The 549,400-nt window shown below is 44.7% G+C and overlaps 9 protein-coding genes across 24 annotated transcripts; 5 read left to right on the top strand and 4 right to left on the bottom strand.

The window, feature by feature from the left end:
• The first annotated feature begins 8,908 nt into the window (after positions 1–8,908).
• Positions 8,909–14,058, top strand: LOC138644433 (tubulin alpha-1A chain-like). The gene is made up of 4 exons (XM_069732796.1): positions 8,909–9,060; positions 11,866–12,088; positions 12,213–12,361; positions 12,781–14,058. The coding sequence occupies exons 1-4, from the start codon at positions 8,992–8,994 to the stop codon at positions 13,762–13,764; spliced, it is 1,425 nt and encodes a 474-aa protein (XP_069588897.1). The 5' UTR covers positions 8,909–8,991; the 3' UTR covers positions 13,765–14,058.
• A 10,850-nt stretch (positions 14,059–24,908) lies between these two features.
• Positions 24,909–50,137, top strand: DNAJB2 (DnaJ heat shock protein family (Hsp40) member B2). Of its 5 annotated transcripts, none has more exons than XM_069732794.1 (10): positions 24,909–24,989; positions 33,053–33,133; positions 36,627–36,736; positions 40,658–40,711; positions 41,002–41,112; positions 41,891–41,968; positions 42,206–42,311; positions 44,581–44,651; positions 47,869–48,087; positions 49,690–50,137. In XM_069732794.1, the coding sequence occupies exons 2-10, from the start codon at positions 33,069–33,071 to the stop codon at positions 49,698–49,700; spliced, it is 825 nt and encodes a 274-aa protein (XP_069588895.1). In that variant the 5' UTR covers positions 24,909–24,989; positions 33,053–33,068; the 3' UTR covers positions 49,701–50,137. The 5 variants fall into 5 exon arrangements, with proteins under 5 accessions (XP_069588895.1, XP_069588896.1, XP_069588894.1 ...); XM_069732795.1 differs by having other exon boundaries at positions 24,912–25,014; positions 32,943–33,133; XM_069732793.1 differs by lacking the exon at positions 49,690–50,137 and having other exon boundaries at positions 24,931–24,989; positions 47,869–48,472.
• A 2,682-nt stretch (positions 50,138–52,819) lies between these two features.
• Positions 52,820–132,300, bottom strand: PTPRN (protein tyrosine phosphatase receptor type N). 2 transcript variants are annotated; one of them, XM_069732789.1, is made up of 23 exons: positions 132,100–132,286; positions 118,409–118,459; positions 112,802–112,915; positions 112,040–112,145; positions 111,560–111,803; positions 107,494–107,830; positions 105,570–105,758; positions 105,369–105,403; positions 103,579–103,922; positions 99,753–99,839; positions 94,598–94,677; positions 91,423–91,487; positions 73,524–73,742; positions 65,205–65,414; positions 64,962–65,109; positions 63,146–63,219; positions 61,387–61,464; positions 61,154–61,273; positions 60,045–60,211; positions 59,549–59,602; positions 55,080–55,144; positions 54,792–54,865; positions 52,820–54,596 (listed from the first exon to the last, which is right to left on the bottom strand). In XM_069732789.1, exons 1-23 carry the CDS (start codon positions 132,182–132,184, stop codon positions 54,525–54,527), a joined length of 3,018 nt encoding a protein of 1,005 aa, XP_069588890.1. In that variant the 5' UTR covers positions 132,185–132,286; the 3' UTR covers positions 52,820–54,524. The 2 variants fall into 2 exon arrangements, with proteins under 2 accessions (XP_069588890.1, XP_069588889.1); XM_069732788.1 differs by lacking the exon at positions 99,753–99,839 and having other exon boundaries at positions 132,100–132,300.
• Positions 132,301–145,839: 13,539 nt separating this feature from the next.
• DNPEP (aspartyl aminopeptidase) lies at positions 145,840–371,961 on the bottom strand. 5 transcript variants are annotated; one of them, XM_069732781.1, is made up of 15 exons: positions 371,797–371,961; positions 161,109–161,199; positions 158,997–159,085; positions 158,804–158,917; positions 158,606–158,731; positions 157,703–157,827; positions 157,533–157,629; positions 157,227–157,334; positions 155,288–155,365; positions 153,554–153,637; positions 153,148–153,308; positions 152,666–152,705; positions 152,440–152,541; positions 152,193–152,360; positions 145,840–146,032 (listed from the first exon to the last, which is right to left on the bottom strand). In XM_069732781.1, exons 1-15 carry the CDS (start codon positions 371,872–371,874, stop codon positions 145,982–145,984), a joined length of 1,512 nt encoding a protein of 503 aa, XP_069588882.1. In that variant the 5' UTR covers positions 371,875–371,961; the 3' UTR covers positions 145,840–145,981. The 5 variants fall into 5 exon arrangements, with proteins under 5 accessions (XP_069588882.1, XP_069588881.1, XP_069588880.1 ...); XM_069732780.1 differs by lacking the exon at positions 371,797–371,961 and adding an exon at positions 166,452–166,900; XM_069732779.1 differs by lacking the exon at positions 371,797–371,961 and adding an exon at positions 166,446–166,613.
• On the top strand, positions 193,526–205,634 carry DES (desmin). Of its 2 annotated transcripts, XM_069732786.1 has the most exons (10): positions 193,526–194,134; positions 199,137–199,197; positions 199,358–199,453; positions 199,544–199,705; positions 199,805–199,930; positions 200,149–200,369; positions 200,921–200,964; positions 201,075–201,157; positions 204,346–204,378; positions 205,334–205,634. In XM_069732786.1, exons 1-9 carry the CDS (start codon positions 193,602–193,604, stop codon positions 204,349–204,351), a joined length of 1,332 nt encoding a protein of 443 aa, XP_069588887.1. In that variant the 5' UTR covers positions 193,526–193,601; the 3' UTR covers positions 204,352–204,378; positions 205,334–205,634. The 2 variants fall into 2 exon arrangements, with proteins under 2 accessions (XP_069588887.1, XP_069588886.1); XM_069732785.1 differs by lacking the exon at positions 204,346–204,378.
• On the top strand, positions 233,760–461,053 carry SPEG (striated muscle enriched protein kinase). 5 transcript variants are annotated; one of them, XM_069732776.1, is made up of 44 exons: positions 310,850–311,104; positions 336,382–336,420; positions 338,128–338,170; positions 341,018–341,052; positions 344,540–344,629; positions 347,419–347,731; positions 351,708–353,149; positions 354,374–354,517; positions 355,988–356,170; positions 364,738–364,922; positions 365,096–365,184; positions 366,338–366,513; positions 387,938–388,198; positions 396,600–396,758; positions 396,851–397,040; positions 397,842–398,071; positions 398,697–398,816; positions 399,655–399,759; positions 400,901–401,107; positions 401,212–401,335; positions 405,884–406,056; positions 407,170–407,282; positions 407,373–407,538; positions 407,934–408,027; positions 408,781–408,981; positions 409,833–409,893; positions 411,513–411,590; positions 411,937–412,109; positions 416,517–416,543; positions 416,763–416,915; positions 418,734–418,776; positions 419,047–419,115; positions 419,202–422,316; positions 423,219–423,359; positions 431,932–432,048; positions 432,937–433,104; positions 441,500–441,622; positions 442,014–442,175; positions 448,297–449,386; positions 449,625–449,864; positions 451,503–451,726; positions 451,904–451,979; positions 453,728–453,877; positions 459,170–461,053. In XM_069732776.1, the coding sequence occupies exons 7-44, from the start codon at positions 351,847–351,849 to the stop codon at positions 459,381–459,383; spliced, it is 10,647 nt and encodes a 3,548-aa protein (XP_069588877.1). In that variant the 5' UTR covers positions 310,850–311,104; positions 336,382–336,420; positions 338,128–338,170; positions 341,018–341,052; positions 344,540–344,629; positions 347,419–347,731; positions 351,708–351,846; the 3' UTR covers positions 459,384–461,053. The 5 variants fall into 5 exon arrangements, with proteins under 5 accessions (XP_069588875.1, XP_069588879.1, XP_069588877.1 ...); XM_069732775.1 differs by having other exon boundaries at positions 310,916–311,104; positions 341,023–341,052; XM_069732774.1 differs by lacking the exons at positions 310,850–311,104; positions 336,382–336,420; positions 338,128–338,170; positions 341,018–341,052 and adding an exon at positions 233,760–234,268.
• On the bottom strand, positions 423,810–429,648 carry LOC138644430 (tubulin alpha-1A chain-like). The gene is made up of 4 exons (XM_069732787.1): positions 429,485–429,648; positions 427,188–427,410; positions 426,915–427,063; positions 423,810–424,864 (listed from the first exon to the last, which is right to left on the bottom strand). The coding sequence occupies exons 1-4, from the start codon at positions 429,485–429,487 to the stop codon at positions 423,881–423,883; spliced, it is 1,359 nt and encodes a 452-aa protein (XP_069588888.1). The 5' UTR covers positions 429,488–429,648; the 3' UTR covers positions 423,810–423,880.
• A 13,554-nt stretch (positions 461,054–474,607) lies between the features above and the next one.
• Positions 474,608–485,035, top strand: GMPPA (GDP-mannose pyrophosphorylase A). 2 transcript variants are annotated; one of them, XM_069732771.1, is made up of 13 exons: positions 474,608–474,687; positions 475,017–475,067; positions 475,763–475,860; positions 477,101–477,204; positions 477,378–477,570; positions 478,361–478,420; positions 478,737–478,867; positions 481,425–481,556; positions 481,640–481,737; positions 481,870–481,916; positions 482,617–482,709; positions 482,784–482,952; positions 484,390–485,035. In XM_069732771.1, exons 2-13 carry the CDS (start codon positions 475,028–475,030, stop codon positions 484,488–484,490), a joined length of 1,266 nt encoding a protein of 421 aa, XP_069588872.1. In that variant the 5' UTR covers positions 474,608–474,687; positions 475,017–475,027; the 3' UTR covers positions 484,491–485,035. The 2 variants fall into 2 exon arrangements, with proteins under 2 accessions (XP_069588872.1, XP_069588874.1); XM_069732773.1 differs by having other exon boundaries at positions 474,686–474,854.
• A 1,770-nt stretch (positions 485,036–486,805) lies between these two features.
• LOC138644425 (rac GTPase-activating protein 1-like) lies at positions 486,806–517,489 on the bottom strand. The gene is made up of 16 exons (XM_069732770.1): positions 517,405–517,489; positions 515,875–516,077; positions 515,550–515,680; positions 513,949–514,021; positions 511,893–511,946; positions 508,817–508,897; positions 497,299–497,428; positions 493,584–493,690; positions 491,952–492,125; positions 491,773–491,868; positions 489,543–489,741; positions 489,348–489,453; positions 488,615–488,747; positions 488,441–488,540; positions 487,788–487,872; positions 486,806–486,943 (listed from the first exon to the last, which is right to left on the bottom strand). The coding sequence occupies exons 1-16, from the start codon at positions 517,487–517,489 to the stop codon at positions 486,874–486,876; spliced, it is 1,827 nt and encodes a 608-aa protein (XP_069588871.1). The 3' UTR covers positions 486,806–486,873.
• Between the last annotated feature and the right edge of the window lie 31,911 nt (positions 517,490–549,400).

Raw genomic sequence — 549,400 nt, 5'->3', positions numbered from 1 at the left:
TCCAAGGTACAAGGGTACTCAAACAATAACATCATCTACTTCCAGTACCCAACAATACATATATGAGTAACCCCAGCAGTAGAAATACATAGATGGGTGAGCAATATATACCCACCAGCCTGCTCTCAGAGCTATACATATAAAGAGGTATAATAACCCCACATCTTATCCATGATATCTATGTGAGCAAAGTGAATCAAGAGCAGATGCTGGATAGAGGAACGTCTCGCCCATAGGACAGCACTGAACACCGCGCACACCCCAACACGCGTTTCGCTTCCGCTTCTTCAGGGAGCAGTGTGTAACAAGTGCCTAACCACAGGTTTATATATGCCGCTCAAGACTGGATAACCAATAGCCGAAAATACCCATGAACACATCCGGCCGCGTCAGCAGAGCGCATGTGGGCGGGGCCGCCCAAATCCCCATCATCCCGCGCGGCGTCACGAGGCAATGTACCATGGGAAAAGACATCCCCATGGAGATGGTAAACATCGCCGCGTATAGACGCCGGGCACAATGCAGGGAGGAGGAGACAACCGCGCACATGCGCATAGCACGGCCGGAAGAGTTCCGACGCCATATTAGGTAAGGGCGGCAGACCAGGACAAGGCGCTATATCAACAATAATACCCACATTACCACGCATAATCATAATAGTGATGTCAAACCATATATGAATACATACAAAACGCAATGTGGCAATATTAATAAAAAGCAGTAGAGAAATAATTAGCGCCGACACAAGTCCGAGGTCCATCCTTGATGTAAAGACACATAAGGGCCGTAGATGTGCCAGAGAGACGTCAGTGTTCCATGAGACGACCGGTCATAAGGAGCATGTGGCATGGTGTCGGGACAAATGCACTAAGTCCAGTGTAGCAAGTTCTGATTAAAAAAACAATAAAAGAAGACACAAAAAACACACTAATTAAAAACAAGGACTGCAGTGAAACACCAATTAAAACATCGCTAATATGGCACCGGGCACCCCAAAGCAGACGCAGTGGGTTATAAAAAGGGGGAAAAACTAATTTGTTCATTTAACCCAGAAGGGGTCATAGTATCTAATGTGACGATCCACCGACACTCAAGCTGCGCCAGCCTACGTTTCAGGTCGCCACCTCTGATGCCACCATGTACATGATCAATCCCGCGGACTTTAAGTAAGTCCGGATTACATGCATGGCGCAGCCTGAAATGCCGGGGGATCGTTTTCAAGGAGGCTACATCAGCAAAGGACTGGGCCGCCATAATGTCCCTCACGTGCTCTCGCGTTCTTATACGCAATTCCCTCGAGGTAAGACCGATATATATCAGGCCGCAGGGACAAGTGGCATAGTAGACCACGAAGTCACTGCTGCACGATATATATTCCCTAATCTTAAAAGTCTTCCTACCATCTGATGACTGAAAATCCACCGCCCGCACAATGTTGCGACAGGCTTTGCAAGAGCCGCACGGGAAACATCCCTGTCGTGGTCTCCCCGTGTAAAATGGGAGAGAGGGGGTTGCCACATAGTGACTCCTGACCAGCAAGTCCCTCAGATTATTACTCCTCCTTGCTGTCAGAATGGGTCTCTCAGGGAGTAGACCACCAATAACGGGTTCAGTTTTGAGAATTGACCAATGTTTATTAAGGATACTACGAACCGTACTCCACCTGTTATTGTATGTAGAGATGAACCTTATTTGATTCGAGTTATCCCTATCTCCCCTGGAGCCCGACAGGAGCTGGCCACGAGCGGATGCCCTGGCCCTCCTGTAACCTTTCTTAATACACCGGTTACTATAACCACATGCGTGCGCGGAACCGATCCCGAAGGTCAAGCGCCTGCACCTCAAAGCGCTCGGCCGTGGAGTACAAACGCCTGATGCGCAAGAACTGGTCTATCGGGATCGCCCGCACCGTGGATGGAATGTGAGCCGATGAAGCATGGAGGAGGGCGTTGACGGAAGTTTCCTTCCTAAATACGTCTGTTTGAATTGTATTATCCACCTCAACCGAAATCTGGATATCCAAAAAGTCTATTTTACGATCATGATATTTGAATGTCAACTTAATGTTGTACTCATTCTTATTCAAGAAGGAGAAAAACGCAGAAAGATCAGTCTCTGACCCTTGCCAAATGATCAAAAGGTCATCGATATAGCGGTACCACCCCACGACCTGGGAGGCGGCGTGCGCGCCATCCCCAAAAACCATCCATGTATTTCTACTGCTGGGTTACTCATATATGTATTGTTGGGTACTGGAAGTAGATGAGGTTATTGTTTGAGCACCCTTGTACCTTGGACAGCCTGTCACTGCCTGTATGTGTCATTGCATAAATGACCTGTCCAGTAATTTTGGATTTTATTGTGTGTTTCTATTTGTATATTTTTGTATTTTGTGCTAATAAAGCTTTGTACTATTTTTCTAATTAGTTTATTTCTTTGGTATTTCTATTTATTTATATTTACTACCTGTAGTTGGGAATTGTAACTGTTCTTGGTTTCTTATGGTTATTAGAGAACTGAAATTTATTGGATATTTCATAACTTTCCACAATTCTTATGAAAAGATTTACATCACATCCTGCATTGTACTGCTGTACCCAATGCAGGGCTGCCACTAGAAATTTCGGGGCCCCATACTGGCAAAATTTTCGGGGCCCCCTTGAGACTCCGCCCCAGCCCCGCCTCCAGGCTCCACCCCAGCCCCGCCTCCAGGCTCCACCCCTTGAACTGTCCACAGTCCCACCGCTCTCTCTTGGAAAAACTCCACTTCTCACCTATCACACATTGACAGTTCCTATCACCAGATCACACATATAGCCGGCAGCTTTTGTTTTGGCCAAAATATTTTTTAAGCCGCCACCATAACAAGGTAGACACTTTTGGCCGGGCCCTACTCTGCTGTAACCTATTAAATATTTGTTAAAATATGCAATACAATTTAGGTATATTTTTATTTATTTTTCAATTTTTAAAAGGAAGGAAGGAACAAATACCACAACACCATGACCAGATGACATATTACCACCACAGTGATCGAATAATATCACATAAAAGGAACAAATACCACAACACCATGACCAGACCACATATTACCACCACAGGGATCGAATAATATCACATACAAGGAACAAATACGACAACACCATGTCCAGACCACATATTACCACCACATAGTGACTGAATACTACAATTCTGATCAGTAATTCAAAAAAAAGCACCATACTATCACCATAAGTGCCATTATACACAGGAGATCTGTAATTAGTAAGCAGTGTCTGTGTACAGATAATATAGTGATCACTAGTGAAATTATACACAGGAGCTCTGTATATAGTATACAGTGTATAGTGTCAGTGTATAGGTAACACACTGACTCACCAGTGACGTCTCTAGGTGAAGTCCTTCATCTTTCATCCAGCACAGACCGCCATCATTTAATCCAGCCAGGACTTCTCTCTGCAGGAAATAACACAGTTATCTTGAGCTCCGCTTGTAGAACACATTACTTAATTTTTCACAACTTCTACATTACACCACATGAAGAAGGCGACATAGTATCACTCTATACAGTAACAGGACCGCCCCCCTTTTAAAACAGTATACTCAAAAAATAAAATAAATACATCACTGCAGTAATAATATTCCTAAATTAGCCCCTATGGTATTAATAATATCCCCCAGCCTGGCCCCGTGTGTCTCATTCCTGGCGTCAGCCAGATGTTCTCCCATCCTGCCCTCATGAGTATCCATTCTGCCCCATATGATCTCCCCATCCTGCCCCATATGATCGCCCCATGTGATCTCTCCATCCGGTCCCATCTGTCTCCATCATATCCATCCTGCCCCATGATCCTGCACGCTCTGTCTCCTATTCTGCCCCCAGTGTCTCCAATCATGCCCCATGTCTCCATTCTGCCCCCTATGTCTCCAACCATGCCCCCATGTCTGCAATCCTGACACTTGTCTCCAATCCTGCCCCCTGTGTCTCCATTCTGCCCCATCTGTCTCCAATCCTGCCCCATCTGTCTCCAGTCATGCCCCCATGTCTTTCATCCTGCCCCGTGTCTCCAATCATGACCCGTATCTCCATTCTGCCCCGTGTCTCGCATTCTGCCCCAATGTCCAGCATTCTGCCCCTGGGTCTCACAGTCTGCCCCTGTGTCCAGCATTCTGCCCCTGTCACTGTGTCCAGCATTCTGCCCCTGTCACTGTGTCCAGCATTCTGCCCCACTGTGTCCAGCATTTCTGCCCCTGTCACTGTCTCCAGCATTTTGCCCCTGTCACTGTCTCCAGCATTTTGCCCCACTGTCTCCAGCATTCTGCCCCACTGTCTCCAACATTCTGCCCCACTGTCTCCAACATTCTGCCCCACTGTGTCCAGCATTCTGCCCCACTGTGTCCAGCATTCTGCACCACTGTGTCCAGCATTTCTGCCCCTGTGTGTCCAGCATTCTGCCCCACTGTGTCCAGCATTTCTGCCCCTGTCACTGTCTCCAGCATTCTGCCCCTGTCACTGTCTCCAGCATTCTGCCCCTGTCACTGTCTCCAGCATTCTGCCCCTGTCACTATCTCCAGCATTCTGCCCCACTGTCTCCAGCATTCTGCCCCACTGTTTCCAGCATTCTGCCCCACTGTCTCCAGCATTCTGCCCCACTGTCTCCAGCATTCTGCCCCACTGTCTCCAACATTCTGCCCCACTGTGTCCAGCATTCTGCCCCACTGTGTCCAGCATTCTGCCCCACTGTGTCCAGCATTTCTGCCCCACTGTGTCCAGCATTTCTGCCCCACTGTGTCCAGTATTTCTGCCCCACTAACTCCAGCATTTCTGCCCCACTGTGTCCAGTATTTCTGCTCCACTGTGTCCAGCATTTCTGCCCCACTGTGTCCAGTATTTCTGCCCCTGTGTGTCCAGCATTCTGCCCCACTGTGTCCAGCATTTCTGCCCCTGTCACTGTCTCCAGCATTCTGCCCCTGTCACTGTCTCCAGCATTCTGCCCCTGTCACTGTCTCCAGCATTCTGCCCCTGTCACTGTCTCCAGCATTCTGCCCCACTGTTTCCAGCATTCTGCCCCACTGTCTCCAGCATTCTGCCCCACTGTCTCCAACATTCTGCCCCACTGTGTCCAGCATTCTGCCCCACTGTGTCCAGCATTTCTGCCCCACTGTGTCCAGCATTTCTGCCCCACTGTGTCCAGTATTTCTGCCCCACTGAGTCCAGCATTTCTGCCCCACTGTGTCCAGTATTTCTGCCCCACTGTGTCCAGCATTTCTGCCCCACTGTGTCCAGCATTTCTGCCCCACACTGTGTCCAGCATTCTGCCCCACTGTGTCCAGCATTTCTGCCCCTGTGTGTCCAGCATTCTGCCCCACTGTGTCCAGCATTTCTGCCCCTGTCACTGTCTCCAGCATTCTGCCCCTGTCACTGTCTCCAGCATTCTGCCCCTCTCACTGTCTCCAGCATTCTGCCCCTGTCACTGTCTCCAGCATTCTGCCCCTGTCACTGTCTCCAGCATTCTGCCCCACTGTCTCCAGCATTCTGCCCCACTGTCTCCAGCATTCTGCCCCAGTGTTTCCAGCATTCTGCCCCACTGTCTCCAGCATTCTGCCCCACTGTCTCCAACATTCTGCCCCACTGTGTCCAGCATTCTGCCCCACTGTGTCCAGCATTTCTGCCCCACTGTGTCCAGCATTTCTGCCCCACTGTGTCCAGCATTCTGCCCCACTGTGTCCAGCATTTCTGCCCCACTGTGTCCAGCATTTCTGCCCCACTGTGTCCAGCATTTCTGCCCCACTGTGTCCAGCATTCTGCCCCACTGTGTCCAGCATTCTGCCCCACTGTGTCCAGCATTTCTGCCCGTGTGTCCAGCATTCTGCCCCACTGTGTCCAGCATTCTGCCCCACTGTGTCCAGCATTTCTGCCCCACTGTGTCCAGCATTCTGCCCCACTGTGTCCAGCATTTCTGCCCCACTGTGTCCAGCATTTCTGCCCCACTGTGTCCAGCATTTCTGCCCCACTGTGTCCAGCATTCTGCCCCACTGTGTCCAGCATTCTGCCCCACTGTGTCCAGCATTTCTGCCCCTGTGTGTCCAGCATTTCTGCCCCACTGTGTCCAGCATTCTGCCCCACTGTGTCCAGCATTCTGCCCCACTGTGTCCAGCATTTCTGCCCCACTGTGTCCAGCATTCTGCCCCACTGTGTCCAGCATTCTGCCCCACTGTGTCCAGCATTTCTGCCCCACTGAGTCCAGCATTTCTGCCCCACTGTGTCCAGTATTTCTGCCCCACTGTGTCCAGCATTTCTGCCCCACTGTGTCCAGCATTCTGCCGCACTGTGTCCAGCATTTCTGCCCCTGTGTGTCCACCATTCTGCCCCACTGTGTCCAGCATTTCTGCCCCACTGTGTCCAGCATTCTGCCCCACTGTGTCCAGCATTTCTGCCCCACTGTGTCCAGTATTTCTGCCCCACTGTGTCCAGCATTTCTGCCCCACTGTGTCCAGCATTCTGCCCCACTGTGTCCAGCATTTCTGCCCCTGTGTGTCCACCATTCTGCCCCACTGTGTCCAGCATTTCTGCCCCACTGTTTCCAGTATTCTGCCCCACTGTGTCCAGCATTTCTGCCCCACTGTGTCCAGTATTTCTGCCCCACTGTGTCCAGCATTTCTGCCCCACTGTGTCCAGCATTCTGCCCCACTGTGTCCAGCATTTCTGCCCCACTGTGTCCAGCATTTCTGCCCCTGTGTGTCCAGCATTCTGCCCCCCGGGCCCCCCTGGATGCCGCTCTCAGAAAAAAAAAAAAACACGACTTCTTACCTGGCCATGTTCCAGCGCCGGGCGAAGAAACCCCCAGGCTCCACACAGACGCACTCGCCGGGCCCGGTGGCTGACAATGACGTCAGACGCCGGCGAAGCCGGTGAGTGCGCACTGCGGCCGGGGCCCTATTCAGCTGCCAGCCTCAGACTGGCTGGCGGCTGTGAACTATTGACGTGCGGGCGCGGGCCCGCACGTCAATAGTGTGCCGCCCGCAGCGCCTGCAGGGGGGGCCCGGTGAGCAGATGAGACGGGGCCCGCTGCGGGCCCCCTCTGCTCACCGGGCCCCATACGCCAGTCACGGCTGTCATGCCCTGATGGCGGCCTTGACCCAATGTATTCTATATTTTAAGAGACGAAGTCGGTTCATTTCATACTGACTCTGCCAAAATGGACACCGACTCTGACTCAACAGCCCCGGTTTTTACAGCCTTAAAGCAAAAGAGTTACATCCTGTATTATACTCCAGAGCTGCACTTACTATTCTGCTGCTGCAGTCACTGTGTACATACATTACATTACTGATCCTGAGTTAAATCCTATATTATACTCCAGAGCTGCACTCACTCTTCTGCTTGTGCAGTCACTGTGTACATACATTACATTACTGACCCTGAGTTACATCTTGTATTATACCCCAGAGCTGCACTTACTATTCTGCTGGTGCAGTCACTGTGTACATACATTACATTACTGATCCTGAGTTACATCTTGTATTATACTCCAGAGCTGCACTCACTATTCTGCTGGTACTGTCACTGTGTGCACACATTACATTACTGATCCTGAGTTCCATCCTGTATTATACTCCAGAGCTGCACTCTCTATTCTGTTGGTGCAGTCACTGTGTACATACATTACTGATCCTGAGTTACATCCTGTATTATACGCCAGAGCTGCACTCACTATTCTGCTGGTGCAGTCACTGTGTACATACATTATATTACTGATCCTGAGTTACATCCTGTATTATACTCCAGAGCTGCACTCACTATTCTCTGGTGCAGTCACTGTGTACATACATTACATTAGTGATCCTGAGTTACATCCTGTATTATACTCCAGAGCTGCACTCACTATTCTGCTGGTGCAGTCAATGTGTGCACACATTACATTACTGATCCTGAGTTACATCCTGTATTATACTCCAGAGCTGCACTCACTATTCTGCTGGTGCAGTCACTGTGTGCACACATTACATTACTGATCCTGAGTTACATCCTGTATTATACCCCAGAGCTGCACTCACTATTCTGCTGGTGCAGTCACTGTGTGCACACATTACATTACTGATCCTGAGTTACATCCTGTATTATACCCCAGAGCTGCACTCACTATTCTGCTGGTGCAGTCACTGTGTACATACATTACATTACTGATCCTGAGTTACATCCTGTATTATACTCCAGAGCTGCACTCACTATTCTGCTGGTGCAGTCACTGTGTGCACACATTACATCACAGATCCTGAGTTACCTCCTGTATTATACCCCAGAGCTGCACTCACTATTCTGCTGGTACAGTCACTGTGTACATACATTACATTACTGATCCTGAGTTACATCTTGTATTATACCCCAGAGCTGCACTCACTATTCTGCTGGTACAGTCACTGTGTACATACATTACATTACTGATCCTGTACTGATCCCGAGTTACCTCCTGTATTACATTCTATACTGATCCTTATAACGAGATGATAAGTGATGGTGGTACATGTGCCTTTTTGATGGTAAGATAATAGAGTGTGGCCCTTGGTATAGTGGTTCCCCACTCAGGACGACATGTGGCCATATTGCTGCTCTGTTTTGTATGGAGGGGTAATACTCTAGTGCATGAGGCTTTACAGTCTTTCCGGCTTAATGATGCTTGTGACTATTATGCAGATTATTCGGTTGTAATCTGATACTGACGCTGTGTTGATGACTATTGATACATTTGTTGATACTTCACAACCAGTCTGCTGTTTCTATAACTACTTCTGACACATTGTATCAAGTTCTAAAGCCTTTTCTCTTTTTTTTCTAGACAATGACAAACTGGTATTTAGGATACATTGTACTGGTTTGATTGTTTATTGCTGGGGACATTGTGTCTTGGAGACGTATCACCAGCGTTACACGGCCAGTCTTCCAATCAATGTGTCCCGTTACGGGGACAGTCCTGCCTCCCACATTATATAATGATCACGTCTTGGCAGCCACAGCTTCACACTCAGAGACTATACCAGGGATTACACATCTACATCATGGTGAGTGGCACACAGACACTTTGGTCTGTATCTAATAGGATTCAAACTATGTTCAAATTGCATTTTAGACAACCGTCAGTGGTTCCATCGGGCTTATGTCTGAAACCCTGGAAAATGGGATGTTTGCACCAATGGGGCCATTGACTGTAATCATGCAGATGGATTCACTTTGTGCTATGTCAGACATAATTTTCGGCAGTATACACTTACGTTTTTGTTACTTTTTTTTTTTTTTTACCTCTTGGCAATAAGAAACTTGCCTAAAAAAAGGAAGTTTTGCTTGGTTTTTGTTACTTTTTTTGCTTTGTTTTTGCCTCTTGTGCATGCTGATAAAGTTTAGTGAAAAAAGATTCTACTTCATCAGGTTTTGTTACAACAAAACGCAGCAAAAACTGATACTTGTGTTTTTGCAGCATTGTTTGCACCACCAATAGCTTCCAAAGGGTGAAAAATGCTGAAAAAAACGCTGAAAGAAGTGACATGCTGCACGCTGCAAAAACAAGGATTTGCACTAAATACTGAGGAGGACTAACAAAATTAGCTGTGTGTATGAGATTACAAAAATCTTATACACTTTGCTGGTACTGTAAAATGCAGCTGAAAATTTGCATAAAAAATGCATCAATAAAAGGCTGAAAAAAACACAATGTGTGACCATAGCCTTATACTCCAGAGCTGCAATCACAGTCAGCAAGATACAAGTCTTCTTGAGCACCAATAATGCAAAAGGCAACATTTTTTCTATAATACTTTACAATACCTGTTGTAAAGTCTACATTTCCAAGATTGGAAGCTCTCTTTAGCTCGGAGGCCTGCAGAATTGTGAATGCAGCTCTGGAGTTCAATTCTATAATTTATCAATGTAGCAGTTAGTGATGAATACGAAGTTTCAGATACTTTGGGGCTCTTAGATCAAGACCCTTGTCTTGCCCTCCCCCCTCCATCTCCTTCTCCCTCTCCGCTTTGGCTTGACAAAGGAAACGCATGTTCACTGCAGCACAATGGTTACAAACAGGCCTTATAGGCATCAGGCTCCACGTATGAGAGCAACTTCTGCACCACTTATAGTTGTACTCTGGGTTCAACTACACTACCTGGGCTTCTTATGCCCATTGGACCCTGGTTTATGGCGGCAAGATGTAGTACAATCAGAAACACTAGCGGAAGCAGACTGAAAAAGGGCCCCTATGCAAGGAGAATATATGGTCCAAAACTCATCATAATGCACAGATCCACCTGCTTTGGCGGTGGTAGTGGCCCCCTGACCTCTTGGACGGTGGACCCCAGTACGGCTGCACAGGTTGCTCCAATGATATGACCGCCCCTCATCAGAGGCACAACCCATGCCTCATTCTGTTAATCCTTTTAAAGTTATTTCATAGAAACATTCAGTGACAATCTGCAGCTTCATCCCCCTACTCCCTATTCACTATTTTCCTCTAGGGTCTCTCTTTCCTTCAATCTGTAACTTGCTTTTTCAGAGAATCTTCTACCCACCTTGAAGATTTCAACATACTGACCAACTGAATCGGTTATTAAACCGTGCGCTGAGTCAAAAAGTGTCTTCTACTTTTTTGTTTAAAAACTCATAGCTTTATTGAAAAACACATTACACATAAAAAATCTTTAAAACAATACCTCTGAACCACAATAGACAGAATAACTGACAAATACGCGTTTTAAACAAATGTTGTTTCAGCAGATCCTTAATATGTTAATCAACGAATTTATGGGTTAGCTTATAGAGTCATGCATATGTGAAAAACACCGGGATTACACTTGAACCAGTATAGAAATACGAGCTGCTATCAATAACTATTGAGTAAGCTTAATGCTAACGCTATGCTATTCACTTAATAAGCACTGAAATCATCTATATATAAAGTGAACTGAGCTCCTATACAGCAAATTGCAATTCATTTACTGCTCAAGTGTATCCACACCAGCAGGACCTCAAAAGTCCATGCAATCTAGCAATCTAGCCAATTACCATCAGTGTAACCTGCTGTTATCAACATACGGTACATCCAACCACATAACTCAAAACAAAATTGGCAAAAATGCATATTACCCAAATAGTCGGTGGTCTCTGCTAACAGCCGCGTGGCACGCTTACTCCTTGTCAGACCCCGACGCGCGTTTCGCGACAGCTTCCACCTTGAAGATTGCAGAAGTCCCTATTTATGGCCAGTAGCTCTGATGACTATGCAGAATGTCCCAAGATGCATTGTCTGTGGCGTAATTTTATGGGGTGCAGGGCCAGCAGTTACACCTGGAACTTAAGGGGGTACAAAAGGTCACTTTGACCTTTACATAAGACTAATACTAAAAACTGGTGATAGTTGAAGGCAACTTTGTCACAGGAGCTTCATTACGCCATTGTGCATTGCGCAGACATCACAGAGGCAGGGTTGGCCATCACATCTGTCAAACGTCAAAGTAATATAGATAATTCCATGTTCTGAGCGGGAATCTAGAGAAAGACAGATGCAGATCCAAGACACAGAAAGCAGCAGTGCGGCGGCAGACTGTGCCCTGTGCAGCGGCATGCATGTCACAGGCTATGAGTAACCTGACTGTATGGAGGGGAACATATATTATCATGCAGAATCCTAAAAGAGTCTAAAATGATACTAGACGTCATGATTACAAGTGACGATCCATATGGGCTTCACTGGAAATTCTATTTAAGAAGATCTCAAGATATATTGTATTCTCATAAGATAAAGTAACTGGACTGCCTTATAGAATTCAGATTACATATGTTTGTTCATGTTTTCACACCCGATCCTTATACGTTTATAGAGAGAATGTATCTCAGTCCACGTTGGCCAGGCCGGAGTCCAGATGGGCAATGCCTGCTGGGAGTTGTACTGCCTGGAACACGGTATCCAGCCGGACGGGCAGATGCCCAGTGATAAGACCATCGGTGGAGGAGATGATTCCTTCAATACCTTCTTCAGTGAGACAGGGGCTGGTAAACACGTCCCCCGCGCTGTGTTTGTGGACCTGGAGCCCACTGTGATCGGTGAGTACATCGGTTGATTGTCTATGACCACGAGTAGAATAGATGTCAGTGGAGATCTGAAGATATGAGAGGGGCGGTCAGTTCTTGATCTCAAATAGAAACCTCTATTATCTATCTCCTACAGACGAGGTGAGAACTGGAACCTACAGACAACTGTTCCACCCTGAGCAGCTCATCACCGGCAAGGAAGATGCCGCCAATAACTACGCCCGTGGCCATTACACCATTGGCAAAGAGATCATTGACCTGGTGCTGGACAGGACCCGCAAGCTGGTGAGTTACGATACGATACGATACGATACACTTTATTGATCCCGTGGGAAATTATGGTATCACAGCAGCACAACTTAAATCATAAAAATCATAAAGGAATTACATAGTTGACATGACAGTTTGTTGACAGAAGAACATTATACATTAGAATAGGACATACACAACAAGTGAACTGAAATGTAGAGAAATAAGTAGACATTCACCTTGGTGGTTTAACCCTAATGTCAATGTCAATGTCAATGTTCATGGAGATGTGTTCATGTATTCTGCTATATTGAACCCAAAGTAACAATACAGATAGTAGGATATAGAGAAGACGTCTTAAGAGATAAATAATTGGGGTGGAGTTTTTAATCCTCAACGCTTTAGAGAAATGTCTTCTCTAAGTTTAATTTTCTTTTGTGTCATTTCTCCATCAGGCGGATCAGTGCACAGGTCTCCAGGGTTTCCTCATCTTCCACAGTTTCGGTGGTGGTACTGGATCAGGCTTCACCTCCCTCTTGATGGAACGTCTCTCCGTTGACTATGGCAAGAAGTCCAAGCTGGAGTTCTCCGTCTACCCTGCCCCCCAGATCTCCACCGCTGTGGTTGAGCCATACAACTCCATCCTCACCACGCACACCACACTGGAGCACTCAGACTGCGCCTTCATGGTGGACAATGAGGCCATCTATGACATCTGCCGCAGAAACCTGGACATTGAGCGCCCGACCTACACCAACCTGAACCGTCTGATCGGTCAGATCGTGTCCTCCATCACAGCCTCTCTCAGGTTTGATGGTGCTCTGAATGTGGACTTGACAGAGTTTCAAACCAACCTGGTGCCCTACCCTCGTATCCACTTCCCCCTGGCCACCTATGCCCCCGTCATCTCTGCAGAGAAAGCTTACCATGAGCAGCTCACAGTGGCTGAGATCACCAACGCTTGTTTTGAGCCAGCCAACCAGATGGTGAAATGTGACCCCAGACATGGCAAATACATGGCTTGCTGTATGCTTTATCGTGGTGATGTTGTCCCCAAGGATGTCAATGCCGCCATTGCCACCATAAAGACCAAGCGCACCATCCAGTTTGTGGACTGGTGCCCAACAGGGTTCAAAGTTGGAATCAATTATCAACCACCAACTGTGGTTCCCGGTGGAGACCTGGCCAAGGTGCAGCGCGCTGTGTGCATGCTGAGTAACACCACCGCCATTGCCGAGGCCTGGGCTCGCCTGGACCACAAGTTTGACCTCATGTACGCCAAGCGAGCCTTCGTGCACTGGTATGTGGGAGAGGGCATGGAGGAGGGAGAGTTCTCTGAGGCTCGGGAGGACATGGCCGCCCTGGAGAAGGATTACGAAGAGGTCGGCACTGATAGCGTGGAAGGAGAGGGGGAAGGAGAGGAGGGAGAAGAGTATTAAATGTTCGTGCAATCATCTATTAGTGCAATAAACAATAATTCTCTGCAGAAATATTTGGTTGAAGCTGCTACATTCTGTAATTTATAGTTTTCGTGTGTCAGTAACAATCATCACATTCACAAAGGCTTCACATAGAGGAGGTAACACAATGAATATGTCGGCGCCCACAAAGCATAAAGCCTGATATTATGAATGATAAATTGTTTCTTTCCTTCCTTCATCTGGAGACTATTTCCCCTTCCCCTTGATGAAGATTATGGAAGTGGAACTGAAAATAAAGTAATTTTGAGATTATTCAAGACTGCAAAGTCCAAAAATTCTTGAGTGGCATCCATAATAATCTAAACTCAAGTGTAATAGGTTACAGCAAATGAGCTGTTATACTGTCAGTAAATGTTTGTATTTGGGATTTAGGTTGCTTTTAGAGAAATGTCCCCCTATTAACCCCAGCTCCAAACAAAATGAAATTCAAGGTTACGCAATGAATGTTTCTGTTTAACTTTGAAAGACAATTAGAAATTAGTCAGCACAAATAAGTATTTAACGATAGTTTGTAGTGGACAAACAGCTATTGTTTGATCACATTTTTATCAACAATTAGCAATCTGCTATCTTCTATTCAAGTTAAGGTACCATCACATTAAACGACGCTGCAGCGATATAGACAACGATGCCGATCGCTGCAGCGTCGCTGTGTGGTCGCTGGAGAGCTATCACACAGAAAACTCTCCAGCGACCAACTATGCGAAGTCCCCTGGTAACCAGGGTAAACATCAGGTTACTAAGCGCAGGGCCGCACTTAGTAACCCGATATTTACCCTGGTTACCATTGTAAATGTAAAAAAAAACCAAACAAACACTACATACTTACATTCCGGTGTCTATCGCGTCCCCCGGCGTCCGCTTCCCTGCACTGTGTAAGCGCCGGACATAAAGCAGAGCGGTGACGTCACCGCTGTGCTCTGCTTTACGGCCGGCTGGCGCTGACTCAGGATGCAGGAGGAGTGCAGGGAAGCGGACGCCGGGGTACGCGACAGACACCGGAATGTAAGTATGTAAGTGTTTGGGTTTTTTTACATTTACAATGGTAACCAGGGTAAACATCGGGTTACTAAGCGCGGCCCTGCGCTTAGTAACCCGATGTTTACCCTGGTTACCAGTGAAGACATCGCTGAATCGGCGTCACACACGCCGATTCAGCGATGTCTGCGGGTGATCCAGCGACGAAATAAAGTTCTGGCCTTCTAGCTCCGACCAGCGATGTCACAGCAGGATCCTGATCGCTGCTGCGTGTCAAACACAACGATATCGCTATCCAGGACGCTGCAACGTCACGGATCGCTATCGTTATCGTTCTAAAGTTGCTCAGTGTGAAGGTACCTTTACACATAGGCACGGATTAGAGGGTGGTGGGATTGTTTCTGAATTCTCACCTGAATATGTCTGGTTGAGAAACGTTATAAAGCTACTTGCAATACATACTAATTCTTGTAAAATTTCTGCTATTTTGAAACCTAAGGGGTAAGGTTCCTCCTTGTGGAGAGTGACAAGCCAGGTCTGACATGTCAGTATGAGGAAAATTAAATGCCATGCATTCTCCTCTGGGAAATTAAATATGCAAATTGCCTTTTCAGAGAGAAAGAGGAATTGAACTCTAGTGCCACCTAGTGGAAATTATAGGGGATATTTTGAAAAAAGATTTGGAAAACAAATGCAGCCAATAACTCCACTCTAATCCAAGGGCTTTGTTGGTCATTGCAGCTCAGCCTCCCATTTAGTTGAATGTTGCTAAAGCTACAAAATCAAAGTGAACCCAGTAAAGTTAGTAGCACTATTTCTTTAAGAGACAAGTAGACCTTTTTTTTTCTTTTTAATCCTGGTCAATTTAAAGGAAGTCAGTGCAGCATTCTGATTGCTTACTGATAAAGCACTTTAAAGACAACAGTGACACCTACAGCTCACGATGTGCTACTACACTCATTGATTATTTAAAGGGCTCTTGCCAAGTCCAGAAACGCTATTTACATGCAGATAAAAGGGTAATCTGCAGGTAAATAGCATTTAAATTCTGTCTGGAGCAGTGGCAACAGTGAGGAATTTAAGTTATATACTCCCTGCAGCTGCTTGCTTCCAGACATTGAGCCCTACAGGGAGCAGTTACAGTGTCTGTGATCACTCCATCTAGCAATTTGATTGACAACACGTTTTGACATGCGCACACGCTGAAAAACACGTTGCCAATAAAAGTGTCAGGGAGTGATCACAGCACACTCCTAGTACAGACCAATGTCTGTGATTGCTCCCTGCACCGTTCCAATGACTTATAGTGAGCGGCTAAAGGTTTAATCAGAGAAAATGACTTTTTAGGAAGCACAGAGATTGGACTGCAGAGGACGGGTGTAATGTTATTTTCTCAGATGATGCTTATTGAGACTGTAGGTGACATCTGGAAGAATGATTGCCTGGAGAAAACAAGGTGAGCGCTACCATGAGTCCTGTGTCTGCCAAGACTATGTGTCCTGACTGAGACCATTCATGGGGGGTTTCAGCTCAGTCACAATTTTGCCTAAGAACACAGCCATGACTAAAGAATGGGATCTAAACTTCCACCAAGAAGAACTTCTCCTAACAATCCAGGAGCAATGTGGTGATCAACAATGTTTTTGTTTGCAGCATGATGGAGAAAGTCATAACTAAGTGACTCAATAATACATTGATACTTATGGTGCATGGTCAGGAAACTCCCCATATCGCATCCCATTGAGTACCTGCAGTCAATCATCAAAAAGCGACAAACGGAAAACCATAAAATTGTGATAACTCCGAGCTGTGACAAGACAAGAACGGGCGGTCATTAGTCAGGATTTGATCCCAGAAGCCGATATCCAGCTGTCGAGGCAGCGGGCAGAAGTCTAGAGAAATAAGGGGCATTTATCAAGTCTTTACAGAAATTTAATATATTTGTCAATAAAAGTGTAAACACTTATGAAATGTTTATAATTGTACTTCAGTTTTTGTAGAAATATCCAACTAAGAGAGTGGAAACACATTGAAGCCACAAAATGTAAAAGCCAACATTTGTCTCAGTCTCAAAACTTTTGGCCACAACCGTACATAGTGTATTCTACTCTGCACACTGTTTATATATCCAGCCACCACCAGAGCTGATAACAACGGATCGTAGGCTGCCGGGGGTCGGACCTCCACTTAAATAATTATATTTAGAATGATACATGGTTTCCTCCCTCCATGCTGAGACTATGTATATATTATATGACACATAATACAGGTGCTTCTCACAAAATTAGAATATCAACAAAAAGTTAATTTATTTCAGTTCTTCAATACAAAAAGTGAATCTCATATATTCTATAGAGTCATTACACGCAGAGTGATCTATTTCACTTGTTTATTTCTGCTAATGTTGATGATTATGGCTTACAGCCAATGAAAACCCAAAAGTCATTATCTCAGTAAATTAGAAAAATTAACAAAGTGCTGTTGATTGGAAGGGGCTTGAGTCCTGAGACGGCCACCAATTGCTTAAAACACCACTCTGAGGTACACAACTCCTGCAAGAACACGCACACAGAGAAATGTACTGACTGTTATAATCCAAAGGGGTAAAATTATAAACTTATTGAGTCTTGTAAGACAGTGACAGCTGTGGCCCCTGCCCAACCCACGTAGCAGATTATACACTCAAGTACAGGCTTACCTGAATACACTAGGCCTCATTTATCAAAACTGACTGTGTGTTGCCCATAGCAACCAATCACAGTACAGCTTTCATTTGACCAGAGCTGCTTAGAAAATGAAAGATGAGCTGTGATTGGTTGCTATGGACATCATTAAGGGCAACAGAAAAGGTAACAGATCATAAATATGTAAACGTGATGAATGTGTTCTACAGCCCCAGAATATGACACCCGACTGCTAAGTCCACACCACACAAGAGACTAAGGCAGGGATCACACATGTGACAAATACGTCCGAGTCTCGCATGGTAAAACCCGGCATTGCCGCTGTCACTCAGGAGCGGAGCGTCGGCCGCATGTATTGCTATGCGGCCAACGCTTAGCTCCTGAGTGACGGCGGCAATGCCGGGTATTACCATGCGAGACTCGGACGTATTTCTCGCATGTGTGATCCCGGCTTAACTGTGTAAAATAAGCGCAGGTCACCTATGTCAGCACATACACAAGCATGACTAACACAGGAATAGCAGGCGTGTCATCCCTAAAATATATATATACTGATCTATATATATTATGTAATGCCAAGGGTCAAATATGGTGTAATACATAAAACGCCATATGACATAGCGGAGACCACCAGTGCCAACCGGATGGCAAAATGTGACCCCCAACATGGCAAATGCATGGTTTGTTACTCTGGGGGTGTCAATACTGAGGTCAAATTCAAACGTCTGAGCATAGACCTCGATGCAGGGACTGGCTGTGGGTCTCAACAGCTTCGACAGCTGTATATACAGTGCGGACGAAAGTGTTGGCACCCTTGAAATTATTCCAAAACATGAAGTATTTCCTCTAGAACATTACTGCAATTACACATATTTTGTTATACCATGGCTCCCAACCGTCCCTCATACTGTGGGACTGTCCCGATTTTGAGGCTGTGCCCCGCAGTCCCGCACGGGACTCCACGCAGAAGCATCCGACATGCCCCTTGTATTAGGCCACGCCCTCCATAGATTCCTCTGGTTAGGTCACGCCCCCTCCGTATCTTCTTTCGGGGCGGTAGTTCAGAGAGGGAGAGAGGACATTCTGAGGTATATGTGTGTGTGTGTGTGTCATGCAGCTGGCCCTGCTGTGCTTACAGTACAAGACATTATAACCAGGAGTAGTGGCAGCAGTTAGAGCAATACAGTTAGTCATATGCACAGTATATATATATATATATATATATATATATGTATCCTCTATATACTACAGCAGTTATGGAGTGGAGCCAGTAGATAGTGGTGTTGTCAGAGTGCATGCAGAGTTCGCAGAGCTGGGCTACATTGCAATGTGCAGGATCTGTGAGGCAGCAGTATAGACAGCGACAGGTGGTGAAATCTTTGCCTGCATTGTAAGCTGCTGGGATACATCTACAGCCCTGACTGTACACTGGCATCGTCATCTGTGGCCACTATACAGTATGGAGCATCATGTGGGGCCATTATACAGTATGGAGCATCATGTGTGGCCATTATACAGTATGGAGCATCACGTGCGGTCATTATACAGCATGGAGCACTGTGTGGCCATTATACAGTATTGAGCATCATGTGTGGCCATTATACAGTATGGAGCACTGTGGGGCCATTATACAGTATGGAGCACTGTGTGGCCATTATACAGTATTGAGCATCATGTGTGGCCATTGTACACTATGGAGCACTGTGTGGCCATTATACGGTATGGAGCATCATGTGGGGCCATTGTACACTATGGAGCACTGTGTGGCCATTATACGGTATGGAGCATCATGTGGGGCAATTATAGAGTACGGAGCATCATGTGTGGCCATTATACAGTATGGAGCACTGTGTGGCCATTATACAGTATTGAGCATCATGTGGGGTCATTATACAGTATGGAGCACTGCGTGGCCATATTTTTTTCTGTTTATATAATTATTGTTTATGAAACAGTGTGATCAGCAGTACTAAATAGGTGTGGTTGGTGTTTGGATATGGGTGGGACTAGTTGTGAAATGGGTGTGGTCAGGGCGTGACCTAAAATTTGCCACTACCTTTGTCCCTCTTTGCCTTCTTCAAAAGTTCGGAGGTATGGTTATACACGTTTATTTCCTTTTTGTGTATTGGAATAACATTAAAAAAAACGAGAGAATTAAAGGCATCATTTCACACAAAACCCCAAAAATGAGCCGGACAAAATTGTTGTCATGTTGTGAGACTCATTTCACGTACAACCTCATTCCATGTACCCGATTAGGATATTGGTCCATCATAGAGGGAGGTCCGCCAGGGTCTGCAGGCAAAATGAAGCCAGCTCATTACGGGGGAATACAGAAGTACATTATATTCTGGGTGATCATCTGATCCCTACCGAGGACAACCCCATGGCAGAACGTGAAGTTTTACATAATAATCCTGAATATTTGTGAATTTACGAATGATCCCCTCGTGATTTGATGTCCACGTGGCGTCCAAGCTTTAACATTTCTGTACAGCATGATGCAATCACATGAGGCATAAACTTAATTGTCTTCCTGTCTGTTACAATGTATCAGTGCAGGTAATATATGTCACAGAAGATTGCCTGATCCAGTTCATCAGCAAGCTGTGGCTCTCCAGCTGTTGAAAAATGACAAGTCAGCAGCTATAGTGTGAGCAGGAGATGAAGCTGCACCCAGGCCCCTGGGACCTAGGTGGGGCCCAAAAGTCCCTTTGGCTCATATTGAAATTGACCTCTTAACCCCTTCAAGACTCAGCCCTTTTTCGTTTTTGCGTTTTCGTTTTTCACTCCCCTCCTTCCCAGAGGCATAACTTTTTTATTTTTCTGTCAATTTGGCCATGTGAGGGCTTATTTTTTTGCGGGACGAGTTGTACTTTTGAATGACAACATTGGTTTTAGCATGTCTTGTACTAGAAAACGGGGGAAAAATTCCAAGTGTGGTGAAATTGCAAAAAAAATGCAATCCCACACTTGTTTTTTGTTTGGCTTTTTTTGCTAGGTTCACTAAATGCTAAAACTGACCTGCCATTGTGATTCTGTACGTCATTGCGAGTTCATAGACATCTAACATGTCTAGGTTATTTTTTATCTAAGTGGTAAAAAAAATTCCAAACTTTGCTAAAAAAAAAAAAAAATTGCACCATTTTCTGATACCGGTAGCGTTTCCATTTTTTGGGATCTTGGATCAGGTGAAGGATTATTTTTTGCGCACCGAGCTGACGTTTTAAATGATACCACTTTTGTGCAGATACGTTCTTTTGATTGCCCGTTATTGCATTTGAATGCAATGTTGTGGCGACCAAAAAAACTTAATTCTGGCGTTTTTAATTTTATTCTCGCTACGCCGTTTAGCGATTAGGTTAATCCTTTTTTTTAATTGATAGATCGGGCGATTCTGAACACGGCGATACCAAATATGTGTATGTTTGATTTTTTTTAATTGTTTTATTTTGAATGGGGCGAAAGGGGGGAGATTTAAACTTTTATATTTTTTTATTTTTTTCATATTTTTAAAACTTTTTTTTTTAACTTTTGCCATGCTTCAATAGCCTCCATGGGAGACTAGAAGCTGGCATAGCCTGATCGGCTCTGCTACATATCAGCGATCATCAGATCGCTCCTATGTAGCTGAATTGCAGGTGTGCTATGTGCGCCGATCACAGGGTGGCACTCACAGCAAGCTGGCATCAACAACCATAGAGGTCTCAAGGAGACCTCAGGTTGTCATGCCGACGCATCGCTGACCCCCGATCATGTGACGGGGGTCGGCGATGCGCGCATTTCCGGCCCGATGGCCGGAAGCGGTAGTTAAATGCCGCTGTCAGCGTTTGACAGCGGCATTTAACTAGTTAATAGCGGCAGGTGGATTGCGATTCCACCCGCCGCTATTGCGCGCACATGTCAGCTGTACAAAACAGCTACTAAGGCTACGTTCACACTAGTCCGTCGGTACGGGCCATCGTAAACCGTCGACCCGACGTACTGACAGACAGTGTGATTGATTAGCACAACGTGGGCAGCAGATGCCGTTTTACAACGCATCCGCTGCCCATTGTGAGTTCCGGGGAGGAGGGGGAGGAGTTTCGGCCGCGCATGCGCGGTCGAAAATGACAGACCCGATGCACAAAAAAGTTACACGGAACGTTTTTTGTGCGAAGCGGCCGCCAAAAACACGACGGATGCGACCTGTGGCAATGCGTCGCTAATGCAAGTCTATGGAGAAAAAACGCATCCTTCGGGCAACTGTGCAGGATGCGTTTTTTCTCTAAAACGACGCACTGCAGCGTCCGTCACACGACGCTAGTGTGAAAGTAGCCTTACTGCATTTTTCAGGAAGTATTGCACCCAAAATCTGCTCAAGTTTGTGCTGCTATTTGTCTTTTCTATTTAGATAGACAGATAATAATTAGATAGATAATAGAAGATAGATAGATAGATAGATAGATGATAGATAGATAGATATAGATAGATAGATGATAGATAATAGATAGATAGATGATAGATAGATAGATAGATGATAGATAGATAGATAGATAGATAGATAGATAGATAGATAGATAGATAGATAGATAGATAGCCTGACCAAAGAACTGAGGCGAGCTTCCAGGGCTGCTGAGCGCAGATGGAAAAGATCCCACTCCAACGAGCACTTCATCGCATTCAAACAGTCCCTCACTACTTTCAAGACCACACTCGCCACAGCTAAACAAACCTACTTCTCATCTCTCATATCCTCTCTCTCTCACAACCCTAAACAGTTATTCAACACCTTCAATTCTCTCCTCCGTCCCCCAGCACCTCCTCCCTCCCCACTTATCTCCGCTGAAGACTTTGCCTCATTTTTCAAGCAGAAGATTGATAGCATTAGAGACAGTTTTGGTCAACAACCCCCAATGCCCTTCCTCCCGATTTCCCAGCCCTCCACCTCCAAAACCAACTTCTCCACCATTACAGAAGATCTACTCTCCACTCTACTCTCAAGATCGCATCTCACCACCTGTGCACTTGACCCACTCCCATCCCACCTCATCCCAAACCTCACCACAGTCTTCATCCCAACCCTAACCCATCTCTTCAACCTATCACTAACAACTGGTGTTTTCCCCTCAAGCTTTAAACATGCCTCCATCACACCTATCCTCAAAAAGCCCTCTCTTGACCCATCCTCTGTATCTAGCTATCGCCCTATATCACTTCTCCCCTATGCCTCAAAACTACTGGAACAACACATTTACCTTGAACTGTCCTCCCATCTCTCTTCTTGCTCCCTCTTTGACCGCCTACAATCTGGCTTCAAGTCACACCACTCCACTGAAACTGCCCTAACTAAAGTCACCAATGACCTCTTAACCGCCAAGAGCAAGCGACACTACTCTATCCTCCTCCTCCTCGACCTGTCGGCTGCCTTTGACACAGTGGACCATTCCCTATTATTACAGACCCTCTCATCCCTTGGCATCACAGACTTGGCCCTATCCTGGATCTCATCATACCTAACAGACCGGACATTCAGCGTCTCCCACTCACACATCACCTCCTCACCTCGCCCTCTATCTGTCGGAGTCCCACAAGGTTCAGTCCTAGGGCCCCTGCTCTTCTCCATTTACACCTTTGGCCTGGGACAGCTCATAGAATCTCATGGCTTTCAGTATCATCTCTATGCTGATGACACACAGATCTACATCTCTGGACCAGATATCACCTCCCTTCTAACCAGAATCCCTCAATGTCTGTCTGCTATTTCATCCTTCTTCTCCGCTAGATTTCTAAAACTTAACATGGACAAAACAGAATTCATCGTCTTTCCCCCATCTCACGCGACCCCCCCAACGAACCTATCCATTACAGTAAATGGCTGCCCACTCTCCCCAGTCCCACAAGCTCGCTGCCTCGGGGTAATCCTTGACGCTGATCTCTCCTTCAAACCACACATCCAAGCCCTTTCCACTTCCTGCCACTTTCAACTCAAAAATATTTCACGAATCCGTTCATTCCTCAACCATGAATCTGCAAAAACCCTAGTCCATGCCCTCATCATCTCTCGCCTTGACTACTGCAACCTCCTGCTCTGTGGCCTCCCCTCTAACACTCTCGCACCCCTCCAATCTATTCTAAACTCTGCTGCCCGACTAATCCACCTGTCCCCCCACTATTCCCCGGCCTCTCCCCTCTGTCAATCCCTTCACTGGCTCCCCATGGCCAGAGACTCCAGTACAAAACCCTAACCATGGCGTACAAAGCCATCCACAACCTGTCTCCTCCATACATCTGTGACCTCGTCTCCCGGTACTTACCTACACGCAACCTCCGATCCTCTCAAGATCTCCATCTCTACTCCCCTCTTATCTCCTCTTCCCACAATCTTATACAAGATTTCTCTCGCGTATCACCCCTACTCTGGAACCCTCTACCCCAACACATCAGACTCTCGCTTACCATCGAAACCTTCAAAAAGAACCTGAAGACCCACCTCTTCCGACAAGCCTACAGTAACCTGCAGTAACCACTGATCGACCAAACCGCTGCATGACCAGCTCTACCCTCACCTACTGTATCCTCACCTATCCCTTGTAGATTGTGAGCCCTCGCGGGCAGAGTCCTCTCTCCTCCTGGACCAGTCATGACTTGTATTGTTTAAGATTATTGTACTTGTTTTATTATGTATACCCCTCCTCACATGTAAAGCGCCATGGAATAAATGGCGCTATAACAATAAATAATAATAATAATAATAATAATAATAATAGATGATAGATAATAGATAGATAGATAGATAGATAGATATAAAAAAAAGGAAAACAGCACAAAAATTAAAGAAAAACGGGCTTTAATGCCTGAACGGCGTGGCAACGTTTCGGATATGGTATCCTTTCCGAAACGATGCCACGCCATTCAGGCATTAAAGCCCGTTTTTCTTTAATTTTTGTGCTGTTTTCCTTTTTTTATCTCTATTATTGGAAGCCATTTGAACATTGGTTGGGAAAGTGCTGCACGACAACTGCGGTAATACGTGATGCTGTTCCAATTTTGACAGATAGATATATAGATAGATGATAGATAGATAGATAGATAGATAGATGGATAATAGATAGATAATAGATAGATAATAGATAGATATTATATAGATAGATAGATAGATAGATAGATAATAGATAATAGATAGATAGATAATTAGATAGATAATATATAGATAGATGATAATGTATGATAAGATAAATGATAGATATTATTAGATATTATTATAACCCTGGACATTATAAGCCTCCTTCTTCTTCACCTTTCATCGTTCTCTTCTGCTGCATTCATGCCCCGCCCTCTTTTCCCCGCTCATCCAATCAAATAGCGGAATGTGAGGCATAGCGGCGGAGGCGAGAGCTGATTGGTTATCACGCGCTAAACTCTCGTCTGGTATTTTCTGGACGTTTCTCCTCAGCTGACGGTGACGTCACAGGCGATCAGTTATAACATCAACACGACGGAGAGCGGCCGAGACTGAGGAGAAATAACCGGGGAGGGAAAGTGAGTATGACGGAGGCAGGGACACGTGTGACGTCATGTGGGATCAGCAGGTAGGAGGTGACACTGGCGAGTTATTATAGGAAGGGGTTAATTATAGTAATAGCTTAATAGGGGCTGATATAGTGTAACAGTTCGGTGTATGACTGGGCAGAAGAGGAAGATCCTGGGGAGTGAGGAGTTAATGGCGGCGGAAACAATGCAGCAGGTCGCCCCTTGTCGCTGTGTCCTGGTGGGTCGGGGGCAGATATTTCCCAGTTCCACCATTAGACCCCACAGCGCCCCCTCGTGGTGTGGACGGAGGTGTTGGGGCAGCTGGTGGATTTTCTGTCGCTGGTCGTAAACCGCCGTGACGCGCGGCTGCCGCGGACTAATGCGAGTGACGAGCGCCTGTGACTTGTCTGCGATGGGAGATTTTTTTTTTACAGTAAGATATTTGGGCCATAACAAGTCACAGAGATGTTATTATTATTGGAGAATGACACAGGACGCGATTCACCGCGCCGTCCCCAGACAAGTCGCAAGACTAAAAACATTCGTGCAAACTCGTCTGCAACTATTTCAGAGCTGAAATTTTCCATAAAAACAGAAAAAATGGTCAAATTGCAGACCAGCCGCATGCGACTTGCGCTGAAGTCTGCGGCTACCAGGTCAGGTGCGATTTGTGACCAGCGACAGAATATTCGGAACATTTGTGAGACTTTGTCGGTCTTCTGTTATTTTCGGAAAACCCTTATTGCCGTATTGGTTTTCCCAAAGTGAAGACGTATTGCTAAGAATAGGGAATTGCTTCACGATTGGTGGAGGTCCGATACAGGGCTGATCTAGTCCTGTGCCCCTTTAACATTTGTGAAGGGGATACAAAACCTCACCAGCACCCGTGGCCCCTTTATTCTATGCAATGGTGAGGGTCTTACAGGTTGGCTACCCCTTCAAGCTATTCCCCCCCACTCCCCCCAGGAATGTGAACACTAGTCTTGGTGAATATCGATAGGCTTATGATCATAGAGGAGGTATACTCTGCTCAGGACCACTCTATATTAGCCATGGTAGCCACCCCGGCAGATTACAGTTGGGTTCTTCAGAATGAAAATTGGTTTCTGTAACCCCTGTGTTCAGTTTAGGAGATTGTCTACACCTCCTATGTCATTGAATATACCCCTTCAGATTACCCTTAAGGGCGCTGGGTCTCCAGGTCAGACGGCCACTTCCCTTTTCCTTATGGGTAAGTGCTTTACCTAGGGTTTTCTGCTCCTCAATGGAAGCAAAGAATGGTTGGAAAAGGCTAAATGTCATGCTATCATCCTCTAAAGCAGAGGTGTCAAACTGCATTCCTCGAGGGATGCAAACAGGTCATGTTTTCTGGATTTCCTTGTGTTGCACAGGTAATAATTTAATCACCTGCACAGAATGATTCCAGCACCTTGTGCAATGCTAAGGAAATCCTGAAAACACGCATGGTTTGAGGCCCTCAAGGAATGCAGTTTGACACCCCTGCTCTAAAAGAAGGGATTGTCAGAAGAAATTGCAAACATTGGCGCATCGTAAGGATTTTAGCTTTCGGTTTATCACATCATCCGGAAAGTCCCAAGTTCCTAATAGCAGTTGTCTCACTCATTTGAGTTTATCTGGACTGGCAGACATCCCATAAATGGGTCATGCCACCAGTATCACATGCGCCTGCTGGCATCTGAGATATTTCAGATGCAACATGAGCACAGCAAGATTCGAGCATGGGATATGAGTTAACAGGAATCTCATGCATTTGAATTGAAGGATGTATTCTTGTGGGTTGTCAGATGCTTGTGTGTAAATTTCCAGTTTCATTAAACATAATATAAAAGCGAAAGTGTGTTAAACACTGGTCAGTCCCTCTTGTTAGAAAGCCCCCTGACAGGGTGTCCTGCTGATGTAACCCTTTGAGAATGACAGCAATTTCCCTGCAGTGCCACCACAGGTGAAATGTAGTATTGCAACTGCTTCTATTGAAGGCAGTAGGATGCCTATGTAATGCATGAGAGGATCTTTCTAAAAGTTAAGGGTCCTAAATGCGACCCCATTTGTTAAGACATTCCCTAATTGAGTGATGGAAAAGGGGACGTGCCACTGGGCTAAAGAGTGACTGCAGCCAATCGTGAATGATCAGTTTGTTTCAACTAATTTGCGTATAATCTTGTCAGTGAACTGCTTCTTTCTCCTCTTTTGAGCCTCTTTTCTCCCTCCCCTCCTGCCTCCAGAACTATTCACTGTAAAAAGAACAAAACAAGAACAAATTTAAAATGAAACTTACTGAGGCATATATAGTAGTCACAGCTGCCCATTGAACTGTATGGAGAGGAGGAAGGAGCACAGTGAAACACAGGCAAATAGAAAAATAAAGACTGTGCTACTGCTTTATAGCAAATGTTTAATCTCGCCTCAGAGATGGATTCACAGCTATAATGCTTAGTATTTAAACATAATGCCCTACATGCTGTTATTACGGCTTCTGAACATGTGCTATATAGAGACAAAAGAGCAAAAATCCCTTGTCTGTGTGTGCTGTGTATGGCAGACATCATAGCAGCTAGTCTCCATCCATTACATAGTAACATAGTTAGTAAGGCCGAAAAAAGACATTTGTCCATCCAGTTCAACCTATATTCCATCATAATCCCCAGATCTACGTTAGTTCAGAGATAAATAAAAATTAGAGACATTGCTGATGGAAAAATGTAGGATACAAGTCATGTGATAGCCAGACATAGTGTTATTCCTCTTGTTCACATACATGACAGCCTATCCTGAAAAGTCACCTGAATAGTTTAATATCCGGTATGTCCTAGCTGTATATCATTACATTGTAAGATAAGTGTACCTCTTTAAAGGTGTTGTCCAACCTTGAGCTACAAGTCTGCAGTCATTCTATGTGAGTACAGACATGTGAATGCTCTCATCGTGTGCGCCGTGAGGATTCTTTGGTGTCGGGGGTGGCTGTCATGTGAGCAGAAGAATACGATATGCTTACTCCTGGCCACATTCCGACTAGACTGTTTCCAGCCTCGCTCAGTACACTTGCATTGAGCGAGGCCATCTAGTCGGCATGTGCCTGGGAGTATACATATCGCGTATTTGTGGTCACATGACTGGCGAAACCGGAGAGTCCACGTAATGTGAGGTTACACAAGTGGAGTCACATAGAGTAACTGCTGACTTTTAGCTTAACACCTGGACAACTCCTTTAACCCCTTAGCAACCGCCGATACGCCTTTTAACGGCGGCCGCTAAGGGTACTTAAACCACAGCGCCGTTAATTAACGGCGCTGTGGAAAAAGTAAATAGCGCCCCCCAGAGTCGGATTTTCTCCGGGGTCTCGGCTGCCGGGTTTTACCGACCCCTGTTTTGCGATCGCCTGTAATTAACTGTTTACCGGCGACCGCAAAAAAAATAAAAAAAAATAGTAAAGTGTAATTCTCTGTCCTCTGATGTGATCGCACATCAGAGGACAGAGAAATAGGGGGATTCGGGGACCCTATAATACTCACCTGTGTCCCTGGATCCTCCTGCTGCTCCTCCTGGCCGCCGGCAAAAGAAAATGGCAGGCGCATGCGCAGTGCGCCCGCCATTTGTCTCCATCTGCTGGCCGGCAGGAGATCAGCAGTTGGGGCTAAAATTAGGGTTAGGGTTGGGGCTAAAATTAGGGTTAGGGTTGGGGCTAAATTTAGGGTTAGGGTTGGGGCTAAATTTACGGTTAGGGTGGAGGCTAAATTTAGGGTTAGGCTTCTTTCACACTTACGTCGGTACGGGGCCGTCGCAATGCGTCGGCCCGACATACCGACGCACGTTGTGAAAATTGTGCACAACGTGGGCAGCGGCTGTAGTTTTTCAATGCATCCGCTGCCCAATCTATGTCCTGGGGAGGAGGGGGCGGAGTTACGGCCACGCATGCGCGGTCAGAAATGGCGGATGCGACGTACAAAAAAAGTTTCATTGAACGTTTTTTTTGTGCCGACGGTCCGCCAAAACACAACTGATCAAGTGCACGACGGACGCGACGTGTGGCCATCTGTCACGATCCGTCGGCAATACAAGTCTATGGGCAAAAAGCGCATCCTGCGGGCACATTTGCAGGATCCGTTTCTTGTCCAAAACGACGGATTGCGACGGATGCCAAGCGACGCAAGTGTGAAAGTAGCCTTAGGGCTAGGGTTAGGGTTGGGGCTAAAGTTAGGGCTAGGGTTGGGGCTAAAGTTAGGGTTAGAGTTGGGATTAGGGTTAGGGTTTGGATTAGGGTTAGGTTTGGGTTTAGGGTTAAGGTTAGGATTGTGATTAGGGGTGTATTGGGATTAGGGCTAGGTTTGAGGTTAGGGTTGAGATTAGGATTAGGGGTGTGTTGGCTTTAGGGTTATGGTTAGGGTTGACATTAGGGTTGTTTTGGGGTAAGGGTTGTGATTATGGTTAGGGTTAGTGATTAGGATTATGGATCAGGTTGGGATTAGGGTTAGGGGTATGTTGGGGTTAGGGTTGGAGCTAGAATTGGGGGTTTTCCACTGTTTAGGTACATCAGGGGGTCTCCAAACACGACAGCCAATTTTGCGCTCAAAAAGTCAAATGGTGCTCCCTCCCTTCTGAGCTCTGCCGTGCGCCCAAACAGTGGTTTACCCCCACATATGGGGCATCAGCATACTCAGGATAAATTGGACAACAACTTTAGTGGTCCAATTTCTCCTGTTACCCTTGTGAAAATAAAAACTTGGGGGGCTACAATATCTTTTTTGTGAAAAAAAAAAAATATATTTTTTATTTTCACGACTCTGCATTCTAAACTTCTGTGAAGCACTTGGGCATTCAAAGTTCTCACCACACATCTATATAAGTTCCATGGGGGGTCTAGTTTCCAAAATGGGGTCACTTGTGGGGGATTTCTACTGTTTAGGCGCACAGGGGCTCTCCAAATGCGACATGGCGTCCGATCTCAATTCCAGACAATTCTACATTGAAAAAGTAAAACGGCACTCTTTCTCTTCCAAGCTCTGCGGTGCGCCCAAACAGTGGTTTACCCCCACATATTGGGTATTGACGTACTCAGGAGAAATTGCACAACAACTTTATTGGTCTAATTTCTCCTGTTACCCTTGTGAAAATAAAAATTTGTGGGCAAAAAGATCATTTTTGTAGAAAAAATGCGATATTTTTTTTTTTTTTTTTCATGGCTCTACGTTATAAACTTCTGTGAAGCACATGGGGGTTCAAAGTGCTCACCACACATCTAGATAAGTTCCTTAAGGGGTCTAGTTTCCAAAATGGTGTGACTTGAGGGGTTTCCACTGTTTAGGCACATCAGGGGCTCTCTAAACGTGACATGGCGTCCGATCTCAATTCCAGCCAATTCTGCATTGAAAAAGTCAAACGGCGCTCCTTCACTTCTAAGTTCTGCGGTGCGCCCAAACAGTGGTTTACCCCCACATATGGGGTATTGGCGTATTCAGGAGAAATTGCATAACAAAATTTATGGTTACATTTCTGTTTTTACACTTGTGAAAATAAAAAAAATGGTTCTGAATTAAGATGTTTGCAAAAAAAAGTTAAATGTTCATTTTTTCCTTCCACATTGTTTCAGTTCCTGTGAAGCACATAAAGGGTTAATAAACTTCTTGAATGTGGTTTTGAGCACCTTGAGGGGTGTAGTTTTTAGAATGGTGTCACACTTCATTATTTTCTATCATATAGACCCCTCAAAATGACTTCAAATGTGATGTGGTCCCTAAAAAAAAAAATGGTGTTGTAAAAATGAGAAATTGCTGGTCAACTTTTAACCCTTATAACTCCCTAACAAAAAAAAATTTTGTTTACAAAATTGTGCTGATGTAAAGTAGACCTGTGGGAAATGTTATTTATTAACTATTTTTCGTGACATATCTCTCTGATTTTAAGGGCATAAAAATACAAAGTTTGAAAATTGCAAAATTTTAAAAATTTTCGCCATATTTCCGTTTTTTTTTCATAAATAATCGCAAGTAATATCGAAGAAATGTTACCACTAACATGAAGTACAATATGTCACGAAAAAACAATCTCCGAATCAGCGGGATCCGTTGAAGCGTTCCAGAGTTATAACCTCATAAAGTGACAGTGGTCAGAATTGCAAAAATTGGCTCGGTCATTAAGTACCAAATTGGCTCTGTCACTAAGGGGTTAAAATCGTACAACTCCTTTGACTTCTTTGGATAACCCATTTAACTTCTTTCCAAATTTTCTGCTGCATTCCTGGATATTCAATAGCTTTCACTGCATTGACTCAGTGGTATCTCCAAAGACACCCTGCTTTAAAGGGATGTTTCACGTAACTGACCGGCTGCAGTGTCCTGCACAGCCAGGTGGCCAGGTGTATCACGATGCATTGAAAACCTAGAAGTGGATGCGGCAGCTTTGTTGTCCCCTTCATCTCCTTTGCCCTGCATAATGTTTCCCTAACCCCCAGCTATGGAGGGAACTGTAGCCGGTCCCATTCACTTGAAAGAGGTCTTGCTTCAGTTCCCTGCACAGCGGCTGGCCTGGGCAAAAAGGGGAGACACTGCTAACCTCAGTGCTGCAGCCTTGTTCATTATCAGGACTAGTGGGGATCCCAGAGGTCATGCACTCAACGATCAGAAGTGACGGCATACAAGTAGCAATATCTGAGCCGCACAGACGGAGAAACACATCTGACTTCTGCTGAATGATTTTTATAGAGAGGAGAACTGCAGCTCCATTATTCTCATTGTCGTCTCTACTGGTAAAAATAGAGTTTGACGTCGTGTTCCTGCGGTCAGGTTTGCATGTTCAGGTATCACCTGCGGCTTCTAATTTCACTTGTTAATAAGAGAAGAGGGGCACAAGCTGCCAGGTGAGAGTGGCATCGTAATACATCAACATACCAATCGCACCAGCCATCTCTTGTGTCCTGCCCCTACCCTTTTTGCTCCCACTCACGATGGTTAAACTATTCTGAAATGGCTGATAACATGGAACAATATCAGTCTGCCAACATCTCTTAAGGTACCTTCACACTAAGCGACGCTGCAGCGATACCGACAACGATCCGGATCGCTGCAGCGTCGCTGTTTGGTCGCTGGAGAGCAGTCGCACAGACAGCTCTCCAGCGACCAACGATCCCGAGGTCCCCGGTAACCAGGGTAAACATCGGGTTACTAAGCGCAGGGCCGCGCTTAGTAACCCGATGTTTACCCTGGTTACCATCCTAAAAGTAAAAAAAAACAAACGCTTCATACTTACCTTCCGCTGTCTGTCCTCGGCGCTCTGCTTCTCTGTACTGGCTGTGAGCACAGCGGCCGGAAAGCAGAGCGGTGACGTCACTGCTCTGCTGTCCGGCCGCTGTGCTCACAGTGAGTGCAGGAAAGCTGACGGCGAGGGGACAGACAGCTGAAGGTAAGTATGTAGTGTTTGTTTTTTTTTTACTTTTAGGATGGTAACCAGGGTAAACATCGGGTTACTAAGCGCGGCCCTGCGCTTAGTAACCCGATGTTTACCCTGGTTACCAGCGAAGACATCGCTGAATCAATGTCACACACGCCGATTCAGCAATGTCTGCGGGGAGTCCAGCGACCAAATAAAGTTCTGGACTTTCTTCCCCGACCAGCGACAGCACAGCAGGGGCCTGATCACTGCTGCGTGTCAAACTGAACGATATCGCTAGCGAGGACGCTGCAACGTCACGGATCGCTAGCGATATCGTTTAGTGTGAAGGTACCTTTACTCATTATCTGCTATTTCCAGCACCAGAAACCTAAGGTGTACACATTTTAATAATTGTATCCTTTTAAATTGGACTTAACACCCAAGTCCTCCAATTTTTATTTTATTTTTGTTGATGGTTTCAACTTATGAGAAGGGAATGGTTTTGCTTTTCTGTGCTCCCTGTTTCCTGAAATATTATGGCTGCCAGGCGAGATGAGGAGGGGAAGGTCGTAACTTTAGGGGAAATCAGAGCATGTGTCATTTACTATTTCTGTATCTGATCCACTGCTGGACATCTATTTACAATGTATCACAGAAGTATCTGTAATCTCATCCCTTCTACTTTCCAGAGATTTCCTGTCAATCATGGGAGATTATTATGAAATTCTTGGAGTTCCCCGAAACGCCACCCAGGATGATATTAAACGAGCGTAAGTTTTTCATCTTCTCTATGATTAGTATTAACATGAGAGCTCATGTATTATACATGGAATATTGCCAGACACAGATGCATGAACATTACATAGGATTACATATATGTCTTGTACTTAATTGTTGGAAAGAAAAGGGTAAATGCTCCAAGCACATATCTGACCGAGATAAGAATGTACAAGAATATTATAACTAACATAATACCATACCTATGTACAAGAATATAACTACTATAATACTGTCCCTATGTACAAGAATATAACTACTATAATACTGCCCCTATATACAAGAATATAACTACTATAATACTGCTCCTATGTACAAGAATATAACTACTATAATACTGCCCCTATATACAAGAATATAACTACTATAATACTGCTCCTATGTACAAGAATATAACTACTATAATACTGCTCTTATATACACGGTGTTCCAAATTATTATGCAAATGATATTTTTCTTGGATTTTCCTAAATGGTCGGTGCAAATGACAGTCAGTCTAATAAGTTATCACCCGTTAGATTATTGGGGAACACAATTTTTTAGGAGTTAGGTCAGACAACTGTTCTTAACTAATTTTTGGATGCTGAATCAAGAAATGATCTCAGTTTTTCTCTATCACGTCAAGTTTTTGAACTATAGGATATTTTTCTTCTCAAAACTATGTAAACTACTGTACCTAAAAAGTGTTGTTTTTTTTAAATAGTACAAATATGAACAAAAAATGAAATATATATAAGAAATAGGTATGACAAAGTTGTGACTACTCCTACAAGTTGCCACGTAGCTCTATATGAGTCGAATTGTAATCAGATAACAAGTCTTATTACAGATATCAGTGCAATTGTGCTTCTCTGGCAGGTAAGTTGTGGAGGAAAAACTTGACGTGCTAGAAAAAAACTGACTACATTTTTGGAATCAGCATGCCAATTTTAGTATAAATCAGCTCAAAAACCTAACTCAACAGAAAATGTTTTTCAAATTGTTCCCCTGTGTTATACATCGAATTTTATTGAAGAAACCTCCCAATGATAACAGTATAATCTCCAAAATAAAACCTCACAATGCACTGTTCCAAATTATTAGGCACAGTAGAATTTCTATACATTTGATATGTTTTAAAGAACTGAAAAGGCTCATTTGTGGAATTTGCAGCATTAGGAGGTCACATTCACTGAACAAAACAGCTATTTAACTCCAAAACTTCCCAACAGGCCAAGTTACATGTAATATAGGACCCCTTCTTTGATATCACCTTCACAATTCTTGCATCCATTAAACTTGTGAGTTTTTGGAGAGTTTCTGCTTGTATTTCTTTGCATAAAGTCAGAATAGCCTCCCAGAGCCGCTGTTTTGATGTGAACTGCCTCCCACCCTCATAGATCTTTTGCTTGATGATACTCCAAAGGTTCTCTGTACGGTTGAGGTCAGGTGAAGATGGTGGCCACACCATGAGTTTATCTACTTATATGCCCATAGCAGCCAATGACTCAGAGGTATTCTTTGCAGCATGAGATGGGGCATTGTCAGCATGAAGATGATTTTGCTCCTGAAGGCACGTTCCTGCTTTTTAGACCATGGAAGAAAGTTGTCAGTCAGAAACTCTACATACTTTGCAGAGGTCATTTTTACAACTTCAGGAACCTTAAAGGGCCCTACCAGCTGTTTCCCCATGATTCCGGCCCAAAATCATGACTCCTCCACCTCCTTGCTGACCTTGCAGCCTTGTTGGGACATGGTGGCCATCCACCAACCATCCACTACTCCATCCATCTGGACCATCCAGGGTTGCTTGACACTCATCAGTAAACAAGACTGTTTGAAAATTAGTCGTCATGTATGTCTGGGCCCACTGAAACCGTTTCGGCTTGTGAACACTGTTCAGGGGTGGCCGAATAGTAGGTTTATGAACCAAAGCAAGCCTTTGAAGGATCCTACACCTTGAGATTCGAGGGAATTCAGAGGCACCAGCAGCTTCAAATATCTGTTTGCTGGTTTGTAATGGCTTTTTAGCAACTGGTCTCTTAATCCGATGAACTTGCCTGGCAGAAACCTTCCTCATTATGCCTTTATCAGCACAAACATGTCTGTGCTCATATTCAGCCACAAATCTCTTAACAGTACGATGATCACACTTAAGTTTTCGGGAAATATCTCATGTTTTTATCCCTTGACCAATGCATTGCACTAGTTGATGCTTTACAGCAGCAGAGAGATCCTTTTTCTTTCCCATGTTACTTTAAAACTGTGGCTGCTTAATAATGTGGAGCATAATCTTTAAGTAGTTTTCCTTTAATTAGAATCACCTGGAAAACTAATTATCACATGTGTTTAAGATTGATTTCAGTGATCCATTGAGCCCTGATACACAATACCATCCACGAGTTTATTTGAAAAACAAAAAAATTAAATCTTTATGAAACTTAAATCCAATTTGCATAATATTTTGGAACACAGTGTACAAGAATATAACTACTATAATACTGCCCCCTATGTACAAGAATATACTTACTATAATACTGCTCCCTATGTACAAGAATATAACTACTATAATACTGCCCCCTATGTACAAGAATATAACTACTATAATACTGCCCCTATGTACAAGAATATAACTACTATAATACTGCCCCTATATACAAGAATATAACTACTATAATACTGCCCCCTATATACAAGAATATAACTACTATAATACTGCCCCCTATATACAAGAATATAACTGCTATAATACTGTCCATATGTACAAGAATATAGCTACTATAATATTGCCCCGATGTACAAGAATATAACTGCTATAATACTGCCCCCTATATACAGGAATATAACTACTATAATACTGCCCCCTATATACAAGAATATAACTGCTATAATACTGTCCATATGTACAAGAATATAACTACTATAATACTGCCCCCTATATACAAGAATATAACTGCTATAATACTGTCCATATGTACAAGAATATAACTACTATAATACTGCCCCCTATATACAAGAATATAACTGCTATAATACTGTCCATATGTACAAGAATATAACTGCTATAATACTGTCCATATGTACAAGAATATAACTGCTATAATACTGCCCCCTATATACAAGAATATAACTGCTATAATACTGTCCATATGTACAAGAATATAACTGCTATAATACTGTCCATATGTACAAGAATATAACTGCTATAATACTGTCCATATGTACAAGAATATAACTGCTATAATACTGCCCCCTATATACAAGAATATAACTACTATAATACTGCCCCCTATATACAAGAATATAACTGCTATAATACTGTCCATATGTACAAGAATATAACTACTATAATACTGCCCCCTATATACAAGAATATAACTGCTATAATACTGTCCATATGTACAAGAATATAACTACTATAATACTGCCCCCTATATACAAGAATATAACTACTTTAATACTGCCTGCTATGCACATTCCTAGTTTTTATGCTTCCTGACCCCTCAGATATCGGAAGTTGGCACTGAAATGGCACCCGGACAAGAACCCAGATAGCAAGGAGCTGGCAGAGAAGAAATTCAAAGATATTGCGGAAGCTTATGAGGTGTTATCGGATGGTATGTAGCTGCGCTGTCGCTGTAATTTGACAATGATATGAACAATTACCGATTTAGTTAGCCGTCATTTCCCAACCTTATCATATACATACCATTTCAAAACTGAGGGGTAATAAGCCACTTTCCCCTATAGACATTTGGCAGTTCCTTGTGATCCGCAGCATTATATAACGCTTGGCCTGAACCACTAATGGTGGTTCTATTGCAAGTGATGACCACCCAGAGAACTGTAAAATGCTGCTCTCTGAAGTTGTCACGTTTGCCTTAAACTTAGGAAAGGTCGTTCCTTGGAATAATGAACATGCAATGTTGCCATCACACTCATCTCACTTTATAACATTGCAGACCAGAATAATCAATGATAATGTATTAATGCACCATCGCTGAACACCTCCTGTTTCCTCCTGGGAATGTACGTGTAAACTGACAAATAAGTGTTACTAGTTAGAGGTGACGCTGTCAAGGCAATGCTAATAGTAATAGACTGTTTCAGAGTACACCCTCTCCTGCTGACACACACTTGTCACTTTAGTCATAAGTATACAGGGTGGGATGCCTATGGAGTAGCATGGCGGCCGGTGCCTACTGAAGGCCATATTGCCACCATCTTGGCACTCCTCTATTTGAGCTTATATATGTCAAAGTCTAAAATTTAGTCCATGTAGTAAACAGTGTAAAAAAATAAAAAATGCCAGAGCTGCAACCTATTTCTCGCCTCTGCAAAAACTGGATACAAAACAGTCAAAAGCCTTAAGTATCCCAAATTGGTGCCAATAAACTCTGCAGCTTACCACACAAGAAAATCATACCTCAACTTCCTCAAAAGAAAAATGAAAACAATCCAGGACTTAGAAAACGAAATTATTTTTTTAATTAAATGATCATCTTTTTTTTTTTTTTTTTAAAGCTGTAAAATATTAAAAAAAACTGTATGTAATTTGGAATAGTCATCATCGTACTGACCTGGAGAATAGTGTTACTACGTCATTTTGCCTGTACAATGTATACCTTAAAAGTAACATCCCCTCTCTTTCCCCCCCCCCCAAAAAAGGAAGAATTTATTTACAATTTTTTTTACCAGCTCATTTCGTTAATTTAAAACTATGACTGGTCCCGCAGCCGCCAAGTCCTCATACAGCAATGTCAATTGGAAAATAAAAAGTTGTGCCTCTAAGCAGTGGCGTAACTACAAAGTTATGGGCCCCGGTGCGAACTTTCAAATGGGGCCCCCCCCCGCCAAAATATTTTTCACCCAAATCCACATCCTGCCCATGCTCCTGCCCCATCCGACTCCGCCCCATCTGACTCCGCACTCTGCCCCATCAGACTCCGCACTCTGCCCCATCCGACTCCGCACTCTGCCCCATCCGACTCCGCACTCTGCCCCATCCGACTCCGCACTCTGCCCCATCCGACTCCGCACTCTGCCCCATCCGACTCCGCACTCTGCCCCATCCGACTCCGCACTCTGCCCCATCCGACTCCGCACTCTGCCCCATCCGACTCCGCACTCTGCCCCATCCGTCTCCGCATTCTGCCCCATCCGACTCCTCACTCTGCCCCATCCGACTCCCCACTCTGCCCCATCCGACTCCCCACTCTGCCCCATCCGACTCCGCACTCTGCCCCATCCGACTCCACACTCTGCCCCATCCGACTCCACACTCTGCCCCATCCGACTCCTCATTCTGCCCCATCCGACTCCTCACTCTGCCCCATCCGACTCCGCACTCTGCCCCATCCGTCTTCGCATTCTGCCCCATCCGTCTCCGCATTCTGCCCCATCCGACTCCTCACTCTGCCCCATCCGACTCCTCACTCTGCCCCATCCGACTCCTCACTCTGCCCCATCCGACTCCTCACTCTGCCCCATCCGACTCCTCACTCTGCCCCATCCGACTCCTCACTCTGCCCCATCCGACTCCTCACTCTGCCCCATCCGACTCCTCACTCTGCCCCATCCGACTCCTCACTCTGCCCCATCCGACTCCTCACTCTGCCCCATCCGACTCCTCACTCTGCCCCATCCGACTCCTCACTCTGCCCCATCCGACTCCTCACTCTGCCCCATCCGACTCCTCACTCTGCCCCATCCGACTCCTCACTCTGCCCCATCCGACTCCTCACTCTGCCCCATCCGACTCCTCACTCTGCCCCATCCGACTCCGCACTCTGCCCCATCCGACTCCGCACTCTGCCCCATCCGACTCCGCACTCTGCCCCATCCGTCTCCACATTCTGCCCCATCCGTCTCCACATTCTGCCCCATCCGTCTCCACATTCTGCCCCTGTCTCCACATCTCACCAGAACAGCAGGAACCGGAAATCTGCTGCTGGTTGATACCAGAGAACACGAGCTGCACACAACCAGGACTGAGCTGCTGAGAGCTGAAGGACCTGTGGTGACGTCATCGTCATGTGATCAGGAGGCGGAGCTGATAAATGGTGAAAGCCCTATGATAGTGATGACGTCACCACAGGATCTTCAGCTCTTCCTTTCAGATCAGGCGTCGGCTGCTGATCTGATGTGTGCGCCCGGCAGGTCAGGTGGAGGGCCGGTCTGTCTGTTGCCGTGCGGGAGGAATCACCTGCACGGCAACAGTTTTTAACTTTTTGCTGGTGTCGGCGTGCATCTGACCTGCCGGGGCCCCTGACTTCCCCCGGGCCCGGTCGCAGTGGCGACTGCTGCGACCGTGGTAGTTACGCCACTGCCTCTAAGGGTATGTTCACACGTTCCTGATTTCCATCCTCTTTTTTTCAGGACTGTTTTTTAAAAAACTGCAGCTCTTGGCAGAAAACGCAGGTCCTTTTTTTTGGTCCTTTTTTTTGGTCCTTTTTTTTGGTCCTTTTTTTTGTCCTTTTTTGATGCGTTTTTTTGATCCTTTTTTTGATCCCTTTTTTTATGCAGTTTTCTATGCAGAGTCTGTGTGTTTTCTAGGAAGTTTTTTTAGGGTTAAAATGGCTGAAAATACCCTACTCCTACCCCCTAACCCTACCCCTAACCCTAACCCGACCCCTAACCCTAACCCTACCCCTAACCCTATTCTAACCTTAGCGGGGAAAAAAAAAATTCTTAATTTTTTTTTATTGTCCCTACCTATGGGGGTGACAAAGGGGGGGGGGTGTCATTTACTATTTTTTTTTATTTTGATCACTGAGATAGGTTATATCTCAGTGATCAAAATGCACTTTGGAACGAATCTGCCGGCCGGCAGATTCGGCGGGCGCACTGCGCATGCGCCCGCCATTTTGCAAGATGGCGGCGCCCAGGGAGAAGACGGCCGGACGGACACCGGGACGCCGGGTAAATATAGGGGGGGGAGATTAGGGCACTGGGGGGGGGGCATCGGAGCACTGGGGTGGGGGCATCGGAGCACGGGGCGGTGGGATTGGAGCACAGGGGGGCGGGATTGGAGCATGGGGGGGCAGCCACACTCCGCCCACGCACTTCCGCCCGCTTCCCCGCACTTCCTGCTGCAGCGGTTCTGCACCACAAACCGCAGTAAAACACGCAGATATTTTTTTCATCTGCGGGTTTTACTGTGGGTTTGACCTCACAATGGAGGTCAATGGGTGCAGAACAGCTGCGGCTCCGAAAAAAGAAGTGACATGGTACTTTTTTTCCCGCAGCTATTCAGCGCGGCTTTTTTTTTTATTTTCCGCATTGTGGGCACAGCAGTTCCTGTTTTCCATAGGGTACAATGTAATGTACCCTGCATGGAAAACAGCTGCGGACCCGCAGCGGGAAAATCGCGGCAATTCCGCATGAAAAAAAGGATCGTGTGAACATGGCCTTAGAGGAAAAAATGAGAACTGAAAAAATGAAATTTAGGCAGGTTGGAAAGGGATAAAAGTGCTCTGGAAATATTAAAATGTAAATATTAAAAGTGAATTATCATAATTGCTTTTTCCTTTTGTAAGTGAACAAACGTGAAACTTACGATCGTCACGGTAAAGCCGGATTCTCAGGACCGGGTAAGTCACATTTATATCTGTCCAAGTATAAAATACATATAAACAGAATAGAAATGAATTCCAGCCAATAATAAAAAAAATCTCTTATTATATTCTATTATAGTCAGGATTGGTGTAAAAGCTAAAAATAAAATGCAAATATGAGCATGCAATTGCCATTCAGTAAAAGTTCTGACTTTATGACACCAGACACTGAAGTGAAGTCCATAATTAATTTTCTGCTTATTTCTTTTTAATCTCTATCCTTAAATGTAATATTGTTTCTTTATTTTCTTTTATTTGTGTCCCAGAATCTTCAGGCTCCAACTCTAGATACCAAGGTTTTACATACACATTCCGGAGTCCCGAGGAAGTATTCCGAGAGTTTTTTGGTAGCAGAGACCCTTTCTCGGATTTCTTTGGTAAGTTAATGTGTTATTGCTGCATTAATTGAGGATGTTGTGATCTTTTCCCATTTCTCTCTCAGGTACATTATTGTTGGTCAGTATTTTGCTACATATATTATATTGATAGGAAGCATAGACCTGGTCAGACAGGACGTGTGTTTTTGCTAGTCCCAGCCTCCACATATCTGCTCTATACTTGAAAGGAGCCATTATTTAATTGATAACTTCTTAAATAATTGGAAAAAAGGAATAGTTCATTGGGGGAAAGGATGATTATTTCAGAGTTAAGGGCATTGAGCTTTTGGAGTTAACGATTCAGAGCTTAGTGGGTGACCATAACTTGTGGATCTGCAGGTTCAGAGATCAGTGGGTGCCCCCTGGTTTCGGAGCTGCAGGTTCAGAGCTCAGTGGGTAACCCCTGGTCTCAGAGCTCAGTGGGTGTCCCTTGCTTGTGGAGCTGCAGGTTCAGAGATCAGTGGGTGGATTACCCCTACTTGTGGCGCTGCTTGTTCAGAGCTCGGTGGGTGTCTTCTTTTATTACATCAGTTCGATGGGAGTCCAGATCCTGAGACCTCCAACAATTGTTTTGAAAACTGCAGTGAAGTGCGCTGCTCCGCAGGCGGAAGTGCTGAGCTCTCGCATTAGGTCATGCACAGAGCAGATTTCTAGACTTTCTATTGGGAGTATGATGGGGATATAAACTGGCCACAAGGCAAGTGACATTATATTTGTGATGTTTAATGTTGCCACCTTCTGCTGAGTGTGAGGCATTGCAATGTTCTGTCTCTTTAAGGTCCTGGTTTGGTCAGCGATGAGATGCGTCACACCCACTCCTCGCCATTCTTTACAGACATATTTCCAGGCAGCAGAGGTAAAGCTGAACAGAATCACTTAAAGTGTAAGGTGTTTTACTATTCGCCTCTATCTTCACTGATGCAAAGTAACAATTCCACCTATTAGTGGACGTTTTTATTCACTGGCAGCAAGCAGAGTCATGAAAAACCCATCAATGGCTTTGTTTTTTTTGTTTTTGCATTCATTTGTTTTTGTCAATGAAATCCTCAGATTTTAATACCAGTAACCTGAAGTTAACTTTTTCTTTTTTCAGTTTACTCGTCCTTTTCATCTTTTGGAAATAGTGGGTTGACTGGAAACGTTTCCTCTGTGTCCACCACAACCACGATTACTAACGGGAAGAAGATAACAACCAGAAGGTGAGATTTCGCCATAGCTCAGTCTGTAAACATCATTTAAAGATCCTGGACAAAATAGCAATCTAACTAGAGTCCCAAAAAGTGTGTACCAGGGGCCCCACCTACCATGAGTCACTCATAAGGCCGGGTTCACACGAGCATATAAATAATTCCTCTAGAAGACTCGGACAATTCTTTTAGTCATTTGTCATCTGTATGAAATTCTTGTGAAATCTGTTTTCATAGAATGTTAGAGTTGGAAGTGACCTCCGGGGTCCTCGTGTCCAGCCCCCTGCTCAATGCAGGAGTCACTAAACCATGTCAGACAGATGTCTGTCCAGCCTCTGAAGACTTCCATTGAAGGAGAACTCGCCACCTCTCGTGGCCGCCTGTTCCACTCATTGATTGCCCTCACTGTCAAAGTTTTTTCTAATATCTAATCTGTCTCCTCCCATTCAGTTTCATCCCATAGCTTCTCGTGTTTCCATGTGCAAATGAGAATAATGATGATCCCTCTACACTGTGACGGCCCCTCAAGATATTTGTAGACAGCTATTAAATCTCATCTTAGTCTTCTTTGTTGCAAGCTAAACATTCCCAGATCCTGTAACCATTCCTCGTAGGACATACTTAGCAGTCTGCTCACCATTCTGGTAGCTCTTCTCTGAACTTGCTCCAGTTTTTCAATGGTTTTTTTTTTTTTTTTTTTTTTTTTTTTAAATGTGGCGCCCAGAACTGGACACCGTCTTCCAGATGAGGCCCTGACCAAGGAGGAGTAGAGGGGGATAATGACTTCACGTGATCTAGACTCTATGCTTCTCTTAATACATCCTAGAACTCTGTTTTCGTACAGCAGCAGCTATTAACAATGCTCAAGTCTAAATACAGATTTCTATGTTAAAGAATTGTAGAGTATCTGTAAAAATCGGATGCTATATGTATGGAGCCCAATTTTTTTTTTTTTTTTGCACCACCATAGACTTGAATGGGCGAGTCTCATCTGACATACGGAAAATTATTAGTGCGTGCCCCAATGTTTTTTTTTTTTTTTTTTATGCGCAGTTTCAGTCAGTGAAAAAAAAACGCTCATGTTCACTGCCCCATTGATAAACATTGGTCCGTAGGCTCGTGTGAACCTACCCTTATGTAGATGTGACAGATGAGCACCAGCGCCCAGATGTGGCAGCTACTTCTGTGTCTCCTTATCTACAGCCCAAATCATGCATCCAGAGCTTCTGTTAGGCCGGTTTCACACGTCAGTGGCTCCGGTACGTGAGGTGACAGTTTCCTCACGTATCGGAGCCACTGACACATGTAGACACATAAAAATCAATGCATCTGTTCAGATGTCAGTGATTTTTTGCGGACCGTGTCTCCGTGTGCCAAACACTGAGACATGTCAGTGTTCGTGGGAGCGCACGTATTACACGGACCCATTAAAGTCAATGGGTCCGTGTAAAGCACGTACCGCACACGGACGTTGTCCGTGTGCAGTCCATGTGCCATGCAGGAGACAGCGCTACAGTAAGCGCTGTCCCCCCCCACTGGTGCTGAAACCGCGATTCATATCTTCCCTGCAGCAGCGTTTGCTGTAGAGAAGATATGAATAAGTGTGTTTAAAATAAAGATCTAAAATAAACGGTGACAGCCCCTGTGGATATCTGCATATATTACATCATAAAGTGCCAATAGTGCATGTCACGGCAAGCATTTTATGGACCGGGTATTCATTACTATGTAACGTACATCCCACCATGGGGTTAAGATCAAGGTATAACACACTAGATGCCCATCCCTTTTCCATAAACCATACCCTTTCTGCAGATTCCCAGGGGTCGCCACCGAAGCCCCAACGCGCGTATCGCGTCGGCTTCGTCAGGGGGCAGACTTCTCCTAACAAACAATCCGTGAAAATGGGACCACACTTTATCGAAAAACAGGGAGGACATTCGTATGCCAAAAACGGGTGTTTGAATGAGCCCTGACATGAAGCCTAGGAGTACCATTATTACAGTGAGGGGGGCTTCAGCAGACCTCCCCATATTTGTGCCACTTAAATGTCACTGTTGGAGACGGATATCAGCATTTACAGGGGTTAATAACAGTGATTGGAGCAAGCTTTGGTCATTTCCAATAGAGCTGGTGCCCCCTGTATAACGGCTCCTGAGCTCGCTCCATACACCCGCACCCGCTACATGATTGATATATATGTCATTGAGCAGCAACGGCATTCATGCGGATAGCCAGCCTGCCTTTGTCATTCTCATTAATTGTATGGTCTTTCTTATAGGATTGTAGAAAATGGTGTAGAACGAGAAGAGGTAGAGGAGGACGGGCAGCTGAAGTCCATCCGGGTGAATGGTAAGGACTGGTGCGCGCCACAGTGAACGTCTGAGATTCCGCTAACCGAGCAGCGCTGTAATAAAGGAGAACAGGTTGTGCACTGTGTGTGTGTGCGTGTGTGTGTGGCTGTTTGTGCACGGTGACTCCGCGGCTCACAAAGTGTATTGATACATGTACACATCACTACATACATACCTATATCTTATGTCCATGCACATAACTGTATACAGACATAGGTAATTGTATATGTACATACCCAACAAAAACAAGTCGTCTCCCTTGTGTGGCTTGTATAGAGTAATGGGGGAACCCTGTACTGACCCATTACAGGAGAAGCTGGAAGTCTAAATGGCGTCCTACCATCATCTCCAGCAGCCATGAACACTATGCTGCACGCCTTTAACCCTTGCTCTGCTGAAATGGGGGGGTTCAGTCGAAGTGATTTTAGTGCACAGCCACTTGTTGTTTTGCTGCTGGGATCATTTCCTCATTATCTCCTCCTGGACGTCTGCAAAAACAGCAGGTTCTCTGATAAGTGGGGTGTATTATTATTTTGAACCGGCCACAGATCATGTGTTACCAAACCTTTTATTTGGCTGGAGCAGAAAGGTGCAAACATTGCCCAGCAGAACAGTCGTGGGTTTATGTCAGAGATCATCGTGCGTGTGCGTGTGTGTGTATATATTCACCAGCCTCACTCTGCTCAGTTCCACCACGCTGCAAAGTCATATACAGCACATCCGAGAAACATCCGACTGCAGGAAGGATACAACAGCCACAGTCATGTCTTACGCTGCTCTGGGAAATGTTTTTTTTTTTTTCCTTTATTTTCTTGGCCCTATAGATGGATCTGTTACCAACTATATGTACAGGTGCTTCTCACATAAATAGAATATCATCAAAAAGTTAATTTATTTCAGTTCTTCAATACAAAAAGTGAAACTCATATATTATATAGAGTCATTACAAACAGAGTGATCTATTTCACATGTTTATTTATGTTAATGTTGATGATTATGGCTTACAGACAATGAAAACCCTAACGTCATTATCTCAGTAAATTAGAATAATTAACAAAAAACACCTGCAAAGGCTCCTAAGCGTTTATAAAGGTCCCTTAGTCTGTTTCAGTAGCTCCACAATCATGGGGAAGACTGCTGACCTGACAGATGTCCAGAAGGCATCATTGACACACTCCACAAGGAGGGGAAGCCACAAAAGATAATTGGTAAAGAAGCCGGCTGTTCAGAGTGCTGTATCCAAGTATATTAATGCAAAGTTGAGTGAAAGGAAAAAGTGTGGAAGAAAAAAGGTGCACAAGCAACAGAGATAACCGCAGCCATGAAAGAATTGTTAAGAAAAGGCCATTCAAAAATTTGAGGGAGATTCACAAGGAGTGGACTGCTGCTGGAGTCATTGCTTCACCACACAAAGACGTCTCCAGGACATGGGCTACAAGTGTCACATTCCTTGTGTCAGCCGCTCATGACCAATAGACAACACCAGAAGCTTCTTACGTGGGTCAAGGGGAAATAGAACTGGACTGTTGTCAGTGGTCCAAGGTGTTGTGCTCAGATGAAAGTAAATTTTGCATTTCATTTGGACATCAAGGTCCCAGAGTCTGGAGGAAGAGTGGAGGCCACAATCCAAGCTGCTGGAGGTCTAGTGTGAAGTCTCCACAATCAGTGATGGTTTGGGGAGCCATGTCCTCTGCTGGTGTAGGTCCACTGTGTTTTATCAGGACCAAAGTCAGCGCAGCCGTCTACCAGGACATTTTAGAGCACTTCATGCTTCCCACTGCCGACAAGCTTTTTTGAGATGGAAATGTCATTCTCCAGCAGGACTTGGCCCCTGTCCACACTGCCAAAAGTACCAATACCTGGTTTATAAAGAACAGTATCACTGGGCTAGATTGGCAGCAAACTCGCCTGACCTTAACCCCAGAGAGAATCTATGTGTATTGTCAAGAGGAAGATGAGAGATACCAGACCCAACAATGCAGACGAGCTGAAGGCTGCTATCAAAGCAACCTGGGCATCCATAACCCCTCAGCAGTGCCACAGGCTGATCGCCTCCATGCCACGCCACAGTAATGCCGTAATTGATGCCAAAGGAGCCCGACCAAGTACTGAGTGCATTTACTGATAATACATTTCAGTAGGCCAACATTTCAGGTTTTAAAATCATTTTTCAAGCTGGTGTTATAAAGTATTCTAATTTACTGAGATAATGAATTTTGGGTTTTCATTGGCTGCAAGCCATAATGATACCTCTAAAAATACTTTTGCTAATCAACTTTTTTTAAAAAAAAAGGACAGAAAAAACCACAAACTACAAAATGTGAAAAAAAACAAACAGAAAATTGCAAAAATCTGTTGCTGATCTGTAAATACAACAGCACAGGTGTCATCTGAACCCTGATGTTCTGAATGAACACTTTCTGGTAGTCGACCAAGCTCCCCCTAGTGGTGGTTGATCATGGGTGGAGTTTTATCCTAACTTTGATTTTCAGATTTTTTTGTTTTTTTTCACTTTATTTATGAAGGGTAACAGAACTCCAGAATTCCAACCCATTCCAAAGATAAATTCGAATACTAAACAACAAAGAATATTGTTCCTAACTGGAGAAAAGATTAAGTATAGACCTTAGCAGACAATAGCATTAAACACCTTCAGCCTCGACCAGGAATATAAGATATTCACCTCTTATAGGCTCAGACCTCTGGGGAAATTATATATTAACCTATTACCAACCTTGTTCGCAAATTTTTTTTCTTTCCGTGAACCCTTCCTCCACCATAATCGAAAAATATTAGGCATTATTAACCTTTAAAACTCTACACTGATACACTGATACATGTACTATCAGGAACACTATATGAAAAAACCTAAGTTCTTTGCCATGTTTACCAAGAGCATAAGGAAATTGGGTCCCACCACCCCTTTAAAAACCGTGCCTTTGCCGCTCCAGAAAAGTGTAATTCTAGTGACCATCGGTGTAGTTCTATTTTATAACACGACGTTGAGATTACAGTAGCAGAAGTTGGAAGCCTTTTAGCAATGGTGGTGAAGAAATATTAGATATTACAGCGAGGAAGACCAGGGGTAACTACATGACTAATGATATGGCCATATGGTTGTGAGTGGTGCCCTGCAGCGTCTGTCCCATACTTTCTTATATATCATGTCGCAGCCAGCGCTGATCGCTGTCCCTTTTTGTGCATTCATTTTGCAGGGGTAGAAGATGAACTCGCTCTTGCAATCGAGATAAGCAAAAGGGATCAGAAAAGTGAGCCAGCTCCATCCAGAAGCCAGACCAGGGAACCTCCAGACAACGTGCGGAGAGCGCCCCCTACCTGCCTGGTGCTGGACAGCGACGATGAAGATGAGGATCTGCAGCTGGCAATGGCCTACAGCCTGTCCGAGATGGAAGCCGCAGGGCAGCACAGAGCAGGTGTGCGAAGTAAAGCGAGAGCAAAGAGACAGCAAAGGGGGCAGAGGAGTGAGGAGCCACCCAGTCACCAGCAGGGGGCAGAGCATCCAAATGAGCACAAAAGGCATCAGGCAAAAGTTATTAGACCGCAAAGAGATGAATCAGAGGAACAGGCGGGACACAAGGAGGAAGTCAAGGAGAGTGGAAGGGGAGAGGGGGACCCCAAAAACAATGAGGAGAAAAAGAAAAGAAGATGCTTCATTTTGTAGCGGTTTTTGCTTGTCATTATTTCTCACATAAACTGCATTACTTCTTATTTTAGGCCAACACTCCCTGGGGGGTAAATCTGAATTTACTCTTGCAGTGCCCTTTCTTCCAGCCGCCAGTGATTTTATGCTTGCAGAACATTACAATGCCTTCTCTTCCAGCAGCTATTGCTCCTGCACAGCATTACAATAACTTTTCTTCCAGCAGCTAGCGGGTTAATCCCGCAGAGCATTGCAGTGCCTTCTTTCTCTCAGCTGCTAAAGTGTTAATTCTTCAGAATATTGAAGTGCCTTCTGTCCCAGCTGCTAGACGGTTAATCCTGCAGAACATCGCAGTGCCTTCTCTCACTTCAAGCTGCTGGAGCATTTGCAGTGCCTTTTGTTCCAGCAGCTAGAAGATTAAAGTGGTTGTCCGGGCTTGGGACAAAAGTTTGCAGTCAGACTAACTGTAGAATCATGACAGTGCGTGGTGTGCACACAGCACACTGTCACGATTTCCCAGCATCACCTGTGCTCGCTCGGCGGTCTCGTGACTGAAGGTGTGGGGTATGGATACTTTCTGACCCCGGCCCGGACGACCTAAGCTTCCACGCTCTGCGCTGCCTCCTGTGGTTGACCTCTGCCAATTTTCCCACTCTGACCGATTCCTGCCGCTGCCATTCTGGGGTCGGTTTCTGTTTAAACTGCCAAATGTAAAGTTACATTGTAATAATATTTATGTATCCGGAATCTGTAAAGGATGAAAGTATGGGGTCTCAGCCTCTGGTGCCTTCGCTTTAGTTTTGTGCCATTGTTCTTGTTGTAAGTCCACGACCAATGGTGCTAGTCCTCGGCTTTGCCTTCTTTCCTTCCGTTTCTCACCCTGTGACGACTTGCAGAGTAGTTGAGATTTTCGCTCTGACATTGGTAGGATTCTGCCTTTGCAGTTGCACTTACATCTTCAGTAACTGTGAGCTTTGCCTCCGCACCTCCACAATACTCATGTACGCTTCAATCGACAGAGTGCGCATGTGTTTTCTGTAGGGAGAGGGGATGAAGCTGCTGTCTGACACCCCTGAGAATAAAAGGAGCAGGACAAGTAAAAGAACTTGATAGACTGAATTCTCTAATCCCCAGATGAGCTGCACAATGTATGAGTGACAGACGCTTCTCTCCTGTCTGCTCACATGGTCTGTACATGGGGTCTTGCCTTAGTTATTGGGGGCTTATGTCTGAGCAGCAGTAGTTAGTCAGCCATGCTGCGTCTTATCGGCGGTGTTCACACTGAGTTTTCGGTAGCGCCTCTCCCCATCCTGCCGATTATTGATGACGTGCAGCCCCATGATTTGCCTACTGAATGTCTTGCTTTTCTCACTAGGTGTGTTCTGAGAATGGATGACTTGCAGGGCTCTTACCATCGCTGGCTGGGGGGTACGAGGGGAGCACAGACAAGCTTAACCCCCGACCGCTGCACCTTTCCTCTGCGCAGGTTTGGCATATGGGCTCTACCATCCTGACAGATTTGGGGACCCCTCTCCCCCATCTTCCCATATTCTGCACTATACTGGAATGAACTTTTTTTTTTTTTTTTTTTTAATGGATGGAAGGTTTCGCGTACGGATTTAAAGAGGGGCTGGACCCAGGGACATTACGTGCTCGGGCTGCGTGTGATGCGTATTTATATTCCGGGCGAGATGGCGAGTGCCGTGTTATTTGCTTCAAGATTTAATATATTAATCACGGACTGAATTCATGTGATGGCGACTTATGAGGGACGAGGATGTGTATAATCCATCATCTCAATTAAACCTGACTTTTATTATCTGCTCATGTTTTGATGATGGAGGACGGGTGCACTGAGTGTCGGGTGCAGAAACAGCAGCTGGATCTGATCCTTGGTGGCTATGGGAATCCTAAGCTTTTGTTCTTTCACACTGTGGAAGCCTGGGATTACCCACGATGCCCCAGGGGTTAATGGGATCTTCAGATCCGCTACATACATGGAGAGCTGTTCAGTACTGCCCTCTGGAGGGAGGTTTGATGAAGTTCCATGAAGTTCTGCAGAAATCACAAACCATCGAAAATAAGAAAGGGCCTTAGTCCCCACTGAGAGTTCCTCCTCCAACTGTTAAAGGGGATGTATCGAAATAGAAAGACATGGCTGCACAACTCGTGTCTGCTGGTTGTGTTAGGTATTGCAGCTCTCCATTAAAGTGAATTAGGAAGAGCTGCAATACCACACATAGCCTGTGGTCAGGAGTGGCGCTGTTTCTTGATGAAAGTGGCTGTATACATCAATTGGTATGCAAAGCTTTTAATGTACACTGTTTTGATTCTTCCTGGAAGGAGATTCATATTGAGAATGAAGGTGGACAGCAGCTTGTCCAGTGCTCTGCTGTGTCCCCCTTCTGGGTTTTTTTTCTATATAGAGGCGACTGTCTACATGCCATGGATGGAACCACCAGACCCATGCAGGAAAATAAAGTGATATTACATTCATCCCATAAGCCATGAGTTGGGACTACCCATTTAATGTAATAAAATATCTGTACTGAAGAGCCCTGTTTTTGGATTTTACAGTGAGCTACCCCAAGCCACCACTAAGGGGAGCTCACTGCATATGGATTTATACAGCTAGTAATAAACTCAATGGCAGCAGTATAAATCCATATGTATTCAGCTCTCCCTATTGGTGGCTGTATAAATCTGTGTGTAATTAGCTCCCTCTAGTGGTTGCTGTATAAATCTGCATGTAGTGAACTCTTTAAAAACTCTATAAAAATACAAAACTTACAATCAATAAATAGCAAAAATCAAAACCCCAGCAAAAGCAACCGTCCAAGTCCAACATTACACCCCCAGTCCAAAGCAAAGTCCGAGTCATCTGCATGTAGTGAGCTCCTCATAGTGGTGGTTGTATAAATCTGTATGCAGTGAGCTCCCACAAGCAGTGATTGTATAAATGTGTATGTAGTCAGCTTTCCCTAGTAGTGGTTGTATAAATATGTATGTCGTCAGTGAGCTCCTCCGAATGGTGGCTGTATAAATCTGTGTGCATTGAGCTCCCTTGGTGGTGGTTGTGTAAATCTGTATGTAGTGAGCTCCTTCTAGTGGTGACTGTGTAAATCTGTATGTCGTGAGCTCCCTCTAGTGGTGGCTGTATTAATCTGTAAGTCGTGCCTTCCCCTTAGTGGTGGCTGTAGACACCTGTATGTCGTGCGCGCCCTCTAGTGGTGGCTGTAATCTGTAAGTCGTGCCTTCCCCTTAGTGGTGGCTGTAGACACCTGTATGTAGTGAGCTCCCTCTAGTGGTGGCTGTGTAATATATGTATGTAGTGAGCTTCCTCTAGTGGTGGCTGTATTAATCTGTAAGTCGTGCCCTCCCCTTAGTGGTGGCTGTAGACACCTGTATGTAGTGAGCGCCCTCTAGTGGTGGCTGTATTAATCTGTAAGTCGTGCCCTCCCCTTAGTGGTGGCTGTAGACACCTGTATGTTGTGAGCTGCCTCTAGTGGTGGCTGTATTAATCTGTAAGTCGTGCCCTCCCTCTAGTGGTGGCTGTAGACACCTGTATGTCGTGAGCTCCCTCTAGTGGTGGCTGTGTAATATATGTATGTTGTGAGCTCCCTCTAGTGGTGGCTGTATTAATCTGTAAGTCTTGCCCTCCCCTTAGTGGTGGCTGTAGACACCTGTATGTCGTGAGCGCCCTCTAGTGGTGGCTGTATTAATCTGTAAGTCGTGCCCTCCCCTTAGTGGTGGCTGTAGACACCTGTATGTCGTGAGCTCCCTCTAGTGGTGGCTGTGTAATATATGTATGTTGTGAGCGCCCTCTAGTGGTGGCTGTATTAATCTGTAAGTCGTGCCCTCCCCCTAGTGGTGGCTGTAGACACCTGTATGTAGTGAGCTGCCTCTAGGGGTGGCTGTATTAATCTGTAAGTCGTGCCCTCCCCTTAGTGGTGGCTGTAGACACCTGTATGTCGTGAGCGCCCTCTAGTGGTGGCTGTATTAATCTGTAAGTCGTGCCCTCCCCCTAGTGGTGGCTGTAGACACCTGTATGTAGTGAGCGCCCTCTAGTGGTGGCTGTATTAATCTGTAAGTCGTGCCCTCCCCTTAGTGGTGGCTGTAGACACCTGTATGTTGTGAGCGCCCTCTAGTGGTGGCTGTATTAATCTGTAAGTCGTGCCCTCCCCTTAGTGGTGGCTGTAGACACCTGTATGTCGTGAGCGCCCTCTAGTGGTGGCTGTATTAATCTGTAAGTCGTGCCCTCCCCCTAGTGGTGGCTGTAGACACCTGTATGTAGTGAGCTGCCTCTAGTGGTGGCTGTGTTTGTCTGTGTATGTCTGCTGTGAGCTCCCCCTAGTGGTAATTACAGGTGACACTCTGGTGCTCTCATTCCGTAGTTCAGGAAGTTCTCTTGTATAACAAGCTTCATGCTTGGTTGGTGCCCATCGATTCCTACAATCTAACCCATTTTTCGGACCAGGTGAAAATGAACACAGGCGACAGCTTTTGCATTTGCACAAACGAAACACAATTACTTTATTCACATCAATATACAAAATTAAAGTCTATTATATTTCTCTAGAAATGATTTTTCTTTTCTGTGGTGACGTACGATGCGATATGACATAGAAAACAGATTGTAAGGCTGGGCAGAGAAAGGGCTACCTCGTCTCTAACGTGCCACCCCCATGCCAGTCCCCAGCGGAGAATGCAGCATATTCAGATACACAGAAGATCGGACGGGACAGAACTGGGAGGATTCGCTGGTCACTGCTATGTGCCCCTCCATACACAACAGGGGCTCCTGCCTTCAATTCCTTTGTGTATTAATTCAATATCACTGCTTGCTGTTACTGAGTAGAAACGTTCCTTATTACTGGAGAATAGGCCTGAAACAATAACAGCAGAAATCTCTCTCCAGTCCTGATTGTTACAACGTATCAGGGCAGGTAAAATGTTTAATCCAGAAAACCAGATACTATTGTAACAAACCTTCAGTTGTGAGGAGAAATAAAGGGGTTAATTAATTCAGGACCGCAATTCAATAAAACCTCACCTGGATCCTCGGCTCCTGCAGCGCTGCTGTTCCTGCAATGTTGACATTACTATTCCCAGACGTTAGCCCCGATAGAATATTGATGATCTGCGGCCATGTGACACAATAATGTCACCTCACCCGCCGTGAACAGCGGTGCTGACATTGCAGGAAGGGCACGGCTGTACGGGGGAAGAGTCATTGCTTTTCATTGGGGTCCTGAATTGATGAGTTGGGTTCTACCATTTTACCTGCACTGATACACTGTAGCAAACTATCAGCATGAAGGAGAGGTTTGGCTGCTCGTGTTTTTAGCTCCCAGAGGTTATCTACACTGGATACAAATGTGAGAAGTATTGGGTCTGTCCTGGAGATCGACCTCTGGATCTATAGAATATTTCCATTCACTGACAGCAAGCAGGTAGAGCGGCATATAAACAGAATGTTCATTCGAAAGCTTTCATTATGCAATGATTCAGCTTTATGCTGAGAAATCTGGACCCTGCACAAGTATTGGACGATTCATCGGCCATATTTTCACCCGGTGCTAGGTACAAAGATTTATTATGACAGCTATTTAGATGCCAATATTTTATTTCTAGTAGATGCCGGAAGTAGGTAGTGATAATGGGCACCTCTACCACCTATCTTACCTACCCCAACAGAATACATAGGCCGGGACCATAATGTGTGACTGTGGTGACCTGAATTTCCCGACACAACACTCATCCACATGTTTCCACCCTGCTTCCCCAAAACTCCATGGCGTATGTACAGAATTATATGTTCATAATAAGATCACAGTAAACAGAAAGGTGGCTATGCCGTGCTCTGGAACGTTGCATTACAGATATGATATAAGGGTTATTCGAGGATTTCACCCGTGGGAGCTTAGGAGACTAAGAACAGACATGACTACATAATAATGAGGTACTAGCAGCTTAGGAGTGAAGCATGGGGGACGAGGTAGCAAATTTATGGGCAAGAAATCTGGCAGTACTGGGATGAAAGCTTGGAAAGGCAGATAGGCAGTATGGGCATGGAAGGGCAGCCTTGGCCCCCTGGCACGATGAGCAGAGAGAACACCAAATGGGTATTTTGAAGATGGATCAAACTGCCAATTCCAAAATGCAGGTCCAGGTCACGAGACGGGATAGGGGACCTCATTCACCACCTTCTCACTGCGGCAGAGCCTTCAGAATCGCGTTGACTTCCTCGGCCACCGCCGTCAGGGCAAATTCAAACTGATCCTGGAATGGGAGATAAAAGCATTTACATCGGGGATCACCAGCAAAAGCATCAAATGATTCCTGCTGGGAAGAGGCATGTCCTGCCAAATGTGCAGGGTGCCCCCATAGATCTTTACATTGGGGGTGACTAAGCAGAGAGCACAGCTGATTAGTGCAGAAGTATCAGTCATTTAACCCCTAATAGTAAGTGTATACCTTGGTTCGCACCATCCCTGGCCTCTGGTCCCGGACATGTTCTAGTGATGCAGCGATATCGATCTCCTTAACTCCTGCAAGATGGAGACATGGTTATATCAAGCTCTGCAGCATCTCGGGTCCTGTAGGACTGTGGTTTATTATAGATATACTGCAATTCTATGTTTTACCTTTAGGGGCGCTGTAGGGAAAACGTACAACATAAATTGGAGCCAGGGTGCTAGCTACACTGAATATTAATGGGGATACTGGTGATTTCTAATGGAAATTGTGATTATATTCTCTCACCTTTAGCCATGCGATTCAGAACCATATCTACCAGGATGTAGGTTCCTGTCCTCCCAGCTCCGTCACTAGAAGAAAAATACATATATTATCTATATCGGTGTATCACAGATAGATTGCACTGTAGTGTGTGCACCAGGTGTAGTATAGCGGAGCCGTGCACCTGCAACATATAGTGTAGTATAATGGAGCTGTGTACCTGCAGCATATAGTGTAGTATAATGGAGCCGTATACCTGTAGTCTGTGCACCAGGTGTAGTATAGCGGTGCTGTGTACCTGCAGCATATAGTGTAGTATAATGGAGCTATGCACATGCAGCAAATACAGAGTGTAGTATAATGGAGCCATGTACCTGTAGTGTGTGCACCAGGTGTAGTATAGCGGTGCCGTGTACCTGCAGCATATACAGAGTGTAGTATAATGGAGCTGTGCACATGCAGCATATACAGATTGTAGTATAATGGAGCCGTATACCTGTAGTCTGTGCACCAGGTGTAGTATAGCGGTGCCGTGTACCTGCAGCATATAGTGTAGTATAATGGAGCCGTGTACCTGCAGTGTGTGCACCAGGTGTAGTATAGCGGTGCCGTGTACCTGCAGCATATAGTGTAGTATAATGGAGCCGTGTACCTGCAGTGTGTGCACCAGGTGTAGTATAGCTGTGCCGTGTACCTGCAGCATATACAGATTGTAGTATAATGGAGCCGTGTACCTGCAGTGTGTGCACCAGGTGTAGTATAGCGGTGCCGTGTTCCTGCAGCATATAGTGTAGTATAATGGAGCCATGTACCTGTAGTGTGTAGACCAGGTGTAGTATAGTGGAGCCGTGCACCTGCAGCATATAGTGTAGTATAATGGAGCCGTGTACCTGCAGTGTGTGCACCAGGTGTAGTATAGCGGAGCAGTGCACCTGCAGCATATACAGAGTGTAGTATAATGGAGCCATGTACCTGTAGTGTGAGCACCAGATGTAGTATAGCGGAGCTGTGCACCTGCAGCATATACAGAGTGTAGTATAATGGAGCCGTGTACCTGCAGCATATAGTGTAGTATAATGGAGCCGTGTACCTGTAGTGTGAGCACCAGGTGTAGTATAGCGGAGCTGTGCACCTGCAGCATATACAGAGTGTAGTATAATGGAGCCGTGTACCTGCAGCATATAGTGTAGTATAATGGAGCCGTGTACCTGTAATGTGTAGACCAGGTGCAGTATAGTGGAGCCGTGCACCTGCAACATGTATAGAGTGTAGTATAATGGAGCCGTGTACCTGCAGTGTGTGCACCAGGTATAGTATAGCGGAGCTGTGCACCTGCAGCATATACAGAGTGTAGTATAATGGAGCTGTGTACCTGCAGCATAGAGTGTAGTATGATGGAGCCATGTACCTGTAGTGGGTGCATCAGGTGTAGTATAGCGGAGCCGTGCACCTGCAGCATATACAGAGTGTAGTATAATGGAGCCGTGTACCTGCAGTGTGTGCATCAGGTATAGTATAGCGGAGCCGTGCACCTGCAGCATATACAGAGTGCAGTATAATGGAGCCATGTACCTGCAGCATATAGTGTAGTATAATGGAGCCGTGCACCTGCAGTGTGTGCACCAGGTATAGTATAGCGGAGCCGTGCACCTGCAGTGTGAGCACCAGGTGTAGTATAGTGGAGCCGTGTACCTGCAGCATATACAGAGTGTAGTATAATGGAGCCGTGTACCTGCAGCATATAGTGTAGTATAATGGAGCCGTGCACCTGCAGTGTGTGCACCAGGTATAGTATAGCGGAGCCGTGCACCTGCAGTGTGTGCACCAGGTATAGTATAGCGGAGCCGTGCACCTGCAGCATATACAGAGTGTAGTATAATGGAGCCATGTACCTGCAGCATATAGTGTAGTATAATGGAGCCGTGCACCTGCAGTGTGAGCACCAGGTGTAGTATAGTGGAGCCGTGTACCTGCAGCATATACAGAGTGTAGTATAATGGAGCCGTGTACCTGCAGCATATAGTGTAGTATAATGGAGCCGTGCACCTGCAGTGTGTGCACCAGGTATAGTATAGCGGAGCCGTGTACCTGCAGTGTGTGCACCAGGTATAGTATAGCGGAGCCATGCACCTGCAGCATATACAGAGTGTAGTATAATGGAGCCGTGTACCTGCAGCATATAGTGTAGTATAATGGAGCCGTGCACCTGCAGTGTGTGCACCAGGTATAGTATAGCGGAGCCGTGTACCTGCAGTGTGTGCACCAGGTATAGTATAGCGGAGCCATGCACCTGCAGCATATACAGAGTGTAGTATAATGGAGCCGTGTACCTGCAGCATATAGTGTAGTATAATGGAGCCGTGCACCTGCAGTGTGTGCACCAGGTATAGTATAGCGGAGCCGTGTACCTGCAGTGTGTGCACCAGGTATAGTATAGCGGAGCCGTGTACCTGCAGCATATATTGTAGTATAATGGAGCCGTGCATCTGCAGTGTGTGCACCAGGTATAGTATAGCGGAGCCGTGCACCTGCAGTGTGTGCACCAGGTATAGTATAGCGGAGCCGTGCACCTGCAGCATATACAGAGTGTAGTATAATGGAGCCGTGTACCTGCAGCATATAGTGTAGTATAATGGAGCCGTGCACCTGCAGTGTGTGCACCAGGTGTAGTATAGCGGAGCTGTGCACCTGCAGCATATATAGAGTGTAGTATAGCGGAGCTGTGCACATGCAGTACATGTACTGTATGTAGTAAAGCAGAGCTGTGCACTTACAGTATATTTGCAAGCTGGGGTGTGGCCACCCTTTTCTGAGCTAGAGATTGTATATAAGGCTTCCCCAGGCTGGTGTTCTACTGGTTGGGAACAGTCCTTTTGTCTGTCCTTATTCACACCAAGGTCAACATTTACACATTATAAGATTTTAATATTGGACAGTGTAGGACTGTCCTGATCAGAGATACCGTGATGTGGTGGGATGGCTTTTATGCTATTTTTAATCAAAAACAGTATTACTAAAAACTGTTATTTAGATACACTTTTTGCTTTTTACTTATTTCCAGCAGGGTTTTTGCTCATTTTTTCTCTTGTAGGTTTTATAAGTATATGTACTGTGTGTAGTATAGCGGAGCGTGTGCATCGGGTGTAGTATAGCGGAGCTGTGCACTTGCAGTATATGTATTGTGTGTAGTATAGCGGAGCGTGTGCAACAGGTGTATATGTACTATGTGTAGTATAGCAGAGCACCTGCAGCATATATAGAGTGTAGTATAGCGGAGCTGTGCACTTGTAGTAGATGTACTGTGTGTAGTATAGCGGAGCTGTGCACTTGCAGTATATGTACTATGTGTAGTATTGCAGAGCTGTGCAATTGTAGTATAGTGGAGCTGTGCACTTGCAGTATATGCACTGTGTGTAGTATAGCGGAGCTGTGCTCTTGCAGTATATGCTCTGTGTGCAGTATAGCGGAGCTGTGCACTTGCAGTATATTCTCTGTGTGTAGTACAGCGGAGCTGTGCACTTGCAGTATATGTACTGTGTGTAGTATAGCGGAGCTGTGCACTTGCAGTATATGCTCTGCGTGTAGTATAGCGGAGCTGTGCACTTGCAGTATATGCACTCTGTGTAGTATAGCGGAGCTGTGCACTTGCAGTATATGCACTGTGTGTAGTATAGCGGAGCTGTGCACTTGCAGTATATGCACTGTGTGTAGTAAAGCGGAGCTGTGCACTTGCAGTATATGTACTGTGTGTAGTATAGCGGAGCTGTGCACTTGCAGTATATGCACTCTGTGTAGTATAGCGGAGCTGTGCACTTGCAGTATATGTACTGTGTGTAGTATAGCGGAGCTGTGCACTTGCAGTATATGCACTGTGTGTAGTAAAGCGGAGCTGTGCACTTGCAGTATATGTACTGTGTGTAGTATAGTGGAGCTGTGCACTTGCAGTATATGCACTCTGTGTAGTATAGCGGAGCTGTGCACTTGCAGTATATGCACTCTGTGTAGTATAGCGGAGCTGTGCACTTGCAGTATATGCACTGTGTGTAGTAAAGCAGAGCTGTGCACTTGCAGTAGATGTACTGTGTGTAGTATAGCGGAGCTGTGCACTTGCAGTATATTCTCTGTGTGTAGTATAGTGGAGCTGTGCACTTGCAGTAGATGTACTGTGTGTAGTATAGCGGAGCTGTGCACTTGCAGTATATGTACTGTGTAGTATAGCGGAGCTGTGCACTTGCAGTAGATGTACTGTGTGTAGTATAGCAGAGCTGTGCACTTGCAGTAGATGTACTGTGTGTAGTATAGCAGAGCTGTGCACTTGCAGTAGATGTACTGTGTGTAGTATAGCAGAGCTGTGCACTTGCAGTAGATGTACTGTGTGTAGTATAGCAGAGCTGTGCACTTGCAGTAGATGTACTGTGTGTAGTATAGCGGAGCGTGTGCATCAGGTGTAGTATAGCACAGTTGTGTATGTCTTTGGGAGACTATACGGTTACCTGCAGTGCACAATAATGGGGCAGGATCGTCCTCGGAAAGACTTGTTCACCTTCCTGTAACACAAGGGAACACGATCACACCAGTATAACCAGTACCACCATATTACTGTCACCTACGGACCCTCTCCCCTCCACTGTGTAGAGCCATGCAGGGAATCCCCGGGAGGCCGACGTCCCTGTACTGTGTCACTGACTGCCTACACCCAGCAGTGGTATAAGAGGACAGACTGCGCCCCCTGCTGGCGGAGGCACGTCTCATCTGCTCATGATCACTTTTGTGACTATGCAACTGAGACCAAAATTACAAGCTGCAAATCACAAAAATGACAAGGGCAGCCATGAGCTGAGACCCGGGGGTGTAGGCTGAAAGCAAGAAATGCAGAACTGTGATTCTGCGAAGAAACAAACACGTGGCCGGACAACAAATGAAAGTTCATCATCTATTAGCCTGTAGGAGATAAATAAGTGAACCCCTTGTTGAGATTGGGAGCTTCACCTGCGGAAGTCCAGCAAGGGGCGAGTGCTGCTGGGGATGCCCTCTGCTGGCCAGCTCAGGAAGTGGAACTGTGTAAGAGTTCGAGTCTCCTGGGTTTGGACGTTCTTCAGGTAAAAGCTGCGAACCAGGAAATCTTCACACCAGATATGTTCAGACACAAGATTAACCTGCGGGAGGAAAGAGAACATGCAAGACCTGGGTCAGGGAAATCCACACCGATTTCTAATAAGAATTATGCCTTAAAAGGAATCTCAAACTTTTAGAATTCTTCATTGTTAACAGCAGAATCCCTGACTGATTAATTTCTTAATATACCTTTACAGTGGTTGGAGCTTTTGTTTAATAACATAAAGTCCCAACACAAAGTCCCAAATCCTCTGCGGGGGCATTAAATGATTATCGCTTTCTTCAGTCACCACTAGGGGAAGCTCACTGCATGCTGTTTCATCATGGCAGTCACCACTAGGGGGAGCTCACTGCATATGTGGGGAAAAAAGGGAATCCAGCTCCAAGAGATAAAATCACTTAACTTTAATAGTATTCATTTAAAATAGAAATAGGCTATAAGACATACAAAAACCGGATATACCGGAGGGAGAGTGCCTGTATAAACTGTACGGGTTTCGAGCTCACTGCATACTGTCATCATTGCAGTCACCATTAGGGGGAGCTCAATGCATGCTGTTTCATCATGGCAGTCACCACTAGGGGGAGCTCACTGCATGCTGTTTTGATTTTTGCTATTTATTGATTGTAAGTTTTGTATTTTTATAATAAAAGAGTTCACTGCATACTGTTTCATCATGGCAGTCACCACTAGGGGGAGCTCACTGCACACTGACTATACATTGATCTGCATGCATTGAGCTCCTCAGTTACATACAGTGGTAGCATCAGGCAGCAATCTTATACCCTCTATGTCTATGCGGGGGATTTGTTGCTATGTATCAGAAAAATGGAGCCCAGATGCTTACAAATATATATTATGAAATTGCTCAGTACACAATTTTAGTTAAAAAATAAAAAAGCAGGTTTTTTTTTTTTTAACAAAGATGTTCTGCAGCAGCTGATGAATGTGGAAACTGGAATCCACTTGCGTCTTCACTAACCTCATAGATGTGGTAGAGAGAGGATCCCTCATCAGGCCAGTAGCGATCACACTGCTTAACTCCGTCCTCCACCAGGGGGCTCAGCATCACTATCACCGTGCAGCCGTTTTCCCAAACCATCTGCAGACAGAACCGGTGAGTCCGGCTGATATTACACATCCGCTATTGGGGCAGGGATATATTATAACCCAGGGACGTTCTATAATAATTGTCCCATCATCGTGAGAACTCACCTGCCAGAAATCAGCAATGGTGTGAGAGAGGGGTCCCTGGGTGGCGATGTAAGCGGGCATACGGGGGTCGTGCTCAATCTAATGGAGATTCAGAGTGTTATGGCAGAAATCAATGTCTAATCATCTCATCCATCTCAGGCCTTCTTTTTTTCCCCCCATCTATCTAGAATAAAAAAAAATATCAGAACAGCAACAAACATGCCAACAAAGGGTGCAAGGCCTCCCAGACAACTATCCCGTTGTCCCACAATATGTCTTTATCTATATATCTTTTCCTTTCTCTTTATATCCCGTAGGAAAGCAGGAGGTAAACTCCTGAATTGGACGTATTATGGCTACTTTCACACTAGCGTCGGTACGGTGCGGTGCGGTTCGGTGCGTCGGGCCGACGTACCGACACATGCTGTGAAGTAAAATAACAACGGGGGCAGCGGATGCAGTTTTACAACGCATCTGCTGCCCCATTGTAAGGTCCTGGGAGGAGGGGGCGGAGTTCCGGACGCGCATGCGCGGTCGGAAAAAGCAGACCCGACAGACAAAAAAAGTTGCAAGCAACGTTTTTTTGTCCCGACGGACTGCAAAAAACACGTCGCATCCGTCGCCCGACAGATGCAACGTGTGGCAATCCTTCACAATGCGTCACTAATGAAAGTCTATGGAGAAAAAACGCATCCTGCGGGCAACTTTGCAGGATGCGTTTTTTCTTCAAAACGACACATTGTGACGGGAGGCGTACGACGCTAGTGTGAAAGTAGCCTAAGTCACCGAGTTGGCTAGCCTTGGTAATGTAAGTCCTGGAGGTGAAGGCTCCAGCAATAGAAGGTTGCCGAGAGGTTTTCTATTGGGACCGGATTTTTGGTCCGGGTTTTAGGAACGACCAGAAGAGCTTGGGTGGGAATGGTCAATCCCAGTTAAGGCAGCTGAACTGTCTCCGGTGTCAGTGCGTGACATAGCCAGAGAACTGGATGGTTATCTGAGCGGGTGAGCCGTATATGCTGTATGGATTGTTTTTTTATTTTAATATACTTTTATGCCGTGAAGATTCTGTTTTTGAGTCCTCCGAAGTTTATAAGATCATTAAGCAACACATTGTTGGACAAGAATCTATTGCTCGTGTGTTCGCTAAAGGTACCGTCACACTCAGCAACTTTGCAAAGAGAACGACAGCGATCCGTGACGTTGCAGCGTCCTGGATAGCGATCTCGTTGTGTTTGACACACAGCAGCGATCTGGATCCCGTTGTGCCATCGCTGGTCGGAGCTAGAAGTCCAGAACTTTATTTCGGCGTCAGGTCGGCGTGTATCGTCATGTTTGACATCAAAAGCAACGACGCCAGCAACGTTTTACATGGAGCTAACGACCAGCGAGAACGAGAAGTGAGTCGCCGTTACGTCACTGGATCGCTCCTGCATCGTTCTGGAGCTGCCGTGTTTGACGTCTCTACAGCGACCTAAACAGCGACGCTGCAGCGATCGGCTCGTTGTCTATATCGCTGCAGCGTCGCTGAGTGTGACGGTACCTTAACTGCTGCCAAAGAGTGTGAATCCCCACAATCCATTTATCTCTTCATCTGTATATTTATCCATCTCATTAGCTCCATTATCGATCCATCTACCTGCCTATCTACATATGTACAATAGTGAGCACCATCTGGGGAACATGACGTCCTGGCAGCCGTCGGGGGGCTGCCGTATCTGCAGTTGGATAACACCACGCGACGTATCTCTAACTTACGGAACAATCAGTGACTATTACGTACGATGGGGCTGGCGTTGATGTAATCGCTGCGGGACGTGTTGTTATCGCTCCTCAGCTTTATACGTGCGTGGTCGTCTGCAGGAGAGATACAGAGGTCACATAGAGAACACGAAGAACGAATGCACAGAACGATAGAATAACCACAATCGTCTGAATATAGAGCTGCCGTATGTGATCGTGCCCAGATTATAGCGGGAGAGAATGGCACCGCCATGTTTAGCCTGCTTCCCACATCTAATCTGTGATCGTTTAGTAAACTTGGGTCTAACACGGGTTTATTTGGGCATTATATAGCGCTGCTATTGTGGCACTGAATGGCAGTTATATAGACGCTCTCTACGGTACTGTTATTTTGGGAACTATATGGCAGGGTTATAAATCATAGCCCTATTATATCGACAATGCTACTGGTACATATCCGATGCTTGAATCGAGAATTTTGGCAGTGTATGGGTCTAATACTATTTTGCGGTATATATGCTAATAGTAATTTGGCATTAAAAATGGCACTATTATGAAAACACAGTGGATTGTATAACACTACTAGGAGGGCACTGTATGGTATTTGTGGAAGACTTTGTGCAGAGCAGTTATTTGCCCCATATGACAGTATTATGAAACCACTGTATTCTGAAATTTGTTTAGTCTCTATATGGTACAGTTATTTGTCACTATGGCACTATGTGTCAGTATTATGAATGGACTATACAATGCTATATGGCACAGTACAGTGATTATTTTAGCACAGGATGATGCTTTTATTCCGGGTTACTATTTTCAGTATTTTGCAGGGAATTTATCTAAAGTTGGAAATTGTTGTAATTCTTACATAATGTGACATTTGCCTTAATAATCATGAATAATAACACAGCCTCTAATCATAAAACTAGGAAATGAAGCCACATAATGTGTGTCCCAAGTACAGGACCTGAGGTGTAAGCTCCTGGCTCCCAGGTCCTCTTAAGTAATGACACATTACTCTGTGCAACTGGGCACTCTTAAAGGGAACCTGTCACCCCCAAAATGGAAGATGAGCCCACCGGCATCAGGGGCTTATCTACAGCATTCTGTAATGCATTCTGTAATGCTGTAGATAAGCCCCCGACGTATCCTGAAAGATGAGAAAAAGAGGTTAGATTATACTCACCCAGGGGCGGTCCCGCCGCGGTCCGCTTCTGGTCCGATTGGTGTCGCGGTCCGGGGCCTCCCACCTTCTTACGATGACATCCTCTTCTTGTTTTCCTGCTCCAGTGCAGGCGTACTTTATCTCCCTGTTGAGGGCAGAGCAAAGTACTGCAGTGCGCAGGTGCTGGGCCTCTCTGACCTTTCCCGGCGCCTGCGCACTGCAGTACTTTGCTCTGCCCTCAACAGGGAGATAATGTACGCCTGCGCCGGAGCCACAGCGTGAAGACCAGAAAGGACGTCATGGAATGAAGATGGGAGGCCCCAAACCGCATTGCGACGCCCATCGGACCGGACTGCAGCGGGACCGCCCCTGGGTGATTATAATCTAACCTCTTTTTCTCATCTTTCAGGTTACATCGAGGGCTTATCTACAGCAGTACAGAATGCATTGCAGAATGCTGTAGATAAGCCCCTGATGCCGGTGGGCTTAGCTCAACTTCGATTTTGGGGGTGGCAGGTTCCCTTTAAAGGGATTGTCCACTACATTAAAACACATTCTAAAAAATTGGCCTCGGCTGAAAGTGGCAACATTAAAAAAAAAAATAGATAAATAACAAGTCAATAATCCCTTTAAGGCTGACCCTAGCTGGAGTGCAGATGGCTTAGTGGGTGAATATAATGACAGCGCTTACAGGGTAGAAAATCTGGGTTCCTGTTCTTCTTCAGGTTGGTGTCATTCTTAGCAGTGGAGCAAGCGTTTGGCTCAGCCTGGTAAGCGCACAGGGCCTGCCACTCCTTGGCCAGACGGTCTCTATTTCTCAGATGATCTTCCATGTATGCCTGAGCAAGCACAAAACGTGAAGTACAGAAGTCACAAAAGATAAGATATGGAGATTTGGAGGAGGTGGTGGGCCCTCCTTACACATTGCACTCACCAGGATCATGTGACCGGTGGAAATGTCCATGTTGGACTGCACGGGTTCCTCACACCAGGATGGAGTACTGCTGTGGGAACTGGGGCTTGGCTGTGGGACATCACTAAATTGGGACGACACGCTGCTGACGCGAGAGTTTTCTGCCGCTGCTCCGGTTGCCTCTGTGCGACTGAAAAGAGATTTTCCAGCCATGTGCTGCCTGCAAAGATCCTGCGGAAAGACATGAAGATGAAAATAATCTCAACCTATGTGACTATATGGAGAGAAAATACTTCATCAGATTGAATAAGAGCTGTGAAACTTCCCAGGTAGTGAGCTCCCCCTTGTCGTGGCTGCATAATCTGTGTGTAGCGAGCTCCCCCTAGTGGTGGCTGTATAATCTGTATGTAGTGAGCTCCCTCTAGTGGTGGCTGTATAAATCTGTATGTAGTGAGCTCCCCCTTGTGGTGGCTGTATAATTTGTATGTAGTGAGCTCCCTCTAGTGGTGACTGTACAATCTGTATGTAGTGAGCTTCCTCTAGTGGTGACTGTACAATCTGTATGTAGTGAGCTTCCCCTAGTGGTGGCTGTATAATCTGTATGTAGTGAGCTCCCTCTAGTGGTGACTGTACAATCTGTATGTAGTGAGATTCCTCTAGTGGTGACTGTACAATCTGTATGTAGTGAGCTCCCCCTAGTGGTGGCTGTATAATCTGTATGTAGTGAGATTCCTCTAGTGGTGACTGTACAATCTGTATGTAGTGAGATTCCTCTAGTGGTGACTGTACAATCTGTATGTAGTGAGCTCCCCCTAGTGGTGGCTGTATAATCTGTATGTAGTGAGCTCCCTCTAGTGGTGACTGTACAATCTGTATGTAGTGAGATTCCTCCAGTGGTGACTGTACAATCTGTATGTAGTGAGCTCCTCCTAGTGGTGGCTGTATAATCTGTATGTAGTGAGCTCCCCCTAGTGGTGGCTGTATAATCTGTATGTAGTGAGCTTCCTCTAGTGGTGACTGTACAATCTGTATGTAGTGAGCTCCCCCTAGTGGTGGCTGTATAATCTGTATGTAGTGAGCTCCCTCTAGTGGTGACTGTACAATCTGTATGTAGTGAGATTCCTCTAGTGGTGACTGTACAATCTGTATGTAGTGAGCTCCTCCTAGTGGTGGCTGTATAATCTATGTAGTGAGCTTCCTCTAGTGGTGACTGTACAATCTGTATGTAGTGAGCTCCCCCTAGTGGTGGCTGTATAATCTGTATGTAGTGAGCTTCCTCTAGTGGTGACTGTACAATCTGTATGTAGTGAGCTCCCCCTAGTGGTGGCTGTATAATCTGTATGTAGTGAGCTCCCTCTAGTGGTGACTGTACAATCTGTATGTAGTGAGATTCCTCTAGTGGTGACTGTACAATCTGTATGTAGTGAGCTCCTCCTAGTGGTGGCTGTATAATCTGTATGTAGTGAGCTTCCTCTAGTGGTGGCTGTATCATCTGTGTGTAGTGAGCTCCCCCTAGTGGTGGCTGTATAATCTGTTTGTAGTGAGCTCCCTCTACTGATGACTGTATAAATCTGTGCGCTGTGAGCTCTCTCTAGTGATGACTGTATAAATCTGTACGCTGTGAGCTCCCTCTAGTGGTGACTGTATAAATCTGTGTGCTGTGAGCTCCCTCTAGTGTTGGCTGTATAAATCTGTATGCTGTGAGCTCTCTCTATTGATAACTGTATAAATATGTGTACTGGAAAACTCTCTATTGATGAGTGGATAAATCTCTACGCTGTGAGCTCCTCCTAGTGGTGACTGGATAAATTTGAATACTGTGAGCTCCCTCTAGTGGTGGTTGTATAAATCTATACGCTGTGAGCTCCCCATAGTGGTGGTTGTATAAATCTATACGCTGTGAGCTCCCTCTAGTGGCAGCTACATGCAGACAGAATAACATTCTTTTGGTCAAAGGCTGTAAAAAAAAAAAAAAAAAACAGGGCATTTGGAAATCCATGAGAAAATAGATTTGACCTCTAGAATTTTTTTTAGACATATTAAGATTAATTACAATTAAATAAACTACCACCACCACTGCTGACAAAATTAAACTAACTATAGGAATCATAAATAATAACACCAGAGACTCCAAGGATATTACGGTAGTTATCAGCCCATAAGTTTCCATTACATTATTAATGGATATGACTGTTTAACCCTTTTCTGCCATTGCATGGAATAGTACGTCCGATGGCAGCACCCCCGCTTTGATGCAGGCTTCAGCGTTGAGCCCGCATCAGAGCCGGAACATGTTAGCTGTTTTGAACAGCTGACATGTGCCCGCAATACATTTCAAAAACCTGACCTGCACATCCAAACACAGACTCAGTGTGAACAGGTGCTGAACCCAGAGTCGCCAACTCGTATATAGTTAAGTAAATAAGGCAGCACACTGCAGCGCTAAAACATGCAAACTTGAAAACACGAAATTTGAACTGCATTACTGCACTAGAAATATGAAAAATGAGAGCGTTTAGCGCATAAAAATGGCCAATTTTATGTGTACCTGGTAGCCTCTTTACGGCATCTCTCTTATACCAGGTCCTACGCTTGGATTTACGTGTTTGGATATGCAGGTCAGGTTTTTGAAATGTATTCTCTAGCCTTCTGATCGTGCACTCCGCCTCCTAGCTTCAGGTGTTTTAATTACAGCAGGTCCGATACCCCTCCACAGAGAGAGAGAATTTTAGTCTAAGAAGAGGTTTCACATGTACCCATTCAGATGGAGACGTTTATTCTCAGCGAGGAAGGCAAGCGTAGGACCTGGTATAAGAGAGATGCCGTGAAGAGGCTACCAGGTACACATAAAATTGGCCATTTTTATGCGCTAAACGCTCTCATTTTTCATATTTCTAGTGCAGTAATGCAGTTCAAATTTCGTGTTTTCAAGTTTGCATGTTTTAGCGCTGCAGTGTGCTGCCCTATTTACTTAACTATGTGCCCGCAATAGGCGGAATTGCGATCCACCCGCCGCTATTAACTAGTTAAATGCCATTGTCAAAATCTGACAGCGGCATTTAACCCCTTTCTGCCAGCTGACAGAATAGTACGTCAGCTGGCAGATCCCCTGCTTTGAGGTGGGCTCCGGCGGTGAGCCCACCTCAAAGCCGCGACATGTCAGCTGTTTTGTACAGCTGACATGTGCGCGCAATGAGCGCGAGCGGAATCGCGATCCGCCCGCGCCCATTAACTAGTTAAATGCCGCTGTCAAACGCTGACAGCAGCATTTAACTAGCGCTCCCGGCCGGAGGTGCTCGCACTGCGGACCCCCGTCAAATGATCGGGGGTCAGCAGTGCATCGCCATAACAACCAGAGGTCTCCTTGAGACCTCTATGGTTGTTGATGGCCGATTTGCTTTGAGCGCCACCCTGTGGTCGGCGTTCAAAGCAACCCTGCATTTCTGCTACATAGAGGTGATCTGTACTTCACTTCTATGTAGCTGAGCCGATCGAGTTATGCATGCTTCTAGCCTCCCACGGAGGCTATTGAAGCATGCCAAAATTTAAAAAAAAGTGATTAAAAATATAAAAAAAATAAAAAATATATAAAAGTTCAAATCACCCCCCTTTCGCCCCAATCAAAATAAAACAATTAAAAAAAATCAAACATACACATATTTGGTATCGCCGCGTTCAGAATCGCCCGATCTATCAATAAAAACAAAGGATTAACCTGACCGCTAAATGACGTAGCGAGAAAAAAAATCAAAACGCCAAAATTACGTTTTTTTGGTCACCGCGACATTGCATTAAAATGCAATAATGGGCGATCAAAAGAACGTATCTACACCAAAATGGTATCATTAAAAATGCCAGCTTGGCACGCAAAAAATAAGCCCTCACCTGACCCCAGATCACGAAAATTGGAGACGCTACGGGTATCGGAAAATCGTGCATTTTTTTTTTTTTTTTAGCAAAATTTGGAATTTTTTTTAACCACTTAGATAAAAAATAACCTAGACATGTTTGGTGTCTATGAACTCGTAATGACCTGGAGAATCATAATGGCAGGTTAGTTTTAGCATTTAGTGGACCTAGCAAAAAAGCCAAACAAAAAACAAGTGTGAGATTGCACTTTTTTTGCAATTTCATCACACTTGGAATTTTTTTCCCGTTTTCTGTTACATGGCATGGTAAAATCAATGGTATCGTTCAAAAGTACATCTCGTCCCGCAAAAAATAAGCCCTCACATGGCCATATTGACGGAAAAACAAAAAAGTTATGGCTCTAGGAAGGAGGGGAGCAAAAAACGAAAATGAAAAAGCTCCGGGGGTGAAGGGGTTAACAAGCACATCCGGCTGGAAATGTGCGCGCTGGTGACCCCCGTCACATGATCGGGGGTCATTGGAGCGTCGGCATGACAACCAGAGGTCTCCTGCAGACCTCTATGGTTGTTGATGCCACGATGTAAATCCATCTGAAGGGGTTAATTTTTTTTACAGGCAGGAGCTCTGCTGTAATGCAGCTGTGCTCGTGCCTGTAAAACCCCAGCGAATGAATGGAAACTAGGTCAATGACCTGTAGTTACCTTCATTTGCGGTGATGCGCCCTCTGCTGGTTGTCCTCATATGACCTCGAGGCTGGGAAAATATTCTGAAATGTTCCCAGGCTCGAGGTCATATGAGGACAACCAGCAGAGGGCGCCTTACCGCGGCTGAAGGGGTTTTACAGGCAGGAGCATAGCTGCATTATAGCAGAGCTCCTGCCTGTAAAATAATTTAACCCCTTCAGATGGATTTACATCGTGGGACGTTACAGATCATCGGAAGGTATGCATATTGTTGTTTTTTTTATTTTTGCTTTGTTACAGAGCGAGGGTCTTCAGGTGGATTGAGAGCAATAAAATATTAAAACAACCTGTGTGTTCATTTCATTAAAATACTTTTTAATATTGTGTGTGTGTTTTTTAACCCTTTCATACAAATGGATTAATAATGGATAGGTGTCAGAATTGACGCCTCTCCATTATTAATCTGGCTTAATGTCACCTTACAAAAGCAAGGTGACATTAACCCTTCATTACCCCATATCCCACCTCTACACGGGAATGGGAAGAGAGTGGGCAAGTGCCAGAATAGGCGCATCTTACAGATGTGCCTCTTCTGGGATGGCTGGGGGCAGATGTTTTTAGCCGGGGGGGGGGGGCAATTGAATTACCGGCTTTAAAGCTATCTAGCGCTGTATTAAATATTTAATATATATACATATATGTGTCTCAATGACATACATATATATATATATATATGACATATATATATATATATATTATAGACAGTATATATGTTTTTATAATTTTTTGAGCACATGGATCCATTGTATGTCCGTATGTCGGTTTTGCAAGCCTGCAAGACAATCTCGCAGTACGGATGCCATACGGATTACATATGGAGGATGCCATGCGCAAAATACGCTGACACACCCTGCCTACGGAGGAGATACGGACCACTATTTTGGGGACTTTTCTGCGTATTACGGCCGTAAATTACGGACCGTATTTTCATACGCTGAGTGTGACGCCGGCCTTAGTGTAATGTGAGAAAACAGGAGAAAGAAAATCACATTTTTGAAAGCTGCTCTCACTACTATCAACGTTCAAAAATATAACTACTATAATACTGCTCCTATATACAAGAATATAACTACTATAATACTGCTCCTATGTACAAGAATATAACTACTATAATACTGCCCCTATGTGTAAGAATATAACTACTATAATACTGCCCCTATGTACAAGAATATAACTACTATAATACTGCTCCTATGTACAAGAATATAACTACTATTATACTGCCCCTATGTACAAGAACATAACTACTATAATACTGCCCCTATGTACAGGAATATAACTACTATAATACTGCTCCTATGTACAAGAATATAACTACTATAATACTGCTCCTATGTACAAGAATATAACTACTAAAATACTGCCCCCTATGTACAAGAATATAACTACTATAATACTGCCTCCTATGTACAAGAATAAAACTACTATAATACTGCCCCCTATGTACAAGAATATAACTAGTATAATACTGCCCCCTATGTACAAGAATATAACTACTATAATACTGCCCCTATGTACAAGAATATAACTACTATAATACTGCCCCCTATATACAAGAATATAACTACTATAATACTGCCCATATGTACAAGAATATAACTACTATAATACTGCCCATATGTACAAGAATATAACTACTATAATACTGCCCCTATGTACAAGAATATAACTACTATAATACTGCCTCCTATGTACAAGAATATAACTACTATAATACTGCTCCTATGTACAAGAATATAACTACTATAATACTGCCCCCTATGTACAAGAATATAACTACTATAATACTGCTCCTATGTACAAGAATATAACTACTATAATACTGCCCATATGTACAAGAATATAAGTGCTATAGTACTGCTCCTATGTTCAAGAATATAACTACTATAATACTGCCCCTATGTACAAGAATATAACTACTATAAGGGTATGTGCACACGTCCGGATTTTTTGCGTTTTTTTTGCGGAATTTCGCTATAAAAACGCTATAAATCCGCATAAAAAATGCTAAAATTATGCATCCTATCATTTAGAATGCATTCCGCATTTTTTGTGCAGATGTATGCGTTTTTTTCCGCAAAAAAAACGCAATCCGCAAAAAGAATGGACATGCTCATTCTTTTTGCGGATTTTTTGCGGATTTCTAAGCCAAAATGACTTTCAGGGGAAAAAAAAAAACCCCAAAAATTCCGCAAAAAATCCACAAAAAATCCGCGCAAAAAACGCGCAAAAAACGCGATAAATCCGCGTGGAAAAAACCGCGATTTTCTGCCAGAATTCTCCGGATTTTGTCAGGAAAAAACCTGACGTGTGCACATACCCTAATACTGCCTCCTATGTACAAGAATATAACTACTATAATACTGCTCCTATGTACAGGAATATAACTACTATAATACTGCCCCTATGTACAAGAATATAACTACTATAATACTGCCCCTATGTACAAGAATATAACTACTATAATACTGCCCCTATGTACAAGAATATAACTACTATAATACTGCCCCCTATGTACAAGAATATAACTACTATAATACTGCTCCTATGTACAAGAATATAACTACTATAATACTGCCCCTATGTACAAGAATATAACTACTATAATACTGCTCCTATGTACAAGAATATAACTACTATAATACTGCTCCTATGTACAAGAATATAACTACTATAATACTGCCCCTATATACAAGAATATAACTACTATAATACTGCTCCTATACACAAGAATATAACTACTATAATACTGCCCCTATGTACAAGAATATAACTACTATAATACTGCTCCTATGTACAAGAATATAACTACTATAATACTGCTCCCATGTACAAGAATATAACTACTATAATACTGCCCATATGTACAAGAATATAAGTGCTATAGTACTGCTCCTATGTACAAGAATATAACTACTATAATACTGCCCCTATGTACAAGAATATAACTACTATAATACTGCCCCCTATGTACAAGAATATAACTACTATAATACTGCTCCTATGTACAAGAATATAACTACTATAATACTGCCCCTATGTACAAGAATATAACTAATATAATACTGCTCCTATGTACAAGAATATAACTACTATAATACTGCCCCTATATACAAGAATATAACTACTATAATACTGCCCCTATGTACAAGAATATAACTACTATAATACTGCTCCTATGTACAAGAATATAACTACTATAATACTGCCCCTATATACAAGAATATAACTACTATAATACTGCCCCTATGTACAGGAATATAACTACTATAATACTGCTCCTATGTACAAGAATATAACTACTATAATACTGCCCCCTATGTACAAGAATATAACTACTATAATACTGCTCCCATGTACAAGAATATAACTACTATAATACTGCTCCTATGTACAAGAATATAACTACTATAATACTGCCCCCTATGTACAAGAATATAACTACTATAATACTGCTCCTATGTACAAGAATATAACTACTATAATACTGCTCCTATGTACAAGAATATAACTACTATAATACTGCCCCCTATGTACAAGAATATAACTACTATAATACTGCTCCCATGTACAAGAATATAACTACTATAATACTGCTCCTATGTACAAGAATATAACTACTATAATACTGCCCCTATGTACAGGAATATAACTACTATAATACTGCCTCCTATGTACAAGAATATAAGTGCTATAATATTTAACTGACAACAATAGATGTCTTTACCTGGTACTCCAAAGTGGAGTCTCCGGCTCCTTCAGGTCCAAGCCCTGCAAGTCTCTCCTTTTCCCGTTGCTTGGCATGTTGTCGTAGACAGAATATAACAGCTGAGGCGATGACGATTCCTGCTATACAGGCCAAGGCGATGAAGATAAGGAGAACAAATCGGAAAGTATCCCCAAAGTGAGAGGCGTGAGGGAAGGTTTTGGAGGTGGCGTTGCTCCTCTGTGATTGAAGAAGAGCAGATATTAATCCAAATAAGTAAAATCATAAAATATATAATCTGTTTCCTGTGGCACGATGTGCAGTAATTATTGATGATCCTCCTGATTTCTTCTGTTCTCTAAGTAATAAGTGACAGACTGGCTCCGACTCTGCTGTCTGACAACTCTCTGACATCTGATGTCCTCTCCCATCCCGGCTGCAGTAGTTGTCAGATTTCTCAGGTTCTTTATTTTGTGTTGAAAGCAAAACTGAGTATTGAAAAGCTGAATATCACCTCATGCATTAATATCATTACATGTTTACTAATTCCGGCTTCTTCCTTTCTATTATCATATTTATGTATGAAAATTAATTTAAGTATCTGAGCCCCGTCTGTCATGGAGGATCATGGGCCGGAGTGTGTTGACCCCAGTCCTTTAGGTTAGAAGAATCTGTAAAGTTGCACCTCCCAGCATTCAGACAGGTGGCAGTAGCGAGGCGGTTTACTCCCCTTTGGGACAGAGTTAATTTGCATGTGTTTTTTTCCCATGGAACTTTGCTAAAGCCTTGTGGTCTCCATAATGAGAGCTGCTACCCCCGTTCACAACCACAGAATGATTAGTAATGCTCAGACCAAAGACTAAATATCCATCAGCTGAATATAAGAGGAGCTGATCCAGAGGAACTTCCCGGGACAAAAATATCCAAAAACTAAAGAAACAGAAAGTTCTTTGGTAAAACACATTTAATCGAAAATAATAATTATATTTAATTGAATCAGATCTGATCTAAATGAAATCGGATGTTAGACAACAATCAAGACCCAATGTGATTGCCTGAAGATACAAAGCTGATATTTGATACATTGTAGAAATTCATCCTGCATGTTACACTATGTATCATAATATTCATATAAGTGCCGCTCTTCAGGTGCATACACATCCCATATCTGACCCTATGAACCTAAATACGTAGTACATCCCATAATTAATCCTATGAACCTGTATGTATAGCACATCCCATATCTGACCCTATAGACCTGTATATATAACACACATCCCATACCTTACCTGACCCTATAGACCTGTATGTATAACACATCCCATATCTTACCCTATAGACCTGTATGTATAACACATCCCATATCTGATTCTATAGACCTGTATGTATAACACATCCCATAGCTGACCCTATAGACCTGTATGTACAACACATCCCATATCTGACCCTATAGACCTGTATGTACAACACATCCCATATCTGACCCTATAGACCTGTATGTACAACACATCCCATATCTGACCCTATAGACCTGTATGTACAACACATCCCATATCTGACCCTATAGAACTGTATGTACAACACATCCCATATCTGACCCTATAGAACTGTATGTACAACACATCCCATATCTGACTCTATAGACCTGTATGTATAACACATCCCATATCTGACCCTATAGACCTGTATGTATAACACATCCCATATCGGACCCTATAGACCTGTATGTATAACACATCCCATATCTGATCCTATAGACCTGTATGTATAACACATCCCATATCTGACCCTATAGACCTGTATGTATAACACATCCCATATCTTACCATATAGACCTGTATGTATAACATATCCCGTATCTGACCCTATAGACCTGTATGTATATCACATCCCATATCTTACCCTATAGACCTGTATGTATAGCACATCCCTTATCGGACCCTATAAACCTGTATGTATAACACATGCCATATCTGACCCTATAGACCTGTATGTATAACACATCCCATACCTGACCCTATAGACCTGTATGTATAACACATCCCATATCTGACCCTATAGACCTGTATGTATAACACATCCCATATCGGACTACAGACCTGTATGTATAACACATCCCATATCGGACCCTATAGACCTGTATGTATAACACATCCCATATCTAACCCTATAGACTTGTATGTATAACACATCCCATATCTAACCCTATAGACCTGTATGTATAACACATCCCATATCTGACCCTATAGACCTGTATGTATAGCACATCCCATATCTGACCCTATAGACCTGTATGTACAACACATCCCATATCTGACCCTATAGACCTGTATGTATAACACATCCCATATCTGATTCTATAGACCTGTATGTATAACACATCCCATAGCTGACCCTATAGACCTGTATGTACAACACATCCCATATCTGACCCTATAGACCTGTATGTACAACACATCCCATATCTGACCCTATAGAACTGTATGTACAACACATCCCATATCTGACCCTATAGAACTGTATGTACAACACATCCCATATCTGACTCTATAGACCTGTATGTATAACACATCCCATATCTGACCCTATAGACCTGTATGTATAACACATCCCATATCGGACCCTATAGACCTGTATGTATAACACATCCCATATCTGATCCTATAGACCTGTATGTATAACACATCCCATATCTGACCCTATAGACTTGTATGTATAACACATCCCATATCTTACCATATAGACCTGTATGTATAACATATCCCGTATCTGACCCTATAGACCTGTATGTATATCACATCCCATATCTTACCCTATAGACCTGTATGTATGGCACATCCCTTATCGGACCCTATAAACCTGTATGTATAACACATGCCATATCTGACCCTATAGACCTGTATGTTTAACACATCCCATATCTGACCCTATAGACCTGTATGTATAACACATCCCATATCTGACCCTATAGACCTGTATGTATAACACATCCCATATCTGATTCTATAGACCTGTATGTATAACACATCCCATATCTGACCCTATAGACCTGTATGTACAACACATCCCATATCTGACCCTATAGACCTGTATGTATAACACATCCCATAGCTGACCCTATAGACCTGTATGTACAACACATCCCATATCTGACCCTATAGACCTGTATGTACAACACATCCCATATCTGACCCTATAGACCTGTATGTACAACACATCCCATATCTGACTCTATAGACCTGTATGTATTACACATCCCATATCTGACCCTATAGACCTGTATGTATAACACATCCCATATCTGATCCTATAGACCTGTATGTATAACACATCCAATATCTGACCCTATAGACCTGTATGTATAACACATCCCATATCTTACTCTATAGACCTGTATGTATAACACATTCCATATCTTACCCTATAGACCTGTATGTATAACACATCCCATATCTTACCCTATAGACCTGTATGTGTAACACATCCTATATCTGACCCTATAGACCTGTATGTATAACACATCCCATATCGGGCCCTATAGACCTGTATGTATAACACGTGCCATATCTGATCCTATAGACTATGCATAACACATCCCATATCGGACCCTATAGACCTCTATGTATAACACATCCCATATTGGACCCTATAGACCTGTATGTATAACACATCCCATATCGGACCCTATAGACCTGTATGTATAACACATCCCATATCTGACCCTATAGACCTGTATGTATAACACATCCCATATCTTACCCTATAAACCTGCATGTATGACACATCCCATATTTGACCCTATAGACCTGTATGTATAACACATCCCATAGCTGACCCTATAGACCTGTATGTATAACACATCCCATATCTTACCCTATGGACCTGAATTTATGGCACATCCCATATCTGACCCTATAGACCTGTATGTATAGCACATCCCATATCGGACCCTATAGACCTGTACGTTTAACACATCCCATATCCGACCCTATAGACCTGTATGTATAACACATCCCATATCTGACCCTATAGACCTGTATGCATAACACATCCCATATCTTACCCTATAGACCTGTATGTATAGCACATCCCAAATCGGACCCTATAGACCTGTATTTATAGCACATCCCATATCTGACCCCATAGACCTGTATGTATAACACATCCCATACCTGACCCTATAGACCTGTCTGTATAACACATCCCATATAGGACCCCATAGACCTGTATGTATAACACATCCCATATCTGACCCTATAGACCTGTATGTATAACACATCCTATATCGGACCCTATAGACCTGTATGTATAGCACATCCCATATCGGACCCTATAGACCTGTATGTATAAGACATCCCATATCTGACCCTATAGACCTGTATGTATAACACATCCCATACCTGACCCTATAGACCTGTATGTATAACACATCCCATATCCGACCCTATAGACCTGTATGTATAACACATCCCATATCTGACCCTATAGACCTGTATGTATTACACATCCTATATCGGACCCTATAGACCTGTATGTATAACACATCCTATATCGGACCCTATAGACCTGTATGTATAACACATTCTATAATCGTCACTCCTCCCTTCCAGCATTTGCATTTCCGATTGCTACTTCTTTGCCACCAGAGCTTGCGATCCAGACCGGAGAATCTCTGGAGGTTGACCCGTGTTTTCAAGGTCAATGTGATCGCGGAGCCTAAGGTGCTTCCTATGTCCTAACCCCATCCCGGGCGAGGAGGCCCCGCGCTCCACTTTTTATTTTGCGTCTTTGTATAAATGTAAATAAAGCCGCCATTAATAAAAAAAACAAGATAAAATGAAGCAAAAAAATGCAAATAAAATATAACAATTCTCTCCATTTAGAGGCAACACCCTCCTGCACAGAGAGAAGCCGAGAACTTACCTAGTGGCAGCTGAGGACAGGTCCACCTGAGCGCCTCCTCACTCAGTCCTCCGAGGGGGTGTGGGCGAGGACAATTCTGGGATCTCGGGGCCCCGCACCGTACTCAGGGCCCCGCACCGTACTCAGGGCCCCGCACCGTACTCAGGGCCCCGCACCGTACTCAGGGCCCCGCACCGTACTCAGGGCCCCGCACCGTACTCAGGGCCCCGCACCGTACTCAGGGCCCCGCACCGTACTCAGGGCCCCGCACCGTACTCAGGGCCCCGCACCGTACTCAGGGCCCCGCACCGTACTCAGGGCCCCGCACCGTACTCAGGGCCCCGCACCGTACTCAGGGCCCGGGGGGAGACACACAGGGAGACAATGAAATGGGACGAATGGAGATGGCATGAGGGGTGGGGGAGTGAGAGGGACAGGGGGTCCTGGAAAAAGTGAGAGAGGGGCGGCTGTGTGTGCGATGAATGAGAAGAAGGGGACGACGAGGGCAGACGGACAATACCGAGAGGGCACAAAAGATGGGCAAGCGAGGCACGGGGAGGGATGGCGAGCAGGGATGGCGGAGAGGATGGGAGCGGCAGGCAGGGTGGGATGGGGACCCTCGTACCCTCCGCAAGCGCCCGACGACATCAGCGGCTCCGTCACAATCACAGCACTTGTCACATCAAATGGGGTTACCATGACAACAGCTCCATGTTACCGAGGAGAGGCGTGATCGCTGGTGTCCCCCCCCACCCAGAGGCCGACCGACACCACCCAGGATCACCCCCCTTTCTTGCAGCTGGACGATACCTTCCCCCCACAAGCCCCCACTAAGAGCCCATCCCCCACATTAACCTGTAATCAATAGGAAGAGAAGAGAACAGAAGATACAAAAAGATACAAAGTATCAGATAGAGACGACAGAGCCAGAGCTGTCAAATAGAGACCGACATCCAGAGCTGTCACATCAAGAGACCGACAGACAACATCCAGAGCTGTCACATAGAGAGACCGACATCCACAGCTGTCACATCGAGAGACCGACATCCAGAGCTGTCACATAGAAACTGACATCCAGAGCTGTCACACAGAGACCGACATCCAGAGCTGTCACATCGAGAGACCGACATCCAGAGCTGTCACATAGAAACTGACATCCAGAGCTGTCACACAGAGACCGACATCCAGAGCTGTCACATCGAGAGACTGACATCCAGAGCTGTCACATAGAAACTGACATCCAGAGCTGTCACACAGAGACCGACATCCAGAGCTGTCACATCGAGAGACCGACATCCAGAGCTGTCACATATAGAGACCGACATCCAGAGCTGTCACATAGAGACCGACATCCAGAGCTGTCACATCGAGAGACCGACATCCAGAGCTGTCACATAGAAACTGACATCCAGAGCTGTCACACAGAGACCGACATCCAGAGCTGTCACATCGAGAGACTGACATCCAGAGCTGTCACATAGAAACTGACATCCAGAGCTGTCACATAGAGAGACCGACATCCAGAGCTGTCACATAGAGACCGACCTCCAGAGCTGTCACATCGAGACCGACCTCCAGAGCTGTCACATCAAGACTGACATCCAGAGCTGTCACATAGAGACCGACATCCAGAGCTGTCACATCAAGACCGACATCCAGAGCTGTCACATCGAGACCGACATCCAGAGCTGTCACATCGAGATCGACATCCAGAGCTGTGACATCGAGAGACCGACAGACAACATCCAGAGCTGTCACATAGAGAGACCGACATCCAGATCTATCACATCGAGAGACTGACATCCAGAGCTGTCACATAGAGACAGACATCCAGAGCTGTCACATAGAGACAGACATCCAGAGCTGTCACATAGAGAGACCGACATCCAGAGCTGTCACATAGACTGACATCCAGAGCTGTCACACAGAGACCGACATCCAGAGCTGTCACATCGAGAGACCGACAGACAACATCCAGAGCTGTCACATAGAGAGTCCGACATCCAGATCTATCACATCGAGAGACTGACATCCAGAGCTGTCACATCGAGAGACCGACATCCAGAGCTGTCACATAGAGACAGACATCCAGAGCTGTCACATAGAGAGACCGACATCCAGAGCGGTCACATAGAGACCGACATCCAGAGCTGTCACATAGAGACCGACATCCAGAGCTGTCACATAGAGACAGACATCCAGAGCTGTCACATAGAGAGACCGACATCCAGAGCTGTCACATAGAGACCGACATCCAGAGCTGTCACATAGAGACCGACATCCAGAGCTGTCACATAGAGAGACCGACAGCCAGAGCTGTCACATAGAGAGACTGACATCCAGAGCTGTCACATAGAGACCGACATCCAGAGCTGTCACATAGAGACAGACATCCAGAGCTGTCACATAGAGAGACCGAAATCCAGAGCTGTCACATAGAGACCGACATCCAGAGCTGTCACATCAAGAGACCGACAGACAACATCCAGAGCTGTCACATAGAGACCGACATCCAGAGCTGTCACGTAGACACACCAACATCCAGAGCAGTCACACAGAGAGACCGACATCCAGAGCTGTCACATAGAGACCGACATCCAGAGCTGTCACATAGAGACCGACATCCAGAGCTGTCACATAGAAACCAACATCCAGAGCTGTCACATAGAGAGACTGACATCCAGAGCTGTCACATAGACAGACCGACATCCAGAGCTGTTACATAGAGAAACCGACATCCAGAGCTGTCACATAGAGAGACTGACATCCAGAGCTGTCACATAGAGACCGACATCCAGAGCTGTCACATAGAGACCGACATCCAGAGCTGTCACATAGAGACCGACATCCAGAGCTGTCACATAGAGACCGACATCCAGAGCTGTCACATAGAAACCGACATCCAGAGCTGTCACATAGAGAGACAGACATCCAGAGCTGTCACATAGACAGACCGACATCCAGAGCTGTCACATAGAGAAACCGACATCCAGAGCTGTCACATCGAGAGACTGACATCCAGAGCTGTCACAGAGACCGACAGACATTCGTAGCTGTCACATCGAGAGACCGACATATAACATCCTGAGCTGTCACATAGAGAGACCGAGATCCAGAGATGTCTCACAGAGACTGAGAGACATCCTGAGCTGTCACACAGAGACACTGACATCTTTTCCAGGGCACATGACCATTTCTGATATTTGTCAGGAGATGCAGCGAGAGACTGATGTCCTGATCACCATTATATATTATGCAATCAGCCCAATACGGAAATGGGACTTCCAAATTGGGTTGTCATGGTAACCCAGTAATGATTTCTATGTGATCAGAGACATATCAAGCTTCCCTCTATCTGCTGCACATCAGTCTTTATAGAATCTGTTGTCCATCAGCCCAGCTACAACGACAAGTCATCATATGGATTTGAGAGACATGGGTAATTATGCATCTGACCAGGAGCACGCACACATCACCGAGCCCAATAACAAAATCCTTCCGGAAGTGTTTTTTTCTGATACACAGCTCCAAATCCTCTACTGTCATTAACACCACTGCGGAAAGTGTATAAATCTGTATATAGTGAGTCCCCCTAGTGACAGCTATATAAATCTGTATGTTGTGAGCTCTGTTGTGATCAGGTGGCCTTGGAGCAGCATGAAAAGACCTTCGCTGGAACAGTGGTAACTTTACTGACCGCAAACCCTGATCCTATCACCGCAACTAGAAGTAGCCGTGGGGTGTGCCTAACCAGACCTAGACACCTCGACACAGCCGGAGAACTAAATATCCCTAAAGATGGAAATAGGAAAACTCTCTTGCCTCAGAGTAGACCCCCAAAGGATAGGTAGCCCCCCCACAAATAATGACTGTGAGTAGGAGAGGAAAAGACACACGCAGACAGAAAACAGGGGTAAGCAAAGGAGGCCACTTCTGCCTAGATAGGAAAGGATAGTACAGGATACTATGCGGTCAGCATAAAACACTACAAAATATCCACAGCAGAAAAATACAAAAACTCCACCACCTAACTAAAGATGTGGAGAGTATATCTGCGACTCCAGCGAATCCAACTAGACTGAGAAAAACATCAGGCACAGTCTAGCAGGAACAAAATAGAAACAAGATCAGCACAGAAAATAAACACACAGCCGTGTGTCTAAAAAATGAAGCAAACACTTATCTTTGCTGAATTGGCAGCAAACAGGAGAGGCCAGACAGAGGACCAACACTTCCAAAGGAACATTGACTACTGGCAAGGACTAATGAGTCCTGCACAGCTAAATACCCCAGTCAGAATTGCAATTAGCAGAAACACCTGAGTAGACTGCTGCTCAGGAATAACTGCATTACCATCAACAACCACCGGAGGGAGCCCAAGAGCAGAATTCACAACAGAGCTCCCCCTAGTGGAGGCTGTATAAATCTGTGTATAGTGAGCTCCCTCCAGTGGTGGCTGTATAAATCTGTATGTAGTGAGTTCCCCCTAGAGGTGGCTGTATAAATCTGTATGTAGTGAGCTCCTCCTAGTGATGGCTGTATAAATCTATTTGTACTGAGCTCCCCCTAGTGGTGACTGTATAAATCTGTGTATAGTGAGTTCCCCCTAGTGGTGGCTGTATAAAACTGTATCTGGTGATCTTCCTCTAGTTGTGACTGTATAAATCTGTATGTGGTGAGTGCCCTTTAGTGGTGGCTGTATAAATCTGTATGTAGTGAGCTCCCCCTAGTGGTGGCTGTATAAATCTGTATGTACTGAGCTCCCCCTAGTGAAGGCTGTATAAATCTGTATATAGTGAGCTCCCCATAGTGGTGACTGTATAAATCTGTATGTAGTGAGCTCCCCCTAGACATCACTGTTTAAATCTGTATATAGTGAGCTCTCCCTAGTGGTGACTGTATAAATCTGTAGCAAGTGAGCTTCCTCTAGTGGTGACTGTATAAATCTGTATGTAGTGAGCTCCCCCTAGTGGTGGCTGTATAATCTGTATGTAGTGAGCTCCCTCTAGTGGTGGCTGTATAAATCTTTATGTAGTGAGCTCCCTCTAGTGGTGGCTGTATAAATCTGTAAGTAGTGAGCTCCCTCTATTGGTGGCTGTATAAATCTGTATGTAGTGAGCTCCCCCTAGTGGTGGCTGTGTAGATCTGTATATAGTAAGCTCTCCCTAGTGGTGACTGTATAAATCTGTATGTAGTGAGCTCCACTTAGTGCTAACAGCATAAATCTGTATGTATTGAGCTCCCTATAGTGTGGACTATATATATGTATTAGGAGCCCATATTGGCTACTAAACCACTACATTTTTTTCTAAAGAGGAGTGCTGTCTTCATCTTTTTTGCTCCTCATTGAGGATTAGACTATGCCTGGAAGGTCTGGCACCCATTTTACACATACTGCTTGATAGTGCTGCTTTTCAATTTATATATATATATATATATATATATATATATATATATATATATATATATATATACACACACACACTGCTCAACACCACATCCTAGATATGACTGAATCTGAATGAAATATTCCGGTTACAAATCTATCATTACATAAATCATAAATCATTACATAATGGAATGCTTTGAGAACAATAAAACATAAAAATGATCGCCATAAATCACAACTAATATCCCACTGAGGTCTGGAGTTGGAATGATGCTCAAAATTAAAGTGGAAAATGAAGTTACAGGCTCATCCAACTTCAGTGGAAATACCTCAAGACAAGTAAATGATGCTCAGTAGTGTGTGTGGCCTCCACGTGGCTGTATGATCTCCCTACAACACCTGGGCATGTGTTGTGAATTCTGTGGCAGAGCTCCCTCCTGTGGTCACAAGTGGTACTTCGGCTGATTCTCTCTGTAAGCTTCCGTTGGTGGAGGGAAGTGGTACTGCGGCTTCTGAGTTTCCTCCCTCAGGTGATCTGGTGAGGTCGTTAGGTGCTGCTCTACTTAACTCCACCTAGTGCTTTGATCCTGGCTTCCTGTCAATGTTCCAGTATTGGACTTGTTTTCCTCCTGGATCGTTCCTGTGGCCTGCTGCTCTGCATAGCTAAGTTTTCCTTGCTATTTTGTTTGCTTTTTTTCTGTCCAGCTTATCTATTTGTTTGCTGGTAAGCTCTGGGACGCAGAGGGTGTACCTCCGTGCCGTTAGTTCGGTACGGAGGGTCTTTTTGCCCCCTTTGCGTGGTTTTTAGGGTTTTGTGTTGACCGCAAAGTTACCTTTCCTATCCTCGCTCTGTTCAGAAAGTCGGGCCTCACTTTGCTAAATCTATTTCATCTCTACGTTTGTCTTTTCATCTTACTCACAGTCATTATATGTGGGGGGCTGCCTTTTCCTTTGGGGTATTTCTCTGAGGCAAGGTAGGCTTATTTTCTATCTTCAGGCTAGTTAGTTTCTCAGGCTGTGCCGAGTTGCATAGGCAGAGTTAGGCGCAATCCACGGCTGCCTCTAGTGTTGTTTGGACAGGATTAGGGATTGCGGTCTGCAGAGTTCCCACGTCTCAGAGCTCGTTCTATGTTTTTGGATTATTGTCAGATCACTGTATGTGCTCTGACCTCTATGTGCACTGTGGTACTGAATTGCCTTTCACAACAGTACAGGAAGCCAAAAGTACTAATGATTCTCAATAGAGGGAAAAAAGAAGTTCTGAGACCATTTTTTTTTCTTTGCACTGTGTTTTGCCTTTTTTTTCCCCTAGACATTTGGGTGGTTCAGTACACAGGTGTAGAAATGGACATTAGAAGTCTGTCTTCATGTGTGGATCAGCTCTCGGCAAGAGTACAAAAGATTGAAGACACTATTGATCAGAAATCTATGTTAGAACCAAGAATTCCTATTCCTGATTTGTTTTTTGGTGATAGAACTAAGTTTCTGAGTTTCAAAAATAATTGTAAACTATTTCTGGCCTTGAAACCTCGCTCCTCTGGTGATCCAGTTCAACAGGTTTTGATCATTATTTCTTTTTTGCGTGGCGACCCTCAGGACTGGGCATTTTCTCTTGCGCCAGGAGATCCTGCATTAAGTAATATCGATGCGTTTTTCCTGGCGCTCGGATTGCTGTACGATGAGCCTAATTCTGTGGATCAGGCAGAAAAAAATTTCCTGGCTCTTTGTCAGGGTCAGGATGAGATAGAGTTATATTGTCAGAAATTTAGAAAGTGGTCCGTGCTCACTCAATGGAATGAATCTGCGCTTGCAGCTATGTTCAGAAAGGGTCTCTCTGAAGCCCTAAAGGATGTCATGGTGGGATTTCCTATGCCTGCTGGTTTGAATGAGTCTATGTCTTTGGCCATTCAGATTGGTCGACGCTTGCGTGAGCGTAAATCTGTGCACCATTTGGCGGTATTACCTGAGCTTAAACCTGAGCCTATGCAGTGCGATAGGACTTTGACCAGAGTTGAACGGCAAGAACACAGACGTCTGAATGGGCTGTGTTTCTACTGTGGTGATTCCACTCATGCTATCTCTGATTGTCCTAAGCGCACTAAGCGGTTCGCTAGGTCTGCCACCATTGGTACAGTACAGTCAAAATTTCTTCTGTCCGTTACCTTGATCTGCTCTTTGTCATCGTATTCTGTCATGGCATTTGTGGATTCAGGCGCTGCCCTGAATTTGATGGACTTGGATTATGCTAGGCGTTGTGGGTTTTTCTTGGAGCCCTTGCAGTGTCCTATTCCATTGAGAGGAATTGATGCTACGCCTTTGGCCAAGAATAAGCCTCAATACTGGACCCAGCTGACCATGTGCATGTCTCCTGCACATCAGGAGGTTATTCGCTTTCTGGTGTTGCATAATCTGCATGATGTGGTCGTGTTGGGGTTGCCATGGCTACAAGTCCATAATCCAGTATTAGATTGGAAATCCATGTCGGTGTCCAGCTGGGGTTGTCAGGGGGTACATGGTGATGTTCCATTTCTGTCAATTTCATCATCCACCCCTTCTGAGGTCCCAGAGTTCTTGTCTGATTACCGGGATTTATTTGATGAGCCCAAATCCGATGCCCTACCTCCGCATAGGGATTGTGATTGTGCTATCAATTTGATTCCTGGTAGTAAATTCCCAAAAGGTCGACTGTTTAATTTATCTGTGCCTGAGCACGCCGCTATGCGGAGTTATGTGAAGGAGTCCCTGGAGAAGGGGCATATTCGCCCGTCATCGTCACCATTAGGAGCAGGGTTCTTTTTTGTAGCCAAGAAGGATGGTTCGCTGAGACCTTGTATAGATTACCGCCTTCTAAATAAGATCACGGTTAAATTTCAGTACCCCTTGCCGTTGTTATCTGATTTGTTTGCTCGGATTAAGGGCGCTAGTTGGTTCACCAAGATAGATCTTCGTGGTGCGTATAATCTTGTGCGAATTAAGCGAGGCGATGAATGGAAAACTGCATTTAATACGCCCGAGGGTCATTTTGAGTATCTAGTAATGCCATTCGGACTTGCCAATGCTCCATCAGTGTTTCAGTCCTTTATGCATGACATCTTCCGAGAGTACCTGGATAAATTCCTGATTGTGTACTTGGATGACATTTTGATCTTCTCGGATGATTGGGAGTCTCATGTGAAGCAGGTCAGAACGGTTTTTCAGGTCCTGCGTGCTAATTCTTTGTTTGTGAAGGGATCAAAGTGTCTCTTTGGTGTGCAGAAGGTTTCATTTTTGGGGTTCATCTTTTCCCCTTCTACTATCGAGATGGATCCTGTTAAGGTCCAAGCCATCCATGATTGGACTCAGCCGACATCTCTGAAAAGTCTGCAAAAGTTCCTGGGCTTTGCTAATTTTTATCGTCGCTTCATCTGCAATTTTTCTAGTATTGCTAAACGATTGACCGATTTGACCAAGAAGGGTGCTGATGTGGTCAATTGGTCTTCTGCTGCTGTGGAAGCTTTTCAAGAGTTGAAGCGTCGTTTTTCTTCTGCCCCTGTGTTGTGTCAACCAGATGTTTCGCTTCCGTTCCAGGTCGAGGTTGATGCTTCTGAGATTGGAGCAGGGGCTGTTTTGTCGCAGAGAGGTTCTGATTGCTCAGTGATGAAACCGTGCGCCTTCTTTTCCAGGAAGTTTTCGCCTGCTGAGCGAAATTATGATGTGGGCAACCGAGAGTTGCTGGCCATGAAGTGGGCATTCGAGGAGTGGCGTCATTGGCTTGAAGGAGCTAAGCATCGCGTGGTGGTCTTGACTGATCATAAGAACTTGACTTATCTCGAGTCCGCCAAGCGGTTGAATCCTAGACAAGCTCGTTGGTCGTTGTTTTTTGCCCGTTTTGACTTTGTGATTTCGTACCTTCCGGGCTCTAAAAATGTGAAGGCGGATGCTCTGTCTACGAGTTTTGTGCCCGACTCTCCGGGTGTATCTGAGCCGGCGGGTATCCTCAAAGAGGGAGTAATTGTGTCTGCCATCTCCCCTGATTTGCGGCGAGTGCTGCAAAAATTTCAGGCTAATAAACCTGATCGTTGTCCAGCGGAGAAACTGTTTGTCCCTGATAGGTGGACGAATAAAGTTATCTCTGAGGTTCATTGTTCGGTCTTGGCTGGTCATCCTGGAATCTTTGGTACCAGAGAGTTAGTGGCTAGATCCTTTTGGTGGCCATCTCTGTCGCGGGATGTGCGTACTTTTGTGCAGTCCTGTGGGATTTGTGCTCGGGCTAAGCCCTGCTGTTCTCGTGCCAGTGGGTTGCTTTTGCCCTTGCCAGTACCGAAGAGGCCTTGGACACATATCTCTATGGATTTTATTTCAGATCTTCCCGTTTCTCAAAAGATGTCAGTCATTTGGGTGGTCTGTGATCGCTTTTCTAAGATGGTCCATTTGGTACCCTTGTCTAAATTGCCTTCCTCCTCTGATTTGGTGCCATTGTTCTTCCAGCATGTGGTTCGTTTACATGGCATTCCAGAGAATATCGTTTCTGACAGAGGTTCCCAGTTTGTTTCGAGGTTTTGGCGAGCCTTTTGTGGTAGGATGGGCATTGACTTGTCTTTTTCCTCGGCTTTCCATCCTCAGACTAATGGCCAGACCGAACGAACCAATCAGACCTTGGAAACATATCTGAGATGTTTTGTTTCTGCTGATCAGGATGACTGGGTGTCCTTTTTGCCTTTGGCTGAGTTCGCCCTTAATAATCGGGCTAGCTCGGCTACCTTGGTTTCGCCATTTTTCTGCAACTCTGGGTTCCATCCTCGTTTCTCGTCAGGACAGGTTGAGTCTTCGGACTGTCCTGGTGTGGATACTGTGGTGGACAGGTTGCAGCAGATTTGGACTCAGGTAGTGGACAATTTGACCTTGTCCCAGGAGAAGGCTCAACGTTTTGCTAATCGCAGACGCTGTGTGGGTCCCCGACTCTGTGTTTTGGGGATCTGGTTTGGTTATCTTCTCGTCATATTCCTATGAAGGTTTCCTCTCCTAAGTTTAAACCTCGTTTCATTGGTCCGTATAGGATTTCTGAGGTTCTTAATCCTGTGTCTTTTCGTCTGACCCTTCCAGATTCTTTTTCTATACATAACGTATTCCATAGGTCATTGTTGCGGAGATACGTGGCACCTATGGTTCCTTCTGTTGACCCTCCTGCCCCGGTTTTGGTGGAGGGGGAGTTGGAGTATATTGTGGAGAAGACTTTGGATTCTCGTGTTTCAAGACGGAAACTCCAGTATCTGGTTAAGTGGAAGGGTTATGCTCAGGAAGATAATTCCTGGGTCTTTGCCTCTGATGTCCATGCTCCCGATCTTGTTCGTGCCTTTCATGTGGCTCATCCTGGTCGGCCTGGGGGCTCTGGTGAGGGTTCGGTGACCCCTCCTCAAGGGGGGGGTACTGTTGTGAATTCTGTGGCAGAGCTCCCTCCTGTGGTCACAAGTGGTACTTCGGCTGATTCTCTCTGTAAGCTTCCGTTGGTGGAGGGAAGTGGTACTGCGGCTTCTGAGTTTCCTCCCTCAGGTGATGTGGTGAGGTCGTTAGGTGCTGCTCTACTTAACTCCACCTAGTGCTTTGATCCTGGCTTCCTGTCAATGTTCCAGTATTGGACTTGTTTTCCTCCTGGATCGTTCCTGTGGCCTGCTGCTCTGCATAGCTAAGTTTTCCTTGCTATTTTGTTTGCTTTTTTTCTGTCCAGCTTATCTATTTGTTTGCTGGTAAGCTCTGGGACGCAGAGGGTGTACCTCCGTGCCATTAGTTCGGTACGGAGGGTCTTTTTGCCCCCTTTGCGTGGTTTTTAGGGTTTTGTGTTGACCGCAAAGTTACCTTTCCTATCCTCGCTCTGTTCAGAAAGTCGGGCCTCACTTTGCTAAATCTATTTCATCTCTACGTTTGTCTTTTCATCTTACTCACAGTCATTATATGTGGGGGTCTGCCTTTTCCTTTGGGGTATTTCTCTGAGGCAAGGTAGGCTTATTTTCTATCTTCAGGCTAGCTAGTTTCTCAGGCTGTGCCGAGTTGCATAGGTAGCGTTAGGCGCAATCCACGGCTGCCTCTAGTGTTGTTGGATAGGATTAGGGATTGCGGTCAACAGAGTTCCCACGTCTCAGAGCTCGTTCTATGTTTTTGGATTATTGTCAGATCACTGTATGTGCTCTGACCTCTATGTTCACTGTGGTACTGAGTTGCCTAATCACAACAGGCATGCTCCTGATAAGGCGGCAGATGGTCTCCTGAGGGATCTCCTCCCAGACCTGGACTAAAGCATCAGACAGCTCCTGGACAGTCTGTGGTGCAGCGTGACGTTGGTGGATGGAGCGAGACATGATGTCCCAGATGTGCTCAATCGGATTCAGGTCTGGGGATCGGGCAGGCCAGTCCATAGCTTCAATGCCTTCATCTTGCAGGGACTGCTTACACACTCCAGCCACATGAGGTCTGGCATTGTCATGCATTAGGAGGAACCCAGGGCCAACGTCACCAGCATATGGACTCACAAGGGGTCTGAGGATCTCCTCTCAGTACCTAATGGCAGTCAGGCTACCTCTGGTGAGGACATGGAGGGCTGTGCGGCCCTCCAAAGAAATGCCACCGCACACCATTACTGACCCACTGCCAAACTGGTCATGCTCGAGGATGTTGCAGGCAGCAGATCTCTCTCCACGGCGTCTCCAGACTCTGTCACGTCTGTCACATGTGCTCAGTGTGAACCTGCTTTCATCTGTGAAGAGCACAGGGTGCCAGTGGCGAATTTGCCAATCCAGGTGTTCTGTGGCAAATGCCAAGCGTCCTGTACGGTGTTGGGCTGTGAGCACAACCCCCATCTGTGGATGTCGGGCACTCAGACCATCCTCATGGAGTCGGTTTCTAACCGTTTGTGCAGACACATGCACATTTGTTTCCTGCTAGAGGTCATTTTGCAGGTCTCTGGCAGTGCTCCTCCTGTTCCTCCTTGCACAAAGGCGGAGGTAGCGGTCCTGCTGCTGGGTTGTTGCCCTCCTACAGCCCCCTCCATATCTCCTGGTGTACTGGCCTGTCTCCTGGTAGCACCTCCAGCCTCTGAACACTACGCTGACAGACCCAGCAAACCTTCTTGCCACAGCTCACATTGATGTGCCATCCTGGATGAGTTGAAGTACCTGAGCAACTTCTGTGGGTTTTACACACCGCCTCATGCTACTGTACCTCTAGGGGTGAGAGCAATGGCAAAATGCAAAAGTGACCAAAACAACAGCCCAAAAGGATGAGAACAGAGAAATGGTCTGTGGTCACCCCCTGCAGAACCACTCCTTTTATAGGGGTTGTCTTGGTAATTGCCGATCATTTCTACCTGTTGTCTGTTCCATTTGCACAACAGCAGGAGAAATTGTTTTTTACTAATTTATACTAATTCTTTCTATTCAATCCCTTCTGAGATTGTTGAGAATAAATGCTCTGCACAGACACAATCAGAGCTGCAGTGTAAAGCATGGAGACACAAAGCAATAGAATGAGGCAGACAGTGGCTATCAGACTATATCAGACTCCAAAGGACAATGCAGCTGAGTTGGAGTCATTGATCCTAGCGACGTCCTAATAGCCAAGAGTGAAGAAAATGAGCAGCATGGGACCCGTCTTCCTCACCTGTCCGGTGCCCGTCTGCACAATCTTCACACCCGTCTCAGTTTGCAGGTCGGACTTCAGAGCCACTGAAAGATGAAGAAATGGAAATATTTATTTTTATATTTCCTGTAAATATTTACAATGAGAAAAGATACGTTTTGAAACAATATATCAACGCAAATTCCACTGCGGTTTTGTGCCTTCTTTCTATGCTGAGTATGTCATGCAAAAAGCTACAGGGGTGCAAATGCTGCAGATGCACAGAGCGCCTGTAACCTAAGGGGGCGCTAAAGGTCTCTCCGCTACATATCAGCAGACAGTATTATGAATAGCGAGGGATAAAGTTAAAGGGGTTGTTCAGTGTTTCTCCTTTCTGCACCATGAAGCATGTCAGCTGCTTAGCAGGTATTGTGCACGTATCTTATTATTAGGACTAGTGCTAATTATTACTATAATTATTAGGGCACCTCTTAACTCCCTATCAGAGATTCCCCCTTAAAGAGAAACTGTCATAAATATATATATATATATATATATATATATATATATATATATATATATATATATATATTCATTGAAAAAGACAAGTCCTTTTTAAGTCTCTGGCCGCTGCACTTACACTATTGCATCGTAACAAACTGCAGCTGTGATTTTCAACCTCTGAATGTAAAGAAGAAATCCCACAATCATTCTCCTTTTGTCAAAATCCTAGGGATGCCCAAATAATGCCAGGACGGCACAGTCACATGCAGTATAGTAGGAAGAACAGGAAACCGCGCATGGGCAGCACAAAGCGAACCAGCGCTAGGAGAAAAGGGAACCTCAACTGCACATGCTCGACCGCCGGGAGAGGACTACGGGAGGACATGTCCAAGAGCAATAAATAATTAATAGCGATTTGCCATGGGCTATTTTGGGGGACATGAGCAAATTCATACTCATCCCTCAAAATTATTTAAGACTTTACATAACACAAACTGAGCCATCAAAGATATTTTCTGACTACCCCTTTAATCCTTTGTACACACGGCCATATTTCATTTCTTTTACTTTCATCTTAAACTCCCAGTTGTAGTTTTAAATGACACTATTCAATTATTCGTATGGGATATTTTTTTGCTTTTTTTTGTACTATATTTTATACAGTACAGACCAAAAGTTTGGACACACCTTCTCATTTAAAGATTGTTCTGTATTTTCATGACTATGAAAATTGTACATTCACACTGAAGGCATCAAAACTATGAAGTAACACATGTGGAATTATATACTTAACCAGTACATACTGACAGCTGATTGGTCTGTCATATAACTTCATGTTGACTCATGAGTAACAGTAAATGTGAAACAACTGAAATTATGTCTTATATTCTAGGTTCTTCAAAGTAGCCACCTTTTGCTTTGATGACTGCTTTGCACACTCTTGGCATTCTCTTGATGAGCTTCAAGAGGTAGTCACCGGGAATGGTTTTCACTTCACAGGTGTGCCCTGTCAGGTTTAATAAGTGGGATTTCTTGCCTTATAAATGGGGTTGGGACCATCAGTTGTGTTGAGCAGAAGTCTGGTGGATACACAGCTGATAGTCCTACTGAATAGACTGTTAGAATTTGTATTATGGCAAGAAAAAAGCAGCTAAGTAAAGAAAAACGAGTGGCCATCATTACTTTAAGAAATGAAGGTCAGTCAGTCCGAAAAATTGGGCAAACTCTGAAAGTGTCCCCAAGTGCAGTGGCAAAAACCATCAAGCGCTACAAAGAAACTGGCTCACATGAGGACTGCCCCAGGAAAGGAAGACCAAGAGTCACCTCTGCTTCTGAGGATAATTTTATCCGAGTCACCAGCCTCAGAAATCGCAGGTTAACAGCAGCTCAGATTAGAGACCAGGTCAATGCCACACAGAGTTCTAGCAGCAGACACATCTCTACAACAACTGTTAAGATGAGACTTTGTGCAGCAGGCCTTCATGGTAAAATAGCTGCTAGGAAACCACTGCTAAGGACAGGCAACAAGCAGAAGAGACTTGTTTGGGCTAAAGAACACAAGGAATGGACATTAGACCAGTGGAAATCTGTGCTTTGGTCTGATGAGTCCAAATTTGAGATCTTTGGTTCCAACCACCGTGTCTTTGTGCGACGCAGAAAAGGTGAATGGATGGACTCTACATGCCTGGTTCCCACCGTGAAGCATGGAGGAGGAGGTGTGATGGTGTGGGGGGGCTTTGCTGGTGACAATGGGGATTTATTCACAATTGAAGGCATACTGAACCAGCATGTCTACCACAGCATCTTGCAGCGGCATGCTATTCCATCCGGTTTGCGTTTAGTTGGACCATCATTTATTTTTCAACAGGACAGTGACCCCAAACACACCTCCAGGCTGTGTAAGGGCTATTTGACCAAGAAGGAGAGTGATGGGGTGCTACGCCTGATGACCTGGCCTCCACACTCACCAGACATGAACCCAATCTAAATGGTTTGGGGTGAGCTGGACCGCAGAGTGAAGGCAAAAGGGCCAACAAGTGCTAAGCATCTCTGGGAAGTCCTTCAAGATTGTTGGAAGACCATTCCCGGTGACTACCTCTTGAAGCTCATCAAGAGAATGCCAAGAGTGTGCAAAGCAGTCATCAAAGCAAAAGGTGGCTACTTTGAAGAACCCAGAATATAAGACATATTTGCAGTTGTTTCACACTTTTTTGTTAAGTATATAAATTCCACATGTGTTAATTCATAGTTTTGATGCCTTCAGTGTGAATGTACAATTTTCATAGTCATGAAAATACAGAAAAATCTTTAAATGAGGTGTGTCCAAACTTTTGGTCTGTACTGTATATAATTTTTATTTTTAAATATTTGTAACAGTTTCTACGTTTTATTAGTTCACTGGCAGTTCACATGATTTAGATTACATGTCCTTTAAGAGGACAACTTTGACATTAGCAAGTTCATTAATGAGATGATATTGATATAATCACAGATCTCATTACTAGGCCAGTAACAAGCACCGCCTGAGCTGTCAGCGCTGTAGTGACACCATGTGGTTAGACGCGGTACTGGATCCTCTTAACTACACCCTTTCAAATACAAAACTGCAGCAATTTTTTTTCCCAGATAACCTTAAATGTCAATTCTGCTTATTATTATTATTATCATATTTTTTACTTAAATTACATTGGAAAAAAAATAAGAATCTACTCACTTGCTTGGTTGGTGATATCTGATAGTGTCAAGTTTTGGCGATTTTTTCGGATCCGGAATGTCACAGCCGATCCAGCAATACTGTAGAGAAACCAGAGGAGTTTCAGTGCTGATTCATCAAAAATGAATCGCATACAAAATACCAGGACTATTACATATTATTAATAAAGGGTAAAATAAAGATGCAGCAGACCTCAACATGTTTGAGTTTTTACTATTTTTTGGTGCACGACGAGTTAATAAAACTCCATAGGTTTACATGCAGCTCTAAAGAAAACCATAAAATAATCACTGACATTAGTTGTGTCAAAGAACAAATTGAGCACAGCTGTATCATCAAGGATTATGTAGTAATGATGGCAATCAGCTCTTATCCTAGAAAGCGCATGGGTAAGGGCTTTATTGCAGTCCTGTCTTCCTTTTCCTGCTCCACACTATTTTTGTTCAGCAAAATGCTTGTTTTTGTCTGCTACCTATCAAATAATAGAGAATCTGTCTGGTACTGACCACACGGACAAAGTAGTGACAAAATGTCTTGTCCTGAGTGTTAAAGACACCAAGAACCTGATATAGGCATTATATGCCTCTACAATCATTATTTAGTTGTATTGCACTGTAAGGCACCGTAATGGGTGCCACGTGAGGCCCTGTTATTTGTTGGCTTGATATGATAGTTATGCACTTTTGAAAATATATGCTACAGTAGTTTCCAGTACATACTGACAGCTGATTGGTCTGTCATATAAATTCATGTTGACTCATGAGTAACAGTAAATGTGATTGATGAAAATAGCTCAACTGAACTGGTCCCTAAATTGTAAAACATTTGATTCAAAAGGGCTGTCGAGCATTTAAAAAAAAAAAAAACAGTATATCCATATACAGTATATCCAAGCATATTCTTTATGATACCGCTGACATCAGTGATTGGATGCAGTTCTCACGTGCATGTACAGTAAAATAAACAAAGACTGGTGAAGACAACCAAAGAAGTGGTGCAGAGACTAGTTGTGTGAACTAGTAAGTATAGTTGTGTTTCTGTTTTGACTGAATCTACCCATGAGAATATATTGTAATATAAAATTAACTGTATCTCATAAAATAATATCTGATGTTCTTTATAAGATCTACATAACCACGATATGGAGCTGCATACATAATCTTCAATATTATCTGCATAACATTTTTCGGCTGATCATCAACCTTAGACAGAATAATGAGTCAGATAAGAGCATTATTTTGATTAAACACATGTTAGAACTCATCAAATAGGGAACCGCCATGGAGCTTAGTATCACCCCTACTTTAGGTTCCTTTGGTTCTTACCACAGTCTTTCTTCTAAACCTATGTACAATTATATTACATGGACATTAATATTAATCACAACAGCTTTAAAGAGGTTGGCCACTTTATTTTGTTAGTGCAGATTTCCTCACAAAGTGGACAGAACTTCTGTCTATAAAATGACTGCTAGTGGAGGAGCATGCGACTTGACCTCCTCCAGTAGAAAAGCAGCTTTTCCATATAAGGCATTTTACAATTCAAGGAGGTTACTGGACTTTTCTGGTTACATGCTCCTCCATTAGAAGCCATTTTAAGGACATTATTTCTAGGCAGTTTGTGAGGAAAGCTGCATATCAAGAGAAAGTGGATAATCCCTTTAACATTTTGATTGCTAATCATTTACCTTAGACAAAATAGTTAAATTAGAGCATTATTATGATAGCAAAACCTTCTAAGAATTTAGCAGATTTGGAACCGCCATGGGGCTGAACTTCACCTCTACTTATAAACAATAGATTCCTTATAATCCTTTCTAAATATACTTTTCTCTATACCTGCATATTTCCTTTCATACTACATGGATGAGACAATTCATTAATGAAATGTACCTATTCACATTACTTAGAAATCTGTTTTCTGGAACTTCATAAAAATAAGGAAATCCTCCAGGCTAGAAGTGCACTGTTCACATTTATCTACTGTGATCTCTGTTTCCAATTCTTTTATGACTAAACTGGTCATCAATATGGGATACTAAATCATGGATGACTACTCTCTTGTTGAGACAAAACACCAATCGGTGTAGGTGTGAATTTTGGGAAAATTGTTTCTGAAACCTCTGCAGGAATAGGGAATTATGTACACAAAACAAGCAGCAGTACTGCTATGAGGACAGAGTGCATTACATGCCCCCACTTCGGGTATTACATCTTCATCACTTATGTAGCTGTGACTCTCTTCCAATTATATCTAGTTTAGTTGTCCTAAAGCTGCATAATTGTTTGTGGTGCCTCTGAAAAGGACCTACATCAGTTTTGTGCACTAAATCGTAAAGCAGGTGCAACTTCCAGTGACCATCTCACTACATGAAGCTACCAGTGATGAGCGAACGTGCTTGGATAAGGTGTTATCTGAGCATGCTCGGGTGCTGAGTGTTTTCAGCGTGCTCGAATAACATGTTTGAGTCCCCACGTCTGCATGTCTCGCGGCTGTTCGACAGCCGCAACACATGTAGGGATTGCCTGTTTGGTAGTCGATCCCTGCATGTGTTGCGGCTGTATTTTCGAGCACACTGAAGTCACTCAGTTGGCACACAAGCATGCTCAGATAACACCTGATCTGAGCACATTCGTTCATCACTAGTAGCTACATAACATCAAATAGTAGCCATTCAGACAGGAAGACCGCTAAGCTAAACTCAAGCACTGCAGGTCCGAAATACCAAGAGTAACAAGTTGGTCCGAAATACTGATTGTACTGCGTGTATACAGTTACTGCGGTGAAGTTTGGGCTCTTGGGGTTTGATACGAGGAAGGAATGCGCAGCCATGCTCCTAGATTGGGTTATTAATAGAATTTTATCACTTAAAGGACATGCCCACTTTTGCATGTTAATAGAAAATAGCAATTGAAGCAACTTTACAATTAGTTTTAATTAAAATGTTCTTGTTACTTACCTTGTCCAGTTCCAGTCATGGGTCCCGTCGAGCTTCAATGACCCCTACTGATGGCCGTATCCAGCTGGTCGCCAACCGGAGACTTTCTCCTCTGTTTTTGACTCCTCTCGCTGTGGCCATGCTCCCTTGGGCTGTGGATATCTTCCCCTAGTTGGATAGTGCATCAGGCGGCTAAGGCAACCAGTGCCCGAGTATGACTTAGAGCCTGACTTTTTTTTTTAGGGTCTTACTGCCTTGCTGGTTGACTGCAGTTCATAACCTGTCCTGGCGCTTGTCTTCCGTGCGAACTCCAGATTGACCTTGATTCTAAACTCGGCCTCGTTTTTTGGATATTGTTTTTGTTTCGCCTTGCAGATTATTCATATGATACCTGTTGTTCCGCACTCTTGCTATACTCCCATCTTCTCTCCTATCTGCTTTCCTGGGAATTCTGGGGTTCTTCCTGCAGTAAACTCCTTCCTTGTAAGAGTTAAGACTGAAGAACTCGGGGATCCTTTAAACTTTATGCCCCAGTCTAGCCATTAGAGAATCCACATCTATAGTAAGGAAGTTTTGCCCACGCCCCCTCTCTAGAAATATGTGTATTAATGTGATGTGTAGTATGCTTAGTAATGTGTGTTGATAGTGGTAGAGTTGTGTTTTGCCCAGCACTAAGTGGTTGCTAGGGACAGTCAGGGTTAATGGTTGGGACTAGCCCAGAGTGGGAGTGGCCAAGGTGAAGGGACAGAGGAGATAGGGGCTAGCGTACAGCCGAGGCAGACCTATGGTCTGACCAGCAAGCAGAGAGGCATGAGCAGGGTGTCCCTGAAGTGAGAGGAGACCGAGGCGATAGATGGTAAGATCCAGAGTAGAGAAGATGAACAGTGATAGATGGATTGAGTGATTTACCAGAGACGGGATCTGGGGCAGGAGACCTAGCGGGATGGTCCCGAGTTCACAAGCCAGAGAGGTAACAGGACGCATCAGAGAAGATAACGTGAGACGGAGTGAGTGCCCGGGTGATAGTGCCAAGGCGTTGGCAAGCAGAGAAGCTAAGTAATGGCCATAGTGGCATAAATAGCTCTGCTAAGGGGAAAAGGATGCGGAGCCGCGAGTTGGTGTACAGGACTGTAGTGCCGTTATTGGGGGCTAGGGAGGCTTCCGCAGTACTGTGCCGGGTTATGGGGAAGGCAGGGGAACTAATCGAGGAAGAACTGAGTGAGTTCAGGAAGGAGAGAATGAATGTGGATAAAGATGTCCTATGTGTTAAGAGAAACATCCATGAAGATTTCACCTGACACCCTACGCTCTACGTTGTTGTTGGTGGTCTCCCTCATTGAACTTGACAACATCTGGTCTTGGCCAACCAAAGTCACCGGCATCATGCAGCCTGCAAGGGTGTAGCGCCCCCGTAGACAAAGTCCACGCAACCAGCTAGAACCCCCAGTTTCATGTAGTGTACCTCGCTCACGACTACCGCCTGCGCCACGTTAAAAGTATTTAACCGTAAAAAGAATTCTACCGTTTTGTGTACACGGCTCATTTGCAGATCTATGTGTTTCCATGGTTACAGACTACAAACCTTGTGTAGTCTGACCTTGCAGTCCCAAGTTACTCTCCTTTCTTGTTTTACCATCTGTGGGTTATTAACAAGAGGGGACAGACGAGACAGCTGCAACACTCGACTGCCGGATCAGACTACGCCCAGGGTTTGTTTGTAGTCTGTAACCATGGAGATGCATGGGAGCTGCATACGCAAAACAATAATAGATTTTTTAATCAAGACTATTTGCAAACTTGCTTCATTTTTGATGAACTGTAGCAATAAAAAAAAAAGCAAAAGTAAACACGCCCAATATAGTCATATCAAATGCATCCAGAGATGAGCAAATCTATGAAAATTCGTTTCGCCACACTTTAAAGGGGATTCCCATAATGAAGATTATCGATCCATAGAATAGGGGAGAAATGTCTGATGGGTGGGACCCCAACCTATCAAGAGATCGGGGGACCGCCGAGAATCCCACAGTAGTGCACGTGCGTGACCATCGCACCATTCCCACAGGATAATCAGACTCCCATTCTTGTCATTAGTCGGGTGTCCCATTGGGTCGCATCTGCACCATTAAAACTTTCATTATGGCGAAACCCCTTTGATACTAGCTCCCTTTTATTGCCCTGTTGTATTATATGGTGAGATGGATCATTCTTCCTCACCTGATGTTGATGAAGCTGGAAGTGGACATGTGGACACGTCGGGCCAGGATATCCAAGAGGCGAAAACCATTAAACAGGCTCAGAGGCCTACGGAGAAAGGCAGAGGGGTGGAGGTGAGCCCACGGCTGTCGCCCTTCCCACCCCCATAGATGTTAATGGAGGCGAATGTCCTCACTGCATGCATCTGTCCTATTACTTTAGGTTTAGAACCATTTGCAACGTTTGCTATTATCTTACAGACTGCGGGTTCGCGTCCTGTATAAGTGTTGCCTTTTGTATCACTAAAGGGGTTGCCTGGTTGGAAAACCCATTTTTTAATAGACTCATTCAGAGTTAAAAAAAATAGGAGAGTCCCTTATTCCGTATCATCCACCTTGTGGAGGACTCAGCAAAGTTTATTTCAATGGGAACGTTGTAATACTTCACTTCCCCTGCGGGAGCGCTGTGGGAACATTAAAACAGTAATTGTGAATTCCATTAAAGGTTTAAAGAGAACGCTGGGAGAGTTCCAGAAAACGGAAAATTAGAAATGGAAAAGTATCCGATTTTGCATTAGCAGAGGTTTTCCTTGAGGGTCCTTCCTAGATCTAGAGGTAGTAATTCATTGTATATTGTATTACTACCCCCGAAGAGCTGGAGCAGAACAAAGAAGTTTTACCCTGAATTAAACTGCAGGTCTTGTTTCATAAATTCTTTTTTTTTTTTTATTATTATTTCTCTTTTTTTTTTACTATGTGGTATGCAGTTGATGAATTTTATGTAAAATAAAAAATGCTCTTTATTTTTGTCTCCAACCTTTTTTTTGCGATTTTGTAGCACAAAGCAGTATATTCCGCTACAAGGCTGCAAAATTTGTAGTTAAATAGTTAAAAAAATTCAAATATACATAAAATAATTACGGTGGCAGAAAACATCTAGAAAACATAAACCCTGTGCACAATGACAAACATAAAAAACCAGGTGAAAAGTAGACATAAAAAAGGCACAGTTTAAAGAAATAACGTGCAAATAAAAAACAAGTGACAGACACCAAAAACTAGACAAAAATAGGTGCAAATTTCAATAATGAATTGGATTTATTGTGTCTATTTATAGTAATTTCTGCGGGGAGAGCAATATATATGTCAAAAAGGCAAAATCTTAGTACAAAGATAATATGAAGGTATTGATTTCCCCTCTAGGGTCTTCATCCCTGGAGGACTCAGCCCAGCTATGCATTACATGGTCTGACATATATTTTTATTGGGGAAATGTAATACTACAATTGGCCTGTAGTGGCCGCTCTATCTTTCTCTAATGACATGAGGATTGGTGATCGATCGATCAAGGATCATCTGTTAGTGTTTGGTATGTGACCGGTCTCATCGTGCGGTATTACTATTAGAAGTGGACGTACAAATGAAATCATTCCTAGTATGGCGGATTGTTGTAACGGAATAAACATCTTACTGTCACAACACATAAATATTTATCAGCTAAACTGGAATCGTAGTGACCCTGAATGTATATATATATATATATATATATATATATATATATATATATATATATATATATATATATATACACATACATAAGTATAATGTATCTCACTTAAAGTGGGGTAATCCGATATACAACCTAGGGCACACGACACCATAAATATCAGACCCGTGGTGCAATATTCCACCAATCCTTTATTTTTGGATGCTAATCATTACCCCCGCTCATCCTCCCCGTGTTCCCGGGCTTAGTTAGTGCACTCATTGACGCTGCTCGGGAATAATTGCATAAAATTACAGCAATTACACTTATTGACTCTCATCATCTGCCTCTGCTGTGCCTGGCAGCTCACAACATGGACAATATGAACCACTTGTTCAAGGCTGGGATGAGGTGAAAGTGACGATCTGAGGGCATAAACTATCCCCCCATCATCCATTAAGATGTCAAACAGATTCCTCCCACTTTCATGGGTTCACCAAAAAAAAAAGCAAATGAGGGAATGCATCAATGCAAATTGCTACAGTGACATTTCGGGGACAAAAAAAGAACCCTAAGCCACAAACTGACCAGCCATAGGTGAGAGCTTTTTAAAAAAAATAAATCTGTATGTAGTGAGCTCCCCCTAGTGGTGACTGTGTAAATCTGTATGTAGTGAGTTCCCCCTAATATAAATCTGTATGTAGTGAGCTCCTCCTAGTGGTGGCTGTATAAATCTGTATGTAGTGATCTCCCCCTAGTGGTGACTGTATAATCTGTATGTAGTGATCTCCCCCTAGTGGTGACTGTATAATCTGTAGGTAGTGAGCTCCCCCTAGTGGTGGCTGTATAAATCTGTTTGCAGTGAGCTACTCCTAGTGGTGGCTGTATAAATCTGTATGTAGTGAGCTCCCCCTAGTGGTGACTGTATAATCTGTATGTAGTGAGCTCCCCCTAGTGGTGACTGTGTAAATCTGTATGTAGTGAGTTCCCCCTAATATAAATCTGTATGTAGTGAGCTCCTCCTAGTGGTGGCTGTATAAATCTGTATGTAGTGATCTCCCCCTAGTGGTGACTGTATAATCTGTATGTAGTGATCTCCCCCTAGTGGTGACTGTATAATCTGTAGGTAGTGAGCTCCCCCTAGTGGTGGCTGTATAAATCTGTTTGCAGTGAGCTACTCCTAGTGGTGGCTGTATAAATCTGTATGTAGTGAGCTCCCCCTAGTGGTGACTGTATAATCTGTATGTAGTGAGCTCCCCCTAGTGGTGGCTGTATAAATCTGTTTGCAGTGAGCTACTCCTAGTGGTGACTGTATAAATCTGTATGTAGTGAGCTCCCTCTAGTGGTGGCTGTAGAAATCTGTATGTAGTTAGCTCCTTCTAGTGGTGGCTGTAGAAATCTGTATGTAGTGAGCTCCATCCAGTGGTGGCTGTATAAATCTGTATGTAGTGAGCTCCCTCTAGTGGTGGCTGTATAATCTGTATATAGTGAGCTCCCCCTAGTGGTGGCTGTATAAATCTGTATGTAGTGAGCTCCCTCTAGTGGTGACTGTAGAAATCTGTATGCAGTGAGCTCCCTCTAGTGGTGGCTGTATAAATCTGTATGTAGTGAGCTCCCTCTAGTGGTGGCTGTATAAATCTGTATGTAGTGAGCTCCCTCTAGTGGTGGCTGTATAAATCTGTATGTAGTGGGTTCCCTCTAGTGGTGGCTGTATAAATCTGTATGTAGTGAGCTCCCTCTAGTGGTGGCTGTATAAATCTGTATGTAGTGGGTTCCCTCTAGTGGTGGCTGTATAAATCTGTATGTAGTGAGCTCCCCCTAGTGGTGGCTGTATAAATCTGTATGTAGTGAGCTCCCCCTAGTGGTGGCTGTATAAATCTGTATGTAGTGAGCTCCCTCTAGTGGTGGCTGTATAAATCTGTATGTAGTGGGTTCCCTCTAGTGGTGGCTGTATAATCTGTATGTAGTGAGCTCCCTCTAGTGGTGGCTGTATAATCTGTATGTAGTGAGCTCCCTCTAGTGGTGGCTGTATAAATCTGTATGCAGTGATCTCCCTCTAGTGGTGGCTGTGTAAATCTGTATGTAGTGAGCTCCCTCTAGTGGTGGCTGTATAAATCTATATATAGTGATCTCTGCTGAGTTGTGGGCTATGGGCTACCTAGTGCCGAAATGGTCAGTGTACCCAAGTGGGCAAAAAAAAAAGCCAAATAGGAAACATTTTTTAGATGCAAGGAATCTATTGAATATTTTTAATTCAGATGAACTTGATCTCTGTCTTTTTGAGGCCTAGTGAGCATCTCCTTCTTCATCGCCCCTTTCCCTTCCCCCAGCCTCGATGCTGAGTGACATCACAGGAACTTACTTCTCATCGGTGAGGATGTATCCATAGTCTTCAGTGGCTACTTGCGGTTTCAGTTCCGAATGATCTAGGATCCCTGCAATTTCCTGGTAACTTTTCTTCTCGAGGGTCCCCATCTTTGACCCCTGATTGATGGCAGCCAGCAGATGAGCTTGTTGTTCTCCCATTGTTTGAGCATCAGGTGCCAGATGGGTGGTGATAGAGGCGGGGGTGGCGCTCATGACATTGTCCCCATCTCGCTCAGCATTAAGTGCCGCGGGGGCCGGAGAGGTGTCCCTCTGGATAATGTCTGGAGGGGGGTAAGGGGGCTGAGACCCTGAAGAATGCTGCATCTCGCCTTCCGAGATCTGAAAGTAACACAACCGTTTCTTAGAAACAAATGTATCATGGTTCCTTGCTGCATTCTGTCATATTAAAAAGGATGTCACCCAACTTTCCGAGGCTCCGGAAGAGCAGATCTGTCTAGTAAATGTAAAGATAACCCTATGCCTATGATACTTTCGGGGTGATATCTCTGCAGGAGTTGTATTGGCAGAAATCGGGGTTCGCAGGACCAGAAGAAAGTTAACTTTATGGCTCAGAAACGTCCGCAGTAGAAAATCTGCAGCTAAATCTGCTGTGTCCAAAACGGCACAAACCCAACTGTTTGGTTAAGTTTTTGTGAAAATTGCAACATTATTAGAAATAACTGTATAATGCATAATACAGCTCCCGGGTCCCTGCAAAGGCTCCTATATACCAGGTGTGATTTAGGGCATATTCACACTGATATTTTTTTTTTTATATATTTTTAGGATCAGATTTTACTCCAAAGTCCACATCAAAAACTTCTCGAATTCTCTTCCTATTGATTTCAATGTTCATTCAGTTATTTTCAGAGGAGGCTTTAAAAACCACCCAGCTAAAAAAAGGAAGATCCACACCAGACTTTACCCTGAAGTCAAAGGGATTTTTTTTACAAGGATTCTAAAGTGGATCCGCTCCAAAATCCATGAAATAAAAAACACGTCAAATACTCATCCTAATAGTTTCAGTGTGAAATCGAGATCGCTGTTCATACAATGACTTTTTCGCAAGTTTTCTTGCAGCGATGTTTAAAAAAAAATATAGATGTCAGTTGTTTGATGCAGATTCCTCATGGAACCCACTGGAAATGTTACGATTATCAAGTGGAAAGGTTGCAAAAAAAAAGCGTGGCAAAAAAAGTTTCAAAACCCGTGTCAGAAAACTCTTCAAAAGCTGCATCAGAACAGGCAAGCTTATAAAAAAAACTACCTTTATTATATATGTCCGCCTCAAAAAAAAACTCTACGAGATGAAATCCAAAAAGCTGAGAAAAAAAAAAAATGGAAAACTGGGAGGAAAAATCCTCATGATTTCTATCAATGGATTTCTCTTGTAAGCCACCTTGGATTTTTGCACCTGTAAAAGCTGCTTGTGAACATTCCCTTATAATCCTGGTGTCTTGTGACGTTTGGGCACCCCTGCACCCAGGCTCGGACCGGCCCATGGGGTAACAGGGGAATCCCCCGGTGGGCCCCCCAACCCAACTATACGGGCTTTTTTGGCATAATTCAATTGATTCACTCTGTCCATAAAAAAGTAGCATCTCATCATTCATTAACCAAACTACCCAGTTTATAATCATATAGAGATATAGGTAAATTTGTGAGCGAGGGTAGTCTAATATAATTATATTATAATACTGTTACTGATGGGCCCTTGTCACCCCAGTCCGACACTGCCTGCACCCCTTATTGCTATAAATGATCCCATGATAAACCTGCACTCACGCGTTTCGGCGGGCTTCTGTCTCCACTTCTTGCTCCTGCAAAAAACAATGACATAATATTAATTTCTAAGAAAAAAGTTGTCACCCACTTTGTGTAACTTTTGGATAAGCATCATGGTCATCGTCTGCCGCTTCTCTGACCGTGCCGGTGTCAGTCTTTACTGCACTGCTGCCATTCTATTCATGACTGACGAGATCTCACCCTGGTTCTGCGGAGCGTCAGTCTGGAGCATTTGTAGAAGGACGGAGAGCTGCTCCTGCTGAGCGTCACTGAGCTGCTTCAGGTCGACGCCGTATTTCTCCAGCACGCCGGCCAAGCTCTGCACGTCTAACAATCCGCCCATCTCTGGCGCTGACTGAGCCTCCGCCGCATTCTGAATCCCAATCGAACCTGTGACACAGAAGATGGATCACTTAAGATCTGGTCCCAGCCACCGCCATGAGTAATGGATTGTGCACGGAGTAATGTAGGCGCGGTCCCACCGTCGGCTGATAACCACAGGGGGGCTACTGTATCTTCCCGGACCCTTCACCTCATGTGTCGGATTACTCACTGGATGATAAGACGGATCCAAGGTTAGATGGGGGAACCAAGGAGGTTGGCCTCATGGACACCATCACGTTATGGATCTGTATGTGGAGATCTGTAATCTACGTGCATGCGGTTTCTGTGCTGGGGCCATGAGGCTGCACGCTCCGTGTGGAGGCAGATTCACCCCCATAGTGTGTACACACAGCGGATTGTCCATCTGGAGATTAAATGTGCCACAAATGAGCAGCACTTAACAATAAAATCTGCACTTTGATGCAAATTTTGACCCAGATGCACAAACCCACAGAAATCAACATAGCGCCCATCATAAACACTGTACTGATATATAAGGCCAAAATATAACGCCGCCTGAGGCTTCAGAGGTTCGGTTCAGGAGGATACAGTGGACCTGGGGCTCATCCGCCATTATGGGCACAGTCTGGATATCTGATGCTGCAGAGTTTGCATCGAGGAGCACAAAGGGTTAATTGTGGCAGATTCCATGAGGTATTAGAATGGGGAACACATTATTTTATGGAGACGCTGTACAGACACATAAGGACGCGGAATAAGGACTGGTAGAGACTGCGTCTGCCGCTGTGCATGCTGTGTGTGAGCGGCGCCTCCAGGGGAACTGACCCCCACATGTGCAATGTACGCGACCGGATCTTTTCTGCTCACACCTGCGGAGGCTCGGGCAGAACAAAACATATTATAAGTCAGCGGCCGTCAGATGTTACCAGTGTCCATTGTATAATACTTTATCATTATAGCTCTGCTACATCATTACAGCTCTGCTACAATATTACAGCTCTGCTACAATATTACCGCTTTGCTTCTGCTACATCATTACAGTTGTGCTACATCATTACAGCTTTGCTACATTATTACAGCTCTGCTACATTATTACAGCTCTGCTACGTCATTACAGTTCTGCTACATCATTACAGCCCTGCTACGTCATTACAGTTCTGCTACGTCATTACAGTTCTGCTACGTCATTACAGTTCTGCTACGTCATTACAGTTCTGCTACGTCATTACAGTTCTGCTACATCATTACAGTTCTGCTACATTATTACAGCTCTGCTACATCATTACAGCTCTGCTACATTATTACAGCTCTGCTACATCATTACAGCTCTGCTACGTAATTACAGCTCTGCTACGTCATTACAGCTCTGCTACGTCATTACAGCTCTGCTACGTCATTACAGCTCTGCTACGTCATTACAGCTTTGCTACATTATTACAGCTCTGCTACATCATTACGGCTCTGCTACGTCATTACAGCTCTGCTACATTATTACAGCTCTGCTACGTCATTACAGCTCTGCTACGTCATTACAGCTCTGCTACGTCATTACAGCTTTGCTACATTATTACAACTCTGCTACGTCATTACGGCTCTGCTATTCCATTACAGTTCTACTCTCTTAGACTCCAGAACATTAAGTCTCCTCAGTTAGGGGTGAAATATCCTCGCCACCCTGCCTGCCTCATCAGGAAGGACGTAATGGTGGGTATAATAATTGCCCCGAATTTTGCCATAAGCAGATACATTAACACAACACTTCCCCCAATCCGCCACAGACCTCTGAACATCCGTCCTCCTTCCTCTCGACTTTCCGACTGCCGGATCTGGCTGCCTTCCGCCACGCGGTTCATCTGGCTCATCCTCTCGATCCGCTCAGAACTTTCTGCTGCATCATCCGCGAGGCCGGTGTCCGCGCTCCCACGGGGAAGTTTCCTCCTCAGTTCTGACCAAGAATGGTGGCTATCGCTGGGCACCTGTAGGGGCAGCGCCGGGGGGTCCCGTCCTCCTTCGTACCTCCCATAGATAAGCCTGCGGGCTCCGTCTGGCCAGGTGTGGGTCGCAGTGAAGACGTGCTGCGATGGGTTCCTCGCACGGGTCAGGTCCTGATAGCTCGGCTGAGCAGAGGCATAAAGAGATTCACGTGAGGATTTGGGGGATGTGATATTTCGATCCTGCGTTACCCAATGACGACACCTTTACTGGAGTCACGTGTGGAGGATCCGATGAGGATTTTACCTGCGGATTTGCGGAAGTAAAATCCACAGAGGATTGCAGCTCAGGGCAAGATGCTGAAATCTCATCCACGCTGCAGAAATCCACAGTTTTCCCACTGATTTCCACCCATGGAGATGTAATCCACGGTAACTGAGCAGCACAATCCACAGCAAATTAACACAAGCGGATTTTGCTATGGATTCGCCACGGCACAAATGGACCAAAGGGTGAGATGGCTCTGCAGAAAACAGAGGTTGGAAAATCCAAATAGCGGGAATTCTGCGACAGAAATCCGAGCGTTTACCTGGGGATTTTGGACGCAACTTTCCTGAACATGGGCGACATAGACACGGGAGAGCAGGAATCCCTTATATGTGTGTGTGCTGTGTATGGGAGACATCATAGCACATAGTCTCTATCCACCAGCTCAGAGACAACTGAACATTAGAAACTAAGCCTGCCAAGGGAAGAACTGCTGAACAGTGCAGGATACAAGTCATGTAATGGCCAGAAATAGTTCACGCAGGACAGCTTATTCTGAGGAGTCACCTGAAATGACAGGTACGCATTAACTCATCATACCTTTACAATGTGCTCTAAAATATTACTAAAATATCCCATAGGTCCTGTAAAAAATACAATCTCCTGCATAGCCAAAGACTGAAATGATCACATTGTGGTCCTGTGTAGTCACCACTAGAGGGAGCTCACAGGCGATACAGAAAGCAGTAAGCTCCTGAGCTCCCCCTAGTGGTGGCCACACCGGCAATTTCACCATTTATCTCTACAGCTTTCCGCCGAGATTAGAGATTATCAGAAAAAAGGAAAAGTAATTCCTATAAAAATATATAACGGAATTAATTAGAGCCAAATAATGGACCGGAATACGAGAGAATCTCTATTAATGCAGCAGCGCAGTCTTATTTATAATGCTATTATGCTAACGAGAGCCTGCGAGACCTTCAGCAGGATCCAGACTGCTGTGATTACAGACACATTTACTAGTTTTCCTATGAAATATTTCAGTATGAAGTAGACGGCGCATGTGACATGTATTGTAAATGTTCCCCATTGTGTTTTTCCATGATGGCGCGTCTCAGCAGAAAGTGATGCAGTGGCAATGACTCATCCGGAGATTATCTGACTTCTGTCTGCACATTGGAAGCCGCAGATCTCCCCGGAGTCACTTCACCACAATATGTTCTGTAATCTGCAGACACTCCGCCATTACTGTGCATTTACTAACTGCGCTCCGTTGGGTTTTAATTTGAGTGATGGAGGAAAGATACAGAAAATCAGAAGTAGACGGGAAATGGGGAGCAGTATATAGAAAGAGTGTTATGTTACTCCATAGCGGGAGCACTCGGAAATTAAAAGACCTGACAGTGAGATGACTTTAAGATTGCCAAAATTTCAAAGGCCCCCTATGTAATCTAACAGCATAGTGAGCGCAGCTCTGAGGTATAATACAGGAGGTAACTCAGGATCAGTAATGTAATGTATGTACACAGTGACTGCACCAGCAGAATAGTGAGTGCAGCTCTGGAGTATAATACAGGATATAACTCAGGATCAGTAATGTAATGTATGTACACAGTGACTGCACCAGCAGAATAGTGAGCGCAGCTCTGGACGATAATACAGGGTGTAACTCAGGATCAGTAATGTAATGTATGTACACAGTGACTGCACCAGCAGAATAGTGAGTGCAGCTCTGGAGTATAATACAGGAGGTAACTCAGGATCAGTAATGTAATGTATGTACACAGTGACTGCACCAGCAGAATAGTGAGTGCAGCTCTGGGGTATAATACAGGGTGTAACTCAGGACCAGTAATGTAATGTATGTACACAGTGACTGCACCAGCAGAATAGTGAGTGCAGCTCTGGGGTATAATACAGGATGTAACTCAGGATCAGTAATGTAATGTATGTACACAGTGACTGCACCAGCAGAATAGTGAGTGCAGCTCTGGAGTATAATACAGGATGTAACTCAGGATCAGTAATGTATGTACACAGTAACTGCAGCTCTGGGGTATAATACAGGATGTAACTCAGGATCAGTAATGTAATGTATGTACACAGTGACTGCACCAGCAGAATAGTGAGTGCAGCTCTGGGGTATAATACAGGAGGTAACTCAGGATCAGTAATGTAATGTATGTACACAGTGACTGCACCAGCAGAATAGTGAGTGCAGCTCTGGAGTATAATACAGGATGTAACTCAGGATCAGTAATGTAATGTATGTACACAGTGACTGCACCAGCAGAATAGTGAGTGCAGCTCTGGAGTATAATACAGGAGGTAACTCAGGATCAGTAATGTAATGTATGTACACAGTGACTACACCAGTAGAATAGTGAGTGCAGCTCTGGAGTATAATACAGGATGTAACTCAGGATCAGTAATGTAATGTATGTACACAGTGACTGCACCAGCAGAATAGTGAGTACAGCTCTGGGGTATAATACAGGATGTAACTCAGGATCAGTAATGTAATGTATGTACACAGTAACTGCACCAGCAGAATAGTGAGTGCAGCTCTGGAGTATAATACAGGATGTAACACAGGATCAGTAATGTAATGTATGTACACAGGGACTGCACCAGCAGAATAGTGAGTGCAGCTCTGGGGTATAATACAGGATGTAACTCAGGATCAATAATGTAATGTATGTACACAGTGACTGCACCAGCAGAATAGTGAGTGCAGCTCTGGAGTATAACAAAGGAAGTAACTCAGGATCAGTAATGTAATGTATGTACACAGTGACTGCACCAGCAGAATAGTGAGTGCAGCTCTGGAGTATAATACAGGATGTAACTCAGGATCAGTAATGTAATGTATGTACGCAGTGACTGCACCAGCAGAATAGTGAGTGCAGCTCTGGAGTATAATACAGGATGTAACTCAGGATCAGTAATGTAATGTATGTACACAGTGACTGCACCAGCAGAATAGTGAGTGCAGCTCTGGAGTATAATACAGGATGTAACTCAGGATCAGTAATGTAATGTATGTACACAGTGACTGCACCAGCAGAATAGTGAGTGCAGCTCTGGAGTATAATACAGGATGTAACTCAGGATCAGTAATGTAATGTATGTACACAGTGACTGCACCAGCAGAATAGTGAGTGCAGCTCTGGAGTATAATACAGGATGTAACTCATGATAAGTAGACAGTATCAGAGTAAATATTGGATGTTACCTGTTTAAGACAATCCTACATTAGCCAAAAGGGAGTGCTGCCATGATACACATTGATGTAATACTTTTATGTTCAAAACTGCTGACAGACCCCTTTTATATGATAGACTTCCACCACTAGATGGCGCTCACTGCATAGTCTATTAGTAATGGGATTGCTGTATAATCAGTATTCAGTAAGCTCATGAGCTCCCCCTAGAGGTGGCAGCAGATTGTTATAATCTGCAGCACATTGAAGCAGAGGATTTACTGCTCTGTGTCAGAAAATGGAGCCGTTTATATCACTCTAAAGACATATTAGGAAACCAATCAGAGCAGACTGCTGAATCCATGTGACCCCTCTCTGTTACTCATCCCACCATATAACCACTATGTACGATACCAGCGCTTTCGCTTCCGTAGCCCGTGCTCACCTGAGAATTGGCTGACGGTAGAGTCAGCAGGAAGTACGTCAAGTAGCGATCCAACAGAGGAGACATATTCTGCTTGAAGTTCCCAGGAAGCCTTTGTGGCAGAGGAGAAGAGTCTGATGAAGAGACCCGGGGTCTGAAGTAGTGCAGGGCATCAGCCTGATGGCTCCATCTCTGCAGTGGAACTGGACCGGCCCCCGTAAGGCGCTGAATGGCGGACCGCCCAGGAGAAACGGGCAAAGAAGACCTGACATGGAAGGGATCATACATACATTCAATAACAGGTGGCCGGCATGGATCTAAAATGTGGCTGCCCAGAGGGCACCAAAGGCTCGTAATCCTTGTGTGAGAGGGTCATGAAGGACCCCAATGCATGCAAGTATTGTCTTTATCACTAATATCGGCCCATAAGAGATAATACTGGAGCTTCCATGCACAACAATATTGCACTGGCTTTAGCAGCAGCTGCCTGGCCCGGCTTACCTGTCCTCATCCAGGAGGTCAAGTGTCTCCAAGGACTTGTGCTGGGGGATACGTCCCATCTCATGAGCCATGACACGCTGCGTGACATCATCCTTCCAGGACAACCCTGCAGCCACAAGGAGACAGAAACATGCACGTCCATTACCCAGATTACTCCTTCATTGGAAGAGCAGGGTCACCTAACGCAGGGGTCCCCAACTCCAGTCCTCAAGGCCCACCAACAGGTCATGTTTTCAGGATTTCCTTTGCATTGCACAGGTGATGCAATTATTACCTGGGCAAGACTAAGGAAATCCTGAAAACATGACATGTTGGTGGGCCTTGAGGACTGGAGTTGGGGACCCCTGACCTAACGGACACGTCTCCATATTCGCAGCATCCACTATTATAGGTAATGCGTATTCTGCATATGGATCTGCAAGACTTCTGTGATAATGCAGAAGAACTACAACTCCCAGCATGTCCTGAGCTTATCTGAGCCATAACTTTAAGCTTCTGGGCACCAAAGTAAAGTCTATACCTGTCCCCCAGCTCCCATACGAGGGGCACAATGTTATTGGCTTATTATGGGGCAGGAGGGCTTTATAAAGCCCCAAAATGATACAAAATGTATCCTGTAATTAGAGAGATGCTGTCACCACAGGAAAGGGAGACCGAGGGGTAAGAAAGCGAATAACTGAGGCAGCCATGACTCCGGCGCCAGGTCCAATGTAACCGCAGTCACTGCACTCACTTTTATTAAGAGTTTTCATTATCACCGACCTTTCGCTGTGAGTCGCCGAAGCATCGCCTGCAGCTGCTGCAGCGTCGCCGGCGTCGCCTGGAACTGGCCCACGTCCCTTTCCGACCGATCACGGCACTGACCAAACAAACCATCTGGAATAAAGAAGTAGAATCTTAGACGAGCAAAGAATTTGATGTCTAAGGAAAATGACTACAAATCATAAAGTGTATACACGGAATACATATGTATCGATTTATGTACATAACGGCTATAGAAGGTATCTATCTGTCTATGTATATATTAGTGGTATGTAAATGGTTTTAGATCGTTAGATCTCTTTTTTATGACTTATCAAAATAAAAATAAAAAGGGCCAATTTTCTGTACATAAATAACACAAAAACTTATATGAGCATTTAACCTCTTTCCATTGCAGCCATCTTTTTTTTTATCTTTCGCTTGACATACCCGCATCAGGATTTGTTTTTTTTTCAGGATGACTTGTTAGTTTTCATTGACATCATTCACTTTACCATATAAAGTACTGAACAACGGGTGAAAAATTGCAGTGAAATGGTGGAAGAAAATCACAATGCCGCCATTTTCACGGTGTTTAGCGTGCATTAAGACTGACCTGGCAACGTCCATCGTTTTTTTCCCCTATTATTTTAGTGGTGAAAAGAAATTCAGTCATTTGTAAAAATTAAAAAAAATAATTTGATTTGTGTCTATTATTATTATTATTAATATTTTTTGTGTCAGGGCCTGTTTATGTGCTGAAATGACATTTTATTGATGTCAATTTGAGCTACATATTTAATTTTGAGCGCCTTTTATTGCATTTTTTGAGGGTAAGTGCAACATAACAAATACAAAAATTCTGACATTTTTTAGCTTTGAAATGTTTACTGTATTGGCTAAATGCTTTTACACTTTGATAGATTTTACTTATATGGACACTATAATACCGAATATGTTTATTTCATTTATTTTTAAATTAAGGAAATGGGGCATCCAAACTTTTACATTTTCATATATATATATATATATATATATATATATATATATATATATTATATACTGTGTGGGCTGTGTTATATACTGCATGGGCTGAGCTATATACAGGGTGGAGCGCGGTAATTTGCTGATTTGGGAATGAAATAAAAAAATTATGATCATTAGAAAAATTTATTTTATATTTTAATTATACTGAACAGTAATGGAATTTTTAAATTACATGGTTTTAAATAGTGTATCTGGCAAATGTCGACCTTCGCTATCCACACACTGCTGCATACGTTTTCTGAAGTTTTCATGAACTCTAACAAGCATGTCCACTGGTATTCTGCCAATTTCAGCTTCAATATTGTTCCTTAGGTCTTCCAAGGTGTTGGGACGGTTGATATACACCTTAGACTTCAGGTAACCCCAAAGGAAAAAATCGCATGGGGCTAAATCTGGTGAGCGTGCTGGCCAGTTCACATCTCCCCTCAAAGAGATAAGCCGTCCAGGAAACATTTGCCTCAAACAATTCATGGTAACCCTCGCTGTGTGTGCAGTGGCACCATCCTGTTGGAACCATGTATCCTCTAGTTCCATTGCCTCAAGAGCCGGCTGAAAATAATCCTGTATCATAGACAAGTACCGTTCGGAGTTCACAGTTATGGCACGACCATTATCCTGAAAAAAGTAAGGACCAATGATGCCTACTCGTGATATGGCGCACCACACAGTGACGCGGTCCGAAGAGATTGCAGTACTGCTGCTCTAACTCTCTCGATGTTTTGTGGTGTTGTAATCCTTCTCTCAGGTCCCCTTCGTACACATGACACATTCCCTGCTGTTCTGAATGCATTCACCCAATTTACAATTGATTGCCGTCCAGGAACACGTCCGCGTGGAGGAACAGCGAATTGTAAACGAAAAGCACGCTGCACTGCAATGATCGAGTGGGCATTTGAAAAATACGCTTCAACACAAAATGACCTCTCCTCACGTGTCCACTGCATGATGGCAACTGAAAGGCAGAGGAATACAAATCTCCCATCAGCCACTGTAAGCCACGCCCACTCTCCCCTCTCTTCGACCGACAGTGCCGCCACAGCATGCAGTGCAAAAAAGCAAATTACCGCGCTCCACCCTGTACTACGTGGCTGTGTTATATACTGCGTGAGCTGTGTTATATACTATGTGGCTGTGCTATATACTACATGGCTGTGTTATATACTACGTAGCTGTGCAATATACTACGTGGCTGTGTTATATACTGCATGGGCTGTGCTATATACTACGTGGCTGGGCTATATACTACGTGGCTGCTATATGCTACGTGGCTGCTATATACTACTAGGCTGCTATATACTACATGGCTGTGTTATATACTACATGCCTGTGCTACATACTACGTGGCTGTGCAATATACTACGTGGCTGTGCAATATACTACGTGGCTGGGCAATATACTACGTGGCTGGGCAATATACTATGTGTGTCACGGAGCAATGTTAAGGGTACCGTCACACTATAACATTTCGATCGCTACGACGGTACGATTCGTGACGTTCCAGCGATATCGTTACGATATCGCTGTGTCTGACACGCAGCAGTGATCAGGGATCCTGCTGAGAATCGTACGTCGTAGCAGATCGTTTAGAACTTTCTTTCATCGCTGGATCTCCCGCTGTCATCGCTAGATCGGTGTGTGACACCGATCTAGCGATCTAGCGATGCGATCCAGCGATGCGTTCGCTTGTAACCAGGGTAAACATCGGGTAACTAAGCGCAGGGCCGCGCTTAGTTACCCGATGTTTACCCTGGTTACAAGCGTTAAACTAAAAAAAAAAAAACAGCACATACTTACATTCTGGTGTCCGTCAGGTCCCTTGCAGTCTGCTTCCCGCACTGTGACTGCCGGCCGTAAAGTGAAAGCAGAGCACAGCGGCTGTGCTTTCACTTTCACTTTACGGCCGGCAGTCACTGAGTGCGGGAAGCAGACTGCAAGGGACCTGACGGACACCAGAATGTAAGTATGTGCTGTTTTTTTTTTTTTAGTTTAACGCTTGTAACCAAGGTAAACATCGGGTAACTAAGCGCGGTCCTGCGCTTAGTTACCCGATGTTTACCCTGGTTACCCAGGGACCTCGGCATCTTGGTCGCTGGAGAGCGGTCTGTGTGACAGCTCCCCGCGACCACACTACGATTTACCTACGATCACGGCCAGGTCATATCGCTGGTCGTGATCGTAGGTAAATCGTATAGTGTGACGGTACCCTTAGGAAGACAGGAGATTAGGAATCTGGGCCCCTGAACTGCCCCTCAGGCTAGGGGTAGCCCTGTCTTTCCTTAACTTGGGGGCGCCCTTGAAGGTAGGGAGGCCCAAGTCACCGACCTGTCCCTGTCTCCTGATAAACCCTGAACTAAACCCCAACCCCCACCCCAGGAGGTGAACAGTGTAAACAGCACCACAAAGCAAATAAACTGGAATAAACAATATGAAAGAGAAGGGAACACGATACCAAAAAGTGAATGCACAAACTACAAAGAAACAAAACTCAGAACTTAGCCTGTGCACGCTGCTGCAAACTCCATAACAAAGATAGTACAGCAACTGAGCTCCAAACACCAGACTTGGCTGACACCAGGGAGCTGCTACTGCAAGGTTGGTCTCCTAAAAGGACCTGTATAACCAACAGTCAGCTGATGCACCAGGTGACCTTATAAAGGATGGTGGGAGTGGTCACAAACATCAGCTGACCCAGCAGCAATGCAATAACACCAGCGGCCACCGGGGGAACGGGGGGGGAGGCGGGGAGAACTGCATTAACCCCAGATGACCAGAAAGGAAAAAAGGTTTAAATCAGAGGGAGACCAGATCTGCCACAGATCCAAACATGGATCGTGACAACGTGGCTGTGCAATATACTACGTGGTTGGGCAATATACTACGTGCCTGTGCTATATACTACGTGGCTGTGCTATATACTACGTGGCTTTGTTATATACTACGTAGCTGTGCAATATACTACGTGGCTGTGTTATATACTGCGTGGGCTGTGCTATATACTAGGTGGCTGGGCTATATACTACGTGGCTGCTATATACTACGTGCTTGTGCTATATACTACGTGGCTGTTATATACTATGTAGCTGTGCTATATACTACGTGCTTGTGCTATATTCTACGTGGCTGTGTTATATGCTAAGTGGGCTGTGAGACTCTTTCGCCCAGGGCCCTCAAAAACCTGCAGCCGGCCCTGGCTTCACTGATTGGTTGCGAACAATCAGCGACGGGCGCAGTTCGGCTTTGAACTACGCTCCGCTAATTGGTCACGCCCGGCTGGCCGAATCTTGTGTATTCATTGCATTATTCTGAAATCTTCATAAATAAACTACATACATATTCTAGAATACCCAAAGCGTTAGAATCGGGCCCCAATCTAGTCTATATATATACATATTGTCCCTTAATGGACTTGAACCTGAGATCATTTGCCAATACCATGGTATTGCAGCGGATAGGAATAATTATGATGTACTATGTGTCAGTCTGTGGCTGGGCTTACCAGGAGTATCAAGATGGCAGACACAGTGGCTATAATGACCCATCAGCCATAAGTTTACAGTGGCCCTTTGAAGGGTTAACAGTTATAGTCAGAAGCTAGATTTATAACACAGCCAACAACGGCTCAGCTCTAGAACCAGCTACAGGATGTAATGGTACGTCATATAGAGGGAAGGGGTTAATAATGGGAAAACCTTTTTGTACTATCTTTCCCCTATGCTGAGATACCATAATTTAAAGTTACACGTCCCGCCCCCGAGGCTGCACTACTGAGAGATTCTGATGGCAGCATTCTGTTTTCTGTTCAGCGTTGTCATGGAGACCTTGTAGAATTCAAATCAAAAGATACATCAATATCTGCACTCCACCTGGCATGAGCAGCGACAGTTATGTTATATGTTGGTGTTTCCATGACAACAAATCAGAATCTTGTTGTCACCAGAATCTTTTAGTAGTGCAGCCTCGGGCTTTGGACCGGTGACTTCAAGTGTTCATATCTCAGCAGAGAAGTAAGATATTAATATGTGGCTTTCACATTATTAATGTTCATTGCTTGGCCGCTCTTCTACTTAATTAAGATTTCTACATCTTTAATGAACACAAGTCACTGGTGTGCGGACAAATTAGTTTGTGACATCATTTGCCTGGGTCCAATATCTAGCAGATACAAGAAGAGTTTCCTTTTCTCACTCCATGATACAAAGTATGGAGACACCAGAAAATGTAAAATATGATAATATCCTCTGTGTCCTCTAGGAGGGTTGGTTTTATTTAGGCACTGTATGGCACTTCTATTTGGACACTTTATAGCAATAAGATGTGAGCACTGCATTGTGTTATTATCTGGTCACGTCACGCGGCAATCCTATGGTTCTGCGATCCGGCCACTGCATGTCAGTACAATCTGTGCACTATGCAGCAGTTTGGCGGAATTGTTTATTAACTTTCTGGCTGGGGTGAAAACTGCAGAAAAACGTCTAAATAAAATGTAGCACAAAGTTCTCAGCTAAATAATTTCGATTTTAGGTGGAGTTGTACATTCGGTCACATTGTATCGATTTTCACGCTTGTGTCCAGGACACTTACCTTGTACACAAACCTCCTCCTTGGTACAAAGCCGCAGATCAAAGAGACAGCCTGGAGAAAAGGAGCAAGAAGAATCCGTGAGTGGTAAAATCCGCACAATTGGAAGATATCATCGTTGTTTTGGATCTGTAGCTTCATCATAAGATAAGGTCAGCAAGTCCTGCTTCTCCCACCCAGTCAGAGTCCTGCTCACTACATCCAGTTGTAGAAAAAGCCTGCGGACCTTATCCACTATAATAATAATAATCTTTATTTTTATATCGCGCTAACATATTCCGCGCTTTACAGTTTTGCACACATTATCATTGCTGTCCCCAATGGGGCTCACCATCTAAATTCCCTACCACATGTGATTGTCCTGAGGAAGGAGTTGGATTTGACAGAGCAAACACACACCACTTGAGCAAAGCTACAATTTATTTATTTATTTTATTTATTTTACTCATCTATAAAATGCAATTAATTCCGCAGCGCTTTACAGACATCAACATCGCTGTCCCCATCGGGGCTCACAATCTACATTCCCTATCAGTATGTCTTTGGAATGTGGGGGGAAACCGAAGAACCCAGAGGAAACCCACGCAAACACGGGGAGAACATACAAACTCCTTGCAGATGTTGTCCTTGGTGGGATCCAGGACTCCAGGCTGCAGTGCTAACCACTGAGCCACCGTGCTGCCCTAAAGTGATTGATGGCATTTTCATGATGAGTTTGTACTGAACGTAGGAAGATCTCAAAATCATTCAGAGTGGGAGAGGGACGCAGGATTCACAGACTTTCTGTTACGCTAGTCACTACTCGATGTGACGCTAGTCACTACTCATAGACTTACCGTGAGGCAGGATAGTCAAAAAGTCCGGGGTCAGTACCAAGAGGGCTCATAACAAAGGGAAAAGACAAAAGCACAGTCAGGTCACAGTCCGAGGTCAGAGTATCAGGAAGGTAGTGGATCAAGACAAAGGAGTAAGTGAAACGGATGGTCAAAACAGAAATTCAAGGTCGGCAACGGAGATCAGGATACAACTCAGAGCACAGAGCAAACACACACACACCACTTGAGCAAAGCTACAATTGGCAATGGTCTGACCATTGTCAGAGTGCTAAGTAGCCCTGTAATCACCCGGAATGGATGACACCTGGAGGAGATCCTGCAGACCCAGTCAGACTGGATAGCGGAGCCGCAACAAAACAATTTGTTCCAACCACTGGCTTGTCCTTTCTGCCTGACTGCTGGTTTCAGGGTGGAAGGCAGAAAACAATGTCAATTTCTATCCCCAATTTCGTACAAAACGCTCTCCAGAACCTGGAGAAAAATTGCACCCTGCTATCAGATACAATGTTCAGAGGGGTCCCATGCAATCTTAACACCTGATTAATAAATTACCTGGAAAATGTTTCAGCATCCAGTAACCCATATAATGAAACAAACCGAGCTCGTTTACTGAATCAGCCAACCACCACCCAAATAACAGTCTTCTCTCCAGACAGAGGTAAATACGTGATGAAACCCATGGACAGATGAGTCCATGGTCTTTCTGGAATTGGCAATGGAACCAGTTACCAAGCAGGCTGGTTATGACTAACTTAAGCATCTGTGAAGACTTCACAAGCGGATACAAAATCTTTAATATTATTAAGCATGGATGGCCACCAATAACCCCAGGAAAACCACTGAAGACGGAATCATGAAACTCCTGTAAGACATAATCAAATACACAGGTACAAATAATTTGGACCCTGAAGCAGCAGAAGGAGCCAACAAATTTAGGGATCTCAGCCTTCAACTCAGAGGATACCACAGAAACCACAATGCCCTTAGGGATGGTGGATGGAGGTTCTGAAGGAGAAACCTGAATCAAGGTTGCATGATAAGTCATCAGCCCTCACATTCTTGAACCCAGGTATGAACGGGATGCCTCCATTCTTCAAAAGCAAGTTGGTCAGAGTTTAGTTACCTTAAGCCAAGACTGCCCCTACCCCAACCTCTTCTACGTCTCACGATGGAATGGGTTCTGGAGATTTGCTTGGATTAAAACTGGAGCGGACATGAAACACTCTTTCAAGTCACTAAAGGCTCAAATAGCATCCCAAGACCAAACTTTAAGATTCACCCTCTTACGTATAAGACCAGTAAGCGGTTTAACGATCTGTGAAAAACCCCTAAGACATTTTCTATAGTAATTGGTGAATCCTAGACAAATGTTGCAAAGCTATTGGGTCACGAGGTTGAACAGGATCAATAATAGCCTGCACCTTTCCAGGATCCATCTTAAACCCTTCAGCTGATACAATGAAACCCAGAAACGATATTTCTTGAACAGAAAAAAACACATTTTTCCAATTTAGCCAACAAAGGTTTCCTAAGCTTTTGTAAAACAAAACGGACATGTTCATAGTTAAAATCCAAATAAAGGAAAAAATGAGAATATCATCAAGGTAAACCGCAATAAACCTTCCAATACAGAAAATATATTGTTCATAAAGCTTTCAAAGGCTTCTGACGCATTGGTTAACCCAAACTGCGTGACAACATTTTTAAAAAGACCCTCAGATGTTAAAGATCCCATTTTCCACTCATCACCCTTCTGCACACATATCAAATTATAAGCCCCTCTAAGGTCCAGCTTAGAAAACCATTTAGCCCCCGTAAGCTAATTATAAAGGTCGGGGATGAGGGGAAGCGGGGAAATATTCTCAACTGTATTTTTGTTTAATTCACGAAAATCGAGGCAAACGTGGAGATCACCATCTTTATTTTTAACGGAAAAAAAAAAACAGCAGCTACAAGAGAGGAGGAAAGGCGAATATGACCTTTTCGTAAACTTTCGTTGACATATTCTTTCATGACCTGATAAATTACACAGGCAGCTTTAGGCAACTTGGCATCAGAGATAAGATTAATAGTGTAATCATAAGGATGATGGGGAGGTAATATCTGATTCTTTTTTTCTGAGAGCACATCTTAGAAGTCTTTCAGGTTCCCCGGCAGACCCTCCAGACTAGAGGAGCAAATTTGTACAGAACTAAGACGTTTCTTATAACAATCAGAACTCCACTGAACAAAATCCTTCTGACACCAATCAATAACCTACTGCTCTACCTGTACTGATATTTCTCCCCTGAAAATGTATCAGGGAGATCAACTACTGGTTCTGGAAAGACCAACCGTACATAATAATAATAATAATAATAATTTTTATTTATATAGCGCCAACATATTCCGCAGCGCTTTACAAATTATAGAGGGGACTTGTACAGACAATAGACATTACAGCATAACAGAAATACAGTTCAAAATAGATACCAGGAGGAATAAGGGTCCTGCTGCTCGCAAGCTACAAACTATGAGGAAGAAGGGAGACACGAGAGGTGGATGGTAACAATTGCTATAGTTATTCGGACCAGCCATAGTGTAAGGCTCGGGTGTTCATGTAAAGCTGCATGAACCAGTTAACTGGCTAAGTATGTAACAGTACAGACACAGAGGGCTATTAACTGCATAAAGTGCATGAGAACATGTTGCGAGGAACCCAATTATGTTTTTGTTTTTTTTAATGGGCCACACAGGGATCGTTAGGTTAATGCATTGAGGCGGTAGGCCAGTCTGAACAAATGAGTTTTTAGGGTACGCTTAAAACTGTGGGGATTGGGGATTAATCGTATTAACCTAGGTAGTGCATTCCAAAGAATCGGCGCAGCACGTGTAAAGTCTTGGAGACGGGAGTGGGAGGTTCTGATTATTGAGGATGCTAACCTGAGGTCATTAGTGGAGCGGAGGGCACGGGTAGGGTACAGCTGTCATAGCTGCTGCCGGCAGCGGAGGGATGTGAGTAGCATCTATCGCAATGGAAAACTGACCCTGCAGCTGAGACTGTGACGCTTATCATTTCTGGTGCTCCCTGGACAGATCCTGAGCCATCTGGGGCAGATCCGTCACCGGATCGCAAAGTTTACAAATTGGTTCCATACTGATGGGAAACAGAAAACTAAAGGTACCGTTACACTAAACGACTTACCAGCGATACGACCTGGCTGTGATGGTTGGTAAGTCGTTGTGTGGTCGCTGGGGAGCTGTCACACAGACAGCTCTCCAGCGACCAACGATCAGGGGAAAGACTTCGGCATAGTTGAAACTGTCTTCAACGATGCCGAAGTCCCCGGGTAACCAGGGTAAACATCGGGTTACTAAGCGCAGGGCCGCATGTCCCCCGGCGTCAGCTTCCCGCACTGACTGTGTCAGCGCCGGCCGTAAAGCAGAGTACAGCGGTGACGTCACCGCTGTCTTCTGCTTTACGGCCGGCGCTGACAGTCAGTGCAGGGAAGCTGACGGCGGGGGACGTGACAGACATCGGAATGTGAGTATGTACTGTTGTTTTTTTTTTTACTTTTACAATGGTAACCAGGGTAAATATCGGGTTACTAAGCGCGGCCCTGCGCTTAGTGACCCGATATTTACCCTGGTTACCAGTGAACACATCGCTGGATCGGCGTCACACACGCCGATCCAGCGATGACAGCGGATGATCAGCGACCAAAAAAAGGTCCTGATCATTCCCCAGCGACCAACGATCTCCCAGCAGGGGCCTGATCGTTGGTCGCTGTCACGCATAATGAGATCGTTAGCGAGATCGTTGCTACGTCACAAAAAGCGTGATGTTGCAACGATATCGTTAACGAAATCGTTATGTGTGAAGGTACCTTAAAAGTATTTTGGCCAATTGTAATATGACGCTAGTCACTACTCAATGTGAAACTACTCACGAAGTTACCATGAGGAAGGATAGTCAAGAGGTCGGGAGTCAGTACCAGGAGGGCTCATAATAGACAAAGGGGAAAGACAAAAGTGTAGTCAGGTCACAGTCCGGAGCAAGAATCAGGAAGGTAGCAGATCAAGACAAACGGATAGTCAAAGGTAAATCCACGGTTGGCAGCGAAAGTCAGGATACAACTCAGTAACAGGATAAAAAGCACAATAGTCTTATCTGGGTATTATGAGATTTACATTTACTTGAAAGTTGCTCATCTGTGGGGGGCTGTGTGTGACACAACCACTACCATAGCCTACTTGTCAGCCGATACAACCTCCACAGAGTTGTATCTAATAGAGTCACAATAAGTGGACTTCGAGGGCGCCGCCGATTCAGGACTGGATCAGAAACAGTTTAATTGAAGGTGGTTTATTTATCAACGCATTTCAGAGACAAATCCGACTGCCCTCGAAGTCCACTTATTCTGACTCTCTATTAAATACAACTCAGAGCAAACACACACCACTTGAGCAAAGCTACAATTTATTTATTTTATTTATTTTACTCACCTATAAAATGCTATTAATTCTGCAGCACTTTACAGACATCATCATCGCTGTCCCCATTGGGGCTCCTAATCTACATTCCCTATATGTATCAGTCTTTGGAATGTGGGAGGAAACCGGAGAAATCAGAGGAAACCCAGGCAAACACGGGGAGAACATACAAACTCCTTGCAGATGTTGTCCTTGGTGGGATATGAACCCAGGACCCCAGCGCTAACCACTGAGCCATCATGCTGCGTATAATTGGCAATGGTCTGACTATTGTCAGAGTGCTATATAGCCCTGTAATCACCCCGAATAGATGTCACCTGGAGGAGATCCCACAGACCCAGCCAGGTAGGATGGCTGAGCTGCCACTCACAATATCACACCTCAGCCTCAGATTGGGCGGTAGAGCTGTCACTCACAATCCTGACAGCTCAGCCAGCCCTCCATCCCATAGGGCAGCAGAGCTGTCATTCACAGCGTCCCTGGGAAACCGTGAGCGGTGGACCGTGACACTTTCTCTGGAATGGGAGCGGAGTGCAACATATACAGGTTTTCATGGGGAATTAAGGTCTCACAGGCTTTCCCTATAAATGAGAGGAAGAGCAAGACTCATGGGCTTTCTGTATTTCTAAATGGAAGATTCAGGGCATATAGGGTCTCTCTACGAATGGGTGACAGGAACAGGACTCATGCTTTCTCTATGAGTGGGTGAGAGGAGCAGGACTCACAGGCTTTATCTATGAATTAGTGGGAAGAGAAGGACTCTCAGGCTATCTCAATGAGGGGGTGAGAGGAGCAGGACTCACAGGCTTTCTGTATGAGTGGTTGGGATGAGCAGGAGGCTTTCATTATGACTTTGTGAGAGAAGCAGGACTGACAGGCTTTCTCTATGAATTAGTAGGAGCAGGATTTATCTATGAGTGGGTGGGATGAGCAGGACTCACAGGCTTTCTCTATGAATTAGTGAGAGAAGCAGGACTCACAGGCTTTCATTAAGACTTGGCAAGAGAAGGAGGACTCACAGGCTTTCTCTATGACTTGGTGGGAGGAGCAGGACTCACAAGCTTTCTCTATGACTTGGTAGGAGGAGAAGGACTCACAGATTTTCTCTATGACTTGGCGGGAGGAGCAGGACTCACAAGCTTTCATTAAGACTTGGTGAGAGAAGCAGGACTCACAGGCTTTCTCTATGACTTGGTGGAAGGAGCAGGACTCACAGGCTTTCTCTATGACTTGGTGGAAGGAGCAGGACTCACAGGCTTTCTCTATGACTTGGTGGGAGTAGCAGGACTCACAGGCTTTCTCTATGACTTGGTGGGAGTAGCAGGACTCACAGGCTTTCTCTATGACTTGGTGGAAGGAGCAGGACTCACAGGCTTTCTCTATGACTTGGTGGGAGGAGCAGGACTCACAGGCTTTCTCTATGACTTGGTTGGAGGAGCAGGACTCACAGGCTTTCTCTATGACTTGGTGGGAGTAGCAGGACTCACAGGCTTTCTCTATGACTTGGTGAGAGGAGCAGAACTCACAGGCTTTCTCTATGACTTGTGGAAGGAGCAGGACTCACAGGCTTTCTCTATGACTTGGTGGAAGGAGCAGGACTCACAGGCTTTCTCTATGACTTGGTGGGAGTAGCAGGACTCACAGGCTTTCTCTATGACTTAGTGGGAGGAGCAGGACTCTCAGGCTTTCTCTATGACTTGGTGGGAGTAGCAGGACTCACAGGCTTTCTCTATGACTTGGTGGGAGTAGCAGGACTCACAGGCTTTCTCTGTGACTTGGTGGAAGGAGCAGGACTCACAGGCTTTCTCTATGACTTGGTGGGAGGAGCAGGACTCACAGGCTTTCTCTATGACTTGGTTGGAGGAGCAGGACTCACAGGCTTTCTCTATGACTTGGTGGGAGTAGCAGGACTCACAGGCTTTCTCTATGACTTGGTGAGAGGAGCAGAACTCACAGGCTTTCTCTATGACTTGTGGAAGGAGCAGGACTCACAGGCTTTCTCTATGACTTGGTGGAAGGAGCAGGACTCACAGGCTTTCTCTATGACTTGGTGGGAGTAGCAGGACTCACAGGCTTTCTCTATGACTTAGTGGGAGGAGCAGGACTCACAGGCTTTCTCTATGACTTGGTGGGAGTAGCAGGACTCACAGGCTTTCTCTATGACTTGGTGGGAGTAGCAGGACTCACAGGCTTTCTCTATGACTTGGTGGGAGGAGCAGGACTCACGGGCTTTCTCTATGACTTGGTTGGAGGAGCAGGACTCACAGGCTTTCTCTATGACTTGGTGGGAGTAGCAGGACTCACAGGCTTTCTCTATGACTTGGTGAGAGGAGCAGAACTCACAGGCTTTCTCTATGACTTGTGGAAGGAGCAGGACTCACAGGCTTTCTCTATGACTTGGTGGAAGGAGCAGGACTAACAGGCTTTCTCTATGACTTGGTGGGAGTAGCAGGACTCACAGGCTTTCTCTATGACTTAGTGGGAGGAGCAGGACTCACAGGCTTTCTCTATGACTTGGTGGGAGTAGCAGGACTCACAGGCTTTCTCTATGACTTGGTGGGAGTAGCAGGACTCACAGGCTTTCTCTATGACTTGGTAGGAGGAGAAGGACTCACAGATTTTCTCTATGACTTGGTGAGAGAAGCAGGACTCACAGGCTTTCTCTATGACTTGGTGGTAAGAGCAGGACTCACAGGCTTTCTCTATGACTTGGTGGAAGGAGCAGGACTCACAGGCTTTCTCTATGACTTGGTGGAAGGAGCAGGACTCACAGGCTTTCTCTATGACTTGGTGGGAGGAGCAGGACTCACAGGCTTTCTCTATGACTTGGTTGGAGGAGCAGGACTCACAGGCTTTCTCTATGACTTGGTGGGAGTAGCAGGACTCACAGGCTTTCTCTATGACTTGGTGAGAGGAGCAGAACTCACAGGCTTTCTCTATGACTTGGTGGAAGGAGCAGGACTCACAGGCTTTCTCTATGACTTGGTGGAAGGAGCAGGACTCACAGGCTTTCTCTATGACTTGGTGGGAGTAGCAGGACTCACAGGCTTTCTCTATGACTTGGTGGGAGGAGCAGGACTCACAGGCTTTCTCTATGACTTGGTGGGAGTAGCAGGACTCACAGGCTTTCTCTATGACTTGGTGGGAGTAGCAGGACTCACAGGCTTTCTCTATGACTTGGTGGGAGGAGCAGGACTCACAGGCTTTCTCTATGACTTGGTGGGAGGAGCAGGACTCACAGGCTTTCTCTATGACTTGGTGGGAGTAGCAGGACTCACAGGCTTTCTCTATGACTTGGTGGTAGGAGCAGGACTCACAGGCTTTCTCTATGACTTGGTGGAAGGAGCAGGACTCACAGGCTTTCTCTATGACTTGGTGGAAGGAGCAGGACTCACAGGCTTGCTCTATGACTTGGTGGGAGGAGCAGGACTCACAGGCTTTCTCTATGACTTGGTTGGAGGAGCAGGACTCACAGGCTTTCTCTATGAATCCTGGCAGCAGTTTTATATGAAAACACTGAATGAACCCATAGAAAACGATACCGATATCTCTGAATTCAGCCTCTCTTTCTGTATCCTGTGCTGCCCTCTCAGAAGGACCTGACAGACACATCTCCTCCTACCTGTATTCTACAACCTGCTATCCTCCCCTATCTTTACACGAACCATCCTGCTTTACTTCTCAGTTTCTTCACTACATTATTGTCACATCACTGATCTTTGACTCCACTTCCCATCCTTCCTTCGCATTTCCTTCCCTTTGTTCAGATAGATACTCCAGATTTGTTCCCGTCCTTGTACATCGATGCTTTTCATCCCTTATCGATACATTATCCACAAATATACCTCTGCCCCATTAATGTTCAGTGCCACATTAGCCTATGCACCGCTGTCCACAATACTTTACACTTCTTAGTGTCTCTTATGTACTATATACTGCTTGTCCTCTCTCCGCACTTCTCCTTCTCACCCCTTCACAAGCTCTCATCTATGGCTGAAGATCCTCTTCTCAACCACAACAAACCACAAAATACCAGAACGCTCCTTCAATTCCATCATAATTACATGTATCCAGATCAACAAGGCAGAGAAACCAGAACCTGATGGGAAGAGAACGGCTAAAATCCTCCGAGACCATCCAGCTGAATTACCAGAGCTTCTTCATATGTCAGTAAATTCCCATCTCCACTTGACGTAGCAGATGATTGCCCTTACTGACGTCAGCGTGGGCTCTCGGCTAATTGTGAGGCGGGCAGAGGAAGATCCAGGAGAACAGGATACAATATTTCCCTGGTCTATGATCCATCAGTGCATGCTATAGTACTACATGGCGCAGATTCAGCTCTGCTACATCTTATACCAACCATAACCATACAAACCTGAGCTCACACTCTACAGGCTGTACAACAACCTGCATTAGGTTCTACTATTGAACGTTGCTGTACAATAACTGCCGACAGCTCCTCGTAGATTTGGCACCAAGTCCCCCATGTAGGACTTCGGGGGATAATTCATGGTGGTTATTATCACCCACACAAACCAAAATACAAGCGATTGTAAAGGCCATCTTCAATATTTGACGTGGGATGAGTCACAGCAGGAAGAGGGGGTGGAGAACCAGGCATGAGTAACGTCAGTGCCTGAATCAGCGTGCGATACATGCACATCAGATACATATATATATATATATATATATATATATATACATACTATCTGTAGACGTATTACATAGAACCAATCCAGATACAGGATCCAGCATATACTGTGCTGTAGGATGGGCAGGGGGGAAGGGAGCGGAATGTGCTTGGAGATGTTTTGCATGTTAAATTCATATTTTATATTAATAATGTCATCAACAAAGCAGATCAGAGATGATGGGGTGAGTAGTAATAGATGCAAGATGCATCTATTTAAAACCTGAGTTGGTGCACAGATCCAGTGCCTGTCCTGGACATATAAAAGCGCTGCGGAATATGTTGGCGCTATATAAATAAAGATTATTATTACAGCCAGATTTTAGAATTCTGGTCTTACAGCGGCAAAGGGCGAGGGATGGGTGGTCTACTGGTGTCCAAACCCAAGGAAAGTAACTGCAAATAAATATATAGATCTTGGGCTGCAAAGGGCCCATGTATTGTTCTTGCACAGGGACCCTTTTCTGTCTGTGTCCGCCAGTGACTAGTCTAGACTTTCCTTTCAGAACTAAACACACTAGTAGAACTAAACTCTCTTCTGGCCTGATAGTTTGCAACAATGTATCAGTGCAGGTGAAATGTGTCAGCCTGGACAGCAGTGGAAATGCTAAGGCAGGACACAACTGCAGTGAATTCTCAGTGTTGAACCTGCACAGATGTGTTTTCAGCCTATGATATTGAACTAGACTGTTTCCATTCACTGAAAACAAACAAAGGTTTTAAAATGATGGGGCATATTGTGGAATCTCAGCCAAGTTTCAGCTTTTCACTTTTTTCTTTTTCCAAAACTACAGGTCAGATGTCATTGGCTCTCTAGGCAGTGATTTATCAAACTGCAGGATTCATGATTTAGGCTACGTTCACATTAGCGTTGCGTCGGGCGCAGCCGCGGCGACACATGCGTCATGCGCCCCTATATTTAACATGGGGGCACATGGACATGCGTTGTCCTGCATTTTGTGACGCATGCGTCATTTTTGGCGCAAGCGTCAGGGCGCAGAGGACGCAGCAAGTTGCATTTTTTTTGCGTCCAAAAGCAAGCCAAAAATGGACGCATGCGTCACAAAACCATGCGTTTTTGCATGCGTTGTGCGTTGCGTCGCCGACGCAACACACAACAACGCAAATGTGAACGTACCCTTACAGGGAATTTGCAGTATAACGAAATCATCATCCTCACTCTTTTCTATACTAATCACTATTAAGTTATTCTATATTTGCTTTTTGGGGGCTAGTGGCAGTGATGACAGTCTGTGTGGCCCATGATAAGATGGACCATACATTTACAAGAGGAACCATAAATGTGGACCATAGATTTACAATTGGGCAAATGTACCAATTCTGGACTCAACCCTTAGAGGACTGCGCTGCAAGCGATCTCAAAAGCCCTTTAGCATAAAGCATTAATCTCTTGCTTTTTTGTTTTGTAGGTCCTGATTTTAAATCTTCTGAATTTTTCCATCTCATAAAGTGATAGGGTATTGTTACGATATGTGATCATGATTGGTGCGAGTCTGACCTCTGTTGAACTCTAGTATAGCTGTATCCTCCTCTCACCACCTCAGTCCAAATAACCACACAACATTGTTGCATCCCCTTTATTGTCAGGAATGATTGGAGTCCCTTCTGGATCAAAAACGTTGTAATATATCCTAGCAATAAGCCATTACTTTATGGAAACCCCTTTAAGGAGTGTGAAATGACAAACAGGCTACAAGCCCCATCTGGCCTTGGGTCTTCAGTTTATGCCCTAATGCCCAAATAATTAGTATGCCCCTGACTCTTTATTTTGATTAAACACTGTACTTTTACATAGGACTGCAATGAAACCTTCGCTCTTATCTGACCTCATTGAGTTATCCTGAGGAACAAAGAAATACTAATATTGCCACTTCAGCTCTGCTACAACTGTACAATACAAACCGCATTCAGATAGCTAAGCATTAATTGACCTCGCAGGGGGCGGACATATCACTGGTGCAACCGCACAGGGGTCCGAGAGGTCAGGGGGCCACTGCCACCTCCAAATAGGTAGAAATGTGTATTATAATGAGCTAGTTGGCAGCAAACGGACCCTAAATATATGCACAGGGGCCCTTTTCAGTATGTGTCTGCCAGTGTATCTGTATTGTATCCCTTATAAAAAAAAATTCATGAAAAAACAAGAAAGATAATTTGAGACAAAGGAAGCTTTTTGTGATACGCATGGCATATATATTGCCTAAAGAATACCAGTCACCAAAATAAGCATCACCTGGTGCCCACCATTGTGCCCACTAACTCAAAAAGTGCTAGGGGGCCGACTGTGGAAATAAACCCCTGACATCTAGTCTCTCAGCAGAACCAAAGCGACCAACAAATGCAATTCTCTGCAACTCCGATTCACCATAAAAAAGGAAGAACCTGCTCTAAGGTATTGGGGGCTCCTGACAGCCCATCCTCCTCATCCTCACATATTGGGTGGTCTGACACAGGGCGGGGTCTTATTACATTTAACATAAGACCTGACTTTTAGATGATTAAAGCTGATTATAGACATAAGGATTGTAATAATATTCTCCATTGTGGCAGCTGAGCTCTCCCCTAATATCACCTGTTGGATTTTTCCTCTTTGCTTTGATATAAGGGGCATCAGAGGGGTCTGGGGTCCACATATTTCCTTACTTTATGCCAATAGTGGAGGGGGCAGGGGCTGAATGACATGTGGACAACAGCTGGAAGGTATACGCTATATACCCATCTCATAGATGCAGTTCTCCCCTCACACTAGTTCCCTGGCCTCGGTATATCCAGGAATAATCCCACCTCCTGCATTCGATACTTTGTTTATCATTTTCTATTTTGTATTTATTCTATTTAAATTCACAAAGAAAAACATCAACATTTGTTACATTTTTGAAACAGAAAAAAAAAGGTAATTAAAAACAACCTGCAAAAAAATATATTACAGACAGACAGACAGACAGCGCCCACCGAGACCTTACACACAACCCCATCACCTCCTCATCCCCAACCTTGGACCTGGGGGGTGTAACAAGTAATTGGGGGTCCGCACTCTAACAGCAAAGGAGCTCAGTAGTAAGTCAGGGGACCCCCATAACATTTCCTCTCCAGGAAGATAAATCTGTGCTCTTACAGTAGAGAATCCTTCCCCATAACTATCACCCTCATCATCCTATTGATTATGAACGAAAAAGTAGGAAAAAAACGAAAAAGTTGGGGGAAGTGTAAGGAGCCCCCCTCCCCCATTAATAATCAGCCCTGTTCTGGGGGTCTATGTTTACTCTCAGACACATTGTAACAGTGGGGGGTAGTGATGTTCTGCAGCAGCTGGGGAGGTGTAGAGAATATTGTGCCCCAATGTTTGCTAAGCACTAGGGTCGTCAGGTATCTGCTCTGGCTGCAAGGAGGAGAAGATACAGGATGAAGAGGTTCTGCAGCAGCCGTGCCCATACAGGTGCCCAGGGAGGGAGGCTGATTAATCATCACCGTCACCCCCTCCCCTGTGATAATGACCCCCTCCACAGGGGTCTGCCTGCTCTATAGGGGGCGCCATTTATTTCCTAGACCCCCCATATAACAGCCCTGTGAATACCGCTCATAAACACCTCTGTGGGAGCATCCTGAAGAGGTTCTGCGGCGGCCAGGAGGGTGCTGTGGAGAGAGATGAGACCCTCGTTCCCGGTACTCACCGTGGCTCCGGGCCCCCAGGCCCCTGTGATGGCAGCAGCAGGTGAGGAGCAGCAGGCAGAGCACGGGCCCTGCAGAGAGCCTCATCCTGGCGTACGAGGGGCCCCGGCAGCAGAGCAGCCTCACAGCGCGGCGATCATCGCGGCTCCCGGAGATCAGCAGCAGCGCGGCCGCTCCAGCACCACGGACAGCAACGGCGAGTGAGCGGCAGCAGCAGAGCCCCGCCCAGAGACCGCCCCCAACGGCAAAGCCCCGCCCTACAATAGTACAACGTCGCCCTCCAGCCGCAGAGCCCCGCCCCCAGATGCAAAGCCACGCCCTCCACAGCACAACACCGCCCTCCAGCCGCACAGCCCCACCCAGAGACCGGCCTCCAGCGGCAAAACCCCGCCCTTAAACACTTACAACCCCGCCCAGAGAGCGCCTCCAGCCGCACAGCCACGCCCAGAGCTAACCCCTCTGCCACCCAACCCCGCCCAGATCCGTCACTTGACCCGCCCATATCAATACAAGCACTGAGCGAGCACACATCTGAGTTATACTATCTATATCTATGTATTATCTACCGCTCTATTATCTATCTCTATCCATATCTATTATCTATTATCTATCATCCATCTATCAGTATCTATTATCTATCTGTATTAGCTATCATCTATGTATTATCTATTGCTCTATTATCTATCATCTATCTAGTATCCAGTATCTATCATAATAATAATAATAATTTTTATTTATATAGCGCCAACGTATTCCGCAGCGCTTTACAAATTATAGAGGGGACTTGTACAGACAATAGACATTACAGCATAACATTTTGCTGTTCGGACCGGCCATAGCGTAAGGCTCGGGTGTTCATGTAAAGCTGCATGAACCAGTTATCTATTTATTATTTATCTATTATCTATCTATATATTATCTATTTATTTTCTATTATCTATCAATATCATCTATTATCCATCTACTATATCTATTATCCATCATCTATCCATCTCTGTACATCTGTATCTTCCCTTCTATCATTAGGACCATATTTGATCCCGTCTCACACATCCGGGTCACATACTTGGACCTCTGACATCATTTTGAGGGTGATTATTTCGCCATAAATGATTGATCAATGGTGCTATGAGTGATATGACGTTTAGGACCCCACGGATGCTGACAATTCCCCGGCAGAGGAGTGGTCATACGCTGTGGGGTAACTGGAAGCTCATGCCCCCCAGTCTCCAAGGCTCTGGTATATTGCACCCCTGATCTTGTGATAATTATGCCCGGCCCGTATGAGTGACACAAGGAGCTGCCGCTTTTCCACTGACATCAAAGACACCCAAGTTCTCAGGATGGTGAAGATCCCACCATTAGGACCCCCAGTGCTTATGGCAAAAGCAATAACAAGTAATGGCTATGGTGGGAAGCCCCTACTGACGGTTCCCCTGCACTCAGGACCCTCCAGGCCTCACACCATGTCTCTTCTGTCTCCTGTGTATAATGTGACCTGTGGATTTCCAGGAAGAGATTAGCAGGAAGCGGCCGGTTGTTCAGTGCATCCAGGTAACAGAGGTGTCAGTCTGTTCCTGCAGTGGGGGCCGCAGCCGAGAGGAGGCCCCTGAGAAAAAGACGTAGCATCAGCTTCCAACCAAGGCAGGTAACAGGGATTTCCCACCATATTAACCCCTGCCTGTATGAAACTACTACTGCCTACAAAGACCCGTCTTTACGTCATTTTAAAAAATGTGGATGTTGGAAACTAAAGGGATTAAATTGCCCAATTCAGGTGAATAGAAGAAACTTAAAGTGCCGCCTGTGTTTTATTTCAGAAATCAATAGTGCACATGAAAACAAGCAGCTGTAATATATCAGAGAAATCTGCTTCCTTCTTCCCAGAACTGAACCTTCATTATCAATTCCTGGGTAAAATCTGTCTTAAGTGACTACAGAGATAGGAGATGAAGATTGATTTTATAAGCTTCTATTTAGAAGGGAGGGTCTGCCTCTAGTCCCTCCCTTATCTGCCTCTAGTCCCTCCCCCATCTGCCTCTAGTCCCTCCTCTAGTCCCTCCCCCATCTGCCTCTAGTCCCTCCCCATCTGCCTCTAGTCCCTCCCCCATCTGCCTCCAGTCCCTCCCCCATCTGCCTCCAGTCCCTCCCCCATCTGCCTCCAGTCTTACCCTCATCTGCCTCTGGTCCCACCCTCTTCTGCCTCTAGTCCCACCCTCTTCTGCCTCCAGTCCCACCCTCTTCTGCCTCCAGTCCCACCCCCTTCTGCCTCCAGTCCCACCCTCTTCTGCCTCCAGTCCCACCCTCTTCTGCCTCCAGTCCCACCCTCTTCTGCCTCCAGTCCCACCCTCTTCTGCCTCCAGTCCCACCCTCTTCTGCCTCCAGTCCCACCCTCTTCTGCCTCCAGTCCCACCCTCTTCTGCCTCCAGTCCCACCCTCTTCTGCCTCCAGTCCCACCCTCTTCTGCCTCCAGTCCCACCCTCTTCTGCCTCCAGTCCCTCCCTCATCTACCTCCAGTCCTTCCCTCATCTTCCTAGTCCCTCCCTGATCTGTCTCCTGTCCCTCCATCTTCTGCCTCTAGTCCCTTACTGATCTGCCTCTAGTCCCGCCCTCATCTACCTCTAGTCCCCCCTCATCTGCCTCTAGTCCCACCCTCATCTGCCTCTAGTCCCACCCTCATCTGCCTCCAGTGCCTCACTCATCTGCATCTAGTCCCTGCCTCTAGTCCCTTCCTCATCTGCCTCTAGTCCCTCCCTCATCTGCATCTAGTCCTTCCCTCATCTGTCTCCAGTCCCTCCCTCATCTGCCTCTAGTCCCTCATCTGCCTCTAGTCCGTCCCTCATCTGCCTCTAGTCCTTCCCTCATCTGCCTCCAGTCCCTCCCTCTTCTGCCTCTAGTCCCTCATCTGCCTCTAGTCCCTCCCTCATCTGCCTCTAGTCCCTTCCTCATCTGCCTCTAGTCCCTTCCTCATCTGCCTCTAGTCCTTCCCTCATCTGCCTCCAGTCCCTCCCTCTTCTGCCTCTAGTCCCTCCCTCTTCTGCCTCTAGTCCCTCCCTCATCTGCATCTAGTCCTTCCCTCATCTGTCTCCAGTCCCTCCCTCATCTGCCTCTAGTTCCTCCCTCTTCTGCCTCTTGTCCCACCCTCTTCTGCCTCTGGTCCCTCCCACTTCTGCCTCTGGTCCCACCCTCTTCTGCCTCCGGTCCTTCCCTCATCTGCCTCCAGTCCCTCCCTCATCTGCCTCTAGTCCCACCCTCTTCTGCCTCCAGTCCCACCCTCTTCTGCCTCCAGTCCCACCCCCTTCTGCCTCCAGTCCCACCCTCTTCTGCCTCCAGTTCCACCCTCTTCTGCCTCCAGTCCCACCCTCTTCTGCCTCCAGTCCCTCCCTCATCTACCTCCAGTCCTTCCCTCATCTTCCTAGTCCCTCCCTGATCTGTCTCCTGTCCCTCCATCTTCTGCCTCTAGTCCCTTACTGATCTGCCTCTAGTCCCGCCCTCATCTACCTCTAGTCCCCCCTCATCTGCCTCTAGTCCCACCCTCATCTGCCTCTAGTCCCACCCTCATCTGCCTCTAGTCCCTCCCTCATCTGCCTCCAGTGCCTCACTCATCTGTCCCTAGAGCCTCCCTCTTCTGCCTCTAGTCCCTCCCTCTTCTGCCTCTAGTCCCTTCCTCATCTGCCTCTAGTCCCTCCCTCATCTGCATCTAGTCCCTCCCTCATCTGCCTCTAGTTCCTCCCTCTTCTGCCTCTAGTCCCTCATCTGCCTCTAGTCCGTCCCTCATCTGCCTCCAGTCCTTCCCTCATCTGCCTCCAGTCCCTCCCTCTTCTGCCTCTAGTCCCTCATCTGCCTCTAGTCCCTCCCTCATCTGCCTCTAGTCCCTCCCTCATCTGCCTCTAGTCCCTTCCTCATCTGCCTTCAGTCCCTCCCTCTTCTGCATCTAGTCCTTCCCTCATCTGTCTCCAGTCCCTCCCTCATCTGCCTCTAGTTCCTCCCTCTTCTGCCTCTTGTCCCTCCCTCTTCTGCCTCTAGTCCGTCCCTCTTCTGCCTCTAGTCCGTCCCTCTTCTGCCTCTAGTCCGTCCCTCATCTGCCTCTAGTCCCTCCCTCATCTACCTCCAGTCCTTCCCTCATCTTCCTAGTCCCTCCCTGATCTGTCTCCTGTCCCTCCATCTTCTGCCTCTAGTCCCTTACTGATCTGCCTCTAGTCCCGCCCTCATCTACCTCTAGTCCCCCCCTCATCTGCCTCTAGTCCCCCCTCATCTGCCTCTAGTCCCTCCATCATCTGCCTCTAGTCCCTCCATCATCTGCCTCTAGTCCCTCCATCATCTGCCTCTAGTCCCACCCTCATCTGCCTCTAGTCCCTCCCTCATCTGCCTCTAGTCCCTCCCTCATCTGCCTCCAATGCCTCACTCATCTGTCCCTAGAGCCTCCCTCTTCTGCCTCTAGTCCCTCCCTCTTCTGCCTCTAGTCCCTGCCTCTAGTCCCTTCCTCATCTGCCTCTAGTCCCTCCCTCATCTGCATCTAGTCTTTCCCTCATCTGTCTCCAGTCCCTCCCTCATCTGCCTCTAGTTCCTCCCTCTTCTGCCTCTAGTCCCTCATCTGCCTCCAGTCCCACCTTCATCTGCCTCCAGTCCCTCCCTCATCTGCCTCCAGTCCCTCCCTCATCTGCCTCCAGTCCCTCCCTCATCTGCCTCCAGTCCCTCCCTCATCTGCCTCCAGTCCCTCCCTCATCTGCCTCCAGTCCCTCCCTCATCTGCCTCCAGTCCCTCCCTCTTATGCCTCCAGTCCCTCCCTCTTATGCCTCCAGTCCCTCCCTCTTATGCCTCCAGTCCCTCCCTCTTCTGCCTCTAGTCCCTCATCTGCCTCCAGTCCCACCTTCATCTGCCTCCAGTCCCTCCCTCATCTGCCTCCAGTCCCTCCCTCATCTGCCTCCAGTCCCTCCCTCATCTGCCTCCAGTCCCTCCCTCATCTGCCTCCAGTCCCTCCCTCATCTGCCTCCAGTCCCTCCCTCATCTGCCTCCAGTCCCTCCCTCATCTGCCTCCAGTCCCTCCCTCTTATGCCTCCAGTCCCTCCCTCTTATGCCTCCAGTCCCTCCCTCTTATGCCTCCAGTCCCTCCCTCTTATGCCTCCAGTCCCTCCCTCTTATGCCTCCAGTCCCTCCCTCTTATGCCTCCAGTCCCTCCCTCATCTGCCTCCAGTCCCTCCCTCATCTGCCTCCAGTCCCTCCCTCATCTGCCTCCAGTCCCTCCCTCTTATGCCTCCAGTCCCTCCCTCTTATGCCTCCAGTCCCTCCCTCATCTGCCTCCAGTCCCTCCCTCATCTGCCTCCAGTCGCTCCATCTTCTGCCTCCAGTCGCTCCATCTTCTGCCTCCAGTCCCTCCCTCATCTGCCTCCAGTCGCTCCATCTTCTGCCTCCAGTCCCTCCCTCATCTGCCTCCAGTCCCTCCCTCATCTGCCTCGAGTCCCTCCCTCATCTGCTTCCAGTCCCTCCCTCTTCTGCCTCCAGTCCCTTCCTCTTCTGCCTCCAGTCCCTTCCTCTTCTGCCTCCAGTCCCTTCCTCTTCTGCCTCCAGTCCCTTCCTCTTCTGCCTCCAGTCCCTCCCTCTTCTGCCTCCAGTCCCTCCCTCTTCTGCCTCCAGTCCCTCCCTCTTCTGCCTCCAGTCCCACTCTCTTCTGCCTCTAGTCCCTCATCTGCCGCTAGTCCTTCCCTCATTTGTCTCCAGTCCCTCCCTCATCTGCCTCTAGTCCCTCCCTCATCTGCCTCCAGTCCCTCCCTCTTCTGCCTCCAGTCCCTGCCTCTTATGCCTCCGGTCCCTCCCTCTTATGCCTCCGGTCCCTCCCTCTTATGCCTCCAGTCCCTCCCTCATCTGCCTCCAGTCGCTCCATCTTCTGCCTCCAGTCCCTCCCTCTTCTGCCACTAGTCCCTCCCTCTTCTGCCTCTAGTCCCTCCTTCATCTGCCTCTAGTCCCTCCCTCTTCTGCCTCCAGTCCCTCCCTCTTCTGCCTCCAGTCCCTCCCTCTTCTGCCTCCAGTCCCTCCCTCTTCTGCCTCCAGTCCCTCCCTCATCTGCCTCCAGTCCCTCCCTCATCTGCCTCTAGTCCCTCCCTCATCTGCCTCTAGTCCCTCCCTCATCTGCCTCCAGTTCCTCCTTCTTCTGCTTCCAGTCCCTCCCTCTTCTGCCTCTAGTCCCTCCCTCTTCTGCCTCCAGTTCCTCCCTCATCTGCCTCTAGTCCCTCCCTCATCTGCCTCCAGTCCCTAATTCTTCTGCCTCTAGTCCCTCCCTCTTCTGCCTCTAGTCCCTCATCTGCCTCTAGTCCTTCCCTCATTTGTCTCCAGTCCCTCCCTCTTCTGCCTCTAGCCCCTCCCTCATCTGCCTCCAGTTCCTCCCTCTTCTGCTTCCAGTCCCTCCCTCTTCTGCTTCCAGTTCCTCCCTCATCTGCCTCTAGTCTGTTATGATCAGGTGACCTTGGAGCAGCATGAAAACTTTCACTGGAGTAAGTGGTAACTATACTGACCGCAAACCCTGATCTTAACACCGCAACTAGAAGTAGCCGTGGGGTGTGCCTAACAAATCCTAGACACCTCGACACAGCCGGAGGACTAAATACCCCTATAGATGGAAATAGGAATACTATCTTGCCTCAGAGCAGAACCCCAAAGGATAGGCAGCCCCCCACAAATATTGACTGTGAGTAGTAGAGGAAAAGACACACGCAGGCAGGAAACAGGATTTAGCAAATGAGGCCACACTAACTAAATAGTAAAGGATAGGACAGGATACTAAGCGGTCAGTATTAAAAATCCTTCCAAAAGTATCCACAGCAGAAAATACAAAAACTCCACCATCTAACTAAAGATGTGGAGCGTATATCTGCAACTCCAGAGAATCCAACAAGACTGAGAAAACACTGACACAGTTTAAGCTGGACAAGAGAAAAACAAATGAATAGCACAGAATATAAGCACACTGCATGTGTGCCACAGAAAAAGAAACAGACACTTATCTTTGCTGAATTGGCAGCTAAGCAGGAGAAGCCAGAAAGTGATCCAACACTTCACAAGAAACATTGACAACTGGCAAGGACTAATGAATCCTGCACACCTAAATACCCCAGTCAGAACTGCAATCAGCAGATACACCTGGCCAGGACTGCGACTCAGAGCCAACTGCATTCCCACCTACAGCCACTGGAGGGAACCCAGAAGCAGAATTCACAACACTAGTCCCTACCTCATCTGCCTCCAGTCCCTGATTCTTCTGCCTCTAGTCCCTCCCTCTTCTGCCTCTAGTCCCTCCCTCTTCTGCCTCTAGTCCCTCCCTCTCCTATACATAGACTCTTGAGCTTTCCATACCCGGCATCTCTGGCATCTTCTGGCACCGTTGGAAATTACAAGCCACAACCTGATTGGTTGCAATGGGAAATTTCTCCACTTTTCCATTGCACCATTTTTGCCAAGTCTCCCGGATTCATTTCATTCATTGCAACCCCGAGAACTCGTTTAACTCCACAAATTCCAGCGGACCCTCTTGCACCCGTGGACGCGCTGCATTAAGCCTGCGGCCGCCCCACAGCTGAGCTCCGGTAATGACGGTTTTATTAATGAGTTTCATTTGTTTTTCTAGATATTGACGGAGCTCCCCCAATAATAACACAATGTAACCGTCCCATGTATATTGCATTGTAATTACTGCTTAGCTCGGGGGCTGGGCCTCAGCCAACGAAAGCCTCGCCATTCGTATCCATCACCAGCTATGACAGCTCTGCCTCCGGGTGACATTTCATCTATAGTAATAGGAATTGCAGGAGATCATAGCGGCTGCCGGGGGCTGCGCAAAACAGATGTTCATGATCTTTACCTTTTGCATCGCTACCAATCCCTTAGATTTTGCAGCAACCTGGGGAGTCACTACAGGAAAGGGGGAAAAGTTTACAGTCGCACCTGGACCCTGGGGGTCGATGCAGCCCCTTGACCACATAGGATGACACCAGCGGTGAACAGTCTATAAGAATTGAGGGATTCTGGTAACGTTTTTGATTGGTATCCAGAAGCCTAAAATTCCTTATGTAGCAGAGCGGAGTCATTCTGTTACCATCATGACCGATCCGTGTCAATGTATCTTAATTAGTGATGAGCGAATATACTCGTTACTCGAGATTTCTCAAGCATGCTTGGTGGTCCTCCGAGTATTATTTAGTGCTCGGAGATTTCGTTTTTCTTGCCGCAGCTGAATGATTTACAACTAGTAGCCAGCATAAGTACATGTGGGGTTGTCTAGTTACTAGGGAATCCCCACATGTACTTATGCTGGCTAACAGATGTAAATCATTCAGCTGCGGCAAGAAAAACTAAATCTCCGAGCACTAAAAAAATACTTGGAGGACCCCCGAGCGTGCTTGAGAAATCTCGAGTAACGAGTATATTCGCTCATCACTAATCTTAATTAATAATGTCTTGTGAAAGTCTAGACACCCGTCACCAGAGGATAGATGATACATGTATGATCACGTAGGGTCCAGGTGCTGAGACCACCACTGATCACGAGACTGGGGGTCCTTAACTCCTGTGTAGTGAGAATGTGCAAAAATGGAGAATCTATAGGAGTGGTGGTCGTACATGCTTACGTAGGGAACAAAGGACCCCCAAACCTTGTGATTGGTAGGGGTCTTTGCAGCTGGACCCCTACTGATCACATATTTTTACCTGTCCAGTGGATAAGTGATATTCTGTATGGGACCCCCCTATTCTTATAGTAGAAGTTGTGCCATATAACAAAGTCAGCTCTGCTACATATGAAATACAGAGCCGGGAGCGTAACTGCAATAGGCGCAGAGGTTGCAATTGAACCTGGGTCCTAGGGGCCCCAGAAGTCCTTTTGGCCTTTATAAAATACCAATGCTATTAAAGACTTGCAATAAACGGGGCCCTGGTGGAGCTTGTGCACTGGGGCCCTGAGCTTCATGTTCCGCCACTGCGCAGCGCTGCAGTATCCCGCACTGGGCGCCTTTCCAGTTAATCCATCTTGACGAACATTAATCTGTAGCTTCCCTTATCGTCGGGTATTTGGGGCCATGGATCGGTGAGTCAGGGCCGCTCCACACCTGGCCAGACACCAGCAGGATGTTCGCTCCGGAGCAGGAATCTAATTTTGCAGCCTGGATGGAATTATTCTTCTATCTCTGTAGCGACATTATTGGCCGCGCTCGGCTTCCTGTGGTTCCACAGAGGTTATCGGCTTTGATTATTGGAGTCAATCATCGTTTATCTTCCGTCTTCACTTCCTTCTACATAGAACACAACCATATTTTTCTCAACATTCTACACTTTTCTCACTGTTGGTTTCGTTGCTGGTAGTTTATAGTCCTACAGAAATCAGTTCTTGTCACGTGAATCTCCTACTACCTGCCGAAATTCTGTGCCATGCCGCAGCGTAAGGACAGCGCAGCGCCTACTAACCAGATGAGGGGACAGGGAGGCTGGCAGGGCGCTGATCCGGTGGGCATGCACAAGAGATGTGCCCGCTGCGACTGGACCGAGGTCTTGGAATCTTTTTAATTAACTCTTGTCAAAATTGAATAAATCAGGCAGAGACTTATACTGAATAAACACCAAAACTAGAGATTAGTGATGAGCGACCGGCCCGGAAAAGGTGTTATCTGAGCATGCTCAGGTCCCGAGTGACTTCGGTGTGCTCGAGTTCTACGTTCCAGCAGACGACAAGCTCATTGTAATGTGACTATAAGTATGAAAATCGCATATGAGTGAAGCGGCCATGTGAGGACTGCTGGAACCAGTAACCAGAGCTGAATCCGGACAGTGAAGATATTACATGCTGTTAGGATTGGCTGCAGGGCTTCATTTTATAGTTAAAGGGCTCATCCAGGTTTCAGATGAAAGTCTACAGGCTTCTGAATTCTCACAGCGCATGCACTGCACACTTTTAAGACGCTCCCTTGCACAAGTATGTGATTTCGATACTTCTGGTCACATTCCGACTAGACGTGCCCGGCCTCGCTCAACTCATTTTCATTAAGTGAGGCCACGCATGTCTAGTCAGCATGTGACCGCATGTCTGCAAATCACCGGCACCAGAGAATCCTGACAGCGTGCAGTGCGCACTGTGAGAACTGAGAAATCTGCAGTCAAATAGAATGACTGCAGACTCAGCACAAACAAATAAAAATATGAGAATTAGTATCACAATAAAAACATTTACATCCAGGTACCTTATAGATGACGTCTCTGGAGTTAATTCTCTTTCTTTTCGTCATCTTATCCAGACACCATGATGACTTTTCTCATCCACAACTCGTCTCTGCAGACTTCCATCTTTTCCGGTCTCCTGCAGCACATGACGCCCTTAAAGACAGAAGTGTCATTATAATGCTCCTGAATAAAAAATATCTGCCCTACGCCAAGCCCCTGAATAAATAATTGCCCATCAATATAATCTCTGCACAAAATTTCACCTCCACACTGTCCCTCTTATGGTTCATGATCTCCACAATCACCCTCGCTCTCCATACAGAGTCCACACCCATCATGCTGAGTCTGCACCCATCCCCTCACTCACTCCCATACTGTCAGCATACATTTCCTTTGCTCCTCATACTGTGTTTGCACCCATCTCCCTCACTCACCCTACTGTCTGCACCAATCCCCCCCATACATTCTCTCACTTGCTCATCATACTGTGTCTGCACCCACCCACCTGAACTCATCATACTGTGATAGCACCATTCTCCATCCCCATCACCATATTGTGTCCGCACACCCATCCCCCCCTCACCATACTGTGTCTGCACCCATCCTTCCCATACTGTTTCCTAATGAATGCCCCCATGTCTCCTCTTGCTCCTCATACTTTAACCTCAAATTCATCCTGCTCCCCAATATTGTCTCTGCACCTGTCCCTTCCTTGCTCCCCAAACTTGTGTCCTCAAATCTTTTCCCGTTACACTAAATTTCCCCAAACCAAATATTCCTCATCCCTCCGTCCACACTAGATTCCCCCCACACGCAGCAAGTACCCCCCCCCCCCCCCCCCACACACACACACACACACACAGTAAATCTCTCCCATTGCATTTAATCTTTGGTGTCTTCAGCTTCAATGGAGCACTTATCACCAATGCTCTTCGCGCTTCTGAGTGCCGGCGAATGATGTCAGCAGAGAGATCACAGGACCTCATCACACTGCTGATGTCACTCTGAGCAGGTGGTCAAAGCTTCAATTGTACTTGTATCTGAAAGACGCAAGTACAATTGTTCAATGGGAGGTGGCGCGCTGCAGCGTCAACTGTCAACTTGATAGCCAGGTCAGAGAACAACTGACTCCGAGGGGCGGGGCGGCAAAATGCAGCCACTGGGGAGGACACCTTGGACCGCTGCATTAGGCAGCCCGACTGCGCCCCCTCTGCCGGCTGACCCTGGGGCAGATGCCTCGCCTGCCTCCCCCTAGATACGCCTCTGGTTCTTGTACCTAAAACCCAAACAAAACTTTGGACTAAAGTTCAGGTCAGGTACCAGAATCCGAACTTCCACAGGTCCGCTCATCCCTGATGACCGTACCTTTAAATAAAAGTCATATTGCATGATCTGCACCATAGGGTTACCCCCTAGTACTGGCCGTAGGGGCTAAAGGGGAAATGTATATAGTTTATTACGTTTTAATTAGCATGTCGGCTCCTAACGATCCATCACGTGACAGACGTCCTTCATCGTGATATCTCACCGGACACCATAGTGTCAGCGACATACCGTACATTGTGCTGCCATCATCTTATCTGATATTTAACTTGCAGATGATTCTAGAATAAAACCCAGAATGAATAAATCGACACAGGTTTCCAGGAAACGTCTTGCTCGGCTTTAATTGGTGCGAGTTAATCCTGTCTTGTCGTAATCCTTAGCGCAGGTCTGAGCGCTCGGCCATCAGGGCTCTGGCTTCTGTCAAAGGCTCATTAACAGCTGGGAATACTTGTGAAAAAAAAGAGCAAAGAGAGATGGGTGCAACCAATGGCCACCACCACAGCTCCACCGAAGGTTGTCACCAACGTTATGACCATGTAGTAAATGTCTCCTATTCTGCCCATTCTTTCATAATTGGACCAAAATTCTCTGCTGATTAATTTCTTGATATTTCTGTATAGCAAACAGATCTATTTTTCTGATACAAAACTCCAATTCCCCGGCATTGCCATAAAGCATAAAATGTTGCTACCACTAGGGGGAGCTCATTACATACTGCTCATGCATTAAACGCAATGATAAAACTGTATGCAATAAGCTGCCCCTAGTGGTCGCTGCAGGCACACAGAATGTTATCATTTAAAGCGTACCTGCCATTATAGGTGACTAAGGATAATCCACTGTGTGTACAAAACACTATTTCTGGCCACTGAATTATCCTGGATTTTCTACCAGTTTCCCCCCCCCCCCCCCCCAAGTATGCTTTCTCAATCTCTGACCTGGGTACAGACTAGCTGCCATGAAGTTAATCCAGCTCCTCAGTGAGATAAACATTTACTAGAAAGCAGCAGCAACATGGAGTACATTATAAAACAGTACTGAGCTGTGTAGCTGTGACTCCAACTCTGGGGGATGAGATAAACACTTACTAGAAAGCAGCAGCAGCATGGAGTACATGATACAACAGTACTGAGCTGTGTAGCTGTGACTCCAACTCTGGGGGATGAGATAAACACTTACTAGAAAGCAGCAGCAGCATGGAGTACATGATTCAACAGTACTGAGCTGTGTAGCGGTGACTCCAACTCTGGGGGATGAGATAAACACTTACTAGAAAGCAGCAGCAGCATGGAGTACATGATACAACAGTACTGAAATGTGTATCTGATAATCCAGCTCTGGGGGGTGAGATAAACACTTACTAGAAAGAAGCAGCATGAAGGATATTGTACAACAGTACGGAGGGGTGTAGCTGATAATCCAGCCCTGGGGGGTGAGAAGCGTTTACTAGAAAGCAGCAGCCCCATTTCTCTGCCCCTATCTCGCTATGCTCCTCTGTTCTCCATAGACCTCAATAGGCAGCTGTAATCTGATCTCTCAATGTACTGGAAATCCTTCTCGTCTGGATTTGAACTGTTTTTTTTTTGTTTTTTTTCCGGAATGAATGAGGAGTTCGGGAAGTGAGGGGGGGGGGGGGGGGGGAGAAGAGAAGGCTCATAAGTGGAGATTGAAATATATCTTACTGGAGAAATCTGCTTCTAAGTTTTTATATTCTCTTTTACTATTGATTTATGTAAAGTTTATTGAAAGTACAGCGACCATTTATGCTCATGTAGAGGATTTGGAGCAGTGTGTCAGGTGAGAAATCTGCTAAATTAAGAAGTGAAATATGCAAATCTCTACCAATCTCGTAACTATGGGAAAAAATCAGTCAATCATGTGGCCTCCATATTGTATCACTCAGCTTTCCCACAATCAGATATAACTAAAACTAGAGATCTACAGATAAGGAGTCCTGGACGTCCTGTTTAGACAGGAACGCAAAGGAGGTGGGATTTAGTAAGGCCCCGCCCCAAACTGGGTGTTCCTGGTTACTTGGGAGACGGAATCCTGCATTCCGGGGGCGGGGCTTAAATGTAACAATTTTACTTATTAGAATGTTGGTAAATCTGGGGATTGTGGACGCTCGCGGGGCCCCAAGTGACATTTGGAGGAAGAATAGAATTTATTTCATATCGTAACAGGGATCTGAGTGCACAAAGTATCCACACGCTGCCTGAATGTACAGAAAATGTGTTTATTTCCACAAATACGGGGCAGTTCTTGATTATTCTTCCACAAACACCACATCCATCACTTGTGATACGGGGGTCCGGGCAGGTAGGGAACACGTGCTCTGTCCGCAGGAGGAAAGACTCTTCAATCCACCAGAAGACTGTTGTTCACAGTTGGATACTGCTCGAAGAAGCCCTGAGAAGAGAGCGGAGGACGGGCATGTCACACAAGGCGGCACAGGACCCATAACGGGGCAATAGAGTTATATCTCGGCTTGATTTTTTGCATTTTGAGACTTTTTTTTTCCGGCGGGTGGCAGAGTGGACGGTGGCACTTGCTCAGACTCGCCAGCAGGTGGCGCCGGCCCCAGGTATAATAAATGGCGCAGGGTAGTCAGGGGGATCCGTTAGGATCTAGAACAGGCCACAGTCAGATCAGTAAAATTAGAAGCCGCCGTCGCCACTTATTAAGGAGACAGAGCTCGGGGCGAGGACCAGAGAAGCGAATGCCCACGAGACGGAGCTGGGTGGGCTCCGGTTGCCATGGTTTCCATTATATCATGTCATAGGCTAATACATGCTATTGCTCATTAGCGATGTCCTGGTGTTGCCGTAGCAACCACTTGACTAACCCACTGATGTCGGCAGTTGCTACGGCAACCGGCCATTGACTTCAAGGCCAGTGTAGGTTGCCACGGCAGCAGCCAATGGGAGAGGAGCGCACACACAATTAGAATTACAATTTGCTGGGAAACGCGGAGACGCGAATGTACACAAACACGCTGACGTCTCCGAAACGAAGTGTCACCGCGCCCGCCGCCAGGACACAGCGGCAGAGAGAATCCGTATCAGGGGCTGTGGGAGGGAGTCTGGCACGCCGCACCAGGAGGACATCACTATTATACCCAGTGTGCAACACAGTGCGAGCATCTGTATCCAGGGCCTTACATAGGACTGCAGGGACACCCACTGCAGCCACAACCCAGCTCTGCTACATCCGCAGCCAGAAAACACAAAGGGTATGTGCACACGCTGCGGAAAGGTGTGCGGATTTACTGCGGAATTACCGCATTTTTTTCCCGTTTTTTGTGCGGATTCCTATTATGGAGCAGGTGTAAACCGCTGCGGAATCCGCACAAAGAAGTGACATGCTGCGGAATAAACAACGCAGCGTTTCCGCACGTTTTTTTTGCGTAGCGTGTGCACTGTGGATTTTGTTTTCCATAGGTTTACCTGGTACTGTACAATGCATAGAAAACTGCTGCTGATCCGCAGCAAAATCCGCAACGTGTGCACACACCCAAAAAATACACAGGACTGCCACAAAACATCAGAAAGGGCGACTATAGCACAACCCTATCATACACTACCACCCCCAACATACTCACATAAACAGCAGTACAACACCTGACCATTACACTCCTATATAGAGAACTACAACCCCCAATATTCCCGACCATTACACTCCTATATAGAGCACTACAACCCCCAATATACCCGACCATTACACTCCTATATAGAGAACTACAACCCCCAACATACCTAACCATTACACTCCAATATAGAGCACTACAACCCCCAATATACCCGACCATTACACTCCTATATAGAGCACTACAACCCCCAATATACCTGACCATTACACTCCTAGAGAACTACAACCCCGAATATACCCGACCATTACACTCCTATATAGAGAACTACAACCCCCAATATACCCGACCATTACACTCCTATATAGAGAACTACAACCCCCAATATACCCGACCATTACACTCCTATATAGAGAACTACAACCCCCAATATTCCCGACCATTACACTCCTATATAGAGAACTACAACCCCAATATTCCCGACCATTACACTCCTATATAGAGCACTACAACCCCCAATATTCCCGACCATTACACTCCTATATAGAGAACTACAACCCCAATATTCCCGACCATTACACTCCTATATAGAGCACTACAACCCCGAATATACCCGACCATTACACTCCTATATAGAGAACTACAACCCCCAATATACCCGACCATTACACTCCTATATAGAGAACTACAACCCCAATATTCCCGACCATTACACTCCTGTATAGAGAACTACAACCCCGAATATACCCGACCATTACACTCCTATATAGAGAACTACAACCCCCAATATACCCGACCATTACACTCCTATATAGAGAACTACAACCCCCAATATACCCGACCATTACACTCCTATATAGAGAACTACAACCCCCAATATCCCCGACCATTACACTCCTATATAGAGAACTACAACCCCCAATATTCCCGACCATTACACTCCTATATAGAGAACTACAACCCCCAATATTCCCGACCATTACACTCCTATATAGAGAACTACAACCCCAATATTCCCGACCATTACACTCCTATATAGAGCACTACAACCCCCAATATACCCGACCATTACACTCCTGTATAGAGAACTACAACCCCCAATATACCCGACCATTACACTCCTATATAGAGAACTACAACCCCCAATATACCCGACCATTACACTCCTATATAGAGAACTACAACCCCCAATATTCCCGACCATTACACTCCTATATAGAGAACTACAACCCCCAATATTCCCGACCATTACACTCCTATATAGAGCACTACAACCCCCAATATACCCGACCATTACACTCCTGTATAGAGAACTACAACCCCCAATATACCCGACCATTACACTCCTATATAGAGAACTACAACCCCCAATATTCCCGACCATTACACTCCTATATAGAGCACTACAACCCCCAATATACCCGACCATTACACTCCTATATAGAGAACTACAACCCCCAATATACCCGACCATTACACTCCTATATACACTGTGTGCAGAATTATTCGGCAAGTTGTATTTTGATCACATGATACTTTTTATACATGCTGTCCTACTCCAAGCTGTTCAGGCCCGAGAGCCAACTACCAATTAAAGGGAACCTGTCCCCCCCCCTGTCGTTTGTAACTAAAAGGGCCACCTTGTGTAGCGCTAATGCTGGATTCTGACAAGGCGGCTCTTTTAGTTCTTGGTGCTGTAACTGCAGAAATAATCGATTTTGCATTTTGTCCAAAATACCTTGAAACAGTCCTGGGGGCAGGCCTTTCCCCCCCTAATGCAGACGCAGCACAGCCGTCACTCATGCCCTCTTGGTGCCGGGCACTACCTCCTCAGCCTTGTTTTGAACTGTCCTGACGCCTGCGCTGTTATGTTATCCCTTGGGCATAACAAAAAGAGCCACCTCTAAAAGAGCCACCTTGTCAGAATGCAGCATTAGTGCTGCACAATGTGGCTCTTTTAGTTTCAAACACCAGGGGGGGGGTGACAGGTTCCCTTTAAGTAAATCAGGTGATGTAATGAGGAGGGGTGTTGTCCAATGACATCAGAACCCTATATAAGGTGTGCTTAATTATTAGGCAAGTTGTATTTTGATCCCATGATACTTTTTATACTTGTTGTCCTACTCCAAGCTGTTCAGGCTTGAGAGCCAACTACCAATACAGTAAATCAGGTGATGTGCATCTCTGTAATGAGGAGCGGTGTTGTCTAATGACATCAGAACCCTATATAAGTTGTGCTTAATTATTAGGCAACTTCCTTTCCTTTGGCAAAATGGGTCAGAAGAGAGATGTGACGGCTCTGAAAAGTCCACAATTGTGAGATGTCTTGCAGAGGGATGCAGCAGTCTTGAAATTGCCAAACTTTTGAAGCGTGATCACTGAACAATCAAGCGTTTCATGGCAAATAGCCAACAGGGCCGCAAGAAGCGTGTTGGGCAAAAAAAGGCACAAAATAACTGCCCATGAATTGAGGAAAATCAAGCGTGAAGCTGCCAAGATGCCATTTGCCACCAGTTTTGCCGTATTTCAGAGCTGCAACGTTACTGGAGTAACAAAAAGCACAAGGTGTGCGATACTCAGGGACATGGCCAAGGTAAGGAAGGCTGAAAAACGACCACCTCTGAACAAGAAACATAAGATAAAACGTCAAGACTGGGCCAAGAAATATCTGAAGACTGACTTCTCAAAGGTTTTATGGACTGATGAAATGAGAGTGACTCTTGATGGGCCGGATGGATGGGCCGGAGGCCGGATCAGTAAAGGGCAGAGAGCGCCACTCCGACTCAGACGCCAGCAAGGTGGAGGTGGGGACTGGTATGGGCTGGGATCATCAAAGATGAACTTGTGGGACCTTCTCGGGTTGAGGATGGAGTGAAGCTCAACCCCCAGACCTACTGCCAGTTTCTGGAAGACTTCTTCAAGCAGTGGTACAGGAAGAAGTCGGTATCGTTCAAGAAAAACATGATTTTCCTGCAGGACAATGCTCCATCAGATGCCTCCAACTACTCCACAGCGTGGCCGGCCAGTAAAGGTCTCACAGAAGAAAAAATAATGACATGGCCCCTTGTTCCCCTGATCTGAGCCCCATAGAGAACCTGTGGTCCCTCATAAAATGTGAGATCTACAGGGAGGGAGCACAGTCCACCTCTCGGGGCAGTGTCTGGAGGCTGTGGTGGCCGCTGCACCAATGTTGGTCGTAAACAGATCAAGCAACTGACAGAATCTATGGATGGAGACTGCTGAGCGTCATCATAAAGAAAGGGGGCTATATAGGGCACTAATTTTTGGGGGTTTTGTTTTTGCATGTCAGAAATGTTTATTTCTAAATTTTGTGCAGTTATATTGGTTTACCTGGTGAAAATAAACACGTGAGATGGGAATATATTTGGTTTTTATTAAGTTGCCTAATAATTCTGCACAGTAATAGTTAGCTGCACAAACAGATATCCTCCTAAGAGCCAAATCTAAAAAACCCCACTCCAACTTCCAAAAATATTAAGCTTTGATATTTATGAGTCTTTTGGGGTTGATTGAGAACATAGTTGTTGTCAATAATAAAAATAATCCTCTAAAATACAACTTGCCTAATAATTCTGCACACAGTGTAGAGCACTACAACCCCCAACATACACGACCACTACACTCCTATATAGAGCACTACAACCCCCAACATACCCGACCATTACTCATATATAGAGCACTACAAACCCCAACATACCCGACCATTACTCATATATAGAGCACTACAACCCCCAACATACACGACCATTACACTCCTATATAGAGCACTACAAACCCCAACATCCCCGACCATTACTCATATATAGAGCACTACAAACCCCAACATACCCGACCATTACTCATATATAGAGCACTACAAACCCCAACATACCCGACCATTGCTCATATATAGAGCACTACAACCCCCAACATACCCGACCATTACTCATATATAGAGCACTACAACCCCCAACATACCTGACCATTACTCATATATAGAGCACTACAACCCCCAACATACCTGACCATTACTCATATATAGAGCACTACAAACCCCAACATACCCGACCATTACTCATATATAGAGCACTACAAACCCCAACATACCCGACCATTGCTCATATATAGAGCACTACAACCCCCAACATACCCGACCATTACTCATATATAGAGCACTACAACCCCCAACATACCTGACCATGACACTCCTATGTAGAGCACTACAATCCCCAAAATACCTGACCATTACTCATATATAGAGCACTACAACCCCCAACATACCAGACCATTACTCATATATAGAGCACTACAACCCCCAGCATACGTGACCATTATACTCATTTTCACACCACTTTCAAGATCCCCGTTTGCTGTCAGTGAATGTGAATATTCTTCTTTCCATCCAGAGGCTAAAACTTCTCACAGAAGAGGGTTTGCTACAGTTGCATCCAGTCTGCACACTCCTGTGTGGGATACACCAGCTCCACAGTTCTGGCTCCTGCTTGTTACAATGTATCAGCCTGGAGAGCACAGTTCTGGCTCCTGCTTGTTACAATGTATCAGCCTGGAGAGCGCAGTTCTGTCCACAGAGAATGGTCTCAGCTCCGCTGGATACAACTGTAGCAAAGCCTCAGCTCTGGATGTACACAGGAATGTTCCAAATTACTGACAACAAGCAGAGGTTTAGAAAATGGTGAGAAATGGAGACAATGTGTATAGGAAACTTTCATTATCATATAACGATTAGGCTCAATTTCACTTCTTTTTGGCTGTGTCGGTGTAAATTCAGTTCTGCTACATCTCCATCTTTATTCTATACAGTTTGGCTATATACTTTCTGCTGCGCTCACATTTATTCTTCATTTCCCCGCTGTCCCATAATAACTGTATTACCTTCTCGCTATTACACATCATCCGCTGCTTATTAGCGCTGCCTTGTGCGCCCTCTGGTGGCCACTCATAGACATCACACACAATAATTACCTGGAAGAGAGTGCAGGTCTGCAGGACCCCGGACGTGCAGCACATCTCCCTCACCGAGTGCATCGCCAGCTGCGGGGATCCTAAATCCAGAACTTTCAGACCCAACTTACTAGCCAGGATGGGGCCAATAGTGGTGCCACATGGCACGTCATTCCGCACCATGAATTCCTACAGATATAAATCCCAGTTATCAGAACACACAAGGGATGAGAATGGTAGGAGGAGGAGGTTTTATGGAGGTGCTCACCTGCAGCGGGACACCCACACGCCCTGCAATCTCCCGCAGGACGGCCTCGGTCACAGCCGTGGAGGCGTAGCGCTGGTTGCTGTTCACTTTGATAACCGGCCCCTGATTAAAAATGACCAATATATGGGAAGTTTTACATGTGATGCCGGTGTGTGCCATACCAAAAACTGGTGAAGACACGACTAAGAGGGGGCAGGATGTAATATAGGGGACAGTAGGGACTGACCTTGTGGAAGAGGGGCCTGTGATTCTCTTCATGTTTGTCCCTGTGGAAGACACAGAATCAGGAGTGATCGGGGGGTCTCATACATCCCACCTTTGATACTAACTTTCTAATGTAATTTTTGCATTAATTCCTCATTATTTTCAGGATCTCTGCTTGCTGTCAGTGAATAGCAACATCCAGGCACAAACTGTTCACGTTCCAGTTGGACGCAAGGTTTCCGGTCTCTTTTGTAACAAGCCGCCCCCCTTGTGTGAGGAAGACCCTCTGGATGGAGGCAGCAAGCATAAATCCTGGAAATGGTGAAGAATTCGATCACAAAGGTTGCAGGTTCTCCCCAGTGGGGGTCTATACCAACCCAGAATGGGCCCCCTTTCTCTCCAGGGGATTGGTCATGTAGCATCATATTTTGGTGGTGGACTACAAGAACAAGCATGCTTTGTAGGTGATGGAGAGAGCAGGGATCCACAGGGCGTCGCTCTTACATGTAGTTGGGGTGCACGGCGTGGGCCATGTCGGCGCTGATCATGAACGATTTGGGCACAGACTCCTCAAAGGCGGTGAGATTCTGCGGAGTGCAGGAGATTCTGCGCAGGATCAGCTCCGTCAGAAGCGACTCAGCACCATGGGCGCTCTCCGACCCCACCTGGAAGACAAGAGATGGATACGGTCTCGGGGGTCTGGCTAAGCGCTCATCCAGCTTTTCCGGTCTCAGACATCTCCCCGATAAGGTTTTCTCAACCCCAGAGAGAACGGTAACTCAGCCATCTTGGTCGTCACCCAGCTTTCCCTTTTACTGCACGACTACACCCAGCGCAGCATATCCGAGCTTCTGGTGGCCGAGTCACCCCACCCCGGGCAGATACCGGCCTCGCTCCCACAACGTCTCACCTCCTCATTGTCATACAGGGTGATCATCCTGACGTTGGACTCGTTGGCGAGAGAGCTTGGAGACTCACAGGAGCCAAGAAGAGCCTGCGGGGAAAGAGAAAACAATCAGTATATCCGATCCTGGGAAAGTAGGGTGACAACCAATATGGCCGTTATTTCCATTTTCAAGGGCACTGCAAATCAGACTGAGGATCCCCCACATCACCAGGTAACCAGACAGATTTGCCATTCAGGAGTGTCGGAAAGCTGGGTGGCGCAGTAATGGAGGCCTGATTGGTTATCATTAAGCTATTCCAGTAATTAATATGGAAAAAAAAAAAGTAATAATATTTTACAATTTCACCAACTAGGAAGATTTAAAAAAGGATAAAATATACGATTTTCCCAAAAATATTTTGCCACAATTTTTGGAAAACACAAACAATGTGCCCGATGCAGACGCAGACATCGTCTTTTTCAGAACCGACCGCTGAGAGATTGGCAGCAAAGAGCGTCCTTTCCTCCGGAGGACCCGGCCAGGACAGAAGCCATTGATATCACTATAACGGTGCAATGCTTCCTATGTCCAGTGGGGGCGCTGCAGCTGAACTGATCACTCGCCGACAGGTTCTTCTGCGGATTCCAGCTGATTCCCGGGGATCCCAGAAGCAGGAGGACATCCTGTAATGAACTTGGAAAATCCTTCCAACAAAAAAGGGGACTGTGAAAAGCAGACTTCCCCTTTAAGACCAAAAGGCCATGACGTCTGCACAAAGCAAAAGAAATTCCAGAGCCCACAGTCCTGCAGGAATTGGAAGTCTTAACTACTGAGCCAGCTTGCTACGATGAAAAGAGATAAAGAGGCAGAAATGAAGAATATTTAAAGGGACAGCAAGCCGAAAGTTGGAGCCCTCCACACCAACAGATGTAAAGGCTTCAGCGCGGGAGATACAGCAGTGACCACCCCACTGACAAGCACCACCAGCCTAAAGTGGCTGATAACAGCGAACAACAGCTCACTGGTGAAGATGAATATTAGCTTCAATGTTCCTTTAATTTAGATTTGATGCCATTGAGTTTATGAGTCACAAGAATCCCATCAATCTTCATTAAGCCGCGGAGCGGACAGCGCTATTCTTAGAAGGAAGCGGCCGCGATCGTCACGTACTGGATATGTGGTCGGAGCTGAACTTTACTTCATCGCTCGGAGATATTGATGAAGGCGGCAGAGACGGATGATACAAATGTCGGCTCCATCTCCTCTCTGGCCTCATACACCTGCTGTCAGCAGCCAGTCCACCATCACCGGGGGCAGGTAGTAGGCATCCGCCTAGGGCGCTACCTCCTGCCTCCCCTTGAGTGGGGCACATTTTTTGGGGAAAAAAAAAAATAACACTGCTGACTGCCTGCAGCCACATGGCACCTTCCTCCGGCCGCAGGCATTCAGCACAGTGATAGCCGGATTGAGGACACACAGGGGAGCAGTATTCGTCACGGACACCGCTCACCTCTGTCTGCAGGCGCCCCGACCGTCACTCCCTCCTAGTACTAAATTTGTGTGTGTCAGACATAAATGCAATGCTGAGAGCACTGGGAGATTATTATTAGCTTCCTATCAATGTCACTGAAGGAAACCGTCAGCAAGCATGTCAAACCAAACCGGCAATTTACAAGGATCTCCTGCAATAACCTACGGATTCATGTAAAGGACAGAATTAAAAATCCCACCGATTCCCAGGATCACCTTTCACCCACCTGAAGGGCACAATAGCAGCTGTGCAGATTATCCAGGCGGGGGCCAAAGATGAACTCCTCATGGGCGCCCCCTAGAGTCTGAAAGAGAAGCAGCAATGAGTACAAGTGGCCGACACACACGATCCTGCGTGATACAACGTAACAAAGTCTCTCTCTTCTGCACGGAATTCCCATTGTGTAAAAAAAACTCAAAATCTTCTGAAAATCTGTTTATACGTCTACAAGCCAAAACGTCACCAACTGAGCGCCCTATGTTAACCCCTTCCCAACCAGAACATTCTTTGTTTTTACACATATGTTTTATTCCTCTCCTTTGAAGAGCCAGAACTTCTTATTCCATTGACAGGTGTAAAAAAAGTCTTATTTTGGGGTACGAATTGTAGTTTTAAATGGCAGCATACATTTTACCATATTCTGATTATATTAAAAAATTTAATTCTGTCATTGTATATTTTTTTTTAGTAGTTAAAATTAAAAAAAAAATAAAAAAACTTGGTTCCGTCGTCATTTTCTGAGACCTGTAACTTTTTTTCCCCCATTGATGGAGCTGTATATTTTTTTTAATGTAGCAAGCTGTAGTTTTTATTATTGCCATTTTGGGGTACACAGATTGTTTTTATTTTTAGGATGAAATGTGACATGATTAAAAAAAAACACTCATTAGTATTTTTTTATGCTTTTCATCACTTACCATAAAAGTTTATTAGTTGTAGATTTTCATGGATCGGATTAACAATACACAAAGTATTTATAAAAAAATATATTTTAACATTGGGAAATGGGGCGGATTCAAACTGTCATGTGGTCACTTAATTTTTTCCAATTTTTTTTCTTCACTTTGTTGTTTACTTTTATTTTTAGTTCCTTTTTTTAGTCCTCCTAATATTTAATATATTTATTTGTGTATGTACTCTTGCTGTGACATTTGTTTCTTTACTATTTATCCATTATATACGGTATACATTTTTCCATTATGGTATTTTCTCATTAAGTACATGATTATATAAATAAATATATATATATATATATATATATATATATATACACACAAACATACGTACTTACATACACTTTTTTTTTTTTTTTTTTTTTTTAAACGTCTCATGCAATCCCTTTACCTGATTTAGGTAGGACACGTCCCTTTCTCCTCTCCTGTCTCTATATTTTTTTTTAATCATGTCTGTTGTTCTAATCTTTCTGTCCTTCTATAATTACTAATAAAACTAATTATTTGCATATTGATTTTTTTTTTAATACTTTTTTTTGGGGGGGTGGGTGCTGGTATATATATTTTGGTATTTGTAGGTGTCATATACTTACTTTTGCTATAAATGGAATTTTGTTCTTTTATAGCTTTTCTCCTAAGGGCCCTGAACCTGCGATCATTTGATCACTAGATACTACAATACTTCAGTTTTGTAGAGCAGAATTGTCGATCTACTATGCAGCCGGGCAAATACCTGGGATTCATCGAAATGCAAAGCCGACAGCAACGAGAGACTTTCCTAGGACCCAGAACAGTCATGGTAGCCCATCGGCACCCCGGGATCTTTTCTTATTCCTGAGCCCTCGCCATAGGACCACACATTGTTCTGTAGCGCCACCACAGGCTGAATGGAGTATTACATAGTGCCTATTCATACTAATGGAGTGTGTGTAATGCAGGACAGGGCAGGTCGTCCAAAGCGAGAGACGCTCTTTGTAACTGGTCTATTCTTTGGTCAAGCGATGAGGACCCCCGGAAATAACTCAGAATTCCCTATGGGTGTATGAAAATGGGTTTCCTAATTTAGACCCCTCACTTTTAGTCAATTTTGGCCAAGCTATGACTTCCCATGTCAAATGGCCTAGAGTAGACTGTCCACCCTCCTTTACACTTCCTGGAAGTGAACCATCTGCCTGAACTGCGAGGACAATGGTGCGTCAGGGCAGGACCTACCGCCGGTTGTGTGTCAGTCAGGCAAAGCTCCAGTTCTAGAATCTGCTCCGGTTTCACCCCCAGCCGGTCGCAGAGCAGGCTGAGCAGAAGAGGGTGATGCCTCTCGGTCTGAGAAAAAAGAAAGGTGGACATCAGATCAGACCCTAAAGTCTACGGCGCCATCACTGGACCGTTATTACCCGACCTCCGGAGACGTTACCGCTGCAGCCAGTCACTCCGATCATCACACGTGGGTGATACGAGCACCCAGGCAGGTTGGTGACCACAATGGCCAAACACTCCTCTATGGACGGACTTAGACCTCACCTGGTTTTTGCCTCCAGCAGAGGAATGACAGGAAGATCCCGAATCCATGGGCTCCTTCTCCAAACCTTCTTGTATAGAAGAAGCTAGAATGGGCAGGCTGTCACGAGAAGGGAGACTGTGAGAAGGACGAACCTGGCAGGTGGCGGCCCGCACGGCGCTCGCAAACTCACAGATGCTGCTCCGTGTTGGGTCCGAAGCTCTCGTTGATGTTCCTCTGCAGGTGGATGGCCAGGTGCGGGATGCGGAGGATCGGGCGCTCCACATAGACCAGGCGGTGCTGCAGGCGGTGCCCCTCCTGAGGGCAGAGCGGGGGGTAAGAGAAGAATCAGTTCTATTCCGTGCTATGATTAGATCTAGAAGGTTACATTCACCACATCTTGTTCCATTGGTAAATGGAAACCGTCAGCAGTCAGGATCCTATTGATGGATCTTAATTTGGTTTTATTTTTATTGGTAATTAGGTCGGTGAATGTAAGCATCGTACATGGGGGTACGCGGAGCGCCTACGGCTCCCTAAGATGGAATTTTAGGGACTTCATCTGGCGCTCTAGTTTTTGCGGAAACTGTCAGCAAGCTGCTGTTGTTGGATCCATTGTTCCTGTGTGTATAGATTTAGTGCTTGGAGTGCGGCTAATTCATACATGAGGAGTAGAGGAGTATGGTGGCATATTCTCGGCTCGACCACGGATCTCATGACCCATCAGAGAATAAAACGTCCGGTTGGGCTGAGGATTGGGGACATAATATGAGCTCTTGAATGCGGCCACATTACAGATGTCAGAATAAGCCCTTAAACACACAATCAGAACACTACTGACACAAGGAAATAATGGCTCCATTAACACCAACTTACTGACAGTTTCCAGTAGAATTTTTTATTTTTATTTTTCAAAGTAAAAACAAACAAAAAAATAAAAACATTAATTTATATTATGATGTCAAAAAAGGTGAAGCTTCAGGTTATAAGATGATGATCAATTAGTCTTCCAAGAAAAATATCAATCCTTAATAAGTCAGATGTGGCAGATTATACTGTGACTTAATTACCGGTTATGTATCAAAGGATTCATCACCTTAATGATCACTCGGCCGGCAACAGTCAGATCCCGGTCGAACCAAGTGCTCCAGATGCCTCCACCATAGCACTCGACCCCGACCTGCAGGTATCCGGCCTGACCGCGGCAAGACCGGCGCTTTACCTGCGGACACAGGACGCACGAGTCAGAGAAAACTAAAGGGGACGTGTTACTTCTGCCATCATTCATCCTTACCCTGAGGCACGGGCTGTCCGTATGGGCGCCGACGATTGTAAATCCGTTGCCTTGCTTGTAATGGCCGCCCACTGCAAACGCCACCAAGGTCGAGTAGTTGCGAGTCACAAAGTACTAGACAGAGAGAGAAATCGGTAAGTAAGTGACCCCCAGCTGCTCCGCACGGGGGGAGGATCAGGCGGAGTTTTCTTACCTTGTGGTTGGGTTTGATATCCCAGTGATCGGCCTCCTTCAGCTCCTGGAATCCTGCTTGTAAGAGGCGGCTCTTACACTCCTCCACCACTAGGGGCAGTAAGAAGAAGACTTTGGTGGTACAACATGGCTGCTTTCTTCCAAAAACAGCGCCCCTCCTGTCTGTGGGCTGATTGTGGTACTGCAGCTCGGCTCCTCTAGTTGAGCTGCACTTCCATACCATATGGTGGCTCATATAAAGCGCCTACAGGCCTGTAATGCAGACCCATGGGGCATGATGGGATGTACTGGTAACATAGGGGGCCACCAGCATAAAATCCCCTAAATAGCGGAGGGCCCAATAACAGGTATATGTGTTATCGTCCCTGGCTGTTTTAAGGGGGGGTTTTAACGGTGTTTCTATTAGCATCTTTTCTGTGGTTCTTAAAAGTTTTAAGTGCATCATTAAATGCACTACATACAGAGCATTTAAAGGGGATTTAAAGGGAATGTCCCAGAGTTATATACTGAAGATTTTAGCACAGGTCATCCATATTCAGGTCAGTGGGGATCTGACACTCAGCAGTGTCAGCACCCCACCGACTCCGGGGGTGGTCAGATGAGCAGAGATGGAACAGCACAGTGCCATACATCATGTAGTGGCCGTTCTCGGTACTGCAGCTCAGCTTCTATTAAAGGGAATCTGGCAGCAGGTTTTTCCTCTTTAATCCGAGAGTAGCATAATGTAGGGGCAGAGAGACTGATTCCAGGGATGTGTCACTTAGTAGAATGTGTGCTGCAGTTTCAATACAACCAGTGTTTCATTAACAGGAACTTATCACTGCAGGACTAGGTGTCATGTGCCAGGTAGTCCAGCTAATCTATTTAACCCTATCTATGTAATCTTGTAGGACCACCACTGATCCGATGTTGATAACCGATCCTAAAAGATCATCAGTACATAATCCTGGAAAATCCCTTTAAATCCATTGCTTTGGGGGGGGGGGTGTTTCAAAATATTTTCTGGTGTTTTTTTCGTGGGCTTTCTTTATAGACCTTAACATTTAACACCAGAAAAAAACCTTAAACCCACAAATTACGTCACGCACTGTATCTGTACATTCTCTTGCACCTTCTTCCTGTTTTTTGCTACTTTCACTGACTTTTTGAACAGTGAGCCAGGTGCAGGGGGAGGTGATGGCGACTGCCGCTGGCAAAGTTTTGATGATTTGCACCATAAATTCCCTCTTGGAACAAGAACAGCCCAATATGCAGCAATTACTTTAAGAAACTTGTGCCTATTAGTAAAATTAGGGGCGTCTTACTTTGCTAACTTTAAGTTAAGACTGACATATGAAACGCTGGTCTTACTAAATCCCCCCCATGTGTGAGGGCATACAGACTAACGTGCCCAATTGCCCCCTCTATCGGGCGGGATCTGCACCCACTGGTGGAATTCAGGGGCACAGAAAATCCGAGGCTCAACACTTTCTTATCATCGCTCCTTTCTACAAGCGACACAGTGCAAAGTGCGGGAGACGACGTTCTGTACGATCTCTGCCACCAAGGAGCAGAGTCTGGACTTCAGTGCTGACACACTATGCTAATGATGATTGATGTGCCACACATGGTGCCCCCGGTATACTCACAAGGGCCTGTATGAACACAGAGAACAAGTGCTTATAAGTAATGTGAGCAATGCAGGCAGATATCCACAGAAAGGTAACAATCTGCATATGTCATTTGCAAACTTTGTCCAGAATCAATATGCAATGGTCCGAAGACAGAGCAGTAATCAGTCGTGACTGCTATGGTGCTGGTGCCATGACACTTTACTAGCAGCTACCACTAGGGGGAGCTCTCTGGACACAAATGCACACACAATTCAGTGAGCTCCTCCTAGTGGTGGGTTCAGGAAGCCAGAATTCTAGCATTTTTCAGGTTGTTGCCGTTGTATCACGATATAGGGCGGATATTCCCTTTTATAAAGAAGTAGAGTATTTGGCAGAAATCTTAAAAAGTCTGTTTCTCCCTACGATATCTGTACATGCACCTCCTCCTCTGAGCTCTGCCTCAGCTACTGGTGTTTCTCATAAATTGCTACTATGTAACACAATGTCATAGATTCTCTTACCATGATATGGAGAAACTCCACGATTCAGAAACTTCAGCAACTCCTTGGCTGCCGCCTGAGCAGCTTCCCGTGTTCCCTTCATGGCTGCAACCTGAAAGGAATATTAAGATAACTGATGTTTGAGATCAAGACCACAAGTAAAACGCTCAGGCATGATGGATGTGCCTGCTGCCGGGCACCCAGGATCCCTCAGCAGATATGTAGACAGGAGAAATACACAATACTACGTGTATAAAAGCCATACATTGAAGTCTATGGGCCCCAACGCAAAAGCTCCAAAAGGACCACAATTACTGCAAGTCTTTAATATTAATGGACTTTTCATATGAGCCAAAGAGACCTTTTTGGGGCCCCTTAGGCTTCAGGGCTCGGGTGCGATTGCAGCCCTTGTACTTATTATCGCTACACCCCTGTCTATGAGATTAGAAATCATGGCTGATGCATTCAGCTCCGCTCTCGACAATGTGCCTTGTGTAATACGACTGGGCTGCAATACCAGCCAAGGCCTCTGGGGAACAGTGGCGCTCTTTCTGTAGCTCAGATTTTGTATGTACCCCCAACCTACTGTCTCCTTCCCCATTATCCTGTAAGCCCAGAAGGGCAGAGCTCGCTCTTTTCTGTACCAGTCTGTCATTGTTAGCTTGTTCACTGTAATTTAAATTTGTGGGTTTTTTTCTTATTATCCCCACGGAATTAATAGTGCTCTAAAAGTAAATAAAAATATTGTGCCTTAGGCCGGGATCACACATGCGAGAAACACGTCCGTGTCTCGCATGTGAAATCCAAGCTCTGGCGCCGGCACTTGGGAGCGGAGCGTGCGGCTCCATGTGTTGCTATGCGGCCGCACGCTCCGCTCTGGAGTGCCGGCGCCAGAGCTTGGATTTCACATGCGAGACACGGACGTGTTTCTCGCATGTGTGATCCCGGCCTAACTCACACACTGCAATTTTTGCTATTTTTTTTCCAGAATTTTTGGTGCAGTTTTTAGTGTTTTTGTTTTCCCAAAATGATTTTCTATAGTAATGACAAAAAAATTGCATACAAATAATAATTCTTATAATAAAAACAAACAATGGGCTTGTGGAAAGGCTGGTAGACGATGTATCAAGGCTTTATCACAATTTTTTTTTTTACTTTATAAAAAAATTGCCACAAGTGATATTTGTGACTTTTTGCTATTTTACACCATCTGTGCATTTTTAATAGAAGCGGATGGAAAGCAGGCATGACTTTTTATATAGATAGAAGAACGGTCACTTTTTACAAAAAGTAACTCTTAATCCATTAGGGGGAGGCAGGATAAAAAAAATTCTAGATAGAAGCGTTATAGCTAAAAAATAATAATAAAGACAACGCAGCGTCAGGCTATGTGCACATGATGCAGATTTTTCGCGTGCGTTTTTTCCGCTATAAAAATGCCTAAAAAAACGCATGGATATGCATCCTATCATTTAGAATGCATTCCGCAATTTTTGTGCACATGTTGCGTTTTTTCCCCGCAAAAAAAAAACGCATTCCGGAAAAAGAAGCAACATGTTCATTATTTTTGCGGATTTCCCATTATATTAGTGTCTGGGGAAAAAAAACGCAAAAAAAAAAAACCACGCAAAAAAACGCGAAAAATCCGCATGCAGAATTCCTGCGTAAATCCTCAGGAAAACCTCAGGATTTTCTCAGGAAATTTCTGCATACTTTCCGGACGTGTGCACATACCCTCAAGAAAAACTGACAAAAAAATCCCCTTCACAACTCCCTCCAAAGACTGCAGAATGATGATCCCCTTCCCCCAGGGAAGCAAGTTCTGCTCTGTCCCCTCAGCCGCCTCCTTTCTTACACAAAATCTAATGCGAAAAGTACATAAACTGCAAAAGTAATAAATGAGGGAAAACTTGGCGGTGGAACTACAACTCCCAGCATGTTCTCCCAGCACCACAATCACTGTATAGTCACACTATTAGGAAAGTGTAAACAATGGAACTAGGAAAGATATATATCTTGGTACCTTGTTAGCCAGTAGATAGAACAATGGAACTGTCAGACTTGTCACTGGATACAATGTTGCAATGTTTGTAAACAAAACCCTTTAGCCGCGCGTATGCTGCTCCCCAGCCCCTGTGTGTGCGGATCCGCAGCGCTCACCTGCATAGTGTGAAGTGTGCGCTGTCACTCAGCTGCCAGGAGACAAGTTCCTATAACTCTACACTCCAGAAGGGCAGCTGCAGACTGCACATCCCAGTGACAGCGACCTCTAGGGGCTGGGAGGCTGCACCGCACACTGTGCAAGAACAGACTAGAAACTGAAAGGGAAACTTCATGACACCGGTTACACTGTAACGACACTGCAGCTCAGGCATAGTAGTAAAGATACAGACCCATGTAAAATAATAAAAGCTGATGACTTAGTAAATTCTGACAGTACCTGAGCACAGATGCCTGGGAAACCAGGCAGAAAACTGCCATTGATTAAAGTGTATTTCCATAAAATAAATTATTATTATTATTATTATATCATAGTAAATATAAATCTGTGAGTCTCATAATAGATTTTTTTTTCTAACTATATATTTTTTGTAGGAAGCTGATAAAGCCCCCCCTGGATTTTGTACAATTGAAACTAAATAGGATTTTTTTTTAAAATGTGGAATAATAACATAAATATCAATGATTTTATAATTTTTCTTTGCAGCCTGGGAGCTCCAGTTTTCTGACTCAAAGGTCCAAGTCCCCCCACATATACATAAGGGCTCATTCAGACGTTCGGTTTTCGTGTACAAATGTTATCCGTGATTTTCATGATATGTCCAATTTGTGAACCGAGGGATCAACATTGGCAATGCAAGTCTATGGATTCGTGAAAAAATGGTACTGTACTTGGGTGACATTCCATTTTCTCGGATTGTCAGAATGGAGAAGGTGGATAAACTCTTTTTTTTTATTTTAAATTTCTCCACGTATGAGAAAAATGAATGGCACTCAGACCACACCCTAATCAGACCCTGATCAAAGTCTGATCACAATAATCAGTCTGTTTTTCTCGTACATGGAAAAATCGGACTTCTGAACGAGTCCTAAAGAATGAAATTCTGTTGCCGGCAGAAGCCACTAGAAGGCGCTCACTGCATGTGGATTTACTGTGCACATAGAACGCAATAATAAATCTGTCCTTGTGTGGCTCCCCCTAGTGGTGGCTTTAGACATACAGAATATGATAATGTACAGGTGCATCTCACAAAATTAGAATATCATCAAAAAATTAATTTATTTCAGTTCTTCAATATGAAAAGTGAATCTCCTATATTCTATAGAGTCATTACAAACAGAGTGATCTATTTCACGTGTTTATTTCTGTTAATGTTGATGATCTCAATAAATTAGAATACTTCATAACACCAGCTTGAAAAAATGATTTTAAAATCCGAAATGTTGTCCTACTGAAATGTATGTTCAGTAAATGCGCTCAGTTCTTGGTCGCGGCTCCTTTTGCATCAATTACTGCATCAATGCAGCGTGGCATGGAGGCGATCAGCCTGTGGCGCTGCTGAGGGTTTATGGAAGCCCAGGTTGCTTTGATAGCAGCCTCCAGCTTGTCTGCATTGTTGGGTCTGGTGTCTCTCATCTTCCTCTTGACAATACTCCATAGATTCCACTAGACCTTGGAAATCAAGGTCCTGGAGTCTGGAAGAAGAGTGGAGAGGCCACAATCCAAGCTGCTGGAGGGTTTTCATTGGCTGTAAGCCACTATCATCAACATTAACAGAAATAAACACGTGAAATAGATCACTCTGTGTGTAATAACTTTTTGATGATATTCTAATTTTGCGAGATGCACCTGTATGTATGGCTATATAAAGGGAATATACAGAGTCCAGCGATTCACGCTCTGTGAAGCGAGGTGTTCTAGCCTTGATGTCATCTTTGCTCCGAACTTGCCCTGATTGCCATTGGTTGTGATCATGATGGGGCACCAGTGGGGTTATAAATGGAGCCCTCTACCTCCGTAACCATCTGAACAGCACTGTCAATGTTGATAGCGCATATAATGGGTTAAATAACCATTACAGCAGGAACCAAGCCGTCTAATCACAGTCTAGCCTCAGTTACTGAACTCCTGTGCCCGCATGATCACCATGATGTAATTGTATAATGGTAGAAATTGTTTAGTTTTTTTAATTATTTTATTTTTAAATTATTGAGAAAAATTTCCGGCGTTAAGAAAAAGATAATTTGTGCAGAAACTGCGACGCCATTATTAATACATAAATATATAAATGAGCAAAAATGATGTAGATCCATCTTGTAAGGATTCTTATGGGATGTTGAAGAGATACGATGCGTTTTGTGCCCTTTTATCCCTCCACCCACCAATCGCGCTCCCCGCCATCTTCTTCTACATCTTCATCCTTACCTTGGCTTCTCCCAATGGAGCGCCACCTCTCCTCCGCTCACTGCCCCCGTCTCCCATTTTGAGGCTACAGCGCTGTGCCAGCCAATAGATGGTGCCTATACATATTTTATCATGCCCTATCCTCCAGCTCAGCGTCCGTCCATCATTTATATAACGCCTCGCTCCTGCCATAGTAACTTCTTATTCTGCTTAGTCCTGACCTACATATCTCGGAGAGTGACGTGTGGCACGGTCACAGCCTTAGCCTAGCCGCCTGAAATGCCACCCACGCCTCCATGTTCTGTGCCACAAATAGCATTCTTGACGGGCATCCCTGTTATTCAACTTGGCAGCATTCTGCGCCCCCAACTCCCAACCCATCCCGCATGCCCACCACCTCTCACCATTGCACAATTCCCTACACCCCTAAAATGTTGCAATCTCCCAGACGCAACCAACCTATTCTGCTCCCCAAAACCATCTTGCATCCTCCCAATCCCTAACATTCCCAAATAATCTCTTCCACTGCAGAAATAAAAACCTTTAACGCTTGCTAAGAATAAAAATGGCTCCGGTCGCGAATAATTGCTGGATGATTTCAATTAGTTAATTTGAGGCAACAGCCCGGTAGCTGTGACCGCTGGGCTTCATGATGCCTCAACTGACCCAAAATAAATGGGGGGTCATTGGCCACGATATAATATGTTCCAATTTAATATGTAATATGTTTCATAAGTTCCAATTTGGATGTAGAGATGTAGCAGAGCTGATTATGTCATTTAATGATTATGGTGGCGATGGGTTTGCCGCACCTCATACAAGGGGTTATCGCCATGGGTGGTGGCAAGCGGACTCAGCTCTGCTACATCCGTCTCCAGAAAAAGGATTGGAGATTATTATAGAGGATAACGGTACAGTTTTTGGCACAGGGGACAGGATGAGCGGAGAGGTACCTGTACCTGCATGTCCGTATAGCAGCCCTCTTCCCATTCTCTCTTGCCCAGGCGAAGCAGTTTGAAGTTGCCACCAGCTGCCATCTCCGCTCCGTGCTCACCCTCTCGCAGGCTGCGCAGAATGCGTGCTGGGTTATGTGCGTGTTACAGTGTGTGTGTGCATGCATGCGTGTGTAAATGTGTGCGCCACATAGAGGCGGGGGCTGTCCACGGAGAGAAAGGGGGGCCAGCGAGGATTAGTGAGGTGCGGCCAGTGACAAATGAGAACGAGCTGAGGCAAGCAGTCCTGGGCAAAGTTTTAATCTAATGTATAAGGGAAAGCAGCCAATGCAAATACCTATAGGAGAGGTTAATGCCGCTGGTCACACGCGCTGGCTCAGCAGCCTCATGAATAGGCTCATCCTGTCCCGTTAATAGGAAGAATTGTGTGACGAGCCGTGTCCATCACCACATCTGTAACATGTGGGATATGAGAGCCACTAGTGTCTGTAACACACAAGGTTCAGACTGATGGAAAGTGGCTCCCACTGAAGCCTCTGTGGCCCCATGGGATTCACAAGTGCATTGGTGCCTACAGCAGGAACAGGGACATTTTCCCAAAGTTTTATATACACTGCTCAAAAAAAATAAAGGGAACACTAAAATCCCACATCCTAGATATCACTGAATTAAATATTTCAGTTGTAAATCTTTATTCATTACATAGTGGAATGTGAGGAGAACAATAAAACCTAAACATTATCAACGTAAATCACAACTAATATCCCACGGAGGTCTGAAGTTGGAATGATGCTCAAAATCAAAGTGGAAAATCAAATTACAGGCTGATCCAACTTCAGTGGAAATGCCTCATGACAAGGAAATGATACTCAGTAGTGTGTGTGGCCTCCACGTGCCTGTATGACCTCCCTACAATGCCTGGGCATGCTCCTGATGAGGCGGCGGATGGTCTCCTAAGGGATCTCCTCCCAGACCTGGACTAAAGCATCCGCCAACTCCTGCACAGTCTGTGGTGCAACGTGATGTTGGTGGATGGAGCGAGACATGATGTCCCAGATGTGCTCAATCAGATTCAGGTCTGGGGAACGGGCGGGCCAGTCCATAGCTTCAATAGCTGTGCGGCCCTCCAAAGAAATGCCACCCCATACCATTACTGACCCAATACCAAGCCGGCCATGCTGAAGGATGTTGCAGGCAGCAGATCGCTCTCCAAGGCGTCTCCTGACTCTGTCACGTCTGTCACATGTGCTCAGTGTGAACCTGCTTTCATCTGTGAAGAGCACAGGGCGCCAGTGGCGAATTTGCCAATCCTGGTGTTCTGTGGCAAATGCCAAGAGTCCTGCACGGTGTTGGGCTGTGAGCACAACCCCCATCTGTGGATGCCGGGCATTCAAACCATCCTCATGGAGTCGGTTTCTAACCATTTGTGCAGACACATGCACATTTATGGCCTGCTGGAGGTCATTTTGCAGGGCTCTGGCAGTTCTCCTCCTGTTCCTCCTTGCACAAAGGCTGAGGTAGCAGTCCTGCTGCTGGGTTGTTGCCCTTCTACGGCCCCCTCCACATCTCCTGGTGTACTGGCCTGTCTCCAACCTCTGGACACTACGCTGACAAACAAAGCAAACCTTCTTGCCACAGGTCGCATTGATGTGCCATCCTGGATGAGCTGCACTACCTGAGCCACTTGTGTGGGTTGTAGAGTCCGTCTCATGATACCACGAGTGTGAAAGCACAACCAACATTCAAAAGTGACCAAAACATCAGCCAGAAAGCATTGGTACTGAGATCTGGTCTGTGGTCCCCATCTGCAGAACCACTCCTTTATTGAGGGGGTCTTGATAATTGCCAATAATTTCCATCTGTTGTCTACTCCATTTGCACAACAGCATGTGAAATTGATTGTCAATCAGTGTTGCTTCCTAAGTGGACAGTTTGATTTCACAGAAGTTTGATTTACTTGGAGTTAGATTCTGTTGTTGAAGGGTATTGTGCACACGTTGTGGATTTGGCCCTGCGGATCCGCAGCAGTTTTCCATGCGCTATACAGTACCATGTAAACCTACGGAAAACCAAACCCGCAGTGCCCATGCTGCAGAACATTCCACACGGAAACGCTGTGGTTTATTTTCTGCAGCATGTCAATTCTGTGTGCGGATTCCGCAGCGTTTTACACCTGTTCCGTAATTGGAATCCGCAGGTGTAAAAACTCAGGTGAAATGCGCACAAAATCCACAGGTAGTCCATAGATAAAACACAGGGCGGTTCACCTGCGGATTTTTCAGAATCCACGCAGAAAAATCCGCAATGGAATCCGCAACGTGTGCACATAACTTAAGTGTTCCCTTTAGTTTTTTGAGCAGTGTACTTTGCATCACACATTCAGAAATACGTTAGTTATTATATCCCTGATGTACAGTAGTCCAGGTGGTCTAGAGTGGCTCCATGGGTATTTAATATTTAAACTATTCCCAAAAAACTCCATGGATAGGTGATCTATATCCATATTCCCCCATCCGTCCAACTGTAGGGGCTCCGAGCGATCCCAAGATCAGGGATCTGGATGACCATGAATAGCACAGTCCTGAATGGAGCATTGGTGCGCGTGCTCGGCTTCCACTCCATTCACTGTCTATGGGACTGTAGAAGAAAGCACAGCGCTGTAGTCTGCAATGCCATATACAATGGAGCCGAGGCAGCGTCTGTGCAGCGCCCCAGGGTCCTGGTCATTGCAGTAAGGTCATTTCCCTCTAGGGGGGAGTGATGTTACGTTTGGAGGCTCTAAAGGAGATCTCTTTACCAGGTATCACAAACATGCAACACACTTCACACCCCAGTCCACCAGGGGGAGCCATGCTCCTATTTATTAGGGCACTCTTCACAATTAGGTAAAACTGGTGGTCTGGATAGGAAGTGAGTGAGAAGCGAGCTGGGCTTCTCCCAGTGAGTTGCTATCTGAGCTCCGCTCAGGTAGTTGGTCCCTGACAGGGGCGAGATCCTGTCAGAGGCCTAGACAGAAGCTGCGCCTGCCCCACATGCGGCAGCTCCCAAGAAAGAGACACGAACAGCGAACTGTATTGTAGAGAGTGAGAAGAAGTCATAGCAAAAGGAGAGGAAACCAGAAGGAGTTCTGCCCTACACAGGCTGCCTCCTTCTGAGGTGCAGGATCCGGTAGCCAAAACACCGAGGGAGCAACAGTCCTTTAAGCCTTGCTCCAGAGACCGGCAGGACAGCTAATTTCAAGTTACTGATCCGCCCTATACCCAGGAGGCACGGTGGCAACTTGTGGGGGCTGGGGCGTGCTAAAGTCCCTGTAAAAAGCCTCAGACCATCAGTCATACCTGTTTGTCCTATCCATCTGGGGGACAGAGAGGGACATGGCATCTAGAACATCTACAATAGTTGTGAGGACCTTATGAGAGGCTCAGCAGTAAGGTACTACAACACCCAGGCACTACAGGAAGGCTACTGATTTCCACCTGGATAAGGGGACTCTAGATTTGCCTTCGGACCGGCCGGACTCTGCCTACCCTGTGATCTGGTGCTCTGGACTGTGGATGCTGAAGCCTTCAGTAAAGGTAAAGAGACTGCACCCTTGTGTCCTCATTATTGACTGCGCCTCTCACCATACCACCATCTACACACCGGGAAACCCTGGGGAAACACTTCACCTGTGGGAAGGTATACCATCTAGCTGCCATAATATCACCCCAGCGGACCCCTAAGCAGCGTCAGTCACCCTGACCGAATACCACAGGTGGCGTCACGAACATTTCCCCTTTAAAGACCTTTCCCCTTTTATAAACGGACCTCCCGAGGGCGACGTACCGGCTCAGCCACCATGACATCCCCCTTGAGAACCGAAGGACCCGGTGCCGAGTACCCCACTGCCCTACAGGGGTGCTCCACATGCACAACTCTAACGTTTATGAAGGGCTGCAGTGTCCGATTTCTGGAATGTCGAGTGATCAGCAATTTATCTCCTATCTTATGAATAGGGAATAACCTTTTAATATCCCTGGTGGTCCGAGGTGATGAAAGGGTTACTGTCCCTTTTTCTCAATTTCTCATAAGTTATTTTAAAGAAAAATAAATCTGAAATTTTACAATTTTCACGCCGATCACAAAACCTAATATTAGACTCCTACTTTGTGCTCTTTTCAGCAACCACAAGTACATCAGCAGCAAATAGACAGTCTCTGACCCATTGACTACTAGAGAAAAGCTTTCTAGGTATGCTCTTATCAGGAAAAAGGGCATTGTACAAGAGGAGGAGGAGGTGAGCTGTGACATCATTTATAGTGAATGGCGGATCCTGTTATCTACTGTATATAGAGGTGTTATCAGTCATTGTACAGGAGGAGGAGGTGAGCTGTGACATCACCTATTGTGAATGGTGGATCCTGTGTTATCTACTGTATATAGAGGTGTTATCAGTCATTGTAGAGGAGGAGGAGGTGAGCTGTGACATCACCTATTGTGAATGGTGGATCCTGTGTTATCTACTGTATATAGAGGTGTTATCAGTCATTGTACAGGAGGAGGTGAGCTGTGACATCACCTATTGTGAATGGTGGATCCTGTGTTATCTACTGTATATAGAGGTGTTATCAGTCATTGTACAGGAGGAGGAGGTGAGCTGTGACATCACCTATTGTGAATGGTGGATAATGTGTTATCTACTGTATATAGAAGTGTTACCAGTCATTGTACAGGAGGAGGTGAGCTGTGACATCACCTATTGTGAATGGTGGATCCAGTGTTATCTACTGTATATAGAGGTGTTATCAGTCATTGTACAGGAGGAGGAGGTGAGCTGTGACATCACCTATTGTGAATGGTGGATAATGTGTTATCTACTGTATATAGAAGTGTTATCAGTCATTGTACAGGAGGAGGTGAGCTGTGACATCATCTATTGTGAATGGTGGATCCAGTGTTATCTACTGTATATAGAGGTGTTATCAGTCATTGTACAGGAGGAGGAGGTGAGCTGTGACATCACCTATTGTGAATGGTGGATCCTGTGTTATCTACTGTATATAGAGGTGTTATCAGTCATTGTACAGGAGGAGGAAGAGGTGAGCTGTGACATCACCTATTGTGAATGGTGATCCTGTGCTATCTACTGTATATAGAGGTGTTATCAGTCATTGTACAGGAGGAGGAGGTGAGCTGTGACATCATCTACTGTGAATGGTGGATCCTGTGATGTCTACTGTATATAGACTCGTGTGCCTTGTTATCTGCTCATGTTTAATGTATTTGTCTATATTTGCCCTGCATTCACATGTAAAGCGCCATGGAATAAATGGCGCTATAAAAATGTATAATAATAATAATAATAAAATAATATAGAGGTGAAGGATCCTCCAGAGGCTGCAGTTGTGCATAAACCTACTATTTGGCTGTCCCTTATACAGCGCTCACATGCAGAAACTGTCGCAGTGGTTCAGACATACATGAAGACTAACTGTAATACAGTCTTGTGCACTGATGATGTCGTGCAACCCTGGAGGGTCCAGATAGATGGAGTAGTGGATGGTTGGTGGATGGACACCATGTCCCAACAAGCCTGCGATGTCAGCAGGGAGGAGTCATGTTTTGGGGGGAGAGCTGGTTGCCCGCTTTAGGGTCCCAGAAGGTGTGAAAATGACCTCAGCAAAGTATATAGAGTTTCTGATTGATCACTTTCTTCCATGGTACAAAAAGAACTGTGCCATCTGTAGCAAAGTCATCTTCATGCTCACAATGCCTCGTCTCATGCTGCAGAGAAGACCTGAGTCACTGGCGGCTATGGTGATAAAGGAGGAAACCCATGGTGCGGCCACCACCCTCCCCTGACCTCAGCACTATTGGGAACCTTTGGAGTATCCTCAAGCAGAAGATCTATGAGGGTGGGGGCTGATCACATGAGAACAGCAGCTCTGGGGGCGATTCTGATCCTGCAAAGAAATTCAAGAAGAAACTCTCCAAATACCCACAAGTTCAATTGGAGGCAGAATGGTGGCGCTGACATCACCGACGCTCCGCTGTAACGTGGATGGTTTCCATTGAAAAGCTTCTGATGTCAGTAATGTGACGTCTTTTGCTGCAGATCCCACCAATGTCTATTCTCAGTTCTTTACAACCTATAAAATGTTTGGAATCTGTTGTGCAGAATAATTTGCTGCATTGTGAGTTTTTTTAGTGCACTTTACATTGATACACAGAAGAGCTGCTTATTAATTATTTATCTTCTACAGAATGTATTTTCATGTGGAAGAAAGCAGATGAATGTAAAATATGACATTCAGTCCAAAAATAGCGCAGGCCGTCTAAACCTAAGGCTAAAATACCCCGCTGTCAGATCACAGAGCGGATCCGAGGGAAGAAGTGACGTGTGTGAGCGCCCTGCTGCATAATGTAAGGGGATATAATGCTCTCCTGCTGAGTATATAACATACGTAGTCATGCACATATCAATAGTAATTGCCACTCAGTCAGTTTTGGCTTTTGTTGGCCACATGACCCGCATTTCTGTAGAATTTCCCATTTTCCTGGGTTAGAGATTCATCCCCCTTATAAACAATAGGAAGTGCTGAAGTCTGGCTGCCTGCAGTCACCACTAGAGGGAGCTCATGTGTCACTGTCCTGTAACTAGAAGCCATTAATGGCCGTCATGAGCCGCTGGTGCCTACAAGCAGCGCTGCCTTCACTGCGCCTCACGAGACCGCAGAGTCTTCATGATAACACTGGACAACATGGACTTCTTCTCTACTCTGTGCAGAAATTAACCCCTTTGAGGAAATGCAGAGTGGGCATTAACTCCTTCACCCCCCTAGACAACAAGAGATGCTATTAACCTCATCAGTAACCTGGTCACCGAAGAGTGCACTTATAAATACTTCACCCTAGACCACCAGGGATGTTGTCATGAAGCCTTCACTGTACTAAACCACTAAAAGAGTTGACATTAATTCCTTAGACTACATATAATACTGTTACCAAACCCTTCCAGGATCCTGGCAGCCAGAGACTTCACTTTCCATTATTCTAGACCACCAGGGATCTTGACATTATATAAGGTAGCCAAAAAAGTTGTCATCAACTCATTAATTAGGACAAGAGGTGTTGTAACCTTATCACTGCCCTAGCCACAAGAGATTTCAATACAAAGATACATCACTACTCTGGACCACCAAGGATGGTAACGTGAATCCTTTCATTATGTTAAATCACCAATAAGTTGACATGGATTCCGTATTACAATAGACTGTAAGTATGAAGGATGTTATTAGCCCATTCACTGTCTTAGGCTACGTTCACATTCGTGTCTTTGGATGCAGCGTCGTCGTCGCAACGCACGACGGATGTGAAACGCACGCAAAAACGCATTGTTATGTGACGCATTCGTCCATTTTTGGCTTGATTTTGGACGCAAAAAAAAATGCAACTTGCTGCGTCCTCTGCGCACTGACGCTTGCGTCAAAAATGACGCATGCGTCACAAAACGCAAGACAACGCATGCCCATGCGCCCCCATGTTAAATATAGGGGCACATGACGCATGCGTCGCTATGCGTCGCCGAACCTGCGCCCGACGCAACGCAAATGTGAACGTAGCCTTAGAAGCCAAGGATTACATTACTCTAGACCACCAGGGATGTTACTATTAAATAATGCTCCAAACCAACAAGAAATTCACTACTAACTATTACTGTAGATAACCAGGAATTTAACAACTTACTACTACTCTACAGCACCAGGGATCACTACTACACTAATCTAGACCACCAGGGATCACTACTACACTAATCTAGACCACCAGGGATCACTACTACACTAGTGTAGACCACCAGGGATTTTACTTACTACTAGATACAACTGTAGACCACAAGGGTTTTTACTACTAAATACTACTCTAGACCACCAGGGATCACTACTACATTAATGTAGACCACCAGGGATTTCACTACTATATACAACTGTAGACCACAAGGGTTTTTACTACTAAATACTACTCTAGACTACCAGGGATCACTACTACATTAATGTAGACCACCAGGGATTTCACTACTATATACAACTGTAGACCACGAGGGTTTTTGCTACTAAATACTACTCTAGCCCACCAGGGATCACTGCTACATTAATCTAGACCACCAGGGATTTCACTACTATATACAACTGTAGACCACGAGGGTTTTTACTACTAAATACTACTCTAGACCACCAGGGATCACTACTACATTAATGTAGACCACCAGGGATTTCACTACTATATACAACTGTAGACCACGAGGGTTTTTACTACTAAATACTACTCTAGACCACCAGGGATCACTACTACACTAATCTAGACCACCAGGGATTTCACTACTATATACAACTGTAGACCACGAAGGTTTTCGCTACTATATACAACTCTAGACCACCAGGGATGTTACTATTACATAATACTCCAAACTACAAAGGGATTTTACAGCTAAATATTACTGTCTAGACCAACAGGGATGATAACATAAATTCTTCCAGCACCTTAGGACACCAGATAAGCATTAATGCCTTTATTTTGAGGGGTGTTACCATGAAGCTCTTCACCACTATCAACGACCAGAGCTATTGTATAGACATTAGGCAGGAAACGTTTTGTCTAGTCGGGGGTCTTGGCTGGGCTGTCAGACCCTTGGAATAATTTTTGTCTTTTTGCAGATCAGTACATTTTGTGGACCCTTTTCTGGCCTTTCGTGTTGATTACTGTGCCGCACCCTTGGTCGGGTCACACCAGCACCTATATGTGTTCTGCATGCATGTGATCGGCGCACCTAGAATGGGAAAGGTTGTGGACTGGTGAGAGGTGCGCAGCAGCTGCTCTGGGCCCGGCCGCAGAATGCTGAGCTTTCACAAAAACTTAAGTCAGCTTGGCTGCAGATGGTCTGAGAATCCTCCCGTTGTGCCCGGGGCGCCCGCCTCTCCTGCCATCCCAGGTGCAATGTGATGTGATTCGGTGAACTTACGCCTTGTTAGCTGCCTGGAACGGGGAACGCAGATCCTCCCTGATCGCTGCCTTGTCCAGGAGTCAACACACCCTAATCCCCCCCCCAACATTCTTCTGATTCTCGGCCTTTTCCCACAATATCACCGAGTTCCCGTATCTGCTGCATTTATGGTCCCAATGTAAAATATCAAATAATTCTATACAAGAAAGATATATATCTTTGTACCGTGTTGGCCAGTGGATAGAAAAATATTTAGAATTGAGAGTCGTCAGTGGTTGATACTTTTTAATGGCTAACTGAAAAGATGGTAACAAATTGCAGCTTTCGAGACTACTCCGGTCTCTTCATCAGGTATAAACTAATAAAAATTCTGAAGAATCACATATTTATGCACAGCACAGAAAAATGCCATAGATAAGACAGGTGACGTAAAGCAGAACTACCATTATATGAGTGATAATCAGTTATGTCCCTGTATCACTCATATAATGGTAGTTCTGCTTCACGTCACCTGTCTTATCTATGGCATTTTTCTATACTATGTTGTGCATAAATATGTGATTCTTCAGAATTTCTATTAGTCTTTGCCTGATGAAGAGACCTGATTAGTCTTGAAAGCTGCAGTTTGTTACCATCTTGTCAGTTAGCCATTAAAATGTATCAACCACTGAGGACTCTCAATTCTAAATATTTTTCAAACAATTCTATGAAATTGTTACAATGTATCTATGTGATTGTCCCAGCATTCAGGTTATGTGCACACGTTGAGGATTTCCTGCGGACCCGCAGCATTTTTTTCTGCGCAGAAACGCTGCAGATTCACTGCAAGTGATTTACAGTACAATGTAATTCAATGGAAAAAAAAATGCTGTGCTGATGGTGCGGAAAAAGCCACACGGAAAGCGCAGCAGATTAAAAAAAAAAGGAGCATGTCAATTCTTTTTTGCGAATCTGCAGCGTTTCTGCACCCATTCCATAATAGAAATCCGCAGGGGTAAAAAATGCATGAAATCCGCACAGAATCAGCAAAAGAAACTGCACAAAATCCGCAAAAAAAGCGCAGATTTTGACCTGCGTTTTCTGCCAAGAAATGCAGAATCTGCACAGAACATTTCACAGTCTAATCCGCAACGTGTGCACATAGCCTCAGGTTACAACTGTAGCTCGATGGCAGCTTTAGGTACTAGAAAAGCCATAAGCTTAAAGAGCTTGTCCACTAGTTTGATATTGATCACAGAAGACATCATGGTTGGAAGAATAGAAGGAACAAGGGAAAGAGGAAGATCAGAAACCCGATGGCCTGATATAATCAAGATAATGGTGGAAAAGACCCTAGCGGACCAATCTAGGCTTGCAAGGGGTCTACAGATTGTTCATCCATCAAGTCACCATGGCTCGAGATCGAACCTAAGGCCGTTAGAGAAAAAAAACAACTTTATGATAAGTCACTAGTATCAGGTTGTTGGGGGTTCAACACACGGCACCGCCACTAATCAGCTGCTATATGTTTTAGTGGCAGCCGAATATATATATATGACTGAGCTGAAACACGGCAGCTCCGTACACCATGTAGTGGCCGTTCTCGTGTACTGCAGCTCAGATCACATTCACTTCAATAGGAGCAGAGAACGGCCACTACATAGTGTATGGAGCAGAGCTGCTCTGGCCTAATATACTGGGCACATCCATCCACTGTAGGAAATGCAAATGGCTAATTGGTGGAATTGGTGGAAGTTCCAGTTGTCTGACCCCCAAATCTAATATTGATGACTTATGCTAAGGAAAGGTTATCAATATTAGTATAAGTCCATATTAAGTATGTCAATATTAGTATTAGTATACGTCCTGGACAATCCCTTTAAGGAGAGAAAGTCTCCAAATATCCTCAGGTTTGCAATGAAGAATGTATCAATTCAATGATAGTAAACAAAGATATTGAAAATAATGAAGAATTTAAACAGCAATGGTGGAATTTATCTTTCAGGTCAGTTTTGCTTGTGGCCGCGTTGCCGTTATTTGTTCCCACAATGTCTGATAAATACGGTGCACCTTACGGTATAACACTTCTGCCCAGAGCTGATTTTCACTTTTTCACATCACCTCTAGAAGAGGAGAATTATGATTCTTTTGCAACTTTTTAAAAAATTCCCACATTAGAAATCTGGCTTTAATCTTATCTGTATAGTCGACCCCACGAGGATTACAACCACTGTTAAAAAGCAATGAGAATGGATTAAAAAAGCCAAAAGTCCAAAAATGTTTTGCCAAAAACAAAATTTGAGGAAAAGTCCCTAAAATATTTTAAAAAGTTGCAGAACTTTTCTAATACAATGATAAATCTTTATTTACAGAAAAAAAACCTTTAAAGACGTGCTGTCACCAGGTCAAAAGTCTTAAGTTTCTGCTCTTATTTTATTCTCGTTGATCCTCTTAGTGTTTGTTTTTCTTTTTCTTTTCTTTAATTTGCCACCTGGTTTTAGAGAAATGGGCCTTTTTATTTGGTGCTAATGTTATGGTCTTTACAAGGCAGGAAGAATGAGTTGCATATATTTCCGTCTTCCTTGCATCCAGTATAAGGCTACAATTCTGAACTCATTAAGCAAAATTAATTACTTCCATTTTTTTTTTTAAATACGCAGCGTAAAAACTCACCAAATATTCATTGTGGGAACACAGCCTAAGGACACACACTGTTAGCATGCAATATTTTAGTAGCCGCATTGTGAATGTGATTTTACAAAATCTCACTGGCACAATGTAGCGAAAATCTGGGCTGGGAATTGTCCGGTCACCGCAGATTTGACATCAACAGGCATGTACATTTTTGCTGCAGGTTGGAAAACAAAGGATGAAACCTTCTGAAAATCCGCAGCATTTTCACAATATAAAGCGACAAAACTTTTGCTGTATTACTTGTCTGAATATTTGCAAAGGAAGAGCTGGATGTAGACATATCCTAGTGTTGTGATGAATTCTGGACAGTAGATGGCGATGTGGTACAGAGTCTGCACAAGATCTGAGCGCAGCGAACAGTCCACAGATGTATGACACATTGCACATTATACACTATATATGGACAAAAGTATTGGGACACCTACACCTCCATAGACATTAACGGGAATTTGTCAGTAGGATCAACCCTCCTAATTCGACTACAGGAGCATGCAAGTGATAGAAAGTTGAATAAAATCATGCCTTGATATCTGCAATCTGATGTCTTATTTCAGAGAAATCCACATTTTTTCTTATATGTAAATGAGCTAGTAAGATCTATGAGCCGGACATAGATCTCCACGAGAATGTGCTTCCAGAGCTTATTTTAAAGTGGGTGTTATAAGTTTGAGACATGTAGAAAATGTTTGGAAGGAGCTGAAACCCAATGTTTCCCAGTGACAGCCCCAAAACCATAAAGGTCTGGAGAAGATCTGTATGGAGGAGAGGGGGCCAAAATCCCTGCTGCAGTGTGTGCAAACTTGGCCAAGGACCCCAGGAAACATCTGACCTCTGTAATTGCAAAGGTTTCTGGACCAAATGTTAAGTTCTGTTTTTCTATTATATCAAATATTTATTTCATGCAATAAAATGCAAATTATATAAAAATTATACAATGTGATTTTTCTGAATCTTTTTAAAAAAATTCTGTCTCTCGCAGGTGACGTGCACCTACGATAAAAGTTACAGACCTCTCCATTCTTTGTAGGTCGGAAAACGTATTTTTTCCACTTTATTAAGAGGGTTGATCCTACAGACAGATTCTCTTTAATATGGAGTCTGTCCGTCTGAAGATATAATGGCCCCTGGTCTTCGGAGAAGGTTTTCTGCAAGATTTTGAAGGTGTCAATTGGGATTTTTCCCCATCATCCAGATGTTTGGGAAGATCGGGTTCACAATCTCCTTTATAGGTGTTGGAGGGGGTTGGGGTCCGGGATCTGTGCTGCCCCTCATGTTCTCCCTCCATGTCTGTATGGAGCTTTTGCCCTGGGCACAGTCATGGGGGGCAGATGAGGGTCTTCACCAAACTGTTCCCACAAAGCTGAAGCTACAATTGTCCACAATGTCCTGTGCTGAAAATTAAGATTATCCTAAAATGGAAAAAAGTGTCCGCGGCCGCCCCCTGATAACAGCACATAGCATTATCCTCCTCCATAATCTGTACAGGGGGCACAATGCAGTCAGGGGGTAACGTCCTCCTGGAATCACCAAACCCAGCCTCCTCCATCAGATAGAGAAGTGCGATCCGTCACTGCACAGAACCCGTCTCCTCCAGAGTCCAGTGGTGGCGGCTTTACACCGCTCCATCCGACGCTCAGCATTGTGCTTGTTGATGTACGGCTGCATGCAGCTGCTCGGCCATGAAGCTCCTGGTGGGGGCGCTGTGTCTGTGCTGATGATGTTATACCACAGAAGGTCTGGACAGCAGAGCGGTGGTGACTTTTCTGCCCTCTGCTCCTCAGCACTCGGTCCCCCTCTCTGTAACGTTATGGGGTCTCTGAGTTGCTGCGGTTCCTTCAACTTCTCAATAATATCACTCACAGGTGATGGGGAAGATTCGGGAGGAAGAAATGTCATGAGCGGACTTGTTAGGCTGCTGACATCCTATAACAGTGCCGCGCTCTGCCTGTGTCGGTGACATAAAGCTCTGCACCAATGATGACAAATACTCAAACTCGAAACCCTTTATGAAAAAAAAGTAAGACTTGAGATTTGCTCTATTCCAGGGCATCGGAGTCACTGAATTCTTAGGGGGTAATGTCCAGGACTCAGCGCCGTGGTTAGTCATCCCTGTCTCGGGTGTCTTACACATCCACAAGTATGATGAATGTTCAGCTGAGGGCATCAGGTTTAGTCATGGCTACCACACCTTAATGACCGAAGCCCAATGCCTGGACAGATGGAGTTCCCCTTTAAGAATAAAGTATGTTAGAATCTTAAGGCTCAATCTGCTCCAGGGCCCCCATCTTCCATCTGGCGGTTATTGCACCCCAGTGACGAGGCGCCACTGTTATCTCTGGATATCCTCTGGCTATTAACGCCCCTATAAACCAGAAGCCTGTAGAGTCCCCCCCGCCATGTCCTGTCATTCATTCCAATGCTGTGACTGCATCTACCAGGCGAGATGCCCGGGCGCTGAGGTCACATCGCACCGCGCATTAAGACGTGTTATTCTGGGGTTTCCCCGACTTATGAAAATAATCATCCAGCAAAGACACTTGTCACTGTGAACTTCAAAATCCTACATCTCAGCTAAAAATTGGAGCAGACGTGGCGGCAGCTGATAGGATCACGGAGCGCCGGAACATTCTACTACCTGACGCCGCGGCCTGTTTGTTTGTTAGAGGTTGCTGGGTTTTTTAGGAGGACTTTCTGGGCAGAGAGCCAGGATGGTACACTGAGCAGACAGGCATCTGGAATAAATGTCTGTATATGGAGAGACACCAAAAAGAAAGGAGAAAGTGAGAAGTAGATAAGAAGAGGAAGATACAATGTATCAGCCATGAAAGAAAGGAGCAAACCATCAGTCACAAGGAATTTCTCCATTCACCTATTTTGTGTCGAGAACTTTTCTCCCAAAGTCTAAAAAAAAGAACAAAAAAATAAAAATAACAGAGAAGTCATAGAGGGCAGTATTATAGTAGTTATATCCTTGTACATAGGAGCAGTATTATAGCAGTTATATTCTTATACATAGGGGCAGTATTATAGCAGTTATATTCTTGTACATAGGGGCAGTATTATAGCAGTTATATTCTTGTACATAGGGGCAGTATTATAGTAGTTATATTCCTGTACATAGTGGCAGTATTATAGTAGTTATATTCTTGTATATAGGGGCAGTATTATAGTAGTTATATTCTTGTACATAGGGGGCAGTATTATAGTAGTTATATCCTTGTACATAGGAGCAGTATTATAGCAGTTATATTCTTGTATATAGGGGCAGTATTATAGTAGTTATATTCCTGTACATAGTGGCAGTATTATAGTAGTTATATTCTTGTATATAGGGGCAGTATTATAGTAGTTATATTCTTGTACATAGGAGCAGTATTAGAGTAGTTATACTCTTGTACATATGGAGCAGTATTATAGTAGTTATATTCTTGTACACAGGAGTATTATAGCAGTTATATCCTTGTACATAGGAGCAGTATTATAGTAGTTATATTCTGGTACATAGGAGCAGTATTATAGTAGTTATATTCTTGTACATACGGAGCAGTATTATAGTAGTTATATTCTTGTACATAGGAGCAGTATTATAGTAGTTATATTCTTGTACATAGGGGCAGTATTATAGCAGATATATTATTGTACATAGGAGCAGTATTATAGTAGTTATATTCTTGTACATAGGGGCAGTATTATAGTGGTTATATTCTTGTACATAGGGGCAGTATTATAGCAGATATATTATTGTTCATAGGAGCAGTATTATAGTAGTTATATTCTTGTACATAGGAGCAGTATTATAGTAGTCATATTCCTGTATATAGGAGCAGTATTATAGTAGTTCTATTCTTGTACATAGGGGGCAGTATTATAGTAGTTATATTGTTGTACATATGAGCAGTATTATAGTAGTTATATTATTGTACATAGGAGCAGTATTATAGTAGTTATATTCTTGTACATAGGAGCAGTATTATAGTAGTTATATTCTTGTACATAGGGGCAGTATTATAGTAGTTATATTCTTGTACATAGGGGCAGTATTATAGTAGTTATATTATTGTACATAGGGGCAGTATTACAGTAGTTATATTCTTGTACATAGGAGCAGTATTATAGTAGTTATATTATTGTACATAGGGGCAGTATTACAGTAGTTATATTCTTGTACATAGGAGCAGTATTATAGTAGTTATATTCCTGTATATAGGAGCAGTATTATAGTAGTTCTATTCTTGTACATAGGGGCAGTATTATAGTAGTTATATTCTTGTACATAGGAGCAGTATTATAGTAGTTATATTCTTGTACATAGGGAGCAGTATTATAGTAGTTATATTCTTGTACATAGGGGCATTATTATAGTAGTTATATTCCTGTATATAGGAGCAGTATTATAGTAGTTCTATTCTTGTACATAGGGGCAGTATTATAGTAGTTATATTCTTGTACATAGGAGCAGTATTATAGTAGTTATATTCTTGTACATAGGAGCAGTATTACAGTAGTTATATTCTTGTACATAGGAGCAGTATTATAGTAGTTATATTCCTGTATATAGGAGCAGTATTATAGTAGTTCTATTCTTGTACATAGGGGCAGTATTATAGTAGTTATATTCTTGTACATAGGGGCAGTATTACAGTAGTTATATTCTTGTACATAGGAGCAGTATTATAGTAGTTATATTCCTGTATATAGGAGCAGTATTATAGTAGTTATATTCCTGTATATAGGAGCAGTATTATAGTAGTTCTATTCTTGTACATAGGGGCAGTATTATAGTAGTTATATTCTTGTACATAGGAGCAGTATTATAGTAGTTATATTCTTGTACATAGGGAGCAGTATTATAGTAGTTATATTCTTGTACATAGGGGCATTATTATAGTAGTTATATTCTTGTACATAGGGGCATTATTATAGTAGTTATATTCTTGTACATAGGGGCAGTATTATAGTAGTTATATTCTTGTACATAGGGGCAATATTATAGTAGTTATATTCTTGTACATAGGAGCAGTATTATAGTAGTTATATTCTTGTACATAGGGAGCAGTATTATAGTATATTTATTGTTTTGTATAAGGGCAGTATTAATGTAGTTACCGTACATTTTTGGAAATACTGAGACAGTTATTGGAATTAGCTCTTTTATATACGTTCTTATAACTATGTCTTAGATGTAAATTATAGTTTTTCTTTCAAATTTATGTCGCTTATGTCTTATATATGAGATTACTCTTCTATAATAAACATATCACATTACATATTGGATCTTCTATGATCCAAAGACCGCACACAATGAGTTTGGGTAAAATCTTTTATAGGAGATTCAGTACCGTGACATCTATTACCTAACGTCCTTGGTATGTTTACATCTTGTATAATAAAATATCCTCTGCTCTGTAAACCTATATCTTCTCCTCTAAAACTTCATGACAGGACATTCCTTCCCATGTAAAGTCATATGAACTCCCTAACCAACCTATGTAATAGGGGGCGTGAAAATATATACGGTAGATTTAATACTTCGGATATGTGCAAGTCTCAGGAAAAATAGGATGCCATCAGCAGGTGTATTAATAACTCCTAAGGTATTAACTGATCGTAATTCACAGACATATGTACAGCAAATGTATCACACAAAATATAAATGTGACTGTGATTCAACAGGAACGCGCAGAACAGGCACCGAGAAGGGTAAGAGATACAGAGAAATGAGCTCAATGAGGGATAAATGTGAGATCGACCTTAACTCAACGAAAATGACAGACAGACATAGATCGATATAAGAGATAGGTAGATAGATAGATAGATAGATAATAATAGATAATAGATAGATAGATAGATAATAGTTAGATACATGGTAGATAAATGATAGATAGATAATAGATAGATAATAGTTAGGTAAATTATAGATAAATGATAGATAATAGATACATAATAGATAGATAGATAGATAGATAGATACTGTACAAAGATAGATGGATAATAGATATATAGATAATAATAATAATAATAAATAGATAGATAATAGATAGTTGGATACATAGAGAGATACATACTGTAGATAGATGAATAATAGATAGATAGATAGATCGATGTAAGAGATAGGTAGATAATAGATAGACAGATAGATGGATAGATAGATAGATAGATAGATAGATGATATACAGTGCCTACAAGTAGTATTCAACCCCCTGCAGATTTAGCAGGTTTACACATTTGGAATTAACTTGGCATTGTGACATTTGGACTGTAGATCAGCCTGGAAGTGTGAAATGCACTGCAGCAAAAAAGAATGTTATTTCTTTGTTTATTTTTTTTTTTTTAAATTGTGAAAAGTCTTTTCAGAGGGTCTTTTATTATTCAACCCCTCAACCCACCAGAATTCTGTTTGGTTCCCCTAAAGTATTAAGAAGTAGTTCAGGCACAAAGAACAATGAGCTTCACATGGTTGGATTAATTATCTCTTTTTCCAGCCTTTTCTGACTATTTAAGACCCTCCCCAAACTTGTGAACAGCACTCATACATGGTCAACATGGGAAAGACAAAGGAGCATTCCAAGGCCATCAGAGACAAGATCGTGGAGGGTCACAAGGCTGGCAAGGGGTACAAAACCCTTTCCAAGGAGTTGGGCCTACCTGTCTCCACTGTTGGGAGCATCATCCGTAAGTGGAAGGCTTATGGAACTACTGTTAGCCTTCCACGGCCTGGACAGCCTTTGAAAGTTTCCTCCCGTGCCGAGGCCAGGCTTGTCCGAAGAGTCAAGGCTAACCCAAGGACAACAAGGAAGGAGCTCCGGGAAGATCTCATGGCAGTGGGGACATTGGTTTCAGTCAATACCATAAGTAACGTACTCCACCGCAATGGTCTCCGTTCCAGACGAGCCCGTAAGGTACCTTTACTTTCAAAGTGTCATGTCAAGGCTCGTCTACAGTTTGCTCATGATCACTTGGAGGATTCAGACTGACTGGTTCAAGGGTTCAAGGTTCTCTGGTCTGATGAGACCAAGATCGAGATCTTTGGTGCCAACCACACACGTGACGTTTGGAGACTGGATGGCACTGCAAACGACCCCAAGAATACCATCCCTACAGTCAAGCATGGTGGTGGCAGCATCATGCTGTGGGGTTGTTTCTCAGCCAAGGGGCCTGGCCATCTGGTCCGCATCCATGGGAAGATGGACAGCACGGCCTACCTGGAGATTTTGGCCAAGAACCTCCGCTCCTCCATCAAGGATCTTAAGATGGGTCGTCATTTCATCTTCCAACAAGACAATGACCCAAAGCACACAGCCAAGAAAACCAAGGCCTGGTTCAAGAGGCAAAAAATCAAGGTGTTGCAGTGGCCTAGCCAGTCTCCTGACCTTAACCCAATTGAAAACTTTTGGAAGGAGCTCAAGATTAAAGTCCACATGAGACACCCAAAGAACCTAGATAACTTGGAGAAGATCTGCATGGAGGAGTGGGCCAAGATAACTCCAGAGACCTGTGCCGGCCTGATCAGGTCTTATAAAAGACGATTATTAGCTGTAATTGCAAACAAAGGTTATTCCACAAAATATTAAACCTAGGGGTTGAATAATAATTGACCCACACTTTTATGTTTAACATTTATAAAAATTTAACTGAGCAACAAAACTTTTTGGTTTGTAAGATTTATGCATCTGTTAACAAATCCTGCTCTTGTTTGAAGTTTGAAGGCTCTAACTTATTTGCATCTTATTAAACCTGCTTAATCTGCAGGGGGTTGAATACTACTTGTAGGCATTGTAGATAGATGATAATATAGATAGATAATGGATAGATAGGTAATTGATAATATAGATATATAGATAGATAATAGATAGATAGATGATAGATAATAGATAGATAATAGATAAATAGATGAATTCAATTTGACTTGAATTGCAATTACTCCAATTGCCCTGAACAGACGTGTGTAACATCCTGAGGTCTCCTAGGACTGTATTGAAGCCTTTTTCAAGCTCTTTAAAGCAAGCACAGTCTTAGTAATGTCAAGTTGACCTCAACAGATATGGCTATGGGTACATAGACAGTAACCAACGGCCTGTTCCTCACACTAATCTTCTTCACCGCTCTGCTGTCACACACTCTCTGTACAGTTTATTCAGTGTTTTAGTACTTTCTCTCCCTAACTCTATTCCTCTCACCATCCAGAATCATCCTATAATGGCTGCTGCATTCCCTGCCTCTGCTGTTATACAGGCTCTGATAATTCCTCCTGATTGGCTGTGCTGTACCACATGATGGAATAGCTGGAATGGATTATTGGGGAGCCTCCCCTGCCGTAATATTTTTCAATTTGTAAAATGGCAGCAGGCATTTTGGGCATTTTTCAGCCATTCGTATGGAATTTTAGAATTCCAGCAACTTTATAAAATCCAACAACAATTTGATCCACATCACATCGATACGCTCATGTCTACGTTTGGTAGATAGGTCTTAATGGGAGATTCATCGAAAGCAGAGCAACCAATCAAATTCTAGTTCCTTTGGAAAATGTTAAGGAGGGAACGCAGGATTCGATTCTCCTTCACCTCCCTCTAGTAGAGATAAATCTCTCCACATTTTTGTTTGACGTCCTTGCCCATCCTATAGATATTTCGACCTCCCCCCTCCATGGACGTATGACCAGCACGACAGGCGTTTTGGGATACGATGTCGCAGGCTATTTTCTGTCTTGTGGAACATAAGAGTCTTCATGCTCCATCGAGTTCCATCGAGTTGTCATATATCGGTTGTCAGTACGGCTTCTACAAGAGTTGTCGGACCACTTTTTGGAGTAACTCTGCCTAGTTATGCCAGGATACTTTCCTTAGGTTGATTGTTGCCATGCAGTACCCAAATTACATTACCAATTCCATAAATCTGTTGCGTCCTCCTGTACAGACCCCTTTTTGTAGGTTGGGGTTCAGGGATGTAAGCGCTGGGACCAGTAGTGCCCCCTTCTATCTTACTTTCCAGCATATATGGGAATTTTGAGAAAGATGAATACAAACACTGAGCTGAAATAGCAGCGACGTTGGTTGCCATCAGTTTTCCCAAAAACAAATTCTTGGAAATTGATTATTTTTTTTATTATTGTCCTAGAAAAATTCTCTTTAACTGATGGTGTAATGTGTGAATGAAGTAGGTGACTTATTTGGAGACATTTGTCCTTTTCACCTCCAGGACTCCCAAAGACCCACTCATCCCCTAATTCGGCTCCGGCTGAATCCTGTCAATAACTGGAGAACCAAACGCCCGGGACTGGAATATAAACATATTGTAATCCAGTATAACAGCAGAGAGCAGTCGGCTGACACCAGAGACATGGAACCTCTTCACTGCTGGGGACAAGTAACTCCATCGGGAAAAAATAATTTTTTTTACATTTTTTCAGTTCCCATTCCAAAAGCCATGACATAATAATAATAATAATAATAATACAATAACAATAATCATTTAGTTGCGTGGTTTTCAATTGCACGATTTTAGGATAAATATTTAACTTTTTTTCTGGGAAATTTAACAAAAAACAACAACTTTGCAACATTTAGTATCGATAAACGTATAACTTCATTTTTTGGGGTTGTTATAATTACAGTCATACCAAATTTACATATTCTTCATGTTTCACTGTTTTGGTACAATAAAAATTATTTTTACACAAAAAACAAAGTTTAAAATATTTCTCCCGACATTTTCCATTTTTGGTGTTTTAATTTTTTCACTTTCCATAGCTTTTTTTTTTTTTTTTTTTTAATTTCTCTTTCCACATAACCATATGAGGAATTGGGTTTTTTTGTTTTTTTTTTGCTTTTATTGTGGGATGGGTTGTAACTTCGAATGCTTTCCTTCATTTTACCGTTCAATGTATTGGTAAATTGGAAAAAAAAAATTCAGTGTGAAACTGGGCAAAAAAACGCAATTCTGCAATTGGTTTTTGGAGTTTTGATTTGACAGCATTCACTGTACTGTAGAAAAATAGGAATCATGATTCTACAGATCAGGACGATCATGATTATACCAAATGTTAAATGGTAAAAAAAATAATCAGAAGTTCAAAACAGAGTGATGGGAGTGTGCGCCGGCCGCTGTAGTTACAGGCAGGTACCAGCTATATACTATATCCGCATTCTGCTCGGTACGGTGCAGGCTCAGGTCCTGTGCACGCTTCATTACGCTGGGATCTGGCACAAGATGTGCTTTTCGGAAGGGGTTAAAAAGTTTAAAAGATCTATTTTATTGCTACTGTTAGTCACATTTCTTATTGCAGCAGGATACAAAATATTTGTTTTACTGTCAACAGAAGTTTTTTGCTTTTTCTGCAGGATAACTTAGTTTACTGTGACACATTATGGGGTTCGTATGACTTTTTGATCACTTTTTTCCTTTTCATGCACCTGATATTAGACAAAACAGTGTCCTTTCCGCATGCTCCTGTGTGGACAGAGCCGTACCCTTTACTCCCACACCCCACACGTATAATGTTGCCTGTAAGAGGATACGACAGGGTCCTATTCTGGCTGCAACCTAAAAATACAGTAGATATTTGTATTCTTCTCCGGTCCAGTAATCCACGGGCGGGGGGCTGTCAGGCGACATTTGGGAAGGCCACCCTGAAACATGCTTTGAGTCATTGAGACCTTGGACACCGAGGGTGTAATATACTGAAAAAGGGCTGACTATATACCCCAGCGTGACACAGCCGCAGTATAATTATCATTATAAGCCATCCCTAGCTGTTAGAACCAGTACTGACTTTATCCAAAGCTGGGACTTCAGTGGGGGCAGCAGAGGTGGTCCTGCGGCCAGGGACCTGGATTAATAAGTTCACCTGTAGGATCTCACCCACTTATCATTCAGAGCTTCCAAGTTTGAGCAATAAGCTAAGTGATGAGCAAACCTGGTTCCCCACAGAGTGCCCTGTAGTTCGTATACTTTCGCCTTGCCCATAAATATAATTAGTATATATGTTAAAATAATGAGAGATTTGTTAAGGATTTTAATGTTCTCATTCAATTCAACATTTTTAACTTTCAACTTTCTCCATAGGAGTCCTAGATAGCTTTTATGGCTACCCAAAAAGTTAGTAATGAATATATGAAAAATGGAAATTGAACTGCATTACTGCACTAGAAATATGAAAACTTGAGAAAGTTTAATGCATAAATTGGCCAATTCATGTGTACCTGGTTGCCACGATAAGGCATTTCTCGTATACCAGGGCCTAGCAATGCCTTTCCTCACTTAGAATAAAGTCTTCATCTGTATGGGAACATGAATCCTCTGTTAGACTAAAATCTATATCTCTGTGGAGGGGTAGTGGTCCTGCTGTGATTAAAAACACCTGTGGCTAAAAGGCGGAGCGCTCAGTCAGAAGGCTAATAAATACAAATTTTGAAAAACTGACCGTCACATCCAAATATAGACTAAGTGTGAACAGGTTCTGAACCCAGAGTCACCAACTCATATACACTCAAACAAAAAAGGCAGCACTCTGTAGCGCCAAAACTTGCAAATATGAAAAATGGAAATTGAATTGCATTACTGTACTAGAAATATGAAAAATTGAGAGTTTATCGCATAAATTGGCCAATTCATGTGTACCTGGTAGCCACGATAAGGCATTTCTCGTATACCAGGGTCTAGCAATGCCTTTCCTCACTTAAACAAAAAAGGCAGCACACTGTAGCACCAAAACTTTTCTAAGTGAGGAAAAGCATTGCTAGGCCCTGGTATATGAGAAATGCAAGTTTTGGCTCTACAGAGTGCTGCCTTTTTTATTTGAGTGTGTATGAGTTGGTTCTGCACCTGTTCACACTTAGTCTATGTTTGGATGTGACGGTCACTTTTATGAAATTAGTAATGAATTTATGACCCATATTCCCCTATAGAACCCAGACTTACCAACACGTACAATGCAAAATTCAGGACATTCAAGCCAAGGATGCCCCCAAAGCGGCCATGAAAATCTCCACATCCCTCAACTGTATAAACCCCTGCTCCTTATTGAGAAACATTTTCCTTGCAAAACTTGGATTGTCTGCAAATACGAATAATATTACATTTATTTTAATAGTGGGTACAATCATTCTTCACTATTAAAAAGGCTTACTTGCAGTCATGGGGGGCTGAAAGAAGAAAATGTAAACTGCCCAATATTCATGGCTTACCTGTGGTCTCTATTACCTATCCATATATAATACCGCCAGCGCAGTCATGTAATTCTACATTTGTCCTGTAGTGGCCACTGCAGGGATATTGCTTACTCCAGGACACGCAGAGTCCTCTGGCGATCATCCGATCACTGCGGCTTCTCTGAAGGCGATTGTCTCTGGGACATAGAAAGAAAACATTACCATGTAACCATTTTCTGTTCTAATCTTATGAACAGAGAGTGTGGGATTCCTCCAGCCTTTCTGCTCCGAACACAGATTAAATATAGAAGAGTGCGGCCATCTGCACCAGCTGCTGCACGGGCAAATCATATTTTTAAATGGCACCTGTTCCCGTCATTCTTCAAGTGTAATTTTTAGGTATTTTCTAACACTGCTGAACATGGCCGGACTGAAGTCTATCACTCAGTCACACATTTGTGTACTTGTATTACTTACATTTATATTTTATTTTCTGGTGGAAGAATTGACGACAACCAATAAAGCCGCCATTAACGCCTATAACTGTTGTCACCCAGCGTTCACCTATACATAAAAGGCAAATCTGCTTTATACCGTCGTGGCGGAAAAGCAAGAGGCATATCACAGCATGTTTGTGTCGCACGATGGCGGCCTTAGAGAGATTAGCACTTGTCTCTTTGTACTTTGTCTTCCTGGTGAATTTGGAGGAGGGCAGAGCTGGCGCCATCACTTGGTGGATCTGGGCGAGTGCAGGGGCTCATGGCCCATTGGGTGACCTACTAATTTGTGGCGGATACCTGCACTGCGTGTATGGAGCGAGCGCCAGCTCTTTTATACAGGTGGCACCCGAATCTAAATCTATCAGGGCGAGCGCTGATTGCAGCAGTTTAACCTCTTAGATGCCGCTGTCAATTGTGACCGCGGCATTTTAAGGCTATGTGCGGATTAGGCTTAGGAATTTTTGGTGCGGATTATGCATCTCGCGTTTTTTTTGTGGGTTTTGGGTGCGGATTTTTTTGCAGATTTGCTGCGTTTTTTACCCCTGCGGTTTTCTGTAATGGAATGGGTACAAAAACGCTGCAGATTCACAAAAAAAGAAGTGACATGCTACTTCTTTTAATCCGCAGCGTTTCCGCACGGAATTTTCCGCACCATCAGCACAGCATTTTTTTTTACCATTGATTTACATTGTACTGTAAATCACTTGCGGATTTGCAGCGTTTCTGCCCCGCAAAAAATGCTGCGAATCCGCAGGAAATCCGCAACATACCCTAAGAAGTTGTAAATAGGGAAAAATGTCGACCCCATTGGCCACCATGCAACACGATTGCAGGGAGTTATTTTCATGGCAGGTAAGATGCGTATTGAAGTCTGCCATGTTTATACAAGCACATGGAAGATGGGAAATCTTACAGTATTACAGCATTACAGTTTATAAATGGAAAGCAAAGGGGGGGCACCAGGACACAGGGGTCCGCATGAACCTGAAGCCCCCCAGGAGGAGGACTTGTACTCACACCACTAAGGATACTTTCACACTAGCGTCGGCCCGTCGCAGTGCGTCGGGCCGACGTACCGACGCATCCTGTGCCAACGCAGCACAACGGGGGCAGCGGATGCATTATTACAACGCATCCACTGCCCCATTGCGAGTGACGGGGAGGAGAGGGCGGAGTTCCGGCCTCGCATGCGCGGTCGGAAATGGCGGACACAATGCACCAAAAAACGATACAAGCAACGTTTTTTGGTGCCGACGGTCCACCACAACACGACGCAACCGTCGCATGACGGTTGCGACGTGTGGCAATGCGTCGCTAATACAAGCCTATGGAGAAAAAAACGCATCCTGCAAACAACTTTGCAGGATGCGTTTTTTCTGCAAAACGACGCATTGCGACGTACGTCGTACGACGCTAGTGTGAAAGTAGCCTTAGCCAATCTCAAAATGCAAAGCTGGGATAGAGAATATTTGGATTTCAGACCTCCCCAGTCTCTAACAGACAATGCAGCTAATCAGGAGTTAATTGTTGTAGCTGTCACTGAAGATGAGACTGAAGTTTAAAAATAATGTATTTAATAAGTTTTAAAATAACTCAACCTTTGCTACTATTCCTCCACTCCACATTCTAGAGCCTCAAGCTTCTCAGGATTGCACTGACACCTTTAACCTCAAGTGTCTGCCTGGCTTTTGTCCTTGTCTCGGCTGCCTGACTCCTCTCATTAAACAGGAAACTCTCCTCTCCCCAATATCATCTTAAAGGAGACGTAGCGGAAAATTGTTATTTCAATGCTAAAACTAGAAACACTGAATTGAAATATCTACTTTCTGCATCAAATTAATTATTAGAGTTTGATTATTACTATTCCCCAAGACAACACTCCCTGCCCCGTGCTCTAGCAGCAGTGTTATCATAGGGACCATGGGGCTCGTCATAATAACCAAAAAGGTTTCTTCTCTCATGTTTCTAACATGTTGTAGGGGGAAGCTTCTAGTAGGGTATACGGTATAATAAGTCACATGACTCTGGACAAAGAGGCGGTTTATGTTTACCTGTAAACATTTAGATACAGATATAAAAACACATATCTGCAACTTTATTTATAAATATCATAAGATCTTAATAAAATATGCAACAATAAACCTTTTATATGAATGAGGTCAGACTGAATATCCCTTATGCACTAATATGTAATGTGTACATGTAGCCGAGCTGAATTTATCATGGAGGCAACCTTTGTTCGGTCTGTATCGTGCCGCTGCGATAATTGTCTCGATAATTCTGTAGGTTTATCATTTGTCACATGTCATAAAACGTAATAATAATATCAAAAGTGAAGGACGTCGGCTCTGCTACATCAGCTATATTAATTTGGAAACATAACATCCAGCTTCTCAGATAAGAGCAGGTGGGGATAGTACAAGAGGGGGATACCTTGTTTAAAAAAAAGAACAGATACATTGTAACAGTGGAAACTTTCCGTTAACCCTTTCAGTCCAATTTAAAGTTGGACTGAAAGTTATGAAAAACTCTAAATTATTTTATGGGGACATCAGCTGTTTCCATTTCTCTGATTTTCGAGTCGCCCTTTCCTTGTCAGGGGCCTGGGAAGGCTTTGCAGCTGTTCATAAAACAATCAGACATGATCCTTACTTGCGGTGTGGGATGGAATAAGGGGGTGGGTGTTAGGGGAAGAGGTGGGAGCACTGGAGAGGGAGAGGAGGCGTCTCATGACACTGGTCAGGGACGTACAGTACAAATAGATCCGAACTTTCGGTCTTGACCATTTACCTCACTTCCATTCAGAGCCCAACCTCTTGGCTCATCTCATCGAAGCAACTGCGCGCCAACCACCACCATGAGCCAGTCATACTCCTCCAGTCAACGGGTGTCTTCCTACCGCCGCACCTTCGGCGGTGCCTCGCCATCATTCTCCAGAGCCTCCTTTGGATCTAAAGCGGGATCCGCCAGCTCCCTCTCCTCCAGAGTCTACCAGGTGTCCCGTTCCTCCCCAGTCCCAAGTCTCTCCAGTTTCAAGTCCACAAGGCTCGCCCCAGTAAGAGCAAGCTATGACGTCCTGGATTTCAGCTTGGCAGATGCGATGAACCAGGAGTTCCTCCAAACCCGAACCAATGAGAAGGTGGAGCTGCAGGAACTGAACGACAGGTTTGCCAATTACATTGAGAAGGTGCGCTACCTGGAGCAGCAGAACGCCATCCTGGTGGCCGAAGTCAACCGGCTGAAAGGAAAGGAGCCAACGAGAATCAGCGAGCTGTACGAGGAGGAGATGAGGGAGCTGAGGCGCCAGGTGGACATCATTACCGGCCAGAGGTCGCGGGTGGAGGTGGAGAGGGACAACCTAGCAGATGACCTGCAGAAACTAAAACAGAGGTGAGTGACTGATGTCAGGAGGAAAGACTCAATCTAAGAGATGGATGGATGGATGGATGGATGGATGGATGGATGGATGGATGGATGGATGGGTGGGTGGGTGAATGGATGGGTGGATTGATGGATGGGCAGATGGATGGGTGGGTGAATGGATGGGTGGATTGATGGATGGGCAGATGGATGGATGGATGAATGGATTGATGGATAGGCGGATGGATAGATGGGTGAGTGAATGGATGGGTAGATTGATGGTTGGGCAGATGGATGGGTGGGTGAATGGATGGGTGGATTGATGGATGGGCAGATGGATGGGTGGGTGAATGGATGGGTGGATTGATCGATGGGTGGATGGATAGATGGATGAATGGATTGATGGATAGGCGGATGGATAGATGGGTGAGTGAATGGATGGGTAGATTGATGGATGGGCAGATGGATGGGTGGGTGAATGGATGGGTGGATTGATGGATGGGCAGATGGATGGGTGGGTGAATGGATGGGTGGATTGATCGATGGGTGGATGGATAGATGGATGAATGGATTGATGGATAGGCGGATGGATAGATGGGTGAGTGAATGGATGGGTAGATTGATGGATGGGCAGATGGATGGGTGGGTGAATGGATGAGTGGATTGATCGATGGGCGGATGGATGAATGGATTGATGGATAGGCGGATGGATAGATGGGTGAGTGAATGGATGGGTGGATTGATGGATGGTGGGTGAATGGATGGTGGATTATTGGATAGGCGGATGGATGAGTGCGTCAATGGGTGGATGCATGGATCGGTGGATGGATCGATGAATAGATGGATGAGTGGATGGACGGGTGGGGTGATGTATAAATGCGTGAATGGATGCAAGAGGTGGTCGACTCTACGCCTGCGACGTAATTTGTACTTATGGTACATTAATAACTTGATATGGCAAAAAAAAATAAAGAAAGAAAAAATATGAACTTAAAATGTAAGATGCAGCAGAACGGAGGTGATCATGACCCGATATAAGTCGAATCTTTTACTTCTTCTTCCTCTTTGATGATCAAGTAGAAGTGACAAACTGATCTCTGCTATATCTCCGTACAGAAGAACCCAACAGAACATTCGCATTTAGTCTTTTCTATTTGTATTATGACGGTAAAGGGTTAACGTTACCTGTTCACTGTCACCACCAGTGCTATTTCCACCCCAACTGTCCATGAATCTCTGCAGCGCCGGCTCCTCGCCCCCTCGCCGGCTCCTCGCCCCCTCGCCAGCTCCTCGCCCCCTCGCCGGCTCCTCGCCCCCTCGCCGGCTCCTCGCCCGCTCGCCGGCTCCTTGGCTCCTCGCCCCCCTCGCCGACTCCTCGCCCCTTCGCTGGCTCCTCGCCCCCTCGCCGGCTCCTCGCCCCCCTCGCCTGGGGTCCATATCTCAGTAGTCACCATATAAGGCCCTCACCCTTCCAGGAATGCGGCAGCGGATACAGATATCGGTGTCACTCACTTCCTCGCCGTGTTCTTCATCTGAAGCTCTGACAGAGCGATAATTTCACATTGTGATTCCTCCCATGATTCAACCATTCCAGAATTTATAGGAGTATAACGCTACAATTCATAGATCAGTGCAGTTATTTCAGAGTTTATCTGATTAGTTGATTATTTTAAGCAAATATAAATAGTCAATTTGAACAATCAGCGCTGCAGTGTAAAGCATGAGAAAGAACGGCCAATAGGAAGCCTTTGTTATATGTTGAGTAGCTTTGTTCCTCTCTGATTGGCCTTGAGGGATCAGCTGAGTTCATCTAAATTAATCCTTTAAAATTATGCTGCATCACGATGAGTTTTATTACATTTCTTTCTATGTCCCGTGCCCCCATTTTTAGGTAGTAAAGGGGCAGCATGCAGGAAGACACTGAATTGTGCACATGTTTCAGATTCTCTCCATTGAGTTCTATGGGAATGACAGGAATATCTAAATTATATCCAAAAGTTGTCCGCCGTGATCTAATGTGTACAGACCCCACCAGCTTTGCCCCTTTTATCATGGGTAAAGGGTGCAGGAGATATCGGGCAGCCACCCACTTCTACTATAGACGCAAAGTGTATATGGACTGCAGCAGAATGCAGGATAAATGCTCAAAACATGTCACTAATATAACAAGTATGGCCGCAGGACATGAACCACATGTTTTATCTGGCAAAACTGTCCGGCGGGGAACGGCTCCAAAGTCTTACAATGATTTTCTAGCCTGTAAATGTATGTGATAGTAACAGCACAATCGTTGGGAATTCTGACCCGTAAGACAAGGTCTGCAGGACTCCTCCAAGCACCGTGCTCATTGGGGTCCAATGGTGGCCACAAATGGGGAAGCCACTAAAGATCACATAACACATGACAGACTGAGCTCTGCTACATCCAACAGATTTACCGCTGCAGGGTCAGGCGTGACACATTGACAATGGCTATGCATTAAATGCCACCATGTGTCGTCCCAAGGACAGCTGCGTGATCTGGCCCGGTGCCGTATTTCATGAGACACCCCAAGGTCACCTATATTATACTCCTGTCCCAGTGAAAGGGCAGGGTGACATATATTCAGCCATTATGACCTTTAATTGGCATAACACACATAGTTTAATAAATGTTTGCCACGATTGCATCTGATTATGGGGGGTTTGGAGCAAATAACTAATCACTGGTCATTCTTCTTTGAAAACTTTTTAAATTTTGCCATTTAAATCAACATTTGCAAAACTTGGTGGAAATTATCTAAACTTTAAATTTCCCCCACAACACTCTGAAGTGCATAATAAATCTGTCCTTCAGTCAACGTTTTCTATCAAGTCGGTAAAAATTCTATTTTATCTGTTCATCTGGATCCTTCATCTTTACCGGGAGAGCGAGGCGACCCTCAATATGGCTGCAATTAACGAAATTTCCACCAAACTTCGCTAGAGACCTGATTAGCAAATCTACCGGTACTTTATACAAAGGATTATTCCATACAGGGGACTGAAAAAAAAAAGGGTTTCCATTAAATAGAACATCAGCAACATATTCAGAGGTAGATAGTGCGACAATTACAGCGATGCCTGTCTACTCAAAATCTCTTACTCCATGATGTAAAAACAAAGAATTTAGACTGCAAGTGCGCAGCAGGTATTTCAGTGCACTTGCAGCCCACGACTTCCTCCAGTGCGACATTGCTGATTGCTGCAGGACATCACTTCTGGAGAAATATTGCTCTTCTTTTAATTGGTGCAAGCAGTGGAGGAAAGTGAAGAGAAGCCATGTGCCGCAAGTGCATCAATATCCCTCGCTAATGCACTTGCGGTCTAATTTGCATATTAGTAAAAGATGAATTTTGCCTCAATCTAGGAGCAGATGAGGTTTCATTGCAATTGTCGCACATTGCCCCGTCTGTACTACTTCTGGTGCCGATATATCGCTGACTGGTTCCCTTTAAGTTTGAAAAGCGTCAAGCTACAACCTATTGTTCCCTGTTATCAGCCACTCCAAACTAGAGAGCTTCTGGTAGTAGTCACCATAACCAATACCCTTATTTCCAGTGCTGAGATCCTGCGGATACATTGATATGATGCGGATAACCATCTCCTATAATGCTGGTGAATTTAAAACGTACTGTCTCTTTAAAGCGCTGCAGAGGATAAGAGCATATCCTTCCCATTATGCAGAACAGACACAGGTCACTGATGTCAGGATGAAGAAGAGCAGACAGTGGAAGCGTCTGGGTGTCTGGGTGTGCTCCCTACATCAGATGAAATATACAATGAGCTGTGGCACATGATCTCCTAGCCATTCCTAAAATAAGGAGAGTAGTGGCTGCAATGGCATTAATAGGAGAGGAGGTGTGAGCATCCATCTAAAATATCTATATATGTATTTGGCCCATTCGTCATATTACCAGCTTCCTCACCCCAGGATCAATGCTAAATATTACAGCACAATTACATAGGACAATGTACAGTGACATGTAAAAGTTTGTGCTCCCCTGGTAAACTCTAGAGTCTGCTAAATCTTTCTGAAGGTCTTTTGCAGTCAAGCGGGGGGGTTCTGTTTTGCCTCTCTAGCAATCCTCCGAGCAGCTCTCTCTGAAATGTTGCTTGGTCTTCCAGACCTTATCTTGACCTCCACTGCTCCTGGTAACGGCCATTTCTTAATTACATTTCAAACTGAGGAAAGGGCAACTTGAAACCGCTCCGCTATCTTCTCACAGCCTTCTCCTGCTTTGTGGGCCTCCACCATTTTCATTTTCAGAGTGCTGGGCAGCTGCTTACAAGAACTCACGGCTGCTGGGTTTTTTTTTGGCACAAGGTTAGAGGAGGCTGGGTGTTTATATAGCAGGGAAATTTGCATCATCTGGCCTTTCCTAATGATGATAGTGAACAATTCATAACGCTAACACGATAGTTAAGGTCTGAAACCTTGCTCAAAGTTATCTGAGCGCACAAATCTCCCAGGGTGCCCAAACTTTTCTATCGGCCCATTTTCCTATTTGTAATTTTTTAAAATGAAAAGAAAAAAAAAGTCAATATATTTCTTTTATTTTTTACCTAAAATACAAAGGAAATGTGTCATCTTTAACTTTAGGCTTTTTTTTTTTTAGATAATTTCATTTTCAGCTTTCTTAACTGTTCACAATAATTGGTAATTTTGACCAGGGGTGCCCGAATTTTTACATGCCACTGTACACTATCCTCTAGATAGGTGATAAATGTAAGATCAGTCAGGGTCCCTCCACTGTGACCTACACTGAAGGTCAGATTAGGAACCCCACTTCCCCCCCACCCCCAGTCGAATGACTGGAGAGTTCGGAACAGTTCAGAATTCACCTTTCGTCTTCAGTCAAAGTCTATGGCGCTGATGGAAGCAGCCACGTTCTATCTCATATCTATCTATTGAATGGATTTGTTCTTCGCATGTTACACAGATCCTAGTGTGAAGAATAAGATGACTGATTTATTGTCCTAGTGACCGGTTCTTTCTGATCTGTGTTTCTCAGGCTGCAAGAGGAGATCCAGCTTAAGGAAGATGCCGAAAATAACCTGTCCGCCTTCAGATCTGTAAGTACCAGTGATTAACCCTCCGATCTTTTCTGTGTGACGTGACCTTAGATCATTCACTTCTCTACCTCTAATCCCTCTACTTCTGTAAACCACCATTTTCTTCATTTCTGTCCGGCCAACTTCATACTTTTGTTTTTTTTTTCTTCTACTTCTTTAGGATGTTGATGCTGCCACCCTGGCCAGGATCGACCTGGAGAGGAGGATCGAATCTCTGCATGAAGAGATTGCTTTCCTCAAGAAGATTCACGAGGAGGTAAGCATATCATCAAGTTGGACTCCATGACACCAAGATCGTTCTTTCGCCAGCCTTAGTCATTAAGAAGGCTCCACTGTATCTTCTCAGGAACTTCGGGAGCTGCAGGCACAACTACAAGAGCAGCAGGTGCAGGTAGAGATGGACGTGTCCAAACCAGACTTGACTGCAGCGCTAAGGGACATCCGGACTCAGTATGAGAACATTGCTGCAAAGAATGTCTCAGAAGCTGAAGAATGGTACAAGTCCAAGGTAATGTCCACACTTGGTCCATAAAGTCAAGTTCTAGGTGTGTTCATACAGTCAAAAACATTGGTTGAAGTCTCACTATCGATATCTTTGTTTCTTCAGGTTTCTGATCTCAACCAGGCTGCACAGAAGAACAATGATGCTCTCCGCCAGTCCAAACAGGAGCTGATGGAATACCGTCACCAGATCCAGTCCTACACCTGCGAGATCGATGCCCTCAAGGGAACTGTAAGCATCAGACTAAAGTATCAAAACTTGCAACAAATTACTTACAAAACTTGGTTCTTGAAAAGATGATGATGCCTACAAGATGTCACTTCTTCCTTACGTGACCTATAGAATTTGCAAGTTTCTGTAAACTTGTCGTGGTGGGTTGTCATCTGACCTTCTCAGGAACTTGGCCAATCATCTCATGCCTTGTGACTCTTAATGTTTTTTTTTTTTAGAATGATTCCCTGATGCGCCAGATGCGAGACTTGGAGGAAAGATTTGCCGGAGAAGCGGCTGGATACCAAGATAGCATTAGCCGGCTAGAGGAAGAAATCCGTAACCTGAAAGATGAAATGGCAAGACACCTCCGCGAGTATCAGGATCTGCTGAACGTCAAGATGGCATTGGACGTTGAGATTGCCACATACCGCAAACTGCTGGAAGGAGAGGAGAGCAGGTGAGGAGGCCAGAGGCGCCAATAATAATGACAAATTTATCTACTTATCCAAAGAACCAAACACACAATGTCCATAGATATTTGAAGACTTTTTTTTTCCCCATTTTTTCTTGTTTGACAAAATCTGGAGAACTTCATGGCTGAGACAATCTCCATACTCAGGGTCCACTAAAAGCACCACTCCAGCATTTTATTTAGTTCAGCACTGGAGTGGCGCTACTAATGTAAGTTCCCTGCCCCATGTCTTACATTCATCTTCATCTTTTATAGTGCGTAAATATTTTTACACACCTAATATTGTCTACTATAATACTGTCCTACTTTGTCTGCAAAACTTAATGCACATTAATTATATCAAATTGAAAGAGTATTTATTCCAAAGACCACTAATAAAGCAATCAAATTGCAGAAGATTGATGAATACTAAGCACTGAATATCTGATATATTTTTGATTTTTCAATATTGTAGATGAATAATAATGTGATGAAGAACGATTAATCCCAGGTTTCAAGCTGTTTTTTAATGACTAGGTAATATTTTGGTATTTTAGGATCACTCTCCCCATCCAGACGTATTCAGCGCTGAGCTTCAGAGGTGAGGCTTACGTATAATGTATCAGGATTAATATCTGTCTGAATGGAAGAATTCATTGGGATCTCCATCCAGTGATTTTCATTGGTGACCTTGCCTATTTTTGTTGGCAGAGACAAGCCCAGAGCAGAGATCATCTGAAGTCCACACCAAGAAAACGGTCATGATCAAAACCATTGAGACACGAGATGGAGAGGTGAGAATGCGATGACATGGGCAGAGATATCTATCCCACAGCACTTTACAGGCATTATCATCACTGTCCCCATTGGGGCTCACAATCTTCCCTATCACTATGTCTTTAGAGCAGGGGTCCCGAACCTGTAGCTCGGGAGCCACATGTGGCTCGCGGTCCCATAAATTGTGGCTCGCGGCTGTCTGCCAGCTTGGTGTATTAGCTCCAGATTTAGTAAACTGGTATGATGAGCACATCTCAAAATGGTGAACTTTGTGAGTAGCCCTGCAGAGAAGAACAGATTTGGGTACACATCTACTGGTCTTGGGGGTTTAGAGATAATTTAAGTATGGTACGCTAGATAAAGGATGATACTACCGGTCAGAGGAGGTGCTTGAAGCTGGATGTGACTGTGTTGGGAGTGTGTGATGGGAGACTGCTGAATGGGGGTTTGGTGGAAACCCCTGGATCTTGGTATACTGCTTTGGGGTGATTGGTGTAGAAAAGCTTTGGCTATCATTATACCCGTAATGGTGGCTTTGGTTGCCACTACTGTGAGGTGGGACAGGAGCTCACGACCCTCTTGCAGAGCTGAATGTGGCTCTCGAGGTCAGAAAGGTTGGGGACCACTGCTTTAGAGTGTAGGAGGAAGCTAGAGAACCCGGAGGAAACCCACGCAAACACGAACAGACAAACTCCTTGCAGATGTTGTCCTTGGTGTGATTTGAACCCAGGGCTGCAAAGCAACAGTACTAACCACTGAGCCACCGTGTGCTAACCACTGAGCCACCGTGCTGCCCAGTAATCCCATATGACATCACAACAATGTAACACTAGAAAATAACCACTATCATATCCCCTATCATACCCAAAAGCTGCCGCTATCACTCCACCATAACCACAAATTTCCCCATCTCATATGAATGACTATAAAACTGCTCCCATCATCCTAAGAAATGCAAAATCTCTCTCCTCATACAATGTGTGACTGCGACACTCCCTCTGTGTTATGTAATAAGAAATCTACATTGCTCGTATCATACAACGTGTGCGTAGAAAATTGCCCCATGAAGAAATCCCAGGCTCTACCCTGACCGAATGTTTCACCGTAAATCTCCCACAGAAGCTGCAGCTCTTCACACATAATTTATAGAATTTTATCTCCAGCGTTAACTTTTTTTTCCAAACTACTTTTGGAAACTTGTTAGCAAATGCATGTGTAATTCCTGTTGCTTGGACATAATGTCTCAGTGTCAGCCAAGAAAGGAATGGAATGGGAGTTGCGTCCCTGCGATCTAGAAACCATATTCATGAAAGTAGCTTTGTGATTGATACACTGTATCTGAATTATTATTCCCATCGTGAAGATCAGATTGATGGTACCTGGAAACTTTCAGTAAGCATCACAAGAAATATGGTCGGATGGGAGAGTAAGACTGACCTACAGTGACCACTCCCCCAAAAACTGCTCTTTAATGGGGAGATTTATTATATATATGGCAGGGAAACGTCCTTTTAAATCAGAGCTGTGACCTGATTGGTTTTATGCAGTACTGGACCAATACTACCTTTAAAATGTAAGATTACTTAAGGATTAAAGAAGTTTCCTTTATTTTTTATTTTTTTTTCTGACATACAACTCAGGCACTGTATATCATAAAAAAAAGAGGTAAACATTATTTACATAACTTAGCAAGAAAAATATTGAAAAAGTACTGAAAACATGCTGAGCATGAATGGTGGAAAATATCTGGACCTTTAATTAGTTATAATCCATGGATAGCACTTGAAAGCAGCAAAGACAGATCCTTTAGGGTTCATTTCACACTAGGTGTTTTTTTTCCAGCATTTTTTTTTTCTGAAGAAACATTTTCCCAAGACTAAAAACCATATATTGTGCCCTATTTGTTACTTTCTGTACCCCTTCTCTACATTTTTCACTGAAAAAGTTTTCAGGTTTGAATCCACAATTATTTGCTACGGTCTAAAGCTGGACCTTCTGTTGAGTCATTCACGTCGGCTCAGTTACATGGTCTCATCCTGCTTTTTATAGTCACTGCTGAATTTACATGGGGACACACGGAAAGGGCTTCAAACACTCCACCACGACGGTCTCTGACATGGAGAGAATACAACAGCTGCTCCCAAAGAGTTTCTAAAAGTAAAAGCACAACAGCTGAACTCCAGTAAGAGATAGACATTTACAACAGGGGGATGAAATATGCAATGTACGTTCGCCTCGAAAAGAGTCATCCTGCCACATTGCATCATATGGAAATGGCACAAAGTAAAAGCTCAAATATCACACAGACACTGCTATGGATTCTATTATAACCTTATGGGGCCCGCCATGGGGTCATAGTAAGCGCAGACTCGTTTACTCCTTACAGCTTTCTTAATTTGTAGACTTTCCTTCTCTAGTCACTGTAATATTAGCAAAAAAGCTGAAAGTTATTATGCCTTCCTGTCCTACAAACAGGGAAAGAAACACGTGACACAGTCTGTTCTTAAGTGCTGTGGACTCGCTTAGCTAGATGATTTGTATATTGTGCTCTCTCATATTTAGGTAATATATAGGCACAATGGCACACACTCCTAGACACTTTGTCAACCATCATATGGTGTCTTCATGTACTAGAATAAGAACATAAAGAGAAGTACAGTATGGATGTGTAATGTGGTCGTATTCACTGACCCTCATAAAATTTCTATTCATTTCACTGGTGCTGCTAATGGGGCTATGATCATCTCAATGGGACCGTAATGGGCTCATGATCAACCCCAACTATAATTTGCTCCATACTCCTTTGTTCAGATTGCAGATGTTCCATTTCCACATTCAGTATAATGTTAATAAGTTTTGAGGTCTACAAACAGGTTCAAAGAAACAGATGACACAAGCGGGACTCATATAACAAGATGATTTAATGTCTTAACACTGGATGCTTAGGCACCCATCATTAGAAACTGTGTCAACATACGGGGCTTCAATGAACAGTATAACTAAGGATGATATAGCACAACATGGATTTGTAATGTGGCCATGTGCATGGATCCTTATAAATGTATAAAGATTTTGTCCTTCATCAGGCTTGGAAATAGAGAAGCAATTAGTATGAATATAGAATAAAGTGTTCTTTCTATCATCGGTCTACTATCTCTGTAGAGACGTTAGTAATACACACACATACTTCTCATTGCCCCAGCAGAACTGAGCACCTTATGGTTCCTCTGGAGCACTGGTAAGTCGCACTTGGGCACTTTCCTCTTCTTACCTCTACTTTTTTGGCCACATCACGCTTCAATTGTCACTCATTAGCTTTTCTGCACTTTGTTCACCACTTTCCACCATGTGTGTACTGTACTATTCACTAGATCATTGTGCATCGCCATACCTAACCCTCCAAACATGCACTTCTCCTATATGGCTGTCTGGTCAGAATCTCGGTAGATGAGTGGTCCAATGAAGCCTGTGGCAGTATAATGCTTTACTTCTGTATTTAAGGAACGATCCTCAGCAACAGGGTTTTTCCACAGACCATTGAGATATTAGATATCACCAGCGTTTGACAGACCCCCCCGTAGGCTCCTCAGTGGGCCCAGGCTATGATCCCTGGTGCATAGATTTTGTATAGAGGATGATCCCACAATAATTTCATCTGGTTGGCGCCAAGTAACTGCAGTCTGATACTGCAAGTCCCTCACGACTGGACATCATTGGACCATTGCTGTCTAGGACTAGGCTTCCTCATCTTCTCTCATACTGGCCACTATTTTGCACTTGCACAAGTTTACTACTAATGTAATAAGTATGGAAAATAAAAAAAAATGAAAAATTCACGTGGACAGAATTTTCTGCTGCAAACAATTCATTTTTGTTACAAGGATCCCATCAAATGATCACAGGGTGTCCAACTTATAAACTCTCCAGTGATCAGTGGTAATGGTTGATTGAACTTTAATCCAATAGTGAAAATCTCCTGCAGCGCCACCTAGCTGTTATCATTGGAATTACCAGTCTAAGTAATGCTAGGACTTGTCAGGTCCTTTCAAACTATAGACACTCTAGATGAGTCTAATAGATGGGGACCTGAACTAGGACACCCCACTAAATTCTTAGAGACCCCTAACAGCATATTTGGGTTCTTCTTCCCATGTTCCCTGCAGCAATACTGACATGTCCATTTGCTTCCGCAGATTGTCAGTGAGGCTTCCCAGCAGCATCAAGAGGTCTTGTGAACAGACACATGAAGATGGACACACCCCAGGAACGACCACAGAGCACAGCCTGAGCAGAACCCTGCTGGACCTAGGCCATCTCATGCTGTATCCTCACCACACATCTCCACCACACGTCACTGCTTCTCCCCCAAACCATGGACTGCCCGGGGCCCCCGGTGTGTTTAGGCCACCTCTCCCTCCCTCCTGGAGAACAAATGGCCCTTATGGAGGTTTCTCATCATTTCTAGAGAAATAAAGTAACCAACACTTTCACAAACCACGGCATTCCCATTCATTTCCCGGGGAACACAACCACCATGATCCTGTCTGCGCTAATCCCAATGATGGTCTCCACTATACTTGACCTCAGCTTCTCATTTGTGGGGTCACATTACTCTGCAACTGTAAATTCTAAACCTTCTCTTTTTTTTCAATTATGGTTCCCGTTTCCATTATTTTATTGTTTCTGGGTCCCTGATTCTTCCAATTGGCTATTATTTAATAAACTGTAATCTTCCAGATGTTGGGACACTACAAGTCCCAGGAATCTGCAGAATACTATGGCATGCTGAGACTTGTAGTATCCCAACAGCTCGAGAGCCAAAGACATTATAGCACCAAATTTGCCCCAAGGTGCAGGTGCAGCAGCCAGTTGCACCCCAGCCCTGGTGTCCGGCAGCACAAAGGACTTTTTGCTACAAGTGGAATCAACGGTGTTACAAATGGCACATGGAAAATGGGGGATCTTACAGATTTAGTATTTGGACCTAAAAACATTCAGTTATACCTATGCAGGAAGTTAGAATACTTTATAGCTCCACCTAGTGGCTGGTCACATGTATTGCACCATAATACTTGCCGCAGTTTAATTTTATTTATTTTACAAAATACCAAGTACTAAGATATATACAAAGTATACAAACTACCAAGATATATTTCTTTCCTGTATCATTCATTTTACACACATTTCCAGACTAAAATAAAATATTTACAAGTGCACAGATGCAAAGCCAGGGAATTTTAAGCTATGTACAGTAAATGAGATATATTGCAATGTACAGTAGTCCTAACACTGTATCTAGTAGATAAACCGGATAATGAATGTGACTGGCAACACTGAATCCAATAGAGATGGTGAATGTGGTTGGAAGAGAACATCTATTATTCTTCTTTGCTGCTCTACATCACTGGCTCTCTAGCTGGGCAGAAACTACAACTCTGACCATGCCAGGCCATCAGAGCATGCTGTGGGGTGTAGTTACAAATCAGCTGGGGGGGCGACAGGATGGAGATCACTGCACTAGATCAATGACATATTCTCAGTCTGCTGAGAGTAGTAGTCTCACTACAAGTGACGCTGCAAATCTTGATCTGCTAAAAAAAAAGGAAGTTGAATGTGGTCTGAAAGTAAGGAAAGTTTAATAGTTTGGAAGAAATAAGAAAAATACTATTGCTTCCTGCCTGAAACTATGCCACACTAGTCATCAGGATGTGCCAGGTACTGCAGATCAGCTGCATTGAAATACATTAACACTCGGCTGCAATACCACACGCAACCTGTGGACATGGGTGGTGCTGTTTTGGGGGGCAAGTAGACATGTTTCCATGCACTACACACACAATACTTATACATAGTGTACATGAATAAATGTATCAAGCTTCCTATCACTGTATCTGCCTCTCTTATTTCTTCTGGAGAAGTATGGAAAACTGTTTTAAAGGGCAACTCCAGCTAGATTTCCTCTTTGAACATCTTGGAACTTGGAGACAGAAATATTAAGGAACCAAAAGTTATGGACTCAGGAGACAGTAAGGAGTGCAAGGGTGCATCCCCCTTAGAGGCGGAGTGTGCAGCTGCTGTGAGGCCCATGGAGAAATGGGTCCTGATATGATAAGACCCATTCCCATTTCTATTTAGTGGACCAACATCCTAACAGGAGGGTGAAAAGGGGCCCAAAAGTCATAAAAATGGCCAGACCCTTCTTGGTTTATGAAACTTGATACCATAATTAGGTTCTGCTGGTTCAATGATTGTGATCACGGAGGATGCTGCAACCAGGGAAGGGAGGGAAGGGCGGCTGCCAATGACCACAGCGGCTTTTATCAAGATCCTCGCTCTCATGGGCACCCTGCCCCACCATCACTACTCTACAAGGGTCCCATCATGGACAAGCAATGAGGTTTCTGCACTACGCTGTCTCCTGTGCTAAGCTGAGGATCCTAAACCGATCAAGGACAGCAAACGGGATCCCCACTTATCGAGCATCCACATGTAAATGTGCACAAAGGTCAGAAAGTAGCAGGTAAAATCTGTATGTGCAGGGCTGCCACTAATTTTGGGGCCCCATACTGGCAACATTTTCGTGGCCCCCTTGAGACTCCACCCAGGCTCCACCCCAGCCCTGCCTCCACCCCTTGAACTGTCCACAGTCCCACCGCTCTCTCTTGGAAAATCTCCACTTCTCACCTATCACACATTAGCAGTTCCCATCACCAGATCACACATATAGCCGGCAGCTTTTATTTTGGCCAAAAGATTTTTTAAGTCGCCACCATAACACAGTAGACACTTTTGGCCGGGCCCTACTCTACTGTAACCTACTAAATATTTGTTAAAATATGCAATACAATTTAGGTATATTTTTATTTATTTTTCAATTTTTAAAATGACCAATAATATCACATACAAGGAACAAATACTGCTGCACCATGTCAAGACCACATATTACCGCCACAGTGATCGAATAACATCACATACAAGGAACAAATACCACAACACCATGACCAGACACCATATTATTACCACATAGTGACCATATAGTACATACAAGGGACAAATACCACTGTACCATGACCAGACCACACATTACCACCACAGTGATCGAATAATATCACAAAGAACAAATACCGCTACACAATGATCAGACACCATATTACCACCACAGTGATCGAATAACATCAAATACAGGGAACAAATACCACAACACCATGACCAGACACCATATTATTACCACATAGTGACCCAAATAGCACATACAATGGACAAATACCACTGCACCATGACCAGACCACACATTACCACCACAGTGATCGAATAATATCACATACAAAGAATAAATACCGCTACACCATGATCAGACACCATATTACCACCACAGTGATCGAATAATATCAAATACAGGGAACAAATACCACAACACCATGGCCAGACCACATATTACCACCACAAAGTGACCAAATAGCACATACAAGGGACAAATACCGCAACACCATGTCCAGACCACATTTTACCACCACATAGTGACTGAATACTACAATACTGATTAGTAATAAAAAAAACACACAATACTATCACCATCAGTGCCATTATACACAGGACATCTGTACTTAGTATGCAGTGTCTGTGTACAGGTAATAGTGATCACTGGTGGTATTATACACAGGAGCTCTGTATATAATGTATAGGTAATACAGTGATCACTGGTGACATTGTACACAGGAGCTCTGTATATAGTATACAGTGTATAGTGTCAGTGTATAGGTAACTGTTATGTATGCTAATGACAGGTGTTATGAAGGCAATCCAGAAACACAGTGTGCTTAGCGATCAGAGCGCACACAGTGATCTGACAAATACCCAAAAATACAAGAACGAGCTCTGAGACGTGGAAACTCTGTAGACTGCACACCTGATCCTATCCTAAACACAACTAAAAGCGGCTGTGGATTGCGCCTAACAACTACCTAGGCAACTCGGCACAGCCTAAGAAACTAGCTAGCCTGAAGATAGAAAAATAGGCCTGACTTGCCCCAGAGAAATTCCCCAAAGGAAAAGGCAGCCCCCCACATATAATGACTGTGAGTAAGATGAAAAGACAAAACGTAGGGATGAAATAGATTCAGCAAAGTGGGGCCCGATATTCTAGGACAGAGCGAGGACAGTAAAGCGAACTTTGCAGTCTACAAAAAACCCTAAAGCAAAACCACGCAAAGGGGGCAAAAAAAACCCACCGTGCCGAACTAACGGCACGGCGGTACACCCTTTGCGTCTCAGAGCTTCCAGCAAAACAAAAGACAAGCTGGACAGAAAAAAAGCAACAAAAAAGCAAAAAGCACTTAGCTATACAGAGCAGCAGGTCACAGGAACAATCAGGAGAAGCTCAGATCCAACACTGAAACATTGACAAGGAGCAAGGATAGCAGCATCAGGCGGAGTTAAGTAATGAAGCAGTTAACGAGCTCACCAGAACACCTGAGGGAGGAAGCTCAGAAGCTGCAGTACCACTTGTGACCACAGGAGTGAATTCAGCCACAGAATTCACAACAGTACCCCCCCCCTTGAGGAGGGGTCACCGAACCCTCACCAGAGCCCCCAGGCCGACCAGGATGAGCCGCATGAAAGGCACGAACAAGATCGGAAGCATGAACATCAGAGGCAAAAACCCAGGAATTATCTTCCTGAGCATAACCCTTCCATTTAACCAGATACTGGAGTTTCCGTCTAGAAACACGAGAATCCAAAATCTTCTCCACAATATACTCCAATTCCCCCTCCACCAAAACCGGGGCAGGAGGCTCAACAGATGGAACCATAGGTGCCACGTATCTCCGCAACAACGACCTATGGAATACATTATGTATGGAAAAGGAGTCTGGGAGGGTCAAACGAAAAGACACAGGATTGAGAACCTCAGAAATCCTATACGGACCAATAAAACGAGGTTTAAATTTAGGAGAGGAAACCTTCATAGGAATATGACGAGAAGATAACCAAACCAGATCCCCAACACGAAGTCGGGGACCCACACGGCGTCTGCGATTAGCGAAAAGTTGAGCTTTCTCCTGGGACAAGATCAAATTGTCCACTACCTGAGTCCAGATCTGCTGCAACCTATCCACCACAGAATCCACACCAGGACAGTCCGAAGACTCAACCTGTCCTGAAGAGAAACGAGGATGGAACCCAGAATTGCAAAAAAATGGAGAAACCAAGGTAGCCGAGCTGGCCCGATTATTAAGGGCGAACTCAGCCAATGGCAAAAAGGACACCCAATCATCCTGGTCTGCAGAAACAAAACATCTCAGATATGTTTCCAAGGTCTGATTGGTTCGTTCGGTCTGGCCATTAGTCTGAGGATGGAAAGCCGAGGAAAAGGATAGGTCAATGCCCATCCTACCACAAAAGGCTCGCCAAAACCTTGAAACAAACTGGGAACCTCTGTCAGAAACAATATTCTCAGGAATGCCATGCAACCGAACCACATGCTGAAAGAACAAAGGTACCAAATCAGAGGAGGAAGGCAATTTAGCCAAGGGCACCAGATGGACCATTTTAGAAAAGCGATCACAGACCACCCAAATGACTGACATCTTTTGAGAAACGGGAAGGTCAGAAATGAAATCCATCGAAATATGTGTCCAAGGCCTCTTTGGGACCGGCAAGGGCAAAAGCAACCCACTGGCACGAGAACAGCAGGGCTTAGCCCTAGCACAAATCCCACAGGACTGCACAAAAGTACGTACATCCCGTGACAGAGATGGCCACCAGAAGGATCTAGCCACTAACTCTCTGGTACCAAAGATTCCAGGATGACCAGCCAACACCGAACAATGAAGTTCAGAGATAAGTTTATTAGTCCACCTATCAGGGACGAACAGTTTCTCTGCTGGACAACGATCAGGTTTATTCGCCTGAAATTTTTGCAGCACCCGCCGCAAATCAGGGGAGATGGCAGACACAATGACTCCTTCCTTGAGGATACCCGCTGGCTCAGATAAACCCGGAGAGTCGGGCACAAAACTCCTAGACAGAGCATCCGCCTTCACATTTTTAGAGCCCGGAAGGTACGAAATCACAAAGTCGAAGCGGGCAAAAAATAACGACCAACGGGCCTGTCTAGGATTCAAGCGCTTGGCAGACTCGAGATAAGTCAAGTTCTTATGATCAGTCAATACCACCACGCGATGCTTAGCTCCTTCAAGCCAATGACGCCACTCCTCGAATGCCCACTTCATGGCCAGCAACTCTCGATTGCCCACATCATAATTACGCTCAGCGGGCGAAAACTTCCTGGAAAAGAAAGCACATGGTTTCATCACTGAGCAATCAGAACCTCTCTGTGACAAAACCGCCCCTGCTCCAATCTCAGAAGCATCAACCTCGACCTGGAACGGAAGAGAAACATCTGGCTGACACAACACAGGGGCAGAACAAAAATGACGCTTCAACTCCTGAAAAGCTTCCACAGCAGCAGAAGACCAATTAACCAAATCAGCACCCTTCTTGGTCAAATCGGTCAATGGTTTGGCAATGCTAGAAAAATTACATAGTAACATAGTAACATAGTAACATAGTTAGTAAGGCCGAAAAAAGACATTTGTCCATCCAGTTCAGCCTATATTCTATCATAATAAATACCCAGATCTACGTCCTTCTACAGAACCTAATAATTGTATGATACAATATTGTTCTGCTCCAGGAAGACATCCAGGCCTCTCTTGAACCCCTCGACTGAGTTCGCCATCACCACCTCCTCAGGCAAGCAATTCCAGATTCTCACTGCCCTAACAGTAAAGAATCCTCTTCTATGTTGGTGGAAAAACCTTCTCTCCTCCAGACGCAAAGAATGCCCCCTTGTGCCCGTCACCTTCCTTGGTATAAACAGATCCTCAGCGAGATATTTGTATTGTCCCCTTATATACTTATACATGGTTATTAGATCGCCCCACAGATGAAGCGACGATAAAAATTAGCAAAGCCCAGGAACTTTTGCAGACTTTTCAGAGATGTCGGCTGAATCCAATCCTGGATGGCTTGGACCTTAACTGGATCCATCTCGATAGTAGAAGGGGTAAAGATGAACCCTAAAAATGAAACTTTCTGCACACCGAAGAGACACTTTGATCCCTTCACAAACAAAGAGTTAGCACGCAGGACCTGAAAAACCATTCTGACCTGCTTCACATGAGACTCCCAATCATCTGAGAAGATCAAAATGTCATCCAAGTAAACAATCAGGAATTTATCCAGATACTCACGGAAGATGTCATGCATAAAAGACTGAAACACAGATGGAGCATTGGCAAGTCCGAACGGCATCACTAGATACTCAAAATGACCCTCGGGCGTATTGAATGCAGTTTTCCATTCATCTCCTTGCCTGATTCTCACCAGATTATACGCACCACGAAGATCTATCTTAGTGAACCAACTAGCCCCCTTAATCCGAGCAAACAAGTCAGATAACAATGGCAAGGGATACTGAAATTTAACAGTGATCTTATTAAGAAGGCGGTAATCAATACACGGTCTCAGCGAACCATCCTTCTTGGCTACAAAGAAGAACCCTGCTCCCAGTGGTGATGACGATGGGCGAATATGTCCCTTCTCCAGGGATTCCTTCACATAACTGCGCATAGCGGCGTGTTCGGGCACGGATAAATTAAATAATCGACCTTTAGGGAATTTACTACCAGGAATCAAATTGATAGCACAATCACAATCCCTATGCGGAGGTAGAGCATCGGACTTGGGCTCTTCAAATACATCCTGATAATCAGACAAGAACTCTGGGACCTCAGAAGGGGTGGATGACGAAATCGACAAAAATGGAACATCACCATGTACCCCCTGACAACCCCAGCTGGATACCGACATGGAATTCCAATCCAATACTGGATTATGGGTTTGTAGTCATGGCAACCCCAACACGACCACATCATGCAGATTATGCAACACCAGAAAGCGAATAACTTCCTGATGTGCAGGAGCCATGCACATGGTCAGCTGGGCCCAGTATTGAGGTTTATTCTTGGCCAAAGGTGTAGCATCAATTCCTCTCAATGGAATAGGACACCGCAAAGGCTCCAAGAAAAACCCACAACGTTTAGCATAATCCAAATCCATCAGATTCAGGGCAGCGCCCGAATCCACAAACGCCATGACAGAAAACGACGACAAAGAGCATATCAAGGTAATGGACAGAAGGAATTTGGACTGTACAGTACCAATGACGGCAGACCTAGCGGACCGCTTAGTGCGCTTAGGACAATCAGAAATAGCATGAGTGGAATCACCACAGTAGAAACACAGACCATTCAGACGTCTGTATTCCTGCCGTTCAACTCTAGTCATAGTCCTATCGCACTGCATAGGCTCAGGTTTAACCTCAGGCAGTACCGCCAAATGGTGCACAGATTTACGCTCGCGCAAGCGTCGACCGATCTGCATGGCCAAAGACAAAGACTCATTCAAACCAGCAGGCATAGGAAATCCCACCATGACATCCTTAAGAGCCTCAGAGAGACCCTTTCTGAACAAAGCTGCCAGCGCAGATTCATTCCACTGAGTGAGTACTGACCATTTCCTAAATTTCTGACAATATACTTCTATATCATCCTGACCCTGGCACAAAGCCAGCAAATTTTTCTCAGCCTGATCCACTGAATTAGGCTCATCGTACAGCAATCCGAGCGCCAGGAAAAACGCATCGACACTACTCAATGCAGGGTCTCCTGGCGCAAGAGAAAATGCCCAGTCTTGAGGGTCGCCGCGCAAAAAAGAAATAATAATCAAAACCTGTTGAATAGGATCACCAGAAGAATGAGGTTTCAAGGCCAGAAATAGCTTACAATTATTTTTGAAACTTAGAAACTTAGTTCTATCTCCAAAAAACAAATCAGGAATAGGAATTCTTGGTTCTAACATAGATTTCTGATCAATAGTATCTTGAATTTTTTGTACATTTATAACGAGATTATCCATTGAAGAGCACAGACCCTGAATATCCATGTCCACACCTGTGTCCAGAATCACCCAAATGTCTAGGGGAAAAAAAAAAGTGAACACAGAGCAGGGAAAAAAAAAAAAAAAATGATGTCAGAACTTTTTCTTTCCCTCTATTGAGAATCATTAGTTTGGCTCCTTGTACTGTTATGTTTGCTAATGACAGGTGTTATGAAGGCAATCCAGAAACACAGTGTGCTTAGCGATCAGAGCGCACACAGTGATCTGACAAATACCCAAAAATACAAGAACGAGCTCTGAGACGTGGAAACTCTGTAGACTGCACACCTGATCCTATCCTAAACACAACTAAAAGCGGCTGTGGATTGCGCCTAACAACTACCTAGGCAACTCGGCACAGCCTAAGAAACTAGCTAGCCTGAAGATAGAAAAATAGGCCTGACTTGCCCCAGAGAAATTCCCCAAAGGAAAAGGCAGCCCCCCACATATAATGACTGTGAGTAAGATGAAAAGACAAAACGTAGGGATGAAATAGATTCAGCAAAGTGGGGCCCGATATTCTAGGACAGAGCGAGGACAGTAAAGCGAACTTTGCAGTCTACAAAAAACCCTAAAGCAAAACCACGCAAAGGGGGCAAAAAAAACCCACCGTGCCGAACTAACGGCACGGCGGTACACCCTTTGCGTCTCAGAGCTTCCAGCAAAACAAAAGACAAGCTGGACAGAAAAAAAGCAACAAAAAAGCAAAAAGCACTTAGCTATACAGAGCAGCAGGTCACAGGAACAATCAGGAGAAGCTCAGATCCAACACTGAAACATTGACAAGGAGCAAGGATAGCAGCATCAGGCGGAGTTAAGTAATGAAGCAGTTAACGAGCTCACCAGAACACCTGAGGGAGGAAGCTCAGAAGCTGCAGTACCACTTGTGACCACAGGAGTGAATTCAGCCACAGAATTCACAACAGGTAACACTGACTCACCAGTGATGTCTCTAGGTGAAGTCCTTCATCTTTCATCCAGCACAGACCGCCATCACTTCATCCAGCCAGGACTCGTCTCTACAGGAAACAACACAGTTATCTCGAGCTCCGCTTGCAGAACACATTACTTCATTTTTGCCAACTTCTACATTACACCACATGAAGAAAAAGAGGCGACATAGTGTCACTCTACGCAGTAACAGAACCGCCCCTCCCATTTAAAACAGTATACTCAAAAAATAAAATAAATACATCACTGCAGTAATATCCCTTAATTAGCCCCATGGTAATAATATTCCCCATCCTGGCCCCGTGTGTCTCATTCCTGGCTCCAGCCATATGTTCTCCCATCCTGCCCTCATGAGTATCCATTCTGGCCCATATGATCTCCCCATCCTGCCCCATCTGTCTCCATCGTATCCATCCTGCCACATGATCCAATCCTGCCCCATGTCTTTCATTCTGCCCCGTATCTCCATTCTTGCCCCACCTGTCTCCAGTCCTGCCCCCAGTGTGTCCAGCATTCTGCCTCAGTGTGTCCAGTCCTGCCCCCAGTGCTCCAGCATTCTGCCCCCAGTGTGTCCAGCATTCTGCCCCAGCGTCTCGAGCATTCTGCCCCCAGTGTCTCCAGCATTCTGCCCCCAGTGTCTCCAGCATTCTGCCCCCAGTGCCTCCGGCATTCTGCCCCCAGTGCTCCAGCATTCTGCCCTCAGTGTCTAGAGTTCTGCCCCCAGTGTGTCCAGCATTCTAGCCCCAGTGTCTCCAGCATTCTGCCCCCAATGCTCCAGCATTCTGCCCCAGTGCTCCAGCATTCTACCCAAAGTGTGTCCAGCATTCTGCCCCAGTGTGTCCAGCATTCTGCCCCCAGTGCTCCAGCATTCTACCCAAAGTGTATCCAGTTCTGCCCCCAGTGCTCCAGCATTCTACCCAAAGTGTATCCAGTTCTGCCCCCAGTGCTCCAGCATTCTGCCCTCAGTGTATCCAGTTCTGCCCCCAGTGTGTCCAGCATTCTGCCCCCAGTGTCTCCAGCATTCTGCCCCCAATGCTCCAGCATTCTGCCCCAGTGCTCCAGCATTCTACCCAAAGTGTCTCCCGCATTCTGCCCTCAGTGTCTCCAGTTCTGCCCCCAGTGTGTCCAGCATTCTACCCAAAGTGTCTCCCGCATTCTGCCCCAGTGTCTCCAGCATTCTGCCCCCAGTGTCTCCAGCATTCTGCCCCCAGTGCTCCAGCATTCTGCCCCCAGTGCTCCAGCATTCTACCCCCAATGCCCCAGCATTCTGCACCAGTGCTCCAGCATTCTACCCAAAGTGTCTCCCGCATTCTGCCCTCAGTGTCTCCAGTTCTGCCCCCAGTGTGTCCAGCATTCAACCCAAAGTGTCTCCCGCATTCTGCCCCAGTGTCTCCAGCATTCTGCCCCCAGTGCTCCAGCATTCTGCCCCCAGTGCTCCAGCATTCTGCCCCCAGTGCTCGAGCATTCTGCCCCCAGTGTCTCCAGCATTCTGCCCCCAATGCTCCAGCATTCTGCCCCCAGTGTCTCCAGCATTCTGCCCCCAATGCTCCAGCATTCTGCCCTGGGCCCCCCGGATCGCCGCTCTCAATAATAATAATAAAAAGTTCTTCTTACCTGGCCATGCTCCTGCGGCGAAGCCCCCTCCCTCCACTCAGCTGAAGCGCGCACTCACCGGCAACTCACACTGATGTCAGATGCCGGCAACGTGCGCGCTGCGGCTGACATCAGCTGCCAACCTCTGATTGGCTGGCGGCTGTTAACTATTGACATGCGGGCCCGCACGTCAATAGTGTTGCCGCAGCGCCGCTAAGGGCCTGGTGTAGCCTGCCGGTAGGGGTCCGATGCGGGCCCCCTCTGCCTGCCGGGCCCCATATGCCAGTCAGGGCAGCAATGCCCTGATGGCGGCCCTGTGTATGTGTGACGGTCGGAATGTTTCTGTACAGTATATCCGCCCATCTATTGAAAAGCTGCATTCACAACTTTGCGGACTTTAGAGCTGAAATCTTTGCCCTCATCTTGCTCTGTAGATTCATATTACGACAGCTGATAATGAAGGTCAGATAATATTTTTTTAAAAAGTTGAGTTATCATAGAGACATCTCTATGGGGGTCCACGTGGTGAGACCCCGACCGATCACTGAACCATAAAGAAGCTCAATCAAAAGCCACTCTCTTCTTACACTGAAGATGGAATCAATATATCTATGGAGCTCGTCTTCAATCTTTGCCAAAAGAAATGCTGATTCATTGCTCTGGTGATCGTGGGGGTCTCAACATCTGGCCCCTCATTGATCACAACTTCTAACAAGTTTAAAACGTTTTAAAATGATAATTGCACTCTAGAGCACTGTCTGTCTGAACATTTAGGGCATGTGCACTCGATCAGGGTTGGACGCTGCATACTTCTGCGTCAAATAACCCGCAGCGTCCAGATGTTACAGCATAGTGGATGGGATTTTAAGAAATTGCATGTTCACTATGCATCCCCAGACACCTGTAGATCACCCGCGGAGACGGACAAGCGGCGTGTCTTTCCAGACTGCAGCATGTCAATTTCTATTGCAGAGACTAGAGTCTTTGCAAAAGAAATGTCACCCGTACAATGTATTGCACACGGTAAATCCGCATGGTTCAGTGACGCATGCGGAGTCACCTGCATTCAATAGACGGCAGCGCTTTGGACGCAGCGAACATACGCTGCGTCCAAAGTGCTGCCAGTTCCGGATCATCAGCACATGCCCTTATAGTAGAGGACTCATAGTGGCTACTGACATCCAGCATTCCCAATTATCCAGCATTCCCAATTACCGCTGATGTTGCACAGTTGCGCCCTCTAGTGCTCAGTTTTCACTTTGCAGGTCCGCAGCTTTTGTTTTGTTTTAGAAAAGTTTTCACCAACTTCTTCTGCAGGCATGCCCCCTTCCCTTCTCTAGTCTCGGGGTTGGTGTTTTTGCCACTATTTTAATTAATGTGGATTTCAATGGAAGCCCTTTCTTTATCCTGTTTTCCCCGTCCTCATTGGTTCCAGCAGTTCAGGATGATGTTGCTGAAATTTTAGATTTTTAAAAAGAAAATATAGGAATTTGTTTACTAAAGTCTACAAACACATTGGGGTAAACAACACATTTAGGCCTAAAAATAGGGGGGGACCCCATGTCATTTTGGGTCCTGCCTTTGTAATAACCAGTATAGGCTACGCAGACAGCTGTGAGCTGATATTAACAGGCTGGAAAGATTCAAGGATAGTGGCCCCTTTCCAGAATAATAACACCAGCTCACAGCTGTCAGCTTTCCCTCAGCTGGTTGGTAAAAATAAGGGGGATCCCAAGTATTTTTTTTCCAATTAATTATTTATTTAATAGGTTTAATAAGGCTAAACACCCTTTAGTGCCACAAGAAAGGCACTAAATGGTGCTAGTTTATTATACGGAGGCTTGTGACATCAAATATCTACAGGTCATCTATCCTATTCATTTTATCTATCTATCTATCTATCTATCTATCTATCTATCTATTATCTGTCTATCTATCTATTATCATATATCTATCTATCTATCTATTATCATCTATCTATCTATCTATCTATTATCTATCTATCTATTATTATCTATCTATCTGTCTATCTATCTATCATATATCCATCTATTATCTATCATCTATCTATCTATCTATCTATCTATCTATCTATCTATCTATTATCTGTCTATCTATCTATCTATCTATCTATCTATCTATCTATTATCTATCTATCTATTATTATCTATCTATCTATCTATCTATCTATCTATATATCTATCTCTGTATATAAGATATCAGTATTTGATCAGTATTTGACATCAGTATTTAGAAGCCAAAGCCAGGATCTCCACGAACAGTGACTTTCCAGTTATATTGGTGTCAGGCACCTCTGGGTCACAACTCCCGGACACATCCTCATCCTCACTGCAGCATCTTCAATGGAGAAACAAGGCCGAATCATTACTATATATAACACTCATTGCTTTCCTTTGCCCCATTTCCACTGGTTTTTATCGCACTGGTTTTCTTTTTGTCCCATTAGTGAAGGCTCCATAGACATAGGGACCATGTACGTAAAGTGGCTCGGTTCACTGGTGGCTACATGTATTCCAGCAGATATCACACCCATGTTACATCTCACTTCCATGTATGATACAATCTGTTAGGTAATGATATAATGTAACATTGAGGAGTCAGGAGATTAGCAGCTGCTGCTGTAAATCCTGGAGGACACATAATGCGCACTCAGCAGCCACCAGAGGGAAGTGGATTAGGAGCCTGATCCTTCATATCTTAATCACAGGTAGCTCTATATATCCTGAATACTAGGAGCAGCGGCCGGGTTACAGGGTGCAGAGGGGGCAGCCATAACTGGGCCCACACTATAGAATTACTGCCATCAGAGAAGGGGCGCAGGGGTAGAAAAAACAGTTTTTCTATGGGTAATCGGACCTAGAAGACCCCATCCCACTGGAAATCACCACAAATGTCCTCTGTTGAGAAAACATGTAATACGTCCTATTATTGTATTCCCCTGAGAAATCGCTTAGCTCTACAGAGTTAAAGCAATTGTGTGACCTTGATTATTATGCTCTTACTAATTAGAAGCTAATAGTGATAATTATTCTACTTTTAATCTGATTTTATTTTCTAACTATCCATTTCTTTATCCTATTTTCTGAATATAATTACACCTCTTGGAGGAGCAGCTGATAACAGCAGTTATAAGATGGCTATTCGGGAGCCATATTTACCATACATAACCAAAGACTGCGCAAAGTCTATGACCGGTACAGAGGTCCTTGTAAAGGAGGGTAGCCCCCCGCCCTCGGTACCTGATGTATCACATGCCACGTCACATCATCCTCTTTTGATCGATCATGTGATAGGTCATGTGAGTAACACACGGGTGCTCTGGTGCACATCTGTCGATGGAAATGACAAAGACAGCAGCGCGTGTAGCACCCCGTGCAAATATCTCCCTCATATACAACACTATAAATAACATAGTGCTATACATAATAGAGAGCAGGGGTGAGAGATTCATTTTCCCAGGGGGCCACATGAGAGACCGTGACTGTGGTGGAGGCCGAACCAATAGGCTGAAATCAATTCTGTTCAATATTAATATTAACGTATTAATTATAATTTTTTATATTAATTGTATGACTTAATATTGAGCAGAATTACTGTAAGTATGCTGACATACCCCGATATACAGTATAAGCCCCCACATAGCCCTCTACCTACAATATAAGTCTCACAAAGCCCCCTCAATCAACAACCAAAGCGATCAATCCTTAAAAAAATGATCTCTTTAGTTGTTTAGTTTAAAAACTCATATACGTCATAGTCACATTTCTATGGACTACATATACACTTCCGTTCAAAAGTTTAGGGTCACTTAGAAATTTCCTTATTTTTTAAAGAAAAGCACAGTTTTTTCCAATGAAGCTAACATTAAATGATTCAGAAATACAGTCTATTCATTGTTAATATGGTAAATGACTATTCTAGCTGCAGACATCTGGTTTGTAATGCAATATCTTCATAGGTGTATAGAGGTCCATTTCCAACAACCATCACTCCAGTGTTCTTATGGTACTTTGTGTTTGCTAACTGTGTAAGAAGGCTAATAGATGGTTACAATACCCTTGAAAACTCTTGTGCAAGTATGTTAGCACAGCTGAAAACAGTTTGGCTGATTAGAGAACCTATAAACCTGACCTTCCTTTGAGCTAGTTGAGAATCTGGAGCATTACATTTGTTGGTTCCATTAAACTCTCAAAATGGCCAGAAAAAAAGAACTTTCATGTGAAACTCAACATTCTATTCTTGTTCTTAGAAATGAAGGCTATTCCATTGGAGAAATTGCCAAGAAACTGAACATTTCCTACAACGGTGTGTACTACTCCCTTCAGTGGAGAGCACAAACAGGCTCTAACCAGAGTAGAAAGAGAAGTGGGAGGCCCCGCTGCACAACTGAGCAACAAGACAAGTACATTAGAGTCTGTAGTTTGAGAAATCGACGCCTCACAGGTCCTCATCTGGCAGCTTCATTAAATAGTACACGCAAAACGCCAGTGTCATTGTCTACAGTGAAGAGGCGACTCCGGGATGCTGGCCTTCAGGGCAGAGTGGCAAAGAAAAGGCCATATCTGAGACTGGCTAATAAAAGATTAATATGGTCAAAAGAACACAGACATTGGACAGAGGAAGATTGGAAAAAAGTGTTATGGACAGACGAATCCTGAGGTGTTTGGATCACACAGAAGAACATTTGTGAGACGCAGAACAACTGAAAAGATGCTGGAAGATTGCCTGACGCCATCTGTCAAGCATGGTGGAGGTAATGTGATGTTCTGGGGTTGCTTTGGGGCTGGAAAGTGGGAGATTTGTACAAGGTAAAAGGGATTTTGAATAAGGAAGGCCATCACTCCATTTTGCACCACCATGCCATACTCTGTGGACAGCGCTTGATTGGAACCAATTTCATCCTACAACAGGACAATGACCCAAAGCCACCTCCAAATTATGGAAGAACTATTTAGGGCAGAAGCCGGCAGCTGGTATCTATCTGTAATGGAGCGGCCAGCACAGTCACCAGATCTCAGCCCCATTGAGCTGTTGTGGGAGCAGCTTGACCGTATGGTGCAAAAAGTGCCCATCAGCCAAACCTACTTGTGTGAGGGGCTTCTGGAAGCATGGGGTGAAATTTCTTCAGATTACCTCAGCAAATTAACTGCTAGAATGCCAAAGGTCTGCAATGCTGGAATTGCTGCAAAGGAGCATTCTGTGACGAAAGCAAAGATTGAAGGAGAAAATTATTATTTCAAATAAAAACCTTTTATTCAAACATTGTCAATGTCTGGACTAGATTTTACATTCATTTGGCAACTCATTTAATTAATAAAAGTAGGAGTTTTCATGGAAAACACAAAATTGTCTGGGCGACACTAAGCTTTGGAACCGTAGTGTGTATATATATATATATATATATATATAGTACAGACCAAAAGTTTGGACACACCGTCTCATATAAAGATTTTTCTGTGTTTTCATGACTATGATAATTGTACATTCACACTGAAGGCATCAAAACTATGAATTCACACATGTGGAATTATATACTTAACAAAAAAGTGTGAAACAACTGAAATTATGTCTTATATTCTAGGTCAGAGGTCCCCAACCTTTCTGACCGTGAGAGCCACATTCAGCTCTGAGAGAGGGTCGCGACCCACAACCAGCTCCTTCCCCACTCAGAAGTGACACCGAGAGGCGAGAGCCTCCATTACTGGTATAATGACAACCAAAGCTTTTCCACTGAAATCACACCAAGGCAGTATGCCAAGCTCCACGGTTTTCTATCTCACCCCCATTCAGATCTGGCCCTCTGTACAGGGCTACACTCAAAAGTCACCATTTAGAGATCTGCTCTTAATGGTTATTTACACCTGGTGCTAATGCACCAAACTGGCAGGCAGTCGCGAGCCACACATCACGGGCTCGCGAGCCACATGTGGTTCCCAAGCTACAGGTTGGGGACCCCTGTTCTAGGTTCTTCAAAGTAGCCACCTTTTGCTTTGATACATTTCAAAGTGGCTACCATGTACACATAAAATTGGCCATTTTTATGCGCTAAACGCTCTCATTTTTCATATTTGTAGTGCAGTAATGCAGTTCAATTTTCGTGTTTCATGTTTGCATGTTTTAGCGCTGCAGTGTGCTGCCTTATTTACTTGACCTTTTGCTTTGATGACTGCTTTGCACACTCTTGGCATTCTCTTGATGAGCTTCAAGAGGTAGTCACCGGGAATGGTCTTCCAACAATCTTGAAGGAGTTCCCAGAGATGCTTAGCACTTGTTGGCCCTTTTGCCTTCACTCTGCGGTCCAGCTCTCCACAAACTATCTCGATTGGGTTCAGGTCTGGTGACTGTGGAGGCCAGGTCATCTAGCGCAGCACCCCATCACTCTCCTTCTTGGTCAAATAGCCCTTACACAGCCTGGAGGTGTGATTGGGGTCATTGTCCTGCTGAAAAATAAATGATGGTCCAACTAAACGCAAATCGGATGGAATAGCATGCTGCTGCAAGATGCTGTGGTAGCCATGCTGGTTCAGTATGCCTTCAATTTTGAATAAATCCCCAACAGTGTCACCAGCAAAGCCCCCCCACACCATCACACCTCCTCCTCCATGCTTCACGGTGGGAACCAGGCATGTAGAGTCCATCCGTTCACCTTTTCTGCGTCGCACAAAGACACGGTGGTTGGAACCAAAGATCTTAAATTTGGACTCATCAGACCAAAGCACAGATTTCCACTGGTCTAATGTCCATTCCTTGTGTTCTTTATCCCAAACAAGTCTCTTCTGCTTGTTGCCTGTCCTTAGCAGTGGTTTCCTAGCAGCTATTTTACCATGAAGGCCTGCTGCACAAAGTCTCCTCTTAACAGTTGTTGTAGAGATGTGTCTGCTGCTAGAACTCTGTGTGGCATTGACCTGGTCTCTAATCTGAGCTGCTGTTAACCTGCGATTTCTGAGGCTGGTGACTCGGATAAACTTATGCTCAGAAGCAGAGGTGACTCTTGGTCTTCCTTTCCTGGGGCGGTCCTCATGTGAGCCAGTTTCTTTGTAGAGCTTGATGGTTTTTGCCACTGCACTTGGGGACAAGTTTTCCCAATTTTTCGGACTGACTGACCTTCATTTCTTAAAGTAATGATGGCCTCTCGTTTCTCTTTACTTAGCTGCTTTTTTCTTGCCATAATACAAATTCTAACAGTATATTCAGTAGGACTATCAGCTGTGTATCCACCAGACTTCTGCTTAACACAACTGATGGTCCCAACCCCATTTATAAGGCAAGAAATCCCACTTATTAAACCTGACAGGGCACACCTGTGAAGTGAAAACCATTCCCGGTGACTACCTCTTGAAGCTCATCAAGAGAATGCCAAGAGTGTGCAAAGCAGTCATCAATATATGTCTGTACGGTACACACATATACTGTATATATATATATATATATATATATATATATATATATATATATACATTATATGGCCTGAACAGTTGTCTACTTAGCTCTTTTGGTCATTCAGGGATTCATCAGGAAATTCCTTCAATCAGGAAAAGTAAAGGAGACCATAAGACATACTGCAATAAGGATATCAACCCAGGTAAAGGAAATATGCCCCCACATAGCCCCCTACGTGCGATATGAACCCCCACACAGCCGCTACATACAGTATAAGTCCACACACAGCCCCTACATAGAGTATGAACCCTCACAGCCCCAATGTACAGTGTGAGCCCCTACAGAGCCCCCTAGATACAGTTATGAGCCCCACATAGCCTCCTACATACAGTATGAGCTCCCATAAAGCCTCCTATATACAGTATGAGCCCACACATAGCTCCCTATATACAATTTGAGCCCCACATAGCCTCCTATATACAGTATGTTTTCCCATATAACCTCCTATATACAGTATATTTTCCCATATAGCCTCCTATATACAGTATCTTTCCCATATAGCCTCCCACATACAGTAAGAACCCCATATAGCCTCCTATATACAGTATGAGCCCCCATGTAGCCTCCTATATACAATATGAGCCCCATATATTTACTCCTATAAACAGTATGAACAACGATATAGCCTCCTATATATAGCATGAGCCCCCCACACAGCCCCCCACATACAGTATAAGTTCACACACATAGAGTATGAACCCTCACATAGCCCCAATGTACAGTATGAGCCCCTACATAGCCCCTAGATACAGTTATGAGCCCCACATAGCCTCCTACATACAGTATGAGCTCCCATATAGCCTCCTATATACAGTATAAGCCCACCCTCTATACAATTTGAGCCCCCACATAGCCTCCTATATACAGTATGTTCTCCCATATATCCTCCTATATACATTATGAGCACACACATAGCTCCATATATACAATAGTAGTCCCTATATAGCCTCCTATATACAGTACATGCCCTCATATAGTGGCATAGCTCATTTTTAGGAGTTGTGACAGCTCTGGTTCTGCTTTAATTTAAACATGGTTTTTACTTTTGGGCCAGCAAGGGTTAGTGTCCGTTTCCTTGCTGGCAGCTGCTGTGTTGCTGGTCAGCTGATGTGGTAACAACTCCCACCATCCTTTAAATAGCAACATGATGCATCAGCTGACTGTTGGTATTATAGTTTATATCTGGAGACCAGCCGAGGAGTTGGGAGCTCTCTGGTGCCTTCAGTGTATCAGCTGCTTGAGGTCCTGGTTCCGTGTCCTCTGCTGTGTGGATCTTGCAGCAGAAACTTGAGCTAAATTTTTTGTTGTTCCTTTCCGTATCTGTCTCGTGCTTGTGACTACCTCCTGTGTTGATATCATCTGCAGTGGTGAGGCTAGCGTCCTTGCTGGCCAGTGAACTAGCCAGGGTATAGTGAGGTGACAGCTAGGGACTAGGCACATGACGGTGGCGGGGGAAGGACCCACATATGGCGTTAGGGGAGCTTAGGGATAAGCACAGGTTGTTGTTTTGTAGGTGCACCATCCCTCGTTCCCTATTGTTAGGGCCTTCCTCTCCCGTTTTGCATACCGCTGTGTGTGTTGTGCCGTCCACTGTACCAACCCCTGTTGGGTCATGACACATAGCCTATATATAGGCACACATTCCATACACATATTAATTAAAAACACCACATAGTCATACAGCACCCGTTCCCCTGGGGCTCTACTCTGGTCCCCAATGCTCCACATGCTGCTGCGCACCGGCTAATGACATCATAGCAGAGGCGACAGGAGCACCCCTGGAGCTGTGCTACTATTCTGTATCATTGCAGCGCCAGGAAAGCTCCCCATCAGGATATGTGTGCTGCCATCAGGCCCTGGGCTACCCTGGATTGCCCTCATTGCTCCCAGGTATTGGTTGGGGATGTCCTAGCCGCGCTTGGGCTGGCCCTTTAACAGGCTGGGACCGCCCGCCCGCCCCTAAGGACTCTCCCAGGAGACCAGCATGCCGTGCACAGGTCCTAAGAGGCGACTGACACCAAGGGAGAGCGGACGGGTAAGTGAGCATGCTGGCGTCCCTGCAGGGGGGAGGAAGTGGAAACATGCAGGGGCGCAGGCGCTATCCTTACAGGATTTGTGCCTTTTTCTTTAGAATTAATGATAAGTTCAGGGAGCAGATTGGAGAGGAAGATGTGGCTCATTAGTGGATTAAGAACCACATTTATTTGATTATATATATATATATATATATATATATATATATATATATATATATATATATATATATATATATATATAAAGAAAACAAAAAGCAGCACAAAAAGAAAACAAAAAGCAGCACCATAAGAAGACGGAGGGTGCAAAAAATCCTTCCAGGTATATACCAAACCTCATGCTATTGTCCAGAAAGATGAAGGCAGCACTCCAGTAGAAAAACCTTTTTCAAGCCTTTCTCAAGCTTGAGAAAGGTCCACACTTTGGACTGAAACGTCGCACATGGGCCAATAAAATACTCTTATTTTTTCTACTGGAGTGCTGCCTTCATCTTTCTGGACAATATATATATAGATAACAAAGTATCTTTCCTTTTTGGTCTGTACTATTAATTTATGCAAAGCAAGTTGACCATACAGTTTTTTCAAAATGATATGAATAGCGAAATACTTGTTAAGCACACAAGAGGGCGATCTTCATCTATTGCAAGCTGTAGTCACAGATCTGACATGTGATTTAGAAATCTAGAAGTCGACTCCATGAAGTAAGTTAATATCTATCAGCAGCTCATAACCTTCCAGATTTATCACCATGGCAAAAAAGGATGACATGACAGGCCGAGTACTGTGTCAGAGACTACTGAGTGAAAACCAGTTAATCACCATTTACGGACTTATATAAAATAGCTGAACACAGAAAACCAGAATAACGTAAAAAAAATCAATTGCTTTATTAATAAAAATGTTTGAACAACATATACAAAAAAACAGGAGCGCCCTAACAAAGGGGGGACGCTTGGTTGCAGCACATAATAATCATTATAGAAAGCACATACTAATACCCCACAGGGTTCGTATAGCATGTATAAAAGTCTATGTTATCTGATTTAATAAAGCCTACCTAAGTGTGCACATAGAGATATAGAGCATGAATTACCGGAGGTAGAGATGAAATGATTGCTTGCCTTATGCCGACCACAGCGTCCCTCCTCAACGCACGTTTCGCAATGAGCTTCTTCTGGGGGTACAGTCTATGTCCCTGTAGGTCTCTGCCAGGGGGCCCATCCTCCCCAGAGTACAGTCTATGTCCCTGTAGGTCTCTCTCAGGGGCCCCATCTTATACATCTTATCGGCTTATACTCGAGAATATACGGTATATTCTTGTACATAGGAGCAGTATTATAGTAGTTATATTCTTGTACTTAGGAGCAGTATTATAGTAGTTATATTCTTGTACATAGGAGCAGTATTATAGTAGTTATATCCTTGTAAATATGAGCAGTACTATAGTAGTTATATTCTTGTACATAGGGGCAGTATTATAGTAGTTATATTCTTGCACACAAGGGCAGTATTATAATAGTTATATTCTTGTACATAGGAGCAGTATTATAGTAGTTATATTCTTGCACACAAGGGCAGTATTATAATAGTTATATGCTTGTACATAGGAGCAGTATTATAGTAGTTATATTCTTGCACACAAGGGCAGTATTATAATAGTTATATGCTTGTGCAAAAGAGGCAGTTTTATAGAAGTATTTACACATAGGGGCAGTATAACCAGAAGTGTTTCATAATGCCGTCGTTTTGCATTATAAGAACATTTTTTCAGTTTGTTGAAGTCTTGATGTGAATTGATAACTTGGATTGTGTTTATTTTGTGACTTGAATTGTGTTATTACTTGAGCCCCGACGTACAAGACACCAGATGGGTTTTTTTCTTTGCAGATTTCTTAGTATTACAGAAATGGATGTTGGGTTTCTATAATCTGGGAATATCAGCTGAATAAGCAAGTTCTGACCTAATTTCTTACCATCAGCCGTGAAATGGCAGCTGAACCATTCAAATATTACTCAGGACTCGGAGTCACAGAGATGGGAAAGAGAAACTTAAACTGTCAATGTGGTGACATACAGGGGCAGATTGGACGAGACTTTTAGCATGAATCATTTCGGACAAATCTGTCATTTAAATGCACCAGAAGGACTAGATGTTTGCATTGCACAGGACATTTTGATAATGTGATTGGTTCGCAGTACACTACATAATGCTCTCATAGTGTAAGTTGTGTGCATTTGTTATTTTGCAGCGGAATCTCAATTCAAAAATACCCTCGACACCAAGATGCAGACAGATTGCACAAATTATGTAACTGCACTGCGCCTGAGATTTTATGTTGCTCATCCAACGTTGCTGGAGCTTTCCTGCCTAATTCATTAGTATTATTGTATCTCTGCATCGTCAGATGCATTTTCTATTCAATGCTCTCATGTGGGACCTGTAAAGACCTCAGACCTGACCACAGAATAAATTCAGAGGGGGCAATTAAGGCATCTCCCTTGGCATTAGAGATTAAGGCTATGTGCACACGTTCAGGAATATCTGCGGAGTTTTCCTGTACAAAACCGGACTTTTTCTGCAGGAAATCCGCTCGCGTTTTTTTTCCACGTTTTTATCGTGTTTTTTTGCAAGTTTTTTTCCGGAACTTCCCAATGCAATAATATAGCGGCAAAAAGCACAAAAAATCCGCAAAATTAATGAACATGCTGCGTTTTTTTACCACAATGCGTTTTTTTTTTGCTGAAAAAAATGCAGCATGTGCACAAAAACTGGGGAATGCATTGAAATGATGGGATGCTTAATGTAAGCGGTTTTTTAGCGTTTTTTCTGCGGAAAATGGATGAAAAAACAAGAAAAATCCTTAACGTGTGCACATAGCCTAAAGAACAAACCAGAGAGATAACTCTGGACCTATCTACAGTCTATTCCGACATCAACATACACAGCCTCTTCTTCCAGTGCCTTGACTGAGGAATCTGTAATTATGCGATGGGCTGCAGTCGCCACAGGAAAAGTCAAGGATGAGGAATAATGGTCTGTTGGTAAACAAAAACATAAAAAAAATCATCTTAAACCACACTTTAAAGGAAATGTGCCATCAGTCCAAGTTCCGCTTCTGCCTGTTTCAAACCATCCTCGTCCACCAACGGGGCTGAGAAAATGTTTTCTGGGCTACCAGACTTTCAGGCTATGTCAAGACCTGTGTCAGGCAACTTTAATAAGACTCCACGGTTGCAGGAACTATGATCAGAGGTTTGATCAGAGCAAGCATCCTCCTGCTCCTCTCCTTAGACTAGGTACAGACGAGAGTATTTTTAGTCATCCACGAAAATCAGATCAATTATGCTATTCAAACTCAGATTAGACTCTGATCACAGATTGATCAGAGTGTCATCAAATGTGATTTGATTCTCTCTGATGAGAAGATGGAGAAAAAACTATATACTCCATTTTGTCAGTCCGTGGAAATAGGACTACAGTCAGATGTCCTTCGAGTGTGGTTAGATGTTTTTCACCGATTCATGTGATACGGTCAAAACCTCCTGTACCAGATGCAGCAAAGCAACCCCCACAGCATTATGGATCCTCCACCATGCTTAACTGTTGGTAGGGTGTTATTTTCCTTAGAAGCATCATTGCTCCATCTGTAAATAAACTGCTGTTTTGCATTGCCAAAAAGATTTATTTTTGTTTCATCTGTCCACAGAACATTTTCCCAGAAGGATTGTAGTTTGTCAAAGTACTCGTTGACAAAAATCAATTGTTCCTTTGTATCACTTTTCTTCAGTAATAGTTTCTTCCTTGGCCTTTGCCCATAGGGCTCTGCTTGATTTAGTGTGCAGCATAAGGACTTGTTGAAACCATGACACCAGACTGTTCTAGGTTGGCCTTCAGGTCTTTGGATGTTTGACGTCCTTGGTCTTTTGGATATTTGACATCTCTGGTCAATTTTTCTCTTTCCCCCACGTCCAGGGAGGTTCTTGATGGTACCATGCTTAGCAAATTTCTTAATAACATTGCGCACTGTTGAAACTGAGATACCAAGGTCTTTGGAGATGGCTTTATACCCTTTCGAAATCTTGGGTTTGCTAATAGCAGTTCTGATGTCCTCAGACAGCTCCTTTGTCTTCACCATTGTGACAAAGGAGCAGGGCCGACCATGTGGCTTTATATAACGGTAAGGTCCTCATTAGGCTACGTTCACATTTGCGTTGTGCGGTGCAGTGTCGGCGACACAACACACAACGCAAATGTAAACGCATGCACAACGCAGCATTTTGTGACGCATGCATCTACTTTTGCATGGTTTTTGGCGCAGAAAAAACTGCATCATGCAGCGTCCTCTGCGCCCTGACGCATGCGTCACAAAACGCAAGTGCAACGCATGTCCATGCGCCCCCCCTGTTAAATATAGGGGCGCATGACGCATGCGTCACCGCGGCTGCGCTCAACGCAACGCTAATGTGAACGTAGCCTTACTTGGCTAATTCATGTCACATATGCACCGACAATTAATTACAGGTGATTCTCATTTGTGATTTACCACAGGCGAGTCACAATGTGTTTCCACCACCTCAAAAAATGTAATAGAAAGCGGACAACATTTTGTCTGTACCACAAAATGGTATAAATAAAAACAACAAAACACAGTTCCATCGACGGAAAAGTAAAAGAGTTACTGGTGTCAGAAAATGTGAATATATTCATTTGAAATGGTGTCTGATATATGTTGAATTTGTTCAAGAATATCGAAATTGTAGTTTTAAAAACAGAAATACACAAGCTGTGAATGATACTGAGAATTGTGGCCATCTTTATTGGGAGGTTTACAGCACGCTCATCTGCTCCGCATGTCATCGGTTCTATATGCTGTAAAATCTCATTCATACACAGGGATTTGTGAAAAGTGCTAGGGAAAGATGGAGTCGTTGCCCATAGCAACCAATCAGATCTAAGCTCTCATCCTACGGAGGTCCTTTGGAAAATGAAAGCAGTGATCTGATTGGTTGCCATGGGTGATGGCCCTATATGTCCCTCGTATCACTACATGAATTAGTACAACCCCCATCATCTTGTGTGTGTTCAGTCTTGTATGTGAATTGACTTAGATTATTGTTTATTGATATGACGATTTAAAATCTGGGGTTTTCCACACTGAGGAAAAAGACGTGTATAAAGTCTCATGGTCGCATGTAGTGGCCCCCAATAATCCAAGACTTAGTTGTCATGCGGTGATAGTGGGGGGTTACCTCAGATCGGGAGCATTTTCAGACTGATTCTTACAATACACGACTGACAAGGAAAATGTACTGTGTTCCAGGCAAATGAGGACGGGGTTTACAAAACCCCACAAGAAAATGGCCACTCTGGTCAGTATTGGGGCTTATTAAGTTTGACACCCACAATTTATTATTTTATGTGGAGGGTGAAATCTGTGGAAAGTTCACAGCATTTCTGAAGCAAGTTCTTTCCCATTGGCTGCAGATTTTTCACTGTAGAAATTTCACAGAGATGTCCTGTAATAATCTTAGCCTGAAACGTGACCAAATTACTGGACCTGCCGTGTTTCCATGAATCCGGACTTGGATCGCAATGATGCCAGGGTTTATTAGAAAGTTCCTACAATATAAAAGTACATTTTTATGGCCCTCGAAATCCTGCAGAAATCCGACATTACTTCATGAACTAGCGGCTATGGGCCCAGATTATAATTTGCATTTTAAAACAGCTTAAAAACAAAAATAAAGAGCCCAATTCAACATTTACTAATTTTTTTTTAACTCGCTTTTTTTTGTCTTGTGATATTCCTTGATGTTTTTTTTAGCTACAAACGCTTCAAAGTGGCACATGTGGTTCACGAATTTTATGCAAAACCAACAATGTTACTTGTGCTCGATTCACTATTCCGTTTGCACCTTTTTTTTAGGCTATGTGCACACGTATTCTTGGCCTCTGCGGATTTTTCCGCAGCAGATTTGATAAATCTGCAGGGCAAAAACGCTGCGTTTTTGCTGCAGATTTATCGCGGATTTACCGCGGATTTTCTGCGTTTTTTCTGCGGTTTTACAACTGCAGTTTTCCGTAGGGGAAGATGTAAAACTGCTGCAAAATCCGCAGAAAGAAGTGACATGCTGCAGAATGTAATCCGCTGCGTTTCCGCGTGTTTTTTTTCCGCAGCATGTGCACAACGTTTTTTGGTTTCACATAGGTTTACATTGAACTGTAAACTCATGGGAAACTGCTGCGGAAACGCTGCGGATCCGCAGCAAAATCCGCATCGTGTGCACATACCCATAATGTTTTGCAACTGTTTTTTTTTAAGCTGCACCATATTGATCTTTCCATTTGCACCTTTTTTGTAATCTATTTTATATGTATTTGCCTGTTATTTACATAGTAACATAGTAACATAGTTAGTAAGGCCGAAAAAAGACATTTGTCCATCCAGTTCAGCCTATATTCCATCATAATAAATCCCCAGATCTACGTCCTTCTACAGAACCTAATTGTATGATACAATATTGTTCTGCTCCAGGAAGACATCCAGGCCTCTCTTGAACCCCTCGACTGAGTTCGCCATCACCACCTCCTCAGGCAAGCAATTCCAGATTCTCACTGCCCTAACAGTAAAGAATCCTCTTCTATGTTGGTGGAAAAACCTTCTCTCCTCCAGACGCAAAGAATGCCCCCTTGTGCCCGTCACCTTCCTTGGTATAAACAGATCCTCAGCGAGATATTTGTATTGTCCCCTTATATACTTATACATGGTTATTAGATCGCCCCTCAGTCGTCTTTTTTCTATTTCTTTTAATGTTTGCCATTGTGGGCAGAGTTTATGACTTCTAGATGTTTTCGCCTGATCCATCATTTTCGACTTGTCAATAAGTTGCTAATTTTGTCTCAAATGTTCTCCAGTTGTCCCTTGAAGTGATTTTATGTTTATTTTTTACATCATCGTTGCCGATATTCCAATGTGAATTTTTCGTTTTTGCAGCCACCTGCTCCTGTCCCATGTAGGCCACCCCGCATCCTGTCATCTGAATATGGTAAGTTCCTGCCTAGTTTCTATTCTTTGCACTAGGAGATGAGAGAGAGGTGGTGGAGGGGGTCAGCGGACAGAGGAGGGTGGAAGAAGAAGAGTAAGGGGGTGAGAAGTTTCAGCCAAGTTATGTCACATATCAGTAGGGGAGGCAGCTGTCAGTGCCACTTTTGGAATAGTGAAGGAGGGGATTGTGGGGAAGGGGGGGCATTTCTGAGTTTGGCAGGTCAGCAGGGTCTCTTTTGCAGATCGCTGCCTGAAGAGTAGAGAGAGAAGAAGAGGGGGCTCAGACCTAGGGGCATGTACAAGGTCTTCTACCACCACAGGCCCCAGCCTAGGAGAGGAAGTGCACCGATACAGGGGGACCATCAGGACTCCCCAACCCATGAGTTGTATTGACCATCAGCAAGAGAATTATTCCATGATAAAGGCATATTGCATCATCAATCACTCTATTACCCTGGGGCTGGTGCCCCCTCCTCATATTCTCTCTCCCTCTTTGCAGAAGTTGGTGCTTGACTGCACCTTGGATTAAACCTTCTGGAATTTCTTACAATCTTAATTTCCATTTTCCGTCACCTGGAATAGGACCCTGCCTCTATATTTACCATGCATCGTGCCCAGGTGAAGATGAACCCAAGCAAAACTGAGGAAGGGACTCAAGTCACCCATGCCCCTACAGCTCGATCCTTCAACAAGACGTTGGCTGCACCACCAAGCCCTATTGTCACCCCAAAGAGGCCAAAGATGACGTCTGACCAACAGCAAGACAAGCCTTGCCCTCCACAATTTATCCGCAAGCTCAAAAACGCTGCCATAGGGACGGGCTGTGACATCAGCCTGAAGGTGGCGGTAGCAGGGAACCCCGTGCCAAGGTTAAGCTGGTACAAAAATAAGGAGCCCCTGGATCCTGGAGCAGAGGAATACGGGACATTGTGTATTAGGGACAGCAGGATGGAAGACGCTGGAGTGTACACCTGCGTCGCCGAAAATCCCATGGGAGAGGCCATCACCAGCGCGGTTCTTGCCATCATTGATTTAGAAGGTAACGATCACTATCAATTATTTAATAGGCCCACCACAGTAAAATAAAAATATTCCTAGTAAATAAAAGCCTATTGTTGTCATATGGTTCCGGAGAAGTTGGGTGACAACCTGTATGAGAAATCACACAACGGTTGTCATTGAAGGAAGGAGACATGCTGGATGTCCCCCAATTTTGCCATATTTGTCTGTGGGTTGAGGATGCTCATTAAGGTTTCTGTTTAGTTTTTTTGGAAATTAATGTTGGTTCTCTTCTTATGGAAAATATTGGTAGTCCACGTGGAAAGGTTTGGGAAGGGATGAGCGCACGTCCCGGTGGGGACACTTGATTCACGTCTTGTATGCAGCACCGTCTACCAGAACTGAAGGTCAATATTACCGGATTTGCAGCTGGTCGGTGACTACGGCACGCTTCTCACAGATTCCTTCTCTTTTAATGAATGCATCGTGTCAGCATTAGTGAACATCCCCCTCCATGTCTCTCTGTGCGGTTTGATATTTAAAGGGGTAAAGGGCAAGTTTTCCAGGACAGAAGCTGGAACCTAAATATAGCTCAGATGGCATCAATCACTCCCCGTCCCGAGTTTATGTGCTTCAGTAATCACGATAAGGCATGAGCCCGTGTTTTATATATTATTAAATCATTTATGAAATGCAATTGATAGAACTGAAGTCTTTGAATTGAAATGCTGCCACATGGGCCAATAAAGGACCTTTTAGTTGGTTTTAGGACAATTTCCTAGGGTCTCTGCATAGATACCTGATATTACAGATCGTGATGCAGCAGATTTTGGTTTTACAAAATGGCAGCCTCCACTGCTGGTAAAAGACGAGGGCACTTTAAGTCATAAGTCATTGTGCTCAGTTGATTTTTCACCTTGTTCCACTGAGTTTACAAAATGCTCCATGAGGTCAAAGCTGAGGATGTTCTGAATTCAGGCCAGGAGACCAGAGCTAGAGATCCATCACTATACTGAAGAGATACCATGAACACTTAGGGTATGTGCACACGTAGAAAGCTCCTCTGCTGATTTTTCCTCAGCGGATTTGATAAATCCGCAGTGCAAAACCGCTGCGGTTTTTACTGCGGATTTATCACGTTTTCTATTGCGGATTCCGCTGCGGTTTTACATCTGCAGTTTTCTATTGGAGCAGATGCAGAATCCGCACAAAGAATTGACATGCTGCGGAAAATAAAACGCTGCATTTCCGCGCGTTTTTTTCCGCAGCATGTACACTGCGGATTTCGTTTCCCATAGGTTTGCATTGTACTGTAAACTCATGAGAAACTGCTGCGGATCCGCAGCAAAATCCGCAGCGTGTGCACATACCCTTATGTAAACAGGTCTGTAATATTTAGCATTTATCAAGCACTGCCGTGCATGATATCAGTGCTGTGAGACGTGTCTTAAAGCGTACCTGTTGCTTCAGGTTGCTTTTCAGAATAAGCTGTCCTGTGTGTACATGAGGAATATACACTGTTTCTTGCCATTATTTGACTGTTATTCTGCATTTTCACCAGTTTTCTCCTTTACAGACTCCAAATCTAATTTTTAGTTGTCTCTGAGCTAGTGGATGCAGTGATATCTGCCATACACAGCACACAGACATGCGGAATTCCTGCCATCCTGTCTCTACAGAGCACACATTCAGAAGCAGCAGCAGCAGCATGGAGGACATTATATAGTTGTGCTGAACGATGTGGATGTGAATCCAGCTCTGGGGTGAGATAAAACGCTTACTAGAAAGAAGCTGCAAGGTCTGTATATCACTCCCCCCATATCCGCCAATCCTGATGGATCTTAATAGACAGCTCAAATCTGATCCCTCTTTTCTTGAGTAGGATGAGCGTTAGCAGGTTTTTTTTTTGTTTTTTTTTAGAGTGGATGATGACTTCAGGAAGAGAAGAAGTGGCTCATAAGTGGAGACAGCAGCAGATTTATTTAAAAAGATATATTACAACTTTTCCTGTATTCACTTTTACTATTGATTTATGCAAATTTTGTTGGTTGAAATGACAGTGACCATTTAAGTGAGTCTTGGACATCTCAGAGGAATTTGGGTGCTCCTTATGGCACAGGAGTTTCTTTAACCTCGGTTCTTTTATGTAACTATGACACGTCAGAAGCTGATGTAAGAAGGTATTTCCTCAATATAAGATAGTAAAAGGGTTGTAGACAATGGCACAGACAAAAAAGGGCCCCTGTGCAATATATATGGGACCTTATGGGACCTTTGCAGCCCAAGAGCTCCTAAAAATGCAAAATTGCCCCTGCTTTAGAGGTAGAAATGAGCCCCCTTACCTCTGGGGCCCCTGTGTGGCCACACAGGTTACACCAATGATATGTTCGCCCCTGGTGGTAGATATTTATTACATGTAGTTAAGCCTGTGTTTTATAAATATTCAGGCTCTGCTCCATTCAGATGTTTCTGCCTTGCTGCTCACACTCCTATTTCAAAGCATGCAGTCTCACATACACAAAGAGAGAAACTGCAGCTGCATTCCCCTCCTCCCTCTCCCTTAATTTATTACCCTAGTTGTAACTTTTTGGTCCAGATATTGAAGCTCTGAAAACTCTGAATACTCACATGAAGACACAAGCTGGGCCAATTTTAGACAAAGTGGGGCCCGAGGCAAAAGTTTAAAGTGGGGCCCCAAATGCTCACATTTTGCACCATCACACAGAAACATTTTGGTTGTATTTACATGCGCTGATTTCAGGCCGCAAAACGAGCGTGATTGACAATATTGAAGTCGTTTGTCTCTTGTCCCCAAGCCTTTTTACACCAGCTGAGGAACGATGATGGGGACAGAACAATCACTAGTAGATCAATCTGTCCCCATACAGCATCATGTTATCAGCAGCATATCTGTAGCTTACACCGGCAATGTGCTGCTGAGAGCAATGATTTTAATTCCGGCATAAACAATCCAATCACTCAATGAATAGGCAGCATTTTGTTTCTTTAGTATAATACACTCCATAGTCCTCCACATAGTATAATGCACCACACAGTCCTCCATATAGTATAATGCACCACACAGTCCTCCATATAGTATAATGCACCACACAGTCCTCCATATAGTATAATACACTCCAGATAGTCCTCCATATAGTATAATGCACTCACCATAGTCCTCCATATAGTATAATACACTCACCATAGTCCTCCATATAGTATAATACACTCACCATAGTCCTCCATATAGTATAATACTCTACCCATAGCCCTCCATATAGTATAATGTGCCCCATAGTCCTCCATATAGTATAATACATTCACCATAGTCCTCCATATAGTATAATACACTCACCATAGTCCTCCATATAGTATAATACTCTACCCATAGCCCTCCATATAGTATAATACACGACCCAAACTGTACTCCTCCATATAGTATAATATACTTCCCATAGTTCTCCATATAGTATAATACACTCCCCACTGTCCTCCATATAGTATAATACACTCCCCACTATCCTCCTTATAGTATAATACACTACCCATAGTCTTCCATATAGTATAATATACTACCCATAGTCCTCCATATAGTATAATACACGATTAATAAGTAAGAAGATACCGCGCTACAGTCCTGAATGTCAGGGGAGGACTCTGTATGCCAATAGTAGATGGGCATACAAAGTGGTAACATATAAGAATATAATGCCACGCTCCCTTGTTATGTAATGATAGTCCCGTGTGCAGGCAGTCACAAATACATAGATGAATGAGGAGTAATCATAAACTACTTACTAAGATAGCGGTCAGCGTGATGCACATGTTGAGAGTCCGGTAATGGTACAGGCTCCGTGCAGAGGGTAAGAGGTCTGGGGAGTATTCTCTGGTGGCAGCAGGTTCTCTCCGAGTGCCAGAGTTAGAGAGCTGGCGATGCGCTCTTTCCGGAAAAACCGCCATGTAGTAGCAAGGTTGGTGGGGGGCGTGGTCTGGGTTACATCACCAGAACTCAGCGGCGGGTGCGCAAGAGGGCCAAAAACTAACGCGATTCAAAGGACTCCCTCCTTCTTCATTAGGGTGAATATAAGTGAGTGTAATACACTCCTCATAGTCCTCTATATAGTATAATACACTCCTCAGTCCTCCATATAGTATAATGCACTCCATCTGACGCTCTCAAGTTTTATTATTGCTTTCAGATGTATCGGCATATATGATGCTGATACAGTTAGATGTGGCATGCCACTGGCTGGGGGCCCATTGGGGAGCGAGGGTCCTAGGTAGATGCCTTGTCTGCCTGCCCCTAACGCCAGCCCTGGACACAAGATATAGCCACTGTAGTCCATGCATTACAAGGACACATTGATGCCAACGGGAATTGTATAAAACTTTGTATTGTAGAAATCTAGTGATTTCTCATCAAAAGAATATCAGGACTCCAGCAGCACAAGCGGAGGACTTGCTAAATGGCTTTCATAGCCAATTGTCAGCTTCATTACTATGTAGATGAAATCAAGTAATCCTGGCAGGGCTCCCAGATAGTAATGTCATTTTTGGAGATATCTTGTGGCGTACAATGAGCCTGGGACCTGTGAATTTACTCTACTGTCATGAAATGCATCACGAGCCCCACTGCAGCAATTACAATGTGTGTTTACGCCTGCAATGTCACATTGGTGTCACCAGGAAGATTCCCTAAACTATACGGCGTTCGCTTTATTTAATTAAAATGAGATGTGACCCCGGTGTTTGGACCGTGCATCTTTATGTGGTTTGTAATCTACTTTATTTTCTGAGGGACAGATTGGAAATAATGGATCCAGTGGAAATGGACCCATGGCTATGACACCCAGCACCCTGGTTATTGCAGAATAATAGGCATTCTTGTCAACGGTTGCTGTTTTTCTTCTGGAAATTTCTGGCTGTAGCCATGTATGCTTTTAAAGGCCATTTTCCTTCCATGCAACATCCGCTCTCCCTTTGTGACCCATTCCTTGCCTCCTTGAATGTAGAATTGGATACTGGAGCACAAGATACTTTTTAGAAATATAAAATTCTTGGAGGCATTGTGTGGTTTTGGCAGGGCCTGGGAGATTTGCCTATTCTTCTGGAAGACTGGGAGGTCTCCTTTTAAGCTTTCCAGACATCCCAGGAGAGTTGGCAGGTTAGACCGCATGGCACGATTGTATGGGGTGTGTAGGCTGCGCTGCAGTGGCATAGCTTGACGGTCTTATTTCCCAATTCTAAATCTCCAACAGGTCCCCAGCTATCATGTGTCTTGGACAGTATTGGTCTTCTTATATCAGCGCTTCTTGGCTCTGGGCCCCACCAGACTCCAGTGCCAAGGTTCTACTGTAGCAACTGCAGCCATTATAATTACGCCACTTATATGCTAGAACGGTTTTGGCACTGTGGTTCCTATATGGCATTATTCCATAGTATGGCATTATTCCGTAGGCATTAATATGATATGGGCTCTATGGCATTGCTATGATTTAGGGTACTATTATTTACGCAGTATCCTTTTGCTGAGGTTTCACCACTGAACCGTATCTGGTTGTGTATTTGACCACTGTATAGCAGTATGTTTACTGTTCCATATACAGTAGCTATATTAAATGGGTACAGTATGGTGAAAACTTGTGAGCCTGTTGGGTGCTTGGACCTTAACATGACTCCTGGACGCTCTACTCCAGGTCTACACTTTCAGAAGACATAAACCTCCTTGGTTGGCCTCAGTGCAATTTCTTAACAGGGGCCCCCCCAATATGTTTGTAGTCATATCATTGATAACATATAATAATATATTTTTCTAGAAAGGGGCAACATACTGTTCATCATGTCTAGTTTTAGATAATCTCAAACATTTTGCAGGTACAAGATGGAAATCGTCATTTATTAACCAGACGCAGCAACGAGGCCAGGACAGAATGTAACGTTCCAAAAACGTTACTGCCCTTGTCTAATAATCCGAGTGATCACCAGTCATGTATGAGACCGGCCTGGTGTAGATAGAGGGGACAGAGGCCAGGCAGATGGCCAAGGCATGACTTCTCTGGCAGGTTTCGTGTCTGCCGCATCGGACAATCTTAATTTAGATCTTGTGTTTATTCTCCTGCGAGATCGACTTAGGGCTCTTTTCCATTTGCGAGAAACACGTCTCGCATGTGAAAACCAAGCTCTGGCACCAGCACCCCAGAGCGGAGCGTGCGGCTCCATGTGTTGCTATGCGGCCGCACGCTCCGCTCTGGAGTGCCGGCGCCAGAGCTTGGTTTTCACATGCGAGACACGGACGTGTTTCTCGCAAATGGAAAAGAGCCCTAAGATGTCTACTCTTGACCCAAACATGCTGGATTCAGCCTCCATACAGAAGTAAACCTGCTCATTCACAGCCTCCTACCACCTTGTGGATTCCTGGCCGCCATCTGTCCCTAATTTCATAATTTGTCCTTGACAATAGCTGATATTTCCCATTTGTCTCTGCGCCATGAAAACATAAATTGTATAACAGATTTCACTTTCATGGGACTTTTACTCGCCATTCTGTAAACTTCCATTATTCCTTTCCAACTCTGAATAATAGCTCTACTGTCCGGTATCAATTGATCATTACATTTTGGGTAATTATATTTTTTAACCTCTTGCCACTGCATGCAATTTTGGATTTTACACTTTTTTTTCCCCTTTCTTCCATGAGTTATTTCTTTTTTATTTTTCCATTCAGGTCGTCGATCGATGGCTTGTTTTTGTGGGACAAGTTTTAGCTTTATATACTGTATTAACCACCTATGTTACCATACAATGTAGTGGAAAATGGGAATTAAATCCAGACGGGGTGAAATGAGAAATAAATGCATTTCCATAATTGTTTTTGTATCTTTTTTTCATGGCGTTTAGTGCGCAGTAAAAATGACCTTGTAACATGGTTCTGCAGATCAATATGGTTACAGCAATACCAAACTTGTATCACTTTAACGGTTTAAAGAAATGTAGTAATTTGTAAAAAAAAAAATTAGTTTGTGTCACCATTTACCGAGACTCATAACTTTTTGATTTTTCCATTGATAGAAATGCATGAGGGCTTGTCGTTAGCATGGCAAGCTGATGTTTTTATTGATATCATTTTGGTGTACCTACTATATTTTGATCGCCCTTCATTGCATTTTTTGGGGGGGGGAGCTGTGGAGACCCCAAAAAAACAGTTTTGCATTTAATTTTTTTTCTGCTTTATGGCATTTAATGTTTCAGTTAAATAATTGTATATTTTGATAGATCATACGTTTACGGATATGGTCGATATCAAAAATAATTTTTTTGTTAAATTGTACTAATGTTTTTATTTTTAATGGGGAAGAAAAATTAGCGATTCAAATTTTCACGTTTTATATTTTTTTAATACTCTAAAAAATGTATTTGACTTTTTTTGTGTCCTTCTAAAGGACTTGATCCTACAATTGTCTTATTGATCATATTGTTTTGCAATACATAAGTAAAATCACTTTAACATTTCGTGTTGGGTTTGTCCCATCCCACAGGAAAGTTTTCCTGCCTCTGTTGGAGATTGACAGCAGCATTTAGGTTATGAGAAGTAATTGGAGCTCAGCTCTGATTGCTTCTGTTACAGGCTGGTTGTGTTTTGCCAAGTATCATGCAGGGTCAGTACAGTGCATTCTTCAGGTGTGCAGGGTTGTAATGTCATCAGCACTGCTCGCTCCTAATGCAGAAGTGAGTGGTGCTGGATAAACCCTTTATGGGATTTACAAATTTGGAGCATCTTATTCCGATGTGTTTTCTTTCAAGACTTACAAAAGAAAAGTAGTTTTAGTAGTTCATCACAATAGCATCCATTCTGGATGGGCAATCATCTGTAATGTAAACACTCCAGCAGCACAAATCTTTCCAGATTGAGTTGCTACAATGTTTCAGTGCAGGTAATATCAGTCTACAGACCTTGCCAAAAGTTTTCAAACTGACACACATTTTGCAACTTTCACTCTTTTAGTTGGATACTTCTATGGTTACTGATGTACAATTTATAAACATTCCTTAAGTTTTTACATTCTTATTAAGGGTACTTTCACACTAGCGTTTTTTGTAAATCCGTCACAATGCGTCGTTTTGCAGAAAAAACGCATCCTGCAAAAGTGCTTGCAGGATGCGTTTTTCCCCCATAGACTTCTATTGGCGACGCATTTGCGACGGATTTGCACACTTCGCATCCGTCTTGCGACGAATGCGTCGTGCTTTGGCGGACCGTTGGGAAAAAAAACCCCTACATGTAACGTTTTTTTCTCCCGACGGACCGCTTTTTCCGACCGCGCATGCGCGGCCGGAACTCCGCCCCCACCTCCTCGCACCTTACAATGGGGCAGCGGATGCGCCGGAAAAATGCATCCACTGCACCCATTGTGCAAAGCGTTAAACGCTAGCGTCGGAATCTCTCCCCGACGCATTGCGACGGGGAGATTCCGACGCTAGTGTGAAAGAAGCCTAACAAATACATGAAGTTTATGTAAAGCCTCAATATTTCCAGCGCTGCCCCTTATTTCTGTAGACGTCTGCCCTTTGCTCCGGCAAGTGGATATCAGCTTCTGGGTCAGATCCTGACTGATGGTTGAATGTTCTTTTTTTTGATCAGTGCTCGGAATTTATCACAATTTCTGTCTTTTGTTTGTTGCTTTTTGGTTAGTGACCAAAGGTTCCCAATGGGATTGAGATCTGGGGAATTTCCTGGCCATGGATCCAAAATTTAAATGTTCTATTTCCCAAGCTACTTAGTCATGAGTTTTGTCTTGCGACATGGTCTCCATTGTGATGAAAAAAGAAAAAAAAAACATTGTTTATCACCACATTGCTCCTGCATTGTTGGGAGATGTAGCTCATGGTGGAATTTTAGATCCAATTTTTTACTCATGGCTGTACTCTTAGGGAAAATTGTGAGTGAGTCCCTCCTCCATGGATGAACCCCACAGACAGGGCAGTATTTAGAATTTCTGCTGCCCTAGGCACTTTTAGTGCTGCCTCCCCCATTGGTGAGTATGACACTATCGGCATAGACTTTGGCAAGAATCGCTGATGTGAAAGTAGCCTTTTGCAGAAGATCGGGCAGTTTTTCTGCATCTGCTGTGTAAGCGGTCGGTCCGGAGGTGACCCAGGACTTAAAAAAAAACAGAACCTTGCTCAGGTGCCTCCCCCGCATCGTCCCCACCCTAGGCATGTGCCCTCAAGTGCCTAGTGGCAAATACGGTCCTGCCCACACACATACATGAATGGCCTCAGGATGCTTTACTGCTGGCACATACAGGAATCATGATAGCCCTCATCCTCTCTTCCCTGGCCAAATATCCTTCCAGATGTCTCAAACAGTCTGACGGGGCTTCATCAGAGACCGTGTCACAAGACAAAGTCATGACTAAGTGGCCCTGTGAACAAAACATTTATAAATCCAGAAGCATCAAAGTTTGTGAAAAACAAAATTTGTGTCAGTCGCAAAACGTTTGGCCATGACTGTACACTGATCACCTCAAACAATGGTCTGGAATGGACACAATTGTAACAAACTCTTCTCTGCGTTGTATTAGAGCTGTATAGATTTCATCCTCTGGATGCAAAGATTGACATCAAGGAAAAATATTGAAAATACCGAACCACAAATATTACTAGAAAGCTCGCAGAAGTTTCAGTTTCTTTTTAAACGCCTTGGTGTCTTTCCATAAATCACAGTCAGAATACGTTCTGCAAGTCAGACGTCACGCACATTAGGATGAAGGGAATCATATACAAAACCAGCACACAAGGCGCTAAAACATATAAACTCCCAACTGATAAATGACTTATAAACTTTTATCATATCGGTACAGAATGGCGATGGACTCGTCCTGTCACTACAATAGGTGATGGTGATCACTCCGCTCTGTGCACTATTCAGTACAGTGAGTGCAATGTTGACACCGATTATCATTTTTATTGAAATTTTCCTGCCCTCTGATTCACCCCATCTTCCGCCTTCCATAATATTACGAGGATATGGCAGATTTATTTTTCAAGTATGTCTTCCTGTCAACTAGAGGAAGGACAAATAAAATGTCCATAGCACATTAATATCATAACTTCTCATGACGAGTGATAGATATTAGATAGATGGAGACATAGATCGAGATGGAAAACATCTGTTCATATCCTGTATGCTCCAATAGCAATGGAAGGTCATGGCCGTCCAAACAGTTTATTTATACAAAGTTTCTTACAAAAGACTATATATCAATAGCATATACAGTATATAGATAGTACATAGAGTATACATTATATACATGATTTTAGCTCCACTATGCATTGCAAAGATTTCTCCAGTATAACCTTAATCTTTGAACTGGGCCTAAAAAATCGTATTCCAGGCATCGCCGTTCTGAGTGCATCGGAGGACAAGACAGATGCACATTTTACTCATCACCGAGGTCGCGCCACAGCCGAGAATTGATTTATTTTCCAAGAACAAAGGAGGCGAGTAAAATGGAATCGATATTATTGTATAAACAGAATAAATCTTCGCAAAGTGAGAATTTCTCAGCTGCTGGAGAGTCTTATAAACTGTAATCGTTACACTGGAATAAAAGTGAAATCTTACAAATTACAAAAATAGGGTGAGTTGCAGTAAAAAGCATAGATATATGGACTTATGGATCACTGTACATCATGGTCTCTTTAGCAGGATGATAGTCAGGGTTCCAAAGTTTGGATTCCAACTATCAAATATTGACAGCATGAGCTAGGGAATTCTTTACTGCTTTATTTCTTGAAAACCCAAGACTAAGGGTATGTGTCCACCTTCAGGATGGCCGGCGGTTTTGTCGGAGTGGCAAACCCGCTCCGCGCTAAACTCCGCCCCCTTATGGGACGCGATGATGCTGGATGTGTTCATAGCGCACATCCGGGATCATCGCACCCCACACATAGGGCCCTGTGTTATACCTTGCAGCGACGCAGCGTCGCCGCAAGGTATACGGACATGCTGCGATCTTAAAAGACGCGCCGCATGTCCGGAGTCGCAGGGCCGCCGTGTGCGTGTTACCACGCATAGTGGAGACGGGATTTCATTCAATCCCCTCCACTATGCTGTAACATCTGGACGCTGCGTCTCTATGCAGCGTCAAACACGCAGCGTTTACTGCACATGGAAACATACCCTCAGATATTGATTACCTATTCTAAGGGTATGTGTCCATGTTCAGGATTTGGTCAGGATTTTATGCAGGTAAAATCCTGACCAAATCTGCACCTGAGGTCACTGGCAGGTCACCTGCGTTTTTCATGTGTTTTTTTATACGTTTTTGACACGTTTTTTCATGCGGATTTGTGTGTGTTTTTGTAAGCTCAATAATAATAATATAATAATAATTTTATTTATATATCGCCAATATATTCCGCAGCGCTTTACAAATTATAGAGGGGACTTGTACAGACAATAGACATTACAGCATAACAGAAATCACAGTTCACAATAGATACCAGGAGGAATGAGGGCCCTGCTGCTCACAAGCTACAAACTATGAGGAAAAGGGGAGACACGAGAGGTGGATGGTAACAATTTCTTTAGTTATTCGGACCGGCCATAGTGTAAGGCTCAGGTGTTCATGTAAAGCTGTATGAACCGGTTATCGGCCTAAGTATGTAGCAGTACAGACACAGAGGGCTAATACTGCATAAAGTGTATGAGAACATGTTGCAAGGAACCTGATTATGGTTTAAGTTTTTGTTTTTAATGGGCCACACAGGGATAGTTAGTTTAATGCGTTGATGTGGTAGGCCAATCTGAACAAATGAGTTTTTAGGGCACGCTTAAAACTGTGGGGATTGGGGCTTAATCTTATTAACCTAGGTAGTGCATTCCAAAGAATCGGTGCAGCACGTGTAAAGTCTTGGAGTGGGAGGTTCTGATTATTGAGGATGCTAACCTGAGGTCATTAGCGGAGCGGATTGCACGGGTAGGGTGGTAGACTGAGACCAGAGAGGAGATGTAGGGTGGTGCTGAGCCATGGAGTGCTTTGTGGATGAGGGTAGTAGTTTTGTACTGGATTCTGGAGTGGATGGGTAGCCAGTGTAATGACTGGCACAAGGTAGAGGCATCGGTGTAACGGTTGGTGAGGAATATGATCCTGGCAGCAGCATTCAGGACAGATTGGAGCGGGGAGAGTTTTGTAAGAGGGAGGCCGATTAGTAGAGAGTTACAATAGTCCAGACGAGAATGAATAAGTGAAACAGTAAGAGTTTTTGCAGAGTCGAAAGTAAGAAAAGGGCGAATTCTAGAAATATTTTTGAGATGCAGATAAGAAGAGCGAGCCAGTGATCGGATGTGGGGGGTGAATGAAAGCTCGGAATCAAGGATGACCCCAAGGCAGCTGGTATGTTGCTTTGGAGTAATGGTGGAACCGCACACGGAGATGGCAATGTCAGGCAAAGGTAGGTTAGTAGAGGGAGAAAACACGAGGAGTTCAGTTTTTGACAGGTTCAGTTTCAGATAGAGGGAGGACATGATGTTAGAGACAGCGGTAAGAATCACTGGTGTTTTCTAAAAAGGTCGGCGTGATAACAGGAAACAGGAAAAGAAGTGTAGAATTGGGTGTCGTCAGCATAGAGATGGTACTGGAAACCAAATCTACTGATTGTTTGTCCAGTAGGGGCAGTATACAAAGAGAAGAGGAGGGGGCCTAGGACTGATCCTTGAGGAACCCCAACAGTAAGGGTACCGTCACACTATACCATTTCGATCGCTACGACGGTACGATTCGTGACGTTCCAGCGATATCGTTACGATATCGCTGTGCCTGACACGCAGCAGCGATCAGGGATCCTGCTGAGAATCGTACGTCGTAGCAGATCGTTTGGAACTTTCTTTCATCGCTGGATCTCCCGCTGTCATCGCTAGATCGGTGTGTGTGACACCGATCTAGCGATCTAGCGATGCGATCCAGCGATGCGTTCGCTTGTAACCAGGGTAAACATCGGGTAACTAAGCGCAGGGCCGCGCTTAGTAACCCGATGTTTACCCTGGTTACAAGCGTAAAACTAAAAAAAAACAAACAGCACATACTTACATTCTGGTGTCCGTCAGCTCCCTTGCCGTCTGCTTCCCGCACTGTGACTGCCGGCCGTAAAGTGAAAGCAGAGCACAGCGGCTGTGCTTTGACTTTCACTTTACGGCCGGCAGTCACAGTGCGGGAAGCAGACGGCAATGGACCTGACGGACACCAGAATGTAAGTATGTGCTGTTTTTTTTTTTTTTTAGTTTTACGCTTGTAACCAGGGTAAACATCGGGTTACTAAGCGCGGTCCTGCGCTTAGTTACCCGATGTTTATCCTGGTTACCCAGGGACCTCGGCATCGTTGGTCGCTGGAGAGCTGTGTGTGTGACAGCTCCCCAGCGACCACACTACGATTTACCTACGATCACGGCCAGGTCATATCGCTGGTCGTGATCGTAGGTAAATCGTATAGTGTGACGGTACCCTAAGGGGAAGGTGAGAGGAGGAGGAACCAGCAAAACATACAGTGAAGGATCGGTCAGAGAGATAGGAGGAGAACCAGGAGAGAACGGTGTCCTTGAGGCCGATGGAGCGGAGCATATTGAGGAGGAGCTGATGATCCACAGTGTCGAATGCTGCGGAGAGATCAAAGACAATTAGCATAGAGTAGTGACCATTAGATTTAGCTGTTAGTAGGTCATTATTGATGCCTATGCATCAGTAGTAAAAAGATCTAATGTTAAAAATAATAATAAAAAAAAAAAACATTATATACTCACCCTCCGTCGGCCCCTGGATCCAGCTGAGGCCTTTCCCGTTCCTCGCGACGCTCCGGTGACCGGTCCATGCATTGCGGTCTCGCGAGATGATGACGTAGCGGTCTCGCGAGACCGCTATGTCATCATCTCGCGAGACTGCAATGCACTCTTGGGACCGGAGCGTCGCGAGCATCGGTAAATGCCTCACCTGGATCCGGGGGCATAGTATAGTATAGTACTATTTTTTATTTTAATTATTTTTTTTAACAGGGATATGGTGTCCACATTGCTATATATTACGTGGGCTGTGTTAGATACTACATCTCTGTGCTATATACTATGTGGGCTGTGCTATATACTACGTGGCTGTGGTATATATTACGTGGCTGGGCAATATACTATATCGCTGTGCTCTACACTACGTGGCCTGTGTTATATGCTGCATGGGCAGTGTTATATACTACGTCTCTGAGCTATATACTACGTGGCTGTGCAATATACTACGTGTCTGTGCTATATACTATGTGTCTGGGCAATATACTACGTGGCTGCTATATCTACTGTGTTGGCTGTGCTTTATACTATGTGAGCTGTGTTATATACTACATCGCTGTGCTATATACTACGTGGCTGTGCTATATACAACACGGCCGGCCCTGACCAATCAGCGATATTGGCACCGAATTTAACTCCCACTCACAGCGTGACGTACATACATACAACCATATTCTAGAATACCCAATGCGTTAGAATCGAGCCACCATCTAGTATATATATAATCGTCTAAGGTTCTGTTTGTCTGTAACGGAAATCCCACGTCGCTGATTGGTCGCGGGCGGCTGGTGCGACCAATCAGCGACAGGTGCAGTCAGGCCGTGAATTGGTGCAGGATTTAAAGCACGCTTCGCTGCAAGCAGCGTTCGAGGTGTGTCCGAAACTATTGGCACATCGCTGACGCATGCCGAAAAAGGCATACGTTAGCGATGTGTTAGCGATCCGTTAGCACATTGCAGTCAATGGGTGCGCTAACGGATCCGTTACATAGTGTTAATTGCGCCAATTTCGCCATGTAACGGATTCTGTTAGCGGACACCCACTAACGCAATGTGAACCTAGCCTAAGATGCGCCAATTCCGGCACTTAGCCCCTCTCTTCCCATTCCCGTGTAGCGGTGGGATATGGGGTAATAAGGGGTTGCTATTGTAAGGTGACATTAAGCTGGGTTAATAATGGAGAGTCGTCAATATGACGCCTATCCATTATTAATCCTAGAGTAGTGAAAGAGTTAAAAAAGAAATAAAGACACAGCCAGAAAAAGTATTTTATTATTCTTAATTTGACCATACTTACCATACTCGATCGCCTGCAAAAAACGTAAAATAATAAACCGTATACTACCTGTCTGACGCAGTCCAATTAATAACGAGTGTCCCATGACGATCTACCCTATAGAACAGTGACATCAGGTGACGTCACTGCTCTATAGGACCTCCAGTGACACACTGACAGGAGACAATGGCTCCTGCAGTGCATCACTGAGAGGTTACTGTAGTTCACTGGTCTCACTTTATGGCAATTGCTGCGTGGGAACTTTCTCACACAGCAATGCCAAAAGTGAGACTAGGGACTATTTTCTCACAGGAGCGTAGGAATACATTCTGAGGAATACATTGTGGAAGGATACCCTCCATCATTGTATTCCTGGAGCCCCTGGAGAGCATTCGCATCAGCTGATGCTGCTGCTCTCCACGGAAGATCGTTGTGGGACACTCGTTTTAATTGGATTTCTGCGGACCAGGGAGTATAGTGTTTGTTTATTATTTTAATATTTTTACAGGTGACACTGGCTTCGGGGATCAAAGTGACAAGTGATGGTGAGTATGTACTCTATGCTTAATGTAGAAGAAGAGGGGACGGGAAGAAAAACATTAGACTTGAACAAAGAAGACCCAGGAAAACATACTCAGAAGGGAGGTAAGAACATTTCTAAAACAATCCACAGCGAGGAGATTGGAACAAAACAAAATCCTCTAAACTGCATGCTCGCAAACGCCAGAAGCCTGACAAACAAGATGGAAGAACTAGAAGCAGAAATATCTACAGGTAACTTTGACATAGTGGGAATAACCGAGACATGGTTAGATGAAAGCTATGACTGGGCAGTTAACTTACAGGGTTACAGTCTGTTTAGAAAGGATCGTAAAAATCGGAGAGGAGGAGGGGTTTGTCTCTATGTAAAGTCTTGTCTAAAGTCCACTTTAAGGGAGGATATTAGCGAAGGAAATGAGGATGTCGAGTCCATATGGGTCGAAATTCATGGAGGGAAAAATGGTAACAAAATTCTCATTGGGGTCTGTTACAAACCCCCAAATATAACAGAAACCATGGAAAGTCTACTTCTAAAGCAGATAGATGAAGCTGCAACCCATAATGAGGTCCTGGTTATGGGGGACTTTAACTACCCGGATATTAACTGGGAAACAGAAACCTGTGAAACCCATAAAGGCAACAGGTTTCTGCTAATAACCAAGAAAAATTATCTTTCACAATTGGTGCAGAATCCAACCAGAGGAGCAGCACTTTTAGACCTAATACTATCTAATAGACCTGACAGAATAACAAATCTGCAGGTGGTTGGGCATCTAGGAAATAGCGACCACAATATTGTACAGTTTCACCTGTCTTTCACTAGGGGGACTTGTCAGGGAGTCACAAAAACACTGAACTTTAGGAAGGCAAAGTTTGACCAGCTCAGAGATGCTCTTAATCTGGTAGACTGGGACAATATCCTCAGAAATAAGAATACAGATAATAAATGGGAAATGTTTAAGAACATCCTAAATAGGCAGTGTAAGCGGTTTATACCTTGTGGGAATAAAAGGACTAGAAATAGGAAAAACCCAATGTGGTTAAACAAAGAAGTAAGACAGGCAATTAACAGTAAAAAGAAAGCATTTGCACTACTAAAGCAGGATGGCACCATTGAAGCTCTAAAAAACTATAGGGAGAAAAATACTTTATCTAAAAAACTAATTAAAGCTGCCAAAAAGGAAACAGAGAAGCACATTGCTAAGGAGAGTAAAACTAATCCCAAACTGTTCTTCAACTATATCAATAGTAAAAGAATAAAAACTGAAAATGTAGGCCCCTTAAAAAATAGTGAGGAAAGAATGGTTGTAGATGACGAGGAAAAAGCTAACATATTAAACACCTTCTTCTCCACGGTATTCACGGTGGAAAATGAAATGCTAGGTGAAATCCCAAGAAACAATGAAAACCCTATATTAAGGGTCACCAATCTAACCCAAGAAGAGGTGCGAAACCGGCTAAATAAGATTAAAATAGATAAATCTCCGGGTCCGGATGGCATACACCCACGAGTACTAAGAGAACTAAGTAATGTAATAGATAAACCATTATTTCTTATTTTTAGGGACTCTATAGCGACAGGGTCTGTTCCGCAGGACTGGCGCATAGCAAATGTGGTGCCAATATTCAAAAAGGGCTCTAAAAGTGAACCTGGAAATTATAGGCCAGTAAGTCTAACCTCTATTGTTGGTAAAATATTTGAAGGGTTTCTGAGGGATGTTATTCTGGATTATCTCAATGAGAATAACTGTTTAACTCCATATCAGCATGGGTTTATGAGAAATCGCTCCTGTCAAACCAATCTAATCAGTTTTTATGAAGAGGTAAGCTATAGGCTGGACCACGGTGAGTCATTGGACGTGGTATATCTCGATTTTTCCAAAGCGTTTGATACCGTGCCGCACAAGAGGTTGGTACACAAAATGAGAATGCTTGGTCTGGGGGAAAATGTGTGTAAATGGGTTAGTAACTGGCTTAGTGATAGAAAGCAGAGGGTGGTTATAAATGGTATAGTCTCTAACTGGGTCGCTGTGACCAGTGGGGTACCGCAGGGGTCAGTATTGGGACCTGTTCTCTTCAACATATTCATTAATGATCTGGTAGAAGGTTTACACAGTAAAATATCGATATTTGCAGATGATACAAAACTATGTAAAGCAGTTAATACAAGAGAAGATAGTATTCTGCTACAGATGGATCTGGATAAGTTGGAAACTTGGGCTGAAAGGTGGCAGATGAGGTTTAACAATGATAAATGTAAGGTTATACACATGGGAAGAAGGAATCAATATCACCATTACACACTGAACGGGAAACCACTGGGTAAATCTGACAGGGAGAAGGACTTGGGGATCCTAGTTAATGATAAACTTACCTGGAGCAGCCAGTGCCAGGCAGCAGCTGCCAAGGCAAACAGGATCATGGGGTGCATTAAAAGAGGTCTGGATACACATGATGAGAGCATTATACTGCCTCTGTACAAATCCCTAGTTAGACCGCACATGGAGTACTGTGTCCAGTTTTGGGCACCGGTGCTCAGGAAGGATATAATGGAACTAGAGAGAGTACAAAGGAGGGCAACAAAATTAATAAAGGGGATGGGAGAACTACAATACCCAGATAGATTAGCGAAATTAGGATTATTTAGTCTAGAAAAAAGACGACTGAGGGGCGATCTAATAACCATGTATAAGTATATAAGGGGACAATACAAATATGTCGCTGAGGATCTGTTTATACCAAGGAAGGTGACGGGCACAAGGGGGCATTCTTTGCGTCTGGAGGAGAGAAGGTTTTTCCACCAACATAGAAGAGGATTCTTTACTGTTAGGGCGGTGAGAATCTGGAATTGCTTGCCTGAGGAGGTGGTGATGGCGAACTCAGTCAAGGGGTTCAAGAGAGGCCTGGATGTCTTCCTGGAGCAGAACAATATTGTATCATACAATTATTAGGTTCTGTAGAAGGACGTAGATCTGGGGATTTATTATGATGGAATATAGGCTGAACTGGATGGACAAATGTATTTTTTCGGCCTTACTAACTATGTTACTATGTTATTATGTTACTGTATGTCTATATGTATGTTGTATGTATGTACTGTATGTATGTGTTGTATGGCGCATGTCGTATGGTGCATGTCGCATGTCACATGTTGCATGTCGCATGTTGTCACATGTTTTATGGTGTATGTTGTGTGTTGCATGTTGTGTGTTGTACGTGCACACAGTGTAGACGATTTCAGCTCTGCTACATCTGGATGCCTGACATCTAGATGTAGCAGAGCCGGTAGATGATCGCTGGAGATAACTCTCCAGCGATCACCTACACAACAGCGTTCTCGCAAACAGCCGGAGATAAGTCCCGATCATGTGCACGGCAGTTCTTGCGATAAAAGTTATCGCGAGAACTGCAGTGGACGAGGGACTTCCGGCAGCGGGACAGGTCAGCCGGCAGACATGCGTAGAAAGCTGCTTGTACGCAGTTTCTACGCATGTGACTAATCATTAGATGCGATTTTATCGCATATGATGATAGTCTATGGTAAATATACGGCGCGGCGACGGAGCGTCGCCGCTTTGTAAACAAACATGCTGCGTTCTGAAAAGACGCGCCGCATGTCCGTTTACACCGGTCTGCCGCCTGCGTGTTTTACCGCATAGTGGAGACGGGATTTCGTGAAATCCCCTCCACTATGCTGTAACATCTGGACGCTGCGTATTTGACGCTGTGGCTCTACACAGTGTCAAACACGCAGTGTTTCCTGAACGCGGACCGTCGTCACAAAAAAAAGTTCAATGTAACTTTTTTTGTACGTCGCGTCCGCCATTTTCGACTGTGCATATGCGGCCGAAACTCCGCCCCCTCCTCCCTGGACTGCAGACTGAGCAGCAGATGCGTCGAAAAACTGCATCCGCTGCCCACATCATGCAAAACTTTCACAACGTCCGTCGGTACGTCGGCCCGACACATTGCAACGGACCCGTACTGACGAAAATGTGAAAGAGGCCTAAGTTGCATTGTGCGTGTAGATAAGAATAACACTATTCCAGGCCATTATATGACTTGAATCCTGCATTTATCACCAGTTTTTCTCTATCCAGGCTCGAATTTTCAGTTGTCTCTGGACTGGTGGGTGGAGACTATCGGTATGATGTCAATCATACACAGCACACAGACATGAGAGATTCCTGCTCTCCCTTCTCTATGTAGCACGTATTCAGAAGCAGCAGCAACATGAATGGAGTGAACAATTACTAGAAGTCACCATCTGTGTGTGTCTGCGCCTCTACTGTATCTTTCACTCTGTTCCTTCTTCTTCCTCCTCCTCCCTTCTCCATACACTTTAGCAGGCAGCTGCAATCTGACATCTCAGTGACTAATGCAATCCATCTTAGGCCTCTTTCACACGTCAGTGTCTCCAGTACGTGTAGTGACAGTTTTCTCACGTACCGGAGACACTGACACACGTAGACCCATTAGGATCTATGTGTTTCTGCACATGTGCGTGTTTTCACACGGACCGTGTGTCCGTGTGCAAAACACGTAGGCATGTCCGTTTTTACCGGCAGCACGGACCACATTACGGACAGCACACGTGCACACGGAGAACAGTGTACACTCTCCTCCGTGTGCACTACCGCCCGCAGGAGAGACAGCGCTACAGTAAGCGCTGTCCCCGCTGCGTGTGGTGCTGAAGCCGGTATTCATTCCTTCTCCCCAGCAGCGTTCGCTGGAGAGAAGGAATGAAAAATCAATGCTTTTTTTTATTTTCCCTTAAAAATAAAGTTTGTGCATCCCCTCCCGCCTCCCATCCCCTGTGCACCCCCCCACCCACCCCCCGCTTGCCTGCCGGGAAATACTCACCCAGCTCCTGCGATGTCTCCTCTCTGCGCCGGCAGCAGGTCCTGTGTGAGTGGTACGAATACCGGCTTCAGCACCACACGCAGGGGACAGCGCTTAACTGTCCCCTGCCGCTTGTGTGCCACACTGATGTGCTACGTGAGCACACGGACACGGATAATTCCGGTACCGATTTCTCCAGTACCGGAATTATCTGGATGTGTGAAAGAGGCCTTATATTGTTAAGGGGTATCTTAGCAGTTCCCAGAGTGAACGATAAGTTTTGGAGGCAAGGGGGTAAGAAGTGGCTCATAAGTGGAGATAGATGAAGATTTTTCTGATGTTATATTACAGGCTTTCTTATATTCATCTGCACTATTAATTTAAGCAAAGATTGTAGAAAAAAAAAACAGCAACCATTTAAGGTTTTTGTAAAAGGGATCACAATGTCAACTAGGCAGATTTATTGATCCAGGTGATTCCTCTTACTTTCCTATCCCCCCGACAGCCTCTATCAGGATCCTCCTAATTATCTTGCCTGTTAGTTGCTCCACCACTTAAGATAATGTAAACTTAATGCTGGCGAATTGTGGTTGACGCTTGGAAAGTCTAAGATTTAGAAAATTTAAAAATTGCAAAATGTTGCTCATGTTAAGAGAATAAAGTACGGTAATACCTTAAGATAGTGACAGATTAAACCCTGGGAAATGGCTGTGGGATGATGTGGCCTGGACCTCGCGTCAGTTCTTACATTTTGCGCAGGCTGACGGCTTGTTTCTGCTTGTTTAGGGGGTTCTTCAGGCTTAGGCTCCAAGCCCAGATATCCATACTTGTCTTAGAAAACATGCTCCAGCCCTCTGTTTGGCAGTGATGAAGGAAGCCTTTGGATCCTCTGTATTCTAGCTTGTTCCACTTCTACTTTATTAACTATTTCAATCTCAGCGTCTTCCATGTTAGGTTAATGCTCTTCTTTGTATTTATTTAGGGCACGTAGATATTCTACTCATGGATTGTGTAACAACCAGACAAATATGGATGGTATTCATATATAGGCACTATATGCCAGTACACCGACTGGATACAGCTCGTGATCCTGTCCCATATGGACTCCATGTGCATAAACAGGCAGCAGTATACTTTAAAGGGTCAGTGCCCCAGCGCAGGCCGCCTGCACCTATCATTTATCATGTATAATTAATGCCTTATAATGTACTGTAATATGGCATGATAACTGAGAGAACATTCTGTGTTGTTGGCTTAATGTCATGTAATGTGCAAAGATAGCACACGTATACTCTAAATGCACATAGTGTAATGTAAAAGTATAATCTCCAGTTGACCTGGAACAGACAATCTTCAAATTACATTCTGTCTATGTAGGAAACACATGTATCCCAAATTAGATCAATGTACAGCTGTCTCCTTAATCAGCAAAGAGGGTAACAACCTCACCAATGAGCTACGTGATACAGTTTACTAGGTATATCAAGATATGTCTAAGAGTATGGCAGGAAGAATGTAAAGGAAATACGAATGAGCAACCCATTAATACAAAAGTACTAATACTTCTATGTAGAAGAATATAGTTTCTAGCTACTATAATACTGCCCCTATGTACAAGAATATAACTACTATAATACTGCTCCTATGTACAAGAATATAACTACTATAATACTGCCCCTATGTACAAGAATATAACTACTATAATACTGCTCCTATGTACAAGAATATAACTACTATAATACTGCCCCTATGTACAAGAATATAACTACTAAAACACTGCCCCTATGTACAAGAATATAACTACTATAATACTGCCCCTATGTACAAGAATATAACTACTATAATACTGCCCCTATGTACAAGAATATAACTACTCTAATACTGCTCCTATGTACAAGACTATAACTACTATAATATTGCCCCTATGTACAAGAATATAACTACTATAATACTGCTCCCTATGTACAAGAATACAACTACTATAATACTGCCCCTATGTACAAGAATATAACTACTATAATACTGCCCCCTATGTACAAGAATATAATTACTATAATACTGCCCCCTATGTACAAGAATATGACTACTATAATACTGCTCCTATGTACAAGAATATAATTACTATAATACTGCCCCCTATGTACAAGAATATAACTACTATAATACTGCTCCTATGTACAAGAATATAACTACTATAATACTGCCCCTATATACAAGAATATAACTACTATAATACTGCCCCCTATGTACAAGAATATAATTACTATAATACTGCTCCTATGTACAAGAATATAACTACTATAATACTGCCCCTATGTACAAGAATATAACTACTCTAATACTGCTCCTATATACAAGAATATAACTACTATAATACTGCCTACTACTATATATAAAATAATAAACCCAACTACGTAGGATCAGTGCACTCTCTTTATTTTCCAATGATAATCACCTGCTGTGTAATGAATTACACACCCGCTATGCTCTTTTATGACTGCAGTGCACATCTCAGAGAAATCCTCAGCGCAAATGTAACATGTAACAGATGGAAAAATCAGAAGACACGTCAAGTAATTCTTATTTACTTATAGAGGAGCCATCAGCCCCATCAGGGTTTTGAGATGTATTCAGTACAATGTATCACTATGTATCAGCTCATGTAGCAAACACAGGATCAATACACTAAGGGCCCAAATCATTATTTGCATTTTTGTTCAGTCATTTTACTTTTTTTTTTGTCTCATGGTTTTCAATGACCAATGTGTTTCTTGAATTTTGTACAAAATTAAAAAAATTGTTCTTTATATTTTGCTTTAACTTTTCTTTAGATAAAAACATTTGCATATTCTGCTAAAACGTAACAAAATTTGTGATAAAAATGTTAGGTATCCATAAAATTACTCCAGGCAGAGACTAGTCATTTATGCAAAATATTGAAACATTTTAAATAGTTATAGTTAATGAGCCAGCCAAAAACTGGAAACCCCAAATCCCACCCATAATTTTCCCATGACTACAGTAGATGACATAGTAGAGGGGGAAATAAAATTACACCCACCGGAAGTCACCGGTAAATATAATGTTTTTACTAACTTCTCTGGGCATGTGGTGTGTGTGACATGGTCAGACACATCCTGTTTAATTTTTGAAAGAGGGACTCTGAAAGTCACAAAGCCTACGTAGACAATGCAAGAACTGCCAGAAATTAGAAGGAAGAGGGACTCCGATACACCCTGTATTTGACACATAAAGGAGGACCTCACACACATACTGTTACAATTGATAGGTATTGGGACTCCTAGACTCATACAGCCTATGCACTAAGTGCAAGGGTTGAAAAACGTTTACCCCTGGGATATATAACAATTATAGAGGTAGGCCTCATAAACATCCTGTAAAAATTAAGAGTGAAGGTCGCATGATGACCCTCTAAAAATTCTGAGCTCAAATATTTGAGCATCACTACACACGATCTCCTCATGTCTCTCTTGAAAGATGCAGGGAGAGAGGCCATAATCAATACATGGCAATGTAAAGAGCTCCTGGGAGTGTGGGATCACGGGGCCCCTGGGACTCCCCATGGTGTGAGAAAGGAGGATCAGGGTGAAGATTATGTGGTCCAGACTCTTGTCTAGTGAGACTGGATCGTGTGGAAGACAGGGTGGTGCTGGGAAAGGTACTGGAGCATTATCTGCCATTAAATCGACCACCTGTTCGCACTGTTCTGGCTTTAAGGCCGGGGTCACACTTGCGAGTTCAATGCGGGAAACTTGCACGAGTTTCAGGCGTCAAGTCCCGGCACAGCCGCCGGCACTCGGGACCGGAGTGTGTGGCTGCATAGAAATATATGCAGCCGCACGCGGGACTTGATGCGAGTTTCTTGCATTAGACTCGCAAGTGTGACCCCGGCCTAAGAGTGGTGTCCCGCGTCCCCCTGCAAAGTGGGACAGGAAGCTAGGTCTCATGGATGTGCGTGTTTGTTGTGCTACCGCAGCCGGCAAAGCTTCACCTGTGCCACGATCTCTGCCTTTGCATGCACCATCAGCAGCACGTCCACTTCCCTGTCCCTTACCGCACGCCTTATGCATTTTAAATTAGGCATATAATATATGCCTGCAAACTTTCCGGTATGAATAGGGAAAAGAAAATACGTAGCCCTGAAGAGTACTTTTGTTATTAGGTTGCAGCAGCAGTATACCCATAGAAGGTCGGTAAGGCCTGCCTAAATACAACCCCTGGCAAAAATTCTGGAATCACCGGCCTTGGAGGATGTTCATTCAGTTGTTTAATTTTGTAGAAAAAAAGCAGATCACAGACAAGGCACAAAACTAAAGTCATTTCAAATGGCAACTTTCTGGCTTTAAGAAACACTAATAGAAATCAAGAACCAAAAATGTTGTAGTCAGAAATGGTTACTTTTTTAACCAAGCAGGAAAAATTATGGAATCACTCAATTCTGAGGACCAAATTATGGAATCATGAAAAACAAAAAACCCTCCAACACATCACTAGTATTTTGTTGCACCACCTCTGGCTTTTCTAACAGCTTGCAGTCTCTGAGGCCTGGACTTACTGAGGGTCACACAGGACTCTTCATCAATCTGGCTCCAACTTCCCCTGATTACTGTCCCCAGATCAGCTTTGCAGGTTGGATTCTTGTCATGGACCATTTTCTTCAACTTCCACCAAAGATTTTCCATTGGATTGAGGTCCGGACTATTTGCAGCCATGACATTGACCTTATGTGTCTATTTTCCAGGAATGTTTGCACAGTTTTTGCTGTATGGCAGGATGCATTATCATCTTGAAAAATGATTTCATCATCTCCAAACATCCTTTCAATTGATGGGATAAGAAAAATGTCCAAAACATCAACATAAACTTGTGCATTTATTGAAGATGTAATGACAGCCATCTCCCCAGTGCCTTTACCTGACATGCAGCCCCATATCATCAATGACTGTGGAAATTTGCATGTTCTCGTCAGGCAGTCATCTTTATAAATCTCATTGGAACGGCACCAAACAAAAGTTCTGGCATCATCACCTTGCCCAATGCAGATTTGCGATTCATCACTGAATATGACTTTCATCCAATCATCCACAGTCCACGATTGCTTCTCCTTAGCTCATTGTAACCTTGTTTTTTTTCTGTTTAGGTGTTAATGATGGCTTTCGTTTAGCTTTTCTGTATGTAAATCCCATTTCCTATAGGCGATTTCTTACAGTTCGGTCACAGACGTTGACTCCAGTTTCCACCCATTCGTTCCTCATTTGTTTTGTTGAACATTTCCTGTTTTGGAGACATATTGCTTTAAGTTTCCTGTCTTGACGCTTTGATGTCTTCCTTGGTCTACCAGTATGTTTGCCTTTAACAACCTTCCCATGTTGTTTGTATTTGGTCCAGATTTTAGACACACCTGACTGGGAACAACCAACATCTTTTGCAACATTGCGTGATGATTTACTCTCTTTTAAGAGTTTGATAATCCTCTCCTTTGTTTCAAGTGACATCTCTTGTGTTGGAGCCATGATTCATGTCAGTCCACTTGGTGCAACAGCTCTCCAAGGTGTGATCACTCCTTTTTAGATGCAGACTAACGAGCAGGTCTAATTTGATGCAGGTGTTCGTTTTGGGAATGAAAATTTACAGGGTGATTCCATAATTTTTTCCTCAGAATTGAGTGATTCCATAATTTTTCCCCTATGCTTGGTTAAAAAAAAGTAACCATTACTGACTACCACATTTTTAGAGTTTCTTGAAGCCAGAAAGTTGCCATTTGAAATGACTTTAGTTTTGTGCCATGTCTGTGATCTGCTTTTTTTCTACAAAATTAAACAACTGAATGAACATCCTCCAAGGCCGGTGATTCCATAATTTTTGCCAGGGGTTGTACTCCTAATCCAAAACTCTCCCTCCTCCACACCTATCCCTACACTGAGTGCAGATAACAGGGCTACATATTGTCTTTTCTCCAGTAAAACCACTGAAAAGGACTTTTGTTTTAATGGTACAGCAGCGGCATACAACTACTGCAATAGCAATTAAACACTGCCTATATGCCTGCTCTAATCCAAGCACTAGTAATCAAGAATTAGTTGCGATAAACAGTATTTTGGTGACAGCTTCAGGGTCATTCGCTTCTAGAATTATATCGTGATCCTTCCTTCATTTTCCTGAGTGGTCCATGTCCAATACGCAGTACTCCTTAAAGAAAACTTGCTCCAGTTTCAAAAAACGTCCTACCCAATATTAGTGATTCTGGCTCATTTCATTTTAAACTAGCGCCACCTTTCAGGACAGTAATGTTCACAACTTAGATATGATCCCTGTTTTCTCCTCTTTACAGAACACATCCACAATGAGCAGCTCCTACGTTATAGTATGATTTATGCTTTAATTTTTCATGGTATTGAGCCCTTGCTGGTTACGTGGGCGAAATGTAAGCAACACACATACTGCAACATTGTGATCTACGTCCTGTGGATCCCCGGCTGTTGTAAAATAACTCTGCCCTGACAAGACATGCTGGGAGTTTTAGTTTTGCATAATAAATTATTAGTAACTTTTCAGAGACTATTTTCTGGCAGTTTCTGGGAAGTTTAAGGCCGGCGTCACACTAGCACATAGCATTCGATGAGATATGCTATTGACGTTCGGCTCAAGCTCTGCTGTGAGCGCGATCCGAGTGTCAGTGCTCTGTACTCCAATCCTCTGGCATGAGAGAATCGGAGCACAGCTGGGGAGTAGATGGAGAAATCAATTTCTCCATCTCCTCCATTGCCGACCTCCGCAGGAATCGCACTGCACTCGGGTGACATCCGAGTGCAGTGCCATGTTTTCACACACACCCATAGACTTATGGGTGCGTGCGATAAAATTCTCGCAGCATGCTGAAATTGTTTTCGCATGCCAATTTGGCAGAGTACCATCTGATTTTGTAACTGATTGCACTCGCCTGATTTATTTGCTCATGTGAGCCCTTAGAGGTTTTATCATCAAACTGTTCTATTCCCCAGACTGCAAGCCGAGGAAGCTTTACCTCTGCCGCATAGGTACGGTGCATGGGACACTGAAGCTCTGCAGATCCAGCAGTCAGCACCCTTCAGAGCAGCACTTAAAAACTCTTTAGCAAAGGGCTTGTAAGTGCTGCACTCCTTACCTAGGAGATGATAGATGGCCCCTGATAGATGGCAGAGGTGGCCGATAACATAGGCAATGAGCAGTAAAACAAAGAACAAAAAAATCCTTCCGTTCTTGAGAAGGGAGAGGATTTTTAATAAACACTACCTTGCATGTTTTAACAAGAACTTTGCAATTTAACCCATTTTACTTGTTGAGAATAGCCCTTAAATTTAAGGGTGGTCATTAGCACGCTCGGGTGGTCTCCGAGTATTTGGATTAGTTTTCCTCTCCATAGCTGCATGATTTGCGACTGCTATACAGGCCATTATCATTATCCCGAAGTTGAACAGATGTGTCGGTGCTCTGTTCTCTTTCTTTTTTATGTGTATTTACATACTATAACGCTCTGTTGGCCCCTGTTGGGAATATGGATATGTTTGTTGTATACACTGGGAGGCATGTGTCTATAGATACATACTATAACGCTCTGTTGGCCCCTGTTGGGAATATGGATATGTTTGTTGTATACACTGGGAGGCATGTGTCTATAGATACATACTATAACACTCTGTTGGCCCCTTTTGGGAATATGAATATGTTTGACGTATACACTGGGAGGCATGTGTCTATATATACATACTATAACACTCTGTTGGCCCCTGTTGGGAATATGGATATGTTTGACGTATACACTGGGAGGCATGTGTCTATAGATACATACTATAACACTCTGTTGGCCCCTTTTGGGAATATGGATATGTTTGTTGTATACACTGGGAGGCATGTGTCTATATATACATACTATAACTCTCTGTTGGCCCCTGTTGGGTATATGGATATGTTTGTTGTATACACTGGGAGGCATGTGTCTATACATACATACTATAACACTCTGTTGGCCCCTGTTGGGAATATGGATATGTTTGACGTATACACTGGGAGGCATGTGTCTATAGATACATACTATAACGCTCTGTTGGCCCCTTTTGGGAATATGGATATGTTTGACGTATACTCTGGGAGGCATGTGTCAATAGATACATACCATAACGCTCTGTTGGCCCCTTTTGGGAATATGGATATGTTTGATGTATACACTGGGAGGCATGTGTCTATAGATACATACTATAACACTCTGTTGGCCCCTGTTGGGAATATGGATATGTTTGACGTATACACTGGGAGGCATGTGTCTATAGATACATACTATAACGCTCTGTTGGCCCCTGTTGGGAATATGGATATGTTTGTTGTATACACTGGGATGCATGTGTCTATAGATACATACTATAACGCTCTGTTGGCCCCTGTTGGGAATATGGATATGTTTGTTGTATACACTGGGAGGCATGTGTCTATAGATACATACTATAACACTCTGTTGGCCCCTTTTGGGAATATGAATATGTTTGACGTATACACTGGGAGGCATGTGTCTATATATACATACTATAACACTCTGTTGGCCCCTGTTGGGAATATGGATATGTTTGACGTATACACTGGGAGGCATGTGTCTATAGATACATACTATAACACTCTGTTGGCCCCTTTTGGGAATATGGATATGTTTGTTGTATACACTGGGAGGCATGTGTCTATATATACATACTATAACTCTCTGTTGGCCCCTGTTGGGTATATGGATATGTTTGTTGTATACACTGGGAGGCATGTGTCTATACATACATACTATAACACTCTGTTGGCCCCTGTTGGGAATATGGATATGTTTGACGTATACACTGGGAGGCATGTGTCTATAGATACATACTATAACGCTCTGTTGGCCCCTTTTGGGAATATGGATATGTTTGACGTATACTCTGGGAGGCATGTGTCTATAGATACATACTATAACGCTCTGTTGGCCCCTTTTGGGAATATGGATATGTTTGATGTATACACTGGGAGGCATGTGTCTATAGATACATACTATAACGCTCTGTTGGCCCCTTTTGGGAATATGGATATGTTTGACGTATTCACAGGGAGGCATGTGTCTATAGATACATACTATAACGCTCTGTTGGCCCTTTTGGGAATATGGATATGTTTGATGTATACACTGGGAGGCATGTGTCTATAGATACATACTATAACGCTCTGTTGACCCCTTTTGGGTATGTGAATATGTTTGTTGTATACACTGGGAGGCATGTGTCTATACATACATACTATAACGCTCTGTTGGCCCCTTTTGGGAATATGGATATGTTTGATGTATACACTGGGAGGCATGTGTCTATAGATACATACCATAACGCTCTGTTGGCCCTTTTGGGTATATGGATATGTTTGTTGTATACACTGGGAGGCATGTGTCTATAGATACATACTATAACGCTCTGTTGGCCCCTTTTGGGTATATGGATATGTTTGTTGTATACACTGGGAGGCATGTGTCTATAGATACATACTATAACACTCTGTTGACCCCTGTTGGGAATATGGATATGTTTGACGTATACACTGGGAGGCATGTGTCTATAGATACATACCATAACGCTCTGTTGGCCCCTTTTGGGAATATGGATATGTTTGATGTATACACTGGGAGGCATGTGTCTATAGATACATACCATAACGCTCTGTTGGCCCTTTTGGGAATATGGATATGTTTGACGTATACACTGGGAGGCATGTGTCTATAGATACATACTATAACGCTCTGTTGGCCCCTTTTGGGAATATGGATATGTTTGATGTATACACTGGGAGGCATGTGTCTATACATACATACTATAACGCTCTGTTGGCCCCTTTTGGGAATATGGATATGTTTGATGTATACACTGGGAGGCATGTGTCTATAGATACATACCATAACGCTCTGTTGGCCCTTTTGGGTATATGGATATGTTTGTTGTATACACTGGGAGGCATGTGTCTATACATACATACTATAACGCTCTGTTGGCCCCTTTTGGGTATATGGATATGTTTGATGTATACACTGGGAGGCATGTGTCTATAGATACATACCATAACGCTCTGTTGGCCCTTTTGGGTATATGGATATGTTTGATGTATACACTGGGAGGCATGTGTCTATAGATACATACCATAACGCTCTGTTGGCCCTTTTGGGTATATGGATATGTTTGATGTATACACTGGGAGGCATGTGTCTATAGATACATACCATAACGCTCTGTTGGCCCTTTTGGGAATATGGATATGTTTGATGTATACACTGGGAGGCATGTGTCTATACATACATACTATAACGCTCTGTTGGCCCCTTTTGGGAATATGGATATGTTTGATGTATACACTGGGAGGCATGTGTCTATAGATACATACCATAACGCTCTGTTGGCCCTTTTGGGTATATGGATATGTTTGTTGTATACACTGGGAGGCATGTGTCTATAGATACATACCATAACACTCTGTTGGCCCTTTTGGGTATATGGATATGTTTGATGTATACACTGGGAGGCATGTGTCTATAGATACATACCATAACACTCTGTTGGCCCTTTTGGGTATATGGATATGTTTGATGTATACACTGGGAGGCATGTGTCTATAGATACATACCATAACGCTCTGTTGGCCCTTTTGGGTATATGGATATGTTTGATGTATACACTGGGAGGCATGTGTCTATAGATACATATTATAACGCTCTGTTGGCCCCTTTTGGGTATATGGATATGTTTGATGTATACACTGGGAGGCATGTGTCTATAGATACATACTATAACACTCTGTTGACCCCTGTTGGGAATATGGATATGTTTGACATATACACAGGGTGGCATGTGTCTATAGATACTATAACGCTCTGTTGGACCCTTTTGGGTATATGGATATGTTTGACGTATACACTGGGAGGCATGTGTCTATAGATAACGCTCTGTTGGCCCTTTTGGGAATATGGATATGTTTGATGTATACACTGGGAGGCATGTGTCTATAGATACATACTATAACGCTCTGTTGGCCCCTTTTGGGAATATGGATATGTTTGACGTATACACAGGGAGGCATGTGTCAAACGGACACTGCAAATACTTTGCCAAATTTAGCCTAAGCAGTCATACAGTAAAGTATCCAAGTAACAGTGTCATACTTTGACGCCCCAAAAATGTACCTGTGTAAAGATTACACTACATAGAGCTCAATAACATCGCCATATAGTGCTTTATGTAGAAAGTGACAAAAGCTCAATAATCTTGCCATATAGTACTCTATATGGAATATACAGAGCTCCATAATACTGCCACATAGTGCCCTATACAGACTATAATCTAATCACAGTGCTTATCAATGTCTAAGTACTAATAATATAAATTAATAATGATATTAGTGATGGTCACAAACCTTGGTGTCTGGCCATCAGAGGCACCTATATGCGGGGGTAGCTAAGGCAGATTGTGTGACTGTACAGGTGCGGCACCTTGACACCTGCCCTGCAGTTACAACTCCCAGCAATTTGCAGAGCTGATGAAACCTTATAATCACATGTAAACTATATTACTGACACTGATTATATCCTGAGGAAATCCCTTCTTCTTAAGGTGACCCGCTGCATAGACCTCCAGTGATCAGCTGTGATCTATATTGGAATCCATTGTTAAACTTTTCTGCAGCGCCCCCACAGGAAAACTGAAGCATTAGGCCATGTTCACACAGTGCGTTTTTTACCGCGGAACCGCGGCGGTTTTGCCGCTGCGGTTCCGCAGCTGTTTTCCATGCAGGGTACAGTACACTGTACCCTATGGAAAACAGGACACACTGTGCACATGGTCCGGAAATTGTAAAAAAAAAGACGCGCTGAATAGCTCCCGGAAAAAAGAAGGAGCATGTCAATTCTTTTTCCGGAGCCGCAGCGGTTCTGCACCCATAGACCTCCATTGTGAGGTCCAAACCGCAGTAAAACCCGCAGATCAAAAATATATCTGCGGGTTTTACTGCGGTTTGATGTGCAGAACCGCTGCAGCAGGAAGTGCGGGGAGCGGGCGGAAGTGCGTGGGCGGAGTGTGGCTGCCCCCCCGTGTTCCGATCCCGCCCCCCCGTGCTCCGATGCCCCCCCCAGTGCTCCGATGCCCCCCCCCAGTGCTCTGATGCCCCCCCCGTGCCCTAATCTCCCCCCCTTATACTCACCCGGCGTCCCGGTGTCCGTCCGGCCGTCTTCTCCCTGGGCGCCGCCATCTTGCAAAATGGCGGGCGCATGCGCAGTGCGCCCGCCGAATCTGCCGGCCGGCAGATTCGTTCCAAAGTGCATTTTGATCACTGAGATATAACCTATCTCAGTGATCAAAATAAAAAAATAGTAAATGACACCCCCCCCCCCCCTTTGTCACCCCCATAGGTAGGGACAATAAAAAAATAAAGAATTTTTTTTTTTTTTTTTTTCACTAAGGTTAGAATAGGGGTAGGGGTAGGGTTAGGGGTAGGGTTAGGGGTAGGGGTAGGGTTAGGGGTAGGGTTAGGGGTAGGGTTAGGGGTAGGGTTAGGGTTAGGGTTAGGGGTAGGGTTAGGGGTAGGGTTAGGGTTAGGGGTAGGGTTAGGGGTAGGGTTAGGGTTAGGGGTAGGGTTAGGGGTAGGGGTAGGGTATTTTCAGCCATTTTAACCCTAAAAAAATTCCTAGAAAACACACAGACTCTGGCTAGAAAACTGCATCAAAAAAACGCATCAAAAAACGCATCAAAAAACGCATCAAAAACGGACCAAAAAAGGACCAAAAAAAGGACCTGCGTTTTCTGCCAAGAGCTGCAGTTTTTTAAAAAACAGTCAGGAAAAAAAAAGGATGGAAATCCTGAACGTGTGAACATACCCTTACACAAATCCCATTGCAATCAATGGCAAGGCCAGGAAGTGGGGGGTCTTCCAGAGCAAGAGACGCTCTTTGTAGCTACTCTTCTCTCCAGCTAATGGACGAGGGTGCTGAATGGGGGGCTCGTGCATTAGATAGCGCTTTGGTGAATAACTCAGCTCCAGTGTTCCGGCCCCCCTGGTTTCTCACACTGTGATATTTTCCCCTGTGGAATGTGTTATCCCTTCACATTTTACAGGGCAACAAGATATTGTATTACCAATGACCACCGTCCCTGCTCTAAATATAGCGGGTGCCCACAGCCCTGGGGAAGGGTGTCCAGCCATCTTATCACAGGCCTCCCATCCTCCGCCCCTGTACTGTAATCCCACCAATATCTCCGCAGACCTGGTAATTATGAGACAGCGAGGTTATCAGAACGAATTACCGACAGCAGCCAAGACGAGCCTGCACTCCGTGACCTTGTACAGTGAGGCTGAAGGGGACGATGAGGAGGTCATGAAGATGGTGCAAGGAAGAAAATCGACCGTTCATTGCAACCAATCAGATCAGCGCGTCTGTCCTCGCCATCAACGAGCAAAATCGGTCATTTTTTTTTTTAATGGCTGGCCTGACAACTCGGGCCGGCCAGATCTTTCTGGCTATATGCACACGTTGCAGATTTGACTGTGGAATTTTCTGTGAAAATGCAGGCCAGAATCGGCGCCTTTTTTTTGGTATGTGCACACGTTGCAGATTTTTGTGCGGATTTCTATTATGGAATGGGTGCACAAACGCAGCAGATCTGCAAAAAGAATTGACATGCTCCTTTTTTGAATCTGCTGCGTTTTTCGTGCAGATTTTTCCGCACCATCAGCACAGCATTTTCTTTTTTTTTGCCATTGATTTACATTGTACTGTAAATCACTTGCGGATCTGCAAGGTTTCTGTGCAGAAAAAAAAGCTGCAGATCTGCAGGAAATCTGCAACGTGTGCACATACCCTAATAAAGAAGCGTTCCGCAGCTTTCTAATATATTTTATTAAATCTCAGCTTGATGTCAGTGACTAGACACATATTGTTTACAATCCGGCAGCTTAAAACCTGCACATAGATAAGACATATTTTTTACGTGGATGTTTCAGGCAGAAGCCAAATACATTTTTCAATTACTGCTTTTACACTCTTTTTCCCCCGTTTTCTGCACCTTTTTTGTCTTTTGTGGCTTGAATTTTTTTTCCTCCGTTTTCTAGTCCTAGGCACCATTGTGTGACATGACTTAGTCACATTTCTGTGTAAACTTTAAAAAAAAGGTTGCAAATTTTGACATTTTATACAAGATAAAGAGTGGCGTAAAAAGATTCTTTGCCTTTTCTCAATTGCAAGTAGAAATGCAAATCTGATAACACATCGACCGCTCATTGGGTGCCTTTTCATAAATTGATGACGATGCAAAAAAGTGCACTGCAAAAAATGTAATTAGTAAAACTAAATCCGATGTCTAATTCCCCCATTGGCATTAAAGCCGGCGAGCAGAAAGGAAATCTTGTTAAAGGGAACCTGTCAGCAGGATTGTGCTCAGTAACTACAGACAGTGGCAGGTCGGCGCCATTATATTGATTACAATGATACCTGGTGATGAAATCAGTCTTGTGGGTCTTGTGTGATCTGTATTTTCAGTTTTGAGTTAACGATATGCTCGTGCTCCGGGGCGGCCTGTGGGGGGGTGTTCATATGGTGCTCTGATTAGATATTCATAATGTAGGCTGCTGATAGGTCACTGATCCCTCACTGACCTGCCCCCTAGTTTACATAATGAATATATCTAACATATATACTCGAGTATAAGCCGACCCCCCTAATTTTGCCACAAAAAAATGGGAAAACTTAATGACTAAAAATAGATACTAATAAAAGTAAAATTAATTGAGACATCAGTAGGTTAAGTGTTTTTGAATATCCATATTGAATCAGGAGCCCCATATAATGCTCCATACAGATCATGATGGCCCCATAAGATGCTCCATACAAAATACGCCCCATATTTTGCTCCATACAGTCTATGATGGGCTCCATAAGATGCTCCATATTAAAATATGCCCCATATAATGCTGCACAAATGTTGATTATGGCCCCATAAGATGCTCCATACAGACATTTGCCTGCCCCATACAGTGCTGCACAAATGCTGATTATGGGCCCCATAAGATGCTCCATACACACATTTGCCCTGTATAATGCTCCACAAATGCGGATTATGGCCCCAAAAGATGCTCCATAGAGATATTTGCCCCATATAATGCTGCACATGGCCCCATAAGATGCTCCATACAGATATTTGCCCCATATAATGCTGCACATGGCCCCATAAGATGCTCCATACAGATATTTGCCTTATACAATGCTGCACATGGCCCCATAAGATGCTCCATACAGATATATGCCCCATATAATGCTGCACATGGCCCCATACAGATATTTGCCCCATATAATGCTGCACATGGCCCCATAAGATGCTCCATACAGATATTTGCCCCATATAATGCTGCACATGGCCCCATAAGATGCTCCATACAGATATTTGCCCCATATGCTGGTGCTGCGATTAAAAAAATAAAAAAATCACATACTCACCTCTCCTGGCCCCTCTCAAGGCCCCTGGCACATGCTATACTCACCTTTCCTGTTCCACCGATGGCCACCGCTGTGTCTTCCCCGTCCTCTGCACTGACCACTCAGGCAGAGGGCGGCGCGCACACTAATCGCGTCATTGCGCCCTCTGACCTGAGCGTCAGTGCAGAAGACGCAGAGGACGCAGAAGACACAGCGGCGCCGACAGTGGAATGGGGAGCAGTTGAATAATGCGCACTGCGTTATACTCACCTGCTCCTGGCGCGGTCCCTGCATGTCTGTTCTCCGGCGTCGGCAGCTTCTTCCTGTATTGAGCGGTCACACGGTACCGATCATTACAGTAATGAATATGTGGCTCCACCCCTATGGAAGTGGGGTCCATATTCATTACTGTAATGAGCAGTACCATGTGACTGCTCACAACAGGAAGAAGCTGTCAGCGCCCGGAGAACCAGGGACGTCCAGGGACTGCACAAGGAGCAGGTGAGTATTATTACACAGCTCCGCTCCCCCTCCCCTGCCGACCGCTGGGTATGACTTGAGTATAAGGCTGCCGTCACACTAGCAGTATTTGGTCAGTATTTTACATCAGTATTTGTAGCCAAAACCAGGAGTGGGTGATAAATACAGAAGTGGTGCATATGTTTCTATTATACTTTTCCTCTAATTGTTCCACTCCTGGTTTTGGCTACAAATACTGATGTAAAATACTGACCAAATACTGATAGTGTGACGGCAGCCTAAGCCGAGAGGGGCAATTTCAGCCTAAAAAAAATGGGCTGAAATTCCCAGCTTATACTTCAGTATATACGGTATATATAAACAAACAACAACCACAAGACAGCGTTTTTTTGCACGTTTTTGTACGGAATTTTTGCGTTTTTTTCCGGAGCTGCCCAGTGCATTAAATAGCTGGAAATCCGCAAAAAATCCACAAAATTAATGAACATGCTGCGTTTTTTTACCGCACAAAAATTGCGGATTGCATTCTATTAATAGGATGCTTAATGGATGCAGTTTTTTCACGGTTTTATCGCGTTTTTATAGCGAAAAAATGTGAAAAATCCAGAACGTGTGCACACTGCCTTATGCGGTGTTCTTTTTTTTTTTTTTGCTTTTGCAGTGCAAGGAAAAATATCTGGAAACCATCACCAAGTTGCTGTTGTTGAATATGTTCTTCTTGTTCTGTGTACCGAATGGTATTTCTCTTTTTATAACTGTGTCAAGTTAATTAGTATCATGTAACTATATCATATTTATCAGGCCAAGTTCCCACAGAATATAAATGCTGCATTTTTTCCATTGCTTTTTTTGGGGCTGAAAATGTGCCGTGTTTTAGGGTATGTGCACACATTGCCGATTTCTTTTTTTTCCACATTGATTTACATTGTACTGCACAGAAACTGCATCAAATCTGCAGATTTAGTGCAGAAAATCCTGCACCACATTTCCGTGTGCACATAGCCTTCCTGTGGATCCGCAGCGTTTTTTTACCATGCAGAAACGCTGCAGATCCACAAGTGATTTACAGTACAATGTAAATTAATTAAAAAAAACCAAAACACTGTGCTAATGGTATGGAAAATTCCGTGTGGAAATGCTGTGGATTAAAAGAAGGAGCATGTCACTTTTTTGTGGATCTGCAGCGTTTTTGTACCCATTCCATTATAGAAATCCGCAGGGGTAAAAAACGCAGTAAATCCGCAGAGAATCCACACAAAATCAGCACAAAAAACACGTCAAATCCGCACCTGCGTTTTCTGAAAAGAGATGCAGAATCCGCACAAAAAATTCCTGAGGCTAATCCGCAACGTGTGCACATAGCCTAACAGTTCAAGCAAAGTGACCGTGATTTCATAGCGCACATACCGGATCACTGTGCATTTCAACACAGCGCAGAACTCTTTTTTTGGTGTGTGTTTTTCCTTAAAGACTTCTGTAGGGAACCTGAAAAAAAATCTATATAAAAAAAAAATTGAAGGTTATAGGAGGAAAATCCTTATTAGAGGAAAAGTGTAATAGAAACACGTCACCACTTGTGTAATTTTCACCCACTCCTGCTTTTGGCTACAAATACTGATGTAAAATACTGAACGTGTGAACGTGGCCTAAGGCTATGTGCACACGATGCGGATTTTGCTGTGAGTCCGCAGCAGTTTCCCATGAGTCTACATTACAATGTAAACCTATGGGACACAGAAAACGCTGTGCCCATGCTGCAGGAAAAAAAACGCGCGGAAACGCAGCGGTTTACATTCCGCAGCATGTCAGTTCTTTCTGCGGATTCCGCAGCGGTTTTACAGCTGCTCCAATAGAAAACTGCAGTTGTAAAACCGCAGTGAAATCCGCACAAAAACCGCGGTAAATCCGAGATAAATCTGCAGCAAAAATGTAGCGTTTTTGCCCTTCAGATTTATCAAATCTGCTGCAGAAAAATCGGCAGAGGACCATTCTACGTGTGCACATAGCCTTAAAGGGATATTCTGTTATAACATATCCCTGGACAGCAGAGCTGAAATCTGCATCACAACTCCCTGAAAGTGATCAGAAACACCTCTGCGAAGGGAAACTGTGGCTCCTTCATTATGAGTCCTGGCAGTCAAATCTAATCAGGAGGATATACCAGCATTTCTAATTGTAAGGAAACGCCTTCTAGATCCATCACCAGCAGCTGGCAACAACCCCCCGCCCCCCGCCCAATGTATTTCATAGGCACAGGGGATAACCACAGCAGGGATCAAAACCACTATAGGCAGCAGATCCCTTTCCACCACTGATCACCTGATTGAAGAGTCATTGTGCACCTGAAGTGGCTCAGCTCTGTACCTTGTGTAGTGGCTGTGAATGGTACTGCATGCTCACATCACTATACCGTACTGGTAAAGGGCTTGCAGTACCACTGATGGCCACAACATAATGGATGGCGCTGTGCTAGTTCTGGTGCAGCTCAGATGCTTCATTCAGCAGATTAAGGCCACGGTCACACTATCGGTATTTGGTCAGTATTTGACATCATTATTTGTAAACCAAAACCAGGAGTGGGTGATAAATGCAGAAGTGGTGCAGATGTTTCTATTATACTTTTCCTCTGACTGTACCTCTCCTGGGTTTGGCTGACAAATGCTGATGTAAAATACTGACCAAATACTGATGGTTTGACCATAGCCTGATAGGGATTCCTGGACTTAAACCCCTCCCTTTCAGGCTATGTGCACATGGAGCTTTTTTTTTTTTTTTTTGGAGTGGATCCAAAATCTTCTTCAAAAACTCTTAGGCTATGTGCACACGTTGCGGATTAGGTTTAGGAATTTCTGGTGCGGATTCTGCTTCTCCTGGCAGAAAACGCATCTGCGGATTTGTCGCGTTTTTTGTGCGGTTCCGCAGCGTTTTTTGTGCGTTTTTGCTGCGCTTTTCTTGCGGATTTGCTGCATTTTTTACCCCTGCGGTTTTCTATAATGGAATGGGTACAAAAACGCTGCAGATTCACAAACAAGAAGTGACCATGCTACTTCTTTTAAACCGCAGCGTTTCCGCAGCAGATTTTCCGCAAAGTGTGCACAGCATTTTTTTTTCTCATTGATTTACATTGTACTGTAAATCAATTGAGGATCTGCAGCATTTCTGCACCGCAAAAAAACGCTGCGGATCCGCAGAGAATCCGCAACGTGTGCACATACCCTTATTAGAATACTTCCATTTAATTGGAAAATGGCAAATTCACCTTTCTGGTCATATGAAGAGTTTTTTGAGATTTTTTTTCTTCTTATAGAGGTGTTGAAAAACGCCTGGTGGAAAAAAAATAAAGCACACATCAGTTCTTTGAAGAAAATCCTGAAGAAAAAACGCTCCAATCTGCACTGTCCTCTCAGTTTTTTTCAAATTTTTTCCCCAAAATGCTACAAAACTCGTCAGGACGAGTTTTGCTGCGTATTGGAATAAACTTTGATCGGACAGTGCAGTTTGGAACGTTTTCCTTCAGGATTTTCTTCAAAGAACTGATGTGTGCTTTCTTTTTTTTTCCCATCAGGCGTTCTTCTTCAGAAGAAAAACTGCTCCAGAACCTCTACATAAAAAGGAGAGTTATCTGAAGTGGTTTCTGATGGTCACAAAAAGCTGTGCAGCTACAGGGAGACCAATAACCCTTAGGAACAGCAGAATCCACCATAGACTTCAGGCATGTGCACACGTAGATGGAGCCTCTGCGGATCTTTCCGCACCTGTTTTGAGAAATCCGCAGGTAAAAAGCACTGCGTTTTACCTGCAGATTTACTGTGGATTTACCGCAGATTTTATGCGTTTTTTGTGCGGATTCCACCTGCGGTTTTGCACCTGCGGATTCCTATTATGGAGCAGGTGTAAACCGCTGCAGAATCCGCACAAAGAATTGACATGCTGTGGAATAAACAACGCTATGTTTCCGCGTGTTTCTGTATGGGCACTTCGGATTTTGTTTTCCTTAGGTTTACATGGTACTGTAAACTCAGGGAAAACAGCTGCGAATCCCCAGCGTCACATAGCCTTTATTAACGTCTTCTTTATAGTGGTAATTGCACCTTCTATAATAAGACGTGCACCAATCATGGAGCCCCTTTCACAATGCTTTCCAAGTATTTCTTACCCTTGTCCTCTGAAATCTCTTTATGACACTGCCTTCTATTAAATGAAAAATGTATAAACGAAACAATAGAAAATACATTAGATATAATATAACTAGATATATTAGATACATTGGATATAATATAACTAGATATATTGGATACATTGGATATCATATCACTCGATATATTGGATACATTGGATATAATATGACTAGATATATTAGATACATTGGATATAATATAACTATCCAGGACTTGATGAGGGCAGAGCTTCACTTTATGAGACCCAATCAAGGCCACTACAGGGACTCTAGTGCCCCCCAGTGGCAGATAGTGGAGCTGTAAAAAAAATAAATAAAGAACAAAAAGTTGGGGGTCCGATTTAGTGATCTTCTCTCCTGGAAGAAAAAAAAAAGTTTCTTGCCAGTGCCATATGTGCCACTAGTGAAACAATTTGTGTTCTTCCCAGGTAAGAGCTAACTTGCATTTTATTTTCCATGGATCTTTACTAATAACACTCCCTATACCAATGGTCTCCTCAAAGAGAAGCAAAGTTGTGCCTCAAAGAAGGCGTAATCAATATTTTCAATTAAATAGATGAGACTTAGATCTCTGGACACAGCATTGTGCAGGACCCTGGTCCAGCGGCCACCTCATTAGCCTATAAGACAGCATCCTTAGGCGCCTCTTCTGCATATGATATTACACCAGGTCTAATAAACAGGAGCAGGCAGCATCGGGGATGAGGAGGAGGTTAGAGTAATGGCAGACACAGACAGAAAAACTCTGTGCAAGAACAAAATATGGGCCCTTGTCAGTCCAGTAACTCATCATAATGCACAATTCCACCTGCTTTGGAGATGGAAATGGGCCCACTTACCTCTTGGGTGGGCAGGTTGCACCAAAGATATGTCTGAAGAAAAAAGCAGAAGTCCAGCGCGGGTGATGTCCATAAAAAATACCTTTTATTCCATATTCGTTAAAAGCACATAAATCCAAAGTCCATCTTCATATCCATAGACACAAAAACGGGTGATTCATACCAGTGACAGTCACAGGCTTAAAGTGCATTAAAATCATACGCGTTTCAACGGTCGTGCCGCCTTACTCATTGTTGACCGTTGAAACGCGTATGATTTTAATGCATTTTAAGCCTGTGACTGTCACTGGTATGAATCACCCGTTTTTGTGTCTATGGATATGAAGATGGACTTTGGATTTATGTGCTTTTAACGAATATGGAATAAAAGGTATTTTTTATGGACATCACCCACGCTGGACTTCTGCTTTTTTCTTCAAACTACTTGCTGCACTGCATGATCCGTGCGTTGGGCCTGAGAGGAGGTGAGCTGGTCTTCGTTGCTTTTTCTTTAAAGATATGTCTGCTCCTGATTTACAGGTCTCTAGTCTGCAAGCAACAGATTACCAAGGTAGCCGCAGTCCTGTAAACCTTTTTGTTCCACTTTTTAGTGATCATGAACCCAGTACGACTTCCCCAAGGGTCCATGCACTGGGTCGTGTGGACTCTTCCTCCATGCACCACTGTATTCTCCCCAGCAATGCTCCTAGCAGATAATACCTATGTGACTTATATACAGTATCATGCCATTCACTGGAGCATGCAATGATGGTTTTCTTATGGATGGTCCAGTAGGGGCCCAGAGCAGGATCTATGCAGCTGGGATCCATGGTCCGGCCATGTGCCTGGATCCTTTGACTGCAGATTAGTTACTGTCTCGCTTGCTGCACTAAATACTGGTGACATAAACATATCATGAGAATGGTTAAAGTCTGCAATCTTCTCCTACATTTGGCCCATAGATTGCAATATCGGAAGCAGAAGATGGGTTAATAGTGCATTGTGCGTTTATTACTGGCCTAAAATTCTGCAAGACTTGTAATGACAGCGAAAACGTGAGCGCTAAATAGTGCAGAATTTACAGCTCCTGGTACAATGGCCACTTGTAAAGCCAACAGACATAATCACCGTCAGAGGCAACGTAAAATCAGACTCGTGAGCCAGAGAGAATTTTAATGGCATCGTTATACCTCAACTACTATAATTAATGATGATTTCTTCTTGTAAAGGCCAACGAGTCATCGTACGGCTCCTGAATCGCAGCGGCACAGGACAAAAAGAGGACTAATCGTCACAATGGCCAGCGGAGTGGTCCTTTAACCCCTCTGTGACCTTAGACGTACTATCCCGTCGAGGTGCCCTGGGCTTATCTGACCCTGGACGGGATAGTACGTCATAGCCGATCGGCCGCGCTCACGGGGGGAGCGCGGCCGATCGCGGCCGGGTGTCAGCTGCTTATCGCAGCTGACATCCGGCACTATGTGCCAGGAGCGGTCACGGACCGCCCCCGGCACATTAACCCCTGGCACACCGCGATCAAAGATGATCGCGATGTGCCGGCGGTACAGGGAAGCACCGCGCAGGGAGGGGGCTCCCTGCGGGCTTCCCTGAGCCCCCCGCAGCAACGCGATGTGATCGCGTTGCTGCGAGGGTCTCCTCACCTCCCTCCCTGCTCGAGCCCCGGATCCAAGATGGCCGCGGATCCGGGTCCTGCAGGGAGGGAGGTGGCTTCACAGAGCCTGCTCAGAGCAGGCACTGTGAAGGCTGCAGCGCTGCATGTCAGATCAGTGATCTGACAGAGTGCTGTGCAAACTGTCAGATCACTGATCTGTGATGTCCCCCCCTGGGACAAAGTAAAAAAGTAAAAAAAAATTTTTCTAAATATGTAAAAAAAATAAAAAAAAATATTCCAAAATAATGAAAAAAAAAAAAAAATATTATTCCCATAAATACATTTCTTCATCTAAATAAAAAAAAAAAAACAATAAAAGTACACATATTTAGTATCGCCGCGTCCGTAACGACCCGACCTATAAAACTGTCCCACTAGTTAACCCCTTCAGTAAACACCGAAAGAAAAAAAAAAAAAAACGAGGCAAAAAACAACGCTTTATTATCATACCGCCGAACAAAAAGTGGAATAACACGCGATCAAAAGGACAGATATAAATAACCATGGTACCGCTGAAAGCGTCATATTGTCCCGCAAAAAAAGAGCCGCCATACAGCATCATCAGCAAAAAAATAAAAAAGTTATAGTCCTGAGAATAAAGCGATGCAAAAATAATTATTTTTTCTGTAAAATAGTTTTTATCGTATAAAAGCACCAAACCATAAAAAAATGATATAAATGAGGTATCGCTGTAATCGTACTGACCCGAAGAATAAAACTGATTTATCAATTTTACCAAACGCGGAACGGTATAAACGCCTCCCCCAATAGAAATTCATGAATAGCTGGCTTTTGGTCATTCTTCCTCACAAAAATCGGAATAAAAAGCGATAAAAAAATGTCACGTGCCCAAAAATGTTTTCAATAAAAACGTCAACTCGTCCCGCAAAAAACAAGACCTCACATGACTCTGTGGACCAAAATATGGAAAAATTATAGCTCTCAAAATGTGGTATTGCAAAAAATATTTTTTGCAATAAAAAGGGTCTTTCAGTGTGTGACGGCTGCCAATCATAAAAATCCGCTAAAAAACTCGCTATAAAAGTAAATCAAACCCCCCTTCATCACCCCCTTAGTTAGGGAAAAATAAAAAAAAATGTATTTATTTCCATTTTCCCATTAGGGCTAGGGTTAGGGCTAGGGCTAGGGTTAGGGCTATGGTTAGGGCTAGGGTTAGGGCTAGGGCTAGGGTTAGGGCTAGGGTTAGGGCTAGGGCTAGGGTTAGGGTTAGGGCTAGGGCTAGGGCTAGGGTTAGGGCTAGGGTTAGGGTTAGGGCTAGGGTTAGGGCTAGGGTTAGGGCTAGGGTTAGGGTTAGGGTTAGGGCTAGGGTTAGGGCTAGGGTTAGGGCTAGGGTTAGGGCTAGGGTTAGGGCTAGGGTTGGGGCTACAGTTAGGGTTGGGGCTAAAGTTAGGGTTAGGGTTTAGATTACATTTACAGTTGGGAATAGGGTTGGGATTAGGGTTAGGGGTGTGTCAGGGTTAGAGGTGTGGTTAGGGTTACCGTTGGAATTAGGGTTAGGGGTGTGTTTAGATTACGGTTTCAGTTATAATTGGGGGGTTTCCACTGTTTCGGCACATCAGGGGCTCTCCAAACACGACATGGCGTCCGATCTCAATTCCAGCCAATTCTGCGTTGAAAAAGTCAAACAGTGCTCCTTCCCTTCCGAGCTCTCCTGTGTGCCCAAACAGGGGTTTACCCCAACATATGGGGTATCAGCGTACTCAGGACAAATTGGACAACAACTTTTGTGGACCAATTTCTCCTGTTACCCTTGGGAAAATACAAAACTGGGGGCTAAAAAATAATTTTTGTGGGAAAACAAAAAGATTTTTTATTTTCACGGCTCTGCGTTATAAACTGTAGTGAAACACTTGGGGGTTCAAAGTTCTCACAACACATCTAGATAAGTTCATTGAGGGGTCTAGTTTCCAATATGGGGTCACTTGTGGGGGGTTTCTACTGTTTAGGTACATTAGGGGCTCTGCAAACGCAATGTGACGCCTGCAGACCAATCCATCTAAGTCTGCATTCCAAATGATGCTCCTTCCCTTCCGAGCCCTCCCATGCGCCCAAACGGTGGTTCCCCCCCACATATCGGGTATCAGCGTACTCAGGACAAATTGGACAACAACATTTAGGGTCCAATTTCTCCTGCTAACCTTGGAAAAATACAAAACTGGGGGCTAAAATATAATTTTTGTGGAAAAAAAAATATTTTTTATTTGCATGGCTCTGCGTTATAAACTGTAGTGAAATACTTGGGGGTTCAAAGCTCTCACAACACATCAAGATGAGTTCCTTAGGGGGTCTACTTTCCAAAATGGTGTCACTTGTGGGGGGTTTCTACTGTTTAGGTACATTAGGGGCTCTGCAAACGCAATGTGACGCCTGCAGACCATTCCATCTAAGTCTGCATTCCAAATGGCGCTCCTTCCCTTCCGAACCCTCCCATGCGCCCAAACGGTGGTTCCCCCCACATATGGGGTATCAGCGTACTCAGGACAAATTGGACAACAACTTTTGGGGTCCAATTTCTCCTGTTACCCTAGGGAAAATACAAAACTGGGGGCTAAAAAATAATTTTTGTGGGAAAAAAATTTTGTTTTATTTTTATGGCTCTGCATTATAAACTTCTGTGAAGCCCTTGGTGGGTCAAAGTGCTCACCACACATCCAGATAAGTTCCTTAGGGGGTCTACTTTCCAAAATGGTGTCACTTGTGGGGGGTTTCAATGTTTAGGCACATCAGTGGCTCTCCAAACGCAACATGGCGTCCCATCTCAATTCCTGTCAATTTTGCATTGAAAAGTCAAACGGCGCTCCTTCCCTTCCGAGCTCTCCCATGCGCCCAAACAGTGGTTTACTGCCACATATGGGGTATCAGCGTACTCGGGACAAATTGGACAACAACTTTTGAGGTCCAATTTCTTCTCTTACCCTTGGAAAAATAAAAAATTGGGGGCAAAAATATAATTTTTGTGAAAAAATATGATTTTTTATTTTTACGGTTCTGCATTATAAACTTCTGTGAAGCACTTGGTGGGTCAAAGTGCTCACCACACCTCTAGATAAGTTCCTTAGGGGGTCTACTTTCCAAAATGGTGTCACTTGTGGGGGGTTTCTACTGTTTAGGTACATTAGGGGCTCTGCAAACGCAGTGTGACGCCTGCAGACCATTCCATCTAAGTCTGCATTCCAAATGGCGCTCCTTCCCTTCCGAACCCTCCCATGCGCCCAAACGGTGGTTCCCCCCCACATATGGGGTATCAGCGTACTCAGGACAAATTGGACAACAACTTTTGGGGTCCAATTTCTCCTGTTACCCTAGGGAAAATACAAAACTGGGGGCTAAAAAATAATTTTTGTGGGAAAAAAATTTTGTTTTATTTTTATGGCTCTGCATTATAAACTTCTGTGAAGCCCTTGGTGGGTCAAAGTGCTCACCACACATCCAGATAAGTTCCTTAGGGGGTCTACTTTCCAAAATGGTGTCACTTGTGGGGGGTTTCAATGTTTAGGCACATCAGTGGCTCTCCAAACGCAACATGGCGTCCCATCTCAATTCCTGTCAATTTTGCATTGAAAAGTCAAACGGCGCTCCTTCCCTTCCGAGCTCTCCCATGCGCCCAAACAGTGGTTTACTGCCACATATGGGGTATCAGCGTACTCGGGACAAATTGGACAACAACTTTTGAGGTCCAATTTCTTCTCTTACCCTTGGAAAAATAAAAAATTGGGGGCAAAAATATAATTTTTGTGAAAAAATATGATTTTTTATTTTTACGGTTCTGCATTATAAACTTCTGTGAAGCACTTGGTGGGTCAAAGTGCTCACCACACCTCTAGATAAGTTCCTTAGGGGGTCTACTTTCCAAAATGGTGTCACTTGTGGGGGGTTTCAATGTTTAGGCACATCAGTGGCTCTCCAAACGCAACATGGCGTCCCATCTCAATTTCTGTCAATTTTGCATTGAAAAGTCAAACTGCGCTCCTTCCCTTCCGAGCTCTCCCATGCGCCCAAACAGTGGTTTACTGCCACATATGAGGTATCAGCGTACTCAGGACAAATTGGACAACAACTTTTGAGGTCCAATTTCTTCTCTTACCCTTGGAAAAATAAAAAATTGGGGGCAAAAATATAATTTTTGTGAAAAAATATGATTTTTTATTTTTACGGTTCTGCATTATAAACTTCTGTGAAGCATTTGGTGGGTCAAAGTGCTCACCACACATCCAGATAAGTTCCTTAGGGGGTCTACTTTCCAAAATGGTGTCACTTGTGGGGGGTTTCAATGTTTAGGCACATCAGTGGCTCTCCAAACGCAACATGGCGTCCCATCTCGATTCCTGTCAATTTTGCATTGAAAAGTCAAATAGCGCTCCTTCCCTTCCGAGCTCTCCCATGCGCCCAAACAGTGGTTTACTGCCACATATGGGGTATCAGCGTACTCAGGACAAATTGGACAACAACTTTTTGGGTCCAATTTCTCCTGTTACCCTTGGTAAAATAAAACAAATTGGAGCTGAAGTAAATTTTTTGTGTAAAAAAGTTAAATGTTCATTTTTATTTAAACATTCCAAAAATTCCTATTAAACACCTGAAGGGTTAATAAACTTCTTGAATGTGGTTTTGAGCACCTTGAGGGGTGCAGTTTTTAGAATGGTGTCACACTTGGGCATTTTCTATCATATAGACCCCTCAAAATGACTTCAAATGAGACGTGGTCCCTAAAAAAAAATGGTGTTGTAAAAATGAGAAATTGCTGGTCAACTTTTAACCCTTATAACTCCCTAACAAAAAAAAAAATTGGTTCCAAAATTATGCTGATGTAAAGGAGACATGTGGGAAATGTTACTTATTAAGTATTTTGTGTGACATATCTCTGTGATTTAATTGCATAAAAATTCAAAGTTTGAAAATTGCGAAATTTTCAAAATTTTCGCCAAATTTCCGTTTTTTTCACAAATAAACGCAGGTACTATCAAAGAAATTTTACCACTATCATGAAGTACAATATGTCACGAGAAAACAATGTCAGAATCACCAGGATCCGTTGAAGCGTTTCGGAGTTATAACCTCATAAAGGGACAGTGGTCAGAATTGTAAAAATTGGCCTGGTCATTAACGTGCAAACCACTCTTGGGGGTAAAGGGGTTAAGGAGTTAGTTACAGAGCTCCACATTAGATTGAGGCACTGATGATAACAACTGTTTACTATATATTACATTTATTCACTTTTTCTGATTTTGCCACCATTCTATGCCCATTCTAGGCAGTGTTCATCCAGCGCATTCTGCTTCATGACCATTGCCAATATGACTCCATGATCCGGTGGTCTCGCTGGTCGTTTTCCCCCTAAACAGAATGCATTACAATTTTCATCAAGTCGATTAGACGTTGATTCTCCAAACAAATCATTGCCCCGAGCAAGGTCGGTATGGGAACTGGGTGGCACCTTCCTGGGCGCTGTGATGGCTGCCATTGGCATATTCTAGTAGGTAACCAAGGAATTGAAATATTTCACTTGCAACGTCCTCTGTAATTCATTGAATTGCATTGTTTCTCTCACAGTTTGGCATGATATTACTTTATAAAGAGGTAGCACAGAGGTTTTCCATGACTTTTCTACAACTTTCTAAACATTGCTCCTTTAATAAAAAGAGTTCACTTACCAAAGTCAATCCATTAATAATTTTACTCATCGCCCCCATTCATAAAATCTTCTGCCGCCAAACATACAGCATGATCACATCCACTATGACGTCCTATCCAGTGATCATGTGATCTCGTCATAAGACTAACGCACCCTACGCTGCAGTCCTATGTAAAACCTCAACTAACACATTAGGACATTATAATGTCTCTATAAATAGTGATCAATGACAAACTCAGCTCTGCTACATCTGTACAATAAACTGCGGGCTCCAGATGGCAGTCTGCTACTGGAAAGACGGCGAACGCTGCCCAATATTTTTGGCTGTAGCGGAGCTGAATGTGACCCGATCGCTAGAATCTCAACCACGCTCCCAATTCTGGTGTCCAGTTACCGCTTTTTATATTCACCAAGTCATGTGGGAAGAACTCAGGAAACTATGAGCTACAACTGAGCGATGATATGTACCAGGGGGGAGCTGGACTGGTGTTCAGGCCAGTATACAGGCAGAACTGGGCTCCAAGATGGGGCACACACATATGAAAATGGGGCTGGTACATGCCGTCATGCACCATCATAGCTTGTGATCCCTGTGTCCTGCACTGGCTCTGAGTAGATGTAGATGTTCGTTATCATTTGTGCAAAGTTCTGACATAAATTATATTGAATCTGTTCGGCGGAGGATTCCATGTGATTTGATGCTTCGCCTACTTTTTAAATGACTCGAGATAGCATTATAAAAAAAACTTAATAAGCCGTCTCTCCAGAAACTTGGTGAAATTTGCAAAATATAAATGTCTAAATGCAAATGGAGCGCCCCCAGACGCAGGGCCGGGGGTTACTCGGTACCGGTCCTCTGTCTCGGTTCTAGGGTTGCCACGGTGGCTGGACCCGGTCCGTGACCCTGCAAAGGGGCTTCCAATGATAGGTGATGAAAGTCTGTCAAGGGTTCGTGACGCCACCTGTGGTATTCGGTCAGGGTGACCGATGCTGCTTGGGGTCCACTGGGGTGATGTGATGGCAGCTGGATGGTATACCTTCCCACAGGTGAAGTATGTCCTCAGGGCTTCCCAGTAGTGTAGGTGGCTATGATGTGAGGCGCAGTTAATAACGAGGACACAAGGTTGCAGTCTCTTTACCCTTTTACTGAAGACTTCGGGATCTGCAATCCAGAGCACGATTAACAGGGCTGGCTGAGTCCGGCCGGTCCAAAGGCACATCCAGAGTTCCCTTTGCAGGTGGAAATCAGTGCCTACCACTAGCGCCTGTGTGTTGTAGTGCTACCCTGCTGAGCATTCGGGATAGTCCTCACAACTTTCGTATTAGTTCTCTCTCTCTCTCTCCGTCCCCCAAGTATATCTGGCTAGGACGCACCCGTTTGACAGGTAGGCTCGGAGCTATTCTGAGACCCTAGAGACGCCCCTCTCCACGCTTGCCCCCTATGTCTGCTTAGGTGATGTATGGTAGACAGCCAACCTATAATCAACTGTCCTGCGTTATTTGAAGTAATGCTTGGAGTCAGTTACTTACTTGGTGTTCCGGCCACTGGCTACGCGCCTCAGTAGGATGTTGCCGATCTCGGGGCACAACTCCTACTGGCTCTCCTTTGTGCTGTGATCTCGTTTCTCACTTATCCACAATATCCTTCGCTTCGTGTCCTTTCTTAGGATGCCACCGCAAGGTAGTGCAGGCGCGGCTCCGTAGCATTCTGTCCTTTCTGCTAGGTACCTGCCAGGATCTCACCCCTGACAGGTCCTCCCTGGAGCTCTCCCAGGCTGCATTCTGACTAACTTCCTATCCAACCCCCAGTTTTACCAGTGTGAGGAGTGGCCTAATACATAGATCCTTTTGCTCCCCCTGGTGGCCGGAGTATGAAGTGTAATGTGTGACTGTGATACCTGGTCAGGAGAACTCCTTTAGTGCCATCAGACATAACATCACTCCCCTTAGTGGCAGAGCAACATTACTGCAACGACCAGGACTCTGGGGCGCTGCACAAACAAAAAGGGTCTGTCGTATACTCCGTATTTGCTATAATTTGCAGGAAAAAGTAAATGTGAGTAAAAATTTTAAAAAGAACTATATTTTAAAGGGGTATTCTGGCTGCGCAAAGCAACATTATTAATTGCATGATGGAAAGGTATAAAATCTTTCAATATATATTTTGTATCAATTTATTATGACTTCCAAGATCTCTGCTTGCTTTAGTAGGACGTTTATTGTTATCGCTAATGGCTCGTGCACATGACTGTATAAATCTGGTGAGTGTTAGGCCGGCGTCACACTCAGCGTATGAAAATACGGTCCGTTTTTTACGGCCGTAATATGCAGTAATTGTCCCAAAACACTGCTCCGTATTCAATGCGGGGATGTGATTTTTACGCACAAATTTATCCGCGTGTCATCCGTATGGCTTCCGTACGGCGATTTTTTTTCTCGCAGGCTTGCAAAATGGACATATCATGGATCCATCGGCTCAAATATTATTAAGAACATACTGTATATACAGTCTATATATCTATATATCTATCACTGAAACACATCATAATACCAAGTATACTTAGCTCGACGCGTTTCCCCTATGTAGGTTCATCAGGAGACATACTCATATTGTAACTAGGTATAAAAATACAGAAACTTATCTGACTATAATCAGGGGATGATTCACACTGGAGCGGTGTGCCCTCTACATCAGCGGGGAACAATGTATTTTTTATTTTTCCTGTGCATGATTTTTTTCCTTGGACAGAGACACTATGAGGAACAAATTGCTGCATGTCCGAGTTTGATCCAATATTCAGATCGCACTCTGCCATGCAAGTCAATGAGTCTGTGGGAAACATTGGATGCCCTCGGATAAAATCTGAGTGCAGTCCAAGTTCCATGCACTGACACAATGAAGAAAATGGAGAAATGTTGTTCTCCATCTTCTCCTCATCCGAGAGAATTGGATCACAGTGTGATCACATTGTGATCAGACTTTGTGCAGATTGTGATATACATAATGGACCCTATTCTCTCAGATGAGAGAATCCGCTGCCGTCTGCACAAGTCCTATTTGGACAGCCGTGGGCCGTGGCTCTCCCTATAACGTGGTCACGGGTTGCCGATGAGTTACAATGGTTGGCATCCTGATGAGATCCTTCATAGTGTTTGCTTCAGTGCAATACTGAAGCAATCAGATAAGCAATTAAACAACCACAGCATCAAGTCCACGATGGAGACTCAAAAATAAAGTGAAAAGTAAAGAAAGAAATATAATTTATAAAATGTATATAATTTATTATAATAAATATAAATATTTGAATCACCCCTTTTTCCCCCCAGTTAAAAAAAAAAAAAAAAATAATAATAATAATAATAATAAAAAACACTGTACCACCACGTCTGTAAAAGTCTGATATATCGAAATATAAAATTACGCTAATTCATCCATATGGCAAATACTGTAAAGGAGAAAAAAAGTCGAAACTACAGAATTACTGATTTGATTGCTGCAGCTCACCAAAAACATGAAACTATGCAATAAATAGCGATCTAAGCATTGTACGTAGCCCAAAATTATATCAATAAAAACAGCAGCTCGTCATACAAAAAACATGGCGTCACACAGCTCGATGGAAAAGTAAAAAAATCACGGATGTCGGAAAATGGTGACACAAATAAAATGTTTTTTTTCTTCTTTTTATAAAGTTCTGAATTTTTGTCACCATTTTTTTCACCACTTAAATATGCAAAAAAAAAATGTGTACGGTTGGTGTCGCCGTAATAGTACTGACCGGGAAAATCTAGTTTCATGGTGATCTTTCTGTATGGTGAATGCTGGAATAAACTCAAAGCCCGTTTAACCAGACTTGGATTTTTTTTTCGTTTTTTTTTTTAGTACACTTATGGTAAAATGAATGATGTAATTAAAAATGACAACTCATTCCTCAAAAAGCAAACTGTCATACTGCTATGTCAATGGAAAAATCAAAAAAAGATATGGCTCATTTATAAAAGCACAAAACTGACAATGGCTCTTGCAGGAAGAGGTTGAAAGCTGAGACCGTTTTTTCTTGCCCATAACAAGCAATCACAAATTTGAGGCCATTTATGTTTCAATTTATTTTTTCCAAGGTCTCCGCTTGCTGTAAATGAATGATTCACATTCCTGTTCACATCAAGAGACTGGAAATCTGCCTGTAAGGGCAGTCCCACATGTCCAGATAATTCCGGTACCGGAAAAATCGGTACCGGAATTATCCGTGTCCGTGTGCCGGTGCGTTTCTGGCCGCACCTTCTACTGTATGAGCGGTCACGTAGGGCCGCTCATTTACAGTAATGAATATGCGGCTCCACCCCTATGGAAGGTGGAGTCGCATATTCATGACTGTAATCGGCGGCCTCACGTGACCGCTCATACAGTAGAAGATGCGGCCAGGACAGGAAGCATCGCCAGCCAGCGAGGGAGCTGGCTGAGTATTTTAAGAGCAGGGGGTGGGGACATGGATCTTTATTTTAAACACGAGAAACAAACAAAAAAAAGGAATATTCATATCTTCTCTACAGCAAACGCTGCTGCAAAGAAGAAATGAATGGCAGCTTCAGCACCAGTGGGGGGGACAGCGCTTACTGTAGCGCTGTCTCCTGCACGGCACACGGACTGCACACGGACAACGTCCGTGTGCGGTACGTGTTTTACACGGACCCATTGACTTTAATGGGTCCGTGTAATACGTGCGCTCCCACGAACACTGACATGTCTCCGTGTTTGGCACACGGAGACACGGTCCGCAAAAAATCAATGACATCTGCACAGATGCATTGATTTCAATGTGTCTACATGTGTCAGTGGCTCCGGTACGTGAGGAAACTGTCACCTCACGTACCGGAGACACTGACGTGTGAAACCGGCCTAACAAGCTTTGTGTCTGTCATTTTAAAATGATGAGCGCAGATTTTCAGCCTTTGGATTTCAAGAAGGTTTCCGTTTACTGACAGCAAACAGAGATTTTGAAACTGTGAGGAACTAATGTAGAAAGTATATTAGAAAGTTGCTGAGCTTTTCATTAAACGATTGAGCTTTATTGACATGAGTGGATATAGACTTGTCAACTCGTATCATCGTTTCCACGCCACATGCCTGTCATAACCTGCAAACTCCGCGGCCATACAGGGAGATGACATACATGACGGAGCCATTCCACATCTTCCCACCCGCTCCCCCCGGTAGCCGGTTGTAGGTGGTGAATGCTCACCTCACTCATCACCTGACTATGCACACAAAGCAAGCTGGAAAATTTCCCAAAAGTCATGGGCTCGCTAGAGATATCCATTGGTGTAAGGGCTCATAGTCAAATGTGTGAAAAGAAAACGTTACGATTTCGGCCCTGAAAAGTAGGACTAGAGCCAGGCAATTTTCATGCGAGTACAATACGATTTATATCTAAATGCAATATGACTTTAACATGAGCTCTCACATAAAGAAATTCTCCATGTCATTTACACATCAATTTTAAATGAAATATTCTTCAAAACGCACACACACACATATATACATATATATATTTTTTAAAAGAGATGCATAGATAGATACATAGATAGATCATTTCCTGTTTCAGCAAATCCGCAATGAACAGACCCATTACAGACCCAATACAGACCCAGACAGTATTATTTTGTATTGAAGCATCTAATGAGCGTGTGCAAAGGCTATTATGAAGGGAGGGGGAAGAGGTCAGTTGTAATATCACCTTTTGTGATTGGTGGATGCTGTCTATCTACTGTATTTTAGAGGTGTTATCAGTGATTGCAAAGGAGGAGGTGAGCTGTGACGTCACTTATTGTGAACTAGATGGCAGCCCGATTCTAAAGAATCGGGAGTCTAGAATCCATATATACTTTATTTATTCAAATGTAAGAATAATACAATTAATAAATAATTTTAAGAAAGAACAAAAATAATAGGCAGTATATGGAGAAAACACCAAACAAAAGTTCAAAATTGGTGTGAAAATGTCACTGAACCACTTCACAACTACCGTATATACTCGAGTATAAGCCGAGATTTTCAGCCCAAATTTTTGGGCTGAAAGTGCCCCCCTCGGCTTATACTCGAGTCACGGTAGCGGTGGGGTCGGCGGGTGAGGGGGTGAGGGCGCTGGGGTATACTTACCTAGTCCCAGCGATCCTCGCGCTGTCCCTGCCTTCCCACGGGCTTCGGCGCTGCAGTTTCTTCCTCTCTTCAGCGGTCACGTGGGACCGCTCATTACAGAAATGAATAAGCGGCTCCACCTCCCATAGGGGCGGAGCCGCCTATTCATTTCTCTAATCAGCGGTGCCGGTGACCGCTGATAGAGAAAGAAGCTGCGGCACCGAAGACAGGAGGGGACAGCGCGAGGATCGCCAGGACTAGGTGAGTATGTTATATTCACCTGTCCTCGTTCCAGCCGCCGGGCGCCGATCCATCTTCCCGGCCGGCGCCTCCATCTTCCCGGCGTCTCTGCTCTCTGACTGATCAGGCAGAGGGCGCGATGACGCATATAGTGTGCGCGGCGCCCTCTGCCTGATCAGTCAGAGCAGAGACGCCGGGAAGATGGAGGCGCCGGAACGAGACGCCGGGAGCTGCAATCAAGGGAGGTGAGTATGTGTTTTTTTTTCTTTATTGCGGCAGCGGCGGCACAAATTTATGTGGAACATCTATGGGGCACAGTGAACGGTGCAGAGCACCGTATATGGCACAGCACAGCTATGGGGCACAGTGAACGGTGCAGAGCACCGTATATGGCACAGCACAGCTATGGGGCACAGTGAACGGTGCAGAGCACCGTATATGGCACAGCACAGCTATGGGGCACAGTGAACGGTGCAGAGCACCGTATATGGCACAGCACAGCTATGGGGCACAGTGAACGGTGCAGAGCACCGTATATGGCACAGCACAGCTATGGGGCACAGTGAACGGTGCAGAGCACCGTATATGGCACAGCACAGCTATGGGGCACAGTGAACGGTGCAGAGCACCGTATATGGCACAGCACAGCTATGGGGCACAGTGAACGGTGCAGAGCACCGTATATGGCACAGCACAGCTATGGGGCACAGTGAACGGTGCAGAGCACCGTATATGGCACAGCACAGCTATGGGGCACAGTGAACGGTGCAGAGCACCGTATATGGCACAGCACAGCTATGGGGCACAGTGAACGGTGCAGAGCACCGTATATGGCACAGCACAGCTATGGGGCACAGTGAACGGTGCAGAGCACCGTATATGGCACAGCACAGCTATGGGGCACAGTGAACGGTGCAGAGCACCGTATATGGCACAGCACAGCTATGGGGCACAGTGAACGGTGCAGAGCACCGTATATGGCACAGCACAGCTATGGGGCACAGTGAACGGTGCAGAGCACCGTATATGGCACAGCACAGCTATGGGGCACAGTGAACGGTGCAGAGCACCGTATATGGCACAGCACAGCTATGGGGCACAGTGAACGGTGCAGAGCACCGTATATGGCACAGCTAGGGGGCATAATGAACGGTGCAGAGCACCGTATATGGCACAGCACAGCTATGTATGGGGCACAGTGAACGGTGCAGAGCACCGTATATGGCACAGCACAGCTATGTATGGGGCACAGTGAACGGTGCAGAGCACCGTATATGGCACAGCACAGCTATGGGGCACAGTGAACGGTGCAGAGCACCGTATATGGCACATCTATGGGGCACAATGAACGGTGCAGAGCACCGTATATGGCACAGCTAGGGGGCATAATGAACGGTGCAGAGCACTATATGGTTCACACCTATGGGGAAATATGAACGGTGCAGAGCACTATATGGCACAGCTATGGGGAAATAATGATCTATTTTTATTTTTGAAATTCACCGGTAAATGCTGCATTTCCACCCTAGGCTTATACTCGAGTCAATAAGTTTTCCCAGTTTTTTGTGGCAAAATTAGGGGGGTCGGCTTATACTCGGGTCGGCTTATACTCGAGTATATACGGTAAATATATATAGTTTTGGTAAATGGTATTATCATTTTTTTGACGAAATTCGGCAGGAGCTTGAAGAGCAACGTCACTGGGCCGCCTCCACGCAGTAGAAACTTGCTGTGAGGTAAAAATTCAAAAATCACACCAAAATGGCGGGCGGAGTGTGTCACAGTACGGCACGTTTCTGATTGGTCGCTCGCAGCAGGCGGCAACCAATCAGACACTGGACACTGTTGACGTGACTTAGCTCCGGACATTAGCTCCGGACATTAGCTCCGCACATTAGCTCCGGACATTATCTCCGCACATTAGCTCCGGACATTAGCTCCGGACATTAGCTCCGGACATTAGCTCCGGACAAAGCTACGGAAGTTGGCACAAATTGCAGGAAGTAGTATTCTAGGCAATTATATATTAGCTGGTGGATCCTGTGCTATTTACTGTATATAGAGGTGCTATCAGTCATCGTACAGGAGGAGGTGAGCTGTGACATTACCTATTGTGAATGGTGGATCCTCTGTTATCTACTGTATATAGAGGTGTTATCAGTCATTGTACAGGAGGAGGAGGTGAGCTGTGACATCACCTATTGTGAATGGCGGATCCTGTGTAATCTGCTGTATATAGAGGTGTTATCAGTCATTATACAGGAGGAGGAGGTGAGCTGTGACATCACCTATTATGAATGGTGGATCCTGTGTTATCTACTGTATATAGAGGTGTTATCAGTCATTGTACAGGAGGGGGAGGTGAGCTGTGATATCACCTATTGTGAATGGTGGACCCTGTGTTATCTACTGTATATAGAGGTGTTATCAGTCATTGTACAGGAGGAGGTGAGCTGTGATATTACCTATTGTGAATGGTGGATCCTGTGTTATCTACTGTATATAGAGGTGTTATCAGTCATTGTACAGGAGGAGGAGGTGAGCTGTGACATCACCTATTGTGAATGGTGGGTCCTGTGTTATCTACTGTATATAGAGGTGTTATCAGTCATTATACAGGAGGAGGAGGTGAGCTGTGACATCACCTATTATGAATGGTGGATCCTGTGTTATCTACTGTATATAGAGGTGTTACCAGTCATTGTACAGGAGGAGGAGGTGAGCTGTGACATCACCTATTATGAATGGTGGATCCTGTGTTATCTACTGTATATAGAGGTGTTACCAGTCATTGTACAGGAGGAGAAGGTGAGCTGTGACATCACCTATTGTGAATGGTGGATCCTGTGTTATCTACTGTATATAGAGGTGTTATCAGTAATTGTACAGGAGGAGGAGGTGAGCTGTGACATCACCTATTGTGAATGGTGAATCCTGTGTTATCTACTGTATATAGAGGTGTTATCATTATCAGTCATTGTTCAGGAGGAGGAGGTGAGCTGTGACATCACCTATTATGAATGGTGGATCCTGTGTTATCTACTGTATATAGAGGTGGTATCAGTCATAGTAATCCAGCTTTTCCTGAAAGGGAAACTGCTGTAAACCGTTTCTGAAAGAATGGGAAGTATGAATATAAGGTAGCCCCAATGGCCAGTGAGAAAATTGCAGTATTACTCATTTTCTTTTTAAGTTAAAGAAAGTGCCCCTGTCAGCAGAATTGTGCTCAGAAACTACAGTGTCAGGTCAGCACCATTATACTGATTACAATGCTACCTGGTGATGAAATCTGTCTTGTGGTTGTTGTGTAATCTATATTTTCAGTTTTGAGTTAATGATATGCCTGCGTTTACTCCAGAACTGCACTCACTATTATGCTGGTGCAGTCACTGTGTACATACATTACATTACTGATCCTGAGTTACATCCTGTATTATACCCCAGAGCTGCACTCACTATTCTGCTGGTTCAGTCACTGTGTACATACATTACATTACTGATCCTTAGTTACCTCCTGTATTATACTCCAGAGCTGCACTCACTATTCTGCTGGTGCAGTCACTGTGTACATACATTACATTACTGATCCTGAGTTACATCCTGTATTATACTCCAGAGCTGCACTCACTATTCTGCTGGTGCAGTCACTGTGTACATACATTACATTACTGATCCTGAGTTACCTCCTGTATTATACTCCAGAGCTGCACTCATTATTCTGCTGGTGCAGTCACGGTGTACACACATTACTGATCCTGAGTTACCTCCTGTATTAACCCCAGAGCTGCACTCACTATTCTGCTGGTGCAGTCACTGTGTACATACATTACATTACTGATCCTGAGTTACCTCCTGTATTATACTCCAGAGCTGCACTCGCTATTCTGCTGGTGCAGTCACTGTGTACATACATTACATTACTGATCCTGAGTTACCTCCTGTATTATACTCCAGAGCTGCACTCACTATTCTGCTGGTGCCGTCACTGTGTACATACATTACATTACTGATCCTGAGTTACATCCTGTATTATACTCCAGAGCTGCACTCACTATTCTGCTGGTGCAGTCACTGTGTACATACATTACATTACTGATCCTGAGTTACATCCTGTATTATACTCCAGAGCTGCACTCGCTATTCTGCTGGTGCAGTCACTGTGTACATACATTACATAACTGATCCTGAGTTACACCCTGTATTATACTCCAGAGCTGCACTCACTATTCTGCTGGTGCCTTCACTGTGTACATACATTACATAACTGATCCTGAGTTACATCCTGTATTATACTCCAGAGCTGCACTCACTATTCTGCTGGTGCAGTCACTGTGTACATACATTACATTACTGATCCTGAGTTACATCCTGTATTATCCTCCAGAGCTGCACTCACTATTCTGCTGGTGCAGTCACTGTGTACATACATTACATTAGTGATCCTGAGTTACATCCTGTATTATACCCCAGAGCTGCACTCACTATTCTGCTGGTGCGGTCACTGTGTACATACATTACTGATCCTCAGTTACATCCTGTATTATACCCCAGAGCTGCACTCACTATTCTGCTGGTGCAGTCACTGTGTACATACATTACATAACTGATCCTGAGTTACACCCTGTATTATACTCCAGAGCTGCACTCACTATTCTGCTGGTGCCGTCACTGTGTACATACATTACATTACTGATCCTGAGTTACATCCTGTATTATCCTCCAGAGCTGCACTCACTATTCTGCTGGTGCAGTCACTGTGTACATACATTACATTACTGATCCTGAGTTACATCCTGTATTATACTCCAGAGCTGCACTCACTATTCTGCTGGTGCAGTCACTGTGTACATACATTACATTACTGATCCTGAGTCACATCCTGTATTATACTCCAGAGCTGCACTCACTATTCTGCTGGTGCAGTCACTATGTACATACATTACATTACTGATCCTGAGTTACATCCTGTATTATACTCCAGAGCTGCACTCACTATTCTGCTGGTGCAGTCACTGTGTACATACATTACATTACTGATCCTGAGTTACCTCCTGTATTATACCCCAGAGCTGCACTCACTATTCTGCTGGTACAGTCACTGTGTACATTACATTACATTACTGATCCTGAGTTACATCCTGTATTATACCCCAGAGCTGCACTCACTATTCTGCTGGTGCAGTCACTGTGTACATACATTACATTACTGATCCTGAGTTACCTCCTGTATTATACCCCAGAGCTGCACTCACTATTCTGCTGGTACAGTCACTGTGTACATTACATTACATTACTGATCCTGAGTTACATCCTGTATTATACTCCAGAGCTGCACTCACTATTCTGCTGGTGCAGTCACTGTGTACATACATTACATTACTGATCCTGAGTCACATCCTGTATTATACTCCAGAGCTGCACTCACTATTCTGCTGGTGCAGTCACTGTGTACATACATTACATTACTGATCCTGAGTCACATCCTGTATTATACTCCAGAGCTGCACTCACTATTCTGCTGGTGCAGTCACTGTGTACATTACATTACATTACTGATCCTGAGTTACATCCTGTATTATACTCCAGAGCTGCACTCACTATTCTGCTGGTGCAGTCACTGTGTACATACATTACATTACTGATCCTGAGTCACATCCTGTATTATACTCCAGAGCTGCACTCACTATTCTGCTGGTGCAGTCACTGTGTGCATACATTACATTAGTGATCCTGAGTTACATCCTGTATTATACCCCAGAGCTGCACTCACTATTCTGCTGGTGCAGTCACTGTGTACATATATTACATAACTGATCCTGAGTTACATCCTGTATTATACTCCAGAGCTGCACTCACTATTCTGCTGGTGCAGTCACTGTGTACATACATTACTGATCCTGTATGGTGTGTGTCCACTCCCATCTTCCTTTGGCAAAATCCTGGTTACATTCATGTGTCCATTGTTGTAAACTACCACATTAGCCAGTGGCTACAAAACTGCAATGTATGAACTTGGCTTAAAATTAAACTTGTATAAGTTCCTGTCTTACATTTGGGGAATTGGTTGTCTGCAGGAAGATTTGGGGATTCCCAGACCCTCCTCAGATGCCAGCTTTTTATCCTAAATTGGACATTTTTCAAGGGCACAGATGACGGGAGCGGTTTGGGTTGCCATGGAAACTAACAGATGTGCTCTCCCTTCGTCTGCGAGAGGGGATAATGCATTGATGCACATGATGAGAGAGAACGCGGTTACTGAGTCACGCCGAGCCTCCAGGCCCCGCCGGACGTGAGGATGTCTGCGAGAGCCTCCATTACATACTGAACCTCACCGGCCGACTACTGAAAACACTGACATTGTTTTTTAACCCTCTGTTGCCAGTAATGTCCACCAAAACCCCGAATCCCCATTACCAATCCAGACAGGAGAAGTAAACGATATAATCTAAAATCATCTCTATGGTCGGAGGTCAACCTCGCTGCCCCTCCTGTCACTTTTTAAGGATATTCCCATCTTAGGGATCTTTATTTTAAACACGAAAAATAAAAAAAAGGGATTTTTCATATCTTCTCTCCAGCGAACGCTGCTGGAGAGAAGATATGAATGGCGGCTTCAGCACCAGATGCAGGGGACAGCGCTTACTTGTAGCGCTGTCTCCTGCACGGTCCGTGTGGTAACCAGTTGGCACACGGGCGGCACATGGCTGCCGCTCGTGTGCCACACTAATGTTTACAGTAAGCACACGGACACACGGACACGGATAATTCCAGTACCGATTTTTCCGGTACTGGAATTATCTGGACATGTGAGACTGGCCTTATAATGTGATGGCAAATAGCGAGTATATTTTGTTACTTTACGATTGGGTGGGATCCGACCTCTGAGACCCCCACTGATCATTAGCTCATAGGGCACACATCATTGGTGTACCTATACATTATACTTCTCACAGGGCTGTATCCAGGCTGTCGCACATTGGAGTCTAAGCTGTGTGCACACGATGCAGATTTGGTGCAGAAAAATCTGCTGCAGTTCTGCACTAAATCTGCATCTCCTGGCAGAATCTGCAGGTGCGTTTTTTATGCGTTTTTTATGCGTTGTTTTTGATGCGTTTTTTTTAGCACAAATCTGCACAAAAAACGCATCAAAAACGCACCAAAAACGCATCAAAAACGCACCTGCAGATTTCTATTATGGAGGGGTGCAGAAACGCTGCAGAACTGCACAAAAGAAGTGATATGCACTTCTTTGAAATCTGCAGCGTTTCTGCGCAGATTTTTCTGCACCATGTGCACAGCTTTTTTTTTTCACATTGATTTACATTGTACTGTGATCACAGTGCAGTTCTGCAGCGTTTCTGCTGCAGAAAAATCTGCTGCAGTTCTGCACTAAATCTGCATCGTGTGCACATACCCTAAGGCTATGTGCACACGTCAGGATTTCTTGCAGAAATTTCCTGACAAAAAACGGACATTTCTGCCAGAAATCTGCATGCATTTTTTTGCGCATTTTTTGCGCGTTGTTTTTTTTTTGCGTTTTTTCCCAATGCATAGAATAGCGGGAAAAAACGTGAAAAATCCGCAAAATTAGTGAACATGCTGCTTTTTTACCACGATGCGTTTTTTTCGCGGAAAAAAATGCATCACGTGCACAAAAATTGCAGAATGCATTCTAAATGATAGGTTGCATATGTATGCATTTTAATGCGTTTTTATAGCATTTTTATCGCAGAAAAATGCGGGGAAAAAACACAGAAAAAAACCTGGACGTGTGCACATATCTTAATAGATTTCTCAGATTGGATACAAATGTGGCGAAACCTCAACTGCAAGAAATATTAGCTCTATTTCCGGTCTGGTACAGTGGATTCTTATAGGTAAATTGTATCAGTTTGGAATCTGTAAATGCTCAGACCGAATACAATTGTAGCAAATGCTCAGCTGTGAGAAACAGCAGGTCTCAATTTATTCCACACTCCGGACAAATACAGACCTGATACTTCTTACAGTTGTATATTTGTTACAATATTATCCAGTCTGAAGAATCCTTTACAGATTCCAGATTGATCGTTTTTACCTATACTGATCTATTGTATCAGTCTGGAATGTGTAAAGGATTGTTCAGACTGGATACAGTTGTGGCAAACCCTCAGCTGTGACAATTATCAGGTCTGTTACAATAAGTCAATAAAGGTGAAATGTATCCAAATTACTCAGTCTGATTACAATTGTAGGGAACTCTCAGCTATGAGAAATTTCAGGTCTGTAAATACACTCCTCAACATTAGGCTGCGTCACACTAGCAGTATTTGGTCAGTATTTTACATCAGTATTTGTAGCCAAAACCAGGAGGGGGTGATAAATGCAGAAGTGGTGCAGATGTTTCTATTATACTTTCCCTCTAATTGTTCCACTCCTGGTTTTGGCTACAAATACTGATGTAAAATACTGACCAAATACTGCTAGTGTGACGGCAGCCTTAGGCTAGGTTCACATTGCGTTAGGGCAATCCGTTAAGCGCATAGCGCTAGCGGATTGCGCTAATGCAATGTTTGTTTAGGGTCCGCGTTCGGCGTCCCCGCTAGCGCAGATCCCCGATCTGCGCTAGCGAGGGACGGACCCCGAACGCACCTCGGACGCTGCAAGCAGCGTCCGAGGTCCGTCACAAAAGAACGGCACATCGCTAGCGCATCCCGAAAATGGCACGCGCTACAAAAAATAACATTGCTGTCAATGGGTGCGCTAACGGACCCGTTGCACGGCGTTAATTGCGACATTTTCGCCGTGCAACGCAGTCCGTTAGCGTTAACCCATTAACGCAATGTGAAGCTAGCCTTAGGGTTTGTGCACATGACCGTATTTTCGGTCCAAGTGTGATCCAACAAAAAAATCAAATCACAATTGGACCAATGTTATTCTATGGCGCCGTGCACATGTCCAACTTTGATCTGATATTTGGATCGCATTTGGCTGTTCAGTGACATCGGATGACATCTGAGTGCAGTCTGATTTTCATGGACTGACCAAATGAAAAAGATGGAGACATATTTTCCACAACCCAGAGAATCGGATCACACTCAGATCAGAGTTTGATCAGAGTTTGATTAGCATAATCGGCCAAATTCAGTCAGAACCCTAGCCTTAAAATTACAAAATATATTGATCTGAAAATGGTGAAAACCATGGCTGCAGCGCCTCTGGACTTGTCTGCCATCGAGCCCATCTGGAACCTCATTGGTCGGTGATTACACAGGAGCTGCCAGCAGCAGATCTTGATGGTTTGCCCAAGTGCATTCAATACATCAGAATCTGCCTCAGGATCAGGAAATATCTCAATGGTAGCAGCTAAGGCTGGAACTGTCGGGATTTCTTTGTGTGATGCTCATACTAGATAAATAGAAGTTTTGAAAATGTTTTACATTTTTAATCATTTGCTGATACTTAAAGGGAAATTGTCAGCAAGATTTTGCTCAGTAAACTACAGACACTGTCAGGTTGGTGCTGTAATGCTGATAAAAGTGATACCTGGGATGATGAAATCTATCTTGTGGTTGTTCTTTAATCTGTATTTGTAGTTTCAGTTAATGAGATTCTCGTGCTCCAGGGTGGCCTGTGGGCTGGGCTGTGGGCTGCCGGTGGGTTGGCTGTGGGCTACCTGTGGGCAGGGCTGTGGGCTGCCGGTGGGTTGGCTGTTGGCTGCCGGTGGGTGGGCTGTGGGTTGCCTGTGGGTGGGGCTGTGGGCTACCTGTGGGCGGGGCTGTGGGCTGCCTGTGGGTGGGGCTGTGGGCTGCCTGTGGGTGGGGCTGTGGGCTACCTGTGGACAGGGCTGTGGGCTGCCTGTGGGTGGACCGTGGGCTGCCTGTGGGTGGGGCTGTAGGCTGTCTGTGGGTGGGGCTGTGGGCAGGGCTGTGGGCTACCTGTGGGTGGGGCTGTGGACGGGACTGTGGACATTACTGTGGACGGGGCTGTGGGCTGCCTGTGGACGGGGCTGTGGGCTGCCTGTGGATGGGGCTGTGGGATACCTGTGGATGGGGCTGTGGGATGCCTGTGAGTGGGTCTGTGGGCTGCCTGTGGGCAGCCTGTGAGTGGGTCTATGGGGTGCCTGTGGGCATGGCTGTGGGCAGCCTGTGGGTGGAGCTGTGGGCTGCCTGTGGGTGGGGCTTTATGTGGTGCTCTGCTTTGAGATTCATCTGTATTGGCTTTTGACATATTGAATATATTATTGTGGGATTAGAAAACAAATGTCACTTCATCAAAACGGCAGTGTCGAGCATGTATCTGTTTATGCCTATAATATTGCTGGTAAAAAAAATAATAACTTTATCAAAATGGCACTGGCGCATGTGTTCCGAATGCGCATGTGCCACCACCATTTCACTAGGAAAAAAATGTGACTGCAGCAAAGTGACAGCGACGGCGCTTGCGCAATAGCATCTATCAGAACGTGATGCGATAAATGCTACTGCGCGTGTGCCTGCTGGCACCATTTTGATTAAGTTATTTTTTTTAACCTGACAATATTGTAGGTATAAACAGATACATGCTTGCCACCGCCATTTTTATGAAGTTACTTTTTTTTTTCTAACCCCACAATAGTATATTCAGTATGTAAAATAGGGGGCAGGTCAGTGAAGGATCAGAGACCTGTCATAAGCCAATACAGATGAATAGCTAATCACATAAATCCACAGCCACACCCAGAGGCCGCCCCGGAGCACGAGCATATCATTAACTCAAAACTGAAAATAAAGATTAAACAACCACAAGACGGATTTCATCACCAGGTAGCATTGTAATCAGTATAATGGCGCCGACCTGACACTGTCTGTAGTTACCGAGCACAATCCTGCTGACAGGTTCCCTTTAACACGTCTATCCATCCTGTGATTGCCACCATTCCATGACTTTTCCTTCTTGATGTTGCAATTTCAATGTTGAGGAATGTAATTTTAAATTCTAAATTTAAACAACAATGTTCCCGTTTATTAACAGCAAGGAGCAAGTTTGAAAACTCAGAGAAATTGCAACTAAATAGTGGGAAGATGTTACTTGAGTCATTCTATTCACATTTTGGAGTAAACTACACCACAAATGATTGAAAATTATTGTGTGTGACAGAACTATAAAAATATTGAATTATTTACTCATGTCTCATCAAAAATATGGGACTGTAGACATATCAAAAGGACACGGCTCCTTACCTGCTAATTTATTAATTGCATGGACAAAAAATGGTGCTTTTTTTTTTTTACATATGACACATTTTAATCCAACCGGGTATGTGAAATTTACACCAATATCTATTAAAAAGTTGGAAAACTTTTAATTGTACAATAAAAGTATATTTATTTAGAAAGAAAATGCAGCAAACAGAAATTGTAATGGAAAACGTTGAGGATATGTGCACACGTCAGTATTTTCTAGCAGAAATTTCCTGACAAAATCCAGACATTTCTGCCAGAAATCCGCATGCGTTTTTTTTGCGTTTTTGACACGTTTCTTTGCGTGTTTTTTTGCGCGTTTTTTGTGCGTGTTTTTTTGCGTTTTTTACCGTGATGCGTTTTTTAGCGGAAAAAAACGCATCATGTGCACAAAAATTGCAGAATGCATTCTAAATGATAGGATGCATATGTGGGCGTTTTTGTATGCGGTTTTATAGCATTTTTATCGTGAAAAAAATGCGGAAAAAAACTGAACGTGTGCACATACCCTGAAGATCCCTCAAACGTATCCAGCCTTTCCAAGCAGTGGCATGAAAAATACACAAGTGGGCTGTGCCAGCATTTCGTGCTGTGGGTAGGTAGCACAGATGCAGAAAGTGACTCACGGATTAGTAAAAGAGGAGAGATGAGAGGAGCGAGTGGGCAGATGATCTGTGGTGAGAAGCAACTGAGAAGGCAACGACAAGAAGTCAGGAAAGAGACAGAAAATGAAGAGTGACACCAAGAGAAGGGGGATGTGAGAGGCAAAGGACAGAGACAGCTGCCGCCAGACCTGGGCGCGTTCTCAGAGTCCGCAGACTTAGGACCTCCTTGTACTTAAAGATGCAGCACTATGAGACATGGGCACCTGAATGACCTACAGCGGCAATTAATAAAGGGATATGGACCAATGCCCATGGGAGGGTTAGAGCAAGAAACTGAGTTTACAGACCAATAACCCATGATGACAAAACAACCATAGAAACCCACATTGTTTCCACTGGCAGATGCAAGTTTTGCAAAGAGTGGCATCTCAATTACCACATTCACTGTTGGGTCTCATTCACCTGACAGTGGCCAACAGACTTTCCCAGTGCCCCGGATAGAATATACTGGTACCTCATGGTATTCTTTTTTTTTTTCACACTGGATCCAATTCTTAACATATGTCACCTTGTGCCTAAACAGGTCAGAAACTCCTCTTGATGTATAACTTCAATGAACCCTGGAAATGCAATATGAATGTTCCATAATACATCTGAGGTCATCTTGCCAGTCAAAAGTGCCATGAGGGTTCAGGGGTGCCAACTCCCACCGTGATGGGCTGCAATCAGATTTGCTATAATATAGAGCCAACTTCCCCTGACATAGTTCTTGAAGTTCCAGTTAATTTAATTGGTGTGTACTGAGGTAGAAATTGGCACCACATGTTCCCTTTTGGCACTTCTAATTGTTAACTATGGTGACTTTGGTAAAGTTGGTAAAAATCCATTTGCTTAGATACACTTATTCCTTTAGAGAAGCACTCCTCCTCCTCCTCCCATCAACGTTTTTATCCTATTAATTTATTGTAATCATCATATAGCACTGTTTACTTACAATTGCTAATTTCGCCTTTCTACCCAGCTATTTATTCTCTTTTCTCTGCTCTATGTAGAAATAGGAAATCTCTTGTCCCTTCAAAAATCATACCTCTCTTCAACTCCTGACCCAGCAGCTCTACCTCTCCCCCCAGCTATTGACTTTTGCAGTGAATGATGAGTCATACAGGGAAAATTGACCTCCTGTTTCTACATAGAGCTTAGAAGGATTCTGCTAGCCTGATTTTAATCACGTGTTGTCATAGACCTGATAGAAAATAGAATAATTAACTGGGTAGAAAGGCAAAATGAGCAATTGTAAAGTGCACAATGCAATATAATGTGATGATTGCAATGTATTAAGAGGATACAAGTTTCTATAAAGTTCAAGTAACATCCAGTTTGGTAATATCAATATCCATGTACTCTGGCATTTACATGTGATGTTTTCTACACGGTTACATCACCCATTTACTGGCTGTGACAATCTATGCTACAGTCTGATATTCAATTCATGCACCAGGAAGAACAGGATAATCACCACTATAAGATCCTTCCAAACAATGCTGCAGAGCATGATATTCTTAGAGGATATGCTGGATCGGATACTCTTCCTGGGTGTGAACACTGTAAGATTAGAACCAAAACATTTAACATTTCCAGCCTTGGGTCCAATTTCGATCAGCCAGGAGCGGCACTGACGTACCCAGAATTGTACATCTAATGATTGTAAATAGACACATCACCCAGCATTAAATTCAAAACTACAGCACTAATCCTGCCTAATTTCCAGAAAACTGCACTGTAAGGAGCGTCTGGTCTTCGTGCCAGTAAATGTACATTACAGCATAGCCGACATCTGATAAATGAATATGGACGATTCTAAATCCATGAAAGTACAAGACATTCTGAGCATTATGGACTGTTATACCCCTACGAAATATGGAAATTCTCCAACTTGTACAGATGCATAAAATAATCAAAAAAAGTATTATAGCAGTTACTGTATATTCATGTACGTAGGGGGCAGTATTTTAATAAAAATAAATTATGTGAAAAAGCCCTCAGGATCCACAAATAATCAGATCCCTCTTGTATTTAGGGATTCCTGTTGCCCAGAAAGCCTTGTGGCACAGCAAGATTCCAACAGCAAAAAATGTGTATAAAAATCCAGCAAGTCTTTATGTAAAAAATCTTCTTTATTCAAAGTCCACTAAAAATTAAAAATGCAGATGCATTTCTGACAAGTGTCCTTATTCATGGTATACATTGCTTGCAATGACTGAATGAATGAATGATTTTTTAGCTGGACCATTTGCTGGATTTTTATAATTTTTTTTTTTGCCAGTACTATAGTAGTTACATTCTTGTATATAGGGGCAGTATTATAGTAGTTATATTCTTGTATATAGGGGCGGTATTATAGTAGTTATATTCTTGTATATAGGAGCAGTATTATAGTAGTTATATTCTTGTACATAGGGAGCAGTATTATAATAATTATATTCTTGTACATAGGGGGCAGTATTATAGTAGTTATATTCCTGTACATAGGAGCAGTATTATTGTAGTTATATTCTTGTACATAGGAGCCGTATTATAGTAGTTATTTTCTTGTACGTAGGGGACAGTATTATAATAGTTATATTCTTGTACGTAGGGGCAGTATTATAGTAGTTATATTCTTGTACATAGGGGACAGTATTATAGCCATTATATTCTTGTACATAGGAGCAGTATTATAGTAGTTATATTCTTTTACATAGGGAGCAGTATTATAGTAGTTATATTCTTGTACATAAGGAGCAGTATTATAGTAGTTATATTCTTGTACATAGGGAGCAGTATTATAGTAGTTATATTCTTGTACATAGGAGCAGTATTATAGTAGATATATTCTTGTACATAGGGGCAGTATTATAGTAGTTATATTCTTGTACATGGGAGGCAGTATTATAGTAGTTATATTCTTTTACATAGTGAGCAGTATTATAGTAGTTATATTCTTGTACATGGGAGGCAGTATTATAGTAGTTATATTCTTGCACATAGGGAGCAGTATTATAATAATTATATTCTTGTACATAGGGGGCAGTATTATAGTAGTTATATTCCTGTACATAGGAGCAGTATTATTGTAGTTATATTCTTGTACATAGGAGCCGTATTATAGTAGTTATTTTCTTGTACGTAGGGGACAGTATTATAATAGTTATATTCTTGTACATAGGGGACAGTATTATAGCCGTTATATTCTTGTACATAGGGAGCAGTATTATAGTAGTTATATTCTTGTACATAAGGAGCAGTATTATAGTAGTTATATTCTTGTACATAGGGGCAGTATTATAGTAGTTATATTCTTGTACATGGGAGGCAGTATTATAGTAGTTATATTCTTTTACATAGTGAGCAGTATTATAGTAGTTATATTGTTGTACATAGGGGACAGTGTTATAGTAGTTATGTTCTTGTACATAGGAGCAGTATTATAGTAGTTATGTTCTTGTACATAGTGAGCAGTATTATAGTAGTTATATTGTTGTACATAGGGGACAGTGTTATAGTAGTTATATTCTTGTACATAGGGGGCAGTATTATGGTAGTTATATTCTTTTACATAGGGAGCAGTATTATAGCAGTTATATTCTTGTACATAGGGAGCAGTATTATAGTAGTTATATTCTTGTACATAGGGAGCAGTATTATAGTAGTTATATTCTTGTACATAGGGAGCAGTATTATAGTAGTTATATTCCTGTACATAGGAGCAGTATTATTGTAGTTATATTCTTGTACATAGGAGCCGTATTATAGTAGTTATTTTCTTGTACGTAGGGGACAGTATTATAATAGTTATATTCTTGTACATAGGGGACAGTATTATAGCCGTTATATTCTTGTACATAGGGAGCAGTATTATAGTAGTTATATTCTTGTACATAAGGAGCAGTATTATAGTAGTTATATTCTTGTACATAGGGGCAGTATTATAGTAGTTATATTCTTGTACATGGGAGGCAGTATTATAGTAGTTATATTCTTTTACATAGTGAGCAGTATTATAGTAGTTATATTGTTGTACATAGGGGACAGTGTTATAGTAGTTATGTTCTTGTACATAGGAGCAGTATTATAGTAGTTATGTTCTTGTACATAGTGAGCAGTATTATAGTAGTTATATTGTTGTACATAGGGGACAGTGTTATAGTAGTTATATTCTTGTACATAGGGGGCAGTATTATGGTAGTTATATTCTTTTACATAGGGAGCAGTATTATAGCAGTTATATTCTTGTACATAGGGAGCAGTATTATAGTAGTTATATTCTTGTACATAGGGAGCAGTATTATAGTAGTTATATTCTTGTACATAGGGAGCAGTATTATAGTAGTTATATTCTTGTACATAGGAGGCAGTATTATAGTAGTTATATTCTTGTACATAGGAGGCAGTATTATAGTAGTTATATTCTTGTACATGGGGCAGTATTATAGCAATTATATTCTTGTACATAGGAGCAGTATTGTAGTAGTTATATTCTTGTACATAGGAACAGTATTATAGTAGTTATGTTTTTGTACATAGGGGCAGTATTATAGTAGTTATATTCTTGTACATAGGGGCAGTATTATAGTAGTTATATTCTTGTACATAGGAGCAGTATTATAGTAGTTATATTCTTGTACATAGGGGGCAGTATTATAGTAGTTATATTGTTGTACATAGGAGCAGTATTATAGTAGTTATGTTCTTGTACATAGGGGCAGTATTATAGTAGTTATGTTCTTGTACATAGGAGCAGTATTATAGTAGTTATGTTCTTGTACATAGGAGCAGTATTATAGTAGTTATATTCTTGTATATAGGAGGCAGTATTATAGTAGTTATATTCTTGTACATGGGGCAGTATTATAGCCGTTATATTCTTGTACATAGGGACAGTATTATAGTAGTTATATTCTTGTAGATAGGAGCAGTATTATAGCAGTTATATTCTTGTACATGGGGCAGTATTATAGCCGTTATATTCTTGTACATAGGAGCAGTATTATAGTAGTTATATTCTTGTAGATAGGAGCAGTATTATAGTAGTTATATTCTTGTATATAGGAGCAGTATTATAGTAGTTATATTCTTGTACATAGGAGCAGTATTATAGTAGTTATATTCTTGTAGATAGGAGCAGTATTATAGTAGTTATATTCTTGTATATAGGAGCAGTATTATAGTAGTTATATTCTTGTACATAGGAGCAGTTATTATAGTAGTTATATTCTTGTACATAGGAGCAGTATTATAGTAATTATATTCTTGTACATAGGGGCAGTATTATAGTAATTATATTCTTGTACATAGGGGGCAGTATTATAGTAGTTATGTTCTTGTACATAAAGGATTTGGTTTTTGAAAATGTGGTTGTAGCCATCCGGCAGAAGCCTTATGAATACATTACACTCCTTATCAACCTCTGTCACCATGGAAACAACCATTGCAGTCCATACATTCTCCTCCTGGATACAGATGTGGCTAAATAGTGGTAATGTTTACAATGGGAGTCATGAAAATTAGGAGAAAACAGGTGATTCCTGTTCATTTTTTATCTGACTATGTGATTTGAAAACATTTTATTGTATTTTACATGGTCACTATTAGTAACAGTTTTCCCATCTAAGATATTGATCACATCGCTCAGCTATGCGATCACTGGTATATTGAGGGAGGTCAAACGTGTGACTCCCACTAATCACTAAAACAATGTGATAGCTGCAGTCTGGACTCTGGACACTACTCTGTGAGCTAAACAGCCTGGACTGCAGAGTGATACATTGTAGCAATCTAGCAGATGTACTTATCTCACAGAGCATTGTGTATACTAGATACAATTTTCATCAAAAAACTTAATTAGCGATGTAAGGATTGCCGCTTCTCAATTGAAAGATGTGTGCTCTAATTTACTTATTTACAGCAAACACAGATTTTAAAATAAAAATTAAAAAAGTTTATTCAAAAGCTGTAGAACTTGTCACTATAAGATAATCCTAACGCATGCTAATAATACACTGACATATGTGGATTTCCCATTCTGGAGTCTAGTGAAAGCTTATGGAAGTTGTGATTGCAGCCAAATCTCGACCCAGATTTCCTAGAAATAGAAGTGCACAAATTCGGATAAATTATTAGTAATTATCTTAGTTTTGGGGAAGTGCACTTTAAGCATTGTTATGGGTCAGATATTAGGTGCTGATAGGATAGAGGTGCAGGATGGGGTGAGATTGACATTTGTGATGACAAGTCTTCAGGGCTGAAGGAAACCACAGCAATGAATGTCAGAAGGAGATGGGTCCGAGCTGATACTGGCGCTAATTAATGTCCGGACAGCAATAGCCTCACACAGTGCTTTCACTTAACACCCGAAAGATGCAAACTCTCTTAGCAGCAGACGGGAAATCAATTCCAGTATTGATAGCTGTTTGTGATAGATAAGAATTGAAGAAAGACCACTGTCAGCAGGGTGTAAGGTTTGGACACGAGCTTCACCTAGAAAACTATATCTTTTAGGTAAATAAATATGGTGGATTATTGGGAAACCCCCCAATAAACTTCCAAAAGCGGGCATTTCTGGAGGATTTTTTGTGTTTTACACTGTCATGATCAGGTACGGACTGGGGCTGAAATTCAGCCCTGGCATTTGAAACAACACAGGCCCATGTTGTCCTCGTCCCCAAGAACCAGATGGAATATATTACTAATATTACCCTTGATGGAGGAAAGAAAGATTTATTACATGACCAATATTTCAAATGATCCCCATGGCATGTTGGGTAAGTGACGGAGTCAGTGACTTTGTGCTTCATCACAACTGTTAACAGTATGGGTGTCCTGAGAACATCGATTCTGTTAACAATGTAGCAGAGAAAGCAGCCCACAACCAGACTGGCCCTTCTGGCATTTGCCAGAATTGCCCAATGGCCAGTCCGGCCCTGGTCATGATCCTCCAATACACAGAGACCCAACATCCACTGCACAGGCTCATTGCCACCTGTGACACTTTCCAAAACAAGTTGTGACCCTTGCTCCCAGACAACCAGCCCAAAAGGTTGAGAAGTATGACATAATCATGAGTTATAGTCTAATCAATGTTTAACATGAGGCTTCTGGGCCCAAAATATAATCTATAATATGGTCCATCTACCATGTGCCATTTATAATACTGGTGTCCTCTTATGGGGTAGAGGTGCTTTAGTGCCTCCTCAGACCTCAAGATCCTCTGCACCCCATATAGCTAAATCGCCAGAGATTAATTTTAAAGAGAACCAGTCATCACGATTTTGTAAAGTGATGTTCCTATTGGCCCTGTTATATTGATTTAATGGTCCCTTGTAGATTGTGAGCCCTCGCGGGCAGGGTCCTCTCTCCTCCTGTACCAGTTGTGACTTGTATTGTTCAAGATTATTGTACTTGTTTTATTATGTATACCCCTCCTCACATGTAAAGCGCCATGGAATAAATGGCGCTATAACAATAAATAATAATAAATAAAATAAATTGATACATGTACTGAAAAAAAAATCCATAGCCTGGTTCTTATTTAATTCACCTTCAGACCACCGGAGGTTAATCTGAGCATGCGCCGCCTCTGGCACCATTTTGCTGGAGAACGCTGGGACTTGAATGTGTTCAAGCAACGCCAATGGCAATATTTAAGAAAGGAGGCTCATACAAATGCGCAGGGACCACAGCAAAGCCGAAGACCCTACCCACAGTGTCGACCCACAGTTAAACAAGAACCAGGCTATGGATGTTTTCACTACAGGTATCCATTAAATCAGTATAACAGGGTCATTATGGCCATATCCTTACATTAACAGGTTAAATCGTGATGACAGGTTTTCTTTAACGGCCCTCGTCTCGATCTCCGATTTGATGGATGAACGATCTGTAGGAAGATGGATCTTGTGCAGCCTAGATTGGTCCACCAGGGTCTTCTCCACTGCTTTCTTTTTTAGTGTATCAAGCCATCAGGTTGCTTTTCTTCCTCTTCGCCTTGTTCCTTCTACTCTTCCCACTACGATGTCCTTCTCCAGTGATTGATCTCTTTGTATGATGTGTCCACAGTAGGAAAGTCGTACTAGTGACATGTCTGACTTGTTCCAGATCTGGCTTGATATGCTGTAATGTGACATTATTAACAGTGGAGCCTATGAAGATGCAGGACTTTAATTTGGTGATAGCCAGGAGAAAAAAAAAAAATTAACTGAGAAAAATATTAGGAATATACGTGGCCCCATAGAAACATATTCTGGTGTTGGTGGCAGGACGAGCCAAGAAGAGTGAGTGACGCTTGCTGTGAATCACTCAGCGTTATCTCATCATCATCATCCGAGAAATGACTTGGATCAATAAGTAAAATGTCCTGTTATCGCCTATGTCGCTCGTGTCTGGAGCACTGCGGTGTCAAAACACCATCCAAGCAAAAAATGCTACATCACTGCAAACCCAGATCTTCCTGACAGTGGCCATATCAAGACCTGGGGCCCCCCCGGCACATGAGAAGAGCAGGCAGAGGCCCCTTAACTGGGCCCTATATGTTTAAATAAACAAGGCATACATAGGAATTTCCTTAGATATTTGATATTTCTTGTCGGAGACGGTCCATAGAGTCTATGCATGTAATTCATGTTGGCCACCACTGTCCATTGAGTCTATAGCAGAGTACAGAGCACTGTTTACAGCAGCCTGTATTCTGTTATTGCCATGCATTAAGTTATTAGAAGATTGCTGACTAATCTAGATTTATGTTGGATTTTAATAGATTTAAAGAAGGAGTTATCTATATATATAATTGCCTAAGGGTTTTTCCGTCTGTCTGTCTGTCTTTCTGTCTGTCTGTCCTGGAAATCCCGCGTCTCTGATTGGTCGAGGCCGCCAGGCCTCGACCAATCAGCAACGGGCACAGCGACGATGATGTCATAAAAGACGTAGACTTCCCGCGTCTGACGGGCACAGTATCGACGTAGATGTCATAATGGTTACCATGGCGACGATGATGTCATAAAGGTTGCCTCGACCAATCAGCGACGGGCACAGTCTGCCGCGAATTCTGGAATCATCATTGTCCATATACTACGGGGACATGCATATTCTAGAATACCCGATGCGTTAGAATAGGGCCACAATCTAGTATATTATATAAGTAGCAAAACTGAGTTTGTTAAATACAGCCTTTGCTGTCACAAAATGTGTGCATTTACATAGGACTGCAGGTAAACAGACTATAGTGCAGCTCCAAGTAATTAAATGACACATTGAGTTGTGATACATCTGTAATACTATATTTATGGTACAGATAGGATACAAAGTAACACCTGGTGTTATACTGATACATCCTGATACATCCGGATAGAGAACTTGGAACATGACGTGCACATTAGCTCATTGCCATAATGACCACACATTGGGTGTAGGGTGCAGACGCCATAGCGGAGGCTAAAGTTCGGTGTTGGTCTTCTCAGTGGTCCAGCACCAGGCAGCATTTGCTCATAAACCTGTTCTAAGCCATGCACTTCTTTCAGTCTCCCCTCCCTCGCTCGCTCCCATCTCAGCACCCTCCCCTTCTCTCTCCATCCCCCATCCCTCCCCTTGGCTCTCCATGCATTGTATTCCTGACTTGGCTCCTGGTTTGGGAGCGGCAGGAATACAATTAGTGGCTACTAGGATTTGATATCCATTCATCCGGCTGCCTGGATCCTCATCTCCATCCCTCCGTCTCTACCTGAGGATTGTGAGGACCCCTCTCTTACAAGGCTGCATACGGAACCAAGGAAGTATAGCGGATCATTCTCCAGGGGTGGGGGGTCCCTTCTTCCTATCACCCCCATTCTTAGGCATGAAGAAGAGTTGGATCAAAAGACGCTCTCAGGTAAGAGAGGAGGAGAGAGGGGAGGGAGGATGGATAAATAGAGGAGGGGATTGGCATTTATGGGGAATGGATAGGATATAGAGGTGACTAGCGTCAGGCCAAGTGATGCTACATTGGGCAGTGGTGGGTAACAGTGGGTATTGACCAAACTGCCAATGCCTTAAATGTAAGGTCCCATGTAGTGCCAATATGACCCATCCAATCACCATTATTGAAGCTACGGTGCCCAATAACCAAACCTCTCCATCACTTTTTGCACTTCTACTCTTAATGACCAGGTCCATCAAGACTGATGGAATCTCGATCAACCTGGTTATATAATACTCTTAACAAAGCCATAAGTTTTCACCAACCCAATGAGAACACTTCCCTTATCTCATAACTAGAGTCAAAAGTCTTATTCTCAAATATGGTCCAGCTAAGAACAATAGTCAGGGTAAGAACAATGGGGCATCTGGCAACAATGGAGGGGTTTATTGTAACAGTATTTGCTGATTGCATTGGCTTGTGATAGAAAGATCCATCAGCAACGCATTGGTCAAGGCATTTTAGTAGAATTTCTATGGATACTGTAAGAGATCGAGTTGACAAACCTTGGGTACCTAAAGCTTTTCATTGTATGATTCCCAATTTGGTCCCCAGGATGAGATTGCAGGGTCCTCTACTGACAAGGTGGGAGCCATTGCCCATGTGGCCGTGTCGATGTATACAGCTGGGACAAGCGCTCTACATAAGGCAGCCACTTTCTCAGCAATGGTCCCAAAGATATTCTCAGGGCGACTTTAGTTGTTAAGTTTTATGGGAAGAGTTTAACACTCCAGCTGCTTAGTTCAATGAGAAAGCATTAAAAGTGTCATTTCCTTTTAATACAATACATGGATAGGGACGAGTGGTAATATCCAGAAGTTTATCAGCAGTAGGGGAAAAGATGAATGTCCTTACTTGCCAAATCATCTGTCTTTTTTTATGGGAGGATGCATGCGATGTGATGAATACAGTATACAGTGTATATGGACAGAGTATAGATTGCTCAGACTTTGCTATATAGATTGGTCAGACTTTGTATCATCTGTAGACACCTGATATTCTGTGTAAATGGATCCAGGGAAGTAGATATCCCTTTAATGGCATCTTACAATTCATGGTTATTCTTAGTCCCGTAGTCTAGACATGACCACAGTCCTGTGGGTCCAGGAACAGTAGATTTTCTCCATTTTTGACCATGCCCAGCTGTAGGATCATCATCACTAACCATATCTAACTAGTAGTAGCTCAGATCTCACTCGCAAAAACTAGCAAAAGCATCACATAAATGTAGAAAAGCATGCCCCTAAAATGTCTGAATCAATAGAAAAAAAAGGGGTTAAATCCATGACTGATGGAACGTACCGCGGTAAAAATAATAATAACACGCCACATTGTGTGAACTGAATTATATCTACTACAATGTAACATCTTCTTTGAACGACGACGCATCATAAAAGCGGCTGTCCCATAATCAACATGTATAACCTGTTATCAGCATAGATAATAAATGTATCATTGGTAGGGGTTCAACCATTCGACTCCCAGCCACAAAGTCCCGTGTACAGAGCAGTAATGAGCATGTGCGAAACTGCTAGATTGACTGCCTATAGGAGCGGCAGCTGCACATGCTCACTACCACTCTACCGCTCCGTTCACACAGGGAATTTCACATTCTCAGAATCATTCGACATCTCGGCAGCGGAACTCCAAGCAATAATTCATGTATAATCTACCCTGTGGATAGGTGATAAATGCTGTTTATGGAGAATACTGGAACACTGCTACTTAAACGCTTCAGTGCCCGGATAAAAGGGAAAAAAACAAATACTCTCTTTTTGGATGGGCGCTGTTTCTTCCACCTTTCAGCTGGCAGACAGAACTGTGAAGGCTGCAGCCCATCAGTGGTCGCTGGTAGGCTGCAGCACTCACTTGACATAGCAATGTAATATGACCGTAAGGAGACATGGCGCCAGTCCAAACGATAAAGTTTACTTTATCGTTTAAGAAGGGGTTGTCCAGTAATGAACAACCCCTTTAAGGTTAATAATAAAGGTACCTTCACACTGAATAACTTAACAACGATAACGATAGCGATCCGTGACGTTGCAGTGTCCTGGATAGCGATATCGTTGTGTTTGACACGCAGCAGCGATCAGGATCCTGCTGTGACATCGTTGGTCGGAGCTAGAAGTCCAGAACTTTATTTCGTCGCTGGATCTCCCACTGACATCGCTGGATCGGCGTGTGTGACGCCGATTCAGCGATGTCTTCACTGGTAACCAGGGTAAATATCGGGTTACTAAGCGCAGGGCCGCGCTTAGTAACCCGATGTTTACCCTGGTTACCATTGTAAATGTAAAAAAAAAAAAACACTACATACTTACATTCCGGTGTCTGTCGCGTCCCCCGGCGCTCTGCTTCCCTGCACTGTGTCAGCGCCGGCTGGCCGTAAAGCAGAGCACAGCGGTGACGTCACTGCTCTGCTTTACGGCCGGCGCTTACACAGTGCAGGGAAGCAGAGCGCCGGGGGACGCAACAGACACCGGAATGTAAGTATGTAGTGTTTGTTTTTTTTTACATTTACACTGGTAACCAGGGTAAACATCGGGTTACTAAGCGCGGCCCTGCGCTTAGTAACCTGATGTTTACCCTGGTTACCCGGGAACTTCGGCATCGTTGGTCGCTGGAGAGCTGTCTCTGCGACAGCTCTCCAGCGACCACACAACGACTAAACAGCGACGCTGCAGCGATCGTCATCGTTGTCTAGATCACTGCAGCGTCGCTTAATGTGACGGTACCTTAAGGTAATAGATTTCTCTCTTATCTAGAGTATGGTTACTTTAAAAGGGTTTTACAGTGTGGCTGATTTCTTCCAGAAGCTCTCCGGTCTATGAGTTGTCAGTGTACTAGAGCTAGGCTCCATGAAACTGATTCCGACTTTACTCCAATACCCAACACAACCTGTGGACAGGTGTGGCGCTCTACTAGGAGGAAGTTGCCAGGTTTTTCTAATTCTAGTCCAACCCTTTTATGAGATTCTGTCATATACACTTTGGCCTTACTTGAATATCATGTTTGGTGGGAAGTCCAAAGATGGAGGACATCCCGAGAACCATGACTGTGGCCTTCCTAAAAGCATCTCCATCAGCCCCGGCCAAAGCTAAACGATATCTCAGCTCTTATATAACGAGATGTTGCTAATCTCTGCGGTAAGACACATGTCAGTCTAGTTGATGTCAGCTGCCCAGGAGTTTATATGCCTATCTGGAGAGGAACGAGGACAGACTCAGCCGAGAAAGCAATTATCTGGAAGCTTATAGACAAGACGTAGAGACTGGCGTGAACGCTATCTCGGTTATAGACAGATATCTAAGATTTTATAAAACGGCCGATCATGAACCGGTTGAGTGATGGCTCCGCTGACGGTGGAGATCTGGTGGATGAACAAATTCGATTGGGTTTATCACTGCAGAAATGGGGAGCGCGCTTTATATATTCGGAGGAGCTGACTCAGCGGGGAACGGTTACCAAGGAGTTTGCAAAAATAATACTTGGAGAGGATGAGCTGTGCGTCAGCCAAGAATAGGAATCTGACATAATGAGAAATATTACCTAGAAAGGGATGAGTGTTGTGTCTGAGACGAAAAAAGGCCAACTGGTCACTACGTTGCACCCACGAGGGGCAAGAACCCAGTGCAGATGAATGGAAATGGAGGCTTTTCCCTTTTGGAGAAGAGTCCGATTTGACTTTACATTTTGTGTGTCATGTGACAAGGATCTTTAAGGGGTCAATATTGATTTCTAGGATTGCTGTCTGCCACTGCGCCAGTCTCTGAGTTTTGGCAGCATGGTTGAACTCACAATTACAGCTCACATCACGAACTGCTGCAGCCAATCACTGAGCTCAAAGGCTTGTGCTATCTGTATCAGCAGAGCGGCCAAGCTCAGTGATTGGCTGCAGCGGCGATTTGTGCTACAGTCATGATGTCACTGTTGCAGCCAAAACTGAGACCGGAGCTGTGTCAGGGAGCCTGCTTTGGACTGGGGGAGGATGAGTATTAGGCCGGGGTCACACTGGCGTATTGCTCTCGCATCAGATGCAATATGCTAATGACCCTCGGCTCCTGCTCGCAGTCATGCGTCTGTGCTCCGAGTCTCTCGCACAGGGAGGATCGTAGCACAGCTGCGGAGGAGGCGGAGAAATGAATTTCTCCATCTCCTCCATTGCTGGGGTCCGCTTATAGCGCACATCACTCGGATGATATCCAAGTGGTGTGCGCTATCTCACTCGCACCCATAGGCTTATATGGGTGTGAGTGAGCCGATAGTTTTCCTTGGTCCGTGACAATTGCAGAATGCTGCGAGTGTCTCGGACCGAGGAAAACGGCCGACCAAAAGTCGGCTGCTGGGAGCGGCACCATATGGTAACATAGCATTGCACTCGGCTGTATTATGGTCTAGTGTGACCGCGGCCTTATCTGCAGGCTCGGACTGGCCCACAGGAGAATCCTCCGGTGGGCCCCTGTGCAGGAGTGGGCCACCACCCTCTTATATGAGCAGTACGAGGAACGGATATAAAATCTGTTGAGAAATTTAGTGCGAAGGTAAAGGCTTGTCTGCTCACACCAATCCTGTGCAGCAGCAAGCAAAATCCCTAAGAATTTTTATTACAGGCCATAAGGGGCCCAATGAGCAGCCATATTGTGCCACCACGCAGCGCCACTGTCTTTGTATGGCATTATACCTTCATAGTAGATCATGCAACAGAGCATTCCTCCATTGTGGGGGAGAATGTCCGATCTTATGTAGCTGCAGAGAAATTAGGGTTAGTGCTACAACCCCGACCCAGGTCATGCGTGCGGAGATCGCTGTAAGCCACTGCTATGATTGCAAACTGCAACCACAGCAAACAAGTTGCAAAAAGTTGGAAGTAATTGGATTTTTTTTGTAACTTGATGGTTACGCTCTCAGTATCTTTTAGGTCAAAACGCGACTTCTTCACCCTGCGTTACGCTGCAGTATAGATCTGTACATATGGGCTCATGCAACTTTTTCACTGAACTGGAAATGGGCGTATAGTCACATGTCCATTGTAGGGTGCACATTACAGAACCAGACTGCATGCAGTATCTGATGGGGATGGCTGCATTTCTTTTTAAGCAGAATTTTGCAACTGGAAACACCATATTCAGCATCTGTATGTACAAGAAGCCTTGGCAACACTGCAAGAGCTGTGCCTCTGTACCATGCAGTATAGTACCGCTCACTAGGGTTCACATTTCTGGTGGTTCTGGAATCTATCTGACCCGGTGTCGGTAGCTGATTCAGCACGTTACCATCACACGCCAAGATCTTTCACAGATAATCATGGCTCATGTTCATCCTAGCAGAAAGTAGCCCACTGTTCCACATTGGAGCAGGATTGCAGGTCCCCCATAGGCCATAAGTGAATTCAAGGAAAGGAGAGTCAGCAGATCATTGCACAAGTCAAGGCAGAACTCTGCAGACCATCATCTGTTACCATGCAAAGCAATTTTGTGCAAACCACTGAGCAAGCAGGTTAACAGTTAATGGAATGGTGCTTGCCGTACATTACTGGGGGAGGGTGGGGGAGGGGAAACTCCCCTGTAGTTTGGGATACATGTTATACATATATTAATGAGACAAGTGTAAGAGCAGCCAATGTATGTGCCATGCATGTCAGGGGACTGCACCGACATGTGGACCGCACAATCGCAGAGGTTGTTACTGCCTGATCGCATTGACCCATTCTCCACTTTTGCACTCTGACTATACACATTAGTTTTAGATGTAGCAGTATACAATGTATTCATTTTTATTGTTTTATTTTTCATTTGTCTTATTTAAGTTCTTTTGTCTATTATTATTTGCTATTATTCTATTATTATTGTTATTATTACTTTATACACACACAAACACGCACGCACGCACGCGCACACACACACACACACACACATCATCTGCATTTTTAGGCTCCAGGGCTTCATTCCTGTGCTGCATTTGTACTGAAAATCTGCACCAAATTGCAGTAGGATTAGTGGATGGAAATGATTCACACAGAGTTGAAAAAAAAAAATCTAATTTTAGGGTATGTCGTGGATTTCCAAATCTGCTGTTTGTCCTATATGTTTTGGATTTATTGTGGATCTGTGCCGGGGGTTTCACTTTTTGTAATGCAAATATAGAAATCTGTGACAAATCGTCTGCAAAATCCGCATGAAACACATCCGAATGAACGCGACTTCATATACAATTTATATACCCACTAGCTTCACGGTTCTGGGTTTTTTTTTTATCCTCTGTATAACGGATTCATTATAATCGGATTGGAATGAAAAGCTCAACAAAATCTAACAAAAGGAAGAAGTTTTCCGCTAGGATATGTTGCTCTGAGATAGTTAACGCTGCAGATTGCACTCGGTAGTGAATGGAATCCGACTGAAGAGTTGATGGTAGATTGGAGACTTTGGGCAATGAAAACATTAACATTTCTGGAATCAAACATGGTTTTCAGTGCAAAAACCTTTGCAGAGCCACAACCATGGCGCCATACGTAGTCTATGGGACCAGTGTCGGACTAGTCGACAGGGGAGCAGGAGAATCCCCGGAGGGCCCCTCATACAGGATTAAGCTACAAACCCCCCAACATGAGCAGTTGTTGCCCCTCTACATTAGATTTAGTATGTGCCCCCAAAGCAGCATCTCAGATCCAACAAACTACATAATTTATTACTATACAGAAGCAGAGGGACGTTTTTGAAGGATATAGTAATATTTGCATGTAGCTGAACACTGGGCCCCCAGGAGCATTGTTACTGGTAGACCCTTACCACCTTAGTTCAACCCTGTATTGGACTGCTGGAAATAGTGGAGCGCTGTATTCGTCTTTCTCCAACAGTTCGACAAATGAATGGTCCCAGTGTCGGTCTGAGATTACAAAAGTAAAACTGATTCTTGGGGCCCTTGTTCAGTTACATGCAAAAATAACTCGACCCTAGAGCACATTACTTTTTTTTTTTTTACACACTCTTTTTATATAGAAAATTTCAATAACATAACAGGAAAGGAAAAAAAAGGGTAAATATTTTCAGAAATAGTAAAAGTGTATATAAAAACAAACAAACATAAATACAATCGTAATAAACCACAACGATAACGCTACAAGGCTGCGGATTTGCTAACCACAATGGTTGTAAGAAGAATTTATAAAAAAAAACAAAAAAAAAACAAGGGGCAGTTGTGGGGAGGGACATGGGAAGCAAAGGGAAGGGTAGGGAGTCAGAAAGTCCTGCTTAAAATATAGAGATTAGAGCACATTACTTTTGCTTCTATGTAATATTAACCTGGCTGGCTTGTTTAATGTTTGATTAGATTATACCTTTTTCTGCAAATTGTGAGTCAAGTGTAATAGCAATACTCATTAGCACTCCTTTAGGCCAGTCTCACACGTCCAGATAATTCCGGTACCGGAAAAATCGGTACCAGAATTATCTGTGTCCGTGTGCCGGTGCGTTTCTGTGGCACATCAGTGTGGCACACGTGTGCCCACTGGGTACCACACGCACCGTGCCGGAGACAGCGCTAAAGTTTAGCGCTGTCCCCGGCATCGTGCTGAAGCCCCATTCATATCTTCCCTGCAGCAGCGTTTGCTGCAGAGAAGATATGAATAATAGTGTGTAAAATCCAGATCCAGGTCCTGTACTGTATGAGCGGTCACGTGGTGCCGCTCATTTACAGTAATGAATATGCGGCTCCACCCCTATGGGAGGGGACCTGGATCTGGATTTTACACACTATTATTCATATCTTCTCTACAGCAAACGCTGCTGAAGGGAAGATATGAATCGCGGCTTCAGCACCAGTGGGGGGGGAACAGCGCTTAATGTAGCGCTGTCTCCTGCACGGCACACGGACTGCACACGGACAACATCCGTGTGCGGTACGTGTTTTACACGGATCCATTGACTTTAATGGGTCCGTGTAATCCGTGCGCTCCCACGAACACTGACATGTCTCCGTGTTTGGCACACGGAGACACGGTCCGCAAAAAATCAATGACATCTGCACAGATGCATTGATTTTAATGTGTCTACGTGTGTCAGTGGCTCCGGTACGTGAGGAAACTGTCACCTCACGTACCGGAGCCACTGACGTGTGAAACCGGCCTTACAGGGGCCTACCGGAGGATTCTCCTGTTCTCCGGTGGGCCAGTCCGAGCCTGGTTTATTAGGAACGCAGTAGGTTCCAAGCTGGATTACTGTCTTCCATAAGTTATTCCCTATGCAGTGGATGTTTTGGGAACAATGCTTTAAGCTTCAATGTAAAATCTATAGGGGAGCTACAACCACTTGAGCCCCCTTAAGCTCCAGGGCCTGATGCAACTACTACGTTGGCACCCCATAAATCTATGCCTCTGATAATTTGGTAATCTTGTCATGATAACCACGGGGAGCCTAATCACGGCTGCACTGCACCCTCCAACAACTTTAAAAGGAAGAGTTAAATTAACTGAACCTCCGGGAAACTTCTGCAAATAAGAAGCAAACTCGTCTGTGCTGCTCTAGTTATCTTTTAATTAACTAATTAACCTACTTCAGTGCGCCGGTGGAAAACTGCTGCCAGGTGCTATATGTGCAAGGCTGACATTCGTACCCAGCGGGATGGTGAATGTAAGGGAAGATGCACTGCGCTGTATTCCCCGCCATGAGGAAGTGATTGACACATTGTATGACCTACAATGGCCTAGTCCTGTCCCTGTAACAGGGCAGTATATGAGGGGACTGCACGGATCAGATGCTTGACAAGATGCAGTCTACTCAAACCGTTGTGAAACTGTCACCTCCAGCATGCCCAAACCACTTGCAGCTTTCAGAACATGATGGGAGTTGTAGTTTAAGCACAGATAGAGGAACATAGGTCATAGAGGTCTAATAAAGACACCAAACGGGACAGCATGATAAAAACAAGGCTAAATGTAAAAAATGCCCGTAGATTTACCTTGTAACTCCCCTTGTTTTAGTTTGGTCGTTTGCATGTTCCTTTGCTTAGGACGCCTCTCTATGACAATGTGCAAGCCAAGGAGAGCCTCCCATTTGGAGGACTCAGCAGAAAACATCAATTACATGATTGAATATGTTTTTATACAGGGGTTCTGTAATACCCGATTTCTCCAGCAGGTGCTGCTGCAGTAGAATCGTGCAGTTATCTTGGGGGGTGTCACAGTTGCTTCATCCGCGTCGATCGCCAGCACGATGTCCAAATGTAAAATATTGGGCCTAACCCCGCCAATTTCCTTCCCAGGTCCTTGCAACAGTGACAGCAGGGCCAGAAGTCACTTGGAAGGGGCAGTTTTATTTAATACAGCACATTATGCATAATTATTTCTTTCCATTGTACGCGGCACATTTACGATACCAAATGTATACAACTAATTGTTTTAATTCCAATGGAGACGAACATAGTTGGATGGTTCATTAATGACGAATTGAATGGCTATTGAAAATCTATGCTGTTTATTCTGGACAGAAATCTAATTCTGCAGTAAGATTCTCGGTTCTGCTGGATAGACGCATTCTACAGTTTATGCAGATGCAGCTCGGTCTTCACATTAAGCGATGCAGCGATACCGACAACGATCCGGATCGCTGCAGCGTCGCTGTTTGTTCGCTGGAGAGCTGTCACACAGACCGCTCTCCAGCGACCAACGATGCCGGTAACCAGGGTAAACATCGGGTAACTAAGCGCAGGGCCGCGCTTAGTAACCCGATGTTTACCCTGGTTACCATGCTAAAAGTTAAAAAAAACAAACACTAGATACTTACCTACAGCTGTCTGTCCTCCAGCGCTGTGCTCTGCTTCTCTGCTCTCCTCCTGTACTGGCTGTGAGCCGGAAAGCAGAGCGGTGACGTCACCGCTCTGCTTTCCGGCTCACAGCCAGTACAGGAGGACTGCAGAGCACAGCGCTGGAGGACAGACAGCGGTAGGTAAGTATCTAGTGTTTGTTTTTTTTTTACTTTTAGCATGGTAACCAGGGTAAACATCGGGTTACTAAGCGCGGCCCTGCGCTTAGTTACCCGATGTTTACCCTGGTTACCAGTGAAGACATCGCTGGATCGGTGTCACACACGCCGATCCAGCGATGTCAGCAGGAGTCCAGCGACGAAATAAAGTTCTGGACTTTATTCAGCGACCAACGATCTCCCAGCAGGGGCCTGATCGTTGGTCGCTGTCACACAGAACGATTTCATTAACGATATCGTTGCTACGTCACAAATAGCAACGATATCGTTAACAATATCGTTATGTGTGAAGGTACCTTAACGTCCCAATATCTGGAGGTGAAGGAGAGGAGAATGGATGTCACAGACAGTACGTCACATCCCAGCGTCATAGGCAAGATCCCGTGAGATATGTTCAAATTCAAAGCCCATAGACAGCGTGACTCAGCAACAGCTACAGCAGCCCCCGGGGTCCTCGGCCCACCGCCTCGTCTCCACTTCACATCTTCCTCCGTATCTTAAAATTAGAAATGCAAAGATCTAAAGATACAGCTCTGTGCGTACCAGACTCTCACGTCCAAATAAAAAGCAGCAAAAATTACTCCTCTGTCTGTCCTTAGCAGCTCTGAATATGTAGAATAAATATCAACTGCACACTCCTTTTGAATGCAAACAAGATTTCTTTTTCTTAAAGTTCAAGACATAAGAAAAACCTTTGAGTGTCAACGAGTTTCGGCCAAATATCTGTTTTTCATCTTAGCAGTTCTGAGGCTGTATTTCCAAACTGTCCAATTAAAAGCACAAAAGGGCACAATTATTCGAACCACTAACAATGACAACTATAAAACTGTCCTTAAGGCAATGAACAAATCTGTACAACTATAATACTGTCTTTATATACAATAACTACAATAATACTGCTCCTATGTACAAGAATATAAGTACTATAATACTGCCCCTATGTACAAGAATAGAACTACTATAATACTGCCGCTATGTACAAGAATATAACTACTATAATACTGCTCCTATGTACAAGAATATAACTACTATAATACTACCCCTATGTACAAGAATATAACTACTATAATACTGCTCCTATGTACAAGAATATAACTACTCTAATACTGCTCCTATGTACAAGAATATAACTACTATAATACTGCTCCTATGTACAAGAATATAACTACTATAATACTGCCCCTATGTACAAGAATATAACTACTATAATACTCCCCCTATGTACAAGAATATAACTACTATAATACTGCTCCTATGTACAAGAATATAACTACTATAATACTGCTCCTATGTACAAGAATATAACTACTATAATACTGCTCCTATGTACAAGAATATAACTACTATAATACTGCTCCTATGTACAAGAATATAACTACTATAATACTTCTCCTATGTACAAGAATATAACTACTATAATACTGCTCCTATGTACAAGAATATAACTACTATAATACTCGGGTAATAATTTGGGTAGATTAGATTTTCTCCAGACGTTCGGCGCACCTGGAGCACCGCTGCAGGAAACGTGTTTGCAGCGTGTGCCACGGTTGTCGCCATCTGTGCTGAGTTGTTTTATGTATAGGAGGAGCAGCTTGATCCAGGGCACTTTGCAGGGTTTCATTGTAATGCTTCAGCGCAGAATCAGGACATGAGATGGAGGAGTTTGGGGCTTATGAGGACTGCAAGTTTTTCATAAGTTTCTGGGTGTTATTATTATTATTTATTTATATAGCACCATTAATTCCATGGTGCTGTACATGAGAAAGGGGTTACATACAGGGTTATAGATATCGTTTACAGTAAACAGGTTTACAGTGACGGACTGGTACAGAGTGGAGAGTGTCATGATTCCAATGGCAGGGAATCACAAAAGGACAAGCACCAACGAGCTCTAGGGTGATGGAACCTGAGCTGACCGCGACCCTAAACCTGAACACACAAATAACAATAGCCGGGGAACGTGCCTACGTTGATCCTAGACGTCTCGCACCAGCCGAAAATCTAACTTCCCCTATTAGAAGAAACACAGACCTCTCTTGCCTCCAGAGAAATACCCCACAGAAATAGCAGCCCCCCACATATAATGACGGTGAAATGAGAGGAAGGCACATACACAGTATGAAAACAGATTCAGCAAAATGAGGCCCGCTAAAACTAGATAGCAGAGGATACAAAAGTAAACTGCGCGGTCAGCAAAAAACCCTTAAAAAAACCATCCTGTAATTACTTGAACTCATGTTCCAACTCATGGAACATGAGGAGCAATTACAGCCCACTAAAGCAACCAGCAGCAAAGAGACAATTATATGCAAGCTGGACAAGACAAAAATAAAGCAAAACGTGGAACAAGAAAATCAAAACTTAGCTTGTCCTGAAGATTACTGAAGCCAGAAGCTGAGGTAACAAAACACTCTGATAACCTTGATAGCCGGCGGGGAAATGACAAGAAAGCCCGGTTAAATAGGAAACTCCCAAATCCTAATAGAACAGGTGGACACCAGAGACAGCAGAACACAAATCACCCAGTACCATCAGTAACCACCAGAGGGAGCCCAAAAACAGAACTCACAACAGGAGAGGACCCTGTCCTTGCAGACTTACATTCTATGGGAGTGTTAATGGCCTGTATGTTTCTATAAGTGTGGAAAGTGGGGGTGACCTGAGCGGGATGGCAGTTCTTGATAGAGAATGAAAGAAGGTTGTGGTCAGAGAGCGGGAGAGGGGAGTTTGTGAAATCATCCACTGAGCAAAGCCGGGAGAAGACTAAGTCGAGGGAGTTTCCATATTCATGCGTTGGAGAGTTAGTATGCTGCGAGAGGCCGAAATAGGAGGTTAGCGATAAAAGGTGAGAAGCAGATGGGGGGAGGGGAGAAGCAATGGGGATGTTGAAATCGCCCATGATGAGGGTGGGGGTGTCACAAGAGAGAAAGTGTGGAAGCCAGGTGGCAAAGTGATCCAGGAACTGATGAGAGGGGCCGGAAGGATGATACACCACCGCCACTCGCATGGAGAAGGGGATATAGAGTCTGACAGCATGGACTTCAATGGAAGGGAAGACAAGTGAGGGTAATTGGGGGATAACTTGAAAGGTACATTTGGGTGAAAGGAGCAGACCAACGCCTCCACCTGCTCTGTTGTCCGATCTTGGGGTATGAGATGTAGTCCACCATATGAAAGAGCAGCAGCAGCGGTGGTGTCTGACTGCTGGATCCAGGTTTCAGTAAGGGCCAGGAGACTAAGAGAATTAGAAAGGAAGAGGTCATGGATGAAGGAGAGTTTATTACACACAGAGCGAGAATTCCAAAGGGCAGAATTGAAAGAGACAGAAGGCATGCAGGGAATATTAATAAGGTTAGAGGGGTTTCTGAGTGTAGCAGTTGGGAGGTTTGACTGGCTATAACATGGGGGGCCGGGGTTGGGAGAGATGTCTCCAGCGACTAGGAGAAGGAGGATAGAATGAGTGAGCAGATGGTTAAGTGATTTGTGAGAGCGTCTCTTGTGTTGGATGGTGGGACTGAATGGATCTGTGCTGTTGAGCAATGTGAACAGAGCATGAGTGCTATACATAGGAGAGGCAAGGACAGAGGGGCCGATATGGATGGAGTGTAAAGAGTTTATGCAAGGGCGGTGAATGTGAGTGAATGCAGCGGCCAGGATAAATATTATACAAATACATATGGTGAATATTTGTTCTGTTCCAAATGAACAGGGTATAGATTTAGATTGTCTTACCTGTCTGCTGCCCTGTCTAACTGCCATGGTATAACTGCCAGCACTTAAAAAAAGTACTTTGAATAAATGTACACGAATAATAGTGCACGAATGCGTCCCCAAAGTATGACTAAATTTATAGAAGGCTAGCTCTTAGATCTCACTTTTTTTTTTTAAAGCTCGTTAGCAATCAATCTAACTCAGTTCAGACAGCAGGACACAATAAATTTAGTGAACAGATAAACAAATGTCCAAGTCTACATGGATCATAAACCGCTTTGAAACATTTATGTGATCTCTTTGCATGAGGACAAGCAGAAGTGAGTTCAATATCTACAGTCATGGCCAAAAGTTTTGAGAATGAGACAAATATTAATTTTTCCAAAGTCTACTGCTTCATTTTTTCTAATGGCAATTTGCATAAACTCCTGAATGTCAGAGTGATCAGCTTAACGGCAATTACTGTACTTACAAAGTCAATATTTGCCCAGAAAATGAACTTTAACCCCCAAAACACATTTCAACATCATTGCAGTCCTGCCTTAAAAGGAGCAGCTAACATCGTTTTAGTGATTGATCCATTAACACAGGTGTGGGTGTTGATGAGGACAGGGCTGGTGATTAATTAGTCATGAATAAGTAAGAATGACATCACTGGACACTTTAAAAGGAGGCTGGTGCTTGGTATCATTGTTTCTCTTCAGTTAACCATGGTTATCTCTAAAGAAACACGTGCAGCCATCATTGCACTGCACAAAAATGGCCTAACAGGGAAGAGTATCGCAGCTACAAAGATTGCACCTCAGTCAACAATCTATCGCATCATCACGAACTTCAAGGAGAGAGCTTCCATTGTTGTCAAAAAGGCTCCAGGGCGCCCAAGAAAGACCAGCAAGCGCCAGGACCGTATCTTAAAACTGTTTCAGCTGCGGGATCGGACTACCAGCAGTGCCGAGCTTGCTCAGGAATGGCAGCAGGCTGGTGTGAGTGCTTCTGCACGCACCGTGAGGCGGAGACTCTTTGAGCAAGGCCTGGTTTCAAGGAGGGCAGCAAAGAAGCCGCTTCTCTCCAGAAAAAACATCAGGGACCGACTGATCTTCTGCAAAAGGTACAGGGAGTGGACTGCTGAGGACTGGGGCAAAGTCATTTTCTCTGATGAATCCCCTTTTCGATTGTTTGGGACATCTGGAAAACAGCTTATTCGGAGAAGAAGAGGTGAGCGCTCCCACCAGTCTTGTCTCATGCCAACTGTAAAGCATCCTGAAACCATTCATGTGTGGGGTTGCTTCTCAGCCAAGGGAATTGGCTCACTCACAGTCTTGCCTAAAAACACAGCCATGAATAAAGAATGGTACCAGAATGTTCTCCAAGAGCAACTTCTCCCAACCGTCCAAGAGCAGTTTGGCGCCCAACAATGCCTTTTCCAGCATGATGGAGCACCTTGCCATAAAGCAAAGGTGATAACTAAATGGCTAATGGAACAAAACATAGAGATTTTGGGTCCATGGCCTGGAAACTCCCCAGATCTTAATCCCATTGAGAACTTGTGGTCAATCATCAAGAGACGGGTGGACAAACAAAAACCAACAAATTCTGGCAAAATGCAAGCATTGATTATGCAAGAATGGACTGCTATCAGTCAGGATTTGGTCCAGAAGTTGATTGAGAGCATGCCAGGGAGAATTGCAGAGGTCTTGAAGAAGAAGGGTCAACACTGCAAATATTGACTTGCTGCATTAACTCATTCTAACTGTCAATATAACCTATTGGTACTCATAATATGACTGCAATTATATTTCTGTATGTGATATAAACATCAGACAAACACTAATAAAAACCAGAGGGCAGCAGATCATGTGAAAATATAATTTTGGTGTCATTCTCAAAACTTCTGGCCATGACTATATAAACAAAAACAATTGCATACTAAGATTGCTAACAAATATAGATATATGCAGGATTCAATGCCGAAGATAGAATGACTCAGATACCATTCAGACTGCTTGCTGTCAGGGACTGGAGCAGTGGACATGCAGGGTATTTCAGTTCAGAGAATGAATGATAAGTTTACCTGTATGAAGAGAAAAGAGATGCTTGTTATATTCTGCCATGGTATAACTGCCAGCACTTAGAAAAAGTACTTTGAATAAATGTACACGAATAATAGTGCACGAATGCACCCCTGCACGAGTCACATGTGAGGGAAGCATGAGAAGCTGGTGTGATCCAATCTACATTCTTCCTTCTCTCAGGGAGCAGAAAGCAACTACCAGTTAGGTAATTTCTGTAAGTTTTCTCCTGTTTATTTTGACACTGTTTTGCATAAGTTGTATGTCTTTTTATTATCATATTTTTATACCTTTTTCTTATTGTAAGCATTGAACTTTTTGTTATTAAAGTATAAAACTTTAACAAGTTGAACCTTGAATGTTCTAAAAGAATCCATAGCCTAAAGGTGTGTGATCCTTATGAGTGATAGACATATTTTTATTAGTATTATTAGTCCGGGACTCATTGCCCGTGTATTCGATGGGTGGTGGCAGCGCGTATGAGCGGGTGTGTGGCCTGGGTCGGTGTGTGATTTATGCTCCCATTACAGCATAGGACAGAGGTTGAATGCTGGCCTGAGAGTGGGGAGATAGATTAACCCTTGCAGGCACAACCCCAAGTCACGTGTGAGAGCAATTGGTATATAAGAATATAAGAATATAACTACTATAATACTGCCCCTATGTACAAGAGTATAACTACTATAATACTGCTCCTATGTACAAGAATAGAACTACTATAATACTGCTCCTATGTACAAGAATATAACTACTATAACACTATCCCCTATGTACAAGAATATAACTCCTATAATACTGCCCCTATGTACAAGAATATAACTACTATAATACTGTCCCCTACGTACAAGAATATAACTACTATAATACTGTCCCTTACGTACAAGAATATAACTACTATATAATACTGTCCCCTACGTACAAGAATATAACTACTATAATACTGCCCCTATGTACAAGATTATAACTCCTATAATACTGCCCCTATGTACAAGAATAAAACTCCTATAATACTGCCTCCTATGCACAAGAATATAACTACTATAATGCTGCCCCTATGTACAAGATTATAACTCCTATAATACTGCCCCTATGTACAAGAATATAACTCCTATAATACTGCCCCCTATGTACAAGAATATAACTACTATAATACTGCTCATATGTTCAAAAATATAACTACTATAATACTGCTCCTATATACAAGCATATAACTACTATAATACTGCCCATATGTACAAGGATATAACTACTATAATACTGCCCCCTATATACAAGAATAAAACTACTATAATACTGCCCCCTATATACAAGAATAAAACTACTATAATACTGCTCCCTATGTGCAAGAATACAACTACCATAAGATCATGTTCGCACAGGCAAAAATGCTGCAGTTTTTCTTCTGAGTTTTTCTGCAGGTGTCTGCAACAGAATACACAATAAGAATGTACATTTATTTTCAGCACAAAAAAACCGCAGCAGAAATGAATACAGCATTTATGCTTCCAGGGAGATTGGCCTTCCACCGTCCCTGTGGAGCAGAGGTATCTGAAGCATTGCTGTCTATCTGGAGCTTCTCTTGGTTGTGAATGGGGAATCTTCTTTGGGGCTGATAATTCCATGGACCCATCAGCTGTTGGACATTGGACTTTTTGCTGTTTATTCTAATGCGATCAGGTAGGATGTGATAACTCTGTACCCCAGCGGTGCAGCCACAACCTGCTCTGTTCCTGCGCTCAGCTCTCTGTGGTTCTCTTCCCGCCTCAATATGTGTGAATCCACGGATTGTGAGGGACATGCATGGAAACTTGTACATTATTGGAACATGTTATGCTCACTCCGACAAATATTTTCGGGAATTACGTAAAAGGCAAGAACCCTAATATTATTAACCATTTTTATTAATACAAATAAGGGAATTGTTATCTAAGCAGTTATGTAATGTATCCATGTGGTTGATGACCAGTATAATAAGAATTACCTAGTGACATATTCATCAGATGCCCATAGATGATGACATCCACAAATGCAGCAATGCTTGTTGGGGAGTTGAGTTCCTCTTTAATGGTGCCCAGTCCGGCTTCTTTAATGGTGCCCAGTCCGGCTTCTTTAATGGTGCCCAGTCCGGCTTCTTTAATGGTGCCCAGTCCGGCTTCTTTAATGGTGCCCAGTCCGGCTTCTTTAATGGTGCCCAGTCCGGCTTCTTTAATGGTGCCCAGTCCGGCTTCTTTAATGGTGCCCAGTCCGGCTTCTTTAATGGTGCCCAGTCCGGCTTCTTTAATGGTGCCCAGTCCGGCTTCTTTAACGGTGCCCAGTCCGGCTTCTTTAACGGTGCCCAGTCTGGATTCTTTAACGGTGCCCAGTCCGGCTTCTTTACTGGTGCCCAATGCGGCTGCTTCAGTGGGCAGAGGGACCACGGTGGGGACTGTTACACAGGAGTTGTGCCTATTTTTGTTCTCGCTATGCCGCATCTCCACGCCATGCTTTATTTATACAATTCCAACCCGGGTAATTTGTATAATATATTTTGCTGTGAAGATGCAGAGAATTTCCCATTTATTGGTAGTTGTGTTGTGGAGTCCTGTGAACAGCTGCACTGCGGGCTACTCATAAAATATTCAGTGCTCTAATATGTCAGAAGTCTTTAGTAGACCTGCCAGGTTAATAACTACAGCGGGGGGGCGTGATCTACCAATGTGCGACACTGAGGGACGTGTCAGTCCTGGATTATGCGCACTCATTCATCCGTACATCTGCTTTGTGAAAGTCAAGAGTTTAAATGGGAAAATACCTTAACCCTAAAAATAGTGGGGTATGGAATGGTGTACATACAGCACACATATATCAATATCGAAGAGCATTTACCAGATATTTTTTCTTGTGCGGCCTGTTTTTCTTTTTTTAATCTTCATTAGGACACAGCTATGGTCAGTAACTCCAGCTGATGTGCAATGTTCACTGTGGTCTAAAATCCACCTCCTGTCAAAGAGGGCTGGGTAATTGTGTCTTTCCTCACATGGCCTTTACACTACAGATCTGCTTGTTTGCATTAGCATTGGTGATGAGTGAATAAACTCGGGTGACCTCCGAGTATTTTTTAGTGCTCGGAGATTTAGTTTTCATCGCCGCAGCTGAATGATTTACATCTGTTAGCCAGCATAAGTACATGTGGGTGTTGTCTTTTTGCTAGGGAATCCCCACATGTAATCAAGCTGGCTAACAGATGTAAATCATTCAGCTGCGGCGATGAAAACTAAATCTCCGAGCACTAAAAAATACTCGGAGGTCACCCGAGCGTGCTCGGGAAATCTAGAGTAACGAGTATATTCGCTCATCACTAATTAGCATCTGTTTGTTATTACACTGTTATCTGGAAGAACACACATAGAGAGGAATATACCACCTATAATACTGCTCCTATGTACAAGACTATAACTACTATAATACTGCCCCTATGTACAAGAATATAACTACTATAATACTGCCCCTATGTACAAGAATATAACTACTATAATACTGCTCCTATGTACAAGAATATAACTACTATAATACTACTCCTATGTACAAGAATATAACTACTATAATACCGCTGCTATGTACAAGAATATAACTACTATAATACTGCCCCTATGTACAAGAATATAACTACTATAATACTACTCCTATGTACAAGAATATAACTACTAAAAAACCGCTGCTATGTACAAGAATATAACTACTATAATACTGCCCCTATGTACAAGAATATAACTACTATAATACTGCTCCTATGTACAAGAATATAACTACTATAATACTGCCCTTATGTACAAGAATATAACTACTATAATACTGCTCCTATGTACAAGAATATAACTACTATAATACTGCTCCTATGTACAAGAATATAACTACTATAATACTGCTCCTATGTACAAGAATATAACTACTATAATACTGCTCCTATGTACAAAAATATAACTACTATAATACTGCCCCTATGTGCAAGAATATAACTACTATAATACTGCTCCTATGTACAAGAATATAACTACTATAATACTGCTCCTATGTACAAGAATATAACTACTATAATACTGCTCCTATGTACAAGAATATAACTACTATAATACTGCTCCTATGTACAAGAATATAACTACTATAATACTGCTCCTATGTACAAAAATATAACTACTATAATACTGCCCCTATGTGCAAGAATATAACTACTATAATACTGCCCCTATGTACAAGAATATAACTACTATAATGCTGCCCCATGTACAAGAATATAACTGCTATTATACTGTCCCTATGTACAAGAATATAACTACTATAATGCTGCCCCATGTACAAGAATATAACTACTATAATACTGCTCATATGTACAAGAATATAACTACGATAGTACTGCTCCTATGTACAAGAATATAACTGCTATAATACTGCCCCTATTTACAAGAATATAACTACTATAATACTGCTCCCTATATACAGTGCCTACAAGTAGTATTCAACCCCCTGCAGATTTAGCAGGTTTACACATTTGGAATTAACTTGGCATTGTGACATTTGGACTGTAGATCAGCCTGGAAGTGTGAAATGCACTGCAGCAAAAAAGAATGTTATTTCTTTGTTTATTTTTTTTTTTTTAAATTGTGAAAAGTCTTTTCAGAGGGTCATTTATTATTCAACCCCTCAACCCACCAGAATTCTGTTTGGTTCCCCTAAAGTATTAAGAAGTAGTTCAGGCACAAAGAACAATGAGCTTCACATGTTTGGATTAATTATCTCTTTTTCCAGCCTTTTCTGACTATTTAAGACCCTCCCCAAACTTGTGAACAGCACTCATACATGGTCAACATGGGAAAGACAAAGGAGCATTCCAAGGCCATCAGAGACAAGATCGTAGAGGGTCACAAGGCTGGCAAGGGGTACAAAACCCTTTCCAAGGAGTTGGGCCTACCTGTCTCCACTGTTGGGAGCATTATCCGGAAGTGGAAGGCTTATGGAACTACTGTTAGCCTTCCACGGCCTGGACAGCCTTTGAAAGTTTCCTCCCGTGCCGAGGCCAGGCTTGTCCGAAGAGTCAAGGCTAACCCAAGGACAACAAGGAAGGAGCTCCGGGAAGATCTCATGGCAGTGGGGACATTGGTTTCAGTCAGTACCATAAGTAACGTACTCCACCGCAATGGTCTCCGTTCCAGACGAGCCCGTAAGGTACCTTTACTTTCAAAGCGTCATGTCAAGGCTCGTCTACAGTTTGCTCATGATCACTTGGAGGACTCTGAGACTGACTGGTTCAAGGTTCTCTGGTCTGATGAGACCAAGATCGAGATCTTTGGTGCCAACCACACACGTGACGTTTGGAGACTGGATGGCACTGCATACGACCCCAAGAATACCATCCCTACAGTCAGGCATGGTGGTGGCAGCATCATGCTGTGGGGCTGTCTGTTTCTCAGCCAAGGGGCCTGGCCATCTGGTCCGCATCCATGGGAAGATGGATAGCACGGCCTACCTGGAGATTTTGGCCAAGAACCTCCACTCCTCCATCAAGGATCTTAAGATGGGTTGTCATTTCATCTTCCAACAAGACAATGACCCAAAGCACACAGCCAAGAAAACCAAGGCCTGGTTCAAGAGGCAAAAAATCAAGGTGTTGCAGTGGCCTAGTCAGTCTCCTGACCTTAACCCAATTGAAAACTTGTGGAAGGAGCTCAAGATTAAAGTCCACATGAGACACCCAAAGAACCTAGATAACTTGGAGAAGATCTGCATGGAGGAGTGGGCCAAGATAACTCCAGAGACCTGTGCCGGCCTGATCAGGTCTTATAAAAGACGATTATTAGCTGTAATTGCAAACAAAGGTTATTTCACAAAATATTAAACCTAGGGGTTGAATAATAATTGACCCACACTTTTATGTTTAAAATTTATAAAAATTTAACTGAGCAACAAAACTTTTTGGTTTGTAAGATTTATGCATCTGTTAATAAATCCTGCTCTTGTTTGAAGTTTGAAGGCTCTAACTTATTTGCATCTTATTAAACCTGCTAAATCTGCAGGGGGTTGAATACTACTTGTAGGCATTGTAACTACTATAATACTGTCCCTTATGTACAAGAATATAACTGCTATAATACTGTCCCCTATGTACAAGAATATAACTACTATAATACTGCCTCCTATGCACAAGAATATAACTACTATAATACTGCTCCTATGTACAAGAATATAACTGCTATAATACTGCTCCTATGTACAAGAATATAACTACTATAATACTGCTCTTATGTACAAGAATATAACTACTATAATACTGCTCCTATGTACAAGAATATAACTACTATAATACTGCTCCTATGTACAAGAATATAACTACTATAATACTGCCCCCTATGTACAAGAATATAACTACTATAATACTGCTCCTATGTACAAGAATATAACTACTATAATACTGCTCCTATGTACAAGAATATAACTACTATAATACTGCCCCTATGTACAAGAATATAACTACTATAATACTGCTCCTATGTACAAGAATATAACTACTATAATACTGCCCCTATGTACAAGAATATAACTACTATAATACTGCCCCTATGTACAAGAATATAACTACTATAATACTGCTCCTATGTACAAGAATATAACTACTATAATACTGCTCCTATGTACAAGAATATAACTACTATAATACTGCCCTCACTGTTACAATATTCTATAATATTGCTTTTTATGCTGACTGTATCATAGCGGATTGTGAATACTCTCCATGTAAGTTATTACTTTGCACATCTGCTTATCTTCGTGACTCTCTAGTGATGGCAGTGAGACGGCAGAATGATTGTAAATTACATTGTAATGTTTAAGTGGAAGGTTGATCTAATAGGCAGCCAGGTAATCATTTGATTTGTTTGCTCACTGGAGGATATGGGCTGACTGCCAGCTTGGATCAGACAGACCTGGGTCACAGAGCTTTTACATCACAGTCCATTCTTCTCCTCGCTGATTTATGAGGAGATCACTCTGACCTGCATTCACCTGTCGGTCAGTCTGTTCCCAGTATCATTCTGATAATGGCATCCATTAATGGCTCCAAAGAATTAACTCCCTCCTGTATAGTGTCAGGTGGAGTATTAGCAATCAAACAAATGAAAAGTAACAATTTATTATCAGCATTTAATATAGCAGCCATTGTATTTAAGGTGACTCTTTAAGTACTCTTCCCAAATGACAATGAAACAATTCTGTAAAGTAGAGGCCAATTACCAAGTAAAAATAGCCATTAATGTAGCTTTTGTTAATCTACTATATAATTGTCTAAGGGGCACTTCCATCTGTCTTTCTGTCTGTCACGGATATTCATTGGTCATGGCCTCTGTCTATCATGGAAATCCAAGTCGCTGATTGGTCGTGGCTGTTTTGCGGCGACCAATCAGCGACGGGCAGAGTCCGGAAGAAAATGGCCGCTCCTTACTCCCCGCAGTCAGTGGCCGGCGCCTGCTCCATACTCCACGCAATGTTCCCGGCGCCCGCTCCATACTCCCCGCAATGTTCCCGGCGCCCGCTCCATACTCCCCGCTCCCCGCAGTGTCCCCGGCGCCTGCTCCATACTCCCCACAGTGTCCCCGGCGCCCGCTCCATACTCCCCGCTCCCCGCAGTGTCCTTGGCGCCTGCTCCATACTCCCCACAGTGTCCCCGGCGCCCGCTCCATACTCCCCGCAATGTTCCCGGCGCCCGCTCCATACTCCCCGCTCCCCGCAGTGTCCTCGGTGCCCGCTCCATACTCCCCACAGTGCCCCTGGCTCCCGCTCCATACTCCCCGCTCCCCGCAGTGTCCCCGGCGCCTGCTCCATACTCCCCACAGTGTCCCCGGCGCCCGCTCCATACTCCCCGCTCCCCGCAGTCAGTGTCCCCGGCGCTCTGCTCCATACTCCCCGCAGTGTTCCCGGCGCCCGCTCCATACGCCCCGCTCCTCGCAGTCAGTGTCCCCGGCGCTCTGCTCCATACTCCCCGCAGTGTTCCCGGCGCCCGCTCCATACTCCCCGGCGCCCGCTCCATACTCCCCGCTCCCCGCAGTCAGTGTCCCCGGCGCTCTGCTCCATACTCCCCGCAGTGTTCCCGGCGCCCGCTCCATACTCCCCGGCGCCCGCTCCATACTCCCCGCTCCCCGCAGTCAGTGTCCCCGGCGCTCTGCTCCATACTCCCCGCAGTGTTCCCGGCGCCCGCTCCATACTCCCCGCTCCCCACAGTCAGTGTCCCCGGCGCTCTGCTCCATACTCCCCGCAGTGTTCCCGGCGCCCGCTCCATACTCCCCGGCGCCCGCTCCATACTCCCCGCTCCCCGCAGTCAGTGTCCCCGGCGCTCTGCTCCATACTCCCCGCAGTGTTCCCGGCGCCCGCTCCATACTCCCCGCTCCCCGCAGTCAGTGTCCCCGGCGCTCCGCTCCATACTCCCCGGCGCTCCGCTCCATACTCCCCACAGTGTCCCCGGCGCTCCGCTCCATGCTCCCCGCAGTCACTCTCCCCGGCGCCCGCTCCATACTCCCCTCCGGTCACCGCTAACACAGGGTTAATGCCGGCGGTAACGGGCCGCGTTATGCCGTGGGTAACGCACTCCGTTACCGCCGTTACCCTATGTGTCCCCAACCTTTTACTATTGATGCTGCCTATGCGGCATCAATAGTAAAAAAGTAATGTTAAAAAAACAAAAAACCTGCTATACTCACCCTCCGTTGTCCGCTGAGGCGCTCGCGCCTGCCGCCATCTTCCTTTCCCAGTGATGCTTTGTGAAATTACCCAGAAGACCTAGCGGTCTCGCAAGACCGCTAAGTCATCTGGGTAATTTCGCAAAGCATCCTGGGAACAGACGATGGCGGCAGCCGCGCGCCCATCGACACAGCGCCGTTGGATCCCAGGAGGCGGAGAGACGGGACGCTGAGGAGCAGCGACCAGAATGGTGAGTATGTTAAACTACAAGGGGCCCTCGGATCGTTAGGTGAGTATATGTTTAATTTTTATTTTTTAACCTGTGACATAAGTGGCTAGGCAATATACTACGTGGCTCTGTGCTGTATACTACGTCACTGGGCAAAATACTACATCGGTGGGCAATATACTACGTGGCTGGGCAATATACTACGTGACTGGGCAATATACTACGTGGCTGGGCAATATACTACGTGGCTGGGCAATATACTACGTGGCTGGGCAATATACTACGTGGCTGGGCAATCGGGCCACCATCTAGTGTAAAAATAAAGTTCCTGAAAGGCAAATCTATTTAGATACTGTTGCAGCATCCTATCTGCACGGTATATTGCAAATCTTCATGCAGTACTCCATAAATTGTCAGGCAGCGTTCCTATAAGTAGCTGATTAGGATGACTGTAAAATATATGTCTAATAACAGGTGATATTTGATATGTCTTTACAGGGTTCGGAACTCCCCTGCTTCCCAGGACACAAGCCTAAGGTGAAATGATAAAGTTCTAGCTGCCAGCAGCCACCACTAGGGGGAGCTCACTGCATACACATTTATACAGTGACAACTAGATGGAGCTCTCTCTCTGCATACAGATTTATACAGCAACAACTAGACGGAGCTAAGTGCATACAGATTTATACAGCTATCACTAGGGGGAGCTCACTACATACGGATTTATGCAGCCATCACTATGGGGAGCTCAGTACATATAGATTTATACAGCCATCACTAGGGGGAGCTCACTACATACGGATTTATGCAGCCACCACTAGAGGGAGCTCACTACATACAGATTTATACAGTCACCACTAGAGGGAGCTCACTACATACGGATTATACAGCCACCACTAGAGGGAGCTCACTACATACGGATTATACAGCCGCCACTAGGGGGAGCTCACTACATACGGATTATACAGCCACCACTAGAGGGAGCTCACTACATACGGATTTATGCAGCCACCACTAGAGGGAGCTCACTACATATGGATTTATGCAGCCACCACTATGAGGAGCTCACTACATACAGATTTATGCAGCCATCACTATGGGGAGCTCACTACATACAGATTTATACAGCCACCACTAGAGGGAGCTCACTACATACAGATTTATACAGTCACCACTAGGAGGAGTTCACTACATACAGATTTATACAGCCACCACTAGGGGGAGCTCACTACATACGGATTATACAGCCACCACTAGAGGGAGCTCACTACATACGGATTATACAGCCGCCACTAGGGGGAGCTCAATACATACGGATTATACAGCCACCACTAGGGGGAGCTCACTACATACGGATTTATGCAGCCACCACTAGAGGGAGCTCACTACATACGGATTTATGCAGCCACCACTAGAGGGCGCTCAGTACATACAGATTTATGCAGCCACCACTAGGGGGAGCTCACTACATACGGATTTATGCAGCCACCACTAGGGGGAGCTCACTACATACGGATTTATGCAGCCACCACAAAGGGGAGCTCACAGCATTTATATTTATACAGCCAACAGTAGAGGGAATTAACAGCATAAAGGTTTCTTCAGGTCCCATTGACTCTATAATAATGATAGGCTGCAGGGATCCAGAGTTTTATCATAACTCAATGGTTTGTAAAGGGAAGCAGCTGACCCCAAAGCTATGCAAGAAATCTGTAATAACATTCTTCTGCCAACCCTGTGCTATGTATAAGGACGGTGGGTAATTCTTGTGTAGATGAGCAGCTATTGGGCCCTCTAAGACTTCGGGGTCCTGGTTACGACTAGATCGGTCGAATATGGCTCCATTGCCTTAGGTCTTTCTTTTCAGCGATCATGTTTCCTGGATATCAACCCAGCAACATTCAGATCTGCTAATAAAATCCCATCACTGACGCCAGTTACAGGAGCACTTGCAGTTTTTTGCTCCCCCCACTGTGATATGGAAAGCAGGGGGGACATTGCTTCTTGTTTTTCCACATTATCGTACAGCGAAGGAAAGACCTTTACTGATAGTGACAGGGTCAGCGGCCGTTACCATGACAACAGACCGCAAATTCCTACTGGAGTCGTTATCATCTGATGCCATGTAAATCTGTGACAACCTGTAGGTTATGAGCGAGAATCCAGCTGGGGTCATTGTGAGGTTGTCGGGTGCATTCAATCTACTGTCAGACGTTAATTCAGATGCTTCTCTATCTCCTGTAGAAATCAGGACACTCCCGGAGGGTCTTCGGACGATTTACTCATGGTGCGTTGCTTAAACATCATCCCATCGTGATATGCACCCCAATATGTGCTGTAACACGTCAGATAATGGCGTCCATGGAACATTCACAAACATATATATATATATTATGCATAGGTGGCAGTGGTGGTTTATGAGGGTTGGGGGGCTCCTGGTGGGACGTTTGTTGGGGGTGGTTTGTTATAGTGAGGGGATTGTCAAAACCCCCTGCCCCTTAAAGAACCTTACAATCAAGAGTATAGCGGGATGACGCCAATAACGGTTATTATTCGCCATTTTTAAGCCTGGATAATCCCTTTAATTCAGATTAGAACTCAAAATTATTCTAGATATCACACCCTCAGACCAGATCCCAAAATTTAGACCCCAATATTAAGACTCCAGACCATAATCCATAATTCAGATGCCAGATTAGACCTTATTAGGCCCCTAGTTGTAAAATCCCCGAAGCTATAATTCAGACCCTGGACTAAAGCCCATAATTCAGATCCCAGATTGAATCCCTTAATTCCAGTCCCAAAATTTCAGACAACAGGTCATACTCTATCATTAGGTCCCCAGCATAGGCCCCATAATTCAGAAATGAGAATTTACCGCTAAATTCAGAGCCCAATGTTAAAGGGAATCTGACACCAGGTTTTTGCTACCTAATCTGAGAGCAGTATAATGTATAGACAGAGACCCTGATTGCAGTGATGTGTCACTTTCCTTGCAGCTTGCTGTAGTTTTGATAAAATCACTGTTTTATCATCAGGAAAAGATCACTAGAGGACTAACAACCCTGCAGCCAGGTAGTCTTACCCCGCCCCCACCACTGATTGACAGAATCCTGTCTGCACTGTTCATAGGCAGGAAGCTGCCAATCAGTGGTGTGGGCGGGGTAATTCAGAGCTCAGCAGTCAGAGATCTGCTAGATCGGCATCAGAGAAAACATCGCTGGAATCAGGGACTCTGGCCCTACATCATGCTGCTCTCAGATGGGATAGCAAAAAACCTGCTGACAGATTCCTTTAAAAAAAACAAAAACAGACTAGACCTATAATTTAGATGTCAACATTAAGATTCCAGATCTTATCATTCATACCAATAATTAGACCCATATTTGAGACCCTAAAAGTCGCATACAAGACCAAGGTCCTAAATTCAAGCCCTGAAACAGAGTCTAAAATTCAGACCTTAGACCCCAGACACCATCATTTATGCCCCTGACCAGATGCTTTAGTTCAGACCCATTAATACAGTGTTGGGAAATCTTCTTGTGTGGTATTGGACATTGTATCACTAGGTCACATTTATACAGCGCATTACACTGGATGTATAAAGCTGGATTGCAAAAATATAATTCTGAATTAAAAAAAAAAAATTTAAAAAAGTCTCCATTTGGTCAGGTTGCCTTCATATTGGACTTTTTTTTTATTGTGGTGAATAAATAAAGTATTTGACCATTTTGAGTATAAAAAACGCTCATGGTCTTTTCTCCATTATCAGGAATGGGAGACGTTTTGAAACGTTTCAATACATCTAAAGTGTACACTTCTTCCTAACGGTGCCAGTTACAAACTAGCGGAGAAAAGAATAAATAACAAAAACAGATACATTTTAGAAAGAAGAAAAAATCAGATTTGTAGAGATGGATGTATAAATTGATGATCAGACAGATGTAGTGGAGACATGGCACACGCTTCCAGATATTTTTGACATATATGTCTGGTGCATATGTCTGAGATGTCCAAATGTGAGCCTAGCCTGGGCGCTCATTGTGTCACCCTATCCCTGCCAACCCTGGATATCTATGGGCAAACACCATTCCTGTACATCGAAGTGAGCACAAAACCACCCTTGCATCTTTTTTTATATATTTGTGAATGTTAAGGTGAATATTTTCATTTAGATCATTTTTTCTCGTTATATATTACACCACATATATTGTATTTATGATTTTGTTACTTTTGGGCATTGTCCTGAATTTTACCAAAGCATTAAATAAAATCTAAACATTTTCATTTAAAATAAGTCCCTGAATCCTCATGATAACCTAAGTCTGACTGGGTCCGATGAGTCTCTTATCTCAGCTACATACTTAGAAATAATGTGTTTGGGGCACAGTTACATATAATTGAAAAATATGTAATACCTCATTTCTCCAGTGGAGGCACTGTAGGGAAAGTGAACACTTCACTGATCCTTTGCACTGGCTTATTTATACGTGTACTCTATAAAGAGTTCCAGCGTGCACTAACAGGTCCATTTTTATACTAATGGTAGAGGATCCAATTAACTAAATAAAACCCCAGGCCATCCTGTTAAATAAGACTTGGTAGCTAGACTAAGGCGTGATGACATCATCATACCTGCATAATGATGTCACCGCTCTTAATATAGCTGTGTGTATAATATTTAGCTTCGCAATCCAATAGATCTCATGCCATGTGCCATATATTCTCTCCATGGTCTATATGAATTTGGGAAATGCCACCTTAGTCCAAGAAAGAAGTCAAAAGACAAGAGGGGTCTGAAGTTAAATTATTACCCATATATCAGGACTAGATACAGACGGATTCCAATAAAGTTACAATTCCTGGAAGATACCAATCCCCTCCAAAATGACACATAAATGACAAATTAATTGAGAAAAATATCCCATAGAGCAGTACTATTGGCTGGCGACCTCTAGAGGTCATCACTAGAAACTGCAGCTCATTGATAGCTTAGTGTTGCAGCGGCCTCTAGTGTTGACAGGTAGAAGTGCGGCTTGCATGAATGTCATTGCATGGACTTGCATGCTTGAACTACTTGGGCTGTTACTAACAGTTTGTGATATATCTTTTTCTCTCGCTGCCCCTACGGAAGCGAAGTATTCCGCTCCTGCAGGAAACACAGCTATGGTAAGACAAGTATCTCCCAATTCTGCGTATTAAAACCAACCATAATCTTGTATGTCTGTTTTTGTTACAAATGATGAAATCCTTTAACAATGAGACGTACGGCAGTATATCGTTATCGTTACAATAGATGGGATCCTTACAGGACTTGACGTGTATATATGATTAAAGATCTTAGCAAAGGTTTATAGAGATGAGTACATTTTTAGAAATTCGAATTTGACAGATTTTCTAATAGTAAATTCGATTTATGGCAAAAAATAATACTCCAATTGTCCAATTGACCTAAAAAATGTATATGACGCTATTCTCTTTTCCTCACACACTAATCTTCTTCACTGCTGGGCTGTCATACACTATCTGTACAGTTTCTTCAGTATTTTATGGCTTTTTCTCCTTCTGGATAAGCCGTGAGCTGTGACATCCTCTCCAGATTCACAATATGGCTGCTACATTCCCTGCCTTGGCTTTTATACAGGCTACGACCTTCTTTCCTGATTGGCTGTGGTATACCATGTGATAGCTATAATTTACTATGGGTAGACCTGCCCTGCCGTGCTCCAGGTCATGTAATCTCCGTCTGGTTGATGCAGTCTTCTGCAGTTTTGTAAAATGGTGCCAGACAGTTTAGGAGATTCGCCTGAAGCAAATTGGAGATTGTTTGAATTCGCAGTTTCAAAAAATTTCTGAAAGTCTGACATGAATTATATTTGCAGCCAAACTATTTGCTCATTTCGAATGGCTTATGTTGAGGCCTGCATTGTTTATAAGATGCTAGAGATAATATGGAGATGAATTTTAATTAGTGGGAATATACAATGAAAGCGCTCATTCTATGACAGCAAGCACAGATCTGGAATGATGACTGTCCTTTCCTCAAACCTAACATAAATCAGCCATACAAGCGAATATAACAAACTTGTGTAACATCTCATCCCAGCACTGGATTCACAGCTACACTGCTCAGTATTGCTGCATAATTCCTCCATGTTGCTGCTTTCTAGTAATTATTTTATTTCGCTTCAGAGCTGGATGCACAACTTCACTGCTCAGTACCTCTTGTGACAGGGTCACTGGCACTGTATGTGAGGGGAGATATGTGTCACGGAGATTGCTTTCTGCCGTGATCTAGAAACCCATAAGTTTCTTTTCAGCATGCCATGTGCTGAAGGAGTTAAGCGGCCATTTTATGGGCGGGTTTTTAGGTGAGTAGGTGAGAGATGGGCGGGACGCCTACCCACCATATCTCCACCTCCAGGGTGTGGCTGGAGAAATAAATGTCCAGCCAGTTTTTTTTTCTTTGTGTTGTGTGGAGGTAGGAAGCCTCCTGACTGCTAGCTCCTGTGAGAGCTGCCATATGTGTTGTCACAGAGGACCTGGGCAGGACTGTATATGAACTTTTTATTTTCATTTGAGCCGGACAGGCTGTTTTCTGTTACCAGTTTGGGTTTCTTGGTTTATGATGCAATAAACCACCCAGAGACTTTAACCACACGTGTGCCTGTGTCTACCTCGAGGAACACCTAAGACCTTCCACACTCTACACTATGTTCTACATGTTGTTGCTGAGTTCAAGTGATTATTTGCTTCATCCTGGAGCTGGACTCACATCTACACTGTTCAGTACTGCTATATAATATCCTCCATTCCGCTGATGCTTCTGAACATGTGCTACGTAGAGGCAGGAGAGCAGCAATCCCTCATGTCTGTGTGTGCTGTATATGGGAGAGATCATAGCAGCTAGTCTCCTGTTGTGAATTCTGCTTTTGGGTTCCCCCCAGTGGTTGTAGGTGGGAATGCAGTTGTCTCTGAGTCGCAGTCCTGGCCAGGTGTTTCTGCTGATTGCAGTTCTGACTGGGATATTTAGGTGTGCAGGATTCATTAGTCCTTGCCAGTTGTCAATGTTTCTTGGGAAGTGTTGGATCACTTTCTGGCTTCTCCTGCTTAGCTGCCAATTCAGCAAAGATAAGTGTCTGTTTCTTTTTCTGTGGCACACATGCAGTGTGCTTATATTCTGTGCTATTCATTTGTTTTTCTCTTGTCCAGCTTAGACTGTGTCAGTGTTTTCTCAGTCTTGTTGGATTCTCTGGAGTTGCAGATATACGCTCCCCATCTTTAGTTAGATGGTGGAGTTTTTGTATTTTCTGCTGTGGAGATTTTTGGAAGGATTTTTAATACTGACCGCTTAGTATACGTCCTATCCTTTCCTATTTAGCTATTGTGGCCTCATTTGCTAAATCCTGTTACCTACCTGCGTGTGTCTTTTCCTCTACTACTCACAGTCATTATTTGGGGGGGGGGGGGGGGGGGAGCAGTTGTACTGTTATGATCCGGTGACCTTGGAGCAGCATGAAAACTTTCACTGGAGTAGGTGGTAACTATACTGACTGCAAACCCTGATCTTAACACCGCAACTAGAAGTAGCCGTGGGGTGTGCCTAACAAAACCTAGACACCTCGACACAGCCGGAGAACTAAATACCCCTATAGATGGAAATAGGAATTCTACCTTGCCTCAGAGCAGAACCCCAAAGAATAGACAGCCCACACACAAATAATGACTGTGAGTAGTAGAGGAAAAGACACACGCAGGCAGGAAACAGGATTTAGCAAATGAGGCCACAATAGCTAAATAGGAAAGGATAGGACGTATACTAAGCGGTCAGTATTAAAAATCCTTCCAAAAATCTCCACAGCAGAAAATACAAAAACTCCACCATCTAACTAAAGATGGGGAGCGTATATCTGCAACTCCAGAGAATCCAAAAAGACTGAGAAAACACTGACACAGTCTAAGCTGGACAAGAGAAAAACAAATGAATAGCACAGAATATAAGCACACTGCATGTGTGCCACAGAAAAAGAAACAGACACTTATCTTTGCTGAATTGGCAGCTAAGCAGGAGAAGCCAGAAAGTGATCCAAGACTTCCCAAGAAACATTGACAACTTGCAAGGACTAATGAATCCTGCACACCTAAATATCCCAGTCAGAACTGCAATCAGCAGAAACACCTGGCCAGGACTGCGACTCAGAGACAACTGCATTCCCACCTACAACCACTGGGGGGAACCCAAAAGCAGAATTCACAACAGTCTCCACACAGGAGCTCAGAGGTTGCTGAAAATGAGAGAGAGAGCTTGCAAAGGGGAAAACTGGTGACAATGGCAGCTATAAGGCACAGAATGTCCAGGAATAGTGCTATTCCTCATATAGAAATGTGAGTCACTTGAAGAACAGATAATATCAGAAGGTATATTGGAAAATCATATAACTTTTCATTAATGATGAAGAAACGTATGACTTGACCACCTTTATTAGATGCCTATGTCACAGAGGGATGGTACTGTAAGATTTGTGGATGCATTAAACCAGAAAATAAATGTTAACTCATGGTTACATGGCATACATGGAGCAGTGCAACAAGGTGGATCCACTTCTACAGAGTGTCCATAATCCACAATTTATTAGTGTTTTTCTTCTTCATACAGACTCTGAGCCGGGCGAAGAGGACACTGGAGGGCCCCAGCTACAGCGCACAATACGAGCCCCAAATAACACACCTCTGGGTACACCTTCAGGTAAGACCTACCATGCCAGACCCCATATAACTGCATTCAGAGGTGGATTCATGGGGGAAAGTACTTATGATTCAGATATTAACATTAACCTCTTACAAAACTGAGTCTCCATTTTTTTCATTTTTGGGGGGGTGTTAAATTCTTCACTGATTAATTACTTAATATATCTTTATAGCTCCACGTATCTAAAGTAGAACTACAAATCCACTGCATAGTGTTATGTACCACTGGGGGAGCCACCACTGGGGGGAGCTCTGTGCATACACTGTTATCACTTAGGCTACGTTCACACTAGCGTTGCGCCGCCCTGCGTCGGCGACGCAACGCGCGACGCATGAAAAACGCGCGCGTTTTGCGACGCGTGCGTCGTTTTTTGACCAAAATCGGACGCACAGAAAATGCAACTTGTTGCATTTTCTTGCGTCCGATGCTAGCGTCGGAAACGACGCAAGTGTCGAAAAACGCCACCCTAAAAACGCACGCGTCCCCTATGTTAAACATAGGGGCGCGTCGCCGCTGCGTCGCCGCTGCGTCGCCGGCGCAACAGCGACGCACATTGGCGGAACGCCAATGTGAACGTAGCCTAAGTTCAATGTGTGTACAGAATACAGTAAGCGCCCCCTAGTGGTGGCCAGGGACATGCAGAATGTTATCGCAGCACCCTATCTCTGTACAGGCAGAGCTCGAACTCATAAAAATAAATATTTAAATATAAAATAAGGTCCAAGGGTTAATTTTTAGGATCCTATTAAGGATGACGGTCAACAATTGTTACACTTTCCACCCTTAAAATTGTGACAAAGGAGATTCCCATTAGCGTTTACATTGTGATCATCAGTATGAGATGTAGTGTACAAAGGGTTAAACTGCAGAGGATGAGAGTTATCATTCATTTCTTCTACTAGAGGAATAATAAATATGCGTCAGGTTATGGTTGTATATTCTCTTTATCCTGCGAAAAACCTTTTCGTATGCTAATTGTCACCCACCTCTGATTAATGCACTCTGTTATTGGGGAGGGGGTCTGACAATTCCCCGTGCCACATATCTGGTGCAGTTGTCACATTTTTAGTCTATTCTCTATAAAGAAGGAACATCTGGGACATAGTTGCACATGCTGACGGGTGGAATGACTTGTGGCATATACAGTAGGTGCCCCTACATCAGCTACAGCCGCTGGGCACAAGCTCCGCTGCGCCGCTGCTATTGGCGGCTGAGTTACAGTATCCCACATTTCATGCTTTGTAGAAATATCTTTGATCTGGACTAAATAAACAGATATCCTGGCAGCTGTGGAGCGGAGCCCTGATCTGTGTACCACATTGCAGGCGATACATTTATAATCATCCCTTATCCCCAGCGGGAGCGTTGTAAATATTATTAAGGCGCTTCTACCCATTACCTGACCACACTGTGCACTTACAGCATCCAGCAAATATCCCCTGCGGGCACCGCGATGAGGGCACCAACCCGTCTGCGAAACACATATCTTACATAATGAGAATCTATAATACAGTGTGAGGGTAGAAGGTGGGATTTCCTGCATCAAATTTATGTTAAATAATGTAATAAGTAATGTATTGTGTGTCCACAGTGACTGCACCAGCAGAATAGTGAGTGCAGCTCTGGAGGATAATACAGGAGGTAACTCAGGATCAGTAATGTATGTACACAGTGACTGCACCAGCAGAATAGTGAGTGCAGCTCTGGGGTATAATACAGGAGGTAACTCAGGATCAGTAATGTAATGTATGTACACAGTGACTGCACCAGCAGAATAGTGAGTGCAGCTCTGGAGGATAATACAGGATGTAACTCAGGATCAGTAATGTAATGTATGTACACATTGACTGCACCAGCAGAATAGTGAGTGCAGCTCTGGAGTATAATACAGGATGTAACTCAGGATCAGTAATGTAATGTATGTACACAGTGACTGCACCAGCAGAATAGTGAGTGCAGCTCTGGAGTATAATACAGGATGTAACTCAGGATCAGTAATGTAATGTATGTACACAGTGACTGCACCAGCAGAATAGTGAGTGCAGCTCTGGAGTATAATACAGGATGTAACTCAGGATCAGTAATGTAATGTATGTACACAGTGACTGCACCAGCAGAATAGCGATTGCAGCTCTGGAGAATAATACAGGATGTAACTCAGGATCAGTAATGTAATGTATGTACACAGTGACTGTACCAGCAGAATAGTGAGTGCAGCTCTGGGGTATAATACAGGATGTAACTCAGGATCAGTAATGTAATGTATGTACACAGTGACTGCACCAGCAGAATAGTGAGTGCAGCTCTGGGGTATAATACAGGAGGTAACTCAGGATCAGTAATGTAATGTATGTACACAGTGACTGCACCAGCAGAATAGTGAGTGCAGCTCTGGGGTATAATACAGGATGTAACTCAGGATCAGTAATGCAATGTATGTACACAGTGACTGCACCAGCAGAATAGTGAGTGCAGCTCCGGGGTATAATACAGGATGTAACTCAGGATCAGTAATGCAATATATGTACACAGTGACTGCACCAGCAGAATAGTGAGTGCAGCTCTGGAGTATAATACAGGAGGTAACTCAGGATCAGTAATGTAATGTATGTACACAGTGACTGCACCAGCAGAATAGTGAGTGCAGCTCTGGAGTATAATACAGGAGGTAATTCAGGATCAGTAATGTAATGTATGTACACAGTGACTGCACCAGCAGAATAGTGAGTGCAGCTCTGGAGTATAATACAGGATGTAACTAATTTTTTTTAATCTTTCCTCTCTAGGGGACTCGGACACTTTGCTGGCTAGTTCCCTCCACACCACTCCCAGCACGCTGACTGGACTCTCACAGACGGACGAGTTCTCAGACTGGTCCGGCAGTCAACAGACGGTAGTAGAGAGGGACTCCAAGAACACAAGGCAAGGATTCAGTCAGGGGGGAGGCGCTCGACACTTGGGAGTGGAGCCCCTCATCCCAGCAACCAGCAACAACCACCCTGGCAGTATCTGGGGGTCAGAGGTCAGCCTGTCAGGGTTCAGCGACCTGTATAGCAGCGCCTTCAGCCTCTACCGGGGCAGATCATGTGCCATTCGGGTGTAAGTAGCTCAAGTTGCCCATCACCACCCGCTACATACCATCCTCCGCTGAACCCCTATTTTTGAATTTTTCATTTTGAATTCTTTACCTTTTTTCCTTTATGTATTTATAATACATTTTTCATTTTGTTACGTTCATCCGAGGGGCTGATGCGCCAGCGAGCTTAGTACATTTCATCCCGCACTGCAGTCATCAATCTTCTTACCGCACCTTTTCCATATGTATTATCCATCCTTCCGAGCGGCCATCCTTAGGGACGCTCCTTTATAAGGTTACTACCCATCAGTTTCTCATTTTCTGTCTTACTGGACGCCATTCATTTACGTTGTGTATATTACATTTGTAAGAGTAAATTGCATCGGGCCCCTAAAGATTGCAGCCCTGGAGGCAGCAATGTTCACTGATGAAAGCTCCATGCTGTATGATAGAAAATGGATCTATCGTCTGATATCTTCTCAATTAAATGCAGTTTTTCTATTTTACAGACCGTAAATAAAATGAAACACTGTATAAATAAACAGTTCTACAACTTTCTACCCTTCCTGCCCGTTTTATCAAGCATTTCATGCCATTTATTTTTGTATGAAGCTGGTTGCAAAGTCCAACATTTTTTTCATATCTTGTAGTTGCACAAAAAATGCAATGCCTTTTCTGTTTTTCTATGGCAATCCCACCATTTTTTTTTTTTGAAAATTGAGTGAAACTTATCAAAACTCTGATTGGGGTACATTTCTTAATCTGATGCACGCCAGAAGAAATATAAGCCAAATTCATTAAGATGTTCATTCCCTTTAAATTAATTTGTCAGATATTATGCCAGTGAACTCTTCATCAAGACCCGTGTGCAAGATGCCAGTCTTGACGAATCGGGGACATAGTATGATAGAAAGTTGTAGAACATTTTTTATTACATGGATTTAAAAAAAAAAAAAAAAACGTTAAATTCTTTATCCCTATATAGTATTGTGGTGAAATAAGATGACCATTGATGATGACTATGCTCGGTGTGCCCTCCCCTGAGGTTCTGTAACGTCTTCATCAGCTTATTATTTTGGTTGTTCTCCCAGGCTGACCTTTTCTCCCTCCCACCTGCAGGTTTTGGTTCTTTTTCCCTTTTCTACCTTTGCATTTTACACCCTTCTTCATAATCACAATGCTTTATACTCATATATATTGTATATTTTACCATTCAAGGCTTAATATAGCATGTGTCAGAGATGTCCCTATGTGGATCTTGGAGAGAGATGAGCTGATGGGAAACTATGAAAGGCTCCATGAGTTGTGTAAAGTGGATGGAAAGAATTTCCTCAAAAAGTTCTTGACAGGGGAAAATTATATATAATTTTATCTTTATTATTGCATATATCTTGCAATAAACTAAAATATTGTATATCACTACACTAGTTAGACAAGGAGAAAATTGTCCCATGTATGGCCACTTTTAGTTTAACTATTTAGTGTCTCCAATCAAAAACAATAACTTTATCAGTGGAAACTGAAAACTCCCAGCAGACACTAAAGGTACCGTCACATTTAACGACGCTGCAGCGATATAGACAACGATGCCGATCGCTGCAGCTCTCCAGCGACCAACGATGCCAAAGTCCCCGGGTAACCAGGGTAAACATCGGGTTACTAAGCGCAGGGCCGCGCTTAGTAACCCGATGTTTACCCTGGTTACCATTGTAAAAGTTAAAAAATACAAACAGTACATACTCACATTCCGGTGTCTGTCACGTCCCCCGGCGTCAGCTTCCCTGCACTGTGTCAGCGCCGGCTGGCCGTAAAGCAGAGCACAGCGGTGACATCACCGCTGTGCTCTGCTTTACGGCCGGCCGGCGCTGACAGTCAGTGCGGGGAAGCTGATGCCGGGGGACGTGACAGACACCGGAATGTGAGTATGTACTGTTTGTTTTTTAAAAAAATTTTACAATGGTAACCAGGGTAAACATCGGGTTACTAAGCGCGGCCCTGCGCTTAGTGACCCGATATTTACCCTGGTTACCAGTGAACACATCGTTGGATCGGCGTCACACACGCTGATCCAGTGATGACAGCGGGTGATCAGCGACCAAAAAAAGGTCCTGATCATTCCCAGCAACCAACGATCACCCAGCAGGGGCCTGATCGTTGGTCGCTGTCACGCATAACGATTTCATTAACGATATCGTTGCTACGTCACAAAAAACAACGATATCGTTATGTGTGAAGGTACCTTAAAGATTTAGGGAATGATGGGAGTTTTTAGCTCTGCAGTCTGCAGAATAGTAAATGCAGCTCTGGAGTATAATACAGGACATTGCTCAGGATCAATACCGGATCAGTAATGTAATGTATGTACACAGTGACTGCACCAGCAAAATAGTTTGTGCAGCTCTGGGGTATAATACAGGATGTAACTCAGGATCAGTAATGTAATGTATGTACACATTGACTGCACCAGCAGAATAGTGAGTGCAGCTCTGGAGTATAATACAGGATGTAACTCAGGATCAGTAATGTAATGTATGTACACAGTGACTGCACCAGCAGAATAGTGAGTGCAGCTCTGGAGTATAATACAGGATGTAACTCAGGATCAGTAATGTAATGTATGTACACAGTGACTGCGCCAGCAGAATAGTGAGTGCAGCTCCTGAGTATAATACAGGATGTAACTCCAAAGACATACTGATAGGGAATTTAGATTGTGAGCCCCATCGGGGACAGCGATGATAATGTGTGTAAAGTGCTGCGGAATATGTTAGCGCTATATAAAAAATAAATAAAATAAATAAATAAATAAATAAAATAAATAACTCAGGATCAGTAATGTAATGTATGTACACAGTGACTGCACCAGCAGAGTAGTGAGTGCAGCTCTGAGGTATAATACAGGATGTAACTCAGGATCAGTAATGTAATGTATGTACACAGTGATGGCACCAGCAGATTAGTGAGTGCAGCTCTGGGGTATAATACAGGATGTAACTCAGGATCAGTAATGTAATGTATGTACACAGTGACTGCACCAGCAGAGTAGTGAGTGCAGCTCTGAGGTATAATACAGGATGTAACTCAGGATCAGTAATGTAATGTGTGTACACAGTGATGGCACCAGCAGATTAGTGAGTGCAGCTCTGGGGTATAATACAGGATGTAACTCAGGATCAGTAATGTAATGTATGTACACAGTGACTGCACCAGCAGAATAGTGAGTGCAGCTCTGGAGTATAATACAGGATGTAACTCAGGATCAGTAATGTAATGTATGTACACAGTGACTGCACCAGCAGAATAGTGAGTGCAGCTCTGGAGTATAATACAGGATGTAACTCAGGATCAGTAATATAATGTATGTACACAGTGACTGCACCAGCAGAATAGTGAGTGCAGCTCTGGGGTATAATACAGGATGTAACTCAGGATCAGTAATGTAATGTATGTACACAGTGACTGCGCCAGCAGAATAGTGAGTGCAGCTCCTGAGTATAATACAGGATGTAACTCCAAAGACATACTGATAGGGAATTTAGATTGTGAGCCCCATCGGGGACAGCGATGATAATGTGTGTAAAGTGCTGCGGAATTTGTTAGCGCTATATAAAAAATAAATAAAATAAATAAAATAAATAACTCAGGATCAGTAATGTAATGTATGTACACAGTGACGGCACCAGCAGAATAGTGAGTGCAGCTCTGGGGTATAATACAGGATGTAACTCAGGATCAGTAATGTAATGTATGTACACAGTGACGGCACCAGCAGAATAGTGAGTGCAGCTCTGTAAAATAATAAAGAATTTAACTGTGATCTGAGTCTATGGAATAAACCCATGATTCGCAGTTTCTCTAGTCTGCTAGTGTAACATTTTAAGGATTTAGTGAAAAAGTGTCACACAATTCCATGGAACCTATTATCAGTGCCCTGTGCCCAGAAATTAAGGGCATTCAACGCCAAAGTCATCTTAGCTCACATTTCACTGTTTCTTACAGCTTTTCACCAGAAGGAGGACTACGGAGAGGTAGCATTAATGGAGCCATCCCAGATTCTCCTCTGCCTCTTCAGAATCCAAGACATCCAGTTCTACCTCCTCAGTCTCCCCGGCTGGTGCAATGGCCTGTTGCCAGTCCTATGCCTGGCGGTCGTGGCCCATCAACACCTCTTACTCCTAGAAAGAAAACCCTTATGCCTTCCCAATATCAGGACACAGTAGTTGAAGAGTTTGAAGAGAAGGTTAAAAGGCCAAAGTCCTCAGCTGGCTCTCAGGTCAGTGGCCAGGAGTCTCGCCCTTTGACACCATTGAGTGAATCATCAGGGCGAGTGTCCATTTTGCGCGCTTCTCCAAAGCTGGTCCGCTCAGGATCTAAAATTTTTGAAAAACTGCGTTGTCTTGAAGAGAGAAGGAAAAGCCTGGATCAGACGGACAGCCCTTTTCCTGTGCAGTCCTGGCTACCGCTCCGTAAGACCAGGTCATTTGACCAGCCTGGGGCAGATGGACTTGTTAGTGGCTTGGAGTCCTCAACTGAAGAGCTAAGGGATGACCTAAGAGATGGAGTGAAATCAGAGGTGGGAGGATATACCTTGAGGTATCCTTCATTGAGGTATAAGACAGCTTCACTGGATGATAGAAGCGCCTTCTCAGGCCGTGTAAGTGATATTGAGGCACGATTTTCTCAAGAACTTTCCCGCATTAAAAGAACTGTTTCCCAGCAGCAGCTTATCCGTTCATCTCAAGATCTGTCTCGAAGATCACCTTCTCCTCAATTAACCCCAAGTATCCATCCTGCTCCTTTGGATCTTTCTCCAACACAAGTGCCCAAAGACTCTAAGGCACCCGAAATTCAGGAACAAAAGCCAGCAAATGCGGCCACTGCCCGAAAACCCGTAGCCAGGGGCTCTGCCACCGTCAACCAAATACCCCAAGATAAAGCACCTCATGGTGGAGTCAAAGGACAATCTGCTCCCGTACCAGAGAAATCATCAAATGGTTCTATCATCCACCATCAAGTAGTCAAGCAATCAGATACACGACTTGCATCCCACCCACTTTCCAAAACCAATGCCAGTGCTTCGAAACCTGCAATCTCTAAAGCACCAGCCCCTAAACAGGAAGTCACAGGGTCTCACATGAAGAAGGTTCCCGATTATGGAAGTGAGCCACCACCAACCAGCACACAAGCCCCACCAGCACTGGAAATAGCACAGAGGGGGATAGGGAGGGAAAAGGGGACTACGGGTGGAGAAACAAGAGGAGAGACCAGATACCTCCCATGGGCTACTCCAGCGGGTCCCACCCACAGAAGTCAATGGCTACCAGCGAAGGGTGGGGGGCAAGTCAAAAAGCACAGTGAAACTCATACCAGTGGAAAATCCAACAAAACCACCAAAAGCAAAGGGAAGAGCCGGCGGCACAGAGTTATGTCACCAGAACTAGGTATGCTATAATAGGAATGGACCTACTGTATGTGCTTGTGCCAAGGGCAGGGGACAGCCAATGTAGCTGCCACTACAGAATTTGTCACCCAGCTTTGCCATGCTAATGAAAGTCAAGGCTACAAAGTTTTGAAATAATTTAACCCCAACTTCTTATTTCTTTCTTAATCCCCTCCCCCCTACTTTTTTAATTTTGAAGCATATCATATGTATCCTCTATGCTGCTGTTTTATGTGCCCACCCCTGCCTGTCTAGTTATTGGCAGCATAATAGCATTTAGCGATGAAGGCAAAACAATACAAAATGCACCTCGTATGTTTACCTTCTACTAATGGCATGTGTGTTTCCCTGCCTATCTAGTTCCCGCAGCACAGTAGACAATACAGTAGAGATTAATATAAAACATAACGTAATGTCCCTTATATGCTTCCTTTCTGCTACTATCAGGTGTATTCTCCTGCCTATCTAGTTTAATGCAGCACAATAAACTTTAGAGAATAAAGAAAACAGAACATGATGCTTCCACTCTGCTACTGTCATGTGTGCTACCTTTCCTATCTAGTTCGCCACAGCACAATAAACATTAGAGATTAAAAGAAGACATTACATGATGCCCCTTTATATGTTTCCCCTCTTCTACGCTTCCGTCATTATCCTACCTATCAAGTTAACCGCAGTACAATAGACATTAGAGTTTGATACAGAACGTAATTCCCTTCATATGTATACACTTCCCCTCTGCTACTGTCTTGTGCTTTCCCTTACCCATCTAGTTTCCTGCAGTACAATAGACTCTAGAGACTTAAACAAAACATGAGGACCCTTATATACTTCCCTGTGAGTACTGTCATGTGTGTTACTTTTCTTTTCTTGTTCTCTATAACACAATAAACATTAGCGATGAAAACAAAACAGAATAAGACGCCACTTTTATGCCTCCCCTCTGCCATTCTAATGCCATTTGTGATACCCTATCTCTCTTGTTAACTGCTGCACGATTGATTTTAGAGATCAAAATAAACTAGAACCTTACATGCTTCCCTTGTGCTAATGTCATGTGTGTTCCCCATCCTATCTAGTTTCTGGCAGCACATTAGACATCAGAAATTCAAGTAAAATGCAATATATTTGGGATATGCATGGGATATACACTTTATTAAATACTTTTTCACTGAAGCCTTTTGCCTTTGTCCTGCTGTACTTATTGTATGCATTCTACTACTAGAATCTTCAGATGATTCTTATGTATCAGCTGATGAGGATCCGAGGGAGGCACCAGTGTTTGAAATTCCCCTGCAAAGTGCCCTTGTGAATGCCGGCTCAGAAGTTTTGTTAAAATGTATCATCACAGCAAAACCAAGTCCAGAAGGTTAGTATTGAGCAGTGTATACATGCACATTGCATATCATGTATAGTCGTATGAGCATCACTTGATCTTGGTGGCGTCAAAATGGTTGCGTCTAGTTTGGATAATCTCTTTTTGATGGAAGGTTCCTCTGACATTCAGCTGATCGCCAGACTGGAAGCTTTAATTGTCAGCACTAATCTAAGGAGGATGTAGACTCAAGTGACCGTCCATGGTCTGTGTTTTACCTCTTTGTGCTGTTGGTGTGCCATCCTTATGTCCATGTGATGCGTTTCGGCGCCTGGGAAAAGCAGTACAGTTCGAGCTGATCCCAGGTGCTGGCTGCTGATGGCAGCTTTCATCATTGTCTCCTGGTCGCGCTGAAATTAGCGCAACCAGGAGACAATGATGGGAGTTGTACTAAGCAACAACTGTATAATTACTGTGTAAAAATAAAGAATTAATAAAAAAAAATGGCATGGGCTCCCGCACAATTTTCATAACCAGCAGAGGGAAAGCCTAAGCTGTTTGCCTAGCCTTTCCTGTTGAATTTACGGGGGACCCCAGAAAAAAAAAATGACTGAGGGTCCCCCTATAAATTCAAACCAGCAAAGGCTAAACAGACAGCTGTGAGTTGATATTAATAGCCTGGGAAGGAGCCAGAGATATTGCCCCTAAAGGTTACCAACATCTGCCCCCAGCCATGGGCTTTCCCTCTGCTGATTATGAATTACATGGGAGCCCACGCAGTTTTTTTAAATTTAATTCTTTATTTTATACAGGAGTTGCACAGCTGCTGCTGAATACAACTCCCATCATTGTTTCCTGGTCGCGCTGATCTCACTGTAAAGAGGCGACAATGATGAGAGCTGCCTTCAGCATCCGGCCGACATCTGGAAACAGCGCAAACTGTACCACTTCTTTCCAGGCGCCGGGACTTGTCACGCTGATGACACATGGATGAACAGAAAAACCGGACGTGTGAAGAAGGTCTAATAGATTAGAACTTTCAATTATGACCTCAGTGCTATATCAGTAATAGTGCACCCACCTTCTCTGTCCCACCTATGATACTTAGGACCCCAAGTAAGATTGTGCTAGGTGGTATGTGGTTAAAATATACTAATAATAATTGCTATAGTAGCTTCAGGTTTGCCTCGAATGCGATTTGGGACTTCAAACCTTAGTCCTCTGTGATACCCCCATGTAGGTACTATTCTGTCTTTGCACTTTATGTCCGGAAGGATATTATTTTAATTATATTTGTTTATATGTAATTTTAAGCAATCATATTATTTTATTTCAACCACATACCACCTAGACTTATCTTATTTAGAATTGTAGTGGTGTGTAACCATTTGCTATCACAGTTTAGGCCCCCAATGCAGCAGGACTCGAGTACAACAGCTACACGTGTACCCCCTAAAGTTGCATCCCTGATAAGTGAACCTGTTTATTAATACAATAACAATGTATTATTCACTTTCCTGGCAGTCATATGGAGAAAGGATCGTGTCCCTCTAAAGAATAATCCCACCCATCAGATACGAGCTGAAGGCGAGCGGCACACCCTAATGATACGCTGGGCACTACCATCTGACTCTGGCATTTATACAGTAACAGCAAAGAATGAAGTGGGGGAAGCTAGTAGCTGTGGAGCTCTCACCGTCAAACCAGGTAACTGAGAGCACAATATCATGGAAATTTACAGCGGATGTCCTGAAAAATGAGATCCCAGACATAACCCAACATGCTGACTATGGCAGCAGGAGAATGGGGGTGTCTCAGCTAGGAGGGGGAAATGTCAGCTAGAAGTGGGCAGTGTCTCAGCTAGGAGGGGTGAAGTGTCTCAGCTAGGAGGGGTGCAGTGTCTCAGCTAGGAGGGGTGCAGTGTCTCAGCTAAGCATGGGCAGTGCCTCAGCTGGGAAGGGAAAGTGTCACAGCTAGGAGTGGGCAGTGTCTCAGCTGGGAAGGGAAAGTGTCACAGCTAGGAGTGGGCAGTGTCTCAGCTGGGAAGGGAAAGTGTCACAGCTAGGAGTGGGCAGTGTCTCAGCTAGGAGTGGGCAGTGTCTCAGCTAGGAGTGGGCAGTGTCTCAGCTAGGAGTGGGCAGTGTCTCAGCTAGGAGTGGGCAGTGTCTCAGCTAGGAGTGGGCAGTGCCTCAGCTGGGAAGGGAAAGTGTCACAGCTAGAAGTGGGCAGTGTCTCAGCTAGGAGGGGTGCAGTGTCTCAGCTAAGCATGGGCAGTGTCTCAGCTAGGAGGGGTGCAGTGTCTCAGCTAGGTGTGGGCAGTGTCTCAGCTAGGTGTGGGCAGTGTCTCAGCTAGGTGTGGGCAGTGTCTCAGCTAGAAGCTGGCAGTGTCTCAGCTAGGAGTGGGCAGTGTCTCAGCTAGGAGGGGGCAGTGTCTCAGCTAGGAGTGAGCGTTGTCTCAGCTAGGAGGGGGCAGTGTCTCAGCTAGGAGTAGGCAGTGTCTCAGCTAGGAGTGAGCGTTGTCTCAGCTAGGAGAGGGCAGTGTCTCAGCTAGGAGTGGGCAGTGTCTCAGCTAGGAGGGATGCAGTGTCTCAGCTAGGAGTGAGCGTTGTCTCAGCTAGGAGGGGGCAGTGTCTCAGCTAGGAGTAGGCAGTGTCTCACCTAGGAGTGAGCGTTGTCTCAGCTAGGAGGGGGCAGTGTCTCAGCTAGGAGTAGGCAGTGTCTCAGCTAGGAGTGAGCGTTGTCTCAGCTAGGAGGGGGCAGTGTCTCAGCTAGGAGGTGGCAGTGTCTCAGCTAGGAGTAGGCAGTGTCTCAGCTAGGAGTGAGCGTTGTCTCAGCTAGGAGGTGGCAGTGTCTCAGCTACGAGGTGGCAGTGTCTCAGCTAGGAGGGGGCAGTGTCTCAGCTAGGAGGGGGCAGTGTCTCAGCTAGGAGTAGGCAGTGTTTCAGCTAGGAATGGACAGTGTCTCAGCTAGGAGTGAGCGTTGTCTCAGCTAGGAGTGGGCAGTGTCTCAGCTAGGAGTGGGCAGTGTCTGCACTAGGAGTGGGCAGTGTCTCAGCTAGGAGTGAGCGTTGTCTCAGCTAGGAGTGGGCAGTGTCTCAGCTAGGAGTGGGCAGTGTCTCAGCTAGGAGTGTGCGTTGTCTCAGCTAGGAGTGTGCGTTGTCTCAGCTAGAGGTGGGCAGTGTCTCAGCTAGGAGAGGGCAGTGTCTCAGCTAGGAGTGGGCAGTGTCTCAGCTAGGAGTGGGCAGTGTCTCAGCTAGGAGTGGGCAGTGTCTCAGCTAGGAGTGGGCAGTGTCTGCGCTAGGAGAGGGCAGTGTCTCAGCTAGGAGTGGGCAGTGTCTCAGCTAGGAGAGGGCAGGGTCTCAGCCACGATGGGACAGTGTTTCTTTTGCACCAAAAACGCAGCAACACCTGATACCTGCGTGTTTTTGCTGCGTTTTTGCATGGACCCATTCCTTTCTATGGTTAAAAAAGGCTGAAAAAAACGCTGAAAGATTTGACATGCAGCTCTTTCAAAAAACACAGCAGTTTTCAAAATCAGTCAAGAAAGTAAACCAATGTGTGTTCAAGAGATTTCTGAAATCTCATAGCCTTTGCTGGTACTGTAAAACGCAGCTTAAATTTGTAATTAAAAAAACGCAGCAAAAAACTGAAACAAAAATGCAATGTGTCAGAATAGCCTAAGTGTCTCAATTAAATAACAGTGTGTCTCGTCTAATTGCAGTCATTGCCTCACGTGGGAGGGGGCCACAGTGTCCTCGTCATGTGGGGGCCATGTCTTATCAGAGTGGGTTCTCTGCCTCTATTGAGGGGGGCAGTGTCTTATGATTTAGTCCACTTCTATGGGTTTTATTGAACATCTGTATTGGAGTCCCCAAGGTCAGCCACATTGTCTCTGTTACAATAGCATCCACCAGAGGTGGATCATCACGATGTACCTTGAACCTTATGGTGCCTTTATATATCTTGCTAAAGTTCACCTTTCTCTGGAGCTCTCCAGCTGATGCAAAACTACAACGCCCATTATCCCAAAAATTCAATAAAAATATTGCTTTATAATAAGATTTATTCTAAATTAACACATTACAAAAAAATTGCCGTTGTAAGAACGGACTTAAGGTTATTGTAATGCAAGGGGAGAGGCCACACGTAGGGCCGGAGAAATGTAATTGATTGCCAACAAGTGTATAGAGCAGGGGCACAAAGAGACAGCAGAGGTCCCCTTTGCAAGAAGTGTATGGGCTCAGTGCTCCCAAATAGCTCATCATAGAGCGTCCCCTTATGTCTCTGTTCATCAGTAACTGTGAGCTATGATATTACTTAACTCAGATCCTTACATGCAATTTAATAGACTGTCAAAAGCTAACAGCTACTTTTAGGTTGGCAGCGAGCCTGCATACCTACTGGCCCCAGGGCAATTGCATGGGCTGCATATATAGCATGTCTGCCCCTGGTGTGCAAATGTAGTCAGCATTGATTAACCAAGCTTTTAACCCCTTTCCAACATGAAGTATGGAGTGCGCTCACCAATACAGAAATATTAGTGTTTTATACCTTCTAAAAAAATATTTAGAATTGAGAGTCCTCAGTGGTTGATACTTTTTAATGGCTAACTGACAAGATGGTAACAAATTGCAAGCTTCCGAGACTACTCCGGTCTCTTCATCAGGCATAAACTAATAGAAACTCTGAAGAATCACATATTTATGCACAACACAGCACAGAAAAATGCCTTAGATAAGACAGGGGACGTGAAGCAGAATTACCATTATATGAGTGATAAACAGTTATGACCATAAATATTGGAACAGTTTATAGATAAGAAGTGTGAATGTTTTATTGTCCTCTGATTGGAGTTCTATGTTATGATGCCCCTACACGGTCTGAGGAGCAAATTCCTTAGTTGATGTAAAAGGACATAAATCCATGCGACACATTCATTCCTGCACTGAGATACCTGCTATCAAGTGATTATAGGCTCGAAACCCCTAGTCGGACTAAAAAAATGCAAACAAAAATAGTTTGAAATGTGTAGAAAAAACTATAATACATTTTCGCCTTCACAAAAAAAATCTTTAAAACAGCTATAAACCTTGACATCACCATATTTGTAAAAGTCTGAACTATTAAAATATATTAATGACAATGCACAATGATCATTGTACAAAAATGCCATAACTGAGGCCACTTTACGTGCTGCCAAAATTCTAAAAAGCAACAAACTAAAGCTCACGCTGAAAAAAAAAAGCTCTAACACAGCTCCATAAATATAAAAAAAGCTCTAAGTATAAAACTGTAGTGACAAAAAAACTGTTTTGTTTTGTTAATTTTAAGGCAGTAATACATAGAGTAGAACTTTATTGGGTAATTTGGTGTCGCTGCAACATGAGACAGATGCAATATTACTGTCAATTATGGGTTGTTCTGCGCCTATGATAAAACAGAACAATAAAACTAAAGAACACAGATCCTAAACTACACTGATACAATGTAACATATGAAGAGAACCTCAACTACACTGATACAATGTAACATGTGAAGAGAACCTAAACTACACTGATACAATGTAACATGTGAAGAGAACCTAAACTACACTGATACAATGTAACATGTGAAGAGAGCCTAAACTACATTGATACAATGTAACATGTGAAGAGAGCCTGAACTGCACTGATACAATGTAGCAAATTATCAGGGTGGGATAGATTTGTGCCGCTGATATGTTTAGCTTACAGAGGATTGTTTAGGGTTTGCTGCATTGTATCAAGTCCAATTTGTGAGAAGTATTAGGTCTGAACATGATTTTAGCATCTGAATGTTAATAAGAATATTCCCAGATATACCTTATGTCTCATTACACAGGACCGTTGCACAGAATGTGATATATGGCCAAATACAGGACAACGTTTTGCTTCCCTTGAATTTCAGAGTTTTGCAGTTCTTGCTGTACTATTAGGCTAGGGTCACATTGCGTTAGGGCAGTCCGTTTAGCGCATAGCGCTACAGACTGCGCTAACGCAATGTCCCGAAAGGGATCGCGTTTGCTGATCCCGCTAGCGCAAATGCCCGATCTGCGCTAGCGAGGAAGCAGCGTTCGCGGTCCGTCACTCAAATGACGGCACATCGCTAGCGATGCGTTCGCCATTACAAACAATGGCGGCGTTAACGGACTACGTTACACCGCGTTATGCCGTGGTGTAACATAGTCCGTTAAACGGGTTCACATAACGTAATGTGAACCTACCCTTAGGGTATGTGCTCATGACATCATCTAGACACTCGCGTACCCACTGAGTTTTTCAAGCAGAAGGTGCTTCAAGAAAACTTCTGTTTAAAATAGTTTTCTTCTCTTTTTAAAGCAATCGATCTTCAGTGAATACAGATTTTATCTGTGATTTGAGAATTTTGAAAATAAATGATCTGTCCCCATTGAGAAAGAAGAAGATTTCTCTGATAAGAAATATGACAAAGTTTCTTATTTTTCATGTGTACTATTGACTTATGAAATAAAAATGTAATATAGTTTGAGCTGTTGTCCTACACCAACATGGCATTGCTGATTCCGCATGCACCATTTGGGCACATGTTATGCGTTGGCTGTGGACATTTTTGCCCAATGTTAACATGGAGTTAAATATTCTGCGAATGAATCTACTAGTGATGGGGGGATTGTGAGGACGTCATTGACCCATGAATCATACACAGAAATAGCCCATAATTTGGACATGTGCAGTGGGGCTCATTAGACAGCGATAGTGTCTGGTATGGACAGGAGGACGGGGATAAAGGGTGAGGTGTTTATGGACTACTTTGACTACGCATACTTCTGTAATTAAGGAAATTTGTAACGTTTTATGGGATTATGAAAATGTTGTGCTGTATTCTATGAGTTATTTCATTAGATTGCGGTGTTACGTTTTTTATGCATATTTGTTATTTTTATTGATGTCTCGTGCCATCACTCTATATGTGGCTACACTTTGCACATTATCTCGTGCTTGACAAAGATTCACTGCTGTTTTTATTTTCTAGAGCCAAAATGTTGCTTTGAGATGGGTCAATAAGGTTCACCCACCCTTGGCTTATTCTGAAGTGCTGCCTACTTTTATTTAGTGCTCATGTAGATGAGCATATTATACAGACATTTACTATCCAAGTAAAGATTGGATGGCAGACAGACTGTTCAGATGATAGCTTTATCACACGAACGGAGCATCCTTGTGCAGCGGGCATTAGTATCTGCCATATCTTGGATGAGATTTGCTTATTCAAGTCAATGGGTTTTCATAATTAATATGTACCAGTCGTATTGCGTCCGATTTTTACAGATGCAATGCTGTTATTAACCTTGGAAACTGCATTTGATCATGTACATTTTAAAATGATGTAAAATAGGGATATACGAATGGCACATCCATGACAATACGGATGAAAATCGGCTGAGTTTTCTGAATGAAAATTGAACAATTGATCATATGGTCGTCTGACCCTGGCCTTAGGCAAAGTTCACAAGAGCATATAAAAAATCATCATCCATATGGCATCTGTTGTTAGTTTTCTACATTAATAATTACATTGTATCTGTATATATCGGATGCTATGCTTGTGATCTGTATGGGATCTATTTTTGTGTTTGAGAAACGCGACTTTTTCTCATACAGACATTCGGTCTGTGAAATAAAACAGTCATCTGAACAGCCCCATTGAAAACCATTCAAGCAAAAAAAGAAGTGTATCCAGCGAGCGTAGAAGGAACAGTGATAGACGTTTTTGCAAAGAACTTCTCAATATTTAATGAATCCAATAATGTTACACGTAGATACAAAAACGCATAGTTTTGGGGGGTGAGGGGTTAAATTTTTGTCTATACATGTAACATTATCGGATTTGTTAAATATTGAGAAGTTCTTTGCAAAAACCTCTATCACTGTTCCTTCTACGCTCCCTGATACACTTCTTCTTTTTTTGCTTGGATATAGCTGTGCTTAGTCTGGACTGAACTACTTCTGTGCTGGAGCGTCTGAAACGGCCGTCTATGCCCCTTTCACACATCAGTCTTTTGCCGTCAGTCTCAATCCAGCAAATTAAAAAAAAAAAAAAAACGGATCCTGCGAATGTTGCCGCCAGATCCGTTTTTTTCTCATAGACTTGTATTAGCGACGGATTGCGACAGACGGCCTCACGTTTCATCCGTCGTTCGCCGGATCCGTCGAAAATTGTTTATCCGGCGGCTGGAGAAAGCAGACAAAGTAACGTTTTTTGTGTCCCTCAAAATACAGACAGCGACCGATCCGTCGCCGTCCGTCATTTGCTAGTATGGAAGCCTATGAAACCGGATCTGTCAAATGATAGAATCCGTCGATGGATTCCGTTTTTTTTAACTGAGCATGCTCCGATTTTTTTAGGATCCAATTAGCTGGATCAGCTAGACGGATCCGGCGAGAAAACGGATCCGTCGCATCAGTTTTTCACAATCTGTGACGGATCCATTTTTTTTCAACATTCGACAGATTGTGACTGATGGCAAAAAACTGATGTGTGAAAGCAGCCATAGTAGTGAGCTGAAATTATTAATATTTTTTTCCTTTTATTATTCAATTGAAAACCATTGGTCTGAGTGCTGAGGAGTGAGATTGGGTTTCTTTCACAGACCGCACTCAGACCGGGTGGTGTGAATATAGCCTTATGAGCGGAGCCGGAGTCAATGTTCACAGGCCTGCACCCTCGATTTCATGGTGCTGCTCTGCTGTATGACTCATGACTTTGCACTTACGGGGGGATTATGGCCCCTTCTTTCCCATGCACAGATACATTTCATGTCTATCCTATAAGCTGGCGCATTACCCACGGCTTTCTCTCTGTCTGGTATAATAAATGATATTCTCATTAGCTCAGCATCTGCCGCTCCCAGGAATGTCTCTTGCCAGTGTCATTGCACCAGTTGACCGTCATTGTCGCACAGCTTTGATGGCAGCAAGAACTGGGAAACCCGAGCCACCCGTGTGTCTGTGACTAGTATTTATTGTGATCAGCTGTGTACACTGTTAGAGGGCGCGGGCAGCGTTGGCTTCTGTTGGGCAGGAGCGTCAGGAATGGTGGTCGCTCCGGCTGCACTGCGCTACTTCCATCGCCGCCGCTATCCCTCCCTGTCCTGTCCACCGCACCTCTCTGTCCTGTTCACTGTCTTTCTTGCTAGTGGGAGGGAGCGAGGAGGGTGAGAGTCTAAATTCAGCAACAGATTGTACTCGAGGTGACCTCGTCATGTTCAGTCTCTCCTCCCTTCTTCTTTCCCTCTCTCCTCTCTGTGCTGCTTTTTCCTTTTTATGTGCATCTTTCTTCTTTCTCAGCTCTTCCCTCCCTTTTCCCTTTGTCTTCCTTTCTTCTGTCTCCTCTCCCCTTTTTCTTTTCTTTATTCCTCTTTGCTCTTCTCTCGTGCTGCCCCCATACTCTTGGATGCCCTTTCTCAGCTCTGGCTGCACCTTTCCTCTTTTTGCCTCTTGTTGCTCTTGATGGCCGAGATGTTTTTGGGGGTCTTTCGCTGTAATCCGGTGAGTGTCTCTGTGTCTGTCCTATTCCGTGCATGTCTCAGACTCCGTGCATAAAGCAGAGGCCGCACTCAGTTCTTTTTTTGGCAGTTCGGATGGATGCCAGTGCTGTGCTGGGAGGGGGTGGTGGCAGGGAGGGGGCTTGGCGTGATGCCATTTTAGACATTTATGAGGGTTTTTTACTCTATTTTTCAAACTTAACCTAACAATATATCCGTGGAATAAAAAAGAATTCTAGCTAAGAACTAATGAGACTTTTTACAGACCTTAGAGGGTATTGAGCACATTATAAGCCTTGGGTGTCTTGTGTTGTTGACTTCTACAGCGTCTACAGTGTCGTAGCTGGAACCGTCTGATTCTGCTCCTTGGCTGAAGTTATAGATTCACAAATACATTTGCACGTCTTGTGTGTATAAACTAGCATCGATCACAGGCATGTGGAGTATGTGGAGCCGCCCCTGAGTCCTACAGAGGTCTATGGAAAGTAAGGCCCTGTAGAAAGACCCCGTTACTTTCCAGGACTATCTCAAGAGGAAGGGGACTGGCTCAAGGATCAAAGCACCCAAGTCCATTGGGTTCTCATCTCCGGATCTAGGCATTTCCACTGTGGTCCCGTATTCATTTCTGGCCCTTCTCGTATAATCCAAAGACCCTCATACCTTCCTACAAAAGAGCTTGGTATGTGCAACGCTCCTCGAGAAAGACCTGTAACTCGTGTCGCCTTTCCTTCCAGCGCCGGCCACAGAGTCTCCTGCTCATCGGGGGACCCCTCGAGATGTTCTGAGCCCCATTACATCCGACGATGAGTATCTAAGCCCTCAGGAAGATTTAAGCGAGCCTGCAACGCCGCAGCACACCATGTCCGGCAAGATCGCCATCCAACACAGCGTGACCTTTAAAACCCCCCCATCGTTCAAGGTCAGCTGTTAATAGGGAGAATATGAGTTCTGGGTGGGTAGTGGGGTGTTAAGCCCAGGACTAGATTGAGAAGGGTGTAATGGAGCCCCCACAGCTCTAGAGCCCTACAACACAATGATGGCCAATGGGGGAAGGATCAATACACAGCATTTCTTTCTGTTACTTTTCCTTAGGTGGCTCTGTCAGACCAGGCGGTGTTTGAGGGTCAGGAGATTATCCTCCGAGTCCAAGTGGATGGAGAACCAAAGCCAATGATAAACTGGTGAGTGCCCGACGATACAGTAAAATAAATCTGGATAATATAGTGGATAATATACTGCTCATAGAGCAGATTTCTGTCTGGTGCTGATCTTCTGTTACATTGTATCCAGTTAATTTCAGAATTGTCTTAAAGGGAATCTGTCGTCAGGTTTTTGCTCCCCCATCTGAGAGCAGCATAACGTAGGGGCAGAGACCCTGATTCCACCGATGTGTCATTTACTTGGCTGCTTGTCGCAGTTTTGATTAAAAACTGTTTTCTCTGCTGCAGATCTACCAGTTCTACGAATGCTGAGCTCTGTATAACTCCGCCCCCACCCACCACTGATTGGCTGCATTCTGTGTACACTGTGCATAGTCAGAAAGCTTCCAATCAATGGTGGGCGCGTGGTTGGACTACCTGGCAGCAGGCCAAGTAGCCCTTTAGTGATAATCTCCTGCTGATAAAACAGTGATTTTATCAAAACTACAGCGAAAAGCTTAGTAAGTGACACATCGCAGGAATCAGGGTCTTTGTCTCTACGTCATGCTTTTCTCAGATTAGGTGGCAAAACCCCTGATGACAGATTCCGTTTAACCTTGGTAGATGATAATCTGCCGTACTGCGTTGTGCATTCCGAGAAGGCAATGCAGTAGGATGCATTATATATATAAAGATGACGTATATATGCTGAATTAAGATTAGCTGATAAAATGTAATGCCAGTGTGCCCTAAGTAGCCACAAGCACAGCTTGGGTTGATTTCTATAGCAGGCAGCAGAATTATGATTGCAGCTCTGGTCTGTAATAGAGACTTACAAATAGTGCAAGTAAAGTGATGGATTTATAAAGTTACTCAGCCTATTATATAGGAAATATCTAGATGTATGTTGGTGCAATCTGTGCACAAGGGCCCCAGAGATTAGGTGCGGTGGGGCCCACATCCGTCTCCAAAGCAGGTGTGAAGGGCCCATATATTGTTCTTCTGTCTGTCCGCCCCTTTTAAATGCCATGGTCATCAGTAAAATCACACATTCATGGTTAAACCAGGAGCTTTGTTCTCAGTGTCAGTCTGCTTGTGCACAGCATCATTCTTGGATATTGTATCAGTTCATTAGGAATTGGTTGGGTTATTTGCACCAATAATTGATTATTTTTACCCTTTCAATCCTGGATAGGTTGAAGAACAAGCAGCAGGTGAAACCCGGTGGGAAATATCACATGACGGAGGAGGAGGACGGCGCTTTTTCACTTAATATCGCGGGCTCCGAAAAACGAGATTCCGGCTTCTATACCTGTAAAGCAATAAATGAATATGGAACAAAGCAATGCGAGGCCAAGGTAGAAGTAAGAGGTAAGACCGGCCACAGCCCTGACGATAATCTCATGATATTGTGTTGTTTGTATGTGTTATGTTGGATGCACAATATAGCCACTGCGTAAAATATGGCGTCATCGCTCCAGGGCTGCACACACCACGCGACTGTCCCATGTCACACTATAGAGACCACAAAGCGCTGGCGCAGGGATACATCGGAGTATGAAGGGCGGTTCTGTGCATTAAGGAGGAACGTAAAATATATCCGGAATGGAGACTCACAGCATGGCGGTTCTGCGATGTAGAAGCCTGGAATTTGTGTCCTGGGGTTGTAGAGTTTAGCCGGCAGCATAGCAAATGCATTATTATTTCTGATGTATTACTTTTATTTTTTTAATTTTTTTATTGTATTATTATTTTTATGTTTTTGTTTCCATCAGTTTATTTTTTTCCTGAGAGCGAGGGAAGATGTACTGTAGATGGGCATTATTGTCAGGATTAGATGTATCACGGGTAGCAATAGGGTGCCAATTAAACACTGCTCTGCCCATAATGTGTAAAAAACGTTCAATCCTTATAAACTTGCCTGCGCATCATTTTAGAGAACAATATTTAGAGAATTTGCTATATTTGCATCTGAATTTAATGGAAGGATTTGTTCAAGTTGATCATGAAAGTCTGCAGTGACTCTTTGTGACTGCAGACTTGTGAACCCTCGCAGTGCGTGCTGTGAGGATTCTCCGGTTGCCGGCGGTGAGACCATGACATGCGCAGTCTCGCTCAATTCCCTCAGTCCGCGCACGTCTAGTTGGAATGTGGCGGGAGTATACATATCGCAGACTTGCAGTCAGATGATTGCTCAGTCTCGCCGCCAGCACTGAAGACTATTCCCAGCGTGCGCTGCAAGCGATGTGAGGATTAACAAGTCTGCAGACTTTCCTGATTAAACCTGGACAACCCCTTCAAATCTCCAGGATCATTCTCATAACTCATCGTGTGATTACCACAAGTCTAATTGCAGTGAAACTAATAAAAGTTACATTAAAAAAAACATAGAAAAATCTTTCTGCGCTTATAATACGCTTCTTAGCCAAAAATATTAAAGGAATTTTTCTGTTGCAAGAAACGAACAGTGCATGGTCTGCAGCCCAGAGCGGGGAAATGTCCGAATGTTAGCCGGAGTATTACCACAGCAGCGCGTGTTACTTCATATAAGCAGCAGAATCCAACGTAAGGCAAACTGTGTTTAATATATGCAGCTTGAACTGGAACAAAATAAGAAAGCTTTGACAGTAACTACCGATATAATCTAGTCCATGTAACACATGTCTCTCTGTGAAGGAAACAGCAGCAGAATGATGCAATCAGTGAGAGTCCTCTGACCTTTTTGTACAAACTTTAACAATCACAGCATAGCTGACAAATGAACACTCATAGACATTCAATGCAGACTACAACAGGAATGGAGTTGTTGCATTTAAACTTATTCCAACACCCCCACTCAACAACTGCTTATCCTGTTAGTCCCATTGCAGTTCTGAATTCTTCAAACTTGGCTCTTGACAATGGCTTTGTCAAAACATCTGCTAACATCTTGTCAGATTCACAGTAAACAAACTTTAGAACTTCACGCTCTACTAAGTCACGCAAGTGATGATGTTTAACATCAATGTGCTTTGTTCTTGCACTTATCCTTTCACTGCTGGCGAGCTTGATACATCCTTGGTTGTCCTCATAGATAACAGTTGGTTCAGCTAGTGGTTTGCCGAATTCTTCCAAAAGTTGCTTCAACCAAATTAACTCTTGACTTGCATGAGCAGCTGATGTATATTCTGCTTCTGTAGAAGACAATGCAACTGACACTTGTTTTCTACTGGACCATGAGATTGAAGTGTGTCCTAACTTGAACAAGTAACCACTTGTTGATCTTCGATCACTTGAGTCTCCAGCCCAATCTGCATCTACATATCCTCTGAGAATTAGATCTCCTGATGCAGAAATCTTTAGACTTAACTCTTGGGTTGCCTTAAGATACTGAAGAAGTCTCTTAATTGCATTCCAATCTCTTTGGCGTGGCTTGCTTACACGTCGGCAGAGAATTCCCACTGTGGCTGAGATATCTGGACGGGTTGTGGTTGCTATGTATAGAAGTGCCCCCACTGCTTGTCTGTAACTGTCATTTGTGGGTAGCAGATCTTCTTCTCCTTCCAATTTTAGGTAAGATGGATCCATTGGAGTTGATATGCCTTTGGCTTCTGACATTCCAAACTGGTTTAGAACTGTGGAGATTTTAGAATTTTGATTAAGAAGAAAACTTCCATCTTCCTCTCTCTGGATTTGGATTCCCAAATAGTATGTCACATCTCCAAGGTCCTTGGTCTCGAAATGCTTGTTCAGAATTTGACCTAGTTTTGAAATTTCTCTCTCTTCTTGATGCGCTATTATTACATCATCCACATATAGAATAACATACATCCAATCTTGTGATACACCTTTTGTATACAAACATGGATCCGCTTGAGACCTTTTAAATCCTTCGTCGATTAACACTTTGTTCATCTTAGTGTTCCATGCTCTTGCTGATTGCTTAAGGCCGTAGAGAGATTTTTGCATTCTGCAAACAAGGTTCTCTTTACCCCTTTTAACATAGCCTTCTGGTTGAGTCATGTACAGCTCTTCTTCAATGTCTCCATGTAGAAAGGCTGTTTTGATGTCAAAATGTCTTACTTTCATCTGCTGAACAGCAGCTATGGATAATAAAGTTCTGAATGTAGTTTGCTTGGCAACTGGAGCAAAAGTAGCATCATAATCTTCACCATATTTTTGTGAATATCCTTTTGCGACCAATCTTGCTTTAAAACGGTGAACATTACCTTCGGAGTCATATTTGTTCTTAAAGACCCACTTACATCCAATTGCTTTCTTGCCTTGAGGTAGCTCTGTGAGCTCCCATGTTTTGAGCTTATGAAGGGATTCCATTTCTTCATCAGCAGCTTTTATCCATTTTTGCTTCTTATGAATAGGCAGTTTTTGCATTTCCTGCCATGACTGTGGCTCTTCTTCTGGAATTGATCTGACCATATAAGAAAGGCGTTTAGCTGGAATTCCTTTATTTGATCTTTCTGATCTTCTGATCTCCTGAGGTTGGCTTGGTTCTTCTGTTTCTTTTTCAGTACTTTCAGAGCATATCCAGACTTCAGTATTTTCTTTGAGATTCTCTTCAATGTCTGGAATCACTGACTGAAATTCTTGTTCCTTAGGTTGAATTATTTGCGTAACCTCATGAAATTTGAGCGATACTGAGTTTTCATCAATCACTACATCTCTGCTGATTGTTACTGTGTTGGTCTGTGGGTGCAGGATTCTGTATCCTTTCTGAGTTTCACTGTACCCCACAAGAACTCCTTCCTTTGCATGAGATTCCCACTTAGAACGTTTTTCTTTGGGAACATGCACAAAAGTTTTGCTTCCGAATATCCTGAGATGCTTCAGGTTGGGCTTCTCACAGTTCCATAGCTCATATGGAGTTTTACTTGTAGCTTTACTTGGCAGTCGATTTTGAAGATAGGTAGCAGTCATGATGGCTTCTCCCCAATATGTTGTAGGTAGGTTTCCATCAAATAGCATACTTCTTCCACTTTCACAAAGAGTTCGGTTCTTTCTCTCTGCTGTGCCATTCTGCTCTGGGTTGTATGGAACGGTTGTCTGGAACACGATTCCATTCTTTTTCAGGATGGTTTGCACTTTACCACTTGTATATTCAGTTCCATTATCTGCTCGCAGTACCTTTGGTATTCTTCCAAATTTGTTAAGAACTGCAGCAAGATATTCTTCAAGTTTCTGTGGAACTTCATCTTTACTTTGAAGTAGGTAAGTAACAGTATATCTGGAATAATCATCAATGAATGTGAGAAAATATCTCTTCTTGCTGGGAGTAAGAACACTCATTGGACCGCACACATCTGTATGTATCAAATCCAGTATCTGTGCAGATTTAGTAGTGCTTACTTTAGGAAACGATTTTCTGGACATTTTCCCTTTTAGGCAACTTGTGCACTTCATTGTTTGATTACACTGGTTGATTGCAATACCATTTGCAAGTTGAGCTAGTTTCTTTACTGCTTCTGGATCTCTGTGGCCTAGGCGTCTGTGCCACACATGAATACAGTCCTTATGAAAATCTTGTCTAGCACTGTAAACAGTTTCATTGCATTTCAGCTGATAAAGTTCATCTTTGATTTTTCCTTCGGCAAGGGTATGACCCTTCTTTGAAATGATGCATCTGTCATCCTTAAATGTAACTATATTTCCCTGTTGTGCAAGCTTCTTTACAGATAAAAGGTTACTTTCAAGTTTGGGAACATACAGCACGTCTTTAACTGGGATTTTTCTGACTTGTGCTGAGGATTGAACTTGACAATGGAGATAACCATCTCCTATTCCTTCTGATGTCATATAGTGACCATTAGCTAAAATTACCTTTTCAGACTTGCTTTCATCTAGATTAATGAAGAAATCTTTATCACGTGTCATGTGAGCAGTCGCTCCAGAGTCAATACACCAAATATGGTTTGCATATGGGCTTGTGCTGACCCCAAATGCAGTCGCAATACATGCATCTTCCTTCTTTACAGCTGTTTTAACCTTTTGATGACTGTCCTGCTTTTTAAACTGATTCATTCTTGCTTTCCACACTCTGCAGTCTGCTTTAAGGTGACCAGGCTTTTTACAGACAAAACATTCACGAGTTTCCTTTAAATGACTCTGAGCTTTAGAAAAGTACTGTGTCTTTAATGCTGCTTCTGCTTTGCATATATTATTGCTAATAGTCTCTGACTTTCTCTTGTATTCATCTGCAAGTTTCCCTTTCACATATTCTAGTGTGAGTTCATCATCTGGTCTGGCATCTAATGCAGTCACAAGCGTGTCATAACTTTCTGGAAGACCACTTAATAGTAATGCAGCAACATGAAAATCTTTAATTTCTTCACCAATACCCCTTAGGCGCTCCACAATCTCTAGGGTGTTTCTGATATAGTCCTGCATATGCTGGCCATCACTTAATTTAGACTGATACAGCTTTCTCATAAGATATAGCTTATTGCTGAGATTTGACCTTTCATGCACTTTCTGTAATTCTTCCCACATTTTCTTTGCAGTATCACATTTGCATACATGTACAATCTGGTTATCATCTATGCTGAGGGAAATAGTGCTTTGTGCTTTCTGATCAGTCTCTAGCCAATCACCCGGTACTGGGTCAGGCACAGGCTGTTCAATACATTTCCATGTACCCTCTCTTATAAGTAACATCTTTACCTTGAATTTCCAGGAGCTGTAATTGTGATTTGTGAGACTTGGCACTGTGTACTTCACTGCATTCCTTTCTGTAGACATTCTTGTCTCTTGTACCTTTTTTTTTTTTTTGTTACTGGCCCTTTAAGCTGCGCTGTCCGGTGCTCTGTACACTGCGGTACCTTTGCGTTCCGGTGTCCTTGTATTCCGGGGGTTCCTCTGTGCTGTCTGCGCTTGGCTCGCTGCTTATTCCGGTGACTGGGCTTTTTACCATTTACTTTCCGGTGGCTGGGCCCAGTAACCTGTTAGCCGGAGTATTACCACAGCAGCGCGTGTTACTTCATATAAGCAGCAGAATCCAACGTAAGGCAAACTGTGTTTAATATATGCAGCTTGAACTGGAACAAAATAAGAAAGCTTTGACAGTAACTACCGATATAATCTAGTCCATGTAACACATGTCTCTCTGTGAAGGAAACAGCAGCAGAATGATGCAATCAGTGAGAGTCCTCTGACCTTTTTGTACAAACTTTAACAATCACAGCATAGCTGACAAATGAACACTCATAGACATTCAATGCAGACTACAACAGGAATGGAGTTGTTGCATTTAAACTTATTCCAACACCGAACTTCTTGGGGTGCAAACAATCTAATACATCTCAGACTGCCGCCATATAGTGCATCTCATTAGGCGACTAAGGCTATGTGCACACGTTGCGGATTTGGCTGCGGATCTGCAACAGATTGGCCGCAGCGGATTTTCAGCAGTTTTCCATGCATTGTGCAGTACCATGGAAGCGTATGAAGAACCAAATCCGCTGTGCTCATGGTGCGGAAAATACCGAGCGGAAACGCTGCAGTTTATTTTCCGTAGCATGTCAATTCTTTGTGCGGATTCCGCAGCATTTTACATCTGCTCCTCAATAGGAATCCGCAGGTGTAAAAACGCAGGTGAAATCCGCATAAAAGACACATTAAATCCACGGTAAAACACAGTACATTTTACCTACGGATTTTACAAAAACGGTGCGGAAAAATCCGCACATGAATCCGCAACGTGGGGACATAGCCTAATACTAAGTTGTACTATAACAATTTGATCACGGCCTCCGGACAATTACAAAGGAATTTGGGTCTTTTTTTTCCTCTTTACACCAAGTAGAATTGCTTTTTTTTCTTTTATGCAAAACAATCTTTGTTGATTATCAGGTTTTTTTTTTTTTGCAAGAATTAATTAAAGCTTTTATTTTGTGGCTAAAGATCTGATTCACCAGTACATGGGTCTGGGGAAATTGTATATTTTTCCATATTTTTCTCCCGTGAATCTGTACTGACCTTCCTGATCTGATTCATACTTATTCCTGAGGATAAGTATGGCGTCTGGGCTTCTGGGGCTCCTGGGTTGTGGCCTCCCGTCACTCTCTCCTCTGCATAGGAATAGGCTGCATGTTGTCTCCAGCTCAGCATTTTCCTGGGTTCTGCATGGCGCCACCACTAAAGGCTGAAGGCTGCATGCGTGTCTACCAGTTGGTAGAGACAGACGGGCAATGAGCTATGCTTGGTGGGACGACCGGTAATGCAGTAACCTCAGAACGAGGGGCATGTAGCGTTTGCGTAAAATGACATATTTAGTGGCTCTATGATTACCCGGCATGGGACTCGTATGGGGCGTCTACAGAGGCTTGCTGAATTACCTGCATCCATAGCTGTGGCTGCATATACATGGTCATTTCTCTTTTTGACCACCGCTTCTTCTGCTGGTTATGGTAGTTCAGGTTGATTGATCACCTGTTTTTAGGTATGGGTGACCACTATTAAGGTTTATAGGTTATGTACCCAAGAATGGGCAAGAAGGATATTTCTGCTGTACAGTAGACTGCCTCACCATGCTGCACAGATTTGTTTTTGGTGTTTCCTGTTCGGGTAATATGACAAATAGGAAAACTGCACAATACATTGTTAATTCAAGATGGTTTTGTTAGGGGGTGAGGCATAGTTGGGGTGTTTCATTACCTGCAGGGGTCAAAGGGGAAAGCAGGTGACCTGGGAGGCAAACCTGGATTTAGCTAGATCATGTGACTACTCCCTAGTGGAATATATTGGACCTAGAGCGGTGCAGCAAGTGGAGATGAGGGGGTATTCCTACCATAGTAAGTGACCGCTACACTTTTTGATCTCTGGGGATCAGGACTCTGAGACCACCACCGATGGTAAGAAATAAGGGGTTTCTTTAGCACTGAAATTCTTTACAATGATACCCTGCACAGTGGTGGTCCCGGCCACATAGGGAACTACAGCCAGCCCTGTTCACTTGAATGGTGCTATGGTGCAATTTCCCTGCGCAATGGGTGGGAGAGCTGCTGTGCGGGCGGTGCAGCCCTACACCAGCTCTGTGGCCCCTTAATTCTCAGGATGGATTGGGATCCCACAGGCCGGACCCCCAGAGATCATAAAGAATTGAACCATCACAGATAAGGATACCCCTTAAAATGAAGACCCTGGGCAATATTAATACACTTTATTAAACCTGGTGCAGTTCACGTGTAGTTGATATGGAGATTTTTTAAAAATGGCAAAAAGATTTAAGTGTTTTTTTTTTTTTAAAGTCCCTTTAACTAACTAGTGCAGATCCTAAAATAAAAAGGTGCTGACCATAACACAGCCCATAAGGCCATTTATAGAGGCAGAACTGCAATCGCCAGGGCCCCAATGCAAAATGTATACCAGGATGACAGTGATAATTTGCCCCTTTTATTGGGAAAGGACCCTCCAAGTGCCAGCATCCAGGTGGGAGCACAGCCTCAACTATGGGAGTAAATATGTTCATAATAATTATAGGTGTGAAACCCAATAATTCACAACATTGTACAAATACTGGGTATTTTGCACATTTTTTTAATGATTGCAGTAAGTTTCTTTAGTAATATGATCACAATGTAAGATCCTGAACGACATCTCGATCACAATGTATCGGTCGTGTGAACTAATCTGTGCTGTGCGTATGATATCTTGTTGCCTATTTCTACACAGATCTATTATTTCTTATAGTCCGCACATACATCCAGTCTAATGTTCACCCTCCCGCTGTGAAATATGCTTGTCTCGCTCTGTGCTTCGCTCCATGTTATTGTTGTATGCCTAACACTGTAAATGTGCATTGCATTTAATGTTTTTTGTTGTTGTTTATTTCTTTTGTTCTAATATTTGCCTGTTGTATTTAAAGCACAAAAGATGTGTCAACTTTTTACATCCTGGGTAAGGCACAAAAAAAGTTTTATATATATAAAAAAAAGTTAGGGGTGGGGGCGCTATTGTATTGGTGTCTATAGTAAGTAAAACATTTTTTAGCAGTGGTCAAAAGTGGTACTGCAAGCTAGGATTCCCTAAACTTATTTGTTCGTAATGGTATGTTGAGAGTTGTAGTTACGTAGCTGCTAGAGAGATTGGGGACTACTGCTTTAGAGTTACTAAGTATTCATTAGCTGTTTATATCCATAGAATGCAAATTCTAGGAAAGCAATAAACTTACATATATATATATTCCTCTGGCCGGATTTAGTGATATCTAAAGAACACCGGAGACGGGCGCATTCTAAAGTTCATACAATTCAATGTTTATGTAGCTGCATTTTCTTCTTCATGCCCCAAACTTGAGGTGAGCTTCTGCTTTAAGCAGTTGCTAATTTGAAAAAGCAGTAATGCAGTATAAAGCATGGAGGACAGCACGGCTGCCGAGCACGTAAAGGTGCGGTTCAGACTATTTGAGGCCCACAAACGACAATGCAGCTTATTATTATTATTATTTATTTATATAGCACCATTAATTCCAGCTTAGCTGGAGTCACTGATTATAGCTGCACCCTAAAGTCGCCCTTTAAAAGTTGACACATCTAGTGCCCTGTTCTTGCTTTGCTGACCCCCTGGCATTGCCCGCTGTACCCCTTGTGCTGTGAATGGCTGGCTTGCCCGCACGCTGACCGCAGTTTCTGTCTGTATACAGGGCGAGTCAGATAATCTCCTGTCACTAACAAACTAACACAGGAGCCAAGCTGCAACCCCCCGGAAAAACGGATTGTGCCGAGAGGAGAGGGGTCCTGGCCCAGCTGCACCAGGGGGAGGCATAGGAGCAGGACTGACCTCTTCTTACAGATATGTCGGAGCAGGAAAAAAGACTTGTCGGAGGAAGGTCTCCTTGTGTCACTGACACTCACCCTCGGAGGCCGCTGAATAACAGACTGCACTAAATGGCAATCCCAAATCTCCGGCCTCTAACGATATATCTCTGTTTGTAAAAGCTCGTTGCGAAAATAATGACGCCCTTTCCGAAAGTTTCCTTTCCAGTTGTGATGCCGAGTTTCCAAACTACAACCCCCATCATCCATTATTATGCAGAGCTAAGGGATTGTGGCAGACATCATTGAAAACCAGCTTTTTAATCCCCTTGCTGATGTCACATAAGGACTTGGGGGGGCAAGTATAAAACAAACTGTCCGTATACCCCAAAATGACCAGTTTGCTTTATTTTGTAACCCTCACCTATCCTCCCTTGTAAAACAACGTAATTTTTAAGGTTGACCTTCTATCCTAATTTCCTAAAATATTAATTTCTTTGAGTTGAAGCTTTGCTTTTCTGAAACAGATCTCCAAATCCCCTGCTTGTACATAGTGATAAATAATACAAATCTAAGTATTTGCACTCACCACTAGGGGGAGCTTAAGAACTTCTTATGTATAATGCAGCGTAGAGTGAGCTCCCTCTAGTGGTGGCTGCAAGTAGATAGAACTTTAGCATTCAGACATATCTATTCTATGCATGGGATTTGGAGCTCTGCTTCAGAAAACTAAAGCTCTGATCACTATAATAATATTTTATTAAATCAATCCTAACAAAAAGTTGGCCCTAGTTTGAAAGTCTGCTGCAGGCAACATCCCCTCCTTATTTTTTGGTAGTGTTTATGAATTTTTGGTCATAGCACCAAAGAGGGGTAGGCTTAGGAGGCTGACTGTTGTGGCACATCATACTGGGTCTTTTAATTGTAGTTTATTGGACGTGTTCCTGATAGGCGGAGGGAGGTTTCCTACCCTTACAAAAATGGCAGCTTTACAGCTGATCACTGTTAATATAATCTTTTTAGAGACCGGTATTTCAGTGCTGGAATACATGGGATCTAGATTGGTGTAAGGTGAATAAATGGCATAGGATTGGTAGCGTTTGCTGTGCCATCTGTTACCTCCTAAGCACATGACTAATTAGTTAAATATTCTATCTTGTGCAACGTTCTCTGCCTTTCAACATAGCCCGCCACATTTTTGTATCTGTCTAAAAATAGGAAGGCTCCTCGGGGGTGGGGCTTATTTCTACAGGCCTCCTGTTTGGCTCTGGGGTCTTAGTTAGTGGATGTGTTTACATTTACTAGTTCAACTTCGATATTAGAGATGCCCAAATCGAAAGAAAGACAGTTCTGATGACCAAAGTAAAAAAAAAAAATCACCATATTGTATTCATTAGTATTGTAGATGTTCAAGTTGTTGCACACCCATGAGGAATGTCAGCTTTATCTACAGGACATTCAGGATTCAGGTGAACAATACGTAGAGCTTTCTTGCTGTCTCCTCTCTTTTTTTTTTTTTTTACCCCCCTGTTCAGTTCAGGTAAATGTCATCTGCTCTACCTAATGCTATAATCGGCCATTTTGCTTATATCAAGGACAGCTGTCAATCACCTTGAGGAAGTGAAATGCCATTGGCGCCATCTAGAGCCCAAACTCTCACATACTTCTTGCAGGGCATTTCCATACAGATGCTTTTCAGTAAATTCTCCATATAACCCAGCAACCTATAATGACTAACATCAACTAAAAGAGGTGCATAGCTTTAAGAATTAAAACTTCGGGTGGTAGCCATAAAATTATTGTGTATCTTATGTCCTGTTATCACATTTTTAACCAACCAGCTACTTGAAACTCAGGAGTTTTGCACAGAAAGCATCTATGAATTGCACTAATCATAGTGAGCAGGTAGGAAGAATCGATAAAGGAAGATTCTATGTCTACTCTTCCCAGTGGTCGAGGGCGCTGAGATATAAGGAGCTGTTTGTTGAACACAAAAGGCATCTATACGTTGCTCTAGTCATAGTGAGCACCATTAAAATGTAGCTTTAACATCGTTCAGGTGAGACATACAAGGACCCGTCCATTGGGGCCCAGACTTTTCAGGCGGTAACATCTAATCTGTAATTGCCAAATTTACTATTATCAAAGCTATCTAGAAGCAGAGATATTTCTATGTGCTGCACGAAATAAGGCTCCAGGTAGCGTCACTACAGCTGTAATGCCATACTGTGCCCCTAGCCATCAGTCTGAGTACAGGGTGCCACACAACAAAACCTATAAGGCAGGGGCACAATGTAGCGTCGTGTAACACTCGGGGAAACCACTGCTTCACCCACCGCCCCTAACCCACCCACTCCGAATAGTACAGGTTGTTAACATTCTTTTTTTATTATTATTTATTTTTAGCCCCAATAAAATGTTGTTTTTTTGAACTTGTGTTTGCTGTCATTACTAACACCCAGAATACAGCGCAGAATCTCCAAACAAGGCTGCTCCAATCTCTCCGGCAGTTTTGTGATGTCTCTTTGTGTCCATTGTTACACAATCATTATGATGTCCAGTTGTGGATTCTGTTCACTTCTGTTCTGTGTTCTATGATTAACATGACATTAAAGGGGGGCTACAACAGCAAGGAAGCAAGATGTCCTCCAAAGGGCCCCTAATATCTCTAAATATATAAAACTTGCCTTAAACCCACTTATTCTGGGCAAAAAATACTCATTAGAAAGTTATAAATGGGCCTCTTTTATAGATAAATACACTTTAATAATTTTATAATAAAGTTATGCAACTTTTTCCCTCCCTGCTTGCTGTCAGTGAATGGGACCATTGCTGCTTACATCCAGTCTAATATGGTCCCAATTCCTCTTCTCTGTAACTTGTCATCCACTGTTCCAGAATGAAGAGTTTATTCTGCTAGCACTAGAGGTGCAGGTACTGCCTTTCTTCCACTTACCAGCATGCATTGCCAAAGACCTGTATACCCTAAACTGAAAGCAAAAAAGCAGGAAAAGAGAGACAATGACCTTCCCCTACTTCCTGTACAGAGACAAGGACCTGTCCCTACTTCCTGTAGAGACACAAGGACCCGCTCGACATCCTGTAGAGGCAAGGAACCACCCCCACTTCCTGTAGACAACAGGACCTCACTTACTTAGGTGTCACACCCCTAGTTCCTCTAGAGAGACAAGGACCCTCCTCTACTTCCTGTAGAGATACAAGGACCCGCCCCACTTCCTGTACAGAGACAAGGACTCGCCCCACTTCCTGTACAGAGACAAGGACTCGCCCCACTTCCTGTACAGAGACAAGGACTCGCCCCACTTCCTGTAGAGAGACAAGGACCCGCCTCCACTTCCTGTAGAGAGACAAGGACCTGCCTCCTCCTCCTGTAGAGAGACAAGGACCCGCCTCCACTTCCTGTAGAGAGACAAGGACCCGCCTCCACTTCCTGTAGACAAGGACCCGCCTCCACTTCCTGTAGAGAGACAAGGACCCGCCTCCACTTCCTGTAGAGAGACAAGGACCCGCCTCCACTTCCTGTAGAGAGACAAGGACCCGCCCCACTTCCTGTAGAGAGACAAGGACCCGCCTCCACTTCCTGTAGAGAGACAAGGACCCGCCTCCACTTCCTGTAGAGAGACAAGGACCCGCCTCCACTTCCTGTAGAGAGACAAGGGCCCGCCTCCACTTCCTGTAGAGAGACAAGGACCCGCCTCCACTTCCTGTAGAGAGACAAGGGCCCGCCTCCACTTCCTGTAGAGAGACAAGGACCCGCCTCCACTTCCTGTAGAGACAAGGACCCGCCCCACTTCCTGTAGAGAGACAAGGACCCGCCTCCACTTCCTGTAGAGAGACAAGGACCCGCCCCACTTCCTGTAGAGAGACAAGGACCCGCCTCCACTTCCTGTAGAGAGACAAGGACCCGCCTCCACTTCCTGTAGAGAGACAAGGACCCACCTCCACTTCCTGTAGAGAGACAAGGACCCGCCTCCACTTCCTGTAGAGAGACAAGGGCCCGCCTCCACTTCCTGTAGAGAGACAAGGGCCCGCATCCACTTCCTGTAGAGAGACAAGGACCCGCCTCCACTTCCTGTAGAGAGACAAGGACCCGCCTCCACTTCCTGTAGAGAGACAAGGACCCGCCTCCACTTCCTGTAGAGAGACAAGGGCCCGCCTTCACTTCCTGTAGAGAGACAAGGGCCCGCCTCCACTTCCTCTAGAGAGACAAGGGCCCGCCTCCACTTCCTCTAGAGAGACAAGGGCCCGCCTCCACTTACTGTAGAGAGACAAGGACCCGCCTCCACTTCCTATAATTCGTCTCCATGTTTCTGCTTCTAGAAATGTAACTGCAGGCAGGAGAAAGCAAGTTATACAGAAGACAGACACCTAGTGACTTGCACTTTGGTGAGATTTTTGGACTGAAAACTTTAGTTTACGTAAATAAAGTACTTTGACATTTTGTCAGTCTTTGTGAGTCTGTCAGATGAGTTGAAGTTTAATCAAAGAGCAGTGACCAGTCAATACTTTTCACAGCTGAGGGACTGTTACCATTTCATCCAGTTTCTAAATAAACTGGAGTTCAGACTGATACATTTTTCCTGCACTGATACATTGTAACAGCTATCTGCACAAGAGAGATGTCTGCTCCTGTGTTTAGCTCACAGAGGGCGGCCTAAGCCCTAGATTCTCCACCTGTGATACATGCACCCTTCCTGTGCTCAGGTTTTGCCTTGAAAAGGTGGCGAAATAGATGGTCATAGTACGAGAGAACGTGGATGTAAGTTGTGAAGGAGGTACAGGACTTAATGGGATGTAATTTTAAGAAACAGCTGTGAACATTTTTTACATTTGTCTTTCACACCTCTGGATGTAAAACTAAAATATTACTATTCTCTGTCAGCAAGCAGAGATCTCAAAATTGTTAAAAAAAATGAAGTCTAAAGTTTATTAGAAAATTGCAAAACTTTTCATTATGAGATGATTAAACTTCATTTACAAAAAGCAAAACCTCCCCCTCCCCTCCGCCACTATAATGCCATTAATGCAGTGGACTCCAAGCATGTGGATGTCCAGCTGTGGCAAAACTACAACTCCCAGCATGCCCGATGGTCTGAGTTTTGCATTAGCTGGAGAGCCAGGAGTTGACCCTTAGCTACAATGTCTGGATCCCTATGTCATTTATGTCTTGATACTTTTGTAACTGTTGTAATTTCCTAAGAAGGGAATGAGGGGCTGAGCACCGAATGTGGGGACAGAATGTTACATGCGGCCTGGCGGAGTTCTCCTCTGTGCAGGGCTCGGGTATCATTGCTGCTTCATTCACTGTTCCTCATATTAATGATGTGACAGTGACGCCGCCACCGGCTCATTTACACCCAGGGCCCGGAGTCAGTGTCTGCGTTTAGTCATCCCGTCTAATCTTACCCAAGGTGACATATGAGAAACTAAACCCCAGGCCATGACTCTCTTCCTTGGAGCAGCCATGTTCCTTCCATATGTATCCATTTGTGTCACGCTGGTTATAAATTGTGTTCATTTACTGTCACTGTTCTTCAGCGCTGGTCCTCAGAAACCAATCAAATATACATAAGAAGCGTAAAGTCACTGTTCATATATATATATCATCCGGTATTCTGTGCTGAATATTTTCACAATACATTGTTTTAGTAGTTTTCATGATACATAGCTCCAAATCCCCTGCAAAACTATAAATGATGTCCTATAGGTTGTCTACAGCCGCCACTAGAGGGAGCTCCGAGCAAATGTGAGCTGAAACGCTGCCTCTAGTGGTGACTGCGGGCAGCCAGAACAGTGTAATTTATAGATCCGCAGCAGATTTGGAACAATGTAGCAGAAAAAAATGGCGATTCCATGTATTTATTAAATGTATTAAGATCTGAGGATCAGCATTCTTAAAATGAACATCATTCCTATTAGACTTTTATGGCATGTCAATGGGGTTATAATCCTATGATCTTTCTCCACATTATGGCTCTGACCAACGATCTGCAGGGAAGTCTGCGATCTGATTTATTGCAATTTGAATTTTCTGCAATTTGCGGATCAATGGCTTTAGAGGAATTCCATCAGGGTCGAATTTTTTTGCAAATCTTTTTTTTTTCACCGTAGAAAAAGTGATAGTCGTCATTCCTGGATGACAGAAAGCGGGAGCGGAGACCTACCTGGTTTATAACATTTCCTGTTGATATGTGATAAAAGTCTCATCTTAATGATCAATTTATGGTACAATTATCATGGAAATGCAAAAGCTAATAATATTCAGACAATTATTTATGGAGCCATTGTGTCACATCTTATAACAGGACGTCCGACGTTACATCTTCTGTTTGGTTGTCTGAACTCCTATGTATCGGACTAATTATAAAGCAGTAATTAAATGGATTGTCGGCCCTCTCTTCTTCTGGGAGACACTGCGGTACGTGGGCAGGTTGCCAGAGCAACCGTCCGATGCCCATCTAGTGTCTAATTAGTGCGACATCCCCATAATGAGACGAGGCTCTCGGGGCATCAGCGTCTATTCTGCTGGGGTCATAGTGGGTTGATGAAAGAGGCGCCAAACAATCCACACTTTTTACCAACTCTCACAGAATCCATCTTCTTACAATCTGCACTCACTTTATTAATAATTTATTTTCCTCAATGTATCCCTATTATGACTTACATATATAGAAATATGTGCAGACCCCAAACCAAACCCCTTCCTTAGTAGATAATCCAAAGCCCTCCTTAAAGAGAACCTTTCACCAAATGTTACGTTTTCACTTTTTAGTGGGCAATCCCTTTAACTTTTATTAGAAGGATTGCCCACTATTCGGACAATCCCTTGTCAATCAATATTTCCCCCCTTATAAAGTAATAGCAGCTCGGCCAATTACTCCCCCCTCTTTTGGACAAATCAGAAATCCTGAAGAAGTAAGAGATCAACCGCAGCTCCGACTCCCCCCATAGGAGCGGAGAGTGAAGCGGCTGCTGATTGGCCGGTGGGAGATCGGTCCCTGGAGAGCCAGTGCCGACATCAAATGTGATTATAGCCGTTATCATTGTATAAGGGGGAAAATTGTGATTGAGAAGGGGTTGTCTGAGTAGTGGACTGCAGTGACAGAGGATTTGTCTTTTCTTTAGTAAAGATCCCAGACCTGATCCCCCAAAATACAGAGTCCAGACCAAACCCTACAGACACCAAACCACCTAAATACAGACCCTAGACCAAATTCCATCGTGCAAACTCTGGATCAGATCCCCCTTAAGGCCTCATTCACCCGTCTATGTTGCACATAGGTGTTCTATCCATTATTCTAAGGGGTAACTTTTCTCCTTGTGGACAGAGACAAGCCAGGCCTGTCGCATTAGAGTGAGGAGACTTACAAGCCATGCATGCTCCTGAGAAATTAAATATGCAAATTGTCTCTTCAGAGAGGAGGGGACTAGAGCCTCGTTAAAGAGTCAATATTAACGTTTAGGATTGCTGCTTCCAATAGGTGGCGCTGGAGTTCCAGTCCTCTTCCTCTATAAAGAGACAATTTGCATATTTTACTTTTTTCACTGATAACACATGTAACCATTATAATCTATAGCACTATTCACGTGTCCGTGTTTCTCCAGTATCACAGATAAAAATGGGATGATACAAGTCTATGGATCCCTGACAAACATGTACAGCACACGGATGGCATCTGTGTACAATCCGTGTGTTTAAAGTATAGGAGAAGAAGAAGGGTAATTTATTTCCTTATCCATCCAATGTGAGGATTCGCAAGTCTGCAGTCACACAGAGTAACTGCAGACTTGTACTTTTAGACCACACCATCCCTTTAAGAATAATCCTTTATTAAATCTCACATTTACCTGACCTTACCCTTAATGCAAATCCCAGACCAGGTCTCCCTAAACACAGACATGAATCCAAACCTTCTGAATAATAGAACCCCCCCTGTCCCCATCTTGATGGAGATCCCAGAACAGGGACCCCAAAATAAAGACACTGAACCAAACCAAGCTTTTGTGTCTTTTTACTCCGGTCCAGGGCAAGCCCACCAACTTTTTGAAAAATGGATGGAACCTAGGACCAAAGCGTACCTAGTACCTGACGGATGCCGCAGCTGAAAGATGCACCAAAATCATTAAATGGCGCAAGTCTTGTAATGAATCTTACTTCATCAAGACCGGCGGGTAAGACGCCCATTAGACGGATCGGGGCCGGCGCCCTGGTTCTGGCATCACTGTGCGATCTGCAGCCGGGGCCCAGCAGTGGAGACAAGTGCAGGCAGAGGGGCACAATGGGGTCTTGCCTTCTCTTCCTGGAGAAATCCTATAATTCTAGGAAAGTTGGCAAATAAAATGTAACTCTGGATGTGAACAGAGACGAAAACGTCCCATCACCATATCGTTATACATGAGATGTGAAATAATGGCCAAGAAATGATTGTACAATCCACAGAGCAGTAAGGAGGAGGTATCCAGCTTTCCTGATAATTGATGTCAAATTAAAGTTCAATCACCAGAAAATTCAACACTTTCATCATTGTCTGTATTTCTTGCTTTGTGTAAAGAGCATTTCCATCTAAAGAAAATCTAAACTAAGTCGTCTTCTTCTATCAAGCTGTAAAAAGTTCTGTTCAGCTGCTAGCTATATCTGGAAAAGCTGGGTAACAAACACTACGGCTGCTATTACCTACCGTACTGCACACCTGGGGGTATATATGTAATGTACGTGTGTGTTTATAGTGCATATAACATGACAGAAGTCCCTGTCTGTAGCCTGGAAAAGCTGTGTGATATTCCAGCTGGAATTATGGTCTTTTGGGCTGTCATTCAGCTTTATATGACCCCTGAATGGCGTGTCTGCCTTGTAATGTAACGGTAAATGAATAGTAGCCTTCGGAACAGCCAGACTTGGGTTGGGTGACATCCCATGTGGCTGTAATTAGCTGGCTTTCTGTCATAATGGCCCTTCTGTAACCCAGGAAAGCTGGGTGACATTCCCTATAGAAGCAGACATTGAGGCTATGTGCACACGTCTGGATTTCTTCTGGATTTTTCGCTATAAAAATGCTTAAAATCCGCATACATATGCATTCCATCATTTAGAATGCATTCCGCAATTTTTGTGCATATGTTGCGTTTTTTTCCCGCAAAAAAACACGAGAAATACGCAAAAAAACTGCGAAAAATCTGCATGCTGATTTCTTGCAGAAAATGTCCGGTTTTGTTCAGGAAATTTCTGCAAGAAATCATGACGTGTGCACATAGCCTCAAGGAGCTTTACTGAAGTGATGAAAAAATAGTCAAAGCCGGGTAATAAGTGAAAAAAAAAAGTATTGTATACGTCTTTATGCTCCGCTACTACAGTAATCCCTGCTGGTCTTACTGTCGCGATTCCATCCCATTCATGTGACCATTGCTGCCATTTCGGAGACCAGTAAGTGACACATCGCTGGAATCAGGTTCTCTAGCCCTAAATTATTCTACTGTCAGATGGGAAATAAAAACTCGTTGCCAGATTCCCTTTAACCCATTTCCTGCTTTTAGCCACTTTTTCTTGAATCCCAAAACCACCTTTAAAGGGATTTCTAAAAATCCTAAATGGATAAAATTGTATAAAGCTTGTAAAAACAAGAATTTTTTTAATTTACTTCTTATTAAAAATCTTTTTTTCTCAAGAATGGAAGGATTTTTAATTGTTTAGTTAACTGCTCGTTGCGTAGGTTACTGACTACCTCTTCAAGTCCATCAGCAGTGGACGGTCTCACAAGCAAGGAGTGCAGCTCTCACAAGCTCTCTACTATAGAACTTGTAATCACTGCTCCTAAACTGGATGGATCCAATCTGTGCTCCTCCGATGCTGCAGTAGTAAAGCTGCATCTGCTTGCAGCATGGGAGAGTACAAAGTTTGAACGAGCAGCGCGATCCTGTCTGAAAGCGTGACCGTGCCATCAGTCTGAAAGCGTGACCGTGCCACTAGTCTGACAGCGTGACCGTGCCACTAGTCTGAAACCGTGACCGTGCCATCAGTCTGAAAGCGTGACCGTGCCACTAGTCTGAAACCGTGACCGTGCCATCAGTCTGAAAGCGTGACCGTGCCACTAGTCTGACAGCGTGACCGTGCCACTAGTCTGAAAGCGTGACCGTGCCATGAGTCTGAAATTGTGACCGTGCCACTAGTCTGAAAGCGTGACCGTGCCAGTAGTCTGAAAGCGTGACCGTGCCAGTAGTCTGAAAGCGTGACCGTGCCATGAGTCTGAAATTGTGACCGTGCCACTAGTCTGAAAGCGTGACCGTGCCATGAGTCTGAAAGCGTGACCGTGCCAGTAGTCTGAAAGCGTGACCGTGCCATGAGTCTGAAATTGTGACCGTGCCACTAGTCTGAAAGCGTGACCGTGCCATGAGTCTGAAAGCGTGACCGTGCCAGTAGTCTGAAAGCGTGACCGTGCCATGAGTCTGAAATTGTGACCGTGCCACTAGTCTGAAAGCGTGACCGTGCCATGAGTCTGAAAGCGTGACCGTGCCAGTAGTCTGAAAGCGTGACCGTGCCACTAGTCTGAAATTGTGACCGTGCCACTAGTCTGAAAGAGTGACCGTGCCATCAGTCTGAAAGCGTGACCGTGCCACTAGTCTGAAAGTGTGACCGTGCCACTAGTCTGAAAGTGTGACCGTGCCATCAGTCTGAAAGCGTGACCATGCCACTAGTCTGAAAGTGTGACCGTGCCACGAGTCTGAGAGCGTGACCGTGCCACTAGTCTGAAAGCGTGACCGTGCCAGTAGTCTGAAAGCGTGACCGTGCCACGAGTCTGAGAGCGTGACCGTGCCATCAGTCTGAAAGCGTGACCGTGCCACTAGTCTGAAAGCGTGACCGTGCCACGAGTCTGAGAGCGTGACCGTGCCACTAGTCTGAAAGCATGATTGTGCCACAATTCTGAAAGTGTGACCGTGCCACTAGTCTGAAAGTGTGACCGTGCCATCAGTCTGAAAGTGTGACCGTGCCATCAGTCTGAAAGCGTGACCATGCCACTAGTCTGAAAGCGCGACTGTGCCACGAGTCTGAGAGCGTGACCGTGCCACAATTCTGAAAGTGTGACCGTGCCACTAGTCTGAAAGTGTGACCGTGCCACTAGTCTGAAAGCATGATTGTGCCACAATTCTGAAAGTGTGACCGTGCCACTAGTCTGAAAGTGTGACCGTGCCACTAGTCTGAAAGTGTGACCGTGCCATCAGTCTGAAAGCGTGACCATGCCACTAGTCTGAAAGCGTGACCGTGCTACGAGTCTGAAAGCGTGATTGTGCCACGAGTCTGAAAGTGTGACCGTGCCACTAGTATGAAAGCGTGACCGTGCCACTAGTCTGAATGCGTGACCGTGCCATGAGTCTGAAAGCGTGACCGTGCCACTAGTATGAAAGCGTGACCGTGCCACTAGTCTGAATGCGTGACCGTGCCATGAGTCTGACAGCGTGACCGTGCCACGAGTCTGAGAGCGTGATTGTGCCACTAGTCTGAAAGCGTGATTGTGCCATGAGTCTGAAAGCGTGACCGTGCCACGAGTCTGAAACCATGACCGTGCCACGAGTCTGAGCTGTCAATCATCAGGAGCCTTCCGGGACGCTGCAGTGTGCTCAAAGTTAGGTCATGAGACAACCCATTTAAGGCGCTATTGGTCGCCACTCAGCTTTTCCAATGGGATATGTAACAGCCACCATGTTGTTTGTCACCCAGCTTTCCCTGAACCAGATATAACCAAGAAACAGCTGAGCAGGAGAGGGCGACTCGCAGATTTCTGATGCTCTTTACTAATGCCTGAGCCTTGAGTATTGGAGCTCATGAGAACTTGTGACGTTCTTGCAGTTGTATCACTGAACTCCTGAACGCTCCTCTCCGCTCCTCATCCTCTCATTGTGCTTCTCCGTCTCTGGCGGTCTCTTCCCGTGTAACACGTTATCTTCCCTCTCTTTGTGTTGTCTTCTTCTTGTTGGTCATTGTGTTTCGCCACTTTGTGGTGTCTCGCTGTCGCGTCCTTGTGTGTGTGCGATCAAAGCTTCATCCGGCAGCGGCACGCTGGAGGTGGTGACCCCCTTGCAGGATGTGAGTGTGTGCGCTGGGGAGGCGGCTGTGTTTGAGTGTGTGGTGTCGGGACCCCAGGACCTGGACGTGGACTGGATGTTTCGTGGGAAACTGCTGCAGCCGGCTCTGCTGGATTGTAAAATGCGATTCAACGGCAAACAGTGTCTGCTGCTCCTCAACTCCGTCCATGAAGATGACAGCGGGGTCTACACCTGCAAGCTGAGCACCGCACGAGGTAACCGCCACAATATATCCCCCAGAGCTGCACTCACTATTCTGCTGGTGCAGTCACTGTGTGCATACATTACATTACTGATCCTGAGTTACATCCTGTATTATACCCCAGAGCTGCGCTCACTATTCTGCTGGTGCAGTCACTGTGTGCATACATTACATTACTGATCCTGAGTTACATCCTGTATTATACCCCAGAGCTGCACCCACTATTCTGCTGGTGCAGTCACTGTGTGCATACATTACATTACTGATCCTGAGTTACCTCCTGTATTATACTCCAGAGCTGCACTCACTATTCTGCTGGTGCAGTCACTGTGTACATACATTACATTACTGATCCTTCCTGAGTTACATCCTGTATTATACCCCAGAGCTGCACTCACTATTCTGCTGGTGCAGTCACTGTATGCATACATTACATTACTGATCCTGAGTTACATCCTCTATTATACCCCATTGCTGCACTCACTATTCTGCTGGTGCAGTCACTGTGTGCATACATTACATTACTGATCCTGAGTTACCTCCTGTATTATACCCCAGAGCTGCACTCACTATTCTGCTGGTGCAGTCACTGTGTGCATACATTACATTACTGATCCTGAGTTACCTCCTGTATTATACTCCAGAGCTGCACTCACTATTCTGCTGGTGCAGTCACTGTGTGCATACATTACATTACTGATCCTGAGTTACCTCCTGTATTATACCCCAGAGCTGCACTCACTATTCTGCTGGTGCAGTCACTGTATGCATACATTACATTACTGATCCTGAGTTACATCCTGTATTATACCCCATTGCTGCACTCACTATTCTGCTGGTGCAGTCACTGTGTGCATACATTACATTACTGATCTTGAGTTACATCCTGTATTATACCCCAGAGCTGCACTCACTATTCTGCTGGTGCAGTCACTGTGTGCATACATTACATTACTGATCCTGAGTTACCTCCTGTATTATACCCCAGAGCTGCACTCACTATTCTGCTGGTGCAGTCACTGTATGCATACATTACATTACTGATCCTGAGTTACATCCTGTATTATACCCCATTGCTGCACTCACTATTCTGCTGGTGCAGTCACTGTGTGCATACATTACATTCCTGATCTTGAGTTACATCCTGTATTATACCCCAGAGCTGCACTCACTATTCTGCTGGTGCAGTCACTGTGTGCATACATTACATTACTGATCTTGAGTTACATCCTGTATTATACCCCAGAGCTGCACTCACTATTCTGCTGGTGCAGTCACTGTGTACATACACTATATTACTGATCCTGAGTTACATCCTGTATTATACCCCAGAGCTGCACTCACTATTCTGCTGGTGCAGTCACTGTGTACATACATTACATTACTGATCCTGAGTTACATCCTGTATTATACCCCAGAGCTGCACTCACTATTCTGCTGGTGCAGTCACTGTGTACATACATTACATTACTGATCCTGAGTTACCTCCTGTATTATACTCCAGAGCTGCACTCACTATTCTGCTGGTGCAGTCACTGTGTGCATACATTACATTACTGATCTTGAGTTACATCCTGTATTATACCCCAGAGCTGCACTCACTATTCTGCTGGTGCAGTCACTGTGTACATACACTATATTACTGATCCTGAGTTACATCCTGTACTATACTCCAGAGCTGCACTCACTATTCTGCTGGTGCAGTCACTGTGTACATACATTACATTACTGATCCTGAGTTACATCCTGTACTATACTCCAGAGCTGCGCTCACTATTCTGCTGGTGCAGTCACTGTGTGCATACATTACATTACTGATCCTGAGTTACATCCTGTACTATACTCCAGAGCTGCGCTCACTATTCTGCTGGTGCAGTCACTGTGTACATACATTACATTACTGATCCTGAGTTACCTCCTGTATTATACCCCAGAGCTGCACTCACTATTCTGCTGGTGCAGTCACTGTGTACATACATTACATTACTGATCCTGAGTTACATCCTGTATTATACCCCAGAGCTGCACTCACTATTCTGCTGGTGCAGTCACTGTGTACATACATTACATTACTGATCCTGAGTTACCTCCTGTATTATACCCCAGAGCTGCACTCACTATTCTGCTGGTGCAGTCACTGTGTACATACATTACATTACTAATCCTGAGTTACATCCTGTATTATACTCCAGAGCTGTACTCACTATTATGCTGGTGCAGTCACTGTGTACATACATTACATTACTAATCCTGAGTTACATCCTGTATTATACCCCAGAGCTGCACTCACTATTCTGCTGGTGCAGTCACTGTGTGCATACATTACATTACTGATCCTGAGTTACATCCTGTATTATACCCCAGAGCTGTACTCACTATTCTGCTGGTGCAGTCACTGTGTACATACATTACATTACTGATCCTGAGTTACCTCCTGTATTATACCCCATAGCTGCACTCACTATTCTGCTGGTGCAGTCACTGTGTACATACATTACATTACTAATCCTGAGTTACATCCTGTATTATACACCAGAGCTGCACTCACTATTCTGCTGGTGCAGTCACTGTGTACATACATTACTGATCCTGAGTTACATCCTGTATGATACTCCAGAGCTGCACTCACTATTCTGCTCGTGGAGTCACTGTGTACATACTTTACATTACTGATCCTGAGTTACATCCTGTATTATACCCCAGAGCTGCACTCACTATTCTGCTGGTGCAGTCACTGTGTACCTACATTACATTACTGATCCTGAGTTACCTCCTGTATTATACTCCAGAGCTGCACTCACTATTCTGCTGGTGCAGTCACTGTGTACATACATTACATTACTGATCCTGAGTTACATCCTGTATTATACCCCAGAGCTGTACTCACTATTCTGCTGGTGCAGTCACTGTGTACATACATTACATTACTGATCCTGAGTTACCTCCTGTGTTATACTCCAGAGCTGCACTCACTATTCTGCTGGTACAGTCACTGTGTACATACATTACATTACTGATCCTGAGTTACATCCTGTATTATACCCCAGAGCTGCACTCATTATTCTGCTGGTGCAGTCACTTTGTACATACATTACATTACTGATCCTGAGTTACATCCTGTATTATACCCCAGAGCTGCACTCACTATTCTGCTGGTGCAGTCACTGTGAACATACATTACTGATCCTGAGTTACATCCTGTATTATACTCCAGAGCTGCACTCACTATTCTGCTGGTGCAGTCACTGTGTACATACATTACATTACTGATCCTTCCTGAGTTACATCCTGTATTATACCCCAGAGCTGCACTCACTATTCTACTGGTGCAGTCACTGTGTACATACATTACATCACTGATCCTGAGTTACATCCTGTATTATACTCCAGAGCTGCACTCACTATTCTGCTGGTGCAGTCACTGTGTGCATACATTACATTACTGATCCTGAGTTACATCCTGTATTATACCCCAGAGCTGTACTCACTATTCTGCTGGTGCAGTCACTGTGTACATACATTACATTACTGATCCTGAGTTACATCCTGTATTATACCCCAGAGCTGTACTCACTATTCTGCTGGTGCAGTCACTGTGTACATACATTACATTACTGATCCTGAGTTACCTCCTGTATTATACCCCAGAGCTGCACTCACTATTCTGCTGGTGCAGTCACTGTGTACATACATTACATTACTAATCCTGAGTTACATCTTGTATTATACTCCAGAGCTGCACTCACTATTCTGCTCGTGGAGTCACTGTGTACATACTTTACATTACTGATCCTGAGTTACATCCTGTATTATACCCCAGAGCTGCACTCACTATTCTGCTGGTGCAGTCACTGTGTACATACATTACATTACTGATCCTGAGTTACCTCCTGTATTATACTCCAGAGCTGCACTCACTATTCTGCTGGTGCAGTCACTGTGTACATACATTACATTACTGATCCTGAGTTACATCCTGTATTATACCCCAGAGCTGTACTCACTATTCTGCTGGTGCAGTCACTGTGTACATACATTACATTACTGATCCTGAGTTACCTCCTGTGTTATACTCCAGAGCTGCACTCACTATTCTGCTGGTACAGTCACTGTGTACATACATTACATTACTGATCCTGAGTTACATCCTGTATTATACCCCAGAGCTGCACTCATTATTCTGCTGGTGCAGTCACTTTGTACATACATTACATTACTGATCCTGAGTTACATCCTGTATTATACCCCAGAGCTGCACTCACTATTCTGCTGGTGCAGTCACTGTGAACATACATTACTGATCCTGAGTTACATCCTGTATTATACTCCAGAGCTGCACTCACTATTCTGCTGGTGCAGTCACTGTGTACATACATTACATTACTGATCCTTCCTGAGTTACATCCTGTATTATACCCCAGAGCTGCACTCACTATTCTACTGGTGCAGTCACTGTGTACATACATTACATCACTGATCCTGAGTTACATCCTGTATTATACTCCAGAGCTGCACTCACTATTCTGCTGGTGCAGTCACTGTGTACATACATTACATTACTGATCCTGCGTTACATCCTGTATTATACTCCAGAGCTGCACTCACTATTCTGCTGGTGCAGTCACTGTGTACATACATTACATTACTGATCCTGAGTTACATCCTGTATTATACTCCAGAGCTGCACTCACTATTCTGCTGGTGCAGTCACTGTGTACATACATTACATCACTGATCCTGAGTTACATCCTGTATTATACTCCAGAGCTGCACTCACTATTCTGCTGGTGCAATCACTGTGTACATACATTACATTACTGATCCTGAGTTAGCTCCTGTATTATACTCCAGAGCTGCACTCACTATTCTGCTGGTGCAGTCACTGTGTACATACATTACATTACTGATCCCGAGTTACATCCTGTATTATACCCCAGAGCTGCACTCACTATTCTGCTGGTGCAGTCACTGTGTACATACATTACATTACTGATCCTGAGTTACATCCTGTATTATACCCCAGAGCTGCACTCACTATTCTGGTGGTGCAGTCACTGTGTACATATATTACTGATCCTGAGTTACATCCTGTATTATACCCCAGAGCTGCACTCACTATTCTGCTGGTGCAGTCACTGTGAACATACATTACTGATCCTGAGTTACATCCTGTATTATACTCCAGAGCTGCACTCACTATTCTGCTGGTGCAGTCACTGTGTACATACATTACATTACTGATCCTTCCTGAGTTACATCCTGTATTATACCCCAGAGCTGCACTCACTATTCTACTGGTGCAGTCACTGTGTACATACATTACATTACTGATCCTGAGTTACATCCTGTATTATACTCCAGAGCTGCACTCACTATTCTGCTGGTGCAGTCACTGTGTACATACATTACATTACTGATCCTGAGTTACATCCTGTATTATACTCCAGAGCTGCACTCACTATTCTGCTGGTGCAGTCACTGTGTACATACATTACATCACTGATCCTGAGTTACATCATGTATTATACTCCAGAGCTGCACTCACTATTCTGCTGGTGCAGTCACTGTGTACATACATTACATTACATTACTGATCCTGAGTTACATCCTGTATTATACTCCAGAGCTGCACTCACTATTCTGCTGGTGCAGTCACTGTGTACATACATTACATTACTGATCCTGAGTTACCTCCTGTATTATATCCCAGAGCTGCACTCACTATTCTGCTGGTGCAGTCACTGTGTACATACATTACATTACATTACTGATCCTGAGTTACAGCCTGTATTATACTCCAGAGCTGCACTCCCTATTCTGCTGGTGCAGTCACTGTGTACATACATTACATTACTGATCCTGAGTTACATCCTGTATTATACTCCAGAGCTGCACTCCCTATTCTGCTGGTGCAGTCACTGTGTACATACATTACATTACTGATCCTTAGTTACATCCTGTATTATACCCCAGAGCTGCACTCACTATTCTGCTGGTGCAGTCACTGTGTACATACATTACATTACTGATCCTGAGTTACTTCCTGTATTATACTCCAGAGCTGCACTCACTATTCTGCTGGTGCAGTCACTGTGTACATACATTACATTACTGATCCTTAGTTACATCCTGTATTATACCCCAGAGCTGCACTCACTATTCTGCTGGTGCAGTCACTGTGTACATACATTACATTACTGATCCTGAGTTACTTCCTGTATTATACTCCAGTGCTGCACTCACTATTCTGCTGGTGCAGTCACTGTGTACATACATTAATGATCCCGAGTTACATCCTGTATTATACTCCAGAGCTGCACTCACTTTTCTGCTGGTGTAGTCACTGTGTGCATACATTACTGATCCTGAGTTACATCCTGTATTATACCCCAGAGCTGCACTCACTATTCTGCTGGTGCAGTCACTGTGTACATACATTACATCACTGATCCTGAGTTACATCCTGTATTATACTCCAGAGCTGCACTCACTATTCTGCTGGTGCAGTCACTGTGTACATACATTACATTACTGATCCTGAGTTACATCCTGTATTATACTCCAGAGCTGCACTCACTATTCTGCTGGTGCAGTCACTGTGTACATACATTACATTACTGATCCTGAGTTACATCCTGTATTATACTCCAGAGCTGCACTCACTATTCTGCTGGTGCAGTCACTGTGTACATACATTACATCACTGATCCTGAGTTACATCCTGTATTATACTCCAGAGCTGCACTCACTATTCTGCTGGTGCAGTCACTGTGTACATACATTACATTACATTACTGATCCTGAGTTACATCCTGTATTATACTCCAGAGCTGCACTCACTATTCTGCTGGTGCAGTCACTGTGTACATACATTACATTACATTACATTACTGATCCTTAGTTACATCCTGTATTATACCCCAGAGCTGCACTCACTATTCTGCTGGTGCAGTCACTGTGTACATACATTACATTACTGATCCCGAGTTATCTCCTGTATTATACTCCAGAGCTGCACTCACTATTCTGCTGGTGCAGTCACTGTGTACATACATTACATTACTGATCCTGAGTTACATCCTGTATTATACTCCAGAGCTGCACTCACTATTCTGCTGGTGCAGTCACTGTGTACATACATTACATTACATTACTGATCCTGAGATACATGCTGTATTACACTCCAGAGCTGCACTCCCTATTCTGCTGGTGCAGTCACTGTGTACATACATTACATTACTGATCCTTAGTTACATCCTGTATTATACCCCAGAGCTGCACTCACTATTCTGCTGGTGCAGTCACTGTGTACATACATTACATTACTGATCCTGAGTTACATCCTGTATTATACCCCAGAGCTGCACTCACTATTCTGCTGGTGCAGTCACTGTGTACATACATTACATTACTGATCCTGAGTTACATCCTGTATTATACCCCAGAGCTGCACTCACTATTCTGCTGGTGCAGTCACTGTGTACATACATTACATTACTGATCCTGAGTTATGTCCTGTATTATACTCCAGATCTGCACTCACTATTCTGCTGGTGCAGTCACTGTGTACATACATTACATTACTGATCCTGAGTTACATCCTGTATTATACTCCAGAGCTGCACTCACTATTCTGCTGGTGCAGTCACTGTGTACATACATTACATTACTGATCCTGAGTTACATCCTGTATTATACTCCAGAGCTGCACTCACTATTCTGCTGGTGCAGTCACTGTGTACATACATTACATTACTGATCCTGAGTTACATGCTGTATTATACCCCAGAGCTGCACTCACTATTCTGCTGGTGCAGTCACTGTGTGCATACATTACATTACTGATCCTGAGTTACCTCCTGTATTATACCCCAGAGCTGCACTCACTATTCTGCTGGTGCAGTCACTGTGTACATACAGTACATTACTGATCCTGAGTTACATGCTGTATTATACCCCAGAGCTGCACTCACTATTCTGCTGGTGCAGTCACTGTGTGCATACATTACATTACTGATCCTGAGTTACCTCCTGTATTATACCCCAGAGCTGCACTCACTATTCTGCTGGTGCAGTCACTGTGTACATACAGTACATTACTGATCCTGAGTTACATGCTGTATTATACCCCAGAGCTGCACTCACTATTCTGCTGGTGCAGTCACTGTGTACATACAGTACATTACTGATCCTGAGTTACATCCTGTATTACATTTCACAGGTGATCACATCAATGACGGGACCCCACAAAAAACCTCAAATTATGACATGGTTGCTAGTACTTGCTGCCTCCTCCAGGGGGAGCTCACAGCCTTTGCATTTATCCATCTGATATTGCACTCATCTCCCTCTAGTGGTAGTTGCAGGTACTGCCTTGACAGTTTGTTAAATCTTTTCTCCTGCCCATCTGCCAGATGAGCTGACGTGCAGTGCAGTGCTGACAGTGCAGCCCTCGCTGGCTCCTCTCTTCACCAGGAAGATGTCAGATCGAGATGTAATTGAGGGTCGGACAGCCCGGCTGGATTGTAAGATCAGTGGCACACCGCCGCCTGTGGTCACATGGATGCATGATGGTGAGTGTTCTGCACTGACCCCCTTACATCTTATTAACTCATTTGGAAGATATTTTAGTTTATTACCAGTTTCTTTATTTCTTCCTTTTCAGGTCGTCCAGTGGAAGAGAGTGAGACATTGCATATCCTGCAAGAAAGGGGATATCACACCCTGCTGATCACCCAGGTGTCTAGTGAGGACGAGGGTCAATATACCGCCACTGCCTGCAACCAACACGGGGAAGCGGAGTGCTCTGCAGAGCTGTATGTGGAGGAGCCCAGACTTGGCGCCTCAGCCCATAGGTAAGGAAATCCAGCTCGGAAATATACAGTATAATAGGACATAAAGGTTCTGGAAACCTAACGTGTTGGGAAAGCAGTATATGGGCATATAGCCTTGGGTATACTGTGCGCCTCCATGGTCACAGGCTAGAAAGAAAAGCTGCACAGGAGCTGTAGTCAAAGCATTGAGAGGAAGGAAACCCAACAATACAGTGTGATATGGGCGATCAGGAAAGTGAGACTAAAATAAAAAGTTTAAAAAAAAGTTTAAAAAGTTTTTTTTAATTACAAAACGCACCCTCTTTTTTTTCCATTTAAATGGCTTCGTTCTTTAGTAAAAATAGAATGAAAAAAGGACCGATATTTTGTATCTCTGCATCTCTAACACCTGACATATATTTATCCCCAGATTAAAAACTAGTCGAAATATCATACATACCTCAAGGTATTATCTCAGCAAACTATAACTCGCCGCACAAAAAACAAGTGTTACCCCGCTGCTCCAGCAATGAAAAAATAAAGCACTGGTAACATCACTACACAAAAATATCATGATTTCTTCTTGTAAAAGTATAAAAACTATATTACTTTACTGTTAGTGTAAAGAGACTGATCTGCAGAAGAAAAGTAAAATACTGTTTACGCCCCAAGGATGAAACCCCCCAAAAATGTGTCCCCCTCAAAAGAATGAATAAATGCTAATAAATACATTATATGTATCCCATAATAGTGATGAAATCCAACATTTAGAGGAAAATAAAAAATCATGTGATGCTCAGACTGCGACTGTAAACTAAAATTCAGCCATGATACATCATTCAGATCCAAGCTTGAAAAGATGCCATCCATTCCGGAGGAGCCGGAGGTGCAGGACATCGAGGTGGAAGGGGTCCTCATGCCTGATTTCCTACGTCCTCTACAAGACTTGGATGTGGTGGAGTCTCGTGAAGTTCAGCTGGAGTGTCAGGTCACCGGCTTACCGTATCCTACGATCACCTGGTACCACAATGGGCGTAAGATCCAGAGCACGGACGACTGCAAGATGACCCAATGTAAGAAACCCCAAAAGGGGGGAAAACCCTAAGGCTATGTGCACACGTTGCAGATTTTGCTGCGGATCCGCAGTGGATTGGCCGCTGTGAATTCGCAGCAGTTTTCCATGCGGTTTACAGTACCATGCAAACCTATAGAAAACCAAATCTGCTGTGCCCATGCTGCGGAAAACACTGCGCAGAAACGCTGCGTTGTATTTTCCGCAGCATGTCAATTCTTTGTGCGGATTCCGCAGCGGTTTCCACCTGCTCCACTATAGGAATCCACACAAAACCCGCAGTAATTCAGCGGTAAATCCGCTGTAAATCAGGTAAAACGCAGTGCGTTTTACCTGCGGATTTTGCAAAACCAGTGCGGAAAAATCCGCACACGTTTCTGCAACGTGGGCACATAGCCTAAGACATAAGTTACAAATTGTCAAACCTAAAAAGACTTGGGAGCTGACACCTGTCTTATCTTTTTTGCTGTGTAGTCAGACATTAAGCTTTTGTTCCTCTAGCACAGCAGGAACTCGCAGCACCATCTCATGTAAACCAGGCTCTGCTAATATCTGCAGCTCTGGCAGAAGGTGCAAGATTATGAAAAGTCTGAGAGACATAACTCTTGTCTTATGTTTCCCTGTAGATAAAGACATTCATCGTCTGGTGTTTCCGTCGGTCAGTCATTCTCATGCAGGGGTCTACAAGAGTGTGATTTCCAACAAGGTGGGCAAAGCTGCTTGCTATGCCCACCTCTACGTCACAGGTAAGAATTGTGTGGCTTCATGATCAGTTCATGGTTGGCTATGTGCAAGGCTTTCCTCTTATTCCTAAAGAGGAGGAGAAGTTAGCTACTTCCTCTCTCCCCAGCAAGGATTAGAGGATGAAGAGGTTCCTCACTCTGGAGGTCAGAATAGGGATGATGTAGACCCTTTGTACCCCGCTCTGGAATAATACCCTTTGTTGTCTCCCAAAATGCGATAATTGCCCCACACAGTAATATTTCCACTTTGTGCCCTCCTTCTTGTAATTATCCCTCTTTGTGCCCCTCACCAGATAATAGTGTGTCTTTTGTGCAACCCAAAGTAATTATCCATTTTTGCGTCCTCATAAAATAATAGTGCCCATATGTGCCAAATATTATTATTATTATTATTATTAATAGTAATAATAAAACCACCCCTTTATGCCCAACAGTAATAATGAGCCCCTCCTTGTACTATTACCCTTTTATGTCCCCCGCATGTAATAATAAAACCCCATTTTGGGCATGACAGTATTAAGAGTCTTTGTGCCCCCGTAAAATAATAGTGCCCCCTTTGTGCCTCCGTAAGGTAGTTTTAACCCCTTGGTGTCACACAGCAATAGTGAAGGGGATGATCTCTCATCATGAGTGACTACTAGGGAGGCTGGTGACAGACTGAGTGACAGCTAATATGGCCGCCAGTGGCAGCTGTCAGCTACTTCCTTTCCCAGGACTGTGAAACAGATGAGTGTAAAGGTGAAATCGATATCTGTTGTCCGATTGGTGAAAACTGTGGATAAAGTTTTCTACTGACGGAAACTTCTATTCTGTAGTTTCTATTTGTTCCTTGTTACTACAGATGTGGTGCCCACCCCTCCTGATGGTCCCCCTATAATTACCTCTGTAACCGGAAAAGTGGTCAAGCTCAGATGGAATCCCCCGAAAAGGCTGGATCCTGCCATCGGTATAACTGTCTGCCTGCTCATCGCTGTCATTTCCCACCAGCACGTTCACGTATGAGGAGTATTGGGCACGCTGCGCTCATGGCGGGGGCCGGCTGTACTACACAGATGGCACCCACCATGGCCGGAGCAGAAGGCGTGTGACTGAAAGGTCCTGTTAAATGTCCAGCAATACACTTCATGATATCAACTGACCAGTAGATTGCAATGCAACAAGAAACATCTATAAATCATGCACACATTCACTGTATGGAGAAAAATATGTGCCCCCCACATCCCCCTCCCGGAGCTTTTCTGACCCCCATCCTACACCCATAGACATTAATATGGAGTCGCTCCTCTGCAGATATAACGGCTCCGCTCTTCTGGGAGGGATTTCTACAAGATTTTGGAGGCATCTGTGGGAGTTTTTTTCCCCCCTCATTCACAAGAGCATTTGTGGAGTCAGACCCTGATTTTGGGGGGAAGGCCGGGCTCATAATCTCCATTATAAGTGTTGGATGGGGTTGGGGTCCGGGCCTGTGCGGCCGCTCGTGTTCCCCCCCTTCATGTCTGTATGGAGCTTGTGCACTGAGCAGGGGGGAACAGGCAGGGGTCTCTCCAGAGTCTCCTCCAGAGTCCAGTGGTGGTGGCTTTACACCACTCCATCCGACGCTCGGCATTGTGCTTGGTGATGTACGGCCGCATGCAGCTGCTCGGCCATGAAGTTCCCGGCTGCCTGTTATACACCGGCACAATGGGTCTGAAGGAGAGACCGGAATTCAGTGATGTAAGGCCCCCATACACATTACAATACTTTAGGCTGAACCTGCCGATCACGACAGGTTCGGGTTGACTGTCTAATGTGTATGGGGGCACCGGCTGACTGATGATCGGGTGAGATGTTTAACGTGCATGTCCGAACTGCCGCTCACATTGTTCTCGGGGAGATAAGTCACCGACCAACGTGCCAGTCGGCGGTCTTCTCATAGAGAACACGAGCGTTCGGCTGAGCGATGACTGTCCGCCAATAACTGACTGAAGCGTCGCTCGTCCCGCAGCGCCCGCCGTGCCCCAGGACTCCGCTCCATGTCTTGTCTGTACATTGTGTAGATTGACTCCTTATTACTTTGTATCACCCACGGTCTGTTTCTGTCCGGGCAGATGTGGCGCAGCTCACGTACTCGTTGCAGCAGCAGGCCGTGGGCTCTCTCCAGTGGACGGTCATAGCCAGCAACCTGAAGGAGACCAGCTATAGTGTCCGGTCATTAAATAAGGGCTACCAGTACTTATTCCGTGTGGTCACATACACTGCAACGTCGCACAGCAAACCCTCCGCGCCCAGCGACTGTGTCAGACTACTAGACCGAGGTGAGAGGAAGAAGTCCGGGGTCTGTGATCCATTCTGCGATGAGGGATGTCCATAGCCTGGCGTCCCACTGATTAATGCTGTTACACGTCACTTGATCTTACAGGTCCTTACCAACAGGAGGCGCCAGTGATCACCGATCGCCCTGAGCTGTTGTACATGGTAGAGAATCAGCTATTGTGCGCCATTGTGACGCTGAACCACGTGGAGGCCAAGGTCACCTGGAGGAGGTAACCACTGCTGCAATGCAGAACTGCACGTGAGCAAAACCCCGGCACCAGGACCGGGCGTAAATGTTACCTCGGTACCCTCTGTAATTGTTGATCTTGGGGTTTCTTATCCAATCTTTAAGGATCAAAGGTCAAAAAAAATCTGAAATGATCTTTTGTTGGTGCTATATAAATAAAATTATTATTATTTTTATATTTTATCTGACCTAATGAAAGTCAGCCATGATCTTGGATCTTTGCTGATGAGGCCTAAAAGGTAGGAACAGATCTCCTGGAGTCACACATTGAAGTGAACAAGGGCTATCTTCCCGTGCTGCAATGTAAGATGTGCACGGCTCAATAGCGCAGGGCAGCCATCCTCTCAGCTCTCTAATGATGAGGCTTAACGAGAATGAACAGATCTGGGTCATTTTAAGATTTCTTCCAGAGTCAGACATTGGCCTGAAGGAGGGCTAATTTACTGTAGATGTCTTTTCTAGTTTGTTCTTGTTTTTTTGGGGGGAAGTGACATAGTTTTCTTAACTTTTTACTCATGAGTCCTAAAAGGCAGAAACTGACCTGACATTATAAGACTCCTTCCAGAGTCACTCATATGGGTTTAACAATGTCACCTGTATTTTTTTTTATCAGACTGGGTTATTATATATTTATATAGCACCATTGATTCCATGGTCTGTACATGAGAAGGGGTTACATCAAAATACAGATTTCACTTACAGTAAACAAACTAACAATGACAGACTGATACAGAGGGGCGAGGACCCTGCCCATGCGGGTTTACATTCTACAGGATTATGGGGAAGGAGACAGTAGGTTGAAGGTTGCGGTAGCTCCGGTGTTGGTGAGGCGGTAGCTCTGGTGTTGGTGAGGCGGTAGCTCCGGTGTTGGTGAGGCGGTAGCTCCGGTGTTGGTGAGGCGGTAGCTCCGGTGTTGGTGAGGCGGTAGCTCCGGTGTTGGTGAGGCGGTAGCTCCGGTGTTGGTGAGGCGGTAGCTCCGGTGTTGGTGAGGCGGTAGCTCCGGTGTTGGTGAGGAGGCAGCGGGGTCAGTGCAGGCTGTAGGCTTTCCTGAAGAGATGAGTTTTCAGGTTCCGTCTGAAGGATCCGACTGTGGTTGATAGTCGGATGTGTTGGGGCAGAGAGTTCCAGAGGATGGGGGATATTCGGGAGAAGTCTTGGAGGCGGTTGGGTGAGGAGCGAATAAGTGTGGAGGAGAGAAGGAGGTCTTGGGACGACCGGAGATTACGTGACGGAAGATATCGGGAGATTAGGTCAGAGATATATGGAGGAGAAAGGTTATGGATGGCTTTGTAGGTTAGTGTTAGTAATGTGAACTGGATACGCTGAGGGAATGGGAGCCAGTGAAGAGATTTACAGAGGGGGGAAGCGGAGGAGTAGTGAGGAGAGAGAAGAATTAGTCGGGCAGCAGAGTTAAGGATGGACTGGAGAGGTGCAAGAGTGTTAGCAGGGAGGCCACAGAGGAGGATGTTGCAGTAGTCAAGGCAGGAGATGATGAGGGCATGCACAAGCATTTTTGCAGATTGACGGTTGAGGAAAGGACGGATTCTGGAGATATTTTTGAGCTGGAAGCGACAGGAGGTGGAAAGAGCTTGGATGTGCGGTTTGAAGGACAGGGCAGAGTCAAGGATTCTGGTACGGGGAAGCGTGATGTCGTTAATTGCGATAGATAGGTCAGGTAAGGAAGATCTATGAGATGGAGGAAAGATGATGAGTTCAGATTTGTCCACATTGAGTTTGAGGAGAAGAAGGAGGATATGGCTGATAGACACTCTGGGATTCTGGACAGCAGAGCGGTGACGTCTGGGCCAGAGAGGTAGATCTGAGTGTCGTCAGCATAGAGGTGGTACTGGAATCCATGGGACTTTATGAGTTGCCCCAGGCCAAGTGTGTAGATTGAGAAGAGTAGGGGTCCTAGAACAGAGCCTTGAGGGACTCCAACAGAGAGAGGGTGAGATAAGGAGGTAGTATGGGAGTGGGAGACGCTGAATGTGCGGTTGGCAAGGTATGAGGAGATCCAGGATAGGGCGAGATCTTTGATGCCAAAGGAGGAGAGGATCTGTAGTAGGAGGCAGTGGTCAACTGTGTCGAAAGCAGAGGACAGGTCTAGAAGGAGGAGTACAGAGAATTGTCCATTAGCTTTGGCTGTAAGTAGGTCGTTAGTGATTTTGGTCAGGGCAGTCTCAGTTGAGTGATGGGGGTGGAAACCAGATTGTAGGTTGTCAAAGAGCAAGTTAGATGAGAGGTGGGAGGAAAGTTCAGCGTGGACGTGCTGCTCCAGGAGTTTGGAAGCGAATGGGAGCAGCGATATTGGGCGATAGCTGGACATAGCTGTTGGGTCGAGGGTTGGATTTTTAAGGATAGGCGTGATTGTGGCATGTTTGGAAGCAGAAGGGAAGGTGGCAGTATTGCAGTATAACAGTATCTGCTTTTAACTGATGAGGTCCAAAAAGGCAGGAACACAGCTGTCATATCTGAAGTCTGTTTCCTTAAGTTGCACATTGACATGTAGGGTGGCTATTTTTTCCAGGCAGTACTTTCATATATATATACATATATTTTCCTGCTGTGAGTTAGTAATGCAGGGCGACGTTGTCCTTAGCTTTCTACTGATGAGGCGTAAAGTGAATGAACAGATCATTGGTTTTTTTTCAAACTTCTTCTAGAGTTGGAAATTGCTTTGGTAGAAGGGTAATTTTCCAGGCCTTGTCAGGTGTAGTTTTTTTATTTTTTCTTACCAGGAAAGTCATGATTGCAGTGCTTCAGTTTTCTTAGCTCTTTGCTCATGAGTCTTAAAAGGCAGGAACAGATCTGCGATGCTGAAAGACCTCTTCAGGAGTCACATTGATTTAGAGAAGGGATACTTTTCCATCACATCATTGTCAAATGTTATTTTCTTAACAAAGTCTGCAATTCAGCACAGCTGTGTCTTCTACTCTGTACTGATGAATTCTAAAAGGCAGGAACAGGACTGTCATGTTTTAAGACTGCATCTAATGTCGCCCATGACTTGGAGGAGTTTTTTTTCTAGGTAACATTGTCAGATGTAATTTTTTACCAGATTGGTTTGTTAGAGCAGTACATCTGGATGCCCATCCCTTTACTGATTAAATCTAAAGGGAACAAACAGATCTACGATATTTTAAGACTTATTCAACAGTTGGATAATGACTTGGAAGAGAGGAGGAGGAGGAGGGCTGTTCTCCAAGGTAACAATGTGAGATGTAATTTTTTTTATATACCAGCCAATATTGCCTTGCAACAGTGTCCTTGGCTCTTACTGATGAGTCCTACAAGGCAGGAACAGACCTGTCATGTTTTAATAGGAGGAGTGCTATATTTCCCATCTATTCTTGACATAGGTAGTTTTTCTTTCACCAGAGTGGAGCTGTATTGCAGGGCAATAGTGTCCTTACCTATTTACTGACGAGGCTTAAAAGACAGGAACAGATTAGTCATGTTTTAAGATTGTTTCCTGGGTAAAACTTTGATTTGAAGGAGGGCTATTTTTCCGAGATAACATTGTCTGAAGTCAATTTTTCTTTAGACAAGAAGTTGGCATTGCACTTTCAAGCGTGCCGCTTACACCTAAAGAACATCTCTAGAATCCGCCCTTTTCTCACCATGGAGACAGCTAAAACCCTCACGGTCGCCCTGATCCACTCCCGCCTGGACTACTGTAACGCTCTATTAATTGGCCTCCCCCTCACTCGACTTTCCCCTCTCCAGTCCATCCTTAATGCAGCAGCCAGGGTCGTCCATCTGGCTAATCGTTACTCGGACGCGTCCGCTCTTCGCCAGTCGTTACACTGGCTGCCCATTCATTACAGGATACAATTCAAAGTACTTGTTCTCACCCACAAAGCTCTCCACAGTGCGGCACCCCCTTACATCTCCTCCCTCATTTCTGTCTATCAGCCTAACAGACCACTGCGCTCTGCAAATGACTTTCGGCTAACCTCTGCACTAATCCGTACCTCCCACTCCCGACTCCAAGACTTCTCCCGTGCTGCGCCAATCCTCTGGAATGCTCTACCCCAAGATATTAGGACCATCCATAATTTGCATAGTTTTAGGCGCTCGCTCAAAACACATTTGTTCAGAGCGGCCTATCACGTTCACTAATCAAAGTTATGTTATGTTTGTGTGTAGCCCATTCACTATCCCCATCTATTCCCCAACCCCTGAAGATGGCTGGACCATGATTGTAAATACATCATTGTAAATACACACCTGTACTTTGTATCTCCCCCACCTCATTGTAGATTGTAAGCTCTCACGAGCAGGGTCGTCTTATTTTGCTTTAATTATTGTATTGTTAACGTTGTTACTTATGACTTTTGTGTTTGAAACTGTTAAACTGTAAAGCGCTGCGGAATATGTTGGCGCTATATAAATAAAGATTATTATTATTATTATTATTCATGGTATCATCATTTGCTGATGAGACCTAGCAGGCAGGAACAGATCTGTCCTGTATTAAGTATGTTTTCCTACACAATGCATTGTTATAAACACTCGTCCTTCTCTCTAGAGCAGGCACAATTCTGCGCAGTGTCGATGGAGTTTGTGAGATGAGTATGCCAGATGATGACCAACACTCACTCACCATCTTCAGTCCCAAGAAGTCAGATGTCGGACACTTGGTTTTTGAAGCCAGAAACCTCTTTGGAGCTGACAAATGCACCATCAGCATAGAGATGGCAGGTACCAATGGCCGACGGCTGCAACATGTCAAGCTGACCACAAACCACATACATCTTGCCATGATAAGACAAATAAAGCAACTTGGTTTTAGAAAGACCTGACCTGGTGACGGCTGCCTGGTGTCGGATATTGACCTTTACTAAGGATGGGTCTTCCAGATCTTAGTTCTGGATAACCGCTTAAGACCAATTTATTATACAGTAGATATAGCAAAGCAGAATTTCTCCAGTTATGGTAACCAACTCCTCCTGGAAAAAGGGGATTAAGGCTACTTTCACACTAGCGTCGGATTCGGCCTGTCGCATTGCGCCGGGCAGAGATTCCGACGCTAGCGTTTGATGCGCCGCACAACGGGTGCAGCGAATGCATTTCTCCGGCGCATCCGCTGCCCCATTGTGAGGTGCGGGGAGGTGGGGGCGGAGTTCCGGCCGCGCATGTGCGGTCGGAAAAAGCGGTCCGTCGGCAGCAAAAAACGTTACATTTAACGTTTTTTGCTCCCGGCAGTCCGCCACAACACGGCGCAACCGTCGCACAACGGTTGCGACGTGTGTCAATACGTCGGTAATGTTACTCTATGGGGCAAAAACGCATCCTGCAAGGATGCGTTTTTTCCCCTAAATGACGCATTGCGACGTATTGAAAACAACGCGAGTGTGAAAGTAGCCTAAGTCCTTGCCTTCCTGAAGACTTGGCAATCCTTCTGGGCAGCGTAAAAGCCCCCTGGGTGTTTTTATTTTGTGTGAGGCACCAGGATGATCTTTGCTGGTGTTTAAACAATCAAGGAGTGGAGAAAGGGCATGAGTTTGGAGTATAGAGGGGCTCAGTATGGAAAAAGTGGGTACCACCTCCCAGAGACCCGTTCCTGGATGTTGTCAATTATGGAGACATTTTGAGCAGCAGAGGAAAGTCAAATTGGCACCAGTGAGTGCAACCACCCAGAATGTCATGTCTGGCCTGAGTTGTCGGCGTGACCCCAACTTGAGACTTTATGGAACATTTTTTGGTGGGGACCAGACTGAAGCTCAATAATGTTGGGAGGTTTGCCTCCATCTAGGCTGCTGGTCCGCTTTCTGCATGTCGTGCAATGCAGTATATTCTGTGTCCTCTCCGCAGAGTCTCCTCGATTTGAGTCTATCATGGAAGATATAGAGATCAGGGCCGGAGAAACTGCTCGCTTTGTAGTCGTCGTGGAAGGAAAACCAGTGCCTGACATAATGTGGTACAAGGTGCGTCCACGTCTCCCTGCTGCACACCCACATCTTCATACCCATAGGTTTACACACGTTTCCCGTTAATGTTGTACTCTCCTTCTTCAGGACGGAGAGCTCTTGGTGGAAAGCGGACACTTTAATTTTGTGTATGACGATGCGGAGTGCTCCCTGGTTATCCTGAATGCTGCACCTGAGGACTCGGGGGTGTACACCTGCACGGCCCGTAATGTTTCAGGAGAGGTGTCATGTAAGGCCGAGCTGCAGGTCAAAGGTGAGAAACCAGTCGTCTGGTCTAGATAATCCATGTTGTCATACTGTACGAGGGTCACCTGGCCAGGACCTTCATCTGTCAGCCAAAGAGCAGAGTGGCTAAAAAGAATTTGTCCACCTATCTCCGGAGGATCCGTTACGTGGTCCGCCCTCTGATTTTTGGGAAGATGTTCACCTGTTCCCATTTTTTACTAAAAATGACCATTTACCAGATTATTATCCGAAGACGCTTCTCCCAAAAAAGGGATTGTCCACAGACAGCGGGGCCGCACGGCGAGTGCCGTCCATGTGCCGAGATATCCTCGAGACCTACCCAGGATTGAGATCTTCTTGTCACATTGTGGAAACAGATACAACGACTTGTTAGGGATCTCGTATTTTACATGTTTTCCGCAGAGAAACCCGGATCCGTGTCAGCGCTGGACGAATCTGACGCAGTGAAATCCCGACGACTGTCTGATTACTTCACCATTCACAAGGAGATCGGCCGGTGAGCGTCCGTCTGTATCCGTGTCCCTGTGTCTTATAGATAAAATCCGAGTGGTAAAACACAACATAGACTGTTAGGCCACATTCACATGGTCAGTATTCGGCCAGCATTTCACATCAGTATTTGTAGCCAAAACCAGGAGTGGGTGATAAATGCAGAAGTGGTGAATATGTTTCTATTACACCAGGGATGTCAAACTGCATTCCTCGAGGGCTGCAAACAGGTCATGTTTTCAGGATTTCCTTGTACTGCACAGGTGATAATTTAATCACCTACACAAATAATGAGTTGGTGATTAAATTATCACCTGTGCAGTACAAGGAAATCCTGAAAACATGACCTGTTTGCAGCCCTCGAGGAATGCAGTTTGACACCCCTGTATTACACTTTTCCTCCGATTGCGCCACTCCTGGTTTTCATTACAAATACTGATGTAAAATACTGACCAAATACTGCTAGTGTGAATGTGGCCTTATAGGGAGTCAAACAAATAGATGGGGGTCCCAACTCCGGGACTCTATCGTATGGCGGATCTATGACCCTCATTTTCCACTAGGAGCCTGTCAATGGCGCCCCAGCGAGGAGACTAGGACTCTCTTTAGTATAGTTTATGGGAGTTACGGAAACAGCAGCCCAATTGTTAGACCCCCGACTATAAAGCATTGGATACAGTATATCTTAATGTCTACAGTCGGAATACTGCTAATTTCTACCTGTAGACCCCTCTCACTTGCCACTTTCTCGTGTCTGCAGAGGTGCGTTCTCCTACGTACGACATGTGGTGGAGAAACCCAGCGGGCTCGATTTTGCTGCAAAGTTCATTTCATCGCGAGGGGCATCGAGGGACAGCGCCCGCAGAGAGATGAGCATCCTGTCCCGGCTAAGTCACGAGCGGATCGTTTACTTCCACGAGGTGTTTGAGAAGAGGAGCGCGCTAATTATCATCATGGAGCTGTATCCTGTACAGTCATAGGAGCAGGGATGATGGCGGAGGAACGTCCCGGGGTAGTTGTCATAGGTCCAGTGAGCTGCCCCATGATTGTGTTCATGCGAGCTGCAACATGCTATTTTGCATCCATTTCATTTGCATCGGTGCATTTAAGATATCAACTAAAGAACCTTTCAAAATAGTCTTGATTAAAAAAAACAAATACATTTTTTTGCATACAGCTCTTCTGCAGACCTATGTGTCTCCGGGGCAACAGACTACAGATAAGTCCTGTGCAGTCTGATATTGCAGTCATGTGTCAATCTTTTCCATTTTTGCTTTGTTGGTACATGGAGACCGTCGGTAGTTTGCTGTTTATGGATCCTAAAGTAGGTCTTTATTTAGTCTATACAAAGGTCCAGATAAGGCGACAGGTGTTTTAGGTGTTTATTATATTAAGTGCACATTATATTAAAGTACCTTAGCCATAATGGGAAGAAGCAAAAAACGATACTAAGATCCATCAACAGCAACATGCCCGCGCCAAAGGTTTTCACATAGCATCATATTTTATAAATCATAAAATCAAAACTGATTGAGAAAACCTGAAAAGGGGACAACAATATAAATCTGCTAGAATTGTGACTGGAGAAAATGATATTGAGGAGGAAATATCACTAGTGCTGCAAAGAATGAGATCAGAGGAGTAGTCGCCCCTGGCATCCGTCAGTCGTCAGCTGTAAATTTTAAAGCAAAACAATAACATCTTTCTACATGATGCTTGTTTTATGGGTCACAAATCAAGACTGGTCAAAGTCAATGTATGAAATATTCAGCGCTCAACACCACAAGAGCTCCAGTCCTTAACTTCTCACAGCTGCTCCAAAGAGGATCTCCTAGACAGAGTGGTCCGAAAAAGTACAGTGTCTGAATCAGAGGTGAGAGGATGCAGAATATTCTCATAGAAAGTGACTACTAAAGTATTAGCCCAAATGTACAAAAATATATCTACTATAATACTGCTCCTATGTACAAGAATATAACTACTATAATACTGCCCCTATATACAAGAATATAACTACTATAATACTGCTCCTATGTACAAGAATATAACTACTATAATACTGCCCCTATGTACAAGAATATAACTGCTATAATACTGCCCCTATGTGCAAGCATATAACTACTATAATACTGCCCCTATGTACAAGAATATAACTACTATAATACTGCTCCTATGTACAAGAATATAACTACTATAATACTGCCCCTATGTACAGGAATATAACTACTATAATACTGCCCCTATGTACAGGAATATAACTACTATAATACTGCCCCCTATGTACAAGAATATAACTACTATAATACTGCTCCTATGTACAAGAATATAACTGCTATAATACTGCCCCTATGTACAAGAATATAACTACTATAATACTGCTCCCATGTACAGGAATATAACTACTATAATACTGCCCCTATGTACAAGAATATAACTACTATAATACTGCTCCTATGTACAGGAATATAACTACTATAATACTGCCCCTATGTACAGGAATATAACTACTATAATACTGCCCCCTATGTACAAGAATATAACTACTATAATACTGCCCCTATGTACAAGAATATAACTACTATAATACTGCCCCTATGTACAAGAATATAACTACTATAATACTGCCCCTATGTACAAGAATATAACTACTATAATACTGCCCCTATGTACAAGAATATAACTACTATAATACTGCCCCCTATGTACAAGAATATAACTGCTATAATACTGCCCCTATGTACAAGAATATAACTGCTATAATACTACCCCTATGTACAAGAATATAACTACTATAATACTGCCCCTATGTACAAGAATATAACTACTATAATACTGCCCCTATGTACAAGAATATAACTGCTATAATACTGCCCCTATGTACAGGAATATAACTACTATAATACTGCCCCCTATGTACAAGAATATAACTGCTATAATACTGCCCCTATGTACAAGAATATAACTGCTATAATACTACCCCTATGTACAAGAATATAACTACTATAATACTGCCCCTATGTACAAGAATATAACTACTATAATACTGCCCCCTATGTACAAGAATATAACTGCTATAATACTGCCCCTATGTACAGGAATATAACTACTATAATACTGCCCCCTATGTACAAGAATATAACTGCTATAATACTGCCCCTATGTACAAGAATATAACTGCTATAATACTGCCCCTATGTACAGGAATATAACTACTATAATACTGCCCCCTATGTACAAGAATATAACTACTATAATACTGCTCCTATGTGCAAGAATATAACTGCTATAATACTGCTCCTATATACAATGATGTAACTAGTATAATACTGCCCGTATGTGTAAGAATATAACTGCTATAATACTGCTCTTGGGTTTGAAATAAATGTTAGCGTTAGAGTAAAATATCCTATTAAGTTCTTTACTTGGTCAACATTTCCTTGTCATAACATTTAATTTAATACTCAGAGGCTTTACTGACTCCTTCTTTTCTAGATTCGATCCTTTGTTCGTCAGATCCTGGAAGGTTTAGATTATTTGCACCATAAAAACATTCTGCATCTGGACATTAAGGTAATTTTCTTACTTATCTTGCAATGTCCAAACCTGTAGACAATGAAGGATCATAGCGGATCTGCAGGTCAAAAGTTGTCCTTCCCTTTGATGGTCGGGTGTAATGTCCTAAATCATCACTGCAGCAATGTTACTTTCCATCTACAGTGTCCCCTGTGTTCTATGTAACTGTATTACGGTAGTTTTTTTTTTTTTTTTTTTGGGGGGGGGGGGATCACTATTCATACACAAAACAGTTCAACATATTGCATAATGTTGCTAAGATTGATAACATTGTAACAGATAATTTACATCAACAGAACCATTGTATATTAACATTATTGGATTCAATGTATCCACTTTACAGCCAGAGAACATTTTAATGGCGGACATGATCAGTGATCAGATACGGATATGTGACTTTGGAAATGCTCAGGAGCTGAATATTGGAGAAGCGCAGTACTGCAAATATGGGACCCCTGAATTTGTGGCACCTGAAATTGTGAACCAGATGCCAATCTCTCCAGTCTCAGATATATGGTACTGCCCCATACATGCAGCAATATAACTGTCTGAATGATGCCTCCTATGTATAGTACTAGAATGATATTAGTATAATACTGCCCCTATGTACAAGAATATAACTACTATAATACTGCTCCTATATACAAGAATATAACTACTATAATACTGCTCCTATGTACAAGAATATAACTACTATAATACTGCTCCTATGTACAAGAATATAACTACTATAATACTGCTCCTATATACAAGAATATAACTACTATAATACTGCCCCTATATACAAGAATATAACTACTATAATACTGCCCCTATGTACAAGAATATAACTACTATAATACTGCTCCTATGTACAAGAATATAACTACTATAATACTCCTCCTATGTACAAGAATATAACTACTATAATACTGCTCCTATGTACAAGAATATAACTACTATAATACTGCTCCTATGTACAAGAATATAACTACTATAATACTGCTCCTATATACAAGAATATAACTACTATAATACTGCCCCTATATACAAGAATATAACTACTATAATACTGCTCCTATGTACAAGAATATAACTACTATAATACTGCTCCTATATACAAGAATATAACTACTATAATACTGCTCCTATGTACAAGAATATAACTACTATAATACTGCTCCTATATACAAGAATATAACTACTATAATACTGCTCCTATATACAAGAATATAACTACTATAATACTGCTCCTATGTACAAGAATATAACTACTATAATACTGCTCCTATGTACAAGAATATAACTACTATAATACTGCTCCTATATACAAGAATATAACTACTATAATACTGCTCCTATATACAAGAATATAACTACTATAATACTGCTCCTATGTACAAGAATATAACTACTATAATACTGCTCCTATATACAAGAATATAATTACTATAATACCGCCCTCTATGAACAAGAATATAACTACTATAATACTGCTCCTATATACAAGAATATAACTACTATAATACTGCTCCTATGTACAAGAATATAACTACTATAATACTGCTCCTATGTACAAGAATATAACTACTATAATACTGCTCCTATGTACAAGAATATAACTACTATAATACTGCTCCTATATACAAGAATATAACTACTATAATACTGCTCCTATATACAAGAATATAACTACTATAATACTGCTCCTATGTACAAGAATATAACTACTATAATACTGCCCCTATATACCTACTATAATACTGCCCCTATGTACAAGAATATAACTACTATAATACTGCCCCTATGTACAAGAATATAACTACTATAATACTGCCCCTATGTAAGAATATACCTACTATAATACTGCCCCTATGTACAAGAATATAACTACTATAATACTGCCCCTATGTACAAGAATATAACTACTATAATACTGCCCCTATGTACAAGAATATAACTACTATAATACTGCTCCTATGTACAAGAATATAACTACTATAATACTGCTCCTATGTACAAGAATATAACTACTATAATACCACTCTTATGTACAAGAATGTAACTACTATAATACTGCTACTATGTACAAGAATATAACTACTATAATACTGCCCCATGTACAAGAATATAACTACTATAATACTGCTCCTATGTACAAGAATGTAACTACTATAATACTGCTCCTATGTACAAGAATATAACTACTATAATACTGCCCCTATGTAAGAATATACCTACTATAATACTGCCCCTATGTACAAGAATATAACTACTATAATACTGCTCCTATGTACAAAAATATAACTACTATAATACTGCCCCCTATGTACAAGAATATAACTACTATAATACTGCTCCTGTGTACAAGAATATAACTACAATAATACTGCTCCTTATGTACAAGAATATAACTACTATAATACTGCTCCTATGTACAAAAATATAACTACTATAATACTGCCCCTATGTTGAAGAATATAACTACTATAATACTGCTCCTGTGTACAAGAATATAACTACAATAATACTGCTCCTTATGTACAAGAATATAACTACTATAATACTGCTCCTATGTACAAGAATATAACTACTATAATACTGCTCCTATGTACAAGAATATAACTACTATAATACTGCTCCTATATACAAGAATATAACTACTATAATACTGCTCCTATGTACAAGAATATAACTACTATAATACTGCTCCTATGTACAAGAATATAACTATTATAATACTGCTCCTATATACAAGAATATAACTACTATAATACTGCTCCTATATACAAGAATATAACTACTATAATACTGCTCCTATGTACAAGAATATAACTACTATAATACTGCTCCTATGTACAAGAATATAACTACTATAATACTGCTCCTATATACAAGAATATAACTACTATAATACTGCTCCTATATACAAGAATATAACTACTATAATACTGCTCCTATGTACAAGAATATAACTACTATAATACTGCTCCTATGTACAAGAATATAACTACTATAATACTGCTCCTATGTACAAGAATATAACTACTATAATACTGCTCCTATATACAAGAATATAACTACTATAATACTGCTCCTATATACAAGAATATAACTACTATAATACTGCTCCTATATACAAGAATATAACTACTATAATACTGCTCCTATGTACAAGAATATAACTACTATAATACTGCTCCTATGTACAAGAATATAACTACTATAATACTGCCCCTATATACCTACTATAATACTGCCCCTATGTACAAGAATATAACTACTATAATACTGCCCCTATGTACAAGAATATAACTACTATAATACTGCCCCTATGTACAAGAATATAACTACTATAATACTGCTCCTATGTACAAGAATATAACTACTATAATACTGCTCCTATGTACAAGACTATAACTACTATAATACTGCCCCTATGTAAGAATATACCTACTATAATACTGCCCCTATGTACAAGAATATAACTACTATAATACTGCTCCTATGTACAAAAATATAACTACTATAATACTGCCCCCTATGTACAAGAATATAACTACTATAATACTGCTCCTGTGTACAAGAATATAACTACAATAATACTGCTCCTTATGTACAAGAATATAACTACTATAATACTGCTCCTATGTACAAAAATATAACTACTATAATACTGCCCCTATGTTGAAGAATATAACTACTATAATACTGCTCCTGTGTAGAAGAATATAACTACAATAATACTGCTCCTTATGTACAAGAATATAACTACTATAATACTGCTCCTATGTACAAGAATATAACTACTATAATACTGCTCCTATGTACAAAAATATAACTACTATAATACTGCCCCTATGTTGAAGAATATAACTACTATAATACTGCTCCTGTGTACAAGAATATAACTACAATAATACTGCTCCTTATGTACAAGAATATAACTACTATAATACTGCTCCTATGTACAAGAATATAACTACTATAATACTGCTCCTATGTACAAGAATATAACTACTATAATACTGCTCCTATGTACCAGAATATGACTACTATAATACTGCTCCATGTACAAGAATATAACTACTATAATACTGCTCCTATGTACAAGAATATAACTACTATAATACTGCCCCTATGTACAAGAATATAACTACTATAATACTGCCCCTATGTACAAGAATATAACTACTACAGTATAAAGCTGCCCCCTATGTACAAGAATATAACTACTACAGTATAATACTGCCCCTATGTACAAGAATACAACTACTACAGTATAATGCTGCCCCCTATGTACAAGAATATGACTACTATAATACTACCCCTATGTGCAAGAATATAACTACTATAATACTGCCCCTATGTACAAGAATATAACTACTATAATACTGTTCCTATGTACAAGAATATGACTACTATAATACTGCTCCTATGTACAATAATATAACTGCTATAATACTGCCCCTATGTGCAAGAATATAACTACTATAATACTGCTCCTATGTACAAGAATATAACTACTATAATACTGCCCTCTATGTACAAGAATATAACTACTATAATACTGCTCCTATGTACAAGAATATGACTACTATAATACTGCTCCATGTACAAGAATATAACTACTATAATACTGCTCCTATGTACAAGAATATAACTACTATAATACTGCCCCTATGTACAAGAATATAACTACTATAATACTGCCCCTATCTACAAGAATATAACTACTGCAGTATAATGCTGCCCCCTATGTACAAGAATATAACTACTATAATACTGCCCCTATATACAAGAATATAACTACTATAATACTGCCCCTATATACAAGAATATAACTACTATAATACTGCCTATGTACAAAAATATAACTGCTATAATACTGCCTACTATGTACAATACTTCTGTCTCTTTATCTTATATTACTTTATTTTCTAGGCCAGTCGGAGTTCTGACATATTTATGGTGAGATGATACTGTTGGTGTATTTTTTGTTCTTTTTGTTTGTTTTTAGCTTTCATTCTTACATGTTGTCAGTGTATAAATGTAACATTTGGTCGTTGATTTGTTAGTCTGCAGTAATTATACTTTGTCATTATATGGCGGATTACCATCTGTTTTATGTAGCAATATTGGTTGTACATGTTCCAGATACTGATGACATCTTGTTCTGCTTCCTTGCAGTCTGACCGGAGTGTCCCCTTTTGTTGGGGAGAATGATTACACCACGCTGATGAACATACGAGGCTACACGGTGGCGTTTGAAGAGAAGATGTTTGCTGATCTTACACGGGAGGCACGAGGATTCTTAATTAAGGTCCTCAGCAATGAGAAACTGTGAGTACGGCTGGTGTCATTTGCAAAGTCCCTTTGTTTCTGGAGTAAGATCAGGTAGATTTCTGCTCTGCAGATGAGGTGTAAAGTGATATCCGCCTGGTTACTGAAGGTGAGATCACACATCACAAACACAATGTAAACAGTGTAAGGCGCCATGATGACCCATCACTGACAGCTGCAGCGCCTCTTTTAGAGAATCAGCCATAGTGTCCCTTATCATAATGTCCAGGCCGCTCACCCAACAGTGCCAATCATTGTGCCCCAATAATAATTCAGTTCAGTTTCTAAGAACCCAAACACACACAGTGCCCCCCATATTACTCCTGGTCACAGTGCCCCCAAGAGCAGATAGGCATAGTTCCCCCATAATACTCCTGGTCACAGTGCCCCCAAGAGCAGATAGGCATAGTTCCCCCATAATACTCCTGGTCACAATGCCCCCAAGAGCAGATAGGCATAGTTCCCCCATAATACTCCTGGTCACAGTGCCCCCAAGAGCAGATAGGCATAGTTCCCCCATAATACTCCTGGTCACAATGCCCACAAGAGCAGCCAGACACAGTGCCCCCATAGTATTCCTGGCCACAGTGCCTCCATAATACTTCTGGTCACAGTGCCCCCATGATATTCCTGGCCACAGTGCCCCCATAATACTCCTGGTTATAGTACCCCCAAGAGCAGCCAGACATAGTGCCCCCATAATACTCCTGGTCACAGTACCCCCAAGAGCAGCCAGACACAGTGCCCCCATAATACTTCTGGTCACAGTGCCCCCCATGATATTCCTGGCCACAGTGCCCCCCATGATATTCCTGGCCACAGTGCCCCCATAATACTCCTGGTTACAGTACCCCCAAGAGCAGCCAGACACAGTGCCCCCATAATACTTCTGGTCACAGTGCCCCCATAATACTCCTGGCCACAGTGCCCCCATAATACTTCTGGTTACAGTGCCCCCAAGAGCAGCCAGACATAGTGCCCCCATAATACTCCTGGCTACAGTGCCCCCATAATACTCCTGGTTACAGTGCCCCCAAGAGCAGCTAGACATAGTGCCCCCATAATATTCCTGGCCACAGTGCCCCCATAATACTTCTGATTACAGTGCCCCCAAGAGCAGCCAGACATAGTGCCTCCATAATACTCCTGGCCACAGTGCCCCCATAATACTCCTGGTTACAGTGCCCCCAAGAGCAGCTAGACATAGTGCCCCCATAATATTCCTGGCCACAGTGCCCCCATAATACTCCTGGCTACAGTGCCCCCAAGAGCAGCCAGACACAGTGCCCCCATATTATTCCTGGTCACAGTGCCCCCATAATACTCCTGGCCACAGTGCCCCTAAGAGCAGCCAGACATAGTGCCCCCATAATACTCCTGGCTACAGTGCCCCCAAGAGCAGTCAGACACAGTGCCCCCATAATACTCCTGGCTACAGTGCCCCCAAGAGCAGTCAGACACAGTGCCCCCATAATATTCCTGGCCACAGTGCCCCAGAACACAATCAGACATAGTGCCCCCCTAAGACAGCTGTACACAGTGCCCCCGTATCATTGCTGACCACCTTACCCCAATAACACAATATCCTTGTGTTACAACTATATACAATTCCCCATCTAGACACAGTGCCCAGTATAATATTGCTGGCCACAGTGCCCCCGTAACGCAGCCAGATAACATTTCTCTGATTATACGTCAGTGGAGGCAGTGTGGGACAGGTCCGCTGCTCCACTAGCCCACAGGGCACCACTGCTCGCCATTAGCAGACACCTCATATACAAGGCGCAATATCGCTAATGTTCTCATTTGTTTGCGTAGGAGACTCAATGCCGAAGAAAGTCTGGAACATCCCTGGTTTAAGGTGAGCTGAGCTCAGAGTGCAGTACATCTACAGAGGAGGATGGGGTGGTTGTAATCTAATCAGCAAGCGACTGGGCAGTGTCTCCAACTATAATTAGTGGTACTGCAATTAACGGGAAAATGTACTAAAAACTGAAAATGTTTGTGGCCTTTAAGATGAGTGCCGTAATGGTGGGGGAACTGAAAGGGGTTCTGCAATATTAGACAGACTTGGCTGTTGTCTTAAACAATAAGGCACCTGAAGCTTCTTATTTATTGACTTTTTTTTCAGACTTTATCCAAAGGTAAAAATATCAGTACAGACCATATCAAACTCTTCCAATCTCGACGGAAGTGGCAGGTGAGCTTTGAGAAGTCTTAGCAGTGCAGCTTTCAGTGCTCTTGCGGCCTCACCGGGTAATATTGTGTTTGCTTTTTCTTAATCAGCGATCTTTAATCAGCTTCAAATCCAACATGGTGATGAGGTCTATCCCAGAGCTCCTACAAGACACAAGCAACCACTTGTCTATTGCCGTCCCCAGGCATCCTAAAGAGTCAACAAGCTTGTCATCTTCTTCAGACTCGGATGATCTTGAAGAGCTTCCATATGTCCCCATGCCACTTCAAGTACAGTTCTCTGGTTCTCGAATGTCCCTTAATGAAATCCCGACAGATGAGGAGCAGTCTTCTCAGAGCCCTGAAGATGCCAGCACTCTAGAACTTGTGGAGAGAGAAGAAGAGGCAGATGACCGTAAAATTGCAGAACCAGAAATACAAAACAGAGAGATCACAGAGTCACTGAGCAAACGTCCTAAGGGATCACTAACAAGAAAGAAATCAAGTGAAGCTGAAGCCGGCTCGTCTTCAGACGATGAGGCCTCGGAATCCCACAAGAAGAAGGAGCCACTAAGAAAACCTCTTAAAAAAGGATCAAGTCTTGAATCTTCGGAAATCCCTGATGAACTGGTGGTAGCACGTAGAGGAGAATTGAGAAGAGGAAGCTCTGCAGACAGCGCTCTCTTACTCAATGTGTCTACTGATGATGGGGAAGAAAGGGATACCCTTGATCGAGGTATGACCAAAGCTGCTTCTATGGAGCTACCAACACGAAACCGCAGCCCACTGAGGCGACGAAAGTTAGGGTCAGCTGACGAGGAGTATGCCCAACGTCTGGATTTAATGCGGCAACGGTTATTGAGGGGCAGTTCTGCAGATAACAAGCTGAGTGGGCTTAGAGGACCTCTGATGGAAACTCTCTCCTTCGATAAAAAACGAGCTGAACAGATGTCCCCTCACTCCCCTCGTTCTGAGCACACGCAGTCTTCACCCATCCCTACTATAAAATTGACACGCGCTGCTTCCAGTGAAGCAGCTCCTGGACGGGATTCATCAGAAGAAAGAGTCTTACGAAAAACCAGCTCTTTCTCCCATGGGGACACAGAACCTCTAGTTCTTCATCGTAGGTCTGGAGCACCCCTGGAAATTCCTCTAGCTCAGTTAGAAGCACAGCGCCTGAAGGAGTCTCCATCTCTGTCCGCTCTGACCGACCAGTCACGTTTTGATTCCCGTCCTCAAACTCCTCGTGAGATTCCTCCCAAGTCTCTGACTCCTGATCCAACCACAGATGATTCAGCTTTGGAAACTCAGAATGGGAAAGTTGATGAAGACAAGTCACAAACGTTGAAACACAAGCTTGATAAAAGTTCAAATGAGAACTTGGAAATTATACTTCCCAAAGCCACTCCTTTGGTAGAGGACACAATACCCAAAAAACAAACGCCAAGTATCCAGATGGAGCAGCCAACAATAAAGCCACCTGAAAATGAGACAGAAAGTATCAAAAGCGATGTTCCTGTACAGCCGATATCACCAAAACCTGAAGAATCCACAATAAAACCAGTGGAGGATTCATCTCCTGCACAAGATACAGATGAAAAACCTTCACTGACACAAACCAAAGGTCCCACACCAGTGATTTCTTCTGTTTCTTCCATCCAAAAGAATGATACTTTAACAACTGTCCACTCACCATTGCCAAGTCAGTCTAATGTAAAATCTCAATTGCCAAGATCATCCATTGTCTCAACACCTGCACCAAGTCCAACTATTGTCCCATCTCCTCTACCAAGTTCAGGCACTGGGCAAACATCTACATCAAGTCTTCCATCTGCTCCAACTATGCCAAGACCAGTAAGCGTCTCATCTACTTTGCCAAGATCAGGTATAATCCCATCTTTTTCACCCAGTAAAGCAGTTTCCTCATCAACTTTGCCAAGGTCTCAAGGTGCTCCAAGTCTTACATCAAGTTCACGTGTTGCTCAGTCTACTTCATCAAGCCCAGCAGTATCTACATCAAGTTTGCCAAGACCTGGAGGAGTTCCTTCTCTTTCACCAACCTATATAACAAAGACTGCCTCCGTGCCAACATCTTTGTCTATGCCAAGACAAGAGTCCACGCAAATGGCAATAAAGACACCAGATCCTCAACTTCCATCTGCAGATGTATCTGCCCTCAAACTCCAACCTGCAAATGCACCAACCCCTAAACCATCACCTTATGCAGAGATGATGCAAACTCTTCAGTTCAGTTCTTCAGAAGAAGAATCACAAGTACAAACCAAAAAGATTGAAGGGCCACAGAAAATGTCACCTTCCAAGGAAAAACTAAGCTCGTCTGTAGCCACCAACCTGGATCCAAAAGTAACTAAAGATGAAACGGCGCAACCCCCAGGGTTTTCAAAGCTTGAAGAGCCGCCAAAAGCTCCAAGCACAGAGGACGTCCACTATATTAGCAACATCGATTCTGAAGAAGTGTTTGAAGCTAAGTTTAAGAGGAATCGTGAGTCTTCTCTGACTCGAGGACTGAAGATGTTAACCAGGACTTGGTCAGAGGAGAAGAATTTATCAGCCACACATGCAACTCGGGAAGAGGAAATGTACCGGCCCAGTCCTGTAGGTGTACCACTGGAGTTCTTAGTCCCGGCAGCTTTAGGACTAGATGATAGGTCAAGGTCTATGCAGGATCTGTCAAATGCAGAAAGGGACCCAAGCTTTATGAGAAGACTATCCCAACGTTTCAGGAAATCGCCAACCACTGAGCGTAAGCAAACACCTTCCGAAGATATAGATGGAACCAGTTCACTGGGAAGACGCCTTTCTTGGACTTTAGGAAGAGGAAGTTCCAAAGAAAGAAAAGACAATGAAAGCCTAAAATCAGACAATGGATCAATAGAAACAATCTCAGTGGACAAGGAGCAGAAGTCCAGCGAATCTCCAGTGTTGGCAATGAGGAGGAAGATTGGAAACACCATGGAGCGTCTGTCCTCCAAACTTCGAAGCCAGTCAGAGGAAAGACGAGAAGTAGAGTCTACTGACAGAAACGAGGACAGACCTGAGAGAAGAACCCCACTAATGTCCCTGCTCAGGAGATCTAACTCTGAGGGCGAGAACTTACGAAAGTTAGAAATACCCCAGAACCAGCTTGCCTCTCAGTCTGGTTCATCGCGGTCTAAAGAATCCGTCAACTCGGGACTAAGCATCAAGTCAGAAATGGTGGAGAAAGGTCAGTGTCATGGAGCACGTACTATGTGTTAGATACCACCATTATCCTTAATACCTAATCAAGTGTTCAAAGTCTACACCAATAAAGTGTTTTGGAGCAGACACTCCTGATTCATTAAAAGGCTCACGCCTCTTATAAATCAGGCGAGGTGCGTAGTGGTGTGCGCTGCTGGAGTAAGACTTGTGGTGTAGTGAATGCTGCTGCTCGTCATGAATTTGATGAGCGGGGTTCATCACGCTCCATCCCATCCGTGTTCAGCCCACTTTATCAGAACTGGGGCGAGAATGGCGTGAAGACACAGAAAGTTGCATTCTAGCATTTATCCCCATTGTTTTGATTAATTGTGGGCCTAAAATGATTTTTGTAGGCCAGCCCCTTCGATTTTGCTGAAAGTCTCCCAGGAATCAAGCGCCTGGACCCTGATACATGTGGGACATTAGCATACCAAGTTTAAGTTCCGGAAGAAAAATTCCATTGGTGTAATGGTGATTAATGGCCAACATTTCCTGGCATATTTTAATGTACAGCAACTGTAGATTGGTGCCAGAAATTTGGCCTTTTTTATAATTTTCGCTTATTAAGTTGTTCTTTTTTCACTAATTTTGAAATCTCTCAAGTGACGAGAAAAGTTTCACATTTTACACAAATTTAAAACTTTTGAAAAGTTTTAAAACTTAAATCAAAACCTGGCATGAACGTTTTAATAAATAAGGCCATCAGATCACTATGTGGCGGTTTTCCCCCAGGCAGAAAGTGAAGTTACAGGTATTACCACCATTGTTACATCTCTAGGTGCATTTATTTGTGACTCTTTGCAGAGCTTCCAGCTTCTTGGAGAAGGGATCGGTCACATTTTGCCTGTTGAATGGTCATTGCTGTAATTTCTGCATTCTGCTTTACAGATGACAGGAGATCAAGGTGGGATCGCTGGGGTCTCTCACGTAGTAAGAAGGACAAGATGACATCCCAGCCTTGTATCCCAGCCAGCCTGATGAGTGAGGATGGGAACATAGTAGGAAGGCAGTACATCCGCAATGAATCAGGTAGGAGATGTAGGCAGGCTTTTATATCATTGTTGTTAACGTGTTTTGTTTTATTTACTTGAAATTTGATATTATCTGTTTATTCTAAATTATAAAACAATAGGAAAAAAGAAACATAAATAAAAATATTAATAAAGTGCCATTCACCGGCGGTGACGTCTTTAGAGGTAATGTAGCATTACATGCCGAATCCATGAGCGTTCTCCACATCATTATAAACACCTGATTATTACATTATTAATATATTATTATATGTATTCATATGTTAACATTTCATCCTGGAGGAGCCCTTCCTCCACGGTCGACTCTAGGCACAAGTGTGATCGTGTTAAAAAAAAAAATCCAACCCCTGTGGCCTTCTATGGCAGAAGACTAACTAGGGGTCAATTGGTAGAAAAGGTCATCATCATATCTGAGTATGAAAGTAGAGGAACGGACAAAACAGCATAGTCATAAGAAAATAAATGTTTATTTGAGCTGATACCTACAGTAAGAGCCAATAACTCAGATTCAATCCCTCATTAATACTCCTCTCCCTCCTCTCCTTCCCCCTCTCCTTCCACGCTATCAGTGCCGACCTCTTCGTAATCCTTCTCCAGGGCGGCCATGTCCTCCCGAGCCTCAGAGAACTCTCCCTCCTCCATGCCCTCTCCCACATACCAGTGCACGAAGGCTCGCTTGGCGTACATGAGGTCAAACTTGTGGTCCAGGCGAGCCCAGGCCTCGGCAATGGCGGTGGTGTTACTCAGCATGCACACAGCGCGCTGCACCTTGGCCAGGTCTCCACCGGGAACCACAGTTGGTGGTTGATAATTGATACCAACTTTGAACCCTGTTGGGCACCAGTCCACAAACTGGATGGTGCGCTTGGTCTTTATGGTGGCAATGGCGGCATTGACATCCTTCGGTACCACATCACCGCGGTACAGCAGGCAGCAAGCCATGTATTTGCCGTGTCTGGGGTCACATTTCACCATCTGGTTGGCCGGCTCAAAACAAGCGTTGGTGATCTCGGCTACAGTGAGCTGCTCATGGTAAGCTTTCTCTGCAGAGATGACGGGAGCATAGGTGGCCAGGGGGAAGTGGATACGAGGGTAGGGCACCAGGTTGGTCTGGAACTCTGTCAAGTCCACATTCAGAGCACCATCAAACCTGAGAGAGGCTGTGATGGAGGACACGATCTGACCGATCAGACGGTTCAGGTTGGTGTAGGTCGGGCGCTCAATGTCCAGGTTCCTGCGACAGATGTCATAGATGGCCTCATTGTCCACCATGAATGCGCAGTTTGAGTGCTCCAGTGTGGTGTGCGTGGTGAGGATGGAGTTGTATGGCTCAACTACAGCGGTGGAGATCTGGGGGGCAGGGTAGATGGAGAACTCCAGCTTGGACTTCTTGCCATAGTCAACGGAGAGACGTTCCATCAAAAGTGAGGTAAAGCCTGATCCAGTACCACCACCGAAACTGTGGAAGATGAGGAAACCCTGGAGACCTGTGCACTGATCCGCCTAATGGAGATGAGACATAATAGAAGATTAGACTTTCATGTTACAGAAGACTGGATTAATAACTCCAAACCAATTGTGTCCTCTATGTCCTACCATCTTTATTGTTGGGTTGGGTTCAATATAATAATAATAATGATAATAATCTTTATTTATATAGCGGCAACATATTCCACAGCACTTTACAGTTAAACAGTATCAAACACAACAGTCATAAGTAACAATGTTAACAATACAATAATTAAAGCACAATAAGCCACCCCTGCCCGTGAGAGCTTACACTCTACAATGAGGAGGGGAGATACAAAGTACAGGTGTGTATCTACAATGATGTATTTACAATGATGGTCCAGCCATCTTCAGGGAGTGGGGGGTAGATGGAGATACTGAATGGGCTACACACACACACAAACATAAAATAACTGATTAGGGAACGTGATAGGCCGCTCTGAACAAACGTGTTTTGAGCGAGCACCTAAAACTATACAAGTTGTGGATGGTCCTAATATCTTGGGGTAGAGCATTCCAGAGGATTGGCGCAGCACGGGAGAAGTCTTGGAGTCGGGAGTGGGAGGTACGGATTAGTGCAGAGGTTAATCGAAAGTCATTTGCAGAGCGCAGAGGTCGGCTAAGCCGATAGACAGAAATGAGGGAGGAGATGTAAGGGGTGCCGCACTGTGGAGAGCTTTGTGGGTGAGGACAAGTACTTTGAATTGTATCCTGTAATGAATGGGTAGCCAGTGTAACGACTGGCGAAGAGCGGACGCGTCCGAGTAACGATTAGCCAGATGGACGACCCTGGCTGCTGCATTAAGGATGGACTGGAGAGGGGAACTTCGATTAAGGGGGAGGCCAATTAATAGAGCATTGCAGTAGTCCAGGCGGGAGTGGATCAGGGCGACAGTGAGGGTTTTAGTTGTTTCCATGGTGAGAAAAGGGCGGATTCTAGAGATGTTCTTTAGGTGTAAGCGGCACGAGCGGGCAAGAGATTGTATATGGGAGGTGAAGGAGAGATCGGAGTCAAACATAAAACCCAGACAGCGCGCCTGCTGCCGGGGTGTTATTATGGTGCCACCCACGGAGAGGGAAATGTCAGATTTAGGGAGGTTAGTAGAAGGCGGGAGCAGAGCAAGTTCAGTTTTGGAGAGGTTGAGTTTCAGATAGAGAGCAGACATGATGTTGGAGACTGCGGACAGACAGTCAGTGGCATTCTGTAGTACAGCGGGGGTAAGGTCAGGGGATGACGTATATAGTTGTGTGTCGTCGGCATAAAGATGGTACTGAAAGCCAAATCTGCTGATGGTCTGTCCAATTGGGGCCGTGTAGAGGGAGAAGAGAAGGGGGCCAAGGACTGAGCCCTGAGGTACCCCGACGGTGAGAGGAAGAGGAGATGAAGTGGAGCCAGAGAACAGAACACTGAAGGAGCGGTCAGAAAGGTAGGAGGAGAACCAGGAGAGAGCAGTGTCCTTAATGCCTAGTGACTGGAGCCTAGAGAGCAGGAGAGGGTGGTCAACAGTGTCAAAAGCTGCAGAAAGGTCGAGGAGAATGAGCAGAGAGTGGTCACCATTAAGTTTTGCTGTCAGAAGGTCATTGGTCACTTTGATGAGTGCAGTTTCTGTCAAATGTAGGGGGCGGAAACCGGACTGTGAAGAGTCTAGGAGGGAGTGAGTGGAGAGGTAACGGGTAAGGTGGGAGTATATCAGGCACTCCAAGAGTTTAGAGATGAAGGGGAGATTGGAGACCGGTCTGTAGTTGTTTGTGCAGGATGAGTCGAGAGCGGGGTTTTTTTTAATAATGGAGTAATGACAGAGTGTTTGAAGGAGGAGGGGAAAATGCCTGAAGAGAGGGAGAGATTAAAGATTGCAGTTAGGTGAGTTGTGACGACTGGAGAGAGAGACTGGAGGAGATGAGAGGGAATGGGGTCAGTAGTGCATGTAGTCGGATGAGAAGAAGAGAGGAGCATGGAAACTTCTTCTTCTGTGATGGGATCGAATGTGGAGAGTGAGCCAGGGGAAATATAGCAGAATACATGAACACATCTCCATGAACTCACCAGCTTGCGGGTCCTGTCCAGCACCAGATCAATGATCTCTTTGCCAATGGTGTAATGGCCACGGGCGTAGTTATTGGCGGCATCTTCCTTGCCGGTGATGAGCTGCTCAGGGTGGAACAGTTGTCTGTAGGTTCCAGTTCTCACCTCGTCTGTAGGAGAGAAATAATGGAGGTTTCAATGTGAGATCCTGAACTGACCGCCCCTCTCATATTTTCAGATCTGCACTGACATCTATTCTATTCGTAGTCATAGACAATCAACCGATGTACTCACCGATCACAGTGGGCTCCAGGTCCACAAACACAGCGCGGGGGACGTGTTTACCAGCCCCCGTCTCACTGAAGAAGGTGTTGAAGGAATCGTCTCCTCCACCGATGGTCTTATCACTGGGCATCTGCCCGTCCGGCTGGATACCGTGTTCCAGGCAGTACAACTCCCAGCAGGCATTGCCCATCTGGACTCCGGCCTGGCCAACGTGGATAGAGATACATTCCCTCTGTATGGGGCAGATGGGGGGATATGATGAGGGTCAGACTATATGCATCAGAATCAGTCACATGGAAGATGTATGTAACAGATCACAGAGATCGCACAGACCAGACTGATACATTGTAATAAGTAGTTTATATTGGAGAGAGGACACATAACAGATGAGACTGGACAATCACACATAGGTCACATATATGGGGCAGGAGATCGGACATAATACATGAGAGCGGGCAGTTACATGTGATATTATATAGTCACATACAGTGGGGCAAAAAAGTATTTAGTCAGTCAGCAATAGTGCAAGTTCCACCACTTAAAAAGATGAGAGGCGTCTGTAATTTACATCATAGGTAGACCTCAACTATGGGAGACAAACTGAGAAAAAAAAATCCAGAAAATCACATTGTCTGTTTTTTTAACAATTTATTTGCATATTATGGTGGAAAATAAGTATTTGGTCAGAAACAAACAATCAAGATTTCTGGCTCTCACAGACCTGTAACTTCTTCTTTAAGAGTCTCCTCTTTCCTCCACTCATTACCTGTAGTAATGGCACCTGTTTAAACTTGTTATCAGTATAAAAAGACACCTGTGCACACCCTCAAACAGTCTGACTCCAAACTCCACTATGGTGAAGACCAAAGAGCTGTCAAAGGACACCAGAAACAAAATTGTAGCCCTGCACCAGGCTGGGAAGACTGAATCTGCAATAGCCAACCAGCTTGGAGTGAAGAAATCAACAGTGGGAGCAATAATTAGAAAATGGAAGACATACAAGACCACTGATAATCTCCCTCGATCTGGGGCTCCACGCAAAATCCCACCCCGTGGGGTCAGAATGATCACAAGAACGGTGAGCAAAAATCCCAGAACCACACGGGGGGACCTAGTGAATGAACTGCAGAGAGCTGGGACCAATGTAACAAGGCCTACCATAAGTAACACACTACGCCACCATGGACTCAGATCCTGCAGTGCCAGACGTGTCCCACTGCTTAAGCCAGTACATGTCTGGGCCCGTCTGAAGTTTGCTAGAGAGCATTTGGATGATCCAGAGGAGTTTTGGGAGAATGTCCTATGGTCTGATGAAACCAAACTGGAACTGTTTGGTAGAAACACAACTTGTCGTGTTTGGAGGAAAAAGAATACTGAGTTGCATCCATCAAACACCATACCTACTGTAAGGCATGGTGGTGGAAACATCATGCTTTGGGGCTGTTTCTCTGCAAAGGGGCCAGGACGACTGATTCGGGTACATGAAAGAATGAATGGGGCCATGTATCGTGAGATTTTGAGTGCAAACCTCCTTCCATCAGCAAGGGCATTGAAGATGAAACGTGGCTGGGTCTTTCAACATGACAATGATCCAAAGCACACCGCCAGGGCAACGAAGGAGTGGCTTCGTAAGAAGCATTTCAAGGTCCTGGAGTGGCCTAGCCAGTCTCCAGATCTCAACCTTATAGAAAACCTTTGGAGGGAGTTGAAAGTCCGTGTTGCCAAGCGAAAAGCCAAAAACATCACTGCTCTAGAGGAGATCTGCATGGAGGAATGGGCCAACATAGCAACAACAGTGTGTGGCAACCTTGTGAAGACTTACAGAAAACGTTTGACCTCTGTCATTGCCAACAAAGGATATATTACAAAGTATTGAGATGAAATTTTGTTTCTGACCAAATACTTATTTTCCACCATAATATGCAAATAAATTGTTAAAAAAACAGACAATGTGATTTTCTGGATTTTTTTTTCTCAGTTTGTCTCCCATAGTTGAGGTCTACCTATGATGTAAATTACAGACGCCTCTCATCTTTTTAAGTGGTGGAACTTGCACTATTGCTGACTGACTAAATACTTTTTTGCCCCACTGTATATGAGAGATGACATCGGACAGTCACATACATTTTGGGTGGATGAAGTTGGACCAATTAGTTTGGACAATGACAGATGTAATAGTTTAGATAGTCAGTAACATGTATTAGATGAGATTGTACAGATGAGATTATACAGATGAGATTGAATAGATGAGATTATACAGATGAGATTGGATACATGAGATTGTACAGATGAGACCGGGCACTCACCATGGTGTCGGCTGTGGATCTCCAAGCTCCGGTGAGTTAGGTCTTCGGATGTGGAGGGTTTCTGTCCTCTGTGATCTCCTCCCTATATATATAGGAGTCAGCAGAGTCCTTAGTAACAGGAGCCGGGGGCAGGTGACCCCCAATCTCCAGGACACCAGAGCCCTGCCCTGTGTATAACACAACACAACCGTTACCAGGTACAATGCTGGTACAATGTCCGCCCCAGGGCAGAGGGAAGAATGGAGGGAGGGAACCGCGCACAAACCAGGGAGTAACGGCACGCGGACTGCGGCAGGAGACACGTCTGTTACTGTTGTGTTTCTAGTCACACATTACTGAGCGCTATATTCCCTTTATTCTGCGGTCACAATGATTTCTGCGTTACACAATATGTAAAGATATTTATTTCACGGAGCATAAAACGAAGGTTTTTCTTCTTTGTCTCTTTTTACAATTTTATTAAACTTTCTTTAACTTCTACGAGACTTTCACTCTCACGGATACAATCAGACGTCGGTATTTTCTCTCATCCGGGGGAATAGCGCCGATTATGGAATCGACCCTCTGAACAACCTCAGATCCGAGTGTCGGCATGGCCTGCTCCAATTATCCTGGATCAGGAGAAGATGGAGAACAGAATTTCTCCACCTGCTCCATTGTCTGCGGAAATCGGACCGCACTGCGAGGTTTTCCACGCACCCACAGACTTTAATGAGGGGTGTCCTATTTTAAAGTGAAATCCCAGCTTGCTGCACATCAGCGATTCCCTATAGAATAACATTGGTCTGAGCGCTGTGTGATAAACGTATGCGCTGGTGTGAACGGGCCCTTACAGTAACACTGTTATACTAAGTGGCCATCTTTCTTTATTACAACACATTATTTCCTGGCAGGTAAATAGAATCCTCCCTAATTTAACAATTGCTTAAAAAAATAGGACCTAGCTTCAGTCAATAAATTCCCCAAATGTATAAAGAACATGTACTGTATTATTCCTTTGCTCCAAAATACATATGTAACGGAGGTCAGCGCTGGGATGGGATAAGGGACGGAAATCCATCATGTATGCGCTCGCTCGTTGTGCCACGTGCACCATTATGATAAAATCAGTTTGCGCCATTTTCATCACCGTGTAAAATGATGCGGTTCAGCACACCATTAATACATTGGCGCATTTAATGACTGCTCGTAGACCTCTCACCTTTTCTAGACACTTTTCGATACTTTTGAGACTTTAACACTGTCGCCATTTGGTAAAGCAGAATACATATCTAATGAGCCTCCACCTGACATGTGTGGCAAGTTCTGCCAAGTATCGGGCCACTTGCACCATTGTCCTACATTTGCACCATTGTCCTACATTTGGTGCCGTTTCTAACACTTTTTTCCATCTTGTAACATGATACAAAGAAACCAGACAGATCTCCATCCCCGGCTCCTTCTGATTTCCCTCTCAGCCTCCCGCCGACCAGTTCTTGTGTTCCTCCCTCCGGCTTCTGCCCAGGGGCCACATTATCCTTCCGCGTGAGGTCTCTTATATGGCGGCCCGGGGTGATGACTGCAGAGCTGATGTAGCTTTATCCATACGGTCATTTTACATCATTTTACATGGTGACCAAAATGTCGCAAACAGAGACAAATGGATCACAATGGTGCATGTGGCATGACAGTTTGGCAAAGACACGTTCATTTCTTTCTCCTTGGTTACATATGTAATTTGTGACAAATTTAATGACTCTTCTTTTTCTAGAAACTTTTCTTAACTACTGATCGAGACCTAAAAATTGCGCCCACAAAAATATATGGCACGTTGTGTTCTACACTTTCTTGGAGCATTTTCCACCATAATTTATTTAATTATTTTTACTAATCTTCCTGGTTTCATATGATCCATAAATGTCAAATAATGGGCAGTTATGTAAACGACACACTTGGACGCCCTTTCACATTTGGCATATACTCCAATGTTGTGTAGAAAAATCCACACGTACCTCCGATAACTTTTGCACACTCTTTTTCCGCACTTTTAAAACTTGCACTACTTTTGCAGAACTTTTTTCAGGTGCGGTAATGGTGGGACTGACTGACTGCGCTGCTCCCACCATAGGTGAATGTACTGTCCGGGGCCGTGAGCTTTCACTTGGAACCATCCCTTATAAACATTATAATGTAGCATGCAGAGATCTTGAGACTATTGAGAAAACTAAGTCTGTTAGAAAGTTGCCAAACTTTTTTATTTTACATTGATTAACCTTATTTTACATGAAATCTAAGTAAACAGATAAGTCATTCATGAATCCGGAAAAGCTGGGTGACATCGGGGAAATAATGATGGCGGCCATATTAGCTGTCACTCACTTCTGTAGAAACAAGACGACTCATGGACTTGTTGCCTTTTTTCCTTTTGACGTAGCTACGTTTTTAAAGCGTTGTTTCCTTTACATTAGATTTCCCACCAGTCTTCCATATAAAGCTGAAGGATATTGTAATACTGGAGGGCGATTCTGTGTCATTATCTTGTCTTCCTGCCGGCAGCCCCGCACCCCGAATTCTGTGGAAGAAAGGTAATTATGATGCAGCTTTGATTTTGAAGTGTCCAAAGTGAGTATCTGCCTTGGTTTCCTGGTCCGACTCTCCATGATTAATCCATTTCAGCATTTAAATCTAATTATACACATTTCTGGTGTTCGTACCTTTATGTTTCTGATACAAGGCTCCAAATTCCCTGCATAGATGTAGAGTAACATGATAAAAAGCTGACTTCCTATAGCTACCACCGGGGGGAGCTCAGGAGCTTACTGAATACAGTTCATACATATAATTCAGTAATAAACACTGGATGCATGGAGCTCCCTCTAGTGGTGGCTGCAGGAAAGCACATCTTGGTCATGTCGTTTCACACCTATGCAGAGGATTTGGAGCTCTGTAGCAGAAAAATGAAGCTGTGATCTCTATAAGGATTTATCCGCACACATTTTTGCATCTATTTAGATAAAATAAAATGGTAGGCATTCACATGTCCGTAAAAGTTGAAAAATAAATCTACATCTTTCATGAGCCGCCACACTTTGTGGTAATGATATGTCTGACATCTGATCTACAGGACATATCTCATTCTAGCGTTGAGAGCCTTTCTGCATTATTAATATCCCATCCTCGGTCTCTATATACTGTGTGGTGCAGTCATGTGGAGCGAAGCACGGATGTAATAAAGCAGCCGTAGCTCAGATATAGCAGAGCCGAACTGGTGAATATAGTTCACAATGAACTGCAGGTCAGCATGCTGGATTATTTGATCACTATGCTCAAGGAAAGTATTTCAATGACTCATTCAGCTCTGCTACATCTGTAGATGCTCAGAACCTTTCCATTGCGTGGGACTGTCAGCACCGTGGAAATCCCAGCTGTCCTCCCATATACCATGTTTATACAGATTGTCGTTCTCTTCTCAGATAAGGTGGTCATAGAATCCAGAGGACAGGTCAATATAAAATCTAATCCAGATGGACGCCAGGTTCTCACTGTCACAAGGGCCGGCCTGAGAGAAGCCGGGCTGTATGAGTGTGTGGCCGCCAATGCCCTGGGCAATGCCACCAGCTCCTGCTCCTTAGCAGTGGCACGTATGTATGCTTCTTACTTTCCCTTATTATCATTGCACAAGTTTGAGAATTTTAATCCTAATTTGGGAATATTAAATGTGACTGTAGATGGCGACCACTAGGGGGAGCTCACTGCATATGGATTTATACAGCTAGTACAGAGCTAGAAGATGGCATTACTTAATGATCCACTGGTGCCCCACTAAGCCTGAAACCAAAAGGACCATAGGACATAATCATCTTTATTTCCTGCACTGCATTACCCCCTGTGCAGGGAACAGATAATTATATTGAATAGATGTGTTCTGCTGTTTCCCTATACAGTGGCTAGCAGAGACAATGAAAGTGCCCGTAGTGTTCATAGCATAACCTTCTTTTCATAAAATGAGACAACCTCTTTTAATGCAAGCTGTATAAATCTGTATGTAGTGAGCTCCCTCTAGTGGTGGCTGTATAAATCTGTATGTAGTGAGCTCCCTCTAGTGGTGGCTGTATAATTCTGTATGTAGTGAGCTCCTCCTAGTGGTGGCTGTATAAATCTGTATGTAGTGAGCTTCCTCTAGTGGTGGCTGTATAAATCTCTATGTAGTGAGCTCCCTCTAGTGGTGGCTGTATAAATCTGTATGTAGTGAGCTCCCTCTAGTGGTGGCTGAATAAATCTGTATGTAGTGAGCTCCCTCTAGTGGTGGCTGTATAAATCTCTATGTAGTGAACTCTTTTATTATAAAAATACAAAACTTACAATAAACAGCAAAAATCAAAACCCCAGCAAAAGCAACTGTCCGAGTCCAACATTATCCCCCCAGTCCAAAGCAAAGTCCGAGTCCAGCATAACAGCCCCCAGTCAAAGCAACCCCGCAAAAGAAAACAAACTGCCTTCTTCTTTCTCAGAGAAGCTTCCTCCATCTTTCTTTCTTGTTATTTTCTGTCCTTTGTCTTTTCACTTTATGATTCTCCAGATCTCCTCCTCCCCAGGTTACATCACCCAAGGAGAGAAGAAACATTTTATTAATACACGCGCACATACACACTTCATAGCAAACCTAACAAAGAAAACTCTGGTCCATCGCCCAAAAAGAAACACTATAGCCACCTGGCTTAAACACATCTATCTAAAACACACAATTTTTTTTTTTTTTTTTAATTTTATAATTTTTTTTTCCTTTTTTTTTTTTCCCCCCTTTTTTTCCTTTTTACACAGCAAATACAACCATAAACAACCTACCACCAAACCCCTCCCTCCCACCACAAAAAAACACCCACACAATACAAAAATAACCTCACCAAGGAACTCATAACCTCTTGCTTACAAGACAGGTGCTTTAACCCTGAAAGCCACAGGATCATCACCTTACATTACAATACTACATAACTCTCTATATACAACACTTACCCAGAGCCAGGATTGGTGCCTGTAAGCCCTATATCAGTAATTCACTTCTGCAAAACAAAAATCTGATCGTGAAAAGCCCCAGCCCGCCACCGGGAAACCGGAGATGACAGGCTTCTAACCTAGCAATCCTTACTCTACCAGCCGACCCTACCTGTCTAGACATCTGCCCCTATTTATCTACCTACCTTTCCCTGTCTCTCCCTGCCTGACCCTACTACCCTACCTAACTCACCGCGTGCCTACCTAACTGTCCCTGGGCTGTCCCTGTCCTGTCCCTAACTATCTACCTGTCCCTACTGAGGCTATCTACCTGTCTCTATCACTTACCTGCTTATCTAAGCCCTAGGTACATTAAATGAGAACCCTCTCCAGAGAAGAGAGGCCCTCGCTGCACCTAGCCTGTCATACTCCAGAGAGCGAACCTTCACCAGGCCACCCAGAATGTTCCTAACAACCTCGTCCCGGGGGAGGATTTTCTGCTGAGTTGACACTAAGCACCGTGCGTTCCACGTGTAAAACCTGACGACTAAACTGACTAGAAATAAAGTGCCCCGATCTCGGCCACCCAGGGATCCGAATGCCCCATACGCCCACTCCGCATAGGAAAGGTGTGCCAGCCGAGGCCAGCCTATGGAAGCACCTACCCTGTTGTAGACCCCTGTATTAAAAGGACACTGAAGGAGGAAGTGCTCCATGCTTTCCAGCGTGTCGCAACACCCCTCACGGGGACAACCCCGATCATCGGAGTTCCTACACTTCAGGTTGTCCCTTACGTACAGTTTCCCATGGAAGCAGCGCCAAGCCAAGTCCCAAAACTTCAAGGGGACCCGTGTAGAATTCAATAACCTCAGCCCACCCTCCAGATCCCGACTTGGGCAATCTTTGAGCACCAGAGGCTTCTGGAAATGGGTCAACAGAACCCTCCTGTCAAGGAATTTCCTCGACATGGTCCTGATCTCCCACATTCCCAGACCCCACCGGCGGATCACCTTCAGAACCGGGGTAGCGTAAGCCGGGAGATGCCCGTGCGGTGTGCGCAGGTCCTTCACTTGCCCTCCTGTCTCCCATTCCTGGAAGAAGGGCCGAAGCCATCCCCTGCAGGAGAATACCCACGGAGGAGCCCTCTCTGACCAGAGGTTGGCGATGTTAGTCTTGACAAAAGTGTTTATTAGAAACACCACTGGGTTGACCATACCCAACCCTCCTAGTCTCCTTGTGCGATATGTGACCTCCCGCTTGACTAGGTTCAGCCTATTTCCCCATAACATCTGGAAAAACAGGCTGTAGACCCGTGTCCAGAGCGGCTCTGGCAACATGCAGACGCTGCCCAGGTATATTAACAAGGGTAGCAAAAAACCCTTAACCAGGCTAACCCTTTCCCTCAGGGTCAAAGACCAACCCTTCCATTGGTCCACCTTCTGGGCGGCGATCTTAAGTCTGCCCTCCCAATTTTGCTGGGGGTAGTCCCCAGGGCCAAATTCGATGCCTAGGATTTTTGCCGATGCCTGGGGCTCTGGAAGAGTGTCCGGGAGACCAAAACTAGGGTCTCCCCCTCCCAGCCAGAGACTCTCACACTTTTCCTGATTAATTCTGGACCCAGAAGCCTCCGAGTAGCGATCAACCTCCCTCTGCCCCAAGAGGTGTGAGTAGAAAGATCTGATCACCTCCAGGATCCCTGATTTGGATCTTTTCAGGGAACCCGTATCGTCGACCAAACCTGTCACCACCTTACAACTCACTGACATCTTACAGTTTCTGTAGGGGTCAGGCGAGCGGTACCTCCCAAAATCCCTCTCAAAAACCAAAGATGTGTGCCTATCGTACTGACACCTCTTGAGTAAAGACTTCACTCTGGAGATCTCCTCACGGTCACCTCCAGCCGAGACGAGATGTTCGAGTTTCCTCCTCAGTTCCTGACACAGGCGGTACCTGCACAGGCTCCTGAGGCTCGAGAGCTGGCGGAAGAAACTCGCAACCCGATCTTTGAACATCTCCCACCACTCTGACTTATCGCTACAGAGATCCAAAAGCGGTACCTGGCTCTGAAGAAAGTCCTCAAAGGATTGTCTTATCTCTGCTTCTTCCAAGAGGGACGAATTCAGCTTCCATAGTCCCCTTCCCATCCGAGGGGTTTCTGAAACATTCAGAGAAAAAGAAATCAGACAGTGATCGGAGAACTCCACCTCAACAACGGACACTGCTGAAGAGATGGCTTCCTCCTTTAAAAAAAACCTGTCTATCCTAGACCTACAATTACCTCTATGAAAGGTGAAACCACAGTGACCTGGGGTGTGCCGGATGTGGACATCCACCAGGCGAGCGTCACTAGCTATGCTATTAAGAGTATTACTATCATAAGCCAGCCGGTCAATGGAGCCTCCCCTATCACGAAGCCTTGTGACAGTGTTAAAGTCACCTCCAAAGACCACCTGCCGACTGGTAAAAAGATAGGGCTTAATCTTCAGGAAGAGACATTTACGGTCCCACTTTGACTGCGGACCATAGATGTTAATGAGCCGAAGCTCCTGTCCCCTCATGAAGACGTCTAAGACCAGGCACCTCCCCATTTCTACATCGATAACTCTCCGGCATTCAACCGATGCAGTCTTAAAAAGGACTGCCACCCCGCTACACGGCTCGGCCGCAAGAGACCAGTACGAAGACCCGCACCTCCACTCGCTCTTCGCCTTGCGTATGGCCCCCATATCCGTAAGCCTGGTCTCCTGCAAAAACAAAATTTCAGCCTCAAATCGGGTGAGAAAATCAAAGGCCGCAAATCTAGCCGCATCAGACTTTATACTAGCGACATTAATGGTCGCTAGAGTCAACGGGGTGGGTGCCGCCATCATGAGTGATCGAGTTAGATGGCCTTTTTCTTCACCCCACCCTTTTTCTTAGCCCGCTCGTCTCCGGACGATGAAGACCCCCCTCTTCTTTTCAGAGAGACAGAGGTATCCATCCCTCCCACCTCTTTCTCATCTCCGGACCCAGGGTCGTCCCCACCTCGCGAGGAAGACACACCCCCCGGAGAAGGGACTCCCCCGCCTCCCAAAGGCCCTCCCGATATTACCTCCGGAACCTCACCCCCGACTCCCGTCTCAGCAGGATCGTCAAGGGCTTGGAACCGGTTGGAGAGAGGGATCAGAGGGGAGTTGGTGGGACCTTCCTTAGGCACCTTGGTCAGGGAAGAAGATTTTCCACCTTTTTTCTTCTTTTTTTTACTTTTGGCACTCTTGGCACTCTTGGTACCCTTGTCACCCATTTCTTTTGGCTGTTCCCCTCCATCCTCATCAAAACTTTCATATTGAGAGGCATCTGAGAGATCAGCCGCTTCCTCATTCTCCACCCGTCTGATCTCCTCATTCACCGCTTCCTCCCCCGGGGCCTCAGTGACATGGGCCGTCGCCTCGGAGGAGGGGGCAGCCATTACCCCAGTTTCCCGAGGCTCCTCCTGCCCCCTGCCCTCCTGACGCCTTGCCTGCCTCCGCTGGTAAGAGGGGCCCCTAGCCCTGCCATTCCTCATCGGCCCCTCAGCTCCTCCCCCGCTACCACCTCCAACCTCTGCAGAAGTTGCACCGCCAGGAACTTCCTCACGGCTCCCCTCCGCCCGGCTGGCCATGGCATTAGAGAAGGAACGAGGGCAGCGGCTGAACGGGTGACCTAGATCACCACACAGGTGACATCGAATGACACCACAGGATGCGGCGAGGTGACCTACCTCGCCACACAAGGCACATTTCTGCACCTTGCAGCCCGCGCTGAAGTGGCGAGGATCACCGCACCTGTGGCATACCTTCGGCTGCCCCTGGTAGAAGACCAGAATCCGATCCCTTCCCAGAAAAGCCGAGGAAGGGATGTGGGTGACAGTGCCCCCTGAACGCTTCAACTTTACCATGAAGGTCCAGCCCCCTGACCAGATACCAAAATCGTCCCGGTTCTTCTTCGGGACCTCCACAACCTCGCCGTACCGACTCAACCAGGTCATTATGTCAACGCCAGAAAGAGACTCATTACATGTTAAAACGGTCACTTTCTTCGGCCCACTTTGGCGAGAAATTGCTTCCACGGCGAAACCTCGCCAGCCGGGCTCCTCTTTTACCAGCTCATAATTCGACCAAAAGAGCTCCAAGCCCTCCGGCCGAACAAAGCTGATATCAAAGGTGGAGGTCCCAAAAGGATGTATCAGAGCAAAGATGTCAATAGCCCTGAAGTCCATCTTCATGAGGAGCTTCACCACATTTGTCCTGGATGGACACGCTTCATCGCCCCTCCAGTGAAGACGAACCACATTTCTCCTGGAGACCCCCTGCCCGGCTGTCGGGAGGGACCACACGGTCTCCCTCCCCCCCTTTTCTCTTGGAAGGCAGCTAGACCAAACTTATCTAGCCAGTAGGAAAACGCCACCTCTCTTCCCTCTACATTGATCGTCTGCTCCCCTTTTTTGAGGGCCTCCAGGAAACGGCGGCGAAAAGCTTCATTCCCTGGGTCCGGAGATGAGGAAGACCCCTGTGGAACCCCAGCGGCAGCAGCCGCATAACTAATGGCGGCTGCAGGTGAGGGGGACGATGGACCAGCCCCTATATTCCCTGAACCCTCAACCTCACAGTCAACCATCTCCACCTCACTTACCTCAGCCTCACCATTTTCATTAGAAGTCCCCACGCTGGCACCATTCACACCAACCATACCTCCAGCAGAAACTGCCCTTCCAACACCTGACCCTTCACCATTATCACACACACTAGTCACACCACTTGCACCACTTCCCTTCTTATTTACATTTTTTTTTGCATTTTTTTTTCTGCTTTCTGCTGGGGTTGTTGCTGTTTGCAGTGCAGCTGCCCCTTTAAGATCGATACTGCAGGGTTTAATTACCACACCCTGCTTTTCAGCAGAGCATGTGCTGGCAGCTGCAGACTGTTGCTCCAGCCTGTCCTGCAGACCATCTCCACGCTCCTGTGTGCACTTCACCGCCGGGTCCCCCACAGATACAGGTGACACACATGCAGAGGACCCCGGCGGTGCGACTTTCTTCGGCGAGGATGCCGTCCGGACCTGCATTACCGCAGCCATTACAGCTGCACCCGAGATGATAACCGGTGCCGGGGTCCCGGATTTTGACCCAGCATCGGATCTGCATGTGGGGGACCCCGACACCACAGCACACACCGCCGATGATGCGGCCCCGGCTGACAGCGCACCGCCAACACTGCGGGGAGCGGTGACCACCGGCAAGGAACCCACAGCCCCTACCCCCCGAGCGTCAGCGGGTGCAGCAGGCGCCAGGCCGTCCCCCGTTTCCACAGAGGATCGGGCCTGGACACCTCCACAGGTTTTATTACTGCCCGCCACAGGGCCACTCTCCAGACCATGCACACTGTCCGGCTTTGCAGCCGCATGCCCACTCTCGCCCCCTCTGCTACCGCCAGCAGAGACGGCGACCTGCGCCATATGACTTGTACTCTCCCCGCTCCCTCGCACCGGACCCACTGCAGGTCCCGGGCCGGGGTGGGTAGCGGGCTCCACACAGCGGGATCGGGGGGTCCCAGGAAGGGGGACAAACACCAACCTCTCCTCCGATGTTTTCTTCCTTTTTTTTCTTTTCTTTTTCCCCCTCCCGGTTGCCTCGTCCCCGCAGACCTCATCCCCAAACTTCAGGTGGGCATAATTTACTGGGGACTCTAGCTGACGGATCTGCTGCAAGACGAGGCAACCCCCACTGCTGCTGTTATCGCTGCTGCTATCATCCGCATCACCCCCATCATCCTCTGAAATACTATGGTCTGATGGGAGTGGGACCTGCACTGGATCTATCCCGCTGTGTGTGGCCTGGAGATCACTTACCAAGCCCCCAGGTGGGTACGGTGCCTCCTCCATCTCCTCATGGTCCACTTCCTCCACCTGGGTCGGACGCCGAGACCCCTCTGGCTCCTTTGCAGCAGCCATGTTGTGGAATCGGTCGTCATTCTCCAGCTTTTCCCGGAAGGGCCCGCTGTTGTTTAATATCGCCGCTCTCCGGGCTTCCATGCCCTCAATGCATATCCCCAGGCTGGATATCCTGGCTGTTAGGGCAGACTTCTCTGTGCGTGAGGCTCTGCTTGCAGCTTGCCTCACCTCCTTCATCTCCTCCCGGAGTCTCCTGAGGGTCTTCCCAGCCTCCTCATGCTCGCTGAGGTACGCATGGACGCGGGAGGCATAGCTGTCAACCGGCTCCCGTGCGGCCCTAGCGCCCCAATCCTTCGGCACCGGCGCCGCTGCACCTCTGCGAGTACTCCGCTCACCTCCGGGAGGAGACACCGCAGTGGCCCTCGCCTCAGCTTTAGGGGCTTTGCAGCCCTCCTGGGTCTTCCTGGGCCCCACCATGTTCTGGGCCTTGCCGGATCTGGTGACCCTCTTTGCCGGTAGCGATGAGCTCCCACCCCTCGCCGGCTTAGACCGAGGGGTGGGAGACGGGGACTCAGCCCCACAGTCCATCCAATACACCCCTCTCTTTCCTGGGTCAGAGAGGGGGGGGATTCCTGGGTGAAAAACTGGTGACTCTCCTGGAGCAAACAGAACAGCACCTTCCTCCACAGACTACAAGCTCCTAGTGGTGGCTGTGTAAATCTGTATGTAGTGAGCTCCCTCTAGTGGTGGCTGTATAAATCTGTATGTAGTGAGCTCCCTCTAGTGGTGGCTGTATAAATCTCTATGTAGTGAGCTCCTCATAGTGGTGACTGTATAAATATGTATGTAGTTGGCTCCCCCTAGTGGTGGCTGTAGGTAATTATTACAATAGTGTCAAGTCATGAATGGGAAGTGATTTAGTGGCAATCTCGTCATTATGTCTCCATCTTATGCCTCTCTGGTGAGTACACCATAGTATAGATAAGGTACCTCTCCAAGATGTGGGACAAATTAAGAAAAATCAGTTCTAGATCAGGGTGGTCTTCCCATAGCCGTGGGCTATTAAAAAGGTTTCATTTTAACTGAAAATAAGTACAAGAGAAGTGAAGTTATGTGTCCGTGTGTTTGTCTTGGCAGGAATTCCTCAGGCTCCGGGCACCCCGGAGATCCCGCAGAAGTATAGGGACACGGTGCTGGTTCTATGGAAATCCTTTGAGCACAGCTGTCCCTGCACCTACATACTGGAACGTCAGGTGAACGGTGAGTTGTGTCAGTGGATGGGGGGCTGCCAGTGATCCCAGGGAGGACAATCACTACACTCAGCCTCTGCCAAGCCTGAAATGGCTGATAACAGGGAGCACTAGACTTTATTTATCTGCACGGTTTAGGTCAGTGTTCCCCAACTCCAGGCCTCGAGGGCCACCAACAGTGCAGGTTTTCAGGATTTCTTTAGTATTGCAACAGTGGTAATGTGATCGTCTGCACAGGTGATGATTCAAACCCCTGTGCAATACTAAGGAAATCCTGAAAACCTGCACTGTTGGCGGCCCTCGAGGCCTGGAGTTGGGGACCACTGGTTTAGGTACATGAGATAGGCATTAGCATTGCTCATTGGACAGAATTACATTTATTTGGTTGTCTATTCCTCTAGGACAAGGAGAATGGAAGACGATCAGCTCCGGCATCAAGGACTGCTACTTTAATGTGACGGAGCTGCCGCCTGGCTCTGTCCGGTTCCGTGTGGCTTGTGTGAACAAAGCAGGGCAAGGGCCCTACAGCGACATATCCAAGAGCGTCATCATAGAAGGAGATGGTAAGCCGCAGAGCTCATCGCAGCCTGCCACATGTAAATGTCATAAGACTGATACATTGTAGCAAACTCACAGATCTGTGCACCTTCTCCTGCTGTATCTAGTCAATGGACCATTGTCAGGACTGGATACAATTGTATCTACTTCTCAGCTTTGTACATGGAATAGAAACTACAGTGTCCTCATTCACTGGCAGCAATCACAGATGTTGAAAATCTTGTTGAAGTCTATTAAACAGTGCTAGAACGAAACATTTATACAGAGATTACGCTCTATTTATACAATGCCAAGAAAACGATAATCCTTGCTTGCTCCATGCCAAGGATAACAGCCAGGAGATCCCCCAGATATCCCACCGATATGTCAGGAAACAACACTGCGCTGCCTCCGATATGTCAGGAAACAACACTGCGCTGCCTCCGATATGTCAGGGAACAACACTCCGCTGCCTCCGATATGTCAGGGAACAACACTGTGCTGCCTCCGATATGTCAGGGAACAACACTGCGCTGCCTCCGATATGTCAGAGAACATCACTCCTCTGCCTCCGATATGTCAGAGAACAACACTGCGCTGCCTCCGATATGTCAGGGAACAACACTCCGCTGCCTCCGATATGTCAGGGAACAACACTCCGCTGCCTCCGATATGTCAGGGAACAACACTGTGCTGCCTCCGATATGTCAGGGAACAACACTCCGCTACCTCCGATATGTCAGGGAACAACAGTGCGCTGCCTCCGATATGTCAGGGAACAACACTCCGCTACCTCCGATATGTCAGAGAACAACACTCCTCTGCCTCCGATATGTCAGGGAACAACACTGCGCTGCCTCCGATATGTCAGGGAACAACACTGCGCTGCCTCCGATATGTCAGGGAACAACACTGCGCTGCCTCCGATATGTCAGAGAACAACACTCCGCTACCTCCGATATGTCAGGGAACAACACTGCGCTGCCTCCGATATGTCAGGGAACAACACTGCGCTGCCTCCGATATGTCAGGGAACAACATTCTGCTGCCTCCGATATGTCAGGGAACAACACTGCGCTACCTCCGATATGTCAGGGAACAACACTGCGCTGCCTCCGATATGTCAGAGAACAACACTCCTCTGCCTCCGATATGTCAGGGAACAACACTCCGCTACCTCCGATATGTCAGGGAACAACACTGCGCTGCCTCCGATATGTCAGGGAACAACACTGCGCTGCCTCCGATATGTCAGGGAACAACATTCTGCTGCCTCCGATATGTCAGAGAACAACACTCCGCTGTCTCCGATATGTCAGGGAACAACACTGCGCTGCCTCCGATATGTCAGGGAACAACACTGCGCTACCTCCGATATGTCAGAGAACAACACTCCTCTGCCTCCGATATGTCAGGAACATCACTGCGCTGCCTCCGATATGTCAGGGAACATCACTCCGCTACCTCCGATATGTCAGGGAACAACACTCCGCTACCTCCGATATGTCAGGGAACAACACTCCGCTGCCTCCGATATGTCAGAGAACAACACTCCGCTGCCTCCGATATGTCAGGGAGCAATACTCCGCTGCCTCCGATATGTCAGGGAACAACACTCCTCTGCCTCCGATATGTCAGGGAACAACACTGCGCTACCTCCGATATGTCAGAGAACAACACTCCGCTGCCTCCGATATGTCAGGGAGCAATACTCCGCTGCCTCCGATATGTCAGGGAACAACACTCCACTGCCTCCGATATGTCAGGGAACATCACTCCGCTACCTCCGATATGTCAGAGAACATCACTCCTCTGCCTCCGATATGTCAGGGAACAACACTGCGCTACCTCCGATATGTCAGAGAACAACACTCCGCTGCCTCCGATATGTCAGGGAGCAATACTCCGCTGCCTCCGATATGCCAGGGAACAACACTCCGCTGCCTCCGATATGTCAGGGAACAACACTGCGCTGCCTCCGATATGTCAGGGAACAACACTGCGCTGCCTCCGATATGTCAGGGAACAACACTGCGCTGCCACCGATATGTCAGGGAACAACAGTGCGCTGCCTCCGATGTGTCAGGGAACAACACTGCGCTACCTCCGATATGTCAGGGAACAACACTCCGCTGCCTCCGATGTGTCAGGGAACAACAGTGCGCTGCCTCCGATGTGTCAGGGAGCAACACTCCTCTGCTTCCGATGTGTGAGGGAACAACACTCCGCTACCTCCGATATGTCAGGGAACAACACTGCGCTGCCTCCGATGTGTCAGGGAACAACACTGCGCTGCCTCCGATATGTCAGGGAACAACACTCCGCTGCCTCCGATATATGTCAGGGAACAACACTCCGCTACCTCCGATATGTCAGGGAACAACACTCCGCTACCTCCGATATGTCAGGGAACAACACTGCGCTGCCTCCGATATGTCAGGGAACAACACTGCGCTGCCTCCGATATGTCAGGGAACAACATTCTGCTGCCTCCGATATGTCAGGGAACAACACTGCGTTGCCACCGATATGTCAGGGAACAACACTCCTCTGCCTCCGATGTGTCAGGGAACAACACTCCGCTGCCTCCGATATGTCAGGGAACAACACTCCGCTGCCTCCGATATATGTCAGGGAACAACACTCCGCTGCCTCCGATATGTCTGGTAACAACACCGCGCTGCCTCCGATATGTCAGGGAACAACACTCCGCTGCCTCCGATATGTCAGGGAACAACACTGCGCTGCCTCCGATATGTCAGGGAACAACACTGCGCTGCCTCCGATATGTCAGGGAACAACACTCCGCTACCTCCGATATGTCAGGGAACAACACTCCGCTGCCTCCGATGTATGTCAGGGAACAACACTGCGCTGCCTCCGATATGTCAGGGAACAACACTCCGCTGCCTCCGATATGTCAGGGAACAACACTGCGCTGCCTCCGATATGTCAGGGAACAACACTGCGCTGCCTCCGATATGTCAGGGAACAACACTCCGCTGTCTCCGATATGTCAGGGAGCAACACTCCGCTGCCTCCGATATGTCAGGGAACAACACTGCGCTGCCTCCGATATGTCAGGGAGCAACACTCCGCTGCCTCCGATATGTCAGGGAGCAACACTGCGCTGCCTCCGATATGTCAGGGAACAACACTCTGCTCTCTCCGATATGTCAGGGAACAACACTCCGCTGCCTCCGATATGTCAGGGAACAACACTGCGCTGCCTCCGATATGTCAGGGAACAACACTGCGCTGCCTCCGATATGTCAGAGAACAACACTCCTCTGCCTCCGATATGTCAGGGAACAACACTGCGCTGCCTCCGATATGTCAGGGAACAACAGTGCGCTGCCTCCGATATGTCAGGGAACAACACTGCGCTGCCTCCGATATGTCAGGGAACACTCTGTGTCTATGATCCATCAGATAACCAACTTTAACTACCTGCTTGCAGCAGGGGGTCTCCACTGCATAAGGGTCATGTGGAGGGTCATGGACTGCTAGCCTTGCTTCAGTGTTTACTTATGAGACGTTTTTACACATTTTACGATTACATCTGTGATGCACCATGATATAGATTTACAGCACCTTGCTGTACATTTACAGCAGTAACTATGAGCTGTGAAATTTCCTAATTTTGGGAGCTGTCCCAGCAGATCAGCAGCAAATGTCAACCTTATCTGCATCCTCAGGATGCTCTACCATTTGGCCTGTGCCCTCGCTGCCATCCTAGACTCAGACTTGCAGGTGCAATGAAATCATTACATTGTGCCCGCTGTGCTTGTAACGCTGGTACGTGTGGACCCACCGCGCCACGGGCCGGGCTTACCTTGGAGGGGTGTAACTAAGTGACTACCGGAGTCCTTGATTGTTAAAAAGAAGCTTTGCCACCGATAGTCACAGGTACCACGCCAAGGCAGTCCCCGGGTCTGCAGCAGCTGACCGGAAGGTCAGAGGCGCAGATACGCGGTACAGAGGGGCAAGACAGAGGCGTAGTCAGAGGTCAGGCCAGGCAGCACAAGATCAGTAGATGTAGCCAAGCTCAGGCAGGACGGGTAAACAGGTTGGGTTGCTAATGGGAAGCGGAATACAGAGGGATGTATAAATGTGTGCTATAAAGTAGGGACTAATGTTCGGGTAGGGAGCTGGCTAAAGAAGTCCATGCTAGCACTGGATAAGCCGGGGACGCTAATCTCTGGAGGACATTGCTGGTTTACATTACTGCAGAGACCGGCCATGCCACCTCTAAGGCTATCTGCACACGGATTCTAGAGGTCTGCGGATTTTTCTGCAGCGGATTTGATAAATCCGCAGGTAAAAGGCACTGCGTTTTACCTGCGGATTTGCAACAGAATTAACGCGGATTTTATGCGGATTCCACCTGCGGTTTTACACCTGCAGATTCCTATTATGGAGCAGGTGTAAAACGCTGCGGAATCCGCACAAAGAATTGACATGCTGCGGAATCTAAACGGCTGTGTTTCCGTGCGTTTTTTTCCGCAGCATGGGCACAGCGGTTTCTGTTTTCCATAGGTTTACATGGTACTGTGCCTTGGGGAGCACAGTGGGGACATCATACTGTGCCTGGGGGAAGCACAGTGGTGACATCATACTGTGCATGGGGGAGCACAGTGGGGACATCATACTGTGCATGGGGGAGCACAGTGGTGACATCATACTGTGCCTGGGGGAGCACAGTGGTGACATCACACTGTGCCTGGGGGAGCACAGTGGGGACATCATACTGTGCCTGAGGGAGCACAGTGGGGACATCATACTGTGCCTGGGGGAGCACAGTGGGGACATCATACTGTGCCTGGGGGAGCACAGTGGTGACATCATACTGTGCATGGGGGAGCACAGTGGTGACATCATACTATGCCTGGGGGAGCATAGTGGTGACATCATACTGTGCCTGGGGGAGCATAGTGGTGACATCATACTGTGCCTGGGGGAGCATAGTGGTGACATCATACTGTGCCTGGGGGAAGCACAGTGGTGACATCATACTGTGCCTGGGGGAGCACAGTGGGGAGATCATACTGTGCCTGGGGGAGCACAGTGGGGACATCATACTGTGCATGGGGGAGCACAGTGGTGACATCATACTGTGCATGGGGGAGCATAGTGGTGACATCATACTGTGCCTGGGGGAGCACAGTGGTGACATCATACTGTGCCTGGGAAGAGCACAGTGGTGACATCATACTGTGCCTGGGGGAGCACAGTGGTGACATCATACTGTGCCTGGGGGAGCACAGTGGTGACATCATACTGTGCATGGGGGAGCACAGTGGTGACATCATACTGTGCCTGGGAGAGCACAGTGGTGACATCATACTGTGCCTGGGGGAGCACAGTGGTGACATCATACTGTGCCTGGGAAGAGCACAGTGGTGACATCATACTGTGCCTGGGGGAGCACAGTGGTGACATCATACTGTGCATGGGGGAGCACAGTGGTGACATCATACTGTGCATGGGGGAGCACAGTGGTGACATCACACTGTGCATGGGGGAGCACAGTGGTGACATCATACTGTGCCTGGGGGAGCACAGTGGTGACATCATACTGTGCCTGGGGGAGGACAGTGGTGACATCATGCTGTGCATTGGGGAGCATAGTGGTGACATCATACTGTGCCTGGGGGAACACAGTGGTGACATCATACTGTGCCTAGGGGAGCACAGTTGTGACATTATTCTGTGCCTGGGGGAGCACAGTGGTGACATCATTACTGTGCCTGGGGGAGCACAGTGGTGACATCCTACTGTTCCTGTGGGAGCACAGTGGTGACATCATACTGTGCCTGGGGGAGCACAGTGTTGACCTCCTACTGTGCATGGGGGAGCACAGTGGGGACATCATACTGTGCCTGGGGGAGCACAGTGGTGACATCATACCGTGCCTGGGGGAGCACAGTGATGACATCATACTGTGCCTGGGGGAGCACATACTGAGGTCAATGTATAAGTCATGTAAGTGAGCCCCCTCTAGCATTGGTGGCAGGCTCCAGATTTTTATGTTTCACCTTGCTTACGTCTCATAATGCACTTTCTTTGTCTTGCTGTCCTTTGTTTGTTATAATCCCTTGTGAAATAACAATGGACTGAAAAACTTTCATGATATTTATATTCTAGACCAGAAACCATCCCCAGGCTTGGCTCATCTTGCCCAGAAATCTCGACCGTCTGTGCCCACAGTTTCCACTTTTGGACCAGTTTCTCCGCGGGTCACCTCTGCACCTTCAGCTGTCACCACATCCAAGCTGCCTCCATCAGTCGGGTCTCCCCTCACTGTTACTTCTCCTCCTACCAATGCTCCTGTGCCTACAGCTCCAATACAACCTGCGTCCAAAGGAGCCCCTCCTCCAACTCCTCCAAGACGACATAGAGGTCTCCCAACTCCCCCCACGTTACATCGGATCTTACCTCAATCCACTGCAAAAGTCGAGCCTCAAGGCATTTTCAGTAACAAACTCCAGTCTCCCGAACCTTTTCCCGCGATGCCGGTGACTTCTCATGTGTCTACAGTGACGGTATCGGTGACCCCCGGACAAGCCATATCTCAATTACGAGTTCCACCAGCACCTCCGGTCCAGCAGGTGAAACCTCCTCCAGAACCAGCTGCTAAGACTGTCCCAGTAAAACCAGTGCAAGAGATGAAGTCCCCAACTGAGTTACCAAAAACCCCCTCAGTGACCTATGTGGCTCCAGTTAAACCGTTCCCCATCCCCCAAGTTGCAAAGTCTCCAATGGCCGAAGAACCAAAATCTAGTCCAGTATCTGCAGACTCAAAAGGTCCACCACCAGTGGCTCCAAAACCAATGGTTGCGACTCCTTCTGTACCAATCATGCTGCACATTCCCCCCTTTAAATCTTCTGCCCTTCCCTCTCCACTGAGCCCCACGTCCAGCTCCAAACCTTCATTCCCGTCTCCTCCCACCAGCCCGGTCTATAAGCCATCAACCCCGACCTCGCCAACATACATGGTCACCTCCTTCATATCAATGCCGCCACCACCGTCATCTCCAACCAAAGAGACGCCCCTTCCCCAGGCTGCTGCTCCGGTTGCCCAGACTGTCCCCACTCGTATCTTAGTGAACAGCGTCACCCCTGGTAAGGACGGTAGATTCACCCCGGGAGGAAGGGCTACCCCGTCTGGAAGAGAAAGCGCCCTCCGGCAAGGAGTACCCCAGAAGCCCTACACGTTTCTGGATGAGAAGGCAAGGTGAGTGACTTGGAGAAACCCAATAGATCAAGATGATTGTTTCTCAAGAATCACGGAAGGAAGTGTCACATCTCCAGGTGGAAACATCTCCCAGTATAGGAGGCATCAGGGGATGTTCCTAATACCTGACAGCAAGCAGAGATCTTGAAAATATAAAATCTATAAAAAAAAAAAAAGTTGCAGAATTTCAATATTTGCGAGTTGTAGATATTTTAATCTATGGATTTTTCCTTCGCAGGGGTCGTTTTGGGGTGATTCGGGAATGTAAGGAGAATGCCACAGGGAAGCACTTCATGGCGAAGATTATTCCCTATGAACATGAGAATAAGCAAAGTGTCCTCCAAGAATATGAGGTTCTGAAGTGTCTCCACCATCAGAGGATCCTGAGCCTCCACGAGGCGTACATCACCCCCCGCTACCTGGTGCTGATCTCCGAGCAGTGCGCCGGCAGAGAGATCCTGTACTGCCTGGTGGAGAGGTGAGAGGTCTTATATCACTGCATATACCGTGTGCAGCAGAAATGAGTACACCCCGCCTGAAAAGTAATCAACGGAACACAAGATCAATTAACAACATTCTAACAAGACTGAGTTTTTTTTTAACCCCTATCATGACAGTAAGGTGAATAACAAAACTTTCATTACTAAAATATTCAGGTTTACTCAAATTAGGTGATGTAAAAATGAGTACACCCACATCAAAAACGACTACATGTAGTATCGTGTATGACCGCCATGATGTGTAGGGCCGGCACCAAGTCTTGTGAGAACGGAGTGAACAAGTTGGTGACGTATTGCAATATCGAGCTTTTTCCATTAGTATTTCATACATCAAGGCTCATTATAGATAAATAACAATCACGCAAAAAGGTAAATAGTTACATGAAACGTAATGGATAAAAATATATAAAAAATGGTACTCTCTTATCAAAAGTCTATATATTCAGGGTATTAGAAAAGTGTTACATCAAACTAGCACTTAAGGGGAATCTGTCAGCAAGTTTACAATGTAATATGAAAGCATGATGATGTAGGGGCTGAGACCCTGATTCCAGCGATGTGTCACTTACTGGACTGTGTTTAGCTGTTGCAATACAATCGCTGTTTTATGAGCAGTTTATCACTACAGGGCTAGGTGTCTTGTCCATCTCCGCCTCCATCACTCATTAGCAGTTTTCTGTCATTATACAGTATACACAAAAAACTACCAGTGGGGTGAGCGGGGTTATACACAGAGAGCTGCCAATCAGAGGTGTGGGTGGGGGTTATACACAGAGAGCTGCCAATCAGAGGTGTGGGCGGGGTTATACACAGAGAGCTGCCAATCAGCTGTGTGGGCGGGGTTATACACAGAGCTGCCAATCAGCTGTGTGGGTGGGGTTATATGCAGAGAGCTGCCAATCAGCTGTGTGGGTGGGGTTATACGCAGAGAGCTGCCAATCAGAGGTGTGGGTGGGGTTATACACAGAGAGCTGCCAATCAGAGGTGTGGGTGGGGTTATACACAGCTGCCAATCAGCTGTGTGGGTGGGGTTATACGCAGAGAGCTGCCAATCAGAGGTGTGGGTGGGGTTATACACAGAGAACTGCCAATCAGCTGTGTGGGCGGGGTTATACACAGAGAGCTGCTAATCAGAGGTGTGGGTGGGGTTATACACAGCTCAGCATTTAAGCTTTGCTAGATCTGCAGCAGAGAAAACTGATTCTATCACAACTACTGCACCCAGTAACTAAGGGATACATCACTGGAATCAGGGTCTCTGCCCCTACATCATGCTGCTGTCAGATTACATAGTAAAAATCTGCTTTCTTCTAAAGCAGACCCTTGACAACTATTTTATGGCCATTTGTTATTTACCTAACAAACAGTTCGTCTTCGAATCGCGTTCTATTGCACCAGCCATGAAGTTATTTTTGCACCTGGAGATTGGCGTAGTGGATTGAGCCATCATGCCGGCACTATCATCCATCCTGATGTCATTCAGCTCTACCTAGTCGCTCACTCCGGCATTGCCGGTTTTGAGAAGGTGGATGAGCGGGGTGTCCTCCTGGCCTTCACATAGGATACATTTATCGCTCTCATCTTTCATTGATTCCTTACCTCTTTGGTGTCTCCAGGTTCCGATACTCGGAGGACGACGTGGTCAATTACATTGTTCAGATACTACAAGGTCTGGATTATCTCCATGAGCAGAAGATCCTTCACCTGGACATTAAACCAGAGAACATTATGGTGTCCTATATGAACACTGTGAAGATCATTGACTTCGGGAGCGCTCAGATCTTCACCCCACTTGTCCTTCGTCAGCTTGGAAAGCGCGTGGGGACCCTGGAATACATGTGTACGTAAGACCCTCCATCATTGGGAGCAGCTAAGGGGTTAATCATTCACCTGTCCATGTCTGAGACAGGAATACCAGAAGTAGGGGCTCCGGACGCAGCTGAACTCCCATAGAAGTGAATGGGGAATCTTCACCCTCCTCGTATTCTTATGTAACAGCCTTCTTCTGCCCTCACAGCTCCGGAGGTGATAAGAGGAGACCCGGTTGGTGCTGCTGCCGATGTTTGGGGATTAGGAGTTCTGACCTATATCATGTGAGTACAAGTGAGAGGGGGAGTCCTCACAAGTGGCACCTCCAATTTCTCCTTTCATTAGTTTTGATCACCCCCAAATCTGAGCTATAAACATTCAGATTCCAACCATGAAAAAGTTCTACATTGTTTTCTATATTTTTTAACATTTTATTTCTCTATTTTTTTATGTTTTTTTTACCCAACTTGTGGGTTTAATTGTTCCATTTCCTAAATGCTCATAAGATACAATGTGACACGTGTTTTCCATTCGATCCCACCAATGACGGGCATCCCTTCAGACTCTGCCTGTAAGGGTATGTGCACACGTCCGGAATTTTTGCGTTTTTTTTGCGGAATTTCGCAATAAAAACGCTATAAATCCGGTAAAAAAACGCTAACATTATGCATCCTATCTTTTAGAATGCATTCCGCATTTTTTGTGCATATGTTAGCGTTTTTTTCTGCAAAAAAAACGCATTCCGCAAAAAGAACAGACATGCTCATTCTTTTTGCGGATTTTTTGCGGTTTTCCTAGCAAAAATGACATTCCGAAAAAAAAAAAAACGCAAAAAATCCGCGCAAAAAACACGCAAATTCCGCGAGAAATCCGCGCGAAAAAAAACGCGGTTTTCTGGCAGAATTCTCAGGATTTTGTCAGGAAAAAAACCTGACGTGTGCACATACCCTAACAGGGACCTATGGGTGTACCAAGATGGCGGACATGGAGGACTTTGTGAGACATGACCTGCAACTGGGATCACATATTGGTATTGTACGGGTGATGACATTGCTTCCATCAAACTATAAAACCATTGTAGAGCAGGGAATAAACCGCCTGGGAGCAGAGATCTCGTCCCGGCTGCTACTGGTATGAAGAAGCTGAAACCGATATTAGTCGGGGGTGTAAATGTGATCATCAGAGCAAGTCCTGCACCCGAAACAAGCGGGGAATGCTGCGAGCACTCAGCTCTGAAGCCGCTAAATGCAGCTCTGGACCAGATTACAGGTTGTAACTAATTAGTGATGAGCGAATATACTCGTTACTCGAGATTTCTCGAGCACGCTCGGGGGTCCTCCGAGTATTTTTTTAGTGCTCGGAGATTTAGTTTTTCTTGCCGCAGCTGAATGATTTACATCTATTAGCCAGCATAAGTACATGTGGGGGTTGCCTGGTTGCTAGGGAATCCCCACATGTAATCAAGCAGGCTAGGAGCTGTAAATCATTCAGCTGAGGTGAGGAAAACGAAATCTCCGAGCACTAAAAAATACTCGGAGGACCCCCGAGCGTGCTCGAGAACTCTCGAGTAACGAGTATATTCGCTCATCACTACTAATTTTTCATTAAAGGCCTCCTGCTTGATCTCGAGCCTTCGTGACCTGATGAAGGATCTGTAGGAAGAACGATCTTGTGCAGCCAAGATAGGTCCACGGGGGTCTTCTCTGCTGTTATTTTGATAGTACCAAGCCATCGAGTTTCTGGTCTTCCTTCTATTCTTCCGACCATGATGTTCTTCTCCAGTGATCGCTCTCTTCGTATGATGTGTCCCCAGTAGACAGTAGCTTGGTGATCCTTCCTCTGAGTGACCTGTCCGGCTTGATTTGTTCCATAATTGATTTATTTGTTCTTTCTTTCCGTCCATGGTATTGATAATATCATTCTCCAGCACACTTCGAAGGTGTTGATTATATGTATAAATCTGACACAAGACTGATCACTGTGATTCTTGATCATGTCAAATTTTGGTGGAAATGTGTATTTTCTGGCGCAGGCTGAGCGGGCGATCACCTTTCTTTGAACTGGACCCAGCAGAAACGGAAAACAAGATTCAGTCCGGCCGGTTTGACATCTTTAAGCTGTACTCCAATGTGTCCCAGAGCGGCTCCCTCTTCATACGAAAGCTGCTGTCTATATATCCCTGGTGAGTACTGGAAGCGCACCCAATAGTAATGTGCCCCTCACGTACTAAGACACAGTAGAGGAGTGGAGCAGTGTTTATCAACTCCAGTCCTCAAGACCCCACAACAGGTCATGTTTTCAGGATTTCCTTAGTATTGCACAGGTGATAATTTCATCACCTGCTCAAGCATTAATTCCATCGCCTATGCAATACTAAGGAAACCCTGAAAACGTGACCTGTTGTGGGGTCTTGAGGACTGGAGTTGAGAAACACTACAGTACAGCATCTTAGAAAAGTCTTCACCCTGTGAATTTTTCCACATTTTTGCAAGTTACACCCACAATCTTAAACGTATCTATTCCCTGCCCCTGCTATAGCAAATCCACCCCACAGCATGATGCTTCCACCACTATGTCTGACAGTGGGGATGGTGTTTTCAGGGTGATGTGCAGTGTTAGATCCTCTACATAGTACACCACTCAGAAGAGCTGACAGATGCTCTATATACTACACCACACCGGACACCTCCTCTATATACCTTCCCCCCCAACGGGACACGTCCTCTATATACACCACACGGGACACGTCCTCTATATACCTTCTCCCCAATGGGACACGTCCTCTATATACTACACCACACGGGACACGTCCTCTATATACCTTCTCCCCAATGGGACACGTCCTCTATATACTGCACCACACGGGACACGTCCTCTATATACCTTCTCCCCAATGGGACACGTCCTCTATATACTACACCACACGGGACACGTCCTCTATATACTACACCACACGGGACACGTCCTCTATATACTACACCACACGGGACACATCCTCTATATACTACACCACACTGGACACCTCCTCTATATACCTTCTCCTCAACGGGACACGTCCTCTATATACTACACCACACCGGACACCTCCTCTATATACCTTCTCCCCAACGGGACACGTCCTCTATATACTACACCACACGGGACACATCCTCTATATACTACACCACACGGAACATATCTCTATATACTACACCACACGGAACACATCCTCTATATACTACACCACACTGGACACCTCCTCTATATACCTTCTCCTCAACGGGACACGTCCTCTATATACTACACCACACCGGACACCTCCTCTATATACCTTCTCCCCAACGGGACACGTCCTCTATATACTACACCACACGGGACACGTCCTCTATATACTACACCACACGGGACACGTCCTCTATATACTACACCACACGGGACACATCCTCTATATACTACATCACACGGAACACATCTCTATATACTACACCACACGGAACACATCCTCTATATACTACACCACACTGGACACCTCCTCTATATACCTTCTCCTCAACGGGACACCTCCTCTATATACTACACCACACGGGACACGTCCTCTATATACTACACCACACATCCTCTATATACTACACCACACATCCTCTATATACTACACCACACTGGACACATCCTCTATATACACCACACGGGACACATCCTCTATATACTGCACCACACGGGACACCTCCTCTATATACTACACCACACGGGACACATCTCTATATACTACACCACACGGGACACATCCTCTATATACTACACCGCACGGGACACATCCTCTATATACTACACCACACTGGACACATCCTCTATATACTACACCACACGGGACACATCCTCTATATACTACACCACACGGGACACCTCCTCTATATACTACACCACACGGGACACATCCTCTATATACTACACCACACGGGACACATCTCTATATACTACACCACACGGGACACATCCTCTATATACTACACCACACATCCTCTATATACTACACCACACATCCTCTATATACTACACCACACATCCTCTATATACTACACCACACGGGACACATCCTCTATATACTACACCACATGGGACACATCCTCTATATACTGCACCACACGGGACACCTCCTCTATATAATACACCACACATCCTCTATATACTACACCACACGGGACACATCCTCTATATACTACACCACACGGGACACATCCTCTATATACTACACCACACGGGACACATCCTCTATATACTACACCGCACAGGACACATCCTCTATATACTACACCACACTGGACACCTCCTCTATATACTACACCACACGGGACACATCCTCTATATACTACACCGCACAGGACACATCCTCTATATACTACACCACACTGGACACCTCCTCTATATACTACACCGCACAGGACACATCCTCTATATACTACACCACACTGGACACCTCCTCTATATACTACACCACACGGGACACATCCTCTATATACTGCACCACACGGGACACATCCTCTATATACTGCACCACACGGGACACATCCTCTATATACTACACCACACGGGACACCTCCTCTATATATTACACCACACGGGACACATCCTCTATATACTACACCACACGGGACACATCCTCTATATACTACACCACACGGGACACATCGTCTATATACTACACCACACGGGACACCTCCTCTATATACTACACCACACGGGACACATCCTCTATATACTACACCACACATCCTCTATATACTACACCACACGGGACACATCTATATACTACACCACACATCCTCTATATACTACACCACACGGGACACCTCCTCTATATACTACACCACACGGGACACATCCTCTATATACTGCACCACACGGGACACATCCTCTATATACTACACCACACGGGACACCTCCTCTATATATTACACCACACGGGACACATCCTCTATAAACTGCACGGGACACATTCTCTATATACTACACCACACGGGACACATCCTCTATATTCTACACCACACGGGACACATCCTCTATATACTGCACCACACGGGACACATCCTCTATATACTACACCACACTGGACACCTCCTCTATATACCTTCCCCCCAACGGGACACATCCTCTATATACTACACCACACGGGACACATCCTCTATATACTACACCACACGGGACACATCCTCTATATACTGCACCACACGGGACACATCCTCTATATACTACACCACACGGGACACATCCTCTATATACTGCACCACACGGGACACATCCTCTATATACTGCACCACACGGGACACATCCTCTATATACTACACCACACGGGACACATCCTCTATATACTGCACCACACGGGACACATCCTCTATATACTGCACCACACGGGACACATCCTCTATATACTACACCACACGGGACACATCCTCTATATACTACACCACACGGGACACATCCTCTATATACTGCACCACACGGGACACATCCTCTATATACTACACCACACGGGACACCTCCTCTATATATTACACCACACGGGACACATCCTCTATATACTACACCACACGGGACACATCCTCTATATACTACACCACACGGGACACACCCTCTATATACCACACCACACGGGACACATCCTCTATATACTACACCACACAGGACACATCCTCTATATACTACACCACACGGGACACATCCTCTATATTCTACACCACACGGGACACATCCTCTATATACTGCACCACACGGGACACATCCTCTATATACTACACCACACTGGACACCTCCTCTATATACCTTCCCCCCAACGGGACACATCCTCTATATACTACACCACACGGGACACATCCTCTATATACTACACCACACGGGACACATCCTCTATATACTGCACCACACGGGACACATCCTCTATATACTACACCACACGGGACACATCCTCTATATACTGCACCACACGGGACACATCCTCTATATACTGCACCACACGGGACACATCCTCTATATACTACACCACACGGGACACATCCTCTATATACTGCACCACACGGGACACATCCTCTATATACTGCACCACACGGGACACATCCTCTATATACTACACCACACGGGACACATCCTCTATATACTACACCACACGGGACACATCCTCTATATACTGCACCACACGGGACACATCCTCTATATACTACACCACACGGGACACCTCCTCTATATATTACACCACACGGGACACATCCTCTATATACTACACCACACGGGACACATCCTCTATATACTACACCACACGGGACACCTCCTCTATATACTACACCACACGGGACACATCGTCTATATACTACACCACACGGGACACCTCCTCTATATACTACACCACACGGGACACATCCTCTATATACTACACCACACATCCTCTATATACTACACCACACGGGACACATCTATATACTACACCACACATCCTCTATATACTACACCACACGGGACACCTCCTCTATATACTACACCACACGGGACACATCCTCTATATACTGCACCACACGGGACACATCCTCTATATACTACACCACACGGGACACATCCTCTATATACTACACCACACGGGACACATCTATATACTACACCACACAGGACACATCCTCTATATACTACACCACACTGGACACCTCTTCTATATACCTTCTCCCCAACGGCACACATCCTCTATATACTGCACCACACGGGACACATCCTCTATATACTACACCACACGGGGCACATCCTCTATATACTACACCACACGGGACACATCCTCTATATACTACACCACACGGGACACCTCCTCTATATACTGCACTACACGGGACACATCCTCTATATACTGCACCACACGGGACACATCCTCTATATACTACACCACACGGGACACATCCTCTATATACTACACCACACATCCTCTATATACTACACCACACGGGACACATCTATATACTACACCACACAGGACACCTCCTCTATATACTACACCACACTGGACACATCCTCTATATACTACACCACACGGGACACATCCTCTATATACTACACCACACGGGACACATCCTCTATATACTACACCACACGGGACACATCCTCTATATACTACACCACACATCCTCTATATACTGCACCACACGGGACACATCCTCTATATACTACACCACACGGGACACATCCTCTATATACTACACCACACATCCTCTATATACTACACCACACAGGACACCTCCTCTATATACTACACCACACTGGACACATCCTCTATATACTACACCACACGGGACACATCCTCTATATACTACACCACACGGGACACATCCTCTATATACTACACCACACGGGACACATCCTCTATATACTACACCACACGGGACACCTCCTCTATATACTACACCACACAGGAGAGATGATGGATCCTCCTTTTTAGCAATGACTTCACCCCTTCATCTTTTCACAGGAGCCGTCCCTCCTTACAAGAATGTTTCTCCAACGCTTGGCTCCAGGACGCTTATTTAATGAAGCTCCGACGACAAACTCTTACATTTACCACCAACCGCCTGAAGGAGTTCCTGGTGGAGCAGCAGAGAAGACGCTCGGACTCTGCCACCAAGCACAAAGTCCTGCTCCGCTCCTACCATGGTGCCCAGCCGGCAGCTCCAGTCACCCAGTGACCACGGAGGAAGGACTTTCACAGTAAATAAGGTGGCCACGGAGCCAGAGGTGCAATCCACTGGATGATGTGGGGCGCCAGCAGCCCCCGGGAGGCAGGGGCGGTCAGAGACTTGTCACAAACAGTAAATATCCTGAGTGTTTATCAAGAGGACCCCACACAACCTCGGGGGGTCCTGGAGCGCTGCTGGTCAACATACCTCAATAACAGAAGTGGAACAGCTCCGCGAGACTGGGGGACGGAGGCGAGCACAGAAGTGGGGGTGCATGATGCATGTGACAGACACCCCACTTCCACCGCAGCGACACCTCCTAGGCCGGCACCAGCTCCGTCTTCCGCTCTGGACCTCAGATCAGTGAGACCTTTGGCACCAACGTTCTGCTGGAAACTCACCTGGATCGTCTTCGTTTACGCAGATCTTCCCAGGATCTCCTGGTTGAATCAAGTGGTCTTAACAATTCAGTGGGGCAGTAATTCATTCTATCGTTTCTTTTTTTTTTTAAATTCATTAATTTATTGAAATGAGGGTAACCGGATATTTCTATTAAAGGGGCGGTGTAGGTATTTATTAATCACATAGCCATAGTGATACTTGTTTACAAACTGTGTTTTTAAATACCCATAGGAAGGCGCTAAGGAAACCCGATGATGAGGGCGACTCGGGAGGAATTACTGGTTTTATATGTGTGAATTGGTAAATTCGGGGGATTTCTACAAGTATGAGAGAGAGAACTAAACACAATGGACAACACTGGACATTACCTTTAAGCAGAATCCAATGTCTGGTCCAGCATCAGATCATTTTGGGATAATTACCCCCAATTAAGCTCGGAGGGTTTTTAAAGGAAATTTGTTCTTTTTTTTATATACTCGAGCCCCTAATATGACCCTGGCAATTTCTTGTGTCCACATTTTGGAAATCTGGGGTTGGGGCTGTGGTGGGCGATTCCTGAGACCCCGGGGTCTGATCTTTTACATCTGCCCCACTGGGGTGGGAAAATGAGTGTCATGGATTTAGCCACAAGGCACAGCTAAGGCTTTACAGATGAGAGCCCATATATTGGCATTTTTGGCTGGAGTTCTCCTTTAAGTGATGCTGCTGACTTTCTTTTTTTAACTCATTAATGCCTGAAGTTTCCGATATTTCTGTACCCAGCATGCATTGCTCTCCACGTGACAACAGGGAGCTTCTTTTTCCACCTTTTTGTTCAGTTCTCTCTATTGTAAATTCTCGAAACACCAAACCGCCATCAGGCAAAGAACGGATGTCGTCTGCACCGACAGCGCGGAGTTACGTGCACAGGAATGAAACCCGTATGTTGGACGTTCTGGACTCCATGATGGGAGTACCGACTGTTACCGTCACAGACAATCAGGTGGACAGTGAGATGTTCTGCTTATCCAGGAGCGGGTGGACGGCTCCTCCGGAGGGAGGTGGCGGTCGGGTGGGTGCGTGGTCGGGCCCCTTCCTTTCTCCTCCATCCACGCTGCTCCTGAGCTTCTTGTTTATTCACTCACATCTGGAGATGTTTCCTTATATTTAATAGAATTTGTGTTGCTTTCCTGAGATTGTAATTTTCCTCCCATTTTTTTTTTTCTGTGTGGAGAAGTTGAGAAGATAAAATAAAGTTAGGGTTGCACGGGACCCCGCGTGTGATCTGTACTGGTGAAGCCGTCCGTATTCTGTCTCGTCCTGTTCTGCATGGGCGAACCTTGGGGGGCTGGAGGGTTTGGGTAGGCCATTGGTAGCTGATCGCTGGGGGGCCACTTTAGGCACCGCCGATTATTAGCGAGGGCAAACGTTGGCTCTAATGTTCCTCTTCTACTTGATCACCATCTACTTAAAGAGAGTGTTCACTACATTGATGGCCTCTCCTTAGGATAGGGCATCAATGTCTGATCGCAGGGGGTCCGACACCCAGCACCTCCGCCAATCAGCGGAACTACATGCCGAGCTGCTCCGTCTACCTGTAGTGGCTGCCACGGGGGACTGCACATCAGCATTATATACAAGTCAATAGGAGGCGGATGTGTGGTGCCCGCGGCAGCCACTACAAATAGACGGCCAGCTCCGCGAGTAAGTAAGTACCCCCGGGTGATCAGAAATCAACACTCTATCCTATGGACAGGACATCAATGTAAAAGTGGTGGACAACCTCACTAATAGCATGGAGGCGATTGGGTGAGGAGCGAATAAGCATCGCCTCCAACACTTCTCCCGAATATCCCCCATCCTCTGGAATTCTGTGCCCCAACACATCCGGTTATCCACATTTGGATCCTTCAGAAGAAAACCCACCTCTTCAAAGAAGCTTACAACCTGTATACATAACAATATACAATTTTATTCATGCAGAAAATGTTTGTATTCACAATACACATTAATTCTATATAATTCTATACGGGTACATAAGGTTTTCGATCCACAAAGGTGAAAAAAAAGAAACCAGTGGCCGGAGACTATGGTCAGGATTATATAATTATGTCGCGAAACACCAGTTTATTCTAGTGAAAGCATTACCGGTATTTAGCAAATAACAACATGGGTGCGCCCTGAAGAAGCAACATCCAAGCGAAACGCTCGTCAGAGTACGTGGCCGCAGTCTTGGCAGGATCCGTTACACAATGGGTAATTTACCGCATTATTTTCTAACGTTAACTTTATGCATAGCATACACCAGAAATGTATATAGCATATGTCATGTGATTGTGTATAACAGCGTGCTGGCCTGGACAGTTTGTGCCATACTTGAACATAGAGTATTATACTGAATAATTAGAATTATCTTCCTATCATGTTGTTATTTGCTAAATAATACTTTCACTAGAATAAACTGGTGTTTCACTACATAATTACCGTATATAATCCTGACCATAGCCTCCGGCAACTGCTTTCTTTTCACCTTTGTGGATCAAAAACCTTATGTACCCGTATAGAATTATATAGAATTTATATGTATTGTGAATACAAAAATATTTTCTGCATGAATAAAATTATACATTGTTATGTATAATGACTCAGGTCCTCCTATGGAAAAAGAAAACCTCTTTAAAGGGAACCTGTCACCCCGTTTTTTCAGTACGAGATAAGAATACTGTTAAATAGGGCCTGCGCTGTGCGTTACTATAGTGTATTTTGTGTACCCTGATTCCCCACCTAAGCTGCCGAAATAATTTACCAAAGTCGCCGTTTTCGCCTGTCAATCAGGCTGGTCAGGTCAGATGGGCGTGGCGACATCGCTGTTTCTTCTCCCAGATCTTGCATATATTTCCGTTGGTGGCGTAGTGATTTGCGCATGCCCATCTTCCGAATCCACTGGGCAGGAGAAGAAAAAACGCGCGATCGGCGCTATTTCCCTGGTGATCTGTGGGGGCGGCCATCTTCCTGAGGCTGCGCGTGCGCATATGGAGTCCTCTGCCCTCTGCTGCCCGGGGCTTCAGGAAAATGGCCGCGGGATGCCGCGCGTGCGCAGATGGAGATCGCGGCGGCCATTTTCCTGAAGCCCCGGGCAGCAGAGGATTCCATATGCGCACGCGCGGCCTCAGGAAGATGGCCGTCCCCACAGATCACCAGGGAAATAGCGCCGATCTCGCATTTTTCTTCTCCTGCCCAGTGGATTCAGAAGATGGGCATGCGCAAACCACTACGCCACCAACGGAAATATATGCAAGATCTGGGGGAAGAAACAACGATGTCGCCACGCCCATATGACCTGACCAGCCTGATTGACAGGCGAAAACGGCGACTTTGGTAAGTTATTTCGGCAGCATAGGTGGGGAATCAGGGTACACAAAATACACTATTGTAACGCACAGCTCAGGCCCTATTTAACATTATAATAATAACAATAATAATCTTTATTTTTATATAGCGCTAACATATTCCGCAGCGCTTTACAGTTTGCATACATTATCGTTGCTGTCCCCGTTGGGGCTCACAATCTAAATTCCCTATCAGTATGTCTTTGGAATTATTTTTATCTCGTACTGAAAAAACGGGGTGACAGATTCCCTTTAATATCATCCGTGCTGGATATCACGATGGTACATATCCACTTCAAGAAGGAAAGGCAGCAATACAGCAGCAATACAGGGAGCGCAAACGGAGCAGCAACGTCTGCGAGACAACTGGGAAAAGGAGAGACTTTCTGTTTGTCGTCCGTCCGGACCAGCAGCAGTGCTTGACTAAAAGCTGCGCCCCTTCATTTTAGCATCAGTGGTGGTCCCAGAATCTAGACCATTACAGATCAAAACAGTTCACATGACACTACGATATGTCACAAGTTTAATAAAAGTCCGGTAACACGTTAGAATTCTTCCTATAGCCTCTAGGGGGAGCAATATATATGTGGATTTAGAATTGCTTTCCATGGGAGAAATATAAATCTAAATGCAGGGAGCTCCCCCTAGTGGTGGCTGCAGACAGGATCTTATCATGTATCTCTGTATACAGGGAGCTCCCCCTAGTGGTGACTGCAGACAGGATCTTATCATGTATCTCTGTATACAGGGAGCTCCCCCTAGTGGTGGATGCAGACAGGATCTTATCATGTATCTCTGTATACAGGGAGCTCCCCCTAGTGGTGGCTGCAGACAGAATCTTATCATGTATCTCTGTATACAGGGAGCTCCCCCTAGTGGTGGCTGCAGACATGATCTTATCATGTATCTCTGTATACAGGGAGCTCCCCCTAGTGGTGGCTGCAGACAGAATGTTATCATGTATCTCTGTATACAGGGAACTCCCCCTAGTGGTGACTGCAGACAGGATCTTATCATGTATCTCTGTATACAGGGAGCTCCCCCTAGTGGTGGCTGCAGACAGGATCTTATCATGTATCTCTGTATACAGGGAGCTCCCCCTAGTGGTGGCTGCAGACAGAATCTTATCATGTATCTCTGTATACAGGGAGCTCCCCCTAGTGGTGGCTGCAGACAGGATCTTATCATGTATCTCTGAATACAGGGAGCTCCCGCTAGTGGTGACTGCAGACAGGATCATATCATGTATCTCTGTATACAGGGAGCTCCCCCTAGTGGTGGCTGCAGACAGGATCTTATCATGTATCTCTGTATACAGGGAGCTCTCCCTAGTGGTGGCTGCAGACAGGATCTTATCATGTATCTCTGTATACAGGGACCTCCCCCTAGTGGTGGCTGCAGACAGGATCTTATCATGTATCTCTGTATACAGGGAGATCCCCCTAGTGGTGGCTGCAGACAGGATCTTATCATGTATCTCTGTATACAGGGAGCTCCCCCTAGTGGTGGCTGCAGACAGAATCTTATCATGTATCTCTGTATACAGGGAGCTCCCCCTAGTGGTGGCTGCAGACAGAATCTTATCATGTATCTCTGTATACAGGGAGCTCCCCCTAGTGGTGGCTGCAGACAGGATCTTATCATGTATCTCTGTATACAGGGAGCTCCCCCTAGTGGTGGCTGCAGACAGGATCTTATCATGTATCTCTGTATACAGGGAGCTCCCCCTAGTGGTGGCTGCAGACAGGATCTTATCATGTATCTCTGTATACAGGGAGCTCCCCCTAGTGGTGGCTGCAGACAGGATCTTATCATGTATCTCTGAATACAGGGAGCTCCCCCTAGTGGTGACTGCAGACAGGATCTTATCATGTATCTCTGTATACAGGGAGCTCCCCCTAGTGGTGGCTGCAGACAGGATCTTATCATGTATCTCTGTATACAGGGAGCTCCCCCTAGTGGTGGCTGCAGACAGGATCTTATCATGTATCTCTGTATACAGGGAGCTCCCCCTAGTGGTGGCTGCAGACAGGATCTTATCATGTATCTCTGTATACAGGGAGCTCCCCCTAGTGGTGGCTGCAGACAGGATCTTATCATGTATCTCTCTATACAGGGAGCTCCCCCTAGTGGTGGCTGCAGACAGGATCTTATCATGTATCTCTGTATACAGGGAGCTCCCCCTAGTGGTGGCTGCAGACAGGATGTTATCATGTATCTCTGTATACAGGGAGCTCCCCCTAGTGGTGGCTGCAGACAGGATCTTATGTATCTCTGTATACACGGAGCTCCCCCTAGTGGTGGCTGCAGACAGGATCTTATCATGTATCTCTGTATACAGGGAGCTCCCCCTAGTGGTGGCTGCAGACAGGATTTTATCATGTATCTCTGTATACAGGGAGCTCCTCCTAGTGGTGGCTGCAGACAGGACCTTATCATGTATCTCTGTATACAGGGAGCTCCCCCTAGTGGTGGCTGCAGACAGGATCTTATCATGTATATCTGTATACAGGGAGCTCCCCCTAGTGGTGACTGCAGACAGGATCTTATCATGTATCTCTGTATACAGGGAGCTCCTCCTAGTGGTGGCTGCACATAGGATCTTATCATGTATCTCTGTATACAGGGAGCTCCCCCTAGTGGTGGCTGCAGACAGGATCTTATCATGTATATCTGTATACAGGGAGCTCCCCCTAGTGGTGACTGCAGACAGGATCTTATCATGTATCTCTGTATACAGGGAGCTCCCCCTAGTGGTGGCTGCACATAGGATCTTATCATGTATCTCTGTATACAGGGAGCTCCCCCTAGTGGTGGCTGCAGACAGGATTTTATCATGTATCTCTGTATACAGGGAGCTCCCCCTAGTGGTGGCTGCAGACAGGACCTTATCATGTATCTCTGTATACAGGGAGATCCCCCTAGTGGTGGCTGCAGACAGGATTTTATCATGTATCTCTGTATACAGGGAGCTCCCCCTAGTGGTGGCTGCAGGTAAACAGATTTATGTCTCTATGGCTTTGAGAAGAGAAACAAAAACATTTCAGACTTTGATAAATCCAGAATTTTGCACTTAGTGTTACAATACACGTTCCTGTGCAATCACTATTATCCCTTCTATCACAGTGAACAATATTACTTTACCCACAGGCTGTAATTAAAGTATAACATTATATAGTGTGCTAACCATTAAACTACCCTGTTATGATCTGGTGGCCTAGGAGCAGCATGAGACGGACTCTGGAGAAGGTGGTCCCTGTACTGACCGCAAACCCTGAACCTAGCAGCGCAACTAGAAGTAACCGTGGGGGGTACCTAACACTCCCTAGACCCCTCGGAACAGCCTAAGATCTAACTACCCCTAAAGACAGAAACAGGAAACCTATCTTGCCTCAGAGAAAATCCCCAAAGGATAGATTAGCCCCCCACAAATATTGACTGTGAGAGGAGAGGAAAATAACATACGCAGAAATGAAATCAGATTTTAGCATAGGAGGCCATACTAGCTAAAAAGAAAGAATAAGACAGAATACTATGCGGTCAGTATTAAAACACTAGAAAATATCCACCACAGAAGATACGAATCACCACATCTGACTAAAGACATGGGGGGTATATCTGCATCTCCAGAGAAATAGCTAGGCTGCAAAAAATCCTTCACAGACCAAGCTCGACAAGGCAAAAACATGAACATGCACAGAACTATTAAGGTCCACAGCAGGTGGACAGCAAAAACAAAGCCAGGACTTATCTTTGTAGAAAAACACAGCAAACTGGAGAGACCAGCAGGGAAGTGAATCCTGCAAGAACAATGAACAACTGGCACTGACTAAAGGATCCTGCAAAGCTATATACCCCAGTCAGTCCTGCAATTAGTAGATATACTGTCCACTCCTGCAATCCAGGCACAACTGCATTACCCTCTACAACCACCGGAGGGAGCCCAAAAGCTGAATTCACAACACTACCCTATACCTAGAGATATTACATATTAACCATTTAACAAAGTTGACTCGATGCATTATCGATATCAATGTTTTTCCTTCTTTACTGCAAAACCACCAGATTATGAGAAAAGTATTGGGAGATGAACTCTGTTATGGAGCAGAAATAATTTACTCCCAAGCTCAAAAGGAAGAAAGACCTGAAGACGAGGACTCGGGTTCCTCTGCAGTGAAGGGTCTGGTGGGCAATACTGTGATGCCGGGGGCGCGCTGTAAGGACAGGGATACTGTGAATGAAATGAGGGGGCAGTGACTGCGGAGACATTCCTCCCAGCACTCAGGACCCCGACATCCATCCATGTCTCCCACCCTGAGCCAGGCTCTGTGTATACCCCGCGTGTCCATGTTAGGTGCTGCCGGTGTTCGGGCTGTTTATCTCTGAGAGTGAACTGATGATATCTGGAATCACACAGTGGTTCTGTGTGGAGGAGAACAAGCGTCAAGAGCCGTCATCACCCGGGTGTAACGGAGAAGAAAGCCCCAAATATCGATTACTTATATGGAATTGTATCCTGTCATTATCTAATCAGGCTCACATAATAATAATAATAGTAACATAGTAACATAGTTAGTAAGGCCGAAAAAAGACATTTGTCCATCCAGTTCAGCCTATATTCCATCATAATAAATCCCCAGATCTACGTCCTTCTACAGAACCTAATTGTATGATACAATATTGTTCTGCTCCAGGAAGACATCCAGGCCTCTCTTGAACCCCTCGACTGAGTTCGCCATCACCACCTCCTCAGGCAAGCAATTCCAGATTCTCACTGCCCTAACAGTAAAGAATCCTCTTCTATGTTGGTGGAAAAACCTTCTCTTCTCCAGACGCAAAGAATGCCCCCTTGTGCCCGTCACCTTCCTTGGTATAAACAGATCCTCAGCGAGATATTTGTATTGTCCCCTTATATACTTATACATGGTTATTAGATCGCCCCTCAGTCGTCTTTTTTCTAGACTAAATAATCCTAATTTCGCTAATCTATCTGGGTATTGTAGTTCTCCCATCCCCTTTATTAATTTTGTTGCCCTCCTTTGTACTCTCTCTAGTTCCATTATATCCTTCCTGAGCACCGGTGCCCAAAACTGGACACAGTACTCCATGTGCGGTCTAACTAGGGATTTGTACAGAGGCAGTATAATGCTCTCATCATGTGTATCCAGACCTCTTTTAATGCACCCCATGATCCTGTTTGCCTTGGCAGCTGCTGCCTGGCACTGGCTGCTCCAGGTAAGTTTATCATTAACTAGGATCCCCAAGTCCTTCTCCCTGTCAGATTTACCCAGTGGTTTCCCGTTCAGTGTGTAATGGTGATATTGATTCCCTCTTCCCATGTGTATAACCTTACATTTATCATTGTTAAACCTCATCTGCCACCTTTCAGCCCAAGTTTCCAACTTATCCAGATCCATCTGTAGCAGAATACTATCTTCTCTTGTATTAACTGCTTTACATAGTTTTGTATCATCTGCAAATATCGATATTTTACTGTGTAAACCTTCTACCAGATCATTAATGAATATGTTGAAGAGAACAGGTCCCAATACTGACCCCTGCGGTACCCCACTGGTCACAGCGACCCAGTTAGAGACTATACCATTTATAACCACCCTCTGCTTTCTATCACTAAGCCAGTTACTAACCCATTTACACACATTTTCCCCCAGACCAAGCATTCTCATTTTGTGTACCAACCTCTTGTGCGGCACGGTATCAAACGCTTTGGAAAAATCGAGATATACCACGTCCAATGACTCACCGTGGTCCAGCCTATAGCTTACCTCTTCATAAAAACTGATTAGATTGGTTTGACAGGAGCGATTTCTCATAAACCCATGCTGATATGGCGTTAAACAGTTATTCTCATTGAGATAATCCAGAATAACATCCCTCAGAAACCCTTCAAATATTTTACCAACAATAGAGGTTAGACTTACTGGCCTATAATTTCCAGGTTCACTTTTAGAGCCCTTTTTGAATATTGGCACCACATTTGCTATTCGCCAGTCCTGCGGAACAGACCCTGTCGCTATAGAGTCACTAAAAATAAGAAATAATGGTTTATCTATTACATTACTTAGTTCTCTTAGTACTCGTGGGTGTATGCCATCCGGACCCGGAGATTTATCTATTTTAATCTTATTTAGCCGGTTTCGCACCTCTTCTTGGGTTAGATTGGTGACCCTTAATATCGGGTTTTCATTGTTTCTTGGGATTTCACCTAGCATTTAATTTTCCACCGTGAATACCGTGGAGAAGAAGGTGTTTAATATGTTAGCTTTTTCCTCGTCATCTACAACCATTCTTTCCTCACTATTTTTTAAGGGGCCTACATTTTCAGTTTTTATTCTTTTACTATTGATATAGTTGAAGAACAGTTTGGGATTAGTTTTACACTCCTTAGCAATGTGCTTCTCTGTTTCCTTTTTGGCAGCTTTAATTAGTTTTTTAGATAAAGTATTTTTCTCCCTATAGTTTTTTAGAGCTTCAATGGTGCCATCCTGCTTTAGTAGTGCAAATGCTTTCTTTTTACTGTTAATTGCCTGTCTTACTTCTTTGTTTAGCCACATTGGGTTTTTCCTATTTCTAGTCCTTTTATTCCCACAAGGTATAAACCGCTTACACTGCCTATTTAGGATGTTCTTAAACATTTCCCATTTATTATCTGTATTCTTATTTCTGAGGATATTGTCCCAGTCTACCAGGTTAAGGGCATCTCTAAGCTGTTCAAACTTTGCCTTCCTAAAGTTCAATGTTTTTGTGACTCCCTGACAAGTCCCCCTAGTGAAAGACAGGTGAAACTGCACAATATTGTGGTCGCTATTTCCTAAATGCCCGACCACCTGCAGATTTGTTATTCTGTCAGGTCTATTAGATAGTATTAGGTCTAAAAGTGCTGCTCCTCTGGTTGGATTCTGCACCAATTGTGAAAGATAATTTTTCTTGGTTATTAGCAGAAACCTGTTGCCTTTATGGGTTTCACAGGTTTCTGTTTCCCAGTTAATATCCGGGTAGTTAAAGTCCCCCATAACCAGGACCTCATTATGGGTTGCAGCTTCATCTATCTGCTTTAGAAGTAGACTTTCCATGCTTTCTGTTATATTTGGGGGTTTGTAACAGACCCCAATGAGAATTTTGTTACCATTTTTCCCTCCATGAATTTCGACCCATATGGACTCGACATCCTCATTTCCTTCGCTAATATCCTCCCTTAAAGTGGACTTTAGACAAGACTTTACATAGAGACAAACCCCTCCTCCTCTCCGATTTTTACGATCCTTTCTAAACAGACTGTAACCCTGTAAGTTAACTGCCCAGTCATAGCTTTCATCTAACCATGTCTCGGTTATTCCCACTATGTCAAAGTTACCTGTAGATATTTCTGCTTCTAGTTCTTCCATCTTGTTTGTCAGGCTTCTGGCGTTTGCGAGCATGCAGTTTAGAGGATTTTGTTTTGTTCCAATCTCCTCACTGTGGATTGTTTTAGAAATGTTCTTACCTCCCTTCTGAGTATGTTTTCCTGGATCTTCTTTGTTCGAGTCTAATGTTTTTCTTCCCGTCCCCTCTTCTTCTAGTTTAACGCCCTCCTGATGAGTGTAGCGAGTCTTCTGGCGAATGTGTGTTTCCCAGGTTTGTTGAGGTGTAGTCCGTCTCTGGCGAGGAGTCCATCATACCAGTAATTCACACCGTGGTCCAGGAATCCAAATCCTTGTTGTCTGCACCATCGTCTTAGCCAGTTGTTTGCATCAAGGATCCTGTTCCATCTCCTGGTGCCATGCCCGTCTACTGGAAGGATAGAAGAAAAAACTACCTGTGCATCCAGTTCCTTTACTTTCTTCCCCAACTCTTCAAAGTCCTTGCAGATTGTCGGTAGGTCCTTCCTTGCCGTGTCATTGGTGCCAACATGTATCAGAAGAAATGGGTGGACGTCCTTGGAGCTGAAGAGCTTTGGTATCCTATCGGTCACATCCTTGATCATCGCACCTGGAAGGCAGCATACTTCTCTTGCAGTTATGTCCGGTCTGCAGATGGCTATAATAATTATATTATAATAATAATTAATTATAATTAATATTATATATAATACATTATTATTATAATACATTATAATATTATTATAATACATTATAATAATAATGTTATTTCTATAGCGCCAACATATTCCGCAGCACTTTACATTTTAGATCGGACTTGTACAGACAATAAAGACATTACAGGGTAACAATCACATAAATCAGCAGATCCAGGAGGAGCGAGGGTCCGGCTGCTCCAAGCTGCAGCCTATGGAGGAAATAGGGAAGACATGAAAGCCTGTGTTGTACGGTTCAGCCATCAATGTAATAAACAGGGAGTCCCATAGTCTGCCCACCACACAATATGATGCCCCCACATAGTATGACGCCACCACAGAGCCCCCCACACAGTATATTCCCAACAGGGCCTCGCACATCATATAATGTCCCATCAGCGCCCCCCCTACACAGTATGATGTCCCCAGAGCCCTCGCAACACAGTGTGATTCCTCCACAGGGCCCCCCCACACAGTATGTCCCCACGGTATGATCCAGAGAAAAAAAAGGGATTGAGATCCAGCTCCTAAAATTCGGTAATTTTGGTAACTAGATCACATGGTACTTTTAGACAATTTAATTTGTCTAAAAGTACCATGTGATCTAGTTAGGCAATCTGGTTGGTGGATTTCCCTCATATAGGACAGCTAAACCAGATTAGGATATGGCTATGAAAAAGATCGTCAGATCGAAACGCGTTGCCGTATAGCCCTTCATGTGCAGGGGCACCCACCGGGAGGGAGTTTGGTTATTCCATATTTGTGGATTTTATCGTCTTTGGAATCTAATAAAATTACCAAATTTTAGGAGCTGGATCTCAATCCCTTTTTTTTCTCTGGAGGACTTGTTCGTTTACCTGCGACGGAGATCCGTGCACCTGTGATCGTCATCGGTGAGCTGGCTTATTTCTTTTCTCTTGTTGCCCACGGTATGATGCCCGCACATACTGTTTGTGTCCTCACATAGTATGTTGCCTCTACAGAGCCCCATACACCATATGATACCCACACAGTGCCCTCCACACAGTATGTTTTCAGAGTCAGCCACACAGTATGATGTCCTCACAGTGCCCTCCACACAGTATGATGTCCCCACAGTGCCCCACACAGTATGATGTCCTCACAGTGCCCTCCACATAGTATGATGTCCCCACAGTGCCCTACACAGTATGATGTCCTCACAGTGCCCCACACAGTATAATGTCCTCACAGTGCCCTACACATTATGATGTCCTCACAGTGCCCTCCACACAGTATGATGTCCTCACAGTGCCCCCCACACAGTATGATGTCTTCACAGTGCCCTCCACACAGTATGATGTCCTCACAGTGCCCCCCCACAGTATGATGTCCTCACAGTGCCCTCCACACAGTATGATGTCCCCACAGTGCCCTCCACACAGTATGATGTCCTCACAGTGCCCTCCACACAGTATGATGTCCTCACAGTGCCCTCCACACAGTATGATGTCCTCACAGTGCCCTCAACACAGTATGATGTCCTCACAGTGCCCCACACAGTATGATGTCCTCACAGTGCCCTCCACACAGTATGATGTCCTCACAGTGCCCCCACACAGTATGATGTCCTCACAGTGCCCCCCACAGTATGATGTCCTCACAGTGCCCTCCACACAGTATGATGTCCCCACAGTGCCCTCCACACAGTATGATGTCCTCACAGTGCCCTCCACACAGTATGATGTCCTCACAGTATGATGTGCCCTCCACACAGTATGATGTCCCCACAGTGCCCTCCACACAGTATGATGTCCCCACAGTGCCCACCACACAGTATGATGTCCTCACAGTGCCCCACACAGTATGATGTCCTCACAGTATGATGTGCCCTCCACACAGTATGATGTCCCCACAGTGCTCTCCACACAGTATGATGTCCTCACAGTGACTCCACACGGTATGATGTCCATGCAGTATGATATCCCCACAGTATGATGTCCTCACAGTATGATATCCTCACAGTATGATGTGCCCTCCAGACGGTATGATGTCCCCACAGTATGATGTCCCCACAGTATGATGTCCTCACAGTGCCCACCACACAGTATGATGTCCCCACAGTATGATGTGCCCTCCAGACGGTATGATGTCCCCACAGTATGATGTCCTCACAGTATGATGTCCTCACAGTATGATGTCCCCACAGTATGATGTGCCCTCCAGACGGTATGATGTCCTCACAGTGCCCTCCACACGGTATGATGTCCTCACAGTATGATGTGCCCTCCAGATGGTATGATGTCCCCACAGTATGATGTCCCCACAGTATGATGTGCCCTCCAGACGGTATGATGTCCCCACAGTATGATGTCCCCACAGTATGATGTCCTCACAGTGCCCACCACACAGTATGATGTCCCCACAGTATGATGTGCCCTCCAGACGGTATGATGTCCCCACAGTATGATGTCCTCACAGTATGATGTCCCCACAGTATGATGTGCCCTCCAGACGGTATGATGTCCCCACAGTATGATGTCCTCACAGTATGATGTGCCCTCCAGATGGTATGATGTCCCCACAGTATGATGTGCCCTCCAGATGGTATGATGTCCCCACAGTATGATGTCCCCACAGTATGATGTGCCCTCCAGACGGTATGATGTCCCCACAGTATGATGTCCCCACAGTATGATGTCCTCACAGTGCCCACCACACAGTATGATGTCCCCACAGTATGATGTGCCCTCCAGACGGTATGATGTCCCCACAGTATGATGTCCTCACAGTATGATGTCCCCACAGTATGATGTGCCCTCCAGACGGTATGATGTCCCCACAGTATGATGTCCCCACAGTATGATGTGCCCTCCAGATGGTATGATGTCCCCACAGTATGATGTGCCCTCCAGATGGTATAATGTCCTCACAGTGCCCTCCACACGGTATGATGTCCTCACAGTATGATGTGCCCTCCAGATGGTATGATGTCCTCACAGTATGATGTCCCCACAGTATGATGTGCCCTCCAGACGGTATGATGTCCTCACAGTGCCCTCCACACGGTATGATGTGCCCTCCACACGGTATGATGCCCCCACAATCCCCCCGGACTCCTGGTACACTCCTCTGAACTCTCTGACATCCGCCCTCATCTCGGTGCGCTGACCTCGGGCCGGTGATGTCTCCACCTCGCGGTTTCTCACTGTAGCGCCCGCAGCTTTGCGTTTCCTTCTGACGTCACGTCTCGCCGCGGATCAGTCACCAGAGGCAGAACGGCCACGTGGGCATTTCTGTTTCCCTGTTTTATGCGTGACGTCACTAACCGGTCAAGTCGGTTTGTTATTACCATGGTGACCACGCATGACCCGCGTACCCTCATCACGTGTCGCCTTCCATCCAATCAGGGCCGCTAATCAGCCAAAACTACAACTCCCGGCATCCTCCTTTCCGACTGACGTGCCCTAAAAGTGGCTGAGGCGGAAGTGTGAGGTGGAGGTTGGAGCAGGTAACCGGGGGCTTGTGAGGGGGTCATGGGGAGACGGGCTGGGTCTGTGGCTGTCGTGCTGTACCGGGGGAATACAAGTACCAGCACGGCCAGCTCCTATTTTGCTGTACGATGTCTCTTGTACTCTGTGGCTTATCTGCCCTGAAGGACTACAACTCCCAGCAGCTGTAGGTTATTCTGGTACTTGTAGTCCCTGTATAAGATTTTTGTTGAGTTTCCAGTATTGTGACTCCATTGCCTTTTGTCTGTGTATCGCCTCCCTCAGCGGAGCGTTGTCAGGTTGTCGCCGCTTCGTATATTTCACTTTTCTGCTTCGCTCTCGTTTTTAGATTCTGCAGAAATGCTGAAAGCCGTCATCCTGATCGGTGGCCCCCAGAAGGGTGAGTGCGTCCTGCCGCCATCTCTGCCCCCATACACTTGTAGGGTGCGCAGACTTCTGCAACCATTTCCCCAATGCACTGAAAACGAAAAATGAAGCCGCTTTGCAAATAGTCCTCCAAGCGTCTTACGTATACAGCCCCATGTGTAGGTGCACTGTGTAACCATGGAAACACAGACGGCCCCCACATGACTGCAGGGTCAGACCACACAGGAGGCTGATTTGTAGTCTGTAACCATGGAGACACATAGGCCTGTATACACAAAACGGCAGGAACATTTCTTTTTTTATTCAAGATTTATTGCAGATTTTTTTTTTTTCCAATGCACTGGAGCAATAGACATGTGCAAATAATGGGCTTCCCCCCAACTTCTTCTGACAGTGACTGGGGGGTCAGATTTTTTTTTTTGGAGTAGATAGAATGCTGCACCTTTCAATGATTTTAAAGGGGAACATTCACAACTAGGACGACCCCTTCTCATTCTCCGTTGAAATAAAACCACTTCTCGTCTCCTCCGGTGCCGTTACAATGGAGTCAGCACTCGCGTTCCTGGGCCTCACGTGTGGTCATTACATCTTGCGAGCTCTACGCCCAATCAGTGCCGTCTCCACTGCCGAACAGCGGGGTCTAAATACCGTCCTCAGTAACTCCAGTGTGGATCTCGGGTTTATGGGGGTCTCTTCTCTGCTTTCTAGGTACCAGGTTTCGACCATTGTCTTTTGAAGTTCCCAAGCCCCTATTCCCCATTGCCGGGGTCCCAATGTTACAGCATCACATCGAGGCGTGCAGCAAGGTAGGATCTACAGTACAGGAGCTCTCCAGCGCTGCTCACGTCCGCATTGGGAGGCGAGCGGGGCTGATGATGGGTCATCTGCACTGTCCCCGCCACATGCTCAACGCTACTCTCCTCCTAATACAGAAGTGAGCAGCGCTGCAGAACCTCTTTACAGATTAACCTGATTGGTCATCATTGTGTGATATGTTCGGCTGGGGGAAGGTCGGTGCTGGACTCGCCATAGTACCATCCTCGTATAGATGGCGGTATCTGGTCCTGCAGCTTAAAGGGAAAAGGCCGGCTGTCTCACGCAGGTTCTCTCATCTTCCTATGTTATTGCAGCTGTGGATGTTTTTCGCTGCAGCGTGACAGAGAACCTATACAAGGACTATGTGTCTCAGCGTCTCCCCACCCCGCTCCCATAGACTCCCATGTCTCTCAATATTTGTGTGTATACAGTGCGAGACCTGTCACTCTGGGGGATTGAGGCAGGGATCGGCCTGTTGGACTAGTTATCAGAGACACGTAGTCCCTGGCCAGTGTATTTTTTTCTGAAGTGCCTCAGCATAAAACACATGCTGATATGGGCAGCAGGAATCAGCAGAAAGGTCTCTATTAACTTCATTTGCTTAAATGGAGCTGAGCTGCACTACCCGACCCAGTCACGCGGGTATAGATGGCGCCGTTGTAGGGCACTTCACTGCTCTGCTGATTAGGAATCAGTCTTCATCTGGAAATCTGCTCTGTACAGACTGGTTCTAGTCTTGCACTGATGTGGATTAACAAGCCAGGAACAGATCTCTGTAACCTGTGTACAGTACACCTGAGGGCCTGGAGGTAAAGTGATGCAGGGACTGTCCACCTGTTCGATTCCAGTTATACACCAGTACTGTAATATTACTGGTAACAACTAGTGATGAGTGAATATACTGGTTACTCGAGACTTCTCGAGCATGCTTGGGTGTCCTCCGAGTATTTTTTTTAGTGCTCGGAGATTTAGTTTTTCTTGCCGCAGCTTAATGATTTACATCTGTTAGCCAGCATAAGCACATGTGGGGGTTGCCTGGTTGCTAGGGAATCCTCACATGTACTTATACTGGCTAACAGATGTAAATCATTCAGCTGCGGCAAGAAAAACTAAATCTCTGAGCACTAAAAAATACTCGGAGGACCCCCGAGCATGCTCGAGTGAATATACTCGTTACTCGAGATTTCCCATCTGTAGTAACAACCCATGTGACACCATCCTTTCTTGTAGGTGCCAAACCTGAAGGAGATCTTACTGATCGGATTTTATCAGCCCAATGAGGCCCTGAGCCGCTTCCTTGTCACAGCGCAGCAAGAGTTTAAAGTAGCGATCAGGTGAGATGATGGGCAAAACTGAAGGAGGGTGCGGGGAGCTGTGAGATCTGAGACGATGGGGAAGGAAGCAGAATTTTGAGTGCAGCTCTGGATGTGACTGTAAATTAGATGATCGGCTTATATCGGTATGAGTTGTTCCGCTGTATGTCACAGTCTCCTAACCTCTCGTGCAGGTATCTGCAGGAATTTTCAGCCCTGGGTACTGGAGGAGGCATTTATCACTTCCGCGACCAGATCCTCTCCGGGGGACCACAGGCATTCTTTGTGATGAACGCAGATGTTTGCTGTGAATTTCCTCTCTCCCAAATGCTGAGGTTTCAGAAGCAACATGAAGAGACGCACAGATACATCATGCTGGGAACCACGGTAAGCCTAATGGACAGAAAATCTGTCACTGGTCACTCACCCAGCTGGACTGACAGCTGCAGATTGTACTGACAGCGTGAGATCTCAGCAGGGCAGATGGACACTGTGGAGCTGTCAGTCAGGCTAGATCGGCCTAGATTGAATATAACTAGTGATGAGCGAATAGACTCGTTGCTCGGGTGATCTCCCGAGTATTTATGACTGCTCGGAGATTTAGTTTTCATCACCACAGCTGAATAATTTACGGTTACTAGCCAGCTTGATTACATGTGGGGATTCCCTAGCAATCAGGCAACCCCCACATGTTCTCAGGCTGGCTAGTAGCTGTAAAACATTCAGCTGCGGTGATGAAACTAAGTCTCCAAACAGTCATAAATACTCGGAGATCATCCAAGCGTGCTTGAGAAAACCCGAGCAATGAGTATACTTGCTTATCACTAAATATAACCTATACAGCCATTCTGACACGAGGCTTCACAGTAAGTACACCACAGCCATCAGGTGAAGGAGGCTTATTTATTAATGTATTCAGTCTATATGGGGAAATCTGGTGACAGATCCTCTGAGAAGCTCAAGATAGAGATCTGCTGGAAAAGTTTTAGTTTCTATGTAAAGTCTGACAGTCATTCCAAGTGTAGCGAGCCGTGTGATTGATTAGGACAGAAGATGGCAGGTTTGGGGATCTTATTTAGTGGCTCATCCCTTTAAGCCTTATTTTCATATTTTTGCTTTCATTATGGTAAATATACCCATGTGCTGCCTATAATTATGTACAACTTCCTGTTTGCAGGCGAATAGGACTCAGTCTCTGAATTACGGCTGCATCGTGGCAAAGGCAGATACCCAGGAGGTAACGTGGTGGCGGGAGACGGCGGAGGTGATGCCATGATAGGACACTGGTTGGCTGACCAAATTTACAGAAAAATAAGAGGCTTCTCCCAGTCCTGGCAGCCTCTGGATGGGGGATAGATTACTACCGTGCAATCGGTGCCCAAAATCCTCTGTACAATTCAAAGGAAATTGTAGCCTCCTGCTGCTGCCACTAGGTGGCGCTCGCTGCATACAGGCTCACAGTTCCTCTGTAAGACCTTGGTCTCCCCCTAGTGGTGACTGCAGGCAGGATCTGATCATTGTGCTCCATGGTTGTCTGTCTTTGTCCCCTGCAGGTCCTGCATTACGTGGAGAAGCCGAGTACATTTGTCAGCGACATCATCAACTGCGGCATCTACCTCTTCTCGCCTTCAATATTCCAGCACATCGCTGAGGTTTTCCAACGCAACCAGCAGGAGGTGCAGCTGTGAGTCGCCCGTTCCCTTTCTCTCCAGCCCGGATGCGCCCTCGTATCCCCTCCTTTCCAATGCTGTGGTGTCTCCCTTTTTCATTTATCATTTCTTCATGTACATTCATTCTTCTTCTTTTTTCCTCCTCTTCCTCTATGTTCCTTGTGCTTCTTGCATGTGCGGCCAGTTGTTCCTCCAGCATCAGGTGAGTGCTGTGTGGCCACCGGCACATGGCATGGGCACAGCTGGCGGTTTATGGCACACGGCCTGGGCACCGCCGGCGGTGATGGCACCTCCCCAAGCTCTCAGATCTATTCACTCATCACAACCATTCTACAACCTGTTGGCTTCCTCTTGTCTTTCATCTCTGCTCTTAAAGGGAATGTATCTACTGGAAATGGAAATCGCCAGTTGTTTCCATCACATTTTTTCACATTAACAAATTAGTTAACCTGTCACGAGATTTTTCCTCTGCAAGCGCTGTGTTAGATACCCGCCAAGGGAAGAGTCAAGCAATCTCTGCACTAAAGCCGATCTCTAGAAATCCTGCACAGGTGCTGCTGTCCTCTAGTTCTGTTAGGCTACTTTCACACATCAGTTTTTTGCCGTCAGGCTCAATCCAGCGAATTTTGAAAAAAAACGGATCCGTCGCAAATAGTGAAAAACTAATGCGACGGATCCCTTTTTTTGCTGGATCTGATGACTCGCTGATCCGGGGACTGGGGGGGAGAGAGAGAGAGAGAGAGACCAGAATGGAAAATGCTACGGAGCATGCTCAATTTAAAAAAAAAAAAAAAAACAGAATAAGTTGCCGGATTCAGTCATTTGACGGATCCGGCGCCATAGGCTTCCATTATAGCAAACGCCGCCAGATCCATCACTGTCCGTTTTTTCGATGGACACAAAAAACGTTACTATGTCCATTTTCTCCAGCTGCCGGAAAATAAATTTTCGACGTATCCTGTGAAAAATGGATGAAACTTGAGGCCATCCGTCACAAATACAAGTCTATGAGAGAAAAATGGATCCGGCGGCAACTTTTGCCAGATGTTTTTTTTCAAAATTCGCCAGATTGAGCCTAAGGCCAGGATCACACATGCGAGAAACACGTCCGTGTCTCGCATGTGAAATCCAAGCTCTGGTTCCGGCACTGTGGAGCGGAGCGTGCGGCCGCATAGCAACACATGGAGCCGCACGCTCCGCTCTGGAGTGCTGGCGCCAGAGCTTGGATTTCACATGCGAGACACGGACGTGTTTCTCGCATGTGTGATCCCGGCCTAACGGCAAAAAACTGATGTGTGAAAGTAGCCTTAGGCTACTTTCACACTTGCGTCGTACTCGGCCCGTCGCAGTGCGTCGGGCCGACGTACCGACACTAGCAGTGAATGCGCCGCACAACGGGGGCAGCGGATGCTGTTTTTCAACGCATCCGCTGCCCCATTGTGAGGTGCGGGGAGGCGGGGGCGGAGTTCCGGCCGCACATGCGCGGTCGGAAATGCTGCATACGACGCACCAAAAAACGTTATATGCAACGTTTTTTGGTGCCGACAGACCGACGCACGACGGTTGCGACGTGTGGCAATGCGTCACTAATGTTAGTCTATGGGGAAAAATACGCATCCTGCAGACAACTTTGCAGGAAGCGGTTTTTCCCCTAAACGACATATTCAAAACGACGCTAGTGTGAAAGTAGCCTTACATAAACAGTATATTTGCAGTGCAGCAATGATGCTGAGGCTACTTGTCCCGGCTCCATCACTCTGCACAGAAATCCGCATGCGCAGGTTTGCAGACTGGCCTAATATGACTTGCATTGTTCCCGATTGGGCGAGTGTAGGGCAGGGACAGCTGGACTCTTCTGCTCAGTGGCTCCACCTCCTTGACTCCAGCAAGTTCATTGGAAAGTGCATTCAGCAAGCAGATAGTCTAGTAATACAATAATAATCAGGATATAACTTGTAAATGAAATGATGGGTAATATATTCCCTTTAATGGCTGGATATGATGAATAATGGCTTCTCAGCTAGAAGCATCTGTCTGTACATTGCTTTGCTGTTTCTTAAAGGGGATGCCCAGGAATAGAGAAACATGGCAGCTTTTTTTTCAGAAATGACACCCCTCCTGTGTGCAGGTTGTGTCTGGTATTGCAGCTCAGCACCATTCACTTCATTATAGTCACAGCCCCAGCTGTAATGACACAATGCACGTATCCGGTTTAGGAGAGGGTGGCCATGTTCTTCTAATCCTGTGCAAGTCTCATTTTTTTCTGGGGAAGCTGAGTGACCACTGATATGGCCGGCACGGCGTCTTCCATGGAGGCGTCTGATCCTCCTGCGGTAACGTTGCAGTGGATGAGAATGTTCTGCGCCTTCTTTTTGTCGGTTGGTAAATTACATGTTACACGTGAAGTCCGGACCTGCTGCATGGCGCCGCTCAGAATCACCATGTGCTGTGGGCACACTGAGCCAGCAGGGGGCAGCGGTGAGAAGTCGGGCTCAGCCAGAAAGCAGTCAACACCTGAATGCTGCAAATAAAGTGGACTGAATAAACCCATTGTATTCCCTTGTGTTGCAGCGAGGAGAACTCGAGCTGGCAGCGGACGGAGGTGATCAGGCTGGAGCAGGACATATTCACCGAGCTAGCCGGACGGGGGCAGCTCTATGTCTACAAAACAGACGGCTTCTGGAGTCAGATAAAGTCCGCAGGGTGAGTGTGAGCTCCCAGGTCGAGCGCAACGCAGACACATGGCCGCTCAGCTCACTGCTGTGTGTTGTGTCCTCATCCTCCAGATCAGCCATTTATGCCAGCCGCCTGTATCTGGACCAGTACCACAGAACGCATCCCGAGAGACTGGCACACAATCAGGAGGGGGCCCCAATCATACTGGGTACGGCTGAACATTATCTTATTACTATGAATACAACCTCCCCAGGCCCCACCGTTGGCATCGTGCCGGGGTCAGACTTGTCTGCCACTCTGTAATATATTCTATAAGGCTTTTATTTTTTCCCCCCCGCAGGAAAGGTGTACATCCATCCCACCGCCAATGTCGATCCAACCGCCGTGGTGAGTAACTGTATCTGGCATGATGAGATGACATGGGGGGGTTCACAGATTTTTATGGGTCCGTACTAGGTGTAGGTGTTTGGTGCAACTCCGTATTGTACATGAAAACTTCGGGACACAGACCCCATAATATAAGGGTGTTCATGGGCTGAGCGCTGCGTCCTGGGCACCAGTCTGCTTCTCGCATCCATCATACTCTGTCCCAACATGAACTGTCTGCAGGACTCCTGCTCGCACCCAGGGCCATATGAGGCTGTAGAGTCAGAGCAGGAGACCGCCAGACTGTTCGTGCTCAGACAGAATTTCACAGAGTTCAATGCCAGGAACTGTATGAAAAGCGGACATGATCAGTGCGGACCACCCTGGACCTCTGCATAATAGTAACAGACTCCGTGTAAGATCTGTGTTTTCCCGGTAACAGACTACAAGTAAACCCACTGTAGTCTGGAGTTATTTCACTCCTCCTTATACGAGTTGTCCCATTCTAGAGAACTTTATGCCGTACAATGGGGAAAAACCCAAACTGAATATTATTGATCCTTACCAGATCTAGCACAGTCTCTCCACCGATGTTTGGCTGCAGTGGTAATATCACTGCAGCCTAACAGATTGGTGCAGCACTGAAGAGCATAAATGTTAATATAAATTTTTTTTTTTTTTTTTTTTTTTTTTAAATTTCTACATTTTCTTACCTTGACAGCTGGGCCCCAATGTGTCCATTGGTATGGGGGTGAGCATCGGAGCTGGGGTCCGGGTGAGAGAATCCATCATATTACATGGCGCTGTGCTGCAGGTAAACAGTGTGGTCCTCGAGAGCCACGTGCCACTGCCTGACTATATGAAGCGCTCACTGGTTTTACTCTGCAGGATCACAGCTGCGTCTTAAACACCATAGTCGGCTGGGACAGCAGCATTGGTCGATGGGCCCGCGTGGAAGGGACACCCAGTGACCCCAATCCTAATGACCCTTACTCCAAAATAGATAGCGAGACCCTGTTCCGGGAAGGGAAGCTCACACCTTCAATCACAATTCTGGGTAAGAAACTTTGCAAAAAATTACTGGAGAATGTAAGGCGAGTGGCTATAGGAAAAACAGCGGAAGGTGGAATTTAGTCTTGTGCTACATTAAGGTCTTAGCTGGGGCGGACATTAACCTGCCAGGTCCATCTATGGTGGGAAGTAAAAGTTTTACTTCCATCGGGAAGAGCCGATTTCCATACTGTGTTTGCGAGACTGGAAAGTTGTATCCAGCTCTGTCCAGTTTAATATAATTTCTATGGTTGAAATCCTTTTCGTGCAGTAGAATTATGCTTGGCTCGCTGCTTGTATTCTTATTCCTGCCATTTCCTCCTCTCATTCTAAGAAGAAAAATATATAACACAAGGTCCTACAGAAGAATCAGCCAAGCCGCTGATTATTTACTGTATTGTGCTCATTAAAGTGTAATAATATTGTTCGCAAATACCTCCAATTAGAAATGTAGTATAGTTCCTCTGATTCGCTATGTCACATTCCCAATGTGTAGGGCATTGTAGAAGCTTACGTATCCATAGTTTGGACCACTAGCAACTAACTCACTATATTACTCGGATACCTAAACTACGGCAGTGCTCTGTGCATGGTGTGAGCAACGTTGCTAATCAGAAGAACTATACTACATTTCTAAAAGTTATTTGCTATTGTTACTACTAAACATTGTGATAGGAAAAGCCAGTAAAATACAAGACCGTACCAGACATAAATTGCTACTTTCTCTGCTGGCTCTGACATGGTGACCTGACCTGTTTGACATCGATTGTAGGAGCTTTAGGGTACGTGTCTACCTTCAGGACGGCCGGCGGTTTGGTCGGAGCGGCAAACCCGCTCCGCCCCCTTCTGTGACGCGATGCCAGATGTATTCATAGCGCACATCCGGGATCATCGCACCCCACCATAGGGCCCTGTGTTATACCTTGTGTTGCTGCAAGGTATACGGACATGCTGCGATCGTAAAAGACGCGGCACATGTCCGGAGTCGCAGGGCCGCCGGGTGCGTGTTACCACGCATAGTGGAGACGGGATTTCATTAAATCCCCTCCACTATGCTGTAACATCTGGACACTGCATATTTGACGCTGCGGCTCTATGCAGTGTCAGCCTCCCCTGTTATGTTCCATGATAAATTAAAGTGGCAGAGCTGCAAAGTTTGAGGCTGCGCTACTGATATGTACTGAGGGGTTTGTGGGGGCATTAATTGCCCCCCCCTGGATCAGTGGTCAAATATGGCTGATGATTTAGATCCGAGTATATGAACCCAGAATGGATCTCGTAAACTGCAATCCGTTCTCCGAAAAGCAAACTAATCTGTCGTATTTGTGCACCAGAAAGCTGCTGGCAAATGGGTGGAGTTGTCCTAAAGTGGCTGCTGAACGACAACAATCGTGTGATTTGTATCATTGCGTTCTGTATATTCTTACATTGTTTTCTCCTGCAGGATGTAACGTCTCCATCCCAGCGGAGGTTGTGATCTTAAACTCCATCGTCCTCCCCCACAAGGAGCTGAGTCGCAGCTTTAAGAATCAGATTATCTTATAGTTTGGGGACATTGAGCTGCGCTCAGGGCATGGACTGCGATGTGTGGACGGCGGCCCCTCCAGCGCACCAGGATCTCCACATCCACGTGACCTCTGGAGTTTCTGCTGCCGATAAAAATTGGCCACAGAGCGGCCGGAGATCAGAGGTCGTTCTCCTTCCAGGCAGTGAAAACAGAACCGCAGCCAAGAGACATAACTAAACACCGGCGGCTGCTGCGCTCTGTAGCCCCCGACCCAGGCTCCTATCATTTCCACTGTAACATATCACGTACCCAGAACATCCGGGGGGCCGAGACCTCCACATCCGACCTCTGATCGAGAGTTTATTAAAAGTTACATTTGGAGAAGCGATTTGTGCAATTTTTGTAAAACTTTACCGTCATCCTCTGCAGGAAAATAAGTCTCGTCAAGAAGGATGAACATGGATATATCTATATACAAGTAACTGTAGAAAAAAACATTTTGTTTGAGGGTTAATGTACAAAATGTAACTTTACATTATTCACTTTATTTTGCTAATTTACACTAAAGTTGAATATTAGGACACCTCCTATTTCCTCTTAGCTTCATTCCTAATGGGGCAGATTTACTAATCCACTCTTAATTTTAGGCAGAATCCAGATGTTTGTACTCGGACAGTGATACACGGATGTCTGAATTCAACTTTTGCCCGTGTGGGTGCATTTTCTGAATATTGAGGTGCCATCAAGGCAGGAAATCTGCAGTTTTATAGCATCAGGTGAAGAAAGCCGCTCTGGCAGATAAGGGTGGTCTGTTTAATAAGTTATCTGCAGGGTCACAAGTTATTAATCCGCTCTAGGACCTGCTCCAATTGGCAAAACAAGGAACTTTTATCCCAGTTAGAAAAATAGAGTGGCAGTCGGGCATGCATACTAATGGGTTAAAAGTCCCGTTCTGTGGCTTGGTGGGGCTCAGAGTGGTTGGATTTATCACCTAGCCTCCTTCCCCTCCCCCCCATTTTTAAAAAAATTTAAAAAAAGGTACACTGACGTGACAGAGTTTAGTTGCCAAGAAGCCCCCAGCGATGACAGAAGAGTCGGCCACTAGAAGCGGCTGTAAACCTGCACCAGGCATTTCACAAAGGACACGTTTCATCCTTTCTCACTGCATTTTTTTTCCTTCCCCTATGTCTAAGAGCCATAACTTTATTACATATAATTTTTGGGGGACAAGTTATAGTTTTGAATGAAACCATTCACGTTATTTTGTAATATAATGTATTGGAAAAATGAAGGTGGAAGGGGAACTACGGTAAGTGGCAAAAAAACTGAGGAAAAAAAAAACCTCACAATTTTACTTTGTGTTAACATGATTCTCTGGGTCGATACGATTACACCTCTCCCAAACTTGCATAGGTTTTATTTCCTAGTGCTGAAAAAAATTCAGTAGTAAAAAAAAGTTTGGTTTGTGTCAGCGCTCTCAGCCCCGCCACTTTATTTTTCCGTTGACTGAGCTTTTATGGATACAATTTTGGGTTAAATACATCATTGAGATGACTTTTTATTCCATTTTTGCAGAGGCAAGAAACCGCAGTTCTGGCTTTATGGCATTTACTAGATGGGTTAAATCTTATTTGAATAGATCAAGACTTTACGGATGCAACAAAACCAACTTTTTTTTTTTTTAAATGTCTATTTCTTATGAAGGGAAAAGTGGTTCGCCCCCGTTCCCTTATGAGATATTACAGCTGTATAGTAAAAATCGCAGCCTCCTTTTAAGTCTAGTCTTCAGGAACACGGACGTGCCTAGTCATGGTGGCCCTTGCAGGCCGCTGGTGCGTATGGCAACACTGCAATCGGGTCTTGGGGTGCACAGAGTGACGAGCAGCCCTCACCTACCAGGTCTGGTGCACGCTCCATGTACAGCAGATGTCAGCGAGGGGTTAAGCCCGACACCACCCACCAAACCTCACTTGTAAGTTGTATGAGATTAGCGTTTCCAGGACAGACCCCCCTGCTGACATCTAGGAAACATGAATCATTGAGTTCTTCCATTTGTCCAAAGTCCCACTTTGGGTCGCTGCAAGAAAGCATGGCGAGTCTTAAGGCTGCGTTCCCACTGAGTTATGCTGCAGATTTTCTGCATCCATTCAAAGCTGATGGTGGGAACGCAGCCCAATATTCCTACAGGGCGGGTGCTGAGCATCCTCTACCTATAGGCGTTCTGCTGTAAATAGCAAAAGGGAAAAACAACAATGAAGCTTCACCGTTATTATATAAATATTAATAGGAAATAAATTATATTCACAGCAGTAACGTGTCAGGGTCTGTCCACACACAGACGGACATACACAAGTGACAATGTAAGGGTATAGAATACGTGCACAGTGAAAAAGTGACAGTGACAAGGTGAAGTTAACCCCTTCAAGCATTAGGAGAAGTGAAGAACCTTCCCGGCTTCTTCGGCAGCTCGACTTTACCATTAGTGCCGGCTCTGTGAAGAGAAAGCAGGACACGGGGCTGAGCGCATACAGGGTGTCTGACATCACACAGCCTTATAATGGACAGTAAATCTGCACTGGGGGCACGGAGCGCCTGTGCTTGGTTTGAACAGTCATTTTATGCTGACCGACTTCTTTTAAAATGGACTTTTACCAGCACAGAATGACTGTTCAAGCCAAGTACAGGCGCTCGGTGCATCATGGCGGGAGCAAACATTTAAGTGCATCTTCCCACCTACTTGTTTTACCTTTATCTTCTCCCCAGCCAGATAAAGATGCACTTAAATGTTTGAGCACAGAGCGCCTGTGCTTGGTTTGTACAGTCATTCTGTGCTGACAGACGGTCCAACTTCACAAATATAAATAATGTTTTCTTTCGAAGCATCTGAAATTGGAAATTAATCTGCTCCAGCCCTCACTCCTTCCTTCAGTCACCCGCCTCACTAACCTGAAGAAACATCAGTAAGGTGTAGGCTAGGTTCACACTGCGTTAGCGTATCCACTAAACGGATTGCACTAACGGAATGCGCTAACGCAATGTCCAAAAAGGGATTGCGTTTGGCAATCCCGTTAGCGCAGATGCCCGATCTGCGCTAGCGAAGAACGGACCCTGAACGCTGCAAGCAGCGTTCGAGGTCCGTCCGAAACTAACGGCACACCGCTGACGCATGCTGAAAAAGGCATACGTTATCGATCCGTTAGCACATTGCAGTCAATGGGTGCGCTAACGGATCCGTTACATAGCGTTAATTGCGACAATTGCGCCATGTAACGGAGTCCGTAATCGGACACCCACTAACGCAATGTGAACCTAGCCTAAGCAAAGGCGATACTTACAAGTAAGGAGACGACCTTTTGGGTTTCAGGGGATGAGCGACTGTGGTGGTGATCTCGGGAGAGGTCAAAGGCTGGAACAGACGCTCTGCACAGAGATTGGACATGTCAATATGAGATCGCTGGCGTAACACAGACCCAGGACAGTCAGAAATCTACATCTGAGTCTTCAGGACCTTTTACAAGAACTTTGGGACACCTGATCCAAAAACTCAGCGGTGCATCAGTAGAGAGCCGGCTGTCAGTCAGTGCCGGGGCGCAGTAACAGCTGTCGCTCACCACGTACTGAGCAGTGACAGAAGCCGCGCCGGCCTCTGACTGAAAGCCAGAGGAGTAAAGTCAATTTTCTCCCAGTAGCCGGGCGTTCAGTGCGTTGACCGGGCAGCCATAGAACGATATTAACCGGCAGAACAACCCCAAGCTGCAGATTAATAGCTTTTGGGGACATGACAGGTTCCCTTAAAGACAGACGAACTTTGAATGCAGCTCTGGGAGGACAACTCCACCACAATGCCTCTGCAGAAATCCTGAACATAAGGGCCCTTAGTTCTCGTGAAATGTTTATGTCCCTCCTCACAGTATACGTCCGATATAAGTGCACCATTCTCATAACCTAAATAAGTGGGTTTTGGGAAACGCTCGCTCCTCGGACCCACCTTGTGCCGTGCTCACAGAATCACAGTTTTTATTTTCCTGATTATTGGACAAGAACTGGTTCCAGAAGCCGGACGGCAGCGAGAGCAGCAGAGACATCACCTGACGAGAAACCCAATGTCAGCGAGGTGAACATGAGTGGACACAATCATCTGTCATTTCCTAGACTCTCTGACCTTGGCCTGCCTGGGGGTGTCCTGCATGATCACGAGAGGGCTGGGATCTGGCACCGAATGACCGACGATCGTTGGACCAAACACTCGAGACAAGTTCATCTTATCCATCTGACATTCGGGACTCCGCATCACCCTGCGGACGACAAAAAGGGAGCTCAGAAGATTTAGGGAAGGTCGGAGCGTGGAGACCCCCAATTGCTGAAACAAAGGGGAAGAAGTGCTCAGCCGAACATGCTACACCTCCTCCCCACCTTTGATCGATTCTTCACAACTCCAGGACAGAGTTGTATGGACTGTATATTTTCTAAGAACCATTACTCTGCTAACTCCGACCCCGAGGATAAAAAAAAAAAAATCCAGGCTGAAGTGCCTAGCGATCAACCGAGCACATCTGCATGTTCCTTTCAGTAATCTAAGGTGGTCTGAATGACAACTTACAACATGTCTAAAAGTTTTCTGAAGTTAAAAAAAAAAAAAAAAAAAAAGTTTTCAAATTTTTTTCTTGAACACATCTGTTATTTAAAACAGACCCCACTGTTAATCAGCGACGTCCGGCATATCCACAGGTTCTGGCGTGGAATGCATTGCTTTGTAGCGCCATTTTATTTTCCACCAAATCGGATAATATCAGCAACAAGCACCAAACGGAGCATCAGCTTTCTAAATACACTTAGGAGTGGGTTTGTGGACGGAAGGTGAATGACCCAACGTGGGTGTACGGAGGGGTCGTTACCTGTACAGGTGCAGGATCAGGAAGGCCAGCGTGTCTCTGTTAGCGGGGGGAAGCTCCTGAACAGTCACACACATCTCACACTTACTATCGTTTTCATTGATAATATCTAGACGTAAAAGGAAAGAAATAAAAACGTTAAGAAAATCACCAAATGTGTCATTTTCACCTTGCCGTCTTCCATGATTCTGCATTTACCGGCAGTGTCCAGGAACTGCGAGTGCAGAGAGAAGGTCAGGAGAGGCTCGCTCAGGTTTCGCAGGAAATCCTTTAAGACTCCGCACACGGCGTGAATATCTTCTTTTGCAAGGAGATGAGACTTAACTTTCCCATAGAGAAGTTTGTGTTTTAGCTCCTTCACCTGTCGATCGCCCCCGGAAATACGATAGAGACCCCTCTGGTGAGAAGATAGGAGCTCATTAATATCCAAGTTGGATGCCAGAAGCATTACATGCTTGCAGCTCAGTATATGTATTCTCGCTGGGGTTGCCACAGCGCTTTTCTAAGTGGCTGTGATCAGGGTGGATTTGATTTAAATCTAACTGATTTAAATCACGATTTAAATCACTAGTCAGTAAGGCTTGATTTAAATCAGTGATTTAAATCAAAGTTTCTACCTAACTGAATTTGACTCCGCAGAGGTCCCAGCCTCTTCTTCACGGCAAAAATGTTAGAACATGAACAGAGTTGAGAAAAAGACCTTAATCCTATTGTTCTACAAACCTATGAATACAGAATCAACCCCTTCAGTGCCAAGTCCAAGAAGTTAGACAATATGTTTCTGATTGTTTGGAGTGGAATAGATCTGCACAACACAAGAAGAATGTGAATCTAAGTGTGAGGAGGAGGAAGGGCAAGCAGACAAGAAAATGAAAGTGAAACTTTGAGCACAATACTGCAGCATAGCCACAGACAGACAAGTCTGGATCTGTTTGTGTGTACGATCTGAGGTTTATTACATTCTTTCCTTATAATGGCAGCAAGCCGTAAAAGAGACCCAGTTTGGGAATATTTTAATGAAGCTCCTTCGCCTATCGGTAAGGCAGGCATGCGTGCAAAATGCAAACGATGCAACAAAGAGATGCAAGGCCTGGTGGCGCGAATGAGGCAACATCATGAGAAGTGCGGTGATGAAGATGATGAAGATCACCGCACTTCTCATGATGTTGCCTCATTCGCGCCACCAGGCCTTGCATCTCTTTGTTGCATCGTTTGCATTTTGCACGCATGCCTGCCTTACCGATAGGCGAAGGAGCTTCATTAAAATATTCCCAAACTGGGTCTCTTTTACGGCCTACTGCCATTATAAGGAAAGAATGTAATAAACCTCAGATCGTACACACAGACAGATCCAGACTTGTCTGTCTGTGGCTATGCTGCAGTATTGTGCTCAAAGTTTCACTTTCTTGTCTGCTTGCCCTTCCTCCTCCTCACACTTAGATTGACATTCTTCTTGTGTTGTGCAGATCTATTCCACTCCAAACAATCAGAAACATATTGTCTAACTTCTTGGACTTGGCACTGAAGAGGTTGATTCTGTATTCATAGGTTTGTAGAACAATAGGATTAAGGTCTTTTTCTCAACTCTGTTCATGTTGTAACATTTTTGACGTGAAGAAGAGGCTGGGACCTCTGCGGAGTCAAATTCAGTTTTGAGAACTGCGTAAGTAAAGCGAGCGTCTGTGATAATATAGAAGAGAAACTGCCCACTAATCCTACAGAAACATCTGGAAGAGCATGGCATTGTGAATGTTACACATATACAGCCTTTATTCTACCGAGTTAAACAACTCAGCTTTATCTCATGATGGAAGAACCTTTGGATGGTAAAATATTTTCCTCAAAAAGCAGTTTATTGAAAAAAATCCGATTTAAATAAAAAAAATCCGATTTAAATAAAAAAATCCGATTTAAATAAAAAAAATCCGATTTTTTTGATTTTTAAAAAAAAAACATTGATTTTTATCCACCCTGGCTGTGATACAACCTACTGCTAGCAAAATCAGGGAGACAACCTTGGCGTCGGCCAGTGCTCCGTACGGGGGAAGACCCCGGCCAGGGCTCCGTACGGGGGACAAGCCCAGAGTCGTTCGGTGCACCATATGCTTTTCTTTCCATAGGGTAAGCCCCCATGAGATGGGGGGGGAAAAAAAAAAAAGATTTTGCTGCAAAATAATTAAATACATGTAGACTTTAGTGTGGAGGTTCCACTTCAATACTGAAACCGGTAAGAATCTACAGAGAAAAAAATGTACTTGTATTCAACTCTGGATTTTACATGCACAAACGAGCAGTTAAAATCCACATCAACGAAGTCCCGTATGGATGGACCTACCAATAAGAAGTGCCTGCAGCCACCACTAGGAGGCGCACACTGCATGCAGATCTATATAAAGATGACTGAATGTAAGAGGTGGCCATTGCTTACCTCACTCAGACCCCTCTTCTCTATTTCGTTTACACACTGAATGACCAGACTGGGCACCATGGGGGGAGCGGCCGGGGCAAAGTCAGACAGCAGCACCTGGAACCAGGAAAGAACATTTCACACACCTCAAAAGCTAAAGCCGCTCACACACGTAACACCGGCTGAACGCGACGGGTCACCTGGCCCTTTTTTGGTGCCGTGGTCTGAGATGGCAGAAAAGTGGAAGGACACAGCTTGGAGCATAAATCACGACATTCAGGATGTATCAAGATCCGACAGTTCCTGCACTTCAAAGACATTTTACCAAACCGAGTCTTCTGGCCACAAACGGAACACTGCTCAGCGCGGATCATCTACAGACAAAGCCAGAAAATTGGAAGAAAATAAGTCCTGACACAAAATATAACGTATTCACCCATACATTATTGATCCTGAGTTACCTCCTGTATTATACCCCAGAGCTGCACTCACTATTCTGCTGGTGCAGTCACTGTGTACATACATTACATTACTGATCCTGAGTTACATCCTGTATTATACTCCAGAGCTGCACTCACTATTCTGCTGGTGCAGTCACTGTGTACATACATTACATTACTGATCCTGAGTTACATCCTGTATTATACTCCAGAGCTGCACTCACTATTCTGCTGGTGCAGTCACTGTGTACATACATTACATTACTGATCCTGAGTTACCTCCTGTATTATACTCCAGAGCTGCACTCACTATTCTGCTGGTGCAGTCACTGTGTACATCCATTACATTACTGATCCTGAGTTACATCCTGTATTATACTCCAGAGCTGCACTCACTATTCTGCTGGTGCAGTCACTGTGTACATACATTACATTACTGATCCTGAGTTACATCCTGTATTATACCCCAGAGCTGCACTCACTATTCTGCTGGTGCAGTCACTGTGTACATACATTACATTACTGATCCTGAGTTACATCCTGTATTATACTCCAGAGCTGCACTCACTATTCTGCTGGTGCAGTCACTGTGTACATACATTACATTATTGATCCTGAGTTACCTCCTGTATTATACCCCAGAGCTGCACTCACTATTCTGCTGGTGCAGTCACTGTGTACATACATTACATTACTGATCCTGAGTTACCTCCTGTATTATACTCCAGAGCTGCACTCACTATTCTGCTGGTGCAGTCACTGTGTACATCCATTATATTACTGATCCTGAGTTACATCCTGTATTATACTCCAGAGCTGCACTCACTATTCTGCTGGTGCAGTCACTGTGTACATACATTACATTACTGATCCTGAGTTACCTCCTGTATTATACCCCAGAGCTGCACTCACTATTCTGCTGGTGCAGTCACTGTGTACATCCATTATATTACTGATCCTGAGTTACATCCTGTATTATACTCCAGAGCTGCACTCACTATTCTGCTGGTGCAGTCACTGTGTACATACATTACATTACTGATCCTGAGTTACATCCTGTATTATACCCCAGAGCTGCACTCACTATTCTGCTGGCGCAGTCACTGTGTACATACATTACTGATCCTGAGTTACATCCTGTATTATACCCCAGAGCTGCACTCACTATTCTGCTGGTGCAGTCACTGTGTACATACGTTACATTACTGATCCTGAGTTACATCCTGTATTATACCCCAGAGCTGCACTCACTATTCTGCTGGTGCAGTCACTGTGTACCTACATCACTCCTCTGTAATAGGTCATACATTACACTATATAGGGGTCAGATGCCTCCATGTTCGCTACGTTCCCCTTTTTATGTAACTTATCAGCTTGTTCTATGGTTCTCACAGTTTTGGACAGGAAGACGTGCGCTTGTGTCGGGTTGTTGGGTCTAGGACCTTCTGGTTCGTTTTCTCGCTCGTCTTCATTTATTTGGGGTAACACAATATTCTGGTCTGAAAAACAAATACACAGGCCTATATCTGCCACCTCAGAGGCCCTGACCTTTACAGCAGCCTTTTGCCAGGTAATCTGACAGCAGCATAATATAGGGAAGGAGAGCCTGATTCCAGGGATGTGTCACTTACTAGGCTGTGTGTTGTAGTTATTATCAGCAGGAGATTATCACCAGGTTGCAGGTCCCCCACGCGTGGACATACAGACAGGGGATCGCTGTATATGAAATCACATAATACAATAGTGGCGCGTTACATCGCATCTGCTGCTCCTATGCTCGTGGCTCCTGGTACAGACCCTCCGGACTGTCGGAAGACGCCACATTAACCCTTTACAGACCAGACATTTTTAAAGTTTTCTACATTCTAGAACATGCAGCTTTTTAGTTTTGCTTATATGGATGCAGGGGAATCGGTTTGTTTTTTGCAGAGGACCATCCTCGTGGAATTTTTAAATTTGCATTTAATCATAAATTTGCTCCCTTATTGCACGGATATACAGGTACGTCATTAGGAGGGCGAGAGCGTGCGGAGACAAGGAGCTGTAGGCACCCGGGAGATACTAGCTATGATACATAGTTGGCATCTGAGACATTTAGATGCCACCGACAATGGAGAATGAAAGGAATGTTTGCCGATGCCCACTTTCATAGGCTCCATCATCCATCATCACTACCTGATGAAGACGCAGCTGCTGCCATCTTCTTACTCCTGTGAAGCTCAGCCATACACTGAAATTCATAAGACCCCAAGATTTTCACTATATACTGAAATACTGCAGCTATTCAGTATGAGCCACTGCACTGAATTGCAGCACCTGTAAAAAGTCTGGCCTAAAAAAAAAAAGGTCATATGGACCCCAAATTGGTATCAATAAAATAGTTAGCTTACCATGCAAAAGAACACGCTGTCACACAGATCAATTAACAGAAACAGAAAAACAAAAATACTACGGGTCCTGGAAAATGGCAATACAAACCCCAAATTTCAACCATACGGCCGAAGACCAGGTGTGCAGAGCACTTACCCCTCTGTACCAGTCCTATCAATAGTGAATGGAGCAGCAGAGGGCATGCAGCTTATTCGGATGGGTGTGGGTCCAGCCGCTGCAATCGGACCCCCAGCGATCGTGAGGTTATCCCCCTATCCCATGAATAGCGAATAACTTCCAAACCTTAGAATAACCCTTTAAGAGTTTAATTTAGCGGTTACAACAAGAAACAATTAATAAAATGGCAATTTGGAGCGTTTTTTTTTTTTTTTTTTTTTTTCACTCCGTTTGACACCAAGCTAATCTAAATGTTTTGCTTTATTATACAACACATTATGGTCGTAGTGGGGCCAAACCTGTGAGGTTCATTTTAGGTTTTTAATGAATATTTTTTTTTAAGGTGTCAACTTTTGTTTGTTTTTTAATGTTTATAAATGTTGTTATGCTTTCTGTTAAAATTTTATTTTAAACATGTGGATAATTTAATTTTCTTTTTATTACAATTTTCAGCTTTTTTTTTTCTTTTATAGACTATGCATAAAGACGCCTTTTCAGGAATCCCTGAGACAGCCCTGGGGAATTGAGTTACAAGGGTGCCCTCTCCTCTTGTTCTGTGCACCTACTGCAGAGAGGCGCTGCCGATGTGGCACCGTCTGTTTGCTGGGTATCAGCAGGTCCCATGCACAACCGGCATGCATCACATACAGTGGGGCAAAAAAGTATTTAGTCAGTCAGCAATAGTGCAAGTTCCACCACTTAAAAAGATGAGAGGCGTCTGTAATTTACATCATAGGTAGACCTCAACTATGGGAGACAAACTGAGAAAAAAAAATCCAGAAAATCACATTGTCTGTTTTTTTAACATTTTATTTGCATATTATGGTGGAAAATAAGTACGGTATTTGGTCAGAAACAAAATTTCATCTCAATACTTTGTAATATATCCTTTGTTGGCAATGACAGAGGTCAAACGTTTTCTGTAAGTCTTCACAAGGTTGCCACACACTGTTGTTGGTATGTTGGCCCATTCCTCCATGCAGATCTCCTCTAGAGCAGTGATGTTTTTGGCTTTTCGCTTGGCAACACGGACTTTCAACTCCCTCCAAAGGTTTTCTATAGGGTTGAGATCTGGAGACTGGCTAGGCCACTCCAGAACCTTGAAATGCTTCTTACGAAGCCACTCCTTCGTTGCCCTGGCGGTGTGCTTTGGATCATTGTCATGATGAAAGACCCAGCCACGTTTCATCTTCAATGCCCTTGCTGATGGAAGGAGGTTTGCACTCAAAATCTCACGATACATGGCCCCATTCATTCTTTCATGTACCCGGATCAGTCGTCCTGGCCCCTTTGCAGAGAAACAGCCCCAAAGCATGATGTTTCCACCACCATGCTTTACAGTAGGTATGGTGTTTGATGGATGCAACTCAGTATTCTTTTTCCTTCAAACACGACAAGTTGTGTTTCTACCAAACAGTTCCAGTTTGGTTTCATCAGACCATATGACATTCTCCCAAAACTCCTCTGGATCATCCAAATGCTCTCTAGCAAACTTCAGACGGGCCCGGACATGTACTGGCTTAAGCAGTGGGACACGTCTGGCACTTCAGGATCTGTGTCCATGGTGGCGTAGTGTGTTACTTATGGTAGGCCTTGTTACATTGGTCCCAGCTCTCTGCAGTTCATTCACTAGGTCCCCCCGCGTGGTCCTGGGATTTTTGCTCACCGTTCTTGTGATCATTCTGACCCCACGGGGTGGGATTTTGCGTGGAGCCCCAGATCGAGGGAGATTATCAGTGGTCTTGTATGTCTTCCATTTTCTAATTATTGCTCCCACTGTTGATTTCTTCACTCCAAGCTGGTTGGCTATTGCAGATTCAGTCTTCCCAGCCTGGTGCAGGGCTACAATTTTGTTTCTGGTGTCCTTTGACAGCTCTTTGGTCTTCACCATAGTGGAGTTTGGAGTCAGACTGTTTGAGGATGTGCACAGGTGTCTTTTTATACTGATAACAAGTTTAAACAGGTGCCATTATTACAGGTAATGAGTGGAGGAAAGAGGAGACTCTTAAAGAAGAAGTTACAGGTCTGTGAGAGCCAGAAATCTTGATTGTTTGTTTCTGACCAAATACTTATTTTCCACCATAATATGCAAAAAAAAAGTTAAAAAAACAGACAGTGTGATTCTCTGGATTTTTTTTTCTCAGTTTGTCTCCCATAGTTGAGGTCTACCTATGATGTAAATTACAGATGCCTCTCATCTTTTTAAGTGGTGGAACTTGCACTATTGCTGACTGACTAAATACTTTTTGCCCCACTGTACGTGTCCTCTATCTTCTTATAAATCGGATTCATATATGCCACCTGCCGGCCGATGGAGGTCATGGATGCATCATCCTCAGCTCCCCTCACCTCCCCGTGTGGAAGTGAAATACGCTGGGTAACCCCTTTAATTGTTGGGCTCTGATCCTGGCAGAAGCAGGAATGTAAATCGCCACTGTACTCTGCTGCTAAACGATTCGTCAAGCTTCTATAAGGGGATAAAAATGACATCTGGAAATATTCCCCATAGTGTCGGCCCCATAAAACCTCCTGGAATTACATGCACTATGGAGATGCCCACCTTGCATGGACGAGAGACCCCTGCTTTTGCGTGACCGCCGTCGTGGGACCGACTCAATGCTGGACGTGGCGTGGATAGGACCGGAGTCCGTGATCAACATGGTGGTTTTTGCAATTATTGCTTCCTTGATCTGCAAACACAAAGCAAACATTGAATTTTCAGGTTTCCAACCACTGATCGTCCAATGTCACCCGAGTGCAGGATCAGACCACACAAACGAACCAGAGAAGAAACTGGACAGATTAATTAGAAAAACCATAATTCGTACACAGCTCCATTGCAGAACTATGTGTCTCCGTGGTAACAGACTACAAGCTGTAAAGTTTGCCCACATAGATCTGCATAGGGACTGTATACACAAAACGGTAGTAGGCTGTAAATCATTACTTGCAGGCCGGCTTCTGTATGTGTGAAGAATAAAATCATAGTGTATCGCGGCCTAATGAGGAGCAGACATTCTGTGTACGGCGCCTCATTTACATTATGCTGAGCCCCTCACCTGCCTCCTCTGTAAACCTCCTCCACAGCGTCCGCTCAGAATTTACTTTGAAGTTGCAAATCAATTTTTTTTCGTCTTTGAAAAACACATTTCATCACTATTTTAAAAAGAGAGAAAGAGAAAAAAAAAAAAAAAAAAAGAATCCTGTTCCTGACACTCTGCTGCCTCTCCACGAGACCAGAGAACCAATGGACGGCAGTGATGGGAGCGGGACACAGGTCAAATCCTTTTATCTCGCCAAATCTCGGCTTACTGACCTGTAATGGAGGATTACAACAACCAACATCCCTGCTTTATCCTTTCTCCACATGTCGCAAAACATAATGCAGGCAGAACAGAGCACGCAGCTCCAGCGCTCGCTACTGTGTGCTAAGAACTAAGCGGATTAACCCTTAAAAGTAAAAAAACTTGGCTGCCGAAGAGGTACACCTAAGCATTTAGTGCATCATTAAAAGGTGGGAGGTTTGGGGTGGTAGCCCCTGAGACTGTTACAATCAGTGTTATTTACCTAGTCAATACCCCAGACATTCACACCATGGTATACAACATGCGACCGCTGAGGGCAGTCATTGGCTGCAGAGGTCACATGAATGACCGCCATCATCATGGCAGGATGCGGTAGAGCTGGGCGTCAGGCTGTGATGACGACTATACAGCTGTCACTACTCTATAATATGTTTACTTGTTTCTGTGAACCATGGTGGACAACCAACATGGCCTCCAATAAGGACCTAAATGTCAACCGGCTTACCCATTACATGTCTGCCATCCAGCTTTCCCATAATCCTGGACAGCAAAAATGTCGTGCGCCTGTCCTCTGCTGCCGCCATGTAATCAATCCGTAGTAATAGTATAATGCTCAGAGTCCTTCACACGGCAAGTACTCTATTTTTCTGACCATAAGATGCACTTTTTTTCCTCCAAATTTGGGAGGAAAGTGTGGGTGCGTCTTATGGTACAGATGTAGCATGTGGGGAGGGGGGCAGCAGTGAGTGGGATCGCACTGTTATCCCACTGCAGGATGTCCAGGCTGCCCGGAATCAGTGCTGGGGAAACTGTGTGGTCCTGATGATTAAGTGCAGTGAATATTCATTAGCTACTCCCCGCCCACCTATCAGCTGAGCAGTGAGCCAGGAGAGGCAAATGAATACTGCACTTAAGCAGGGACACACATGGCTTCCCCAGCGCTGATTCCTGCAGCAGCTGGGAAGATCTGTGTGTCCAGGGCAGGAGGAGGCAGCAGCAGTAGGGTCTGGGGGAGCGGAGATCGCTATACCTTCCTGGGCTGGAGCTGAGTGCTGTGCAGTGTGCACAAGGAGTGTTATGACCTAGTGGTTAGGAGCACCCGACCTGATAGTTAGACTCATACAGGACGAGCTCTGGGATGTGGGAGCTCTGCTGACCGCAAGCCCTAATCCTATCGCACGCACTAAAAATAGCCGTGGAGCGCTCCTGACGCTCCCTAGGCGCCTCGTCACAGCCTCAGAGCTAGCTAGCCCTAGAGATAGAAAATAAAGCCTACCTTGCCTCAGAGAAATTCCCCAAAGGAATAGGCAGCCCCCCACATATAATGACTGTGAGTAAAGATGAAAGTCACAAACACAGAAATGAAATAGGTTTCAGCAAAGGGAGGCCAAACTTACTAAATAGACAGAGGATAGGAAAGGAATCTTTGCGGTCAGCACAAAAACCTACAAAAGACCATGCAGAGTGTGCAAAAGGGTCCTCCGCACCGACTCACGGTGCGCGGGTGCCACTCTGCATCCCAGAGCTTCCAGCTAGCAAGACAAAATCAGGATAACCAGCTGGACAAAGAAACAATGAGCAAAAATAACAATAAGGAACTTAGCTTATGCAGGAGAAGACAGGTCACCAGGCAGATCCAGGAGCGAACTGAACCAATGCTAAAACATTGACAGCTGGCATGGAGTAACGATCTGAGTGGAGTTAAATAGAGAAGCCAACCAAAGGATAAACCACGTCACTTGTGTAAGGAACCTCAGAAGCAGCAGCTTCACTCATAGCCACCAGAGGGAGCCCATAGACAGAACTCGCCGAAGTACCATTCACGACCACAGGAGGGAGTTCGACAACAGAATTCACAACAAAGGAGGACCTGTGATGTCAGAAGTGGGCGGGCTGGAACATCACATGGCAGCACAGAGCCCTCCCTCTTCTTGACATCATCACAGGTCCTTCAGACTCCAACACTAGAATCTGCTGGCTTCCATTACCTGTGCTGTGGAAAGGCAACAAGAGGGAGGGCTCTGTGTGCAGTCATGGGATGCTTTTACCTCACCACAGTGCGGCTGGCTGCCACAATTAAGAGGTTAGTCTTTCCAAAACACAATAAAGCACTCTGCCACTTCTTTAGTGAACTATAACTCCCAGCATGTCATAGGATCTGCAGGACATGCTGGGAGTTATAGTTCTCCCATTGGATTTTAAAGCAGCACTCCAGTGTTATTTTTCAGTGCTGGAGTGGTGCTTTATATATAAGCCCTGTGCCCCCATTCTTATACTCACCCTCCAGCATCTTCATATAGTACTGTACAGACACCACACTGGTCCCGCAGCTTCCAACATAATAAAATACTATTATATGTGGTGTTATTATATATAATAGTATGTTATTAAATATTTTACCACATTTTTTTGCTTCAAATATTTTTTTCCCCATTTTCCACCTCTAAAACCTGGGTGCGCCTTATAGTCCGGTGCGTCTTATAGTCCGAAAAATACGGTACATTTCCAGGCCGACCTTTCTGTGGAAAATCCGCAACGAAATCTGCAGTGTCAAAAAACGCAGCAAAATTTGTTGCATTTCCGCAGAGTTCACCGATGCCAAATGCAAAGGCTGAAATCCGTGACGACATCTGTGGATGTCAAATCTGCGGCGGCGGCAGCGACTATATCTGTGGATTTCAGATCAGTGGCAACGATTAAGACGTGTGGATTTCAGATCTGCGGCAACAATTAAGACATGTGGATTTCAGATCTGCGGCAATGATTAAGACATGTGGATTTCAGATCTGCGGCAACGATTAAGACGTGTGGATTTCAGATCTGCAGCAACGATTAAGACGTGTGGATTTCAGATCTGCGGCAATGATTAAGACATCTGTGGATTTCAGATCTGCGGCAACGATTAAGACGTGTGGATTTCAGATCTGCGGCAATGATTAAGACATCTGTGGATTTCAGATCTGCGGCAACGATTAAGACGTGTGGATTTCAGATCTGCGGCTGACTGGGGATTTCACCTCTGCAGTGGGCATTTTCTGCGCAGCCTGTGACTGAGATTTTGTAAAGTAGTATTCACCCGCTTGCTGCTGTATAATGCAGATTATTATCCTGGTACAATTACGTATCAGAATATCAGCTGTGTATATGGCCCCCGGAAGCGTACCCTCAAAATCGCCAGCCCCACTTTTATGAAAGGGGTGAATTTCACGACCCCATAAAACATTCCTACCAACTCTCCCAGAATAGGGAGAATTCTCCCGGATGAGACGACCAATCTATTATACGCACTTCCACCTTTTCCTGCACTTCTCTGGGGTCGCCATGAATAAGGAACGGTAAAGTGGAGCGGAGGACGTTGGTATCATAGTGGAGCTTGCATTTCTATTCCCCTCTAGAGCCATTGTCCAGCCGAGACTGCAATCTACAGAAATATAGGGAACACCATGATGGAAGGTGGCCTTCTGTCCCGCTATCCCTCAGTAGATGGCGCCCTCAGTCTTCGGCAGGTGGAGGACGGTCGCTCCGGAGTCACGTACGCTGTAAATTGCGCTGCGATGTATATCAAGGATTAGTCACTTGGAATTTTAGCAGTCGATAGATTGTGGACTGCAGCAAGTACGGAGCTGTAACTGGACAGATGACAGAACCCGGAGCGGCCAAATGACTGTGTGTATGACAAAGCGCGAGCTTCTAATAGGAAAAGTAATGGGCAAAAAGGAGATCTGTTACAGAAGTAATGCATCATGCAAATGACTGAATGGCACGTCTGCAAAAAGTCACATTTGTAAAGCAAGGAGATTATATATTAGTATCTGTAGCCAAGGCTGCAGGGCAAAGCTCCAGTGTATACATTCACCTACGGGTTATACAGTGTATGCAGGGACCCCTGCAGACAGCATAGAGGGGCGTAAATTAAGATAAACAGTCCCACCTTGGGAAACCTCATCTGGGGGTCCTAACCGGGGGTGAAGGGAGATTTACAGAACCACAAACATCTCCCTGCAGACTCCACATCTGCACAATCCTAAGACTTGGGAGGCATCCTAAAGCCGTATCCCATGACAGACCACAAGAATACGCTGTCATTTTTTGATTGGCGGGGGTCCGACCACACCAATCATGATAATGAAGGGGCGGCAGCACTGGATCTTCAATGCAGATATTTCTTGCAGAGCAAGTGTCTGAGCCAGCAAAATAAAAATCAGGCTCTGCATGGCCATGTGCCTCTGTGCATGGGAAACACAGAAAAACGGACAAGGCGGGAGATCAATGGAGGATAGCCTCGTGTTGTAAAGGCTTATGGTCGGTTCCTGCACGGCATCACATGACCACACGCAGTGCGCAGGGGAACTGCAGCAAAGCTCTATTCATGAGACTGGAGAAATACTGGATTACGTACCGGTAATGCTCTTTTATAGAGCCCACGACAGCACCCACTAGAGAGAGGGGATCCGCCCCTAGGAACAGGAAACCTACAGAGAGATAAAAGGGGCGGCCCCCCCTCGCTCCTCAGTTGTTTTACAGAGAATAGGAGGAACCGCCGCCAAGTTTTAGTTAACAGGTTCAGGTATATACATATATACACATATTTACAACCTCATATTATATCTTTCTAATATTTACACCTCACCAAACAAGCACCATGTGCAACTATATACAGAAAAGGGAGGGATGTGAACGGGTGCTGTCGTGGGCTCTATAAAAGAGCATTACCGGTACGTAATCCGGTATTTTCTATTCGCCACGACAGCACCCACTAGAGAGAATTGCAGAGACTATAGACTGGGTGGGTTTACTGAGTCAAGGACCGATACACCAAAGGTGAGATCAGAAGCAGAGGATAGATCTAATCTATAATGCTTATAGAAGGTATTCGGTGAAGACCAAGTTGCAGCCTTACATATAAGGTCTATTGGCACATTCGCCCTTTCTGCCCAGGAAGTCGACAAGGCTCTTGTAGAGTGCGCTCCCACATGCATTGGAGGATCTTTCCCTCCAGCTTTATACGCCAAGATTATGGCCTCTCTGATCCAGCGAGATAATGTGTTCTTTGTGACTCCGGCACCCTTGGTTTTACCCTGGAAAGACACAAAGAGAGCCCTACTCTTCCTCCAGTCCCTAGTTCTCTCTAAATAGGCTAGGACAGACCTTTTTACATCTAGGGTGTGAAGTCTTTCTTCTTCTGGAGTTGAGTGGTTCTCATAAAAGGTGGGTAACAAGATCTCCTGGGATCTATGAAAGGTAGAAGCCACCTTAGGGAGATAACAAGGATCTGTTTTTAAAAGTATCCTATCTGATGTTACTGTTAAAAAGGGAGGATCTATAGATAATGCATGGAGATCGCTCACTCTTCTGGCAGAGACTAATGCCACTAGCAAAACAGTCTTCAAAGAAATGTTCTTTAGTGAGGCTGTATGGAGAGGCTCAAAAGGTGGTTGTGTTAATGCATTCAAAACTATCGAAAGATCCCACTGAGGAACCCGAGGAATGTTAATTGGTTTTGATCTTTCACAAGCGGATATAAACCGGGATATCCATTTATTTCCTGCAATGTCATGATTAAAAAGAGCTCCTAATGCTGAAACCTGCACCTTCAGAGTGCTCACGGAGAGCCCTAATTCCAGCCCTTTTTGTAGAAATTCTAATATTTGAAATATAGGAATCTCAGAGGAAAATTGTGTAGTATGAAATTGAAGGAATTTCCTCCAAATTCTAACATAAATCCTGGAAGTTGAAGGTTTTCTGCTCTTCATAAGAGTATCGATTAACCCATTAGAAAACCCCCTGAGATTTAGTAACCGCCTCTCAAACTCCAGGCAGTTAAGTTCATGCCCTTTGCCTGAGGATGGAGGAATGGACCCTGAGAGAGCAGGTCCTTGGACTGAGGCAGAATCCATGGATCTGACACTGACATCGCCCTCAGCCATGAGAACCATGGCCTCTTGGGCCAAAATGGGGCTATCAACAGAACTTTTGCGCCCTCCTCCCTTATTTTTCTTATTACTATAGGTAATAGATTCCATGGAGGGAAAGCATAGGCCAGATCGAATGTCCATGGCGTCTGGAGGGCATCGAGTATGTCTGGCTTGTCCTCCCTGTTTAGAGAGGCAAACATCTTGACTTGACGGTTGGCTCTTGTGGCAAACAAGTCTATTTGAGGAATACCCCATCGAGCTGTTATTGCCTTGAAAATCTTCCTGCTCAGCATCCATTCCCCTTGATGAAGAGTATGACGGCTCAGGAAATCGGCACGAAAGTTGTCTGTGCCTCTGATGTGTACTGCCGATAGTGATAGTAGATGACCTTCGGCTAATTCCATGATGTCTGATGCCACCTCCCTGAGTTTGTCCGACCTTGTACCTCCCTGATGGTTCAGATACGCCACCGCAGTGGTGTTGTCGGAGAATACTCTTGTATGAGAGCCGCTGAGCTGGGGAAGAAAGTGGAGAAGGGAGTAATATACCGCCCTCAACTCCTTGACATTCGAGGAATTATTAAGATCTGAGCTGGACCAAAGATCCTGAACCCATTGATCCTGAAAATGTGCCCCCCAGCCTTCAGGACTAGCATCTGTGGTCACAACACTAGAAGGAGTGATTACCCATAGAACCCCCTTTGAAAGATTATTCTGATCCAACCACCACCTAAGGGAGTGTAATACTTCCGATGTTAGAAAAACTGTTCTATCCAGACATCCTCTATTCTTAATGTCCTCCTCCAATACAAATTTTTGTAGCTGCCTAGTATGGAACTGTGCCCACTGTACCGCAGGAATGCACGATGTTAGAGAGCCTAGCAATGACATGACCTGTCTTAGTGACATACTACGTCTTTTTATTGCTGAGGACACCTTATCAACTATGGAGAATTTCTTATCCTCAGGCAGTTTACAAATCTGGTCAACGGAATCCAGAAGGAGCCCAAGGAATCTTTGACACGTTACAGGCTGAAGTCTAGATTTTTCCCAATTAACTAGCCAACCCAGGGATTGTAAGGATATGACTACTTCCCGTAATCTCTGCTCACACTGTAGGGGGCTCTTTCCTACAATCAACAGGTCATCTAGATATGGAATGACCAAAGTATCCTTTACCCGTAAAAAGGACATTACTTCTGATAGTAAGGGTACCGTCACACAGTGCAATTTTCATCGCTACGACGGTACGATCCGTGACGCTCCAGCGTCGTAACAATATCGCTCCAGCGTCGTAGACTGCTGTCACACTTTGCAATCTACGACGCTGGAGCGATAATTTCATGACGTATGTGCGATGTAGAAGCCGTTGGTTACTATGCGCACATCGTATACGATATATGTTACACCATGCAATCATGCCGCCACAGCGGGACACTAGACGACGAAAGAAAGTTTCAAACGATCTGCTACGACGTACGATTCTCAGCGGGGTCCCTGATCGCAGGAGCGTGTCAGACACTGCGATCTCGTAACTATATCGCTCGAACGTCACGAATCGTGCCGTCGTAGCGATCAAAATTGCACTGTGTGACGGTACCCTAACTTAGTAAAAATCCTTGGGGCCATAGATAACCCGAAGGGCATTGCTCTATATTGTAAAATGACGAATTTGCCCCTCTATACAAACTGCTACCCGAAGAAATTGTTGGTGTGAATTATGAATGGGAATATGGTAGTAAGCATCTTTTAGATCCAATACTACCATGTAACAATTTGGAAATAGATTTTTTATAGCTGAACGAATGGATTCCATTTTGAATGTTTTAGGTTTTATAAAGGAATTCAGCTTCCTCAAATTGATTATAGTTCTGAAAGAGCCATCCGGCTTACTAATCAGGAACAAGGGAGAGTAAAAACCTCTCCCTATCTGGGAAGATGGAACCTCTACTAGGACATGTTTGCGTAGGAGGGTTTTAACCTCGGTTTCAAGTGCCTCTTGCTGAGGCTTGGATCTTAAGGTGGTAAGAAGGAAAGAATCCGGAGGAGTTTTAATAAAGTCTAGTGTAAGGCCTGAGGATGTTAATTTAATAGCCCATTGATTAGTTGTTATTTCTTTCCATTGATGACCGAATTGTTTTAGTCTTCCCCCCACCGGAGAAATATCACTGATGGAATTTATCGGTTGGCTTGAAGGGGCGTTTATTAAACAGATTTCCTTTTTGTTTGAAATCCTTATTATTCCACCTGTCTCTGAAGCCTCCCTTTCTTCCGAATGGTGGCTTCCTGAACGCCCTTCTGTAAGACGGAATAAAGGGATTAGGGAATTCTTTCTTCCTCTCGCCCGCCTTAGTGAGAATATCATCAAGGACTGTGCCAAACAGGTACTCACCCTGACAGGGTATGGAACATAATTTGGATCTTGACTGGGCATCCCCCTTCCAGTTTTTTAACCATAAAGCCCGCCGAGCCATATTAGCGAGATTAGCTGTCCTGGCCGCCAGGCGGAGGGAATCAATTGAGGCATCTGAAATAAAAGCCGCAGCACCTTTAATCAAAGGGATAGATGCCCTTAATTTTTCTCTAGATACGCCACTTTTAATCTTCTGATCCAGCTGATCCAGCCAGACTAGCATTGATCTGCCAGTACATGTGGCTAAAATAGCCATCTTGAATGCCGTGACACAGGCCTCCCATGATTTTTTAAGGAGTGCGTCTGATTTCCGGTCCATAGGATCTGATAAAGAACCTGCATCCTCTACTGGTAAGGAGAAACGGCGAGATGTAGACGCAACTGCCGCATCGACTTTTGGTATCTTGGCCCAGGTATTCAAATCCTCATCATCAAAGGGGTAGCGCCTCTTACAGGATATTGGGACCAACCCCTTTTGACCTCTACTCCATTCTTTTTTAACGAGATCTTTTATGGCCTGATTTATTGGAAATACGTGGCCTTTCTTCTGAGAAAGACCAGCGAACATAACTTCTTGTGGCGTCTGGGGTTCTTTTGATTCAGACACCCCCATCGTATTTCTCACTGATTTTACTAGGTTGTTTATGCCCTCAGTTGGAAAACAGACGAAGTCCTCTTCCTCTGAGGAATTAGATTGCTGAGAAATATCAGAGTCAACCTCCCCACTCTCCGCTGATGTGTCAGCTCTAGGAGAGGATGTTTTCCTCCTTCGTTTCTCCATATTTATTGAAGAAGTAGAACCACCTCCCAACGACTGGAGTTCTTCCCGAATTATGAGACGTATCTCATTCATTTTAACCGATTCCTCCTGCCGTAAGGTGTTGTCTATACATGCCTGACACAGACATTTAAGATAGGAGTCAGGCAGGGGTTCGGTACATATGGCACATTGTTTGTGCTTACTCTTCCCCGTCCTCTTTGCCTAGAAATAATATAAGCAAAGGAATCAATATAAGCTTCAGTGAAGCTATATACGCACTCACCCAGCGTGATATTTATACCGGCTGCGGAGATGCCTTAGCTTGGGGTGTGGAACGGGAGGATTTTCTTCCTGATTTATCAGTGGAGTCACTTATTTTAGAGTGTCCACTATTCCTTTTCCTGGCTTCACCACTAGGGACTAATGGCTCTTCCATAGGGTGCACCCTGACCTCCTCTTGGGACGACATAATGGCACACTGACTGCCTTAACTGACTACACTTTATAGTGTAGTAATGTACACACCCCTTGCTTTGTCTCCACTTTTTTTTTTTTTTTTTTACTTACAGATCCGGCGTTTAGAGTAATGGCACCGCATGGGGGAATCCAATATGGCGGTTCCCCCGGAAATGACCTTCAACACCGTGCCCCGGAAGTTCCTCTCCATTTCCGGGACGCCGACGCTACTGCGCATGCGCCCGCGTCCTGTATGCCGGGAGACGCCGCTGCCTGCTGCATCCCACCATGTCACCTCTTACCTTGGAGGGACAGGAGGGCCTCGTATCGTGGAACCGTCTCACCGCTGCTCAGACGCACACCGGAGGACGTCGCACCAGGTACCCGCACTGTCGGCGTCTCCACAACGGTGTCCCAGCAGGGAGACCGTTGGATAACTTCAGGCTGCCTGTCAGCCGCACCAGATGAGGGGGGAGCCCGCAGGATCATTCCCCCGACTCTGTCTACCTGCTTCCGGAACCCCTGCCGCTCAGCAGAGTCGTACAGGCGGTAGTCCAGGCAGGTCTTCCTCTTCCTATCCATAGAGTCTTCTCTGTGGGTCTCCATCTAGGAACAGGAAACCAACTGAGGAGCGAGGGGGGGCCGCCCCTTTTATCTCTCTGTAGGTTTCCTGTTCCTAGGGGCGGATCCCCTCTCTCTCTAGTGGGTGCTGTCGTGGCGAATAGAAAAACTGCAGTTTTCTGTACAGCCAGGGGGGGGCGCCGGGCAGGGTAAAGTTGTCAATCAGGGGCAGCATCAACAATCGATGCTAAACAGCCCACGTAACTCTCAGGATCGGTGGCGGTTTCTGACCCTCACAAAGTGATAACGTATCCTAGAGATATCTCATCCCTTTATAACATAGAAATAAACTTTTAGGCGGAAAATATAAGTTGCTGGTACGGATTGGTGGCCTGACAAGCTCATTGACAAGACACAGATACATAGGTAATTTATCTAGAAAAACAGGCTGCTGGATAACACCTACTGACCTAAAAGGGTATGTGCAATTTGGCAACCCACAGTTTATTACTGCTCTAAAACATTTAAAAAACAAAAAAAAAACAAAAAAACTTTATACAGCTCTGGTACAATTCAGTGTTTCCATGGTAACAGACTACGAACAATCCCCGTGTAGTCTGAACCTGCAGTTGTGCGTTACCCCAGGTTCTGTGCATCCCCGTCACTCACATTCTCATTTACTACAGCCGCGGCTAAACTCGGACGAGGCTTCTTCATAAATGGCGCAAACAGTGGAGCGAGAGAGGAGCGCTGCGGAGACAGAAAACACATGTCAGTACGAGAACCGAGGGCCACAACTTGCACTGCACCAAGAAACACCGTACACATCACTGCACGCTACGGAAAGGTATTGAGTCTGCAATTATGCAAAGTCTGATCTGCCAGGATCTGCAGCGCCTTAAAGTCCCTCTCCAGTGTTTGGATTTATTTCAGCATTTGTTAGCCATCAGTAACGTGTGTTCCCAGTGAGCATTAAATACTCACCAGCCGTCGTCTTCTGCCGTTTCTAGCGCCGCTCCTGTCCTCTGCTGGATCACTGTGTCTGCAGCTTCTGTGTGGACAGGAAGTCACTTTCTCAATGTTCGTCTTTTAGACTGAGAACGACGCTCTCACAGAGTTACATTATGAAAGGAACGACCGTTTGGCAGCGTTTACTGGCAAGAAAGAGCTGCGGACGCATTATACAGGAGCGACACTGGAGCAGCGCTGGAAACGGCAGAAGACGGCGACTAGTAGGGATTTTAATGCAAGAACTGAATATCCATTAGCAGCTAATAAATGCTGGAAAAATGCTTAGTGGTGGTCTGACATCTGGGTCCATCACCAGTCCTGATAATGACGGGGGTCCAACACTGTCTCCCCTGCACAGCTGTCAAGCTTTGTATAAGTGAGAGGTCTGGCTGCTGTTACCGGTGCAGAGAACTGCGCCCCCTTCATTCTTAGGATCAGTGGGGGTGGGTCCCAGGGGTTGGATCACCAGTAATTAAAAGGGTTTGAGCAACGACACATTTTCAGTTTCCCGCTTGCCGGAGGTGATCGGTGCACTTCTTCTTAATTGACAGTTCGGATCAGTGGCATTTTCGCATCATTTCCCCAAACTGTGCGCTCTCCAATGCAGCTTTGCCTGTGCAGAATTAGAAGGAGTGCCGTAGCGCTGAAGTTTGCTGGATTAGCCCCAGCGATCCTGACTAGCTTCAGAGCAGCGCTTACAAGCTCTATTGGACAAAGCTTGTAAGTGCTGCGCTTGATCGGCCACTGCTAATAGATACAAAATAGGACTCCGTTCTTGAGAATGCAAGTAAGTTGCAAAGTTGCTTGTTTTTACATATGTAAGACGATGGGAACAACCCTTCAATTGATGGCATATCCTAGTGATGTTCCACCTATTACCGAGTTGGGAGAACCCTTTAAGAGACAGACACCTGGATTTACATAGGATGCAGGGTCTGGTGATCATGAACTGTCCCATTCATGCCATTTCCATGCAGGGCTGTAAATCTGGACCCATCACTCTATATATAGGACAAGCCATGCAAAGGGCCAAACAAGCTTTTCGGTCTCCATTATACACTGACATTGTATGCATACAGTCTGAGTAATTATTCTCTGCCTCTACTAACCGATCAGTGGGTGATCGCACTCATCATCCATGGAGCAGTAGTACTGCGTGTCCATTACCAGCTGCGGACCAGTAGGGGGCGCCTGCACACAGGGCAGGGGAGAGGCACAAGATACCCGTTTGATGATTTATTAAACATTTCTGCCAAACCTTCAGGAGCCGGGCATCCAAATAATGAACCTTTTATTGATCCAGGGCAAATTGCTGACAAATGAAGTCAGTTTGTCTGGTCTTTGGCATGAATAAGATCTGACCCGCCGTGTCCAAAAGGGAGGAGGACAAGCGGTGGGAGCCAACATTTACATTGTCCAATTCATATTATATACATATATAATATACACAGACACACGCAGCATACTGGAAGAAGCCATAGGTCTATACTGTGTGACATTATACCGGACACATCATAGAAATGTATTTAACGCCTGCAGGATGCTATCATGTCAAGGCGATTGTGCTGGGGTATTAGCAGCACCCGACCCCATCACTTGGGGGTGCCGACTGTACTGTACAGCCAGCACCCCACCTCTAAGGCCAGATTCACATGTCCGTGTGTCGTGGTCCGTACAAAGACAGATGGTCTCCTGACCCGAATGTGACAACCTCATAAATGGCCATGAGGCTGTAAAGTTCAGGTTGGGAGACTCCTGGGTGGTACGTGCGTCGTGGTCCGTACTCCAACCATAACACACGATGTAAATCGCAGTCCCTAAGTGGTATGATAGGAGGCGGCTCCCTCTGTTACCCTGCCAAGATATGAAAGTCCAGGTGAGTTACCAAAGAGGCTCGGGGCCCAAAATAGTCTGTAGGTCTAGTGTGTACAAAAGCCAATTAACAAGGCTATCAGGATCTCACACCCTGCAATATAGACATATTGCAGTGTAGGATATCAATCTGTATGACGTGAATGCAAAGCAGGGCAAAAAAAGAAAAGTTTATTTTGCAAAGGTAAGTAAGACATAAATATAATATAAACGACCCACAGAATAAACTTAACCTTTCATATACGGCCAAGTGAACAAGAAAATTCAAAAAACAATGGAGAAATTGCTATTTTTTGTCCCCATTAAACTCTAGTCAAAAATGTATAAAAACAGTGCACCATTACACCAAGATGTTCCTTTAAAAAAAAAAAAAAAAAAAAAATCACCTGCTCGCCTCCAGAACTGCTGCTGCACCTCTGTACTCTGATGTATCCCCTGCCGGTCTCCTGGAGTCAGAATTTGGAGGGGGCATCGACATGAGCGCTGCGGCCGTTGATCGACTGCAGCGTTCTTGTTTTGTCCTGGTACGAGTAGACCGGCTGGGGATGTAGCGCTGAGCACAGAGTAGAGACTCCGGTCCAGGAGGCACGTATGGGCATCGCATTAAGGCTTACAGTAAGACAAGTCCTCTAGGTGCTTATCTGGTAGGATTAGTGCAGAATCACAGAAACATGTCCAAAATCAAGTGGTAAAACAAAATGTCACTGTAACCTGGTTTCCAATCACAGGAGTTTCCCAAGTGCTCAGTTTTCTGGTCTCGTGAACACTGAACCAAATTGCAGTCCTCTTCTAGAAACAAGTGATTAACAAACTTTCTGATGCCGGGTCAGCGGCGATTCTCTGTACATACACACATACCCACCCTTCGCTCCCGTGGCTTCAGCTTTACTGGTCTTCCTGATAGCTCTTCCAGATCCTGAGGAGAATAAGAATCCTATAATTGAAGCCGTGCGACAAACATTCCCGTAAAACAGAAATCTGACAACATCGGTGTCACGGGACATAGGGACAGATATTACATGATGGACTCGAATTGGGAAAAGTCCAAATCTACATAAAAAGTTGCTAAACTTTACTTTATGGACGATGGGAGAGATTTCCATACTATATCATCTGCGGGAAAAGTATCAGGGATGCTCTCCATTAACGAGGGGAGATGCTGAAATGCATCATGAACCCAATTCAGGGACCCCGTCCAGACTAAGAGAGGGGTACAGTATATGTTATCACAACTGCAAAGCATCATGGTCCTGCCCAGGTAAAGGGGAGTCCCCTGCAATGCATCATAGGCCTAATGCAGAAGACCATCCCAAGGCAAGCCGTTTACAGGTAATTACCACCGCAATGCATGATGGACCCAATATAGGTCCAGGCCAGGAGAAGCCTACATGCTGTACCCACTGCAAAGCATCATGGACCAAATATAGGAGCCCGTCCAGGCCAGGAAGCCTACATGCTGTACCCACTGCAAAGCATCATGGACCCAATATAGGTCCAGGCCAGGAGAAGCCTACATGCTGTACCCACTGCAATGCATGATGGACCCAATATAGGCCCAGGCCAGGAGAAGCCTACATGCTGCACCCACTGCAAAGCATCATGGACCCAAAGTAGGAGCCCGTCCAGGCTGGGAGAATCCTACATGCTGCACCCACTGTAAAATATCATGGTTCTGGCCAGGTAAAAGGGAGTGTACTGCATTGTGCGGCTGATGCAGAAGATCCACCATTGCTGAAGGAACAATCTGAATGCATCGTTCACTGCAAAGCATCACGGCCCATTTAATATTTTGGACAGACTTTTTAAACATGTATCCCTTGAAGGGTTAAAGTTACCTTGTATTGATTGGACCCCCACCAAATTTAGCACCGTGTCCTCTTTATTGTCAGGTAGCCCTCGACCACTTACTGTGCAGAGACCGGCACAAGTGAATGGCAGGAGGCTGCATTTCCCTGTACAGCAGGTGGCCGAGAAATGCTGCTGCGCAGGGGAACAGAGAAGGGGATGCAGCACCAAATTAGTGCAGCAAGGTCTGACCAGTTAGAAGATAGGTATATCCCATTAATACTAGGATTATAGAACGATGCCAGTGACACCCAGTGAAGATCTGCTGGCCGGAAATACCTCGTCCTGCCTTCTTCTGTACATCTTACTGTACTGAGCACTTTCATTGTGGCGCGACTTAATAAGAGCGTTTTAGAGTCTTGCTGTTCCATAAATGAGAAGTATTCACAACCCAAGGTAGCTCTCGGCTGCTCAGTGGGGGAGAAATTCATCTTTAAGAGTTTCTTCCTGTGCAACATTTACCGTAGTGAACGCGTGCGCCATGTAAAAAGCAGCACCTTATCGCATCTGTGAAGGGTGGAGATGGCTAAACTCAGCACGAATCTGTTTGCACAAGTCAAGTGGTTGGCCGGTGGAGACTTTCCTCCAGATAGATACCGTGTGTAGGAGCCCTGGATGTGCGACGCCACCCCAACTGCACGAGGCGGCAGATCCATGGAGCCAGCTAAATATTAATGCCGCCTCTGGGAGACACCGTAGGCAGCTCTGGACGGTTCAAAAGCATTAAAGAAAGCAAATTACAAACAGGATGTATTCTCAGGAGCGCAGTGTGCGAGCAAGGAGGGAGAACTAAACAGGGCGATGGGGGGAGAAGACTCCCCACAGGGACCTTTCTCGGCTGAACGCTCAGCGAAAGACTCCCGGTTACACCGAAAGGGACAGAAATTAGCATTTAAATTGGATGGAATGAGATTTTGTGGTTTTATTTTATTAATAAATATAAACCAGTTGTCAGAAGAGTGAAGAGCACAAGGGCATGGTGTTGGTAAGAGAAACAAAACGGATTTACATGGGTGCTAGAACGCATCTGAAACACATGGCGGATGGGAGAGGGGAGAAGGAGGAGGTCTCACCAGGTCGTCCTCAGTCTGGTCGTAGCTGATGTCCGACAGGAAGGAACCACAAGATTCGTCCACCATGGAAAATCTGACAAAGAAAAAAATAAATAAATACATTATATATACACACAAAATCTTGAAGAAAAAAAAGGGATTTTTTTTTTTACATAGAAAAAGTGACACACTCATCCACTTGGGAGTAACATTCATTTGCACATCATAGAAGTGGTGGGCAACCACACAAGACCACTCCAACTCAGCCATCCTATGGCAATATAAAGAGGCTTCAAAGACCCAGTCCAGCGGCCGAGTCAATAGTCCACCTGTGTCAGACCAAAGCCTTGTGGACCTCCTACATGTGGCATCTCTTCTCATTACTAAGCCACCAAGGATGTGACCGGGATCTGATAATCAGAAGAGACATTGCAGTGGTCACAGGTAGGTGAAGCAGGGGATCTGTAAATGACGAAAGCTAGCACTCGACGGTAGTGAGTCACGGTGCTAGTGAACGGGTCATAAAAGTCCCATAAACCATAGAATGAAGAAATCACTGCACTCGTATATTGAAGTTGCTTGAACAAGTGTAAAGTTTTATTCACAAGTGAAAGTTCATGTTGAAGCGATAGGCAAAATAACGTTTCGGCCAACTCGTGGCCTTGTTCACAATATCGCTGCGGTTAAACAAAAAAGAGAAGCAAAAATCAGACAATATACAAATATAAATATACATATATACAAATAACAAAAGTATTAATTCAGTCTATGTTTTTCATCTTTTTGATCGGACCTCTTCAACATTACTCCGTTGACATGCATTCGCCCAAATGTGTATATACTTTTGTTATTTGTATATATGTATATTTATATTTGTATATTGTCTGATTTTTGCTTCTCTTTTTTGTTTAACCGCAGCGATATTGTGAACAAGGCCACGAGTTGGCCGAAACGTTATTTTGCCTATCGCTTCAACATGAACTTTCACTTGTGAATAAAACTTTACACTTGTTCAAGCAACTTCAATATACGAGTGCAGTGATTTCTTCATTCTAAAGCAGGGGATCTGGTCTGGCAGATATGGAGTACAGACTTGGCTGCTGGACTGGGGTCTTCTGAATGTTTTTTGCTCTATATAGCAGACCTGGCATTTCATTGTCGGCCATATTACCGGCTTCGACATTTTAGACTGGAATAAATGGTGCAGCTTATCTCCATCGCTCTGAACTGGAAAAGTTGGTGTAGAAAGTCATTGGGACACTGAACACTTTATTTGTAACACCGCCAGTCTCCAGCAGGATCAGACGGGTAAATATCCATCCTGTCAAATTCAGAGATCCTTGTAGGAAGATACGAGGGCGTTTAGTTCTACAGATATAAAATGCTTAGTAGATACCATCAAAAGATGGGCTAATGTCTGGTTAATCTTTATATCGGCCAGAGCCCGAAACCACTAAATAAGAGATTGAAAAAAAGAAATAACCCCCAGCCGCCACTTGGAGACGCTCATGAGCTCCTGCATACAGATATACAGCTCCCATTGAATGACGTAATGCTTTTCTGTTTCCATATGTTCCGACTGTCCTCCCGACGTCTGTAGCTGCCCAGCACGTATACCATACCTGCTTCCAACCCCATGGGCTGCAGCATTGGATCGGCTTCCCCCAAAGATGGCCAGGACAGAGTCGCTAAGAGGTACCGTATTCGGACCGTCACTCTGGATAAGTTCCCCAATCAGATGCATCTGCCGCTCCTGTAATAAAACACATTATTAGTGGATGCAGATCGTAGAGACTTTCCTGTCCTTATCTGCCGCGAATGATGTAGTGGGTGCAGCCATCACCAGATGGAGAACTATGTACGCTACCTCTCCTGCAGCCATGGACGGGATCAAGTGCTAGAAATGCAAAGCAACGCCGCAGTGTAGCAAGGAATGGCCCATCGTACCACCGTCTGCAGATCGGTCTCCGCTCTCTGACGCCTCTTCATCTCCACGTCCACCTGATTGCGGGCGTGCTTCAGCTTCACCTGCAGCGCCGAGCGCTCGATCTCGCACCGCAGCAGAGTCTCCCGCTTGTCCCTCAGCTCCTTCTCCGCCTGCAGCCATCTCTTCCTCGAGGATTCAAAACTCTGAGCAACCTGGATAAAATCTGTGGGTGAGAAAAAAGACGACAAAGAAACACAAAGAAAATGGACAAAGAAAATCTAGAATATCTATGATCAGTGAGGATCTGACGCCCGACACCCAAACATTGATGACCCACATATATACATATATATGTAATCGTCTAAGGGGCACTTCCGTCTGTTTGTCTGTCACGGAAATCCCACGCCGCTGATTGGTTCGCCCCTTCCTACTCTGTCAGTGCCCCCTCCAGTCAGCGCTCACACAGGGTTAATGGCTGCACTATACCGCAGTGTAATGTAGTCCGTTACTGCTGCTATTAACCCTGTTTGGCCAACTTTTTACTATTCATGCTGCCTATGCAGCATCAATAGTAAAAAGATCTAATGTTAAAAACAATAACAAAAAAAGAAAAAAAAAATTATATACTCACTTTCCGGCACCTTTCCCGCTCCTCGCAACACTCCGTTCCTAAGAATGCATTGCGGTCTCACGAGATGATGATGTAGCGGTCTCGCGAGACTGCAATGCATTCTTGGGACCGGAGCGTCGCGAGGAGCATCGGTAAACGCCACGCCTGGATCCGTCGGAAGGTGAGCATATAACTTTTATTTTAATTCTTTTTTTTTTTTTTTTTTTTAACAGGGATATGGTGCCCATATTGCTATATACTACGTGGGCTGAGCTATACGCTGCGTGGGGCTGAGCTATACGCTGCGTGGGGCTGTGGTATATTTCTCTGCTGTATCTGTGCATCATGAATCGTGGTATGTGTTAAAGAGGGGGGCCCACTGAGACTCTTTCGTCCGGGGCCCTCGAAAACCTGGAGCCGGCCCTGGCTTCACTGGGTGTGACCAATCAGCGACAGGCGCAGTCCGGCCGCAAATTGGCGTACAATTTGAACCACGCTTCGCTAATTGGTTGCGCCCGGCCGGCCAAATCCTGTGTATAAATTGCATTATTCTGAAAACTTCATAAATAAACTACATACATATTCTAGAATACCCGATGCGTTAGATTCGGGCCACCATCTAGTCCTAAATAAGAGGTCATCTACATCTCAGACCTGGATAACCCCTTGATGGAGCTAATCACCATCATGGCCGATGAGACCAGAGATCATCAGTGGTCCGATGCGGATATGAGAACCTCACCCATTTGTCCAACAAAGCTGGATTTACATACAGGGAAGAGGGTGGAATACGTCAGGAATGGAGAGGAGCAGGAATAAAAGTAATGCCGGATTCAGATCAGCAACATTTACACCAGGAAAAAAGAATATATAAAAAAAACACATTTATGACAAGGGGCAGGGTTCCTTTACAAATGGAGACAGACATCCTTCCATTTACCTTCCTCTGCAGCAACGTTGAACTCTATGAGCTTCAGTAATCGGTCGACGTAGGACTGAAACACTCGCTTCTGCGACTCCCCCATCCTGTGCCGTGAAAAAAAAACACATAAAAACATATAATATAATATACACATATTCACACCTTGGCACCCTTCCACAAGCCACCGGGGAGGCACGGGTGCTAACACAGAATAATGTGTCGGTTGGCGCTGCATTAGATGTACGCGGTCTTATTACGGAATGTAAGTGGATTTCCCACCTCGGCGCGGGTCACTCCTCTACCAGACCATTCTCTGTGCGGAGATTCATCAGAGGGCGTGAAGAAACCATGACAACTATTCTTCTGGATTCCTTCCTAACAGGTCAGTGCGGTTCCTTCATAGTTTTCATTTCATCACTTTTCACTTTATCTGAACACCCCCGATATTGTAAGAGACGCCACGTGACACAGCGCCATGCCAGCTTCATACAGGAACAGTGCCCATAATGCAGAAACTCGGCAGCGGCGGGGAGTTTTCTCATGCAGATGGCAATCACAAGCCCGACAACTTCAGAGAGATCATTAAAGTAGACGGTGGGAACGCGTCCTCCTGTGGGAGCCACAATATTCCTAGTACGAAGGAAGGGGGCTAATGTACTTTTGGCAGGGGGCAGAAGTGTTCACGGCAGCCGCCATGGCTTCTGGAGGCGCTGCAAACACAGATCAGCAATTACCGGTCACGCTCCTCACTTAACCCCTTAATGAACAGGTCAGTTTGGGCTTAATGAGGTACTAAATGCTTTTTTTTCACATCTTTTCATTACTTGGTTGTTTCTGTCCCTGTTTTAAGCAGTCGTACCGTATACATTTTTTTTACAGCCGATATAAAAAAACATTGTTTTTCTTTTTATATCATAGTGCCATGCAGGTTCTGAATAAATGCGGGCATTTTTATACCAAAATATCCTTTTTCACCTTTTTATGACATTTTGTAATATTTATACAGTACAGACAAAAAGTTTGGACACACCTTCTCATTTAAAGATGTTTCTGTATTTTCATGACTATGAAAATTGTAAATTCACACTGAAGGCAACAAAACTATGAATTTACACGTGTGGAATTATATACTTAACGAAAGTGTGAAACAACTGAAATTATGTCTTATATTCTAGGTTCTTCAAAGTAGCCACCTTTTGCTTTGATGACTGCTTTGCACACTCTTGGCATTCTCTTGATGAGCTTAAAGAGGTAGTCACCGGGAATGGTCTTCACTTCACAGGTGTGCCCTGTCAGGTTTAATAAGTGGGATTTCTTGCCTTATAAATGGGGTTGGGACCATCAGTTGTGTTGTGCAGAAGTCTGGTGGATACACAGCTGATAGTCCTACTGAAGAGAATGTTAGAATTTGTATTATGGCAAGAAAAAAGCAGCTAAGTAAAGAAAAATGAGTGGCCATCATTACTTTAAGAAATGAAGGTCAGTCAGTATGAAAAATTAGGAAAACTTTGAAAGTGTCCCCAAGTGCAGTGGCAAAAACCATCAAGCGCTACAAAGAAACTGGTTCACATGAGGACCGCCCCAGGAAAGGAAGAACAAGAGTCACCTCTGCTTCTGAGGATAAGTTTATCCGAGTCACCAGCCTCAGAAATCACAGGTTAACAGGAGCTCAGATTAGAGACCAGGTCAACGCCACACAGAGTTCTAGCAGCAGACACATCTCTACAACAACTGTTAGGCCAGCCTCACACTCAGCGTATAAAAATATGGTCCGTATTTTACGGCCGTAATACTCCACAAAATTTAAAAAATGGTGATCCGTAAGTACTCCGTAGGCAGGGTGTGACAGCGTATTTTGCGCATGGCATCCTCCGTATGTAACCCGTATGGCATCCATACTGCGAGATTTTCTCGCAGGCTTGCAAAACCGACATACGGACATACAATGGATCCATGTGCTCAAAAAATAGCAAAAGCATATATACTGTATATATATATATATATATATCAGTGAGACACATATATATATTAATATATCATACAGCGCTAGATAGCTTAAAAGCCAGTAATTCAATTGCAGGCTTTTGCTATCTCCTTCACAAACCCGACAGGATGTGAGACATGGTTTACATACAGTAAACCATCTCATATCTTTTTTTTTTTTGCATATTCCATACTACTACTGTTAGTAGTGTGTATGTGCAAAATTTGGGTACTCTAGCTATTAAAGGGTTACATCACGGAAAAAAATTGGCGTGGGCTCCCGCACAATTTTCTCCGCCAGAGTGGTAAAGCCAGTGACTGAGGGCAGATATTAATAGCCTGGAGAGGGTTCATGGTTATTGCCCCCCCCTCCGGCTAAAAACCATCTGCCCCCAGCCACCCCAGAAAAGGCACATCTGGAAGACGCGCCTATTCTGGCACTTGGCCACTCTCTTCCCATTCCCGTGTAGTGGTGGGATATGGGGTAATGAAGGGTTAATGTCACCTTGCTATTGTAGGGTGACATTAAGCCAGATTAATAATGCGTCAATTATGACACCTATCCATTATTAATCCAATAGTATGAAATGGTTAAAAAACACACACATTATTACAAAGTATTTTAATGAAATAAATACACAGGTTTTTGTAATATTTTATTATACTGGTAATCCACCTGAAGACCCTTGTTCTGTAAAAAAGGTAAAATAAAAAAACAACAATATCCCATACCTTCCGATGATCAGTCTCGTCCCACACTGTAAATCCATCTGAATCCAGCGATCGTCCATCTTCAGAGCGGTATGAGCAGGCGGTAAAGCATCGTCCAGGTAACTGGCCAGGCTGGGACTTCAGGTAGGCCAGTAACCTAGGTAGTGAGCTGTACACTATAACATTACAAATCCCTCTGTTCTAGCGAATGGAGAGTATTTATAATAAGGAATAAAACTACACAAGTTTTACAAGCACTTGGCAATTTTAAGAAAAAAAGTAAAGTGTTCCAGCTCCTTAAAATTAGAAAAACTTTGTTGATCCATTAAAACTTCAATCATGTTGGTGGAAATCCTTGTATAAGCTGTCTCTCTTGGAGATCGAAACGCGTCGCCGAGTCCTTTTTCTTATGTGCTTGCATTTATCTTATACAAGGATTTCCACCAACATGATTGAAGTTTTAATGGATCAATAAAGTTTTTCTATTTACTTTTTTTCTTCTCATCGCTGCACATCCAGTCAAGACAGAGTTCCGCGCACCTGTGGTGGTCGGTGAGCTGGCTGAGGCTTTATTGCCTTATATACATTTTTCTTTGTTTACTCTGCAATTTTACCCATTTATGAACCTCTGACAACTACTTTTAAAATCGACACTCCGGACAGATGCATTTATCATCCAAAAAACGGGACGGATGATAAATGCTGGACGCTGGTCACCCATCCTACCCTCCAACAAAGTTACAACCGACTTATCCATCAGTCTACGCGTCTCGTGGGGAGGAGGATTTAACGTGTAATAGATCCCTTTATTTCATCTTTTTACGGAGAGGAGAACACAAGCAGAATCGCCCGCTATTATGTCCAATGCTGGGAAAGGCTTAAAGGGAGACTCCGGCTCTGCTCACTTTTGCACCCGGCGGTGAGGACCTCTATAGGCGTGATACCGCCAGTGTCCACTTCATTGATTTTTCCAGCACTGCGACACCTCAATCACAATGTGATGGTTTATTCAACAATATGGGATCTAATTGTAAAGCAGGAATACCCCTTCAAGGTGATCCGGTCACTGCCATTTTGGCCGGTTTTCACCTTATATTTATGGCCATCATACTTACTGCCCAGAACTGTACTAGTGGCTGGAAAATCCATAGCGCTCCGCCTGCATACAAAGCGCGCTAACCCTATAGAGTCTACATTTGGGTAATTGGGGGGTGCAGTAACGCTATGTGGGCGCTTGATTGACGATACACGGAGTCTGATTAACTCTTTAGCTGCCGAATACTGGAGCCAAGATGTCTATGAGAGGCAGCACCCCCCCATAGAGCCTAGGTGGTTAATGTACAGCTCATATCTCGCCACCTCCTCCGCTCCCCGAGTAATTTCATTCTGGATTTGCTTCCACAAAATGCAGTTAAAGCGCATTCATTACGGGCGGTTAAGATGAAATTGGACAAGTTCCTTGAGGAAACCCGCAGGTGGAGTTATTGGATTCTGCAGGATATATTAATCTACTCGATGAATAGTTTATCCCACGTTTGAAACTTTCTAATTTTGACAGACTTCAAATAAAAAAAAAAATAAAAAAATAGGCGTTTCACCTTATCGCTGATTTATCAATCCCCAGACTACATGGTGGTATAAAGCACAAGCTGCTGGGAATGGTGGGGGCCATTTATAGCCTCTAATGTCTCATACACGGGAGCAGAGATTGGATCCCTTAAATACGGATGCAATTGGTTTTGATAAGCGGCGCATATACTGCTGTATACACCAGATTTTTTTATACGGACACATTATAAATGTACACTGCGGTACTGACATCACAGTAATTCCATGGCGTTGTCTAATATCCACCGTCCATGTGGCCCCTGTAAAAAGTTTGCAGGTAGATGACGTTGCATGGCGCTTTTTTTTTTAATCAGTCGTTATCTATTCAAATATTACTGGCATTTACCAGAAACGCGGCACAATTCCCTTTGAGTGATCTGTAATAGGACACAACGGCTGTAAAGAACTCCACATCAAAATAATTCCCATTGCACGCAGGGGGGGGGGGGGGTCTCTGATTTTGCAATGCATGTAATATTTTTTTACACACAATTGATTACTAGGGGGCGCTATTGAGCGCTTGTGACAAAAGGAAGGAGGAGAATTACATGGAGAGGTTTTCCAGGACGTTAACACTGAAGGCCTATCCTTAGAATCAGTAATCAATGTCTGATCGGAGGGGGTGCTACAACCGGCATCCCTGCAGATCAGCTGTTTGCAGCGTTGATGGCTCAGGAAAAGATCTGCACAGGACAGCTGTCAACTGCATAGTGACCATGGCCGGATATTGCTTATCTGCCTCCTATACAAATCAATAGGGAGCAAATGTGTAGAATCATCTGCGGCCACTATTCCATCGATGGAGCTGAACTGTGCAGCTCCATCACTGAGACTTTTCCTAAAGATAGGCCATCAATGATAAAGTCCTGGACAACTCCTTCTAGACTGGGCTCTGTGGTGTATCCCAGCTTCCCGGTGGAAAGAAATCCCCGAGGAAAACTTAGGTCATATGTTTAAAGGGAGGCCGTTGCCACTTTTATATTTGAGAAACCATCAAAATAAACTCACTTTACTGATCGCACAGCTCATCCACATACACTGCCTGGGTTCCCTGCCTGACTCTGGACTTCCTATTCTGGGCTGGACAGCCATGTCACCACTGCGGCCAGTGATTGACTGCAGCAATCAGATATGTCTAGGAGGAGTGCAGGTTATTATTTTTAAAGAGTAACTAAACTTTGAACAGTTTTTTTTTTTTTTAATACTTTTCAGGTACGTTTATTGACTGGAGATCCGTGGGGGTCTGGTTCCTGAGACTCCACCAATCGCTCACAAGACAACTAAGAGCAGCACCGATCAGAAGCACCTAGTAAATTATATACAGGTATATTGCATAATGACATTTACGCTTTACAGGGTTGGTCCATTGGTAACTTGCTTACTGGTGGGGGTCCGACTAGTGAAACCTGCCTTCATCTGAAAATGGGGGATTTTGGCCCTATTAAGAAGCTGCAGGGCGCGTGTGACAGCCGCTAGATTTATTCCCGACGGCACAGGCGGAATGAGAAGGACGCAGCGCTCCACAGGGAATGAACAGTGGTGGCTGCACAAGCGCTCTGCACCTCCATAGTGTAACAAGGATGAAAGTGTCCTGTCCCGCTGACCGATGCGAGTCTCAGCTGCAGGGCCCCAGTGGTCATCCGCTCCCATTAACTGTACTGAGGACACTATGAAGCAGAACCACAGGAAGAGACATGTACAGGCCCATTAGGGACAGACAGGACCTGCAGCATGGACACCGCGGGAGGAGGGGGGGAATGGAGCCTGGACAACAGGGAGGGGGTAGCCTGGACACCGGGAGCTGGGAAGGGGGGGGACGACAGAGCCTGGACAACAGGAGGGGAGCAGCATGGGAACTGCGCGGGGGGGTGGGGGAGGGCAGAGCCTGGACACCGTGGGGGGGGGGGGGGGATGGCGCCTGGACAACAGGAAGGGGGTAGCATGGACACCGGGAGCTGGGAAGGGGGGGGGGGGTACAGAGCCTGGACAACAGGATGGGGGCAGCATGGGAACTGCGCGGGGGGGGTGGGGGAGGGCAGAGCCTGGACACCGTGGGGGGGGGAGGGATGGCGCCTGGACAACAGGAAGGGGGTAGCATGGACACCGGGAGCTGGGAAGGGGGGGGGGGGGGGTTCAGAGCCTGGACAACAGGATGGGGGCAGCATGGGCACCGTGGGAGGCGGGGGGGCAGAGCCTGGACAACAGGTAGGGGGGCAGCCTGGACACCAGGAGCTGGGAAAGGGGGGAACAGAGCTTGGACAACAGGAGGGGAGGGGGGTGGGGGGGGCAGAGCCTGGATACCACGGGGGTTACCAGGACAACAGGAGAGGGCAGCATGGACACCGCGAGGGTGGTGGAACGGAGCCTGGATGACGGGAAGGGGAGGCAGCCTGGACACCGCGGGGGTTACCGAGACAACAGGAGGGGGCAGCATGGACACCGCGGGGGGGGGGGGGACGACAGAGCCTGGATAACGGGAAGGGGGGCAGCCTAGACACCCTGGGGGGGGACGGAGCCTAGACAACGGGAGGGGGGCAAGCCTGGACAACACAGCGAGGAGGGGGCACCTTGACACAGGAATCAACGAGAAAGTGGCCCAAAGATAAAGCACAGACACGGTGGGGATACCTGCAGGACACAATGGGGGAGGGGCCTAATACAATACGTAATAATTAAGTCACTTATACTTTTTGTCCATTTCCACCCTCTGGTGAAAAATCTCCCATTAAGGAGAAAAACTAGAAGAAAGAAACACAAAGGGAGGAACGCAGAGAAATCTGCCACAGCAGAGCGGGAGTTCCCAGCACAACCCGACATCCGCACCCGGCGGCCTCCACTCACCTGCCGCCCTCACGGGCGCACCCGAACATGGCTGCCGCGAACTCCCACAATCCTCCGCAGGGGCAGGATGTGAGAAATCACATGATCTCGGCATCACGTGACCCGCATTATGCGTAGAGGACGGTACGTAAGACGCTACTAACGTGCTGACGTCACCGCAACAGCGAGCGCGGGATGTTCAGTTCTGCCCCCGAGCCGCGGCGTCATCCACTGCTGTGTGGACATGGAAGGATGTGGCAGCCGGCGGGGGAGCGGACGTGTGGTGAGTAACGGACGTGTGGTGAGTAACGGACGTTGTGGTGTCTGTGGCCCCTCCTCACTTTGCTTTCTGCCCTTATTGTCGTGTTCAGGACGTGCTTCTCCCCTCAGGACTGCTCGGCACGTGACTGGGGCTCAGCTTACTGTGTTTGTGGGGACTGGAGATCACATGGGTGGGTCACACAGGGTTAACGGGTCTTCTGAGAGGATGGGCTCCGCTTCCAGGAACCGGTCCGCGTCCTACCAATTGGCGCTGTGCTTTATCTTCTCTGACTCGGTCCCGCAGCGTCGCCCGGGGGCTTCTCTTTGATCCGTCGCTCTCGCTCCACGACTCTGACATTTCTGTGTTGTTTCGTGAAAACAAAAAATCCCATTGTGGTTCATTATCAGGTAGGTCAAATGTAACAGCAAGAAAAGGGTTAAGCATGGTGGATGTAGCAGTGCTGATGTGGCTTCATCAGAATAGATGGCATGTGGTGGACTCCGGAGATCTTCCCATAAAGCTTCCTGAGTCCATGGATGGTCAGACCCCAGAACAGCAGAGCTGAGCGTGTCGTGGAGCCCAGCATGTATATATACTGTATGCACCTATTTGTATATGACCCCAGAGTAGAAGAGCTGAGCGTGACATGGAGCACAGCACGTCTATATACTGTATGCGCCTATTTGTATATGACCCCAGAGTAGAAGAGCTGAGCGTGACATGGAGCACAGCATGTATATATACTGTATGCGCCTATTTGTATATGACCCCAGAATAGCAGAGCTGAGCGTGTCATGGAGCACAGCATGTATATATACTGTATGCGCCTATTTGTATATGACCCCAGAATAGCAGAGCTGAGCGTGTCATGGAGCGCAGCACGTCTATATACTCTATGCGCCTATTTGTATATGACCCCAGAATAGCAGAGCTGAGCGTGTCATGGAGCACAACACGTCTATATACTGTATGCACCTATTTGTATATGACCCCAGAATAGCAGAGCTGAGCGTGTCGTGGAGCCCAGCATGTATATATACTGTATGCGCCTATTTGTATATGACCCCAGAGTAGAAGAGCTGAGCGTGACATGGAGCACAGCACGTCTATATACTGTATGCACCTATTTGTATATGGCCCCAGAATAGCAGAGCTGAGCGTGTCATGGAGCGCAGCACGTCTATATACTCTATGCGCCTATTTGTATATGACCCCAGAGTAGAAGAGCTGAGCGTGACATGGAGCACAGCACGTCTATATACTGTATGCGCCTATTTGTATATGACCCCAGAATAGCAGAGCTGAGCGTGTCATGGAGCACAGCATGTATATATACTGTATGCGCCTATTTGTATATGACCCCAGAATAGCAGAGCTGAGCGTGACATGGAGCACAACACGTCTATATACTGTATGCACCTATTTGTATATGACCCCAGAATAGCAGAGCTGAGCATGTCAGGGAGCCCAGCACATCTATATACTCTATGCGCCTATTTGTATATGACCCCAGAATAGCAGAGCTGAGCGTGACATGGAGCACAGCACGTCTATATACTCTATGCGCCTATTTGTATATGACCCCAGAATAGCAGAGCTGAGCGTGACATGGAGCACAGCACGTCTATATACTGTATGCGCCTATTTGTATATGACCCCAGAATAGCAGAGCTGAGCGTGTCATGGAGCACAGCACGTCTATATACTGTATGCGCCTATTTGTATATGACCCCAGAATAGCAGAGCTGAGCGTGTCATGGAGCGCAGCACGTCTATATACTCTATGCGCCTATTTGTATATGACCCCAGAATAGCAGAGCTGAGCGTGTCATGGAGCACAGCACGTCTATATACTGTATGCGCCTATTTGTATATGACCCCAGAATAGCAGAGCTGAGCGTGTCATGGAGCACAGCACGTCTATATACTGTATGCGCCTATTTCTATATGACCCCAGAATAGCAGAGCTGAGCGTGACATGGAGCACAGCACGTCTATATACTCTCTGCGCCTATTTGTATAGGACGTCTCCACTTTTCTCACATTTGAAACTTGCATTGCTGGAGCTTGCGCCCGTCCAAAGGCATTTGCAGTTTATTGGGGCACTACTATTTAAAGATGCACTTCTCCGAAAACCTAAACATTTTTACTCCTTTTGGACTAAAGTCAGGAAACGGCGCAAAAGTTGGTGCAGATCATCTAACTTTTATCAGTTTGAAAGTTGTAGGCCACGCCCAGTTCACTTTTTTTCTGAGCACTTTCTATGATTGGTGAGTGCCGAGAAAAGTCTTCGCTTTAAAGCCTGAATTCACTTGTCCTTCGTGACTGCTTAAAGTTAAGATCAACCAAAATAATCGGCATAAAATGATGGGCAATAGATCCCTTTAACCATCCCCCCCTCCCCCCAAGCACACCCTGTGTACTGACCTCATACTAGATTCCCATCTCCTCCATATAAAGACCTCAGTCTGCCGGACCAGACTACACAGGGTTTACTTGTAGTCTGTTACCATGGAGACTCATTGGTTTGTGTCGAAGCTGTAGACTCAAAACAATCAGAATTTTATTATCCGGATCTTTTGCAAAGTTATTTTATTTTTTATATTCGATGCAATTTGACTTAAGGAAATTGGTTCCAACGGTGGACCAGAGGTCAGGTGTACCCCTGACCCCAGAGAGGGATTGTCGAGCTTCTCCAGCAGCCCCCATTAGTGTATCACGAGGTTCCGTCACATGCACATAGAGATAGATGAGTGCACAAGCCGTTCCCTTGCACATGACATCTTCCATTTTTTTTTTTTTTTTTGCATAAACCGCAGCGACCGTCCTCTGCAGGTGGCCGGACGGCGTTCACAAAGTGCAGTGTCAGCTTCTGGGATACCTGGAGCCACGAGCAGCTGTCACATGGCTGTCCGGAGCAGCGCACACATTTCTCTTATGTGAGCGTGAGATCGGACACATCGCAATAACATTTCCGTGGGAGGAAGGAGCCGTACGTCCCCGGGGAACAATCAGTACTCGGTGCATGAAAAACACGCGGCTGCCGGTGAGTAGACGAGCTCCAACGCCTATTACACCGGGAAAAAAGATTTCTACTCTCCATTGCGGAACTACAGCTTCCAGCATGCCCTTCTTAGTCCGGCGTTGCAGACTTTATTTTTATGGTTCAGTTTCTTATTGTACAACAATAAATTGTGCAACTGTTTAATATTCTTTATGGGTTTTTCAGTATGATAATGTCTGTATCCGCTGACTGACTGATGCCTGGCGGAACAATAACCCTGTATATAGAGGAGGTGGTCTCACAAGTTCGCTACTGTTCCATTCACTGTCTTTAGGAGGTGGTCTCACACACTATCACTCCATGTACTGTATATAGAGTTGGTGGTCTCACACGCTCGCTGCTGTTCCATTCACTGTATATAGGAGTGATGGTTGCACAGTCACTACTGCTGCATTCACTGTATACAGTTGTGGCCAAAAGTATTGACACCCCATGCAATTCTGTCGGATAATACTCCGTTTCTTCCTGAAAATGATTGCACTCACAAATTCTTTATTATCCTCTTCATTTAATTTGTCTTAAATGAAAAAACACAAAAAGAATGGTCCTAAAGCCAAATTGGATATAATTCCACACCAAACATAAAAAAGGGGGTGGACAAAAGTATTAGCACTGTTCGAAAAATCCTGTGATGCTTCTCTAATTTGTGTAATTAACAGCACCTGTAACTTCCCTGTGGCACCTAACAGGTGTTGGCAATAACTAAATCACACTTGCAGCCAGTTGACTTGGATTAAAGTTGACTCAACCTCTGTCCTGTGTCCTTGTGTGACCACATTGAGCATGGAGAAAAGAAAGAAGACCAGAGAACTGTCTGAGGACTTGAGAAACCAAATTGTGAGGAAGCATGAGCAATCTCAAGGCTACAAGTCCATCTCCAAAGACCTGAATGTTCCTGTGTCTACCGTGCGCAGTGTCATCAAGAAGTGTAAAGCCCATGGCACTGTGGCTAACCTCCCTAGATGTGGACGGAAAAGAAAAATTGACAAGAGATTTCAACGCAAGATTGTGCTGATGTTGGATAAAGAACCTCGACTAACATCCAAACAAGTTCAAGCTGCCCTGCAGTCCGAGGGTACAACAGTGTCAACCCGTACTATCCGTCGGCGTCTGAATGAAAAGGGACTGTATGGTAGGAGACCCAGGAAGACCCCACTTCTTACCCCGAGACATAAAAAAGCCAGGCTGGAGTTTGCCAAAACTTACCTGAAAAAGCCTAAAACGTTTTGGAAGAATGTTCTCTGGTCAGATGGGACAAAAGTAGAGCTTTTTGGGCAAAGGCATCAACATAGAGTTTACAGGAGAAAAAAAGAGGCATTCAAAGAAAAGAACATGGTCCCTACAGTCAAACATGGCGGAGGTTCCCTGATGTTTTGGGGTTGCTTTGCTGCCTCTGGCAGTGGACTGCTTGACCGTGTGCATGGCATTATGAAGTCTGAAGACTACCAACAAATTTTGCAGCATAATGTAGGGCCCAGTGTGAGAAAGCTGGGTCTCCCTCAGAGCTCATGGGTCTTCCAGCAGGACAATGACCCAAAACACACTTCAAAAAGGACTAGAAAATGGTTTGAGAGAAAGCACTGGAGACTTCTAAGGTGGCCAGCAATGAGTCCAGACCTGAATCCCATAGACACCTGTGGAGAGATCTAAAAATGGCAGTTTGGAGAAGGCACCTTCAAATATCAGGGACCTGGAGCAGTTTGCCAAAGAAGAATGGTCTAAAATTCCAGCAGAGCATTGTAAGAAACTCATTGATGGTTACCGGAAGCGGTTGGTCGCAGTAATTTTGGCTAAAGGTTGTGCAACCAAGTATTAGGCTGAGGGTGCCAATAATTTTGTCTGGCCCATTTTTGGAGTTTTGGGTTTTTGCTTCATTCTCTTTTGTGTTTTTTAATTGAAGACAAATTAAATGAAGATGATGATAAAGAATTTGTGTTTGCAATCATTTTCAGGAAGAAACTGAGTATTATCTGACAGAATTGCAGGGGTGTCAATACTTTTGGCCACAACTGTATAGGAAGTGGTCTCGCACACACTACCGCTCCATTCACTGTATATAGTAGTGGTGGTCTCACACCTTCACTGTCTGTAGGACACCCCCTTTAATGAAGACACATTTGTCCGCCCCTGTAGCCGCAGTCTTGGTATTTTATTTCAGAGCCTACTGGCTGATTGTTTCCTCGCGTTGTGACACAATATTCGTTCGTGTGTGCAACATATTTTTTTTAAAGTAAAAAAAGAATAATTGCATCCGTCTTGTTTTCACCTGAGGCTCACAAATTGTAGGTTGGGATTACAAGGCAATTAACCTCACATGGAGAGAACGCTCTCACCGCCGCTTTCCGTGTTTTTCTCCTTTTCGCCATAGGATGATGATTTTCCAGTTTAATATGTAGATGGGAGCTGGACGGCCACAGCTCTGGGGGTCATTGTGCCGTTCTGGGGGTCAATGTTTGCTACTTGACCTGTTGATTATAGCTGGTGTGCCGAGGACCAATCGTAACAAAGTGGACGCTTGTAAGGAAAATATCACTTTTTTTTTTATAATGGTGATTGAATGTGATCATTTTTTTTGTTTGTTTTTTTTGTTTCGTTCTTTTTATAACTGTCTAAACGTTGCAAAAAATAAACCTTAAAATTAAAGGGGTTGTTTCAAATTCTGTCTTCAGGACCGCACTGTTTCTATGCTTCACGCTTTCCTGGTTGATTGACAGTTTGGACCAATGACATGATCGTGCCAGCGGCCTGATCTGTGTGCGCTACCCTAACCCTGCAATAATGGAGGAGCGCAGGGTACTGAGGCTGGTCAGATCCAGCGATCCGGTCAGCCTCAGTGTGGATCTTTTCAATCTGTAAAGCTCCTTGCCTGCGAAACCCTGATAGACTGCAAAGTATAGTCCTGAATTATATAATGCCCATCATTTTGCCCCGCAGGAGCTAAGCGGCCGCTGGAGGGGTCTGGCAGTGATTTACTCTGTTGCCTCCATTGAAAACACATGAACGCTCTGTATACCGGACATTGGGAGGGATTGCTGGTGTCTGGCCAAGCTCTATTTAGGGGTTTATTTGCACGACTATAGAGCGGCCGTGTTTTACAGTCCAAGCTATGGGCACAACTGTTGCCCCAGCCTCGGGTTTTGTGACCACAGTCTCGTAGGTTTATAAACAGCTGTTTTTCCTCGTCTGGAGACGCAGAATTGTGGGCAAAACAGTAATGGTAAAATACGGCCGCCATACAGTCGTAGTACGGGCAGGGACCGATGTTCACTGCTATGGAATATGTTGGTGCTGTGTGAGCAGCGGAAATTGAAGGGAAGCTGTCAGTTCATTTTTACATATTGTAGCAATGCCAGGTAGGCTACAATATGTAATTTACAATTGTTGGAACATGCGGGCACGAAATCCCAGAGAGCACAGGCGATTGCAGAGTAAAAGTGTAATGTCCTGGGTAAAGGGAACTACAGCATTGCGAAAACTGTGTAAGAACATGGAGAAGCTGGTTAATTAGACCGAACAGGATTCTAATAAACTCCTGATCCAGCAACAGTTACACCAGCAGTATTTACAGAAGCTTCAGCATCACATGGCACTCCTGGCAGAAAACTGGCCGGGCCAGGGAGATGGCATCACCCACCAGCTGAAGTCAAGGTATACATGTGAGGCGAACGGTACGAGAGGTCTTACAGAAGATGATTCTGGTAGACGATGTTGAGGCTTTCCCAACAGTATTTGAGAGGGTGATAGAGAGAATCTGCCCTCAGAGCTAAAGGCAGAGATCCCAGCTCCACACCTTACAGGGCAGCCTCAGCTTGCTGTGACTTGGCCCTGCAGGATGCTAAGGAGTACGACAAGCTGAAGGTGGAGATCATGGCACGTTTTCACCCTGGCAGTTCGAGCACAATGGGTGCACCTCTGGCGGTAACAAAAGAGCAAGCCTCCCCAGTCCCAGGTGTTCCACCTGTTACACCTGGTGCAAAAGTGGCTGCAGCCAGAGACCTGTTCCCCAACACAAATGGGACAGAGGGTGGTGATGAACCGGTTTATCCAATCAATACCGAAGCCGCTGCAAACCTGGGTTGCCGAGGGAGATCCCCAAAATGATGATGACCTGGTAGAGAGATTATCGGTGGTGAGAAAACTCTGAGACATCAAGGAAGTCTTCAGTTCACCTGTCAAGGATGCCGAAAAGAATAGGCCCCAAATCTTCTCTGAGGGGGGCGTCCCAGGAGGGGTCACAGGCTGGTTCATTCTCATAAGATTATCTGTTGGAGGTATCATTCCCCTGGGCATACATCACCCAACTGTTGCCTGATCTCAGAGTCAATATACTGTAGGCTGGCGCTTCTCCTACGTCAACTACTTTGCCTGTAGGGCTATTCCTCATCCTGATGAGGTGCCCTAAGTGTGCCAGTCAATGGTGAACGGGGTGCAAGTGACTGGACTCTGGAAGTTTGGTGACCCTGGTAAGGGCCACAAGAGCCATTGCCTGGGAATGTGTTGAACGTTGGGTGTATTCATGGAAATGTAAAAAAAACTTTCCTGCGACCCAGGTCGACATACGCACATACTGTGGTTCCGTGTGCCACCAAGCCGGAGTGGTCAAAAACTTTTTGCATGATATTGTTATTAGACATGATGTTAAGTTGTTCTCGGACTTATGGGCGAAAGCTTGAAGACACAAAAGCGCACAGAGAGGTAAAAAAATACTGTTGTAAAAAAAAGTCACAGTAAATAAGCAAGTGCTAGTCAAAAAATGAAAAAATACAGTTTAGTTTTAGTTAATACGTTTTTTTTGCAAAAAAAGTATGGTAAGCTGCTCCACCAATCGCCAAGGTATACCCATAATAGAGCAGTCCTATCTAATGTATATAATCCCTATCTGATGTATTTAAAAACCTGATAATCTGTATAGTACCTGTAAGAGCAGGGTTCAGAGAGAAAATATATGCATGTGGACATGCAGGATTGAACAGCTACAATGCAAATGACCCACAGAGGAGTGGTGGACTCCCCAGTCTTGTAGAAACAAGAGAACATTATACAACCAAAAACACATGGGCTACTTGCACAGTGAACAAGTCTGTAGAAACCTGTTCACACCAAAAAAAGCGAAAGCTGTGGCACCCAGTAGTCTGATATGTCACCAGGGATCCGCTATGGTAGCAAAGTCACATGATCTAAACGGTGAATTTCCTTTCACTGTAATGGCGGGAGAATGAGGAAGGCTCTCCTGAAGTCAATGTCCATGACTTGGAAGAGTCCCTGGACAACTTTGCTCAGAGACCTGACAATAATTTTTGCCAAGGAAATTGTAATTTATGTTCCCCAGGAGCAGGGAGTTTGTTTTCGCAATGGTCCAGCCATAATGATTTGTGTTGTGGGGTACAAAGGAAAGGGACAGGTAAAAGCGCACCTCTTCAAGGCTCAGGAGGAAGAATCCAAGGGGGTGTAATTGGTCGGCTCGAGTGAGGCAATTTTAAGCTGGGGGGTCGGGTACTTGTATTGGTGCCAACATGGGAAAGCAATTTTCTTACCATGGAGTGGTGGAAAAGGTGTTAGGCTATGTTCACACTTTGCGGATTTTGCTGCGGATCCGCAGCGGATTTGACCGCTGCGGATCCGCAGCAGTTTCCCATGAGTTTACATTACAATGTAAACCTATGGGAAACAAAAAACGCTGTGCACATGCTGCAGAATAATCCGCGCGGAAACGCTGCGGATTACATTCCGCAGCATGTCACTTCTTTTCTGCGGATTTTCACCTGCTCCAATAGGAAACTGCAGATGAAAATCCGCAGAAGAAACCGCAGTTAAAACCGCGATAAATCCGCAGTAAAAACCGCGACGGGTTTTCACTTCGGATTTTGGAATTCTGCTGCGGAAAAATCCGCAGTGGAATCCGCAAAGTGTGAACATAGCCTTAGAGGTCAGCTATAAAGTGCACTGACCAGGGAAACGGAAGCCCTTACCCATATATTATGGCAACCTGCTAAACCCTGGAAGGATAGGGACCCCCTAGAAACCCCTTTCTTGTTAACCCAGTTAGAAGCCAAACCTTTCGGATGTGAAAGAAGCAGGAAATCTGCCACCTTCCTAAAGACAATACGGCTGGAAATTGGTACCCAAAAATAGGGTCAGGATCTTGTAGTTACTAGGTCACACTCGTGTCATAAAACATGAGCCACCCACTTGGGTCAATTTTAAAGCTCTGTAGAAATCCTGAGGCCCGCTGGGAAGTAGTCTCAGAGTAGGCAATACAAAACTGGCCGCGACCCCTCACATACTCAGTTTTGGTACAGTGGGTTGGCAGATTGGGCCCAGTCACCTGCTTTGGACAGAGGGGAAGGGTATGTAACAATGCCAGGTAGAATAGGGTTAAATCTTAGCTCTGCAGTGCACCTGGCTGGCTGTGCATATAAACAGACTAGGTGTTCATCTGCTGGGGTGCTGTTCTGTTCGACTGGGCTGGGGCTAGCTCAGCTGTGTATGAGTAGCCAGGGTCTATTCTGTTCTCTATATGAGTATTGGAGCTGTTTTTCCTGATAGAAACAATGTGCCAGTCGTGAGAGGTGCAAATCAGGATGGACGTCTAATGGAGATGTATCAATGCACTTGGAATAAATGCACTGATGCCAACAGTGCACATGCTCAGTGATGGCAGTAAAGCCAGAGATGCTCACTTGTAGATTTTCCTGTTTCGTGGTCTTTGCTCCTCATCAGCCCAACGTAGGGCTCTGATTGGATGGGTGAGATCCTTTTTCCCCTTTTGGAGATTCAGCAGATGCAGAGTGACTGATATGCAATGATCCCTGGGAAAAAGGATGCAAATTGTCTCTCCCATAGAAAGAAGGAAGCTGTCACTCGGACCCCAAACAACTAGAAGAACAGGGGTCCTGTGCATTGTATGAGTGGAGTGCTATTGCGCATACATGACCAGGGCTTCACTGCTCCCATTTCTGGTCATATATGTACATGACCACTCCATGCACACATGGGGGCCCAGCCTTTATGCCCCACTGCAGTCGTACATTTATCACCTGCTATATATTTGCACATAGCCCGGTTTGGACTTTTTACTCTATATAGCAGTACAGGGTAGTGACCTATAGGTGGCACTAGAAAGTGTTTTCTTCCCTCTGGTGGAGAGTTGATTTGCATAGACTTTCCCAGAAGGCATTTCCTCTGCCAGCTGGACCAGTACTGTCCGTGCTCATCACATACTGTATGTGACTCTTGCCCTAAACTTCTGCTTCACTGGAAATCTTCATGAGCAGTGAGTGCAGGAATAGCGGTTGCAGGGCGGCTGAGGACGTTCTCGCTAGCAGTGGGATTTTCCTCGTCAGCAGGCGGCCAAGAAGGGGCTTTTCATTGCTCCTCTGTGAAACGAGCTGCTGATTCCACCATCTTTTTATTTGTTTTGTTTTCCTGCGATTCTTGGCGGAGCATAAATACAAGCTATAATGCGATCCCGTCCAGCGCCCTCAGCCATTTGGCGATGTCGATGAGAAATGGTCTGATTAGCACAGCAATAGCACCGGTCCCAGCTCCACTGTCATTACCGTGGTGCTAATCTGCACACTGATAAAAGCTGCAGATTTGGGAGAAACGTCAGGTCTGTTCCTGCAATCGCCTCTCGGGGAGCGACCAAGGGAAAGCAAATTACTCGGATCCTGATGGTCTTTGCAGCATGCGGGGGGACGTGCTGCCGGCGGTGGTCGCGCCATGCATTGCGTAAGCCTATAGAAAAGGGAAGCAATGTCCGGTCGTAAGCAGTGGGTCCGGCCTCTGGGACCCCCATGGATCACAGGAACAGACATCCCCCTGCGTGAATGGAGCGTTAATGATCACTGCATGGTCTGTAGCACAAGCCCAAAATCGCTCCAGTCACACAGAGTTCTGCTTCAGGATCAGGGGGGTCTCAGCATTTGGACCCCCAGCGATTTTACATTTATAATCTAACCTGTGATAAATAGACAAAACTTAATCCTCAAATCACTTTATGTAATAATTTATTTCATTTTACGGTGAAAATTCACTGCAAAATGTCAGCCACTAGGTGTGTCTCTTCTGTGTTACTTGCTGTCTCCTGCCTGTTGTCAAGTGTGATCCATCCAGCAGCAGAGACACCGTGACGGATTACAGTGGGCGGGGCTTTATATCTGCAGGAAGTGGGGGTGGGGCTTTGTATCTCTTCAGGGGATGGGGCGGGTTTTGTATCTACGAGGGTGGGGGAGGGGCTTTGTCTAATTATAGGAAGTAGGGGCTGGGCTTTGTATGTCTACAGGGGTAGGGGTGGGGATTTGTCTCTACAGGGGTAGGGGCAGGGTTTTGTTTTGGCATAGATACCAGTCAGTTCCTAAACATTAGATTGCATGTGCAGCTGAGGTTGTTGTGGGGGGTGAGCGCAGTGTGACCATAATATTCCTATTCTATACGTTTTGGGTGAATGGACAGGTACGGAGTTTAATAAATAAGCTCACAATGGAAATCCAACCTTCTCCATGCTTCACACTGCAGCTTTGATCGCGATCATAAACTGTTTTGCATTATGTCTCAGGTTGTAACTATTCTAATTCTCAGGTAGAGGAGAAGTCGGCTACTTCCTCCCCCAGTGAGGTCACCATTGAATGACATTTCCATATACAAGTTCTTCTCACAAAATTAGAATATCATCAAAAAGTTTTTATTTCAGTTCGTCAATACAAAAAGTGAAACTCGTATATTATATTGAGTCATTACACAGAGAGTGATCTATTTCACGTGTTTATTTCTGTTAATGTTAATGAAAACCCAAAAGTCATAATCTCAGTAAATTAGAATACTTTATAACACCAGCTTGAAAAATGATTTTAAATTCTGAAATGTCGTCCTACTGAAATGTATGATCAGTAAATGCCCTCAATACTTGGTTGGGCTCCTTTTGCATCATTTACTGCATCAATGCGGCGTGGCATTCAGGCGATCAGCCTGTAGTGCTGCTGAGGGGTTATGGAAGCCCAGGTTGCTTTGATAGCAGCCTTCAGCTCGTCTGCATTGTTGGGTCTGGTGTCTCATCTTCCTCTTGACAATATTCCATAGATTCCCTATAGGGTTAAGGTCAGGTGAATTTGCTTCCAATCTAGCCCAGTTGCTTTTACACCAGGTATTGGTACTTTTGGCCGTGTGGACAGGGGCCAAGTCCTGCTGGAGAATGACATTTCCATCTCCAAAAAGCTTGTTGGCAGAGGGAAGCATGAATGTCCTGGTAGACGGCTGCGCTGACTTTGGTCCTGATAACACACAGTGGACCTACACCAGCAGATGACATGGCTCCCCAAACCATCACTGATTGTGGACACTTCACACTAGACCTCCAGCAGCTTGGATTGTGGCCTCCACTCTTCCTCCAGACTCTGGGACCCGGATTTCCAAATGAAATGCAAAATTTACTTTCATCTGAACACAACACCTTGGACCACTGACAACAGTCCGGTTCTTCTTCTCCTTGGCCCAGGTAAGAAGCTTCTGGCGATGTCTATTAACTTCTCTCTGGAAGTCCCTGGTGTCTTTCCAGTTTGACATTTTGAAGACTGTAGAAAGACGACTCATGAAGGTAATCACTGCTTTCTGGTGCCTGCTGCGCGTTTTAAGACTTTGTAGTCAATCACAAGAGTTTGTGCAGATAGGCAAGATTTACCAATCAGTCCAAAGCTGCCATAGGTCTCTCCTCCCCGTACACAAAGGCATCACTCCACTGTGTTTTCAGGGGGAGAGAGGTGAAAATTGCCACCAGACCCCTCTGAAAACAAATGGATTGGGCCTTGAAATTCAAGTTGACCAATCTTCCTCTTTCCCAGCCGTCATCTAATGGGGGCAGATCGGGAGACCCCCATACACATCAGACGGTCACCGGTTGCAATGTGTATGGGGTACTTCCTTTTACACCACCTATAACTCCGATTTTTGTTTTTTTGCGCAGCTGCAGCGTCAACTTGTGCAGAGCTGCTGAGCTCAGTTGTTGGACGCAGGCGGGCAGGAGCAGCCGAAACACAGCCTAGGACCCGGGGAGGGTGAGTAAAGCGTAGTTTATTTTAGGAAAAACTGCATCCTGGGTTTTTGGGTTTTTTTTAACCAGAAATCCCCTTTAACGACTTTTCTGCTGCATGGAAATAACACGTCCAAACCGAAGCTGCATGTAAGGTATGAGACGGCAGAAGCAGCACCTGTCAATCATCTGTAAGGACCGGGCGACCGTCCACAAAGGTCCTCAATAACACCATATGTCTGCTTTAGGAGAAGTGTCGGCGCTGCTGATCATCCGTTGAGAGCTCTTGTTTATAGGATAAAAGCTGCGTTTCCTGCTCGGAGGGCGGAGGACGATCCATCAGTGAGATTTCCATCATCCCCCATCTCTGTATTTCCATCTTATCTGCTAATTATTGTTCTGTAGCGAGATCTTGTTCTGCTAATTACTGCACTATTGTAAGACAAAGAGAAGGATGAAAGGCAGCGAGCATCTGAAATCACTTACCTCCGTGTGTATGTGACACTCCGAGCACTCGGCGGCGTTATCGCTCATCGCAGCGGGTTTATTTATAACCGCCCCTGCGTGTAGATCTACGGCGCCGGCGCACATCTGTTATATCAGCCATCGAGGAGGGACAAGTGCGGCCCGGATAACATCTGCAGGTGGGAGATTACCAACATACCCGGCACAGAAGTGGTCCGAGCGGGTTATACCTCCTCTCCGCTGTATACTATGCAAGGATCAGATCCCACAGAGGATCATTCAGATTGGGGGGGAAGCGGGTCTGTGCAATGATTAGGTCAGGGGTACGTTTAACCTTCACATGATGCCGAGGCAGATACCACCCCCCCCCCCCCCTCTCTGCCTCCCCGGCTCCTCTGCTTCCCATAGAGCCCACTGGTGCCATTTCTTACCTGGAGAATGACACACCGGCCATCCACATGATGGAAAACGTCATTCATCAGACCGGACATCCTCTGCCACTCCGTGGTGCATTTCTGATGGTCATGTGCCCATTGTAGGAGCTTTCGGAAATGAACAGGGGTCAACATTGGGACTATAACCGATCTGCAGCTGCAATGCTCTGTGTGTTCTGGCACCTTTCTGTTAGACGCAAGTATTTTTCTATCGCTGCTCTTCTGGGGAGTGAACTGGACAGGCGCCTTTGCTCCCCATGTTTGTCAATGAGTCTTGGGCAACTGTGACCCTGTCATATATATTTTTTATTTATTTATTTTTTTAAACCATGGCTCAAATTAATTGCTACTAAGAACTGTATACCAGAGACATCCCACAAGACACGCCGTATTTTGGGAGCATTACTCAAGACCCACCATATACCAGGCGCACCCCCACATAACCCACCGTACACCAGGAACACCCCACAAGACCCGCCTTATATCAGTGACACCCCACAAGTTTCGCCGTATATCAGAGACCTGCTGAAAACCAGGGAGACCCGCCTTATATCAGGGACAACCCACAAGACTCGCCGTATACTTGAACCACCCTAGAAGATGAACCATATTTCGGAATACTCCACAAGACCTGCCGCATGCTATGGACTCCACACAAGACCCGCCGTACTCCGGGAACACCCCACCGGACCCGCTGTATACCAGGGATACCCCACAAGACCCGCTGTACACCGGGAACACCCCACCGGACCCGCCGTATACCAGGAACACCCCCACAAGACCCGCCGTATACCAGGAACACCCCCACAAGACACGCCGTATTCCAGGGACACCCCACAAGACCCACCGTACACCAGGGACACCCCACAAGAATCACCGTGGACAGCACGCTATTTTGGGACTGCCCTTACCCAGACCTCTAGTCATCACGTTTTGGCCCTGGTCGGTTGCTCTGCTGCTTTCATTTGCCCATTTTTCCTGATTCCAGCAATTTCCTCCTGATTCCAGCAATTTCCTCCTGATACATCGCACCCCGACAGGCGCCATTACCATCAGATCTCCAGTGATATTCCCTCCCCCATCAGCGGTCTTATGTTACGGCTGATCGCTGTGTATTTCCGCTGACAGTTTCCCTTTACATCAGTCATGCACCACGCGCCTGTAATTCTTTACACTTTCTGGGGATTTGTGCCCGGTAATTCTGTTACTTTGTATTTCTGACCTCAGGCCTTTGCGTTTCGCACTTTCGCTGCACTCGGGTATTTACCTGAATCGTTGGTAATTGTATTTACATGGCCGTGAGCGCAGGCTTAACCCGGTTACTGCGGCTCGTCTTTTCTGCAAATCGCTCTCCATTGAATCGGCCCGATCCCGTATTGCGGAGGTAAGTGCTTGTCTTGTGAGGCCTCTCTTGTGCGGCCTCCGTACACCACAGCGATGCAGCAGATAAGCGGTTAACGTCGTAGGACTCTGAAGTATTGACATGAATACAAGTCGGACATTACATTGACTTTGCGAGGTCACCCGTCCTCTGGATACTTTGCCACCAGCCTTTATTCCTGCGGCGTCTCGTACATTCGGAGGCCCCCAGCCTCCCGCTCCGCGCTCGCCCTCCCACTTTTGTTCTGCTTTATACGGCTGAGTTTAACTAAATCAGTGGTGGGTAACCTAATTTAATCAGAAAGCTACAGGCATATCCCTAAAGTGCCCTCTAGGACCCTCCACATAGTTTCTTTCCTCCTCTTCTTCAAAGAGCAAGTTTTTTTTTGTTTTTTTTTTTGTTTTTTTTCTTGCGGAACAAATGTAGTGAAACAAACAAAAAATCTAACATTATTTGTTTTTGGAGTTTGTTTTTACGGTGTTCAGCGTGCATTAAACATAACTTGGAAACACGATTCTCCAAGACACTGCCATTACGGTGATGCCAGACTCGTATGGGTTTTGTTGAGAGATATATACAGTGGGGAAAGTAAAATATTTGATATTCTTCCGTTTTTACAAGTTTTCCCACATACAAAGAATGGAGAGATCTGTAATTTTTATCGTAGATACTTCACCTGTGAGAGACAGAATCTAAAAATAAAAATCAGAAAATCACATTGTAGGATTGTTACATACTGCGTGGGTGTCTCCGGTGCTGCATATTGGAATTATATAATGTTATATTAAAAGCTGTAAAAAGCATGTGGCACAATGGCCTAATTTAAAGAAGTAATAGCAAAGGATAAAAATCATTGACTACTACAGATAATAAAGTATGATGCCAACAAGTGTTCCCCCAAACACAGACACCTCTACAGTGAGTTCCCCCTCCGTGCCCTCCACACGCACAGTATGATGACCCCACTGTACCTCCCACCACCCCCCTCAACCCATCTGGCAAAGTATGGTTACCATATTCCAGTATGATTCCCCAACTGTAATCCCGACACAGCCCTCCATGCAGTATAATGGAGACAAAAAGTGCTCCATACACTATAATAACCCCACAAAGTCCTCAATACAGTATAAACGGTACAACATAGTCCTCAATACAGTATAACGACCCCACATAGTCCTTCATACAGTATGATGGCCCTACATAGTCCTTGCAGTATAATGGCCCCACGTAGTTCTCCATACCGTATAATGGCTCCATACAGTATAATGGGCCCATATTGCTCCTTGTGGTATAATGGCTCCACATAGTCCTCCATATAGTATAATGGCTCCACATAGTCCTCCATACAGTATAATTACTCCACATAGTCCTCCATACAGTATAATGGGCCCATATAGTGCTCCATACAGTATAATGGGCCCATATTGCTCCATGTGGTATAATGACTCTACATAGTTCTCCATACTGTATAATGGCCCCATATAGTGCTCCATACAGTATAATGGGCCCATATTGCTCCATACAGTATAATGGCTCCACATAATCCTCCATACAGTATAATGGCCCCATATAGTGCTCCATACAGTATAATGGGCCCATATTGCTCCATATTGTATAATGGCTCCACATAGTCCTCCATACAGTATAATGGGCCCATATTGCTCCATACAGTATAATGGCTCCACATAGTCCTCCATACAGTATAATGGCCCCATATAATGCTCCATGCAGTATAATGGGCCCATATTGCTCCATGTGGTATGACTTTACATAGTTCTCCATATTGTATAATGGCTCCACATAGTCCTCCATACAGTATAATTACTCCACATAGTCCTCCATACAGTATAATGGGCCCATATTGCTCCATGTGGTATAATGGCTCCACATAGTTCTCCATACAGTATAATGGGCCCATATTGGTCCATGTGGTATGACTCTACATAGGTCTCCATACAGTATAATTACTCCACATAGTTCTCCATACAGTCTAATGGCCCTGCCTGGTGTCGCTGGTCAGATTTGCCCTGTGTGCCTTGGAGGATGGCCATGGTGCTGCCTTCTTGCTACCTATGCAGAACTTTCCTCTAGCAAGGGGCACAGATTTGTTCCCAATAAAAAGGGAGTGAAGGGGAAATTATTTTGAGGGACCCTTTTGCCCCGTGCTGTGGACCCCTTCTCCAGTGTACACTTTTGGGTATGTGCCAGTCTTTACTGCTGTCCTAGCTTTCTGTTCCTGAACCAGGAGGCCCAGGATGAGCGTCCTGATGAATCTGCTCTCTTGTCGGTTAGTACCATAGTGTAAAAGGCTCAGACTTTTGCTTTCTTAGCGGCGGGGGGGTTATAGAGCTGGAGTGTTGTTACCGCACACACGCAGGGTGTATACATCCAATCCAGCAGCCGCTCCATAAACCCTTTCATCGCACAGTATGTAATTACAGTATGAGAGGGAAATGTAAATTAGCGCGCCGCTGCATCGTGACATTTTGACCAAACAGTATAGAACTTCACCGCAGGAGGAGCGTTCCCCCTGGCCTCCGCCGCCTCCGAGATCCACAAAGGTCATTTTTCAAATAGCCGGATTAAGGTATTTTAAAATTACATCCTTTTTTTTTATTTTTTATATATATATTATTATATAGAAATAACTTGTACCGCCACCCGGCCCCTCTCCTGGGCATCCGGCTACATTTTACCGGCGTGTTGACCCCATTACTTCACACTGACGTTGTAATGAGCTCTCTGTACACAACCAGCCCGCAATCTTGCTCTGGGATTTTATCCATTAACCCCTGGGGTTTATTTTTTTTTTTTTATTTTACAGGAGAGATCTTGTTCTGCGGCGCAATGCTCTGCGGGGATCCGCAAGGAGCAATTCAGGTCTCCAGTCCGACTCGGCAGTCTCAGCCCGTGCACGGGTACATTATATATGGATGGATTAATAAAACAGAATCTGCTTTACTGCATGTCAGTGTATATAATGGCGGGGACGTGTCTGCGGGAGGGAGAGCCGCGTCCTGGTCCGGGGGGCTTCCTTCCTCCTAATCCTAAATGGGGAACATTTTCAGGTTTGCACCCCACCCCACTTCCTCCAGAGGTGCACTCCTTAAGATGAGAACCTTGTAATAGGAGGTCTGCACGCCGTCGGGAAACTACAACTCCCAGCATGTGAAATGTCATAATTTTGTAGCCACAGGTTGCAAACTATTTCTCACTAGTGCAAATTCCTTTAATGCAGCATCCATAATTAGGCTTCTTATTCTTGCTGTGGTTTTGCGACCCCAATAGATTTCTATGGGGCCTCAAAAACAGGCTGCAAAAAATCATCGTATGAGCGCTGTATGGCCGTGAGCGCCATATTTGCGGCTGTGAAAAAATATCGAGCCTGACTTCCGGTTTTGCGGACCGCCATTGTTTTATTTATTTATTTTCCCCCCCAATACTTTTGCTATGGTATTGGGAAGCTGAGAAACGTCGATCCGCACATTTTTTTGCAATCTGATATTGTGGCAGACCTTGTAAATTGCGGCAATACGGCTCACAAAAAAGTCTGCAATAACTGGCCTCAAACAAAAAAAAAAAAACAAGCCTTAGACTGGAAAAGTCTAATAAATATACAGAAATTCAGCTTAGAAAATGCCATGCCTTGTACTTCGGAGTCACCTGGGCGGATCTAGAGAGGCAAAGAGTCAAATTGCTCCTGCTGTTATGATTGACAGCCCACCAGGTCTCTGGTGCCAGTGCTATAGCTTGCACCCTGCATGATAGTCCTGAATGATTTGGCGCATGCACAATAAATTGGACAAGTTACGCATGCGCGAGATTCAGCTCAGATGGTGATGATGGCGGAAGATTGGCAGGATGAAGTAGCATCACCATGATTCCCAGGACCTTCCAGCTCCTCCTAGTTGGCTCCAGGTAAGTTCTATAGAACATGTGCGATTTTATAAGTTGATTTTATTAATTTGGATAAAAACATAAAACTGTAACCAGCTGAGATTAGTAAAAATACAGAATTAATTGTTCCTTGTTCATCCAGTAACAATCCATGATGGAGCCCCAGATCAGGTAGATTTAGGGTTGTGGTCTGTGCCTCCTTCCAAACTTTTGCGCGGAGTTTGTCTTTAGGATTCTCTGTTTTCCACTGCCGGGTGCACGTGATGAGTGCGGCTGCTAATTCCTATAGTCTCCTGGAGCTGCTCCTTATCTCTGGGAACATATTGTAGATGTGTGCGCGCTCGGAGATTATAGTTGTGGGGTCGTTACTTTTTCCTTCACCCGGGAGCAAGTTTTTATATTTATGCGCTTAAGAAAAAGAACAGATTAAAGGGTTAATCTCGGTGCAAAACTCCCCAAACTTTTCCAAATATTATCCAGACGAAAAGCTAAAGGAAACATTCATCTATCTGAGATGGAGTTTACATTTTTATCTCCTTTATATTGTCAAGATCTCTGCTTACTGTCGGTGAATGGCAACGTGTTTAGTGCGTCGTCGTATTCCTATTAGAAGGACGGGTGCGCCATCATCTGCCTGGCGTGCGTGATGCCCCCTGACTGTGTGGTGGTCTCCACCTCAGCAGCATCTCCCAGCTCCGATGCAGAAAGCAGAGGTGGGAAATAACCTCTGTGATGGCCGCTCAGTTAGGCGGCTAAATCTCCAAAACCATGCAACCATTAACAAAAAATACACTAAAAATTCGGTTTTTACAAATTGGTTTGAAAACTGCCAAGTTGCATGTTTGTGCAGTTTTTGTCCCATGTGTTTGTGCTGAATACCTCTCACAGCTGAGGGTTTGCTACCGCTACGCCTGCTACATTTTATTTGCCCTAATACATTGTAGTAAAGGATCAAAACCGAGAAGAGGCTTGCACTGCTGATTTCAGTACACCGATAATTTTTTAGACAACTGTGAAAAGTATTAGGCTATGTGCACACGTATTTTTGAGCTCTGCTGATTTTTCCACAGCGGATTTGAGAAATCCGCTGGTAAGTCAGTGTTTTTACCTGCGGATTTTGTGCGGATTTCACCTGCGGTTTTACACCTGCGGATTCCTATTATGAAGCAGGTGTAAACCGCTGCGGAATCTGCACAAAGAATTGACATGCTGCGGAATGTAAACCGCTGCGTTTCCGCGCGTTTTTTTCCGCAGCATGGTCACAGCGGTTTCTGTTTTCCATAGGTTTACATAGTACTGTAAACTTATGGAAAACTGCTGCGGATCCGTCCTCTCTACAGTGCTGCACCGCCCTACATCTCCTCATCTGTATACCACCCTAACTGTCCTCTCCACAGTGCTGCACCGCCCTACATCTCCACCCTCATCTACCACCCTACCTGCCCCCTCCACAGTTCTGCACTGCCCTACATCTCCTCATCTGTCTACGATCCTAACTATCCTCTCCACAGTGCTGCACCACCCTACATCTCTTACTCTTCTCTGCCTTGCCTACCTACCATTTCTCTCCACAGTGCTGCACCACCCTACATCTACTCTTCTGTCTACCACTCTAGCCATCTTCTCTGTCCTGCTAATGATCCATGGTTGACATACTCCATAATTAAAACCTCCAATGCATCCAAGACTTTTCTTGTGCTGCACTAGTTTTCTGGAATGCTTTACCCCAAACAAGTTATTTCCCACTGTCCACAGATTTAAGTATAACATGAAATTTCAATCCTTTTTGACACCTATGAAACTTCGTGCACTCCTTTCTGTTTCTGTCTGTGCATACAGACTGGCAAAACCATTATATCAGCATTTTCAACTCTATTGTTTCCAGTTTCCTCATAGATTGTAAGTTCTTGTGAGCAGATTCTTTACTCTTCGTGTCTGATTTGTAGCAATGTTTAATTGTCCTTTGTCATGTGATCTTTGAACTGTAAAGTGCTGCGCAATATGTTGGCCCTAAATAAAGCTTATGTGCGGTATTACACATGTGTCACTAGGTGGCGGCATATTCCAAGCACTTTGTTCGTCTCTTTGCAGCTTTCTATAAAGTCTGTTGAATTTTGATGGGGAAGGTGCACAAACAACTGTAGCATCTGGCAGCTCCCGGGCACAGGTATCGCTATGCTCTGGGCACTAATCGGAGCAGGTACGTTACACCGTCCTTGCAGCCTTCGTCTTCCTCATTGATGGTTATTATGACATCCGTCAAGCACTGATCACACAGAACCGGAGCGTTTATGAGCTGTAACCTTTCAATAGAAGAAGCTGATGAATGACATGCTGCTGCTGCCGCCTCTCAATTAACAAATCGTTTGACATGGTTACTATAGTGCAGCTGGGACTAAAGCCATTGTTAGGTCCCAAAGCCTTTAAGGGGTTGTCCCATCTTATTAAAGGGGTAAAATTGCAAAATGATTTGTAAAAACAAGCAAGTTTGCAATTTGCCTTTTATTAAAAACCCTCTCCGTTCTCAAGAAAGGAAGGATTTTTAAGTTTTATAGTTTATTTTTTTTGTTGTCTGGTCTGACAAAGGCACTGAAAAAGTAGTGGAAGGGAGGTATGTTTCACTAAGGGCGTTGGCTTCAGTGAAAGCAACCTAGGAAAGCTCCAGCACTCCAAGTGCTGAAAGGGGTTAATCAGCCATGTTTAGTGCTAGGTTGATTGAACAGCTGTAGAGTGGGAAGAGTCCAGAGGATACATACCCAGCCTTCTGGAACATTCAGTGTGGGGTGGACCTGGAGGTGCACGGTCTGGAGCTGTGTTTTATGTTAAGGAAAAGGCTACGTTCACACTAGCGTTCGGCTAGTGTGTGTCGCGCTAGCGTCGGGCGACGCACGCGTCATGCGCCCCTATGTTTAACATGGGGGACGCATGCGTTTTTGCTTGTTGCGTTTTCCGACACGTGCGTCTTTTTTTACGCTAGCGTCGGACCAAGAAAACGCAATAAGTTGCATTTTTCTTGCGTCCGATTTTCGTCAAAAAACGACGCACGCGTCGAAAAACGCAGCGTTTTTGCACGCGTTTTTCGGTGCGTTGTGCGTCGCCGACGCAGCGGCGCACAACGCTAGTGTGAACGTAGCCAAAACTGAACCTTTTGCTGTTTGTTCCTTACATTATGTTTTTGTTTTCCTGTTAGACCAGGAAGGCCGGGTTTGCTTTTGCTAACGTTGAACTGCTTTATGCAGGATTTTTAATAAATCAGTGGAAGATTTTAAAGAGACAGTGTTTCTGTGTCTACCTTTTTGTGCAGCCAAGTGGGCCGATCTACCACGCTGGGTTATAGACCACCTCTGGAGTTGCATAGGTTGCTGCTTTCCTTGGTGAGGAGTGTAGCGCTTTCATGCTTCAGAGCTTGCAGTGGTTACTCTGAATTTGGCAGCACGTCCCCAAATCTGCTTGCTTCTTTCATACAAATGACACCGGTCCGAACGGTCAATCTTCAGGAATGCACCAACCCCTGGAGAGCAAGAAGTCGGGAGGTAGAGGAGCGGTGCGCTCCAGAAGAAAGTAGATAATGCAACATCTCCATCCCCCCCCCCCTGCAGAAATCCTGAAGATTAGCGCAAAGATAAGGCTAAGTTCACATTTGCGTTGTGCGGTGCTGCGTCGGTGACACAACGCATGCAAAACGCAGCTTTTTGTGAGGCATGTGTTCATTTTTGCATGATTTTTGTCGCAGAAAAAATGCATCATGCAGCATCCTCTGTGCCCTGACGCTTGCGCCAAAATGACGCATGCGTCACAAAACGCAAGACAACGCAGTCCATGCACCCCCCCATGTTATAGGGGCGCATGACGCATGCGTCGCCGCGGCTGCGCCCGACGCAGCACCGAACAACACTGTGAACGTACCCTAAACCAAGCTTACCATTACTTAGTATCCAACGTGATTTTGAGCAAATAGGGCCAATATTATTCTCAATCTGCGACCACCTCCCTCTCTGTACTACTAGTAGAACAGAGCCACTGCAAAAGGCAGCACTCTTGAGAAGCCAGAAAGAGCAACGTTTTGTGTATGCAGCTCCTGTGCAGAGCTATGTGTTTCCATTGTTACAGATAAAACTTTGTGTGGTCTGATCATGTACCCCGTCTCCCTACTTGTAATGTACATACAGTAAGTTTGGGAACAGACAAATAGGCATGCATAGGAGCTGTATACACGAAACGGTAGAAGATTTAGTCCAGATTTATTCGCTTTTTTTTTTTTTTGTATTTTCGATGCATTAGACAATGGTCGCATCGCCATAGCCTTTATGCTTAGAGAAAGAAACGAGAAAAATAATCCTATCTGCCATAAAGACTTGAACTTGGAGCCTTACAATTCGTTCAATAGCTAATCCTGCAGAAACCACTCAGGGAAAGGCTTTGTGGTTTGACGAGCTGAATGAATGGGGCTTTAATACCAAAGAAATGCTCAGTTCAAAAGTTATAACCCGATATTCTTTACAAGAACGTAAGCATTATTTATTCTGTTGGTCCTGATTTGCCCACTTGGGGCGCTGTTGCCTCGCAGTCTGTTCTGCTTACTCCCAGCATCTTTTTATTACTACTTTTTGCCATTTATGTTTAATTTTGTCTAATGCATGGACAAGAGGCATCGGTGACAGCCATCTGTTATTGCAAAAGCTATTGTCACCGACCTTTCTGCAGAATTAAAAATAAGCTGAGCTATTCTGCATATAGGTATACATATACGCTGCCTGTGTAACAGGCCTTGACTGTAGTTCCATCAATATATTCACTAAGAAGAACATTAGGTTGCCCCCAGATGTGGGACTGTTGCAGTACATGGAATCATAAGAAATTAAAAGGGTATTCCTATGATATACCATCACTTAAAGGAGATGTCTTGCCATGCATATGTATTTATCTGCTGTAAATGCCGCTTTTCTCCTGAATTTGTTGTTCTTTTTCTTGTGTTCCTGCGCCTCTCCAATCCTGAGATATGGCTCCTTCTTCCCTGTATGCAAATTTAGGTGTTATCAAAGTGGGCGTGGCCCTTAACTGTTCCCTGTGGGCGTGTTGTTGACTACCACACCCAGGGAAGAAGAGGCCGTATCTCTGGAACGGAGAGGAGCGGGAAAAAAATAAAAACATCTCCGGATTCAGGAGGACAGCGGCATTTTACTAGGCAAAAAACAAACAGAATTTTGACAAGTGACAGGTTTTCGTTAATAATCATTGGTGGTCTGATTCCTGATGCTGAGAATGATGGGACGCAGTTGTGCAGCCTCTTCATTGTTTTTGCTGTATGTAGCTTTATCCAAGTGATTGGGGGTCGCCTGCAGTGTCCTGTGCAGTTAGGTGGCGG

The sequence above is a fragment of the Ranitomeya imitator genome, chromosome 7, assembly GCF_032444005.1.
Source record: "Ranitomeya imitator isolate aRanImi1 chromosome 7, aRanImi1.pri, whole genome shotgun sequence".
NCBI lineage: Eukaryota > Metazoa > Chordata > Amphibia > Anura > Dendrobatidae > Ranitomeya > Ranitomeya imitator.
Note: the sequence above shows the minus strand (reverse complement) of the source record. Positions and strands in the feature narration are given on the sequence as shown.

What these genes read in the sequence shown, in the direction of transcription:
- LOC138644433 (XM_069732796.1), top strand. Translation starts at nt 8,992, where the DNA reads ATGATCACGTCTTGGCAGCCACAGCTTCACACTCAGAGACTATACCAG. An exon ending in GATTACACATCTACATCATG is followed by an intron (nt 9,061 to 11,865) that starts GTGAGTGGCACA and finishes ATACGTTTATAG; the next exon opens with AGAGAATGTATCTCAGTCCA. An exon ending in TGGACAGGACCCGCAAGCTG is followed by an intron (nt 12,362 to 12,780) that starts GTGAGTTACGAT and finishes TTTCTCCATCAG; the next exon opens with GCGGATCAGTGCACAGGTCT.
- DNAJB2 (XM_069732793.1), top strand. Translation starts at nt 33,069, where the DNA reads ATGGGAGATTATTATGAAATTCTTGGAGTTCCCCGAAACGCCACCCAG. An exon ending in CATATTTCCAGGCAGCAGAG is followed by an intron (nt 41,969 to 42,205) that starts GTAAAGCTGAAC and finishes TTCTTTTTTCAG; the next exon opens with TTTACTCGTCCTTTTCATCT. An exon ending in AAGAAGATAACAACCAGAAG is followed by an intron (nt 42,312 to 44,580) that starts GTGAGATTTCGC and finishes TCTTTCTTATAG; the next exon opens with GATTGTAGAAAATGGTGTAG.
- PTPRN (XM_069732789.1), bottom strand. Translation starts at nt 132,184, where the DNA reads ATGAGGCTCTCTGCAGGGCCCGTGCTCTGCCTGCTGCTCCTCACCTGC. An exon ending in AGGAGGACGGATGTTCAGAG is followed by an intron (nt 105,759 to 107,493) that starts GTCTGTGGCGGA and finishes TCTGTGTCACAG; the next exon opens with GTTCGATTGGGATTCAGAAT. An exon ending in TCTGAATCGCATGGCTAAAG is followed by an intron (nt 54,866 to 55,079) that starts GTGAGAGAATAT and finishes TCCATCTTGCAG; the next exon opens with GAGTTAAGGAGATCGATATC.
- DNPEP (XM_069732779.1), bottom strand. Translation starts at nt 166,529, where the DNA reads ATGGCAGCTGGTGGCAACTTCAAACTGCTTCGCCTGGGCAAGAGAGAA. An exon ending in TGGAGTTTCTCCATATCATG is followed by an intron (nt 159,086 to 161,108) that starts GTAAGAGAATCT and finishes TACTGCCCCTAG; the next exon opens with TGGTGGAGGAGTGTAAGAGC. An exon ending in TGACTGACACACAACCGGCG is followed by an intron (nt 155,366 to 157,226) that starts GTAGGTCCTGCC and finishes CTTCTCTTTCAG; the next exon opens with ACTCTAGGGGGCGCCCATGA.
- DES (XM_069732785.1), top strand. Translation starts at nt 193,602, where the DNA reads ATGAGCCAGTCATACTCCTCCAGTCAACGGGTGTCTTCCTACCGCCGC. An exon ending in TCAAGAAGATTCACGAGGAG is followed by an intron (nt 199,454 to 199,543) that starts GTAAGCATATCA and finishes GTATCTTCTCAG; the next exon opens with GAACTTCGGGAGCTGCAGGC. An exon ending in AAGAATGGTACAAGTCCAAG is followed by an intron (nt 199,706 to 199,804) that starts GTAATGTCCACA and finishes TTGTTTCTTCAG; the next exon opens with GTTTCTGATCTCAACCAGGC.
- SPEG (XM_069732774.1), top strand. Translation starts at nt 233,833, where the DNA reads ATGCATCGTGCCCAGGTGAAGATGAACCCAAGCAAAACTGAGGAAGGG. An exon ending in GGCCAAGGTAGAAGTAAGAG is followed by an intron (nt 366,514 to 387,937) that starts GTAAGACCGGCC and finishes GTGCGATCAAAG; the next exon opens with CTTCATCCGGCAGCGGCACG. An exon ending in GGCCGAGCTGCAGGTCAAAG is followed by an intron (nt 407,539 to 407,933) that starts GTGAGAAACCAG and finishes TGTTTTCCGCAG; the next exon opens with AGAAACCCGGATCCGTGTCA.
- LOC138644430 (XM_069732787.1), bottom strand. An exon ending in CCTGGAGCCCACTGTGATCG is followed by an intron (nt 427,064 to 427,187) that starts GTGAGTACATCG and finishes TCTCTCCTACAG; the next exon opens with ACGAGGTGAGAACTGGAACC. An exon ending in TGGACAGGACCCGCAAGCTG is followed by an intron (nt 424,865 to 426,914) that starts GTGAGTTCATGG and finishes CATCTCCATTAG; the next exon opens with GCGGATCAGTGCACAGGTCT.
- GMPPA (XM_069732771.1), top strand. Translation starts at nt 475,028, where the DNA reads ATGCTGAAAGCCGTCATCCTGATCGGTGGCCCCCAGAAGG. An exon ending in GAGTTTAAAGTAGCGATCAG is followed by an intron (nt 477,205 to 477,377) that starts GTGAGATGATGG and finishes CCTCTCGTGCAG; the next exon opens with GTATCTGCAGGAATTTTCAG. An exon ending in CAAAGGCAGATACCCAGGAG is followed by an intron (nt 478,421 to 478,736) that starts GTAACGTGGTGG and finishes TGTCCCCTGCAG; the next exon opens with GTCCTGCATTACGTGGAGAA.
- LOC138644425 (XM_069732770.1), bottom strand. Translation starts at nt 517,489, where the DNA reads ATGGGGGAGTCGCAGAAGCGAGTGTTTCAGTCCTACGTCGACCGATTA. An exon ending in CAACGTTGCTGCAGAGGAAG is followed by an intron (nt 516,078 to 517,404) that starts GTAAATGGAAGG and finishes TCTCACCCACAG; the next exon opens with ATTTTATCCAGGTTGCTCAG. An exon ending in GGGTCTCTCGTCCATGCAAG is followed by an intron (nt 493,691 to 497,298) that starts GTGGGCATCTCC and finishes TTTGTTTTTCAG; the next exon opens with ACCAGAATATTGTGTTACCC.